Source organism: Elgaria multicarinata, chromosome 1, assembly GCF_023053635.1.
Source record: "Elgaria multicarinata webbii isolate HBS135686 ecotype San Diego chromosome 1, rElgMul1.1.pri, whole genome shotgun sequence".
NCBI lineage: Eukaryota > Metazoa > Chordata > Lepidosauria > Squamata > Anguidae > Elgaria > Elgaria multicarinata.
In genome coordinates this window covers 75,593,900-76,170,615 of record NC_086171.1, presented here as the reverse complement: position 1 = coordinate 76,170,615, position 576,716 = coordinate 75,593,900, and the positions used below count along the sequence as shown (strand labels likewise).

The window sequence follows — 576,716 nt, the reverse complement described above, 5'->3', positions numbered from 1 at the left end:
GAGATTCGATTTCCCCCCTCATGGTCTTTACAAAAAGCCAAGGTTAGCCATCCTGACTAGTTTTTGCCTGTAGCTAACTTAGCTGTGCCCAATGTTCATTTTTTTCACTCAAAAGTTGTTTCCATGGTTTCCTCAGCCAGGTAGGAAAATCTGTAGCCATGTGGTTTATTATTTAACCTTTGTAGCCCACTGGATACATTTATCTAAGACCCCCTGCTTCCCAAGCAGAAAGGAATTTCTCTACTGGCTTCCTTTCAGAGGCCTGTCAAACTAAATTGCCTTCAGAATGTTTTTTTAAAAAATAAACTTCAAATGTTTGCAAGGATGGAAGATGTCTTGTTAGTGCTTTGCTCTGGAACAGTTGTTACTATTTGACAGACCCCTGGTCTCAAATCCAAGGCACATGGCAAGTTAATTGCTTTGTCCCAAACCTTCCAAAGACTTACTTAGAAGGAAATATATATTGCCTAGTTAACTATAGCCACCGTTTCTTTGAAAGACCAATTAAAGTCACATCATACTCTCCAGATTCTCATAGCCACTGGGTGATCTTTGTGGTGCAAGGTCGCAACTCAACATGGTCCATAGGGAGTTGCAAAAGAAGTGTGTCACTGACTCACCTAATGCAATGTGTTCCACAATGGTTGTAATTGGGGTATATCTGGATGCTGCAGTTTGGTTTAATGATATGGCTTTATTGGGTTCAGTGGGATTGAAATTTATAATCTATTATCAGTGCTGCGGCTCAACCCTGAAATAAGTGAAGTAATAATAAAGAAGTGTGTCACTGAGCATGCATGATAGAGCATTTATTACATTATGAATGGTGTGCAGAGCATAAAAGGAACAAGAGGTATTGCATAGAGCTGTGTGCAAATGGGCCCTCAAAATTCTCTATCCTATTTGGGGACAGAGAAACTGAGGGGGGGATTTCACCAAATTTCTCCAGGGGAAGGAGGACTTCTTCAACAGGTTCTCACAGGTAGGTCACCCCATTGGCAGGGGGTGTAGACCAGATTCTTCCTTTTTTCAGGAGGGTTTTGTTTTGTTGCATTTCTCCTGTAAGTGGCAACAGGAGGAACTGTGTTGGCAGCCTGGAACCCATTTTGAATGCTCCATTATGCTCTATACCTAGAGTTATTCAAAGGCATTGAGGCATGGAGTTGGAGAGAGCAGGCAGGCAGGCAGGCAGGCAGGCAGGCAGGCAGGCAGGCAGGCAGGCAGCCATCACACACACACACACACACACACACACACACACACACACACGGTGAAAAAAATTTGGGGGGAATTCTGTAAGGTGGCCTTTTATTTCTAAGGGAAAAGAAAAAAAATCTCTGAACTTACCTGAGGAAAAAAATGTCTTCTAAGAAATTTCACCTCAGCTCTAGTTGTCATTCTTCAGAGTTCCACACCAACCCCAGGGTCTTTCAAACATTAAATTTCTGAGGAGGGATTGTGGATACATCTCGTCCCAAACGTGGTAGCTTATAATACCACTACTTCTCTGAAAGCCCTGAAGCAGGCATGAGAGGGACAGTGTGTTGTGTCCAGCTCAAAGGAAGAGGAGGAACTAGTGCTGTGCCAAAAAACTATCCTCAAATTTCCTGGATGCTTTCTCCACTCACCCCCCCGGGAAAGAAATGTCCATTTTTCTGTCTCATTCTCAGGGTTTTTCATAATTTATTTTGAATTTCGTTTGATGATGTTTTTGAGCTTACATAATCGCTGTGAGGTGAGCCAAAGGTGCAGTGCGTGTTTGTTTTCTACTACTCATCTCTCCATTGCTGTGCAGCCTCCTTGGGCTTCCTGAACTGAAAAAGCCCTAAGGCCTCATGATGACTTCTCCTGGGCTTTGATTGAAGCTGAGGAGGCTACAAGCTGCCAGATTGTACAATGAAAGACAGGACACTTGCGCACACTCCTTGGCCGCCTCATAAGTAAGCATAAGAACCCCAAATCCAACCCACAAAAATTTCTCCAAAACAACAACAGCCACCTTTGAATTTTTTCCCCCCCAAAATTCCTTTTCTATAAAATTGAATGAGAATGGCAAAAGAAATGTGGGAGAAATTTTCAGCTCAGAGTCACTAGTTTTGAATCATGGACTTTTAGCAGCAGAATTACGTTTCATCACCACCACTACTGTGAAAGGCCCAAAGGCGATAGGGCAACTGCTTAGTTCAACAGAGGTCAGGTGATACCAGGAGCCAATAGGATTCCAGTGGTCCTATAAAACTACTGATCCTGGAGTGGTTCCTCATTTGGGGCATCTCAGTGCTCAAGCACAAACAGAGCTATTATCTTAGCTCCAGTCTGCCAACCCTGGCAGTCAGTGGCTAAAGGAAAGTTTTTATCCCACTATCCATACTAGGATGGCAATTTTGAGCTTTTCTACACGAGGCTGTTAATCCATTGCATCTACTTTAAGTTTTGTCACATATTTGAGATCCAAGCACTACACAAGGAGCATTTCCTTTCCTGCTTTTCCGCTACATAACCTTTAGGTGGCACTGTGGTGTAGCAGAATAGCACAAATACACAAGATGAAATTGCACCATTTCACTTTCACAATTAAATGCCTACTTTTCCCTGTTCTAAAAGTATCTCGCTGAATGTGCTGATTAAACACAGAAGTGAAACTGCGAGGGCATGATGTCATCTAAAGATCCTGTAAACAACTGTGACTAGGGAATGATGAGCACATGATAAACGCCTTCTGTAGAAAAGTCCTTTGCCACCCTATCCCAGTCATTCAGAAGTGGTGCTATTTCTAATATGACTGGAGAGGCATAATTACCTAGAAGGTGGCAATGTTTTAATTTATACACTTTTAAAAATTAGACCAAAGATGATTGCAAATGATGATCCTGGGCCTTGCTTATTTAACATTAAGTGCATACACTTGTTGTCCCTATAATATTACAAGCACATATTTTTGTCTCCATGTGCATTTTCCTTTTATTTGAAAATGTTCTGTTGGATTCATTTTAAATAAACTATCATCTATTTGACTATCTAAAAATAATCTGATACTATAACTTGGGGTCACCTAGTGACATTGATTGGCAGGACAGGTGGGCATTTACTAGGGCTCGCTATAATGCTCTCCCTTCCAAGTTCACAGAAGGCAGATATCAAGGAATTCCAGTCCCCCAAAGGTCATGCCCATGTGATTCAGGTGAGATAGAGACATCCTCTCATGTGCTTTTACACTGCTCGTTCTACTCAGAGACCCGGTCAGGTTTAATCCATCCTCTACTACAGGACTTCCCAGGTAACACTAAAGAATTTTATACCAAGTTTCTCCTTGCCAATAGAAACCCCTCAGTTACTTATAAGGTTGCTAAATTCTGCCACTTGGCTATGAGGACACGTCATAACCTATTAACCTCGGAGGACTGTTAAATCTCTGGGAGCTGGGAACTAAGGATCTGTACTACTTTGTATGGTTGTTGCTGCTGGATTAATGTTGTGCTGGTCTTGGACCGTAATAAAGTGATCGACTGATTGATTGGCAGTAAGTTTAAGATTGATGAAGTATTTCACAAAACACAAATTAAACTTTATAGACGTCACAACCACAAGATATAATATGAACCACTAGATCAGATGCCCTTAAAAAGGAGGGATATGTGTTGCATGCCAAAAGCTCCCAGGTTCAGTTCTCCACATCACTAGTTAAAAGGTTCTTAGGTTGCAGGACTAGGAACGATCTCTGCCCAAGACACTGAAGAACCAATGAGTATCAGAACAGACAGTGCAGAGGTAGAGGGACCATTGGTATGACCCAATATAAAGTAGGTTTGCAAGTATTCATGTAGGATAGGACTAACAATGGTTATGAGAGGCTTATAGCAGCCTTCCCCAACCTGGTGTCCTCCAGATGCATTGGACTGCAACTCCCAGCATTCCTCAGCCAGCTTTTAGTATTAGCCAAGATTATTCAATGGAATCTCTAGGTTTAGAAACGATGTATCTCAGAATACCAGACATTGCTGGGGATAAGCAACGGGGCTAGGATTCATGTCATGCATGCAACCTTCCAGAGGCATCTGATTGGCTGCTCTTGAAAACAGAATGATGGTTACTTGGGTTGGATCCAATGGTGTCATTCCACTTACAGAACTGCTACAATCAGTGGAACCGGGAGGGGGCGATCCTGCCTCCCCCCTGCAGAACACCACACACTCTCAAGATCTGCTCTGAGGGGCTAAGAAACCCTCCAGAGTAGGTTTTCAGGTGGCACAGAGGGCTGATGGTTGGAAGAGAGCCGATGGTTGGAAGAGAGCCAGAGAATGACCTGCTTTGCTAGCAGAGGTCCACTACTGTGTCTTTGGATTGAATGCTTTGTCTGATCCAGCAAGGCAATGGCTTCCAACCAGTATTAATTACAATAACATTTCAGGGCGCCCCCGCACTGCTCACGTGAAAGCCCGAGAAGACCATTAGTAAAGTCTCTTGGTAAACACAGGGATCCTCAACAGTTCCTCCAAGTGGCAAGTTTCTTTCAGCCTGGATCTTCTATGAGATAGAATAGGCAGAATTGCACTTGATTCACATTATGCTGAAGGGATAACAATGGCCTCTCTAGAAAGGATGAACTCTTCCCACAAAAAATGTAGAGAAATGGACCATTGGTCTGTTGGGTGGAAAAGACATATGACCAGATCTACATCAAGCAGAATATAACACATTAAAAGCGGTTTGAAAATGATATATGGAATGTGTCATGGGGCCAAACAGTTGTCAATACCATTATAAACCATTATGAAGCAGTAGCGTAGATACTGCGATAACAGATGCAGAACTAGGAGTAGTCCTGAATGTAGATGGTTTTTAAAAGGGAAAATAGAAGTGGGCAGTTTCAGATCAGATGTGATTATTCCTCCAGAGCTCCTAAACGTATCTGGTAATTAGGACGTATAAAAAGAGTAAGCACAGCAAATATTTGTAAAATGTTCTGAAATCTTGAATGCATCAAAGAGCAAGCATTCAAACCTTGCTACAAATCTTGACTTTCTAATTAAAAAAATGCCCCCTATGGAGATGTGCAATGGTATGCCTGCCTGCATCTTTAGGCCTGTGCCATGTGGTATTGGTTTATTACTTAAATAAATTCCAACCTTGTCTTTAATATGTTGGGGGGCCCACTTTGCAGCTCAGAGAGGCTGCAGTTTGAAGAAGATACCTGGTTGGTTCCATGCAATAGAAAGGAGAAATCTGACAATGTTGAACCTAAGCTGGCATTGATTTTTATTTTACAAGCCAGGCCCATGGTTGTGGATTTTTTAAAAAAAAAAACCTTTCTGGTTTTCAGGGAGGACTATCAAACAACTTTTCAGCAGCACCTGAAATATGGCCATTGTGTAAACAAAAACGGGGTGCATGTTTAAAGCTGTTACAGAACTGCTTTCTATCACGGCTGGAGACATTTCAAAACAACTGTCCGTGAACAAAAATTATGAGGACTCTCTCGCCTTAAAAAGTAACCAGGGAAGAAGAGTTATGGGAGAAGGCTGACATACAATTAACAGCTGGTTTTCACAAAAATATGCCATCAGATGCCTTACCAAATATAGTTCTAGGATGGAAACCAATAGACAAAAAGAGAAAACTGCCCCCAAAAACTGGACAAATACCTGATTAGGATAATATGACTAGTACTACGTATGCATAATTGGAACTACAGCTGTCATTCAGGTTTTATGCACTTCACAGCTCAGCACGCTCTATTGTGGTTGTCTTGGGCTCAAAATGTGAAATAAGATGTCATGCCAGATTCTTATTTGACTGGATTCTCCAGCCACTGCTTCAAAACTGGGAACTCTAGAATAATTATTTGCATCAATCTCCCAGTGATCGTACAAAAGCATTGCATGGACCACCAGTGGTCCGCAGATCAGAGTTTACAAATCAATGACCTAGAACAGGCTTCCCCAACCCGGTGGCCTCCAGATGCTTTGGACTACAACTTCCATCAGCTCCAGCCAGCATGGCCAATGGTCAGCAATGCTGAGACTTGTAGTCCAAAACATCTGGAGGGCACAATGTTGGGGAAGGTTAACCAAGAACTACTACTATGGAAGCTGACAACACTTACCCATGCAAGGGATCACCCTAGGCTATAAAAACATCACATGCACACAAATGGATTTACACCCCCTTCTCATCCCTTTGTCACTTGTGGTTCTAAAATTCTTCTCAGGACACACATGGAACAGGGGTGTTGAACTTCACATTTGGGCCACATCCAGCCCACTTAGGGTCCCAATCTGGCCATTGGGGATTTTCTAGGTGGTCCTACCACCTTTCCCCTGCTTGGTTTCTCGAATTTTGCGCAGATTACCCACCAATCTAAGAGGATCATCAGACAGGGGGGGGGGAGATCATGGTTCTCCCCTACCCCTTGCTTCTGTTGCACAATACTTCCTCTTTCTCCATGGAGAAGAAAAAGGAAGTAAACAATGACCAGGTGGCCTATTCAGTGGGCATTTTAATCACACCACTTTTCCTTCACACAGCAGGAGATCACAGCAAGTTTCACTTCTAAAAATGAATCAGACTTATTTTGTGGCAGAAAGAAGGCCAGAAGGAGTGGGAGATGCATGGGAGGCAGATGGTGCCATCAAAAGGACCCATGAAAAACCATGGGTGGGCAGTAGCTGGCGTGCGATAAAATGCTTGTCTGATGACACTCCAATGCTGCTGCTTATTCACTGGCTCTCTGGCAAGCAAGGTGGTGGTGAAATGAGGAGGAGGAGGTGACAGCAAAGATGGTGAAAGAGTAAACTGAGCGACTGGGGCCCATTGAGGGTGTCTTGCCTAAGGGTCCCTCCAAACTGGGAGCCAACACTGTCATCAGCTTTCATAGCCTTAGTCCAAGAGGATGTAATGACAAGAACAGAATTATGTAATTATTTAAGTAAGAAGCATGGGCTTGGAAGATGTAATATCAACATGACACTAATCTGCTCCCTTCCTCTCTCTTTCCTGTATTAAACTGTATTAAATTTACTGACATTTATTCTTTGAGGACTGGGGCTATCTTATATCATTGCTATTGGGAGTATTGAGTCTGCCAACCAGCCAGTAAGCAACCCTGCATCATCCTGCTATAAGGTAGATTTTCAATTTCTGAATGATGGAGCTGGTTCAAACACTTTATTTTCCATTATTTACCATTATTTGCTTAAAACTCCATTGGAAACCATTGCTTTTGTAAGTTCTTTCTATGATTGCTCACTCACACATGCATTTAATGAAACCACATTTTTTGTGACAATGAAATGCTCATGTTAATTGTGCATTGACTAAAAGTATACATATTTTGTGCATGCCTTATATCTGCTCTCTGCCAATCACCAGGGTTCTTTGAATTCTGCAACTGAATTACTTCTTCATTTCAACTGTGTAACATAGCTAATTTTATGGATGTACATTAAGGGGGCAGATGGACTTTACCTGGATTTCTTCTTCTGTTCAATGAAACAGCACCATCTAGTCACAGAAGTATAGCACTACACTGGCTTTACACACTGGGGACACCCCACAATAATTTAAATACTGCATTAGCTCTGGTTTTTTAAAAAGCATGGGAGACATCCTAGCGGTTGATGGTACCATGTAAAGAACCTGCAAACATCCATGAATCATGTGCGTGCAATATAGAGAAGCTCTATATGCTTCATTCCTCAGTTTTCTAATTCAGAAAGCTCCACCTGCAGTGATGGTGCCATAGAAATAATCATGAAATTGTATTATTAATCACAATAACATCTTGATCCCAAAACAATTGTGTGCTCCCATGACTGGAAAGGTTTTGGAGAGGCTATTTTAATTGAAATATATTTAATTACAGAAAGAGGAAAAATTTCAGACAATTCAGCATAGATTCCTTGAACTACCTGTGAAGTAAAAGGACTAGTGCCAATAACTACTAGAATATATCACCGTTCTGTCATCTTTTCTCTCTCTCTCTCTTTTCCTTCTTCTCTCTCTCCTCCATTGGTGTAGTGGAACCAGGGCTAAGAGGCATGTAGTGCCAGCACATTTTTATTAGCAGGGATACTGACTTTATCTTCCACCCCACCCTTCAAAATTCCCTCTTCCCATGAAACTGTAGCTGGTGGTGGTGGGGATAAATTTTCCCAGCAACACTATATTGTTCCCTGTTGTGATGCAAAGTATTTTGGGGTGGCTTGGTCTGGAATGGGCCCATTAGATTTACAAAAGAGCAGTTCCCGGTAGCAGTGAAAACCCGCCAGAACTGCTTTGTTCAGATGGATCAACACTGCTGCCTGCATTTTTCATTTTTCCTTGGAGGTGTGGCCATAGAGACTGCCCCTGTCTTGATGGCAGGGCTTTGGCGCTGAGAGGTGCCTGGCTCCCACACTTGCATTCTTTCCCGCAGCGCTGAGGGGGAAAGGAACAAGAGGGCAGGAACGAGGCAGCCAGGAGGATGAGCAGAGGGACGCTGGGCACCCAAACCAACTCTCCTCCCTCTGGCTGCCATTCCTTCCCCTTTTTATTATCTGTATCTGCGCAGCTGTGTAGATACAGATAATTATTATTATTATTATTATTTATTTATATAGCACCATCAATGTACATGGTGCTGTACAGAGTAAAACAGTAAATAGCAAGACCCTGCCGCATAGGCTTACAATCTAATAAAATCATAGTAAAACAATAAGGAGGGGAAGAGAATGCAAACAGGTACAGGGTAGGGTAAGCAGGCACTGGGTAGGGAAAAACTAACAGTAGAAAGTAACAGTAGAAGTCTGCACAACATCAAGTTTTAAAAGCTTTAGGAAAAAGAAACGTTTTTAGTTGTGCTTTAAAAGCTGTGGTTGAACTTGTAGTTCTCAAATGTTCTGGAAGAGCGTTCCAGGCGTAAGGGGCAGCAGACGAAAATGGACGAAGCCGAGCAAGGGAAGTAGAGGCCCTTGGGCAGGCGAGAAACATGGCATCAGAGGAGCGAAGAGCACGAGCGGGGCAATAGTGTGAGATGAGAGAGGAGAGATAGGAAGGAGCTAGACCGTGAAAAGCTTTGAAGGTTAACAGGAGAAGTTTATATTGGATTCTGAAGTGAATTGGAAGCCAATGAAGAGATTTCAGAAGCGGAGTAACATGGTCAGAGCGGCGAGCCAAGAAGATGATCTTTGCGGCAGAGTGGTGAACAGAAACCAACGGACTGATGTGAGAAGAAGGAAGGCCAGAGAGAAGAAGGTTGCAGTAGTCCAACCGTGAAATAACCAGTGCATGAACAAGCGTCTTGGCAGAAGAGACAGACAAAAATGATCGAATCCTGGCAATATTATACAGGAAAAATCGACAAGATTTAGCTACTGCCTCAATATGAGGAATAAAGGAGAGCGAGGAGTCGAAGATAAAGCCAAGGCTACGAGCTTCCTTGACCGGAGTAAGCGTAACATCATTGACAGTAAGAGAGAATGAGAGGTGAGGAGAAGGTTTAGGAGGAAAAACAAGCAATTCAGTCTTTGCCATGTTAAGCTTCAAGTGACGATGAAGCAGCCAAGCTGAGATATCTGAAAGACATGTCGAGATACGATCGTGAACATCAGGAGAAAGTTCCGGAGATGACAGATATAGTTGTGTATCATCGGCGTACAGATGATATTGGAGACCATGAGATTGAATAAGCTTGCCCAAGGGCAACATGTATAAGGAAAACAACAACGGGCCAAGCACCGAGCTTGGTAACAAAAAGGGGGAGGAACGGGCCCCATTCCTCTCCTCCCCCCCATTTTTATTTTTTATTTTTAAAGAGGCATGGGGCCCATTCCTCTCCTCTCTCCCCCCATTTTTTATTTTATTATTTTCCATGGGGCACAGGGCTCTCCTGTGCTCCTGAGGTCTGCTCCCTTCCCTGTCCAGCCTATGGCGACCAATCAAGGGGCGTCATGGGCTGTGACAAGCGTCCGCTGTCAAAAAAGTCAGAGTAAGTGCTCGACTTTTTTTCTACGGAGTTTCCACGCTTTGCCCCCCCAGATGGCTTTGCAATGGTGGCTGCGTTATTTAGATGACGTGCCGCTACTGCGAAGCCACCCAGGATCAAACCCTTCATGTAGACATACCCACCACCATGATGAATGACCACACTTTAGAATTTACCATCACACCACTGTTCACCCCTTCCCCTTCCCATAAAAACTGAAGCATTAACAAGCGACTTCCAGCAATAGAAAAAACACAATACAAAACCTCAAAACATGGGTTTTGAGGGGGCAGGCTGTGGGGTAGGCACAGTGGAGAGAGAAATTGAGAAATGGTAGCTAAAGCTGTCAAATCAGAAATAAACTATTAATAATAAAGGTCTTCTGTTCTCTAATCTGAATGTATTTTCGTCCCTGACCGTTATAGCTATTACAATGTCGGCTATGTGGCTGCATTCCTCTTGTTGTCTTCAGAAAACACCACAAGTATGTTGCTAGCTGGACACTAGAAAACCAAGGGGATCCACTTTCAACTCAAAACATGATTTTTGTGGCAGACGACCCGGGTGAATGGTGTTTGTCAGTTCTGTCACAGTTACAGAACGCAGATGCAGAGTGGCAGTCCAGTTCGCAAAGTCTCTCCCTAGTTTATGCTCTAGAAACTACATTTAAAGGAGATGGCTGGAATAGCTGGGGAATGACGTAATGCCAATCCAAAACCAGACCATAACTCTCATTATTTTCATTCCTGCTTCTACAATCAAAACTCGCCTGGCTGTGCGTGGAAATGTCAGACAAAATAAAGAATCGCTGACATAAAAGCTCTTCTGGAAATGTTTGAGCAGCTCTTATAAACGGGGTGCCTTTTAAATCAAAAGCTTAGCAGGAGACAAGGAATAATAAAACAGTTTCACCTTTAAAATATTTCAGTTAAAAATGGAGGTGGTGTGGGGAGGAATGTCTATTTGAAATCTTTGAAGAAACAGCTGGGCTAAATTCAAATAAGCTTCACTGGTGGTTTCTGTTATTACTGTAAAGGAGTATGAATCAGGGACTTTATACTGGCTCTGTTCAGGCCAGGGCCAGGTATACCTATCTTTGACTTCCTTCAAAGGACAATTACTTACATTCAGCAGTGTATGACAAAAACATGCCCTGATTTGGTACACTGGCAAAAGCAAAAGAACTTAACAGTTGAATATGTAGTAGGAACCAGCCATTTTCACAGTAAAGCTGGCAATAAGAAAATACTTGGCATTTATACAATACGTTGAAAGTTTTACATATATGGTCTCATTCATCCTTACAACCACACCCCTGGAAGGCAGTTGAGCATTATTAACCCCATTTTGCAGAGGGAAAGACAGAGGTGGTAGCTCACATCAGCCCAAGTTGGTGGCGGAGGCAAGAATCAAACATGGGCCATCTTGTTTTGCACTGCTCATTTTTACTCACTGTGTGACAGGAGTTCTTACATATACAACAAAGAAGTGGTTTCCACATTCATGTTCGTGACTTCCTCAAAAGCAGCCTTTGTCAACATAGCACACACCCCCCCCAATGTGTTGGGCTGCAACTCCCATAATTCCCAGACAGCCAATAGCCATGCTGGCTGGGGATTATGGAAGGTCTAGTCCATCACATTGGGAGGGTACCAGGCTGGAGAAGAGTGGACTACAGCCTCAGCAGTGAAAGAGCGGGGAGGCAGTGATGACCCCAGCCCACAATTCCACAACCCACTGCTAAGTCTCCTCACAACAGTTTCTGCTGATGCCCACGTCTGTTTTGCCTCTGAGATTGTGGGCTGGATTTCACCACCCAAAGGGCTGGATTTGGTCCAAGGACCACCAATTGCTAATTCCTAGTATACTTGGTTTCATGTTTCCTTTTTCTGGGTCTGTGGGATACGTTTTCTTTGGAGGAGGGAATGACCAAGGGCATGTAGTATCTCTGAAATAGGGTGTCTGCTTGTGAATTACTAAAAAAGAGGACAAAAGTGGTCACAGATTTGTATAAAATTTACATAGGTGAATTGACACATATAGATGCAAATTTACAAATAATTATTATAATTCAAAAAGAAATGGAGTAAAAGTCACCATAGTGTGGAAGACTGGGATCAGGTGATCTGTGTGCCTGCCTGTTCAACCTGCTGTCCAAGTAGTCCCTGATGATGGGCAATAGTTCTGAGAGTTTTTAAACTGGAATTGGACAGGACAACACTTTAAATAGAGGACAGTCCTCTGGCAGCCCTTCAAATAGAGGACTATCCTTTGTAAAAGAGGACACATGCTACCCTACTTTGGAATTGTCTCATAATTCACAAATGTATAGGCTGAGTTGGCATTCTGGGAGCAGGGATGAAACGAAGCTTACACACAGTACCAGATCCATAAATAAAAGAGCTTTATCACACCAGCGTTATATTGTGCAATCACTGTGAATTGCATGCAAAGGACTCAGAAGTTTTCCACCTTATAATCTGCTTTGATTGTGAAGTACTCCCATGCATCCTGCCTTAATTGTGCTATAAAGCCAAAAGACTCACCATATTTAGCCTCTACTTGTTGAGCATATCTTTCAAGCCGCCGCTGGGGCGCAGGAGCAGGATTTTAAAGAAATGCTTATATCTGCGTAAGCTTTAAAGATAAAGACACCAAAATTGGCACAGTAATAGATATTAGGGAGAGCTTTAAGTATACCAAATTTGAATTGAATTGGGTCATCCGTTGATTTTTTTATGATGATTTTTTTTTTACATTTCCCCCCTTAAACTCACTTCGTGGTATGCAAAGGATCGCTGTCACCCGGTAGCAAAAACAACAACGGCAAAAACTTAGTGCTACGTGGATAACCTGAGGGAAGTAGGTAAGTGGGATGAAGCTCAAAAAGAAGCTCAGTCCTCCCATCATTCCCACCAAAGCATAAAACCCAAATTGATGTGTGCTTTCAGCTGCTCTCATACCATCTTCCCCATTCGGAATGGGTGAACCAGTTCAGCTCCTTCCTACCTATAGTTGGGGGGGGGAGTCAAGGTACATTTTAAAGTAGCTGCAGATAAAGAGCAACCCAACTGACCATTTGTATCCATGCCCCCCAACCCCTACCTTCCAGCCATATCAAAACAAAAGCTTTTCATAAGACAGCAGAGGTCACAGCATTATATCTTAAACATTATCCACTGCAACAACAACAAAAAGTATCTTGCCAGTCTATATTCAATTAAGAAACTGTGATTTGCACTGGCTATTTCCTCAATTAAAGATGCTCCATGCTTGGGAGACGAACATATATTTCAGGAAAAAGCAGATGGATCTTGGTTATGCAGGGGTCACCCCAAAGCATTGCCAAAATGACTGAATTATCAAGAGAGTTGTGCATCGTTTGTCTGCAGTTTAACTAAATTTCAAAGAAATAACCCTGATTTCCACCATAATTTAATTTTCCTATGGAGCTTGCATTCTTAAAATGAAGAGAAACAGCCAAGGCTACAAGACTTCATTATCCTGTGAGAGAAGGAAGTTGAAAGGGGGCAGGCAGAACCCAAGAAATAATTAAATTTGGAGTCTGTAAACTGGATCCAGTATGGTTAGATGAAGTCATCATCAACATATGAAGAAATGAAAAAGGAATCATCTTTATCTCTCTTCCTTTCCTGATTTCATTGTTACATTTTGGCATATTGGGTCCCAGTTATACCAAAGTAACTTCTGAATTAGGAAGACAAGGGTAAACTAGAATTGTGTCAGATTAGATAAGAAAAGCCCCCCTTCTCAACATCAAAGAAAATCCTGGTGTGGTCTTCTTCAGAGAAATCCATTTGTGGCTTGAGCAAAAGAAATCGCTCACCTAGATTTCTATGATGTTATTGGGTGGCCAGGTGTCATCTTTTACAGAGGACAGTCCTCTGTTTGAAGGACTGCTAGAAGACCATCCTGTAGTTGAGGACACATGGCCACTTTATTTGGGGAATCCCTTTTCAAAATTATGGTTGTGAGCTGCTAGAAATTATACTGATAGACTTTCACCCTTTGCATTAAAATCCCATGACATAGTTTTACCTTTTTAAGTCATTTGAGCTGCAATCCTACCCTCGCTTACCTCGAACAAGGTCCCAGTGAACTCAATGGGGTAGACATGTATAAGATTGCATTGTAAGAATAGTTGCAAAACTGTTTTGAGATGCCCAGGGTAGAGGGGGGAAGATATGGACATCCACAAGCACCCAAAATACTTAGTCATGGTGGAAACATGCAGAAATATCCCCAACCTCACACTGACCTCCCTCCAGAATTAAAGAATTTGTGCGTTTTTTTAAGGTATCAAGGTTTTAAGGTATCAAGGTATTTTTAAGGTATCAAGTAATCTCACAGCCCTTGAAATATTACCTCTTATTTCACCTATTCAAATAAATCTTACAAAAATAAACAATGGCTAGTGTAAATATATAATAGTCTATGATTTCTATAGTAGAACACCTACCTACTTTCCACAAGTACAGTTACAATGGTCCACCCCTGGAGGCTGATGATTGGATTGATTTCTGGACAGCCCTTGGAGATTGTCCTTTCATCTGTGCAGGTGATTCTATCAACATCCTCGTTGACCTTTGGAATGGGGAAATGGCCTGGGTAGTTGACATAATCATGCCTGAGTGTCCTCTCTCACTGAGCAGAACCAAAGGAGCTCCTTGGATTTCAAGGGAGCCTGGGATGAGTGGGATGGCTCTTGTGAACCGCCCAGAATGCTTTGGCTATTGGGCAGTATAAAAATGTAATAAATAAATCAAATGGCTAGATAGATGTTAGCAGGAAATGTGGATCAAATCCAACCAAACATCAACTATAATGCATTTGAAGGCCTACTCCATGGTGATGATGGTGCTGAAGAAATTATTCTTCCCTTCCACCACTGCATCTGCACATAGTCATCCAACAGAGCTTTTTGGGTGATCAATGCCTATTAGATTCTGGCCCATGAGTGGAGGGGCAAAACATTGATTTCTTGATAGCCCATTGTGGCTAATTTGCACAACACTTTGCAGGTAGAATTGATTATATCCATGCAGACTTGGACACCATCATTGGTACAGGTCTTGTAACTTTGGCCTCTGTTTGTCCAGTTATAATAGACATTTTCAATTTGTACAGTCCAAAAATGTAGGCAGGATCCTTGGAAAGGTGAAACTGACTACATTTGTGCTGGACACTTGCTCTTCCTAGCTTATAAAAGTGTGTGTGTGTGTGTGTCTGAGTGGGTAAAGGGAGCGGTGGATGCTTCTTTACAACCGGATGTGGTTTCATCATGCCTAAAAGAGGCAGTGATGAGACCTTTATTTTAAAAGTTCTCCCTGAACCCCTCCTTATTGGATCATTTCCAGCCAGTCTCCAATATTTCATTCTTGGAGAAGATGTTGGACCATGCAGTAGCATCTCATCCCCAGGTGTTCCTGAATGAAGTGCCTTATCTAGATCCATTTCAAACTGGTTTCTGGCCTGGTTATGGGACAGAGATTGCTTGGGACACATTGCTGAACAATCTACATCAGGAACTAGACAGGAGGAGTGTGACTCTTTGGTCCTGCTGGACCTCTCTGTGGCTTTCAATACCATTGACCATGGTATCCTTCTGAACTGTCTGGCTGGGAATTGGAGGTATTGCTTTATGGTGGATCTAGTCCTTCTTGGAGAGGCATTTTCAGAAGGTGGTACTGGGGCATTCCTGTTCAAAGCTGTGGCCATTTGCCTATGGTGTCACTCATAGCTCCATCTTGTTCCCCATGATATTTAACATATACATGAAATGGCTGTGAGAGGCTATCTGGAGTTTTGGGGTTCAGTGCTACCAGTATGCTGATGACACCCAGTTCTATCTCTCTTTTCCATCTAAAACCAAGAAAGCTGTTCAAGTTCTTAATCAGCGTCTGATGTTTGCAAGTGACTGAACAAGGGCAAACAAATGGAAGCTTAATCCAAACAACACAGAGGTACTCATGGGCCTAACCTACACCAAGCAGGATATTGCACTATGAAAGAGGTATGAAAGTGATATATAAAAAGCAAGAGCCACACCAAGCAGGATATAGCACTATGAAAGTGGTATAGGGTGTGTGTCAATGGCCCCCAACAGTTGTCAGTGCACTCCAATACCACTATAAAGCAGTAGAGTGGTTCCTGCCTTTTATATACTGCTTTCATAGTGCAATATCCCGCTTGGTGTAGATTAGGCCCTAGTCAGTTGAAAGGCAGATCAGGGAGTAGGGATTCAAGCTGCCTTGGATGGGATTATACGCCCTTTGAAAACTCAGGTTCACAGTTTGAGTGTGCTCCTGGATTCACCCCTGAAGCTAGATGCTCAGGTTTTGGTGGTGGCCAGGAGTGCATTGCCAACTGTGCCCGTTCCTGGAGATGTCAGACCTGGCCACAATGACACATGCCTTTGTTACATTCAGTTTGGACTACTGTAACATACTCTACATTGGACTAAATGCAAAAAGAGAATGTATTCTCAAAGGTGCCAAAGGGAAACTTCTTTGTCTGAACCCAATGTGTTTCACAGCAAATGCTGAAAACAAGCTAAGGCAGTTTACAAAGGTGGTGGCTACGTTTCATACACCATCAAGGCACCTTTGTCAACTGGCTTGGCTTGTTCTCTGCATTTGCATTTTATAAGATTGCCTCTGACGAAGGGGCTTTTGTCTTTGAAATACGTTGGGTTCAAACAAAGAACTTTCTCTTTGTCTCCCTTTGAAAATCCGTTCCCTTTTCTGGTTTTTGCTTTTATACATGATTGGACTGCCTTTGAAAAGTGTTCAGAAAGTTCAGCTGGTCCAGAATGTGGCAGCCAGACTATTGACCGGGGCTGTTGACAGGAAACACGGGACTCCCTTGTTACAACAGCTTCATTGGCTACCGGGCCATTTCTGGGCACAATTCAAAGTGCTTGGGACTAGGCTCTGAAAACTTCCAGACAAAGGAGGGCCAGGTTAGCTCCACCTTTTTCGTCTTTCCATCAGCAGGCCAAGATGCTTTTATTTAGACAGGCTAATGGCTTCTTAGCATTGAAGGAGGTTCTAATGGATGTTGTTTCTTTCTTTCTATTTCTTAAATCAGTATTTTGGACTAATTTGCTTTACTGTATTAATTATAATTCTGTGTTTTATCTTACATTTTATTGCGGTTAGCCACCACGGGTGCTATTTGTAGCAGAAAGGTAGGATATACCTTATTATTCTGGTTGTGCTTTTTATATTGTATTTCGTCTGTGCGTTTTAAATTTGTTGGTTGTTTTTATGCTCTTCATGGTTTTAAATTTTTGTGAACTGCCCAGAGAGCTTCGGCTATTGGGCGGTATAAAAATGTAATAAATAAATAAATAAATAAAAGTTTTTTAAAAAAAGAAAATAAAGTTTGCAGTACTAAAGGAATGATATTGAATGAACCTTCATTTTTACCAACCATTAGGCTATTCCGCCTCCTAAAGCAGAGTGTTAGCTGCTTCCGCTTCCCCTTTGGTTGAGCACTTGAGACTGCACACAGAGACCCAGTGGACAACTGACTGGAAGTTGCCAGGTTGCAGTGCAGTTTTGGCTGACTGACAGGCTGTTGTCTGCCAACAGAAGGTGGGGGCAGGGGGGAAGCCCAAGAAACTCATTCCATCTGGATGGATACACAGAATTATTCCAGCTGGTTAAGGAAGAGTTGCACGCAGCAGGACACAGTCTGATTGGGGGACAATTGAGCAGACACCTTCCAATCCAACTGGGGCTGGTCGGAAGTGGGAGATGTACTGAAACAGATAGGGACTGAGGCAGTGAGAGGACCTCATCTGTGCAGAACAGCTGAATAAAGACTGCCTTACATAGGGCAACATGCAATTCCTGGAATTTAGAAAAGAGAGAGCCTGGTATAGTCCATTTCAAGGGAGCCAAGACAACCCTCCAATCCAAGCATTTAACTGTTGGGCGGCCTAGAGTGGCCACATGCCCTATTTTATGGAGGACAGTCCTCTGTTGAAGGTGTCCTCTCTTTGATGAGCTAGCCAGTCCAAGGCCAGTTTAAAGATAAAACACCCAAAGAAGGGAGTACAGAGGCCTTGCGGTTGCCAGTCCACTGTTAGCAGCTACAAAGCAGACTGGGCAGGCACATGGGTCACCTGGACACAGTCTTCCCCAGTATGGGAAGATGTATTATATTCCTATTGAAATGATAATAATTGCATCTCCGTTTGCATCTATACATCTAAACTAGTATATGCAAATCTGGGCCATCTTTTGTCCTCTTTTGTGGGGATGCATAAGCGGCCACCCTATAGCCTGGAATGACATCATGGTCTAGGGCTCAAGATGCATAGAAAATAGACGTATACATAATAGATGTATAGAAAAGGGAATTTCAGCAGGTGTCATTTGTATACATGCAGCACCTGGTGAAATTCCCTCTTCATCAGCAAGAGCCTTGCCCTCTTTTGTATCTGGTCACTCTAGTATAGCTCCTGCACTTTAACTGTTGTGATGAAGAGGGAATTTCACCAGGTGCTGCATGCATACAAATGACACCTGCTGAAATTCCCTTTTCTATACAACTGTTAAAGATACAAGAGCCCTGTCCTTCTTTTCATATGGCCACCCTAAGTATGTGCTTTACAGCCACAAATGGTGCCTATCGCACCATTTTGAAAGCTGGAGAACCACCCTGCAGGAACTCTTATGGACGTGGAGGTGAGTGTGGCCAGTTCACTGCAGACTCCAGAGGTCAGCTTCTTTGGAATCCAGCCTCATTTGAGTCTGTGGCAGATTTCTCGAGCATCCCTAGCCAGGTCCCACCCAGGTACCAGCATTTCTGAACTCAAACATTACCAACTGCGCTTCTACGTTCATATGAAAGCATGAGCAAAATAGCAAGACATGAGTATGGCACATCTGGCATATTATTGGGTATTATGGAGGGGGAAAGAAAGTTTGATTGTATCTGTAAACAAAATTACAGCCTCAACCCATCTCTCTTTGTCTGGCTTGATATCATTAGTGTTGTCTTTTGTTTATTTCTTTCAAAGCAGCTGTCTGTTTTAATGTAGGACTTACAACAGCCTTTCACAATAATTGACAATAATTACTCTTGCTGTTAATTCTCAACCATCCAGACCTTTTCTTTTTCTTTCTTTCTTTCCAAACATGTAACATGGAGACAGCATTGTTCTCTGAATAATTATGAGAAGCGCTGACAGTTAGGTCTGACACATTATGGAACAACAGTTGTAATTAGAAAGAAAGCTCTGGTGCGTTCTCATGCAACATAAGAGTTATAACTTCCCACAAGACTTTTCATTACTGGGGATTTTCCTGCCCTTGTGGCTCCTCCTCCTTTCCATAACCATCTGTTCACAGGGCCGGCCCTACCATGAAGCAAAGTGAGGCAGCTATCTCAGGAAGTTGATTTAGGGTGTCACAAAAAGGCATCAAACTGTTAGTTATTTAATTTTATTAATGTTGTGTTTTTACCGCCAAGGTGGGGAAGAGGTTCTTGTGGGATTTTCTGCCTCATTTGACAAGTAACTTGACTGGTTTTGGATGAAGGTGGCCAGGTGTCCTACTTTACAGAGGACAGTCCTCCATTTGAAGGGCTGTCAGGTCTAAAGTTACAGAACCGTATGAAGCAAGAGCAGAAGCCTTGAAGTTGCCCATTAAGAGTTAACATCTGTACAGCAGAACGAGAAGGCACACAAGTCACCTGGTCAGTGTTCCTCTGGGCTCTGGGAAAATCTGTGTGTTGGGGGGAGGGGGGTAAGCAGCACTGATTTCCTTGCAGGGGATGCCCCCCAGACAAGGGGGTTTGCCCATCCCTAGTTCGGGCAGACACTAACAGGAATATAGGGTGGCTACTTATGCATTGCCAAAAAAGAGGAAATACATCCACCACCACGCCAAAAAAGAGGACAAAAGAGGATAGCAATTCACACAACATTTGCATATGCCAGGGCCAGTCCTATTATTCAGCAGAGTGAGGTGATTGCCTCAGGCAGCAGACGCTAGGAGGCGGCAGCATGTTGTTGGAGAAGAGAACTGCAGGCCATGCACCCCCTAAGCTAGCTTGCTGCCTTCAGGGGTGATGGACAATGCTATTCCATTTCCAGGAATGAAGTGAGGTTCAACTACCAGCCCAGTCAGCTTTTGTACATGGAATGGGAAGAGACACCATTGTGTCCTTCACCTCAACCAGCAAAATGTCTCAGGCCAATTCTGGCTTATGTTAATTTATATGTATAGATGCACATTTAGAAATAATAACTATTATTTAAATAGAAATACTTCTCACCTTAGTGGGGAAGACTGGACAGGTGATGTGTCTGCCTGCCCAGTCTGTTGTCCAGATGCTGTTGATGAGCAGCTTCAAGGCCCCTGTGCTTCTCCTTACAGTTCTTTGACTTTAAACCAGATTTGGACTGGACAGCTTTTCAAATGGAGGACACCTTCAAATACAGGACTCCGTAAAATTGGACACCTGACCACTCAGTGAGGACTATAGATCTCAGTGAAACTCCTTTGCCATCTCCTTTTACTAAAATATGGTTTCCTGTTATTTATTTATTTATTGCATTTCTACACCGTCCAATAGCTGAAGCTCTCTGGGCGTTTTACAAAATTAACTCTCTAATACATCTAAGAAGCCTTACATCTTATGGAGGAGTGCTGTACTTTCTTGTAGTTTCTAGCTTTCACATCTGGAAAACATGAGCTACCTAAGCTGGGATACAAAGGGGTTTGTGCTAGCCCAGTGAAATGCGAATTTTCTCCTACTTCTTTGAATAGCTGACCCCCAAACTAATTTTGAAATTCCCTTAAGTCTCAAAGAAAGTTTACCATGCAGCATAGAGGACTACTCTTCAAGAAGAACAAGATGAAAGCTCCCTTGGGCTCACAGGGCTAGTTTCACGGTTCTTTGCCTCCTGGCCTCTACTTGCCTTCAAAACTTGTGTACTTTGTGAAATGTGCCCATAGAAAACTTTACTAACAAGAAAACAAAACAAAAAACCGCCCCACAACAGCTTAGTTTTCTGACATAAGACAAATTAGATCGTGTTGTTCAAATATTATTTACCCATTCAGAAAACCTAATGAATATACATGCTATTTATCTAAGAAAACAGTAACTTAAGAAAACAAGTGGAAATCTGGAACACATTTCTACAGAGGAAGTCAGATAAATTTGCAGTTGATTACAGACCTGGATTTTCTCCTTGTCTGACACAAAAGTCCTAACCATAAGAACGTCAGGGTCACGCTACATATTACATGCTAGCTAGGCATAATGTTAGCTCCATGGCTATTTCAAAACACTCTTGGAGATGCTGGGCGGGGGGTATGGAACGGGAAAACAACAGGATGGCAACATGGTGTTTGTTTGATAGTTTATTACATTTCTATGCCGCCGAAGCTGTCTGGGCATTTCACAAGACCAAACATATTTAAAAACCCTTCACTTTAATCTTCCCCTTTGACAACCCTCCTCCCAATTCTTCCCCTCAACGTATTTTGTCCCAGACTTTTGCTTCCAGGCCCAGACTTGTGAGGTAAACATGGCTCTAGGACCCCAATAGTGATAAAAGCTGTGGAAGGAGGAAGTTTCAGGTTAGAAATGTTGAGTGAACACCCAAGGAAACTTCCACTGTTTCTCTGCTCTAAAAACCACCCACTCCGATGGATGCTTTGGGACACAGAAATAGTCATCGAGTAATGTTACACTTGAATAGAGCATAATGTATAACTTGGCCTTTTGACAGTTCTTTGTCTTCCCTCATGCCTTCACAAGAAAAACTATATAGAATCTCCGAAGACAGAGACACAGCTGCCTTTTCTAGAGAGATGGAGGGAATACACAGAGTCACTTTAAGGTGACAAAAAAGAGAATCCGCAAATGTGCTTCAAAAAGTTGCCAAAATTAACAATCAGATGAAAACCGGTGCCAGTTTTAAAGGGCAGTCATCCAGGACAGATGGTCCTTTTGGTCCAATAACACTCAAGTCATTCTGCCCTAGAACAGCAGTGAGGTTCACTGCTTCAAAAGCTAAAGATGGATGGCGAAATGCAGGAGGTGTTCTCCAAAAAGGAAAGAAATAAAGCCACTGAACACATTGGCCACAATCCAATACAGAATTTAAGCTCATTGAAATTGGTAAATTTAGGCATGCTTCAATTCTGCATTGGATCTTGGCCATTGGGTTCTCTTTTTGAAACTGGCCTCTCTTTGCTCTCTTAAAACAGTACTTGTGTTAAAGATAATTTGATGGAGATTAATCCAAGGCAATTTAAATTAGCACACGTCTTAGCTGATGAACAAAAAGCCGTATGAACAGACGATAGTTACACACACATATATCATAAAATAACATCAAAAACTGGATGCAGAAACATGGTATGTACACAATTCTAAGTGGCTAAAAGAGAAGAAAAAACACTATTCTTTCTTTACAGAAAGAATCTAGACATTCCAGAAACAATTCCAAGTGCATTCATGCCAGCCAAGGACCTTAATAATGTCATGAAGAAACAGTTGAGCAACATAACATTCAATATCTTTTGCTATTCCAATGGGAGTCGAGTCCACTGATCCATATCCAAACAGAGTCTTCCTCATAGAGATTCTATTCCATATCCAGAAGGCTGAGCATTCAGACAAGTATCCCTCTGAGGAGTAAGTCTTATCAACTCAGTGAGGCTTACTTCTGAGTGGACACCTGAATAAGATTGTACTATACGTGTCACTGGAAAAATCATTGCATACTCAGAAAAACCTCTCGGACGTGTAGCAAACATTTCAGTTGTCTTAATCTAAACCTGTAGCCATAAAACAATGTTGAATATGAATTCTAAAAGAAAGAAAACCCTAAATAGCGTAACTAATTTCTGAATTACCAGCTGAAAATATCCACTTTCTACAGAACCAACAAACTATCCCTTTACAGCTGAAAAAAGTGTACACAGAGAAAAAAATACATGGAGGGCAGGGGACTCCAATACATGGAGTAGCAGGCACTGGTCCTGGTTTATGCATGTCTGCACAGACACTGTGTACATGCAAAGTGTATATGCACAGGTTCTGGCTCTGCAGCCAGAGACTCTGCAAATAACAGGGACCTTGATTATGCAGGAAAGCCTGTTTCCATTGCCCACTTCTCATGCAACGCTTACTCTATGTGCTCTGTTGAAGTGCACTGCAGGATCTAAACTACTGCTTTAGAGTGGTACTGAAGTGCACTGACAACAGTTGGGGCCCAGGACACATCTACACCAAGCAGGATATGACACTATGGAAGCGGTATGAAAGCGGTATATGGTCTGTGTCATGGGCCCCAACAGTTGTCAGTGCACTTCAATACCACTACAAAGCAGTCGTGTGGCTCCTGCCTTTTATATACCACTTTCATACTGCTTTCATAGTGCAATATGCTGCTTGGTGTAGATGAGCCCCAGGACTCCCCAGAATCCTGGCTGAATGTTCTGTGTGAATGTGGCCAATGTATGGTTGAATATTGCAAATAAATATAGTCTGGCCAGATCTACACCTTGTGTCAAATTTTTATGATCCCATCGTGGCAACACTATATCCCTCTTGCACATTCTTACCTAGAAGGACACACAATGATACTTGTTGCGTTATTTTGGATAATTTGGAATAAAAAGCAGGAAATAACTCTATGAAAGCAGTATATGGAATGTGCCCCAGCAGTTATCAGTGCATTTCAATACTGCTATAAAGCATGGGTCTAGCCTCTTATCTTTCCATAAGCTTATTTCTCTGTTGAGAAGTGGTTTCAGGAATGAAAGCACCGGTGAGTGGAAGGTTCTACAATCCCCCACCCACCTACCCCCATGCTGTGCTTTAAATGTCCCTTACTATCAGCTTAAGTTACATTGTAATACATGGGTCATACGGTCATAGTTTGATCCAAAATGTTAATTGATATCAAGAAAGTCAAGTCCCCTGTGTCTACCCCTCCCCCCCACTTATGTCTCATTCAGCCTCTGGTCACAATATAAGATTCCAATTACTCTTACTTAGATTTTCATTACAAAGGAAAACTTGCCAGTTAGTTCAAAATAGAGTTTGTCAGTCATGGAAAAAAATTGATCTTGCCTTTGAGACCTTACAAAAACACACACAAATGCATGTGCACGCACCTTCAAAGTAAAGCACTGCAAATCTTTAAAGAATGCCACAACATATAAACCTTTGGACAGGGAAATATATAACGTACAAAGCCACCAGTTTAAAAAACCCAATTTCTGAGAGGATTGTCTTTCAAGAGTCTTGTGTCAGAGAGCCCACAACGATATTGGTTGACCTTTTATTGTTTCATCAGACGCATTCAATGTAAATCTCTTTTGACCTTTTAAATCCTTGGTCTGCTTGAGGATATGACTGTACTTTGGAAGATATTGAGGCATTTAAGAAAATGGGATAAAAGTGCTTTATTTTCAAAGAAAAAGTTAAATGTACATCTAGTTTCTTGTAGCTCGTGCTAATGTATTTGGTTGACTTCTGACAAATAGTTCAGGAACAATTACTTCAGAAAAAGGGAAGGTGTTTTTTTTTAATACTTCCCTTCATTTCTCTTGGAAGGAAACATCCATGAATTGTAACAATAAAAGCGAAATTTGGGGTTGGAACCAGGATCCATCTTCTGTGGATGAAAGGGCTCCATTCATGGAAGATGCCTCTGCCTGATTTTCAGGGATCTTCCTCCAGCTGCTCCACAGCTCATTCCATTCAGGCGGGGGTCCTGACCCCACTGTGTAGCATTTTCAGGAGGCTGGAGGAGCTGTTGTAAGGAATAGGGGATAGAAAACCTGTTTCCATCAGCCCAGTTGCATACACCTAACTTTGGATCCAACCCAATGGTTTTTGGAAAGCATCAAGATCTCTGTGGACTTGTAGTCACTCTCATGTGTTATCAAGTGTATCTTGCCATCATTATTATTGCACATTCATTATACAGCCAAAGGCCATGACAAAAGTGCTGGTATTAATATTTAAAGCCCTAAATGATTTGGGGTCCGGTTATCTGAAGAGTTGTCTCCTCCCACACATACCTGCCTAGACCCTAATATCATCTTCAGTGGTCCTTCTCCAGGAGCCTGTGCCAAAGGAAGTGATGTGGGTGGCTAACAGGAAGAAGGCCTTTTCTGCTGTTTCACCTAGGTTGTGGAATGAGCTTCCTGGAGAGGCTCACCTGGTGCCTACGTTGTGCTCTTTCCAGTACCAGGTGAAGACCTTTTCATTTTTCCTGGTGTTTTAGAGCTTCTTTAAATGAGCAATTTATAGCACACTCATTGCTTGCCACTCACAGTTCTTCAAGGGACATTTCGATGTACAGGCAACATGATGCTCTGGTACATATGTATGTTTGGACCTTAATGGCAACAAGGGGGCGTTAATAGAATCTTCATGATTAAAATTTCAAATCGGTAACTAGGCCACCCTGTCATCAAAGAGATATCGGGGATGGAGAGACAGATGTAATATTTGAACATCATTAGCGCTATTATATAATTCCATATGGTCATTTAATGTTTTCTTGGAATTCTTGTTCCATGATATCATATGCCCTTTGCTTTAAGCATATTACCAGAATGTTGAATGTACTTTTGTATATGTAGCACGGACTACTCATGCATGCAGTGCCCCTCACCCCAGTCGTGGATTTCAGGGTGGTCCGAAGATGCCCATATAGTTTTGGAACCAGTGTTTGTTTCTAAGGAAAGTTAGGTTAGATATTCAGCGTACACAAATATTCTCCAGAGAGACATCCCCTGTGTGCTACTTGTCGATCTGGGTTTTAGGTTACCAATTGATTGCGTTCTTGTGCCTTGACAGTTCCTGTCTTCATGCCATCCATCTTTTCAGAGAATGAAATAGTAGCACCGACTCTCGTGGTGTGAAAGCCCTGCTTTCCCAGCATTTGCATTTGCTCTTAGAATGCGTTCAGCATGGTGCCATCAAACAAGAGCAGCTCAGCTTGCTCTCAGAATAGTTTCTACGTGGCATTTGAACTACAGTTCTCAGAAACATACTGTTCAGACGCACGTTCTCTAGCCCTTAAAATAAATAAATAAATGTACTTCTCCACAGAAGTGAAAAGTCCTAGTTGTGGATAGATCACTGGTCTACCTCAGCCTCCCCCAACCTGGTGCCCTCCATATGCGTTGGACTCCAATAATCAGGAGGACACCTGGTCTTTTTCAGTGACACTTTCCCTAGATAAATGTTGGCTCTTTTAAAACTATGGGCCTGTCTAGACCAGTGTTTATCCCAGGGATCATCCCAGGATTATCCCTGGGCATCCACATGACACACAGGGGATCCCGGGAGCAGGGAGGAATGATCCCTCCATTTCCCCAGGATAACTGGGACCACTTGTGTAGCCCATTTCCCCCCATAGTCTCGGGATTGTCCCCAGACTGCAGAAAGTGTGTGGGTGCCCGTCCTAGCTCCATCCCACCTCATGATTAAATGCGAGATGGGAACCGGACATGGGGCACAGAGCTCATCAGGTGCTCTGTGCCCATCAGGGGGTGAGCGATGTGTGTAAAGTGTTTTAAAAAAACTCTTACTTTTTTGTTGGAGCACACATGGGTTCATCTTCTGTAAAAAAAAAAAAAAAACAGAAAGAAAGAAAAGAAAATGGCGGGCAGGGCATTCCTCCTTCCTTCCAGGATGTCGCGCTCGCATGTGGACAAGGGGAAGATCTCACAAGCAGAATATCATGAGATCCTCCCCCTCCCTTTCCTGGTCTAGACATGCCCTGAGATGGGTTCATCTCTTATGTCACTTTCCTTCATATCAGGGTCAGGGATCATTGGATTTGGCCAGTTGACAGGATCCCTAGGCCAAGAGCCACCTTGGCTCTCCATACCTTTGACCTAGCCAGGCCTTAGATCAAAGCAAGATGTACTCCAGGGCCCTTCATAACTGCTTAGAGGAGTCCAAGGCTCTCTCTCACTTTGCACATCTGGAATCCCCTCACTTTCATGAGCTCTCCCCTCACTTTGCTGAGAACTTAAGAACCCTAAGACACATCGCCTGAGGACCCCAATCAGCTTCAGAGGCCTTGCTCTGCATCACTGTTCATGATATGGTGGCCAGATACAAGAAATAGGACCTTCACTCTGGCGACATTAAAACTGTGGGAGGGAATGCCCTTCCTGGAGAGAACAGCCAGGCTCCTTCTCTGGCAGAACTTTAACCAGGAGTGCAGAACCTCTTTCAGCCTCAGGGCTAAATTCTATTTTACAGGAGCTCTTGGTGGTGGGTGGGGCCAAAGGCAAAATGGGCAGGAGGGAAAATACCAAAGATACAAGCATATCTTTGCTTAGAGCTCTTAGCTGCCAGTAACGAAGCCTTAGGAAAAACATTTCGACTTTTGAGAATAGGGAAAAGACTGAAGAAATACTGGGAGTGGTGTAAAAGTTGGAATGGGCCCAGAATGGACCCTTTATTTTTTTTAAAAAAGAAAAAAATCCAAAAGCAATGGCATGTGTTTGAGATACTTGAGAACAAATATATTCCATCACTCCCATCTAGTCATGTCTGAATTTGGTTGGTTCAGCTCACTTGGAAATTGATGGCCGAGGCCATTTTTCCTGGATACTGCTTATGGCCCAGAATGGGCACTGGTGTGTGGGTTCTGTGGAAGTTTCATGGTTTATTACATCAGTCCCATCTAGTCATGTGTAACTAGTGAGTTTGGTTGATTTGGCTCACTTGGAAGTTGGCGTTCCAGGCCATTTTCTGGGATACAGCCTGGTACCTGGAATGGGTACAGGAGTTGGATGTCTGTGGAAGTTTTGTGGCTATTTGCATCATTCCCATCCAGTCACGTGTGACTGGTGAATTTGGTCAGTTTGGCTCAATTGGAAGTTATCATTCCATTCTGTTCTGTTCTGGATGGGTCCTGGGTATTATGTGGTGAATAATAACATTGCAAGGATTGAAGTCTTAAAATATTGTTCTCAAAGGTATCTAGCACATGCCATTGCTTGGGGCATTTTAATTTTTTTTAAAAAAAATAGTTGGCTCTGGGCCAGTCTACTGACTATTACATCATCCCCAAATGCTGGGAAACCACCAAATGAATGCTGGGTGGAAAAAGGTGAGTGGGGTCTGTAGAAGGCTGCCACGCTGTTTGAGGGATGCTGGCAGTGGCAAAAACATGCAAAGGACACCTGGTTGAGGAACAGTGGAGTAACCTATACTACACATTAGAGTTCCCACTGAAAATTACATTTTCAGTGGGAATTGTGTATTTCATGTAGCGTGTAGCTCTGCATGCAGTGAGTTGGCCACAAATATAGGTTCCACTGAGGAATACTCAGGAATTCGCGAGGGATGCTTTAGGGTGGATTCCTGCATTGAGCAGGGGGTTGGACTCGATGGCCTTGTAGGCCCCTTCCAATTCTGCTATTCTATGATTCTATGTGTGGCTGGAAACCTGAGGAGAAACCTCTCCTGGGGTAGATCTATACTAGTATATAAAACGTCCTTTTTATAGTCAGTGAACGTAATATTATCGAACGATTTTAAACGTAGCGGGGCACACATACCTATTACGACGTTTACTTCCATTTTCCCTTCCGGATGGAATGTAGTTCTTTTGGCCACACAATGAAAATTAAACCATTCTTTTGTAATTCCCCGTCTGCTAATTGTTCCTCCCACTTCCTCTTCTCTTCCTTTGTCCCTCTTCTGTAGTCTTTTGTTTAACTGCGCCTGCCTGCATTTAAATTCAAACAGTTTGGGCGGGAGCAGAACTAACCATGCAATTCGGGACAATCTTCCACCAACAAACAATCCTCCAAGAATCATCCGAAACTGATACGGAAAGTGGCTGATAATGCCCTAGTTGCTCTTGGTTATGAAAAAGCTAAAATGACAATTCAACAACGTATTTGGGATATGGAATTGCAGAATCATTTGAGTTTGGCTTCAAGGTATCCTGAATGTAGAGATAATGGGAGGATATTTGCTTATGCAAAATATCTGGTGGACTTGAATATTCCTAAATTCAGAAAAGCTTTCACTCTGGCCAGGTTTAACATTCTGCCTTCAGCCCTTTCGGATGGAAGGCTTGGAAATATACCCTACCAAGAACGGGTATGTCCTTGTGAGATGGGTAAAGTGGAAACAGTAGGCCATGTTCTGCTGTATTGTTCCTTTTATCAAGATTTGCGCCAAACATTTATAACCTCTATCTTGCAGCGAACTCCCGGTAGATCAGATGAATATTACATAAAACATCTTCTATCAGATCAGAATCCTCAGGTTACTCTAAAAGTCTCCAGTTTTTGTGCGGTTGCCGTAAGCCGACGGAAATTGATGTTGAAGAATTTTATTGTACTTTAGACTTAGGCTGAGACTGCCGTGTTTTTTGTGTTTTATGTATGTATTTTATTGTATGTTGGGTTTTTTTTAATATTATTGTGATGATGTTTTCTGCTGTGCTGGTCTATGACCAAAACAAACCAACAAACAACTGCTAACACGAGGCCTGAATGAGAGAAAAGGCTCCAACTTTGGGCGCAGAAATAGAATAAACACGCCCCCAAGAAAGCGATTGGCTATGAAAAAACTTCAGGAAAAAAAATTAAAACGATGCATTCGGTCACATAACAGCTCATAGAACGATTTATTTCAGATAAGATTTAAAAAAACGAGAGAAGGGTAACCAATACAACGTTAAAAACAATACGTCATGTGGTGCGATACTACGAAATGCACAATAAAAAACGGTAAGACACGTTATAACCTGACCAGTGTAGATCTCCTCCTGCGCTCCCCAAGTGAGATTAGCCCTTCCATGGAAATATTTGCCTTGGTTTCTCTCCTCCTTTACAGATTGACAGTTTTCACAGCTCTCCTGCCCATCTTGCTTTTGCTTCTGTTTGCCTGGAACAAAACAAATGGATTCACACTTTCGAATTGCTGCAGGTCTTTTAATCTGTTTCCGTCTCCCGAGGCCACATTTCCAGAGGTCACAGGCTGCAAATGCAACACCACGTTAGCCATATCCCAAGGCTCAGTTATCGTTTAAGCAACTTGCACCTCTCAGTAGATGCAGCACACAAGAGGGACGTCTGTGCATTCTGCTTTCCATTTACCATCCTTGGAGACCACTGGTCTAGTCTCTGAGTCATCTACATAACGATCTGAGGCTGTGCTTTTTGGATCCCGCAAGTTCTGATGTCCGACACTGAGGTCATGGGCACTTTTGCTTATGTTCACTGAAATTCCATTTCAGAGAAGTTATCAGGGGCTGTGTTCCAGAAGTGGACGGGGCCAAAGGCAAAAGGGGTGGGGATGAAGCATAGAAATGCTAGCTTAAAGCTGTTTCAGCCAGCCTTAGGAGGGGCATTTCAACCTTTTAGAATGGGGAGAAAACTGTGCAAAGGCCATGAAACCACCATGGTTGGGGAACAGGAGTGGGGCCAGTTGGCCACACCCCATGGATTGGGACCCCAAGTTTGAGGCTCTAAATCTCTGCCATTTTCTACAGAAAGGGATCCATGTTAAACCCCTTGCAGCTGAAGTGGGACGTCGCTTTGTGGCTATGATTGGATTGGGAAACAACACCGTGGGTTGAACAGCACTCATCGGAATGGATCTCCTTGAAACCTTTGCCCTGTCCACACCTTTGGCCTCCACCCACTGAATGTCTGGAAGGGGGAAGCAGGATTGCCCATTCTGCAGAAGATGGGAATAAAGCCCTCTGCACATGGGAACGTGCACGTTTAGGCTCTGCATGTGTGATAGGGAACCCCAGCGGAAAATGCTGCCAAAGCTGCAATTTCGCTTTTAACCAGAAGAACTTCACACCTCTGGAGGTGCCGTTTCAAAAACAGTAAAAGTGGAGACAGCTTTCCTCTTCAGTTATTCAGACATTCCATTGAAGGACAACACCGAAAATGCCACTATCAAGGAAGGGCAGAAGAGGTGCCAGCAGTCCAAACCAGATGCTGCTCACCTTTAATCACTAGCTTCGATGGACGCTGCCTTAATAGGATTGGGGAACAGACCCACACTAACCAACCCATGCCCAAATCCCCACTTCGAAGTTATTTTACAATCAAAAGTGCATAATAAACATTATAGATATATGCTCCATCACACGTAATTTTTTCTCCTGCTTTGTCTCCACTTTTTTTTTTAAACCTCCAATGCTGTTTCGCTTGTTTGCTCTTCCACCCCACCCTTCTCTTTCTCCCTCCAGTTCATTGGTTGCTCCTCCCCACTTTAACAAGACAGGTCCTGTCAGCTGAGTACTTCAACCAGACCGCCTTCCTGCCCAACAAAAATGGAACGACCCTTTAGTTTAGCTCTTTGGAGTCATCGACGGAGTACAATCTTATCTCTGCAGAGATTCGGGCATTGTACGAGTTTAAAAAATGCTTTTGAGCCTGGGATGCAAGGTTTGGGTTTTCTACAGAGGCTTGGAGCCAACTGCTGGGAGAGATCGCTTTTCCCTACCAGGCCCTGATGCAATCCATTCAAGCCAACAGCAAGACTCCCGTCACAGCTCACGCCCCCAACAAAGGAAAATGTGAGAGTACAGCACTACACGGAGGCTTACGGGTGCATTAAATGTGCTTAGGGAAAATAATTCAGACTTTAGGCATTCTAGGAAAAGACGGAAAATGCTGAGGAAGAGGCGGGGTATCAGCAAGACAGGCACGGCATCATGTGAGTACCATACAGCAAATCCGCAGAGCAGGCATGGCAAGAGTGCACTAAATTACTGGTGCGACAGAGCTCATAAACGCTTAAATCCAACCTTGGGTGACAGGGCTTCCCCTTTGGTCTCCCCCCTCCTGCAGTCCCCACCCCTGTATCTTCCAAGTTCTCCCCAATCCCCTCTTGAGCAGATTCAAGGGCATGTGGGGAGCTGTAATGGGGAGGGAGGGGAGAAAAGCATTCCCCCCAGTAGTTTCCATTCTTCTGGAGAACAGTCAGGGTTGGATACAGCCCCCCACAATAAATAAATACAGTACAGGAAGTTATTTATTGTGACTTTTAAATCCCACCATTTTGTCCAAGGATCCCAAGGTGGCGTACATGATCTTTGACCACTCCCTTTTATCTTCACACTAACCCTGTGCGGTAGGGTAGGCTGAGAGTCAGGGACGGGCCCAAAGACACCCAGTGAACTTCGCACTAAATGGGTATTCCAGACCCAGCCAAACCCTCTAATCACTATACCCCAAGAAGCAGGGTGAGGTTGCCGCCTCGGGTGCTAGTTTTGGGACACTAAGATAGGACAGGAAATTTTAAGTTTTCTTCATTGATTTCATTGCTTTTTTTTTTTTTAAACAGCCAAGGGGATTTTCCAGCTAACAGGCAATGAGCTAGAAGACGGACTAATAGTCTGCCTCTGTATCAGCCAGCTTCAATGTTCATATAGCTTAGATATCATGCAATTACCTTCGATTAATTTATTCTGATCTTGAAACATGAAGATTGTACCTAGGACCTCCCTTTACTCTCCTCCTCTATTTCCTGCCATTGTTCTTTAGCCAAAAGCTACTGAAATATTCTTGGAAACAGAACCCTCCTGAAAACTGTTATTCCTGTCAATGGAACAAAAATCTTAGAAGTGGAGTTTGAGTCATGTTTCCATCATTTCACTATGATTATTTAACGAGAAATGTCCCCCTCCCCTGCTGCATATAAAGAACATGCTTTGCGATTCTACGTACAAATGTGTGTAACCTCTTAAATCCTTTTATCACCCGCACCGTGCAAGACCACTTTCTGGAATTAACTAGTCAAAGGGGCTATCTAGATGGAATCAAAAGCTTGTAAAAACGCCTTAACAGTCTTAGGTCATGTCATGACAGGAGATTAGACATGCTGAAGTTATCGGGAATTTTCCCTGTAGTTAAATACATCAACATGGAGGTTTGGCAGCACATAATCTACAATTCATTTCTTACTTTTGCCACTTTAAATTTCATTATGAACATTAAAATTTATGGAGTAACCAAAATCAAACAACAAAACCTGTAATATTCTCCCGGGGTACAATCCAAAATCCAGAAGTATAGAGATGGAATTACAATTCAGAGACAGAGAGCGAGAGCAACTGAGATGATGGTATGAAGTCCAGAGTGCCAACAAAAAGATAAATTAGATGCATACATATATATTAGGGAAACTAAAACCTGCTTATATTATATAGTTCATTACAAAAAAAAATGGTACCTAATGAAATAATACTTAGCATTTTATATTTCTGAAAATACTTCACACACATAATCTCAGTAGTCATTACCTCGTAAAATAGGATAACCTTTAGGCCACTATTATCACCATGTTCTAGGGGGTGTTGAGAAATCATCAACTCCTTAATGCCACCTTCATGGCTAAGGTGAGATCTGCACTTCAGACAAAACAGGAAGTGCCCCAACCCTGAACAGTATGCCCCTTACGCCTGGAACGCTCTTCCAGAACATTTGAGAACTACAAGTTCAATCGCAGCTTTTAAAGCTCAACTAAAAACTTTTCTTTTTCCTAAAGCTTTTAAAACTTGATGTTGTGCGGACTTTATACTGTTAGTTTTACCCTACCCTGTGCCTGTTTGCATTCTCTTCCCCTCCTTATTGTTTTACTATGATTTTATTAGATTGTAAGCCTATGCGGCAGGGTCTTGCTATTTACTGTTTTACTCTGTACAGCACCATGTACATTGATGGTGCTATATAAATAAATAATAATAACAACAACAACAACACAGTAACTGGGACGGGCTAACTGATGATGAAAAAGACTATATACAAGAATATCTCATAGGGTAATTTTTTTCTGTATGAACTAAGAACATATTAAAACAATAGAGGAAAGTACAATATTATTGTGCTGTAAGGTCCTACATTACCAGAAGCAACCATTACCAAGTAAAACCAAAACCAAATGCATTCAATGCAAAGTCTTCATCACTAGTCAAGTACATTAAAATGGTCTAATATGTAAAAGGTATATCAGAAAGTAAAAAGGATATATATATATATATATATATATATATATATATATATATATATATATATATATTATATTCATAGAATCATAGAACAGCAGAGTTGGAAGGGACCTACAAGGCCATCAAGTCCAACCCCCTGCTCAATGCAGGAATCCACCCTAAAGGTGTGCGCTACACATCTAAAATCAGGGGGCTCGATGGACCTCTGAACTCATGGTGCTATCAGGGGGTGGTTCAAAATCTGACGAAAACCTGCAGTGTGGTTAGAAGACCATTCGGCGCCCCAAAGAGATTTGTATCCGAAGGTCTTTTAGATGACATGAGGGCTTGTTTCATGTTGTTGATGGACAACTAACTGAACCATATTAGGAAGACACTGATGGGTGAGAAGTGAGGGAGGAGGAGTTTTGAGATTGGCATCTGCGGCTAACCAATAGCCACAGTCTCCTCCCTGTCCCCCCCTCCAATCATGTTGATCAGGGTGAGGGATTGCAAATTATATAAACAGAAAGAGTCTGTAGCGCTATTTCACAATGTGGCTGAGGCTGGCTGAACGTCCCAGAAATGGGAAAGCTCCATCAGCTTTCCCTAGCAATTTCTTATATCAGGGCATTTTGAAGCCCCCTCTGCCCTTGCCCCATTGGTCCAGCATGTCCTGCCTATGGGCGGGAGCCTTGCCCACAGCACTGCCGCTGCTGCCAGCCTGAGACTGACCACTGGCTTGAAGGGGGTGTAGCCTCTTAAGACCTAGCATACCTGGGATTCTCTGCCACCAAAGAAAAATGACCCCAGGCACTAGACATGCATTTTGCAGGAGAGGGTGTGGGTGGAGCCTCAAAACCACCCACATCCGACTTCTTCTTCTGCACTTCAGAAAGACCACCAGCAGCAGAGAAACGGTTATGCTTATTTGGGGGGGGGGGGAGACTAGAAGAAACATCTCTCCCTCTCCCAACACAGCCGAGCCAGCTTTCTTTGCTGGGTTTTCTCTTCTGTGTGTCTACCTACTTTTATTTGCTTCTTCTTGTAGTACCACCCCACACTTCTGCCTGTGTGTGCGTGTGTGTGTGTTCTTGTTCGAAACATGGAGATAGGAGACTTTGATTTTTGCAGGAAGTTTCTAGTTTCTGAATGTTCTGCAAGCTCTCTTGAGATAAGATGAGGTGCACCTGAAATGTGTGTGGGGTGGGTGGGAGTATAGGGTGAAAAATGGTTGGAGGGAGTTTTTTTTTAAAAAAAAAATCCTAAAAATTAAAGCATGAAGGGATCTACTTTAAACTTGGCATGCCTAAAGCCTTATTTAAGAGCTACCATGGTGCCAAGTTTCATCTCTTTACCTTTAAAAATGACAGAGATGTAAGCATTTTTGTTAATTCCCATTGACACTAATAGAGCAGTTCTCCAAAAATGGAATGGTTTTCTGCCAGGTAATCCGATGGCGCAGAGAGACAGAGCCACCCTAAAAATTGGGATGGGGAATTGCCTCATCAGAGCTCCACCCCAAATTTCAGGGAGGAGCAGACCTGCTCTGACTTTTCCCCCCACACACATTTTACATGCCAATTTCCTCACAATTACAAACAACAAAAGGCACTGCAGCGTCTAAACCTGTGAATGTAAAAACAATTTTGCATTTTATGGGTAGTATGCAATGGAGCCCTTCTGCAGGTATCCCAAGCCTGACGGCCCTGGCTTGTGCATGACCCCTACCACCTGTGGAGGCATTGATGTAGCATTTCTGGAGGGGAGCAGCACAACGAGCAGAAATCTCATTTCTGGAAGGGGTGACCACATACACACCAGGGCTCAGGCCACTGACAGAAGAATTTATTTATTTATTACATATATATTCCACCTTTTTCATCTAAGGAACCGAACACAGTGTACATTATCTTCCTCCTCCTCTCAATTTTTATCCTCACAACAACAACCCTGTGAGGTAGGTTGGGCTGAGAGTCTGTGACTGGCCCAAAATCACCCAGTGACCTTCCATGGCCAAATGGGTACTAGAACTCAGATTTCCTGACTCCCAGTCTAACATTCTAGCCTTTACACCACATTGACTGTTTTTGGTGGGTACCACCATTGGATACAACCCCCAAAGTTTGACTTTTAAAACTGCTACTTATATATATTAAAGCACACAGATATGTCATATGTTAATAGACCTTGCCAGACCTGAGCTGAGCTTTTCTATATCCCAATAGAAAAGCTATGTATTTTATGGTGTTTTTATTTGTGTTGTACCCCTCCTTGATCCAGAGCGAGAGGCGGGTAATAAATATATTATTATTATTATTATTATTATTATTATTATTATTAAAAGGGGGCCTGAGGCTCTATTATAGGTAAGTAAAGCTGCAGAAGGCAACGAACAGTAACCCTAAAAAACACATTTTAAAAGTGTAGCAATTTATGAATACATTAAAATACACAATTTATCATATATAAAAACAACATACTCACATGCTAACCTAGAAGCTTAAGGGGGCACTCCAGAAGATACATATCACAGGGACCTTCAAGCTATCACCACAAGGCAAGGAGACTTGGAGCCCTCTATTAAATGCTAACACTACAAAACCCAACTGTAGGGAATGGAACCTAATGGGGACACAGTTAGGTCCTTAAATTAAGGGCACCCATTCAAAAGGAACTATTATTAGAAGATTGTTTTAAAAAGAACACCTTCTCCCTTACTAACCTGCCTAGTCACTGAGGACATGGTGGTTTCACATGGACTGAGTGGAATCTAATAGGAGAAGAGCCTTTAGTGTGGTGGGTCCCTTTCTTTAGAACTTCAGGCCCTTGGAGGTCACATGGGCACCAACACTTCAGCACCTCCTGAAAGCAGCTCTCTGCCAGGAAGCATGCCGTATCAAACCAGCCATGTTTTTTTATTGGCATTCTGATTTTAAACGAACAATATTAATATGGGAGTTTTAATTCTTTTGATCTTTTTACTTATTATATTCACCACTCCAGAATGTTTTAGATATGGACCGGTAAATAAATCAATACAACACCAGATTTGCCAATACACAGCCCATGCGCTTAAGCTACTGCACAACACTAACTTTAGAGCTGGCACTATATGGGCTGCCTCATACTTGCATTTCTACAAGTTCCTTTTTTCATAAAATATAATAATAATAATAATAATAATAATAATAATAATAATAATAATAATAATAATAAATGCCTTAGATGATGTTTGACAATCTGTACTGAGTCCCAGCAGGTCATACCTCCATTAAAGGGCATAAGCTTTAGGACAGCCTGGTATGCCTGTAAAACCAGATTATGTTCTGTGCCTCCTAAAGGTTGCTCCTAACTTTCTTTGAGGATACCATCATTAGATTGGGCTGAAGAAGTAGTTTTCTTCATCAATACTGGGGGTTGGTTGGGAGCAGTGCAATTCCCAGAATCTAAACTTCCACTTGAGGCAAGAGAGACTAGGTGATTTAGTAACCTCGGTATTTCTCTTAATTGGGAGTGAATACTTTGTGTTGTATTAGCCACCGGAAAACACTGATTTGCCAAAAGTTCCATAAAAGATAGGTCAAAAGGAAGAGGCTCAGCTTTAGTAGCCTTAGGAGGAGAGCGACAAACTTCTTCAGCTCTAGGAGGAGGGTCGTTATCCTCAACTAATGCAGAGTACCTATTTGCGACTGGAATAGTAAAGGCTGTCTCTTTTGGTTGAGGTTTTTGGGAAAGGAGAAAGTCATCGATTTTGGACTGCTTGAAAAATGGTTGAGGCACCACATCGCTCAGAGAGCTGCATCTTTATTATTATTATTATTGATAATAAATTTGTTTATTTCTTACACACCTCTCCCTCTGGATCGAGACGGGGAACAACATTAAATACAATACACAAAACTGGTTAAAAGAGCATATAAAACCAATACAGTATTAAAATAATGATCACAACATCTTAAAATCCTTAACTTTAAAATTCATCTGGGGTAGGCCTGCCGGAAGAGACTATGAGGAAAAGCGATGGGGAATATATAGCCATGGTTCAGCATTGGTTGAAGCAGGTTTGCAAACTCTGGCTAAAACTAACCGTGGGAGAGGAAGGATTCTTGACCATGGATAAGAGATTAGCAATCCAAATGATGTTGACAATCTTGTTGTTTGTTTGTTTTGGAGGAGGAAGAGGCAGAAGAAGAGGAAATAGCAAACTTGATGTATTAAAGTCAATGCAGAGATTGTTTTAAATGTGTGTCTATAAATCTAAAGGAGCAATTTATGGCATGCTCATGACTCACAAAAGTTTGTGGGTCGATTTGATGTCATCAACAGCCAGGACATCTCCTGCGGTTTCCCCTAGTAATTCCGTCTTTTAAAAATACAAATTGAATTCAGTCTCTAATTTATAACAGGATTTATTCCACCACTAGATGGAAGTGTTTCATTGAAAAGAATAGGCTGCAATAGCATTCTCTTTTCAATTCAAAATCATGTGGTCACTGTTGGTTGCTGTCATTGTGAACGTGAAAAGATCCAAGACCTGGTAAGGGGGGAGGTTCTTAATGTATAGATGCCCAATGTCTTTTTTCATTTTTACTTTAGAGTAGGTGCAGGATCCACAATCCACATCTTAAAAAGCCACCACGCCATGCTAGGGTCCCAATCCAGATTGAGGGACCTGTACCTACTTTAAAGTAAAAATGAAAAAAGATGCAGTTGCTACAGACAGGTGTAAAATAATACTTGTTTTGTCCCTCAGCTACTCCCTATAGTATTCCCCCTTCTATAGATCTGGTCTTGTTGTCTCATTTAACATTTCCCCACTTTCTTTTTGCTTCGCCGTTTACGGGATATCATCGTTAATTTTGCCACCAGCCTGGAACTCTTGGCACAATGCTGCCCTTTGTCTGAATGCCTAGAGAAATTCGTAGGTGTAACTCATACCTCAGCTGACCCTCGGCAGCCTTTTCTATGGATCCCGGAACAACGTGTTAAATTCCACTGCAACATTCTTTGAAAACTGAGTATCTGATTGAGTGCTTTTTGGAGACACACCTGACCAAATGAGTTAAACACACACAAACTCTGGCCGATCTTATCTATGCAAAAAGGATTGCCTACTGAAAGGACAACAGCCAATGGCTAAAATTCCATATGTGGTCAAGAGAAGAGTTTTCCAGCTGTCCAAGGTGCCAAATCTAGTTTAGAGTACTCCTTTAGTTTTCTGTTGTTTTACTAAATGGTTGATCGTGCCAATTTTTGTATCTGGTCACACTAGGCAGGGCTCCTGCAGCTATAACTGTTGTGATGAAGAGGGTATTTCACCAGGTGCTGCATACATACAAATGACACCTGCAGTAATTCTTTTCAATACAACTGTTAAAGATACAGGAGCCCTGTCCTCCTTTCCATATGGTCACCCTACAGAAAGGAAGTTGCTATGCAGCTCTTGGTGTTCTCCCCCACCTCAGGAGACAAAAGAACTTACGTGAAGGCTGCGCACCATAGATTTGTATGAAAGCATTAGGATAATGGTAGTTTTATTTTCAACTCCTGTCCTAATGATCTCCAGCAGGGAATTTGCCTTTTTCACGGCTGCTACACACCAGGGCCAGATCTACAGCAAGGAGGATATGATACATAAAACATTTTGAAAACTGTATATGGGGTGTATCCTGGGCCCCAACCGTTGTCACTACTGCTATAAACAGTTTTAAAGCAGTAGTGTAGATCCTGCCCTAGTTGACATTTTCATTGAGCTTTCTACTATGACCTAAGTTTTCTTTCCTACTCAATCACCACCAGCTCAGACCCCATCAATGTCTATGTGAAATTAGGAGTGTGTTTAGTAGACACTTATTTACATAGAATCATATTTCCATTTTAATGCCCACTCATCCATTCTGGTGAGATCATTTTGGAGCTCTTCACAATCCTTTTTGTAAACCACCCAGAGAGCTTCGGCTATGGGGCGGTATATAAATGTAATAAAACAAATTTTTACCACCCTGAATAATTGGGTTTCACCAACAAACATGGCCACCCCCTGCTCACCAGTAAGACTAGGTCACAGGTCTGCAGACTTCAGGCTTGTGTGATCTACTTCATTTTGTACTAGAAGCCAACCAGAGCCTAGTGCAAAGACATTACAGAATTCTTCTGGACCTTCTGTACGGTCATTGGTGAACATGTTAACAAGGCTTTCTCTGTGGTGGCACCACAACTATGGAATGCCCTCCCCTTGGAGGCCCGATTGGCACCAATATTGATTGCATTTCAACACCAAGTAAAAACACGGCTTTTTAACAAAGCCTTTGATGGTTAAACTCACTGGCACATTGTTTTAACTGCATCTATTGCTTTTAAATTATAGATTGTTTTAACTTGGATTATGGTTTAATTTGTTTTTAACTGTATATTTATTGTTTTATACTGTATGTTTTTATCTTAGTGATATAGGGCGGGATATAAATATTTTAAATAAATAAGCATCAGCCCCAATACAGATTCTCAGGGAAACTTGCTTCTTAGGGGGGCCCATTGAAAACATTGTCAATTTTTATTCCCACTCCCTGCTTCCTCTATTTTAACTAGTTACCCGTCCACATGAGGACCTCTCTTCTTAGCCCATGACTGTTAAGTTTGCTCAGCAGCCTTTGGAATCTGCTAAATTCCCTAGGGGAGAAGGAGTACTGAGTGTTCTTCAGTTTGCACCATGAACAAAGCTGACAAATGCGACAACCTTGTCAAGAGATTTAGCGAGGAAGTCTGCAAAAATGCAAAGCAAAAAAGGAACAGCTGCTAACACCTTGGTTCCTGGGAGGCTGCATGTACTTTTCCTCAGGAGAAAGATGTACAAATTGCACCCTGGCACAGAACTGTCATTACAACCTGACGATCACATTTTCACTTGCTGTGAGTTTCTGGCTGGGTATTTCACTTGTGACACTAGAGACAGACAATGGTTCAGAAACGAACAAAACATACAACTGGTTTGCAGCCTCTTTTTCTGAACTCATTTTCCGTTGAGACTGTTTCCCTACCACCACCACCTCTTTATGGAACTTTATTTCTCTCTGAAAAATATACTGAAATGGAACCTATTTCGTTCCCTTTAAATGCAGCACAGGGGGAAAGGGGTGGTGGTAAGAAAAGTATAGATAGCTCAAGATTAATGAAGACTGGGCAATTGTGGATAAGCATTGTTTTCAAAAGGAAAGATTTAAGCATCTGCTTAAACAATGGGGAAAAACTTAAAGATTTGTGAAAAAATTGAAAAAACACATTAAATATGTGAAAATATGGGTAATACAAGACCTTCATTTTCCCCAGTACTTTCAAAGAATCACTTTTTAGAACTTAAGAAAAGGGAGCGAATAAGATCCATACACTATCATATGTGTATCAGAAACAATAAAATATATTTTCTCTAAATGATGTGGCACATTAATTCAGTTGATGACAGAAAGGGGAGAAAAAATCCAGAGCTCTCAAAGGAAATGGAATGAAGGTATTTGTGTTAAGGCTATTTCCAACCAGAGGTAGAAAGCAATCTTTACTAATGAGCTCAAATACACCATCGCTACTAATTTGAAGGGGGAAATGCTATTAAAATATGATGTGATTGGTATACTCCTCTAAAATTATGCAAGTTCAATCAAGAAAAAGCTAGTATGTGCTGGCAGTTATTTTATTACATTTATATTAGGTTGACCATATGAAAAGGAGAACAGGGCTCCTGTATCTTTAACAGTTGCATAGGAAAGGGAGTTTCAGCAGGTGTCATTTGTATATATGGAGAACCTGGTGAAATTCCCTCTTCATCACAACAGTTAAAGCTGCAGGTGCCCTGCCCTCTTTTAAATCTGGTCACTCTAGTATAGCTCCTACAGCTTTAACTGTGGCGCTGAAGAGGGAATTTCAACAGGTTCTCCATATATACAAATGACACCTGCTGAAATTCCCTTTTCTATGCAACTGTTAAAGATACAGGAGCCCTGTCCTTTTCATATGGTCACCCTACTCTGGGCAGTTTACAAAAGTTAAAAACAGTGAACATTAAAAACAAGTATACACAATTTTAAACCATCAAGAACATAAAAACAATATCCCTTTATAACAACTATTCTGGGGGTCAAGTAAGGGCAAACAAACTCAGCTCATGTTGTTAACTGCCTGGCATTGTAGAGGTGTGAGAGAAAATGGCTAATCCATGAGGTATAGGGTTTTCTCTCTTTCCTTTTGCTTTCTACTGCTCTCCCTCTCCCTATCTTTCTCTTCTTCTTCAGTTCAAGGAGATGGTTGGGCCAGGAAGCAAGTCTATTTTTAAAAAAGAGTATGAAGTACCCCACCTCTCTTCTTAAATGATATTTACAAAAGGAACAACAGTACAAAAACCTGGTCCTGTAAAACTGATTTTGGCCTGGCTAATGTAATGATCCGAGGTATGGGCAGCAAGACTCTAGGGCAAGGCTGCCAGGACCCAGGAGAACTAAACATAACATAACAGAGCCCCACACAAGATGGGGAGTCTAGAAAGGTCTTACTTTAATAATACTAGCAAGGCATGGCAGAACCAGAGGCAAAAGCAAAGTTCAAGCATGAGCAGGATTCAGAGTCCAGGAATACACAAAGTCCAGAAAGAAGCAGGTTTCAGAGACCAAAGGCAAACCTGAGTTCAAGCAAGAGTCAGGGTCCGGGTCCAAGGACAGCAGGGTTCCAGCAAAGACAAGGCACATGGTCACAAAAAAAACAGAGGCTCAGGCAAGACAGGATCCAAGAGACCACATTGTTGGGGCAAAGGCTAGAGCAGAAATGCTGGTCTTATATAGCCCTCACCCTAGCTGCTCCCAGCTGATCCACATCAGCCCCCATGGAGTACTGCTGGCAAAGGGCCTGAGTCCAGCGAGCACTCTACAGCAGAACAGCTCCTGACAGTGGACCTGGGTCCTGCAAATACTCTGCACTAGCACGGATCCTGACAGCTAATCAGTTTGAACAACTTGCATTTTATGGATGTTCACCACGTGGTGTTGGCTTCCTATACGAAAAGAAGATATATGTTCTTGTCCCCACCCCGTGCCCCAATGTGGATCCAGACAGTATTCACACACATACTACAATAATGCAAAATCTTTTTAAAGGGAAGTGGGTCTCAGCCTACAACGGGTATCTGTGAATGAGTCATCAGTGGTAATAGCTTGAATGATTTGACCCTTTAGTAACGGCTGTTGGAAAGCATACGGTCATAGGAAGCTTCCTTATACTGAATCAGACCTTTGGTCCATCTAGCCCAGTGTTGTTGACACTGACTGGCAGCAACGCTCTCCAAGGTTTCAGGCAGGATTTTTTCTTGCCGCACTTGGAGATGATGGGGATCCATCCTGGGACCTTCTGAATGCAAAGCAGTTGCCCTACCTCTGAACTATAGCCCCTCCCGTTATGCCAAATGTTGTTAAGCTGGATTGTTATGAAAGAATACAAAAATGTAGAAAACCAAAGAAAACTACTGAAGTCGTCATTGCTTCCTTTTCTGAAGTCTTCAAGCTGAAAGAGGTTTTCGTCCCTCTAGCACCATCTATTGGATCTATGTTCAATTCATTTGTTTTGAAAATATTCACTTCTGTGAAATATTCCTGACTAATGATAGTTTTAAAATAGCCTCTAGAAATGAAGGTTGGCTGGGGAAATATTAAGGGAAGCAGGTAATAAATTGATCCTCCATGTTTAGTGGTAGCATACCTGGGCCAAATAGGTTCTTGGAGGCTCTTGGGTGGCCACTGGAGACAAAATACTGGAGTACATGGCCCCTTGGCCTGATCCAGCAATTCTTGAATTCTTAAATATTTGAATGATTTTTTATATAGGGTTGGAATTGCTTGGTTTTAGATTCATGTTCAACAGCTTCTGACAATTTAATTCTTTGCATAACAGTTTGATCATGAAGGATTAAACATTATATAAATGAGCCTCCCCTACCCCACCTAATGCCATCCAGGTGTTTTGGACTTCAGTTCCCATCAGCCCCAGCCAGCAAGGCCAATAGCCAGGAATGCTGGGTGTTGTGGTTAAAAACCTCTGGAGAGAAACTATGTTTATTGATTACATGTCTATACTGCCCAATAACCAAAACTGAAGGTTGAAGAAGGCTGGTATAAATGCCTGGAAAAGATGTTGGAAACAAGATTCAAAATATGAAAGATGTTGGAAACAAGAAAAATATAGTATGTATATTAACACACCCATTTAACAGAGGGGAGAGGGGTAATAGGAAATATACCATTGAACTTTGAGGCTTCGTAATGAATAAAAACCCTTGTGTCCCAATGAGCTCAGTGCAACGTTTGAGAAAAGTACAAAATGTAATATGGTAGAGCAGCCTGCCTCAACTTGGTATCCTCCAGATGTTTTGGATTACAACTCCCATAATCCCTGACCATTGGCCATGGTGGCTGAGGCTTATGGGTGTTGTATCTCAAAACATCTGGACAGCAGCAGGTTATCTACCTCTGTGCTAACATCACAACAGAAGACTAAGGGTGTGATCCTATGCCTGTTTAGACAGGAAAAAAGTTATTTCCCAGCATTCCTGAACCAGCCATGCTGAGAATTGTAGGGTCTTTTTTGTGTGGTCTTAAAAGGCATAGTACTGTGTCTTAAATATACCACTCCACATTAAGGAGTGTGAGGTTTTTTTTATCATCATTATAGTCCAAGGACTAATTCCATCAGAAACAGGTTGGAGGAAAAGTTGTGTTTATGTGTGGTCTTCTTAATTAGATAGCACAAAGTATTGGTCACAGTGTGCCCCCTCAGCCAAGGGGAACATGTCCTTCTATCCACTTTCCATCCCAAATGGTTACTGGAACCACATAAATGCAGCAATTATACTGCTCCGTCAGATCATGTGGCTCAGGTTTTTTCCACCCTCCTGAGAAAGTTAAAAGGGATAAGTGTCCAAAATGGGTGTGGAACCTCAAGCGCTGGCCATCTCCAGTTAAAGGAGGGGATAGACTCCCACCAACTGACATACTGGAGGCTATCACAGAAAAATGTCTTTTAGTGGTGGCCCCCAAAATTGTTGTAATTTTATTGGTATTGTATTTTTCTTTCAACTGTAACCTGCTTGGAAAACAATGGTTGAAAAAGCAGGCCGTTCAGTTGTGAAATGAATAAAACTGCAAATAACAGAATTTCAAACAGCAGGGCCGTGAAAAGTCTTCTGCCTACAGCCCTATATTTTTGTGTTTTAATATTTTATTTTATGCTTTTATGTTTGTTTTATATTTTGAATGGTTTTTAATGGTTTTAATTTTTGTAAACTGCCCAGAGAGCTTCGGCTATTGGGTGGTATAAAAAAAATACAATAAATAAATAAATAAAATTAATTCCTGTTACAGCACAAGATCAGTGAAGTCAGTTGTTGCAGGATCAGGATCTCCTTTCAGCAACCGTAATGAATAGCTCCAGGATGAGGCCCAGAGTCTCTAGAGTAATAGCCTTAAGTTTCTACAGGATCCTGGATGAACAGTCACAGCTTGAGGTAAGTCGCTGCAGGACTGGGACATATACTCTGAGCAAAAGTACTGGTAAGTATCTGCTGGATCAGGTTGACCGTCTACAGTGCTGTCAGCTGTGTGTTCATAGTGCAAACCCTAGAGTAGTACTTGCAAGACCTGAGGAATTTACATAATGGATGAGGCTGCTGAATAACTGTAAAGTCAGGATTGTCTATTCCTGAGCTTGCTGGAGAATTAGGCAAGTCTGCAGCACAATTGATGGTAGCTAGGAACTGGAAGATTCAAGGGGAATACCTTATTGAAGAATGGTATAAAGAAGTATGGGATATAGCTATTAATGATAAACTGACTTGTAATATTAAGTGGAGAAAAGGCATAACTAAAATAAATGAGTTTGAAGGAATCTGGAAACAGTTCCTAATATTTGTGTTTACTAAGGGAAGTGGGAAACCGCCAGTAGAAGAAACGACAAGATTTTGGAATCAGGAATAGATCCCGAGGTGGAGGGCGCACTTTTATGTTAAGAATGATTATGTTATAGTATGATATTTTATAGTTAATATTTACTCAATACATATGTACTCAACATTTATTCAACATGTATGTAGTAGTTGTTTGATGTTTTCTTTATTGTAATGTTGTATGTCTAATTAATGTGGAAAACTAATAAAAAAGTTTTTTTAAAAAAAAGAGAATTAGGCAAGTCTCTTTCCATCCACCTGTTCCTGTGGGTGGCTGACTGCTCAGGTAAGGATCTCCAATGTTTGCTAACAGCCCCACCTTTGCTGTATGTCTCTGGCCTTCAAGGAAGCCCCACTGCTCTTCTCCCCTTCCAGTCACTCTTCCTGAACCTCCTTACTCCAACTCCATCATTCCTCCTCCCCTGAATCCAGACTGTCCATCCCTGCAGCTCTGCAGCTCTACCCAGCCAGGGTTCCTGGGAAGCAAATTCACCCCTCACAGCTTGCCCAAGGAAGTGTGAGATACGCTCCCTGTGTAGGGAGCTTCTCTGTTCAACACTATTACTGCAACACCCACATGCTGTTAACACGGATTGTTCTGCTACCCAATACTAGTCTGGAGAGGCATCAGTGTTTCTCAAACTGAGAGAAATGACCGTTGAGGAAAATCAGTTATTTTTCTGCATGTACCAACAGAATGACTAAAAGCTTACGGGGTTATTTCTTTAATAAAATACACAGTCCAATAAAAATACATAGGGGTTTTAACTTAAATTCTATTCTCCAAAAAAATAAGGTGCTTATAAATATATATTTCTGTACATAGAAAAGGGTTAGAAAGTGGATTTTAAGAAAGACAGCGAGCAAATCTCCTTCCCCCCTCTTGTGCCTGTTTCAGCACATCGTCGGCATGGCGAGCTGGGCAGGACAGAGGGCGAGTCGATTCATACAAGGGCTGGAATGAAATATTGAAGGGAAACATCATCGTGGAGCAAGACGAAATGAACAATCCTTTGGCTTACAATATCTGCAAAACATAAAGCCCAGAGTTTAACGGATGGCACGAGGCTCAAAACAGAAAGTGGGATTTATTGTGAAGCAGTTTTTCTAGTCAGTGGGAAGGACAGAATACAAGAAAGGGTGAAGTCCTCTCTTCCTTACAAAGCAGGGCCAAACAGAAGGGCACGCTGCAGGCTGGCTCAAGAACGCTTGGAATTGTGGGACTCCCTTCTGTCTAAACATGCATAAGATAGTCCCGCAGCTTTAGTCCCGCCCAGAGGGGAGGAGCCCTTCAGGCACAGGACTTGACTTCAGCTCAGTGGATGCTGGAACACACACACTTCCCAAACCACATAACAGTAAAGTGAGGATGGGCAACCTGTGCCCCTCCAGAGGTTGTTGGACTGCAACCCCCATCATGCCTCACCCCAGGCCATGTTGGCTAGGGCTGATGGGAGTTGCAGTCCACCAACATCTGCACAGCCACACGTTCCCCAATCCCGATGTAGAGGGACAACAAAGACGAATTCCAAGGAGGAAAGGAAAAACCCAAATAACCTGGAAGGGGCTATGCTGTACTCTCCACTGAGCAGAAGAACACTCCATAAGAAGTCTAATCCTCTGATTTCAGTCAGCACAGGAGTGCAGCAGACAGGAAAAGGGTGTCCAAAAGCAGTATCCCTGAACCAGATGGGGAGGCAGGTCTCATCAGACTTGTTGGAGGCCCGTGAGCAAACGCAGCTTTGGGCGAGGCATCCATTTTGTCATGGGGGATAAAGGTAATGGGATCGGCCCAGGGAGCTGCCCTACAAATATCTTCAGGTGGCACATTGGTATGCAAGGCTGAAGTGCCTTGCACTATTTTACTGTTGCTTTATTGAGATTTTAATTTTTTTTAATGTGCTTGTACGCCATCCAGAACACTTTAGTTACTGAGCAATCTGAAAGTGTAAACGCAGGGACACGGGCTGTGTTCAGACAATAATCAATGGTGGGGTAATAATCAACTTGACAGTCGTTGATGTAGGGGGTGCTCCCCACACAACATGATAATAATCAACAGTGGTGTGGATTAGGCTCAGTGTTGAGTTCGCTGTTAGTCCACGCTGAGTTGATTCACTCATCTCCCGCTCTCTCTCCCCTCCTCGGTCCTCCTGCTACAATCCCATCAGCCACTGCTGCCAAAAATCTATCCTGCCAGCTGGACTAGAGTGGCAGCTACCGCTTTGACTGCTCTTGCTTTGCAACTCTGTGGCTGACGAAATAACCAACGGTGCCCTCCACACAAATCAATAACCAATGGTGGTTCAAATAGCCAACTCTGCACAGCGTTGGTTGTGTTAGTTATTTGGGCCAAATAACCAACTGCTGGTTAAAAAAACTCCCTCCGCAAACTCCCAACACAATAACCCATGGTGTGTTAAATGACCAACCGTTGACTATTTAAACTACCATTGATTATCGTGTTGTCTGAACCCAGTCACAGTCATCAGAAGACCAAGACCAAAGGAACACTTACTACACAGGGCTTTGGTGGGATTCACTTGCTGCCCTGCAAGCAACTGGAGGAGCCTCTTAATGTCGATGCGTGCCTCAGCCATGCTTTCAGGGTCCCGTTCTTGGGTAGAGTTCTGAGAGCCATCCTCGGATACTAAAATGCACAGGAAAGAATTCTTGGTTCAGTCCAACCATCATTCTAAGGTCTGTCGCAAATAATTTTCGTAACAGTATTTTTTTTTTAAAAAATGGGGCAACGGATATAAGTTACAGCTACCTAGATTTTGATTAAATATAAAGAAAAATTTCCTGATGGTAAGATATGTACAACAGTGGAACAGTCTACCTATGGAGGTTGTGGGTTGTCCATTTCTGGAGGTTTTTAAGAAGAGGCTAGACAGCCACCTCTCATGGATGGTTTAACTGGTTTTCCTGCACATTGCAGAGTGTTGGATTGATGAGCCTTGTGGTCCCTTCCAACGCCATGAATCTCTAATTCAAATTACTCCTAAGTCAACATGCTAGTATGCAGGGTGTGATATTCATCAACACAATAACCCTGTGCTCCCATTTTATGTATGGGAATTATGCCTGAAATCCAGTGATCTAACCAAGACTACTAAAGTTGTTGAAAGGCAACCTAAGAGTAGTAATTTTGACACATCGTCCCAGATTACAGCTGCAATCCTGGCAGTTTAGGAGGGTGCATCTAGAACCCTCAGAGTCAGTTAACAAGAAGCCAGCATATATGGAAGCCTCTGGTTACCAGCTTATGCACTCTGCTTTCCATTTAGATTGACTTCTTCCTCTTCTATGCTGCCCAAAGGAGCCAAGACATGCTGAGGACAGTGGGCAGGTGAGCAATAGCGGTAAAGGAAGCGTTGCCAAAAGCACTCAAATAGGGTCTCTGATTGGCTGCCTGTAGCAGAGTTCACAGCTGCTACAAGCAGCCAGAGGCTTTGGTATACACAGAGATTTGTTCATAGGCTCCTGTGTGAACTGGCCCTCATAACCATACATTAAGAAAAAAGAGGATGCTACCCAATGGGTGTCATTAAAATGATTTTAAACAGTGCATTCAATAAGCAACACTGGGGGGTCCACAGCATCACTCGTCACATTTGCTGCTGTGGTGAATATGCCACTGCCTTCTGGCAAACTTGAAAAGACTCTGCCTCCACTGAATCTTGAAGCTGGTGTGTGTGTGTGTGTGTATATATATCTCCTCTACAGCTGAACAGCACTTCAGAGGGCCTCAGAAGCCCAACACCACTGAAGAGGCAATTCCTGCTGCCTTCACAACTCCAAGGATGGGAGGACAATGGGGGGAAAGGGTTCCCAGCACTTCAGAAGCACAGCAGAAAACCGATAGCCTCACCTCCTTCACTGGCGCTTGCTCTGGCACTGGGCCAGAGCATGTTTTGCCTCCATGCTTCAAAACCTCACCTTCCTGTCCAGCCTGTTGTTGAGGAAGGGGCGGGAATTGTCTCCCTGCAATTGCACTGGGCTTCCAAGGCCCTCCAAAGGGCAGTGCAATTGCAGGGACAGCACCGCCTCCCCCACCCGGGCTTCTTGAGCTTGAGAATGGAGCAGGCCATTGTCCCTCCCCCTGTGCTTAAGGGAGGGGGAGGTCAGGAGCAAGACCTCTACACTTTGCAGGAGCGGGTAAAGTCCTGGCGACCACAATTTGGGGGCCAGCCACCAATGCCAGCTGAAATGTGTGAATCCCTGATAAAACACTGAAAAATTCTAATTGTTTGACTCCCTCCCCCAACATACATTTCTAATTTTGCAATATTTCCCTCATGAAATTCCTGGCCACAAACTATAGCTATTCATTTTTTTCATTGCTTTATTCGAAGCAACTACGGTATTCAATCACTTGATTTGTGCTTCTGCATTTCTTTCTTTACACTTTGAAATTTAGAGGTGTGTGAGAGAGAGAAAACCATTAAAGGCAGACCCAACCTAGTTTTCTTTTACAACTATAAAAATAGGTGATTTCTTTTTACCATTACTCTAATTGTGTGCTTAGAGCAATCCTAAACATGGTTACTCAGAAGTAAGTCCTACTGTGCTCAACGGGGTTTACTCCCAAGTAAGCGGCATAGGACTGCAGCCTTCATATTGTACCCCTATTGCATTTGTTAAGGCCTCTTATCTGACAGGAGAAAGAAAAATGCTTACCCCAAGGAGGATTCCCAAGGTCTTTAAAGTGAGTTGTAACACACACCAGATCAGTTTCTATTTTCAAGTTCATTTCTCCATTTAGATTTGCTTCTATTACCTACAACGAAAGCAAATCAGTCACCAGTTTTCACAACTACCACATGCACTCTGCCAACTCTGTTTTCTTAGAGAACATAGATCGGCAGAAAAGTCAGTTACATTCCTGATCCTGAAAAGATACCTACAGACATAGCTATAGAAGTCAATAGCAGGTGCAGACAGCCCAAACCAGATTGGGCCCTGATCAAGATTTACGCCTCCCAACCTCCCACCAGGATTCCAGTCCGGAGTTGACCCCACATACCTGCTATTCACTGTTTTTGAAAGCCCTTCACACATGAATGATGTCTTGCCTAGTTTAGCCTGGAGACCTGCTACAGTCACGTAGGAACTCAACCCCCGTGAGATACAGCTAGCTCTCTCCCCAGCCTCATCCCCCTAAATTAAGAATGTAACAACTTACTATAGAATTGCTGAGGTTTTTCATTCTCTCCACCACACTCTTCATGGTCTTCAGCACAGGCAAATAAATGCTGACCTACAAAATAAGATCAGTTGCACTCAAAGCAGGCTAGGTGAGCTGTGCGTGCCCCACGCAGTTACTGGACAAGGGCACACTTTGCAAGAGGAGGGCCAGAGGTCAGTGGCAGAGCACCTGCTTTGCCTGCAGAAGTTCCCAGGTTCACTCCACGGCACGTCCAGCTAGGCCTGGAAAGAAAGAAATCCTGCCTGGAACCCTGGTGAGCCGTTGCTGCCAGTCAGTGTTGACAATACTAAGCTAGATAGACCAATGGTCTGACTCAGTATAAAGGCAGCTTCCTATGGTCCTATGACCCTTAACCCCATGGAGAATTAAGCACATTTAGGTCCAAAGGACATATGATGCTAGATGCATCTCTTTTCAGATCTTAAATCATTTTTTCAAATGCAAATAGCAGCTGCAGAGTAGGTGGGAGAGTTTGGCACACCAAATTTGGCGCACGCACGCACACCACCCGGTGCAATCTTCAAGAGGCTCACTCAGTGTCATATGTAACTTGGCTCTTATAAAACAGAAACTGCAGTTGGTCATGTGGATCCAAAGCAGGTATTTGTGCATATGGAAGTCCTGTCTATATGTTTAAAAGCTCAACGGTTTGAATACTGGTGATCATTTCTCCAGTGGCAGTAATATGGGTGCCATGTGGATCCTTTTCTTTTAGTGCTGACATATGTGAAAAGAAAACCTTTGGAACCAAAAGATGAAGCCAGTTTCATTTTTTAAATTATTAACAGCAAAAACCCAAACAGCTCAAAAATGGAAATCGAAAGAGCTACCTTGAGAGAGCAATCCTTAAGAGGACTCCAACCTTGAATGGGGGGTTGGGGATCTGACCCCTCTCCCCTGCACGAGGAACATGAGGATTTGCAAGTCAGATGGGGCGGCTAGCAGCAGCAGCACTGGTGGTCAAGTGTTAGGGTGATTAGTACGAATGGGCGTATGTGACAGTGTTAGAGAGCAGCATGCTATTAGCTGTGCAGGTAATACGGACGGGCAGGTGCGCGATAAGAGTGAATGGGGAATCGACAGCGATGATATTGTAAACCATTTTCACTAATCTCAAATGGAAAAACATATTCACTGAAAGCAAAAAGGGGTGCTTTTGCATTAACAACCGTCACCGTTGAAATAATGACAAAATGATAAGGAAAACATTTGTTGCAAGTGAAACGGAGCACGAGCAGCCTCCTTGTGTAAACTCCCCAGCTGATGCTATCACAATACGATTAACCCAGGACACTTGTCTGATTAACCCAGTCTACCTGAAGGAGTGTCTTCTCCCATATGTTCCTGCCCAATCACTAAGATCACCTTCAGAGTCTCTTGTCCTGGTGCTGCTGCCTAGAACAGTATGATGGGCAGCTACGAAAGAGCCTTTTCTGTTGTGGCCCCCTGAATGTGGAATGCCCTTCCCAGGGACATCTGCCTGGTGTCTTCGTTGTGACCTTCCTCTTTTAGTAGGCATTTAACCTTTAAGCTGTTCCTTAATTTCACTGCTAGCTCCTCAACATTTTAAAATGTTTCTAACGCTAAATTTTATGTCATGTTGATGCTTGCATAGTTTGTTCATACACCCTATTTCTTCGATTCTAAGACACACTTCCCCCCCCCCATATAAACATCTTTAAAAACAGGGTGCGTCTTAGAATTGCAGGTGCATTTATTATTTCTTAAAACCAAAGCTTTTTTTCTGTTGGTGGTACTGGAATTAGTGTACGTCTTACAATCGATGGAGTCTTAGAATCGAAGAAATACGGTACATAATTATTTCTTTTTGGTTATTATTTGATTTTATGATGGCAAATCACCCCAAGGGTATTTGTTGGTTGGGTGTTATACAAATCTAACAAATAAATAAAAATAAATAAATTTTAAACCAGTTATCTGAGCTAAACATAAAGCCATTTAGGTTGCAATCCTATGCATGTTTCAACAGAAAAATGTCCCACAACCCTGCATATTCCCCAGCCAGGAAGGTTGGGAGCTGTAGGACTTTTTTTTCTGTGTAACCATGCATAGGATGGTTACTAAGGTCATCCTCAGGGGTCCTTCTCCGTGAGCCCCTGCCAAAGGAAGTGAGGCAGGTGACTCTGTACAGCACCATGTACACTGATGGTGCTATATAAATAAATAATAATAATACCAGGAGGAGGGCCTTTTCTGCTGTGGCACCCTGGCTGTCGAATGGGCTCCCTAAGGAGGTTCACCTGGCACTTACATTATATTCTTTCAGATGCCAGGTGAAGATCATTTTATTCCCTTAGCATTTTCACAGTCTATAAATTCAATTTTAACTTGGCTGTTTTAAATTTGTATTTTAAATCTGTATTTCTGCACTGCTGCTGATTTTATCGTTGTTGTGCTTTTATATTGTATTTTTATATCATGTTTTTAATACTGTTTGTTTTATACTTTGAATGGTTTTAATTTTTGTGAACTGCCCAGGGAGCGTTGGTTATTGGGCAGTATAAAAACTCTCAGGGATCACATTCCGATGGTGGGTGGGGACCAAGGCAAGAGGTAAAAGGGAGCCCCCCCCCCCAGCATATCTTAGTACAAAGCTCTGACTGCCACTAACTGAGCCTTAGGAGAGGCATTTCAAGATTTTAGAATGGGTTAAAAAAAACTGCACAAAAGCCACCAAACGACTGGTTGTCGGTGAAAAGGGGGCGGGACCAGGGCAAGGGGCAGGACCGGGATTGGGCTCCAGAAATGCTGGATGTAGCCCTCCGGGGCCTGAGGTTCTGCTTCAAGCTCGTAGAAATTAAAAGCGACTCACATCAAAGTCTGGCACACTGGGCTCTCTGAAGTCATTCCACAGCTTTCTCGGGATAACCCCCACAGGAATATCGTGAGTCACAATGCGGCTACTGCTAGACAATGACGGCTGGAGAGAAGGAAATAAAAAGATCTTGTAACCAAAAGGCAACATGGAGGTTACCATCCTACACTCAAACCTGGAAGTAATCCCCAATAAAGTGTTTTACTCTTATGTAAACTGCCCAGAGAGCTCCAGCTATGGGGCGGCATACTAATGTAATAACAATGATAGTACTTCTGAGCAGACATGCACAGGATTGCACTGTATGAGTTAGAAAGACCTGATCTCTACTACTGCACCTGCCACTTTACTTTCGGGTGATCTGCACAGTCTCTTTTTTGGACTGTCTTTTATCCAACTGATCAAGAACTATTTTACGTGTAGAAGATGTACTATTCTTATATGCCTTCATAAAGTTTCATATGGAGTGGACACTAGTGGAGTAAAGAAATGAATAAGGAAATTTGTCCCCCAGCCACTGGACTCCCTATACCCAGAGACCCCATGGAAGCAAAGGGTCTGCAGTGATTAGAACAGGGATGGGCAGAACGTATTCATCAATATGATTGGCAAGGTCTTTGGTTTCTATCTCTTCACCAACCACAAAAGGCTTTCCCCCTATAAATTAGGACAGCCAGGGTGGTGTAGTGGCTGGAGTGTTGGACTGGGAATCGGGAGATCCGGGTTCTAGTCCCCACTCAGCCATGGAAACCCACTGAGTGACTTTGTGCCAGTTACAGACTCTCAGCCCAACCTACCTCACAGGGTTGTTGTTGTGAAGATAAAATGGAGAGGAGGAGTGTTATGTACACTGCCTTGAGTTCCTTGGAGCTCTAGCTATAACCTGCACTTGGTTGCCTAATAGATATATGATGATGAGTTCCTTGGAGGAAAAAAAGTGGGATAAAAATGTAGTAAATAAAATGTAATGAATAAAATTAGGGTGCTAGAATTCCTGATCTGTAATTACCGAGAAGTATACTTGAATACGTGGATCATCCCAGTGCCTGGCATGTTGGTGAGAGCAGGTATTTTGCTCTCCCCCTTACGGCACTATCTGTGGTCTGGCTCTGCCCTCCCTCCCCGCCCCTGAGCCAGCAGCTCCAATGAGGGGACATTGGGTTTCCAGAAGAAAATCAAGCAGATCCTGCAAGCCTGAAGTCTGCCCACATCTGGTGCAGATGAGGCCCCAGTGGGTGGTCTCAAGAACTATCAGCTGACAGAAGAGACGGGATCCCAAACACAAATCCCACTTCAAATGGAGTTTATCTGAAGTATTGTTTATGCCACTCCTCAGCCGATAAGGCTCTCAGAGCAGCTTACATACGATCAATTAGACAAGTCAGTCCCAGCCCACAGGCTTGCACTCTAAAAGGACATGAAACACAAGGGAAAAGGAATGGTAAGGGAAGAGGGGAAACATCCATTCTTTTAAGCAGGGCTGATGGAACGGCCCTGCTCTCCCTCTCATCCCCCTCAGCTCAGCCTGCTGAAATGGATGCCGGTGAGGATAGCTGAGAGAGGCAGAGCGTCCCACAGGGTACCAATTGGGGCAGTGGAGGCTGGCACTCTGGGATGGATCGAGACACTAAGACAGTTGCTCTTAGTTTCCACTGAAATCAATCAGCCTTATATTATTCACGTCTAACTTTCCACATTGATTTTGATGGGACCTCGGTAGGATGGAACTTAAGTCTGGATTCAACCATCTGTTTTCTGGCCCAGCCTTCGCCAACCTGGTGCCCTCCAGGCATGTTGGATTACAAAATCCATTCCACGTGAAGCACCACTTCGTCATGCAAGTGGTGTATGAAGGAGGCTATCGTGTCATGAGCTTTCACAGACCAGAGCCCAGTTTACAGTTGACTGGGCAGCTGGATAAACTCACTGGCACATTGTTTTAACTGCTTTTAAATTATATATTGTTTTAACTTGGATCATGGTTTAATTTGTTTTTAACTGTGCATATTTATTGTTTTATACTGTATGTTTTTATTTGTATGCCGCTCTGAGATCTTAATGATATAGGGCGGGATATAAATGTTTTAAATAATAAAATAAATAACCTAGTTTTAGATTTGAGATATATGTATTTCTTACTCTGTCTAGGAGACTTTTCCACTCACCAGTTCCACGGCTACTGTGAGGCAAGGGCACTGCTTATTTGTCAACTTGATTTTCACTGTCTTGGCATTCTGTGCCGTTTTTAACGCCCTGGAGAAGTTTTCGGAGGTCAGCTCTAAGTAAATTTCATTGCTTTCTGCAGCGACTCCTTCCATCTGGAACTCATCAAAGAAGTTCCCCTGAAACAACAATGTATTTGGAAAACAGTGAATCTGACAGCATTAAATGCCACCAATTTCAATTCCTCCTTTGCTCTGAAGAGGGAGGTTACAAGAGAAGAGAAGCTGGTGCCTTTGGGGTGGGGGGAAATTAATAGGCATAATACAGACAAAGCAACACACATTGAATTCCCATCAAACTCACCGTAATCTGGACTGCACCCAGTATCTTACACTGTAACACACTACCAAACTAAACAGAATTCTTTGTCAGGCACAGGTATGGGGGGGAAAAAGCGAACAGTTCTAAATGACAGTAATAAAGAGTATTTATTTGGATATAATAGGGGTCTGCTAAGAAGTTTTTATCTTCAATCAAGGGACTTCAAGGTTTGTCATTTTCAACATCAGCTCTTTGGGGCAGACCTCTAACTTAAAGTCTAACTTAATGCGATCTGAGCTGGCGGTGACCAAACAAGAAAGAGACCTTGGGATTGTGGTGAACAGCTTGATGAAAATGTCCACCCAGTGTGTGGCTGCTGCAAAGAAGGCAAACTCCATGTTAGGCGTTATAAGAAAAGGAATTGAGAATGAAACAGCCAGTATCATACTGCCCTTACACAAATCTATGGTGTGACCACACTTAAAATACTGTGTATAGTTCTGGTCACACCTAAAAAAGGATATTATAGAGCTGGAAAAAGTGCAGAAAATGGCAATTAAAATGATTAAGGGGCTGGAGCATCTCCCCTTATGAGGGAAGGTTACATCAACTGGGATTGTTTAGCTTGGAAAAAAGGAGACCAAGGGGAGACATGATAGAGGTGTACAAAATTATGCAATGTATGGAGAATCTGGATAGGGAGACATTTTTCTCCCTCTCTCAAAATATTAGAACCTGGGGCCATCCCATGAAGCTGATTGGTGGGAGATCCAGGACAAATGAAAGGAAGTACTTCTTCACACTGCGCATAGTTAAATTATGGAACTCACTACCACAAGTTGTAGTGATGGCCACCAATTTGGATGGCTTTAAAAGGGGGTTGGATAAATTCCTGGAGACAAAGGCTATCAATGGCTAGAAGCCCTGATGCTTGTGTGCTATCCCCAGTATTCGAGGCAGTAAGCCTGTGTGCCCCAGTTGCTGGGGAATATGGGTGGGAGGGTGCTGTTGCACCGAGTCCTGCTTTGTTGGTCCCTGGCCGATGGCTGGTTGGCCACTGTGTAAACAGAATGCTGGACTAGATGGACCCTTGCTCTGATCCAGCATCAGGGCACTGCTTATGTTCTTACCTGGCTGAGCTCACACCACATGCTAACACCTCCATTTGCCACTTTGTCATTGAGGATGAAGTAAAGTTTGTCCACTGTGAGGCGAAGGGTGCAGGTCTTGGCTAGCTTGGCAATCGTATTTATCACACCTACAGAGACAACATTTAAAAACGTAAGCGCCTTTATTCCCAGTGCCGCAACTCAAGGGAAGAAAAACAAACAAAACTCCATTATCAAAATAGCATATGTTAACAAAGCAGAAAAGGACTTGTGGGGTTGCTCTGAGATGGCTTGAACAGCAAGCAACATGCAGTTTACCTGAGGAGCAATCACTGTTCAGCAATCGCTGAAGTAACATCACCAAGAATTCTCCTTTTATAAGCTCTACATGAACATTTTTAGTAAAATCTCTTAAAACTTCTACGAAATTTTGTTTCAACCATTTGCTTATTCGGCAAAGCAGCGATGGCAGGTTTTTGCTATTTATGTTGTTTCCTTTACCTGATTAACAATCTATCTAATTTTTCCTTGCTCGAGCTAGAGAGAGGGGTCCATTTGGAAGGGATGGAAACTTTGTCCTGCAACAATGAGTCCTACCCTACACATGCAGGCTCTTGAGGTGGTATGCCAGACATTACCACTTCAGACTGCAGGTTCGGAGATGTCATATTTGAATGCCCTCCCCCACCATAAAAGCAAAACAAAAAAACCCTCCTCGCAAGTAGCAAACTAGTACATGGCGGGAGACGTTCTAGACCTGTCTACTCCCTGTGTTAGTTTTCTTATTGCGGGGTTTAGGTTATATTATTATTATTATTATTATTTATTTATATAGCACCATCAGTATACATGGTGCTGTACAGAGTAAAACAGTAAATAGCAAGACCCTGCTGCATAGGCTTACAATCTAATAAAATCATAGTAAAACAATAAGGAGGGGAAGAGAATGCAAACAGGTACAGGGTAGGGTAAGCAGGGACAGGGTAGGGTAAAACTAACAGTTTAAAAGCAGAAGGAAATGAACCAGAGGACAGAGAAAGATTAATAATATGTAGCAAGGAAGGGAGGATAGCAGGAATAAGATTAATAAACATAAAGAAGCATTCAAAAATGCAGCCGTTCCCTCCACTTGTCTGAAATGGTACAGTCCAGTCTACCACCTCAGGACTCTACCACCTTATTCTGCCACACATGCTGCCTGTTCTACAGATTAAATGCAAAAGGAAGAACGTAAGGCTCTTATCACCTTACTTTTTAAAACAACAACGTAATTTTATTTCTAGAGCAGCCATGTTTCTACACCCCGCCCCCAGCAAAATTCCCTTTAAGCAGTGGCCCGCCAGGCAGAAATTCAACAGGAGAAGCATTACGTTTCCCCCATTTGAAGTGATGGAGAGAAAAGCTTCCCTTCTTAAAGATTCGCAAAGTCAGGGCACCGTTAGAGGAGCAGACAGGGGGAAGTTGGCAACCTTCTTTCTACCCCCTGTCCGTTCTTTCAGCCTGGGGAAGGCTGGCATGCGGTCTACTCACGAGTGAAATGGTTGAGGCACCCGATGTCCACGACCCTGGCTCTAAACCGCATGGCGGCAAAAACAAACGCGCCAGCGCCGAACTTCCTCCCAACCCACAGCGACTACGGAAGAGTTAAAACGCTGCAAACCCGTCAGCACTTCCGGCTGCCGTTTGAACGCCGCCACGTGCGGATCAGCAGCACTCTGCAAAAAGAAAAGGAGACCGGCTGTTCCGTTGCGGCTCCTGAGTTCTCTCCTCCCTCCCCTCGGTCTCTATGGCGCCGTTCTCTGCATTGCTCCGCTCCGGGCGCGTTCAACCGGGAACAGGACGGGTCACAACAAGCATGTGGCACCCTCTGAGCAGCCTCAACGTCCAAAAAGCACCGGAAATCGTAATGCTTTCTTAGTTCTATACTGAGAATCACTTATCTCTATGGGAACAACGGGAATCCGGGCAAGTGCGTCACTTCCGGACTTCTCTAGCCATGTCTAGTCAGACGTAAGCCCTCATTGGCCTGGTTCAAACAACACGCTAAACCATGCTGCTTAACCACAAAATGGTTAAGGGAATGCCCTTTTGTGATTAAGCAGCATGGTTTAGCGTGTTGTCTGAACCAAGCCATTGAATGCAATGGGGCTTACTGTCAGGCAATGGAGGCTGGTGGCTCCGATTTCGGTGGAGCTATGAATCCAATTCAGAGTTTCAGTGGGAACCAGCCAGAGCTACCCAAGGTGCTGAATCCATTTTGAAGATAAGGGTTGGCACTTTGAATGGCTCCTTTAGAGTTCTGGCTGGTTCCGACGGAAACCCAGAATGAAATCACAGCCCCACCGAAATCGGAGTACTGCTCTCGGGCACGTGTGCTAGCATTGCAGCCTTGAGTGTTTCTGTACTTCACTTGCTGCAGATTTGGCAGGGTTGCAATTTAGGAGAGAAACTCGGGAGGGAGGTGCATTGGATGGTCCGTGATAAGTAGCCGCTGTCGGAGGGAGAGGTCCCGCAAATCTACTGGACCCGAAGGCTAGCAAGGCTGATTCGCTTAACGGACAAAGGAGATTTACGTTCTCTTTGGGCTACGTGGCAATTTTGGAGAGCCTCAGACAGTGGAGAGTGAGGGAGATCTATCCTCTCCTAGCCTAGGATTTGACTCAAATCCTGGAACCTTAGTGCACACACAGCACTTCACATTGACTCAGTTATTCCCTATACAACTCTGGAGATGGGAAAGTTGATCAGCAATATTGGGTGAGTTCAGCATAAAAGACAGACTTGTGAACTATAATATTCTGTGGCAATCTTCGAGCTATATGGAAACTATTATAATAGAATGAATATTTGGACCTATAATTTGGTTAGAACCAGACTTGGTCATACTTAAGGGAGTGCTTCTTCACACACACAGCCCATTGTTAAACAATCAAATTTGCTAGAGGTACAGCAAGGGAATTGGACAAATTCATGGAGGATAAGGCTAACAATAGCTGTATGCTACCTCCAGTATGGCTGTGTGTGCTAGCTACTGGGAATGTGAGTGGGAGGGTGTTATTTCACTCATGTTCTGTTTGTGGGCTTCCCACAGGCATCTGGTTGGCCACTACATGAACACAATGGCAGACTAGATAGGCCTTTAGTCTGATCCAACATGTCTGTTATGTTTAGAACAGATCAAATGAAATCGATGGGACAAGTCAGTCACGACTAACTTTAAGTCCCATTGATTGCAATGTCTACTGTAGGTATGACTAAATCTGAACCCAACCTATTATTGGTAAAATATGTAAAGATATATTCCTCTCAAGTCTTATCACACCCCCTTTATTTGGGTTTCCTTTACTGGCTGATATTCACATTTGGAAATCTGTTCTGTAGCCTTGAAGCAAGGATGTTCTGTTTGATACAGAACTTTCAAAATGTCTTCAATGTTTGTTCTTTTCTTTTTCTAAGGAGCATGCAATTTACACTGCTGTGAATACCACCCCACCCCCAATTTCAAGGCAACCCATGTTGAGTGAGATAGCTGTGGTTTTCCAGACCAGTCATTTGATGCTGATCTAGCAAACAGTGTGAGACAGCAGAAATATTTCTTCCAAATCTTGGATTTGTCTTCATTGCTACTTTAACATTGATTCCCCTGGGGTGCTTAGAAACACATCAATAACTGGAAGACTACAGAATTTGTATGGTAGCCCTGAATTCTTGTATTGCTGCTGGTATGGCATTAATGCTTATACAACTACAAGAGTTGACAGATTGAGAAGTTGTGACAAAAAAAAAATACTGTAGAGGAGGGAAATGATTTATCATTTGTATATATTTATGCTGTGTTTTTTTAGATATGCTATTGAATGATTTCAGTCTGTAATTTTATTATTACTTTATCTTTGACAATAAAATATGGTGATATTGTGGTGCTTTAAGAGTGCAATCCTATGCATACTTACTCAGAAGATTCATTGAGTTCAATGGGTCTTCCTCCCAAGAAAGTGTGCATAGGATTGCAGCCTTGGCCATTAGGGTTAACTCTTCCCTCCCCATTAATATAGGTGTGTGTTTTTGTGTGTGAGGGAGATGCCAGTCTCAGCCACATCCACCACGCTGCCCAATGCCACTTCTGGCTATAGCTGAATGCTGCCCTCTGCTTAGAGACACAATTCAACGCTCTCCTGTTTGATAGATTTGTCACCCTTCACACTGTTTCTTCCCAAATCAGTCATTAATGGTAGTTCCTATCAAGTAATGCAAGTGAATAAAACAATTTGCCAGAAGCTTTTTATTGTTGCTTTCTTTTTCTAATGGAAGCAGAAGCACAGCAAACTCACAATAGTTTAGTGTTGTGCTACTGTGGCTGTTTCTATACTCCATTTGCAGAATATCTAGATGTACTGTAGATCTCCATGTACCCTGAAGCGATAAATGCAAGTGTAGTTTGGGTGGCCCCAGTTGTTTAACACTTTCAGTTTCACATGGCTCATATATTCAGAAGATTCATTCTGAAAGAGAAAATATTTCTTTTAATTCTTGCCCTTACTTAATTGGTGTGATTAAATACAATTATTCATTTTGTATTCCCTGGCATAGGATCATCACCTGTCCAGCCTTCTGACTTTTGCCTTGTGGAAATCATAGTGATTGTTAACATAGGTCATAAGTAATAGCATTAGTTATCCTCATGGCCAGCAATAACACTTCCTTCAACTTACCTTCAGTTGGAAAGTTTGAATTAAATCTCCTTCAGTGTCATAAACAAACTGGCCTAAGAACATTCCTTGCTCCTCCTTTTCCTCTTTTAGTCCCTTTGGGGGAGAAAGGACATATTACCAACAGTCAAAAAATACGTTAGCTCAAAAATACACAACATGGTATTGCATTGTACAGCAACACTCATAATAAAAATGATAGCAAGCAGAATGAAGATTAAGATTGTTATCTATTTAGCATTGGGAATTTGGTCAAAACACACCTAAGTCACATAAGTCAAATATTTTTAAAGCATTAATGTTATGTTATGAGAAAAACACTGTTTTATTTATGCATTAGTTGTTATTTATTAACAATCAGTATATGATAGTTATGCTACTTTAAAAAAATTGTGAAACGAGGACTTTTATTTAAAATTATTATAATGAATTATTACATATTAATTCCACTCTTCCTCCAAGGATCTCACGGCAGAATACATGGTTTCACTGTACCACATTTTATCCTCACATCAATCCTATGAGGTAGATTAGGATGAGTGACTGACCCAACATTACCTAATGATCTTCATGTAGGAGTGAAGATTTGAACCTGAGTCTCCCTTGTATTAATTCAGTTAGGCAGCGACCTTTACCACTGATGACTGCTTGTTTAGAGATAGTTGCAATTATTCCAAGTAACTAGTGAAAGATCCTTTGTTATGCTGTTAGATTTGCTCCTGAATGCTACAGGGCTAAGGGCAAGCTGCCCTCACTAACAAATGACACCATACTGAAATAAAAAGTAAACTTCCACTTACACAGTGGTGTTCTTAGAATATCTGACAATATTTGATTGTGGTCAAGTCATAAACAGCTGATGATATCTGGATGATCAATCAACAGGCATGGCAACCCTTCATCATTCTGTTGAGTCCAAGTCAGAGTGGAAGCACAGGTCCACAAAACATCTTTCAAACTGGCCACAGCAGACCTTTGGAGAGAGCTCCCCTCTCTGGGATGGACTGCTTATCAATCCCTTCATTGTATCAAAATGCTCTGTGCTTTAGTATAAACTGTTGGGTCCTTTTAGAATAGATGTTTAAGTCCTCTCTAATAAAAGGGAGCAAAATCCTTTTTATAGGACTGATCTTCTGGGAAGATATGGTTTACATGGGGATATTATCTCCCCATAATCTGAACTTTTCTCCCAACAAGATCCATGTGTCCTATGCTTGAATCAAAGCTTTCAAATAGTTTTCTAAAGCAGTCAGATAAACATCTTCTACTCTAACACCTGCCTTGCCATTTCCCACCACCAAAGCTATTCCATAGCTAATATTTGATGAATAAAATTGGTTAATGGCTTCTCCAATAATTTATTTTGCCTCCCTGCTCTGAAAGAGTTCACAGAATAGTATGAAGTATAGACCATTTAGTGGGTTAACAGCAATGCTCAGGATCCCTGAACTGTGGCCTTGTGCAAAACACCTCTCATATGTAGCATGGGATTATAGCAAAGTTCAGAAACTAGTTCAGGTAATTTCTTATGTCGTCAATTAACTCAAAGTTGCTATGCTGAATTTTAGAGCATAACGCCTTTCCAAAAAATCAACTTGCAGGTAACAATTATTTCATAATTTGCTTCACCTAAGTCCTATATAAGAAAACTATAACATGATGCTCACATAAATGGCAAAATCTTTGGGAGCGCTGGAGATCTCTCCTGTGGGGGAGACTTTCTTAGATATGTGCTCTACTGTAACAGCTCTTGGAATAACTTCCTTGGCTAGCCTGACTACCATTTCACCTTGATTTCCAGGGAAAGACCAGCAGTCTCCAGGATGGTAATTAGGCTGCAAGGGAAAACAAAGGAATTCTGAATAGTTTAGGCATTCTACTGCTATGCTTATAGGCGCCACAAGTCAGCCAAAGCAAGAGTAGGACTTTTTCCTGTCTAAACATGCGTAGGATTGCAGCCTTAATTATTCATTTTGTCCCCTTTAGTTTAATTTGTAATAATTTACTGATATTTAATTAACTAAAAATTTAGCTATAATATTACAAACCAAACCTGCTTTAAACTTTTTTTAATTGAAACACTTAAACGTTTTAACCACAAAACCTTGATAAGTCTTCAACAGCTATATAAAATAAATAAAATCAAAAAGTCTAATGGTAGCTTCCTAATTTAATAATCAGAAAAAACACCCAACCATTACTTTTGCTTAGCTTCATTCCCATTACCATCATCTTATATCCCCCTTTACCTTGCTCTTCTTACTGTCTCACTCCTGATCTATTGACAACCATGCTAATATATTGCATTTTGAACTAAAAGGCATGCTGAACCCAAGAAAGTTATGACCCCACCCGGAATTCTCCAAATAATCATTCCCAAATTCTAAAAAATAAAAAAATGGAAGCATTCCCTAGGACTTACAGTAGCATTGGCCTGATAGGCATAGAAAGGGAATTTAGATTTATTTCTACCTGAAGAATTACATCTGGAGACTTCACGAAAGGAAGCATAATGAATGACATCCAGAAGTATTTTCCTCCATCATGGCGGTAGCTCCTAGTGGTTCTGGACTGAACAATGCTGGCACCTAAAATTAAACAGCTATACAATAATACTTCTCAAACTTTTTTAAAAAATTGTGTTCTATGTAAAAACAAATCTCAGGCATACAACAGTATTGTTTATCACAGAAGACTATCCTAAGAAAATAGTCTCTGTCAAAGTGTATGTACAAACCATTAGTGGACCAAGTGCCACTAACGTGATGAGAATTGTAACTGAATTGTATGGGAGGGTGTCCACTTTTTCTTGTCTATATAGATGTGTTACAATTTCTGTCACCACCAAAGACAATATTGATAGGACCTGGGGAATAAGGTCAGCAATCTACAATTAGAACAATGTATCCAGGCTGCTGAAGAGCCATAGTCAGATAATCTGGGTCTACTGGTTTTACCAATACTTTCTTTTAGAGATAAGACTGAACAACACTGGCTACCCTGCAATTTTAGGTACACCTGAATGACATGAAATTACTGGATTAGATCCAAGCCACTGTAGCATAGTACTGTGACTAAGGTCACAGAAGATCAACTGTGAAAACTGCACACCATTTTATTATAAATTTTATCAGCCTTTGATACACTTGATCATAGAACTGGTGATATGGCTGAAATGGAAATGTTTAATGGGCTCCAGCAGTCTTGGGGTAGTCCTCAATCTCATTTTTTGGGCAATGGCTAGGCATGCTTTTCACTAACTATCCAGCAGGAAAGCTACAGCCTTTTCTACCAGATTCAGACCTAGCTACAGGTATACATATTTTAGGGCTTAACATTTGGAATGTACAAACATGGAGCTGCCTTTGAAGATTGTTTAGACTAGAGGCTGCAACTGGTGCAGAAGGTGGCAACCTGTATCCTGACAAGGATGGGGCACCAAGAGCATTTCACTGGCTACCCGAAGCGTTTAAATATTTATTCTGACTTCTAAAAAGCTCAAAAACTTACATATTAAGATAGATATCACTTATACTATATTTGAACAATAAAAAATTCCAAAATAGCATGTGGATGTTTTGTTTATAACAACTGCCATTAATACCTGCTGATTTGAGGGCGTAATCAGGCATTTGAACATCATCTTCATCCAGCTTTTCCATTAATTCTTTTAGCATCTTTTCAGTACTCTATCAGTGGACAAGAGGTAAATAATTTACAATTCAGCCATCATTCCACCTATAACTATGTACAAAGTAAGGAAATGATAAAAACACAGTAACTTACAACCCAAAGAACTATCTTGAATTATGGTAGCCAATTTTCTAGAAATCTTGCACTATGTTAATTCATTTGGTCAACCTGCGCTTAGAGTGCCACAAGTAGCACAGACAGCAGAGTGTTGTGGTGTCCCTAGGCAGGAGCGAAAAGGCCCATGTGTTTGGCTATGGCACAGAATCAGTTGCCAAGTAGGTTAGTCACCACTGCTTTAGTGTAACAGAAAAGGTATACAAATATAATTTCTGTCTACAAAATCTTTATTTCATCTTACCCATCTTGTAATGCCTTTGCTGGTATAGCCTTCTAATGCTTTGCTGACAGCATGATAGCTGATAGCCTTCATACCCAATCTCAGACCATGAAGCTGCGATTGTAGCTTAACTACCTGCTCCTTCAGAGGTGCCATTTCAAGCGCCTTTCTTTCCAAAATGTGATTAGCCTTCCTATAGGAAAATAATGGAGAATGATACAAAGCACTGCTCCTCCTGCAGTACTGCAATGTCCCTGTCGGTGTGCAATTAATTCTAAGAAGCCACTTTATCCATAGAGGTCCCAGTGAGTTCATAGAATCATAGAATCATAGAATAGCAGAGTTGGAAGGGGCCTACAACGCCATCGAGTCCAACCCCCTGCTCAATGCAGGAATCCACCCTAAAGCATCCCTGACAGATGGTTGTCCAGCTGCCTCTTGAAGGCCTCTAGTGTGGGAGAGCCCACAACCTCCCTAGGTAGCTGATTCCATTGTCGCACTGCTCTAACAGTCAGGAAGTTTTTCCTGATGTCCATCCGGAATCTGGCTTCCTTTAACTTGAGCCCGTTATTCCGTGTCCTGCACTCTGGGAGGATCAAGAAGAGATCCTGGCCCTCCTCTGTGTGACAACCTTTTAAGTATTTGAAGAGTGCTATCATGTCTCCCCTCAATCTTCTCTTCTCCAGGCTAAACATGCCCAGTTCTTTCAGTCTCTCTTCATAGGGCTTTGTTTCTAGACCTCTGATCATCCTGGTTGCCCTCTTCTGAACACGCTCCAGCTTGTCTGCATCCTTCTTGAATTGTGGAGCCCAGAACTGGACGCAATACTCTAGATGAGGCCTAACCAGGGCCGAATAGAGAGGAACCAGTACCTCACGTGATTTGGAAGCTATACTTCTATTAATGCAGCCCAAAATAGCATTTGCCTTTCTTGCAGCCATATCGCACTGTTGGCTCATATTCAGCTTGTGATCTACAACAATTCCAAGATCTTTCTCGTTTGTAGTATTGCTGAGCCAAGTGTCCCCCATCTTGTAACTGTGCAATTGGTTTCTATTCCCTAAATGTAGAACTTGGCATTTATCCCTATTAAATTTCATTCTGTTGTTTTCAGCCCAGCACTCCAGCCTATCAAGATCACTTTGAAGTTTGTTTCTGTCTTCCAGGGTATTAGCTATCCCACCCAATTTTGTGTCATCTGCAAATTTGATCAGCGTTCCCTGCACCTCCTCGTCCAAATCATTAATAAAAATGTTGAAGAGCACTGGGCCCAGGACTGAGCCCTGCGGCACCCCACTCGTTGCCTCTCCCCAGTTTGAGAAGGTTCCATTGATAAGTACTCTTTGAGTCCGATTCTGTAGCCAACTGTGGATCCACCTGATAGTTGTTCCATCTAGCCCACTTTTAGCTAGTTTGTTAATCAGAATGTCATGTGGTACTTTGTCAAAAGCTTTGCTGAAGTCAAGATATATGACGTCCACAGCATTCCCACAGTCCACAAGGGAGGTTATCCTATCAAAAAATGAGATCAAATTAGTCTGACAGGATTTGTTCCTGACAAATCCATGTTGGCTTCTAGTAATCACTGCATTGGTTTCAAGGTGTTTACAGATTGACTTCTTTATAATCTGCTCCAGAATTTTCCCAGGGATGGATGTCAGACTGACTGGTCTGTAGTTCCCAGGTTCCTCCTTTTTGCCCTTTTTGAAGATAGGGACAACGTTAGCCCTCCTCCAGTCATCCGGCACCTCACCCGTCTTCCATGATTTTGCAAAGATAATAGACAAAGGTTCTGAGAGTTCTTCCGCTAGCTCCTTCATTACTCTTGGATGCAGTTCATCTGGCCCTGGAGATTTGAACTCATTCAAGGAAATTAGGTGTTCTTTGACCATTTGTTTATCAATCTCAAACTGCAATCCTGCCCCCTCAACTTCTGCTTCACTTTTTCCAGGGGGGTCATAGACCTGCTTTTGGGAGAAGACCGAGGCAAAGTAGGAATTGAGCACTTCAGCCTTTTCTTTGTCATCTGTTATCAATTTGCCATCCTCATTAAGCAGCTGAACCACCATTTCTTTCCTCTGTCTTTTACTACTCACGTATCTGAAGAAAGCCTTTTTATTGCTTTTAGCATCCCTCGCTAATCTCAGCTCATTCACAGCTTTAGCCTTCCTGACGCCATTTCGGCACTTCTGCGCCACTTGTCTGTACTCTTCTTTTGTAGCCTGGCCTTCCTTCCACTTCCTATATGTATCCCTTTTTGTTTTCAGTTCATCAATAAGCTTTTTGTGGAGCCACATTGGTTTCCTCTGTTGTCTTCTATCTTTTCTCCTTGTTGGAATTGTTTGTAACTGTGCCTTTAAAATTTCATTTTTTAGATACTCCCACCCATCCTGCACTCCTTTTCTCTTTAGGCTCCCTTGCCACGGGACCTTACTTATTATAGTTCTGAGTTTATTAAAATCAGCTTTCCTAAAATCCAGAGTACGTGTATGGCTACGCTCGACTTTTGTCTCCTTCATAATCAAGAATTCAAGTATGACGTGGTCACTTTCCCCCAGAGTTCCCGTAACTGCCACTTTATCCACTAAGTCATCCCTATTGGTCAATAACAAGTCAAGGATTGCCGATCCTCTAGTTCCTTCCAACACTTTCTGTAGGAGAAAGTTATCACCCATACATGTCAGGAATTTCTTGGAAGGGCCGCTTTTGGCAGTAATGGTCTCCCAACAGATATCAGGGTAATTGAAGTCCCCCATCACTACTACATCACCCTTCCTTGAAACACTGGCAATTTGTTTCTCAAAAGTTTCGTCCTCGTCTTCTCCTTGATTGGGTGGTCGGTAGTAGACTCCGATTATCATATTCTTTTTATTCCTAGCCCCATTTATTTTAATCCAGACGCTCTCGACGGGGCTCCCAATCTCATCCGCCTGTATTTCTGTGCAGGGATGGGTATTTTTAACATATAGTGCAACTCCACCTCCCTTTCTATTTCTTCTGTTCTTTTTGAACAAGTTATATCCTTCAATAGTCCTTCAATCCTTCAATCAGAAGGACTATGGGCCAGGTAATTACACCAAAACCTCTTCTTCAGAAGATGGCTTACATTCCATTGCCAGCAGGAATGAAGATGGAGGGCAGAGTCTAGGAAAGCATAATCAACCGTTGCTTAGCTGCAGTAATGGTTTCATTTTTTAGCCACTCTTGCTTCATGTCTCTGTAGCCAGATTGGCCAAGCAATGCAAGAAACTAGGATTAATGTAGGATAGTGGGTTCAGATATAATGACAAGCCACAGTTAATGCAAGGTGAGATTCATAAGCCAATTTCAAACTATGGTTACCACAAGCAAACCATAGTTGGTTGGCTGAGCTCGATCCGAACATCAGTTAAGCTAAACAAACTATGGTTTAGCTGCATTTCATTCGAACATGGCCAATGAGTTAACATTTTGTTTCACAAGGGAAAATAGAATAGAGGCATTTGTCAACTATGTACATAAAATATTTTAAACATATTCTTACATTAGGGATCTCAGATCTTTTGTTTCACCCTATTCAGGGGGGAAAAACAAGTTTAGTTAGAAACTCAAGCATACATAATTCAGATTATTCTACAAAGACAGGCACCTAAAATAATAGGAAGTATGCTCACTGCACCAAAGTTGCAATTCTATGGCCACTGAAAGCTCCATCACACCTAGGAAGAAACGCTGGCTACCGTCGCTTCTCTGTCGTCGCTCAGTTACTTCCTGTTTGAAAACAGGAAGTAAACAAGGAGCATGAGGCCCATTCAGTTGGGTGTTGTAATCTCGCTGCCTCTCCCACACACAGTAGGAGAGAGCAGCAACCGGACGTTTCTTGGTTTTTCTTGTGCCGCAGGGAAGGCCAGAAGGGGCAGAAGGCATGCGAGAGGCAGACAACGTCATGCCAGGGACTTCCAAGAAATCCGTGAGTGCCCAGTAATGAGCGTGCAATAAAATGTTCATCGGATGGAGCTCAGAGTGTTCTGGGAACAGCTATTGTTGAAGGTAAGTGCATGTGGATCTGACCAATCTCCTGGGGGGCTTGGGAACATAAGCAGCTCTGACTGGGAGAGTAACTGTCTGAGAGTTACATTATATTGGATACAGAATCTGCCTTCTGTTGAGAGAAGGGTTCCACTTGCAGAACGTGCCTCTGCCCCGATTCTCAGGGGATCCCCCAGTCAGGCTTCACAGCTTACGCCATTCAGCAGGGGGCCCTAATCGTCTGTGTAGTATTTTCAGGGGTCTGGAGGAGTTCCACAAGCTTAAATATGGATGCAATCCATTGAACTTAACGGAATTTACTGCTGAGTGAACATGCTTAGATTGTGCTGCACTCCTCATTAGCTACTTCTAAAAATCTCAGATCAAAGGTTCTGCAGCCACCGACACCAAAGGCAGAGCATTTAGTGACTTTCTGCTCCAGGATCAGATCCCAGGAGCTCATGCCAAAAAGCATACATACCAGGTCAAACTAGACAAGATCCAAATTGTGTGAATGGCTTTTTAGAAGTACAGTTGGTTTCGGTGGCAGGGGGTGCACACACCTCTATTTAGTTTTAAAAAGTGATTCACACAATTGTTAATTGCATAAATGGCCTTATACCTTAGGGATAGATACTATTATCTGTACAGCACCATGTACATTGATGGTGCTATATAAATAAATAATAATAATAATAATATTATATCCAGCCATTTTACTAAGACATTTCCCCAAAGTTCAGAATTAAATAGGGGATTAGCAAATTGGTTCTTGCCATTACAAACCTGTTCACAAAACAGTTAGAACAAGCTCCACTAAATGTTTACAAAGATAAGATGCTACAATAAAGTGACTTTCCAATATTAGTCAAGTGAAAAATAATCACTGTTAATTTTGACTCTGAATTAGGTTTGCCAACGTTTTTACCCGCCCTGCTCCTGTGCATTGAATAACAGGTTGAAATACAAAAATTAAGTTGGTGAATCCCATCTTGGCATGAATATAAAGCGATGGGAAAACGCTTCACTGCCCTAATTTCTGCATGCCAGGCAACTATTGTACAAACACATGCAGGAAGAATCAAAAAAGGAAAAGAAAGGGAAAAGGAGGCAGTCCCAGTTTGAATACAAAAGTAGTAGTAACACATTCTACCAGACACCTCCAAGTACTGCATTCATTCTGGATGCAGAATGAAATGAGACAATTCAAATGCATCTTAATAGCGTACAATTTCTGATATACTGGTAAGGGGGGATGCTGAATAATTAAACTCAATAGTAAAATAAATCACCTGGATGAGATCACAAATGGAGAAGCCTCTCCATTCTTCGCCAAATAGCTGAAAGATATTTCCATCAAACAGTCCCACATAGATAGCACCTATTAGAAATTAAAAACCCATCACATTTTTTAAAAAATTATAATTATGTTCCTCCCCAGCAGTTTTAACTCTTGGCATAGTATCGCAGACATGTCAATATCCACATCATCCTAAATTGCTTTATCTCCTCCTTTTCATTCACACACAGAAGTTATTTGAAGTGAACTCTCATAATAAAGGTCCCAAACAAAGGATTTAAGAGCTGATACAGACATATAACTCAGGCTCCCACTTAACAATGGTTAGGAAATCAAAAGCAACTTGAGAACAATTCCTGCTTCCCTCTGGCCTTGCCCTTCAATTTATAAAATTCCCCTCTCCTGTCTTGAATATATCTACACATGCTGGCTGGGGAATGCTAGAAGTTGCAGGATTTTTTCCTGTCTAAATATGCATAGAATTGCACCATAAATTGTTCATCAGCACCAGTAGTAACAACAATTAAGATCAACTAGTGTTCTCCTTAATACTCAGTCTGAAATCTACTTCAGACCATATTTCAGATCCCAGTTAAATGGGTTCCATAATTAATTTTAACTGCTGTGCTTCCAATTTCTTAACTACCTGTGCATTTATTTTATTTATTTAAAACATCAGGGCAGAAGCCCTTCCAAGGCAGCTTACAACCATACATACAATATAAACATTAAAAGAAATAAAATCACAGACAGTAAAATATCAGTTAAAAACAATAAAATCTAAAACTTTTCTCTTCTCCCAGGCATTTAGCAATATGTAATGAGCCTGGGTCTGTTTTTTAGGTTCACAGTTAGTTGTTATACTTATAATGGTTTTAAATGTATGTGTATATTGTATGTTTTTGTGGTTTTAAAATTTTTTATATTGTTTTTAAGTGTTTTTATCTGATATAAACTGCCCAAAGAGCTTTGGCTATGGGGCAATATACAAATAACAACAACAAAACTAACAATAAAAACAAGGGCAGAAGCAGCAAAACAGTATTCATTTATGAGAAGGCCACAGCAAAATAAAACATTTTTAAGGCCTTCTTAAAAGCCTGTAAGAATGGTGCACGACAGACTGCTGATGGGAGTTCCACAGGTGTGGGACCACTGCTAAGAAGACCCTCTCACTGTGGACCCACCTAATTTCTCTCACTGGTGGGAAGGTGAGAAGGGCCTCTCTTTTTGACCTTAAAGTGCAAGTAGGCTGATATGGGTGAAGGCGGTTCTTCAAGTAGCTTGGTCCCAAAACATTCAGGGCTTTAAAGGTCAAAACCAGCACTTTGAACTGAGCTCGGAAACAAGCAGGTAGCCAGTGCAGCTGGCACAGTATAGGCGTTATATGATCAGATCACCTCGCCCCCGTCAATACATGGGTGGCCACATTTTGCACCAGCTGAAGTTTCCAAACTGTCTTCAAAGGCAGCCCCATGTACAGTTCATTACAGTAGTTCAGCCTGGACATGACTAATGCATGGATAACTGAGGCAAGGTCCATCATCCCCACATAGGGCCGCAGCTGGCGTACCAACCTAAGCTGATAGAATGCAATCCTGGGCACCAAAGCCACCTGGGCTTCCCCAGTTAGCTCAGAGTCCAGGAGGACTCCCAAACTGTGTACTTGGTCTTTTAGGGGGAGTGCAACCCCATCTAAGACCAGTTGTAAACCTCCATCTGAAGTAGCTGGTTTCCCAAGCCACAGTACCTCTGTCTTGTCTGGATTATGTTTCAGCTTGTTCACTCTCATCCATCCCAAAACAGCCTTCAGACACTGGTTCAACAGTTCCACAGCCTCCCTGGATTTTCCTCCATTTCCATTTCCCTGGAAATGAGAGGTAGAGCTGAGTATCATCCGCATACTGATGACACTTCAGCCTAAACCTCCTGATGACTTCCCCCAGCAGTTTCATGTAGATGATAAAAAGCATTGGGCACAAGATAGAACCTAGAGGCACCCCACAGGCTAACAGCCATGGGGTGGAATAGAAATCCCCCAGCACCACCTTCTGAGACTGCTCCTTCAGAAAGGACCAGAACCAATTTAAAGCTGTGCCTCCCAAGCCCAATCCAGATAAACGATCCAGAAGGATACCATGGTCTTTGGTGCTGAAAGGTCCAGGAGGACCAACAGGGTTGCACTGCCCCCATCCGTTCCCCAGCGTAAGTCATCAACCAGGACAACCATGGCTGTTTCCATCCCATAACTAGGCCTGAAACCTGACTGGAATGGATCTAGGTAATCAGCTTCATCCAAAACAACTTGGAGTTGGGAGGCCACCACACATGCTCCAGCAACTTGCCCAAGAATGATAAATTTGAGACAGGGCGGTAGTTATCTAAAACTGTAGGACCTAAATTTGTTGGGGGGGGGGTTCCAATAAGGGCCTCACCACAGCTTCTTTTAAGGCTGTAGGGACCTCACCAGACCTCAAGGAGGTATTTACCACCTCAGAAGTCCAGATATCCAGCCGAGCTCAAAAAGCCAGGATAGGCAAAGGCCTAAGGGGCAAGTAGTTGGCCTCAGTCCTCCAAGCAGTTTGTCCACATCCTCAGGTTGCACAAACTGAAAGGTATCCATAACACGAATTGATGGTGCACTAGTCCCATCCATATTAGACTCTGGCAAAACAATGGCATCCAAGTCGGCACAAATACGAGCGATTTTATCTGAAAAGTGTCTCACAAATTGTTCACAGAGGGCCTCTGAGGGTTCAGGCTGTTGTGTTGCAAGGCCTACACGTAAGAGACCTTTGACCACCCGAAAGAGCTCCGCTGGACAGCACTGAGCAGATGCAATGGTAGCGGAGAAGTAGGATTTCTTCGTCGCCATCATCGCCACAGAGTAAGATCGCAAATGGATCCTTACCTGTGTTCGATTGTATTCATTCCGAGTCTTCCACCATTTGTGCTCTAATCGTCAACACAGTCAATGATCCCTAAACTTATGTATTACTTTAAAGTGTATTACCATTCTCCTAAACCTTCTTGGGAAGAGCAGAAACTCTTGGATCATATTCATCATGCTTTCACTGCCCTATGAAGCATGCTTTTTCAATCACATAAGTAATAGGTAACATGTTTAAAGTCAGATGGCAAGAATCCTTTGTATCCTATCCCCATGCACAGTTTAATGTTACTATACTTACAACGAATTATGGCTACAATCCTAAACACACTTACTAGTGAGTAAATCCCAATGGAAACAGCAGGACTTACTTCTGAGTAGTAAGGCATAGGTTTGTGTTGTAAGTTCTGTTGAATTCAAAGAGGCTTACGTCTGTGTAAATACACTTACGGCAAGGCAAGCTGTAGCGCACCAGTTATGGTGAATCTTATATTAAAGAGCTTCAGTGTAGTTTTAGCCCTCTAGGTTTTGTTGGATCCACCCGGTTTTGTGGGATCAGTTCCAGTTATTGTGGCCTGATGATGTGGACAAGGTGCTTGCAGCAAAGTGACCAACCACTTGCCCTCTCAATCCCTGTCCCTCCTGGCTTATAAAAGCAAGCTGAGGGGGGTTGACTGGGTGGGTCCAGGGGGTGATAAATACTCCCCTTTAGGAAGGGGTGGCCCTTGCTGTCCTTAAGGAGGCAGCAGTCAGTGCAACCACTCCTGAAGAAACCCACCCTGGTACTAGACAACTACCTCCCAGTCGCAAACACACCCTTTTTAGGGAAAGTACTTGAGAGGGTTGTGGCAGAGCAATTGCAGGCACTCTTGGAGGATACTGATTATCTAGACCCATTCCAGTCTGGGTTTTGATCTGGTTACGGGACTGAATAAGCCTTGGTCGCCCCCTAATGGATGACCTTTATTGAGAGAGGGACAGGGGGAGTGCAACCCTGTTAATTCTGCTTGATCTCTCATTGGCCATGGTATCCTCCTAGATAGACTCCGTGAGATGGGCATCGGCGGCACTGTACTACAGTGGTTCCGGTCCTACCTACTGGTCATTTTCAGAGAGTAGCATTGGGTGACCACTCCTTGGCTCCTTGGCAATTGAGCTATGGGGTGCCACAGGGCACCATCTTGTCCCCGATGTTATTTAACATTTATATACAGCCACTGGGAGTGGTCATTAGGGCATTTGGAGCTAAATGCTATCAATATGCTGATGACACGCAGCTCTATTTCCCTGTGACAACTCCATCAGGTGAGGCTATGCAGGTCCTGGACCGGTGCCTAGATTCATTAATGGGCTGGATGAGGGTCAATAAACAAAGTAAATCCTGGCAAGATGGAAGTCCTTTGGGGGAATGTTTCCTGATTTCAGGAGATAAGCTCTTTGCCTGTTCTGGATGGGATTGCGCTCCCTCTGAAAGACCAGGTTAGTAGTTTGGGGCTACTCTTACATCCATCTCTGTCTCAGAATGCCTTTTACCAACTTTGGCTGGTTCGCCAGCTACGACCTCACCTGGACGGGGATAGCTCGGCCACGGTGGTACAGGCATAGGTAACCTCAAGATTGGATTACTGCAATCCACTGTATGTGGGGCTGCCCTTAAAGCTGCTCCGGAAGCTGGAGCTAGTGCAGAATGCTGCAGCTTAGCTGTTGTCCGGAGCTGCCCCTTTCCAGCATGTAGCTCCTTTGCTGAGTGAACTGCACCAGGCAGGTTAATGGGGGAAGGCACTCTCTCAGGTATCCTAAACAACTTGGGACCAGGACACCTGAGAGAGTGCCTTCTCCCCCATCAACCTTCCTGGTCACCGAGGACATCCGAGGGCATACGCCTGGTGGTTCCACATAGACCTATCCTCTGACTGGAGTCCACCAGGGGAAGAGCCTTCAGTATGGTAAACTCCCCTCCTATGGAATTCCCTGCCTCTGGAAGTCAGGCAGGGGCCAACTTTGTCTTCCTTTCGGGGCCTCCTGAAAATGTCATTGTTCCAGGAAGCCTACCCTTGATGACCAGACAAGGTTCACTTTGCATTTTGCTTCTTTTAAAAATCTATTATAATGTGTTTTTATTTTATCTTATCTTGTACACCACTCTGAAATTTTGAATGGGGAGTGGTATATAAATATTGTAAATAAATAAATAAATACATAGGAGGAAGCTCACCAAAAAGCAAAGAGGACAGGGTCACCCAAAACACGATTTTCTGAGCACAGCTTCCACTGAGAAACAGCAAAGAAATAGAATGTAATGCTAGAATTAATCATAAAAGGCTTTGAAACAACAGCTTAGTTAGAGACTCAGAATGCCAATATTTCTGGTTCCACTATGAATTTGATGCTCTGCTTACTGATATACATGATTCTGGTTCTAGTTTAATTAACAGAATTAAATCTAGATTGGTTGTACATGTTTCCCACTGCAACCTGAAGAAGGTGCCTGTATCTTTAAAACCCTGGCTCCTTGTCTCCATGGGAGATGTGCACCGCCACTGCATGCGCACACCCATCCACTGCCAAGCATCAATCAAGAGGTAGGGAATCCACAGATAAGATGGCAGAACACAATTCCCCTGGTTTCTAGAATCATCCAGTGGCCTGCACACATGCAAATATCATTTGTATTCCTGTGCAGGCCTCTGTATATGTCACCCTTAAACTCTATTCAAATACAGCCTGCCTATTGTAATTAACATTAAAAATGAAAATATAAACATGTTTGGTGTTAACGACTAATGTATGATATTCTTACATTGCCTGTTGCAGAGGAGGGAACTAGGGCGCAAAATAAGTAGTTCATTTCCAGCTGAGTCCCATTTCAAAATGTTTAAAAAGTACTGTGTTAGTCTATTTTCCAGTTCTTTCTTTAGAAAAGAAAATTTCATGTTTACCTTACATAAATATCATGTTTACCTTGATAAATCGCAGTAGAGTTTTTTCACTAAGCAAAATGGAGTTATTACGATTAGCACTATCAAATTACAGATGAGCCTGATGATGCTTTCTGGAAAATACACATAAGATTACAATAAAAGAATGTACCACAAGGTTAGAACGAATTTACAAGAAACATGCTACACAGTTTGGTCACATTTATTCAGTGGATAAAGTTAGTTTGTTAGACCAGAATTGTTGGCAATTTCCCCAGGAAGACTGGAAAAATGGATTGAAATCAATGAGACATGAATGTGCTTCTCTTTGGCTGGATCACACAGTAAATTATTGATATACTAGTGAAAATTACTGATATATACTATCCGAAAAATAGGAAAAACTATAGTGAGAGCCAAGCATGGGAAGTTTCCTCACACTTGATATTTATTATCCTAATACATTCAATGAAATCTACTGCCCCGTGAATGCCTTAGGCTGGAATCTCATATCCATTTATCTGGGAATAAACCCCAGTGAATTCAATGGGATTACTTATAAGTAGACATACCATATTTCTTCGACTCTAAGACGCACACTAATTTCAGTACCACCAACAGGAAAAAAAGCTTTGATTCTAAGAAATAATAAACGCACCCGCGATTCTAAGACGCACCCTGTTTTTAGAGATGTTTATATGGGGGGGAAGTGTGTCTTAGAATCGAAGAAATACAGTATATGGAAGTTCACCGTTACGATCACAGCTGTACAGCCTGATCCTACACATATTTACTCAGAAGCTGGGACCAATGAGTTCAGTACAACTTAATCTCAAGTAAGTAGGCATAGGAGTGTGGCCTTGGAAATAAAGAAAACACTAAAATTCTAAAGGGTTTTTTCTTCATAGTACACATCATGCTGAGGTCCTCAAGGTGTTGCTTGTGGGCACCAACATGCCTGTTGACATCTCCCCTGGACCTCACCAGGCTCCCTCCCGCCTCCTAATTTTTTTAAAAATGGGTTGTTTGTTTGTTTGTTCAGAGAGATAAAGCAGCAGTTTCTGCAGTTGAAACTCTCCCCACGGCCTGAGTTCGATCCCAGTGGAAGCTGGTTTCAGGCAGCCGGCTGGGGTGGACTCAGCCTTCCATCCTCCCGAGGTCGGTAAAATGAGTACCCAATTAGCCGGGGGAAAGGTAATAATAGCCGGGGAAGGCAATGGCAAACCACCCCGCTATAAGGCCTGCCAAGAAAACGTCAGCAAAAGCTGGCGTCCCTCCAAGAGTCAGTAATGACTCAGTGCTTGCACAAGAGGTTCCTTTCCTTTCCCTTGTTTGTTTGTTAAAAGAAGTTTTAAATGGGAGGCTAGCATGCACCATCAGGCCATTAATGCTGTTCCATCTGCTCTACCCACCCCCACCTAGAGACCTTATAAGCAAGGCTGCAGCTTGAGAGACACTGCTTCAGATGAGAGACGCTGCTCCAACCAAGGCAATCCCCCCACCCCATCTGCTCCATTTCATCACTCTGCCTGGGAAACCTTATAAGGAGCTTGGGATTATTCCAGCTCTCCTTTGGCATTTCTGTGGATGTGTTTTTACTTTTGGACGGGAAAGTGTGTTTGGGCTTCAGGGCAATTGCTGTTTGAGTTTTAAATAGGTATTGTGATATTTCTGCTTTAAACTTTTATTTAGTGTATTATTTGAATATTGAATTTGTATATATGCATGTGTGGCCAAACGGCAACATAGAGATAAAGTGAAGCAGCAACATTTTTATTTCCAGGAAGCCTACAGTTTCCATTTTGCCCTTAGAGGCATTCTTAGAAAATAAAATGGCAGATGGCTGTAGGCCAGGGCTTTGCTTTAAAGTGTACCTAGCTGCCCAGAAAAAGATAAGCCAGTGGGTGGTAAGGAGCCTCCTGGGGAGCTAGGGAGTATTTTGCCCGGCGTTAGGTTTTTCCAGGGGTGGTATTTAGTGTTTCTCTGAGAATCACCAGTATGCTTTCTATAAATGGATATTTGTGGAGGTAAATATGTGCTTTGTTGGAGGCAAGTGTGTGATTTGGCATTTGGAATACAGAGTCGACCTCTGCCTTGAACTCTATTTTTTGAACAAATTACTTGTCTCTGAGCCTTATCTGTTTGCCTTCTGGGAAATGGAAGTTGGAGCTGGGAATTGTGGGTTCAAAAGAGCGTTTTTTTGTGTGCTTTGGACCTCAGACCCCCCTCTCTGGCTTGTACTTGGGTTTCGGAGCAAGTTACTTCTATTTTAGCCACACCAATTTGCCTTTTGGGAAATGGGTGTTTTGTGACTGGATGCACTTATCATGGCAGCAATTTGTGAACAGGCAGCCATTTGGTGAAAGTACCCATGACACTTTTTCAAAAATTTAGATGTGCCTACCAGACCAAAAAGGTTGGAGACCCCTAATATGGTATTTCAGAAATACTTATGTAATCATGAAAAGTTAATGTTAACCTTGATTTATTTTTTTAAAATTTCCTGCCTTTGGGATTCTTCACTAGGTAATCTCACTGTGATTATTTTAAAATGAATATTCTCCACTTTAAACCATGCCGCTATTGACAAGCTGTTTCATTCAGGGTATTGTTGTTCATCTCATTAAATTAAGATCAGACTCCTCAGCCACTTAGAAAATGTAATTCGATGCCATTCAAATCACTCAATGGAAAACTGCAAACCCATTGTGTCATGAAGATGGGTAGTTGTTGGCTAGAGCCCCACAAATCTGGAGAAAGCAGGTAAATATGTAACTTTTACTGGACCAATATGTGTTTCTTTAAACAGCAATCACAAAATGAGCCCTTGAGCTTTCTAAATCTATTTCAAAATAAAAGGATGAAGAATAAAAAGTAAGGCTGTGTTTCACAAGACAGATTATGTAAAATTAGTCTGGCTGTGTTAAATTGTTTTTTCTGATTGTATTTTAATGATAAGCAGCAGGGTAAGTTCTGAAAACTTTGTACACTGGTTTTACATCTGATCAGGTTCACAAATATTAAAAATGTAAAAACAACTTTGGTAAAATCCAAAACTTAAGTCATACCTAGAATAGGCCCACTGAGATCATTGGGATTAACTTCAGTCTCATTGATTTCAATGGGTCTGCTCTAAGTATGATGACGTCTGAATCCAACCCATTATAATTAACCAAGCAATAACAACAATTCAACTTACTCTTGGGCGGGTGTGGAAACTGTGCATTTTCGCCTTTATGACTGAAGAGAGGGTGGCTGTTTGTACAGCTGCCAAGTGAATTTTGTCCTCGGGACAAACTAAAAAGTGAAAAAGGCTTTAGATGAAAAAAGTACATAAGAGCACAAGCTGCCTAAGTGGATCACACCAAAGGTCCATCTGGTCCAGCGTTTTGTGTCCAACAGTAGCCAGCAACTTACCTCTTGAAGCACCCAAGCCCGCCATAAAAGTCATCTGCAATTTGTCCTCCGTATATGCTATTCAGAAATATTCTGGTTCTCTTAGCTGCCGTGGTTATGACCCATCAATAGGAAATTGGGTTGGATCCACACTTAGTCATACCTAGAGTAGATCCATTGAAATCAATGTGACTTACGTTGGTCAAGACTAAATTAGGTCCTGTTGATTTCAGCAGATTTCTTCAAAGTATGACTAAGTCTAGCTCCAACCCAGCCTTCAGTCCATTCAATCTAGTGCTCCCCTCATCCATGCACATACACCTGCAACTCAGAATAACATTTCCTTCGCATCTGGTGAAGTGCTGCAGTCCACAAAAGCTTACCCTGCTCTTCTTTTCTATGAATTGTTTTGTATTTTTATTTGGAAGTTATTTGGTTGTATATTTTGATACTTTTGTAAGCTGCTTTGAGTGATATCACAGAAAGGCAGGACGTAAGTTTTAAGAAATAATTTAATTAAGAAATAAGAAAGCATGCTCTTTATCCACTATCTGTAGAGTTGGTGGGTTTTCAGAGCCTGATCTCAATAGCATCCGTTTTCTTAGGATCTCTGGAGTAAAATCTTAGGGTGAGTGACCAGAATCAAGGAGGCAGATATTTTCTACTTGCCTTGAGAGGTTTTGCTATTTGCTCTGCTCCTTTTGTCTAATGGGCTCCACCGATGAGTCATCAGTCACAGCCAAGCTATTTCCCTGATCTTCCAGATGTCATCCTCTGCACTCATTGGGCATTACCAAGGAATCAGCCTTTAGCTTTCAGGTTCTACATTCTAAGTGAGAAGTGCAGAAGCTCAGGCCTAGACCTGGGATCTCAATTCAACTCTCCAGAGTTACCTAGAATGCTCTGCCCTTTGCCTGTCCCCATCCACTTCCCCCCAACCGTTGATCATTTGATGGTGTTTCCATTCTAAAAGCTGAAATGTGCAGCTTTGCCCCCCGCCCCCTGGAAAAATTCCATCGGACACCCATGACCCAATTTCTACAACTTTCGCAATTTGATACATGTCTAACATGTTCTCCCCCACTCCATCATCTTTTTTTTTCTAGCCTAAAAAGCACTTGCATAACTCTTCCTCCATTTAACATGCATAATACAACCAGCTATGTACGAACTGAGCAATCACACCGTTCATGAAGACTCCTGCATCAACCCAACTTGTTTTAGGACTGGTCAAACTGAAAAAGCATGTGCAACAATGTCCACTTATGAACTGGATTTGAGAAGGAATTAGCAAGTGTTCATATAGTACAGCACTAGGATGGATGGCCTATGTAGGTGCTGGAAGAAAAATCAACAAGAAAACAAAATTATACCCCTGTGTAAGTTGGATCATCATTCACAGAAATTAAACAAAAGAACACTTCCATAGCAACTGGACTGAAAATTTCCCACTTCTTCTTCACGAGCTGAAGAAGCATATTTAGGAAAATAAGAAGAGAACATTTCAACATATCTAGTTGCATGCTTCTTGAATACTAACACAAATTACGTTGAAAATTCTGCCTACCTCTCTAAAAGTCGTTGCGTGTCAGATTCTGAGCTGCCACTGTTACAGACATTGTCTTCTGTTGGATAGTTACTCCCTGAAGCCCTTGGGACTCTGTACATATTTCTATGTGCTTACCACTTGATGCTGAAACAACAGTACAGCACACATGAGGGAACTAAAAGTGAATTGCTGCATTTGCACACGTATAATAGCTAGAGATGCGCAATATTAAATGTGGGGGTGTAAATTAAGAATGTGTTGGACCATGTAATTATTTAGGAGTCATTTTAAAGATAAGCTGCTGGGGTGCAACTTTTATATTCAGCAACTTTTAAATTCATCAGAACAAGAAAGGGTCTTCTTGGAAATTCTTTTGTCCTAATACAATATGTGAATGTCCTCAGATCTTCTTACTGATTTCACACTGATGAATTCAGCAAATATGCACCGTGATTAGCCAGCAGAAATAGAATGTTAAATATGAACCATTACTGTCATGTAGGCCATATTCCTAACGTTCACAATAGTGGAGCCATCATTTGGACCATTTCTCAGTTTTGAGCAATGGGGAAATCACAATCTTGGAGTAATTAACAGTTCAGTAAACAAAAACTGTAACACTAACACTTACTATTTCATCTTTCCCTCTTCTCAAAGATGTAGGAAGTCCGGGGGGGCTGGGGGCTGGGATGTCATCTTTTACAGGGTCAGTTCCCTTGTAAGGGGAAAGTACTGGAGAATTAAGGGATCTTTTAGTGTTCATTTGCAATATACAACTTGAATATGGGTAACTAGCCAGGCACACAGAAGCAACTCCAAATCCTTGGAGCTCCACCTTCAGCAAGCACCTTCAGCTAACCAACTATTAAAAATCCTTGACAAAAGATTTTTTAAAATATCTGACGCTTTCAACAATACACTTAGCAACCTTTAACAGAGCAGGGTCATTATTTTTAATGGATTATTTTACACATCAAAAAGACCTGCTCTACAAAGTACTGGATTGTCAGGGAAATTCTCCCAGTAGAGGAAGGCAAGTCCCGATACAAAAGCTTTTATTCAGAGTACTACACATATAGGAGAAAGGCAACCTCCAGCAAGCTGAAGGCCAAACTCTCTGACTCAAGTCCATGTCAAGCAATCATATGTACATTCAAATTGCTTTGATGAACTCATTCTTCCCCCTCCCTCCCATCGAAACTATTCTACATAGACAAAGTTCTCTACTATTACAGCTCTAACTGGTCAGTGTTACTCTTTGTTCCTGATAAGCACCCCAAGGGCAGCAGAGGGTACCAGAGCCTGCTCTGGTAACTTGCAAATTGACTAGTCAGGGGCCATGAGGTGTTTGACAATGGGAGGATAAGCTTTTTCCTGTCCGAGTGATATGCAGTTTGGGGTTAGGAATGCAAGGTTTTTCTGGGATGTAACTCAGGAAGGGGAATCAAATGGCTGGGAGGGGTGAGGAGCCAGGAAATGGGTGAGAAGTCAGGGCAGAGCTGATTGTGATGGGGTTTCTCAGATTTCTTTGTCAGGATACCTATTAACTTCTTGGCATTATTTGCTTTTTGTCGTCTAGTGCAAGAGCTCAAGAAGGAGATGAACAGCCGTGGGCTGGTTGCTCATCGTACATATATTTGTGAGCTTCTAAAAAACTCCCAATATCACAAAATCAAAGATGATATTACAACTTGTGCAGTCTGCTGATACAAGTAGAGCACAGTGTTTGAGAGACCTCACTTGTTCCTTGTTCTTTTCGAATGGATGTAGTGCTTGATGGCTGGGGCTTAATCATGAAATTCATAATTTCATGAACATGCACACCAAATTTCATTCCAATAGATCAGTCTCCAAGTCATATACAGTATGCATTATTCCACCTAATTTTCTTTGAAAATGGATGCAGGGATAAAGCAGGTTTTTGAACTTCAAACAGAAAATTATGTCAGTCATGTTTCCTGATCCCTCTGGCAAGCATACATTCTGGGACACCCAATCAGTGAAACTTCTTTATTGAAGGAAACCCCACAGAAAAAGCTTAATGGTCACACACTTCAGAAATTCATATCGCTTGATGGTCAGGAAGCTATACGCTCCAAATGATTCCAAAACAGTCAAAAGCTAATCACTACCATAACGTGGTTTCCCAGTTGCCATCCAAAAATGGGTTCCAAACCCGGCCAAGGGAGGGGAAAGATTCCTGATACAATCCTTCAGGCGATCACAATGGGAAATTCTTGAAAGGCTTAACAAACCATCCCAAGGGAGCCAGTCCTAACGTAGACTCAGGGAACATGAAAAGATCACAGGGAAGGTAAAAATCTCAGGCACATGGTGTCCCGTGCTTCTCCTTTAGCACTGGGAACTCCCCACTACCTGAGTTGGCAGAGAAAAAGTCCAACAGTCAAAATCAGGCCCAGTCTTTTCTGTGATCTGTCAGTGTTGAAGTTATTGCATTGTGTCATATACATTTTTTGCCCCCCTTCAAAAGGGGTTCAGGAACCAAAGTAAGATTTTGAACTTGAAATGTGGAATAGTGATCCTAACACAGCATACCAACTTTCATGCCAATATGTAATCTTCAAGGGAGATATCACATTGCAGAGTGTTTAACATCTATCCTGGCCTCTTTGAAAATGTGGAGTAGTTGAATTGAGCTGAAGTTTGCAGTTGCTCTACAGAATAGAGCACTGTAGGATCAGGGCCAATAGAAAAAAATGTTTACTGCCCCCAGCTCAAAACATTAACATTTACAACATTTAAATGTTGTAAACCGCCCAGAGAGCTTCGGCTGTGGGGCGGTATATAAATGTAATTAAATAAATAAATAAATAAATAAATAAATAAACATCAAGGATGGTTCCAGATGCAGGGCTCCTAGCACTAACACTCAAAAAGCACTGTGCAGCTATTCCTTTTTCTGGTAAGAGAAAAGATGGAAGTCATGGGAAAACACCACTATAAATACAAGACAACCTCTCAACCTCCTCTGAATTCTATGAATGAGGCGGTGTTCTTGCACAGTAAAAGCCTTGTCTGGAACCACCCCAAGTTTATCTCATGGATACCAAATCTGAAGTAAAAACACCAAAGGGGCAGGTAGAATATCTCAAAGTTGGTAACTCAAGGTTTAAGGAAAGAGTGGCCTGTTGGCCATAATCAGTATGTATTTATGAGACAGGTTTGTTTGTTTAAAAGAACCTACAAAACCAGGTTTGATCTGCTGCAGGAATGCATTTTAATTCCACCTGCAGATATGTTTTTATTAAGATGCCTAAAGGCACAATCCTAGGCATATTTATACAGAAATAACCTGGGGTTTGGCTGGCTGTGGGACTTTTTTCTGTCTAACATGCATATGATTGCACGTTAAATCACCTTTTCAGTCAGAGGAGTTTAGGGCAACAGCCAAGAAACATAATCTAGTATTTCTTCCATTTAAACTAGCTCTTGAAAACGTTAGTGAGAATACCATATACATTAAGGAGCAATTAATCCAAAAAATGCTTTTTAGTATGTGCCCCATTAGTTCCAGGGCAACCCAGCTTATTATAGTCACTTGATAATAAATCATCACAACAGCAGTTTGTAGCATGAAAATCAGAGTGGTGTTTCAACACGGTGAGAAGGAAGGAATAATATAATATGCTTCATTTCACAAGATGGGCAAAAGGAGATGGAGAGTTAGTTGTCTCATCTCCCTGCCAAAACCCAGGTTATTATGATAAGAAAAGATTTAAACTCATCTGAGACATTTTGGCTGAGTTTGGACAACACACTAATCAACGTTCGTTTCCCATTCTGTTCCTATTACCATCCCCCAGTTGATTAGCGCGTTGACTGAACTCAGCCCTTGTTTAGACTATTTCAAATTACTTACGTTTATAGTAAGTTATTACCGAACAACTCGAAACTGCCTCATTCTGTGCAACTGGGTGCTCCAAATCTCATTGAAATTAATATGTTTCAGGTTCTCTGGAGTTTGCTACTTCTGATGCCTTTAAATGAACGAAATAAAATTTAATTTAAAAAAAATCTCAGCTGTGTAACTGTAAATAACCCTAATATATGCAGGTGTATGTATTTACACGTGCCAATTAAGCACAGGCTAAGTAAGGGCCCTGATCCCCACCCCACCCCTTTTCTAAGACGATCAGGGCTGTGTACGTGGGGACATCCCATTTTATCCTTACAAGCACCTCGGGAGATTATTAACTTCAAATAGCCGAGTCAACCAGTGAGCTCCAAAGCATAAAAGGCCTTTGAATGCATTTGACCGCCTTGGTTCCAGTCCCCAGACCAGTGATAAGGCAACCCGGCCCCCTCCACATATTTTGGGCTACCACTCTCATAAGCACACACACACACGACCATGAATGCGAAACGCGTGAAGTAAAGGCTGAAGAAACCACATCACGCCAGTCCTTTTCCAGCTTCATTGGCTGCCAGTCCAGGTCTGGGCCCGATTCAAAGTGCTGGTATTAACATTTAAAGCCCTAAACGGCTTGGGGCCAGGCTATCTGAAGGAACGCCTCCTCCCATATGTACCTGCCCAGACCCTAAGGTTATCCTCAGGGGTCCTTCTCCGCGAGCCCCTGCCAAAGGAAGTGAGGCAGGTGGCTACCAGGCCTTCTCTGCTGTGGCACCCTGGCTGTGGAATGAGCTCCCTAAGGAGGTTCGCTTGGCACCTACATTATATGCTTTTAGACGCCAGGTGAAGACCTTTTTATTCTCCCAGCATTTTAACAGTCTATAAATAAATTTTAACTTGGTGTTTTAAATTCGTAATTTCGTATTGCTGCTGTTTTTATCTGGTTGTGCTTTTATGTTGTATTTTATATTATGGTTTTATATTGTTGTTTTATGCTTTGAATGTTTTTAATTTTTGTGAAACACCCAGAGAGCTCTGGCTATTAGGTGGTATAGAAATGTAATAAATAAATAAATATCGCAGGTCAACGGTTATTACATAAAACGGCCACTCCTGACTAGGCAGCCAACTCAGGACCGGGATTAAGAAGAGAAACGGGGCAACGGTCGGTCTTTTATAGCAACGCGGGAGGGAAGGGGGAGCTGGACTCGCCTCACCTCACCTCTCTGGCTTGGTAAGCCCCAGGCACCGCCTCCTCAGGGAGGTGTGTATGTGTGGGGGAATTCAATTGGCCAAAACTTACCTCTCGGGCGTCGGTATCGCCTTCTGATTTGTTGGAAGGGGGCCAAATAAAAAAAAAATAGGCCCCTCCCCACCCCTCAATCGCCTTCGCCTTTCCTTCTCCTTCGACGCCACGCGCTCGGGAAAGAGAGGGACGCGCGCACAACAGCATAAGTTCCCTGTTGCCGTGGAGACGGGGATTGTTTGTGGTTGCCTCCTCCTCCTCCTCCTCCTCTTCTTCGGCGCGGCGCTCTTCGGTTCGAACTTTTCGGCCGGCGGGAAGCCGGTAACGGGGCGCGAGAGGTTCTGCCCCCTCTTGCCCGGTCCCAGCCGCTGCGAGGGATCCTGACGGCTAGTGGCGGCGGTGGGTGTCTCTTGCTATGCGGGTGTGGTGCCCCCCGGTAGACCTGTGGGCTGTCAAAAAGGGCGCCCGCGCCGGCCTTGCCATGAAGAGTTTCTTCATACGTGGGGGGTGGGAGGAGGGAGAATTATTCTAGTTCATCTTCACAACACCCTTGCAAGGTAGAATAGATTTCTGTGGGCCCAAAGACAGTTTCACGGCTGGAGAGTTAAATTCACTGGTTATGCCACCCAGCATCATTTTGGGGGGCATCAAATTATTTATTTGGAAAAGTCATTTCTTAGGGGAGTGCCTGGCTAGTGGGATGAGGGATGTTGAGATATGGGGCAGGGGAGGCATATGGTTTTCCTTTTTCTCCTTCTCTCAGCTCCTGTTCCTTTAAAAGGGCACAAATTCAACAGGTGTAGCTTTTGCTGCTAGAGACACGTTGGGATGAGATATGTAACACCTGCTAAATATCTGCCTGTCCTGCATCTGTTAAAGGTACAACTTGTTAGCCCTGGTTTCCTGTCTCCCCATATTGTTCTTACAGGAGGCTGAAGATGGTACTGTGGGCTTCAAATAAATACACCAATGGGCAAAAGTTAGATTGTGATCTTCAGGGGACTCTTGCCCATTTTATGGTGGACCACCTTAGAACATGTCGATGATGGGGATGCTGGACTTTGTAGGATCCATCAGGAAAGCACTCTCAAGATCACTTGACACAGATTAGTTTAGTTATTCCTACTGCTAAGGAATCCTAAGTATGCATTCTTGTTTTGTAAATTTAAAACTCATCAGTACGACTGGGCATTTAATTAAAAACAACAGTATGAAACAAACTGTAATAGCCTCACAATGCTGTGAAGTTTGGAACAAAACTTTAAACAAAAGCATGCTGCTTTTAAGTTTGTGTGTGTGTGTGTGTGTGTGTGTGTGTGTGTGTGTATATATATATATATATATATATATATATATATATATATACACACACACACTTACATATGTAGGTGGAGAATCCAGCAGCCCCTGTACTGGAGAACCTACCCTAACTATAGGAAAAGTCATCTATCTCCCAGTCTGCTTTAGCCGTTACTATATGTCATCTGGTGACAACATACTTCATTTTAAAAAGCAACTTTCTTCCCATTGTACAGGCATGACGAATACAAATAAAGAACCCCGTGGACCCCCAAATCGATATGCACCATGTGGCAAGTATACCATTTACGCTTATGTGATGTTTCTTATGTAAAGAAAATCAAAACTGTACATCCTTACTGAGAATAACTTACATCTAAAGCAGATTAGTGGTATAATCCTAAAACATGTAGCATGGAACAAAGTACCCTGTATGGATCATCAGTTTGAGGGCCTCAGTACCAAATCTGCAGCCCATTACACAAACGCAAGGGGAATGTACAGAAAATGGTGGCTGTGGCAACAGCACTTAATATGGCAGTCTACTTGAGGGAAGAGTAATAGATATGTAACATTTCCAGAACGTATGAAGCCATGTGGGGAAAAACATTTTCTCCATTGTTTTTTCCTCCAGGACCTCCCCTCCCCACCCCCAGACATTTCAGAAAAATATGAAATGTGTAAAATGTGTTACTGCTTTAACAACAAAAAAATCCATTATTTGTAAGTTAGCATATAAAATTGTTCTCTTCTTCATATTTATGAAATGTATAGAGCAATCCTAGGCATGTTTAGTCAGGAGAAAAATACATTGTTTAGTGGAGCTTACTTCTAAATAAGTGTGCATAGGATTGCCGCCTCAAAGGATTTGCCTTTTGCCTTTGTTTTGTACAAGCAAAATTGTGTTTATAACCAGTACTAGAGAGAGAGCCTCAAACTGACGCGCTCTAAGCTACTCACATTGTCAGTGTCATAGTCATTTGAGAGGAGAAGTGAAAAGGTTGACCAAAAGAGAGGGATCAAAGAACTGCAGAGGCAGGATACTTCTAGTATATCCAAACAAGATCAAAGTTCACCAGAAGAAGGATCAATTCACAAGCCACAAATACCCTGTATGCTCTTCTCATGAAGATGGCAGCACTCTGTGTGGCAGGGGTGGGAAACCTTTGTTGGCCTAAGGGCCAGATTCCATTTTGTGAAGAAGCTCTCGGGGACCCCATTCCAGTGGTAGGCAGGGCCAAAGACAAAAGACTGTCACCCCCCACAAAATGCCGTTGATAAAATGTATAGAAGGAAGCATGTCTACTCACAAATTGCAGGACAAGCCTTTACTTTATTTCTAAGTCTACTTAGAAGTAGGAAGGATTGAATCACTCAGCAGCGCTTTCAAATAGTATCCCAAATATCAAGCCTATGCATGTCTATTCAGAATTAAACACAAGCAGTATGCCTATTCACTAGTAAGCAGGACAAGCTTCCTCATGTCTGCTCAGAAGGAAGCAAGACTGAATCACTCAGTAGCTTCCACCCCAGGTCTCAACTCCTCTGCCCTGTAGTAACAGCTCTTATCTCCTCTCAGCTGCTGATAAGCGGTTTTCCCTCCTGGTAGAGGGGGCAGGGCCAGGGGAAGAATTTGCCAGTCTGGATGGGGAAATCTTATTCCTGCTCTAGGTGCAGAAATGTTGTACATGTCTATGATATGCATAGGAATTCTCATTCTCTAATAATATATTATGTTTTGTTTTTTGCTTTGTTTTAAAAAGTCTCTTCATACACATTTTGAGTGAGTAAAATTTGCAGTCTGAAGTGATTTAGCCCAGTCACAGAGTTATTATTTCATGGAATACTAGTTCATAGTTCTTGTGATATTTTGAAGTATTAGACTAGGTAGTGGTTCATTTCACTGTGCAAATGAAAGAACAGGTATTTACCCTGTGTTGTACTGTTGTTTGATTGTTGCTTTAAGCTGGAATCACTTACCTGTGAGTAAGTATCATTGAATCCAATAGGACTTACTTCTGAGTAGTTATATATAGGATTGGCACTGCTGGTTGTTTTGTAATATTTGCATTTCTTACTCTTATATTTGTAAGCTACCCTGTGAATGCTGACTGACCACTGAAGTGTGGGGTATATCTTAAAGCACAAGAGATTTTATACATGACCAATAACCTACAATATATTGCATCAACTTATAATGTGAATTTAATGTCTGTGCCACAATGGTAATTGTGTGGCATTTATTGCAACTACTTTTTTCTTGTTAATATAGATTGGTATTATCACGTGCCGCTAAAGCGATCAGAGGAGCTTGTTAATTCTGAAGTTCCACAACAACCAACATCCCAGATCCCAGGTCTTGGTGATTTTGGAGATCCTCACGTTGAGATTACTTTTGGGGGGCGAAGGAAGTGGATCAAAGACACCGACTCAGAATATGTGAAGCTGGCAAAACAAGGAGGCCGACCTGGTGATTAAATTACTATAAATATCATGGCTATTTCCAGAGGCTCATGCCTAGTACATAGAGAGAGAGTGTGTGTGTGTGGGGGGGGGGGGCTACTATAAAAATATTTGGGGAATTGGAGTGAGAATAAAATACACAAAGAAAAGTATGGATCTTCAGCGCCACCACAGATTTGTGGCGTTGCTGCATAATATTTTAATGCTCACAAAGTGTGAGTTTTCTACTGCCCAGCTAACACAACTGGCTTGGTTACCCCGAGGCTTTTTCTTACAAACTCTGAACCTCTAATCGTACGTTCGGAACTGTCAGAGGAGATAAAAGTGAAGTAAATTAGAGTTGAGGGCTTACTAACCAACTATGAAAAACATTTGCTAATTTGGAAACCCTTTTCCTGCACATAGCAGTTTCATATTATAAAGAATATTGAAGTTACTATAATTTGAATGCATTGCCAACAGTAAACTTCAAATTATGGTATACAGCAATAACATGTTCTCAGATTGAACTGGACTGCAACACAGAAACCCAACGAGATACCTGACCTTTATGGAGTTGTAAAATAGTGTTTTCAGCTTTCTAAAATCAGCTGCCTACTTCACAACACTGTCTCTTCAAATCCCTGTATCATCATAATCTTATATTTTATTTTCAATATTCAGGGGAGACTGGTTGCTTAGTTCAAAATACGGCAGCCAGGTTGGTCACCGGTACATCTAGGGGTTAGCATATTACCCCAACATTAAAATCACTCCACTGGCTGCTAATTAGTTTCTGGGTGAAGTACAAAGTGTTGACCTTTAAAGCCCTACGTGGTTTGGGTCCAGGTTACCTGCAGGATCACCTTCTCCCATACAATCCACCCTGCACACCCAGGTCCTCTGGGGAGAACTTGCTTCAGTCAGCCAAAACCAGGCTGACAACTGCTACCCAGAGGGCCATTTCTTCTGTTGCCCCCAGATTGTGGAATGGCCTGCCGGAGGAGATTTGTCAACTTAACTCTCTCTTTGAGTTTAAGACAGCTATAAAGACTAGCCTCTTCAGGCAAGCCTACCCAGATGAATTTTAAACCAAGAATTTTAAGATGCCTTGATTGTTACTTTGATACTGTATTGGTTTTATATGCTCTTTTAATTATTTTTATGTATTGTATTGTTCTAATGTTATTGTATTGTTCTAATGCCTTGATCCAAAGGGAGAGGTGGTTAAGAAATTAGTAGTAGTAGTTATTAAACAAAAGAGCAACAACCATAAGAGGGAGGTATTGGCACACTTGGGAAAACTTTGAGGTTTGCAGAAATACAAAAACAAAACAAAAAATGATGGGGAAAAAGCCTTAAGGGTGGAACACCCAAAAACATTGCAATGAGGACTGTGCCATTGGGCACAGAATGCTGAATGACTGGAGAAAAACCACAGGAAATTGGGTGGGAGGGGGAATGGAATGGAGTATTCTGGAGGAGAGTGTGGCTGATTCACTGGAACAGTAAACAGGAGTACTCCACGCTGCAACATTTTGTTGCAGGTCCTACTTGTTTTACATGTCTGTGTTTGGGAAATGTAGTGGTGAAAAATCAGAATGGGGGCTGTGCTGTGGCTAGGGCTGGACCTCACTGCCAAGGTCTAGGGCTTTGGCAGACCAAAAGGCACTCAAATGACCATTCAGAAAGCTTAGGGCCAAACTAGATGAGACAGCAAAATAGCAACATTAGGCTGTCTGGTCTCTTTAAATTTTTAGGGAAAATACCCCCACATTCCCCAAAGCATCCCAGTGGCAAATAGCAACCTTCAGAAATATTTTTGTTGGGAAATTAGCATACGAGGAAACAGTTTTAACCCCCCACCTAGTCTCCAGCCAGCTCTAAACTCCCAGTCTGCTGCTTTCCCCACAAAATTTAAAGAGATAAGAGATCCAGTTACAGGTCTCCATTATCTCATATAGTTTGGCCCTCTTACGTGGTGGGTTAGAATAAAAGCATATTTGATATTGCTCCCTTGTTTTAATAATGTGCAGAAAACCGTGTTAATTAGTTATCGTTTTAAAAATCAACAGTTCTTAAATCTCTATGCCTCTTTAAATGTCTTTGACTTAAGATTTGCTGAGACATTTTACACCTACTCCACGAAAAGTGTCCCTGGGGTCCTATGGTGCACCTGAGTGGTACTCACATCATAACAAACCAGCACCGGCTGATGAGTCTAAGTAAGTATGTGTCTTCATGGGCATTGTTCATTTCTTTTGGCTGACAGAGAAGTTGATGAGTGTTGAAATAAAGAGACTGTAGCATTTCTTCCCCAAATCTGGAACTTTGTTAGCAAAATACATAATAGATAATGGTAAAACTTTCACTGCAGACCTCGGGTTTCAACCATGCCGGACTACATGATTCATGAGGACTTTAAGACTGATCAACCTCCCATCTATGAGCCTAAGAGGGGACCTTTTGATTTCGATATGAAAAGTGTTTGGCAAAGAGATGCTGAAGACAAAGAGAACAAAGATAAGAGAGAGGTATGATTTAAATATTCCTAGCTTACTACTGTACACTTGAGAAAATAGACACATATTAAAAACAGTTTTCTGCTAATACGTGGGTTTGTTTTTTGTAAAATACATAAATTTAATACTGTTCCATCAGTATTGCAAATTTTGCAATTATCCAGGAAAGGTTTTAATGCAAACATCTATGGTTTTGTTGTTGTTGTTGCAACATGCTGACAGTGCAGTCCTATGTATATTTATTCAGAAGTAAGTCCCACTGTATTCTTCTTTTATTTTTTATCATTTTCCCCTTCTTAATTTGTATAATGGATATTCTTGTGTGATTAAGACCTTGAAGAACAAGGAAAAGAGATTTCTCTGTTTATATACTAGCTAGCTGTACCCAGCGTAACATACGCCATTGTAGCATATCTTTTATTAATTAAATATCATTGCGGGGGCGCGGGCTGCTTGGAGGTTGCCGATACAGCACCGTCTGGCAGCCCTGGGGGGCAGGGAGGTCGGAGGGAGGGGGAGCAGGTGTCCCCCTCTCCCCGGGGTTCCTGGCAGCCCTGGGCCGCCCACCCAGCTCGCATGAGATTAGGCCTCCCACCAGGTCACGAATGGCCCCAGCCGTGCCTTGCTCATGCTCCGGACTGTGGCACTGCCCCCTTTGGGGGGGGAGTAAATAGGCAGAAGGGGGGGTAGGATTACCTTGGAAAGCCCGGAGGAGTCAGGCGAGGGGCTTAGCAACCTGTATCAGCTGACGTTACACATTGTTACTGTTGCTTAGCAACCTGTATCAGCTGAAGCCTTTACGGAAACATACCTAAGCATTTTATATATGTATAGATGGCAATCTCAGGTCTCAGAGTGCCCTTGCTTATGTAGCCAACACAGCACCATCCACAGAAAAGAGGGAGGTATCAGCATGCTATGGGGGGAACCTCAAGGTCTGCAAACAAACAATAATACTTTAGAAAAAGGCACAGGGAAGAATAGCCGAATGATCATGCTCAGTGGCCATGGAATGCTGGTTGTCTCTTGAGGTGGGGACAGTGGTGCAGCTAGGGCTGGGCCTTGGGGCCAAGGTCCCAGCAGTCCAGGGACTGAAATGACCATCCAGAGAACTGCAGGCGAGTGTGGTGACAAACAAGCCCAGCATCAGTAAGGAGGCCGCCAGGCAAAATGCTGCTTTCTCCTCTCTCTGTGTGTGTTTTAAAAAAGCTTTTTAGAGTTAGGGGGCAGTTGACAGGCCACGTTCCTGGTTAAAGTAGCTCATTTTATTATTTTTACTTTAAAAACACAAAAAAATGATGTTTATTCCCAAATAAATGTGTTCAGCATGAGAGTAGCAAAAGCTAACTCCTTATTCCTGTAGTCATGATGGTATTTTATTTATTTAAAATATTTCCTGGCCAACTTTCAGAGCAGGAGCCATCTCAAGGCAGCATACACCAATAAAACACATAATAAAAACAAATAATATATATATTTATTTATTTCTTACCCGCCTCTCCCTTTGGATTGAGGTGGGGAACAACATTAGTACAAGAAATCTTAAAAATTCTTGATTTCACAACCATCTGGGTTGTGGGGAACAACATTAGTACAAGAAATCTTAAAAATTCTTGATTTCACAACCATCTGGGTAGGCCTGCCTCTAAATGCAGTAGTAAAAACACCGTACAAAAAGTAATAGCAGCAAACATCAGCATAAAATACAACTACAACCCAGTCTGATATAACATAATTAGAGGAAGACCAGAGTAAAATAGTACGTTTTCAGGGCCACCTTAAAAGCCTGCAATGATGGGGCCAGTGGCAATTTATTCCAGAGGGGAAAAAGCCTTCATGGTACCATAAGTGACATTAAAATGCACAATTGTACATGAATTAAGTGAGCTTAAAATGCAAAATTTGCACATTTTTTTTATCAGGGTTGGCAAACAGTTTGTTTGTTTTCCCTTGCTCTAATGTGTCAGGACTGTAGAAGCCGTTGTGAAGCATGGAACGCCAGGGAGGGAAGAAGAGAGGTGTTAGTGTGTGCGTCACAAGTGGGCATCTAAAGGGAGCCCCCGTAAGCTCATTAAGTCCAGGATTTAAAATGACCTAGCAGTCCCACTGGTGGTGGTGGTGGGGAATGTGAAAGTAGGGAGGAGGAGGGGGTGGAATTGAGTTTCTTGAAAGAAAACATGGCTGGCTAGCTGGAACCGTGAACAGGAACGCTTCACACTGCAACATTTTGTTGAACAACCCACGTGTACTTTCCTGTGCCATTTGAGGTACTTCATTTTTTAGTTTCACAACATACTGAGCATTTTAATTCTGTGCATTAGCTGCTTCTGTCTCCCAGTCGTTTTCGATTCACTTTCTGAGGTAATATTGGACACAACTGAGGCAAAGTTAAGCATTTCAGTTTTTTGATTAAAATTATGCTTAAAATATCTGCCCTTGAATTGAGTTGAATTAGCTTTGTCTGGAGAGTGCTCCTTCAACATGAATTACATATAGGCTTATTATAATTGCCTAATCCTGCAACCTTTGTGGGTAAACCATGGGAAATAACAACTGAAATGTTCAAGCAGGTATAAATTTTACTGTATTTCTGATATGTTCAAGCAGGTTTAAATGTCATCATGTTTCTGACACTATCTTTCATTTTGTCGTATTGAAATAATTTGCAAGCACCTGCTTATTTAGAGCCACAGGGTTAAGTGCATTTCCAGGATATAAGCTCTACTCTAAAAGTGGCCAGTTTTTGTGCGGCTGCCATAAGCCAACAGAAATTGATGTTGAAGAATTTTATTGCACCTTAGACTTAGGCTGAGACTGCCGTGTTTTATGGATTTTATGTATGTATTTTATTGTATATTGGGTTTTTTAATATTATTGTGATGATGTTTTCTGTTGTGCTGGTCTATGACCGAAATAAATAAACTAACTAAGGATATAAGCAAAGAACAAAAAACCAATAGTAGTTTAAAGGCCAGCTTCCTTAGTGTATTCTATAAGGGAAAAACTAATTTGGTGCAGTTATAAAAACAAACCCTTAAGGACATTTCACAGTACAAAAACACTTCAACCCCAGGGGTTTCCTACCAAGCCAAGGTAAAAACATCTAGGCTCTTGTGGATTCTAGATTAGGTTATCCAAACTGGTATGAATCCGTGTGTTTTTTTCCAGCTACTAGAATATGTTCTTACATCTGAATTTTAATGTTTTTGGGAGGGTTGTCAGGAAAACCAAAAATCTGGGACATTTTTTTGAAGTGGCCATTTCCTTGGTTTCTAAGAGCTAAACTGTATGTGACATGGATTGTTGCCTTTAAAAATAAAAGAATTAGAAGTGACACCCGAATCGGTTTGTGGGCATCATTTTCACGACTTTAGTCTTATACCTCCTACCCATACACATATATGGAGAGGTGCTACTTGTCTCACTGGGGGGGGGGGGCGGTCAACGACACAACTATATACTTTATAGGTTAAAATTAGTATAGAATTCAAGGCCTATCAGGCAGCATAGGTGGCAATTTTTCCATGCAACTTGTGTATATAATTAGCACACTTAATATGAGAGTAGTTTGGTCACATTAACCAATTAAACATCCTTTCTTTAGCTCTTTATTTTAAAAACCTTCTGTTAGGTTTGTTGTTGTTTTTTGCATGTGTTTATTTTAAACTACACCTTGTTCGTGATAACTTAGTCCTGAGAAACTGAAGAAAACTTCTTTTCAGCCTGTCAGTATTTGTCAGCTCTAGCTTTTCCACTGCAGCTTATAGCAGTACCCACAGCATAGGCTAAATAGCTCTCAGAGGTAATATTCACTTCCGATTACATTCATAGTGATACTGAAGCTTATTTTATAAGCCAACTTCATTTGGCCCAGTATATGTGATCCCAATTTTTTAGGGTTGCAGTCCTAAACACACTAAGAGGCAAGTCCCATTCAAGTCAGTGAGACTTATATTCAAATAAACATGTGTAGGATGCTGTTAGTTATTTTGAAAATTCTGTTGCATGTTAACATGGGCAAACCAAAATGGTTGCAGTTGGGCAGGAAGTCCAAGTCTGAAACAATTGCATCTCACAGTTTCTTCTGACTGTGGATGAGGCTATGACTTTCCATTATTACTTTTAATGGAAATCATAGCAGTTATATGATTACATCACTTATTGCAGGTGGGGGACACCATGTGGCCCTCCAGAGAATGTTTGAATGCAACTCCCATCAGAACCAGCAATGAGGGAAGATGAAAGTTACAGTCCAGCAACCTCTGGAGGGCCACACACTCCCCTTCTCTGACATATTGGCTATGACTACCATATTGCAGCTGTTGGTTTTCCTCTTTCCTTAGGAAAAAAATCCTCTCTTCCATATAGACCAGGGGTAGGCAATATATGTAACATCTTCTCCATTTGGCTGAGGAGCAAAATAGAAATACTTTAATAACTAACTAACTAACTAACTAAATTGTTAGTCTTTAAGGTGCCACAAGTCTCTCTGTTACGGTTTTTAAGTATTTCTCAATTAGGACCTTATGCCACTAGCACATTTTTGCTTTAAGTGTTTATTCTTCAGTGTTGACAGTTTCATATTAGAAAATATTTCAATGGGACCTTGTGTTTTTTTAATTGAAGTATATAAAGATAATTGTATAGTCAGTACTAATATATATCTTTATCACATATTTCATATTGAAGCTTACTCAATTGCCTTTCTTACTAAAATTATGTAAAAAATTTCCCAACAGGAAAATGGAGTACAAGGTGAAGGCTCTCCAAGCAGCACAAAAGAAGAGGCAAGTTTCCCTAAAATTAGACTTTGATTTGATAAGTGATAGAGTCTAATGGAACATTTTTAAGAACAGCTAGGGCAAGAAATAGGTTTTTGGAATTGACAGTCACATCATTGCATAATTTCAGATTTCCTAGTAAATAATAAACCCTGGCTACTCTTAACAGCATTTAATTCGTACAACTTACCCATTATTTGACAATTGGCGCCAATGAGGGATTTTCTTCCAATGCAGGTGGCATCTTTAGAAGAGGGATATTCATCAGTATTAATCAGGTGAGGAAAGGGTTTAATTCCCCCTCACACCTGATGTGATCCCAATAATTATCAGCTCATCACCTGATGCTATTTGTAATTTTGATGCTGTTGTTAAATGCAAAAATGTATTTAATGTCATATGTTGTTTAGCCCTAAGGTAACAACCTTGGCAATTCTTTAATGTAACATTAAGGGCTAAACTACACAATATGTTGGAGCCAGTTTGGATTGGGCTCCGGAAAAGGGTCTCCACAGCCCTGAAACAAATCCCCCTCAATAGTTCAAAGGTTTGGTTGCCTTGTCTCAAACTCTCCTTATGTATGAGTTTCTAGTCAGATCACATTTGTTTGGGTAGCAAAAGTGCAGCCTTGCCTAAAAAAAAATGTCAGGATGCTGAATGTTTGCTACATCCGTTATAGCAGTTTCAGGAAAGTTGCAGCTCATGGCATCAACTCTGATCCAACCTGGCACAATTCAGCCATCACTGCCATGAGGTGTATCAGCAAGCTCAGAGGCCAAGCCATTAATCATATTTGCTAGAGTGACAGCATCCTTTAAAAAAAGATGCTTTAGTTGCTGTGATTGGGCCTTTGAGCTTCCTCATATGCCTCCCTGTCTGTCTTGCTTTCTCCAGGTTGGTGTGCCACAATGGGTTATCTCCCCCTATTGCCCAGGAAAAAGCAGGGACCATGTGACTAAAACTTTTGCGTATTCTATTGGTCCCAGGCTTCTCCTTGCCAGTTCGTCCCTGCTTTTTGCCCAGTACAGAGCTATCTTTTGTCTCCTCCTACTCAAAACTTCTAATGTCTTCAAACTCTTATATTTTTTAATCTTTCTTACCTCTTTAAATCTTTATCTCCTCAGTAATTCTCTTTTTTTAAAAGAAAAAAGCCAGAGGGGCCATGTTTTCCTCATGGCCCCTCTGGTTGGGAAAAGGCCTCTATCACTACAAGAAAGAACAAAACAATGGTGATTGTTAGGAGACCATTGAAAGACAAAAAGCCTTCGCCTCACAGCAGAGAGCAATTTTGCAGACAGTCCTGGAGAGAAAGAGAAGCAAAATCACCTGGCCGACAGGTATATACGGCCTGCCAAGTCTTGCTAAAGATCACAGGAGCCTCAGTAGTGGCCAAGGTCAAGCAAGTCGGGGCGTATGAGTCTTCGGACCATGCCACCCTCTTCCCAGATGTGTCGGAGCGGGTCGTCAGAGGAGCCAACCATCAGAGAAAGAGGAATCAGCTCAACCACAACCAAGCACATTACACAGACAAGTATCAGGCATATCAACCTTCCTTTCCAAACCAGGACAATCACCACTAAGTTTGCATGCTCATTTAAAAAGAGATTTCTCCACGAAGCATCACTTATAAGCCCGCCTTCGGTGCATAGATTTCCCTTATGGTACCTACAGGTTGTTCTATCAGCACTACTCAAATCTGCATTTGAGCCACTTCAAGCAGTACCACTAAGGAACCTGAGACAAGGGCTCATCATTTTTCAGAGGGATGTAGTCATTCTCAGGACCATCCCAACATTCGTACTTAAAGTCAACTTCTTGTTTCACAGGTTACAGGAGATGGTTCTACCTTTCTCTGTCCTAATCCTTCTCATCCACGGGAGAAGGACTGACACAAGCTGCACATACGCAGAGCGATCAAAATTTATATAAAATGCACACAGTCTTCCAGACAATCTGATTCATTGTTTATATACTTCCATCCTACAGAAAGTATCTAGGTCAGCCTTGGCTAGATGATTGAAAGCACGCATTTCCCCAGCATATACGGCTTCACACATCCACAAACCTTTAGGTTACAGCACAGTCAACCAGGTCAGCAGCTACTTCAGTGACCGTAAGCACCAATGTACCCTTAGCAGAAATCTGCAAGGCTGTGACATGGACAATGCCAGATTATTTCACCAGACATTATAAAATCGACACACATGCCTCGGCAGACGCTTCCTTTGAAAGGAGAGTTCTCCAACAGATACTTACACCATAACAGAGTTGTTCACTCCAAATTATACTTCCACCCTAATTGGAAGTCAGCTTTAGCCTATCCCATTGTTGGATACCTTCCTCACACCAACCTGGAGAACAGAACATTGGTACTTACCAAGAAAGTTCCTTCTGGGTTGGTGTGCAGAAGGCATCCCAACCACACCCTACAACGTTTACTGAGCCTCTTACCTCTTCAGCATGCATATCTCCCTCTGCATTCACTGGACAGACCTCCTTAGGGGACATCAATAACAGTGTGACCATATTTATTGTTCCTATTTTTATGTAACCTTTACTTCTACCAGGAGATCAACCTACACTCTTTTCTTCTGAGCTTTAGCTATGGACGGAACTGGCAAGGGGGAGCCTGGGACCAATAGAATAGTCAAAAGTTTTAGTTACATGTTCCCTGCTTTTTTCTGGGAGATAGGGGGCGATAATCCATTGTGGGATGCCTTCCGCACACCAATCCAGAAGGAATCTTCTTGGTAAGTACCAATGTTCTGTTCTCTCACATTAGCAAAAGTGAAGAAATCTGGATTGCATAGGTCGGTCTCTCTCTCTCTCTCTCTCTCTCTCTCTCTCTCTCTCTCTCTCTCTCTCTCTCTCTCTCTCTCTCTCTCTCTCTCTCTCTCCCTCTCCCTCCCTCTCTCTCTATATATAGAGGGCCAGTGCTACCATAGAGGCCACTCAGGCGGCCGCCTAGAGCGCCAAGCTAAGAGGGGCGCCGTGCAGCGGAGCACTCACGCGTGTTGTTGACTGTGAGCCGGCCTGGCCCAAGGATTCAGCTGGGCCTGGGCAGGCGAGATGGTGCCCCGTGCCCGCCCAGCCGAAGCAAAGCCAGGGACGCTGGGGTGGGTGTGTGGCAGCTCCACGTTTGGACTTCCACCCGGAAGCCGCCCTCCCAGAGTCGCTCTAGCCACTCAGAAGCCGCCCTCCCAGAGCTGGGAGGCCGCTGCCGCCAGAAGAAGAAAAAGCACGTGGCGAGCTCGACCCTGGCCCAAGCCAGCCTCTGCCTTACTCTCAAGGAAAGGGCACCGGGTCGCCTCACCTCTCTCCTCAAACAGGCCGTGATATCCAGGCAGGCGGGCAAGCGGGCCTTCCTCTCCCTTCCCCAGGGAAGCTAGGGTCTTGTGGACTCCTCGCAAGGCAAACTCTCCTGCTTCCCGATCCTGCATGCATGGATCAACGGGACTTGCATCCAAGAAAGCGTTGCACCGGGAGGCACCAGTGCGGCCCAATCCGCCTATGCCTCCTTACTCGGAAGCCTTATTCCCCCGAGTAAATGTGCGGAGGGGATCGGGATGCCAGGCTGCATAGCGGGTTGTGTTCGCATGGAAGTAAGTCCTGGTGAATTCCAGACGGCTCAGTCCCAAATTGAAGTGAGCCAGTCCCAGCTCTCCACTCGGCGCACACGTTCGGACTTCCGCGCAATTTGTGGGGGGTGCAAGTAGCTCGCCTTGGGCGCATAATAGTCTGGCACCGGCACTGTATATAATACACACACACACACACATATCTCTCAGGGCATATGAATTGTTTTATCTTGGTAATTTTATGAACTTTTGGCAGATTAAAAAAAATTTTTGAGGTGGGAGGGCAAGTCCTAGGGAGGCAGGTGGTGAGTGGCAGTGGGGAGGGGGGGAGCAAGAAAAATGGAGTGGCAGAGAGAAAGGAAAGTGGGGGTGGTGGCAGAGAGAGCACACACACAAAGAGGGGGTGCCAAGAAGGCCTTCTAAAAGGCATAATTTCATGAACTAAATACCATCATTCCAATCTTGCTGACCACCGGCTCTGGCCCTGCCCACTGCCAGAATGTAGCCCCTGGCAAATGACTCCCGAAGGAACTAGGCTCTCGACAGAAAAAAAAATCCTCACCCTTGCATTACAAAAATATACTGCAATCCTCCTGGGACGTTCTTTCTTTCCTTGCTGTTTCCTCAATCGGTTTTAATCCTATGTGTATTTACAGTATATCAGCTACTGAATTTGGTTTTCTTTTCACACAGATAAAACTTCCTGCTATAACACCAAGATACCCACACAGAACGCCGCAGCCTGTTGCAGCTAAAGAATTCCATGGAGGAAACAGGCTTTACTTCCCTCCAATGTTAGTAATGTATAGTATGTTTTAAATCCAGATTCAAAAGTGGCGTGCACAGCTATCTCTACTCTACAGTGTAGAGATATGCATAATGCAACCTTGTAAATAAGCCCATAAAAGTTACTAGTCTGCGGGCTGCTGGTGGTGTTGAGAACTGACAGAAGAGGGATATTGCTATACTGAGCACAGAGGAGGGACAGAGCACTTGGTCCTTTCTCTACCAGCCTACTCATTTATTTATATTTATTTAGAGTATTTTTGAATAAATAAGTATTTTTGAAACTATGTTTCAAAGATAGGTTTGTTGCAAATGAGGAATGCAGTATTATATAAAAATAAAACTTGCCTGCATGCAGTTTTTATTACCTTTGTCTACTAGGCAAGTGTTTAAAACCAAAGCTGGTATAGTACTGTATTACCTTTGGCTCCACTGCAAATAATTATATGATTTTTTTTACTGTACCATCATAATTAGCTATATGTTGATAAGCATATCACTAAAAATATTTTATTTCATCTATATACAAATCACAATACATAGTATATCATCATCTGAACATCACTAATATGACACATGCTAAATTTAAAATGATAAAATTTGATTTGAAATGAATTAATTGAAAAAATATTAAATCAATAGTGAAGAATCAGAGAGATGTTACATAGAATAAGTAATAAATATATAATGGAGCATAAATACACTGTACTTCATGGAGAAAATCATCATCAAAATTAATTAAATAGTTAAATAATAAAACATGAATGAATATTAATTTCCACATCATTATTAAATTTCCAAAACTCAATCCCACTCATTTTCCCTTTCTTAACCATCAGTTTTGTTAATTAATAAATTAGATATCCTTGGTTGATTAATTTTTTTATAGCTGAGAATGAAAAGTATAATAGCACAATCGTACAAAATCAGTTTATGCAAAACAAGAATATTTTAAACTTAATTTTTGGACAAGATATGCACATTTGTATGAATTGCTCATATATCAAGTATGAATGCTGTGTGTCTTGTTATTCTCCTTTGACTTGGGATGTGTGAAACGTTACTTTTTTTCTTCACTGGTGGTCAGGAAGGATATGAACATCTATGTATGTTGTCCTGAATAAACATGTGTACCTGTATCTATTTTATCAGCTGGGACCCAAAGTTCCATACATCTCAGTAGGCTTTGGATCACATTCCCTAATACTTTTGATATAAAGGAGAATTAAAAAAATACTTTTGGATATGGCATGGAAATCTGATTTTTTTTAAAAAAACGTCCAACAATCCCACTGGACATGCCATTCCTTTGGGCCCATTTAATATAATTCTTTGGATCTCAGCTACTCTTGCATGCATTCATGTGTTGGGATTGGGAAGTTGTGGTGATCAACATGTTCACAATACATGTACACACAGCAAAATACGCATGCACAATATTCACACATGAGGCTATATACAGGCCCTTTTCCATATGCTTGTTCAGAAAAGGTTTTGTGAAGTAGCCCTAAGTTTTCTTTTATGAGTTCTGCAAATTATTTGGCCCTTAACAATGGCAATATTTAATAATATTTACTATTTGTTTTTGTTAACACTAGTGGAAAATTTCAGTAAACTGAAAAGACAAGTGTTTATGGTGTGCCGTACAACTAGCATTTACTGCTTTGCTTGATAGCATTCTTCTAAAAAAAGTTGCAGACTTATTATTTGCATTATAATTTGTTAAAAGACAACATATTTCATATTAATACATGTAAAAAAGGTGAACGCTAGTTTTGATTTAAGGATTCAGAACTAGAATTTAAGGAAAGTTCTTCTTTGATGTTTTCTGTGTAGGCCTGCTCACAAAAAAAATGAGCCTGTGAACTTTAGCAAACTGATCAGCAGTGGTTATGGAGATGAGTGGCTTCAGCAGCGCGATGACTGGGAGAAAAAGGGTTCCCAGCCTAATGGTAATGTGTTACCACTCCTTTTTAAAACATAAAGATATAGTAGTAACTGAAAATAAGCAGTAAAGCTAGACGTACTTAGATGTCTCTTAAAACCATGAAACAGCCCAGTAGATAAATTCTTGAAATTGGTCTTCGGTTCATAGCTTATTCATTCAATGTTTTCCCCGTAAAGCTTTTATGTGGTTTCTTTGTGATAAGGAGTTAGAATTTGTTTCTTTTTAGGATAGGTTACGCGTAAGGCATAAAGACAACCATGTACTTGAGTATTGTACATTAATACATGGAATCTTAACACATTTTTTTGTAAATAAATCCTATTAACCTGCATTCAATTATAGCCTAACATAGTAACAATAAGAAAGCATCATTGCACACACTGAATCATAACCATTACTTGAAAGTAATTGCCATTGATTTCAATTGCAAATAGTTCCAAATAAATTCTTTAAAATTGAGGTATAATATAATTGTTTTTAGATTATTGTCCACTGAAAACCTCATTTTAAATGACTATCATGAGATAGACAGCATCTAAATATATATCCGAAGAAATGCTGTTCTTGCAGAGATTTATCCTCTAATAGAATAACTTTCTTGAGAACTAAGCCCCTCCAAATATCCTGAGTATGTATTGACTGGGTTCGGACAATCAGAGGCTCATGTGCCCACCATTTCCTTAATTCACCTCGCTGTGGTGTGGGTTGCCATGTTGTCCAAACCCAGCAAGGTGCACGGCAACGGTGGCTTCCAGACCATCCCACAATTCATGGCTTGTTGTAGGGGTTATGGGGTGATTTGGTAGCCACCCTGCTGCGCACCTCACTGGGTGTGGACAACCCATGACCTGCGCCACGACAAGGGTAATTTCGGAAATGGCAGGCATGCGAGCAGCATGTGCAGTTCAGAGAAAATAAACCATGGCGGCTTCTTTTCCCTCCGCGTTGCATTCAAAGGCTTCCTATAGGTTCTAGATTCTATTATAGTTCATTTCAGCCCAACACATACTTTGAAGATCATTAAAGCAGTTTACGTTGATTCTATTACATGAATGCATATTGAGTAAAAGATTCCTCCTTCGTTGTTTCTTGCAGATTCTCTTCCTCCTCCAAGTGAGTACCAGAAGAAAATAGAAAAGAGGCAGAAAGCTAGGAAACATACATTGTCACACAAAAGAAAACCTAGATCTCAGTCTGGACTTGAAATGGGTGCCCAGCCTAAGAAGCCACTCTTCAACCTCAGAATGTATGCCACCCAAGACCCTTCTGTAACAGCCCATTTCTGTCTTAACAGAATATAATAATCATCCCTTCCCAAACATACAATCCCTTTCTTACATTGTCAAGAATATTTAATGAGTGGAAGTAACTTTTTTTTTAACCAAAGGCTTATGCTTATTACAAATGCTTTTAATTTTAATCATTACTTCTTGTTACCTATTAATAGGCAAAACCCCTTGACTTGAATAGAATGACAGTTGCATGTTATTCTCCCATCCATTCACAGGCAGATGTGTCCACATGTACTCACAGAGAGATGGGCCTTCCAATCCATTCTTCAGCAGCCCTTTCCCCCAAACCTTAAGCTTCATTTATCATCAGTCCATAATGCAAATGTATTCAAATAGGTCTTTGTAATTTGGTATAAGAAGTCCCAGAAGTGGAAAGTTTCCTCATCCTTCCCAATTATTATTTCAAGGCATATCCAAAGAGGGGACAACAGCATTTCATTTATTTTCAGTTTCTTTCATGTTGTGTTTTAAAATGTTTATTAACAATAAGCCCCAACCAAAGACTGGTAAAATAAACATTCATTCGACATACTGGCCCCAGTCCTGAGAAGAATGAGTCAAAAGTCAGCAGATGCAATGGCCTTTGTTTTTGTTTGTTGGTTTTTCTGCACTGTATCACATGCTCTCTTTATTTTTAAATGCATAGCAGCAGCTGCTTACCATGCAGCATGGGGAACTGCTGTTCAGAGAAACAAAATGAAAGCCCTACAATATACACAGAGGTCTCGCTTGTGCATTTCTTGATTGGGTCCTATTATACAAAAACCTACAAGCTGAAGAAAAATGCAAATTTGTTGAAAAGGACACACAAATAGTAGGGTTGGCATCCAGGTTGCATTTAAGCAGAATTCACTGCATCCAAAATATCTCTTAGAATTTAATTTGATGTTGGAGAAGATCCTGAGCAGGAAGGCTGGGTTGTATTTGCATTGTGTGTGTCTGTTGAGAATAGAGTGAATATAGTAAGATGCTCCACGTGGGCTGTATTAGTATTCTACTGGAGAAGGTAAGAAACGGGGGAGGGATTATTAGCCAAGACAGTTGGGACAGGAAGTATCATTGTATGAAAGTTAATTAAACTTGTCCATGCCACAGAGGTCTACTGGAAGCAAAGCAGGAAGCATTTGACAAAGGAAACTGTAATTCAAGGGCTCATCTACACCAAGCAGGATATTCCACTGTGAAAGTGGTATATAAAAGGCAGGAGCCACACTACTGCTTTATAGCGGTACTGAAGTGCACTGACAACTGTTGGGACCCATTGAAACATGCTATATACCGCTTTCATACTGCTATATGCTGCTTGGTGTGGCTCCTGCCTCTTTTATATCACTTTCATAGTGGAATATCCTGCTTGGTGTAGATGATCTCCAAATTAGGAAAATTATTATTATTATTATTATTATTATTATTATTTATTTATATAGCACCATCAATGAACTTTCGGTAGAGCTATTTGCATGACATGACTAGCGACCATGGGCTATTAACCAGAGTGAGGCTATGGCATATGTGGCCACCAGTTGTAATATGCAACCCCCACTCAAGAGTTGTTGTGTTGTGCAGATCTGATGAGTATGGGTTATGCAAAAGTTAAACACACGAATTCTCCCCAAGCAGGAGTTGGATATGCAAACTGGTGCCTGGGCCACATCATCTAGACTCAGTCTATGTGTTGACTAGAGTCCTATGCAAACTGAACATAGAAGTAAGCTCCATGGAAAATAATGGGACTTATTTCAAAATAAACAAGCATAGGATTGCACTACATGGCTGCAATCCTATGCGAATTTATCTAGGACCAAGCCCCATTGAACTAAGCAAACATGCATGGGCACTGACTAAATTGGTTTTTAGCAGCCTAGTTAAACATGGATGTATTTTTTGTGCTAGGACATTATTTCCATAGATTTAAAGGAATCTGTGACTTGGGAATGCAATTGAATATAAGGATATCAAAAAGAACAGTAACTCATGTTAAATCTTAAAAAGAATACAATTAAAACATAAACCCTCCAAATGTTTTGTCTTGCAACTCTCATGAGCCCTACCTAGCCAGGATAGCCAATGGTGAGGGATGGTGGAAGTAAAAAGGCAGAGCATCTGTAGGGCTACAAGTTGCTCACCCCTGATCTAGTTGGTAGGCACAGCTAGATTTCTGTATAATCTGTGTCACATATATGTTAAAAGAATACTGTTCAAGGCTGACATGAATAATCATGTCTTGATTGATGAACAAGCTTTATGTTCTTATTTTAAAAGAAAAGCAGAAAGTTAGTGACACTACTTACACAAACCCAGGAATGCTTTCCATTTCCTTTCATCCATACGGCTGCATGCAACTGTCCTAAGAATCGCATTCTTTTTGTTTTAGGTTTTATTAATGTAATAGGGGTTGGATTCACATTGGGGAAGCTGGGGGTGGCGACAGCCGACAGAAAGCTCTGGCGTGGGCTGGTCCATGAAGTCACGAAGAGTCGGAAACGACTGAACGAATAAACAACAACAGAGTAAACACATTGAAATCATGAGTTACTTTTGAATAACTTAAGTCCCACTGATTTCAATGGGTCTATTCTAGCTATGACTAAATCTGGATCTGACCCTAAGATTACAGACTTCTTACTATGCCATATTGGCAAAAGTAGTTGTTTAGCCCTGCATGCCAAGTATATGGGCCCAGTTAATGTCCATCTTTGTAATAGCGTGCAATAATTCACATTTATATAGCATATTTCAAAAATCCAAGTGCTTAAATATGTTCTACAATATTTTTATTACCATATTAGTCATGCTAAAAAGGAAATAAAAATGAGTGGGGAATGGGAGCAGACTCTTCTTAAAAGAGGACTAAATGCCCCAGTTCCTGTGCTGTTTCTTCATTTTAAGGGAAACATTTACAAGAGTAAAGACCCTGCTCGTTGTTCACATTAAAAAGAACTTCTTGTGAAGAAAACACTGTTTATTGTTTGTGTTTCAATGAGAATACCTTTTGTTCTCATTTCTTGTATTACAGATTCAGAGACGTCCCAGCCAGAATCAACACAAACAGACAATGAGTAAAAGTGGATACTTCATAGAATTTGCCACGAATTCTACTTCTTTTTTAAAACAGCACTGAGCACAGAAAACTATAATACAGCTCAGGAAGCAGGCTTAAGTAGTTCGATGTTGATATGTTAGATTACCTGACTCTAACCAAGATATTTAAGTAATGGGCCACATTCATCCCTGTTGGGTTTCTGTTTATTTCAGTAAGTTCGCAACTGACATGAATTTGGTCCAGTAATCTGTTCCAGCAAGCTTTTAAACTCTGGGTGCTTGCTTCTGAAGTTAAATGTCTGTCTGTATCTTAAGATGTTGTCTGCTTCTAATGCCAGTTACCACCAACTTCTACTAAGGTTTGCTTTATAACCTTGCCTTCTAAAGCTACACCAGCTGCTTGAGAGCAGGTGAACAGTAGCATCCTATGGAGCCACAGGACCCGGTTAATAAATGCTTTGCTATGCCACTGCACTACTGGAGAGAGTATAGTGGAACAAAACAATGAGACACGTTTGAGCAACATAAGCTTTGCAATGCTGAGCCTTTTTTATGTTTCCAAATGTTGAATGGGGTAAGTAAAAGCCGGATTCATGTGATATTATATATTTATATATATATTTATATATATATATATATATTTATATATATATATATATATATATATGTATGTATAAAATTTCAGTGTATATCGGCATTGAAATTATTCAAACTGTTGGATTGTATTGATAGTTTTCAACACCATTCTTACTTTGTTTTGATTAATACCTCACATCATATAAGCGTACATAAATACTTGGGTTCTACTTGAATAAACATCATTAGAAAGTGGAAACAATTGTCCCTTAATTATTTATTGTATTGACTAGTAAAGCGGAAAAGTATTATTGGCTAGTCACCTTGGCCGCTGCAATTTGTATTAAAACAGGAAAACAAAATAAATACAAGATCTACTCAATAATTTTTTAGACAGCTAATTGCAGCAAACCTGGTACATTGTAAATATCATTAGGCAAACTGCAAATCATTTTAATAGAGCTACTTCAAAATTTAATTTAAAAAAAGCGACTTGATTCTTTTTTCATTTTACAAGGCTGATCTTATTCAGTCCAGTTCTGCTATTTGCCAACAAGACTGCCCCATTCATTTTAAATAAGGGGGAAGGTCCACATGGGCCTTCTTCAGTGCTTTTCAGGGAGGAAGAACCCTGGAAACAATTGACCATCCTTTCAGTAGCTTTCCTATTGTTACAAAGCCTTCTGTTCTAGTTCATAAGACATTTAGGTTCCATTAATATCACCCTTTCTGAATATTCAACAAAATCTCAAGATCTTTATTCGGTGCCCTTGCATTTATCTTGTTCCACTTGCCTCCATAAATTTCCTGGCAAACGTTGGTACAATATTGTATTTCCTAGTTATGTAATGTCAACTAATTATAATTTGTTTTCCATTTTATTTTATTAAGTGAATGTTCTTGAGACCCTTTCTTCACATATTTAGTAAGACCAAAGGATCTTATGTTTAGATTGGAATAATAACAACCTGGAAAATCATATTCAAATAAGGGTCCACCAAGTTTGAGTTGCCTAGGTAACTGGCCATTATTTGTGGTTGGCATGGGCCCCATCTCTACTCAAGATTTCTGGCATGTGCAGAGAACTCAAGTAAGAGGAAGGAGTTAGTCTTACTTCATGCTGATCTTTGATGAAACTCAGAAGAATAAAGGACAATCCTCTGACAATTTATAGCCCTTCAAAGAGGGCTACCACTTGTCTGTAAAGTACAACACATGTCCACCCTAAGAGAATGTGAGTTAGCAGTAACATTAGAGTGCTATGAGAACACAGTTATATGAGGGGGAAAGAGCACACAACAATGCTTTATGTGCTGCGGCTGCTTTTCTTTCAGTTCACACGACCTCAAGTTTTCCCATAATTTTCCTGGGCTTGGACGTTGTGTCTTAGCACAGCTTTGTTCCTAAGAGTTGGGGAAATTTCCTTTTGACTTTTAAGCTTCCTGTGTTTTTGTTCTTCCAATTTTGCACTCGTAGGGTTTTATGAGGCTTCTCCTTTCTCATGCTGATGACAATAAGGTTTAATGTTTATTGTTTTATGTAGTTCCTATTTAATATTATTATCTGCTTTTGTCTTTTGAACTATTTTACGCCTATGAGACTATGGTTCAATCCTTATCTCATTTTGAGATGTTATACTTGGGTGGTTTAGAGGTGTGTGATTTTATTAGGGAAGTTAGGGATTGCTATATATTCTTCAGTTGTTTCTATTTTATTTTTAGTTTATGTTCTATTTATATTCTGTACTATTTTGCTTCTTATATTAATTTCCATACTGATATAATTTAATACTTTTAGTCATTGAATGTAACCCTATGCAATTCTTTTACCATTTTATTTATATACTTCTCGGTTGTATTTTATTTGCATTCCTTCTGTGTTGTATCTTCATTAACGTTATGAACATATACATAACCATTCCTTGTCTGCTGTGATTTTTAAATAAAATTTTCAGATTTATTTTAATTTTGATCTGACTCTGGACATGGGATTATTCTTACATGCAGTCACTGGAGCATAAGAAAATATGAATTAAGAACCTGGAATTCAACATGTGTGTTGGCTTAGAGCAGTGGGTCTCAACCTTCCTAATGCTGCGACCCTTTAATACAGTTCCTCATGTTGTGGTGACCCCCAACCATAAAATTATTTTCGTTGCTACTTCATAACTGTAATTTTGCTACTGTTATGAATCGTAATGTAAATATCTGATATGCAGGATGTATTTCCATTGTTACAAATTGAACATAATTAAAGCATAGTGATTAATCACAAAAACAATATGTAATTATATATTGTGAAATATTTATTTCTAATTACAAATAAATGAAGTTTTGTCTTGAAGCATGGTGTAGCATGGGTAACACTCTTAATATAACAACAGTAAACTATATTGCTACATTTTGCAACAGTATGCGTAAAAAGCCAACGTCAGTGCGAAGGTTAAGATTGCTTTTTTCTCACCAAATCAGAAATTCTCAGAGCAGTCTTTGCAAGAGCACAACGAGGATCCAGATTAAGTTCCCATGGTACAGATATTTTTTTTTGCAGTAGTTGATGATTTTACAGTACATAATTTTACATTTACCCAGTAATTATAATTCAACACAGCAGCTGCTTTCTACACAGTAGCTGCTCTATACACATGTGTGACTGGTCCGCATAAGTACATTATGGCGCCAACCCTGTCATATACACCTGTTTTTGTACGGGGTGTATTTGATAGGGTTGGCGCGATGATGTCATCACGCTGGGCACTCGTATGTGGGCGTATCTGCATATGGGCGGACCCTCCTGGAGACGGATAGAGGAGCGGTGTCGTTTTACCTCCAATACTGCTGGTTTCAACAAAGCCGCTTTTAACAGAGTAGCTGCTTGTACGGGGTGTATGTGATAGGGTTGGCGCGATGATGTCATTGCGCCGGGCACTCGTATGTGGGCGTATCTGCATGTGGGCGGATAGAAGAGCGGTGTCTCGGTTCCTAAGACCATCGGAAATATGTGTTTTCCGATGGTCTTAGGCGACCCCTGTGAAAGGGTTGTTCAACCCCCAAAGGGGTCGCAACCCACAGGTTGAGAACTGCTGGCTTAGAGCATGTCTGCATGAAGCAAAAAATCCCGCACCCTTCCCGGGACTTCTGGAGTCTTTGTGGGATTATGATTGGCATAATACATGTGCTTCCCCTCCCCTTTTTTGGCAGAGGTGGGGTGTTACCTTGTGGGCAAGTAACATGTTTCCTTTATACAACCACCAGTAAATGTCACTGTGATATTGTGTGATTACAGAAATACACTGCCTCTTTGATGACAGTTTATATTTATTACTGCACTTTTGGTGATTTAAACAAAATTGGAATAAAGCTTAAAAATGACAGGAGAAGCAGCAGAGGTTGATGACATCATGAAAAGGACCCATAAACTTCCGCGATCAGTCGACCACGATTACACGATAAAAGCTTTATGTGAAGAGGGTTGTTACAATATAGTATTGGGACTAGATAGGGTGACCATATGAAAAGGAGGACAGGGCTCCTGTATCTTTAACAGTTGCATTGAAAAGGGAATTTCAGCAGGTATCATTTGTATATATGGAGAACCTGGTGAAATTTCCTCTTCATCACCACAGTTAAAGCTGCAGGTGCCCTGCCTTCTTTTAAATCTGGTCACTCTAGTATAGCTCCTACACCTTTAACTGTTGTGATGAAGAGGGAATTTCACCAGGTTTTCCATATATACAAATGACATCTGCTGAAATTCCCTTTTCTATGCAACTGTTGAAGATACAGGAGCCCTGTCCTCCTTTTCATATGGTCACCCTAGACTAGAGAGATGTTCAAAAGCTCATGGTCAGATTAATTATTGGACTAATGGGGCTGCAGCCCCAGCCTCAAACCTTTGCTCCATTTTCTACATGAGAGCCTTCCAGATAGCAACAAAGAGGGGCAGATCCAATCCCCGCATGTCTACTCAAAAGTCAGTCCTGGCTTTCCTGTGGGCTGTGAGGAAACAGTAGACACACATGCCAGGCAGGGAGGAACTCCCTCAATTCAACTGTGTCTGCCATTTAAAGGAACCCCAGGAAAAGCGAGCAGGACCTTCCCTTGCCCCTCTCCTCCCGTCTAATCCAATTCATATCAATTCGTATCCTTTCCAAGTGAACACCTGCCATCTTCCTCCATCCCATCCCTATCCCTTTTGATGTAAATGCAGGATTTTGCATTTATCTATGCTGAATTTCATCTTGTTCGTTTTGGCCCAATGTGTTCTAATGAGATCACTCATCTACTGCCTGTGTCCTTTTTGTTTTAATGGACCCCTTGTGACAGACAGAGTCAGGGCAGCGAGTACAAGAGCACCGCGCATTCTCGGTCTTTCCAGCTCTGGAGACTTTTTGTACAGTGCCATTGCACATTTCCGACAATAGAGATTACCCGTTAACCCTCCAAAGGTTTTAGTTCCCTTTGGATATTAACACGTTACGCCAAAGGTAGGCAACCTGGTGCCCGCCTCCAGATGTTTTGAGCAACATCAGCTCCAGCCAGCGTGACCAATGGTCAGGGATGCTGAGTTGACCAAAATATCGGGGGGATGGGAGCATCCGGTTGGCGAGGTTTGTTTACTTGTACATAGTATCTAAGTTACGGATTCCAAAGGAGGGCAGCTAAAGGGCTCACGGCTTCAGTTGCTGCGACTGAGCATGTGCCCCTGGGCTGACACGAGCATGCTCAGTAGCGTTAGAATAACCATCCCTCTCAAAGGACTGGACGTGCCTCCTCCTCCTCCTCCTGCTGTGGTTTCTGCAGGTAAGTAGAGGGCGAGGGGAGCGGCAGCAGCCAGGGAAAGAAGGCCGGGCGGGCGGGCGGCGGAGACCTTGGGCGCCCTGGTTGCGGCAGGGGCTTGTTGTGCCTCGTCCGGCCGGGCCTCTCCGTCTGCAGCCCGGAGGCGGCAGCGGCTCGAGCCTGGGCTGGGGGGCTGCGTTCCTCTCCTCCTGCTCCCGCCCCAGCCCCGGTCCACTGGGTCCAGAGCGGCCGGAGCTGAAGTGGAGCAGGGAGGACGGGAGCGCGCCCCAAAACGGCTCGCTGCGCGCCTCCCTTCGGTGATGGCAGCCTTCCCCAACCGGGCGCCCTCCTGGGGGATGCTGGGAGTTGTGGTCCAGTACCTCAGGAGGGCGCCCGCTTGGTTGGGGGACGCTGCGTGAGGGCATCGCCCCTCACGGATTCCTGCTTGGTCGACAGCCAAAAGGCGGCGCTGAGGCGTTTGTTTCGCGATCGCCGCCGGCCGGCGTTGTAAAATGAATCCAGCCAGAGGCGGCTTCGGGTGGAGGCTCGCTGTGCGCGTCCCTTCGGTTATGGCAGCCTTCCCCAACCGGGCGCCCTCCTGATGGCTGGATGGGGGGTGCTGGGCGTTGTAGTACAACGCCTCAGGAGGGTACCTGCTTGGTTTGGGGACGCTGCGTTAGGGTATCGCCCCTCACGGATTCCTGCTTGGCCAGCAGCCCAGGCCAGCGCTGAGGTGATGGTGGTGTGGTATCGCCGCCCGCCGGTCTTGTAAAGTCAAACCAGCCACCGGCCGCCACAGTTTAGTGCCGGCAACGAGAGGCCTTTTCCTGTCTGTGTTTCAGACTGGAGCCCCACCCCGCCGCCACAACAGTCTTTCCAGTAGAAAACTAGGATATCATGGAGTGGGGTCCAGCCTAGGCTTCTGCCCGACATGAGCCTCTTCTTCGATGCGACAGAGCATCCCCACCTCACCTCCAGGCCCCTGAGTGGCAGCATTCAGAAGTGCATCTTCCCTCTGCAGCCTGAGGTGTTCCAGTCGGGGAAGAGCTGCGGGGCTTTCAAGAGATTTTATTTCTCTATTCCTGTCATAGTTGCGTTTTTTTTATTATTTATTTAAAAAAATGCACACCATAATGGTGCATGTTTTTCTCAGAAGTAAATCAAGCGGTGTACGATAATAATATGTTTATTTCTTACCTGCCTCTCCCTCTGGATCGAGGCAGGGAACGACTTAGAATATGACAATATTATAAAATACACAAAACTGATTAAAACATATACAACTATTGTATTATTAAAATAACAGCCAGGCAACTTAAAATTTGCCCGGGTAGGCCTGCCGGAAGATATCAATCTTTATTGCTTTTTTATATTCAGAAAGACTATTGAGTTGGTGGATCTCTCCTGGCAGGCCATTCCACAGCCTGGGAGCAGCAAAAGAGGTCTTGCTCCTGAGTAAGTTGCAGCGTACAGCCTGATGTCAAGCATGTGTCTAGTCCTGCTCCTTCATCACTTATTTTGCACAGTGCTTATTTTGCACATTCCACTAACTCAAATTACGATGCATTAGTGTAAGGAAAACTAAACCAGCGCAATGCCAATAGCATTGGCATTGCATGACAGGATTCCTCAGAAAAAACATTGTGCGGGGGGACGGAGCCTGACAGCCAAATGTACCGGTAGGAACTCTTAGGCTCCCGGATTGGGAAGCTGAAATCATAATTATCTCAATTAAATAGGCAAGAATTTGTAACGTACTTGTTTATGACTCTCTCGGCTAATGGTGGGAAAGAACTGGAGATGTTTGCAATAGTATAGCTCGTATACGGAGCAGTGTAAATAACGCGGCCCGCCAGGACTTAGACTCCAGTGTTATAGCAGGTGAATCTAGTGAGGTGTCCAGAGTACAGTCTTGTCCTGTAATCTTGGATGAGTTTCAGTTGGTACAGCTCGAGGATGTGGACAAGGTGCTTGGACAGGTCCGCGCAACCACCTCTGTACTGGATCCTTGCCCCTCTTGGCTAATAAAAGCTAGTAGGGATGGAACAGCCGGCTGGGCCAAGGAGGTGATTAATGCCTCTCTACGAGAGGGAGTGGTCCCAGACCGTCTGAAAGAGGCGGTAGTGAGACCACTCCTGAAGAAAACTTCCTTGGACCCGGAAAATCTTAGTAACTACAGGCCGGTAGCAAATGTTCCATTCCTGGGCAAGGTCCTTGAGCGGGTGGTGGCGGGCCAGCTCCAGATACTCTTGGATGAGACTGATTATGTGGATCCATTTCAGTCGGGTTTCAGGCCCGGCTTTGGCACGGAAACAGCCTTGGTCGCCCTGTATGATGACCTATGTCGGGAGAAGGACAGGGGGAGTGTGACTTTGTTGATTCTCCTTGATCTCTCAGCGGCTTTCGATACCATCGACCATGGTATCCTTCTGGAACGTCTGGCTGAGTTGGGAGTGGGGGGCACTGCATTGCAGTGGTTCCGCTCCTACTTAGCAGGACGGCTCCAGAAGGTGGTGCTTGGGGGACATTGCTCGGCCCCGTGGACTCTTCAGTATGGAGTTCCGCAGGGATCGGTCTTGTCCCCCATGCTGTTTAACATGTACATGAAACCGTTGGGTGCGGTCATCCGGAGTTTTGGAGTGCGCTGTCATCAGTACGCTGACGACACGCAGCTCTACTGCTCCTTTTCATCCTCATCAGGTGTGGCTGTGGATGTGCTGAACCGGTGCTTGGCTGCGACAATGGACTGGATGAGGGCTAATAAACTGAGGCTCAATCCAGACAAGACTGAGATGCTGCTGGTGGGTGGTTCCTCTGATCGGATGGGGGGTGTTCAACCGGTTCTGGATGGGGTTGCACTCCCCCTGAAGGAGCAGGTTCGTAGCTTGGGGGTTCTCCTAGAACCATCTTTGTCACTTGAGGCTCAGGTGGCCTCGGTGGCACGGAGTGCTTTCTACCAACTTCGGTTGGTGGCCCAGCTACGCCCCTATCTGGACAGGGATAACCTAGCTTCAGTTGTCCATACTCTGGTAACTTCCAAATTAGATTACTGCAATGCCCTCTACATGGGGCTGCCTTTGAAGACGGTCCGGAAGCTGCAGCTTGTGCAAAATGCGGCGGCCAGATTGATAGCTGGAACAGGGAGGTTTGAGCATGTAACACCGATTCTGGCCCGCTTGCATTGGCTGCCTATATGTTTCCGAGCCCAATTCAAGGTGCTGGTCTTAACCTATAAAGCCCTACATGGCTTGGGACCACAATACCTGATGGAACGCCTCTCCCGACATGAACCTACCCGTACACTGCACTCAACATCTAAGGTCCTCCTCCGAGTGCCTACTCCAAGGGAAGCTCAGAGGATGGCAACAAGGGAGAGGGCCTTTTCAGTGGTGGCCCCCCGACTGTGGAATGATCTCCCCGATGAGGCTCGCCTGGCGCCAACATTGTTATCTTTTCGGCGCCAGGTCAAGACTTTTCTCTTCTCCCAGGCATTTTTAACAGCATTTTAACAGCATTTAACAACGTTAAGTTTGTTTTTAATGGACCCCACAATTGTTGTTTTTAAATGGATACTGTTGTTTTTATACTGTTTGTGTGTGTGTGTGTGTGTGTGTGTTTTTAAATTGTATACTTTTAATGTTTACTATTTTTAAATGTAAACCGCCCAGAGAGCTTCGGCTGTGGGGCGGTATATAAATGTAATTAAATAAATAAATAAATAAATAAAATAAAACAGCTTGTCAGAGTGGAGAGGAGAGAAGGAGTTTGAGTTGTATTATTGTTGGATCTCTTCCATCGACAACTGAGTTTAAACTGCTATTATTTCACCTTATCAGTGCTGCTCAAGTAATTGGCAATAAATCTAACCACCGGGAAGCAGTGAGAAAGAAGTCTGTTTTTTATTCTGAAGGACTTGAAAGTTGTTTTGATCCTTTCCCGGAACATTAAATAAACGTTGATTTATGCCTTATGCCGAATATTAGGAAATCAAAAAAGAAACCAGATAAGTTTACCTGGCAAAGGCACAATCGTCCCTCCAATCATAGTGCGGCTAGGCTCGTGAAACTGTCTTTGTCTTCGGAGGAAGATTCCGACGGCGACACGAACATGGCGGCAAAATCTGGCAGGGAGCCAGCCACCATGGATGAAATCAAGGAGTTTATTCGTAGCAACAACGCTGTCCTTTTTAAAAAAATGGATGACCTTGCAGAGAAGGCGGAGAAAAGAATGGATGAGTTAGCTGACATGATTGTTCAAAATGACAAGAGCATAAAATCATTGAAAGCAGAAGTAAATTCATTGGAGAAGCGACAGGAGCTGTTTGAACTTAAATGTAATCTGGAGTTCGACGCCCATGAGAAAAGATTGATCCAGTTAGAAGACCAGAACCGACGATCTACGATTCGGATTAAAAACTTTGTGGAAATGTTAGGAGAAGATTTGAGAAAAGTAATTCTTTGTTGGTTTAAAGAAATGATGCCTGATTTGGAAATAAATGATTATGAAGTGGATAGGGTTCACAGGGTGGGAGGAATAAGATTCAGAAGTGCAACAAGAGATATCTTGATGAAATTTGGTAATTATTTCAAAAAAGAGCAAATTATGAAGAAATTAAGGTCTTTGGCTCTGATACAATTTCAAGGCGTTTCAGTTCAAATTTACAACGATCTCTGTCAGCAAACAATTAATTGGAGACGCAGCGTCAAATCAATTACTGAAACACTTAAGAGGAATGCAATAAATTATTCCTGGGGCTACCCTGTTTTTTTGAGGTTCACGCATGGTGGGAAGCAACACAGAGTAACCTCTTTGGATCAGGGCAAGGAGTTGTTGAAAAGTCTGGGTTTGAATGCTGGCGCAAGTCCAAAAAAAGCACCTGGAGGGGAAGAAGGAGCTGGAGCATCCAAGATGTGACACTTTTGATAATGAGATGATAATATAGAAGTAATTTTAAACAGAAGGCTTACTGGTTCAGGGCTGTGGGCTTCATCTCCCCCCTCCCAAGGGTAAAATAATGTCTGGAGTGTTAGACTCACGGGGATTTAGTGGGGGGAAAAGAGGTGGGAGGGAGGGGGGTGGAGGGTTATGGGTGGGTGGGAGGGAGGGGTTTGAAAGGGTTTTTATGTTTTTATGTATGTGAATTTGAGTTTCAGAGCACAAGGGATCGGAAAGAATATCAAAAAACTGAATATGGATAAGAACATAAGGATATCAACGCTCAATGTCAAAGGTCTGGGGGCAGTCGTGAAAAGGAGGAGAATTGAGCAATTGCTAAATAGAGAAGGATCTGACATTATTTTTTTGCAGGAAACGCATCAAGTTAAGGATGGGGTAAACAAAATTCATTTGAAATGGTCAGTCTATTATGAAAAGTCATTGGGGACTTCAAAAAAAAATAGAGTGGCCATTTTGATTTCAAAAAGAAGTGGATTTACTTTGGAGAATATACAAAAGGATGGGAAAGGTAGATATATTTTGATAAAGGGTCAAATTGAAGGCAAAGCCCCAAATGAGGGACATAGAGAATTTTATAACGAATTATTTAGAGAAATAGAAGAATTTAAGGAGGGACATGTTATTTTAGCTGGAGATTTTAATATGGTTATGACAATAGATTGGACAGGTCAAACCCCACTAGTGCTGAAAAGAGGAATAATATTACTATATTAAATAAATTGATAAAAGAAAAATATTTTGTTGATGGGTGGCGATTACTTAAAGGGGCGGAGCCTGGTTTTACATATTATTCTCCAGTTCATTAAAAGTATTCTAGGATAGATCATATCTTTGTCTCTAAGGAGTTTGCAACTAATGTTTGTAGAATGGAATTGGGGGTAATCAAGGTAACAGATCATGCACTGGTAAGTTTAGATTTTACAGTTAGAAAGGACTATAGAGAAGCGTTTAGGTGGAAATTGAATACAAAGATATTTAAATATAATAAAGTGGTGGAAAAATGCAAAGGGAATTGTCAGAAACTTGGGAAATTAATGAAAAGGGAGGAACGGCTAGGGCAGTAGTTTGGGACACCATGAAGGCTGTAACAAGAGGGATTTGTATTAGGGAAATGTGTAACTTAAAGAGGCAACAGGTTGCAATGCAGGAAAAGTTAGAGGAAGAGATTAAGAATTTGGAAAAAGATTATTGGCAATCTAAAAATAAACATAAATTAATAGAATTACAAGCAAAGAAAAAAGAATTAGAGAATAAAAATTTAGAGGAAGTTCAGAAAAAAATAATTTATATGAAAAGAGAGTATTTTGAAAATAGTAATAAAAACTCTAGAATGCTAGCTAGACTCACACAAAAGGAAAAAGCTAAGAATGGGATAGGAATAGTGAAAGATAAACAAGGGAATTATTGTCACATAATGAAGGATAAATTAAAATTTTTCAAGAATTTTATCAAGAATTATATAAGGAAAAGGACACTCAAAAGAAGAAGATGGAAGTTTATATGGAAAAGTATATAAAGAAGGGATTGGAAATAGAACATAAAGAGTTAATGGAAAAGACTATAACTCAAAGAGAAATTGAAGAGGTTATAGAGAATTTGAAAATGGGTAAATCACCTGGGGTAGACGGTTTAGGACCGGAATATTATAAAGTTTTTAAAACGTTTTTAGTACCAAAATTATTGAAATTATATAATGCCATTTTGGAAGGAGAGGGGATCCCAGAATCATGGGAACATTCGTTAATAATTTTAATTCCAAAGCCAGATAAGGATTTGACTGTCCCTGATTCATATAGACCTATTTCGTTAATAAATCAAGATGTTAAAAAATTTTCAACTATTTTAGCAAAACGATTAAATAAATTTATAGCTAAATATATAGGGGAAGACCAATGTGGATTTGTAGCAGGCAGACAAATGCATAATTTAGTGGGAAGAGTTTTAAATGTAATACAGGTGATAAAAAAGTCAAAGACTAAAGCGGGAATTTTAGCGTTGGATATTTTTAAGGCTTTCGATTGTGTGAGCTGGCAGGCATTAAAGATGGTTTTAAATAAAATGGGATTTGGAAACAAATTTAAAGCTATAATAGAACAATTTTACTCTCAAAATACAGCTGTAGTGGTAGTAAATGATGGAGTTACTGATAAGATACGACTAGCCAGAGGGACAAGACAAGGATGCCCACTCTTGCCTGTCCTGTTTGTAATGGTAATGGAATTATTGGCAAATGCAATAAGAGATGATGGGGAGATAGAAGGGATAGGTATTATTAAGAAAATAAAATTGAATATGTTTGCGGATGATACTTTGTTAACTATTAAAAACCCAGTTGGAAAGATGGAAAGAATTAAACAGCAGTTGAAAGAATTTGAAGAAATTACTGGATTAAGAATAAACTGGTCAAAATCAGAGTTGATGTTATTTAATTATACTAAAAAGGAAGAGAAGGATTGGTAAGGAAAAGAAATAGAAATGAGAGTTAAAGAACAGATTAGATATTTGGGAATTAGAATTACAAAAAATTTGGAGAGTTTAGAGAAGGAAAATTTAAGTAGTTTGAAAAAAGAGATTTTAGTAAAATTGGGAAAATATAAAAGATTGAATCTATCATGGTTTGGAAGAATAGCATTAATTAAAATGAAGATTTTAGCAAAGATCAGTTTTATTTTTAGGATGTTACCGATAAAAATTTCAGAATCAGAGTTAAAAAGTTGGCAGAATATTATAAATAATTATTGTAATGGGGATAAGAAAGCGAGGATAAATAAGAATAAATGGTATTTAAGCCAAAAAAAGGGAGGATTGGGTCTCCCAAATATTAATTTATATTATGTAGCTAACAGGTTAAGACATATTGTAGAGGCAATTTTAGGTGTAGGAGATTTAGATTGGATGGAGGATAAAACGACAAGTAATATAGATTTAAATCTGGAAAATGTATTTTTTAGGGAAGGAGATAAAAAATGGGCTGAAAGTATAGGTAATCCACTTTTGAAGTTCCACTGGGAAATCTGGAGTAAATATAAAGGGGAGTTGCTCTCGAGCAGCTCCCCTTTATCACCGGTAATAATGTTAAAGAATTTCCCTGGGAATTTAAAGAGTAGATTAAGTAAAGTTCTAATAGAGAAAAATAAAATGAAATTAAGGGAATGGTTAAGAGGAATGAACACAAGAGAGGAGTTGGAAGAGGTTTTAAAAGATAAAAAACTAACTTGGTTAAATTACTGGCAGTTGGAACAATGGACTAAAAATTGGGTAAGAGAAAATGGAGATTGTAGAGAGTTGTCGAAGTTTGAGGAATTAATAGTTAAAAAAGAAATTGATAAGGGAGAATGTACTGTGACAAAAAGGTTAATGAGTGAAATCTATAGAATATTGCTAGAGAAAGGGTTGATGGATAGCTCAGGAAAATTGGTTTGGGAGACAGATTTATTATTATTATTATTATTTATTTATTTATATAGCACCATCAATGTACATGGTGCTGTACAGAGTAAAACAGTAAATAGCAAGACCCTGCCGCATAGGCTTACAGTCAGGTACAGATAGGACAGCAGAGTTGGGAAGGACTATGGAGACAAAGAGTGTTGAGAAATATGTCAGTGAGAATAAAAGAGAATTATTATAAAATTATATGGAGGTGGTACCTAACCCCGGTTAGATTAAATAAGATAAATAAGCAGCTTTCAGCAAATTGTTGGAGAGGTTGTGGGGAAAAGGGAACATATTTACATATGTGGTGGGAATGTAAATATGTGCAAAAGTTGTGGAAGATGGTGTTTTTTGAGATTGAAGAAATTGTTGGAATGAAGATAGAAGAAACACCAAGAGTTGCATTACTCTCACTATATGAAGATTTAAAATGTAAAAAAGAAAGTAAGGAATTGATAACAAATTTGCTGACTGCAGCAAGGTTAATTCTAGCTAGGAACTGGAAGATTCAAGGTTATTGTATTGAAGAATGGTATAAAGAAGTATGGGATATTGCTGTTAATGATAAATTGACATGTAATATTAAAGTGAGAAGAGGTATAGCAAAAATGAATGATTTTGAGGGAATTTGGAAACAGTTCCTAATATTTGTGTTTTCTAAGGGAAGTGGGAAACCACCAGCAGAAGAAACTATGAGATTTTGGAAACAGGAATAGATCCTGAGGTGGGGGGGTGCACTTTTAGGTTAAGTATGATTATGTTAAAAAGATTAAGCGAGAATATATGATATTAATGTGATTTAACATTAATGTATTATGTTGTTTTTCTTTTAATTGTATCGATGTATGTTTACGTATTGAAAAATAAAAATATTATATATATATAAAAAGAAAAAACATTGTGCAAGGTAACACTATTGGCATTGCACAAGATGTCCCTTACACTAGCACAAAAGGAAGGAAAACCCCAATAGAGATGCCAAAAAAGCCAGAGGCAAAGATGTGGAACTAAGGATGTAGTTTATTATAAACCAAAATCCAACACGTTATGCTAGCACAGTATAATTTGCATTAGTGAAATGATATTATTGGATATCATTTCACTTGTAACTGTGTTATCTGTACAGCACCATGTACATTGATGGTGCTATATAAATAAATAATAATAATAATAATGTAATTTGCTACTATCATCGTGTCTTTCAAATATAAGGCACAGAAATTCATTTCTCACAAAAATTACTTATTTCTCAAATTGGCCTTTATTCAAAAACATATTCCAACAACTTCATGCTATTATTTTTTTTGTTAAGCTCTCTGCTGTCAGAGGATCTTATTACAGATTCAGACACTATTCTGTCCCGTGACTTTGTCCCCAGCATAAGGATCTCATTTACAGCCTGCATTTGAGGAAGCAAGTCAGTGGTGATTCAACCCAGCATAGACCCAGAAATCAATTTAACTACGCTATTGCAATCCATTGCATGGCTACCTTACTCTCAGTTTATAGGATTTTAGCCTAAATGATCATAATCTCAAATTCTTAGGGGTATCCAAATTTATTGCACTTCCTACCTTTTCTTTCAAACTACTGTTTACTTCACAAGAGAACAACTATAGAGAAACTGAAACAGTATAATCCTTGATTTACAGTTTAGCTCCTACTTAAATCCTAAAATCATTTGTGCACATCCAATTAATAAGATGTGGGTATGGATGTGTCTTAGAGTAAAGGGAAATTTGATGTCAAAATCATAATTCAAATTATGTCTTAACTAAAAATGACAAAAGAACCCAACACTGAAGGCTACTGTAGCTGTATGGTAGCAGCACTAGTTGAGTCACTCATAAAACTGAAAATTAGTTGTAGCCAAAATGCTATCATTGAAAAAATTGTATTTAAAATCTGTAACTATCTGTGGCAAAAGGAAATATAACGTATAAATAAAATATAATTAAATATTTTAGAAAAATATTTTAAGTCAAGACTTTAGGATGCACTTTTAATAAATATGTAATTTGAATAATATCCTAAAAACAAAAGTCCAATTTTGAGACCTAAAATAATTCCACAGAAGGCTTAGATGAGCATACGTGGGTTTTTTTTCAAGTGAAGGCTGTTAGGGAAGCCTCTGTGTTAATAGAGTTACACAACTTAATCCTCAAACTATCTACTCTGCTTATCTTGAGTTTTGGATCAAGTTAAAATACTTGTGGGTTGTTTGTTTTAAACTAGGGGCATTTAATGGCTGGCACAAACTGTTTCAGTTGTTAATTTTTGTCTATACAACACTTGTTTTGTCATTCAGTGGTTATTCACTTCCCATCTAATCTAGCTTCCATACTGTTAACAAAAGTGTTTCAGTAATTGCGTATTGCCGCAATGGTATTTTTGTGAACCGCCCAGAGAGCTCCAGCTATTGGGTGGTATAGAAATGTAATTAATAATAATAATTAATAAATACCATGTGATGCAGCTGTCCCAATGTGTTCTTCCTTAAGTCCTGTCTAGATACAATGGCCTCTGGTGATGCTTTGGAGAAGAAGATGGTGGACAAGCAGTCTTCGGAGTAAGAACTGAATCCATTGCTATTTATTTGGGTTAGGGAGATGTGCAGAATACCTCAAAAATGGGAGAGGGGGGAGATGGGGAGCAGCTGTATTCCCAACCTCTTTTATATTGCTCTAGCACAGAGCTTTCCAAACTGTGTGTCGCGACAAGTTAGTGTGTCAGCTGCAGTGTGTAGGTGTGTCACGTGAACGTAATGAGAAACCTCTGAGTCTATGTGAAATAAGCAATACCAACTTGCATGCATTTTTATGCAGCAAAGGTGCCGATTAGTATGGTGTACTAGTATATTCCCCTTCCGTTGTATCTGTGTATGCACACCACGGTCGAAGGATCATACAGGTACTGTGCATGCGCAGTATGCATAATCGGGTCGAAACAGCGGATTCCGCATCACTTCCGGTGACGCAGCTGCACCTGGAATGACGCATTCAAAAAATTCCATGGGTCCAGTTTTTTGATAGAACACCATCTCAACCGCCACTCGATCGCAACTCGACAAAATTGGTTCAATGAGAAAAGTCTTGGAAATGTATATTATCTTGCAAATCATATATTTTAAAAATATAAATGAAAGGTTTTCATGAGATATGTTGTGTCCTCATACATTTTGTTATTACAATTTATGTATGTGTCCGTATCTCTTATAAGGGGTTAGTTTAACCTCCGGTTTGCTAGTAAAACTGAATTACTGTGTTGCGAAATGATGCATGTCTAAAAAGTGTGTCACCAACATGAAAGTTTGGAAAGCTCTGCTCTAGCAAAAGTGATATTCCAACAGATGGAATGTGAGGCATGAACCTTGGCTCATCATTTGTCCATTCTTATTACTGCTGCAGTTCTGATAATTATTTGACTGTTATGTAACTGAGCTCAGTATAACTGAGTATAAAAAGAAAAGCCTTTAGGTTGATCACTTTCTCAATAACAATCAAGCTTTTATCTTTGTGGCAAAGTGTCCCTTGGGATCTTGCAGTGCACCTGAGTGGTATATTCATCATAGCAAACCAGCAGTGGCTGATGAGCCTAAATAAGCTTTCTTTGCTTTCATGGGCACTGCTAATTTCTTTTAGGTGATTGGGGAGGAGTGGAGGTGGAAAGTGAATTCTAATCAGTATTATCTCTTGGATGAGCCCAGAATTTCTTTGCTAACAAAGCACATAATGGCCATGGTTAAACTTTGTCTGCAGACATCGTATTCCAGACATGCCAAACTACATGGTTCATAAGGAGTTTAAAAGAGAAGAACTTGCCACCTATGATCCTAAAAGGGGGCTTTTTGATCATGATATGAAAAGTGTTTGGAAAAGAGATGATGATGATGAAGAAGAAAATAAAGAGAAAAAGGTATGGTTGGGATATTCCTAGATTACTACTATGCTCTTGAAAAATTATTATTTATTTTTATAGTACCATCTTAAGTACACGGCACTTTACAAAGAATGGGTATGACAGGTCCCTACTCCCAAGTAGCTTACAATGTAAAATAGACAGTGGGAAACATCTGGAAAGGGGAAATGGAGGCCTGGATAAGCAGGGGAAGAATATTCAATTACTTCAATTACATGTACTTTGGCTTACTTGCAATAAGGTTTAGGGCCGAGGGGGATGATCTAATGACTGCAGTTGTTCCTTACTTGGACGTCAGTTGCATTCAGATCAACAGAACTTTTGGGTAAATATGTTAACTTTGTTCTTTTCAGCTGTGTAAATTCCGTTTTAAGTTTTTAAGTAGTTATCAATTTTAAATAGTTATCAGTTTTAAGTAGTTATAAGTTTTACAGTTTTAAGTAGTTATCAATATGGACTCCATGCCAGTAGCACATTTTTTCTTCAAGGTTTTTATTCTTGAGCATTGAGAGTTTAAAATTAAAGAACATTTGAGTAGAATATTTTCTGTCTTACCTGAAGTATAAAGTTTTGGAGTTGGAGTTTGTCTTTTACTTAAACATGGGATTGTATCCAATGGTGTCCTTCCACAAGGCAAATGGATGCTGCTGGCAAATTGAATTTCTCCCCCACACTGCTTCCCCACCCCACCCAGATCTGCCCCAGAGGATTGAGAAAATCTCTGGAACAGATTTGCAGTATGTTCTGGGGGCTACAGGGGGAGGAAAGGGAAGAGAACCATTCCCCATAATATTGGATTTAGCACATGATGTCAAATTTTATAGTCAAACTTTATTTTTCCCATAAGGAAAAAGAAACACAGGTTGAGGACTTTCCAGGTTGCAGAAAAGAAGAGGTGAGTTTTCTTAAAACTAGAATTTACTGAAAGGTAGAGGGAAAATATCAGATGGGACACTTGTGTGAATAACTAATCCAGGAAATTAGTATTTCGAGTTGGCTGAAGTCTCCTTAACTCCTGATGACTCTTCATATCGGTGCTTATATTAACTTCTACCTAATCAGGCTCCTTCCTAACCAGAGACTACTAATCTACTTAAACCCATAGTTTCTAATCCTAGTAATGAGTAAAGCCTGGTAATGAGTAAATGTTTAACAGCATTTTTAGTACTGTTACAATGTTTATACTTAATTTTGGCTGGGAGATTTCTTTTTTGATCTTTTAGCCATGGTTTTGACAATCTGAAGTATGGACAATTGTGATTGCTCTAAAATCAAGTCAACAATCTTGATCACGTTGTAAAGCAATATTTGGAATGCATTCACACAATGTCCAGGGTCAGGCAGGATTTTGAAAGATTGCTACATCTGTTACAGAATATGCTGCAATTCCCCCAAGAATATTCTTCTCTATTAGCTGTTCCTTCAGACAGTTTTAATTATGTATGTCTTTATGCCAACTACTGAATTAGGGTTGTTGTTTTTACACCAAAAAAGCTTCCTGCTGTATCGCCGAGATACCCACACAGAAAGCCACCATCTTTTGAAGAGGAAGACCCCCATGGAGGAAACAGGCGTTACTTCCCTCCAATGTTAGTAATATATAATGCTTGTGTTTTAAATCCAGGTCCTATTATTGCATGTTCAAATAACTGTACTGTCCAGTGTAGAGATATGCATAATGCAGCCTTGTAAATAACCCCACAAAAGTTATTAGTCATCAAAATGTTTTACTAGCTTGCTGGGGGTTGTCAGAGAAGGGATTGAGAGCTTGTCTCTCCTCTAGCAGCACACTGCATTGCTATGTTAGGTGCAGAGGAGCAGGCTGCCCTTCTCTTGGTTTCTGTGCTGGGCTCAAAGGAGAGATTGGGCACATCATCCCTCTTCTAGCAGCCCACCTACTCACCTAATCTGCAAATAATCCCGTTCTATTTACTGTCTGAAATCTCTTACCATAATTTCATAATCGCTATATGTGGATCTTAACCTGAAGCATATCAGTAAAAAATCATAATAACACAATTATACAAAATCAGTGTATGCAAATACCTAACAAGCAATAATTGAACTATATTTTTGAGGCAGTAGGTGCACATTTTTATAAGCCACTCATCTATTCAGATATGGACACTGTATGCTCTGCCCCAGGTAGATATTCTTGTTGAAGCCATGCTATTTGATTGATCGACTGGAAAGTTTGAAAATGGTGGCAGGGGTACCATTGGCTTGATTTTGGGAGTATTTAATATGGAAACTGCTGTGGGGGTGAGGGTTTGGGATCAGTCTTTGCTTCTCTTGGTCATTCATATTTAACAATAGTTCATCTTTTGCCTGGCAGTGTTTCAAATATGACAATTTTTACACTGTGGATGGGGTGCGGGGGAGGTTTGTGAGGTCCAGTGTGAAGATTTGTCCACATATCTATTTTACTGGCTAGGATCCAAAGTTTCGCTTTGTTCCTGCACCAAAGTCTACTCCATTCATTCTTACACATCATGGAACTATAGCTTTTTCTATACCCCTGAATAGGAAAGGTTACACAAATGTCTTTTCTTGTATCTTGAAAGTTATTTTGCCTGTTTAGATGTGGAGTGGTATATAAATGCTGTGAAGAAATAAAAATAAAAAATAAATACAATGGGACAGAAAATGCTTGGTTTACAGTAATGGAACTTTTCAATAAACTACTGATAAGAAATTGTCTTTAAAAGCAATGGTACAGGATATAATTAAGCCATTTGACTGATGGCATTCTTCTTAAAATCATATGTTTTTGTTGTTATTTGCATATTAAAGAATGTTTTACAAGGTGACATCTTTCATGGTAATGCAAGTAAAAGGATGGGTACCAGTTTGGGTTTAAGCTTCAATTTTTGTCTGTTTTCTTTGTAGGGCTGTTCCCCCCAAAAATGAACATGTAAACTTCACTAAACTAATGAGCAGTGGTTATGGGGGTGAGTGGCGTCGGGAGCATGATGAGTGGGAGGAAAATAATCCACAGCTTAAAGGTAATGTGTTGCAACTTTTTCTTTTTCTAAACAAAGAAAAATATAGTAATTATAGGAAATAAGCAGCAATTCTAGAGGCCCATCTCCCACCATTTAGCTTCATGGGATGACTCCAGGTTCTGGATGACTCCAGTATTATCCACTTTCTCCATTATATTGTACACCTCTATCATATCTCCCTACATTACGGGGAAGCAGGCACACTCACCCACAGCTTCTCCAGGCACACTCACCCACAGCTTCTCTCCAGTAGGCAAATGGTTGTATATGTGACACTCAGTGCAATAAACTGGACAGCTCCCATACCCCTGGCTTTCTACCTACATAACTGTTTCTTATATTTGTTATTATTTGGTTCGTTTACCTGGTAAACCAAGTTATTTGCTAGGAGAAGGTGGGGGTGATTTGATTGTTGTAGCCTCCTTGTCCTATTGTTAAACTTGCATGTATTTTTGTTTTTTTTTATTTTTAAAAATTTGTTACTGTTTTTAATTTTTAAAAATGTTTTTAATTTTACTGTGGGTTTAATTCTATTTGAACTTTGTAAATTTATATCTTTAAATTTTACATGTTTTAATCTTGTAAACCATCTTGAGTCCTAGTACTGGGGAAAAGGCGGGATATTAATATAATCATCAACATCATCATCATCATCTTTTTTTTATCTTGATGCTTCTTCACTGGAGCATCTGCTTGTCCACAGTGAACTGAGCTCTCTCAGAAGACTGCCTACTTTTATAACCCTGGCTAGCTTCCTCCACCAGCTGCTGCAGCCAATTAAATTAGTAGACCTTGTTTAAAAAGTGAAGGTGTGGTCCAGCTAGTGCACTACAGTAGAATGGAAACCAATTTTTCTTGGCATCTGTGGATGCACAACTTGCTGTGACTTGTCTTCCTGTGTGAACCCAGGAAGCAGGGGTTGTGTGAGGGGTAGAAAGCAGGTAAATTAAGCCATGATATGCTGTCATGATGTGCAAACAGACACAAAGGATGTAATTCAAGCTTCCTTAAAGAGTATGTGTTGTGAAGAAAAACTGTTGTGTATTGTTTGTATTTTCTCTTGTATTGCAGGTTCAGAGACATCTCAGCCAAAAGCAACACAGACAGACAGTGAGTAAAAGAGAATATTTCATAGAATTGTTACATATTCTTTTGTTATTTCAAAATAGTACTGAGTGCAGAAAAGCATAATATACCTTAGGAAAGAGGCTTCGGTAGTTGCATGTTGATATGATAGATTAAAATAGCAATCATATAGTCCCTTGGCGAGCATCCCAGGGACTATAGCATTGTTCGGATTCCCCTTTCTGAGGTTGGAGACAATGCTCCAACCTTGGAAGGGTGAGTCAGTGATCCGACCGCCACCCCTTGCCAGCCAGCAGGGAAAGAACCATGACAGCTGCCCTCCAAAGTCAGAAAAGCAATCTTGGAAGAATAGGAGAGGGGACGCTCTGGTAGGGAGGAAGACCAGAGATGCCAAGGTACGCGTTATCCTCCATCCCTCCCCCTCCACAATACCCTTGCTTGATGGGCTAAAAAGCCCATCTAGCAAAATCTGCAGGGTAGGAGGATGGGATGGTAAAGGTAGCCTCTGCTGCTGCTCCCACCCTGTATTGGATAATCAGACCGAGATTGAGGGTGCAGTCGATAAGATTGCGCCCTAAGGGACTACAACCAGGATATTTTAACAACTGGCCACATTCATTCCTGTTGATTTTCTGTTCATTTCAACTGACATGAATTTGCTCCAGTGCTCTGATCCGGCAAGCCTTTAAACTCTGGATGCTTGCTTCTGCAGTTAAATGTCTCAGTCTATATCTTATTATTATTTATTTTTTTATATAGCGCCATCAATGTACATGGTGCTGTACACCATCTTAAGATGTTGGCTGTTTTTAATGCCAGTTATTTATTTATTTACACTATTTATATGCTGCTCCATATCTAAAATAGATTCCAGAGCAGTGAACATAGGAACAAAATAGTAAAAAGAAAGAAGATTTAAAACAGCAAATTAAAATTGTTTAATTTAAAACAAAGTACCTGTAAATACAGCAGTTGGTCAATTGAAGAATACTTCCTGGAAAAAAGTTGTTTTCAGGAGGAGCTGTAAGCAGCATAGTGTTGGCACCTGCCTGACCTCCACTGTCAGGGAGTTTCAAAGAGAAAGGGGCCACCACACTAAAGTCTCTTCTCCTGGTGGTCTCCAATCGAGCCAAAGGTCCATGTGGAACCACCGGACGCATGCCCTCCAATGACCTCAGTGACTGGGCAGGTTGGTAAGGGAGAAGGCGCTCTCCCAGATAGCCTGGTCCCAAGTTGTTTAGGGCTTTGTACACCAGTACCAAAACCTTAAACCTGGCCTGGTAGCCAATAGGCAGCCAGTGCAGTTCCCTCAGCAAAGGAGTTACATGCTGAAAAGAGGCAGATCCCAACAACAGCAGAGCTGCTGCGTTCTACACTAACTCCAGCTTCCGGAACAGCCTTAAGGGCAGCCCCACATAGAGTGCATTGCAGTAATTCAGTCTTGAGTTTACTAATGCATGTACTATAAAGCAAATACTAAGTTTTGCTTTATAGTTTTGTCTTCTAAAACACACTAGGTGCTTGAGAGCTGGTGAACAGTTACATCTGTGGAGTTAAAGGACCCAGTTAATACATGCTTTATTATGTCCCTGCACTGTTGGGGAGAGTATAGTGGAACAAAACTGTGAGACCCATTTGAGCAATATAAGCCTTGCAAAGCCATCTTGTACTGATAGTTTTCAACACCATTCTTACTTTATTTTGATTAATATCTCACATTATATGAACTTAAATACTTGGGTTCTACTTGAATAAACATTGTTAGTAAGTGGAAACCATTTTTTCTTGCCTATTTTGTGGAATAATAAAATGGATAATGTTATTAACTAACCACCTTGCCCACTGTGTTTTATATAAAAATGGAAAAAGATAAAATAATAAAAAATACAAGATCTACACATAATTTACATTTCACTCATAACAAGCATTGATAGCAAGATGATTATATCTAGAGGCTACAAAATTATTCTTGCTGGCTGAATTAAATTATATATTGCTTTAATACTGTGAAGAAACTTTCAACTAATTTTACCAAGCTGTTGTATTCTGAAAAAAATCTTTTATAAAAATTCACTAGTGTAAGGCTTATTTTTGGTTTAAACTGAACTTGAGCAGTGTAGATGTGCAGAAAATTTTGAAAGTTCAAAGGAGTCCAAAGCTCAAGCTTTAATGGTAATTAATTTCCTCCACGCCAAACAGGCAGGGCAGCCCATCCGCCAGTGAGATAAGGGACAGCCCTATTCAGCCAATCAATGACTGGGTTCAGATGAGACAATAACCAACAGTGGGTTAAATAGTCAACGGTTGGTTATTGTGCCGTCTGTCAGGACTTTTCCACACCATGGTTGGTTATTTGGTTAAAAGAACCAACATAAATAACAATGTTGTGCAGAGTTGATAATTTAAACAACCATTGGTTATCGTGTCTTGTGTCAGGCAGTTGGTTATTTTCAGTGACTACAGAATCCCCTGGCAAGAGTGACCAAAGTGGAGGCTGTGTTCTAGTCCAGCTGGCAGAATTCGCAATGGCTGCTGGGATACCAGTGGGAGGACTGAGGGGTGGGGAGAGAGAGCACGGGGTTGTGTCAATCGAACACACTGCCGACTAATAATCAACTCAATGCTGGCCTTAATCCACACTACTGTTGATTATAATTATGTCGTGTGGAGAGTACCCCCTCAATCAACCCTTTTTATTTATTTATTTATTACATTTCTATACCGCCCAATAGCCGGAGCTCTCTGGGCGGTTCACAAAAATTAAAAACATCCAAAGTATAAAACAACAGTGTAAAACCATAATATAAAATACAATATAAAAGCTCAACCAGAGAAAAACAGCAGCAATGCAAAATTACAAATTTAAAACACCAAGTTAAAATTTATTTATAGACTATTAAAATGCTGGGAGAATAAAAAGGTCTTCACCTGGCGTCTAAAAGCATATAACGTAGGTGCCAGCAAACCTCCTTAGGGGGTTCATTCCACAGCCGGGGTGCCACAGCAGAGAAGGCCCTCCTCCTGGTAGCCACCTGCCTCACTTCCTTTGGCAGGGGCTCGCGGAGAAGGACCCCTGATGATGACCTTAGGGTCCGGGCAGGTACATACGGGAGGAGGCGTTACTTCAGATAGCCTGGCCCCAAGCCATTTAAGGCTTTAAATGTTAATATCAGCACTTTGAATCGGGCCCGGACCTGGACTGGCAGCCAATGAAGCTGGAAAAGGACTGGCGTGATGTGGTCTCGTCGGCCAGTCCCTGTTAGTAACCGTGCTGCCCTGTTTTGTACCAGTTGAAGTTTCCGGACAGTTTTCAAAAGCAGCCCCACGTATAACGCATTGCAGTAATCCAAATGAGAGGTTAGCAGAGCATGGATAACTGTAGCTAGGCTATCTCTGTCCTGATAAGGGCGCAGTTGGTATATCAGCCTAAGCTGATAAAAGGTGCTCTTTGCCACTGAGTTCACCTGTGCCTCAAGTGACAGTTCTGGATCCAAGAGCACCCCCAAACTATGGACCCGATCCTTTAGGGAGAGTGCAACCCCGTCCAGGACAGGAGTTGACTGTTAACCCACCATTGACTATTGTGTTGTCTAATTGCAGCCAATGTCATCTTCCACTCATAGCCCTTCTGTGTTTTCCCAAATCTTCTTCTGTCCTTTTTCGTAGTGCCAAAAATCAGTTAAGTAAGAAAATATAGAATAGGAGGACCTGAGGAGGAGAGAGGGCGGAGGAATTGTCAATCAAATGTCGTAATGGATTTTACTCAACTCCGTCATGTTGTGTGGAGAGTACCTCCTAAAAACTCAACTGTTGAGTTGAGTTTTTACACTGCTTTGACTAATGTGTTGTGTGAACTGAGTCCTTTTCTGGTATGATTTTTAAATAAAATGTTCAGATTTATTTTAAGTTTGATCTGATTCTGGACTTTTGATTATTCTCCCAATTGGTCACTGGAGCATGTAGAAATCTGAATTAAGAACCTGGAATTCAGCGTTTACTTTAACTTAGTTACAATATGGTATTGGGACTAGGGGATGTTCTAAATGCTCATGGCTAGATTAATCATTGGGTTAAAGGAGCTGCAGCCCCCATCCCATCATCTAAGGCAGCTAGCCAAGAATCCCAGCTTTCAAATAAAGGAAAGGGTGCATTGCTAGCCTTTGTAGAACCCAAGGTAAGAGACAAAATGTTCGTACACAATTCTGTCCAATCATTTTGCAAGAAATGAACCTGCTACCACCTGTTGGCTGTTGTGTATGAATGAACCAGTGAATCAGGCTTCATCTCTTTCGTGTGTGTGTGTGTGTGTGTGTGTGTGTGTGTGTGTGTGAGAGAGAGAGAGAGAGAGAGAGAGAGAGAGAGAGAGATTATTATTATTATTATTATTATTATTATTATTATTTATTTATATAGCACCATCAATGTACATGGTGCTGTAATAAGAGAGTTTATCTTTTCTGTGTCTGTGTGGTGTCTTCTGTAAAAGGGCAAGGATGTATTTGTATTCTCTGACATAGACAAGATTTTAGTCTTTTGCTTGCAGGAAAGCATGGAAGATGATTTCCAGTAAAATATGTAGTAAAATGGTTTTGCATTATTGCTGTACATAGAATAGCTTTCTTCTACTCTGTGTGTGTGTGTGCGTGTACAAATGTTTTGTGTGTGTTCAGTATTGGGGGCAAAATAGGGGGCCCACTACAATGGCTATCCCCGGGGCCCATCATGGCCTTGATCTAGCGCTGCAAAGATTTCCTAGACAAAGTTAGTTCTGAAGAGGGATTTGATGGAAGAAAAGGAGGTGGTATCACAAAGACATTCTGGGAGGCAGTTGCAGGCATAAGGGGCAGGAAGGGAGAAAGGGCAGAGTCATTTCAAGGTGCAGGGGAAGGGGGTGGCATGGCCATGGTGGGTTTTGAAAGTAAGGCAAGAAACTTGTGCAGGATCCAGGAATGGACAAGGAGCCAGTATAAAATTTAAGGAAGGATATCAAGTGATGAAACAGTTGAATAATTCTGCCAGCAGAGTACTGGACAAACTTGAGTAGACCAAGATAAGTCAAGACCAGAGAGAAGATAGCTGTTGTGTTGGTGAGGAATAACCAGGTGTGGGAAACTTCTGGGGTTTGCCACCTCCCTGCTTGAAGCTCCTGTGGCACTGGAAGTGGCTGAGCCTGGGCAGCCGCAGGCAGTTCTGGCTTATTAGATAAGCTGGATGGTTGTTACACATCTGGAGGCCAGTCTAGCTGCCTGTTGAGTCTGAGGTGGGAGCAGACAGGGGCAGAGATGCCAAAGATGTAGACAAGAGAAGGCACAAACATAAGTGGAAAAAGGATAAAGAGGAAGAGTTAATGAGGGAGGGAAAGTGGGACAGAGAGCGAAAGAGTCCTGCAGAAAAGGCAACCTAGGTGAGAAAGCCAGAGAAAGGAGTTTAGGAAAAAAGGAAATTGGAGAAATGCCTTTTCTTTGGCAGGCTGTTGCAACCCCCACCTCTATCCCTGGGGACAGGGAAGGGGGAGTTTCTCATGGCTTTGACAGGCTGATCTGGAATGGTCTTGCGCTTCAGTTTCTAGAGGAGAACAAGCCACACTAACAGGGGAATCAACCCTGATCTGGGATTTCTTAAACCCCCAAGTCTGGCCGGTTAAGGATGGAGGTGCTAGTAGCCAGGTCTGGATGAAATCTTATGAGAGACATCAGGGTTACCTCTTTGTGACAGAGTCAGGGCAGTGAGTACAAGAGGAAAGGCTGAGCATCTGCTATTCCAATCCTCCCAACCTAGTGCCCTCCAGTACACTGGGTGGCCTACCCCGTCAATTCATTGCATCTGATCTCTTTTCATGATTTAAGCTTAGCTTGCGTACAATAAAAACTAGCTTACTGAGATCTGATTCCAGTTGTGGGCAACCAACGGGCGCGCAGCTTCAGTTGCTGCTACTGAGCATGCTCCTCCGTACTTGCGCATGCTCAGTGGCATTATATTGACAATCCGGCTCCTGCGTTCGAAAAAAGCGGACCTGCCTCCTTTCACCTGTTCGGCTTTGCCTTTTCCAAGTAGGTAGAGGGAGCGGCGGCTGCCGGAGAAAGAAGGGGGGGAGGGCTTGTGCGCCTATATTGCGGTGATTTGTTATTAGTACCCTAGCAGCGTCTCTCTGCAACCCAGAGGCAAAAGACTCCATTCCTTCTGCTCCGCCCAAGTCCCGGTGATGCATCTTTGCGAGATGGAGAAAGCGCAGAGCCGAGTTGCTTTGCACAGTCATCCATACGCCCATTGTGATATTACCGCTCGTAGATCCCTGACTGGTTAGCAGCCAGGAAGGCGGTTTCCTTTGTTGAAGGCGGCGTTTTGAGGCGCTGGCCTAGTGAAGTGAAACCACCCAGTGACCGCCTTCCACAGCCTAACTCCAGCTACGAGGGGCCTTCTCACGTACGCTGCAATCTGTCTGTGGGTTTAAAGGGCCAGTTCCTATACTCTGCAGAATCGAGGGACAAAGCTTTTTTAGGCTGCTAACGTGTCCCATGTTTGAATCCTTCCCCCCCCCCCCCCCGCACTCCTCCTTGCATGTAGAAAACTAGGATAGCATGGAGTAGGGTCCAACCTAGCCTTCTGCCTGACATACTCCTCTTCTTGGGTGTGCCAGAGGTTCCCACCCCACCTCCAGGCTCTGTGTGACAGCATTCAGAAATGCAACTCCTCACCTGCAGCCTGAGGTGTTCCAGTCTGGGATGAGCTTTGGGGCTTGATTCTGTTGCATTAGCCATGACTGACTGTAATAGTTTTATGAGGTTTCTAGGAAAATTAATTTCTCTGTTCCTTTCATTGTTGAAATAATATAACAAAAATGAACAACATAATCCTTGTGCACGTTTTACTTGGAAGTAAATCACATGGAATGTGGTGGGACTTGCTTCTAAGTAAGTGTGGGTATAATTGCAGCCCAATCTCATGCATGTTATAATCATTTTCCTTATTTGCTTATTTTGCACAGTGTTAATCATGTTGTGCAGTTGTCCCAATTCTCATGTTTTCTTCCTTAGGGTCTGACCTAAATACAATGGCTTCTGATGATGTTTTGCAGAAGAAGATGGTGGACAAGCAGTCAGAGTGAGAACTGAATTCATTGCTATTTCAGGCCTTAAAAATAGTGGGGAGGGGAGAGATGGGGAACAAATATATTTCCAACTGTAATATTGCCATCGCAGAAGTGGTAACCCTACAGATGGGATGTTCCTTTGCTCAGCATTCTGTCCATTCTAATTACTGCTGCTCTTTTTTATATATATAGTTATTTGACTATTATGTAACTGAGCAGAATCTCACTACTACTGCAAAAGCTTGGTTTTTAAAGGAAGGCCTCTGGCTTGACCACCTTCTAAGTAACAATCAAGGTGTTATGTCCATGACAACGTGACCCTGAGATCCCGCAGTGCCCCTGACTGGTACATGCATCATAGCAAACCAGGAGTAGCTGATGAGCCTAAATAAGCAATCTGTGCCTTCATAGACCAGGCTAATCCCTTTTAAGTGATTGGGGAGGAGGGGAGGTGTAAAGTGTTGAAAGGCAGGGGATTCTAATCTGCTGCATCTCTTAGACAAGCCCAGAATTTCACTGAGAATGAAGGACATAAATGCATCATGGTTAAACTTTGTCTGCAGACATCGTATTCCAGACATGCCAAACTACATGGTTCATAAGGAGTTTAAGGCAGAAGATCATGCCACTTATGACCCTAAAAGGGGTCCTTTTGATTACGATATGAAAAGTGTTTGGAAAAGAGATGGTGATGATGAAGACGATAAAGAGAAAAAGGTATGGTTGAAATATTCCTAGATTACTACTATACTATTGAGAAAATATTTATTTTTATAGCATCATCCTAAGTACATGACACTTTTCAAAAAATGAATATGACTGTTCCTTACCCCCCTCCCAAGGGGCTTACAGTCTAAAATAGACACAGGGAAACAACAAAAAGGAAGGATGAAATGGCATTACTGTATAGACAAGCAGAGAGAATACTCAATTACATGTACTTTAGCTTACTTGCAATATGGTATGGGGCCTCAGGGGATGATCGATTGGTTGCAGTGGTAAGTACCTTACTTGGAGATGAGTTATATTGAGTTCAACAGAACCTTTGGATAAATATGTTTAGTACAATCCATTGTATGTTTGTTCTGAAATGAGTCCCGCTGTGTTTAAATGGGGCTTTGTCTCCAGTAATGCATTTAGGATTGCAGCCATAGACGTATGTGTGTGAGAAATCTAAACTACGATGCTTTTGAATAAAGCATTTTTTTCTATCAAAGCTTTCACCGCACCCTGGTGTTTTACCACCTTGGTCTTAAAGCCAAATTTAGACAGCGCTATTTTCAAACAGAAGATTTTGGAATCTTTTTAGATTAATCTCATGCTGATGGAAAGACACTTTGACTACTCTGGAAAAGTATAAGTACTGCAGGTTTTGCATGCTGTTATGCCATTTTTCTTATCTTTGATTTAGACATCCTCCCTGCCCCATCATTTCTTGTGAGTTGTAGTTTTTCCACAGCTGCTTGTAGCAATAACCATAGCATACTCCTAGATCTATCAATGTCGCTGAAGGCCCAAGTGGCTGCAGCAGCTCAGAGTGTGTTTTGCCTGGTTTGCTTGCTGTGGCCTCTCCTGGACAGGGATAGCTTGGCCACAGTGATGCAGACATTAATAACCTCAAGTGTGGATGATGATGATGATGATGATTTGCATTTTTATACCACCCAATAGCCAAAGCTCCCTGGGCGGTTCACAAAAACGAAAACAATTCAAAGTATAAAACAAACAGTATAAAAACATGATATAAAATACACATTGAAATGGATTAAAACACCATACATGATTAAAACATCTTTAAAACATCCTGAAAACATTCTAAAATTTCACTGGATAGGCCTGCCAGAATAGATCAGTTTTTATTGCTTTTTTAAATTCTAAAAGACTGTCAGGTTGACAAATCTCCGGCAGGCCATTCCACAGATTAAAGCAATACACCGTATTTGCGACTGCCCTTAAAGCTGCTCTGGAAGCTGGAGCTAATGCAGAATGCAGCAGCTGAGCTGTTGTCATGAGCTGCCCCTTTTCAGCATGCTTTGCTAGGGGAACTGCACTTGGTGTCTATTTGCTGCCAGTCCACATTTAAGGTATTAGTACTTGTGTACAAAGCCCTAAAGAACTTGGGACTGGGATACCTGAGAGAGCACCTTCTCCCTTACCAACCTGCCCGGTCATCTGAGAGTATGTTCCTGGTGGTTCCGCATGGACTTATGGTCCAATTGGCATCCACCAGGAGAAGAGCCTTCAGTGTGGTGGCCTCCTTATGGAATTCCTTGTCTTTAGAGGTCAGATAGGCACCAACATTGTATTGTTTCCGGCACCTCCTGAAAAAGTTACTTCAGGAAGGTTTCCTTGAATGACTGGCTGCAATTTTACCAGAACTCAGGTTTTATCAGAATTTTGTTCTTTTTAAAAATGGTAATTTTTAATATAGTGTTTTTAATTTTTTATTCTATTTGTTGTTCACCGCTCCAAAGTCTTTTGGATGGGGAGTAGTATATAAACATTGTAAATAAATAAATAAGCTGAATAGTTCTCAAAGCTCACCAGATTCCATTCATAGTGATGCCGAAGTGTATTTTGTAAGCCAGCTTCTTTTCTTTTCTTTTTGGTCAAATACATTAAATTTGCATTTCTTAGGTTGCAGTCTTGAGCATACTTATTAAGTGATAGGTCCCATTCAAGTCAGCCGGACATTGTCCGTCCAACTGAATTATAAAGTTTTGAAATTGGGTCTTGTCTTTTATATAAAAAAGGGGTTGCATCCATTTCCCCTCCACGCAGCTCCCCAGCCGCACCCCAGGTCTGCCACAGAGGGTTGGGCAACTCCCCAGAGCAGATTGGCGTTATGTGCGATAGGCTGCAAGGGGAAGGAGGGAACAAGTGCATCCTTTTGCATGAGCGAACATGTTGAATTCTTGAAGAGTCAGCACTGGTATGTTTTTATCAAAAACTTCATAAAATAAGTGCCTTAATTACAATCTTAAACAACTGTATTTTTCCCTTCAGGAAAAAGAAACTCAAGTTGAGGGCTCTCCAGATCGCAGAAAAGTAGAGGTGAGTTTTCCTAAGACTTGATTTGATGAAAGGTAGAGGGAAAATGTCAAATAGAACACTTCTATGAATAGCAAAGCTGTGAAATGAGTATTTGGAGTAGGCCATCTTGTCAAAACTATTAATGATTGAATTTTTTTCTTCTAAATACTATCATGATCTTCCCTTTTTTAAAGTCTTGGTGACTGTTTACTTGTATCCAACCAGACTGCTTATTAACAACCAACTTCAAGCCACAGTTCCAAATCCTAGTAAAGAGTAAATTTGGACTACCCTTAACAGTTTTTAAAACAATGTTTAAGCATGCTCAATTTTGGCTGGAGAGTGGAGGGGCTTGAGGGAGTATGTGTGTAAGCTTACAGTCCCTTTTTGACCTTTTAACCATGGTTTTGACAATCTGAAGTATGCATTTTGTGACTGCTCTAAAATGTTAATCTGTCAGCAGGCTTGATCACTTTGTAAAGTACCACTTGAGATGCATTCACACAGTGTCATATTCCAGCCACAAGCAAATCCTAGCTATTGTCCAGTATCATGCAGGATTTTGCAAGATGGCTACATTTGTTACAGAATGTATTGCAATTCCCCTAGGAATATTCTTCCCTTTTAACTGTTCCTTCAGACAGTTTTAGAGCTCCATCAGACAAGCGTTTATTGCATGCTCATTACTGGGCACTGACGGTTTTTCATGGGTCCCTCTCACAACGTCATCTGCGTTTTGTGCACCTCCCGCCCCTTCTAGCATCTAGGGAGGTTGTGGGCTCTCCCACACTAGAGGCCTTCAAGAGGCAGCTGGACAGCCATCTGTCAGGGATGCTTTAGGGTGGATTCCTCCATTGAGCAGGGGGTTGGACTCAATGGCCTTGTAAGCCCCTTCCAACTCTGCTATTCTATGATTCACGCCACACAAAATACACTCACCCCCCAGTCAGTCTGGCTTATTTTTAAAGACGGAAGTTGTGTGTAGGAGAAGCAGCACGATCAAAACAGCCCACTGAATGGGCCACTTGCATGTTGTTTACTTCCTCTTTTGAAAGAGGAAGTAATGAGGGACACACACATGGGCAGAGAAGCGACTGTAAGCAAACACGATTTCCCCCCCGTGTGACGACGCTCTTGATCATGTATGTGTTTATGCCAACTACTGAATTAGGTTTTCTTTTTACATTAAAAAAGCTTCCTGCTGTATCGCCGAGATACCCACACAGAAAGCCACCATCTTTTGAAGAGGAAGACCCCCATGGAGGAAACAGGCGTTACTTCCCTCCAATGTTAGTAATGTATAATGCTTCTGTTTTATATCCAGGTCCTATTATTGCATGTGCAAGTAACTCTACTGTCCAGTGTAATGCAGCTTTGTAAAAGAGCTCACAAAAGTTACTAGTCTGCAAAGTGTTTTACTAGTCTCCTGGAAGCTGACAGAGGAGGGATGGAGCACTTTGTCCATTCTCTACCACCAGCCACTCACTGAACCTGCAGATGGCTTTGTTTGCAGGTCTGTCTGTCTACAATTTGGATAGTCCCCAATCAGTTGTAGATTCCAATTGATTGTCCAGGATAACAAGCATTATATTTGAATAGTATAAATTTTGTAGGCCCTGGAGCACCTTCCAACCAGTTCAGTGAATGAATGAATATATCGCTTAAATAAGTGTAAAGTGTAACATAACTGCAATTATGAGGCAAGCTTTGAATGTTCCAAAATATCCTATAATTATGGTGATTAAAAATATAACTAAAATAGTAGCTAATATAATATGCTGTTATTACCATTACAGTCAGCATTACTGTTCCATTCAACAAAGCAGTTTTTATTTACTTAACTACCAATTGAGTAAATATGAGTTTTTTTAAAATATAAGACCATATTTACCTAGTTTACTTTGTGTTAAATGTTTTGCAAGCTTCGTGTTCCCTCAGGATGTCTCTTTCAGTCTTGCAAAAATCTATTTTTATAACATCCTGCCTAAAATGGCCACAATCCTTATCTCAAAACATTAATGTTTGACTGATTCAAACCTTTTTTTCCAATTTAGAAAAGCTCTGTTAAATTCAGGTAGCCTTTCTAAGAATAAATTTGTTTTTTGATTCAGAGAGCCTTTCAGAGAAGTCATCTTCTCCCTGATTTAACTATGCTGTTGTCATTTCTAACAAAGCATTCTACTCTAAACTAATCTATAGCATATACAGACTGCAATAAGTTCATCATTCCTAAAAATATATATACAATGTTTACTTGTCAGGTACATGCATACTTGGTAACAATGGGCCTGTTTGGATGACCCTTCAGGCTCTGTGGTTAGCAAAACTGTGGTTTTCTGAGGTTAGCAATAACCACAAGCGTGCTGTCGCACACAACACTTTAAGCCACGTTTAGAGCCGCTAACCCTGCTGCAGTTGATCTGACTGTGGTTAGTGAGTGAGCAGAGTTTAGCAAAATACATTGCACAAGACACCTTAATCCCTACTGCTCAACTGAAAGCCTTAACCAGCAGTGTTTAAGGTGTCTTCTGAACAGGCCCTGTCTGTCTGAAAACGGTGGCAGGCATACCCCTGGCTTCATTTTGGAAGAATTTCATATGAGAACTATTGTGGGTTAGATGGTTGTGATCATTTTCCTTTTTTTATTTATTGCATTTTTATACCGCCCAATAGCTAAAGCTCCCTTTTTATGTCTTAGTCATTCATATTTATCAACAGTTTCTCTTTCAAGCATGACTTTTTTTACACTGGTAGAGTCGGGGGTGAGGTGAACATCCATGTATGTTGTCCAGTGTGAAGATTTGGTCATGAGTCAGTCTATTTTAGTGGCTGGGATCCAAAGAACCATGAAAGTGGTTCCACATGCCCAAGGGAGTTTGGAGCTTGTGTTCTTCAAATATGAGGCTTTTGTGCCACATTTGTTGAGCCCACCTAGTACACTGTTGGATCCAGATTTCTGCATGTGTAACTGGGCTGGCCACCTCCCTTGCCTCGTTCTCTCCACAGCAGCCTCATGAAAATGCTATACAGAGGGTCAAGGAGCCCTGCTGAATGGGACAGGCTGTGGTGCAGGGGGCTAAGGGGGAAGGGGATTTCCCCCCAAATTGGGGAGAGGCACCTTCCTTGAGTGGAGCTCTGCGACGGCACTGTCCTCACACAGAAGGCCTTGCCTAGCACACCCTTCTCAAGCCAAGCGCCACCTCTTGAAAAGCCTGAGGAAAGGGTAAAAACAACACAACCTCTCCCCTATATGTGAGGGAACAAGGTAAAGGGTTTTGGAAAATAAGTTCTATTACTGAGGTACTGAATTGCAGGTGTATTGTTAGATGTTTTTACACTGGGTAATATAGCAGGTAATAAATCCGAGCTTATGCGTGGTTTATGGTAACAGAGCACAAAGTAAAGTTTATTGAAATTTAACAAATCTTTAGTATTTTAATTTAGATCAAACCTGCATATTTTTATATTTAAAACAACAATCCCAAGTCCCTTAAAATTCTGTGTCTTCTCACTCCTCACACCAAACACTCTCACGAAGCACAAGCAAGACTAAAACTCCCAGACTAAAACCAAACCTCAAAACTAAAAGCTCACAATCCCCTCAGCCAACCTATTTATACTCCTCCCTCCCCCTCTCTCACTGCATCACTAGCCACACCCACTCAGTCAAACATTTCACCCTCACTAGACATACAAATCCAGACATACCTAAGGGACAAAAAGGTGGGTATCGCCACAAGCTCCATTCATACAAGGTTACCTTGTCGTGGTGCTGGAGCTTGAACGCCTCAAGGATGTCATGAGCTAAACCGTGAAGGGACACCCAAGCCGGGAAGGTCATGGTAGAGAGGTCAGACTAAATACGATCCCTGGGGAAGGTAATGGCAACCCACCCCAGTATTCTTACCGTGAAAACTAAATGGATCAGTACAACCAGAGATATGTCGGTATACCATCGGAAGATGGGACTCCCAGGTCGGAAGATGGTCAAAATGCTACTGGGGAGGAACAGAGGATAAGTTCAACTAGCCCCAGATGTGATGACGCAGCTAGCTCAAAGCCGAAAGGATGGCTAGCGGCCGACAGTGCTGGTGGTGAACGACGAATCCGATGTTCTAAAGATAAACACACCATAGGAACCTGGAATATAAGATCTATGAGCCAGGGCAAATTGGATGTGGTTATTGGTGAGATGTCAAGATTAAATATAGATATATTGGGTGTCAGTGAACTGAAATGGACTGGAATGGGCCACTTCACATCAGATCACCACCAGATCTACTACTGTGGACAAGAGGATCACAGAAGAAATGGAGTAGCCTTCATAATTAATAATAAAGTGGCTAAAGCAGTGCTTGGATACAATCCAAAAAATGATAGAATGATCTCAATTCAAATTCAGGGTAAGCCATTTAACATCACAGTGATCCAAATATATGCCCCAACCACAGATGCTGAAGAAGCAGAAGTAGATCAGTTCTATGAGGATCTGCAGCACCTACTGGATAATACACCAAAAAGAGATGTTATTTTTGTTACAGGAGACTGGAACGCTAAGGTGGGTAGTCAAATGACATCTGGAATTACAGGTAAGCATGGTCTAGGAGAACAAATTGAAGTGGGAAATAGGCTGATAGAATTTTGCCAGGACAACTCACTGTGCATAACAAACACTCTCTTCCAACAACCGAAAAGACGGCTTTATACATGGACTTCACCAGATGGCCGACACCGAAATCAGATTGACTACATGCAGCCAAAGGTGGCGGACATCTATACAGATGGTAAAAACAAGACCTGGAGCTGAATGTAGTTCAGATCACAAACTTCTTATTGCACAATTTAGAATCAAACTAAAGAGAATAGGGAAGACCCACAGATCAGTTAGATATGAGCTCACTAATATTCCTAATGAATATGCAGTGGAAGTGAAGAATAGATTTAAGGGACTAGATTTAGTAGATAGGGTCCCGGAAGAACTATGGACAGAAGTTCGCAACATTGTCCAAGAGGTGGCAACAAAAAACGTCCCAAAGAAAAAGAAAACCAAGAAGGCAAGATGGCTGTCTGCTGAGACACTGGAAGTAGCCCAAGAAAGAAGGAAAGCAAAAGGCAACAGTGATAGGGGGAGATATGCCCAATTAAATGCAAAATTCCAGAGGTTAGCCAGAAGAGATAAGGAATTATTTTTAAACAAGCAATGTGCGGAAGTGGAAGAAGACAATAGAATAGGAAGGACAAGAGACCTCTTCCAGAAAATTAGAAACATCGGAGGTAAATTCCAGGCAAAAATGGGTATGATCAAAAACAAAGATGGCAAGGACCTAACAGAAACAGAAGAGATCAAGAAAAGGTGGCAAGAATATACGGAAGATCTGTATAGGAAGGATAATAATATCGGGGATAGCTCAGATGGTGTGGTCAGTGAGTTAGAGCCAGACATCCTGAAGAGTGAGGTTGAACGGGCCTTAAGAACCATTGCTAATAACAAGGCAGCAGGAGACGACGGTATCCCAGCTGAACTGTTTAAAATCTTGCAAGATGATGCATGCCATATGCCAGCAAATTTGGAAAACACAAGAATGGCCATCAGACTGGAAAAAATCAACTTATATCCCCATACCAAAAAAGGGAAACACTAAAGAATGTTCAAACTATCGGACGGTGGCACTTATTTCACATGCCAGTAAGGTAATGCTCAAGATCCTGCAAGGTAGACTCCAGCAATTCATGGAGCGAGAATTGCCAGATGTACAAGCTGGGTTTAGAAAAGGCAGAGAAACTAGAGACCAAATTGCCAATATCTGCTGGATAATGGAGAAAGCCAGGGAGTTCCAGAAAAACATCTATTTCTGTTTCATTGACTATTCTAAAGCCTTTGACTGTGTGGATCATAACAAACTGTGGCAAGTTCTTGGTGGTATGGGGATACCAAGTCATCTTGTCTGCCTCCTGAGGAATCTGTATAACGAACAAGTAGCAACAGTAAGAACAGACCACGGAACAACGGACTGGTTTAAGATTGGGAAAGGAGTACGGCAGGGTTGTATACTCTCACCTTACCTATTTAATTTGTATGCAGAACACATCATGCGACGTGCTGGGCTTGACGAATCCAAGGCTTGAGTTAAAATCACAGGAAGAAACATTAACAATCTCAGATATGCAGATGACACCACTTTGATGGCTGAAAGCGAGGAGGAGCTGAGGAGCCTTATGACGAAGGTGAAAGAAGAAAGTGCAAAAGCTGGGTTGCAGTTAAACCTCAAAAAAACCAAGATTATGGCAACCAGCTTGATTGATAACTGGCAAATAGAGGGAGAAAACGTGGAGGCAGTGACAGACTTTGTATTTCTGGGCGCAAAGTTTACTGCAGACGCTGACTACAGCCAGGAAATCAGAAGACGTTTACTTCTTGGGAGGAGAGCAATGACAAATCTTGATAAAATAGTTAAGAGCAGAGACACCACACTGACAACAAAGGTCCGCATAGTTAAAGCAATGGTATTCCCCGTAGTAACCTAAGGCTGCGAGAGCTGGACCATAAGGAAAGCTGAGCGAAGGAAGATAGATGCTTTTGAACTGTGGTGTTGGAGGAAAATTCTGAGAGTGTCTTGGACTGCAAGAAGATCAAACCAGTCCATACTCCAGGAAATAAAGCCAGACTGCTCACTTGAGGGAATGGTATTAAAGGCAAAACTGAAGTACTTTGGCCACATAATGAGAAGACAGGATACCCTGGAGAAGATGCTGATGCTAGGGAAAGTGGAAGGCAAAAGGAAGAGGGGCCGACCAAGGGCAAGATGGATGGATGATATTCTGGAGGGGACAGACTTGACCTTGGGGGAGCTGGGGTGGCAACGGCCGACAGAAAGCTCTGGCGTGGGATGGTCCATGAAGTCACGAAGAGTCGTAAGCAACTGAACGAATAAACAACAACAACCCTTCTTCCTATATGAGCCTCGTGTGGCGCAGAGCGGTAAAGCAGCAGTTTCTGCAGCTGAAACTCTCCCCCGGCCTGAGTTCGATCCCAGCGGAAGCTGGTTTCAGGCAGCCGGCTCGGGTCGACTCAGCCTTCCATCCTCTCGAAGTCGGTTAAATGAGGGGGAAAGGTAATAATGGCTGGGGAAGGCAACAGCAAACCACCCTGCTATAAGGCCTGCCAAGAAAATGTCAGCAAAAGCTGGCATCCCTCCAAGAGTCAGTAATGACTCAGTGCTTGCACGAGAGGTTCCTTTCCTTTCCTTCCTTTCCCTTCTTCCTACACAAAGTCTTCTTCATTCATTAGAGCCCTCTGACCCTCTGTATAGGATTATGGGGGTGCTGTAGGGAGGAGAGAGCTGGGAAGCCCACCCATACTTCTTTGGATCCCAGCTGCTCCGTGCGTGTGTGTGTAGCATGCACAATACACATGCACACACATGAATTCTGTGGTTAGCAGGTTTCCAGTGCCACGTATACACAGCTTGACTATTTCTATACACCCATTTAGGAAAGGTTACTAACTGGCTCAGTTCAGACTACACATTAGTTGACACAGTGTGAAAACTCCACTCAACGGTTGTGTTTTTAGGGGGCACTCCCCACACAACATGTTCTAGCTCCATCATTGTGTGAGTGTTGCCTACCCTGGAGTTGAATAAAAGTCAATGCGGTGTTTAACTGACAGTTCCTCCGCCCTCTCTCCTCCCCCTGGTCCTTCTGATGGTATCCCATCAGCCATTGCTGTGAAAAAACAATCCCAGCAGCTCTCCTAGAGCGGCACTTTTGCCGCTCTTGTCAGAGAACTCTGTAGCCAGTGGGTAAAGTCAACTCCGTGCATCAGAAAACTCCACCGAGCCCGCCACCCAACATGCAACACAGCGGTTGTGCAGGAACTCTCCTCTGCACAGTGTGGATATTCTGCGTGGAGTGTTTTCCAAAAAACCCTCCACTGTTGCATGGAGTTTTCCTGCCAGACAACATGTTTCACCAGTGGTATAAAAACTCCACCATGGAGGTCTAAAACCACCATTGACTAACGTGTTGTCTGAACTGAGCCACTGTGTGAAGTGGCCTTTCTTGCATCTTCCAAGTTATTTTGTCTATAAAAATGGCATGGGAAATTTACAATAGCGGATCATTTCAATGAACTGCTGCTAAGAAATTGTCTTTGAAAACAATGGTACAGGTTATAACCAGTAAACAATTTTAACTGATGGCGTCGTCTTAAAAATCACACTTTTTTGTTGTTTACATACAGAATAAGAACATAAGCAGTGCCCTGATGCTGGATCAGACTGAGGGTCCATCTAGTCCAGCACTCTGTTCACAGTGGGCCATCCAGCTGTCGACCAGAATATTTTTTTACAAGGCGAGATGGTAAAATGATGGGTACCAGTTTTGGTTTAGGCTTTAATTCTTGTGTGTTTTCTTTGTAGGGCTGTACCCCCCAAAACTGAACATGTAAACTTCACTAAACTGATGAGCAGTGGGTATGGGGGTGAGTGGCATAAGAAGCACGATGCATGGGAGGAAAAGAATCTACAGCTTGATGGTAAATGTTTTATAACTTCTTTTAAAGTAAAAAAACCCCAATGTAGTAATTATTGGAAACAAGCAGCAAAGCTAAAGGCCGATGTCTCTCTTGTGAAAGCCTTTCCCAGCCCCCTGGTGCCCTCCAGAGGTGTTGGACTGCAACTCATATCATTTCCAGCCAACATAGGAGTTGTAGTCCAACACATCCGGAAGGTACCATGGGCTGAGGAAGGCTGCAGTGGATAAACTCTGGAAATTGGGCTTCAATTGGATTGTATTTTCCTTTTTCATGTTTTATGAAAGAAGGGCTATCATCAACCTTGTAAGAAGCCAGCTCAGGTTTTGCCTCTTCTCCAACCATCATTCAGTAGCCATCCCATTAGCCTGTAGAAAAGGGAGAGAGACAGGAAACAGTGCTACTCCTTTGACTCAGCTGGGAAACTAGCTATTTTTGACTCCTCCGTTTGAACTCTTTCCTTTTCAGTAGGTCATGATAAGAAAACCAATGACTTCCAGCTGCATTGCAGACATTGATTATAGCAGCTTTCTCCAACTTGAGTGATGTATGCTAATTCACACTCCAAAATAACTTAGAATTTAATCCCACGTTGGAGAAGTCCCTAAGCTGGAAGGCAAGGTTGTATTTGTGTTGCGAGTATCTGTGGAGGCTAGAGCAAACTTAGTAAATATCCACAGTGATTTAAAGTGGACTGTAATAGTGGTCTGCTTGAGAAGTTCAAGAAAAGAGTGTGTGGGTGTGGTGGTATGGGAGAATTATTAGCCAAGGTGGCTGGGACAGGGAGGATCATTGTATGAAGGCTTGTGCATGCAATAGAGGTCTACTAGAAGCAAAGCAAAAAAGCTTTTGGAAAAGGAAAATGTAATCCAAATTAGAAAAATGAACTCTGTGTATTGGATAACAACTTTATTAGTTACATTCCAGTCCTCTGCTATGGAGTCCTGGAAATTTGTTACGTAACACCTGCCTTAAAACAAAACAAACAAACAAAAAACTAATGGGGCAATCCTATGCATGTCCACTCAGAAGTAAGCTCCATTGAGTTCAGTGCATAAGGTTGAAGCCTAAGGCTGGAGTCCTGTGCACACTTACCTAGAAGTAAGCGCCACTGAAAAGAATGGGCCTTAGGTATATCGTGTATATTTTCTACAATGTTTTTATTACCACATATTATTAGACTTATACTATTCAAATGAAAGAACAGTTAAGTGAGGAAGGAATAGAAGGACAGACTCTTCTTTAAAGAGGAGTAATACCACAATTCTTGTGCTCTTTCTTCATTTCAAATCAACTTTACAAGATTAGAGCCCCCTTTCTGTCCACCTTAAAGAGTATTTTTTGTAAAGAAAAGAATCATTTATTGCCTGTGTTTTAGAGAAAAGAATACTTAATTTTCTCTTATGTCTTGTATTGCAGATTCGGAGACATCCCAGCCAGAATCAACGCAACCAGACAATGAGTAAAAGCAAATACTTTATAGAATTGCCACAATTTCTGTTGCTATATCAAAACAACACTGAGTGGAGAAAACTATAATACAGTTTAGGAAGCAGGTTGCAGTAAGTTATACATTGATGGGTTAGATGATATAAGTCTCACCTAAACCATGGGCCACGTTCATCCCTGATTTTTAAAAATATTTGTTTCAGTAAATTAGCAACTGACATAAATTTGGTCCAGCAATCTTTTGCTGGATGCTTGCTTCTGCTGTTAAAATCTCTCCGTCTGTTGTATTGTAAGATGTTGTCTGCTTCTAATGCCAGTTATCAACAAATTCTGCTAAGGTGTGCTTTATAGCCTGGTCTAAAGCAACACCATCTGCTTGAGAGCTGATGAACAGTAGCATCCTTGTAGTCACAGGATCCGGTTAATATATGCTGTGTTGTGGTGCTGCATCATTGGAGTGAAAGTGTATTGTTCCATTAAAATGAGACTAATTTGATTAACACACACCTTGCAATGCTAGGCTTTCTTTTTAAATGTTTTCATGTGTTGAATGACGTAAGTAAAATGGGACAGTTTCTTGTGATGTTGGTCCATACTAAAAGAATATATATTAATTTTGAATTGCAGTGTATATCAGAACAGATCATTTTCAATACCATTCTTATGTTGTTCTGGTATATACCTCATATCATATACACTTACATAAATACTTTGATTCTGTTTGAACAAACCATTAGCAAGTAGAAATAATTGTTTAATTATTTCCTTAGGTCTGTATGTAGCAAAAGGAACTCTCATCTAATCCTGCCAAAACTGTTTTGTTCTGAAAAATTTAAGGAAGATTTTACTTGGGAAATAGTTGTTTAGAAAACCAATTTAGAGCAGATCAAGCACATTTTTAAATTTTGTTAGGCAAATTGTAAACTATTTTAAAAGTAGAACTACATTAAAACATTTCCAAAATCTGCATTAGTTTTTAAGTGCAGCTCCTTTGTTTAGTGAATACATTTGAGACGTTTTGTATTGTTTCACTTGCCTCAGCTGATTTCTTGGCCAATTGTGGACATTGAATATCCTAACATCAACGAATCAGAATTGGTTTCCTGTTACATTCCAGTTATTTGGTGAATGCTCTTTCTTCAGAAGTTCAAAAAGAACAGGAGATTTGTGTCTGGTTTGGAGTTGTCATAACCTTCAATATCATATATACAAATATGGGGGCTGCTAATTTTGGCTGGTCTTGGTAGCTGGCTATTATATATGGTTGCCACTGACTTCGCCTCTCCTCAAAATGTCTGGAATGTGTGTAGGATTCATGAGAGGGAATTGAGTCAGTCTTGCCTCATGGTAGGCTTTGGAGAAACTCAGAAGCAATAAGAATTCCTCATGTATAGTGCTTGAACTACAGTGGGGAGAATAAAGGAATAAAGAGAACTTCGGCTATTGGACGGTATAGAAATGCGATAAATAAATAAATAAAGGACACTGGGATCCCTTACCTTTTGTAGAGGCCCTTTAAGCTACTGCTTTTTTATAAGGGTACAGGGGGACATGAGTTTAAGATTGGAGTGAGTCAGGGTTTGGGGCTTTTGAAATTTATAAAGGCCCCCCTAACTTTCCCCCATAATTCAAGCACTGTTCTTGCAGCTTCTGAGCACCTTGAAAACCTGTCATGACGTGAGAAGCTGACCTAGTCCCTCTACTGAGTTACCTGCACATGTCCAAGAACTGAGAGTGAAAGACCTCTTCTCCCTTGGAGTTCTCTGTGGAGATATCATGGGGAAGGTCTCTTACTTTGTACTGAGAAAGCAGGCACAGACCACATGGCCACTGCATTTGTGGATCCTTGTACGAAAATGCTTAAGCAGGGAAGAGAATGTTGGGATACTTCCCATGATGTAGGCATTTGAAGCTAGGAATACTTCGTCAAAATCTGAAAATAGGCACGTTGTATTTACTTGCCTTGAAATACAATGCTTTCAAATTGTCAATATATTTTTACTTTGACTAGATATAATAGCTTACCTTCTTTACCTGATGAGTTTTATACCTTGTAAGAGGTTATCACTGCAGTGCAGTGACCAAATGAGAGAATGCATACAGATGTCCAAACTACCCCAGGGTGATTTTCCTTACCTCAGGGTAACTGAGCTAGCTGTATTATCCTACCAAGTGGTAAGGAGAAGTTTACCATACAGCTGGTGCAGCCCTGGGTAAAGTGGCCACCTGGATGGGCTCATACAGAGGGTAGAATATTGGCTTTTAGGAGTTCCATTGGCCCTTGACAAACTTGAGTCAGGCTTGGATTGGTATAGGGGGTATTTTCATTAGCAGTCAGGACCCCTGCTTTGTATATTAAAAAACCTACTATATGCAACAAAGTTAGAAATGGGAGGAGAACGGGAAATGGTGGTGGAGTAAAGAATGGCAAGTCGGGTGGGTGGGTTTCCTGTTACCCCTTGTATACTGATCTACGGTATGGAATACACTATACAGCCAAGTACAATTCTGAAGTGAGTGGCAGTGAAACTAATGGAAGCAATATTTTATTTTTCAAGTGTCAATTTAAAATGTTCCATAATACACTACCTTTAATAGTGATGACAACTGTAAACACTAGTGCTGATAGTGATGAGAATTGCATACACTACCATTGATAGTGATGATAACATCGGCCACATTCGGATGTAACAGTAAATTATGGTTTAGCATTACAAGAATGAGCTTAGGCTCATATGTTTCTCCCATCCTCTCTCCTCTGGCATGGCTTTAAGATCAGAAGCTTCCACTGGTTTAGTTTGACTGAAAGCTAAAAAGTGTTGACACCTAACTAGTTCAAACAAGCCAATTTCATAAAGTATGGCTTGACATTGACTTGCTTCAGCAAATCATAGTTAAGACTGACCACAGTTTGTCTGGGTTTGGACATCACAACAAGTTGTGATTAGTGTAAAATGGAAATAAAGGCTTCTGAGTGCTTCCTCACAGTCTTACCAGAGGGGTGGGGAGAACACACAAGCCTGAAGTTCACTGAGATTTGTCAGAATGAGGACATTCTTCTTCCCAATGACTTCATTATGTTTTGTTTTTGTTTTGTTTTTTGGTAGTTTCTGGAAATACTCAAATTACAACATTTTAAAAAAATGAGTGTAAAGCTGCTTCTGTGATTCATACAAAGTTTAGGGGCAATGCTAACTTTTAGTTATTTTTAATAGAAGTTTCTTGGGATTAGTTTTCTTTCTATTTGGCTCTGTGAGAATCATTTGATAAAAGCTCAAGCTCTACTAACTGCCATCTTAAGGAAGCTATCATTGCTTGATATTTCCCCCCTGAATATTTGTTAATCTGAAGTGATGTTCACTAATAATGACGAGACCTTTGAAACTTTTGGGACAAATATTAGCTGGAAAGTGTGCTGGGGGGAAAAAATTACAGTAGTTATTGGGAAGTGGAAGGTGCCATAAGAACTTGCCAACTTTTGTGCTTGCCAAACAGCTTTTTAAAGAAGAAAAAGAGGCTTGTAAAGGGAAATCCTTAATTTCCTGCCTGCATTTGAAGGAATGTAATTCTTGTGAACTACAGTACTGTAAATATAATGAGATTCATGAAAGGCAGTAAGAACTGACTAAGTCTTAGTTGTAAACAAGACCGAATACAACAGCACCATGTACATTGATGGTGCTATATAAATAATAATAATAATAATAATAATAATAATAATAATAAGAAATTGTTCTTTTCCTAGTAACATGGTTGTTGCTATTGTTTTAATTGTTTCTGCTGCATCTGATAATTGACTATGCATCGTATATGTTTTTTTTAATTTAAAATTGAGTATAATAAAAGATTAAACTGGAAAAAAGAACTGTTCCTTTCCCTAGAACTTTTGATAGCAGGACCATTTACATTGACTGACAATTAAGAACTGAGCTAAGAAATTCACTATTACATGGTGGGGTATCCACCAATAGTATATAAAAACCAAGAAACCCAGTGATGGTAAGACAAAACAGCTATTGGGTGTGATTACAAGAGCTAAAAAGACCACTGGACTGCTTGAATACATGGAACTTGTTACAAAGACTTCTAGCATCTATCTGTACGCACATACATGCAATCATTAACCATTTGGACCCTTCCAATATGTCTTAGCAAACACACCTCTTTGCCTACACAACCTCAGAAAGGGGGTCAATATCCCCTGGGCAGGGAGTGGGTGGTGGTACTCTTGAAAAGTTACCTGTTCTTAGATGGCTGAACTCTGGGGGTGAATGAAAAAGAAGTATTGTTCTCCCACCTGAAGCCATTTTGAGCCATCATGTTTTGGAAGCTAGAAATTTTCTAGACACCCAGAAATAGAAAGGGGGGCTACTGGATGTTTTCTGGACCAGAATTAGGAAAATCCTTGCATCTCTAGGTCAATAGTCAATTCAGCCTGTATTTATTCAATAGTTCTAATCCCTTCAGTGGATTACTTCCATATACCAAAGGAACACTATTTCAGTTTTGAAAATAACAGACAGGGAGAACAAGGAGATCCCTTTCAATTTTCTAGTACCTCGTCAGGAAGGGAAGCCAGTGAAATACCAGTATAATTTGTTAGGTAAGGGTTACATTGTCATGATATGCTAACCCAGCTAGTGGAATTGTCTCTTTAAATGCAGAAGAGTTCTTTTAGTCTAAGTGCTTCCACAGGAAGGCTTTATCAAGCTATTGCCCTGCCTCATACACAGGATTTACTTGTGTGTTTGTTTTTCTAGATGTTGTCTTCCTTATGTAAACACACACCACACACACACACTTTCCTTTTGCTTCTTTTTTTATCTTGCCATGGAAAACTCATTAAGGAGGAAAAGATGAACTAGCTACACAATGTCTTTTGATTAGTAATGTTAGGCGCTGTGTGTCTGGAAAACCCTAACTATAGTATCATAATTCATTGGTCATTGGGGAAATGTTTGTAAACTTTTCGGGTTTGTATGACTATGTTCTGGAACTAGTTTACTCAACACTAGTTTTCCGGTTAGTTTCAGATGATTTAAAAGCCAAGAGCCCAAACAACGGCCAATTCCAGGAAGAAATAGGTGGGAGCAAAGAGAAGAGAGAGTGCAGCTCATTTGTAAAAGGAAACAGTCATGGAATGACTTAAAGAGACACTCTTCCACACCATGGGAGGGGAAAGAGATGCTATGGAGGGCAAGGAACTCGATGGCATGCATACAAACTCTTTGGAGTAAAGGAGGGTATAAATAAATATTCTTGGGCCTGAAGAATCCAGGACAGCTGACAACACACAAATCCCAAGATACATGAATAAGTGAGAAATTTATGGCATGGGACACATAATATCAGTGAGAAGGTTAAATATGCAGGGAAATGTATGTATGTATTTATAAAAGCATTTTATACCATCTTTCTGCCTGAACAAGGGCCCTGGAGAGATTTATGTAAAAGAACAAAACCAAACTAATCACTGAATAACAAAAATTAAAACTAAAGCTTTAAAATCAAAGGGAGCTGAGTAAAAACCTTCCATCTTATTCAAACCAGCCAACCAACCATGTTATAAGCCAAGCTGAATAAGAATGTTTTCACTGCATGCCTAAACACCTTTAGGGATGGTATAGGCTAATTTCACCTCCTCTGGGAGAGAATTCCACTGCAGTGGTGCTGCCACAGAAAAGTCTCTGTCTCATGTTCCTGTCCACCTAGCATCTTTTGGTGGTGGGATGTATAACAGTTCCTCCGACAATGATCTCAACCTCTAACCATTTTAATAAGAATTTAAATCAACTAGAGAAGTACAATATCAATCAAATAGGGAAAGAAAAAAAGTTCCCAGCTCTGTTTTGGCATATTTGAAATTAACATGCATAGGAATCTGCAACCTGATCAAGGTATCCACCACAGAGAGACAGCTACAGTTCTGGTTTACATAAATCTGCCTCAAGGCTTTTTCTAAATACATTGGCCTGGATCCAAAGGTGTCTTGAACCAGCGGACTAGCATTTCCATTCGATGTTCTCATGTTTTCCAGCTCATTTTCTGCCATGCATCAAGCATTCACAAGGATTGCCTTTTGCAGAAATTCTTCATGATCACCACCTCCCTAGGAAAATGTTTCCATTGATAAACTGTCTTATACATTGTGCACCCATTTTATCCAACAGTGGCAAATTGGGGGTGAGCTGCAAAAAAGGCAACTTGCCCACCCCACCCTAGAACTTTTTTTGATATTTGTGATCACAGTTAATTCACTGTTGAAAATGGTTTCCTTTTGTATGTTTGCTTGATAAAGGAATTGCATTGGCCTCTTAGTGTCACTGTGTGGTGTGTGTTAATGCAGGATTTCCCCCCTGGTATTACACCCTTTAGTGCTCCTTCCCTTATAGCTGCATTGCATCAAGTTACGTGAAGTTGCTAAATAGAGTTCATGGAAGTACACACTTAAAACATCCTAAAACCCTAGACCTTTTCTTTTTTGTGATAGTCACACTGAGAGCACCCCCCCCCCATCTTTTAGGGGAGTTCCTATTCTTTAGAGACCCTGTTCCCACCAGGAGCACATAGGCATGTTCATATATCATACACACTAGAGTGTTGTTAGAAAGGTTTTAAGTACACACATTTAATCTAGAGAGTGATTTAATCTAGAGAGCCTAATTGCTCCCTTCCCCCTTTGAACAAGCAGGCTTGGGTGTTTCAGAAATTTCAATTTATGGTGGTGTTAAAAAAAAAAAACAGTACAAAAGCCCCTAACAACCACTAAAAGGAAGTGATACATGACCTGGATATTTCAGTTGGAAGGATGCCATGAGCCAAGTGTCCCTAAGTATGAAAGGGAATCGCACGTATCTGTGGAATTGCCTAATGATGTCCAGTGTGATGTAGTGTCTATAGTGTTGGCCAAGAATGAGGGAGACCCAGGTACAAATCCCATTCCACCATGAAGGCCTTAGGCCAGTCACACACACTCAGCCTAACCTATCTCACAGGCTTGATGTAAGGATAAAATGTGTGTTTGTAGGGGGGGGGGGAGTTATGTATGTCACTGAGCTCCTTGGAAGAAAGGCTGTAAATATAATATTATTTATTATTATGCCTGGACCTTAAGATCATCCACAGGGGTCCTTCTCCATGAGCCCCTGCCGAAGGAAGTGAGGCAGGTGGCTACTAGGAGGAGGGCTTTCTCTGCTGTGGCACCCCGGCTGTGGAACAAGCTCCCCAGAGAGGTTCGGCTGGTGCCTCCGCTGTATTCCTTCCGTTGCCAGCTGAAGACCTTTTTATTTTCTCAGTATTTTAATACCTATTAACTTAAATTTAAACTTTGCTGTTTTAATTCCATATTTTAACCTATATCAATTTTTGCTGTGTATGTTTTATCCTGGTTGTGCTTTTTATATTGTATTCTGTATTTGTGTTTTTAGATTGTTGGTCGTTTTTACGCTCTTCTTGTTTTTAATTTTTGTGAACTGCCCAGAAGGCTTCGGCTATTGGGCGTTATAAAAATGTAATAAATAAATAAAATAATAAAATAAAAATATAGTACACACACACACACACCTGTCACCATAGAACGAACTGCAGAAATCGTGCCATCAAATGCTAGTGACTGAAGCCCCTCTCACAGGGCCGGTGCTACCGTAGAGGCCACTCAGGCGGCTGTGTAGAGCGCCAAGCTAAGAGGGGCGCCGGGCACAGCGCAGCACTCATGCGTTGGCTGTGAGCTGGCCTGGCCCGATGATTCAGCTGGGCCTGGGCAGGCGAGATGGTGCCCTGCACCTGCTCAGCCGAAGCAAAGCCAGGGACGCTGGGGTGGGGGTGGGGTGGCTCCACGTTCAGACTTCCAGAATGCGCCCAGGAGAGAGAGAGAGAATGTATGGGTGAATGGGGTGCATGGGGTCTTTGAGTGAATGCATGTGTTCATGCATGTGTTTGTTCAGAGTGAGTGATGCTGAGTGTGTGTGTGTGTGTGTGTAGGTGGGGGGTGGATGATTTGGAGGTGATATTCCTATTAAATAATGCATTTTTGACCCATAGACGTTCCTTTCCAATTTGTTTGCTATAATTGGCATGACGTATTTCTTGCACTTTAAAATAAATTTAGCAGTTTCAAGTTTTGTGCTTCTTATTTTTTCCAGGAAACATACGTTCTTAAAAATGAATTGGCATTTTTGGGTGTGTGTGTGTGTGTGAGAGAGAGAAAGTAGCTCACCTTGCCTAGGGTGCAAAATAGTCTGGCACCGGCCCTGCCCCCTCAAATGGCAGACATGGCTAAAGCTTGGCACATGGAAGTTCTGCCTGTAAAAGGCTCAGGAGCCCCGACAGAAAACGAAGTGGCAACCATGGCCTGCTCTCTCCCAAGCCTCGACAGGCGGGGATGACTAACGCGGCCGGCTACCGGGAAGAACCGAACGAGGAAGGCGATCGGACTCGGCAATATGCATTGCTTAAGCGACGGCGCGTCGTCGGAGCAAGAACAACAGGAAACGCGGAGCCGGGGCAGGCACGGCACAAAGGGAGCCAGCAGTCCCCGTAAGTCCTCAGCGGCCGCAGGGTCACCCTCGGTCTGTCCGGCGGCTCCGAAGACGACGCGCCTGCTCCTCTGCTGCTGCTCGCTCGCTCCGACGGCCTCCCTCTCGCCACCTGCTCTTGACCGTCTTCAGGTAAGGAGGCCGGAGGGAGACCTTGGGCGCCCTGGTTGCGGGCGGGGCTTGTTGTGCCTCGTCCGGCCGGGCCTCTCCGTCTGCAGCCCGGAGGCGGCAGCGGCTCGAGCCTGGGCTGGGGGTCTGCGTTCCTCTCCTCCTGCTCCCGCCCCAGCCCCGGTCCACTGGGTCCAGAGCGGCCGGAGCTGAAGTGGAGCGGGGAGGACGGGAGCGCGCCCAGAACCGGCTCGCTGCGCGCCTCCCTTCGGTGATGGCAGCCTTCCCCAACCGGGCGCCCTCCTGGGGGATGCTGGGAGTTGTGGTCCAGTACCTCAGGAGGGCGCCCGCTTGGTTGGGGGACGCTGCGTGAGGGCATCGCCCCTCACGGATTCCTGCTTGGTCGACAGCCAAAAGGCGGCGCTGAGGCGTTTGTTTCGCGATCGCCGCCGGCCGGCGTTGTAAAATGAATCCAGCCAGAGGCGGCTTCCGGTGGAGGCTGGTGGCTCCGACGTCAGTGGGGTAGTGAATCCACTTTGGGTTTCAGTCAGAACCAGTCAGAACTATAAAGGAGCTATCAGCGCCTTGGACGGCTTCTTTAGCTGTCTAACTGGTTCTGAAACCCAGCGCAGATTCACAGCCTCACTGGCATCGGAGCCACCAGCCTCCACTGACCGCCGCCAGCAATGAGGGAGCTTTTCCTGACTGGACTGTTTCAGATGCAACACTTTGAAAGCAGTTTGAAAATGGAATGTGTCATGGGCCCAAACAGTTGTCAATGCACTTCATAGCCATTCTAAAGCAGTAGTGTAGATCCTGCCTGGGAAGGAGACCATCCTCCCTCCCTGCGCCAGCCACAATAAGTCTCGCATGTAGAAAACTAGGATAGCATGGAGTAGGGCCCAGCCTGGCCTTCTGCCTGACATGCTCCTCTGCTTGGGTGTGCCAGAGGTTCGCACCACACCTCCAGGCCCCTGTGTGACAGCACTCAAAAGTGCAATGCCTCACCTGCAGCCTGGGGTGCCCCAAGTGGGGAACTGCTTTGAGGCTTGATTCTGTTGCATTGTTTTATGAGGCTTTCAGGAATTTTATTTCTCTATTTCTTTCATGGTTGAGAAAATTAAAAAATGCACACCATAACTGTGCATGGTTTCCTCAGAAGTAAATCAAGCGGCATACGATAATACTTGATCCTGTATGTTTTAAATTTTGTAATGCTGCCTGGAGGCCCAGCATTGGGCAAAAAGTGGGATATAATAATAATAATTGTTTACATGGTTTACAATGCAGCCTGATGTCAAGCATGTGTCTAGTCCTGCTCCTTCATCACTTATTTTGCACAGTGCTTACCATGTGATGCAGCTGTCCCAATGTGTTCTTCCTTAGGTCCTATCTAGAAACAATGGCTTCTGGTGATGCCTTGGAGAAGATGGTGGACAAGCAGCCTTCGGAGTAAGAACTGAATCCTTTACTATTTATCGGGGCTAGGGAGAAGTACAGAATGCCTCAAAAATGGGGAGCAAATGTATTCCCAACCTCTTTTATATGGCTATAGCAGAAGTAATATTCCAACAGATGGGATGTGAGGCATAAACCTTGGCTCATCATTGTGTCCATTCCAATTTCCACTGCAGTCCTTATCTGACTTTTAAAAATTATTTTTATTGTAAATTTAAACAGAACAAAACAAAACCATGAAAGGGAAAAAAGAAAAATGTAACTACCTGATTGAACGTATCCATTTCAATTGATGCACATGAATGTATATACTCTCTCTCACACACACACACATGAAAAAAGCAAAAAAGAAAAGCAATTATACATAAACTTGAACAAAGGAGGCCAAATATCCATATATGTATCCATTTGTGAGTATGCTACAGACTATCCATTCAAATGCTGAAAGCATTGTTAAGTCCTCAATCCATTCCATAGGAGGTGAGCATTTATCCTTCCAGTGTTGTCTTTTTGCTGCCAAAAGAGCATGGAGAATCCATTTATGCTGACCATGCATTAATTTCCAGGAAGCAGGTAGATAATTTAAGAGAACATGCACATCAGTAACTCCTAAAGAGTGTTCTAATAAGAAGTTTATCTGTAACTATTGAGCATTGCCAAAACATATGATTAAGAGAAGCATTAGCGGTATTACTCCTCCAGAAATCTTATAGGATCCATCCTTGATACTCGTAAGCCTCTGAAGTCAGAGGCTTATGATGATCCAGTGCAGACTGGGAGGCACAGCAGGATGATTATTTATTTATTTATTTAAAATATTTATATCCCACCCTATATCACTAAGATCTCAGGGTGGCATATAGATAAAAACATACAGTATAAAACAATAAATATACACAGTTAAAAACAAATTAAACCATGATCCAATTTAAAACAATATATAATTTAAAAGTAATATATAAAGTTAAAACAATGTGCCAGTGAGTTTAACCATCAAAGGCTTTGTTTAAAAGCCATGTTTTTACTTGGTGTCAAAATGAAATCAATGTTGGCGTCAATCGGGCCTCCAAGGGGAGGGCATTCCACAGTCGGGGTGCCACCACAGAGAAAGCCCTCTCCCTTGTCCCATCATAACATATATGTTGCATTGATGGGATGTGGAGAAGGGCTCCTCCAACAGATCTAAGGTCTCGGGCAGGCATATATAAGGAAAGACGCTCTCTCAAGTATCAAGGTCCCAAGCCGTTTAGGGCCTTAAACGCCATTACCAGCACCTTGAATTCCGACCGGAAGCGTATAGGCAGCCAGTGCAGTTCCTTTAAGACCGGTGTTTTGTGGGCTCTATAAGATGTACCTGCCAGCAGTCTAGCTGCTGCATTTTGCACTAGCGGCAACTTCCGCGTCGTCTTCAAGGGCAGCCCCACGTAGAGTGCATTGCAGTAGTCTATTCGGGAAGTTACCAGTGCATGCACTACTGTGGCTAGGTTGTCCCTGTCCAGGAAAGGCTATAGCTGGCAGATCAGCTGAAGCTGACCCCAAATACTCCGTGCCACAGAGTCCACCTGGGCCTCCAGTGACAATGATGGATCTAGGAGTACTCCCAAGCTACGTACCTGCTCCTTCAGAGGGAGCACCACCTCATCCAGAACAGGTTGCTTACCCAATTCCCGGACTCGGGAACCACCAATCCACAGAGCTTCCATCTTATCAGGATTCAACTTCAGTTTATTGGCCCTCATCCAGCCCATTACAGCCTCCAGGCACTGGTCCAGCTCCTTCACAGCCCCAGCTGACTCTGACGACAAGGAGAAGTAGAGCTGAGTACTGCATACCTCTGGTGCACCTACTGCTTTGCAATTTAGCTAGATGGGCTTTTTTGCCCAAATAGCTGAGGCATGGGGGAGTGGGAGGGAAGGAGGCTGGGGAAGCCTGGGGATACAGCCTAAGCCATCCTCTTCCCTCACCACATGCCAGCACGCCCCCTTTCATTTCCCTCCAAGGTAGCCCATGTCAATCACTTTCTTAATAATTACCAAGAGTTGTGCTCATAGAATTTCATAGAATTCTGTAAAACGGAGCTGGAAGAGCAACTTTGCACACATGGAGCTTAGAAACTGTTCAGAATTTGAATGGATTTAGAGGATTGTGCTCATTTACATCTGCCAGCCTTGCCCCTGTTCCTTTTCTGCATTTGAAGTGCACTGGTATTGAAGTGCACTGACAACTGTTGGGGCCCATGGACACATACCATATACCTCTTTCATACCACTATAAAGCAGTAGTGTGCCTCCTGCCTTTTATGTACCACTTTCATACCACTTTCATAGTGGAATATCCTGCTTGGTGTAGATGAGCCCCAGGTGTCATACTAGTTGCCTTGTTTAAAGATATCTACTTCAGTGCTATGAATTAATACCAATCAATTTTCGTCTTTAACAGAAAAACTTCCATTCACGTCCCCAACCCACACCTTGAGAAGATGAAAGAAGACGTCCTGTATCATTTTGCCCTTGGGACTGGTACCCATGATCTTCCTGCCTTATTTGGAGATGTAAAGGTAAGAAAAGGCTTTATACTGTGGCAATAGAACAACAGTTTCCCCTGCTTATCGTACCACTGCACAACTGAGTCCTATTTTTATTTATTCGTTACACAGGTTTCTATACTGCTTTCTAGTAAACTATCAAAGCAGTTAATATCATAATCTTTTATTATCTTTTATCTTTTTTTTATTATTTTTTTTATTATCTTTTATTATCTAGTTTGTGCCAGTTCCAGCCTCTTTCCATTCCACCTTCACATTGCTTCTCCTCCTTTGAGGTACATGTGGTGAGGCTCTTCGCTCCACTGCGACTGCGGGTTGCAGTTCTGTACCGCCCCCCAGGCTCGTCCTCAAAATTTATCTCTGATTTTGATTCGTGGCTGTCCTTTTTCCTCTCTGACAACTGTCCTACTCTTATCCTGGGTGATTTCAACATTCATGTGGATGACCCTCAAGACGCTGCAGCTCTACGATTTCACTCATTATCTTCCTCTTATGATCTTAAGCTTTGGTCTGATGCACCCACACATTCCCTTGGACACTGTCTGGATCTTGTTCTCACTCGGAATTGCTCTGTGTTGGACTTTTCTACTGCTCACTTTCCGCTGTCAGATCATCACCTAGTTTCTTTCAATATTACTCATAATCCTCCTCCTTCACGTCCCGCTTCTCGCTCTTGTCGTGACTTGCAATCTATCAATTATGAGGCTTTTTCCCAGTCTCTAGCCTCCTCCCTTCCTTCTGTCTGTTCGGCTGTCTCCTTGGACTCAGCTGTCTCCTTCTTTAATTCCTCCTTATCTTCAACTCTTGATAATCTTGCTCCATCTACAACTCGGATAGCTCGCCCTTCTCAACCCCAACCGTGGCTCACCTCTTCCCTCCGCTACCTTCGCTCTTGTTCCCGGGCAGCTGAACGCCTTTGGCATAAGACCAGGGACCGGGCAGACTTTGTCCATTACAAATTTGTACTCTCCTCTTTCTCTTCTGCCATCTCACTGGCCAAACAGCAGTACTACTCAACGCTGATCCAATCAAATGCTAGGCATCCTCAGCGGCTCTTTGCGTCCTTCAATTCTCTTCTGAAGCCTAATCCGCCATCTCTCCCCGCCTCTCTGTCTGCTAATAACTTTGCCTCTTTTTGCAATGCTAAAATCCAAACTATCCGCTCTTATCTGGCCAGCTCTGCTCCTCTTCCAGTTCCTGTTCCTCATCTGTCAGCTCCTCCTGCAAATTTCTCTGCGTTTTCTTCGGTCTCTGCGGATGAACTGTCTACAATACTGCGCTCTTCGAAGCCTTCCACTTGTTCTCGTGATCCGATTCCTTCTCGCGTCTTTATTAATCTTATTCCTGCTATCCTCCCTTCCTTGCTACATATTATTAATCTTTCTCTGTCCTCTGGTTCATTTCCTTCTGCTTTTAAACATGCTACAGTCTCTCCCATTCTCAAGAAACCTACTCTTGATAGGCTATCTCTATCTAACTACCGACCTGTCTCTTTGTTGCCATTTGTTTCAAAGATCCTGGAGCGTGCGGTCTACTCTCGCTGTCTTGACTTTCTTTCTAGTAACTCTGCTTTGGATCCATTTCAATCTGGATTCCGTCCTCTGCATTCCACCGAAACAGCCCTTACTAAGATCACCAATGATCTCCTTACTGCCAAGTCTAAAGGCCATTATTCCGTTCTTATTCTCCTTGATCTAACTGCAGCCTTTGACACGGTTGATCATGATCTCCTCTTAGATTCCCTTCATGACCTTGGATTTTGTGGCTCTGTCTATAACTGGTTTGCCTCCTATCTAGCGGGTCGCTCTTTCAGCGTGTTGGCTAATGGCAGCTCGTCTTCCTCCTTTCCCCTTTCAGTAGGGGTTCCGCAAGGCTCGGTGCTTGGCCCGTTGTTGTTTTCCTTATACATGTTGCCCTTGGGCAAGCTTATTCAATCTCATGGCCTCCAATATCATCTGTACGCCGATGATACACAACTATATCTGTCATCTCCGGAACTTTCTCCTGATGTTCACGATCGTATCTCGGCATGTCTTTCAGATATCTCAGCTTGGCTGCTTCATCGTCGCTTGAAGCTTAACATGGCAAAGACTGAATTGCTTGTTTTTCCTCCTAAACCTTCTCCTCATCTCTCATTCTCTCTTACTGTCAATGATGTTACGCTTACTCCGGTCAAGGAAGCTCGTAGCCTTGGCTTTATCTTCGACTCCTTGCTCTCCTTTATTCCTCATATTGAGGCAGTAGCTAAATCTTGTCGATTTTTCCTGTATAATATTGCCAGGATTCGATCATTTTTGTCTGTCTCTTCTGCCAAGACGCTTGTTCATGCACTGGTTATTTCACGGTTGGACTACTGCAACCTTCTTCTCTCTGGCCTTCCTTCTTCTCACATCAGTCCGTTGGTTTCTGTTCACCACTCTGCCGCAAAGATCATCTTCTTGGCTCGCCGCTCCGACCATGTTACTCCGCTTCTGAAATCTCTTCATTGGCTTCCAATTCACTTCAGAATCCAATATAAACTTCTCCTGTTAACCTTCAAAGCTTTTCACGGTCTAGCTCCTTCCTATCTCTCCTCTCTCATCTCACACTATTGCCCCGCTCGTGCTCTTCGCTCCTCTGATGCCATGTTTCTCGCCTGCCCAAGGGCCTCTACTTCCCTTGCTCGGCTTCGTCCATTTTCGTCTGCTGCCCCTTACGCCTGGAACGCTCTTCCAGAACATTTGAGAACTACAAGTTCAACCACAGCTTTTAAAGCTCAACTAAAAACTTTTCTTTTTCCTAAAGCTTTTAAAACTTGATGTTGTGCAGACTTCTACTGTTACTTTCTACTGTTAGTTTTTCCCTACCCTGTGCCTGCTTACCCTACCCTGTACCTGTTTGCATTCTCTTCCCCTCCTTATTGTTTTACTATGATTTTATTAGATTGTAAGCCTATGCGGCAGGGTCTTGCTATTTACTGTTTTACTCTGTACAGCACCATGTACATTGATGGTGCTATATAAATAAATAATAATAATAATAATCGTGGTGATCGTCATATAACCATGAAAATATAACCATAAAAATAATCACTGGTCAGCAATAAAACATATAACTATGCTAGCTGAGTCACACCTCAGGAAAAGTCTGCACGAAGAGGTGGGTTATCTTGCATGTGCCACTCAACCAGGCATGGGCAGACCTCAGGCTTACATCCACCCTACCCCGAAGTCTGAAGTCCACCAACTGGAGCAGGGTGCAAAATAGTGGCGGGGCGGAGCGGGGAGAGGCAGGCAGGCAAGCAGGCAGAGAAAGACTCAAAACGGTGCTCAAAGAATGGAGCCAATTACCTACAGTACTTCATGGGCTGGGATAACCTGCTTATACAAGTTCAAAGCTACATCTGAGTTACTACAGATCAGAGATTGTAACAGCCTAATTTTAGGGGTGGGGAGAAAGGCTTTTATTGTGGCTACTGTTAATTGGGAACTAGAACTTCCTGCTGATCTGCTTAAAAATCATCCAGCAATCTGCTAGTAGTTCCAGATTAACCTCCTGCCCTATCGTAGGCATTCAACGGAAATGACATTTGGGCAGGATCTACACTATGGCTTTAAAATGGTTTATAACAGTAGTGACAACTGTTGGGGCCCAGGACACACTCCATAAACACTTTTCAAAACATTTTCAAAGTGTCATATCTTGCTTGGTGTAGATCTGCTGGTTTACTAACTAGTGCATGACTGATTATTTTTTTTACTTTGTACTTGTAAATGTGATAAAGAGAATATAATTTTGATAAACCTTGTAATTAAACTGACTTTACTTGGTGACAGTATAAAGAAAGAGCATTTAGGCATTCTGGAACTCTTCATACTGAGCTACAGCTGTTTAAAGCTTGAAAGGCTACCCACTTTGGCTCCAGAAAGTAGTTCATACTCTGTTTCTGTGATGTACATTAGACAATACTGCAGTATTTAGTAACCTTTCTGTTCCTTGTCATATGAATCTGCTTTACCATTGGCTTTCTTAATCCAGGACTGATGGCTTTGACTGGCAGCAGTTTTCCAAGGTCTCTGTTTTGCCGAGTCCTGCTACTTGACGGAGATCCTTGTTTAAAGATGGAAGTGGGAAAGAAAACTTTGGTGGCAGGTGCAGCAACCCATAGGGAGCTAGCTGCAGGAATGGTCTTTATGGCCCACAAGTGACCCATGGGCCGCAGGTTGCTCACCCCTGCTCTAAGTGGAGATATAGGAATTGAACCTGGGACCTTTGATTTGTGAAACATGTGATGTACAAGAGAACATATAGCCACCCCCTATCTAGTCATTTATAGAGATTTCAGAAAACAATGTTCTGTGGTGGAAATAAATATGTTTAGAAATCTTTTTGGCTAAGTTCATTAAAAACAACAACACCTTTTCTGTATCTATCCCTAGCTTAGTGTTAATGCTCTAGAAGGGTATGTAATATTCTAAACCCCCCCCCTCTCTAATGTTGCCTAGTTTGTATGCGTTGGAGGAAGCCCTTCCCGGATGAAAGCTTTTATTACCTACATTGCTGAAGAACTTGAAATTGGCAGCCCTGGTAGTGACTATCCCAATATCTGTGCAGGAACAGATCGCTATGCAATGTATAAAGCAGGCCCTGTGCTCTCAGTCAGCGTAAGTGCCTTAAATATTTGTGTGTATGTGGTGCATGTATTAATGTAAAATGTTTGTAAAGAAAATGTCTTTGAAAAGGGAAAATAGATTTACTTTTTATTTGAGGTCTAGTAATTACAACTGAATTGTCCATTTTAAAAACATGCCTTAAGGAACATGATTTTTCTGATTAGATTAGGGGTTGTATATATAGGGAGGTCAAGATCTGCACAATTAATTTTGTGCTCAGTTAGGCAAAACAGCATGTTGGAATAGCGATGAGGGGGATCACACCAAAAATTGGTGAAAGCTAAAAGTTAATATGTCCTTAGAGTTTTAAAGCAGTTAGCAGGCACAATAACAAGGGGGTCACTCAGGGTGCTAGAGCTAATTAACAGCTCTGAATCCACCAGGGAGCCTAGGATGCAAACTGGGGTCACAAAGGGGGGAATGACGAATAAGTTAATTTTAAGTCTGCGCTTCCTGTGTATAAAAAGACTAGCATGTTCACTGTGTTTTATAGTAGTAGTGGTTTTATCTCGTTGTTGTTTTGCTGTGCTGTTTTGTACTTCTGGCTTGTTTTGCTCGGCTGTTTTGTACTGGCTGCTTAACCAGAGTACTGTTTTTGACAGTAAAGTTTGCCAAGCCCTTTTTGGATTCATTTTTTGGATTCACTTTGCTTTATTCAGACACTTCTGCTAAAACAGCACAAAACTACAGATATAGGATAGAGTTAAAACAGCACAACTAAAAATAAATAATATTTTCACATGGTGCTAAAAAGCATAAACTTTGACACTATGCAAAGCTCTCTGGGGAGAATTCCAAAACGGGGGCACCAAAACGAAGAAGACCAATTTCTGATCACCACCCACCTCATCTCTGATAGCAGTTGGACCCAGAGAAGCATCTCCGAGGAAGATCTTAATATACATATAGGCTTGTGTTTTAAGCTACTTCAAAGAAGTTACAGCTTTTTTAGCATACACAATTACAAAGTGTAATCATCATTATCACATGTTTATTGTGCAAGCCAAAGGATGTGACAAAAGGAATACCATTTCAAGAAATACATATAGCTGAGGAATAAGAAGTAAAAAGAAGAATACATATAGTATTCTTATAGTATTCTTATAGTACAATATGGACCCCAGGCCCAGGGTCCTTCAACATACCAATAAAATTTGCTCTAATTTTCTTTGCTGTTCGTGCAAACATTGGTACTCTATAGGTAATACAGGCAGCATGTGAATATTCAATGCTCAACTGTAGCTTGTCATGTTGTATAAATCCAGGTGGTGGGGATTGTGCAAGGGTTAAACAACCCTTGCATAACCCAACAAGAGACGATGGCCTTAGCTAAACCTAAGGTTTATCCCGGGATTGTCCCGGGGTTGTCCCTGCCTGCTCCCAGGATATCCTGTGTGTCATTTACATGAACAGGGATGATCCCAGGATAAACTTTAGGTCTAGCTAAGGCCTATGTGTTGTGTGAGGGTTGTTTAACCTTCCCACAACTTTTACCACCTGGGTATTCATGACACAACAAGCCACGGTCTCACACATGCACTGACATGCACTGCATGCAAACTGGCCCACTGTTTCTACATCTGAAGCAAATTCATGGACTCCTAACATCCCATTTATAAATTTAACTCTGATGTCACTAAACAGGAAATTTCAGAAGGCAGTGCGCAAAGTCCTCAATCTGATGTGGACGTATGGGACACACTCATCACTCCCAGGACACCTTTTTATAGTGTTCTATTACCTTACCTGAAGGCATCACATAGAAACGCAACTCAGTAAATGCATGCCTTTGCATTGGGAGAATCAGATTATCCAAATGCTTAGCTTTATTATGGACCCTTTTAAGTTGAGGGAGTTGTTTTATGATATTTCAGGTTTGAGCTGTCTTAACGTCATGGAGAGCATCCCAAACAAATACCCCTTGGTTGATGTTCCTCTTGTTCACCTGGTTCATATCATTTCTCCCTACCCACTCCATTACTAAGAGCTTTCAGGGAGTTAACTGATTGTACCCATATTTCCATTGGCTGTAGAGTAGAGTATGCATGCCATCCTTACTAGTCACTGGGCTGGAAGGGCCAAGATCCTTTTATGAAATTTCATCAGGCAACAATAGATCCTTGCAATAATAGAAGGAATTACAAAGTGTAGATAAGGGCTGCTGTTGTTGTTGTTATTATTCAGTATGCAGTGCTGCCCAGTGGGACCGATCAATAGTGCAACAGGAGCTAGCGGTTCTTAAGGTAACTAGAAATGAGTGAAAATGTTCATTTCTGGAATGTAGCAGGTCAGCAAAGCTTGCAGAAAGGAGCTTTGCTGTTGTAATCTGGAAATGAGTGTTTTGTTGCTGCTGTTGTCAAACAAATGGAAATCAGAAACCCTTGCAGATCTACTGCAAATCACCCCCTGAACTACTACTAGATTGAAATCTGGATCAGAGGTGGGCAGAAAGTATTTATTTATTTATTTATTTATTACATTTTTATACCGCCCAATAGCCGAAGCTCTCTGGGCGGTTCACAAAAAGTAGAACCTAATGTGCAATAATTGACATGTTATTGATATTCATGGCTGTCCTTTTTTTATTTCAGCATGGAATGGGGATCCCGTCAATTGCCATCATGTTACATGAACTCATCAAGCTGCTCTATCATTCCAAATGTGCCAATGTAACCATTGTTCGTATTGGTACATCTGGTGGGATAGGTATGCCTCCAGTTTTAATTTCATGGAAGTAAAAATATTTCATAGTTATTGGCTTGTGATGTCTAGTATAATTCTGAAACCAATCCATATTTTTGAAATGTAGGTTTGGAACCAGGGTCTGTGGTGATCACCAAGCAATCTGTAGATGCCGCCTTCAAACCTCAATTCGAACAGGTTATTTTGGGGAAGTCTGTATTCCGTAACACAGACTTAGATGAACAACTGGCCGAAGACTTGATGGAGTGTTCCAAAGAAATAGATGAGTTCAGTACAGTCATTGGGAACACTATGTGCACTCTGGACTTCTATGAAGGTAAGTCTAGTGCAGTGCAATCTGAACAACAAAGCAAACAAACAAGCAGACAAGCAAAACATTTGAATTGGCGTAAAGTGAGGTAGAAAATGAGAATTTTCTTAGGGTTAAATAAACAGAGAACCAATAGAATTGGAATATTTGGAAAATTACAGAGAGATGAATAGGGTGGACTCCTTCCCCACCCAAGATTGAACCTAGTTAACACAAACAACAGATCGAGAGGTGTAGCTCTTCCTTTACTGAAACATTTCTGAGCATAGGTGGGGTGACTCTTCATTTAGTTGAATACTTCCCATGAAAAATAATCACTGCACATATAAAACTAGCATATTGAGAAAGAGAGTGTGTTTAATTTTCTATTTCTGAGAATTTTTTTTTAGATGTGGAGGAGCATTAATTGAACTTCTTTAAACGAGTGATTTATAGCAAGCTGGTGATTGGCTACTCATGGAAGTTTGTGTGCTCATTACACAATGTTGTCAGCATCTAGGGCCCCTCCCATGCTTTCCCCTGGAAACTGTGGGTTTAAAAAGCCTGGAGATAATGTGGGAATATCCGGGAAATTTCCCAGTGTGTAATCTCAGCATTGTGCTTTAATTACGCCACCAGATGGCACTGTCTCAGTAAAGTGAATTGAACGCATGAAGCAAGCTGAGTAAAGGCCCGAACATATCCAAGAAAGAAAACGGTTGCAAAAAGCCATGGTAAGGCAGTGGATTTTTTTTAAAATGTAGAGAAGCCCAATGATGTAATTTTCTCCGACTGCATTCTCAAGTGATACAGTCCAAAAGCAGGTTTACCCCATGACTTGTTGTTTGAGTGCACCAGGCTTGGCCTCAGACTATGGTGATCCATCTCTAATTAAATTAAACAGATAGGTACTTTTCAAACTTAATTTCTAGGACAAATGCCTTGATACCATGTAACACACAAGCCATGCATGTGGATTCAAGAAATGCAATGCCCCAGTGTTTTGCATGCTCTGAAGTAATATGCTGAATTAAGGTCAATTTCTGTGGTGGGTTGTTTTTTTAAAAAAATAGTTGCAGAAACCTGGAGATTCAAACCCCGAGTACTCAAGCAAGTGAGCTCTCCATGGCTACGTGATTGGGAACGCTACATCTGCAGCAGGCTAACGTTATTTTTTTTGAGATAGCTGGTGGTGGTATTGGATCAGGCTATGAAGGACTGGATCATATTGTTCAGCCAGTGAGCCCAGCACTTAATCCACAGAGCACAGCTGTATTTACAGAGACTTCCTCACTTCCATTCTGCTCCCAAAGATGAGTGGTGTTATCATCCACTCTCTGACAGTACTGACTGGGGCAGAAGGGCAGTGAAGTTGTGCTTAGATTAAGAGGTGTGTGTGTGTGTGTCTTTGTGTCTTTGTGTGTTGTAAAGCTCCATCACACTGGGAGTTAACACGCTCCCCACCTTTGCTTCTCCGCCAGTGTTTTCATTCCTCAGTTACTTCCTCTTTTCAAAACAGGAAGTACACAACGAGCATGAGGGCCTTTTCAGTGGTGCCCCCCCCCCCGCAATTATGGAAGGATCTCCCCGATGAGGCTCACCTGGTGCCAACATTATTATCTTTTCGGCGCCAGGTCAAGACTTTTCTCTTCTCCCAGGCACTTAACAGCATTGAACAACGCTAAGTTTGTTTGTTTTTAATGGACCCCAGAACTGTTGTTTTTAAATGGATACTGTTGTTTTTATACTGTTGTTTTTATGTTTTTGATGGTTTTAAATTTTGTATACTTTTTAATGTTCACTGTTTTTAACTTTTGTAAACCGCCCAGAGAGCTCCAGCATATGGCGGCACATCTTAATTACCCACATGTTTAATTTTTTAAGGGTTTTTATTTATTTATTTATTTATTTAAGGATTTTTATGCCGCCATTCAGCCAAAAAAGGCTCTCACGGCAGCTTACAAAAGTATTTCTTGACAGTCCCTGCCCACAGGCTTACAATCTAAAAGACATGACACAAAAGGAAAGGGGATTGGGAGGGAGGAGGAGGAGGAGGAGGGGGAAAAGGAAAGCAAATTCAGGCACTACAATCTTAGTTTTTAATGCTTTAGGTGTGTATGTTCTGTGTTTTAGTATTTTAAATTTTGTATACTCGTTTTTATCTTAATTTTAGAATTTCTGTAAACTGCCCAGAGAGCCCTGGCTATTGGGGTGGTATATAAGTATAATAAATAATAAACAGCGTGAGGAGGATTTCCCTCTTGGCAGAAGCCTTGTGTATGAGTCCCATGGGAGATTCCTTATACTGAGTCAGACCATTGGTCTATCTAGCCCTGTATTGCTGGCACTGATTGGCAGCAGCGCTCCCAAATTTCAGGCAGGGCTTTTTCTAGCCCTACCTAGAAATGCCAGGGATTTAATGGGGAACTTTCTACATGCAAAGCATGTGCTCTACTGCTGAGCTACAACCCTTCCCAAGTTGTGACTGATATGTGAATTTATAGGCAGAAAGAGAGCTTTTGAGAACAGCCAAAGGTGTTGTGTTATTGCTTAGGTTTTATTGAACCCAAAAATACTGAATGTGACAGAAATCACTGGAATTAAAAAGAAAAAGAAAACACATGTTCACAACTCTTAACAGTGCTCCTTTCCAAATCTAAGCTTCCTATCATCAGTCCTGCCAAGGAACATATGCTATAAGATCCCCACCACCATCACCTATTGATCAGTTCCTAAACAGCACTTTCCTCTGGACTGAATGTCCCTTCCTCTGGACTGAATGTCCCTGCTAGCATGGTTCTAACAGTAACTCCAAATGTAAAGCATTAAGGGAAGTTTAGCTGATCAAGCAATTCAGCTCATTCTCTGGAGTCTTCTTGCAGGGATTTCATTCAGTGCATAAAAATCTGCATTTCATGCATTTGCAGGCCAAGCTCGCCTTGATGGTGCAATCTGCTCATACACCGAAGAAGAGAAACAGCAATATTTAAAAGCTGCTTTCAAGGCTGGAGTCAGAAATATTGAGATGGAATCTTCTGTTTTTGCGGCCATGTGCAATCTTAGTGGCATCAAAGGTAATTGCATGTGTGCAGTCTCACGTATACACACATATATGAAAGATAGAAGGACTAACAGCAGAGTATTTTAAAAATCTATATTTTAAGTTAAACGTTTCAACTTCCAGCCTTGTCAGTAGCTGCGTATTTTTAAAAATACTCTGTTAGTCTTTCTTACACAGTTTAAGACTGACTGCATCCATAGTGGATCCAGAGCCTCCTTGCTGCTTTGCTATTGTACTGTTTTATTCATTCTCTCTCTCTCTCTCTCTCTCTCTCTCTCTCTGGCTGCCTTCTCTTATCATTATATTATGATTTGGTCCTTTTTAGCTTTGAGCAGTGAGTGTGGGATACTTGACAGCCTCAGTTATCCCAAATATGATATCAGTAGAAGTTCAATATCTGCCAGCTATGCAGAATTTGCAGCAATGAGCCATGGCATGATTTGATAGAAATGTTTTCTGGCTGGAGGATTAAAAACACTCAACCTGACCCAAGGTGCAGAGCAACCCAAAGGGGAGCCCCTAAGGATCCTGTATTCCTCAAGAATAGAAGATCTAAAATAAGCCATAACTTCAAAAGACTTTGGCCTAATTTACACCAAGCACGATATTTCACTATATAATATATAATGGTATATAAAAGGCAGGAGCCACACCAAACAGAACTATGAAAGCGGTATGTGTCAATGGGCCCCAGCAGTTGTCAATGCACTTCAATACCGTTATAAAGCAGTAGTGTGGCTCCTGCCTCTTATATACCGCTTTCATACCACTTTCATAGCGCAATATCCTGCTTGATGTAGATTAGGCCCTGGTTCTTCTTCGTGGTCTCTATGCATCACACATATGGGCTTTGCGCCTGCGCAGAGACCGAACCAGAACCTACTATAGCTGAGTGGAACGTTTTTGGCGGGAACCCCTCCCCCACGCTACCGCGCATGTCCATGGGGTTCCCGCCCTTACCTCAGTTCTTCGTCGTCCGCTATTGTGCACAGACTTGTAAAACCGAACCTCTAGCATTTTTCTCAACAAATCTTCTTCTAACTTCTTCAATCCTTCGTTCTTCGATCTTTTCTTAGATTCTTCTCTCTTCATCTCTCTCTCTCTCTATATATATATATATAAATTCTTCTTAGAATAGTTTTTTCTCTTCAAGCGACTTCAGTCGCGGGGGCCCGCATGGCAGTAAAGGCCCCGTTTCGTAAGTGTGTGAAGTGTGGAGCCAAGCTCCCCCCTACGGACGGACACTCCTTGTGTGTCCTTTGTTTGGGCGAAGGTCATATTGTTGAGACCTGCCATCATTGTATGTCGTTCACGAAACAAACTAGGAAGAACAGAGCTGATCGACTTCGCTCCATATTGTGGGAGAAAGCTCTCAGAGCTACAGAGACACCTAACATGGATAAAACGGCATCGAGTAAGTCCGTTACTGACCGCAGCACTGAAGTGTGCGTGCAAGCCAGAGCAACTGATAGGGCTCAGATACCCCTAACGCCTGGCCGGTCTTTGGCGACTTCTATGGCCAAGAAAATTTCTAAAAAGGCCAGAACGCCCAAATCTTCTTCAGAAATGGAGAGGAAGAAGAAGAAGAAAAGGAGCAAGGACGTGGAAAGGCCCTCTCTCGAATCTTCCCGTCCGTCTAAGTTGCCGCACAGTCATTCTAGCCCTTCTTCGCTACCGAAGACGGCTTTGATACCGAGACCTCGCTTGACGCCGACGTCTCAGTCGGTACCGATAGATACGGTACCGACACGCCCGCCTAGCCTATCGGAAGGCGAAATACGGGACTCAGTTTCTGCAGCCTCATTCAGGGAGCCGGCAATACCCCTAGAAATTCGGGAAATCATTCCCGGGCCACAACCCTCACCAACGCAAAGGACACGGGAATGGGACAGAGTCTCTCAATACTCTGAGCCCCAAAGTAGACACGATTATTATGAGTGGGACCGTTACCGACCACATAGTTACTATGGTTACCAGTATCCACCTGAGGAGTATTTTGCTCTGCCTCCGCCGACATCGAGAGTGTGTCAATTGCCGCCTCCTTCGCCTGTACCTCGCCCACCAGCCCATCCAGCCCAAAGCCTTGCTTCGATACCAGCTGCAGCCACAACTACAGTACCGACGCAACAAGAGGAACTGGATCCTGCACACCAGTTACACGTAGTCACTCTTTCCTCACCTGAGGATAATTACCCCTCAGACTCTGAATCCGGAATATCACCTACGCCGTCAGTACCGTCACCGGATGATATCCTCCATACACAGGACCCCTCGTCACCATCCGACGATATGGTTAGATTTTCTGACCACATGCTAAGAATGGCTCAGGCATTAGGGCTAGATATTCAACAAGCTGTCGAACCACTGGATGATCCCATATATGATGTTTTCCAAAACAAAACTAATTAATCGATTGCCATACCTCTTCCTCCTGCCTTAAAACAAACGGCACAACTTTCGTGGAAGACGCCAGCTGTCACCCAACCGACATCAAGAAGGTTGGAAACCCTGTATCGCATACAGGAGGGGGATGCAGGATTTTTGACCCAACATCCAAAGCCCAACTCTATTGTTGTCGAGTCGGCTCAGGGCCAGTCACAAAAGGCCCATTCAGCCCCCGTTGACAAAGAGGGCAGAAAATTGGACTTAACAGGCAGAAAAATTTATTTCTCAGCCTCTCTCGGCATTCGAGCATCAACGTACCAAGCAACTATGGCTCGGTATCAACTCTTCCTCCGGGAGAAAGTGGGATCGTTGTGTGATTACCTCCCAGAGGATAAGAGGGAGTTGGCTCGAGTGTTTCAGGCTGAAGCTTCGGCCATAGCGAAGCAACAGCTGTCTACTGCTAGGCATCAAGTTGATTGCCACTCAAAAAGCATGATGGGGGCCATATCTTTGAGAAGGCATGCCTGGCTTAGGTCGGCTAATCTGACTTATGAGACCAAGTCTAGAGTAGAAAATATGCCCTTCGATGGCGAAGGTTTATTTAATGCTAAAACCGACGAGACGCTGGATTCCATTTATAAAGCACGTACAACTGCTAAAAAGATGGGGTTTACTGCTCCTCCAGTGCAATACAAACCAAGAAGATGGACGAGGCCACCTATGCAGCAGCAACAGCAACAGCGGCCTCAGTACCAACTTCAACCTCGACAGCAGCAACATCAGCTCCAGAGGAAGAGACCTTATCAAAACCGCTTCCCACAGGACAAACGTCAACCCGACTTTAGCAAGAAGCAGCGGGTTTGACTTTTTTATCCCGGATCCACCTCCCTTTGCGAACCGCCTAGCACCATATTACCATCAATGGGAGTCAATAACATCGGACTCCTGGGTGCTCACTATCATCAACTCAGGGTATGCCATCGAGCTCGATGTCCTTCCTCCTTCTTCGGGGGTGAAAGTAACGGCGCCATCCCCTCCTCTGCTTCTCGAGGTACAGACCCTGCTATCGAAGGGAGCTATCTCTCCCGTACCCGCAGAGGAACTCAACCAGGGGGTTTTCTCCCGCTACTTCACGGTCCCGAAGAAGGATGGAGGTCTTCGACCCATCATGGACTTAAGGCAATTAAACAAATACATCACCCCGAAGAAGTTCCGTACGACAACGGTTACTTCTATTCTGCAGCTCCTACACAGAGGAGTTTGGTTCGCTGTGGTGGATCTGAAGGATGCGTACTTCCACATCTGCATCAGGAAGTCGCATCAAACTTACCTTCGATTCTCAATTGGTGCGTCCCAGTTCCAGTTCACCGTTCTTCCCTTTGGGCTTGCCACGGCACCGAGAGTCTTCACGAAGGTGATGGCGGTGGTGTGCGCCCACCTAAGACAAAAAGGAATTTATATATACCCTTATTTGGACGATTGGCTTCTGGTAGCGGACAACAGCAACACGCTCCAGAAAGACATTTCAACCACCCTCAACCTGTTGGACTCGTTAGGTCTATGGGTCAACGAGGGGAAATCCATCTTGACTCCACATCAGAAGCTGGACTTCATAGGGGTGACCCTATCGTCTCAAGAAGGGAGGGCATACCTGCCTTTGACCAGAGCGAGCACTCTTCAAGATCTAGCCATTGCTACCGAAAGCCGTCGAAAGGTCTCAGCGTGGACAATCCAAAGGCTATTAGGTTTGATGGCAGCAACTACGGCAGTCATCAAGTTCGCAAGACTCGGGATGAGGATCTTGCAGGCCTGGTTTCTAAGAACATTCGACCTTCGACACGATGCTCGACGAACTTACCTGTCGATCCCGAAGCAAGTAAGGGCATCCCTGAAATGGTGGTTTTCGATGGCGACGCTCCTAGAAGGAGTTCCCTTCCAGCAAGAAACTACTTCGGTAACGATCACGACGGATGCATCATTGATCGGATGGGGAGCACACTGCGACTCCCTCACTGCTCAGGGCCGCTGGCCTCCTTCTCAAAGGGAATATCACATCAACCACTTAGAACTTTTAGCGGTGGAGAATGCAATAAAGACCTTCGGACAGATCATCGAAGGCCGAAACGTTCTGATCACGATGGACAACACCACCGTAGTGGCATACATCAACAGACAGGGTGGAACAAGGTCACACCTCTGAATCGATCGGCACTCAGAATTTGGAACTGGTGCATAAAGAGAAATACTTACCTGACAGCGATCCATGTAGCGGGCAAGGAGAACATCATTGCGGACGCCCTCAGCAGGTCTTTCCATGTCGACCTCGAATGGGAGCTCGATACCGAAGTCAGGAACGATCTTTTTCGGTACTGGGGCCGCCCTGCTGTCGATGTCTTCGCTACCGAAGAAAACGCAGCTTGTCCCAGGTTCTGCAGCAGAGCAGGAAGAGGAAAGCACTCCTTAGGAAATGCTTTTACCAGAACTTGGAAAGGAAATCTTCTTTACATCTTTCCACCGTTCCCATTATTGACGAAAGTATTAGCCAAGATCCAGACGGACGGGTCGGACTGCATCCTCATCACACCGTGGTGGCCTCAACAGACGTGGTTCTCCCACGCCCTTCGACTGTCGAAGGGGAATTACATCAGGCTCTCGTCCATACCGACGCTACTGTCTCGACACCAGGGCAGGGTTCGACACGCAGATCTGTCGACCCTCAAGATGACAGTGTGGAGGATAACATCCGCTCTTCCTCTCGTATCAACAATTTAACTGTAGACCATATATTGTTGGCCTCACTAAAGCCTTCAACAAGAAAGTCTTACATGACTAAATGGCAAAGATTCCAGAAGTTTGCCTTAGAGAATAACCAATCATCGGAATCTTGTCCTCTATCACTGATCCTTCAATACCTATTGGCACTTTATCAGCAGGGACTCAAACTCACCTCAATCAGAGTCCACTTAGCTGCTATTACTGCCTACCACCGCGGCATGGATGGTTTTTCACCCTTTACACATCCAACAGCCAGAAAATCCCTACAGGGACTTAAGAATACGATACCGACAGTAAAGTCTATCGTCCCACCATGGAGCCTGTCAGTTGTGTTACAAGCGCTGACAAGGAAACCCTTCGAGTCCATGGCCTCAACAGACCTTAGACTTCTTACATTCAAGACTGTCTTCTTAGTGGCCATTACATCGGCTAGACGTGCAAGTGAGCTTAGAGCTCTCAGGATAGATGCTCCTTACACTATCTTTCACAAGGACAAGGTTGTGCTACGCACAGACCCTACCTTCCTGCCTAAGGTAGTGTCAACCTTTCATCTATCTCAGCACATCACTTTGCCAGCTTTTTTCCCAAATCCTGCAACACCTGTTGAGTCTTCATTGCATACGCTTGATGTAAGGAGAGCTCTTGCCTTTTACAAGGCTAGGACAGAGAATTTTAGAAAAACAAATCAATTGTTTGTTTGCTATGGAGAGCCTTTTAAGGGACACTCTGTATCTTGCCAGAGATTATCACGCTGGATTGTAGAGACAATTGAACTTGCCTACTCTATCTCTAAGCTAGACCTTTTAAAGCCTCTGACAGCTCATTCTACTCGAGCCGTCGCAACATCTGTTGCCTTCAGCAGAGGTGTTCCCCTGACAGAAGTCTGTAGAGCTGCGATGTGGACCACTCCATCCACGTTTATTAAGCACTACAGTTTGGACACCCGTGCGAGACAAGACTGCTCGTTTGGAAGGACAGTGCTCTCGGAGATCCTCAGATGATGCACCAACCCACCTCCAAAGGTATGTCAGCTTGCTACTCGCCCATATGTGTGATGCATAGAGACCACGAAGAAGAAATGCAGGTTGCTTACCTGTAACTGTAGTTCTTCGAGTGGTCATCTATGCATTCACACAACCCACCCACCATCCCCACTTGGTGGTGTGAGACTTACAAAAGACACAATTATATGTGGAATGTACTTTATTTTATTTTACACTCATGTTTATGGGGGCACAATGTCGGACTCCTGTAAACTGAGGTAAGGGCGGGAACCCCATGGACATGCGCGGTAGTGTGGGGGAGGGGTTCCCGCCAAAAACGTTCCACTCAGCTATAGTAGGTTCCAGTCTGGTCTCTGCGCAGGCGCAAAGCCCATATGTGTGAATGCATAGATGACCACTCGAAGAACTACAGTTACAGGTAAGCAACCTGCATTTCTGTGTGAAGAGGTGGGTAGTGACTGTCATGGAATTGAATAATTTGCAGAGTGCGTAGCATACACGATAGCTGGAAGCACTAAGTTTCTGACTTGAGAGGCTTACTGAGGAAAAAATCAATACTCACAGGATTTTGTCAGTAAGAATAACTTAACTGAAACAAACTTTCCTTTACATATGGTCATCGATATATACAGCACACGTCACCAACAACATGACAGCATGACAACCTGACAACATGACAACAAGATGCCTTTAAACAGGGACATCTTAAATACTTTCCCCCTTTGGTTCAATTAACCAATTGTCTCTACTCCAGGTCTTGCACGTAGGCCAAACTGCCAGGCTCTGGTTTGAACACCTGCTGCAGTCCAGAGACAAATCTGCCAAGCACTTTAACTCTATAAAGTCCTTTCTTTCCTCTGTGGAGAAAATTCACCCCAACACCCCTTCAATTTTTTACTACAGAGAAAAATACATTTCATTACATTCACCTGTAACAATGCTTTTACATGTTTACAATAATCCCGACATTGTAATTAAAACTCTGTGTTTCAAACTTCCCAAGGGCTTTGTGAATATGTCAGCTTCATTCCTGCTTGATTCACAATACTCTAGATGAATTACACCTCTGCTTAGATGTTCCTTCACATTGCAATACTTAATTGCTATATGCTTAGATCTGGACTTTAGAATACCTGAAATAGCTAGGGCAATACAAGACTGTGAATCTGCCTTTAAACTAACTGGCAGAGACACCTTGACCTGTAAATCTGTTAACAATTGTGTGAACCATGTTATTTCTCCACACAGGTCAAACATAGCCCCAAACTCTGCTTCACAGGTAGAAGTCACCACAAAACTCTGCTTTCTGGACTTCCAAAAAATAGTGGAATCACCAAATTTTATTACCATTCCACTAATGGATTTCCTATCTTTTATACAACTTCCCCAATCCGCGTCAGAGTAACAGTGTAACACAGTACTGTCTGTGGCAGACAGACATAACCTGAGGTTTTGTGTTGCTTTCAAGTACCTCAGCACCCTCTTTGCTCCTTGCCAGGCAGCAATTGTTGGACTGGACACCTGTTGACTTAAGATATTTACAGAATAGGTAATATCAGGACGTGACCACTGACTGAGATACAGAAGACTGCCAATTAGCGATTGGTAGAGCTCTGGAGAATCAAACTTTTCTTCACCCAAGCACTGTTGGAAACCTGGTGCCATGGGGCTTTGAACTCCTTTGCATTCTGTCATCCTGTAATCTTCCAGCAAGTTTAAAACTTTCTGCTTCTGGCTTATTAGGTAATTTCCATTGGAAATCTTTTCTACCTCTACACCTAGGTAATGCCTAACTTCCCTCAGAGACTTTAGCTTACATTTTTTCTGTAATTGGGCTGAGAATTTTTGAATGTGGTCTTGGGAACTCCCCGCTACCAGCAAATCATCAACAAACACCAGCACAAGCATGTACTCCTCTCCTTGCCCCTTTACATACAGACATGGATCAGCCGTGCTGAGGCTGAAAAACATTTCTTGTTCCAAAGCTTTGTTTAGACAATCATTCCAGGATTTTGCTGATTGTTTAAGGCCGTACACGGCTTTATGCAATAACCAAACTTTACCACTTTGTTTCTCAAAATCTTGTGGCGGCTGCATATAATTAATCTCTTGCAGATTTGCGTGTAGATAAGCAGCATCAAAATCAAAGTGGTTTAAGCATAAATTTTTCTGTGCTGCCAATTTTAGAACAATTCTAAAGCTTTCTGCTTTACAAGTAGGAGAAAAACCTGGTCGTAATTTTCCCCTTTCCGCTGAGAAAAACCTCTCGCAACTAATCTAGCCTTGTAAACAGTTCCCCCTGTTACTAAAGCTTTCTTCTTATACACCCATCGAGATGATACCGCTCTTTGCCCTTCAGGCAAATCTGTTACTTCAAAAACTTTATGTGTTTTAAAACACCCCATTTCTGTTTCCATTGCCTGAAACCATTTTTCTTTCTCTGGCCCAGACAATTTCAAAACATCCTCATAACATTCAGGCTCAGACTTCAGGTAACAAACCTTGAACTCGTCTGAATACCTTAAAGGCAGAATCCCTTTGTTCTCTCTCTGAGAACGTTGTGGAAATAGCAGCAGACGGAGATGAAACACTTTTCTCAGAGGTATCCGATTTCAGAGAAGTTAAACTTAACCCCCGAGTTGCTCTTTCTGACTGGCTATTCACAACTTCTTGTGAAACAAAATATCAGGATTGCTATGAATCCGAGAGGAATTCAGCATAATCAACTACAGGAATCACACTACATGGATAGAAGATCTTCCTCTTTCTTCTGTCATTTGAAGGTAGAGGGTAAGCAACCTATATGAAATGATTTTTAAAGATTTAATGCCATCGTGAATTAGCTATATCTATCGCTAAAACATCCTGCCCTTTTTTCTGTATCTCCATTGCTGGTTTTATCCCTTTCATCCTTGTAAACATAAGATAGTGTTAATTTTTGTTAACCCGTGTTCATAGTTATCTCTTTTTCTGTGTGTGTGGGTGGGTGTCTTTATTGTTTTGTTTTATAATTCACAAGGTGCTGTGGTATGTGTAACACTCTTGAACCGACTTGAAGGCGACCAGATCACCACACCTCATGATGTACTGAATGAGTACCAGAAGAGACCACAGAAGTTGGTGGGGCACTTAATTAAGAAGCATCTTGTGAAAAAATGACATTCTTCTTCTTCTTCTTTTTAAGCTTTGTACTATGTATAGAAAACTCAACCCTCATATTTGAATTCATGATGAAAATGTACTTTATAATTGCTTGCTCCATATAAAACATCACTATGCTTGGGCTGCACTCATATGCACACTTACTTGGGAATAAGAAATTAAATGTATATCAGTGAACACATATAACATTGCACTATTCATTCTTAAGTGAAGCACACTGTAATATCGAGGCACAATAGAAATCATTTTAAATGAGCTTGCTAACATTATTTTCCACTCAGTATGCATTATAAAATCAGTGTACATTATAAAGGGAATATAGTGATATATAAAATTCATGCCAAAGCATCAGTATAAAGAAATTAGCTATGAGTGTTTGCATAGAGGAAGTCCATTCCAGTCATAACTTCCCTTGGTCAAACTGAAGTTATCAATAGTTAAGACAGTAACCTGATGGACGTGTACCTGGGAATGAGCCCCACTGAGCAGTGCACAGTGGGATATTTCTGAATAAACTTGAATAGGAATGTGTTAGAAGTCTTTTTTTTTTCATTTTCATTCACCAGGACTTGGAAAACAAGAAATGCAGGACATTTTCGTATTGGCATTGTACCTAAGATGTAACTAGGGAACAGATAGTCAAAGAAATGCTCAATTTTATTCCATTCTAGACAACTGGGAACTAGATTTTGGGAGAATCAAGGCTTATTCTGTGTGTCCTGACAACTATGAAGGGTGTAATAATAATAATAAAAAATTATTTCTTACCTGCCTCTGTCTTTGGATCAAGGGGAACAACATTAGTACAAGAATCCACATATCTTAAAAATTCTTGATTTTACATTGATCTGGGTAGGCCTGCTGGAAAAGGCTAGTCTTCAAAGCTAATTAATTGTGTGCTTAAGTCTAGGACTATGTGAACTTTGTAGAGGTAATGTATCAAAATTCTGTACCAAGAAAAGTTGAGTTCTGCAATCTACATATATTATATAAATTAAACGAATTTAAATATTTTTGCTTCATCTATTCATTTTCTGCTAGTCACATAGAAAGGGAGGCATAGGTCAGAATATGTGCTTTACGTGCAGAAGGCCCCAAGTTCAGTCCAGGCATCTCCATTGAAAAAGACTTCAGAAGTAGGATTGAGAATGTTCTTTCTCTGGAGGGAGGCCCTGCTGGGCATAGCAGACAGTACTGGGTTAGGAGTATAAGGCAGGTTCATCATATGTTTAAGAAGATGCTATGAAAGTTATTTAACCACCCTATTTACTGTATAAAACAATCCTGTAATTACCTATTACAAGATAATTCTCTCTCACTTTGCTTTTCTGAGTAAATACATCAACAAAGTAATAAAGCAAGTTCTATTTGATTGCAGTTGAAGTTGACTCTTGTCTTCCATTTGTGGGCCAGAAGGACAAACATTAGCACTTTATTGTGTGACCAAATGTAAGCCAATGCTGCTTGTTTATATGCAAATTAAGCTTTATTAAAAACTTTCTTCCCAGAGTGGTTCACTTGGCACCATCTTAACTTCATTTATTTATTTTACACCAGGTGAAACCTTTTCTCTTTCTTCATTTTCTCAGGTTTTTTAGTGCTGTGTCCATTTTATGCTGGTTTGTAACTGCCTGCTGTAATTTATTGGTTGGATTTTATTGTTATATTTTATATTGTATGTTGCTCTGACAACCATAGTTAATGCATGATTTAAATGAATGAAAGTTTTAAATAAAATAAAATAAAATAAAAAGTTACTCATGCAGGCTGTCCAATTATTATTATTATTGCACAGTGGCTCAATATATATATATAGAACATAAGAATTAATTGATCAAACTCAGCATTCTGTCACTACCACTCACAATACAGATGACCTAGGATGATCCCAATCAGTCTAAGGAGCTTAGCACCACCTCTCACGATAATGAATTCCATACATTAATTGTGCATTATAGAAAAGGCTTTCTTTGGTCTTTTTTGAAGCTACCATCAGTCTATTTCACTATAACTAGATCACCTCCAGTTATAGGATTCTGGAAGAGAACAATTTCTATGTTATTATGATGTCAGAACCAAACGGCCTATCAGACCTACCATTACACAAGGTGGAGTAAATGACATCAAGCCAGCCTTTGTTTTAGAGGATGCAGGTTGAAGAAGTAGCTTCAGTCAGCAATTGAGCTCTTAGCTAAGCAGGTAAAATATTGAGCGTCATCAGACAAGAATTTTATCGCATGCTTCCTACTGCCCACTTACGGATGTTTGTGTGTCCTTTAGATGCCGTTCGCCTCCCACCCACCTCCCGCTCCTTTATGCCTGTTTTCTATTAAAAATGTACTCCTAATCTGACATTTTTTTTTAAAAAATGGAATGTGCTGCTGTTTCCTGCTGTGTGCAGGAAAAGCAGCGCTATAAAACCGCCCCCTGAATGGGCCATGTGGCCTTTGTTTACTTCCACTTCTCCGGGAGAAAGAGGAAGTATTGTGGGACCAAAGTGGGGGCAGAGAAGCAACAGTAGGGAACAACGATCCCCCCACCCAGTCTGATGATGCTCATTATTTCATCAGGCACTGTAGAAAAACATCTGCCTAAGGAATACCATCTTTTTCTAAGCCTTTTTGCTAGCTTTATGTTTAAATGCCATGTAAACACTGATTCTTTAGTGAAAAGCCATGACAACAAAACTGGTATCAAAGTGCTACTAGTTTGTAGTGTAGATATGTGCTTAGAAGTCAGCAAATCAGTAAATGTTCATGCCCCCTAAAACACAAGAGAATAATTGGAGCAAGTGAGATCTTCCTGGGAACAGTAGTGTGGTGAAGGCGCTGATAATTCCCTGTTAGTGATCCCTAGTCACAGAACTTCAGTTCCCAGATGTCCCAGAAAAAGAAACTAAGCAAGGTTTTTTCTTTCAACCTCTTCACATTCAACGTTCTCAAAGACAAACCCCTCCCCCCACGCACAAAAAGCTGGGAACGCTATTGCTAGATACCACTACAATAGTACAAGACCTGTAGATCTTATAAAAAGAACTCTTAAGGCAGAGGTGAGCAACACATAGCCTGCAGACCATGTGGCTGAACTGGTCTTTTTTGTGCCCCCCCCTCGCACTGCTAAATGTACCACCAAAATTCGATGGCACAGTGGCAAAAAGAAGGCGAAAAAGTTAAAAAATATGATTTTGTTTTAAGCCAATATCATCATGCTCCCTGGAGGCTTTGGGGAGCACGGCTTTGCTTTAAAACAAGGTCCTTGTGCCCCATGTACAACTTTTCTACCACACCGCTGAATTTTGGTGGCAAATTCAGGTGCGCAGCAGCAATTCTGGTGTGTGTGGAGGAGGAGAGAGGAAATTGGCTCCTGTACCAGCAAAAGTCGCCCACACCTTACTTAGGAAAATTAAGGTACAGTTTTGCAATTAAAAAGAAACTTGATTTATTTGAAAGGAAATCAGACTTCATAGGGTATTTAAATGTAAAAGGAAGGACGTTCTTTTAAAACCAGCAAAAAGGCTTAGACAATTCCTTATGCAAATGCCTTTCTTTACTGCCTCTGAAAATGGAGTATAAGGCAGGCTCAGCAGAATTTCAGTGGTCCCGAGAGTTCTTTATTTCAGGCCATTGAAAAGGGTTCCAAAATGGAGCCAGCAACATATTTGCCAGGCTATGAAAACTTCCAGTAAAACCAGGGGTGGGCTGCTAGTGGCCCTCCAGATGTTCTGGCCTACAACTCTCATCATCCCTCACCATTGGGTATGCTGGAGCTGATGGCTGATGGGAGTTGTAAACCAAAACATCTGGAGGGCTACATGTTGCCTACCCCTGTGGTAAATATATCACTGAGGCATCAGAAAGAGCATTTTTCAGGCATTTCCTTTATGCATTTCTCTAAGTGAGGAGAAGGAACCAAACTTGGTTTGCTCTTGAGGCCAGCATGTCCCAGTGCTCAATTGTGCAAGGTTCCTGATTGTGTGGAGTGTAAAGGTCTTTTCGCCCACAGATGTCCCATGAACATGCAAATGTTGGCAACAAGCCCAATAGGAAGCAACATGAAGTTCTACAGCATGGGAAAGGAGTTGGCAAAAGAACTATTCACTCATTATCCCCAGAATAGAAATAGGAATTATTTGTAGGGCAAGGCTAGTTTTACACCAAGCGGGATATAGCACTTTGAAAATGGTTGGAAAACCGTATAGGGAATGTGTCCTGGGCCCCAACAGTTGTCAAAAAGTTATCAATCATTCTAAAGGAGTAGTGTAGCACCTGCCCAAGTTTAACCAGACCCTAGTAATGTGGTGCAAACATGGCTGAAAGTCAGCGAAAGACTCTGTGCCAACTCCTTTCCCATGATGTATTTGAACTTTGAGCTGATTCATACAGATACATGGCTTATCAGTATAATCGCATCACTTTGTGAATTGTGGCTGAAGGAGTGACCTGTCTTTATTGAAACGTATTGCAATTGAGGTGACATCGGGCATAGTAAAGCTGGTGCTTCTCAATATGCAATGGCTGTTTTACATTAGCAAGTCAACTGAAGTTGCAGTCCTCAAGAGATAAATATGCACACGTGAATTCCTTTCTTAGCCACCCAAATTCCTGCATAAAGTCAGGCATGTTTTGTAGCTCTTAACCATATGAAGATTTTGTGAGCTCTCAATAGCACTGTTATATTGTTTGCTGTTTAGACGCTCCCACCACTGTCTCTCCTCTATCTATAACTGTGTTACTTATTAACTTATTCCCTTTATAATATTACCTATGTGATAATGTCATTCTGTTTCCTTCATTTTCTTCCTTAGGCTCAAAAATAGAATGGCTTCTGGGGGCAAGGCCGAGGAGAAAACAGAGGGCCAGCAGATGTCAACGTAAGAATAAAAAGTGATACGATTTATTTATTTATTTACAAAATTTATATACCGCTCCCCATTGAAAATTTTGGAGCGGTGTACAAGATAAAATAAAATAAAAACAGAATAAACACTTTAAAATAGATTTTAAAAGAAGCAAAATGTACAGTGAACCATGGCTGGTCATTAAGGAAAGGCTTCCTGGAATAATGATGTTTTCAGGAGGCGCCGAAAGGAATACAAAGTTGGAGACTGCCTGACCTCCAGTGGCAGGGAAGGGGGGCTACCACGCTGAAGGCTCTTCCCCTGGTGGTCTAGTTAGGATAGATATAAATGTAAGGCTGGAACTATCAGTTATGATATATACATGGCTGCCACTGAAAAGTGCAATCAAATTGCTCTGCATTTATATTAACCTATTGAATTCTCAGAGGGGTTGCCTTGTTAGTCTGTTGCAGCAAAAACAACCAAGAGTCTTGTGCCATCTATTTTATGTGTATTTTGTGGTTTTAATTTCTGTGAACTTCCCAGAGAGCTTCGGTTGTTGGGCAGTATAAAAATGTAACAAATAAATAAATAAACAAATCTTAAAGAGTAACAAATTTATTCTGGCATAGTTTTTGTGGACACTGTTCACTTCATGAAACGTATAAAGTGTTCACCTCAATTTGGCACACATACACACACATGCTGAGAAGTGTGGTGCAATGGGAGGAAAGACATGTGATTTTGGTGAGGCTGTGAATCCATTCCGGGTTTCCATCAGAAACAGCCAGAACTCTAAAGAAGTTCTCTAATGTGTTGAAACCTACCTCCAAAATAGGTTCATTACCTTGGATACCTCCTTCGGAGTTCTCCTGGTTCTGAATGAAACCCAGAATGGAATTATAGCCCCACCAAAATTGGAGCCACCAGCTTCCACTGGATGTAGACTGCATTGTCAGAGAGAATTGAAATGCAAGAGGTACAGAAAGTGATAATTGCCTTAACAGCTATGATTCACAAAACATTGTTGGGGGATAAGACAAACAAACCTTTGTCCTTATTGAAACTACAGGAAAAAGAACTGAATCTTTTGATGAACTGTACTTCAGCAATTTTGTTTATGAAGTTCTTTTAGTCAAGTGTGGCCACATTAAAGCCATTGATAAAGTGTCCTCAGAGGTTTAAATATTCCTCCTGTGGCTTTTGAACATTGCCATTCCTGATGTCAGATTTGTGTCCATTTATTCTTTTCCATAGGGGCTGGCCCGTTTGCCCTATGTAGAATGCAGTAAGACATTCAAATACCAGTTTTGGTTCAGTGAATAATAGAATTATATCCAGTGAAGTATAATGAGAGAATCATGTGGCATCTAAACATGTCTGTCTCCTTTTTGACTTCCTCAGCCCAGTGTTTCAGATACTGACTTGTAGCTGGAGGTAATTTTAGATGGACATTCAATATAGGAACAACAAAGTTGGATCAAAGCCTTCAGAAATATAATCAAGAGACATAACTTGCCATTGCATTAGTTCAATTCCTTCACTCCGCAGCTATTTGCATGCTCTGAGCTCATATCTTTCTACTCTACATTGATAGAGAAACCACCATTCATGTCCCCAACCCTCACCTTGAGAAGCTGAAAGAGGATGCCCTGTATCATTTAGCTCTCGGAACTGGTACCCATAATTTTCCTGCCATGTTTGGAGATGTAAAGGTAAGAGAACAAATGTTGTGCTGGAAGATTAAATGTTTCAGAAGCTTGAAAGGAGTCCATTTCTCATGCCAAATGCCACTTCTGACTGTACAAAAAATGGGAATGTACAGCAGATCATCCAACTCTATGCCTGGATTTGCAAGGGAGAGGGAGGCCTTTAAGGATCACCTACTAGCCCAATAGAACTACACATTACAAAAAGACATGTGGCTACCATTGAGTCCCCAGTGGTAATATGTAGTTCACTAATCTCATTCCTGGCCCCATTATGTTCAGCATTTCCCTTGCTTTGCTAGCAGCAGCCACTGGCTGTGGAGTGGGGTAGGGAAAAGCTGTTTCATTGCTATTACGGAGAGGACCTTTTTCCTACTGATTAACTTATTTATTTATTACATTTTTATACCGCCCAATAGCTGAAGCTCTCTGAACTGTACTAACGGTTTTAATTTTTGTGAACCACCCAGACAGCTTTGGCTATCGTCAGTACAGAAATGAAATAAATAAATACATTTCCAGAATAGCTAAATCTACCTTCAGCAGGATGTATAGTATTCTAACAATTCTGACTTTCTCTCTGTCTCTCTGTTTCTTTCTCTCTCTCTTTAATGTCATTCATACTAGTTTGTATGCACTGGAGGAAGCCCTTCGAGGATGAAAGCTTTTATCTCCTATATGACAATGAAGCTGGCCATTAGCAGCCTAGGTTGTGAGTTGCCCAACATCTGCGCAGCAACGGATCGGTATGCTATGTACAAAGCAGGTCCTGTGCTGGCCGTCAGTGTAAGTACAGAAGTTATCTATCTTGCCAGGGTGGTGGGAGGAAGAGGAAGGGGAGGAGAGGGAAGGGCAACGAGACCTGCTGGGATGCTACATGGCAGGGCAATTTATTTATTTATTTATTTATTACATTTCTATACCGCCCAATAGCTGGAGCTCTCTGGGCGGTTCACAAAAATTAAAAACATTCAAAGTATAAACAACAGTATAAAACCATAATATAAAATACAATATAAAAGCTCAACCAGATAAAAACAGCAGAAATGCAAAATTACAAATTTAAATTTAGTAGAGGGTGAAGGGCCTGCTCACATGGCAAAATAGTAGGATGTGTGTGGATGGCTCCTGTGGGTTGCCATGGGGAAGGGTGGGCCGCAGGGGCTGCTTGGCCCCTGCAAGAGCAAGGCGATTGGTCCATGCAGTGCTCCTCCCGACTGGCTCAAGTGTGCCTTGGTGACGGGGCCTCCACACATGGAGTGGGGTTGTACTCTAGATTGGAGCCTGCAGCATCCTGCATGTAAAAAGTGGGCTGTTCTACCTGGTTCGAGCTGGCCTTGAATCCTTTATGCCCCTGGCATCTATTTATTTGATTTGGTTTATTTATTTGTTTTACAATCCAACTTTCCACCAAAAAATAAATAAAAATAGCATATATTAGTAGCTAACAACCATAAACTCAAGATTAAAACAAAAGCTTAATTAAAACAACCATAAAGCAAGACTTGAAGCTGGGGGTGGAAGGAAGTCGAATATACCCCATAATGTGTGGGGTTTCTGCCTACTGTTGTGATGGAGTGGTTAAGGAATTGCTTTGTGGTTGCCCAGCTTTTGTGCGGTTTATCTCCCATACGACTATAACACAAGCACTCACTCAAATGTACACATATAGACAAAGTCAGCTATTTTGGATGTTTGGTATGTTCAGTAGAAAACTATTCTGCCTAATATATTATATTAGAGCTTTGGCTTTGGGGCGGTATATAAAATAATAATAATAATAATAATAATAATAATAATAATAATAATAATAATAATTCTGACCTTTTTGTTTGTTGTGCCTTTTCAGCATGGGATAGGGATGTCTTCCATTGCGATTATGTTGCATGATGTCATCAAACTGCTGTATCATTCCAAGTGCACCAACGTCATCCTTATTCGCATGGGCACCTCTGGTGGAATAGGTATTTTCTCCTAAACCATTCCCTCCCCACTTTAAAATAAGTGTTTTCACATCTCGTAATTGTGATGCTTAGATGCCGTGGTGTAGCAGAGCCAGGGCTTGCAAGGACCTAGCCCCAGCACTTTTGGATTAGCAGGGAGGCTGACATCATCTACCCACCCACCCCAGAATTTCCTGCTCCTTCTGAGCCTAGCAGCAATCTTCATAGTAGCTGGGAGGAACTGATTCCCCTCCCCCCCAACAATATATTGTTCCCTGTTGTAATGTATTTTGTGGTGATTTGGCCTATAATGGGCAATTAAGACCCATTAGCTTTACAGAAGACCTGTTCCTGGTGGAGATAAAATGGCTAGAACTGCTTTGTTGACATGGATCAACACATCCCCCTGCACTTTTGGACCCTCCTTGTGGTTGTGGTTGTCATGAATGCTTCACTCTCCTGCTGAGTAGTGAGGAAGCAGAGACTTGGGCTGTGCAAGCCACAAACTCTTTTTTCAAATAATAGCATGTCTTCACCTCTGAAGTGACGAGCTGTCCTCTAAGCCTAATTTGTAAAGTAACTCTTTTGGCAAGAGGACTACTGAGAGCAAGGCCAGATAGGTCTTGGTGTTTCGGTGACTTTTCCAGGGCTTCTGCCTTCAGGGGGAGTCATCCCAAGTCCCAACCCAACTTTGATGGGCAGCCAATCTGGTGTGAAGCTTCCCACCTCATCCTCTCAATTCTGCCCGCTTAACTCAGTGGTGAGCTCTGGTATCTGTCAATCCTGAAGCTCCCTCCCCCTTCAACAGAGCCTGGGTACCCACAAGGAGGGGGGAAGACAGTTCCTGAGCCTGAGCCTCTTCCTCAATAAACCCTGGGAAGATTCTTTGCTAGCTCTCCGAATCTGAATCAGAGTCCACAAGAGAATTCCCACAGTCCACAAGGGAGGTTATCCTATCAAAAAATGAGATCAAATCCTGTCAGACTAATTTGATCTCATTTTTTGATAGGATAACCTCCCTTGTGGACTGTGGGAATGCTGTGGACGTCATATATCTTGACTTCAGCAAAGCTTTTGACAAAGTACCACATGACATTCTGATTAACAAACTAGCTAAAAGTGGGCTAGATGGAACAACTATTAGGTGGATCCACAGTTGGCTACAGAATCGGACTCAAAGAGTACTTATCAATGGAACCTCCTCAAACTGGGGAGAGGCAACGAGTGGGGTGCCGCAGGGCTCAGTCCTGGGCCCAGTGCTCTTCAACATTTTTATTAATGATTTGGACGAGGAGGTGCAGGGAACGCTGATCAAATTTGCAGATGACACAAAATTGGGTGGGATAGCTAATACCCTGGAAGACAGAAACAAACTTCAAAGTGATCTTGATAGGCTGGAGTGCTGGGCTGAAAACAACAGAATGAAATTTAATAGGGATAAATGCCAAGTTCTACATTTAGGGAATAGAAACCAAATGCACAGTTACAAGATGGGGGACACTTGGCTCAGCAATACTACAAACGAGAAAGATCTTGGAATTGTTGTAGATCACAAGCTGAATATGAGCCAACAGTGCGATATGGCTGCAAGAAAGGCAAATGCTATTTTGGGCTGCATTAATAGAAGTATAGCTTCCAAATCACGTGAGGTACTGGTTCCTCTCTATTCGGCCCTGGTTAGGCCTCATCTAGAGTATTGCGTCCAGTTCTGGGCTCCACAATTCAAGAAGGACGCAGACAAGCTGGAGCGTGTTCAGAGGAGGGCAACCAGGATGATCAGAGGTCTAGAAACAAAGCCCTATGAAGAGAGACTGAAAGAACTGGGCATGTTTAGCCTGGAGAAGAGAAGATTGAGGGGAGACATGATAGCAGTCTTCAAATACTTAAAAGGTTGTCACACAGAGGAGGGCCAGGATCTCTTCTCGATCCTCCCAGAGTGCAGGACACGGAATAACGGGCTCAAGTTAAAGGAAGCCAGATTCCGGCTGGACATCAGGAAAAACTTCCTGACTGTTAGAGCAGTGCGACAATGGAATCAGCTACCTAGGGAGATTGTGGGCTCTCCCACACTAGAGGCATTCAAGAGGCAGCTGGACAACCATCTGTCAGGGATGCTTTAGGGTGGATTCCTGCATTGAGCAGGGGGTTGGACTCGATGGCCTTGTAGGCCCCTTCCAACTCTGCTATTCTATGATTCTATGATTTTATGATTCCAAAACCAAAACAGAGGGCCTGGACTCAATCCTGGCAATGGCTATGGGGACTGGCATAATCACTGTGGCAACTAGGGTTGTAGCATCAAGCCGAAGTCCATGGGCATGACCACCCAGAGAGTGGCAAGCAATGAGGGCATTAAGGTAGCAGACGCAAACTCCGTTTTATTCCTGTAACCATGTTTTCAGTGAGTTTAAAATACAAAGCTGAAAGAAGACGTGTGACACAGCAAGTGGCACAAACACATTCAAACATTTCTTTGCCTGTTCCACTTCATTGGCTGCTTCTTGGGCATGGCAAGACCAGTGTAACAGCATCATGTCGTCTGTCTTCCTTCATTACAAGATGTTATCCTGGGAAATGCAGGGAGGGATGTGCGGGTTGGCAATCGATACACCGTCTCTATAATGTCTAGTTTGGGCCATAAATATTCTCTTCTCTCTTTTTAATATGCATCAAGTAGACACAGTGAAAAATGTCATCGTTCTTTTGGCAAAATAGGGTTGGAGCCAGGAACTGTTGTGGTTACCAGACAGGCTGTAAATGCTTCCTTCAAGCCTGAGTTAAAACAGATTGTCCTGGGGAAGCCGGTCATTCGCAAGACAGACCTAGATGAGAAGACAGCTGCAGAGCTGATGGAGTGTGGCAAGGAGCTACACCAATTCAACACTGTCCTTGGCAACACCATGTGCACGCTGGATTTCTATGAAGGTACGGCTAGTAGGGTGCAACTCATGTATCAGGATAATTTCGCAGGCGGGCAAAATATTTGGGTGTTCAGAAATTGAGTTAAACATGTAGGGTTCAATGAATGAGGAAAAACAGGAAGCAGGCACATCCTGTCATCATCATCATCATCATCATCTATTTATTTATTTATTACCCGACTCTCTCTCTGGATCGAGGTGGAGAACAACACTAAATAAAATATAATACATAACCTGAAGTTCAGATAAAGGAGGTTCTCTTCTAACTGAGTAAAAGTTGGCCATTGGCCTGTGGAGTCCCTCAGGGCTCTGTTTTGTCTCCCATGCTATTTAACATATACATGAAACCGTTGGGAGAGGTTATCCGGAGTTGTAGGGTGCGGTTCCACCAGTACGCTGATGACACCCAACTCTACTACTCCTTTCCACCCAATTCCAAGGAAGCAGTTTCTGTGCTAAACCGCTGTTTGTTGGCAGTAATGGATTGGATGAGGGCGAACAAATTGAAGCTTAATCCAGATAAGACAGAGGTGCTCCTGGTCAGTCAAAAGGCAGATCAGGGAATAGGGATTCAGCTTGTGTTGGATGGGGTTACACTCCCCCTGAAGACGCAGGTCCGCAGCTTGGGTGTACTTCTGAATTCAGCCCTGAGCCTGGATACCCAGGTTTCGGCGGTGGCCAGGAGTTCATTTGCACAGTTAAAGCTAGTGCGCCAGCTGCGCCCGTTCCTAGAGATGTCAGACCTGGCCACGGTGACACATGCCTTAGTTACATCCTGATTGGATTACTGTAACGCGCTCTACGTGGGGCTGCCTTTGAAGAGTGTTCGGAAACTCCAGCTGGTTCAAAGAGCTGCAGCCAGATTTTTGACCGGGCTGGTTACAGGGAGCATACAACTCCCCTGTTAAAACAGCTCCACTGGCTTCCAGTCTGTTTCCGGGCACAATTCAAAGTGCTGGTTATGACCTATAAAGCCCTATATGGCTCGGGTCCAAGTTATTTGAAAGAACGTATTCTCCCTTATGAGCCTGCCCGTGCTTTGAGATCTTCTGGAGAAGCCCTTCTTTCAGTCCCACCTTCTTCACAGGCACGCTTGGTGGGAACATGGGAGAGGGCCTTCTCGGTGGTTGCTCCGGTGCTCTGGAACTCTCTTCCTGGGGAAGCTAGGCTGGCTCCCTCCTTGATGGGCTTTCGGAAGCAGGCTAAAACTTTTTTGTTCCAGCAGGCCTTTGGAGAATAATCCAGCCCTCCATCTATGTTAATGTCTTATAATTTTGTTGTGTATTTTTTAATTGTTTATGGTTTTGTTTCCCTCCCCCCCATGTATATTTTAAACTTTGTAAGGCCGCCTTGAGGCCCAAGCATTGGGCAAAAGGCGGGATACAAATAAATATAATAATAATAATAATAATAATAATACCTGCATGCCTACATTCTACAAAGCCCTGATTGTTGGAGGGAATGGGAAATTGGGCCCATGAGAATAGCACTAGTTTCCTGCCATTCTGCAATGCAGGAAGCTGTCAGTACTGTTGTACTAATTGACAGGGGCTCTCCACGGATTCAAACCAGGCTCGTTCCCTGTCCAACCTGGAGATGCCAGGGATTGAACCTGGAACCTTCTATTTGCAAAGCAGGTGCTCTACCCTTGAGCTACGGTCCTTCCTACGCGGACCCATAAGCCTCCCAGCAGTTTCTAACTCTTTCCAACAGCTCCTTTTTTCAAGGTCTATACGAAATGTCTCCTTTGGCTCATGCAAGTGATGTGTCCGGCAGTAAGAGTAGCAGCTAAGGCTGATCATGTGTCACAGGTCTCTGGGGTCCTGTTATGGAGGCTTCCATGTGTATTTACTGCACTTATAGGTCAAGCTCGCCTCGACGGTGCGATCTGCTCGTACACAGAAGAAGACAAAATGAATTATTTAAAGGCAGCTAATGAAGCTGGAGTAAAAAATATGGAAATGGAATCTGCCATTGTAGCAGCCATGTGCAATCTTAGCGGCATCAGAGGTAAGTGCATGGATACAAATGCTGATTCATACACTCAGTTTGACGATAAAATTGTAAAAAAAAGAAAAGAATTAAAAATATTCACCCACTGAATTTCTCTCTTTCTACAATTTGGGCCATATATATATATATATATATATATATATATATATATATATATATATAAATAAATCTTGGGAAGTGTCATATAAATGTTGAAACTGAATAAAATCAAAAATAAGCCATGATTAGTAGAGGACATTTTCCCTGTAAAGTGTTATCGGATGCAGACTGGGGCTCATCCACACTTTCTGTGCTTCTTTATGGAATGGGAAATTTAAACAATGATTACATTAGGTGTGGAATTGGAATTCTAAATCAGCTATTTATTTATTTTAGAACCCCGATTAAAGTGTGGCCTGTTTATTAGAAGGCTGAATTCTGCTTAGCTATACTAGCAGTTGACTTACAGCCACATCTAAACATATTTACTCAGTAATAAGTCATAGAGCTTAATTTCTGCAAATTAAGAGCACCTAGTATTGCAGCACTAGGGTGTTTTCACATGAGAGAAGTAAACACACCACTGAGCCTTTCAAATGCTCTTCCTGCTTGAATACGGTTAATACATGTTAGAATGCCAAAGAGATCAGTGGAGCCTGGTGACTCCAATTTCACTGGGCCTGTGAATCCATTCTGGGTTTCAGTCAGAAACAGTTAGAAATCTAAAACCGCACAGAGGGCTTTGGCTATGGGGCGGTATATAAATGTAATAAATAAATAAAATGCTATCCAGGGTGCCAAACCTATTTGGGGGATAGGATTCAGGCCTTTGGATAGCTCCCTTAGAGCTCAGTCTTGTTCAGACTGAAACCCAGAATGGCTTCACAGCCCCACTAAAATCGGAGCCACTAGCCTCCACTGAAAGAGATAGCAAATATAAATTCTCACCATTAACAGTTTTGCATTTTGCATCAATTTTAAACTAATTTATGTCACAGTGAATTTCAATCTCAAGTGTGAAAATTCCCTTGGATCAGTGCCTTCCAACTGTTTTGGACTACAGTTGCCATAAATCCCAGACATCATGGCCAATGGTTAGGGATTATGGGAAGGCCCCAGATTGCCTATCTCTGGTTTAGAAGATTAGATTGAGGGCTGCTTCCTATGAGACCTTATATAATCAAGTATGAATACCCAAACGCAAACTGCACAAGCAATGACTCAAATGGGAGTTGTGCTTTAATTATCCCCATTTTTCCTTAAAACACATCTACAGGGTATGATTACCACACACATGTGATGATCCACATTTGGCACACCATATGCATATTTTATACTTAGGTATTTACACATGCCAATTACAAAAGGTCTTCTAGGAACTCCTGAAGGAATGAAATTGCAAGTTGGTGGCCTCAGAAAAACTCAAACCTGCTGCCACGTCACCTCTCAGACCTATGAGTTCACAAACCAATTACCTCACATCTATTATGACATCCCCACTCAACCTTCTCTTACCACGGCTGAGGATGTCTGAGGTTTGTATGTCTGAGGAATTCCCCCTCCCCTCCCTTTTCATCCAAGTCTGGAAGATGGCCAAGGGGCTACAATTCAGGAGAATGTTTTCATGTTGGCAAAGGTTACTATTATTATTAGCATAATTAGGGCAGTATTCAACAGGCATGCTTTCTTTCTGTTGCCATCCTGGGACTCACCACTTGTGCCACAGGACTTTGGAGCTTCTAAAACCAGGCCCAGAAACAGGGAATGCTTGTTTCCAAATTGGGAAAGGTCAACAGAGCTCTCTTCGGTGAGCTCTGCTGACCTGTCTGCTTCTAGAAATGGGCATTTCCACTTGTTTTGGCTTATTGTTATAAGTGCCAAAGCCCTGTTGCACAAATGGTGGTCCCCACGAACGCATGGGTGCAGTGGGACACTACCCATAATATTAGTATCATGACATTTTCAATTCTACTAAGGCCATACAAAGAGCAGACAGTCCGTTACCAAAGTGGCTGACAATTTAAGAAACACGAAAAGAATAGATAACGGGAAGGAACCATCAGTGTCTGGCTGCTAGAACTATTTGCACTGTGCTAGCAAGTGCTAATGACATTGACTTGTGCACCATCAACAGCACTTGCTTGCATGGTGGGTCTTGATGTTGTGCAAATATTGGGATTCCACTAGTGCCTTCATTCATCTATTCATTTAATTATGGTCACAGACCACTAGAAATACAAAATATGAAATCAAAACTAGCAAATACAAACATACATACAAGTTGCACACACGCACACACACACACACACACACACACACACACACACATATATATATATATATATATATATATATATATATATATATATGAATGATTCAGGATCAAAACTAACTTCAATGTCTATTAGTATCAACTAATGTTTGAGTGAATTCCAATAGATTTAATCATTTGATTCCTAATAGAACATGCCTGGGTGCTAAATTTTGCCACATCCATAGTGCTAGCGGCTGGATCCTTCTCAGTGAAGGAAAAAGGCAAACAAAAATCTGACTTACTCAGTAGTGAACGGTAGCTAGAATAACTAATGCTAGCCTTCTTCAACCCTTCTGTGTTGTGCGAAGTAACATTTTGGATCCTTCTCTGCCCCTTTTGGTTTTATGAATCTCTAGGTGCTGTGGTTTGTGTCACACTCCTGAATCGACTTCACGAGGATCAAATTACCAGCTCTCAGGACATTCTAGAGGAATATGAAGAAAGACCACAGAAATTGGTGGGGCACTTCATAAAAAAGTGCATTGATAAAAAAAAGTGATGTTTCTTTATTAAAACTTTTATGTTTCTTCACAGACTAATTCATGAGGGCGAAGTGCCTGGTAATTGCCTTATCAGTATCTGACAGCATTACAATTAATCCTTCAATGCCCAAATATTGCAATTTCAAGGTGTGACACAAAGGATTGTTAGGAGTAGTCTGGGTTCTAGTCTGGGTTCAGGCCTGGTTTGGGGATGGAATCGGCTTTGGTTGCCCTGATGGATGATCTTTGGAAGAGGGAAAGGGGGAGTGCGACCCTGTTACTTCTTCTTGAGCTGGTGAACCGCCCAGAGAGCTCTGGCTATTGGGCGGTATAGAAATGTAATAAATAAATAAATAAATATGTAAAACAAGTGTTTCTCTCTCTCTATAAAGTTATCCGTTTTCTCAGAAATAGTTAGGAGAACCTTGGATAACTTCTTTAGAGTTCTGACTGAAACCTGGAGCTGATATTATAGTCACTAGCCTCCACTGAGTTAGATTAGTGAATTCTGACACTATGGAGGTCCAGTTACAAGACCTCCATAGTGGGTCTTTCATCAAAGAACCCCATCTGGTTTATTAATGGCTGATAATTATTTTTATTTTATTTTTATTAAGTATAGCCACTGCACCAAAGCATCACATCTTCTTTATCAGTCATGCTATTTTTCTTTCTGTTCACTGGGATTAAAAAAAAAAAAAAAGCAGGAAACTTTCATATTGTTTGTATTTGAGATTTTCAAGCGAATTAACTGCTTGTAGATGCTATATGCATATCTCAGAAGTGAAAAACAAACAAATACTATATGACCACTAATCAAAGAGGTGCTTAATTTTAAACACCTCTTTTAAGGTGCTTAAATTTTTAAGAGACCAAAAAGACAACTGATTGGGAAAATCTCTATTTGATGGTTAGATAAATGCACTTTGCTCATGGACAGTTTCCTCTGTTCTTATTTCATATGCTCTGGGGTTGAGTCTATGCATTGAGGTGGTGAGCTGAGCCTGATTACTCAACTAAGGCCTGATTAGTCAATCAAAAAGAAACGGAAAAAGCAGAAATTCCTGCAAAACAAATACAAAATTGATGATAAGGCAAAGAAATTGCTAAAGGCATAATAACAAAACGAGAATTTCCTTGAATATATTAAAAGCAGGGAACCAGCCATGGAACAGGCTGGATAATTAGATGACAAAGATATAAAAGGACTGAAGAAAGGAAGACGTTATAGAGACAATGAATATTTGGCCAGGCCAGTAAAATTCTGGCCACATGGCAACCTTATTTGCTCCTCTAACCTAGGGATGTTTTAATAAGCTTGTGTAGTTCATTCCCCACCATCTTATGGTACCTCACAAATACTATTATGATGTCATGAACCAAAGGGCCAATCAGTAAATATGTAATGTTATACTTAGCATTGCAAATTGAGGAATAAAAGAGGCCAACATTTTTCATCAGAGAACACAGGTTCAGGACTAGCTTCAGAGTGCAGCTGGGCTTCTTAGCAAAACAGGTGAAGTACTAATACTTATTTTCTCAGAGAGAGGCTCAGTTGGGCCTATTATCTGGCTGTGACTTTTGGGGCATCAAGATTTACTAATTTGTGGACTTCAAAGCAGAGTCAAGTTATATATTTAGAAGGAAATTCAGGACTGAACAAAGTATGGTTCATCCCTGACAGGTTTTTTTGGGTACATTTTTTAAAAAATGTATAATTATTCTAAATTACAACTGGCATTGAGATAAAATCCACATTTTGACTTGCCTGAAGAGCTTCCATGGTTATAGAAGACACTTCTCTTCAGACCATCACCCTTCATGTGTAAAGGGCAATAAACATGACAGAGAAGCGTGTGTTCGCCCTGTTCAGGTACAGAACACCTGAGTAAGTTTTTTTGTCTCTCCATTTTATGACTTCTGGGATCACAAAACCCTAGTTACAAAAAGTGGACTGAGACAAATTAGTGGAACATTTAACAGACAGCTTTTCCTTCTTATTTAAACATTTGTGAAATTTTCAGGTGCCTGTCTATCTTTATTTCTCCAAATGAACTTTGTACATTTATGGGAAAGATAGCATGGCTCCTGGTATGACAAATTTGGAACTGAACTAGACTCCCTGAGAGCAACTTCCAGTCACTCCTCTGAATAAGATGAATTACATCAATTTCCCCCCAACCTGGCGCCCTCTAGATATGCTGGACTACAACTCCCATAATTCCCAGACAGCATGGCCAATGGTCATTGGGAAAGATGACCAATGGTAGGAGTAATGGGTTTTGTAGTCCAATACATATGGACAACACCAGATTGGGAATTGCTGAATTATACAGTCATTCTGCTTTTAATGCCCTCTGATCCTATTTATATAACATCTTCAGATGTCTTTTTCATAAGTATTTTATGCCCCTGAATTTATAAAATGTGTTTTGCTGTCTTTGTGTGACCTGAAAAGCTATATCTAATGAGCATGTGGGTACATTTCTGAATGAGCAGAGCTAAGTCTCATTTACAAAAAACAAAACAACAACTCCCCACTCCTATTTCTTAATCTATAGTCTCATTTCCACACACATACTTTTACTTTTATTCATAGGTGGCTAGATGAGTTGAACTTAAGGCGTGCACACAGCTATCAACTTCTCAAATGCCAGGACTCAAAGTTGGGTTAGATCTTTAACTGCTGACTTAAGGGGATTTCAGGTAGGAATTCAACCTATGCACCAGCTCAGCTGTGGCCAATGAAAGGAACTGCAGGGAGATCTGGAGCAGGTCAGATGATTTTCCATGACTCCTAGAATAGTTGCTGAGCCAAGCTTGCTTACCGCTCTGAGCATCTAAGGAGCAGCTACTGGTCTGAGCAACCTGTTCCTGCTGTATACAGATGGCCTTTGCCTACATGCTCAACTACACAGGAACCAGGAAATATGTTTAGGATTGTAGCCCAGGGCAGGTTGGCACACACCATTTGATGTATTTATTGACCTATTCACGCTATGCATATTTTCTTCTGCTAAAATCTCTGGGACATGATCCACGCTAGGGATAGGTGAACAAGCAATGTTCAAGATGGCTAGGATTGTCTGAACATTGACTTGCCACTTGGTTTATGCCCAATTATTGATCGCATTTGTGATTACGGCTTGATTTGTGCAAATGGGGAACAGATTGAGCAGTAATTGAATGGGAGATCGGCGCAACTCTCCTTAAATTTGCACAAATCTCCTGAAATGTGCTGATTCAGTCTGCTGAGGAAATTTGCCCAAATCGAATCAGCAATTGGGAATGAGACAAGTGCAAGCATGTGTTTGACAATTTGTGAATATTTTCACCAGACACATGCTCATCCTTGCTCATCCTTTGGAACTTTGAATGGGGCACGCTTGCATGTTTTGCAAGCGAAAACGAAATTCTTACATCCCAAGTACCATTGATTTCAGTTAGAGAATTAAGCATTTTCTTACATCCTTCACATTGAAATCAATGGGATTGAAAAAGCTTGCATGCAGTATCAAATGCTGTCAAATATCCAGACTTGAAATTCAACATCAGCAAATCTGACCAAAAAAATCCAATTTTGTTTGGTCAGTGTTCTATCTGACCTCAGTCTGATCCAGCATGTCCTTAGTTTGTGTTCTTCTGGCACTTTGAAATGTCATTGAGCAAAATGATTTCCTGAGTCCTGGTTTTGTTTTTTGTTTTTTGCAAGGAATCTTCATTGGTGTAACAAATAAGGATCAGTGAGAAATTCATTTGGTTTGCATTGCAATGAAAACTTACCAAATATGCACTTTCCAAACCAAAATACAAACCAGAGCTCAGTTAGACATTGGGATCCATTCTTTTCCAAAGCTTGCAATGCAGTTTATTTATTTATTAAATTTATATACCGCCCCATAAACAAAGCTCTCTGGGCAGTTTACAAAAGTTAAAAACAGTGAACATTAAAAAAGTATACAAAATTTAAAACCATAAAAATAAAATAAAAACAACAGTATAAAACAACAGTATCCATTTAAACAATAGTTCTGGGGTGAATTAAAAAAAAACTTAGCATATGTTGTTAAATGCTGTTAAAGAAGAAAAGAAGAGTAGTCGTTGTGGGAGACTCCTTGCTGCGTGGGATTGAAACCCAAGTATGTTGTGAAGACCCATGGACTCGCTAGGTGTGCTGTCTCCCTGGAGCACAGATTAGAGATGTGACTGAAGGGTTACCGAAGCTCATAAAGCCCAAGGACACATACCCCTTTCTTCTCATCCATGTGGGAACAAATGATGTCGCCAAGCAGAGCTACGAAGAAATCTTTTCAGACTTTGAAGTTCTGGGAAGGAAACTGAAGAACTTTGGGGCCCAGGTAGTTTTCTCATCCATCCTCCCGGTTCTTGGAAGAGGATTAGAAAGGGAAAGAAAAATACTCCGAATAAACGACTGGCTACGAAGGTGGAAAGGGGCAGCTCCAGACAACAGCCGAGCTGCAGCATTCTGCACTAGCTCCAGCTTCTGGAGCAGCTTCAAGGGCAGCCCTACGTAGAGCGCATTGCAGTAATCCAATCTTGAGGTTACCAATGCCTGTACCACCGTGGTCAAGCTATCCCTGTCCAGGAGAGGCCGTAGTTGGCGAACCAACCGAAGATGGTAAAAGGCACTCCGAGCCGTGGCGGCTACTTGAGCCTCCAATGACAGAAATGGGTCTAAGAGTACCCCCAAACTACGAACCTGTTCTTTCAGAGGCAGAGCAACCCCATCCAGAACAGGCAATGAGCCGGTCTCCTGGACTCGGGAACCACTCACCCACAAGGCTTCCGTCTTGCCAGGATTTAGTCTCAGTTTATTGGCCCTCATCCAGCCCATTACTGAGTCTAGGCACTGGTCCAGGACTTGCACAGCCTCACCTGATTCAGTTGTCACAGGGAGATAGAGCTGCGTGTCATCAGCGTATTGATGGCATTTAGCTCCAAATCCCCTAATGACTGCTCCCAACGGCTTCATATAGATGTTAAATAACATTGGGGACAAGATGGTGCCCTGCGGCACTCCATAGCTCAATTGCCAGGAGGCCGAGGACTGGTCACCCAATGCTACTCTCTGAAAACGACCCCGTAGGTAGGACCGGAACCACTGTAAAACAGTGCCTCCGATGCCCATCCCACAGAGTCGATCCAGGAGGATACCATGGTCAATGGTATCAAAAGCCGCCGAGAGATCGAGCAGGATTAACAGGGTTGCATTCCCCCTGTCCCTCTCTCGATAAAGGTCATCCATCAGGGCGACCAAGGCTGATTCAGTCCCGTAACCAGATCGGAACCCAGACTGGAATGGATCTAGATAATCAGTATCCTCCAAGAGTGCCTGCAGTTGCTCCGCCACAACCCTCTCAAGTACCTTCCCTAAAAAAGGAGTGTTAGCAACTGGGCGGTAGTTGCCTAATACCATCGGATCCAGTGTGGGCTTCTTCAGGAGTGGTCGCACTACTGCCTCCTTAAGGACAGCAGGGACCACCCCTTCCCGGAGGGAAGCATTTATCACCCCCTGGACCCACCCAGTCAGATCTCCTCGGCTTGCTTTTATAAGCCAGGAGGGACAGGGATCGAGAGGGCAAGTGGTCGGTCACACTGCTGCAAGCACCTTGTCTACATCATCAGGCCGCAATAACTGGAACTGATCCCACAAAATTGGGCAGATGGTGGCATCAGACACCTCAACTGGAGCTGCACTAAAAACAACGTCAAGCTCGCTGCGGAGAGAAGCGATCTTGTCCTCAAACTGTGATGCAAAAAGGTCACAGCGGGTCCAGGGCCCCATTTGCTGGGGAGGATGTTAGCAGCCCCCGGACCACCCGGAAGAGCTCCGCTGGATGGCTACTCGAGGACGCAATGGAGGCAGCAAAATAAGCCTTCTTTGCTGCCCGCACTGCCACGCAATAGGCACGATTATGTGTTCTACAGCGTGCTCGGTCATCTTCGCTTCGAGTCTTGCGCCATTTGCGCTCCAGCCGATGTCCAGCCTGTTTCATTGTCCGCAACTCCTTAGTATACCAAGGAGCAGAGCGGGCTCTACAGGACCGGAGAGGACACTCAGGTGCGATCAAGTCGATGGCCCTCCGCATCTCACCATGAAGGAGACAAAAGTTGAGTGTAGCCATACACGTACTCTGGATTTTAGGAAAGCTGATTTTAATAAACTCAGAACTATGATAAGTAAGGTCCCATGGCAAATGAGCCTAATGAGAAAAGGAGTGCAGGATGGGTGGGAGTATTTAAAAAAGGAAATTTTAAAGGCACAGTTACTAACAATTCCAACAAGGAGAAAAGATAGACGACAACAGAGGAAACCAATGTGGCTCCACAAAAAGCTTAGAGATGACCTGAAAACAAAAAGGGATACATATAGGAAATGGAAGGAAGGCCAGGCTACAAAAGAAGAGTACAGACAGGTGGCGCAGAAGTGCCGAAATGGCGTCAGGAAGGCTAAAGCTCAGAATGAGCTGAGATTAGCGAGGGATGCTAAAAGCAATAAAAAGGCTTTCTTCAGATACGTGAGTGCTGCCAGTGCTCTTCAACATTATTATTAATGATTTGGACAAGGAGGTGCAGGGAACGCTTATCAAATTTGCAGATGACACAAAATTGGGTGGGATAGCTAATACCCTGGAAGACAGAAACAAACTTCAAAGCGATCTTGATAGGCTGGAGTGCTGGGCTGAAAACAACAGAATGAAATTTAATAGGGATAAATGCCAAGTTCTACATTTAGGAAATAGAAACCAAATGCACAGTTACAAGATGGGGGATACTTGGCTCAGCAATACTACAAACGAGAAGGATCTTGGAATTGTTGTAGATCGCAAGCTGAATATGAGCCAACAGTGCGATATGGCTGCAAGAAAGGCAAATACTATTTGGGGCTGCATTAATAGAAGTATAGCTTCCAAATCACGTGAGGTACTGGTTCCTCTCTATTTGGCCCTGGTTAGGCCTCATCTAGAGTATTGCGTCCAGTTCTGGGCTCCACAATTCAAGAAGGAGGCAGACAAGCTGGAGCGTGTTCAGAGGAGGGCAACCAGGATGATCAGGGGTCTGGAAACAAAACCATATGAAGAGAGATTGAAAGAACTGGGCATGTTTAGCCTGGAGAAGAGAAGATTGAGGGGAGACATGATAGCATTCTTCAAATACTTAAAAGGTTGTCACACAGAGGAGGGCCAGGATCTCTTCTCAGTCCTCCCAGAGTGCAGGACACGGAATAACAGGCTCAAGTTAAAGGAAGCCAGATTCCAGCTGGACATCATGAAAAACTTCCTGACTGTTAGAGCAGTACGACAATGGAATCAGTTACCTAGGGAGGTTGTGGGCTCTCCCACACTAGAGGCATTCAAGAGGCAGCTGGACAACCATCTGTCAGGGATGCTTTAGGGTGGATTCCTGCATTGAGCAGGGGGTTGGACTCGATGGCCTTGTAGGCCCCTTCCAACTCTGCTATTCTATGATTCTATGAAATGCCTGGGAGAAAAGTGTTGACATGGTGCTGAAAATATAACAATGTTGGTGCTAGGCGAGCCTCATCGGGGAGATCAATCCACAGTCGGGGGGCCACCACTGAGAAGGCCCTCTCCTTTGTTGCCATCCTCTGAGCTTCCCTTGGAGTAGGCACTCGGAGTAGGGCCTTAGATGTTGAGCACAGTGTACGGGTAGGTTCATTTCGGGAGAGGCGTTCCATCAGGTATTGTGTAAGGCTTTATAGGTTTGGGAGGGGGGAAGTACAAGAAATGTGTACATTTGAACAGTGTGTATATATATAAAAATGTGCATATTTAGCAAAATGCAAACAAAAATGTTTTATGCAATGGAAAAATTACTTGAAAAAAATGCATCGTTTGAAAAGGTGTTCACAAGAATGTGTACATTTGGAAAAAATGTGTAAAAAGTGTTAATTTTGAAAAATGTGCATGAAAATATGTACAAAATTTTCATGCAGACTAAAAAATCAATCCCAATAGGATGCGGAAATGGAATGGAACGAACTTAGCAGTGGAAAAATGAAAACCTGAGTGAAACTGAGATTGATGGATTCATCCATTCCTAGTTATGAATTGACCACTAGATGGCAGCTGACAAAAATCTAATGGGAAAATACTGATTATATTTGTATGAATAACCAGAAGCCGATGTTTTTGTGCCAGTGGCAGAAAATCCAAATGAAACCCACCAAAGTGATAGTGATTTATAATAATAACTCAAGTAATAGGCACATTTCTATACCTTGATGATACCCACCCCCAATCTTCTGCTAAACATTGAAGGAAGGACTGACTGGCTCTAGCAGTAGCTGCTAAATGGTTCTTGGAGACCAATGATTTCTCCCAAATGACCAGAGCTTCTCTGATATCTTGTCTTAAAAGGAAATCTTTAGAAGGTGTGCTTGGGAGTCAGTATTCAGAACCTTCTGACAGTCCAAGAAGAATGGTTTTGGGTTGTTGTTGTTTTAAATAGCAATAGCTTTGGGGTCTTGGGTCATTGCATCTGTCTCTAGCACTCTGCTGGTTAATGCACATGAATACTGCACACTGCAAAATTAACCAGCCTTTAACTGAATTGCAAATCTCACTTATAAATAGTGGCACAATTCTATGTAGTAAAGCCACTACATAAGCAGAAATATGCATATGGAGCCAGAGGGGTGCAGTGGCATTTTTTACTGCTGCTAATGACCCCACCGAACAGGCAAGTAGGTCTTAAATGGAAACACAGCCTGCCTGTTCAGTTGGGTGATTGGCTGCAGTCAAAACGGTCAGCCCGTTCCCGGCTGTGTCTGTGCTTCGCCAGTCATGCTACAGTTCTCTTGGGCTGTGACCCAGGGCTGCAAACTTCAATCACTCTGACCAGTAGATTAATCAACTAAGGGAGTAATCCTATGGCCCCTAGTGGTGCCTGAGAGGCCACAGAGGAGGCTGGGAGTTCCCTGCCCCCTGCAGGCTGTAGACAGAGCTACAACCTTGGGGGGTGGAATTGGAGTGGGGACTTCCTCTGCCCCACCTACCTCCCATGCCCCCTAGCTGCCATGGAAGGCTCTGCAGCAGCTCTTCTCCCAAGAGAGGTGTTGCGGCCTCAGGGAAAGATGAGGAAGGAGGAAAGGGGGCCTGCTGCTGGGTGGGGAGGAGAGGAGAAAGGAGAGGACATGGACATCTCCACCCACAGTGAGGTGAGTACACTAGACAGGTTCAGGAGGCCACTCGCCCTCAAAATGCACAAGTGGAGGATGGAGCCCTCCATCCAGTGGGCATTTGCCCTGTAGGTTGGTATCCTAAAGTTTTATTTTATTTTATTTTATTTATTTGTTTATTGCATTTCTATACCGCCCAATAGCCGAAGCTCTCTGGGCAGTTTACAAAATTAAGACAATTCAAAGTATAAAACAACAGTATAAAACCATAATATAAAATACAATATACAAGCACAACCAAGATAAAAACAGCAGCAATGCAAAAATACAAATTTAAAATACAAATTTAAAACAGCAAAGTTAAAATTAATTTATAGACTGTTAAAATACTGGGAGAATAAAAAAGTCTTCACCTGGCATCTAAAAGAATATAGTATAGGTGCCAGGCGAACCTCCTTAGGGAGCCCATTTGACAGCTGGGGTGCCACAGCAGAGAAGGCCCTCCTCCTGGTGGCCACCTGCCTCACTTCCTTTGGCAGGGGCTCATGGAGAAGGACCCCTGAGGATGACCTTAGGGTCCAGGCAGGTACATATGGGAGAAGGCCTGGTCCCAAGCTGTTTAGGTCTTTAAATGTTAATACCAGATGGTTAATGGGTGGAGACCTATTTAAACCAGTAGGGCTAAGAGCTAAAAAGCATGCATTATATTTTGGAGGCTGTTTTGACTCTGGCATGTTAATGCATTTGGATTTTCTTCTGCAGTATACTGTGCGAATCTGGTTCTGGTTGGCATATTTATGCTCCAAAGCCTGGTTTCTCTCCCCACCTACTTTTATTTTTAAAACCAGCTAAATCATGAGCGCTCACTAGCCATGAATTATGGAAACTCAACTTGCGATCCCACCATTAGGGCAATGTTGTGTTATATATTTAAAATGCCTGTATTGGCTTTAAGGTAAGGTCTTGGTCATTAGGGCATCATGATGGCTGTTCCGTGCAATTTACGGTTTGTTTGAAGCTTTTCCCAGTTGTTGTTGTTTTAAAAAATGTTTTTAAGTTGCCCTTGTTCAAATATCAGGGCAGCATCTGGAGCTGGAATAATGAATTAAACAGCAACACCAAAAAGGAAAAGGGGGGAGAAATAGTCCACTGGCGGTTGGGTAATGGAGAGAAAGGAGGTCACTGAACAGAAGAGCATTAAATTTGAAACTCCCTGGTATAAGAATAGATGCTATATTGCCCAAGATGAAGGCGGCTCCAGTTTGGCTGCAAAAGAAAAGGAGCGGCAGAAAGAGTCAGACAAAAGACACTCTCTCCTTTGGGTTTGTGCTTTGTATGACATGGATACCCGACAGCAGCTGATCCTTGCCCATTATGAATGTGGTTTTTTCAACCCTGGCTATATTTCTATGGCTGCCAGGTAACAGTTCAAGGGAGCAATAGCGGCGGCATTTCAGATTCCTCTCCCTCTCTCTTGTGTGGTGGGGAGAGAGTCAACAGCCTTCTCTTGGGTGCACATTAAACCTGCAAACTACATGTGTATTAAGAGCATTTGTTGCTTCTTTCATTTTTATGCCACATAATAATTATAGGAGGGGTTGACAACTAGCAGCCTGGGAGCTCAGTCTGGCCCCCAGATGAATCCCATCTGGCCTCCCACAGAATCTCCTGCTCCAAGGGAATGATCTTACTTTATCCTGGACTCCTTTATCCTACATGGGCGCTTTACCTTCTCCAAAATTGAATTTGGCCTTCAGGTTGTAAGAGGTCCCCTGCCTCTTCCTCAAGCTCCACATTCTTCAACAAGGGGGAAGGAGCCTGAGAAATACAATTAGGCTCAGGCAGCATGAACGGGCTCAGTTGAAAAGGCACTCCCCTCCCCCAAAAGTCGTCTGCTCCCTGTGCTCTGTCCGGGGTCCTGAAAGTCCTTCTATGGACCTCTTTTCTTCTCGGGCATCCTGACGGTGACAGAGCCTGGATTGAGCTCTTTTCCTGTTCTTGTTTTTTATTTTTTTATTTTTATAAATTTTTATTTAATACTTCCAACATCCATCCATACAATAAAACAATAATACATAAAATACATAAAATACACAAAATATTAAATAATATTGATAACATATATACTAGCTTATTCTATTAACATAATCATACTTAACGTAAAAGTGCTCCCCCCAACCACAGGATCTTATTCCTGTTTCCAAAATCTCATTGCTTCTTCTGGAGGGGCTTTCCCCCTCCCCTTTGATAATATAAATTCTAGGAACTGTTTCCATATTCCCTCAAAATCATTCGTTTTTATCATCCCTCGTCTAACTTTTATATTACATGTTACTTTGTCATTAATAGCAATATCCCATATTTCTTTATACCAATCTTCTATATGATAATCTCCTTGAACCTTTCAGTCCCTAGATATCATTAACCTTGCTGCTGTTAACAAATTCGTTATCAATTCTTTTGTCTCTTTACTGCAATTTAATTTTCCATATAATAATAACAATGCCACTATAGGTGTCTCTTCAATCTCCATTTCTAAAATTTCTTTTATCTCATTAAACACCATTTTCCATAATGTTTTTTTTTTTCTGCTCTTGATGGGTTCATATCCCCCTGATTTAGCTGTGGGCTTTGCCTTGCCAGGACAGGTCCCCTCCATTGTGAAATGTGAAAAGCATTTAAATGCTTGTGAAATTGTCCCTCAGGGTGCGGAGCTCATGACATTGGCTGGAGACTCAGGCGCTACTCAGGAATCATCACATGTGAGGCTCATTTATTCATTTATTTATTATTTATTTATTACATTTCTATACCGCCCAATAGCCGGTGCTCTCTGGGCGGTTCACAAAAATTAAAAACATTCAAAGTATAAAACAACAGTCTAAAACCATAATATAAAATACAATATAAAAGCTCAACCAGATAAAAACAGCAGCAATGCAAAATTACAAATTTTGCTCGTGGGCGGTCACTGACTCCACTGGGAGAAAAAAAAACAGCTTTAAAAAAGCTGTGAGGGGGGAGTGCTGGGGGAGTATTGATCTCCTCTCTCCCACCCTGCTGGGCTGGAAAATGCCTTTATCCCAGTTCGTAGAGATCACTTCATGGTAGCAGATCCAGTTCTGCCCATCATTAATCTGGTGTGGGAGGTGGGCTGAGGAAACTGTAGTTTCTGCCCTTTCAAAAAACAAACAAACCCCATTTTGTGGGAGACTTTTAAAAATCTGTTTGATGTGCATGGTCCTGAAGCAAATTCCTTTCTGTAATTAAAACGCCCCCCCCCCCAAGTCCTGCATTTCTCCTTCCTCCTTTTGTACTATCACCTTTAGCCCTTTCATCGGAAGGGATACGGATGGGTGTCTTCTGGAAAGGGCATTGCTCACCCCCCAAACCCTTGTGAGCTTGCTTTGAATGCAGAAGACTGATTTGATGGCTCCGTTTCTCGCATCAGGGGATCCGGCCTTCGCTTGAGCCTGCATCTGAGCCTCAGAGGGGAAGGTCACCATTCGGTCAGTTGTTTCTAAGTGGATGAGCAGCAGTGGCAGCTTGGAGGTGTAATTATATTCCTGGGAGTGTGGTTCTGAAGGGAGGCAGGAGATCGCAGCGTGGGGAGTGTGGTTATGAGCTAGGATTCCAGAAATGCTTGCAATTACTGTGATTTATAGCGATCTCCTGCCCTGTTGTTCCTTGGAGAAGCTCCGCTGCACCACCACTGAGTCAAACAGAGAGGCCTGGAGTCACTGAAAAACAGCCTTTCCAGAGCCATTTTCACAGCGGTAGCCTTGGCATGAGGTGGATTTGAGGGGCTCAGTGGTGCAGCAAGGCCTGGACTTTGGGGTTGAAGTCCTGGCAGCCTGAGGGGTGGCAGGTGGGGATACTTACCACCCAGAGAATGGTAGGCAGTGAGGGCAGCAGAAGAAATACCCATTTTATTCCTGTAATTATTATAGTGCTATGATTTAAGCGAGTTTAACCTGTAAAACTGCATATGATCAGATATCTAGTTGTGTTGGGCTGGGTGGGGGACAGGGGATTGGCAAACTTTATTTATTTATTTATTTATTTATGGCATTTATATACTGCTGGGTATAGTAAAACCTCTCAGTGGTTCACAATATTAAAATACAACATTAAAAACACATTGAAACACCACATTAAAGCGCAGCATTGAAACGACTTACAGCCACAATAAAAAACCAAGGAGCGGTAAGATGGAGCGGCATAATTAATTTACTTACAGTCCAGGAAAAGCCTGGGTGAGAATGTTTTATTTTCAGGAGGCGTTTGAAAAGAACTCACATTTTCTGCCTCCTGAACTACATGAGGGAGGGGTTTTCCAGAGGGTGGGTGCCGCTCTAGAGAAGGCTCGCCATATAGGTACTTCATGGTGACATTCTGTTCATTTCGGAATGATGAGAAAGGCCTCCTCTGCAGATCTTAAAGGTCAGCTGGGTATGTCTAAGGGAAGGCGGTCTGCTAGGTATCCTGGTCCCAGCATAACCTTATACGTAGCTCAGTAGCTAACAGGCAGCTAGTGCATTTCTTTTAATACCAGTGTTAAATGAGCACAGCTAGGTGTCCCAGTTAGCACCCTAGCTGCTGCATTCTGCACTGGCTGTAGCTTCTGAACCATGCAGGAGGGCAGCCCCACATAGAGTGCATTGCAGTAGTCTAATTATGAGGTTACCAATGCCTGGATCACTGTGGTTAGCTATCCCTATCCAGTAAAGGGCGCAGTTGGTGTACCAACTGAGGTTGGCAATGGGTGTTTTCTTGTTCTAACATCTCAGGAATGTAGAAGCAGATGTAAGACATGGATTGGTGTGGGGCAGCGGAGAAAAGAAAGGATAGCTGTGTGCTTTACAACAGGAGCAATCCACAGGGCCAAATGCCCTCCACCCCCAGGCACTTAAGTCCAGGCTCTACAATTGCTTAGCTGTACCACTGGAATTGGGATTAATGACATCAGTTTCTCTCTCTGAGCATCATCACATAGGGGGAAATCACATTTGCTTACCATCGCTTCTCCGCCCGTGTTTGTCCCTCATTACTTCCTCTTTTGAAAGAGGAAGTAAACAACGTGCACATGGCCCATTCAGTGGGCTGTTTTTGATCCCGCTGCTTCTCCTGCACACAGCAGGAGATAGCGGCAACTTCTGTCTTTAAAAATAAGTCCTGTGAAGAGGTGCGTGGCAGACAACGACGTGAGAGGGACCTGGGAAAATCCTTGAATGCCCAGTAATGAGCATGCAATGTAATGCTTGTCTGATGGAGCTCTCTCTCTCTTAAAAAATATTAGAAACCTATCCAAGAGGCAGGATGGAGAAGTCCAGGGGGTTGTCTACATGCAGGGAAAGGCCTATGGTGGCTGCAGATCTGCGCTGTCAGTTAGATGACAATGGCTTCGCTTTGCAGGCATCACAGCTGCGCACTGAAAAAGTTGAGGATTTACCCCAGCTTTTTCAATCAGAGTGGCATCAGTATGGCTCTTCCACTGTTGGATGTCACTCCAGGGCCAATCCAGGGCTGATCCGGGGCTGGTGCCTGGAAGAAGGCAAATGGCGACTGGTCATCTTCCACCAGGAAGAGGGCAGGGGTGGCTCCAATACCCAGATGGCTGCCAGGAAACCCCACGCTCCTTCCTCGGCATTGGGATTACCTGTTGCCACCCTGGGAGAGGGAAACTGCAGTGTTTTGGAGGGAGGTGGTGCCAACCTGGCACCGTGAAGGCAGCCCCCAGGATACTATCAGGAATGCTCGCTCTGCCGTTTTCCTAGGTGTGTATCTCCGAATCGCTCAGGATCACCTGTTGCTACTTTACCATCGGAGAAGCCCTTGCCATGACCAGTAAGTGTTCTGATGACTGGATCATTCTCATTGCTCCAGTAGAGCAACACAAACCTATGCCTGTGGTACCAGGATTAGAAATAACATTGTACTGGGTTACGGCATCTGTATTCTTCTGCCCGAATGTGCTCTGATGCAAAGGAATGTTGTAATGAATGGGAAACAGGGTTGCATGTGTCTAACACAGATACCATGCCTATGTGAACTTGATGAATTGAACCATGTCTTTATTATTTTTGGACCCTAGCAGAGAAAGACCCTGGAACAGAAGAACGTCAGATCTAGTGGGGCTGCTCTAATATTCCTCAGCTGCACCAGGGAATCTGCATATAGCAAAAGCAACTGAGTCCTGCACCAGCTGATGGCTATGACAAGGAAATGGACTATCAATGTTCAGTGGTAGTTGACTCTTACATTCCAGATGCTCGAGACAGAGGAGAGCTATTACCTTCATGGCCTATTTGTGTGCTTCCCAGAGGCATCTGTTGGCCACAGCTGGAAATAAGATGCTAGACTAGATGGACCCTTGGGATGGACCCTTGGTATCCTGTAGGGATGATCTTCTGCTCTTGCTAAATGAAGGGAGGGCTCTTGCTAACATGACTGCAACTAGTGGTCAGCAAAATAAGACACATGGGGCCAAAACAGGCATGTGTGTCTAGATGTGTGTCTAAATGTGTGTCTAGCAGCAAAAACTCCCCCATGTTTACTCTAGAGTAGGTGCAAGGGACCTAACCTGAATCAAGATCCTAGCATGAGGGGGGAGCCCTAAGAGCTGAACTGCTGCCCCTGTGTTTACTCTAGAGTAAAAATGAAAGCCGACATAGCTGCTGCCAGACACACATTTGAAGTAATGTCTGTTTGGCCCACAACCAGGCCCAATGGATTTAGAGGCCCACTGACCCATGAGTCCCCCCATCTTTGCCATGCCAGGTGACACTAAGCTGTGCAGGGTTTTATGCAGGGTTTTATGCAGGGTTTCTAAACTGGTTGGGCCCTATCCTGTGCAAAATTGATCATTACATTGCATTTACATCTTGTCTTTTTGCCTCTTGCAAGGCACCCAAGGTAGCTTACATGGTCCTCCTCCCCATTTTATCCTCACAACAACCCTGTAAGGTAGGTTAGACTGAGAGAGTCAATGACTGGCCCAAAGTCATCCAGTGAGCTTCATGGCCAGAGTGGGGACTAGAACCTGGATCTCCTGAATGTCAGTCCAGCATTCTAACCACCACACCGGCTCTGGGTTTCAAAATGACAGAACACCCCAAAGTCATCAGCACTGGCAGAGAAACTATCATTCCTGCATACACTACCTGACAACACTCTTTACAAAATGAACCACCCATCCTAAACCACGCTCCCTGATGATGGAGCCTGGACATTAAAGTCAAGTTGTTGTAGTCGGTGTGAAACAGCTCTGAGCAAAGCCCACATTTCTCATATGTAACAAATGAATAAATCAGTTAACCGTATTAATTTGACTGGGAAAGCTTTCATCCCTCTAGGAGACACAGGCTGCTTTTAAGACATGCTAAGAAACGGAACAGGCTGAACTTTTGTGAGCCACCCATTGAGGAGGAGAGTGAGGGTGAATGCTTACATGGGTTGGGTCTCGAAAAGTAAGCTAGTACACAGAATACACACCGTTGGATGAAATACCCGGGAGGCATTTCCACAAACCCATCCCCTTACTGTTCATCACGGTTGAACCGCAAGGGGAAAGATGAGATTCTTCTGTGACAGCAGAAACAAGGAGCAGAAAGAGACGTCTCTTCTCTGTTGAATACACACGTCCAGCATTTGTACTTTAGCCTCGTGCTGGACCAAGACAACATCAGTCTGGCTTTCCTGGGGTGGTTCTTGGTAAGGTTAAAAAGTCTCTGAGGATCCACTCCTGCACGCATAAGGGTGGAAAAGAGGAAGCACGATGAGGCATTTGATTCACCAGTTCAAAGCTCTCTTCTGGAAGAACTGGCTCTGTCGTGTGAGGCAACCGGTGAGTTCCTTGTGAATTTATTAACAGAGGCGTTATTTCATACATCTGCCGTGAAACGACAAAGATAATTTTGATGCCATTTCACTCACATTGAGATGGGTTGTTTTGATTCACCGGTTTTCCAGCAAAGAACGTCTTGCAATTTAAAAACAAGAAACAGGGATGCTTTGTTTGAAAGGAGACCCAAGGTTTAAAAGGTGTCCCATTCTATAATTTTTAAAGGCAGGGGATTAACAGTACAATCTTGTACATGGCCATCAGAAGTAAGCCCCATTGGGTCAATGGGACTTACTCTCAAGTAAAAGAAAGTTGTGGGGAGATAATTTAACCTAAAAAAATTCTCTTTATATTACTGGGTGAATTTCACTATTTCTTTGGTCAAATCACTGTTCCTTGCCAGCTCTAAGATTTTATTGTTGTGTTTTCTGTGTCTGGATGGACTAGGAGTTGGGTCTGCACTCAAATTTTGCACTAGATTTTCAACTCTTAAAAGGAGTACACTTGATCAGGATTCCAGCCAGCCAGGTCATCCTCCAAGCTACTATAACCCAAACTGGTGCCCTGCAAATGTTTTGGTTTACAACCCCCAGAATTCCTGACCATTGATGACCACGCTGGCTGGGGCTGATGGAAGTTGAAGTACAAAACACCAGGTTGGGGAACGCTGCTACAAGCTGTTAGGGTTCAAAACAACCAACTTTCTTTTCATTTTTCTTTTCCAACTGACACTCAGCATTTCATGCCTGGTGTCTACTGACCCACACAGTCTCTTCACTGAGCAATTTGGGAGGTGTGTGTGTCCCCTTTTGGGCTTCAAAAATGTTCATTTTTTTTCAAACCTTGGGGTCCCTCAAAGCATTCAGATACATGCGTTTTTCTTCTCAGTGGCCTCATTTTTGCTCCACGTCTGTTGCCACGGGGGCACTGGGTTGGCTATTAGAGGGAGTGATTCTTAGCATTATATACTGTAGCACATTTCTAGAGCGCAACCTGCTTCATATGTGTACTCTAATTCATGCAAGAGTGTTGTATGGTAGGCTCATATTATCCCATACTTCAAATATGGAGAGGGCACTGAGGCTGATATTAATTTGGCTGAGGCCATGTAGAGAGTTTGTGGCTGCGATGGGATTTGAACCGGGATCTTCCTGGTACATATTTTTAACTACTGCTCCATTCACAGACTGGCTACATTGTTGTCTCAAAATACTTTAATGTCAAATATTTTGTAGCAAATATTTTGAGGCCAAAATATTTGCTACAAAGTCTACAACAGGTACTATGAAAATTAAAGTGGGATTCTATCCAAATGTTTTGAAGAAACGTATGGAAAATTTCTATGGGCTCTTGGCAAGTACTCATGGCAGAAAGTGGCAATCCCGATCCAGTTTACTGTGTTAATCCATTTTGTGATCACTGCACTAGTTACAAATGTGAGCAGAACCAAGACAAGTCTTTAACATGAGATAGGATACAAGTAGTGCTACCTTCCTCCAAATCTTTGCTTTTTTCTCTCCTTCCAAATTCAAATATGTGTCATTAAATTAAGACATGCCAAAAGTATATCTCCCCTTGGAATTTACTTATAAAGATTCTTCATAGGTTATATTAAATATGCGTAGAAGAGGGAGAAAGATCATGTCAACTGGCCTTGGTCCCACTCCTCTGGGTGTACAATGTAGCTTGCAAATGTGCTTTCATGCATAAAGTGTATATGCATAGGCTTTGTATATGCAACCAGGCAATCTGCCTTTTCAAGGGTCCTTGAGCTTGCCTACAGAGCCCTGTGTGCATTCTGAAAGAAAGCCAATTAATTTTTAAGAGTGTGAAGCTCTTACATTTCTTTGGCACTATGTCTCTAGAGTGACCATGTGAAAAGCAAGACAGAGCTCATGTATCTTTGACAGTTGTATGGAAAAGGGAATTTTGGCAGGTGTCATTTGAATGCATGCAGCACCTGGTGAAATTCCCTCTTCATCACAGTTAAAGCTGCAGGAGCCCTGCCCTCTTTTGTATCTGGTCACTCTAGCTATACTCCAGCTGCTTTAACTGTTGTGATGAAGAGGGCATTTCACCAGGTGCTGCATGCATACAAATGACACCTGCTGAAATTCCCTTTGGAACACAACTGTTAAAGATCCAGAAGCCCTGTCCACCTTTTCATATAGTCACCCTATGTGTCACTCTAAGTAACACCAAGTAACGACTTTGCTCCTATCTTAGTTAATCATTTTTCCTACCCTAAAGTGAATGAAGAATATGTGCTGTTTGTATGGAGTTTCCCCACATGATTGGGCAGACCTGTGTGAAAAGCAGCTTACAGATATTATGGCTGCCCTGGGCGCAGCCATTTCCTGTAGCTTCCCATTGGTGTGTGTGCATGTGGAGGAAACTGGGAATTGGCCCTAAAGGCTTATAGGGTGTGACATTTCTGGGGAACTGCTTTCTTCTGTGGATTTGTGGATGTTTGTGAATAGAAAAGTGAACACAGATGTACTATACTTCCATTCAAAGAAAAAAAATACAATGGATCTGATGTAATAGCAACTGAAAAGCAAGAGTGATCCTCAGTACCAATGGTGGGGGTTATATCATTTTCAATAATAGAGTATCAGGAATTTCCTGGGGAATTTTTTTCCTCAGATTTACTGAGAGGCCATCTCTTCCACAGGCTGGCCTTTATAGTTAGGCTAATATCTTAATTCTCCTCCACTCTGCCCTGTAAATACAATATGCATTTGTTCAAAAAGCACAATCCTTTGTGGTTGCAACTGGTAATTGATTGCAGACTGTAAAGCGTTTTTTTTCTTCAGTGAAATAGACTATATCCGGGTTGGGCAACACACAGCCCATGGGCTTCTTGCAGCTCCTGTGGCCTACTGCCCCCAGTACAGAATGCCCAAAAGGTCACATTTCACTTGTTTGCAAACTATATTTGACTACTGTAGAGCTCTGTTGGTGCTATAGAATCTTGTTGCTGCTATAGAGCCCTGCATCCAGTTCTGGGCATCACACTTCAAGAAGGATGCAGACAAGCTGGAGCATGTTCAGAGGAGGGCAATGAGGATGATCAGGGGTCTGGAAACAAAGTGCTATGAGGAGAAACTGAAAGAACTGGGAATGTTTTGCCTGGAGAAGAAAAGACTGAGGGGAAACATAATAGCACTCTTCATGTACTTGAAAGGTTGTCACATAGAGGAGGGCCAGGATCTCTTCTCGATCCTCCCAGAGTGCACGATACGGAATAATGGGCTCAAGTTACAGAAAGCCAGATTCCGGCTGGACATTAGGAAAAACTTCCTGCTGTTAGAGCAGTACGACAATGGAAGCAATTACACTAGTAGAGGCATTCAAGAGGCAGCTGGTCAGCCATCTGTCAGGTATACTTTAAGGCGGATTCCTTTATTGAGTAGGGGGTTGGACTCAATGGCCTTATAGGTCCCTTCTATGATTCTATGAAAGTGTTCAAAGTAGCTTGCAAGCTAATCAAATTTGACATTTTTTTGACGTTCTGTAGTGCTGTGGACACCATTTCCTCCCTAAAAAATAAATATTTTACATGTTCATTTTCAGGTTGCCCGGCAGACTGTGGTACTTTGCAGGCAAAAATGTCTCCAGACTTCCTTAAGTTCCCTATCCCTGTACTATATGATGAAGACAATATCATTCCAAAGCATCTATGCACACAAAATATAATGAATGGCTTACTACTGTCTTTCTGTACTGTTCATTATTTCCCCCCTATTATACTTTGCATCCTGTTATGTCCATTGTTATCCTCCACAATTACAGGCCATGGTCTTAATTCCTGTTTTCTATGGTTCTCCTGGTATTCTTAGCCTTGGGCTTCTTTTCCAGATCTTGTCTTTCTCTGAAGTCCTCTGGCCATGTATGCTCTTCCTAATTCTGGCTGTAATTCGTTTCCAGGAGCCACCAACCCAGAAAGAGAACTGTAAGTTATGCCTAAAATCATCTTTACACATCTGGAGAAAGGCCCATGCTGGAAATAACAATAAATGAAGGAAGTCAATGGCTTCACAGAAGTCTATAGTACTAGAAGGACTTCTGTAGGCAGCTGGACAGTCATAAAAGGTTCTTGAAGGAGAGTTGACCATATGGCTGAGTCATGTGACACTTCAGTAGGACAGTCACCCACACGATTACAGCACAGTAGTCACGATAAAGCAAAACAAGTTAGAATGAATTGGATTACTGATAGGAAACTTCTGTTGGGAAACTCAGGGTAGTCCATAAATACTAGATCCGGGTTCTGTAGGCAACCTTGTTTATTCACACTTTCCATGTCCTGGTTCACACCTTTATTTGATTTAATCCATCCCAGTTAACATAGTAATTAGAGGTCATATGAGGAGTTGGTTTTGTATAGTTCTTCACAAAACATATAATCTAATCCTCTTTGTGTGTGTGGCTGTATACAACTCTCTCTCTCTCTCTCTCTCTCTCTCCCTCCCTCCCTCTGTGTGTATAGTCCAGGAGTGAGATAAAGATAGTAAAATCAGCATAATAATGATGCATTGGTATGTGGGTAGTTAGATTGAGGGTGTATATGTTGGGGAGAGGGTATGTATTTATCCCCTAGGTGTTCCCTGTTGGTAGAGGCTAGCCCACCTAGTGACAAGGTGGTGGATAGGTTTCACTTCCATTCCCATATTATCTACAAATTCAACATAGGAAACTGCCTTATACTGAGAAAGATCATTGGTCCGTCTAGCTCAGTATTGCCTACACTGATTGGCAGCAGCTCTCCATGGTTTGAGATGGGGGCCTTTCCAGCCCTACCTGGAGATGCTGGGAATTGAGCATAGGACTTTCTGAATGCAAAGCATATGCTTTACCATTGAGCTACTATGGCCCTTAAAAGTACAGCACTTCCCCACACAGGAACAGAAATTCATCTATATGGGAGAATGTAAAGGATTATACTTGGGAGCATTGCTGAGGTGCAGGATAAACCCACCAGCTGATGTTAGCAACCCCAATGTCTCAGAAGGGAGTCAGCTTTTCACCTTTTCAACTTTCTCCCCTCTTGCTACCCATTTACATTATCTCAAAGAAGCCAGCCTTGCTTCTTCACCTGCACATCCCTACTTTGGGTGCCATTTCAGGATGCATTGTTAGAATGTGGAGGAGCCCTAAGAAACGTTCAATACATGTACAAAACGTAGGGCACAACGGGGACAGAGAATGAACTGGGCAGCAGCAGCAATTTTCATGAAGAGGGAAAGACATCGTTCAAGTTTCCATGTTCATGGAGGTTACAGCTGTTTATTACATGAGTTCCTGCCTCACATAATAGACTGCTCATGGGAGACCATTTTATGGCATCTCTTTTATACGTGCTAGTAAATCCAAGTGTAAGGTATGGTTTGGTTCCAAAATATTGCAGAATGTTTACTACTACAGGAATTTGCTTTTTTACTTTACAGGTTACTTAGAAGCCCGGGATTTACCAAGCCGAGGCCTGTATCCTTTCGCTCAGAGCCTTTTTTGCAATACGGGCTCAAGGTGCCGAAACAGCAGCTCCACCACTCAGAGAAACAGTAGTTTCCGGTACGAGAGATCCTTTTCTAGATTGTACACTGCCATGCTTCCTTGCTATTTACCTTGCTTTTACAAAGTCTAGATATGCCTCAGGATGGAGTCTCTGGGCCTAAAAGTGACTGAAAATGAAATGGACTTACAGGCTGGGTTCACACAACACGCTAACCCACCATGGGTCCTTGTGTTTTCTGAACACAGTACATTTTCTGCGAGGTAGGTTAATGTGATGTCTGAACTCAGTGCATTTTCTGTAGGGTGGCTTGTTAACCATGCAGTGTGGTTTATTTTTCTTGAATAAGCCGCCTTGGAACCCATGGCTTGTTGTTAGGTTGTTCAGGGTGGTTAACAAGTCATACTGCATGGTTAACAAGCAATCCTGTGGAAAACATGCTGTATTCAGACAACACATTAACCCACGGTTCAACAACAACCCATTCTGGGTGGGTTAGTATATTGTCTGAACACAGTCAAGGAACCCAAGGAATCCGCCTTGGGTTACTTGGAGGAAAAAAGGTGGGATATAAATGTAATAATAATAATAATAATAATAATAATAATAATAATAATAATAATAATAATAATAATTCTTAAATCTGCCAACCATTGCTGTTCTTATTTTCACAGTATAGGGGCCTGACAAAAGGATTATTCCCTTATGTGAAAAGCTGACCTTGTAAAATGAGCTTGACTTTGTGACTAATATTGCATACTGAAGATAAGGATGTTAGGAAATCCACGATAGATTAAAATGAGTTTGAATTTCTATAAATCTGACCCATTACTTCCACAGCGGACTGGCTTTTTCTGAGTCACACAGGTTTTGTGGACTTGCAGACATCTTCTTCTTCTAAAAAAAACTTTCTAGGAATTGTATATACATTTTATATATACAAAAATACATTTTTAAAAAAACCCAGCCAAAAATGCAGATTTCCTGCCATAGGCTAAAGCATGAAAATGTGGATTTGGAGATGATTTTCACATTTTCAGAAATGCACATTTGTGCAAGTTCAGAAAATTGAGAAAAACCCAAATCCATCAATGAATGGATGACAGAACCAAAGATGTCTGACAATCCATGAAACACAGAAGGAACAAATTTAATAAAGTCTGTACGTCCTGAACTCAAGATCACACTTCCTTTCCATGGAACGATTAAACTATCCTCTTGGTCCATTTCAGCAGTCACTGATGTGGATCTAAATTTCTTCTAAAGTACTATTACAAGGTTATAGAATTTGAGCAAGCTGGTTCTCAATAGCCTTCAGCTGCTCTTTTGTTCATATAATTATGCTAATTAAAGCATGGCATAAAGGAGGAGAAACTTTCCCTCAGTCTTTTGAAGCATGTTTGATGGGTGTGTTCCCATAATTTAATGTTATTCTATATCAGGTCATTTCCATTGGGGTTCTTTCACAAACACAAATGTAGACCAGTAATCTAGTCCTTAATGAGGGGGCATAAAATCTGACTTTGATTACCTCAATTCCCCAGCTGTATAAGAGGGTAACTAATATGTATTATGTGATCTCGTGAAAACCTTTCATGTTGAAACCTTTCATAATCTTGTGGCCTACACCAGCTCAAGGCCAGTCCAGGCTTGTGGTCAGCTGTACCTAAATCTAGATCTCCCATCTTAAGGTCTCTGAGGTATATAATTCAAGGAAGCAGAAAGTACTGCTCTGCTAGCACAAGTCTAGGATGGCCGCGGGCAGTATCCAGTGTATTCGTATGTAAACTAGGCCCATTCACTTCAATGGGTTTACTTTGTGAAGGACTACATTGGATTCAACTTCATATGTACCTCATATGTCCTACTTTATGGAGGATTGTTCTCTGTTTGAAGGGCTGTGAGAGCACAGTCCTCTATCTGAAGGCATCCTCTATTTGAATGGCTGACCAATCCAAGTCCGCTTGAAAGATAAAGAACCACAAAAAAGGAGAGCCATAAAAGGGCCTTGAAGCTGACCATCAACAGTGCCTGGGGACCAGATCAAGTAGGCACAGCCACAGTCTTTCCCACTATGGTGAAATGTACTGCATTTCTTTTTAAATGGTAATAATTATTTCTAAATTGGTATCAATGTCTACAAATTAGCATATGACTTTTTTGGGGGGGGGGAATCTGTAGGTTTTTGTTTGTTTGTTTTTGCAATGCATTTCCTCCTATTTGGCAATATGTAAATAGCCACCCTGCAGCTAACAAAAACAGCAGGCCCCAACCCTGTGTGTTTACACCATACTGAGGCTTGGCCAATAGAGAGTTTCTACTTGCCAGTTGCCTTCTGTGGCCAAAGGGGGCTCTGTTGTCTGAATACATAGAGGCCCAGGTAGCTGCTGCAATCTAGGTGTCTGGTTCAAGATTTGGGGGCCCGGCTGTCTCAGTGCGGCAGGTTTTTCTTGAATATTACAGTAATCTGACTTGTAAAAACCAGACAAAAACCTGTGGCATACTGTTGGAGAGTGAAATTGATAGTTATTAAAATGAGTTCTTACCAGAAGGCATTGCTTGGTTTGTGCTCCCAATCTTCCTCCTAGGCCCCAGGGATAATACAAAGCAGGATACCCTGTTGCTCAGAGAGTTCTCCTTCTGTTCAGGTCAGGGCCAGTTCATGGCATTTTGCTGCCTGACTTGGCACCCGCACCAATCCAAGTCAAATGGCCTAGCTCCCAAAGCAAGTCAAGTTACTTTGGCACATGGCAGAAAATCCCACAAGTATCTCTCCTCCTGCCTTGTAGCAGTAATAAAATCACTCTCCATCACCCTGGCAATAAAAACACAACATTAATAAATTAATTGGTAACTCAGCAAAGACACACACACATTTTACAAAGCCTTGTAGATCATTAATCCTACCAAAGAGGTCTTCTTCTGACCATTCAGTGGAAAACAACTTCTTTCCCAATCCACATATCCCTGTTAGATTGAATGCTGTTTTGTTTTGTTTTTCTAAATTGTTCTTACCCTTGATAAATGTTTTGGTTGTCGAAATACCATTCTCATTCTCACATTTAAGGATGTGAGCTTAGAGTGAGCCTTGTATATGCTTTCAAGGTGTTAGCTGTAGGTGGTGTTAACTCTGTGCAGGTGGTAGTAGGCTGACCATATGAAAAGGAGGACAGGGCTCCTGTATCTTTAACAGTTGTATTGAAAAGGGAATTTCTGCAGATGTCATTTGTATATATGGGGAACCTGGTGAAATTTCCTCTTCATCACACCAGTTAAAGCTGCAGGTGCCCTGCCCTCTTTTAAATCTGGTCACTCTAGTATAGCTCTGGCAGCTTTAACTGTTGTGAGGAAGAGGGAATTTCACCAGGTTCTCCATATACAAATGACACCTGCTGAAATTCCCTTTTCTATGCAACTGTTAAAGATACAGGAGCCCTGTCCTCCTTTTCATATGGTCACCCTAGGTGGTAGCATTGTGCTAACTTTGTAATTGGATACTGGAAACTTCTTGAGGGGCTATTTTAAAATTTCACTTTAGTGGGTGAAGAAGCCCAGGAAAGTTTGGTATGGAGAATAGTGATTTGACAACTGAAACTTTTACCAAGTACCAAGGGAAAGAACAATAAGAACACCTCTTAACCTAGCATGGATATGTTGACTGGGAAAGCGTTTGTTTTCCATTATGCATTTAAATGGTTGGAGGAAAATTCCTTTGGTGGGGTTAATAAATTAAATAACTAACCTTTTGCTGCCTATTTGTGACATCCAAAACCAGCTGCTTGAGGTGGCTGCTTCACTCTGCTTCATGGTAGGGCCGGCCCTAGTTCAAGCAAACATAAGTAGGTCTCCTGTTCAGGCCCTGCCCCTCCAGGTGTCAAGGTTGGAAGTGAGGGGCAGCGCTGTAGCACACTTGGGGACAGAGGGGACAGGAACAGCATGCAGGATCCTACTCACACACTGATGTCCTATCAAGAAAAAAAAGAGGTGCTCCGACAGCCAGACTGACTTCAGTGGAGCTCTGCTTCCATGGGATCTAAGTCACAACTCACTCTACAAGTTCTAAGTTTTTTACCTGGCCCAGTTTTAGTAATACCCCCCTCCAACAAGTTTTAGGTGAGATTAACCCCTAAATTTATGCAACTTGTTGAATTAATGTATTTTTGTATGGTTAAAAATGTGCCTAACATAAAAACCAGGGTTGGAGCAGGAGCTTGGTGGATGTCGTGAGAGGTGTCCATGGGTACATTGGTGTCCATGGAACCACATTGGAGACTCAAGTAAGATATCAATGAGCTTAGATGTTTCTCTTTCTCCATAGGATCAGTTTACAATGCCCTGCACATTTACTTGTAAGTAAGTCCCATTGAACTTAGTGGGAATTACTTCTGAGTATGCAGGTATTAGGAAGAGGCCCTTAGGCTGAATCCTATGCACGTTTAATTACGATTCTCCTCTTTTATTAACAGGACTTCTAGTTTCCAGCGTGGTCAGAACAGCATAATGGGGATGGACATGACCTTTCTGAAAGAGATTCAGGAACTTGTGCAGGGAATTTTAGAGACCACTGAGAAAGCAACTGTTTTACAAAGGCTTTGGGAAGAAGAAGCTACGCTCTTGGGTAAGATAACTCTCTCCCAGATGTCTACAGGTCTTTTTCGAAAAGGTACTAAATGGAGCAGGACGGAATCCTAATTTTGAAGGGAAAGCTATGGTTTCAGTGGAATCGTTTGTTATCTGGACTCTGGAGTAAGCAAATCAGGCTGAAGAAGAGGCTGGTCAGAGATCCTGCTACTCATTTTAATGGCTCCGTCGCAGCAAAGTCATAGATATTGCTCCTTTTCTGGCTCCTTTGCCCAACTGTTGTAGAGCATAGGGAGATTGTTCCAGGCATTGGAGATGTGTTAGGCAGTAGGGTTGTACATTGCGGGGAAATTCAGCTCTTTTGGGGCCTGATGGGTCCCCATGATGCTCCTGACTCAGCTTGCATTTTCAGAGCTGAGCCATGGGCTAGTTCCTAAAACCTGGAAACTTTACCAGTTTTTTTTAAAAAAATTGCGCTAATTGTGATTTGTGCAAAATCACAGCAATAAACAGCACAATTTGCATAAGATTACAGGCATAACTGATTTAATTTGCACAAATTAGATCATTTACATCTGCAATTGATTAATGGTTTAATTTGTTTCTAGCTCGGCATATTTATTGTTTTATACTGTTTGTATGATTTTATCTGTATGCCGCCCTGAGATCCCAGTGATATGGGGGGGATTCAAATGTTTTAATAAATAAATAATAAATTTTGTGCAAATTGTTCTATTGACAGCCAAATTTTGCACAATTGTGATTTGCGTAAATACCCCCCCCAAATCCACGAGCTGGCCCAATTTGTCATGCATGAAGTTGGGCCAGCTCATGGATGAATGAGCTGGACTCCTGGGGTGTGTGTATGTGATGGTGGTGAGCCAGCAAAATCTCACCAAGCTCCATCCCCAATGAATTCCTCTGATATACCTGTTAAGACAGCTGCTGATGAAAAAAGTTGGGTGACTGTATTCTCTGAGATAGAACAGTTCTAATGCCTTTTACTTCTAACTAAAATACAATGGCTGACCTTCTCTGATGGAGGTAGCTGCATTTCTGGAAGCACACTTTGCCAACGCACCCATGTCTACATTGGATTCTTTTCATTCTGGAGGCTCACCAAAGCCTAAGCTTCTGTGTCTTTCTGGAGCAGCATAAGACGTTTTAATTCAAACTGGCTTCTGTTACCCAGAACCAAGGTTGAAAACATAATGGCTAGTATGTTCACACATAATGGTAAGCCATAGTTTACAGCTTCATGCATGACCAGAAAGGATTCCTTGCAAAGTGCTGTGGTTGTACACTCCCCCATCCCCTCATTGCTGGAGAATAAATATACTAGAATTCTGTTAGCAGATTCCCAGTTTTTTCTTACGTACGAACCACGAGTTGTTGCTTACAATACACTCTAGTTTGTTAAGTAACCCAGCAAAACAAGCCAGGCTTTGAAGTTGGCTTGTTTAGCAACTGACTGGAGCTTATTTTAAACCACAATTCCTGGTTCATACATAACAACAAGCCAGAAATCTGATGAAGGGGAACTGAATCTTGGCTTATTCTTTCTCCTGGCCATGTGGGAGGATGAAAGGATGGCAGGGGTGGGGTGGGGAGGGAAGCATGCAAGCCTGAGGTCCTGTTCAGGCTTTCTGCTGATCTGTATGGTGCTAAACAGGAACTCTCCCACTGTTACCTGCCCTGAGATCTTGGGACAGGACAGGCTATAAGTCCAAATAAGTAAATAACTACCAACCAATATCCCTCCTCCCCTATTTGCTTTTTCATTATTCATAGACCAATGCATGTTTCAGTAAGAGGGTGGGGTTGGAGACAGAATTGGCGGTATGGTCATATAGGAAGTGTGAGGTCTGGATATAGGTTGGGGAACATGACATTTTGGGGATCTTTGTACAGATATCATAAAATGGCCCAACGAAGGAAGAGGGGGTGTCAATGGCTAAATATCTAAAACAACGGTTTGTGAATTGCAACCACATCTCTGCAAAGAGTAAAATAATTTCTTTCTTTTTGCAGGTCCTGCAGATGGCTCCACATTCTTAGGTGTAAGTGATGTTATGCTTAAATTACTGCTTAAATTACAGCTTTGTGTTTGGTCTGTTTGTACAGTTCCGTATATTACAGGACAATGGGATTACGGAAAGAAATGATTTTTTTCTTATTTCCCCTCTTTATCTCCCAGTCTGATGCCGAATCAGAAGGCTTTAGGGGTGGGGGTGGGGTGGGTCTTCTCCCCCACAGCTCTAGCAAAATGGACTCCAGGGGTGCAACACAGTAGGCAGAGGAGGGGGGAGAGAAATAAGGTTGCGGGGGGGGGGGGGAGAAATAGGCATGAGAAGTGGAAGCTCTTTTCTCTCTGAACCAATTAGCCCATGAAAGGGAAAGGGAGGAATCCCTGAGTGGCAACCCCAGGTTTTTTGTAGAACAAAATCACCTCCCACTGGATGATTCATATTACAATTCCCATGGAAATGCATGATGACGGCACTGAGATTGACAGAGGATTACTCTATTTGTAATCCCTTTATTATTTATTCGCCAGTGAAATGCGCCTTAAATGGTGGGAGTGTTCAGGGGAGGTCAAACTCTGGCCTGCAGAGGTTAGCCATTTGGCCCACGAGACCTTCTGGTTTTCTCTGGTTCCCCCTCCTGTTGTGATTCCCCCTTCCACCAGTGGAGACTGGTGGCTCTGACTTCAATGGGGCTGTGAATCCATTCTGGGTTTCAGTCAAAACCAGCTCAAACTCTAAAGGAGCTAACCAACATGCTGAACCTATTTGTGAGACAGGGTTCAGCACCTTGGAAAGATCCTTTAGAGTTCTGGCTAAAACCCAGAGAGGATTCACAACCCCACCGAAATTGGAGCCACCAGCCTCTCCTGCCTCCTACTATTTCGGCAGAGGAACAAATGATGCTAGGGGCCATGTCCCTTTTGATGTTGGGGGCATGGCTGTGTCCCCTGACATCATTCAGCCCATGGAGAGCTGGGGGGAGGGCCATCTGGCTTGCCACACAATCCTGGTTGCCCTCCCCTGGTGTACCGAATTGTGCACATAAAGATAGTTGAGCAGTGGGTGAGTGCCATCCCTGTCTTCCCTTTCCAGCTGGCTTTGTGCCCAGGGCCGGGCAAAGCTGGTAATAGGCCTGGGCCAGTTAGAAAATGTAGGCCCCATTTCAAACTGCTCATTAAGTATTTTTTAATCAGTTCTAAATACATGTGAGCTAGAACGATTTATAAAAAAAGGTAACGGCAAGCACTTTTATTCAAGATGTATATAAGACATCACTTCTTCACATTCAGAAATGCTTTCCGTGCTTTTCTTTGGGCAAATTCATTATCAACAACAGAAAAAATCAAGCAACTTTGCCCAGGGGGACTCGGAGTAGGCCCCCCTCAAAATCATAGGCCCATGCCAACTGCCCCCACTGCCCCCCCTCTGCCCAGCCCTGTTTGTACCATCTTTCTTTCTTGTGGCTCCTACTTCCTTCCTCTCTCCCTGCTTGGCTGATGGCTTCACGCACTCTTAGGCCAGCTCCCATTAACGCCACTGTTTTCTTAATCAAGATGAATTTGAACGAAACCGAGGAGATGATTTCTAAAGTTGAAAGTCTCCATCATCAGCCTTACTTCTGGGATCTGCTCTACTCTCTGCCATGGCTTCAGACAGGTAGCTTTCCCCAAGAACATGGGGTCGAGTATCTATCAAAGCTCTTGCGGACAATTCAAAAGTAAGTTCAAAAACCTGGATGAATGTTTTCACAAGTCTTTGATTTTGAATATGTGTGTGTGTGTGTGTGTGTGTGGTTTCTGTTTTCAAGATTGTTGCCCTAATTCAACATCTTATACATCTGCATTGCATAGAATGGCTTTCAGTTTCCGAACTTGGCTATTGATTATACTACTCTGCCGAAAATTTCTTCCACTTTTTTTGGTCAACCATTCCGATTCAAATTTTGTAGAAAAGAAATTGCTTGTGAAAAGAAATTCATAGGAGAATAATTTCTGGGGGGGAGAAATTTTCATGAGTTGACCCGCAGACTGCTGTTTTGCGGCAACAAGGAAGGGGGCCTTCTCAGTGGTGGGGCCACCTTGTGGACTGACCACCCCACTGGTATCCAGGAGATGCCAACTATAGCATGTTTTAGGTGCCAGTTAAAGACTCATTTCCTTACCTCAGCCTTCTGCGACTCTGTTTAATTCTAATGATGTGCTGTAGTGGTTCTAATTGGTTTAAATGTTTTAATTACTATTTTATATAAATGTTTTAGCAATTATTATGTATTGTAATTGTATTTTAATACAGATCAGGATGTATTTTAATGTTTTTAATTTCCTTGTAAACCACTTAGAGATATTTTAAAATATAGGCAAGTGGTATATAAATCTATTTATTATTATTGTTAGCAGCAGCAGCAGCAGGCCTAGCGGGCAGGGCCAGAACCAATGGGTTACCCCTTTTCTCTTTCTTTTCCTGTCCCTTTCTTCTCTCTCTCTCTCCCCCTCCTCCCTCCCTGTTTAGCCTGGAGAAGAGAAGATTGAGGGGAGACATGATAGCACTCTTCAAATACTTAAAAGGTTGTCACAAAGAGGAGGGCCAGGATCTCTTCTCAGTCCTCCCAGAGTGCAGGACACGGAATAACGGGCTCAAGTTAAAGGAAGCCAGATTCCGGCTGGACATCAGGAAAAACTTCCCGACTGTTAGAGCAGTACGACAATGGAATCAGTTACCTAGGGAGGTTGTGGGCTCTCCCACACTAGAGGCCTTCAAGAGGCAGCTGGACAAGCATCTGTCAGGGATGCTTTAGGGTGGATTCCTGCATTGAGCAGGGGGTTGGACTCGATGGCCTTGTAGGCCCCTTCCAACTCTGCTATTCTATGATTCTATGATTTGTTCTTGTCCAGTATGGTGCCAAGGAATGGACAAATTGCTCTCACCAGAGGCCTGAACTAATTTCATGTAGAGGGATTTTGAAATTAGGCTGAGAGCTGCATGAAATTAGGCCTAGGATGGGTTCTAGGTGTCATCGTCCCCTCACCGTACATGGTATCATAGTGAATGGAAGTCTTTGGCTGCAAAATTACTGCTGCTACAACTTCTATTCTGTTTCTCAGGTTCAAACTATCTATGAAATAGCTATTCTATTTCTTAGGTTCAAATTGCATGTTACGTTAATTACGTAGCGTGCAGCTGACCCTGCTTTGCTTTTTATTCTAGAGTAAGTGTGCATGGTCCAGATTTGGATTGCGATCACCATGCACCAGGAGGGGTGGTTTCAACCCTTTTCCCCTCAGCTGCTTGGTACCTGAAATCCACCCCTTCTCTCTCTCTCTCTCTCTCTCTCTCTTTCGCACACACACACAGAGGTAAAAGAAAAGAAAAGAAAGCAGTGTTGAAATATTTAAAAGTTTTCTTTTGGCACATAAAAAAGAAGGATGTTGATTTGCACCAGCTATGTGGTCAGTAAGTGGGAGCACATTTCCCCGGATTTCATTCTGTGAGACTTTTGCAGCTTAGCTGTGCCCAGTTTTATGGTTCACCTGAATTGTTCATACTAAGAGCTCCATCAGACAAGCATTTTATTGCACGCTCGTTACTGGGCACTCATGGCTTTTCTCAGGTCCCTCTCATGATGTCATCTGCCTCCCATGCGCTTCCCACTCCCTCTAACCTTTGTGCCACAAAAAAACACCCCAGTAAGTCCAACTTAAAATAGAGATGAAAGTTGCTGCTATCTCCTGCTGCATGCAGGAGAAGCAGCGGGATCAAAACAGCCCACTGAATGGGCCACACACACGTTGTTTACTTCCTCTTTCAAAAGAGGAAGTAATGAGGGACAAATGCACAGGCGGAGAAGCGACGGTAAGGAAACATGATTTTCCCCTGTGTGATGACGCTCAAAATTTCTCCAGTGTTGGAAGTGGTGCATGTGAAGTTTGTTCCTGCCTCAGCTTCTGGTTTCTTCCTTTCATTCTCAGCGTTATTATTTTTGCCTCTAGTCAAACTGTGCACACGAGCAATTGTGTGTATTAAACCTCTGTGCAATTTCAGAATTCTTGTTTATGTAGTCATGTGCATGATCACATCAACACTGTATTCCATTAATGCTTGTAAAGTGCATATGCATCCATGACCAGAAAGCTAAATGTAAAGCATCTTTACCGTCCTTGAAATCTTGTAGCTTTTTAAATGAGCTGTGCACAAGATCTCAGGGAGCTTACTGCTCTTCTGCGCACAGGCTTTTGAGGCATTAAGCAAAGGAAATGTTGATGTGATTGTGTGCATGATCACATGCACAAAAGAACTGCACACCGCTTTAAGGTGCATGCATGTTTCTTTACTACAACAGCAGGGACAGAAACAGAATGAAACTGAAAAGATCAAAATCTGCTGGTTAAGGGGTCTGGTCAGTTTTACTTAGCAGAATGTCAGCTGTCCCCATCCTGTGTCCCATTCTCCGGATGTGTGATAGGTGAAAGTCTATATGCAACACCCTTGGCTTTGGAGGAGAGTGTAGCCACATTTTGCTGTGCATGCGTGGCGTGCCTCAGCATTCAAACCACGGGTTGCTATGTCCCCAGAAATGTCATCTTGTGATCCCTTCATCATGTCAGTCATCACTTCAAATTATTGTGTAAAGCTGGTCCTTTTTTTTAAAGTCAGCTGAATCCTGGAGTGGCAAACTCTCATGTGCCAAAAGTCAAAGTCTTTTAGCTACCTCCCACTTGGGGAGTACTATAATTAAGGCACAAAGAGGGGTAGAACTAGAGATTACCAACACCACATGGCTGCCACTGAAAACAGTGGCACTGTGAGTCATCTTCCCTATAACTTCAGCACGTAGTCATTAAATGTTTGACACAATGAATAATATTTTACTATAGTGATAGAGCAAGGGTAGGCAACTTGTAGCCCTCCAGATATTTTCTCCTACAACTCCCATCAACCCTTGCCAGCATAGCCAGTGATGAAGGACGATGGGACCTGTAGGCCAAAACATCTGGAGGGATGCAAGTTGACCACTCCCTATTATACAGTGTGATAATTAATGTGGTTTCTGGAAATTTTGTGCATCATGGATGGTACAGGAATGCCTTTGAGCTCTTGTCTTTTATGTTTAATGCATGCCATATCCTTTTCTATTCTTGAAAAAAAACCTCACAGGCTTTTCTCTCTTTTTGATATCAGTTCCTTAATGTTCTTGGAAGAATTAGATGTGATGCCATCAAATCAAATGTTTTACGTGGCCCTGAAAACAGGACTGAATGCGACCACTGCAGCACTGCAGGCCTGGAATGGGGAAGGTACATAGCCATTTTCTATTTTTTTCCTTTCCTTTTTCTTCTCCAACATTTTCAGTTTCCCATTTGATCACAATGTCCCAGCGCTTTGTCCCACTCTAGCTTAACCAAAAACCAGAACCCAAAATGGGGCTATGCAGATTGAACTAGCCTTGGTCTTTAAGGTTACATCATTAGGAGCAGATTTTGCTCCATTCCCAGGTGTGTCTGCCCAAATACCACCCTTACTTCTTCCTATAATAAGTAAATAGTTGCCAGCTACAGGCGGCTGGGCTAAAACAATGACCCTGTTCAGATGACAGGCTAAGCCATGATGGTTAGCACGCTATGGCTTAGCATGTCATGTGAATCACGACTTAGCAGGTTGTGTGAGCCATTCCTAACCATGGTGGATGCATAACCACAGTTTAAACACACTCACTAACCATTTGCTGCAAAAGGGTTAGTGGCCTAACTATGGTTTAGTGTGTCATCTGAACAGTCCCAATATTTTTTTAAAGAAAAAGTCTTTTGCCCTTCTACCACCAGTGATAAGCCTTGCCTGAACTTTTCACAAAATTCTCCCCTCCTGAAATAACTCTCCTGTTTCAAGGCCCTCCTAAATTTCATCCTACCCACCCCACATTTTGAGCCAGAATTTCTCATTTCAGAAGTTTCAGCTTAGCTTTAATTGTAAGCCACCACCATATTGATAATGCTGAATGGCATTATTTTATTTTAATGGTATTTAAAATAAAATAAAAGCCAGTGGTGTAGGATCAAAAACCATGATGAATCTGGAGTTTGGGAGGCTGCACAAAATCCCTTAGAAGGTGGATTAGACTAAGTAATAGTAACCTGCCCAATGTCACCTGGGGCATCTCTACATACCAGGCTTCCCCCACCAGATCTTTCTGCATTCATTACAGGCTCCTTTAGATGGCAACCAATGGTGACCACGTGATTTGTAATTGACAACTTCCCCCTCTGGGCAATATTCCATAAAGTTTAGTGACAGCACCATCTTGTGTTTGTGTTATAGTGCAATACCAACTTTAAACACTGGGGATATCCTGGCAGAATTTTTCAATAATGCATTATCTTTGATCTTTTTAAAAGTGAGATTACCAGGGCAAGGCACAGGAGAAGTCCTGTAGGTTGACAGAATCACATAAAGCACCCACAAACTTACGTGAATGGCTATTCATGAGTGTGCAATAAACCACGCATCTAGAGAAGCTCCTAGTCAAAGTAAAGACACAGGGATTTGATCTCTGCTTTTGCTGGGCTGTGTGCAACATTCTAGACACATCATCTCACGCTTGTTCTCAAACAACTGCTACTTCTTCAAGTCTACAGGAGGTGTTTTGAGCCATGGGTTGAGTTAAGTTAATGTTGCCCTGTATTTATTGTGGAAGGGAATTTGTGGGGTGGCCGATTATATCACAGATATGCAGAGTGGGGGAAGGCAGTCTACTAAACAATTATTTACAATGTAGCTCAAGGGTATTTCAGCCTCAATGCAAAAAGTGGATCTGATGAAATGGGATGTACCAGTGGTAATGTGCAAATGTTTCTGCATTTTGTATTAGTTTGAAATAAAGTTTAATTCAAGGGAGGATTTCTTCCCCCTTTCCCTTTAAAATGTCTAAGCATTTAGATAAACAAGGTTAGGAGGGAAATTTCCATGCTTTATAAGCACTGCTAGGAATTGGGTACGCAGCAGTTGAATCTTTATTTAAATGGGTGTGCGTGTGCAGAGTTCTCCTTCTCTTAACAGTCATTCATTTATTTGTTTCATCTTGGATGCTCACAATTTCAGCACCACATGCAGAATAACACGCACACTAATTTAGATAAATGGCGCAGCAGCGCAGCAGCATCTGGCACATGCTGGGTCACGACAGGGGGAGGGCCGCCTCCCTCTGTGCTTCTGCAGTTTGCATCCGTGTTTATCAAATTAAGCCCCATGGCAATGATAACATCTCAGCATCCAGGCCAGCTGAGAAACCGAGAAGATAGAGCGATGTGCTTAGTAGTAGTAACTGGTGTGAGACACCGTGCTGAGAGATGAGAGATAGGAAGAAGCTTCCACCACGGAGCAACGGCCAAAGGGAGGAGGGCTTCCTAGCTGGCAGAAGATGTGAGGCAGAGGCAAGTGATGGTGGGAATTAGCATGGTATGGCTGTATGGGTATTGACTGAGCAGTTGCGCAGCTGTGAACCAGCCTCCCCCTGTCTCCAGCTTGCTAAAGTTCTCCAAATTCCACTTTGATGCTTGTTCGGACTCATATCCATATTGCAGGCTTGTTTCTGTGAAGTTTTAAAAACCGTTTAAACAAGAAAAATAAAACATAAAAAAATCTTCTCACCAGCACCAGAGCCAGTCTCCCCTCCTTTTTGCACATATTTTTGTGTTTTTCCCTCCAACCCATCTTCGTTTCCCCCCTCCCCCACTCACATGAAAATGGCTGCCTATTTTCATTTGCGCTTCCCCCCATGGGCACATCAGTTGTGTGTTTTTTATTTTGAAATGTATGCACATTTCTCCCATTGGCTGAAGTATATTTATTTGTGTGTATTTTTGGAAAGCGCACGTTCCTCGGAGGTACGCATTTTCCGAATGCCTCTTTTTTGTGTGTGTTCCGTGAATTGCATCGCAAGGTCGGAGTTGTACGCCCTTCAACCGCAAATTGTATTTGGGTCTCGGTTCAGTTCCAGAGAGTGCAAAGTCTAGTCAAAAATGAACTGAAACAAATTGGCACTCAGCACCACTGGCCTCTTCCTTCCCCTCACACCACCACACTGGCTGCCAGTGAAACTTAAGAGGGCAGGTTACCGTTGCGAAACCTGAGGCAAAAAGCCCAGGACTTAGCTTGCATCCTTGAAGCCTCACTCCCACCTCACATCTGGTTGCTGTTTGATGCCACTGCTGGGAAGACATTTCCCAGATGGGGCTTCTTCTGAGAAGAAAAACTTCAGAACATATTTGCAGGTGTAGAATCATGTGCACTTGTTTCAGACCTTGATAACTTAGATAGCTCTATTTCTCAGCTGAGACAGATGCTTCACCAAGGCCTGGGGGCTGGACGAGGGCCAATGAACTGAAGCTGAATCCTGAAGTTCTGCGGACAGGCAGTTCTTAGGTCTGTGAAAGAGCAGGTTCGCAGCTTGAGGCTGCTCCTTGATCCAGCATTGTCACTTGAGACCCAGGTGACCTTGATGGCCTGGAGTGCCTTTTACCAGCTGCAGCTGGTCCTGGACAGAGATCGCCTGCCCACAGTGTTCCATGCCCTGATAACCTCCCAGTTGGATTACAGTAATGCATTATCTGAGGGGCTGCCCTTGAAGACTACTCAGAAGCTGCCAGTAGGGCAAAACTAGTTTTGGTAATCACACATCATTTCCTTAGGCTGGTGTAAGTATGCAGGGACCCAGTTTAAACTCCCTCCCCCAACAAATTTCCCCTGAAATTCCATTCCCTTTCCCCATAGGTGGAGTGTTAAAGAAGAAGGGGAGGGGAGGGGCAACTGTGTACTCCCTTGCCTCTACCGAGAGGGCCCTACTGCTGTGAGGTGGCACCGTAGTGGGTGCTCTGGACTGGAGAGCTCTACCAGCCACTTTCTCACTGTGAAATTGCTGTAGCAGGAGAGAAGGACACTGGAGCTCTCCAGAGTTGTTGCCCACCAGATGGCACAACAGTAGATGCTCCAGAGAGCCCCACTGGTCACACTCTCCACCCACCAGTCCCACTTTGCATAAATTGCAGCAGTGAGGGAGTAACTGGTGGGACAATAGGGAGCACCCCTCTGCTTTCTGCTTCACTCCGAGGAAGTCCTCAGAGAAAAACACAGGACAGGCACCTGCTCTCAGATTTCTGTCTATGGCCTAATCTACACCAAGCAGGACATTGCACTATGAATGCAGTATGAAAGTGGTATATAAAAGGCAGGAGCCACACGACTGCTTTATAGTGGTGTTGAAGTGAGCTGATAACGGTTGTGGCCCACTGACACATGCTATATACCGCTTTCATACTGCTATATCCTGCTTGGTGTGGCTCTGCCTCTTATATGCTGCTTTTATACCGCTTTCATCGTGTTATATCCTGCTTGGTGTAGATGAGGCCCAGGTCTCACACTGAGGATTCAGTGAGAAGAACAGCACTGGCCAGAGAAAATGGCTGGAGTGGCTCTTTAGGGAGCCAGCCAAGCCCAAATGCCTGGCTCTGAGGGGAGCCTGTCTCAGAGCGAAGCACTATGGGAAAGGTATGCAGTTGATCTCCCAGGCTACCCCTCCCACAATGCCTGGTTCTGAAGAAGGACCACCTCAGAGCCAGGCAGGTAGAGTGGCTCTCTGAAGAGTAGCACCAGCTGCTTTCTCTGGCCAATGTGACTCTCCAGAGAGCCTGCCTGCTCTCTGCTTCAGAAGGTGGGAGAGGTTGCACTAGTGCTGGTGATGGCTAGAATGTTTAGTTTAGCTCATAGTGTAGAACATTTAGTGTAGACAGAAATGTAATGGGTTCAGACAGGGTGTGTCATATTACACCCATTTAAGAAAAAACACCCACACACAGTGGCTAACTTTTTACTTTAAAGCCCAATTCAAGGTGCTGGTACTTACCTTTAAAGCCCAACCTGGCTTGCACCCAAATACTTTAAGAAGTGCCTCCTCCCATGCCAGTCTGCTCCTGCTTTAAGATCTTCAGGTGAGGTTATAATCCAAGCACCTTCCTTAGAAGAGGTGCAGTACAGGTGTCCTAAGGAGGTGGTGTTTTCTGGGATGGCACACTGACTCTGGAAGGCCCTCCCGAAGGAGATAGGAGTGGTGCGAACATTATAGTCTTTCTGGCCCCAAGTTAAGATTTGTGTATTTGCCCTGCCATTTTAACAGGTTATTTTGCCTGAAAAAGTCTGCTTGTAGTTTTACTGTCTTTTGCTGCCTTTTAGTTTGTTGTTGTTACAAAGGAGACTGTGCTATTGTATTTGCATCTTGTTTAAATAATGTGTGTGTTTATTGAACACCAGCCTGGGATCTCTTGAATGAAGGGCGGTTTAGAAATGTTTTAAATAAATACTTTTTAAAAACTTGACAAAAGATTGCTAAGAGCTGAAGTTTATAGATTAATTACAAAACCCTGAGCTCTGGAGATCTGCTTCTAGCCAATTGTTTTTTCTATGGGGCCTGCCACCTGAGAGTTATGGGAAGGAGAAAAAGGAAGGGAAGAAAAATATATAAACCAGATTGTCCCTTCTTACAGGTTTTCAATATAACCTCTCTCTTTCGGATATTGTATGGAACCCATATGTTGTTATTACTGAACTTGAATCACAATTTGGATTTGAAAAGATTCAGATTGAAAAGATACTAAACTATACGATAAAGCTAAGTGAGGTGAGTTTGTGAAAGCATTCTGACTTGTTGATTAATGTGGCTGCTTTCTTCTCCAGCCTTACTGGTTATTTCCATTATAATACTTAATGTTATATATAGAATATAACACAAAGGCTGTAGCTAGACCTAAGGTTTATCCCAGGATTGTCCTGGGGTCAAACCTGTTCATCTAAGTGCCACACAGGGCATCCAGTGCTCAGGCAGGGATGAACCCGGGATGATCCTGGGATAAACCTTAGGTCTAGGTACTGCCAAAGTGTGTGAAGTCTGTCACCTATGTTATATAGTTGTAATTATTGCAACAACCCGGCAAAGGAGGTCTGTATTATCATCTGCATATTGTAGATGGGGGCTGAGGGTGAGGGCGAGTGACTTACCCAAGTCTCCTAGTGAGTCCATGGAAAACAGAAGATTCAAACTGGAGACATATAAAGGTAAGTCCACCTTTGGGTGTTTACATGCATGATATTGATACAGTAGTGATGTGCACCCCCAAAAGCTCACGCAACTCCCTCCCATTCCAGTTCTGCCCATTGCAAACAAGCAAACAAAAAACCTTCACCTTTGTAAAGGGGGAGGGCAGGGTGGCCACTTCCCCACTGCATATAAAAGAGGACAAAAGAAGGTATTGTTGTGCACATGCAAATGTTTATGTAATTTGCACATACAAATTAAGAAATGTATAATTTAAATGAAAATACTGTTATGTGCTTGAGGGTCGGTCTAAATTCCCTTCCAGGGGTGACTTACAACTCAGTGCCTCTGATTACAAAGAGATTTAGGATTGCCGCCAGCACTGTAGCTCTTGAGCTGGTAACCTTTTGTTCTACTAGGCCAAGGAGAGGAACTGAGTGAGTCCTGTGGTGTTGCAGGAAGGGTGATGTAGCAGGCTGGCAGAGGGTGAATCTAAGATGGGGAGAAAGCTGATTTTGGCTTTCTGAGGTAAATCCCTAGACAGCTGAGGAGGAGCAGAGATCTGTTGGACTGGTAATGCTGTGGACTCTCAAATACACCTTTAATGAAAGAAAAGCCACAAGTCTCCAGTGTCCTCCTTGTCAGGAAACTTGAAGTCTGAGTAAGTGCTGGAGCTCCTGAAACATCTCCTCTCAGAAGTGGGGTACACAAGAGTAACAATATAATCCATCTCTCTCAGGTGGGGAAGGTTAGTCAGGTTATGTCTAGGCTAAGGTGGCCATACTTGGGAAACCAAAAAAGAGGACACACTGTGGGTTGGGTGGGAAAGTGGCTTTCCAGGGTTTCCAGAAAGTGGTTCATTCCACCCCCAGCAACCAAAAATGCTCCAAGTGGAGCGGACGAGGGGAAAGAGTGTCATTCCCGTCTCCCACTGCTCCAATTGAAGGCTTTAAGACCTCGATTGGAGCAGTGTGGGGGCAGTGAGAAAGTGCACTTTCCGGAGGCCCCAGAAAGCATGCTTTCCCCTCCTCCACTCCAATCAGGGCCTTTAAGCCCCCGATTGGAGGAGAAAGTGTGTCATTCCTGCCCCGCCCTCCCCACTGCTCCAATCGGGGTCTTTTATATCATGTCCGAGAATGACATGCTTTCCCCTTTAAGGCCCAGATTGGATCAGTGGGGAGGAATGACAAACCTCCAGAAAGTGTGTCATTCTGCCCCGCCATGCTAATGGCAGCCTTAAAGGAGAAACCGTGTCATTCCAGGACATTATAGAAAATTACAGAAAATCCCCCCTGACACCCAGGATAGAACAAAAACCAGGACAAATCTGGGGAAATCCCGACAGTTGGTCACCCTAGTCTGGGCCTTCTTGGTCTGTTGTCCAGGTGTTGATGGGCAACTTCAAGACCCCTGCTCAGCCTTCTTTGACTTTAAACTGGACTTAGACTGGACAGGAGTTCAGATGGAGGGCGCCTTCAGATACCTGTCCTCTGACAGCTCCTCAAACAGAGGACTGTCCCCTGTAAAGTAGGGCCCTGGCCACCCGAGGAAAGGGTGTAATAGGTGGCAAGGAGGAGTCACTATATAGGGCTGTCTGACTGTCCTGAGCTTGAAATGATGCTCCTGAATGCCAGCAAGGTGTTCTGTTTTGTTTTGTTTCTTTCTTCCTAAGGGTTGGTAGACCTTACAGGGAAGGCTTGCAGCAATGACTTTCTGAGTCAGTCCCAGTGGGTCTGGGCCTGACTTGAAATGTGATGCCCTTTTTTGCATTTCGAGTTCCTCCTCCCCTTGAACTTCATCAGCATCAGTAATATATAGATGCACCCACCCACAGTTAATAAAGAGTATGAAATATTCAGAATACTGTTTCACAAAGCTAGGGTGACCATATGAAAAGGAGGACAGGGCTCCTGTATCTTTAACAGTTGTATTGAAAAGGGAATTTCAGCAGGTGTCATTTGTATATATGGAGAACCTGGTGAAATTTCCTCTTCATCACAACAGTTAAAGCTGCAGGTGCCCTGCCCTCTTTTAAATCTGGTCACTCTAGTATAGCTCCTGCACTTTAACTGTTGTGATGAAGAGGAAATTTCACCAGGTTCTCCATATATACAAATGACACCTGCTTAGGGTGACCATATTTTGGAAACCAAAAAGGAGGACAACATGGTCGGCCCCCAAGGGGGCGTGTCCAGCACCAAGGGGGCGTGCCCACCCGAACATAGCCTTGGTCACATGTCTGAAATCTGGATTTCCCCTCCCCCTCCCGGATTTGCCATCAAAAACCCAGACAAATCCGGGCAAATCTGGTCATATGGTCACCCTACACCTGCTGAAATTCCCTTTTCAATACAACTGTTAAAGATACAGGAGCCCTGTCCTCCTTTCCATATGGTCACCCTATTGACAAAGCACGTCTGTCATAGCAAGGCACTGTATCTTTATTATAGCACTTTCTTGTTTTGCGAAAAGGTTTGCACTAGAGGGCCTTGGAATTAAAAGAGGGAAGTAGAGGAGACAGAGAAAGAGAGAGGAAGTTAGAAGGGGAAAAATCTGTGGTAAATAGGAGAGTTTGGAAATAAAGATCTATTTGTGTTGAGACCTTGATTGTGGGTTTTCCTTGGTGAGAAGAAGATACACAAGAAGGCCCAGTGAGTTTTCTAAAGCCTTGCTACTCTTGCACAATGGCTGCAGTCATCCCAAATTGAACTGAAATGTATCACAATATTTTGGTTTACTGCTTATTTTAGTTCTGTTGTATTGTTATGTGTAAGTTGCTTTGAGAGCAACTTTTGCCTTACTAGTCTTTTTGCTATTAAGATGGGGCAGATTTTTTAAAATAAGAAATATATATATATAAAACAAACCTGATTGATTGACAAACTATTTTTTTAAAACATGGCAACAATACTATACTTTCCCCCTTGCTTTGTAGGCCTAGCACTCCTGTTTGTCTTACAATCTTATTCAACCATAAATCCACTAGGTGGCTGAGGTGAGCTACTTTACCCAGCCTCAGCTGCCCATCTGCAACGTGGAGTTATAATATTTTAATGATGATGCACTGAAGTTTGAAAATAGTAGGTTCGGAAGGGAAATGTGTTTGCCTCTCAAAACGTGGATGTATTTTGAGGCCCTTGAAAATGATCTTCTGTTTGTAATTTAAATCACGGATATTACGAACTGGACAATCTGTATTTCTCAGATCAGGCACTGAAAAAGGCAGCTGCTGTGTTGGCACATATTTATTGATGGCTGATATTGAGTTGCATTTTTTCAATGGGTATGTAATTTCCAGAATAATAATAATTATTATATTTATTTGTATCCCGCCTTTTGCCCAATGCTGGGCCTCAAGGCGGCCTTTCAAAGTTTAAAACATACATTGGGGGGGGAAACATAGTTTAAAATACACAACAAAATTATAAGACATTAACATAGATGGAGGGCCAGATTATTCTCCAAAGGCCTGCTGGAACAAAACAGTTTTAGCCTGCTTCTGAAAGCCCATCAAGGAGGGAGCCAGCCTAGCTTCCCCGGGAAGAGAGTTCCAGAGCACCGGAGCAGCCACCGAGAAGGCCCTCTCCCATGTTCCCACCAAGCGTGCCTGTGAAGATGGTGGGACTGAAAGAAGGGCTTCTCCAGAAGATCTCAAAGCACAGGCAGGCTCATAAGGGAGAATACGTTCTTTCAAATAACCTGGATCCGAGCCATATAGGGCTTTATAGTAGGGATGTGCTCCGCTCCGATTAGGAGCGTAGAAGCAGTAGCGGATTGGCCTGCTCCGCCTTACCCAGAGGCGGAGTAGGAGCGGACCGCGGACCCCCTAGAAGCAAGGCGAAGAGAAGCGCCCATTTTTCGGAGCTCCTAGTTCAGGCGCAGCGCTCCGGTCGCCATCTTGAAAACATTTCGCCATAGGATTGCATTGCGGCAAATAATCGCGCATAACTACGTTGTTTTTGAAGCTATCATTCTGAAAATTCTTGTGCACAGAGAGTCGTGGATGGGGGTCATTTTGAGACCACTCTCACCTCTCTGCGTTGTCTGGGTCGCGGGCTATATTTTTGTGAAAATCGGGTCAACCGCGCGGCTCAAACGGCGTTTTCGGCTTTTCGCCCATAGGATTGCATTGAGGGAAAGAATCGGGGATAACTGGGGGGGGTTTAAGCTATCATTCTGAAAATTCTTGTGCACAGAGAGTCGTGGATGGGGGTCATTTTGAGACCACTCTCAACTTTCTGCATCGTACGGGTCGCGGGCTAGAAGTTTTTAAAAAATCGGCGGGAAAAATACCTTTTTCAAAGGGCTGAGGGGCAGAGTCAGCTCCCGGTCATGATGATCCCAAAGTTGGAGGAGGGCATAGGCAAAACAGGTAACTTGGGATTCTGGGAAACTTCTCTTTCTTCATCTGAACGGGCTTTTCCCCGTGTTTTTTAACACAGTAGACAGATATAGCCTTTTTAAAAAAATTCTTCTTGCTGTTTATTGAGCAACACTGCTGCTTTTAATTCCACCCCTCCTTTGTTTATTGATTGATTTATTCCATTTTATATGCATTACTGGCTTATCCTTGGCTCACTTCCTTATGCCCCCAGAAATGCCAGCTGCATGCCTGCCTGCCTTCCCTCCCTCCTCCCCTGCCCACCTCGCAGGGATGTTGTGTGTGGGGTGCCCGATTTTCAAAAATTCACCAAAAATCAGGGGATGATGGGATTGCTTTGAAACTTGGCGTGCGTGTGTATATCCCCATGAGGTGTCATGGTGCCAAACATGAGGTTTCTAACTTGAACAGAAAAAAAGTTGTATAATTTTTTAGCTTTCAATGCAAGCCTATGGGGGGGGAAACGGAGCTCCGGATCCGGATCCGGAGCTCCGGGCGGAGCGGAGCGGAAGTGGGCGGAGCGGGGGCGGGGTGGAGCGGCCCGATCCGGAAAATGGCGGATCTGCAAGTGAAGCGGAGCGGGGGGTCCGTGCACACCCCTACTTTATAGGTCATAACCAGCACTTTGAATTGTGCCTGGAAACTAGGGATGTGCTCCGCTCCGATTAGGAGCGTAGAAGCAGTAGCGGATTGGCCTGCTCCGCCTTACCCAGAGGCGGAGTAGGAGCGGACCGCGGACCCCCTAGAAGCAAGGCGAAGAGAAGCGCCCATTTTTCGGAGCTCCGAGTTCAGGTGGAGCGCTCCGGTCGCCATCTTGAAAACATTTCGCCATAGGATTGCATTGCGGCAAATAATCGCGCATAACTACGTTGTTTTTGAAGCTATCATTCTTGGAATTCTTGTGCACAGAGAGTCGTGGATGGGGGTCATTTTGAGACCACTCTCACCTCTCTGCGTTGTCTGGGTCGCGGGCTATATTTTTGTGAAAATCGGGTCAACCGCGCGGCTCAAACGGCGTTTTCGGCTTTTCGCCCATAGGATTGCATTGAGGGAAAGAATCGGGGATAACTGGGGGGGGTTTAAGCTATCATTCTGAAAATTCTTGTGCACAGAGAGTCGTGGATGGGGGTCATTTTGAGACCACTCTCAACTTTCTGCATCGTACGGGTCGCGGGCTATATTTTTGTGAAAATCGGGTCAACCGCGCGGCTCAAACGGCGTTTTCGGCTTTTCGCCCATAGGATTGCATTGAGGGAAAGAATCGGGGATAACTGGGGGGGGGTTTAAGCTATCATTCTGAAAATTCTTGTGCACAGAGAGTCGTGGATGGGGGTCATTTTGAGACCACTCTCAACTTTCTGCATCGTACGGGTCGCGGGCTAGAAGTTTTTAAAAAATCGGCGGGAAAAATACCTTTTTCAAAGGGCTGAGGGGCAGAGTCAGCTCCCGGTCATGATGATCCCAAAGTTGGAGGAGGGCATAGGCAAAACAGGTAACTTGGGATTCTGGGAAACTTCTCTTTCTTCATCTGAACGGGCTTTTCCCCGTGTTTTTTAACACAGTAGACAGATATAGCCTTTTTAAAAAAATTCTTCTTGCTGTTTATTGAGCAACACTGCTGCTTTTAATTCCACCCCTCCTTTGTTTATTGATTGATTTATTCCATTTTATATGCATTACTGGCTTATCCTTGGCTCACTTCCTTATGCCCCCAGAAATGCCAGCTGCATGCCTGCCTGCCTTCCCTCCCTCCTCCCCTGCCCACCTCGCAGGGATGTTGTGTGTGGGGTGCCCGATTTTCAAAAATTCACCAAAAATCAGGGGATGATGGGATTGCTTTGAAACTTGGCGTGCGTGTGTATATCCCCATGAGGTGTCATGGTGCCAAACATGAGGTTTCTAACTTGAACAGAAAAAAAGTTGTATAATTTTTTAGCTTTCAATGCAAGCCTATGGGGGGGGGGAAACGGAGCTCCGGATCCGGATCCGGAGCTCCGGGCGGAGCGGAGCGGAAGTGGGCGGAGCGGGGGCGGGGTGGAGCGGCCCGATCCGGAAAATGGCGGATCTGCAAGTGAAGCGGAGCGGGGGGTCCGTGCACACCCCTACTTTATAGGTCATAACCAGCACTTTGAATTGTGCCTGGAAACTAGGGATGTGCTCCGCTCCGATTAGGAGCGTAGAAGCAGTAGCGGATTGGCCTGCTCCGCCTTACCCAGAGGCGGAGTAGGAGCGGACCGCGGACCCCCTAGAAGCAAGGCGAAGAGAAGCGCCCATTTTTCGGAGCTCCGAGTTCAGGTGGAGCGCTCCGGTCGCCATCTTGAAAACATTTCGCCATAGGATTGCATTGCGGCAAATAATCGCGCATAACTACGTTGTTTTTGAAGCTATCATTCTTGGAATTCTTGTGCACAGAGAGTCGTGGATGGGGGTCATTTTGAGACCACTCTCAACTTTCTGCGTTGTCTGGGTCGCGGGCTATATTTTTGTGGAAATCGGGTCAACTGCGCGGCTCAAACTGCGTTTTCGGCTTTTCGCCCATAGGATTGCATTGAGGGAAAGAATCGGGGATAACTGGGGGGGGGGTTTAAGCTATCATTCTGGAAATTCTTGTGCACAGAGAGTCGTGGATGGGGGTCATTTTGAGACCACCCTCAACTTTCTGCATCGTACGGGTCGCGGGCTATATTTTTGTGAAAATCGGGTCAACCGTGCGGCTCAAACTGCGTTTTCGGCTTTTCGCCCATAGGATTGCATTGAGGGAAAGAATCGGGGATAACTGGGGGGGGGGTTTAAGCTATCATTCTGGAAATTCTTGTGCACAGAGAGTCGTGGATGGGGGTCATTTTGAGACCACTCTCAACTTTCTGCATCGTACGGGTCGCGGGCTAGACGTTTTTAAAAAATCGGCGGGAAAAATACCTTTTTCAAAGGGCTGAGGGGCAGAGTCAGCTCCCGGTCATGATGATCCCAAAGTTGGAGGAGGGCATAGGCAAAACAGGTAACTTGGGATTCTGGGAAACTCTCTTTCTTCATCTGAACGGGCTTTTCCCCGTGTTTTTTAACACAGTAGCCCCACCAAATGCACAAACACAACCTGAAATCATATACTAAGCCAAGAATAAGAGATAGAAACACAGCACTGCTCCCCACCCTAACCTTGGTGAACAACTGAATAGATGTGGTGCAAGGGGATGAGCTCCCCTAGGGCATCTCATCGTGGACGTGCCCCCACTCTCTCCTGCACTGGAAGGCCATTAGAGCCTTCCAAAGAGAGTAAAACGGTGGAGCAATGCCTATCATGAGTTGAAGTGAATGGTCACTTTTCAGTGGTGGAGCAATGCCTGTTCTGAGTTGAAGTGAGCGTTTTACTTCTTCTCAGAGCTGTGGCTGTCAGTGTCTTGAACTGGCAGCTACTTCCCCCTCCCCCGGGCACGTCCCCCTATTGCTGGTAAAAGACAGATATAGCCTTTTAAAAAAAGTTCTTCTTGTTGTTTATTGAGCAACACTGCTGCTTTTAATTCCACCCCTCCTTTGTTTATTGATTGATTTATTCCATTTTATATGCATTACTGGCTTATCCTTGGCTCACTTCCTTATGCCCCCAGAAATGCCAGCTGCATGCCTGCCTGCCTTCCCTCCCTCCTCCCCTGCCCACCTCGCAGGGATGGTGTGTGTGGGGTGCCCGATTTTCAAAAATTTGCCAAAAATCAGGGGATGATGGGATTGCTTTTAAACTTGGCATGCGTGTGTATATCCCCATGAGGTGTCATGGTGCCAAACATGAGGTTTCTAACTTGAACAGAAAAAAAGTTGTATAATTTTTTAGCTTTCAATGCAAGCCTATGGGGGGGGGAAACGGAGCTCCGGATCCGGATCCGGAGCTCCGGGCGGAGCAGAGCGGAAGTGGGCGGAGCGGGGGCGGGGCGGAGCGGCCCGATCCGGAAAATGGCGGATCTGCAAGTGAAGCGGAGCGGGGGGTCTGTGCACACCCCTACTGGAAACAGACTGGAAGCCGGTGGAGCTGTTTTAACACGGGAGTTGTGTGCTCCCTGTAACCAGTGCCAGTCAACAATCTGGCTGCAGCTCTTTGAACCAGCTGGAGTTTCCGAACACTCTTCAAAGGCAGCCCCACGTAGAGCACGTTACAGTAATCCAATCGGGATGTAACTAAGGCATGTGTCACCGTGGCCAATAACGCCTTGGCTTTGGAGCCCTGACTTGAGCATTCAGTTTGGCTAGGAATTTCCAAACCATAAAAATTCTGGGATGTTTGTGCACCTCCCTTCATTAATGTGTGTTAATACCTTTCAAAAGCAAATAATAAGTGTGATTGTTGTAGGTGGGAACCTTCTCTGACCAGAGCTTTAGTTAGACCTAGCTGTTATTGTGCATTGGAGGGGTGAAGATCTCATGATGTTTTTATCGTGAGATCCCCCCTCTGTTTACACGTGGCGCATGACAGCCTCGTAAGGAGAGGACGTCACGCCTGCCATTTTTTTTAAGAAACAGAAGATGCGCACAAGCGCTCATGTGCAAAAGGTAAGGTGATTCCCCCGCTCCCCCACCCCACACCCAATGTGGCTCCTGGCTCCTTGTGAGGAACAGTGAGGAACTGGGACAAACCACGATGCCCACACATACACAAAAAAGTGGGCCTAAAGTGTAGGGTGAGATCCCGGGGCAAGGGAGGAATCATCCCTCCCTGATCCTGGGATCCACTGTGCATCATGTGAATGCACAGGGATGATCCCGGGGATCGCCACAGGATTTTGCCCCATCTAGCTAAGGCCCTGGTTTGTATGTAATGGCAACCCAGAGCATGGTCTGAGTATGGCTTGAGTATGGGTTGTCACTGAATCATGGGTTATTTACAAACCCTGCACTATGGTTCACAACCCAACAACAAACCATGGGTTCTCTTTCTGGATTGTTTGTGACTAACAACACATAATTAAACCTTACTGCAGGGTTCACATGTAACAACGACCCACAATTCAATGGCAATCCATACTCTTGGATGTCGTTCCATGCAAACCAGGTGCCTAAATTCAACAGTTTGGGAAAAAAGCCTTGCCTTGTTGACAACAAACCAATCAACCAATCAAAGAAATTATCCAAAGCAGAGAAAGAAAGGAAATGATGCACAGTTGGCTAGGTAAAAAAACCCCCTGCCTTCTCCTAAATGCATGTGTTTTGAAAAGGAATTCCATATGTGCAATAATTAAGAGCCAATTTAGAAGTCTTATAAAAGAAAAGAGGGAGGTTTTTTTTAATGATTTCCCCAGTGTCACTCCTAATCATCAACCTATTTCTTATTTGAGTCCAGTGGAGCTCACCCAATATATTAAGAACCTCCCAGCAGGCAGGTATTTCAACTGCACAGCAGATAAAACATTTCCTGGTATGGGTTTTAAGCGAAGATGAAAAAAGGTTTACCTGTTGAAGTTATTGCTATCAGCCACCTCTTAAACGTGCAGGATCCATGCCCAAAATGGTTGATGATGCTGTTCAAGAGTTAACTGAGGGGAACATCTAATCCAGCATGCCACAAGGACGGTTGGGCAAAGGTGACATCTCTTATCTGTTTCAAGATGGGAGTTTTCAACAATGGGGTTTTTATGTGTGTGTATTTATCTGACATTACTGGGTCACACTGATGGGTTATAGTTCCTATTGAAAGTTGCTCCTTGTTGTCAAATACGTAAGTTGATACCTGTGGTGCCCTGACATGCTCATCTATTCCTGCCAGATTCCCACCAAAGGTACACTGGGGCAGTTTGTGTGTTCAGTCTTGGCCACAGTGTCAGGGGCTGAAGCTGACAAAGGAGGCAATGAAAGCTGTATCTTCTCACCATGGCCGGAAGCCAAGGCCTATCTTGTCCATTCTGTCAACCAGATCAAACTCTACACAAAGGTAGGTTCTCACTGAGCAACGAGTTGCTCCTAGCATATAAATATATGTTTGTGTAACCCCAACAGCTATTGGGTTACACAAATGCTATACTAACATGTAATTAATTTGCAACTTTTCATCCTAACGAAGATGCAACTAGGCTGAAGATGGGACATTTTTTATCTGTGTTGTCTAACGAAGTAAAATGAGTTACTTAAGTACTAAAAATCTCTCCTGCTCTGGCAATGGTGCCTTCTGGATAGGTTGGAATACAACTCCCCAGTATCTTCAACCAGCAGTGGCTGGGGGATACTGGGACTTGTAGTCTAATACATCTGGAGAGCAGCAGGTTAGGGAAGGCTGGCAAGAACTTGCCCTGTTCTTGTACAAGTATATTTGCAACATTCAGGTTTCACTTTATGCTCTCAAAATGAGGTAATTCCAAGAATTGATCCTGCATTACATCCTGCAAATATGGGGATAATGGGCTGGGAAAAGTTGTGGCCCAACACAGTATTCTTTTATTACGGATTTGATTCAGAATTAGATTCTGAGGTAATATGGAAATTCTAGCTGTGGCGTTGGATCTGTCCTGGCTCATTCATACATTGCAACTGATAGTTTTGAAGTCACAGTCATCAAGTGATTGACACTACATGTGTGAAGTAGCTCTAAGGTGAACCACCTCACTTGCAGTCAAGAAAGATGCTTTCCTCAGGGCAGATTTGGGGCTCTTCCACACATCGTACTGAGGCCGCCTCTATGCGACCCCAGTGCGACCCCAAAACGATCGTGTAACTTGCCTTTGGAAGAGCCGAGGAAGAGGCGTCCTTGCTGCCACCCGCCGCCACCCACAGACCTCCTCGCCGGCTGGGACAGAGAGCTCGGGGGAAGAAGGCGGGGTGGAGAGCTTCTTCCGCTCTCAACCCCGCCTTCTTCAGCCGAGCTCTCCTCGCTGGCCGGCGAGGAGGTCTGTGGGTGGCGGCGGCGGCAAGGACGCCTCTTCCTTGGCTCTTCCAAAGGCCAGTTACACGATCGTTTTGGGGTCACACTGGGGTCGCATGGAAGCGGCCTCAGTACGACGTGTGGAAGAGCACCAGGTAAGGAATTTCTTTTGCTCCTCATTCACTTGTTTTTCTCCACTGATACAGAACTTTAATTTTGGTTTTTTTGACAAGATCTCTCACAAAAGGCTTTTAGTAAATTTAGCAGTTATAGGATAAGAAAACAGGTCACCTTATGGATCAATAACCGGTCAAATCTTGGACGAAAAGACTGGACAACTCCCTTTCCCCTGTTAATATTATCTCAGTTTTGCCTAATGTACCCATCTTGCAAATAAGCTAATTTGGTTTTCTTTTAAATGCTTCAGGTCTTCCAGCAGTGGATTTCCAGCAATAGACCTCCTAAGAAGATCTTGACTGGGCTTGAACAAAACATAGTTAATCTCATATCTCAGCATCCTGTGATGAGTGAAATATGGAAGCAATACTATAAAACCAGCAATAATATCATTCAGAATTGGAAGGAAACCCCAGAATGTAATTCTACAGATGGTAGTTGTAAACCTCTGGATATGTAAGTCACATTTTTTCAGTACCTGAGGGATTATTTCTGTTTTATTGAAGGCTTCTATTTGTAACCAATGTATGGTCTCAATCCTACTGAAGTCCCACTGATTTCTGTGCAAGGGCTAAGCATGTGCTTATATCGTTCTTATTGACATGAGTGAGACTTACAAGTGCTTAATTCTGGTTGGAGCATGCCCATATGTTTTAAATATCTGTTGCCAGATTTTTATTTATTTATTTATTTATTTATTTATTTATTTATTTATTTATTTAATCAATTTATAGACCGCTTACCATATCCTAGCATTTCACAATACAAAAATAAAAATAAAAAAACCACTTAAAGACATTTAAAACTCAAGGATTAACAAACTGGGCAGCAAAATCAGTCAGGGAAGGTCTGGGCGAAGAGATAGGTCTTTAAATGACACCCAAAGCATGCCACAGTTGGTGCTGCCTGAATTCTAAGAGTATTTTGCTGCAACCTTAAAGATGCGTAGAGCAGGGGTCCTCAATCTTTTTGGACCTGTGGACACATCTGGGTATTTGAGGAACCGCTGAGGGCACCACCACAAAATGGCTCCCACGGAGGATGTGGCTAGTCACATCATAGCTGCTGTGGCAACTTGGCTAGTCAAGAAGCAGTGGGTAGGGAGAAGAGAAATAGTGATGCTGGAGGTTGTGACGGAGGGGGAAAGAGAAAGAGTTATTTCCTGGCACACCCAATCTACTTCCATCCGCACAGACATTTCCCCTTTGCGCTCTCTCTCTGTCTCTCTGTGTGTGTCCACTCACAGCCCCTAGCTTCGCTATTTCTCTCCCTGCACCTCTTTATCTCTCTGTTCTCCCCCTGCCCCCTAGCTTTTGGCTAGTGCCTTCCTCTCCCCTTTACCTCTTTGCCTTGCTTTTTTTCTTACCTGCTGAACAGCTGATCAGTGACAGGTTCAGGAATAGGAAGGAGAACCTGGCAGGGTCTACACTACTGCTTTAAAGCGCCTTATAACAGTTTTGACAATTGTTGGGGCCCAGGACACACTCCAGATACAGTTGTCAAAACTGTTATAAAGTGCTTTAAAGCAGTAGTGTAGATCGAGCCCCTGGCACCCTAACATTTTTCAATTATTTATTCAAATGTCTTTTGGAAGGGGGCAGAGAGTGAAGACCTGTGTGGGTGCCCATTCAAGGTGCTTACAGGTGCTGCACTGGCCACCCATGGTTTAGAGAGCAATCCTATAACCCCTGGACAGCATCTGACGGGCCATGGGATGCCGCAGATCTCTTCCTGTGTGGCTGGCGGTAGAGCTCCAATCGCAAAGGAGGAGATCTGATTGTGAATCTCCCCCTTCCAGGAGCTGCTGTGGAAGGCTCCGTAGAGACTCCCTCTTCTGAGGTCAATGTTGTGACCTTAGAAGAGGATTTGGGAAGGAGGAAAGGGGGTGGACCAGGGGGAGGGGAGAGGAGTAGGTGTAGGTCCACTGGTTCCATAAGCTTCTTGGCTTCCATCCCTGACTCCAACCCTGTAGGTAAGTTAGATGGGCCCAAAGGTCCGTTTAGCCCCAAATGATGTATTAGAGGAATAGGAAGCAAAACCACCTCTGTCATTCCTCCTGCCCTGCCTGCCTCTTGCTGGCAGGGCTTTGGAGGGATGGAGGCTCCGAGATCAAAGCCCTCCATCTAACAACTCATATTGGAGGTTAAGATACAATTCTATGCACGTTTAGACAGAAAAAAGTCCTATAACTCCCTGTATTCCCCAGTCAGCCATGCTGGCTAGGGAATGCAAGGAGTTGTAAGACTTTTTCCTGTCTAAATATGCATAGGATTGCACCCCAAATCTCATTGAATGAATTGGGCTTACTTCTGGGTGAACACACATAAAGATTAACCTGTTTTTCTATTATAAAATTGGAACCTGAAAGGAGGTTCAAAAGTCCTACTCTGTGAGGTGAGAACAACAAAGACAAATTGCATTTAATTTATGCAGAAGTGGATTACTAGATGTTAACCTGAAGAGGTAGTTAGTGCTACTCATATTATTCATTATTTTGCATTATTTCTACAGTTCTGTACAAAGGATAGACAGAATGCGTAATATTCAAACCATGTTCAAAGGCTTTTAAACACATACTTAAATGATAATAAACTCAATGAAATGTGAGCAGCAACCCTAAGCATACAGAAGTTAAGTTTCATTGAAATAAATGGGATTTGCTTCTCAGTAAGATAAACATATCATACATATATGTTTATCTTACTCAGAAGCAAATCCCATTTATTTCAATGAAACTTAACTTCATATATATAACTGTTGGCAGGACCAGAATATAAATGTGTAGATGCCTAGGGCCCAATCCAGCAACAGGCCATTTACTTACTTTCCCAAGCAATCCTTGGGAAATACATTCCCAACAGACCTAAGCAACAAATCACAGATATTTTTTAAAACCCTTTCCCATGAGTTTAAAAAACACCCTGAGATGTGCTCTTGAGTTGGTATGACAGCAGGTTCCACTAAAATCAGTATCACTTACTCCCAAGAAAGTGCTTTGTAGACTGCAATCATAAGTCAGGAGAGAGAGAGAGAGAGAGATTTGTTATAGCTGTTGAAGATGTCAACTATTTTTTTCTTGAGTAAATGATATCAATTTCTGACTTGCCCAGAGTAGACTTTCATGCCCCTTATCTTCAGTCAGTAAGTGCTACAAGAAATAAGTATTTTGCCTGGTGGTTCTTTCTGACAAGGCAGGCTTACACATTGTTAGTATTTACATGGGAAGAAAAATCATCAGGAGAAAATCCTGGAGCATATGTGTTTACTTAGTAACTTCAACTACATATTTGTAAGACAAAGTGTTCTGTCATAGTGGTATGATATAAATGTGTCCTAGGAATTTCTATTAAAGGACAGTATAGAAACGTTAACAACAACAATGCTAAACAGATAAAATCACTCAGAGAATTCTTCCACACTAAAAATGCCCCATTCATAAAGCCATAGTAAAAGCAGATAATCCCACTCAATCCCACTCAACCTAGCACTACAAAACAAAGACCAAACACTACCATTCTCACTCGCAGAGAAAAAAGAAAAATGGCACAAAAAACACTCTATGGGAAGCACTACACCATAATACAGAACCCACAAATAAACATCCTAATAGTTATACAGGATCAAGTTATAGCAACCAAGAACTACCAAAAATACATCATAATAGATAACAACGTAACAGTAGACCTATGCAGGAAATTCCATCAGTTCTAAGAAACAATAGACCAGGTAACAGGAGGATGTAAAATTCTGGCAGGAATGGACTATATGGACAGACACAATACTGCTGCAAAAATAATTCACCAAAATCTGGCCATCAAATTCAACCTTATCAAACAACCTACACCATACTATACATACTCACCCAAAACAATCTTGGAAAATATACGGTGACAGAACAAGTCATACCAACAAAACAATACCTTGCAACTGGCCAGACATAATGGTCATAGACAAAAAAGAAAAACACACATACCTCATCAACATAGCAATACCGAATGACAAAAATGTTGTTGCAAAGGAAGAGGAAAAGAGAGAGAAAAAATACACCACTGGCCATTGAAGTCAAAGAACTATGGCAACAGGAAAAGGTCACAATTATTCTGCTAGCCACATCAGTCACCGGCATCACATCAAAAAACTAAACAGAAAACCTTCAGAAACTGGGCCAATCGAAATTCATCCACACCAACATCCAGAAAGCAGTCATAATTAAAGCATGCTCATTTGTCAGGAAGTTCCTGAAATCTGTAAAAGACTGTATGACTTGGCAAAGCCCGTCATGTCCATCTAGAAAAAAACGCCATGAGCGAGAAAGAGATAACAACAACAACGTGAATAGCAAGGAGAAGAAGTGGAAGAAATCATCAAAATAAGCAGCCACATCTACCCAGGACTGCAAGGTTCTAGCCGATTTCATACTCTGCAACTCAGCATTCACATTTTAAGCTTTACATTTTTTTAATGATAAAATTGATTCAGCTGTAAGGCTATGATATTACATGTAGTACTTCTTATCTATGCAGGTCCCAATTATTTCAGTGGGAATTGTTTCTGTACATTGGTGTACATGATGTCAGACTACTATCAGGATATAGAGGGATGAAGGCCTGTGTGGGCACCATTTTCCCACCCTCCATTTCAAAAGCAGGCTCTTACCACACAAATCACCCATAGTGCTCTGTAACACTCCCATGTTGAAAAAGCAGTTTGAGAATGGGATGTGGGAACTTTGAAAGGAAACTTGTATGGAATTTTTCTCTTTAAACTAGTTCAACACCTAATCCACAGCTTAAAAAAACAACAACTTGGGAGAATCTAAAACGCAGTTTAGGATCAGAGGGAACAACTTTTCATAGGACGCACTGGGAGGCAATTGGGCACATGCACTCAAAGCTTGCTTGCATGCACCCCTTTGTGTATTTTCATTGTTTAAATAAATAAATAAATCTAAATATATTATGTCCCCAAAATGTGTGTTACAATGAACCTGTTTCAACTGTCTATTAATCTTGCTGTTCTTGGCAACGGTTGCATTTTGCTTCTCTGTTGTCGTTATATCTACAGAACATTATTCGTGAACAAACTGCAGGTGGCCATTCAGCATTTGTTTCAATGGCCAGTTATGAAGAAACTTACTTTTGTGGATGCAGCTGTAAGGAATGTAATGCTCCAGAATACATACTTCATTAAAGGTAAAGCCTCTGTAAAGCTCCCTGCCAGATGGAAAACATTCGGAGCGTGTAATGGAGCACAGGAGTAAACATAACATTTTTAAAAAATATTCTGTTCTACTGATACTAGCTTTGCTCAAACAGTCAACAGCACTGAATGCCATTTGAAACTGAATCTCCTTGGTGGTTGTTCTGTGGCAGGGATGCACAATATTACGGCTCTGAGGGGCCAATTTAAGTTTTATCGGGGTCCAGGCGCTGTGGGTGCATATGCCTGCACACACGGGGGCCAGATCTACACTAAGCAGGATATAACACTTTGAAAACATTCTGAAGACTGTATTTGGAGTGTGTCCTGGGGCCCAACAGTTGTCACTACTGTTATGAACCATTTTAAAGCAGTAGTGTAGATTCTGCCTGGGTCTCTCTCACACACATACACCCAACCACAGATGTGGAGGACACACGCGTGCGCGCGCGCGCACACACACACACACGTGTACTGGAGTTGTGGGGAGATGCACACACTGTGTGGGACACATGGGCACACCCACCTCTGTGTTGGGGCTGCAGACTTTTCCCTTCCCCAGTGCCCCTGAGCCAGTCAGCATTGCTGCTTTATCATCATGCTGATGTTGGACTCAACCAGTGTCCACACCCTTAGGGGGGTGCTCCTTGGTCCGTTGTTCCAAACAACAGCCCAGATAAATGCGACAGCCAGGGATGCCTACTATCAGCTTTGGCTGTTACACCAGCCGCAGCCTTTTCTAGAGTTGGAAGACCTAAAGACAGTAGTGTTCGCGCTGGTAACCTCAAGGCTCGACTTCTGCAATGTGCTCTACATAGGGCTCCCATTGTACCTAGTTCAGAAACTTCAATTAGTTCAAAATATGGCAGCCAGGTTGGTCACCAGTACATCTAGGGGTTAGCATTAAAATCATTCCACTGGCTGCCAATTAGTTTCTGGCCGAAGTACGAAGTGTTGGTCATTACTTTTAAAGCCCTATATGGTTTGGGTCCAGGTTATACCTGCAGGATCACCTTCTCCCATACAGTCCGCCCCGCACACTCAGGTCCTCTGGGGAGAACTTACTTCAGCCAACCAAAACTAGGCTGACAGCTGTTACCCAGAGGGCCTTTTCTTATTTCGCCCCCAGACTGTGGAATGGCCTGACAGAGGAGATTCATAAACTTAACTCTCTCTCTGAACTTAAGACAACTTTAAAGACTAGCCTTTCCCGGCAGGCCTACCCAAATGAATGTTAAACCAAGAATTTTTAAGATGTGTTGATTGTTATTTTGATGTTCTATTGGTGTTATATGCTCTTTTAATTAATTTTATGTATCTGATTTATGCTGTATTGTTGTACTAATGTTGTTCCCCGCCTTGATCCAAAGGGAGAGACGGGTAAGAAATAAATATATTATTATTGTTATTATCTATTACATGCCTGTAAATTCTGCCTCTTAAGAAAAATAACTGTTGTGCCATCTTATTTTGTTTTTTGTTTTTCATGTGTTACAGAAGCTTTTCAAAACCTGGAGAATTTGGTGCACAACACTAAAAGAGAGGAGTTCATGCACATAGACACTGGAACAGTCTTTTTGGGGCTAAAACAGGTAGGTCAGGTGAATAGGTGCTCATCTCATCACCTGCTCATCAGCAGGCCACTGTTGCTCTGCCAGGCCTCCCTGTCTTGTATCTCCTGGGGCTCAATAGATGGAATGTGCAGCGATAATTGAAATAGGGAAAAAACATTGTGGTGCCACTAAAGTTATTTATCAGTCATAAGATCCTGGCATTCTCTGAGGCCATAGCTAGACCTAAGGTTTATCCCTGGATCATCCAGGGGTCAAACCTGTTCATCTAGGTGACACACAGGGGATCCAGTGCTCAGGCAGGGGCAAACCCTGGATGATCCCAGGATAAACCTTAGGTCTAGCTTTGACCTGAGACATCCAATCATAGGGCCAGTTTACACATTCAGAAAATCTCAATCTGGGCTGTACCACTTCAGGCTGCGGGCAGAGAACTGCACATAGGGAGGAACACATTTCTCAATTTCAGTTTTTCGGTTTCTCACTTTTCGAACTTTAATTTATTTGTCCCAAATTTTGAGAACATTTTGAATCATAAGTTCGATTCATCCTGAAATTTGAAGGTTTTTTTTGTGAAATGTGAATGAAAACGTGTGCACATTTTCCTGCACATTTCTCCTAATACATCCATTTTTGTACATAATTTCCCCTAATATATAAATGTTCACAAGCAAATTTCCTAACAGATGTTTTAAAGTTATTTTCACAAAGATACATATTTTTGTTTGCACTTTTCTCTAAGATACACATTGTTTTTGATTGGAGAATTCTTCTGCAAACTTTATTTTTGAAGGATAACTGAGTTTATTGGTTTGCATATTAGCTTGAACACGCAAAATTAGGTAAGTTCGCATTAAAATGCGAACTGAACGAATTCCTCCCCAACCCTAACATATTTGAATTTATTTTGTACATGAAATTCTACCATGCCGGGGAGAAAAGATGAGTCTAGCTGTATTCCTGACTGGCTTTTCTTCTATATGTAAGGGTTCTTTTCATGAGGAAGAATTCAAATATGCAACCCCTTCCCTGAGCCTACACAGTTTAGCCAACTAAAAGCTTTACCATTTGAGTCTGCTAAATGTATAACTGGCTCTGCCTGAACTCCAGATTATACTCATAATTCATCACCATCTCCCCTGCCTCCACCCTGATCTGCCCTATTCTGCAGCAGCTCTGTATTTTTGAAATAAAGCAATGGCAACCTTGTCAACTATTAAATAAGATCCAGAGCAAAAGAGCAGCAACACGATCAATGCAGTACAGCGATCTTACTGGTTTGTAATAGATGTGTGTGAATTGCCACTGTCGATGTGTATTTATTTACCAGGTTGTGATGTCGTGTCTGCTCTTTAGATTCTGATGAATGATGTCCCCTATGCCTGCAAAGCTGATGTTACGGCTTTTGAAAAGAACTTTGGGCTGCCACAAGACTCCAAAGTCAGAAATGTCCTTGAAGTGTTCATGTGCCATAAAAACCATTCCAATGTGTCCTCTAAGTTAAGAGAACGAATCCAGCTAATAGAGGAATCTGTAAGTTTTCGTGAGGGTGACCTGACATTGGCGCCTCTGGCTCCTACAGTTAAAGATTTAATGTGGTGTGAAGTTGATGTTGGTTGGAACCTTTGAATTACTCATTACTAGCAAAAATTAAATCAATTATAGCAAGCTTGGCATAGGGTGCCTTCTGTAAACATGCCATCTAAGTGAGTTATTTGTACCACTTGACTGGAGGCAGCCAACAGGTTTCCAACCCTCTTTTCCCAGAAAGCTGGAAGTGGAATTATAGAGCCGTTGCTGTTTGTGATGTGTTCCCCCCCCTTTTCCTCCCACAATTGAAGTGCTTCAAAAACCTCCAAAGCCTGCTTCATTAAAGATGATAGCAGTACGAAAGAAACGAGCACATCCGGCATGGGAAACTATGGCTCTGTCATAAACCCTTTAACGTGCTTCAAAGCTATTGTTTGTCTCTAGCTGGGCAGGGTCTACACTACTGCTTTAAAATGCTTTATAACAGTAGTGACAACTGTTGGGGCCCAGGACACACTAGTCTACATACACTTTTTAAAGTATCATATCCTCCTTGGTGTAGATCTGGCCCTGCTGTTACAAGAGAAATCTGTCAGGGGAATCGTGCCTGTTACTTTCACACTCTAGAGCAGCTTTCCCTAACGTGGTGCCCTCCAGATGTTTTGGTCTCAAACTCCTATCAGCCCCAGCCAGCATGGTTAATGGTCAGGGAGATGCTGGGACTTGTAGTCCAAAACACCTGGAGGGCACCAGGTTGGGGAAGACTGCTCTGGAATGAATTAAATGGCTTTCAGGTTGTCATCCAATGGCAGTGATTGTCAAGCTGTGGTCCAAAGAACCCTTGAGAAACTCATTGGTGCTTCCTTGAATGGGAGATCAGTAATATCAGTCATGTTTCTGCCACTGCTGATCTTTCCCTGCGATCCACAGTCACAAAGTGCTATTCTAGGGCACGTGTTGCAGACTGATCTAAGGGTGATGCAGGAACAGGTGTGTCCTGCTTAAAGGAGGATACCGTAGGAGCACATTTTCTATAGGCCATCAATTTGCAGTGCCCCTATTTAGGTGTTGTTTACATTTTAAGGCTCCAGCAGATGTAGGCTCGTTTCTTTAGTTCCTTGAACCTCCTCCTAAGAGCCCTGACAGGCAGTTCACTATGACACAGGGAGAACTCTGGCTTGAAAGATCTGAATGGGTGGTCTCAGAACTGAGGCTGGAGGAAGGTAACAAACTAAGAAGAAGTAGCCAATCATCCAGGGCCAGCCCAAGACCTTTTGCTGCCTGAGGCAAAGGACATGATGGTGTCCCCCCACCCATTCCATGTACAGAAGCCAAGTGGACTGGCAATTAAATCTTACTTCAACACTGGCAGTGGGATAGTGTCCTCCACGATACCTGAGGCAGTTGTCTAGTTGAGGGGGACCAGGTCAGGCCATGTGACATACAAGCTCTCCCCTTCAACAAAGGGGAACGACCAGGAGGCTCAGGAGGAGTGGCCAGGGGAGGGGGGCTGCCACTGTTGTCCCCAGCATCTGCCACCTCACTCTGCCCATTGGCCCAGATGATGGAGGTGCAATCCCATCTGTTGTAAAGGATGGCGTAAAGGAACAATGGCCCAGTTGCTAGGCAATTGAGATGCAGCCTCTCAGTGTTGTGAGATATGGCAGCTGCAAGGGATCGGGGTGGGGAGAGTGGGAAGTTAATGTCAGCTAGGGGACAGATTTAAGGGCAAGAGCCTCTGGGCCAAGGAGGATCCTCCTCAGGCTTGGCTGGGTGCCTAGAAGCGGAGGCAGGGAAGGAGATACCAACACTGTTCTCCTTCCCTTGGCCTCAGTCGGATGAGGAGTCCCGATTCCTCAGCCCTGTAGTCCCTGCCATTTTTCCACACACATGCAAGGGCAGGCAATCTGATGTCCTCCAGATGTTTTAGACTACAGCTCCCATAATCCTTGACTACTGGCCATGTGAGCTGGGCTTATGGGCGTTGTAGTCCAAAACATCTGGAGGGCACCAGGCCTACAGGTCTGCCCCAAGACCTTTTGCTGCCTGAAGCAGAACAGAAGACCGCACCCCCCTCTCCGGCCCTGTCAAGATGCGTTGCAGAGTACCCAAGGCTGTCCAAGTTATTTTGGCACCTGAGCCCACAAATCCCACAAGTATCTCTCACCTAGGCAAACATATAATAAATGCCTGCGTAATAATAAAAGTAGTAATTAATAATAAAAGCTAACAATTTGCTGCCCTTCCATGACACCCCAAACTAGCTGCTTGACGTGGCTGTTTCACTTTGTCCAATGGTAGGGCTGGGTTAAGCCCTCGCAAAATGTAATGGCTTGCCTATTACCTAAAATGCAAAGCTGAAATGGGACAGTTGCCGATGTACAACTTTCGGCCTCCTGGATCACACAGGCAAACACCGTCTCACTTTCTTTGCCCACTGTCAAGAAATAATTGGAAGAGGCTATATATCTTCCCTCCCATTAGCTATTTCCTCTTCGCTTACCTATTGCAAGTGAACGTATTCTTCTTTCTCCCTGTAGGTCCAGCTCCTGCAAAGCGCAATGCAAGGACAACCTGGCATGCCAGTTTCAATCAATGAAAGCTATTTGGGCTGGCAAGAGATAGGAAAGCAGCTCACTGAGACCAGTGCCATTTGCTATAAGATTAAGAAATTACTGAGCAAGACAGAGTCTGTGGAGAGTGTCTCTTTCAGCTCTTGTCAGCAGCAGCTCATCCAATCACTGTATGTAGCACATGTGCTTTAAGAAGTATGAAGAGTCTGATTTCGTTCTTTAACAACCATGCAAGAGAGCAAGTTGATTGTGATCAGGGGAGCTGTCAAAGTAGAACATGAGCTATTTAGAGAGAGGAAGTATGTGTTGTAAATGGTGATGTTGTGGATCTGGGGCTCACCGGGATGCAGCACCAGGACTTTTTGATTAGCAGGGATGCTGACATCATCTGCCACCCTTCCCAGAATTCCCTGTTCCCTCCGAGCTTAGCTGCAGGCCTCCCAAGACCGGGTAGGGTGGGGAGGAGTATGGATTTTCCCCACAACAATATATTGTTATCCACTCTGTTGTAATGCAAAATATTTGGGGGTGACTTGGGGTTCATCTACACCTAGAGCCCTTTCAAGAGCAAGGAGGGATGATCAAAGGGTTTCCAGCTTCCAAGATTGTCCCTCACAGGGCACACGCGAAGGAAGTTTCCCGGGAGTAAAGGAGAGCTATTGTGGGAGGATGCGTGCCCCATGATGGTGCTTCCGAAGTTGTATTGGGAGAAGTGGGCAGGACTGGACAAATGGGTATGGGGCGCAGATTTTTTTAATACCTCCTCCAAGATGTGCACCAGTGCAAATACACAGAAATGCAGGGGGGCGGGCTAGGTACTATGTTGAAGATGGGCTCCTGTGCATCGATGTGTTTGTATTAAAAAAATACACACAGTTGGGGCAAAACATGCCGATAGCCAAATAAAAACTCCTGATAATGTCAGCCGCCATTTGATCTGTTATAACACTCTGTTGCCATTGGCCTTTGTTGTTTTTCTTCCTGGTCCAGGTTTTGGGATGTCCTTGATGAATTGTGGTTCGCTTTTGAAAAGAACTCCCACTGGAGAGGTTTAACAACTATTGTCAGGAGAACGTGTGAGATAGCTTACTATGTGAATGAAGGTGAAGGTTTCACAAAGAGGCAACTTGGTAAGTAAATTATTTCTACCTCGTAATGCCTCTCTTTCCAGGGATTCTATAATCTGTATGTACATACACTGTTTCACCGACTTTTTCAAAACCTTTCAGTCCATGAACCAAGGGTGCACTCTTACATGCATTCAACTTGGTTAACATAGGCTCAGCCTGTAAGTCTTTTAAACAAGTTTAGAGTTCAGATCAAATGTCCTCTTCATTGTGTAGGGATGGTGGAGGAATCTGTCTGCAGGGTAGAATTCGATGATCTTTCATTGGCTTGTCCCCCCCATGCTGGACTCCATTCCATCTTCCACTAGTGAGTCAGGCCAGTTAGCAGATTTTCAGTGTTTCTGAATGTATGTAAATTACAGTCTCAATTTGTACAAATTATGAAAAGTTTGGCCATAATTTGCACAAATTGTGGTTGTAATTTATGCAAATTATAGGAGTGGAGATAGAGGAGACACCAATCGTGGCATTGTTATCAGTGTATGGAGAATTGAATTGTAATCAAGAGGTAAAATAATTGATAACGAATTTGTTAACAGCTGCAAGATTAATGATATCCAGGAACTGGAAGGTACAAGGGGTTTATCATATAGAAGATTGGTACAAAGAAATATGGGATATTGCTATTAACGATAAATTAACATGTAGCATGAGAGTGAGAAGAGGAATGATAAAAACGAATGATTTTGAAGTAATATGGAAACAGTTTTTGGACTTTGTATTATTAAAGGGGAGAGGGAAAACACCTCCAGAGGAATTAATGAGATTTTGGAAATCAGAATAAGATCCCTGGGTTGAGGGAGCACGTTAATGTTAATCAATGATTAGATTAAATGGAATCAAGTTAAAAATATATGTTTATTAATTTGTTTAGTATGTATTATTATTAGGGGTGTGCACGGACCCCCCGCTCCGCTTCACTTGCAGATCCGCCATTTTCCGGATCGGGCCGCTCCGCCCCGCCCCCGCTCCGCCCACTTCCGCTCCGCTCCGCTCGGAGCTCCGGATCCGGATCCGGAGCTCCGTTTCCCCCCCCCATAGGTTTGCATTGAAAGCTAAAAAATTATACAACTTTTTTTCTGTTCAAGTTAGAAACCTCATGTTTGGCACCATGACACCTCATGGGGATATACACACGCACGCCAAGTTTCAAAGCAATCCCATCATCCCCTGATTTTTGGCGAATTTTTGAAAATCGGGCACCCCACACACAACATCCCTGCGAGGTGGGCAGGGGAGGAGGGAGGGAAGGCAGGCAGGCATGCAGCTGGCATTTCTGGGGGCATAAGGAAGTGAGCCAAGGATAAGCCAGTAATGCATATAAAATGGAATAAATCAATCAATAAACAAAGGAGGGGTGGAATTAAAAGCAGCAGTGTTGCTCAATAAACAGCAAGAAGAATTTTTTTAAAAAGGCTATATCTGTCTTTTACCAGCAATAGGGGGACGTGCCCGGGGGAGGGGGAAGTAGCTGCCAGTTCAAGACAGCCACCAACAGCTCTGAGAAGAAGTAAAACGCTCACTTCAACTCATAACAGGCATTGCTCCACCACTGAAAAGTGACCATTCACTTCAACTCATGATAGGCATTGCTCCACCGTTTTACTCTCTTTGGAAGGCTCTAATGGCCTTCCAGTGCAGGAGAGAGTGGGGGCACGTCCACGATGAGATGCCCTAGGGGAGCTCATCCCCTTGCACCACATCTATTCAGTTGTTCACCAAGGTTAGGGTGGGGAGCAGTGCTGTGTTTCTATCTCTTATTCTTGGCTTAGTATATGATTTCAGGTTGTGTTTGTGCATTTGGTGGGGCTACTGTGTTAAAAAACACGGGGAAAAGCCCGTTCAGATGAAGAAAGAGAAGTTTCCCAGAATCCCAAGTTACCCGTTTTGCCTATGCCCTCCTCCAACTTTGGGATCATCATGACCGGGAGCTGACTCTGCCCCTCAGCCCTTTGAAAAAGGTATTTTTCCCGCCGATTTTTTAAAAACTTCTAGCGCGCGACCCGTACGATGCAGAAAGTTGAGAGTCGTCTCAAAATGACCCCCATCCACGACTCTCTGTGCACAAGAATTTTCAGAATGATAGCTTAACCCCCCCCAGTTATCCCCGATTCTTTCCCTCAATGCAATCCTATGGGCGAAAAGCCGAAAACGCCGTTTGAGCCGCGCGGTTGACCCGATTTTCACAAAAATATAGCACGCGACCCAGACAACGCAGAGAGGTGAGAGTGGTCTCAAAATGACCCCCATCCACGACTCTCTGTGCACAAGAATTTTCAGAATGATAGCTTAAACCCCCCCCCAGTTATCCCCGATTCTTTCCCTCAATGCAATCCTATGGGCGAAAAGCCGAAAACGCCGTTTGAGCCGCGCGGTTGACCCGATTTTCACAAAAATATAGCACGCGACCCAGACAATGCAGAGAGGTGAGAGTGGTCTCAAAATGACCCCCATCCACGACTCTCTGAGCACAAGAATTTCTAGAACGATAGCTTCAAAAACAACCTAGTTATGCGCGATTATTTGCCGCAATGCAATCCTATGGCGAAATGTTTTCAAGATGGCGACCGGAGCGCTCCGCCTGAACTAGGAGCTCCGAAAAATGGTCGCTTCTCTTCGCCTTGCTTCTAGGGGGTCCGCGGTCCGCTCCTACTCCGCCTCTGGGTAAGGCGGAGCAGGCCAATCCGCTACTGCTTCTACGCTCCTAATCGGAGCGGATCACACCCCTAATTATTATGTATTACGGGGTATTATTTTGTATTGTATAGTTTGTATTGTTTGGAAAAAATTAAATTAAATTAAAATAAGTAATTTATGCAAATTATGCACATTTGCACGATTTTCAGCTGTAATGTGTGCAACTCTCTATTTGCGCAAATTGCACCCAAGGCTCCCCCGAAATTATGTTAGAAGGCTCCAGAATTCAGGGACCTGAATTCAGGGACCAGAATTCAGGGACCTGTGGAAAGGGCCTGATTTCCCAAAGGCAGACATCCCTGTCAACATGTTTGCAGTATATATGCTAAGCAGATGTTTATCAGCTGGAAGCACCCCTGGAAAAGATGCCCGTTCAGATCTAGGTTTGATTACAGCCAGCAAGACTGCCTTGACAATTCCCATAGGGCAGAAGTGTGTGTGTGTGTGGCCTGGGTTGGTGCGTGGGTTTCAGCCTAAAGGATGACCTTCATTTTGGAGAAGGTCTCCAGGGCTACATTCCAGTGGTGGCCAAGGTTGAAGGCAAAAGGAAGCAGGCCCAAAGACACAAGGGGTGGGTCCAAAAGTACAACAAAATGCCAGCATATTTTAACTTAAAGTTCTTACTGCCAATAACTAAGGCCATAGCTAGACCTAAGGTTTATCCCTGGATCGTCCAGGGGTCAAACCTGTTCATCTAGGTGACACACAGGGGATCCAGTGCTCATGCAGGGGCGAACCCTGGATGATCCCAGGATAAACCTGAGGTCTAGCTGTGGCCTAAGTCTTGGGACAGTGATTTCAGTCTTTTAGAATTGGGGCGGGGGGAAACTGCACAAAAGCTGTGGTAAGAAGAAAGGGGTTTGGCCTGGGGAAGAGAATGTGGCCATCTGGGGAACCCTGTAGAGCTGGACTGGGACCCAGGATGGTTGGATTTGGCCCCGGGGCTGCTGTTCTGCACCCCTTCTATAGAGATTACTTGACAGAAGACAGTTTTACTGGCTAGGCCAGTCGAAGGCTGGTAGGCTGGCTTTGGTAATTCTTTGACGAAGTCACAATTTCTGTAAAGGCAGTAATAAAATACTTTACTAGCAGCAGTTCTACAAACACCATGTAATTCTGTATTCAAAAAACACATGGCTTTCTGTCTTCATTCATTGCGTTTTATCCAAATACTTCTGATATCAGTACTTTTGCTGTTTTGAACCCTTACTTTCATTTTGCTCTGGACGTACCATAACCGCAGTGTTTTCCATTTTCTGATGACAAAGCGTTTCAGGACACACATTGTCTTTAAATCAGAAATTGTCTTTTGTATGCAGATGAATCTGGGGTACCTCTTTGTTCTAAACAGAAGCTTAGTTTGAAGGCTGTCCTTGATAATGATGCGGCATTTCTACAAAATCTGTCAAACTTTCCATTTCCTTCATGGGCCAGGTAAGCTGCTGAATTAAGTTTGTTCAATCTCCTAACTTGATTTGTTCCAGTATTTGGGGGGCAGGGCCAGAGGGAGACTGTGTTACTACACATATTCTATTTTTTTTAATGTACACTCATTATTATATTATTATTATTGTTTAAATGTGAAATCAAGTTCGTCATACAGGTATATTGGTTTACACTCGGTAGGAAATGCAAGTTTGCTTCCATGAAATGTGTGGGATGGTTCCTGTACCAGTGCTTAACAGTGTAATCCAAAGCATATGTATACTCCAATGTGAGTTTCCTTGAGCTCAAAGGGGCCTACTCCTCAGTAAGTGTGTTTAGGATTGCCATTATTATTATTATTATTATTATTATTATTATTATTATTATTTTATAATATAGCACCATCAAGAGTTCACATTGTACAAAGAAAAGAGAATAACAAATGAGTGCAAGCGTTTTGTATAATGTCCTTTAATAGGTTCTGCATTGTTTTGTGGCAACTGGCCTTGGGTTTCTTGTATGGAAAACACTGGCTTGAGATATCTTTAAATCAGAGCTTTCCAAACTGTGTGTCGCGACACGTAAGTGTGTCAGCTGCAGTGTGTAGGTGTGTCACGCGAATGTAACGAGAAACCTCTATGTGAAAGAAGCAATACCAACTTGCCTGCATTTTTACGCAGCAAAGGTGCCGATTAGTATGGTGCACTAGTATATTCCCCTTCCGTCGTATCCGTGTGTGCACACCCCAGTCGAGGGATCATACAGGTACTGGGCATGCGCAGTTTGCATAATCAGGTCGAAACAGCTGATTCCACGTCACTTCTGGTGACGTGGCTGCACCTGAAGTGACGCATTTGAGAAATTCCATGGGTCCAGTTTTTTGATAGAACACCGTCTCAACCGCTGCTCGATCGCAGCTCGACAAAATTGGTTCAATGTGAAAAGTCTTGGAAATGTATGTTATTATCTTGCAAATTATATATTTTAAAAAATATAAATGAAAGGTTTTCATGAGATATGTTGTGTCCTCATACATTTCGTTATTACAATTTATGTATGTGTCCATATCTCTTATAAGGGGCTAGTTTAACCTCTGGTTTGCTAGTAAAACTGAATTACTGTGTCGCGAAATGATGCATGTTTAAAAAGTGTGTCACCAATATGAAAAGTTTGGAAAGCTCTGCTTTAAATAGAGAACAAAAGAGAAGAAAAAGAAGCAGCAAGCCTCAAATGGTACTGAATATGAACCTTTGATAATAAACTTCCCAGGGGGGGCGGAGCTGGCCGCCTGAGCAATGGCGGGTTTCTTCTGAGGCTCTAAGCGGCGTTTGCCGGAAAAAGCAATTATCTCTCTTCTAATGGGCATAAATCTTTGAGCAAACGACAGAAAATGATTATAAAAGTCACAGGAGCTGGAAAAGCGGAGAGATTTGAAGAAGGGAGGTGAGATGATTGATATTTAATACAATGTCTGTGTAAACGGCAACACTATCGAAACCGAAAGTAACACTGACGCAGTTTAAAAAGAAGGAATTTATGCTTGCTGGACATTGATTTGTGTTATAACCTTTCATTCTTATCTCACATGGGAAAGATTGAAATGCTGGCTTTGTAAGGTGGAAGTTGTTGATTGGATTTATTGGCGTGGTGAGAAGGGGGGGAGAGAAGGTGGAAGAAGCTGCATTCGGCATTCGGTGAGGGAGATGTGGGAAGCTGAGAGGCTGCGAATGATTAAACTGATCCCCTCTAGTGAATGCTGTTGTGAACTGGATATTCCCCCCCCCCCCCCCATGAAGAAGGAAAAAGTGTTTGATATATAACAGAGAAGCCAGCATAAGTTGCTAAGGAAGTGAGTTACACTCTAAGATTTATGCCCTACCCAGAAGAGTCCCATGCCTAACGTTAAAAGAAAGATCAAAAGTTGGGCAAAGCTCAATATACAAAAAAAGAAAAAGAAAAAAAAAAAGAAAAAAAGAAGAAAAAAAAATAAGAAACCTTCAAATCATAAAAAAAGGAACTTTCAAATCATAATTTGGCATACCTCTCCCTCCTGGAAAGGACAGCCCCTGGAGTTGAGCAAGAGGAGGAAGATAAAGACCCAGTCCCTTTGGATACAATACCAAATAAAGAAAAAAATATGACTGAAGGAGGAGAAAGTGGTAGTAACCCTCCCTCGTTGATGGAGATCAGGCCCATTATAGCTGAAAATAACATTGTTATATTTTAAAAAAATGGATCAGCATATGAGTGAATTTAGACATCAATTGTGTATTTAGCGGATAAAAAGGCGGAAAATTCGGATAAGATCAAAAAGATAGAGGCTAAAGCGGATTTGGACCAGAAGAAATAAGAGGCTTTTGAGAAATCAACTAATATACAATTTAAAGAATGGGTACTGTGATCGATTGCCTTGGAAGATTAATCTAGTAGATCTACTTTTTGAATAAAGCAGCTAAAGGAGTCGCAGGGAGAAGATCTTAGAGAAATCATCGTGAACTGGTTCAAGGAGCTGATGCCTGATATATCAATAGACGGATTGGATCCGGATCGAGTCCATCGTGTGGGGGGGCAAAACCACAAAGGGGCAAGAGACATTTTGGTGAAATTTGGTAATTATTATAAAAAAGAGCAAATTATGAAAGAATTGAGATTTAAGAATCAGATATAATATAAAGGCAAACCAGTGCAAATTTACAATGATCTTTCTCAACGTACATTAAATTGGAGACGTAGTCTTAAACCAATAACGGAAACATTAATGAAGAATAAAATTCCTTATGCATGGGGTTACCCGGTTTTTTTAAGATTTACATATGGGAGGAGGGAACATAGAGTAACCTCATTGGATCAAGGTAAAGATTTGCTGAAGAGGCTGGGTCTGGATGGGGAAGCAGATGGGGCTGGAGTGGGTGGGGGAGGGAATGAGGCTGGGACATCTGGAGAGTAAGAGAATTGTTAATTATGTTTGGAGATAATTGCAAATAAAAATGCTAATATAGAAACCTGCCGGCCAGGCACAGCACTGCCTCCCCCCTCCCCCTTTAAAGTAGATGGCTGGAGTACTAGACTCACGGGGATATGGGGGGGGATTAGAGTGGGGGGGGTGGGGAGGGGGGGAAGGTAGGGGAGGAGGGATTGGGGTAGGAGGGTGGGGGTTTTATGTATGGAGTTTGTGTTTTTATGTAAGCAAGTTTGAACTGCTGAGCACAAGGGATCGGAAGAGATTTCAAAAGGGTGATTATGGATAAAAAGATAAAGGTATCAACACTCAATGTTAAAGGTTTAGGGGCAGTCGTGAAAAGGAAGAGAATAGAACAAATGCTTAATAAAGAGGGATCAGATATTATAATGATCCAAGAGACACACCAAGGCTCCGAGAATTCGAATATGATAAAATTAAAGTGGCTAGCCTATTATGAAAAGTCATTAGGGACATCAAAAAAAATGGAGTGGCCACTTTGATTTCAAAAAAAAGTGGGTTTACATTAGAAGAGGTAAAAAAGGATGATAAGGGTAGATATCTTATGTTAAAAGGTAAAATTGAGGGAAAGGTCTATACTTTGATTAATGTTTATGCCCCAAATGAGAGGCATAGAGAGTTTTTTATAAAGTTGTTTAAAGAAATAGGAGAATTTAAGGAGGGGTATGCTATATTAGCTGGGGATTTTAATATGGTTATGGATAATAAAAGAGACAGGTCAAATCCCACTAATGCTGAAAAGAGGAACAATATGACTATATTGAATAAATTAGTAAAAGAAAATGATTATTTAGATTCGTGGCGCTTACTTAACGGGAATAGGCCTGGATTCTCATACTTTTCCCCAGTTCATCATACATACTCCAGGATAGATCATATATTTGTTTCAAAAGACTTTGCAACGAGGATTTGTAAAATGGAAATGGGGGTAATAAAAGTAACTGATCATGCCTTGTTAAGTTTAGAATTTACAGTTAAGAAAGATTATAAAGAGGCATATAGATGGAAGTTGAACACAAAGATATTGAAATACAATAAAATAGTAGATAAAATTCGGAAGGAACTGTCGGAGTCATGGGAAATTAATGAAAAAGGAGGAACAGCTGGGTCAGTCATTTGGGACACCATGAAGGCTGTAGCAAGAGGAATCTGTATTAGAGAAACATGTAGTTTAAAAAGACAACAACGTGCAGAACAGGAAAAGTTAGAGATAGAAATTAAAAACTTGGAGGAAAGATATTGGCGAAGTAAAGATAAATATAAATTAGTGGAAATACAAGCTAAGAAGAAACAATTAGAAAATTTAAATATAGAAGAGATTCAAAAGAATTTAATGTATATGAAAAGGGAATATTTTGAAAACAGTGATAAGAACTCGAGGTTGCTTGCCAAGCTCACACAAAAAGAAAAAGGGAGGAATGGGATAGAAACGCTGAAAGATAGCCGAGGGAATTATTGTCATGCAATGAAAGCTAAAATAAAAATTTTTCAGGAATTTTATCAGGAATTGTACAAGGGTAAAGAAATTCAACAAGAAAAGGTGGAGGAGTATATTGGAAGGTTTATAAAGAAGGAAATAAAATCAGAATATAAGGAGTTAATGGAGTCAGTAATAACTCAAAGAGAAGTTGAAGAGGTTATTGATAAGTTAAAAGTGGGCAAATCACCAGGAGCAGATGGTTTGGGTCCAGAATATTATAAGGTCTTCAAAGATTGTTTAGTTCCAAAATTAATGGAACTTTATAATAGGATATTATCAGGAGAGAAGATACCCGAATCATGGGAACATTCAGTGATAATTCTGATCCCAAAACCAGATAAAGATTTGACTAATCCCGATTCTTATAGACCTATTTCTTTAATAAATCAGGATGCTAAAATTTTTACATCTATTATGGCCAAACGACTAAATAAATTTTTGGCAGAATATATAGGAGCAGATCAATGTGGGTTTGTGGTAGGAAGACATATGCATAATTTAGTGGGTAGAGTTTTAAATGTAATAAATGTAATAAAAAAAGCAAATATTAAGGCAGGTATTATGGCATTAGATATTTTTAAAGCTTTTGATTGTGTGAGCTGGCAGGCACTAAAGAGTATTATAGATAAATTGGGATTTGGAAATAAATTTAAAAATGTAATAGAACAGCTATATTCCCAAAATACGGCGGTAGTGGTGGTAAATGACGGACTTACTGAAAAGATACGACTAGCCAGAGGAACAAGACAAGGATGTCCGCTCTCGCCGGTCCTTTTTGTAATGGTTATGGAAGTTTTGGCGAAGGCACTAAGGGAGGATAAAGAATTAGAAGGAATTGGAGAGGTAAGGGAAATAAAGCTAAACATGTTTGCGGATGATACTTTATTGACCATTAAGAATCCATTAAGAAAATTAGAAAGAATTAAATATCAGTTGAGGGAATTTGAGGAAATTACAGGGTTAAAAATAAATTGGTCTAAATCAGAGATGATGTTGTTTAACTATACCAAGAAGGAAGAAAAGGATTGGGAATTTAAGGGAATGGAATTGAAAGTTAAGAATGAGATTAAATATTTGGGAATTAAAATTACAAAAAATTTAGAGAATCTTGAAAAGGAAAATTTAACGAGGTTAAAGAAAGAGGTATTAGAGAAATTGGAGAAATATAAAAGATTAAATTTATCTTGGTTCGGAAGAATAGCCTTAATAAAAATGAAGATATTAGCTAAAATTAATTTTGTATTTAGAATGTTACCTATAAAAATATCAGAAACCGAGATAAAAAGTTGGCAAAATATTATTAATAAATATTGTAATGGAGAAAAGAGAGCAAGAGTGAATAAAAATAATTGGTACCTAAGCCAAAAAAAGGGGGGAATGGGTCTCCCAAACATAAAATTATACTACGTAGCAAATAGATTAAGACATGTTGTAGAAGCAATTATGGGAGTAGGAGATTTATATTGGATGGAAGAAAAAACCATAAATAAGGTAGAGATGAATTTGGAGAATGTTTTTTTTAAAGACGGAGGAAGAAAGTGGGTTGGAAGTATAGATAATCCACTCCTGAGGACTCAATGGGAAATTTGGAGTAAATTTAAAGGGAAGCTGCTTCCGAGCAACTCTCCCTTAGCACCGATAATAATGTTAAAGAATTTCCCAGAGGATCTAAAGGGTAGATTATGTAAAATATTAAAAGAGAAAAATAAAATAAGATTAAAGGATTGGGTAAGAGATATTAAAACAAGAGAGGATATGGAAAATTTGTTAAAGGAGAAGAAGCTATCTTGGCTAGAATATGGTCAATTAGAGCAATGGAATAAAAAGTGGATTAAAGATAATAGAATGTGCAGAAAGATGACGAGGTTTGAAGAATTAGTAGTAAGTAAGGAGGAAGGGAAAGGAGGGAGTATAGTTTCAAAAGGATTAATGAGTGAAATATATAAAATATTGTTAGAGAAGGAGTTTAGAGAGAATACAGAGAAAATGGTTTGGGAATCAGATTTGAAGATACAAATAGGGCGACAGAGCTGGGAGGGACTATGGAAACAAAGAGTGTTGAGAAGTTTATCAGTAAGAATAAAGGAGAATTATTTTAAAATCCTATGGAGGTGGTACCTAACCCCGGTTAGATTGAATAAGATAAGTGATCAACATTCAGCAAATTGTTGGAGAGGTTGTGGGGAAAAAGGAACGTATTTACATATGTGGTGGCAATGCAAATATGTACAAAGATTATGGAAGATGGTGTTCTCAGAAATTGAAGAAATAGTGGGAATGAAAATAGAACAAACACCAAAAATAGCATTGCTGTCACTATTTGAAGATATAAAGTGTGGAAAAGGAACTATAGAGCTGATATCGAATTTGTTGGTTGCAGCACGACTGATGGTAGCTAGGAACTGGAAGGTCCAAGGGGAATATTCTATTGAGGAATGGTACAAAGAAGTATGGGACATAGCCATTAATGATAAACTGACATGTAATATTAAGTGGAGAAAAGGCGTAACTAAAATAAATGAGTTCGAAGGAATTTGGAAACAGTTCCTAGTGTTTGTGTTTACTAAGGGAAGTGGGAAACCACCAGCAGAAGAAACGATTAGATTTTGGACTCAAGAATGATCCCGAGGTGGGGGGTGCACTTTTATGTTAAGAACGAAGATGTTGTAGTATGATAAGGTATATGTAATAGTTTTTGATATTTGTACTCAACAATCATTCAATATGTATGCAGCAGATATTTGATGTTTTTTTTTTCTTATTGTGTTTTGTTTCAGTTATATTTTGGTAATGTTTATCTATGTTTATATAGTGTTGAAAATGAATAAAAAAATTTAATAAAAAAAAAAGATAATAAACTTCCCAACATATTTCAGTGAAGACCTTCCTTAGGGGCATTGAAGGAACAGCCATGATATAACTAACTAACAAAGATTCAGGACAGATAAAAGGAAGTACTTCTTCTCATAGTGCATAGTTAAATTATGGAATTGACTACCAAGTAGTGATAGATGGCTTTAAAAGGGGAGTAGACAAATTCATGAAGGATAATGTTGTCAATGGTTATAAGCTACATACATTATCAGAGACATTATGGCTATGTATAACAGGTTGCTAGGGAACTTGAGTGCAATAGAGGGAGGGTGCTATTGCACTCGTCCTGCTTGATGGTTTCCTGTGGGCAACTGGTTGGCCACTGTTTGAACAAAATACTGTGTAAGCAGATGGACCCTTGATCTGATCCAGCATGGATCTTCTTATGGTCTTAAACAAATCATAATATGGATTATGGGTTAATTCAGTTCTAGTCCTACTTAGAACAGACCCATTAAAGTGAGCGGGACTTGAGGAAGTTGAAGTAGGCTTAACTCTGAATTTAACCCTATGGATTGGACCCAAATTTAGTAGGGCTGTGCTCCCCTCTGTTCCGGATTGGGCCAATCTGGACCCTCTAAATTTGGATCTGAATCGGGTTGGGGAGGTCCGGATCAGTTTGGATCTGAACTGATCCGGCGCTCCGGACGCCATTTTGGGTCAAACTGTGTCTCCCCCCCCATTGACTTAATTTAGAAAAGAAAAATGCCTATAACTTTTTTAGTTTTCAAGGTAGAAACATGAAAATTAGTTTTCAAGGTAGAAATAAAAAAATCGCTAAAAATCAGGGGATGATCCCATTTCCTTCAAAGTGGCCATGTCTAAGATCCTATGTGGAACTATCATGGTGCCCAGTTACATTTGTATATCTTGAAAAATGATGGAGATGAATGCAGTTTTGTAAATGGGGGAACTCTAAAACTTCCCCAAAAATCAGGGGATGATCCGCTTTGCTTCAAAATTGGTATGACTAAGGATCTATTTAGAAGCTATCATGGTGCCCATTTTCATTTTTCTACCTTAAAAACTAAAAAAGTTATAGAGGTTTTTCTTTTCCAATGTAAGTCTATGGGGGGAAATCCGAACCTCCGGATCTCGCTCCGGATCCGGATCCGGATCAGTTCGGAAGAGGTCTGGATCGATGCGGAGTGGTTCGGACCTGATCTGGAAGGTCCTGATCAAGATCCAGAGTAGATTGGGGGGTCCCTGAACAGCCCTAAAATTTAGTCATACTTGGTACAGACTCATTGGAATTAATTGGACCCATTTGGAATGACTTGTCCCATTAATTTCTATGGGTCCAAGTTTGGATCCAATCCTAGGTATACTATAAACAATTGCTAATTATTATTATTATTATTATTAATAATAATAATAATAATTTTTCTTACACGCCTCTCCAATTGGATCGAGGCGGGGAACAACAGCAAGCATAAAATACATAAATACATAATTGAACAAACCATATTAAAAAAATAACGCTTATGATACATAAAAAAATCTCAGTAGCATTAATTGTACCCAAAGACCAGCTTATGCACTGTAGGCCTGCTTGAATAAAGACATCTTTGCCTTCCCATAATTAGTGATAAGTGTATATTTATACATACAATCTGTATTATGTATTTATTAATATAGTGGTTGTTCTTTCAGTGCCCCTGAGGAAGGTCTCCACCAAAAATGACTTGGGTATTTTATCCCTGAAGTTCCATAACTATTTTTGCAGTTCCATTTTGAGGCTTGTTTCTTTTTTGTTCTCTTGGGTTTGGTGCTGCCCCCTTTCTATTTTGTTTAAATAGAGGCTATTTAAGCCAATTCTTTCCTAACTGATATATTCAAATCCCAGCCATCCTTATCTAATCTTTAAATATCTGGATCTTCAAACCTCTAGAGCTTGAAAAGCTTGGCTGGCTTTGGCCTGGGAGCATGATGAATTCTTCTGCTGGAATAATTTAATCCATGCAGTTTATTTATTTACAATATGTATTTCAGTTAACTGATTTCAACACTGCCTAGCTGATTAATCATTGGTTTTTCAGCCGATTACTTGATTGATTGGTTACATTTGAGCTACACAGCTTAGCAGAGCTTTGACCCTAGTGCCTCATCTACACCAAGCAGGATATTGCACTATGAAAGCTGTATGAAAGTGGTATATAAGAGGCAGGAGCCACACTACTGTTTTATAGTGGTATTGAAATGCCCTGACAACTGTTGTTGCACATTGACACATACCATATACCACTTTCATACTACTTTCATAGTGCTGTAACCTGCTTGGGGTGGCTACTGCCTTTTATATACTGCTTTCATAGTGCAATATCCTGCTTGGTGTAGATGAGGCCTAGGTTTTCCTTGTCCCGGTCTAACACTGTGCCACACTGACTCTGTAACTAGGACTCTAAGGGTGCAATCCTATCCATATTTAGACAGAAAAATCCTACAACTCCCAACATGCCTCAACCAGGAAGGCTGGCTGGGTCATATGTCATCATTCCAAGCCCTCCCACCAAAATGGGAAATAACAAAGAGGTTCGCTGTGCAATCCACAAACATCTTCATGCAGTAAAACAACAACAACACCTCTTCATACCTGAAGGGAATGTGAATGCTAGGAACTATTGATCCTGTTCAGATGACATGCTAAGCCATGGTGGTTAAGCATTTTGAGCTAAGCATCATGGCTTAGTGTGCCACGTGAAGCATGACTTGCCATGTCAAGTGAACTATTCCTAACCATGGTGGCTACATAATCCTGGTTTAAACATGCTCACTAACCATTTGCTGCAAAAGGGTTAGTGGCCTAACCATGGTTGAGCATGTTGTCTGAACAGGCCCATCTTCTAAGCTTAATTAGCCAAACAATGAAAGGAAGTGCCTATGAACTACATGGATGGTTTCCCACCGTGCCTGATAGTATTTTACCAGACTCTTCCTTCAGGGAGGATTCTCAAGATGCAACTTCTGTCACGTGGTTAGTCTGGCAGACCACCCCCCGCCTCCTCTCAACTCCACTTGCTTGACCCTACGATGGACTCTGGGATCTTTCAGTTTTGATGCTCCCTCTCCCTCCTACAAAGACTGAGTTCCTGGGGGTGGGGAAAAGGGGAGATCGATCTCTGAGCCTGGGCCTCCTGTTCATTAAGCTCCTGTGAATATTCCTCCCTGACTCCTGGAGAGTCTTGGGGCTCATCTACACCAAGCAGGGTATTCCACTATGAAAGTGGTATATAAAAGGCAGGAGCCACACCAAACAGGATACAGCGCTATGAAAGCAGTATATGATATGTGTCAATGAGCCCCAACAGTTGTCAGTGTACTTCAATACTGCTATAAAGCAGTAGTGTAGATCCCGCCTTTTATATACTGCTTTCATACTGCTTTCAGAGTGGAATATCCTGCTTGGTGTAGATGAGTCCTTGGAGAATTTCCTCCCCCTCTTGGTTGGGCTTCTTCTAGTTCAGTCTCCCTCTGAGTCTGAGAATCTGAGACCAAACCAGGGAGTCTGGGCCTCATCCCGACAGCATGCTGGGAGTTGTAGGACTTTTTTTCTGTCTAAACCAGCGTAGGATTGTGCTATATCAGAGATGAATATAATATTATCAGATGCATCCTACAGTGTAAAGCAGGGGAGCACAACTCCTTTCAGTGCTAGCCAACATAACCAATGATGATGAAAGATGGAAGTTGTAGGTCAAAACATCTGGTGGGTCACAAGTTGCCCACCTCTGATATAAAGTATAGGCTGAGGCCTATATATAGAACATAATACACCACTCACTCTAATAGCTGACTCAGTTGGTTTACTGCCTATCGGTTTGGAAGCAAAATAGGTTCCCCCCAATAAGATGGGGGTTTCTACATACTTTGGGGACACAGAAGTATAGAAATGTGTAAAATAAAACAATTATTAAAAATCTAAACTGCCTGACAAGAACCGATGAGTTTTCATAATATTGTTCGCAGTTGAGCCTATAAAGAGAGAGAAAGAAGGGCTTAAAAGAAACTAGATATAAGGCATGTTTTCATCTGAACATGGGATGTTAGGAGGTCAGTTGAAAATATGGCAGAGAAAGGGATAGAGGGAATTGACCTGCTCTAAGTATTTAACGGGTGATTATGTGCTTGCCCTGTACTCTACATGACTGCTTCTCTCTCCAGAACGGTGGCTGCTCCACCTCCACTATATAGCTACACAATTCTGGTTTGGGTCTGGAAAGGTTTCAAGAGATTGGGACTATCCCTTCTCCACAAAGTGAGAAGGGATAGTCAAATGTGGTCAAATTTAGGCTTTGCCCCAGCTTTTGGGGGGAAGGCATTGTTTTCTCAGTTTGCAGTGAACCCAGGTGGTTGAAGACCTCTGTTAGTTGTACTGTTGGTTGGATCTTGGCAGGATCTACACTACAGCTTTAAAGTTTTTTATAACAGTAGTGACAATTGTTGAGGGCCAGGACACACTCCATATGCAGTTTTCAAACCATTTTCAAAGTGTCATATCCTGGTTGGTGTAGATCTGGCCCTTGTCTACTCTTTCAGGCTCCTCACAGGGCTTGGTAACAAAACTGTTTTTGGTGTTTTTTTTTAAAAAAGAGGACTATGTTCAGCTTGCAGCAGGATTTCTCCTAGGCCAGTCAAGAGTGGGAAGTACTCAAGGCAGGAATGTACTTAAAGAGGCATTGCACAGTTAATTCACTGGGCCTGAATGCATCACATTAGGCATTAAAACAAGTGTCCATTCCCTGCAGTTAGAATGGTTGGACTGTTGTGTAAATTTCCCTGTGATATCAGGTATAAAATAATCTTGTTTCATATTGCAGGATTATTGCATCTGTTAAAGAGCTTTTGAGGTCAGAAAAAAACTGGCAGCAATTTGAAGAGATGGCACAAGTCTTCATCCCACATTTTGTGGAATTCATCCAAAAATTTATTCTGCCTCATTCTTCAGTCTCCTTGAGTAATCAGGACCTTCAATTCATTATAAAAACCTTTCTAGATAATACAATCTTTAACAGTTTGGACAAGACGGAGGCAGAAGAATCCCCTACTAATAACCATGTGCTTCCTGAACTCACCACTGGCATATTGGAGAATTTCCAACTTCTTGCAACGTTTTTTCATGATCCTCAGTCTGATGGAATTCTGGAATTGATAGAAACATTACTGCATGAATCCAACACCAAGAAGCCACATTTCTGGAGGCCTGAACACATGGTAAAAGAAGTAGCTGAAGGATTAAAAGTTTTATCCAGAATGGCAATGCCTTGGGTTCTAGAAAATCAGAGGGTTCTCAACAGAAGCTTGCAATTTTTCCAGCACTTCCTGACCGACTGGCCTGAATCGACTGTTTTGAACATCGATTATGTGCACAATTTAAGTGAACATTTCATAAAGGTTCTCTATGAGATTGGACTGCTTTCTCCAGAACATGCTGCGGCAGCCTTTAGCACAATTTACACTGTGAGAAATGCCGTTTCCCTTCTGGTGTCAGATATAACTTCTGCAACTGACATGCAAGATTGGGAGAAAATTGTCTCAAATGTCTACCCCAAAATCTACAGTGTAGTGGACAACCATGCTGATTTGCTTGTCCAAACACTTTCTTCTCTCTATCATGATGTCGACCAGTTCCTAAGGATGCAGAGCAATAGCTCCTTGGGGGTGCTCTTCTACCAACTCTCGAGAAATGTTTCAGCTTCTTCCCTGCAAACTGACTTGAGCAAGGCTTTTGAGCTTATATCTCATACTGTGATGCTCCTCCGGGAACTTCCTCAAAAACCTCTCTGTGAAAAGCTGGTAATGCTTTATGACTACATAGAACTCCAAACTCAGTCCTTAATACAAACTGGCAAACAGGAGTTGGAGACTATAGCAAACACATTTAATAATTACAAAGCGACATTCCTGAGCAAGCAACGTTGTATTGAGTCTTTTCAATATTTGAGACAACTTTCTGGCATCCCAACAGAAAACCCATTAAGTAACGGATCTATTGATGATTTCTACATATCTGAAATCACCTCTGTGAATCACTCCAACTCATTTCTGCTTCTGCTGTTTGGTCCTCTCTTCAATGCATCATCTCTGCTAAATGAGACAAACGGGCCTTTATCCATTCATTGTACTGGTGTGTGGTTTCAAATGTGGCTTAAGGTTTTGGAAGATGTGTCTAAATGGTTGAGGCTAGATTCAGATTTTTTCACTGAGCTTCACAATGCCTTGGGCCCCTTTTTGGATGGTTCTGAAAATATTGCTCAGGAAGAAATGTGCAACAAGACCATTGCTGTCCGTATGCAAATTAAATCAGTGTTGCATCTGCTGAAAAGCATGACTGAAATTGCTGATTCATCTGATTTTGAGGCATTCAGCCATCTTGCTGCTGCCCTTAACCATGCTGTAGGCACAACCAGTTCATATAGCGGAGAGGAATTGGAAGAAGTGCTGCAAATAGTAGAAAACACAACAGTTGAACTGCATCAGGTTCTATCAGAAGCTAACTTTAGCAGGGACTTTCTGGATTCTTGGATTGATGCTTTCACACACCCCACTTCTAAACTGGAATATAAATTACATTCCTTTGGGAAATCTTCCTCAAACCTTCTTTCTTGGAAAGAATTCCAAACAAGTTTTGCTGAACTAAGAAAGACTACTGAACTTCTCAAAAAACTTTCCCAGGAACAGGATCTTCAGTCCTGCACTGAGATTCTCCAGAATATAACCAAGCTAATGTCAGGTGATGATTTGAGTCCACCAAATATTTCACAGAAGTGGTTTCCTGCACTTTTAAAATCTCTGCTAACCTTTGAAAATGCAGCAAGCAGCATTAAAGGCTGTAATACATGGGTGTTCCTTAGCGAAGCTTTCTTAGAGAAAGACTCCTATTCCCAGTTTGAGAATGCTAAAGATATCTTAATTATACTGACATCTTTGAGCACTTTTAATGAGATGAATAGTAGACTAGAGAATATCTCAGATATTCTTCACATGGCCTTTAGTCTTGCAAATTTTCCCTCTTTACAAAATGTTACAGATGCACATTTGAGAACTGTTTGTGTCAACCTTGTGATCAATTACTTAAAATTAATATTGCCTACTTTTTCTGAAGAAGAAAACAAATTAGTTGACTTTATCCTCACCCTCTTTAATTACACAGGTGGGCAAATTAACACCTTAATCCCATATTTAGCAGCTCACTCATTATATGCCTTTGACTCAAATCAGGAAACTTTTTTAGATGCCTTCATGGATTCAACTGGATTTCCAAGTTTTCTTCAACACTTCTGGCCTTCTTCAGTAGAACTCTCGAGAGAAATTCAAACTCTCCTAAGAAAGGTGTCTTCTGAACATCTACAAAATAGCTCATTCCCTTGGCACAGTGAATTTTTTCTCAAAGCTCTTGAAAACCTCCAACAATACAGTATAAACTTACAAAAAGGCCCCTTTCCATATTTGTTTCATTACTTTAAGGATGCCTTGTCTCTGAGTATGCTAAATGTTCTCAACTCGAGTTTCCATCCAGTGCAAAATGCAACTAATCTTGATATTGGACGAATAAGAGAAGCTCTTGCAATCCTGAAATCTTATAACCTTCCTAATACTCCAGGTGAATTAGGTGAGGAGGTCTTCCCTGTGCATATGGCAGCCCTGTTGCAAAATCTTGAGAATACAAATGGAGACCACTTAATCAAACAACTGAGACAGATCAGCAAGAGCCTGAGCTACATTCTTAAAAAAGCCAGTGGGGGTCAGTATGCAGCTGAGTCTGTGGTGGATGTTGTCGCAGCGTGGTTAGATAGTATTAACAATGCCTCACAGTCATGGAATCTGACAGGCTTGCGGCAGATCATGCAGTTACTCCAAGAGACTGAGTTTACTGAAGTAATGCAAATTCTTCACATTTTTCCAGAGGTAGCCAGTTTTTTAGAGAGGATAGCTCACAAAAACATCACAGACACCCTGACTGAGGTGTACCAGTTCGCCCTGAAACAAAATGCAAGCATGGCAGCGCTTTCCAAGGAGGCATTATCCAAGGAAGTCAATAGCCTTCTAGAATTACTGGAGCAAGCAACTGATATGTCCAAAGAGTCTGCAGAAGCTTTGAGGTGTCTTACTGCAGTCATTTGCTGGAACATCACCACAACAACCCCCTGGTCGTGCAATTTAGACATGCAAAACCATTCCTTATCAATTCACGACATGCCTGCTGGTGTGCATGAGCCGCTCGATGCAACAGAATTATTGGGCAAATCAGCATGCTCTGATGAATATTATCTCAAGAAGGTAACATTCCAAATGGCCTGTTTTCTCCACCAACTTGAAGAGTGGCATCCCATTATCTTAAAGTTTTCCACATTTCACCAAGTTAACATCTCCGTCCTAAATGAACTTCTGGGATTTTGGAATAAACTCTCAAGCTATGTTCTGACTTCCAGAGGCAATACTAACAACTCAAATAATTGTATTTTGGTTGGGAAGAAGCACAAATCTTTCCCGCTCATAGAAGTACTAAGTAACATGACTTCATCTGAGATCATATTAGTCAAGGCTCTTTTTGAACAACTTGCAGATTTATATGGTACCCAAAACAAAGACAGGAACACTCAAGGTTTAAGGATGGAAACGATCCTTACCAGTGTTAAAAATATGGCCAGTGGGGCATTTGGAGTAAATAATACTGAAGATGCCTTGATATCTTTCCTTTCGGCAGTACAGCCTTTAATGATGTTGTCTACCCCTGGAAATCAAATGTACATGGTGCTTAGAGCCTTATTAGCGGTAGCTAGGAATGATAGTCTGATAGACAGCTTGGAGACGCTGTGGCTTGACACAGAGAGAGACATTGAAAGTCTGTTGTTAGATTTTAATATTAGGCATTTCCTGTCATTGATTGACAAAGGAATCCAACGGTTAAGCATGGCAGTAGGGCCACATACTCTATTGTCACTTGTACATGTCTTAAGATCATTAAAGAACTTCAATGAAACATCATTAAAGAACTTTGAAGATGTCCTTGAGCTTGGGAGAAACTGGCTACAAGAATTTAAGAATAAAAACTATTCTAAAGGAATACATGCACTAGTCCTACTAATGGCTGGCAAATCATCACCAAATGGGATAGTGCAGAGCATCAAGGATATAATATACTTTTTGGAAATGTTTAAAAATGGAACTCAAGAAGATGATCCAATTTCCTTCATTACTGATTTTCTTAGTGGCAGAAAGCTGAAGAACGTCCAGATTGTTCACTTGATTTTGCAAAACAGTCTGCTTAATGTGATATACGATCTTACGACTAAAGAGGAGGAATTGCATTCCAATGATACAGATCTTCAGATAATGGAGTTCATTGACCTGTTCTTTGATGACACACAGTATGAAAACTACAGAACAGATATCACTCCATTCCAAAGCAGGACGATGGAATTAATTAAAGAATTCTTGCAAATCTTCTTTCCATCTCCCACGGAGCATTACAGGAACAAAATATTTTTCTTGCTAAAGGACATACATAAGGATATCATTGCAGAAATGAGGTAAGCATATGTATATTTCTATCAATATAGACAATTTCTTGTGACTCTAGACAATGTTATTTAATATGCTTAATGGATATAATTCTATGAGACAAAACTCACTTTCCCAGTATCCAATGTGGAAGAGGAAATATTGCTGAGCCTGTGGCCAAGTGGCACACACTAGGTCTGCCACCAGATTCAGGGAATTGTGCTTGGAACAGTAGTTTGTGGACAGAACAGGAAGTGAGCTGCTGAAGAAAGGAAGTGCCTTTGATTGGAGACTGGTGGCCCTTCCCTCCCTGTCTTAGGGATGTTGCTAACCTAACCCCAAGCACAGTGAAGCAACTGTGGGGCTGATCTCTTGGAAGAGTGTGGGAAAGAGTGAAAGGTAGCTGCAACCTGTAAACTAGGGATCAGTGGGCAGTATCCAACAGGGCCACTCTGTCTCTGCTGATTCCGTTGGGCTCAGGGAACCCACCACTTATGTCATGGGGCTTTGATGCTTCTAAAAGCAACCTGGGAAACAAGCAGAAATTCTCATTTCTGGATTGGGACAAGTCACCGGAGCACCCTTGTTTCTGTTTATTTGGGGCTATTCGTCAACTTAAAAGTCCTTTAGCATTTAAGAAAGCTATAAATAGTATAGTTGTGAATAGTTGTGAACCGCCCAGAGAGCTCCGGCTATTGGGCGGTATAGAAATGTACTAAATAAATAAATAAATATTAAGACTGATCTCTTCCAGCAGGCCTACCCAGTGGAATTTTAGGATGTTTTTAGGATGTTCTAATAATGTGTACTATGTTTTTAATCAATTTTATGTATGTATACTTATTGTTGTTCCCTGCCTCAATCCAAATGGAGAGGCAGGTAAGAAATAAATTTATTATTATTATTATTATTATTATTATTATTATTATTATTATTATTATTATTATTAGTGCCAAAGCCCTATTGCATGAGCAGTGGGTTCCCCAAATGCATGGGCACAACAAGACACTACCAAGTAACCAGAGATCCCAGGACCAAATCCTGTCCTCTGAGGAACACCATCTAGCCTCCCCACCCCTGGTCTGGTTGCCAGCCTAGAAGCAAAAGTAAAGCAATGCCTCTAAGATTAGAATTTTCAGATGAGCTACTTCGCTTGATAGACACTGAGGCACTGGCAACTACCCATCATTTCACAAACAGGCTCTCCAGGAAAATTACTTGCTGATCAGGGCTACAAAGAAAGCAGAGACCAGTAAAATCTTTCTCTGAAGCAGCACTCCCATCTCTCTCTGTGTTCTTAATTCACAACGAAGCAAAATGAAACCTGATCCCATGGTCCTTCTCAAATAGTAATTTCATATGAAATGCAACTGTAATGTTGGGCAATGCATGATAAATCAGTGGTTGGCAAGAGAGCCTGGTTCCCCCCACCCCCATGGGGCTTTCTTTTGGAAGCAATGAAATAGAGGATGCATGGCTGAAAAGAGCACAGTGGATTTCTCCTTAAAGCATTTATTTTTAGGTTTACTATTCTATGGTGTGTGTCGGTGTGAGTCAGTGTATGTTTCTTAGACTCTACTCAGCTGCCTAAGAGTAAGGTAATGCCTCCTGAACTCAGTAGGGCTTGCTACTGAGTCAACATGCACACCATGGAACACATGGAACGCTATGCACAAATGATTAGTTTTTCAAAGACTTGGAGGTAATTTTTTTGACCTTTATCGCCCACAGCTTTATTATCTATGTTCCGTCATGGTCTCTGCTCCGATCTGTTTGGCAGGTTTTCCTGGAGCTTTCGCGTCTCTGGGTACTTCTAAATGGGCAGCTAGAAAATGATAGCTCTTCCACTATAAAGGGCAAGTGGAATTGCAGTGGACTTTTCACACTACCGGGGCTTTAGCACTCCGTGTGTTTGTGTGTTTGTATGTTGTGTGAACACCCAGCTATATTCCATCCATAATAGTGGGCGAGACACAGCTGTGTGGGCAGGGAAAGAAAAATTCACCCTCCTCCCACTCACCCTCCCTCTCTCTTCCCAAAGAGAAAGTTAAAGCAGGTATGTTTGGGGCACAGCTACCTCTCTCAGGACCTCAGCTTCCCTGCCTGCTTCTCTGGGAATCCCAGGCAGCAGACAAGCAGCACCCATAGTGTGAAGTTCTTCCTGGCTTTTTGAAATAGGCCAAATGACGGGAGGGAGAAGCCCAGAGAGTTGCTGGGGGCAGCTGTCACTTAATGGTGTGGACTGAGAAACCGGGTTTCAAGGGCCGGCAAGGTTAGGCACCTGCTGAGGCCCCACGGCCTGGTAGGGGGCCCACTGACAACCTTTGGAGTTGTCCCTCCTCTTCACTATTGCAACTTGCTTGTCACCCACCTATTGCTCTGGTGGTGATGAGGAGGAGCAGTAGAATCATAGAATCGGAAGGGGCCTCTAAGGCTTCGAGTCCATCCCCCTGCTCAATGCAGGAATCCACCTTGAAGCATCCCTGACAGATGGTTGTCCAGCTGCCTCTTGAATGCCTCTAGTGTGGGAGAGCATAAAACCTCCCTAGGTAACTGGTTCCATTGTCGTACTGCCCCGGCCTCCTTGCTCAGGGGCCCTCTGCCTGCCAAGCTAGCAAGAGGGAGAAAGAGGAGGAGGAGGAACAAGAGCAGCTGATGGCAATATCAGTGAGAAGGTTGAGTCACTGAAGGAGGGGGCCCATTGAGGGTGTCTTGCCCAAGGGTCCTCAGAAACCTGGAACTAGCATTGTGAGAGGTAGTGGGAGCAAATGTAACATTGCAGTAATTAAACTATTTTTTTAAAGGGCCCTGCCTGGAGCACAGGGAAAGGGGATGTTTAGTTTTAACTAGCTCCCTTCCTGTTGCTCCTCCCTGGTATCAGCCTGGTTTGTAGCAAGGGGTGGTTGGGCTGGGAGGGGGAGTGAGCCCTGCTGGGTGCCTTATAAAGAAAGAAAAAAAGCAAGTCAGTGATCATTCTCAGAGAGGGAAGTAAAAGGTGTCGTGATGGGACTCAGGCTCCCCAAACAGCACTGCACACTTAAAAACTACACCTCTTCCAAAAGATGGAAGACGGGTGCTAAAGGCATCTACACCCAGAGAGACAGTGCTGCTCTTCCATTCTTTTTTATAAAAGTCATTCTTCCAGCTGTCTGAGAAAAGTTGAACTTTTGTAAACCGCCCAGAGAGCTTCGGCTATGGGGCGCTATATAAATGTAATAAATAAATAAATAAAAAATATAAACTAAGAACAGGGAAAACACAGCAGGGTGGAGGATTGCATCAGGTGGACGTCCCATAAAAATGAGTGAGCCAAGGGTGGCTGTTCTGGAGTAAACATGCCTACCTGTACTGCAATACATCAGTAATTTCTTTTTCTCTGTGTTTTTTCTTTTCTTTAGTATGTCTCTTGTAAAATTCAGAATTGATATTAACAAGTGTGGTGTTAAACTCTGTCCAATATTTCTATTGCAGTGTATTCCCCAGGGACAAAATCTTAGCATTTTTAAATCTCAGTCAGTTGGATAACCTCAGTGAAGATGTTGAGGAGGTTACACAAAACATCACCTATTCAAGTCTTGGAGATTACATATATGGCTTATTAAATGAAGTAGCCGTGCCTGCAGGTGGAATCTTTCATTTCGACAGGGCCAAAGGGCTGAATTTGGCAAGAGAATTTCTTAATATTTTGTTCAGAAATTCCGCAGTCAAGGAAGTCACAAGAAATCACGAGGAACTGTTGGCTTTTATGAACTACATGCTGCTTAGTGCGAATAACTCCTGGGATCTAATTCAGTGGCCTCAAAATCGCTCTACGACTCACCAGTTTATGAAACAAATCGAAAACTTCCTGGGTATTCTGGCTCAGAACAATTTCCCTCCCAGACTGAAAGAAATTGCTTTCGCCAATTTAACAGAATTGTTTACCTCAGTTAACACTGCTTTTCTGTTGACAAATAAAAATAACATGGTGGCGATACAAAAATTACTTCAGATCCTCTTCTGGAGTAGTAGAGCTAACTATACTGATTGGCCCTTTTCAGAGATATATTATGTTTTTAAATCTGTGTTTGAGGAAAATGATGACTTTGGGCAACTCGGAAAAGTAATAGAAGTTGTATTTAGGTTCCTGACACTGTCCGGTAAAACTTTGAAGCATTTGTTTTCCATTTCTGAAGCATCCCTGAGCTCAAATGCATTGGACAAACCCAATTCCCTTGAGGTGGCTTTTTTTGCTCTTGAAAAAGCTATTAGTCGCGCTGTTGAAGAGAGGAGCTTGATGAAAGATGTGGAAATGCTGTATTCAAATGAAGGGCAACTAGTTGGCTTGAGGAAGGCATTTCTTGATTTGATCTCCTTGATGATTCCGCTTAATCAATCTAATTTGAATGGGTCTGATGTGGCAATGACAGTTGCTAAATTGGTTGGAAACTGGAGTAAATTGAGGGATGTATTAGTAGATGAAATTGCTGATTTTTTAACAAGTACATCCAATTATTCCATTGTGCTGGAGAAGCTTGTTGAGGTGGTAGCCAGCACCACCATGAACTCTTCCAAGGAAGCTTTCAGTCTAGTGCAAAATCTTCTTGACTTTGTGTCACCAATTAACAGCTTGATAGGAATAATGGATTTCAATCGGATTTTTACTCCAAACCTGAACCAGGGGGGAAAAAGAGATGTAATTCAGGAAACAATTTCTTACTTATTCAAGATGTATTTGCAAAACAATATGGAAAGCAAGTCTGCCATCAGAGCTGTGTCAGATCTTTTGTCTAAAGTCTCTTGGAAAAACTTCATGTCAGAGAAGGACTTGGATACATTTCTTACTGTTATAAAAAGACAAGATGGCATCCCAATGGTTTCCGATATCATTATGGAGTTGTTTGATCTAACATCAAATTTGACCAGAGGACATTTGGGCACATTATCCTTTCTCAACGATCCTATAATCCAACATGCCATTGAACTATCCATCCTTCGTTTGCTTAATAAGACATCTCCTTTAAGAGGTCTGCCTCACTTCAATAAAAATCAGGAAGAGGTCTTCATTCAAGGCTTAATCCAAACTATGTTGAGGACTGATTTAAATGAAAGTATCATAGAAGGAAATCAAGATGTAATTGCAAATGATGTTCTGAAGCTCATACATGATTTTGGCGTGCCATTTGAAACACTGTCATCTAGTGAAAAATACACAGATCATTTGGTTTTCCTGGTGAAACAATGGCTCAAGGACCAAAGGTAAGGTTGAGTAGCTCTGCTCTTCATCCTAATGGTCCCACTGTTCAGAACCATCACTTCCAATCAACTTGGTGTGGCTGGGATACCCTGACAGGACTGAGCCCCAGAACCTAAAAATTAACTCCCTGTCGCTTGTGAATTGTCATTCCAGAAAATCAGGTGACAACTGCTGTGAGGTCATGAAAGAGGTATGAGTATTCAAGTCCTAAAGGGAAAACTCAGTCATGGAATGTTGAAGATCAATACAGCCTTTGCAAGGGGAAGTGTAAGGTCATTTTAGTTAAGAGCAAAATGTCACACACAGGCCTAGAATCAGGAAGTGCTATGAGCTTCAGAGACACAGGGGAGGCACCAGGGCTTGGGAGGGGCATCTAGAGAGAAGGTGCATTTCCTCTTCCCGCACCACCCATGTAAATGGGATGTAATATGACTAATATGTAACATTGCTTCTACATTATTTCAAATAGGACAGATATAGTCCTGTGGAAGTTTTTAGTAGTCCTCCCCCCACTCCTGCAGCGCTTAGTCTTTGCTTCTGGCTTTTGTAGGGAATAACTGTGTGCTATTATATTGTTGCTTCTTCAGAATCTATGAGATGTGCCAAGCTCTTCACAGGCATTTAAACCCAGAAGTTGCCCTCCTGCTGTGGAAATTGCAGGCTGCAGCTTTGAATGTATTGACAGCCTTTTCAGGTAAAGTCACAGGCTTGAGTCCATGTTAAATAGCTATTTGTCTCATCACCTGGGCAGAGGAAGAGTTTCCTTCAGGCAACCAGGCAGGGGAAGCAATGCAACAGTTGATTCTTTTAATTTAGGCTAGAGAAGATGAACATAAGTCTGTGGGGTGTGAAGGGACGCGGCATCCCTTTCACCTTATGTAAATACTTTCATCTTATTTAAGCAAGCCAAAACCAAATGGATCAATGTTTTATACATTCCTGGGAACAATGGGTACCAACTATGGAGGAGAAAGATGCTTTAGGATTTTGTTCAGTCCACATTTATAAGCTAACCACCCCTCTTTCCACTTCCTGGATGAATATGCAGATCAGTATGCAGCTATCTGCAGTTTTTGCACTTGTCCAGATTTCTTGACAGACTTCTCAGCTCCCAAAACATACTATCGTACACACACACACATATATATATATATATATATATATATATATATATATGGCATATTTTGGGTTAAAATGTATATCGAATTAGTATTTTAGAGTAAACGTTTGGTGAAAAAATAAGTTCAAGAGTAATACAAATTTTTGTGCATTTTTAAAAAAAGAAATGTAGATTGATGTGCAACGGACTTGTTGAATGTGAAACTGTCATGGACTGGAAATAGACTGACCTGTTCATCCTTAGCAGCAACTATATCAACCCACATACATGTAAAGGGAGGGCTGATAACCTTGGACAGCCGTTAGGTCTCTAGGTGAAATCCCCATACATTCAATCACACCCCCACCCACCCACCCACATACACCATACGTTCCTTTGTGGAAAAGTAAAGTATTTTACTTGGGAACAGTGTTTGGTTCAGCCAAAACCTGCACTTTGCTCCAGATATGGGGTGGCTTGGCTTGGCTTTCACTACTAGGCATCTTATGGAGGGACCATTGCATCTCTGTGCACAATGCCTGCAGAAATGCACCATACTCCCCAAATGTTCTTGCCATATACAAGCTCTACCTACATACACACTCCCACTCATTATAATGGTGGGGTGGGCAACTGTGGCCCTCAAGATGTTTTGGCCTACAACTCCCATCAGCCCTGGCCAGCATAGCCAATGGTGTGTGATGGTGGGACTTGTAGGCCAAAACACCTGGAAGGCCACAAATTGCCCACCCCTCCATTATAATGACAGACATTTTGTTAGTTGTGAATACTAACCAAGGCTGTCTTCTCTTACTGTTGCTAGGTCTGGGGATTAGCCTTTACATTGCTAATATGCTTTTTCCTCAACATCTGGCTATCAATGACTACCGATGGTTGTGTGCTACCTCCTGTATTTGAGGCAGAAAGCCTGTGTGCACCAGTTGCTGGGGAACATGGGTGGGAGGGTGCTGTTGCACCATGTCCTGCTTGTTCATCCCTGTCCGATGGCTGGTTGGCCACTGTGTGAACAGAGTGCTGGACTAGATGGACCCTTGGTCTGATCCAACATGGCATTGCTTATGTTTTTATCTTGCGTTTTTGTTAATTTATTATGGAAAAGAAAACTCTATTCTTAAACGTTTTTTGTGTTTAATGTTTATCATTAAAAAAAATTCTACAGCCACTGTTTCTTGCATTTCACACTTTTAACACCAATAAGCGAAGCAGACATGATAGCAGCAGCCACATTGGTTTAATCATATCTCTCCCCCATCAATATATAAAGTGGGGTGGGAGGCCTGATAAAAACCTAAGAAGAGCTGGATCATACCATAGGCCTATCTAGTCTACCATCCTGTTTCCCACATTGGCCAACCAGATGCCCATGGGAAGCTCTGAGCAGGACATGAATGCAGTAGCTTCCAGTGTTGTTCCCCGGTAACTGGTATTCTGAGGTGCATGGTGCCTCTGATATTGGAGGCAATGCATAGCCATCATGACTGGTAGCCATTGAAAACGTTATCCTCTGTGAACTTGTCTATTTCTCTTCCACTTTGTATGAAAGTGAAATCCATAGTTTTAAATACGCACTGTCTGGAAAAAAAAATACTTCCATTTGTCTGTCCTGCATCTCCTACTGTTCAACTTTCTTGGACGGTCCTGGGTTCTAATATTATGAGAAAGGGATTTTAACAGCAAAGTGGGCCTTCAAATGATGGGAATTGAATCCTCCTCTTTCCTTAGCCTTATATCTTCATGATCAGTTGCTCTATCTTTTCACTTCAGTCTGGCTCCAGTACTGGAAATGAGCTGGGGTGGGAGAGGAGTATAATGGCGAAGGTAGAGGGTTCAACTCCTGTGCACACCTTTTGATGTTGAAATCATATCCTTTGTTTTATATGTGAAGGGGGCAGATGTGGTTGTCATTGCCATGTCTTGTTTGACCCTGATCATGGTCAGTTTTTATTCTGATTTCATCCCTTGTAATATATTGCATTTTTTTCTGTTACAGATAATACTACTTTTATTGACTATCTCCAATGTGCCTTTAAGAGCTGTAAGTATGGCTTAACGAGGCACTTTTTCCTCTTTGTCCTTGAAGGAATCCATTTGGTTCGTGCTCAATATCAGGTTTGTGAGAGATTTTTCACTACGCCTTATCTGCAATCCTCTTTGAAATATACTTTATTGATGCTAGGCTTTTCTTTTCAGAGGGCTTGCATATCTTCAAACTCTGATCAGCAACAAGCTTTTGCTGAAGGGCCACTTTGAGAATGAAATGGAGAAGTAGTAGATTAATACCTGCGCCTACAGTAGCCAGATGGCAAGTCTGTACGGCAGCTGCCCCCCTCTCCACACTTGCGAAGGTTGCTAACACCCGACCCCCGAGTAGTAAGGCAGCAGAGACTTGGGCGGTGCAAGCCACACACTCTTTATTCAGCTAATAGCACCTCTTCGCCTCTGAAACGACCACAAAAGCTTAGAGCTGTTCTCTGGGCCTAATTTGCAAAGTAAATCTTTTGGCAAGAGAGCTACTGAAAGCAAAGCAGTTGCCTTTCAACTCCAGACAGGTTTTCCTCTGTGCTTGGTTGGCATTTTCTGAGCTCCTGTCTTCAGGAAGGGTCATTCCGAGTCCCAACCCAACTTTTGATGGGCAACCAATCTGGTGTGAAGCCTCCCACCTCCTCTTCTCAACTCCGCCCTCTTAACTCAGTGGCGAGCATTGGCATCTGTCAATCCTGAAGCTCCTTCCCCCTCTGACAGAGCCTGAGTTCCCATGGGGAAGGAGGAAGATGGTGCCTGAGCCTGGCCTTCCTCCACAATGAGGGACTGGGAACATTTTCCACTGGCTCATGGGGAGTCTTGGGGAATTTCCTCCCCTACGCCCTGCCGACCGAGAGTTCATTGGACTCCCCCCTCCCAGCCACTCCCCCCACTTTTCTGCCCATTGACCCACGGGACTTGCCTGAGGCCTCTGTGCATGCCAGTGACCCATCCGGTCTCCTGTCTATGCTCCCCACTCCCAGTGCTTCCTCAAACTGCTCCCCCCTGCTCACCAGCCCACTGACCTGTGGGACTTATCTGAGGCCTCCATGTGAACTGCTTTGGCAATGATATGTTTCAATGCCACCACTCCCCCCTGCTCCCTCCCAGCCACTCCCAGCTGTATTTATATATGCTGTTGCTTAGCAACACAAAGTTCTTATCATAGCTCAGAACCTCTAGCATGTCCTAGCTTGGAACCTCCAATGTACAAAGTTCTTCTCATAGCTCAGAACCTCCAGTGTGCCATGCATTGCTGTGTGCCACGCATTGCCCTAGCATTATATAATGGTTTTTAATGCTTTATGTGTGTATGTTCTGTGCTTTAGAATTTTAAATTTTGTATACTCGTTTTTGTCTTAATTTTAGTATTTCTGTAAACCCTGGCTATGGGGGTGGTATATAAGTGTAATAAAATAAATAAATAAATAAATACTCAATGATTTGGATCTGAACAAGGGCTACAGTGTCCAAGGATATACAAGGCTATCTGAAGCCACCATACAAAATAGAGAAAATATCTATGATCACTAAGGAACTCTTTTCTTATATCCCAGTTGTTATTCTATGAAGTTATGATTCTAATGAACTTATTAAGTCAGATAAATGAAAGGGGATGTCATTCACTGAAGAAACCAGCGATTTTGGGAGTGAGATCACAGGTTACTAGTGCCGATTAACCCAAACTTTGTTTTTATTCTGTGATCAAGCTATTAATTTGTTACTCACACAAATTAATTGGCTACTTAATGGCTTTCATTCCTGCAAAGAGACTGTGTTTCAACTGACTATATGCTAATTATGAAGTTGTGGGGTTTTTTTCTTGTTTGTTTTTTTGCAGCATACTGTGAAAGCCTGGACAGCTTCCACGCAAGGAGATTGTGAAGACTTCGTATCTCTAAAAAGGAAGCTTTATACTACTTTGTCTGAGTTTCAAATACACATCCAAAACATCACTGAAAGCAGCTGTGAATGTCAAGATGCCTCGGAAAACATTAGCAAACACATGCAAATGTAAAATCTGTTATTGTTTCCCCGTGGTTGCACGCTAATGGTGTTTCCGTATTGAAGATTCTTATTCCTGGCCCATGGTTGATGTGGTAGATAGTAGGAATGTTCCCAGTATCCAAGCCTCACTTTGTACCTGATAGGCTAAGAAATAATCCTCCTCTTAACAGTTATCCTTTGCCTGAAACTTCTCCCTATCTCAATTTATTACTGAACTAGCACAATCCTTGTCAGCATGATGGACAGAGTATATGTGGAAGGACGAGCCTCTGTTTTACAGCGGCCACACCAGATGAGGAAAAGCCAATGTGTTTTTGTGTACTGTGCACAAACATGGACCCATTGTAAACCCATCTGTGGTCTAGATCAGTGGTTCCCAAAGTGGGCGGTACCGCCCCCTTGTGGGCGGTGGGATTGCACCAACTGTTTGGTGGCCTCCCAGCTTTTGTACAGTCCCCTCCCTCATTCCGTAAGGCTGAAATGCTTCTGCTAAGGCTTGGTTACTAGCAATAACAGCTTTAAGCTAAAGCGTGCTGGAATGTTTGGCCCTGCCCCTTTTTGCCTTTGGCCACGCCCACCACTGGAATGTGGCCCCTGAGAGCTTCTCTGAAATGGAATTCGGCCCTCCGGCTGAAGGAAGTTCCCTGCCCTTGCTCTGAGTATGTTGGAGCCTGGAGGACTGACTTTTACTTATATATAGATATTTCTAGCCTGCAAACTGACCTTTTCAGTGTTTCTTTTGTTTGTAGGTTAACTGAGACCCTAGAGATAGCTCTATCTGGGAACCCGCTGGTGGCTCTCCTTAATAACTTCAGTCTGCCGACAGGTAAGCTGTATAGATTCTTTATGGATCCTATGCTGTCAATGTTCCTGTCCAAACCTTCCTGCCAGAAAACATTCATATTCTCTCTCTCTCTCTCTCTCTCTCTCTCTCTCTCTCTCTCTCTCTTACTTACACACACACACACACACACACACACACTGTGGTGAACTGGGTGTTGAACCAGGTTTTTCTGGACTTGAAAAGACATGCTGAAAAGGAGCTGCCTTCAGAGCCATTGTACACCCATTTCAGCTCTAAGCTCAGAACAATATCCATACTGATTGGCCAAAAGGAGCCCTGGCTAGTCTATTTTCCATGTAAATAAAGAACAATCAGAAGTACTCCATTGTCTAGGCAATAAGCCACGTCAGTGATCATTGATGCCTAACCTATGCCTATTGCTATTCCCTGTTTTGTTTCTGACTCTCCTGAATCTGATTTGCTGCTTCATCATTAGATTGACCTTCCTTCGCTGCATCTTCCTTGCCTTCTGGCTTGCATGGAGTGATCTTCTACCTTTCAGCTGCCTCATTTCAAATCTTTCTGCTTGGCTTGGTTTAATTTGGGTGTCTCCACATTACAAGACTAATCTGTTTGACAGTCATGCCTTCTCTCTAAGGAATCCTGGGATTTGTACTTCTCTGGTGCTATTTGGGATCTCTGGCAGAAGATTCACTTTATCTTGAAATTAAGTTGAAATATCCCAAGATTCCTTGCAGGAATCGGTGACAGTTAGACAGGTATTTTAAGACTGTAGTGTAGATTTGCCCTTAGCTCTTGGCCTTTCAGCTTGTACCTGAACTGAATCACATGGACTGATAGCTAGTTACCATATGGGGATCTACAAATTATTTCTGGGCTTGGTAGCCAAGCATTAGTTCCTACCAGTCAGCTGTGAAGTCCAGTCATTAAGTCCATAGCACAACAATACTGTATGCATTTATCAACCCAGATATTCTGAATAAACTGATGAAGTTACTGTATGTAACTCTGGCTTTATGGAAGTTGATGAACACATGAAATTTATTTTTGACTTGAGATTCAATTCCACAGCTGTTGACAGTTGTTTCCGTTTCAATTTTTTAAGACTCATCTTCCCCTCAATTAATATATGTTTTCTATAATCTCAAACATTAAACAGCATTTCATTGTTGTCTTATGGCACATGCTCTTAAATGTGGGGGAAGTGTGGATTTTGGACAATAAGACATCCAGCTGGTTATCCCGGGCCAAGGGAGGGTTTAGCCCAGGCTGACCCCAGGATCCCCTGTGCGTCATCTGTGCGTATCAGCCCGGGCTAAAACCTCGTCTGGCAACAGCCTAAGTGTCCTATGAGGCATAAATGCACAGGAGGGATATAGCAATGCCATGATGACACCAGGGCCCTTTCTACACCTAAGGGTTATCCCAGGAAAATAGAGGGACCGTCCCTGCCTGCTCCCGGGATCCTCTGTGTGGCATTTGGCTGCACAGGAACGATCCCGGGATATATTATTAGTAGTATTAGTATTAGTATTAGTGTTAGTATTAGTATTAGTATTTGTATCCCGCCTTTTGCCCAATGCTGGGCCATAAGGTGGCCAGATATAGGGCTGGTGTAGACATGCCCCAGGTATAGATCTGGCCAAGATAACTGTACATTGTCCTACAGCAGAGCCTGCCGCCTTCAGACACTTCCTAACCACTCTGAAGTTCCCTCCCACCATGACTGATTTTGCCTCTAGGTAGAAATACCTCTCTTCCCGCCCTGCTGTTGCATCTTCAGGGCTGCTGCTGGGATCCTTCTTGGGATCTGTACAAAGCTGGCATGCTCCGCAGTGGCTGATTGATTGTGGATGACACTGGACTGTCTTCTAGCAGATGCTCTGGCAGCCGTGCTCAGACGACTGTCCACACAGAGCACCAAGTGGAGCATCCGTGTGGCACTCTATCTGGCATGCTCTATGGTTGGGCTCATGGTGTAAATCATGCTGCTAGAGCAAGAAGAATTCGGGGGGAGGGGCTGTGAATTTTGCACATAAACAACAGCCCTGTAATAATAAAAAAGAAACTTGATGTCTTGTAAAACTGCCACTGAAAAATACTATCCAGTTGAAATGGGTTTGGCAAACCACACTGTTGAATCCTACAGATTGCCCTTGTAATTTGAGACTGTGAGGTTTGCTAACAGGATTGAGAGATGTTTTGTCTCTTCTTATCATTCTTGTGTATTCCAAAGAAGTGGGTTAAGAAACAGACTTTTACCTGCACCTTTTGTGGTGCAATTTTCGCTATGTTTTAGAAATTATTTTTTATAAATATTTTTTGATTGCTTATTTCTTTTGGGGTTTTATTGCTCAGGAAATTATCTTCTTGGTTTGCCCTTTGGTAAATCGTGCTCCTGTCAGGCTGCTCTTTGGCAGGCTGGCAGAAGTGCAATTTACAGGGGGAGGGATGGTATGTGGGGAGGTGAGGGTCAAGCCCCTCCCCTCACATGTTCTCCCCATGAATGTGAGTGTGTGTGAATGTGGCTCCAACCCCACCTGTCACCCCAGGCCACACCCACTGCCAGCTCCATTGGCATGCCACCCCACCCACCCTCGCATGTAGCCCTTGAGGGCAAAATGACTGCCCCCTCCTGCTCTACCCAGTGACTGGCTCACCTTCCTCTGTCTCCGTACCATTTGAATGTGAGCTACTGTGTTGCAAATTTCTTCCTGGAGCATCAATCCAATAAATGTATGTACCCAGACATTTTTTCTTTGGTCCATTGTTCAAAGGACCACAACGTGGCCTAAGTTGGATCCCTTGCTTTTGGCCTTTGATAACATTGCCATTTATATTATGTTGCAGACGTGAAGCTAAAAGACTTTGTGCAGAATACCACGGAGTTGGCCCGAGAGCTTAGTTCCTTAACCAGCATTTCCGACGAAACGATCACTATTGTCATGGAATCCAGTATCGCACAGCCAAAGGTACAAGATAGGGAAAAGAAAATGTCTGTGTCACATGGTGTTAAAATGCGCTGCACATGCCTTTGTACCATTTGGGTAGAGTGATAGCAAAGAATGAGACTTAGGGTGCAACCCTTTGCATGCGTAGGCAGAAATAAGTCCTACAGTGCCCAGCATTCTTCCAGCCATGGCTGGCTGGCTGGCGGATGCTGCGAGCTGTAGGATTTATTTCTGTCTAACATGTAAAGAATTGCACCCTTAGGTGCTTAATTCATACATTAGCAGAGTGACATGGGACCGGCTTCCCTGTGATCTGGTCTGGTAACATCTGTAGAGAAACTATATGGAGGCCAGTTGAATTGTCCTGGAAAAGGAACCACGTCAAAAAAGTATTCAGACTGTATATTCTTAAAACTAATTGCTTTGCTGCCCTAATGCTAGCTGCACGGACACTAAGTCATTGCGGCAGAGCAAAAAGAAAGAAAGAAAAAAAGCTGTTGTCCCCACCACCTTCACAATAAGCTTCTTGTTGCGCAAAATGATGTTCCTCCTGACCCCAGAAGAAGAAGAAAAAAAACATTTTCTTCTTTCTTTTCACCCCAAGATAGGGATGGATAGATCTATCAATTTTGGTTTCTTTCAGTTCCTTATTTCCCCAATCTTAAATTTGCTTGGTCTGAAACTCTGAGAATTTACCCAGTCTTAAATTCGGTTCATTCCAGAACTTGGCAAAATAATTTTTAGAAGTTTGCATGAAAATTCATATGCATTTTGGTGCACATTTCTCCTAATACATAATTTTTTGTGCACCATTTTGTCTAATAGACATATTTCATGCTATCAATTTTCCTAATCTAATGGATTTTGGAATGCTATTTTATAAATCATTTTGGTGCACATTTTTGATTGGAAAACTCCAATGAAAAATTCAGAGAAGTGCACACTTCGACAGATCACTAAGTTTTTGGTTCATATACGGGTTTGAAAGTGCAAAATTAGGTAAGTCTGCATTAAAATGTGAACCAAATAAATTTCTCCCCGATCCATACCTCAGCTCAAAATATTTTCAGCCTGTCTCCAGACAAGTTTCCTTGAAAAGGAAGTTTTCCCATTACTTGCAATATTTCCCTTCAATCTGCAGCCATGGAGGAGTGAAGCTCATTGCCGCAGTTCCATGGCAGTCGTTCAAGGATTCTTTGGCAAATGGTCACTGTCAACGAGGTTATGTGAAGGTAGAAAATATGCTCTAGATCAGTCCTTAGAATATCCTTCAGAGATGGGGGAAGAGAATTACGGCTTCTGTAATAGAAGCCCCCTGCTCTTCTTCAATTTCACCTCTTTCCTTATGCCAGCTTTCTCCAACATGGTGCCCTCTAGATATCTTGGACTTCAACTCCCATCAGCCCCAGCCAGATGGACCAGAAATTGGTCAGGAATTGTGGTAGTTGTACTTGAAAATATCTGGATGACACCAAGACCAGATCTACGCCAAGCAGGAAATGACACTTTGAAAGCAGTTTGAAAACGGTATATGGAATGTGTCCCTACAGTTGTCAAGACCGTTCGTTATAAACCATTATAAAGCAGTAGTGTAGATCCTGCCCAAGTTGACTAAGATTGCCTTATATAATAATAATAATAATAATAATAATAATAATAATAATAATAATAATAGTAGTAGTAGTAGTAGTAGTATATTTTTCTTACCTGCTTCTTTGATTGGATTGAGGTGGGGAACAACATCAAGCATAAAATACATAAAATACTGATGGTATACATGGTATACACTGTTTAAAAACATCCTAAAAACACACTAAAAATATCCTAAAATTCTACTGGATAGGCCTGTTGGAAGAGATCAGTCTTGATAGCCTTCTTGAATGCTATCTTCTGACTGCCACATTCTCATCTCTGTTGCCTCCTGCACTAATTTTATCCTCTCTTTGCCTGAGTCTTAGCTGTTGCTGTTGCTTTAATGTCCTAGAAAGGGTGCTCCTACTGGTTTAAGCTCCATTGTGATGCATGCCTCTGTCTCCTAGAAGCATGGTGGAGATCAGGGCTGTGTCCTCATGAAAGCATTGACCCACATCTTCTGACTGCCACATTCTCCTGTTGCCTCCTGCACACATCTGGCTTGGTGTGGTATTATCTCCAAAGGCGATTGTTCTTATTTTCTAGGCCAGCAAAAAAGGCATAAGCAGTGTACAGAGTTTCTTCTCCTAGATTCCTGTGAGTTTGTTTCTGTGTTTCTTACAGATAACTGAGAATTAGGGGAATGAGGATAGCCAGACAAATCAAGTAGCCACTGGATGTCACTGGTGCTCCACAAGCAAGATACGTTTCTTTCAAAAGAGAGCTGCTCCATTATTTAAAATGCCGTTCGGAGTTGGGGGTTCTTTTCCATATCAAACCTAGTTCTAAGTTTAGTTCATTTCTCTTTGTCCTCCTATTCCTTTGGTAATGAGAGCGATGGGCATTGTTGCTTGTTTATTTCACTAGCAGTAGACAAAAGAACTGGTAAGAGAGAAGTCTCTGTTCTTTTGAACTGTGCTGTGTTCAGTTTTAAAATTTAAAATGATCTCTGCAGAAACACCAAAAGGAGAAGGGATGGAGTTACTTAAGAGACCAGAATGGTATAGAGCAGCACAGGATGGTAATAGGGAATATTTAAAGGGGAGAATCAACTGTGTTGGTTTGGTCTTAATTTTTCTGTGGAAATGGCTTAATCCTGTGGAGTAATAATGACCAGCGGGTTCTGATCTTCAGGACCAAGAAGTGTCCAGAAAAGATGAATAAAAGAGAAGCTTCCTGCAAAGTGGTAGAAGATGTTTTTCCCAAGACCATCTGGAGGTCTTTCTTTTTGTCACACTATAAATCTATCTCTATAGAGACAGTGACATGGTACTAGGGTTTACATAGGTTGCCAGCTTGTGACTCTGAAAACATTTTGTCAGTGGGCAGAACCATATTTGTGTCAGTGGAAGAAGTCAGGGCTGGATTTTGACTGCTTAGGGCAGAGGTGCACAACCTGTGCCCCCGGAACTACGTGCCTTAACTGTGGCCCCCCCACAGGTGGCAGTGCCCTCCACCCCAAATTCTCCCTGCTGATTTCTCTAACCCCCAGAGGTACTCATAGAGCAAGGAAAACACAAACTGTATCAGGATTGCTGGGATGCATGTGTGTATATATGTGAGTGTGGATTTGTGTATCCCCCGAGCCTCCTGCCAGAAACACACGTGAGACTAAAAAAGTTGTGCACCCCTGGATTAGGGGATGGAGCCAGGTAACCCAGGGAAACTGCTCATAGATTAATATTTTTTAAGAATCACAACCTTGTGGCTCAAAATAATTGGTTTATTCCATACAATACTTAATACTAGGGGTGTGTACTCTGCCCCGGAATTATTTGGTAACCGTGAACATCTATGGAGCATTCGATCTTGCAGAGCAAAGATTGGCTGCTTCCAAACCCATTGATTAATATCAGAGCGGAGACGTGCGCAATCGGAGCTTCTAAAGTCTCTGGAATTATCCTGCTCTGTGTGTGCGCATGTGTGCGCCTAAATTGAATATCTCCATATTTGGAAGATGCTGAGTGGGGTGAGGAGTAGCTTTGATATTGACTTCTGTGGCTAACTAATTAGGAATACCCACAGTGCTGTCCCTGACCATGTTCTCCTCCAATCGCAGTGTTCAGGGAAGTGGGAAACACTAACTGGCTGCTGATTCTGGCTGTGAGGGGCGGGGGCAGAGGGAGAGAAGGAGTGTGTTTCTGCTCGGACTCATCGAAGTCAATCATCCACATCTCCACAGTGTGAAAGTACTGCTGGGCTGGCTGGTGAGTGAGAAAGCTTCTACACCTGAGTCAGACATAGGCAGGCTCTTTATTTCAGTGGCTGGGCTTCTAGTGGGGTGGGGCTCTGTCCAATAGATCTGGAGGACACCAGGTTGGAGAAAGCTGGAGTGGGGATTTTAAAAAAATCCTAAAAAATCAAGCCATGAACTGATCTGATTCAGTCTGAGTAGAGCTAAAGCCCTTATTAAGAGCTATCACCTTGCCATGTTTCATCTCTTTATCTATAAAAATTACACAGATGTAAGCATTTTGTTAATTTCCATTTAAAAATTCCTAAAAAATCAAAGCATCAACCGATCTGATTCAAGCCTGGTGGGGCTAAAGCCCTCCTTAAGAGCTATCACTGTGCTAAGTTTTATCTCTTTATCTTTAAAAATGAAGGAGTTGTAAGCATTTCTGTTAATTTCTGAATACTGAATGGTTCTTTGAGGGTAATTCAACGAGGCAGAGAGAGGGGGAGGGGCTCCAAAACTGAGGCAAAGAATCACCTCTACAGAGCTCCAGATTGTTTTTTACCTGGTGCAACAGATGAAGGAACCCCCACAAAATGTTGTTAGGACTCCTGAGCTTCTGCACTGTTGCTTTTAAGTAGAACTTCACCGCTTCAAATAAACTGTAAGCTTAATTTTGTTGTGGCAGTTTCTCTCTAGTATCCTCGCAGCCGCTTTAGCTGGAAGTTGTGATGTGGAAACATTTAGCCCGTTGACGAAGTTTCCAGTAGAGGAGAAAACTCATGCTGCCATTGAGGAACTTTGTTCTCTGCCACCACAGGAATTGTACACCATGACTATACTACTCCTGCAGAACCTGAATCTACGCAATATCATTTACAAGGTGAGCAGAGCTGGTGTATCTTTACTGATCCTTTTTCAGAGCTGATAGACCAGTGGGAAGGGAAAAGGAAAGGCATTGCCTAGTTACTGAAGATTTGCCTCAGAAATTTTGCCCACAGCCAAATTAAAAGTGAATTTGACATTTCCTCAGGCAAAACATCTGTGGACTTTTGAGGGAAGCCTTCAAGTTTAGTGGTGACATTTTCACAGATTTCGAGCTTGCAGCTAGATTTTGCCTAAAGTGACCTATATGAAGTGAATTTCGAGGCTCCTGTGGACAAATATTAGAAGGACATTGAAGGAAACAAAATAATAATAATCTATATAAATAAAAATGTAAATGTTCGTTTGTTCCTAATCTAAAATCTCCGAAAGTTCTTCACCGATTGCTTTGAAATTTTGACACAACATTGCATTCGAATATGCACGTGTTTTTATGTAGCTATATTATAGATGGGGACAAAAGTGTGTCTTAGAATCTAAGAAATAGGGTATATAAAAGCCCAGAGGCCTCCTCCAAGCCACTTATGCAAATAGGAGAGAAGTCATTGTGACATCACCAACCAGTAGGCCAATCCACTGCCTCTGCCTTCTCTCCTGTTTCCATGTTCTCTCCTATTTGGCACCATCTAGCTATGTTTCTCGGAACTGTGGCCTTCTATGGAAGTTCCAAGTTCTGAAGAAAGGTAACTGCCAGGAGATTACGGCCTAGCAGAGGGGCCAAACCCCACTAACCTTCTCACCACACCTGTGACAGGTAAAAACATGCATTTTTTAAAAAAACAGCGCCATCTGTTGGACGTAAAAGGAACACATGCTGGTCAGGCTGGAAGATACATAAGCAGCAATGAAGCTGTATGGCGAATTCTTTCATTTCCCAGACATGAACGAAGTCCAGCTGTTGTTCACTTAGCAGTACATTTAGAAAATGGACAACACGTTTATTTCACAGCTGCAAATGTGCAACAAATAGCCCTGAATTTACGGGCTACAACGTTAACTGCTTTCTTCACGTTATGTCAAAATGACGCGTGCTTCGTTCAATGTAGAATTGCGTCGTGAACAAAATTACAAAACGGGTGATCTTTTGTCGTATGTGCAATCAAATATTCCTAAGCTAACGCTTGAGCAAAATGGCATTTACGATCAAATAATGCAAACTGTCAATAATGGGGTTGGAGAAATCTTCTTAGATGCGTCAGGAGGAACTGGTAAAACGTTCCTAATTACATTGATTCTGGCAGCAATTCGATCCCAAAATGACATAGCCTTAGCTCTTGCGTCGTCTGGAATAGCTGCGACATTGCTACCAGGTGGAAGAACTGCTCATTCCACTTCGAAATTGCCATTGAACATGCAGTTCATTGAAACTCCCACGTGCAACATTTCCAAAGCATCCGGCATGGGAAAAGTATTGCAAAAATGCAAACTTATTGTTTGCGATGAATGCACAACGGCGCACATCAGACCATTTCAGAACGTTAATATTCCTTGCAGGACATTTCAGGCAAACATTACCTGTAATTCCTCGCTCGACACCAGTGGACGAAATAAATGCTTCCCTGAAATACTCTACTTTGTGGCAACATGTAAAGACGTTAAAATTAACTACAAATACGCGTGTCCAGCTGCAAAACGATCGATCAGCTGATATTCTCACATCAATTGCTGGAAATTGGGAACGGAAAGGTGCCAGTTGATCTGACCTCAGGACAAATTTCATTGCCTCATAACTTCTGCAATTTAGTGACGTCAAAAGAAGAATTGGTTGAAAAAGTATTTCCCAATATTCAAACCAATTATAAGAATCACGATTGGCTGAGTGAACAAGCTATTCTTGTGGCCAAGAACAAAGACATCTACGAACTTAACAATATTATTCAGTCTAACATTCAAAGCGAGGCAGTCACATACAAGTCCGTCGACACTGTTGTGGAAGCAGATGAAGCGGTTAATTATCCAACAGAATTTCTGAATTCACTCGATCTGCCAGGGATGCCACTGCACGTAGTGCAATTGAAAATCGGCGTGCCAATTATCATGTTGCGAAATATCAACCAGCCAAAGCTTTGCAACGGCACGCGGCTTGCAGTGAAAAAATTACTAAGCAACGTCGTAGAAGCAACAATCTTGACAGGACCTTTCAAAGGTGAAGATGTCCTCATTCCTCGCATTCCTATGATTCCAACGGATATGCCATTTCAATTTACGAGATTGCAATTCCCAATTCGATTGGCGTTTGCAATCACCATCAACAAAGCTCAGGGCCAATCTTTAGAATTGTGCGGTTTAGATCTAGACACGGATTGGTTCTCACATGGACAATTATTTGTTGCGTGTTCTAGAGTCGGCAAACCAGACAATCTCTATATCTGCACAGACAATGGAACAACAAAATTTTTTGTATACCCACAAGCATTGTGAAATTAAACATATTAGAAACGTGCGCTTTCTCTTTTCTTTCTTTTCCATTTAACCAGACTGAGCCACAGCAACGCGTGGCCGGGTACAGCTAATAATAATAATAATAATAATAATAATAATAATAATAATGCAATTAAGACATCTCTAATTACTTCTCTAATTCTGTGGGGTGAGTTTGGTAGGTCTTTTACGCCTTTCATGTTTTGCATCCAATGTATATATTTGTTAAGGCTGGGATCTAAGAGTTGTTGTAGATGAGTCCAGGGGCTTTTGAGTCCCCAAGCCAATTCCTAGACTGGTTTGATAGCATGGCCAGTTACCAGTAACACTGGCCCATGTTTAGATCCCACTCTTTGATCAGGGTAGCGTGCATGGGTTGAACTATCCTTGCAGCAGCCCTGTGAGATGTTAGGCTGAGAAACAGTAATTTGCCTATGGCTATCTGTTGAGCTGGGTAGTGGAGATCACTGGTGTAAATAGTCAGTTTTGGAATCATAGAATCATAGAATCATAGAATAGCAGAGTTGGAAGGGGCCTACAAGGCCATCGAGTCCAACCCCCTGCTCAATGCAGGAATCCACCCTAAAGCATCCCTGACAGATGGTTGTCCAGCTGCCTCTTGAATGCCTCTAGTGTGGGAGAGCCCACAACCTCCCTAGGTAGCTGATTCCACTGTCGCACTGCTCTAACAGTCAGAAAGTTTTTCCTGATGTCCAGCCGGAATCTGGCTTCCTTTAACTTGAGCCCGTTATTCCGTGTCCTGCACTCTGGGAGAATCGAGAAGAGATCCTGGCCCTCCTCTGTGTGACAACCTTTTAAGTATTTGAAGAGTGCTATCATGTCTCCCCTCAATCTTCTCTTCTCCAGGCTAAACATGCCCAGTTCTTTCAGTCTCTCTTCATAGGGCTTTGTTTCTAGACCTCTGATCATCCTCGTTGCCCTCTTCTGAACACGCTCCAGCTTGTCTGCGTCCTTCTTGAATTGTGGAGCCCAGAACTGGACGCAATACTCTAGATGAGGCCTAACCAGGGCCGAATAGAGAGGAACCAGTACCTCACGTGATTTGGAAGCTATACTTCTATTAATGCAGCCCAAAATAGCATTTGCCTTTCTTGCAGCCATATCGCACTGTTGGCTCATATTCAGCTTGTGATCTACAACAATTCCAAGATCTTTCTCATTTGTAGTATTGCTGAGCCAAGTGTCCCCCATCTTGTAACTGTGCATTTGGTTTCTATTCCCTAAATGTAGAACTTGGCATTTATCCCTATTAAATTTCATTCTGTTGTTTTCAGCCCAGCACAGTGCAGGTGCTCATCATGACAGTCCCTATAGTCATCCCTCCAAGGAGAGTCCAAAAAGATGGGCAGCTGGGTCGATCCATATGATAGCATGGTAGCACATGATAGCACTCTTCAAATACTTAAAAGGTTGTCACACAGAGGAGGGCCAGGATCTCTTCTCGATCCTCCCAGAGTGCAGGACATGGAATAACGGGCTCAAGTTAAAGGAAGCCAGATTCCAGCTGGACGTCAGGAAAAACTTCCTGACTGTTAGAGCAGTATGACAATGGAATCAGTTACCTAGGGAGGTTGTGGGCTCTCCCACACTAGAGGCCTTCAAGAGGCAGCTGGACAACCATCTGTCAGGAATGCTTTAGGGTGGATTCCTGCATTGAGCAGGGGGTTGGACTCGATGGCCTTGTAGGCCCCTTCCAACTCTGCTATTCTATGATTCTATGATATATACAAACCAGTGCGTTCCTCCTCTTACCTTTTTATTTGCAATACAATAGTAGCGAAAAAAGAGGGGGAAGGAAAAATTGTGCCATGAAACATCAGTATACTGTAATCCATTATCATCTTCCTTGATAAAGGTGAAAAAAAATGGGGGGGAACAAGGAGGGGAAAAAGGATTAACATTTCCATTACAAATATATACTTTAATATAAGCATATATCTAAAAAGCATCCATGTGACTTTGACGGTTATAAGAGAGATGCTGAAACATCGCAAGAGCAATAAGATCTTCAGTCCATTGAGTGATAGGCGGTGGGTGTTTTTCCTTCCAGGCTTGGAGGATAAGACGCTTTGCAACTGTAAAGCCCTCCAGCATGCATTAGCGCTTTGTTGAAAAATTTGATTTTTCAATTTTCAGCATTTTGGGGTGAGTGTGTGTGTGTGAAATGAAAACTCTGGTGAAAGAGGCTTGGAGAGGTGAGGATTTTGAAGAAATTTCTCCTTGGGGAGGGGAACAAGTTTTCCACATAGCTTTTTAAGTGTAGGAAGTTTTGAGGGGTCTTCTTTCTATGTTTTTATTTTTCAAAACAACCCCCCAGCACTTGCAGGAGTCCAGGAGTTCTTCCTGAATGCCTATCGGAGAGGACAAGGTCACATGGTCTCTACTAGGCATTCATGCAGAACTGCCAGGGTCCTCCAAGTGCCTGGGGTGGTGTGCTTTTTTAAAATTAAAAGTAGAAAGAAGACCCTCTAAACAACTGGTTATACGTTTAAAAGGTAAATGGAAATATTGTCCCACTCTCTAGGGAGAAAAGTTCTCTGAAATTCTCCCCCTCCCCCAAAGGCTCTTTCACAGGGAGAGAAAAGGTTCCCCAAAATAGGTGGCAGGATTCAGCCCAGCCCTAGTAGGCATTTTTGCTGTCTATCTGTTAACCCCCAGGAGCAGTTCTTTAGTAAAGCTAATGGCTCTTAATTGCTCATTCAAGTTCAAGACACTCTGAAATACTCTGCATTATAACAGGGAACAATATATTGTTGCTGGGAAAATTCATTTCTCTCCAGTTAATATGAGGACTGCAGGTATGTACAGAGGCAATGGGGATCCTGGGGGAGGGGTGGCAGATGATGTCAGCATCCCTGCTAATAAAACAAGTGCTGATGCTTAGGGGTGTGCACGGACCCCCCGCTCCGCCCCGCGGGCCGATCCGAAAATTTCGGATCGGCCCGCTCCGTGTCGTTCCGCCCATACTCTGCTCCTCTTCGCCGCGGAGCTCCGGCTCAGAATCGGAGCTCCGCAGTGAAGGGGAGTGGCACCAGGTAAGGCCGGGAGAGGAGGGCGGGAGGTTTACGGGGCCCTGCCGCCGTCGCCACCCATGCGGCGATGGCAGCAGAGCCTGGTAAGGGACCAAGGGAGAGGGGGGCCTTACCTGCCTCCGTCCGCGGTCTGTCGGCGTCTTCAATTGAGCCCGCTTGCGGCCCAGATTTCCTGGTTGAACCGCGGGCTCAATTGAAGACGCCGACGGACCGCGGACGGAGGCAGGTGAGGGAGAGGAGGGCGGGGGGGGCGGTTACCGGGCCCTGCCGCCGTCGCCACCCATGCGGCGATGGCGGCAGAGCCCGGTAAGGGACCAAGGGAGAGGGGGGCCTTACCTGCCTCCGTCCGCGGTCTGTCGGCGTCTTCAATTGAGCCCGCTTGCGGCCCAGATTTCCTGGTTGAACCGTGGGCTCAATTGAAGACGCTGACAGACCGCGGATGGAGGCAGGTGAGGGAGAGGAGGGCGGGGGGGGGGGTTTTACCGGGCCCTGCCACTGTCGCCACATGGGCAACAGCGGCAGGGCCCAGTAAACCCAACTTACCTTTCTGGCGGAACTCCGGATCGAGGCGAAGGATCCACCTTCACCTCGATCCTCTTCGCTACGCTCCATCGGCCCCCCAATCCTCTTCGCCTCCGCCTTAAGGGCAGGCGAAGCCCCCCGCTCTGCTTCTAATTCGCCGGTCTGATTAGAAGCGGAGCACATCCCTACTGATGCTGTGTCCCTATGAACCTGGCTCCACTGCACCACTGGTGATGATGTGAACACAGGTTTACCTAGATCAAGACCAGTGCTTTATCCACTGCGCCACACTAGTTCTACATTTTATAAGTAGAACCCAAGAACTTTTAGAGAGACTAGGGGGCTGTCTATACTTGGGTAAAGCCCCAGGTTCACTCTGCGGTCATGCTGTGGCACCATCTTGGGGCTTTCCTCCAAAGCTCCGAAGTAAAAAAGTCAGGGACTTACCCAACTTTTTTCTCAGGAGTGAGGCAAGGATAGCACATCCATCATCTATCGCTGCTCCGGAGTCGCAGCGGAGGTGTGGCTAAGCAGATGGTGACCCCTGATTGGTCGCCGTCCACTTGGGCAGGGGGGAGGTGGTGGGCTGGTGAGCCAAATGGCTGCTGGAATGCCTCCACGCTTCCTACCGCATGGGGAGAAGTAAAATTCTCCGTTCCTTTGGCAGGGAAAGCCCCACAAGGTAAGGAGGGGAAAAGCTAGGGAGGGACGGCATTGGCATGGGTGGTGGCGCCCCCTCCTCTGATGGATGTAAACCCCACACTCACTCCTTGGCGAGGGGACAACCCTGCAGGAGTGAAACCGCAGGGTTTTGGAGGCTTGCCGTGCCAATGCGTCGTCATCAAGACAGACCCTCGGTATTATTTTCAGCATTTTACTGTTAATAGGGAGCTAGTAAGTTTGTGAGAAATGGAGGATTTGGTCTTGTTTGATTTTCTATTATTGTTGTATAAGAGATGCAGAAAAAGTGAACTCTCCAGTTTACTATAACAAAGGATACATTTGTTAACATGTTCCTATTTTCTTTAAGGCCAAAATACCATCAGAAGTAGACAACTTACTCAACACACTGTTGGATGTCGTGTCCAGCATCAGTTTCCTTCTAAATAAAGCTCAACATGTCTTTGACAACCTTCCAGCCTTCCTTCAGACATTTAAAAGTGCATCGCTACTTGATATCTCTTCTTTTCAATCGGTATGTGTGTGATCTTTTTACATCTAAGTTTCTAGTTAATGTTCAAGAATAACTTTGTCAGGGGACCCATTTAGGGACTTGTGTTCAATAATAATTTTTTATATATTAAAAAATCAAATTGTGCCTTCTGGACTACTGGAGAACATTGAATAATTTGCTGGGAGCGCGTGTTGCTCCTGGGAAAATAGATCTGATGTTTCACATTGTGCCATTTCTAATACTTGATCTCATTTCATGGAAAACATTCCCATACAAAGCCATGAATACCAAGCTACTTAATCAGCAGATTCAAGTGGTGCAGTTCTTGTTGGACTGAACCTCTTCAGGTCTGTAGGTGGCAGGTCCTCTATGTCTGTATGTATTTAGGAGAGCTCCCAAAGCCTCAAAATTAATTTGAATGTTCCCCCATATTAAAAACTCCCTGCCTGTAGAAAGCTAGCATGCCGGGGGAGGCCTTGGCCCTAGGCACCACCAGAATCCTCGATTACGAGAGTTGACAATGTTATTTGAAAGTAATACAAAAAGTGGCTCACAGTAAGTGTTTCCTTTAGATTTTATTTTATTTTTGACAAGCAGGGAACGGCTTTTAAAGAACGGTTAATCAAAGTTGGATATTACAGACCGTTGATTAATTTTGTCATCAGCTCGGAGTAAGGCAGATACGTCCAAATTTAACTTCATAAGAACAGCTGAATGGAGTCCAGCCCATCGTTCATCTGGCTCAGTATCTCGGCTCCACCAGAAGCCGTTTTTGGATGTTTCAGAGGAAGCGTATATAAAATCACTTAGCATAAATATTCTTGTCCTGCTTATTTTGTATTAAGCGATTTTGTCGCCCCCCCTTTCTTTTCCCCTTTGAAATTTATGCTTGTTTCCGTCATCTACATTCCCCTATGAAACCCGGGGGGACGGACAGACGGACAAGTTATTGATTTAGCAGTTCCATGCCTATCTTTTGTGAATAGATTACCCATGTGATCTGCTCATAGGCCTTTCGGTCTCCATTACTGACCTTTTTTTGGTCCTTTATGTACTGGTAGTAAGTTATTAGCCTTAATCGGCTCCTAATTTCCCCCTCCTTACTCTTATTGTCAGATTGCAAAAGGAGAAAAAATGGAGTTAGGGCTCAGTCCTTTTCACCAGCTCAACAGTTCAGAGCAGCCTTCCCCAGCTTGATGCATTCCAGATGCTTTGTATTACAACCCCCATCATCCCTGACAATTGGCTGCAGTGGTTGGGACTGATGGGAGTTGTAGTCTAAAACATACGGAGGGCACTTAATTGGGGAAGTGTTGTTCAGAGTAGACATTTATTTATTTATTTATTTATTACATTTTTATACCGCCCAATAGCCGAAGCTCTCTGGGTGGTATAAAACATGTATGAATCTGTCAGTTTCAGGTTCTCTTAGGCCTTAGCTAGACCCAAGGTTTATCCCGGGATCGTCCCTGCCTGCTCCCGGGATATCCTGTGTGTCATTTACATGAACAGGGATGACCCCGGGACGATCCCGGGATAAACCTTAGGTCTAGCTAAGGCCTTAGTTTCTCGTTTTCTCAATCTCACATTTGGGTTTCCTGAACTTCAAGAATTTGGTTTTTTAAAAGTTTGCATGAGAAAGTGTATATATTTTTAAAATACATTTCTCCTAATACATACATTTTTGTGTGCAATTTTGCTTAATCTACACATTTTTTGAAGCTCTGTTCCAAATGGAATGCATTTTTAAGATTATTTTCACTAATATACACATTTTGTGTGCATTTTTGATGGGAGAAGTACATTGCAATAATCAGAGAAGTGTGAGCTTTGAAGGATAACTCAGTTACAGTTCATATATTGGTTTTAATGTCAGCAATTAGGTACATTCACATTAAACTGTGAAAAATGCCCCCGCCCCCCAAATCCCTAGTTCAGAAGAATAGTTGTGTCGAGAACGCTCTTCTTCCGCTCCACCCTGCTTTGGAAGGCAGACTCAGGGTCAAACGGAAGATGACATTAAGGATGGGGTTGGCCTTTCTGTGCTTGGCTTTTGTTTACTAGCAGATAGCAGTGACAGATGGTGGGGAATCTAGCTGAGTGCTGTGGCACGCAGGGAGAGGGGATTTAGCCATTTGCCCCTGACACAGACCTGATCCAGATTTGGTCCCCTCTCTGTGGCTTCTATTTAGCAAACAAAAACCAAGCATGTAAACCAAAGCCAATCACGTGCTTAATGTCATGTTCACTTGTGCCTTCAACTTGGCACAGGAACATGAGAAGCTGCCTTATACTGAATCAGACCATAGGTCCATCCAGCCCAGTAATGTCGACACAGACTGGCAGCGGCTCTCCAGGGTTTCAGGCAAGAATATTTCCAGCCCTTTCTGGAGATGCCAGGAATTGAACCCGGGACCGTCTGCATGCAAAGCAGGTGCTCTGTCACACTGAGCCATGGCCTCTCCATAACTTGAGCTCCCAGCAGCCTCTATAACTGAAGCAGGAAAGGCTGCTGTTGAGGCTGGTCAGCAGTTTGCTTGTGCCCCCTTCTCCACCTGTATCCCTGAAACTGCCTGTTTGGCTTCTCTGCTGTGTCTTGCCCTGTCTTTTTGGTTAGCACCTTTCCTGAACGGTATCTTTGCCATGAATCCTGTTCAGTTTTGCTTTTCTGCTCCCTGATTGTCTGTTACGGGAAGAGGTCATTGCTCAGTGGAAGAATGCATTCTTTGCATGCCATAGGTCCCAGGATCAAACTCTGAGGTTTCCAGCTTAAAAAATAAATATCCAATACCAGGTGATTGGAAAGACACCTCTCTAATGGAAGATCCGGAAGAACCACTGCTAGTCAGAGAATGCAGTACCATGCCACCTCGACAATAGTTGCGCATTGGTGGCTGCGTCATGTAAACAATGCAGCACCACTGTGCTTAAATTGGCCATATAGACACCCCCCGGGTATAAGGCAACATTTTGTGCTTCTTCAATGTGTTTGATCATAATCCTCCTTAGACTTAATTCCTTTGTCCTGATCCAGCTATGGCAAGGATTGGGAACCTCCTGTTCATGGGCCATTTTGGCCATCCAGGCCAAGTCTTAGCATCTTAAGGAGATTTGGAGGTCAAAGTCGGGGCCCAGATCTACACCAAACAGGATATAGCACTACGAAAGTGGTATGAAAGCGGTATATAAGAGGCAGGAGCCACACTACTGCTTTATAGCGGTATTGAAGTGCACTGACAACTGTTGGGGCCCATTGACACAGACCATATGCCGCTTTCATAGCACTTTCATAGTGCTATACCCTGTTTGGTATAGCACTATGACTGCTTTATAGAGGTATTGAAAAGCACTGACAACTGTTGGGGCCCATTGTCACAGACCATATACCACTTTCATACCGCTTTCATAGTGCTATATCCTGCTTGGTGTGGCTCCTGCCTTTTATATACCGCTTTCATACTGCTTTCATAGTGCAGTATCCTGCTTAGTGTAGATTAGGCCTCTGTTGGCTCATCAAAACCACAATTTACTCCAGTTTTGGGATAAACTGATGATCTTTCCTCCTTCCTAGTTTAAACAGGCAGGTAAAATTAACAAGCTGCTGGTCAGGTTTTCCTCTTGACTTTTCTGGAACTGATGCTTTGAACCTTCATTTACGTTGAAAATAGGGTCTGAGGAGGGTACAAATTCAAAGGATTAAGTCTGGAAAACAGTGGTCATGGCAGAGGTGTGTGCGCGCGTGTATGTGTGATTTTGTGTTACATACATGTTTTGAGTGTCAGGCCTATCTTTCAGAATGGCAGACTTCTCCTGTACTTTCCTGAACTGGAATAAAGCCTTCCTTTCCATGTTACAAACAGCAGAATGCTGGAGTGCCTGGCAGCATGGTGGAGCCAGCATGAGCCTGCTTTTCCCCCATGTGTAACCCATAAGCCCCTCTGAACCAGCCCCAAGCTATGTTTTTGATATTTTTCAAAACAGAAGACTTTTTGCCCTTTGAATAGTTTGTTCACTTGTATGGTTATCTGTGTTTGCCTGTCTATAAGCATCTAGTAAATTCATATTCCTAAATGGCATAAATAGCCGTTGGGCATGTAAATACATATTCTTTTTCTGAAACACTTTCTGTTTTCCTTCTGTGTCCTTGCTGCTGGGATTTAGTGGTAGCAGGGAGCAAATTTTCAATTTAGTAGATGGCCATGTATAATCTCCCCCGCCCTGATATAAGAAATTAAATTGATGTGCAACTATACATCCCCTGGGACACGTCTGATGATTCAGACAATTGGCTTCCTCTGCTTTAGCTACCTCTGTAAGGACTCTGTGTCACTTTTTTAGTACTGCCCTGACATTTGGCTAGGTTTGAGTTTTGGATTAAAATGGATGGATTCGAGAGAGCTGAAGCATGTCTTGAATTCTTGACATAGCTGCTTGGAATTCAGCTTTGCTTTATCCAAACAAGAGAGTGGGATTTAGCTCTCTGACGGGTGATTTCTGAATCTGCTTTGTAGCAAGGCTACCTGCAGTCGTTCCCCACGCTTCCTAACTCACGGCAAATACTTGATCAATATACTATTATAAGGTTGCAGTGCAATCATCCAACAAGTTCTTCTGGGCATAATCCCATAGCTTGAAATGTGGTGGTGGGCTGATCAAAGGGTACTTCCAGTAAGGCGTAAGTAGATCAAAAATAACAAAGCCCAAACAAATGTAGTCTTTCATGTAAAATAAAGTTATTAAAATGATTGAATAAATTAAATGAAATTACAATTATCTATCTATCTATCTATCTATCTATCTATCTATCTATCTATCTATCTATCTATCCACACACACACACACACATGAAAGCTGGTTATCTTTGGTGGGCAGATTTTAATGGGTGGTGCTGTGTGTTAAGATCCTTACCTTTTATGCCTTTTGGAGTTCCTTGGGTCCTCCGTAGCTGCTCCATTTTACAATAAGTAGTAACTTTTTAAAACTAATTGTGCTGTCTTACATTTGGGTGTTTAGATAATATGCAAATCTATTTCAGTGTGAATGATTAATCAATTAATCTTTTAAAAGGAAGATGATTAATCACGCCTCCCCCCCATCTGTTGACAGCCCTGAAATAAATGAGCATCGCAGGGACGATCCCAGTGGATTGGGGTGTTGGTTTGGATCTTTGTGGTTCAGGAACAAGTTTTCCAATCCCACTTTGCAGCTTTTCTCCAGCATGCTCAGCTTGTCTAAAAAACTATGACATTATCTTTTCAGTCTGATTGACTAGATATTGTCATTCTTTTTTGGTGCCCAGCCATCAAAACGTAACTTTTCAGAAAGGTTAAAGCCATGCATTATACAAACTGCCATTCATGCACTGCATGAAGCCATTGAGGTTGTAATACCTTCCTCACCACAATAGTTGTCATGAGAACTGAAAAGAGCACCATGTTTCGGGTTTTGTAGGCAAGTCTCAACATCGTCATGTTATTGACCTCTTTGGATAGAGGAACAAAGAAGACATTTGAGCTGTCACTGTAGCCGTGACAACTTTCAACTGGGTGACAATTCAAGACAACAGCAGGGTTTGTTCTGATTTTCCATTTTATGACTATTCCAGATCTTCCAAAGTGGGCAACCTAGAAGTCTCGCTGCTAATTCCCTGCAGTCCATCATTACGGCTGTGTGTAAAGGAGAATCTTCATTCTTCAGCAGCACGGATATGTTCATTGACATGCCTAGAATCACAGAGGTTTTGGAGGAGGACATGGCGAAATTCAGCATTCCTGAAGACTCAAGTAAGAACGGGAGAAATGACGTATCATGGAACTGCTAGCATTAATGCAAGTTTATAGTGAATGATAAAAGTTTTCCTTCTAAGTGGGAGGCAGGATATTGTCTCTTGCATCCCTGATTGCCTGAGCAATTGGATGGCCTAGTGGCAGCTGTACAGGCTCACTTTTTTCTTTTGGCAGGGGAGAAAAGAACACTGGAAGCAGACCAGTTTTTAAAGTATCTGTTTGTTTAGAAATATACAAGCTGAACACCCAGATAAGATGAGTCTTTAAAGCAGCACCAGACCATAATCTAAACAGTCTAAGCGCAGGCTTTAGTAGCGCTCTCCCTTCATTGCCACAATGATGCTTCTTGCCAGAAAGATGAGGGATTTAGACTTTTATATTCTTTGGTGGTTTTCTGGCTTTTGTGCAGTGTCCCATTTCAAAAGGTTGAAATTCCTCACCCAAGACTTAATTAATGGCAGTAAGAGCTTTAAGCTACAATATGCTGCTATTTTTTAATATAGGCCTAATCTACACCAAGCAGGATATTGCACTATGAAAGTGGTATGAAAGTTGTATTTAAAAGGCAGGAGCCACACCACTGCTTTATAGTGGTATTGAAGTGCACTGACAACTGTTGGGGCCCATTGGGCTCCATGACATGTACTTCCCCCCCGCTTTGCCTCCGTGTTTTTTGTTTTGTTTACCTCCAATGCATAAGCATGTCAAGCTTTTGGTCCCTTTCACCTGAATACGGTGCTCTTTCACTTGTTTGCTCTTCCACTCCACCCCACCCCTTCTGTTTCTCCCTTCAGTTCATTGGTTGCTCCTTTTCCCCCTCCTCACTTTAACAAGACATATACAAGCAGGTCCTGTCAGATGAGTACTTCAACCAGACTGCCCTTCTGCCTGGCAAAAAATGCAACGACCCTTTAGTCTGGCTCTTTGGGGGCAACGAGGGAGTACAATCCTGTCTCTGCAGAGATATGGGCATTGTACAATTTTAAAAAACACCTACGAGCCTGGGATGCAAGGTTTGGGTTTTATATTGAGGCTTGGAGCCAGCTGCTGGGAAAGATCGATTTTCCCTGCCAGGACCTGATGCAAACCATTCAAGCCAACAGCAAGACCCCTGTCAAAGCACACACTCCCAATAAAGGAAAATGCACTTAGGGAAAATAATCCAGACTTTAGGCGTTCTAGGAAAAGATGGAAAATGCTGGGGAAGAGGCAGGGTGTCAGCAGAACAGGCATGGCATCATGTGAGTACCATGCTGCAAATCTGCACACCAGGCATGGCAAGAGTGCTCTAAATCGCTGGTGTGATGGAGCTCATTGACACATACCATGTACCGCTTTCATACCACTTTCATGGTGCAATATCCTGCTTGGTGTAGATTAGGCCATAGTTTTGGTCCTGCCTTCTTTGCCCTTGGTCCTGCCCACCACTGGAATGTGGCCCCTAAGAGCTTCTCCAAAACTGAAATTGGCCTTTGAGCTGAAAAAGATTCAACCAGCAGTGCCCTAGCACATTTAAGCTAAATTCCACCTTGTAATTCATGCTTTGGAAGTGCTTATTGCCTGAACACCGGGAAGTATATTGCCTGCATCTGTATAGATGGGTGTCCTGAGAAAACATGGTATATGTTCTCTACCACAGAGGCTATTTGGGTCCTAAATAGCCGAGATCAGTCAATAAGCACCCCTAGGCTGTGCACGTGTTCCTTGAGTGCAGTCCACTACAGGGGTATCTATACAACGATGCCATGGAAGGGTATCAGCTCAGGAGCCTGCAGCGTCACTGCTGCGAGGCTAAACCGATTAAGCTAGGTGGGGCAGGAGGGAGCACAGCTTATCCGACTGGAAAAGCCCACCCCCTGCCCTGCATTCCGGTGATTTCCCATCAACAACGACAGACTCTGCCTCTCCCTCCAGTAGGAGATTGGAGCTTTTTCACAATGCCCACTGGATAACCCAGAGCAAAGGTAAAAGTTGCCATAAATCTGCACTTTGAAAATGTGCCATTTCAGGGGAGAAATTCCGATGCGGCTGCAAGTTGGCGACTGTATCATTGAAATAATGCAGCACCCCTACACAGCCACTCTGGGGTTAATAGAGCATATGGACACCCTCTACGCGAGCACTTTCACCTAGCAAACTAAATAGAAGCCTTATTTTATTTATTCTAGTTATTTGTATCCAGCTTTTCAAAGAAACCTTTTCACATCAGCTTGAGCTTTGGGAGAGATCATTTTGGAAATCCAAACTGGATACCTGCAACAATGTATAAATGAGAATGTAAGCTGATATTGAAGATATTGATTGTGGTAAATGATAAAACCCAAAAATGTAATTACACTAAACCTAGAAGATAAATACAAAAAAGGAAAGCAATTCACATTCATGTTATGCATATAAACAGGGTATTACGCTTGATTTTAAAGTAATTTCCCACAATGTTGGTGGAATTATAATTATAATTTTGCTTCTTTCTGAAGCCTGTTAAATGCTGCTAATTCAGAAAACCTCTTTCGAGTTGGCAGATTTAGAATATTAGTATAGCTTTTTTGCATACTGATGCAAAGATCTGTTCCAATCTTCTGTAGATTTTTTTGATGGTGAATTTGGGAGAGATCCCTAATGACTGAAATCACTATCAATCAAAACTATCTTTGCTTTTCATAACCCCATCCCATAATGATTCTGGCTCATGTATATAAAGCACTTTCGTTGTGCAGAGTGATAATCATTATCTCATTTGTTTTCCCAACAACCCAGTAATGTGGATCGTTTTCACTTGATAGATTGGAGACTGTGGATGACAGCTATCACTATCAGAATATGTTATACAGTGCAGGCAAATTGTCCTCCTTTTCGTTAATTTTCCTAATTTCTGGAATTTCCCTTGACTCTTAGAAGCCTCACAAGCAGTCGCTAACTTATCAATTTGGACCCTCAATTTACCAAGCAAAGATGCGTGATTGCTAAGTAATCCACTTTTGTTATCTACTTGTTGTCTTTTTTAATGTGGGTTTCTTTGTTCCTACAGCACCATTTTGCTTGCAGCTTTATCAAGAAATTTTATTATCACCCAATGGAGCTCTGATTTGGACTTTCCTCAAGCCATTGTTGCACGGGAAGATACTGTATACCCCCAACACTGAGAAAATTAACTTGGTAATTCAAAAGGTAAGTAAAAGAATGTGAGATGAATGGTTCCTTTTGGCTTTGTTTTGAGATTTTATTCAAATGTATGTGTTGCGGAAGGGACTTCCTGTTTTATACTTGCTTTGCACAGTACATTGATGGCTCTCTATACATAAATAAATACTAACACGTTTGCATGTATTTGCTCCATTCGGAGCAACACTTGGTTTATTTGTCCTTTAAAAATACATTTAATTTGTATCTATTGGTTTGCACTATAGATGGGGCAGAAATGAGTGCAGTTCACATTTTAATGCACATTTACCTAATTTTGCATTTTCGAATCAATGCGCAAACCATTCTCTTCTGCACCCGAGAGCACCATCTTAGCTTTTGGGTTGAATGGCAGGAGATAACGTGGTGCCTGAGGCAAGTACCCCACACTCTTCCTAATGGTTTGAAGGGGTGATCTTGTTTTGTTAGCTTCATACTCCCCCCCCCCCTTGGTGCAGTAGTTCTTCCCAGAACAGGAGATTTACAGTAAGAACATCCATATTTTTATTTATGTACATAGATTTACGTCCCATCTTTCCTCCCTGGTGCAAATCAAGGAGTTATGCATAAGGTTCTCAAGTGGTATCTCAAGAAGCCACTGACCAGACCCAGTCTTGCTTACCTTCACCATGTTTGCTATATTGTGTGTCCTCAGACTTAGGCCTGGGACTAGCTCAGTAAGTTACTGCAGTTGAACCACCAAACTGCTAATTTTGGGTCCTTTATAATAACAAACAGTCCTTTTTTAATTTTGGTTGGAATGCATGCTTAAAGGCTGAGAACTGAAAGAGACCATCAGGCCAGGATGTTCTCTGGAGTGTTCTCTGGGCAGGGGGGAAACCCCTTCATCTTTGGCATTTGGTGATGTAAAGGAGCATTGTGAGTGATGGAGATTTGGAGAGTTTTCAGGGCAACATTGTCCTTTTGTTCTCTGATCCTGTGTCCATTTGCCTACTTAATGTTTGGAAGTGCTGCCTAGTTCTATGAAATTAAAAACTTTGGGTCAAAATTTTGTGAGTTTTTGTAACATCCTTTGCTTTGTTTTAAATAATAACAGCAGTCTGTGATCTTTTTCAACTAATTTATGGGGGAATCTGATGCTTTAAAGCAGTCTTCCCCACCCTTTTGCTCTCCAAATGTGCAACTTCGGCTATTGGGCGGTATAAAAATGTAATAAATAAATAAATAAAATAAATAAACTCTTATGGCTGGGAATTATGGGAGTTGCAGTCCAACGCATCTGGAGAGCACCAGGTTGGGGAAGGTGGCTTTAAAGGGAATACAAAGACCTTAGCTGTGATGACAAGCTATTTCTCTCTGCAACTGCCATAATTGGGTTGAATTAATTTGAAAAGTCTGTAATGATAAAAGGATATGGCTATTGATTCGTACAGCTATAAACTCTTGAAGCTGTAACGTTTGTGATAGATTATTTTTCTTAACGCCTTTGTGTACAAAATCACGTTCTCTTTCGGAATGATCCTCGGAATAATGTGCTGCAGTCATTTTTCAAATGATTGTGTCAATTTGCATGCTCAGACTGTTATCTTAAGAGGAGACATGATAAGCTAGACACATCTTTTTTGTTTTGTTTAAATTAACTCTATGACAGTATATACATTTGTTATGTTTGTACGAGAAAAAATTGCATCTCCACTGTCAGACCGTAATGTTAAAAGTACGACAGAAACAAAGTTGTGAGAAGTTCAAGAATGACGATTTCCTGCCCATATCTATCTTACAGTCCTATGCAGTCTTTACACTATAAATTACAGCATACTGATATAGCCATGGTCCCACTGCCTCTCCTCTCCTCGCTCCTGGCAAGAAGAAAGCCACAACTACCCCACTCTACCCTTGAAGAAGTACTTCACTTTTCCTTGCCAATTAGAGAGAGAGAGAGAGAGAGAGAGAGAGAGAGAGATGTGTGGCTGCATATTCTGTTTTCTTTTCTTCTGGCAAAAGTGGCTCTTTCCTAGAGTTGGAAGGAGTCAGAGAGAACATGGTATAAACCTTTAACTTACTGGGCCTGTTCAGACAACACGCTAAGCCATGGTTAAGCTGCTAACCCTTTTGCAGCAAATGGTTAGTGAGCATGTTTAAACTGTAGTTATGTAGCCACCATGATTAGGAATGGTTCACATGAAATGCTAAGCCATCATGTTTAGCTCAAAATGCTTAACCACCGTGGCTTAGTGTGTCTTCTGAACAGGGTCACTAACTAACTATCCCAGATAGAAAAACAACCCACAATTCCCAGCTTGTCCCTGCCAGCTATGCATTGGACTGCACCTTAACTAACTAGTTTGAATGGCTGTCTTGGGAGCTGGTGCCTGTGACCCATGGGACTATAAGTTATTTGTGTGGCACTTCTGCTTCCCTCAAGTAAGTCCCTGTGAATGTAAACACACAGTGACTCTTCTTCTGGAAATCTGGCCTCACTCTTTGAGAATGCTTTGCTCAGTGGTGGCCAGTGAAGTGCAGTTTTGGGCAGCAATCTGCCACAACCCCAGAGCGGCGACTGAAGTGGGGGAGGTCCCATGGCTTTGTAGATTGTTGTTGCAAAACAGAGGCCGTCGGTAGCTGGGTTAATATTGTCCGGATGCATGGGCAGTATCCAATTTGACACTAGCTCTAACGTCAATTGCATTGCGCTAGTGTGAGCGAAGTCTAACGAAAGGCCAATAGCGTTTGCCTGTGCGTTGTGTTTCCCCAGAAAACCCATTGTGCCAGCTAATATATTTATTCATTACATATTTATACTGCCCAACAGTGAAGGCTCTCTGGGGAGTTTACAATTAAAACCCTCATATTGGTGTTGTGTTAGAGGTCGCTTACGGTAGCGCAATGTAATTGACATTAGCAGTAGTGTCATATAGAATGCTGCTGATTGGTGAGCAGTGGCCTGTTACATCCCCCCGCCTTTCCTCTCTGGCTGTCCCTAGGTGTGCCTAAAATAAACGTGTGCCAACAAATGTTGCTTTTGTTATTATTTTGCCACACTGCTTTTTCCTTTACCACAGTGACAAATCTCATGAAGAGTGTCCTCTGACAAAGGAATTGGCTGTAAATGTTTGATTTGGCGTCAGGCGAGAACCGGTACATTGTGGAAAACTGCTGTTAATCAGGCATCACATCCTTTGTCAATATTTTGTATAGAAATTTGTAAATGTTTGCTCTGTTCTTGGCAAGAGAGGCAATGGCAAGTTAATTATGAAAACTAAATGTGAGCAGCTCTTAAAACTTCCTTGCTTTTGGCAGGTTTTTGAAAAAGTGTAGATGAAGGTGGATCCATTTCCTGGGAAGTGGAGCTGGGCAGGAGAAGAAGTGTGAATACTCAGTAATAAGGAAAGGCATTTTGTATAGCAAGGCAGTGCCAGGTTTGGGTAAAACCGAAATAGACTTGAATCAGAGGGGATCTGTTGACGACGAGGAATGGCTAGATGGGAATGTATGCACGTCTCCCTACGTTCTGTCACACTCTCGAGTGACCAAGGCCTATTTATTTTTTTATTTATTTATTTAATGTATATACCGCCCCATAGCTGAAGCTCTCTGGGCGGTTTACAAAAGTTTAAAAAGTATACAAAATTTAAAACCATCAAAAAATATAAAAACAACAGTATACAGTATCCATTTTAAACAACAACAGTTTTCTATGCAACTGTTAAAGATACAGGAGCCCTGTCCTCCTTTTGATATGGTCACCCTACATAATGACAGGGATTTTGCTGACCGGCATTAATGCTTAGTAACATGTGAAGGCATTTGTTATTGATCCTCAAACATTGATTAAGATCTGGGCAGGGCTGATTTAGGCCAGACTGGATATGTGAACTTGAAATGTTTGGATCCTATTTGCCTTGATTGCCATTTTTTTTTGATAGAAAGACAGGGTACAAATCAAATAAATAAACAGGCAGTTTATATATGTACATATGTATACAATGAATCTTTCACCTGGCAATTCTACATGTCAAGGGAACTGTGGCCAGATTACAACAAAATAGGAATGAAAAGTTCCAATATACAAACCTTGCTATAATATCATAAAACTGGCCTAATCTACTCCAAGCAGGATATTGCACTATGAAAGCGGTTATGAAAGCAGTATATAAAAGGCAGGAGCCACACTACTGCTGTATCGCGGTATTGAAGTGCACTGACAACTGTTGTGGCCCATTGACACATACCATATACCGCTTTCATATCGCTTTCATACCGCTATCTCCTGCTTGGTGTGGCTCCTGCTTTTTATGTACTGCTTTCTTAGTGCTATATCCTGCTTGGTGTAGATTAGGCCCAAGCAACAGAAGCCAGAATTATGTTATGCAGAAAGAAGCACGCTTCTCTGTGCAATGTGCATGCATGTGCAACATGTCCTCATGCAGAAAGTACATGGAAATTCTGTGTGCCCCGTAGTAGTCCTAGTAATATCAAGGCTCTCTGTCCACACAAAGGATGCCTTTCATAATGTAGGGTGACCATATGAAAAGGAGGACAGGGCTCCTGTATCTTTAACAGTTGTATTCAAAACGAAATTTCTGCAGGTGTCATTTGTATGCACGCAGCACTTAGTGAAATTCCCTCTTCCTTACCACATTTAAAGCTGCAGGTGCCCTGCCCTCTTTTAAAATGGTCACACTAGTATAGCTCTGGCAGCTTTAACTGTGGTGATGAAGAGGGAATTTCACCAGGTTCCCCATATATACAAATGACACCTGCTGAAATTCCCTTTTCTATGCAACTGTTAAAGATACAGGAGCCCTGTCCTCCTTTTCATATGGTCACCCTATATCATAATGACAGGGATTTTGCTGACTGGCATTAATGCTTAGTAACATGTGAAGGTATTTGTTATTCATCCCCAAACATAGTGTTTAATTAAGACCTGGGCAGGGCTGATTTAGGCCAGGCTGGATATGTGAACTTGAAGTGTGTGGATCTGATTTGCCTTGAGTGCCATTTTTTTGGTAGAAAGGCAGGGTACAAATCAAATAAATAAACAGGCAGTTTATGTATGTCCATATGTATACAATGAATCTTTCACCTGGCAATTCTACCTATCAAGGGAACTCTGGGCAGATTACAACAAAGTAGGAATGAAAAGTTCCAATACATAAACCTTGCTGTAATATCTTAAACCTGGAATCTCCAACGTAGTGCCCAGAGACACCTCTTTGGGGTCAACCAGGCTCGCTGCCCCTCCTGATTTTTATTTCATTTCTACTTTTCATGTTTCTTAAAATTATAAATATACAAACATAAAAAAACCTTTGCATACCTTACAAAAAACAAACGCAAAAGAAAATATATAGATGCTCAAGTAATTCTAAACAGCTATTAATCATAAGTCTTCCTAATTTTCATAACATTCATAATAGCTGCATAATAATTTAGGGTGACCATATGAAAAGGAGGACAGGCTCCCATATCTTTAACAGTTGCATAGAGAAGGGAATTTCAGAAGGTGTCATTTGTATATAGAGAGAACCTGGTGAAATTCTCTCTTCATCACAACAGTTAAAGCTGCAGGAGCTATACTAGCATGACCAGATTTAAAAGAGGGCAGGGCACCTGCAGCTTTAAATGTTGTGATGAAGAGGTAATTTCATCAGGTTCCCCATATATACAAATGACACCTGCTGAAATTTCCTTTTCAACACAACTGTTAAAGATACAGGAGCCCTGTCCTCCTTTTCATATGGTCACGCTAAATAATTGATTTTTAAAAAACATTTTTTTAAAAAAACTGGGAGCCTGGCAGGCTCCAGAGTGAAGTGCTGCTCCATCACCATCTTTATTTGGGTTCAAAAGAGTGGTTTTGTGTTTTGGAGCTCAGACCCTACCTCTGCCCTGTACTTGGTTTCTTGGGCAAGTTACTCTTCTTTTAGTTTCACCAGTTTGCCTTCTGGGAAATGAGTACTGTATGACCAGCTAGGCCCACCATTGTTGCTATTTTATGAATGGGCAACCATGACAGCCATTTTGGAGAGGTCCATGATACTCCCTCAAAATTTGGGCCCAAAAAGGTTGGGGAACCCTGTCATAAAAACTGCACCAGAACAAAGCTAGTATGAATAACATAGCATGATTTAAAAACAAAACAAAAAACCCCAATTCACCTCAAAGCCTTGGTGAAAGAAAAATGCTTTAGGAACCTGACTAAAATCTGTTGACTTGGCCTTAAGAGTTCCACAGTTATTGTACCACCACAGAAAAGTCCCTGTGGCGTATATTTAAAATGGTGGCAGCAACATAGTAACGGCCAGGGGTGGATGAGACATCAGCAAAATGACAGTCAGCCATAAGTTGAAGGGGTAGGAGGTAGAATTACAGGCAGTTTGCCCCCGTTGAAATTCTGAATTTCCATCTTGTCTGTCTGTATGCTGTTCGATTGTACTCCATTTTAATACCACCTCCTTTGAACAGAGAACACATGTAGGGAGGGGAGTGTGAATGCGGTGTCTGATCCCAGCCTGCGTGAACACACCTTGTGCATGTACAAACAGTGCACACATCAATTTGCCTGTGCAATTGAGAATTGTGCCACTGCCATCCTACATGACCTGAGATATTGCCAATTTGGGCAATAATGTAAGAGATGGACGTCATATAGGAATGCCCTCACTTGTGAAGTCCTGATGCATACAATCTTTCCCCTCGCTCTCTCTTTTTTTTTTAGAAAGAAGAGTCAGGCTACTGGGAATATCAGTCCCATCCATGTCAGACATTGAACCTGTTCAGATGACATGCTAAGCCGCGGTGGTTAAGCATTTTGAGCTAAACATTATGGCTTAGCGTGTTGGGTGAACCATTCCTAACCATGGTGGCTACATAACCACGATTTAAACACACTCACTAACCATTTGCTGCAGAAGGGTTAGTGGCCTAGCCATGGCTTAGGATGTTGTCTGAAAAGGACCATTTTGTTATGTGTGTAGTAGAGGAAGAAGGATAGTGGCTGTTTCTTCATCACATCAATTGGAGCAACAGCCCAGTAAGTGAATGTATCAGACCTAAATAAACACATGTAGCAATGGCCTGTTAATGTCACGTTGGTCTAACCCTTAATCCTCAATATCAAAACTTCCATCCATGTTTACATTCTTCTGCTTGCTGAAGAAGATGGCACAGACGGTGCATACAATATCCAGTTAGCCTTTCCCCTCTCCTCTGCTAATCCTCTAATATACACTCACTCCTTATCATGAAAAAGATGATCCTCCTACAAGCAGCGGGACTTTACACTACCTACAACATTTAGTTCCTCAAATATGTTATCGTATTTACAGACAGAAGATATTTCCAGCCATAGCAAATACAGTCATTCTCGGTAATAGCATCATCTTACTTATCGTAGAGTAATTCACATTTGAAGAAGCCATTCTCCCTGAGCTGCCTCAATCGCTCTCATTTTCTCCAGTATGCAATTATGTTTTTGAGCAAACGCATGTGCATTGCATTTCATATCGGGCTTTTCTGCTTGTTTTTTTTGCCTTTGCTAAACTACATCTTCTGTCAGAACTGGCCTGCCTTCTCCTTCTATCCCATACTTCCTCCTCTCCCTTTTCCTTAACCAGAGTTCCTAAAAGATCTTGCATGCAGGTGGCCAACTTTTGGTTGCCACTCATGTATCAAGGGCTGGTCCACCCAGAAGACAAATGCAGCTGTTGACTCAGGTTGGTGCTGTCACAGTGGTGATGCTGAGCATCCAGCCGCTCTATGTTCCTCCTTTGTCAGAGATCACCTTTAGGCCCTCACTGTCTTGGCCCAACACTGTCACCATTTTGGCTCCAGGTAAAGAAAACCCTCTACACCAGCCTTTTAATGGTATGTGATGAGGCATCTATGGCCTAATCTACACCAGGCAGGATATAGCACTATGAAGGCGGTATGACAGCGGAATATGGTATATGTGAATGGGCTAGTAACCAAAAACAAGAGTTAAGGTAAGTAACTATATTTACAAGATCATATCCCTAACAGTTAATGTCTTTTAGGGATATGATCTTGTAAATATAGTTACTTACCTTAACTCTTGTTTTTGGTTAATAGTTTGTTTTGGTTAAAGTTTATACCCTTTTCGTATATGTGAATGGGCCCCAGCAGTTGTCAGTGCTCTTCAATACCTCCATAAAGCAGTTATGTGGCTCCAGCCTTTTATATACCGCTTTCATACTGCTTTCATAGTGGAATATACTGCTTGGTGTAGATGAGGCCTATGTCTGCTGTTTTAGAACAAGTCTATTAAGAAAAAAATTGTTTGCTTAAATTACTTTTATCTGTTTACATTGTTTTAATTTTTCTCTGTGTTCATAATTTTAGACTATTTTCTTATGTTGTATTTTGTATTTTTATGAATTGTTGCAAACCGCCCAGAGAACTTTAGCTATGTGGGTAGTATAGAAATAAACAAATAAATAAATAATCACTTCATCAGGTTGGGAGTAAGGGTGATTTAAGTCCCTGCATAGGCCACCAGCAAGCCCAGGAAATGCAACTAAGGGCCTTGCTAGACCCTGCCGGATAAGCCGGCAGGGAGGCGGGGTGACAGCGCGCTAACTTTAGCGCGCGCTGCCCCACCTCCTAGACGGCCGACGCGCAGGGACTGCGGAAGCCCTGTAGCGTTGGCCATTATTTATTTTTTTGTTAAAGGGGCCACATGCGCCCCTTTTCTTTTAATTAAGCTCCCCCATCCGCTCCTGATCCCCTCCCATGCCTCCTGCCCACTCTTTCCCTTCCCTCCCTCCCCGTTCCCGTCCCCTGTGTCGCACTCCGCCCTCCCTCGCCGTCCCCTGTGTCGCACTCCGCCCTCCCTCGCCGTCCCCTGTGTCGCCCTCTGCCCTCCCTCGCCATCCCCTGTGTCGCCCTCCACTCTCCCTCGTCGTCTCCTGTGTCGCCCTCCACCCTCCCTCGCCGTCCCCTGTGTCGCCCTCCGCCCTCCCTTGTCGTCCCCTGTGTCGCCCTCCACCCTCCCCCTCTCCTGCCGGTCCGGCCTTCCCCCCTATCTCCCCCCCCGGAATTCCCCTGGCCCGATGGGCCCAGCGCTGGGCGCTGGGCCCAGTCCGTGGCTTTTCCCGGCTACTCACGAGCATGTAGCCGCAAAAAGCCACGGACCTTGCTAGATGTTCTGCAGCCCCGGCCTCAGGCCGGGGCTGCAGAAAAGGCGCACCATAAGTGACTTCGCTTATGGCGCGTTAAAGGAGGCTTCAGTGCGCCTTGACCCTGGATTCCCCTGTGCGTCGTCTGGACACACAGCAGGGAAACTGGGCCTCACAGCGCGCTAAGGCCTCGTCTAGCAAGGCCCTAAGATGGCTGCTTCCAACCAGACTCTAAGAGAGAAGGCCTGCTGAAAAGTCAAAGCTAGATTGGAAAAGTGCTTGAGATGGTTTGATATACCCTAGTTCCTCCCCATTGATCTAACTTCGGGAATTTTTGTTTGTTTTTCAGGCTAATCACACATTCAGGTTTGTGGAGAACTTAAAGATATATTCTGAGGCATGGCTTCGAATGACAGAACTTGTTCAAAATAGCGAAAGCTTTCTTATGATCAGCCAGTTGCAGGTTGGTGAAATTCTGGAAATGGCGTGAAGCAATGGAGTGTGTTGGCTAGGGTGACCATATGAAAAGGAGGACAGGGATCCTGTATCTTTGTATTAAAATGGGAATTTCAGCAGGTGTCATTGGCATCCATGCAGCACCTGTTGAAACTCCCTTTTCATCACAACAGTTAAAGCTGCAAGAGCCCTGCCCTCTTTTGGATCTGGTTGAGAAGGCAGGGCTCCTGCAGCTTTAAGTGTTGTGATGAAAAGGGAGTTTCAACAAGTGCTGTATGGATGCCAATGACACCTGCTGAAATTCCCTTTTCTATACAACTGTTAAAAATACAGGAGCCCTGTCCTCCTTTTCATATGGTCACCTTAGTGTTGGCTCTGATTTCAGTGGGGCTGTGATTCCATTCTGGGTTTCAGTTAGAACCAGTCAGAACTATAAAGGTGCCATCCAAGGTGCTGGACCTATTTTGGGGGATTGGGCTCAGCACTTTGCATGGCTCATTTAGAATTTTGGCTGGTTCTGACTGAAACTCAGAATGGAATTACAGCCCCACTGAAATCAGAGCCACCAGCCTCCACTGGGGTGAAAAGAAACATCTACATACCAGGCACTTTACTAAGAACAGGTATGAGAACTGTTTAACCCAAGAGGCTTAAATTCTAAAATAGACACAGGGGGAAAAACAGCAGAAGCCAGAGATGGAGAAACGGGTAAGCAGAGGAAGAGTATGTGATAGATTCATGTTACATTGGAGAACAGTGCAAATTATTTCATTTTTCCTCATTTAAGGCAAAAATACTTTGAAAAATTCTCCTGGGAGTTTCAAAAACCAAAATATGTGAACTTCGAAAAGTAAAACATTTATAACTCCTTTCACCCCAACTTGTCATATTGTTTGCCTCCCACCTAGAGATGTGAAGGCCAGGAAAACCCCTGGAAAAATTAGGAAAAAAACCAGTTTCCCCCCGTTTTTTTCCGAAGCCTTTTTTGTTTTTTTCCGAAAAATTGGAAAAATTGAAAAAAATGAAGAAAAAAATATATTACAGGATGTTTTATTTTAGCATGATGAATAAAATGTTTAAGACGAGGTGTTAAATATCTATTTACAGTATCAGATTATTACAATTTCTGTGCACCAAGGACAAGCAAGTCCTAGGTTGTAAACTGAGACTACAACTCTCAAATGGAAGAGCAAGATGCATTTCTGCCTCTAGGGGGCAGCACTGGCATTGAAGTAGAGACTGAAATTAATAGTGATAGCTATACGTCAGAAAATGAGTCTGATTAAATTTCATGCATATTCATTGAATCTTGGTCCTTTTTTTTTCTCAGTTCTTTTTATGGGAATGGGGGCTTTATGTCTTGACACTGGAGGACTAGCAGAGACATAAATAATTTTCTTTGTTACTAATGTTGGTGGTTTCTTCTCTTGTTTTTTAAAATTGTTTTTTGCCTGCTCATAAACTGGTAGAACCAAGGAGATTCCTTACCGTTCAGGCGTTCCTAACAGTTCAGGATCTTGTAGCTCCATTTGTTACCAAAAACAAGTAAAAATATAAATTAAATTTGTAATAATTTTTTGAATACACTACTTTTAATATACCAAATGTAATAATTTTATGCCAAATCAACTTGGACATAATTACATTTTATGTTCCTAAAGTAACAAAGTGACTTCCAATCAGTAAAAAGTGCTAATATTGCATTATTTCAATTTTTCCGGAAATTTCCGTTTTTTTCCAGAAAAAAACACAAAAATAGAAAAAACGTTTTTTTCCCATGGCTTCCAAATTTCTGGAAATTTTACATCTCTACTCCCACCACATTGTGCTTGGGTTATAGCAACAGGAATTAATGGCACTGCAGGTATAAGTTCCATTTTGCAAATCCCATTATCCTAAAAATAATAATATCTTTCTGCCCAATTTTCCTGATTACAGTTTGTTTAGCAATGCCTAGGCAAGGTGCATTCCTAATGGTATATATTTATACCTCTGTGTGTTCCAATCTTCTGTGCTGTGCTCAGTCCTGCTCCGTTTTACTGCAGCAGTTCAGTGGGGCCATAAATCAATGGGGGAAGTAGAGTCTGTTGTGCCTTTTGCGAGGTTTTCTCATTCCTCGGTCTGCATACGTTTGAGCATTAAACCTCGAAGGACTGTGCTGTGTTGATTTCACAGCGATTGTCAACCACTGATTAGGAAGACCGCTCATGAGGGAGTGCTTGAGATCAGGAGAAAAAGGCGATTCCGTTGCGTTTTTGCCGTGATCTAATAATGAAAAGCAATACAAAGCAATAAGAGTGAGAGATGGAATCGCCTGACATATGTTAGTCTGGGTTTTTCCAGCAAGGAGTGGTACCGTTTTCCAACATTTTTTCCTTTCCTTTCAATCTCTTGTGTTAGGACGCAATGCAGAATGCTTTTATAAAGAACTTTGTAGAGAGCCAATTGAATGTGGATGTGGACGAGCTAGTAAGGAAACTGAGAGTATACGGTAAGTACGTGTGGACATAAGAACACCAGAAGAGCCCTGCTGGATCAGACCAAGGGTCCATCTAGTCCAGCATTCTGTTCACACAATGGCCAACCGTCAACCAGGAGCCCACAAGCACGGCATGGGTGCAACAGCACCATTCCGCCCATGTTTCCCAGGAACTGGTGTACATAGGCTTACCACCTCTGCTACTGGAGGAAGCACACAGCCATCAGGACTAGTAGCCATTGATAGCCTTCTCCTCCATGAAGGTGTCCAATCCCCTTTTACAGCCATCCAAATTGGTGGCCATCACTATGTCTTGTGGGAGCAAATTCCATAGTTTAACTATGCACTGTGTGATGAAGTCCTTCTTTTTAACTGTGTTGAATCTCCAGCATTCGGCTTTATGGGACATATATCCACACGGTCAATCTTTGAGCTGATTGGCTTCAGTGCTGGACCAAGGGTAAGATTCAAACAGGCAGCAGCCTTCCCTGTGCAGAATTTTTCTGCATAGCATCTACTATAAGGTTGTAGAACCTCGGGCCCCAAATCCAGCCCCCTGAGTTCCCCCAGATGGCCCCATCCCTTCTCCTAGCCCCACCCCTTTCTCCCAGCCAACTATTGTTTGGTTATTTCCTGGCTTTTCTGCAGTTTCCGCCCCCATTCCATAAGGTTGAAATGACCCCCCTGAAGTTTAGCAGTAAGAGCTTTCAGCTACAACATGCTGTCCTTTTTTTAGCCCCACCCCTTTCCTGTTGGCCCCTCCCCTCCCTGGAATGCGCCTCCCCCAAAGCCTCCCCCAAATGGAATGTGGCGCTCAGGCTGGAAGAGCTTCTGCACCCCGGTCCTATTAGATACCGTCAAATGCAGACTGCTGTTTCACGTTAGGCTTCAGATACTGTCAAACGCTGATGTTGAATATTAAATACTGGCTGAATATTTGCTCATTCAGAGGATATTAACTGAGATAATATTTGCGATCTGAATTTGGGAACAGTTGGCATTTTTTAGAGCAAATTATTTTCTGCTGTTCCCAGTTACACAGTATAGTTGTAAGTCCTGTTGTTCTTCCTGCTCCAGGGCTCATTTGCACTAACAGATGGTGCCTGTTTTTTTCTCTATGAGATAGTGTACTTAGGTACATGAGTGAGTAGAGGACTTTTACTGCAGTCGTGAAATTATGTCCTCATTTTCATTTAAAATGTTTGCATTTCATTGCAAACATTGTAGCAGGAATTCAGTTGGCACAATGCAATAGTGGGGATGACTGTTTCCCAGTCTAGCCTTTTGTTTAGAGTGGATTAAATCCAGACGTAGTTATGCTTAGATGAGAGTTAGACCCAATGAAATCAATAGGATTTCAGCTAGCCATGACTAACTTAAATCTCATTAGGTTAAATCCAACATAAGTCCTACCTAGAGTAGACCCATTGAAATGAAAGGGACTTAATTTAGGCATGACTACCTAAAGACTCATTCAATTCGGTGAGTCTACTCTAAGTAGGACTAACATTGGCTACAACCCTATTTATTTCTTTATTAAATTGGTGTGTTGCCCAACTGGCAAGAGTCTTCAGGGCTAGGGTGAACATATGAAAAGCGGGACAGGGCTCCTGTATCTTTAACAGTTGTATAGAAAAGGGAATTTCAGCAGGTGTCATTGGTATGCATGCAGCACCTGACCAGATACAAAAGAGGGCAGGGCTCCTGCAGTTTTAACTGTTGTGATGAAGAGGGAATTTCTCCAGGTGTTGCATGCATACCAATGACACCTGCTGAAATTCCCTTTTCTATGCAACTGTTAATGATACAGGAGCCCTGTCCCTCTTTCCATATGGTCACCTCAGGGTCTCCCTTACTTGGGAGTAAGCCAGATCTGCCTCCCTTTGTTGCAGGGAGGCATTTTACCCTCTTCTCCCTCTGATAGCAGGGAAGTCCTTCCTCCACAAGTTTATAGTGCAATGTCAGCTTTACGCACTGCTGATTTCACACCATTAAGGATTTATTCCAGCTTATCTCTGATTTTTTTTTGTCCACCTTGTAGGAGCAATTAGTTGTGTTAGCACACAGGAGAGGGTCTTCTCAGCAGTGGCCCCACACCTGTGGAACAAGCTCCCATTGGAGGTCTGCTGTGCACCATCTTTACAAGCTTTTAAGAAGGCCTTGAAAACATTTTATTTTACCATGGCCTTCTGATGATATGAGTACTGTTGTTGCTGCTATTGCCATTGTTATTCTTGCTGGTTTTATTGTTGTTTTTAATTGCTATGTTATTGTGAGTATGTTTTTATTGCTTTTAACATTGTAACTGTTTTTTATGTATTTTATTGTTGTAAGCCACCTTGTGAAGGCTTCTGCCCTGAAAGGTGCCCAAGAAATGTTTTAAAGAAATAGATAAAATAAAACAATGAGAGACGTCCTGTTTGTTTACTGTGCCATGCAATCCACCCGGAAACTTCTGTGAGTGGCCAGTCATGAGCGTGCTATAAATAGCTCCTTTAAAGAAGCCTTGCATTTGAATCCAACCCATAATAGTGAAGGATATTTCCTCAATGGCCATAGATGGTTGTGTGTTCCTTTTAGTGAGCATTGGCAGCTGGTGGCTACTAATTATAAAGCTAGGGTATCCACCCTCCAACCACAATTAAGAACAATAATTAATCACCATACTATTTTAACCCTTTATATAATAACAATTCTATATCAACATTCCAATAACTTCAGCATTGTATATATGCATAGATCAGTCTTTGCACCAATTTTACAATATACACTAATCACCATTGAAACACACCAATTTAATGTCATATATACATAGACATAATCTTTGACACCAATTTTACAATATAGACGAATCACAATGCATTTCACCATTCCAATAATTACAATTTTACATACATGTAAACATAAGATTTTTATTTAGAATTTTTACAATTTCCATATCTGTATATGTCAATTTTTTAGTGTAGAAGTTTCATTACACCTTTAGCATAGTAGTTTCATTGCACCAACAGGAGTCCGGTACGTTAACCTGTTTCGCGAGAAATTGCTTCTTCAGGAACACGCTACTGACACAACCCCCTCTCCCATTCGCTTCAGTGAAGGCAGAAAAGAAACAATTTGGGAGCTGTAAGGTAGCCAGTGAAAGAACCTGATGCCTGAGTTTTTCTATTGACTGGTGGCAGGAGCTCCAAGTGTATGTTATTGGCTTCTGGGAGAACTACTGCTTTATGGACTTGCTTACCTGTTCTTCCAGGTATCATAAAACTGTCATGCATCTCTAGTACTCTTTCCTCATGAAGAAACTGATCTGGCAGCAACCTCCTTTGGAATCTCTGACAGTTCAGGGAAGCAGGAAATCCCCAAACGCTGTTATTAATAATACCATGTTATTTCTTTTTTTCAGAGACCACGATAGAGAAAATGCTTAACAACTCAGCAACTGAGCATATTAACCGAATGGCATGGCTCATGGTTAACATTTCTTCCTGTCTTTTACTGGAGCGTTTCCAGCCCGTTGAATCTGTGGAGAAATTGGAGGCAAAGGCCCATGAACTCATGAAGCAAAATAATTTCTTAGCTAGTAAGTATCGTGACAAACAGCCAGCAGCAGAACATGTCCAGGATTGCATCAGCACCTTTTCTTTTGGGTAGTGTCCAACGCTGCCGTGGCGCTAAGCAGAACTGAATGCTAGCCTGATGGGGAGTGAGTGTTTTGTAGCGCAAGTGGAAACTTTTGCGAATTTGTGCTTCTGGAATGGGAGAAGTCAGCAGAGCTCTTGAAAGGCAGCTGTGCTGACTTGTCCCATTCCGGATGTGTGTGTAAAATTTCTGGGATTGCGCTAGCATGCCTTCATTCTCTATTGTGCTAGTGTTCATTTCCATTAGGATGGTGTATTTAGTATTGGCAGACTGCCAGCTTTGGATACTGCCCCTTTTCTCCCTGTGAGAAAAATGCAGTAATATCTTGGTGGTAAATGAAGGGTTATATTTTTAGTATTTGGTTGCATTCATATTGAAAACAATGTACAGCAAGTGCATTTGAAGACTGAGAGCAAGATCCAGCTAAGGCATCGATCCTATGTACACTTACCTGGAAAATTAGTGAAATTGGAAGATGAGATCTACTGAATTCGGCATTCATGAGATTGAATTGCTGAGTTGCAATCCTAAACACAATTATTTAGGATTCAGTCCAACTGAACTCGTTGGGACTTCCTTGTCTTAGGGATGTTGGAGGATATCCGGTTGGGGATCGAGTTCAGTGGGTTTCCGGTAGCTCGGCCACTTGGATGCAAGTGTGTGGACCCCCACACTTGCCTGACTTGGCAAACACCAAGTTGGGCAAGCACGGAGATCCCCACATACCTGCGAGCTGCCATTTTGTAGAAAACTGCAGGTAAGCTTTTTACATCAATCCCATTTTGTGCAAATGGCAGCCACCAATGCAGTTCAATGGGCGTGTAGGAAGTGCACAAAAATGTCTCTATTTGAGAAGGGTGTGCATAAAAATGCAGTATATCCATGAAAAGTACATGGAAAAAACACATACATTAGGAAATAGTTTACCAAAAATGTGCACATTTGGAAAAGTGTGTGCAAAAAAGTACACATTTCTGTGCGGAATATAAAAACACACACACTCGTGTGTTTGTTCAGAAATGAAATGAAATGAGCCTACTCCCGAAAATCTGACACGATTGTCGGGTCTGTTCTTCACTAGGGAACAGGTTTTTTCCCCATCATATCCTGCTTGTAAGCTTCCCAGAAGCACCTGTGTGGCCGCTGTTAGAAACTGAACGCTGGGCCTGATAGATCGTGGTTTGATCCAGCAAGGCCATCCTTATGTTCTTATATTAGGGATGTATAATAATTCTGTTTGTGGGTTAAAAACTTAATGGTTTGGCTCTGGCAGATTTCGTTTGTTTCGCCCTGCTGGCGTCAATCTGTAGCAGGTTGATATAATATGCAAACTCCGGGTGTTTTTTTTTAAATGGCAGCAACTGGTGCAATTTGGATTTGTTTTAAATGGATCTTGAGATTTACGCAAATGGGATCGTTTTTACCAATTTAACATTTCCACAAATTGTAGGACCTGGGGAAAAAGTGAGAGCCAGTGTGGTGTAGTGGCTAAGGCGTTGGACTGGGAGTCAGGAGATCCAGGTTCTAGTCCCCACATGGCCATGGAAACCCACTGGGTGACTTTGGGCAAGTCGCACACTCTCAGCCCAATCCACCTCACAGGGTTGTTGTTGTGAGGATAAAATGGAGAGGAGGAGGATTATGTATCCTGCCTTGGGTTCCTTGGAGGAAAAAAGGTGGGATATAAATGCAATAACAAAATAAATAAAATAAAATAAACATTTCCAGAATCAGAAAAAAAAATCTACTGCAGTCTGCTGCTGCTGCTGCTTACCAGAATGGAAACACCACAGAATGCTGTTGGGCTCAAGCATCTCATATCCCTATCATATATATAATCCTAAAGTTGTTAAACTTTGGTGAGATGCACACATAGAATAAGTGGGTCAACACACACTAAAAATTAACACCCAGGACTTTTCCATGCTAAGCTTGATGTCCTTAAAACAGCCTTCCCACTCAGGGATCCTCCAGATGTTTTGGACTTCAGCTCCCATCGGAGCCAGCCAGCTTAGCCAAGGGGCAGGAATGCTAGGAGTTGTGGTCTGAATCATCTGGACAGCAGCAGATTGGGGAAGTCTGCCCTAAAGTATTCAGTCTCATAAGATGTAAATCTAAGGCATGCAAGCAACATGAATTTGAGATCTGTGCTCACCTTCTTGTTTCCTTTTCATCTCTCACCAAGGTGTCATCTTTAATACCTCAAGCCCCAAGGGGGATGGAGCAGATTTTGTCCACGAGCTCCCCAAACATCTCTCATACACCATTCGAACAAGTGTCCTGTACAGCATGAGAACAGATCTGATCAAGAACCCAGTGTGGAAATCCCATCCTCAAAATTTACCAGCTGATGGATTCAAGTATAACCACATCTTCATTCCTCTGCAAGACATGATAGAAAGAGCCATCATTTCGGTGCACACTGGAGTAGATGTCCTGGATGCAGGAGTACAAGTTCAAGCTATGCCTTATCCCTGCCATACCAGTGACCTGTAAGTAGCTTGCTTAACTTGGACTGGGAGCTGCTTTTGATTTTTCAGTGATCAGAGCATAGAACACTATTTCTGTACCTGCTGCATTGCTTGCCAATGTGTTTCTGGGCCCAATCTAAAGTTCATGTGATCACCTTTAAAGCCTTAAATGTCTTGGGACCAGATTGTTTGAAGGATTGCGTGCACCTATATGAACCTGCTCTGTTCCTAAAATTGGGCCCAGCGGCCTTGCCCATGTGTCTGCCAGTATGATCTATTAGGTCACAAGAGGTAGGACCTTTTCTCTGTTGGCCCCATTCTTGTGAAATGCCCTGTGACAGGATGCAGGCATGACTCGCTCCTTGACTGTTTTTAAATGGGCTTTAAAGTCCTGGATGTTCCAGGCCTAATCCGCACCAGTCGTTTATTCCAAAATAGTATCGAGGTCAGCCCTACCCCACCACATGATGCACAGCTGATCCCGCAGTGATCTAGGGATGACGCCTCAGTTTTCCCGGGATATTGATGACAGCTTTTGTCCCGTTTTCCCCTCGCTCTTGCAAAAATCCCGAGGTGTGCGGCTGGTGTGCCCTCCCCTCCGAAGCTGTTGCTCTTCCTCACGAGTAGTGGAGCTCAGCGAACAGGCAACCAGCTGTGCCCATGGGTATCGCAGGTAAGGGGAAGAGCATTGTCGACCCATTCTGGTCTAGGGGTCTTTCAGCGCTGTGTGTTTTTTTTTAAAAAAAAGTAATCTTCACGCAGGATTGCAATTCTGCTCTTGCGCAAGAGTCAGGAGTCATAATCCCGCCCCACCGGAATGGCTCTCCTTAAATTGCAAGCAAACTTGCTGGCGTGTGCCCTGTGAGGGATGGTTGCTAAATCAGAAAACTTCACAATCATCCCTCCCCCCTCTCAAAAGGGCTCTAGGTGTAGATGAACCTCCAGTCTGCTTTGAAATGAATGGATGGTGATTTTGATTTTTATAATGTTTACTGTTTTATTTTACATTTTATCGTTCAAAATTTTAACTTGTCAAAACTGCCTTGAGGAAGCTTTGCCTTGAAAGGGAGTATAACAATATTTCATGTAGATAATTGAATAAATAAATTTAAGGAGGTGTTCATGACCTGCATATCTTCCAAAAGGAAGAGATACAATGGAGCTGTCCATTAGATTCATTAAAAATAATGTTTAAAGTGCATTACGTTAGGGAAATTATTTGCAAAAATGTGTTTATTGGGGAAAAATCTATACAAAATGTATGTATTAGGAGAAATTTTCACAAACACACATCTGAATTTTCATGCAAACTTTTTTTAAATAATTAAATCCCAAAGTTCAGGACCTCGGATCTCCAACCTCAGATTCAGGAATCTGAGCTATCCTCTGCTGCCTCCGCTCAACTCTGTCTAGGGACCATAGGATTACTCCCCCATTACTATTAATATTTTGCTCCTAAAACAATTCCTTAAGTGCTTATAAATGTATTTTTCCTTGTAGGTTCTTGAACAATATTGGTTTCTTTTTCCCACTAATAATGATGCTAACATGGATGGTATCGGTGGCTAGCATGGTCCGAAAGCTTGTTTATGAGAGAGAAATTCACCTTGAAGAGGTAAAAATAACTGATCTTTTTGCTCCTAAAGCACTTAAATGGGTTTATGTTCAGTTGGATTGAATTCCTAGTTTCTAGACCACATGGATGCAAAAAAGAAGACCTGAAACATTAAAGATATGTAGACAGTTTTACTAAAAATGTGCAGTTAACTATACCACAACTAGAAAAAGCTGAATTCATTCAAGAGGAGGGACCATGGCATAGAACATGTGCTTTTTATGTAGAAGTCCCCAGTTCAGTCACTGCCTTCTCCAAGTCCCAGATAGCCAGGCTGGGAAAAATCTCTGCCTGAGACCTTGAACCACTGGACTGCCATCTTGGTGTGTGCCTGAGCTGAACTAGATATGACCTTTGCTTCCATATCAGCTCAAACAATGAACGGGCACACCCTCCCAATTTTTGTGGGGACCACAGTGCATGAGGAGGGGAAAGTTTAACCCTTTCTTCCCTTACCATGGTTCCAAAAGCATCTCCTCCTGCTCACAGTGCTGTTAGTCCCAAGAGGAAAGCTTCTATTGAGCCAGTAGAGGTTTCCATTTTGGGGCTAATAGCAGCTTTGGTTGAGGAGGAGATTTCCTTCAGGACCATGAAGGAAGAGGAAACAGTTCAACCTTCCCTCCCTAAGCATTGCGGTTCTGATGAAATTGGAAGCCCCTGAAGTCTGCTATTTCCCCCGCCCTCTTTTTAAATCCTGATGTTACCGAAATGATGAGTTTAGTGTCTGTGTCGCACTACTGGTGGGTAGATAAAATGCACAAACTACCATTTGCTGGCAGTTTGGCAGTACCTGTAAATACTCTCCCTCTCTCTCTCCATTAGCTATAATGCCATTTATTCATTCATTTATTTATTTTGCCTTGACAGTACATGAAGACCATGGGGGTGCACCCCGGTGTTCATTTTGCAGCTTGGTTTCTGGAGAACATTGTTGTACTCGCTATAAGTAGCTGCGCTCTGACCATCATCTTAAAAGTGAGCCACATTTTTGCCCATAGCGACGGCTTCCTTGTCTTCCTCTTCTTCCTGGATTTTGGCGTTTCAGTCACCATGCTAAGCTACCTGCTCAGCGCGTTCTTTAGCGCTGCCAACACTGCTGCTCTCTGTTCTAGTTTGGTGTATATGATTAGCTTTTTGCCCTACATCATCTTGTTGGTTCTTCAGAATCAGTTGAACTTTGCCCAGCAAACATTTGTGGTAAGTGCTCCTTTTGTAACTTTGGTAATTTTAAAAATAAGGACACCTTAGAAAGCCTGTCTTTCATTAGCCAGCTTTTCACTGTCCCTTTGTTATTGTTTAAATCACATTTGCCCACCTTTCTCGCTAACTAGGGCAGGATCTACACTACTGCTTTAAAGCGCTTTATAACAGTTTTGACAACTGTTGGGGCCCAGGACACACTCCAGATACAGTTGTCCAAACTGTTATAAAGTGCTTTAAAGTGCTTTAAAGCAGTAGTGTAGATCTGGCCTAGCTCTTATTTGATAAGTAGCTTCTTCATTCATGGGGTGTCTGTAGGATGATGTGTTGGTAGATGGTTCCCTCAAAATCCTGCAGCATCGTTGCTGCCAGGCAAAACCAAAAAAGGCTAGATGGCAGGAGGGAGCGCTGGCTCTCCAGCCAGAAAAAAACACAGTACCGGTGGCCATTCTGCTTGTCACATTCCCCCCCCCCCACCTGCCCTGCATTCCCATGCTTTCCCAGAGCTACGCCCACTTGTGGATAACCTGAACCAAAGCCACCAGACACAACAACAACGTGGTCACTTTGCAGCAAATTGAAAAGTTGCGGTAAATTGGCACTTTGAAAACGGGCAATGTCGGGGGTTGTGGGGAAGCCGAATGTGGCTGTGAGTTGGCAGCTGTGTCATATAAACAATGCCACGCCACTGTGCAGCCACTGCAATGTTAATAGGGCATATAGACATCCCCACGTCATACACCGCCCTTTAAATTAAAAGAACTTAAGTGCGTGCCAGGCCTACTCGCAGCATTGTCAGATAACACTATGCTTCATATAATATAGTTTGCATCAGCCTTGGCCAGGCTGGCTGTGAATGATGGGAATTGCAGTCCAATACATCTGGAGGGCACCAGGTTGGAGAAGGCATGTTTGTGTTATCCACTGATAATGACGTCTCAAATGGAAAACACGGGAATAACCGATTGAAGGGCAGAGCGGATCATAGTGAGCATTTCTCCAACCAACAACATTTCTATTGACCCCGGTCTGGTTAATCATCTTGCCCCTGAGGACTGCATGTGGTCCTATGCATACACACGCACACACTCTCATATACATGCAGATGCATACACGCTGAAGCACAGTACAGGCGCAGACACTTTCTCCTCCCCATCTTGGCGCATAGGGGCAGGAAGGCTTAAAACTGTGATCCCTTTGTGCCTCCTCCCTGCCCAGCCCTGATCAGCTGGGCAGGGAGGAGAGGCATGTGATTTAAATGGGGAAGATGCCATACAGGGATGACTCCCCCCCCCACATGTGCCTTCTTCCCCAAATGCTGTTTAGCACGCGGATGGGAGTGCGAACGCGATCTCCTGGCGTGCAAGGAGATCCATTCCCATGCGTCGCCTCTGCTGTTTAAATCATGCTCCAGCCAGCCCATCATCAAACAGCCATTTGGCAGGCTGGCGGGAGCATGATTACGCTGGGGAAGTGCGCACACCACAATGGGGCTTCTTGCATGCTGTCCTCCATGGCAAAATCCTGGCAGAAGCAGTGGCACAATGCCGGGTAGGTGGGTTTTTGGTGCTGGCAGTTTGGGCACCTGTCGAGAGCCACACGGAAGGCCTCTCAGGGCCACCAGTTACCCATGCATGGATGACATGGATGCACATCAAGAGCGTTTTTCAAAGAAAGGTAGGGGTGAGTGAAGGTTTGTTTATTCCATTGTTTATAGTGTGGTCCGACGTATACTGGAATTTGAAAAACAAAACGTATGGCCAGTTTTTACTGGTTTGTCATTTTGCCTGATGCGTAGTCTCATATATGTCTTTCGATTTCACGTGCTCCCGTGCATGGTTTACCTTTATCTGTTAATGCAGAAGTAAGTCCCATTGAGTTCAGTGGATCTTATGCCCAGGTAACTGGGAATACAGTTGCAGCAATACGTTTTAGAAATAAATAAAAATGGAGAAATAAATAAAAATGTGGGAGGTTTTTTGTTTTTGTGTTTTTACTGTTATTATTATTTATTTATTTATTTATTTATTTATTTATTTATTTATTTATTTATATAGCACCATCAATGTACATGGTGCTGTACAGAGTAAAACAGTAAATAGCAAGACTCTGCCGCATAGGCTTACAATCTAATAAAGTCATAGTAAAACAATAAGGAGGGGAAGAGAATGCCAACAGGCACAGGGTAGGGTAAGCAGGCACAGGGTAGGGTAAAACTAACTGGAGTTGTTATGGCAGGTTACTGTTTATTCGTTTTGTAATAATGTAGTTTTAAACTCTTTTGTAAGCCCCCCTGGGAATGCTGATTGGCCATTGAAGGGCAGAATATAAATTTTAGAAGTGCGCGTGTGTGTGTGTGCCCCCTCCCACTCACAGAGTACCATTGGTGTCCTTCAGAGCAGGGGTGGGTAGAAGTTTGATCTCTGGATTTTTGGACTAATTCCCAGAAGCCCCTGCCATCAAGGCCAATTTGTCAGGAAGGCTGGGACCGTTTCTACATGAGGCATTTATCATGCACTCATGATTGACATCGTCAATGTCCAGTGCCTCTCCCATCATTTTTAAAGCTTTATTCCACCATTTTATAAATCACTGAAAATGCAGTCATAAATATAAACCCCCCATCAAAGAGGTGGTGTACTTTGGAATTGTGCAATATTGCAGTGCCATCTATTGGCTGTATAAATGAAACATATGGAACTTGCTCACAAAGAAAGTGGGGGAAGTGTATGTATTGTGCTGATTATAATCCCGCAAAGTTTCTGGTAGATGAAGACCCAGTAAGGGCATGGGGTTTTTGTTTCAATGTAGTGAAGCTCTGGGAGTTGCTTTCCCCACACTTCTGCCTTAGAGCTTGTTGAGCAGTTGCAGATGCTGCTAAAATCAGACTGAAATGGGCAAAACTTTCTTCGTTAAGTGCCATCAGTAGAGGCAAACAAAATGATAGGGGTTGCTTTCAGCAGAAATGGTTATATATAATTGATATTCATTTTTTTAAAAATAACTTTTTTGTATACACAATTTACTGATTTGAAATCAGCCCTTTTAAAGTGGTCTTTTGGAGAAAACATTGCAAATCTTATCAGGGTTTCCTCAATGAAAAACTTATTAATAGTGGGCCATTACTGATCTTCTTGCAGTGCGGAGGTTGATAAATAATGAGACGAGACATGTACAGTTGGGTTAAAACAGGGCCACATTTATTTAAGATCTGCAAAGGGGAAATCCTATAGGGTATCCAGTAGGGGTGTGCACGGACCCCCCGCTCCGCTTCACTTGCAGATCCGCCATTTTTCGGATCGGGCCGCTCCGCCCCGCCCCCGCTCCGCCCACTTCCGCTCCACTCCGCCCGGAGCTCCGGATCCGGATCCGGAGCTCCGTTTTCCCCCCCCATAGGCTTGCATTGAAAGCTAAAAAATTATACAACTTTTTTTCTGTTCAAGTTAGAAACCTCATGTTTGGCACCATGACACCTCATGGGGATATACACACGCACGCCAAGTTTCAAAGCAATCCCATCATCCCCTGATTTTTGGGGAATTTTTGAAAATCGGGCACCCCACACACAACATCCCTGCGAGGTGTGTTAAAAAACACGGGGAAAAGCCCGTTCAGATGAAGAAAGAGAAGTTTCCCAGAATCCCAAGTTACCTGTTTTGCCTATGCCCTCCTCCAACTTTGGGATCATCATGACCGGGAGCTGACTCTGCCCCTCAGCCCTTTGAAAAAGGTATTTTTCCCGACGATTTTTTAAAAACTTCTAGCCCGCGACCCGTACGATGCAGAAAGTTGAGAGTGGTCTCAAAATGACCCCCATCCACGACTCTCTGTGCACAAGAATTTTCAGAATGATAGCTTAAACCCCCCCCCAGTTATCCCCGATTCTTTCCCTCAATGCAATCCTATGGGCGAAAAGCCGGAAACGCAGTTTGAGCCGCGCGGTTGACCCGATTTTCACAAAAATATAGCCCGCGACCCGTACGATGCAGAGAGGTGAGAGTGGTCTCAAAATGACCCCCATCCACGACTCTCTGTGCACAAGAATTTTCAGAATGATAGCTTAAACCCCCCCCCCAGTTATCCCCGATTCTTTCCCTCAATGCAATCCTATGGGCGAAAAGCCGGAAACGCAGTTTGAGCCGCGCGGTTGACCCGATTTTCACAAAAATATAGCCCGTGACCCGTACGATGCAGAGAGGTGAGAGTGGTCTCAAAATGACCCCCATCCACGACTCTCTGTGCACAAGAATTTTCAGAATGATAGCTTCAAAAACAACGTAGTTATGCGCGATTATTTGCCGCAATGCAATCCTATGGCGAAATGTTTTCAAGATGGCGACCGGAGCGCTCTGCCTGAACTCGGAGCTCCGAAAAATGGCCGCTTCTCTTCGCCTTGCTTCTAGGGGGTCTGCGGTCCGCTCCTACTCCGCCTCTGGGTAAGGCGGAGCAGGCCAATCCGCTACTGCTTCTACGCTCCTAATCGGAGCGGAGCACATCCCTAGTATCCAGTATGTTTACAGGCTCTTCTAAGTTGGGTGAGCCATTCATGGCCCGTGGGTTGGCGCTGAACCATTCGCCTTCCCCGTGGGCCTGCCCCTTGTGGGGTAGGGAGACCTTCCAGTGTCACCCCCAACTTAGGCCGCAGGGCTCTGAGCGGGTGAGGGTTGGCCTCAAAGGTAAGCCTTATCTCCCAGCTAGGCTGCAAGGCTCAAAGCTGGGAGCCTCAGATCTTACCAGTCACCCTAACAGTGCCTATGAATGCTCACCATTCCCAAATCCAGCTCTGTATGCCCGTACCTAGCCGCCAATTAGCAAATGTGACCAAATTAAGAACCAGACAAAACAACTTATTTAAACTCCCTAGCGGTCTTGCAGTGTGGAGTAGGCGAAAAAACTCATGGACAATTCAGAACATGAGTAAAACATTCCTACTCAGCCCCCTAATGGCAACCAGCGAGCTCACAGTGTGGGCCACTACTGATCTCCTGCATTGTGGAATTAAATGGGAAGATGTATTTATTTATTACTTTCATTTCTCTCTGAGAGGTTCACAAAAATTGAAACCCTAAAAATAAAACATGATGAAAAATAATAGAAACCCTTTAAAACTTTATAACAGAATAAAACCAAAGTGTGTGGCAGGATCTATACCACTACTTTAGAATAGATTATAATGATATTGACAACTGTCGGGCCCCATGACATGTTCCATATACTGTTTTCAAACTGCTTTCAACGTGTTATATCCTGCTTGGTGTAGATCTGGCTTATGTCTCATGCCTCTCACCCAAAATGGCCTAAATGGTGAACTGACTGCATACCCTAAAACATGCCCCAGCATCCCCAGTAGCACACAAAGGGTTTCATGGGAGGCAATCAATCTGGAAAGTATTACTTGACAGTTTTGAAAAATGCGCAGTCCTATGTATGTTTAGCCATGGCTGGCCAGTAAATGCGGGGAGTTGGAGGACTTTTTTTCTGTCTAAAGATGCCTAGAATTGCACCTTAAAAATGACATGTTGCTTTTACTTATATGTATGACTGGAACGTGACTTTTTCCCCTTTGTACAACAACAACAACAACAACAACAATAGACCATTCCAACAAAAGTTACATACAAAAAGACTGAACGTACAGTTAGCTATTAAAAAGACAAGTAATCATAAAGGATCTAAAAGAAATGGCCAAGTTCAAAAACTTGGCCGCTTGCTTGGTGATTGATTTGTCTGAGTTCCAAAGTAATAGGGACATTAAGAATTCTTTTCCTGAGTGACCAGGAAAAGATTGTAAAATGGGGTTCAGAAGATCATTCCTAGCCCCTTGATAAAATCTACAGAACAGTAACATGTGTGATATGTGACTTGTAGTCAGTGCAACATCATGCATACTGAAATAATAAAAAAGATGGTGAAACTCTTATTATGAGTAGACTTTGGAATTATATCCATTCTATTGCAAAGGGGAAATTATTTGGAAACTATTCAAGGGTAGAGAGTGAAGGAAGAAGCATTGATTTGGCACCAACGGTGTTTCTTCTCCCAAATAGGAACACAATGGTTGAGGCAAACTGCAACATACAACATTCCATAGAGTAAATTTAGCAATGTCTAGACAAGGACTGTTTCTTCCAAAACCTCCACTCAAAGGATTGTGCGCAATGCTCGCCGGTAGGACATGCACAAGATGTCCCCAGTAAAACATTGCCCACTGAATTTATTTCTGAGGAAAAAAATTAAAATTAATGGTTGGTAAGGTTGGTTTTAAAAATGCATCTGTCCTGTTATGAATGTATGCTTCCCATTTGGCATATGTCTCAGTATTTGACCAGTATTCTTTAAAACACACACACACACACACACACACACACACACACACACACACAAAACACACCCCTCCATCATGGCTACTGGTCCCTCCACCCCCAATTCTAAAAATATTTGATCTCTCTGGAACTCCACCACATTCTGCACTTTAATATCTTGCCCTTTTTTTGATAAAGCACAGGTCCCTTTTCAATTTCCTTATGAAATAATGAAAAGTTGCTTAGCACTGGCATACTTTGTCCAGTTCAGGGTATCCGTGCGTCCCTTATGCCCTGTGAGAAAATAAGTTACTTTCTAGACTTCTCTAGTCTTATGCATTGTATAGCTATAGAGTGTGATAGATTTATATTTCTCTCAATAAGGCTAACACTCTTTCAGGAATTGATTGATCCAACCCCATGATCTGGCAGGAATATTTCTGTAAAAAAGAGAGTAAAACATTTGTTTTGGGCAGGTTTCCAAAAAAGGTAATCACGACTTGGTCATAGTAATGGACAGTTGCAATATTTTCTTCTTTTCCCCCCATGTGAAGGCACAATCATTTTGTTTTTAACGTAGTATTAATTAAAACTCCCATTTATTTTCCTTCCCTGCAGTGCTTTCTTTCTACAACTGCCTTTGGGCATGGAGTGTTTTTCCTTACATTATTTGAAGGACAAGAAATAGGTAAGATTGTTTGTTACAAAAAGCACTCTCTGGGCACAGCTGTCTGTCTGGGACGCCTAATAGGTATGAATGATATCTATGTAGTCGTTTCTATTTATACCCCACTGGAGTTTGGAGCAGCTTTTATATGATTTCTGGATTATTATTTTAATGCAGGCAGTGCTCAGGATCAGGTCCTTCTAGTTTCAACAATTGAACCTTATTATGTGCATTGATAGCATTTTGGGGGCAATACTATGGACATTATCCAACACTGCACAGCAGCAGGCTAGTGGTAAGAGATAAAAGACTAGGATGCTAAAATACTGGGAAAATAAAAGATCTTTGCCTGGTGCTGAAAGGAGTACAGTGTAGGTGCCAAGCGAGTCTCTCTAGGGAGCTCATTCCACAGCTGAGGTGCCACAGCAGAAAAGGCCCTTTACCTGTTAAACACGCACCTCACTTCCTTTGGCATAGTGAGCCCCTGAGCCTCCTTTTCTAAACCAGGAAATGTGAGTCATAGTGATACCTTTAGTTCTGCACTCACACTGAAAGATGTTGACCCCGTTCCCTAATCCTTATCCCTACCTAACCAAGGTGGGTCTGGGACATTCTGTTATGTCCAGGTTTGTCTCCAGTTCTTTATGGTATAAAGAACTGGAGGCAAACAGTTGAGTGTGGGGCATACGATGCCATGGCCTGCAACACTCTAGAGGCATCCACAGAACTACTATGACATTCTTAGCTCCCTCTACACTTTTGGTAACCAATGGAGAAACCTGTGTGAGAAACCAAGTCACCCCAAAAGGGAGCCGGGGCCAGATGGAATCTGAACACCATGCTGAGCTGCTTCACCAAGGAGGAACCACATACAGGTGCCATATGTTGGGAATACTGCAACGAGGTAGAAGGTGCTGACTGTGTAGGCTTTTCCCACCCAACTGGCATTGGCACTGAAAGGGGAATGCTGATCGCATAGGAAGGGCCAAATCCCACAAGATCAGCTGTATTCATTGGATTGCACCACAGGACAGTAAGACCTATGCATTCGGCGAAGGTTTTTCTTTTAGGTGTGCTTAAATCCCATTGTAAGCAACAAGACTCTAGCATTTAGTGGAGCAATTTACTGGCAGTTACTTTGTTGGGAATTAGGTACACCTTATTTACTCAGTATTGTACGTTGCAGCGTTGATACTTGGCACTGAAATATTTATGAGCAAACTGCCTTGCACAGATTTAGCATTTGCCTTTCTTGTTGGCAGGAATTCATTGGCGCAACTTATACCAGCCCTTGGCACAAGGAGCATCTATGACTTTTGGATGGGCATGTTGGATGATTCTTTTTGACTCCATCCTTTATTTTATAGCTGGATGGTATTTCAGCAATATAATTCCCGGTAAGATCAGTGAGTCAACCCCCCCCCACCTTCTGCTTCATCCTTCCATTTCTTTCTTAACATTTAATAGCATCTAGCTCAGCCTTCCTCAACCTGGGGCGCTCCAGATGTGTTGGACTACAACTCCCAGAATGCCCCAGGCTGGGGCATTCTGGGAGATGCAGTCCAACACATCTGGAGCACCCCAGGTTGAGGAAGGCTGATCTAGCTAGACAGGTTTTCTCTCCATTTCCCAATAATTTATTTACGATGGTGTTGGTGGAATAATTAAATCCTTGATCTGCTGAGCGAAAAACATCCGTTGACAGGACTTATTCCATCTCGAGTGCTCTGCTGTGTTAATGTGAGGATACTCTGCTTTATTTGTCTTTCCAAGTCATGCCATATTGAAAAGGCGCTCAATAGAGGGCTACCGTATGCTATGTAATTGGGGAATTGAACCTCTTTCAGCCTGAGGGCCAAATTCAATTTCGGAGAACCTCTCAGGAGCTGCATGCCAGTGGTGGGTGTGGCTAGAGGCAAAGGGGTAGGGACCAAAATACAAAACAAATCCCAGGGCATTGTAGCTTATAGCTCTTACTGCCATTAACTAAGCCTTTAAAATGGTTAAAATGTGCAAAACTAGGAAACCACCGAATAATCGGTGGTCATGTCAAAGGCATGGGGTCAGAGGAAAGGGGACATAGCCATGTGGAGAACACTGGTGGGCCAGATTAGGGTCCTAGGTGAGTTGGATTTTGCCTGCAGGCCTGAGGTTTTGCACCCCTGCTAAATAATTTACACAAGAGTTTGCAGTTAAATGTAAAGTAAATATAAAGAGCCACTGTGGTGTAGTTGCTAAAGTGTTGGACTGGGAGTCAGGAGATCTGGGTTCTAGTCCCCACTCAGCCATGGAAACCCACTGGGTGACTCTGGGCCAGTCATAGGCCTTAGCTAGACCTCAGGTTTATCCCGGGATCGTCCCGGGGTCGTCCCTGCCTGCTCTCGGGATCCCCTGTGTGTCATTTACATGAACAGGGATGGCCCCAGGATGTTCCTGGGATAAACCTTAGGTCTAGCTAAGGCCCTAGACTCTCAGCCAACCTACCTCACAGGGTTGTTGTTGTGAGGATAACATGGAGAAGAGGATGATGATTACGTACTCCGCCTTGGGTTCCTTGGGGGGAAAAATGTGAGATATAAATGTAATAAATAAATAAATAAATAAATAAATAAATAAATAAATAAATAAATGGGTTTCCTTTCAGCCAGACCCCTCTAATAATATTGAAGTAGGAGTAATGGATTGTTGTTTTGCAAAGTATCTCTCTCCTTAGACTCTTGCCCCAACTGAGCAAAAGTAATTTCTGTGTGTACAAACCATGGTTAAGTATGTCCCACTTTTTAGGACTTTTAAAAAGTTGCTTCCCCCAATTCCTTTTGCCCCATTTTAATAAACAATAACTAAGAGGCTTGTGGCAGCTTAAAGAATAAGAAATTTATTATGGTATGAGCTTTTTTGAGCTACAGACCACTTCATAAGATGACGAAGTGGTCTGCAGCCCACAAAAGCTTATACCATAATAAATTTGATGATGGTGTTATTAAAAAAAAAAAAAGCAGAACTAGCCATGTTGGTCCCTGGGCAATCCCTTTATTAGGATTAATCAAAACTCTACAAAAATGTGCAAGCATTCAAGTTCTCCAGAACTTTTCACCAAGCTAGATGGTAGAAAAAGCAGGGGTGGGTGGAAGAAACAGAACTGTTATGTTGAATTACATGGTTGGGGATGGAATTGTAAACCATTAGATCAGAGGGAAATGAAATCCAGAAAGTACAGACAGTGATAATTACATTATTAACAATAGCCATTGATAAGTTGTTGCTGATAACACAGACATCCTAGCATTAGTAAACTAATCAATACAGGGGTGGGCAACATGTGCCCCTCGAGATGTTATTGGATTGCAACTCCCATCATCCCTCAACATTGGCTATGTTGGCTAGGGTTGATGGGAGTTGCAGTCAAACAGATCTGGTAGGCCGCAAGTTGCCCACTCCTCAATTAACACATGTAGTGCGATAAGAAAATATATATCCTGATTGAAGCCACAGATTATAGAATTGAACCTCTTAATGAGAGAAGCTGCATGCAGCTATAAATGTTACATGTACTTTACATTTGTCCTAAAATGTACACACAAATATTTGTTTTCGTTCTTGTATTTCATTCTAGGAAGGCTTGGATTAAGACGGTCATGGTGCTTTCCTCTTTCACTCTCTTATTGGAAGAATGTGTGTGGTATTAGAAGCAAAAAGCGAACGTATCTAAGTCCTGCTATGTTTTTCTTCAATGAAAACTTCCAGGGTGGGTCAAGTAAAGCATTTTTTGACATTTTTTTCTTTTGCTCTATGCTTTCCTGTTCTAACAGTAAAGCATCTTCCTCTTCTTTGTAGCTACTTCTGTAGTTATAAGTTGTTGTTTTTTAAAGGTGGGACTTAACCTGCAGACACTTTTGGAGGATACTGATTATCTAGACCCATTTCAATCTGGGTTTACGACCTAGTTATGGGACTGAATCAGCCTTGGTCGCCCTGATGGATGACCTTTATCGAGAGAGGGACAGGGGGAATGCAACCCTGTTAATCCTGCTCGATCTCTCATTTAGTTTTGATACCATCGACCATGGTATCCTCCTGGATCAACTCCGTGGGATGGGCATCGGAGGCACTGTGTTACAGTGGTTCCACTCCTACCTATGGGGTCATTTTCAGAGAGTAGCATTGGGTGACCAGTCCTCGGCCCCTTGGCAATTGAGCTATGGAGTGCTGCAGGGCACCATCTTGTCCCCAATGTTATTTAACGTCTATGTGAAGCCGTTGGGAGCGGTCATTAGGGGATTTGGAGCTAAATGCCATCAATACGCTGATGACACGCAGCTCTATCTCCCTGTGACAACTGAATCAGGTGAGGCTGTGAAGGTCTGGAACCAGTGCCTAGACTCAGTAATGGGCTGGATGAGGGCCAATAAACTGAGACTGAATCCTGGCAAGACGGAAGCCCTGTGGGTGGGTGGTTCCCAAGTCTGGGAGACAGGCTCATTGCCTGTTCTGGATGGGGGTTGCACTGCCTCTGAAAGAACAGGTTCATAGTTTGGGGGTACTCTTAGACCCATTTCTGTCGTTGGAGGCTCAAGTAGCCACCACGGCTCAGAGTGCCTTTTACCATCTTCAGTTGGTTCGCCAACTATGGCATCTCCTGGACAGGGATAGCTTGGCCACGGTGGTACAGGCATTGGTAACCTCAAGATTGGATTACTGCAATGTGCTGTATGTGGGGCTGCCCTTGAAGCTGCTCCGGAAGCTGGAGCTAGTGCAGAATACTGCAGCTTGGCTGTTGTCTAGAGCTGCCCCTTTCCAGCATGTAACTCCTCTGCTGAGGGAACTGCACTGGCTGCCTATTCGCTACCGAGCCAGGTTTAAGATTCTTGTACTTGTGTACAAAGCCCTAAACAACTTGGGACCAGGATACCTGAGAGAGCGCCTTCTCCCTTACCAACCTGCCCGGTCACTGAGGTCATCCGAGGGTCTGCTCCTGGTGGTTCCACATAGATCCATCCTCCGATTGGAATCCACCAGGGGAAGAGCCTTCAGTGTGGTGGCTCCCCTCCTGTGGAATTCCCTGCCTCTGGAGTTCAGGCAGACTCCAACCTTGTACTCCTTTCGGCGCCTCCTGAAGACATCTTTATTCCAAGAAGCCTTTCCTTAATATGCAGCCTTGAATCTCAGTTTTTGCTTCTTTTAAATTTAGCTTTAACTGTTTTATTCTGTTTTTATTTTTATTTTATCTTGTACACCGTTCCAAAATTTTTCAATGGGGAGCAGTATATAAATATTCTAAATAAATAAATAAATAAATAACCTGCACAGTATTGTGTGTTAGGGATATGCATTGGATTTGGATGGTTCTGTTGCTTCCTGGGGCAAAGTTGTTCCAGAATGAGACTTCATTGGCAGCTTGTATTTCGGAGATGCATAGACATGGGCATCGGTAGAATCACTTTCAAATGTCATTGACCAAAGTGTAGAGCCCCTTGGTATTCTGAGGAGCTGAAGATTATGAAATGACTGGGTCAACAATTGGAGCACAAGTGCTGGAAAAACTGGAATATGAGCGAGCGCAAATGGGAACTCATTCTCAAACATACTTTGTGATAATGATGGCAGTGAAGAAATCTTATTCTTTTTAATACTATTTTTACTGATTTTCAAGTAAGGACAAATACAATAAACACACAGAGTAAAAGAAAACACTCAACAACAATACGAATGTTCCCACAGCACCACTATAAAAAAGCATGGGTGTTCATATCTTCAATAAGCACTTAGTAAATATAGAAATCTTAACCAAGTCTATACTTTCTTGTACAGAAAAAGATGCAGGTTAAGTTAGAACCTCTGACCAAAAGGATTCCTGAGTCATTGGAGGTCTAGGTTCGCCAGGATTCGTATTAATAAATGAGAAAAAGTCCAACCAGTTTTCTAAAAATGTGTCTGATGTTATTTCCCCTCTTGCTAACCTGCTATGTTTAGTCAACTTATTTAAAGCTAGTTTCCAAATCTTATCAAACCAGCATTGATGGTCAAAAGGTCTGTCGCTTTTCCAGAAGTGGGCAATTTCCCACCTGGTTGCAACCAGCAAGTGGGTGACCAAGGCTTTGGGAATAACGTTTCTATTGGCATCCCTAAAAATAGAAAGTAGAGCCAGTGCTGGATCAGTTTTCACTTCAACATGAATAATGTTTGTAATGGTTTGGAAAACCCTTGACCAAAACGTTTTGACCTGTTGACATTCCCACCAAAAATGGATATAAGTGCCAGGAACTGAGCATCTACTTAATGCCAGCCAACAGAGCTATTTTGAGTGGTGAAGGGCCTGTTTAGTGTAGGTCCTCCGAGAATGGAAAGGACCCTCAAAGGTTAACTGTAAGCAATTTGTGATGCATTTCGCAGATAAAATTACTCACACCTTGGGGGAATCCGCACGTCGTACCGAGACCGCTTCTAAGTGACCCCAGTGCGACGTGAAAGTGATCGTGTAACTTGCCTTTGGAAGAGCCGCCACCACCACCACCCACAGACCTCCTCGCCGGCTGGGACGGAGAGCTCGGGGGAAGAAGGCAGGGTGGAGAGCTTCTTCCACTCTCCACCCCGCCTTCTTCAGACGAGCTCTCCTCGCCGGCCGGCGAGGAGATCTGTGGGTGGTGGCAGCGGCGGCAGCAAGGACGCCGGCTCTTCTGCTCTTCCAAAGGCAAGTTACACGATCGCTTTCACGTCGCACTGGGGTCGCTTAGATGCGGTCTCGGTACAACGTGCGGATTCCCCCCTAGGCCAACTTGGATGCAACATTTTTAATGGAGTCTGAGATGGATGCGGCTAGGACACTGTCTGCTCCCACTGTTATGGATACTTTTCAGCTTGCACATCCTAATATTATAGACAAGCTTCTTGGAGGACTGAGGTGTACCACCTGTGTTTTAGATTCTTGCCCATCATGGCTTTTAAATTGTGCCAGTGCATGGTTGGGAGTATTGATTTCAGGAATAGTAAATGCTTTGCTGAGAGAAGGAATGGTGTCTACCGTCCATAAGGGGTCTGTGATCAGCCCCCTCCTGAAATAATTATGTAGATTCTCTGATCTATGAAATGTAGCTTTATATTTTGGGGCAAAGTTCTGCAGTGAGTGGTGGCTTCTCAAATCCAGGTAGCCTTGAAGGAGAAAGAGTGTGTGGGGTAGTAGTTAGAGTGTTGGACTGCTCTGGGTTCTAGTCCCTAATTGTCCGTGAATCTCACTGGCTAACTTTGGGCCAGTCCCTGTCTCTAAACCTAACTTATCTCATACTGTTATGAGGATAAAATGGAGAGGTGGAGGACCATGTAAGCTGCCTTGCATTGATTGCAAGAGGAAAGAAAAAGGTAGGACATAAATGTAATAAAAGATAAATAATAATAAATAAAATACTGATTATTGGGATCCATTCCATTCCAGGTTCTGGGCTGGCTTGGGTACGGAACAGCATTGGTCTTGGTAGTTGAGTTATGCTAAGGAATGGACAGGATGAGTTAGCTCTCCTGGACCTCTCAATGGCTTTTGATATGGTCCGTGGTCCATATCACCTAACTGGATTAGCTTTAGGGGGCATGGTGGGGCTGGATGGTCTCAGAAATGTCTGCTCTACCCAATGGCCTTTGGCCTGTAGGTTACCACATGGCTCCATCTTGTCCAGGATGCTATTTATCATCTGCACGAAACTGCTGCGGGAAATCGTCTGGAGGTTTGGGCTGTAGTATCACCGGTATGTGGATGACATGCAGCACTGGATTTTAGCTGAACAACGGCATATATATATATATATATATATATATATATATATATATATATATGGACCAGAGTTCAAGATAATAAAACAAAAACTAGGACAGGTTTTTTTGCGGGGGTAGTTGGGAACTACTTGAATTCAGTGTGTCCTTTAAAAACAAAAACAAACAAACCCACGACTATATCCTGAAAGTTCTTTTCTCTATTGTTTAAATACTCATCTTTTCTGATTCTTTTTCCTGCACTAACCTCTAATAGCATTTCTTTTATCATTTTTCCCGTGCTGCCGATCAGTTCATAGACCTATTTCCCTCCCTCCCAGTTTTTTGGTTTTGTTTCTGTACTTGGCTGCTTACTTGCTCTTTCTATGTTTCTCAGCTTAGAATTAGATTCCCCCTTTCCTAGCATAACACAGCTTTCCCATATATATTTTCATTAAATGTCTGTGGACAAAGGAAGACACGCTGCCCACCTCCGCTCTTGTGCGATATGAGTCCCCTGTAATAAGATGAAACTCAATTTCCCTTAAAAACGGCTTACTCATTTGTAGAAGGGGTCAGGGGTTCAAGCCATCCATCCAGGAGCCTTTTATGTTGTTATTGCTGTACCTGTGCAAAGCAAACTTCAAAAGCCTCCGGAGATCTACTGCCTGCATGTAAAAAAAAATCCATGAATTAAATGACATCTTTGCTGATGGATTCAAACTCGGATTCTAAAGAATATCACTTCCTGAAACAATTTGTTCATCCTCTTCCTTCAGCTTTGATTTATCGGCTGGGGGATAACTCCTCTAAGCTCTCAAGTTTGCCGCAGCACCCTGGTTGCCTTTGGGCAGAGAGTGCAATTCATAAATATTATAAGTAAAACTAATAAACTCCTCTTTTGGCAGGAGGAAATAAGGCCCTTGACCATTTCAGTGATAGCAGGATCAGATGCCCTCTTTTTCACACCAGTTTTGTGTGCTGCAATAGAAAACCTAGCACAATTTCTATTAGCAACTGGTAGGAGTTTACAATGTAGTCCTTTACGTGTCTAATCAGAAGTAAGTCCCATTGAATTCAGGGGAATTTACTTCCAGGTAAGTGTGCATCAGATTGATTGCAATCTTCATTGTCTGTAAGAAAGTTAGAAGAGGAAGGATGATAGAGACAAAGGGGAAGGGAACGTCATGCTCTCCCCAAACAAAAGGAAGGAAGTTAAAAAGCCCCAAATTGGTTTCCATAGATCTAACCTAGCACTGCAATGTTGTTGCCCAGAGGCGGTCCCTGTCTCTTTAAGGGTTAAGAACATAACATAAGAAGAGCCATCCTGGATCAGACCAAGGGTCCATCTCATCCATCACTCCATTCACACAGTGGCCAACCAGCTGTCAACCACGGACCCACAAGCAGGACACGGTGCCAACAGCACTCACCCATATTCCACAGCAACTGGTGTATACAGGCTTATTGCCTCTGATCCTGGAGTTCTAAGATGGCAGGGATATGATGAGGACTCATCCTGCTCCTCCACCAGTCCCTGTGCCTCACTGTCTACAGTGGCAAGCCAAACACTTGCTTTCCTCCATTAGTAGTAGAACAGGAATGTAGGCACTGAATGAGGTGGTAGAGTGGGGCGGAGGCAGTGGTACAGCCAGGAAATTTTAGACCCAGGACTTAATGATCTTACAGGTAAGCCCCTTTAAATGGCCATCTTATATTACTTCAGTTGTGAAGGACACAACTAACCTTTTTCTCCCCCGCCCTGCACCTCCCTCTCATTCCTTGCGTTATATCTGCTTTTATGGTTTTCAATTATTATTTTTGGAGCACTCCTGTTTGCTCTGTATGAGGAGAGTTAGAGAACTTCAAAAATAAATCCAACACTGAGATCCTCAGGATTGTAACAACTGAACTGCTTTATCCCTTTCACTCAGTGGCAGCTGGTGCCCACTAGGACTTCTGGGGCAGAGTCACCATAGGCACAGCCGACGAGATCTGGTGTTCTACACTTAAATGATGCACGGTGATTAACTGAACTAAAGAATACTGTCTGTAAGGACTGGGCCCAGCACCTCTGCAGGTGCACCCCAAGAAGACATGGGAACCGATTTGGAGTCAGACAGGGAGGGGGAGGAGAAAGGTGCTGTTGAAGAACCAAGTTGGCTGGAGCAGGGGAACATGGGATCACTGAGAATACCAGGGAAACAGGAGGATCCCCAGCTGCAGTTTATTCATTTGTGTAGTAGCTAACCCAGTGAAACTGTGGGAATGAGACCTGAGAGCGAGACTTCTCACAAGAAGGGAGGAGCAGTTGAAAAGTGACTCTCTGGAAAGATCTACCTTGTGGGTGGGACTAGGTTTAGCCTCCTCGGGTTGGGAAAGGATGGCTGTGGGGGCCACTGGCAGTCTCCTTGCAACTCTCTTTCATGGTGCTGTGTCCCGAGACAGTTAATTGCAGCTTATATAGGTCTTTATTAAGCAAAGCGGGCTGGTGACATTTGCTCCTGATTTCGGCATATGGATTATGTCTGTAACCTAAGGCAATGCTGATATGTTTTCAGTCTGCATAATAAAAGTGTTTGACTAGAAGTACGCCTTGTGTAACTACAAATGACGCCAGGCACTAGGCACTTGACACTGTCCTGCCTTGGTTCAGAAAGGTTGGGTGACCTTCTGAAAGGTGTTTAGCCTCCACCATCCTTTACAGCCACCCTGATCCTCCAGTTATTCATCCTGGTCCATGAATGAGGAGTATGGCCCCAGTAAAACACAATCATGAAAAAGTGAGAAAATGGTGTTTGGGACAGTGCCCTTGGTTCTGTGCTGGGAGAAAGGTGTGTGGCCACCACCAACCTGTTCCAGCCACCCCAATCCTCCCTGCGCCATTTCATACAGTATTTTCTGTTTTTTTCATTGCTATGATTTCTTCAAGTATCCATGCCTATTTGACAATCATGAATGGGTCTGCAGTCACCATCTATTATTATAACTTTAATCCTTCATTTTATAACGTTGTACTTCTTAATCTTCATTTTATATAGTGCTTTACAGATCCTACATTCATCGTAAGACGTTTTTACCCTCTGTTGTTTCTCTCCAAATCCTTATATTTCCACTGTTTCAGGTTCCCTTTCAAAGGAGCAGAAAAGGTATAGCAAAGAGGAAACCCCAGTAGGTGTTATGCTGATGTCACTTACTAAGGAATACAGTGAGAACAACAAGATTGCTGTTAAAGATCTCAGCCTTGCTTTCTACAAAGATCAGATCACAGCAATCCTGGGTCCAAATGGAGCTGGAAAGACAACAGTCCTGTATGTTTGTTCATTGTTTTGCAACAGGGTGCTAGCTTTCCAGATTAGCTTTCTGGGTGTGATTTGTGTGTTGGGAAACAAGACCCCCTCATCTTTTTATTTAACTCATTGGTATTCCACACTTTCTGCAAAGATATCATGGAGACATATCTTTTTCAGAGATCTTTGCAGGGAATTTTTAGAACTATTGACCCATGAAGAAGGCCCATATATATGATACAGGGCTGAAATGCATTGGGCTACTTCAAGGAAATCAACATATATAGAGAGCTACATCACACAAGTGGTTTAACGCACTCTTGCCATGTCTGGTATCTGGTATTGCAGTGCGGGAGTCACATGACATCGTCCTGTCCTGTACCCATCTCACCTCTTTTCCTCCATTTTGTGTATTATTTTGGTATGGGGAAAGTCTGGATTACTTTCCCAAGTGGATTTAATGTGCCCTTAAGCCTCTGTGTATCGTTGTCCTCCCACTTTTTCCTTTGTTGGGGGCGTGTGCTTTGAATGGAATCTTGTTGATGAAAGGGGCCTGCCGTGTTGAACGAATAGACTTGTGTTTAGTCCGTTGAATGGACTTTTTACTGCAATAACCACACCCGCATTGCCTGCAGAAATGGGGCCCAGCCAATGAAATGTTAATTCAGTAAAGCGCTAGTCAACAAAACCAGAGCAAGGGGGGGTGGGAAAAGGAGCTCATGTCCCTGAGGACCCCAGCAGATCTCTAGTTTTATGTATTGGAGATGCACAGCTGTGCATTATCAAAGTAAAGGAAAACAGATCCTCCACAAATGCAAACAGGTGGAATTTTGCATTGCTGAAGTATCAGGGGAATGGTTTAAGGGGAAAAAAATCAAGAAATTCCTAAAAATCAAGGCATGAACAGATCAGATTGAAACTTGGCATGGCTAAAGCCCTCCTTAAGAGCTATCACCCTGCCAAGTTCCATCTCTTTATCTGTAAAGAGCGCCATTTTTTTTGAAGATGAGCGCCATTATTATTATTTTTTTGAAGATAGTGCCCAGTTCCCTGCTCCTTGCAGTTACTTGCGAGGAGCCGGGATGAAACCAGGATGGCTGCCCACATGGGATGATCCTGAGACCATGGGAAAAGTCAGGATTAAAGCTGACCCGGTTATCCCAGGGCATGGGAGGGATCATCCCTCTCATGCCCCTGGGATCCCTTGTGCATCATGTGGATGCACAGGGATGATCCTGGGGCAATCCCCGGGATATCGCCCTGTCTAGACATGCCCTTAGCATGTTTTATTTATTATTACAGATATATCGATTCATCTGATAGTTATTACATCTTTGCAATAGCAATCTTTTTTCTTTCTTTTTTATTTACACCCACGTACAACAATTACACAAAATTAGAAGGCAAGCTCAGAGGTGATAGATTAATCAGTATGAGTCAAGACATATTTGAAGGAACGTGACTGGTAGCAATTTCGGGAAAGATAGATTCCCATTAAAATATGCAAAGAAAACCTCTTTTCTTGGAAACTTCTTTTTCTAGCATTCTTGTGCACAGCTACGCAGAGCAAGTAACTTAGTTTTCAGGCACACAGACTTTGCACCTCAGGGATATGACGATAGGAACAGTGAGCAGCCATAGCAAAAAATAAAAATCCCTCTCAGACACATTTTTTTAAAAAGGTAGTTTCATTAAAAAGTTAATAACTTTTCTGATTTTTGTGTTGCTGAAATATTAAAACATTCTTTTCTTTTCCACCCTTGATTCTGTTTCTCCCGAGGTACATAAATTACTAATAAGAATGAGCTGGATACTAGATTTATTCTGCTTGATTAACAGTACTTCTGGCTACAGGAATTTAGCTGCCTAATGGGAATTGCACCACTGATCCAACCCTAACGTATGAAGGCACTTTAGGCTGAAGAAAACACTGGCTGCCCAGTAAAATATTTTATTTTATTGTGAAAGACTTTTCCTGAACTTGGAAAACTGGGTCTATTTTTTGGGGTGGGTGGGGCAAAGTGTACTAGAAATGCATTAGTGTCAGCATGCATTAAGAAAAAAGTTCATATAGGTCAGTGTTTCTCAGACTTTTAGAACTCTGCCGCCGAAATCGATTTTAACTTCAGGATCCCAAAACTCCCACGCTATCTGTTTCATGGGTGCTTTCATGGAATCCTTGCATCTAGTCAGGTACTGCCTACAGCTGCATTTCAAGGAGGGAGACTTTGCCCACTGCCAGATTCTTGCTTTCTCTACAAATGTGTATCTCACTTCAAATGTTTGACGCCAGGGCTTTATTGCCTCTTCATAAGAAAAGACGATGGTAGCTAAGCTCAGGAAGAAGACTAGCATATGCCTTAGCTTCACCTTCCACCAAGGAATCTCTCTCTCTCTGTCTCCCCCCTCCCCACCTCTCTCTCTCACACAAACACGTGAGTACACATTCTGGTTATCTGGCACCTGGTTATCCATAATTCTGTTCCATTTCCTCATTGATCTACAATCTTTCTTAAATTAATCTCGGAATATGTACTCAAAATTAAATGCATACTTTATTATGTTTGTAAATATGCATTTTCTCTCAGAATACCGATATATTTTTAAACTGCGGAGAACCGTGTTGTAACATTTGGAGAGGTGTGAAATCCCGTGGATAGCCAAGTTCCAATGACCTTGGTTTAGCATTTTGAGCTAAACGTTATGGCTTAGCATGTCATGTGAGCCATAACTTAGTGTGTCATGTGAATCATTCCTAACCATGGTGCAAAAGAGTTAGTGGCCTAACCATGGTTTAGTGTGTTGTCTGAACAGGCCCAATCTGCACACAGAGATCGGGGAATCAACCAGGTTTGAGCTCATTGAGGTTCTCCGAGTTTCACCTTGCTCCTGTTTTTGATTATGATATGTGTTTCTTTTCATTCGAATGGGAAAAGTGCACATTTCAGACTAAATATGCACAGATTAAAGCTTTAAAATGCACACATTTTTATTAAAAAAAACAACCACACATTTTTTAAACACAAGTTTCAAAACATGTGAGCTTGTCCCGCCCAAAATGCACTTGCATTTGAATAGATGTTTGCAGGTACGAACTGAACAAATTTGAGTAAAAAAATGAAGCAAAGTAAATTATCCTACATCCGTAGCTGCGCAAAGAAGTGTGGATGGGCTCCTTTTGTGCAGGAACTCACACTTTCTCGGACATTTGGGAGCATAGAACGAGTCTTTTTGATCAGGTTCTGGTTTGTGTCTGGCTGATGGTTTTAAATTGTTTTAGATATATGTTGTCGTGTGTGCTATGTGTTTTATATCCTTACATTAATGATTTTATATTATATATAACGTATTTTAATGGCTTTTTAATTTTTGTGAACCTCCCAGAGAGCTTTGGCTATGGGGTGGTATAGAAATATAATCAATGAAATAAAAGACTGAATTTCTCCAGTACCCCTAGTTGTAACTGTCATCTGAAAAACTAGGTCATACAGTTTCCAAGTGAAGCCCTTTTTTCCCCACCAAATATGAATACGTTTAAATTGGGCTTCACAGCATATCCGTGCAGTTCATTATTTTTTCAGTGAAAGGTGACATTTTGGGGGCATGGCACGGAATACTCTCGAAAAGAGCAGTGACCTCTTACGAGAAAAACCAAACAAACTTTTGCAGTGAAATCATGATCGCTTCTCTTTTTGAAAAGTACTCACCAAGAGAAGGGGAGGGGTGCGCTGGGCCTCAAGCCACGGACTGCCTCCTTTGAAATAGCAGTTGTCACTTTTTGCAGGTGGTAGATGCTTCTGTCTCCGTTTCTGTGCTCTGCACAAGGAATACTGAAACAAATATCCCTATTTTGCAAAAAAGGGACTCCTGTTTCAGCTCAGCCCTACTTTTAATTTTTATTTATTTATTTATTTTATTTTATTACATTTTTATACCGCCCAATAGCCGAAGCTCTCTGGGCGGTTCACAAAAAATAAAACCATCATCAAACCACCAACAGGTGAAAAGCACAAATACAAAATACAGTATAAAAAGCACAACCAGGATAAAACCACGCAGCAAAATTGATATAAGATTGAAATACAGAGTTAGTACAGTAAAATTTAAATTTAAGTTAAAATTAAGTGTTAAAATACTGAGAGAATAAAAAGGTCTTCAGTTGGCGATGAAAGGAGTACAGTGTAGGTGCCCGGCGGACCTCTCTGGGGAGCTCATTCCACAACCGGGGTGCCACAGCGGAGAAAGCCCTCCTCCTGGTAGGCTTATATAAAAGGATATATTTTATTTTATAGCTTACCCTCTTCCCAGATCTTAGAGTGGATAAGAATTCAAGCTTGGACTGAGGCTAAATTCCACAGACTTCAACTGTCACAGCAGTATCCAGTCCGTTGTACCTCAGCCTGAGGGATGATTTTTTTTTATTTTTTTTGGTTAACTCAGGAACTGCATTTGTTTGTTTGCTTGTTTTTGGCCAAGGCATTTGAACTAGAGATGGAGGAGAAATTTGTTTGGTGACATTTGAATGCAAATGTAATGAATTTTTTACTTCCAAACCACGATGTGAACCAAAACTCAGTTCATACTTTCCTGAATTTTACAATGTGATTCTCCAATAATAATAAAAAATACATACAAAAACATCTATGGTAGAGAATGTAATGGTTCAAATATGCAACTGGACAACCATCTGTCAGGGATGCTTTAGGGTGGATTCCTGCATTGAGCAGGGGGTTGGACTCGATGGCCTTGTAGGCCCCTTCCAACTCTACTATTCTATGATTCTATGCATCATATAAGGAAAACTGCTTGCAAAAATGTGCATATTAGGCAAAAACACATACATTAGGAGAAATGTGCAAAAAAAGGGTTAATGAATTATCATGTGAATTAAAACAAAAACCTCAAAGTCCAGGACAAACCAAATTTAAGATTGGGAAAAATGAGAAATGGGGAGATTTTGAAATTGTCGGATTTATCCATCTCTAATTGAAATGCTCCAACACAGCGCCAGCTTTTGGTGAGGTTATCCCTGATGATTTATTTTCTTTATTTCAGATCAATGCTGACAGGTCTATACCCTCCTAGCTCTGGTTCCATTATCGTCAATGGGAGGGATATGGAGACAGAACTTGCTGCCATTAGGACAGAGATGGGAGTATGCCCTCAATACGATGTGCTGTTTGACACCTTGAGCGTTCAGGAACATCTGCTTCTTTTTGGGTCTGTGAAGGCCCCTTTCTGGACGAAGAGGCAGTTGCATCAGCAAGTCAGTAGGTTGGTGATTGCTGCGAACCTTGTTGAAAAGCCATGCAATGCAGGTCCCCCTCCCCACCCCATGCTACCCAGTTCAATATTTAAATCCAGGGATGGGGGACCTGTGAGCCTCCAGATGTTGTTAGACTCCAACACCCACTGGCTCCTGCCAACACAGCCAATGGCCAGTGATAACGGGGGTTGTAGTCCAAGAACACCTGAAAGGCCATGAGTCTTCCACCTCTAGTTTAAGCCGTGGTTTCTCAAAGCCAGGCACTCCCTCAAAGTGAGAGTTCAAGGAGTCTGTTGTTTATATGGCCTTTACAAGCCCTGGCACTGTCCACCCACTTCTGTGCCAGAGGATTTGGGCATGGCTGCAGCTACCTGGCACTTATGGAATGCACTGGCCAACTGCAGGATAGTCCAGATCTGGAGATGAAGGCCAGAGGGACCAGCTGTAGATGCTGGAGAAGGAAGAGGAGGTACTGAAGCAAGGGCCAGAGAAGCCCTGGCAAGTGGTGTCTTGGCCCTGGAGGTTCAAGTGGACAGAGGCCTTGGGAGAGACCAGTGGGCTTTGATGGACATATCTACCCAGACAAACACCTGCCTCCTGTGACATCTTATGACCAACTATGAGGGAGTCCTCTGACATAGAGTTACTGCTGGCAACCCCAGATGTCACAGGGCCTCCAGCACAGCAGGACTCCTGGTTTGTGAGGGAGATGGGGAAACCTTACAGGTTAGGAGCGGATTGAATAATATTTAGGGAGACCATTTGAAAAGGAGGACAGGGCTCCTGGTCAGCCTAATAATATTGCTGAAGCTTGGTCCTCTCTCAGAACTGCAAACTGGACTGTACAGGTAGCTCTTTCATGGCTGCTCTCCCTCTGTTGTCTTTCTCATCCTCTCCATTATCCAAGAAACCATTAGCTTTCTTTTGCTGTTGCTGCTCACTCGACATCAGAGGTGGGCAACCCTTGGTCCTACAGATGTTGTTCAACTGCATCTCTCACCATCTCTCACTAATTGCTATGCTAGTTAGAGCACATGAAAGTTGTAGTCCAACAAAATTTGGAGATCTACAAGTTGCCAGCCTTGCTGTACATAGAGTTCTCTTCTCTTGGAAATCTGCCTGGACTTTTTGTCTTTGGTTAGGAAATGATTCAAAAGTTATCTTTTCTCTCTTGCATTTGCTACTTGAATATTATTCTACCATGTTGAGTTACTACCTTTCTCCTGGATTCTCTGCTATCTTCACTCTACTCATCCCTGAGCTTCACCTAGCAAATGTAAAGCTTTCTTTTCCCCCTTCTGTATTCCCTTCCCTTTTGTTTGATGTTTCGATGTGGGTTGTTAGCCTGTTGGCAAGGCTTTGTTCATCTTTTATTCACGTGCAGTGCCTAGTAGGTATTCTAAAAATATTAGCTGTTGACAGTGATAGGAAAGGAAGGCAGTGAAGATATTGCAGTGGAAGACAGGAAGTCTGAACAGGTCCCAGAGAAGGGGGTTCCTATCTCTTCACCTTTTCTTGAAGAAACAACAATGGTAGCATGGCAGTAGTAGCGCATGCCGTCATCCAAGCGCAGGTGCATGTAGCTGGTGGGTGCAGCTGGCTAGACAGGCCCTTCCTTGAGCAACTGCCACATTGTAACTGAATTTTTGAGAGAGAGAGAGGCCATAACTAGATGGGGCAATATCCCTGGGATCACCCCGGGATCGTCCCTGTACATTCACATAACACACAGGGGATCCTGGGAGCAGAGATGGATGATCCTTCCCTTTCCCTGGGATCTCACCCTACCCATCTAGCCTGCTTTTCCCACAGTCTCGGGCTGATCCTGAGACTGTGGAACGAATGTGTGGCCAGGCGTCATGGTTTGTCCAGGCTCCTCATGAGTAACTGCGAGGAGCCGGGAGCTGGGCACGGGGCACAGAACTCCTTAGGAGCTCTGTACCCATCAGGGGTGGGGTGGGAGGAGCAGGGAAATTTATTTATTTTTAAATAAACGTACAGTTTTGCGCATGAGCGCTCATGTGCTCCATCTCTCTTACAAAAACAAACAAAATGGCGGGCACAACATCCTTCCTGGACATCGTGCGTTGTGTGTAGATGAGGGCGATGATCTCACAATTATAAAATCGCAAAATCATTGCCCTCCAACCCCCTCATCTAGCTGATGCCAGAGAGAGAGAGAGAGCGCTTTTTTTCTAAAAAAACAAAACAAACAAAACAACAACAACACTGTTTGGTGGTAAATATGGTGCCCAGGCATGTACTGGAGTGAGTTTGTCCAGTGCACATCTACCACCATGCAATGTTTCAAAAAAAGAAGAGAGCACCCTTTCTTGTCTCAGTGCTATCTGGTAAATTGGAAGGAATGCCAAAACCACTCTGGACATGTTGATTTTCTCCTACCCTTTCCCCTGCTTATCAGGTGGCATCTGGAATGGGAAAGAGTTCTGCTGACTTCTTTTTCTTTTTTCCAACACACACACAACACCAACCAGTTCAGAAGCAGCAGGCATGCTGCTGCTCAGCAAAGCACCTGCAATCTAGCTGCAGCCACATGTGGCCACCAGCACCTTAGTGCCCCACGTGGGGCCCAGAGTCAATCTGGGAAAATGAAGTGGTGACAAGACATGGCTTCCACTGCAGTCGACTCAGCAGAAGCAGCTTGCCACCCACCCCTGAAGTGTTTCCCCTAACAAGTGGGATGTTACTTCCTGTCTCTGGATACAGAGCCGCAGACTTCTGCCTGGAGATCTGGGGCTAATGGGCCCCGTGTTTGTACTTATATCTACAGAGAGTTTTCCTCCAACAATTAAGGGTTTGTTTTCTTTTTCCAAAACATGCGATGTTTTTTTTCTTGAAAACCTGGGAATTAAAGAACACATCCTCTGCATGTATATTAGGCAAAAGGCTGCATTCAGTGTTAGAAGATTATCTGAAGCACAATGAAATGTGACAGGCAAGATGATAAGGAGTTCTGCACTCTATAAAAACCTTCCAAGAGAATTGTTGTGTTTGTCTGTAGCAAGAAGGCAGTGAGGCACCATAGAAACAAATGGGCTGGGAGTTGATTTAGATATAACTCACTCTGACATGTAGGCTGCCCGAAAGCCCTTACTCATGTTTTACCTGGCGAATGTAAAAACCTCCTTCAGTACATGCAGCTCCCAGAGCATGTAGTGTGTGCATACCAGTGCTGTGTGTCCCTTCTGGCAGCAGGGCTGGCAGGCAAAATTTCACAGGAATAAGTCCAACCTCTGTACAAGCTTCAGTTTGAGATATGCAACCTCCATGGAAAGCACAGAATGATCTACATCACACATTTACAAAGTAGTTGTTGCCGTCCAGCTCGTGATGATGCCCCGATCACAAGCAAGTTGCCCACCACAATTTTCTGTGATCACTTGCAACTCATAATTTCACAACTAGAACATTTCGGTCTTGGATGAGATCGGTCACGCAGGTGCTCTGAACAAGCGCAGAATGTCCAACGGTTTCCTGATCCATGTTCGTTATTTCTTAAGAGCCCTGATGGATGTGGGATTATTCCAGCACCAGTACAAACATATTGGAGCCCTGTCGGGAGGAATGAAGAGAAAGCTTTCCATTGCCATTTCTTTCATTGGAAACTCAAAGACTGTGGTCCTGGATGAGCCCACCAGCGGTGTAGACCCATGTTCACGGCGTGACATCTGGGATATTCTGCTCAAGTACAGAGCAGGTAGGAAATCAATATCATTATTCTGGTAGTCTTTGTTTCCAGTCCTAGGTATCCGGCAGTCAAGGGGATATTTCAGGTCCTGTGAAGCCCTCTCTCGGGATTTGGGAGGTTGACATTTTTATGTGCGTACATAAAATGTCACGGGGAGTTCCAAAAGATGGAGAGTATGTGCAGCATCACACATTTAAGGGACAGGCCATAGCTCAGTGTCATACACTTTTCATTTTGGAAGGTCTCTGTTTCTGTCCCCAGAATCTTTGGGTAGGGCAAGGAAAGAATCCAGGCCCAAACCCTGGAGAACGGCTGCCAGTCAGTGTTGAAAATACTGGGCTAGATAGACCCCATGATCTGACTCAGTATAAAGGCAGCTTTCTATGTTCCTGAATGTTGGCCTTCTGTAAATGTGCTCACAAAAGTGACTTGCCTACAATGGCTCCCAGGCGAGTTGGTAAATACAATACTGTTCTATGGGGGCAGCCATGTTTCTGCCCTCTGTCTAATTTTAAGATTGAAATGGGCCTGCAGGTGAGGTGGCTGAACCCTCTCTTCTCCACCCGCACCTTACATCCCTGCTGTCTGTTACCCAACCTCTCCCCGCCTCCCCACTAGCCTGGGACAGATTACAGAAGTAAGCCAGTCTGGCAGAAAAGTGCTCAGTGTGATGGACTGGGGTGTGGTCAGTTCTTCTTATTCATGCACATCTTTTGGTATTAAAATCAGCTCCCTGTACCTTATGTTAACTGGGTGGTTCAGACATGTGAGCAAACAAACATGGCTCCTATAGCTATTTCTAGTTTGGCCTTTGGTTTTAACATGACTGAAAGCAAAGGAGGACGAGGCTCATATATCTTTCATGGCTGTATAGATGAGAGGAACATTTCTGCAGGTGCAGCATCAGGATTGATGGAGTTGCGTTGGTTGAAATTCCCCTTTTCTACACAACTTCTAAAGATAGAGAATCGCTGACCAACTTTGCAGCTGAACACTTTACTTGTTGGCCGGGTGGGAAATGCCGCAATATTTCAAACAGAGATGGGTCAGAATGATCTCATCTTCCCCAATTAAATACTTGCGTGGTTTAGAATCTTTGATCATGGATCCTTTGCGTGGTTTTGTAACTTTCCCCTTGTCGCTCTCCTGTGTCTTTATTTTTTTTTAATAAAAAAATTATTTAATACTTCAAACATAAATACAAATAAAACAATACTACATAATACACAAAATATAAAATAACATTTGATAACATATATTCTAGCTTATTCTATTAACATAATCATACTTAACATAAAAGTGCTCCCCCCAACCACGGGATCTTATTCCTGTTTCCAGAATCTCATTGCTTCTTCTGGAGGTGCTTTCCCACTCCCCTTTGATAATACAAATTCTAGAAACTCTTTCCATATTCCCGCAAAATCGTTCATTTTTATCATTCCTCTTCTAACTTTTTATTACATGTTAATTTATCGTTAATAGCAATATCCCATATTTCTTTATACCAATCTTCTATGTGATAATTCCCTTGAACCTTCCAGTTCCTAGATACCATTAACCTTGCTGCTGTTAACAAATTCGTTATCAATTCTTTTGTCTCTTTACTACAATTTAATTCTTCATATAATGATAACAATGCCACTATAGGTGTCTCTTCAATCTCCATTCCTAAAATTTCTTTTATCTCATTAAACACCATTTTCCATATTTTTTGTACAGATTCACATTCCTACCACATATGTAAATAGGTTCCTTTTTTTTTTTTTGACAACCTCTCCAGCAATTTACTGAATTCAACTTAATTATTTTATTTAATCTCACTGGGGTTAGGTACCACCTCCATATAATCTTATAATAATTTTATTTTATCCTCACAGATATATTTCTCAACACTCTTTGTTTCCATATTCTTTCCCAGCTCTGTTGCCCTATTTGTTCCTTCAAGTCAGTTTCCCAAACCACCTTCTCCTGTGTCTTTAATGGCAGCCTGGCCATGCGGATATTACATTGCCAAAACTTTTCCCAGCATGGGGATAAATTGATGGGAAAGTCTTAGGGATGGCAACTTTGTCATGCCTTCCTGTAATTTTGCAGACATTAGCCGATAAAAACGGTGCAAGAGCTGTCCAGGCCTTGCTCAGAACCAAATCCAGGGAGTTTGGGGAACTTGAGTCCAAATTAACATAATTCTTCCAACCTTAAAATAGCTCCTCCCACTCGCTCAAAAACCAAGTGCTCAGGAGCCCCACACCCTCCCCTTCAGTTATCCTTACCAGTAGGGTGACCATATGAAAAGGAGGGCAGGGCTCCTGTATCTTTAACAGTTGCATAGAAAAGGGAATTTCAGCAGGTGTCATTTGTATATATGGAGAACCTGGTGAAATTCCCTCTTCATCACCACAGTTAAAGTGCAGGAGCTATACTAGAGTGGCCAGATTTAAAAGAGGGCGGAGCACCTGCAGCTTTAACTGGTGTGATGAAGAGGAAATTTCACCAGGTTCTCCATATATACAAATGACACCTGCAGAAATTCCCTTTTCTATGCAACTTAGAAATCTTTAACCTGCGTAATAGCTGCAAGCCAGGCTGCTCTTAAGAGTATAAGATCAGGACTAGTAAAAACAAAAACAGAAAACCAGTTAGAGAAACAATATTTAGCTTAGCTCTGATATCAGAAGTGAGCAAGGTTAGGGGAGGTGTCTGTATGCCCAATTAACCCTGTAGTGGCTGTGCAGTGGCGCCGTGTTGTTTATATGATACAACTGCCAACTCATAGCCACATCTGGCTCCCTTCCCCCCAAAACTGTGCATTTTAGAAGTATCGATTTACTGTGACTTTCCCCGTTACCATGTTGCTTCTTGTGTCTGGTCACTTTGGTTTGGGTGGGCGTAAGCTCTGGATGGATTGATTAAATGCAGGAATGCAGGGCAGGGGTGGGCTGGACAAATGGAATGGCCACCAGTGCTGCAGTTTTTCCTGGCAGATAGCTCATGTTTTATTTATTTATTACATTTATGTACCGCCCCATAACCGAAGCTCACTGGGCGGTTTACAAAGATTAAAAGAATGAACGTAAAAATATATATATACAAAATTTAAAACGATAAAAACATAAAAAGAGATAACGTTTAAAACAATTTTTAAACACTAAGCCAAGCCAAAGCTGTTTCTGGAGTCAGTTAAACTCAACATATGCTGTTAAATGCCTGGGAGAAAAGAAAAGTTTTGACCTGGCGCTGAAAAGATAACAATGTTGGCTCCAGGTGGGCCTCATTGGGGAGATTGTTCCATAATTGGGGGGCCACCACAGAAAAGGCCCTCTCCCTTGTTGCCATCCTCCTTTTCACCTTGCAGCCGTGATGCTGTGAGGTTTTGAGAGAATGATCTACCAACGTGGTGTCATCTATTTGCTATAAACACACGTTTAATAATTGTATGTTCAATTATTAATTGACACCCCTAGGAAAATAGAGCCTGGGATGATGGGGGAAACCCCAAACCTAACCTTTTTAAAAGTCAGAGGTTGCGTATTGCAAAAGAGATCTTCATGGCACCCGACTAAAGCTCAAAACCTTTCCTTAGGAAAGCGAAAGTGATCTATTAAACGCTGCCGATACTACTTATGAAGCTCACTTAGCTCACTTATGAATCCTTGAAATGCATTATTCATTGGTTTTCTCATTTCATGACATTGTTTGTCACCTTTGCATGGATTACATCTTTTTCCATGTAATTGCATGTATTTTTTATTATTCAAATATACTTATGACTTACAGCAGCTCATTAAACTTTCAAACATGAAAAGCTATAGCTGAGCATAGAAGGTAGACTTTTAAAGCAATTGTTGTTTAACCCATTAAAAAAGATTGATCCTTTTAAAAGGATTAGGCAAAGTTATTGAAGATATGTCTGTCAATGGATATTAGTCACAATAAGCCAATGATAAGTTTAATTTTGTTTTTGAGTGTTGGATGCAAATATGGATATAACATCATACCTTCACACATGCTCACATTAATTCTTCTCTCTATCACATCCCTAGCAGTAGTGGCTGGTGGCCCCGAATTTGGTGGGGCTGTGAATTCACTATGGGTTTCAGTCAGAACTAGCCAAAACTCTAAAGAAGCTATCCAAGGTGCTGAACCCCACTGACAAAATGGGTTCAGCACCTTGGATACATCCTTTAGAGTTATAGCTGGTTGTGACTGGAATCCAGAATGGATTTACAGCCCCACTGAAATCGGAGCCACCAGCCTCCACTGACTCATAAATACACATCCAGACTCTCACTATTATCCCACCCCAAGTAGACCCCATGCAGCAATTAGGCTTGAATAACAAGTTCCATTGCTCGATGGGGGATTTTTGAATGGAGGCTTATCATATGGGGTGGTAGAGTTAACCCTTCCTTCCCTAGTTGTGAACCTGCTGAAAATCCACCCAGGCATCAATTAGACTTTAGAAAAGGCTTCCATTGGCAGAACCTTAATTCTCAAGCAGGTGTTATTGGTGTAAGGATGGGAGGTTAGAGGCCACAGATTTATTTATTTTTATTTATTTATTATTGCATTAATAGCCCACCTTTTTTCCTCCAAGGGTCCCAAGGCAGCATACATAATCCTCCTCCTCCTCTTCATTTTAACCTCACAACAACCACCCTGTGAGGTAGGGTTGGGCTGAGAGCCTGGGACTGGCCCAAAGTCACCCAGTAGGTTTCCATGGCCGAGTGGGGACTAGAACCCAGATCTCCCAACTCCCAGTCCAACATTTTAGCCGCTACACCACACAGATGTCAGATCCCTGGTTTAAACTGATCCAGTTTTTATCAGACTCCACCCAAACCCCAGGATCTGTACTGTACATTGGCAGCATTTTATTTGAAATGGGTTTGGAAAAGGAAGAGGCAAGGATGACAGCACAAACCTTTCAGGTATGTACATGTTTCCTGTATAAGAAAATCAAATTGAATGGCAAATGGGATTTTCTGAATTATGAGGATCTGATTTCACTGTGTGGGCTTCGCATCAGTCAAGCTTACGAAGTAAATCATCTTACTTGCTCAAACCTATGATGGCTGAGATGTTTTGGATGACTGTCGCGAGTGATTTGGAGCAGTGAACTTTACTAATGTTTTTAAGTTCCGTGCATTGATTTTCTTGGCACAGGCCACACGGTGATCTTCACCACTCATCACCTCGATGAAGCCGAAATAGTGAGTGACCGCATTGCCATCCTGCAGCATGGGCAGCTGAGATGTTGTGGTTCACCATCTTACCTGAAGGAAACATACAGCCAAGGACATAGCCTCACCTTCACAAAAAAGGTGAGATGTACACAGGGCACACTGCTATAGAAGAACCATCAAACGTGGTCATGGAGATTGTTCTGTGTAAGATTGCCAGGTTCAATTGCCACCATCCTTCCCCAAACTCTGTTAAACTCTCTTTCCTGCTAAAGATCTTCTGTTGGTTGTAAGTCTGATAGCAACAGTCAGGCAGTGCAATAGTCTTGAATCTAGCACATCGTGGTTGCTGAACAGATTTCATTGTATTATTGATAGTAGCCCCAGGAACCCAGTTTCCTGAAATCTCTTGTCAAGAGAAAATAAGGTGTCCATCAGATTTGGGCAAATTTTCCAGTCAGAAGAAAACTGGCAGACAGTAGTTTTGGATGGTTTTGGCTTACATCACATTTTTGAAGGAGGCATGTGTCAGTTTACTATATATTACTTGCTCAATGTTAAGGGATGTTTCTGCAAAGCTTCTGTAATAAAACATAAGTTTTTAAATTGTTTAATTATTCATATAATTTGCTGTTCCTCTGGACTGCTCAGAGTAGTTATCATATGATTCTCTCTAGATTGTGCATCAGACAAGATAAGCTTAGCTTCAGCACTGTCCTCATACTCTTCCTCTTTAGTATTTCTGGACAACTGTTAGTTCTGAAATATTCCAGAACCTCATTGAAAATTAGAAACCACTTTGACGCCATTTTAAAAAGTGAAAATCAACATTGGGAGAGAGGATTTAGAGAGGAGAAAGGGGATGATACTTCTTCTTCTTCTTCTTCTTCTTCTTCTTCTTCTTCTTCTTCTTCTTCTTCTTCTTCTTCTTCTTCTTATTATTATTATTATTATTATTATTATTATTATTTTCCAAACCCACCATTTCCCCATTCTAAAGAATTATCCCTCAGTAATTCCTAGCCCCTGGAAATCTTGTGCAGCCACCATTATAGCTTCTAAATTTAGCCAGGTGTTCTCCAAATATACTTTGGACTTGTCTTATAAGTCCAAAGTATAAGGACAGAGTATAAGGGGCTAGAAAATAAGCCAAGAACTACAAAAATATGTGTGTGTGGGGAAAGAGAATATGCTTCATTTGCATAATATACGCAGGTTGCAGGATTTCGTTTTTCATGGCATAGAATTTATTTATTACATTTTTATACCGCCCAATAGCTGAAACTCTCTGGGCGGTTCACAAAGATTAAAACCATAATAAAACAACCAACAGGTTAAAAACACAAATACAAAATAAAAAAGCACAACCAGGATAAAACCACGCAGCAAAAATTGATGTAAGATTAAAATACAGACTTAGAACAGTAAAGTTAAAGTTAAAATTAAGTGTTAAAATACTGAGTGAATAAAAAGGTCTTCAGCTGGCGACGAAAGGAGTACAGTGTAGGCGCCAGGCGGACCTCTCTGGGGAGCTCATTCCACAACCGGGGTGCCACAGCGGAGAAAGCCCTCCTCCTAGTAGCCATCTGCCTCACTTCCTTTGGCAGGGACTCACAGAGAAGGGCTCATGGAGAAGGGAATTTGGATTAGCAGATGTTTTAGTGTACAATACACGCAGCCCTGATTATAAGAACGTGTTTGTTTGCTTCCTTGTAGGCATCATTAAACACAATATTTATAATCCAGCCTCTCCCTCCCACCATACTTCTGATAGGATATATCATCTGTTCTGCTCTTTTTCTTTTTTGTGCAGCCCTCTCCATTTTCAGTTGAAGACTCTGGAGCTACCCTTCGTATTACATCTCTGGTTCAGGCCTACATACCACAAGCATTCCTGAAAGAGAACAGTGGGAGTGAGTTGACCTACATGATCCCAACAGAGGCTGATAAGGCCTCCTTTAAAGGCCTTTTCCAGACTTTGGATGCAAACCTTCACTATCTCTGTGTGACTGGCTATGGTATTTCTGATACCACCTTGGAAGAGGTAACTCATTTCCTACATTATCCGCCAATGGATTCTCTGGAAAATTGGTTGCATTTTCCCGATAAGTCTCATGTTTACTATCTTGAGGAAGATGCACTTTGCTGTGTAATCGATAACAACTTAAGTTATATATATGCACATATTTTTTCAAACACTGCAAATAGTGTTATATATGAGAGCGGAAGCTGAAATGTTTAGCTTAAAATATATTTGAATAATCTGTCGTTAGTCTTTCTGTCTTTCTTCTCTCTCTCTTTAGATACAAAACACCTTTTGTGCTCTGTTTTTTTAAAAAAAAATGTGCACGCACATATATTAATATAGGCTGTTATATGTGTTCATACCACTTGACTTTCCTTTTTCGCTGACACTTTTAAAGTATGTGTTATTTGGAAAATCAGATTTCCTTCATGCGAAGGTATGTTAGTCGCATGAGTAGATACCCTGTAGGAAGACTGCTCACTACTGTGGGTGGCGATCTATATGCTGCAGGGCGCGTATGAATGTGTGCCAGAAATAGGACATAGATGCCAAAAGAGATGTTATTTATGGGAGGCTGATGCAGGTTCCATTACTCACGACTCTCTTGCACTCATTTTGCCCCTGTCAGCACTGACATGATGGTCACTTGGGAGGGGGGAATGACTTAGGCATCACACACACACACACACACACACACAAAGGATAAACGAGGATGCAGATTTGCAAATTATTGACATATGTATAGAACTCATTCCTATAATTTAAATAGAAATACAATACATCTGACCATGGTGGGAAAGACGATGGCCTTAGCTAGACCAGGCTATATCCCGGGGCGAACCCCAGGATCGTCCCTGTGCGTCCACATGACGCACAGGGGATCCCGGGATCAGAGGGTGATCATCCCTCCCTTGCCCTGGGATATAGCCCTCCCCTTTTGGCCTGCTCTTTCTGTGGTCTTGGGCTGAGCCCGAGACTGTGGAGCGTGTGGCCTGTTTTTGTGGGTTTACCCAGCTCCGTGCGATTACTCACACGGAGCTGGGAGCCGCGCACGGGGCACAGCGCTTGGGGGTAGGGTGGGGGGAGCGGGGAAAGTAGTTAAAATTAAAAAACCTTACCTTTGCACACAACCCTTCGTGTGCTCCGTCTCCTTTAAAAACAAAAAAATGGCGGCTGCAACGCCTCTCTTCCTGAGGTTGTCGCGCCTTACGTGTAAATGAGTGAGAGATCTCACGTTAATCCCAACGTGAGTTCTCCCCTCCTCTCTCCCGGAAAAAAAGGTAGGTCTAACTAAAGCCTTACCTTTGCGCACGAGCGTTGGTGTGCTCTGTCTCCTTTAAAAACAAAAACAAAATGGTGGCCACAACGCCTCTCTTCCTGAGGTTGTCGCGCCTTACGTGTAAATGAGTGAGAGATCTCGCGTTAATCCCAACATGAGATCTCCCCTCCTCTCTCCCGGAAAAAAAGGTAAGTCTAACTAAGGCCTATGACCAGGTGAGCTGGGTGCCTGTTCAGTCAGCTATTGCCCGGGTGCTGCCTTCAAGCTGTTCCCTCCCTTCTTATGGTTCTTTATATTTTAAAAGGATTTGGACTGGACAGCCTTTAACTAGAGGACATCTTTAAACAAAGAGCCATCCTCTGTAAAGTAGGCCGCCCTATTAGTGGGGCCAAAACGATTGTGAGAAAGTCCCGTGGAAATGTTTTCAGGAGAGGGAGGCAGGCAAAGACAGCACCTACTCCTGCTCCATGTGGACTAATTTTATTTTGTTTTCTTCAAGTGCCTGGTTGCTAAACTATCTGCTACACTGTATAAATGCTGTGGGTCTCATTAAGGACTCCGGTTGAAAGCAGGACATAAATCTACAGTATAAATGGATAGGTACGTAAAGGAGCAAGTGGCAGCCAGCTTCCACTACCTCCGGGCACCCACCCCACCCATCGGGAAATGGAAGATCACCCCCAGTTTTTCTTAGTTAGGGGGAACACATAGCTGCTGCAGCCAGCCCAGTTTCCACCTGGGGAAAGGAGGAGGCAGTGGAAACTATCATCAACACCCAAATAGCTGCAGCGGTATGAGTAGGGTAGCAGTTGGGGGATGGGTGTAGTAGGTCTCTTGCCTGCCCCACCCACAGACCCTAGAGCCCTGCAAAGGAAATCGCTCAAAGTTCCAGCTTCATCTGCCTACTTTATGTCAGCAGCCATGGTTCAAGCTTTCCGTGGATCGTTGGCATCCCTAAAATAGTCCCCTTGTGTATGTTGATGGGCGATACCTGCTGAAACTGGGCCATGGTATTGAACAACCCATTATATCAAAAATGAGTTATTTTGTTATTTCATTCCAGCTTGAGTACATCATTTGTTTTTACCCTCTTCCCTGCTAGAATTCTCCGCTTTTCGGAGTTTCCAGATAATCAGCCAGGATGGTTCCACTGCAGATTATTTCTTGATAGCAAGTGGGCTTTTGGTTGTTATTTGGCTTCTCGGTTCTGCAATAAAAGTATAAACCTAATGTTTTTCCAATAGGTGGAAGATAATATATTTTGTTTGATAGCACATTCTCTCCAGCAGCATTTTGCAGGTGCTGCAATTTCTCTATTGATTTTCTTTTGCTCTTCAAAGGGTCAAAAAGCAAACCGCTCGCAACAGGAGCAGTGCCGTATGTGAGGGGTAAAGCAAAACTAGCCTCGATGTCTTCTTTTCCATAGGACCAGTCAGTGCACATCACACAAGTGTCTAGGTGCTTGCAAACACTCCCCTTCCTGCAGCCCCTTCCACCTCACACGCCACGTCCTGCCTTTGTCCAGCACTCTGATCTCGTGCTTGTTTACTCATTAGGAAATTGTCTTCAGTGGGACTTACTCCTAGGAGAAGGTACCTGGAATCATAGCCTATGCACTAACTCCTGCTGGAGACAATAGGACTGATTGCTCAATAAACATGAATAGGACTGGCTTCTTCATGATTTGTTCTATTCCAATAACTTGGAAGGTGTTCAAAAATACTAACACAGATTACAAGGACCAGTCTATCGTTCATATTCAGAAACCGGATGGATTTTGGATTGAGCCAGGAGGTAGTGAGCTCTGAAATGATATCTAAAACATGGCAGCTTGACCATCTAACAGTTCATCTGAATTGATCTATGCAGCCTGATCCTGTTTACTCAGAAGTCTCACTGAGTTCATTTCCAAGTAAGAATGACAATGATTGCAGCCATAACCCTCCATTTTACTGCATTTCATCTGACATCTTTCCACCATTCCACTGCAAATGGTTCATTTTATAAACTTCAGAATGATAATATGCTATAGTTTCCCATCCTGTACAGGGCCCAAGCATTTTTTTAAAGGTTATATTGTAGTGTAGATGATGCATGAGGTTATTTATGGTAACCTATTTTCCATATCTATATTCCTGTTGTCCAAATCTTGTTGAGATTTACTAGCACCAATCAGAGAAGCCGTGTTAGAGCAGAACATGACACTTTCTGAACAGTGAGCTGATGTCCCAGCTCTTTCTTTAGAAAAGTGTGCTTGCACGGTTAAACTAAGGGCATGCCTAGACCTCCCAGCTTTCCGGGAGGGAGAGGGGGAGGATCTCACGGTATTATGCTCGCGGGAGCCTCCCCCTCAGTCTATATACGGTGCGCGATGTCCGGGAGGGTGGAGGACGTTGCGCCCGCCATTTTGTTTATTGTGGGTTTTTTTTTTAATGAAAATGAGCGCTCGAGTGCTTGAATGAAAAAGTGAGTGTGGCTTTTTTTAAAAAAAAATCTTCCTGCTCCCCCCACCCCACCCCCAATGGGCACAGAGCTCCTGAAGAGCTCTGTGCCCCATGGCCGGTTCCCGGCTTCTCATGGTTACTTGCGAGGAGCTGGGACGAAACCGGGCCAGCCGGCCACACGTCCTACGGACTAGGGATGAGTCCGAGACCGTGGGAAAAACGGGATTAATGGGTATGCCAATATCCCAGGGAAAGGGAGGGATCATCCCTCTTTGCTCCCGGGTTCCCCTGTGTGTCATGTGGATGCACAGGGATGATCCTGGGGTGATCCCCGGGATATCAGCAGGTCTAGACATGCCCTAGGACTTATAGTTTGAAAGTCAGAGAGGTTTGTGCTTCCATGTGTGACATCTCCTGCCAGAACTACCAGTCGAGAGAGTTCCTTGTTCCAGAGGCTGGGTGCAGGGGTGGGTGGGTTGGAGAATTACTGAGGGGAGGAACAAAGCATCAAAACTGATACCAGGTACAATGGGAATCAATGTTGCTGGTAGGGTTTACAGGCCCCAAATGTACACACACACACACACACACACACACACACACACACACACACACACTCTGTACTGCCATGTGTGGCTATAAATACAAATAATGAGATTGTGTATATGGGATCAGTGCTGGCTCCAGGTTTTTGAGAGCTCTAAGGCAGAACACCCTCCATGTTCCCCCTCCCTCACCATACCTTCTCCCTGCCATTGTCGTGAGCTGCTCTTGCCTCTCTTCCAATTTCCCATCACTGCCACCACTTGCTTGCTTGGCAGGCCGACATCCCATGACCAAGTCAGCAGGGGCACCTACTGCTGCTTCTCACTGCCACCATTGTCTGGGTCAGGGGAACAGGTAGGTTATAATGGTGAAGAGGTGGAGCAACTCCTTAGTGGATGCCTGCTGGGGTGTGGACCCTCAGCAAATGCCTGACCATTTCGACTCTTGACACCAACCCTGTATGGGATAGGATCATGGTATCTACAGTATGTAGGAGGGTGCCAATTTTTCAAGTTTGTATTGAACTGGAAAGGCCTATCTACTCCAGCATTTTATTCCCACAATACCAGTGCCTATGAGGAGCCCACAAACAGGACATGCATGGAACAGCACCCTGTCACTCATGTTTTCTAGCAGCTGTTATGGAGAGGCATACTGCCTCTGTCACTGGAGGTAATATAGAGCCATCACGATTAGGAGCCACCTTCTCTTCCATAAGCCCACATGTCAAGGTCAAAGGATGAAGGAGTACCACTCTACTGTGATACTGTGCATTACAGAGCAAATGCAGTTCCTCCCCTCCTTAATGCCTTGGTGATGTTTTTTGCTATTAGTCTAGTGAGCCAGGAGTAAATGGTTCAGCACTGGAGAAGGTGGCAGGAATGTAGATCTGGCTGTATACCAGTCTTCCTATGTTGTGGACTTCCGCTCCTATCAGCCTCAGCCAATACGGCCAATGGCCAGGAATCTGGGGAGCTGTAGTCCAAAACATCTGGAGGGCAGCCTTTCATAGCTCCTGGAGCTTTTTCTCTGGTGTGCCACGATTTTTTTTTTGCTGGCAATACCACTTGTGGTATCCATCGCACAGGTTACCCACCTTTGGAATAGAAATACCATGTTCTGCATTGATTGTGGTCTGCTGCAGAAGCTGCTTGATAATATTAGATAGTCTCATGAGAAAACAGTATATAATGTGATCACAGAGATTTTACCGTTAAACCTCTCAGGAATTATGCCTTTTTTCAAGTTGGAAAAAAAAAAGGCTGAAGGAAGAGCGTGTAACCACTTTTGATCCATGCGAGGAACCATACATTGAAAACAGAGCTGATCCTATATAAATAGGTTTGCATTCACTTTCTTAATGCCATTGTTCAGGAATCCTAATGAAATATGCATTCATGAACACACACTTGTTATGGTCATTTTACCACTTTTCATAGGGGCAAAAAACCAAATGGTTACCTTGGAACAGCCCCTTGAACACTCTGGGAAAGCAGTTATCATTCCTGTGCTGAAATCAGTAGACACTATACTTGTGTAACTGTGCGCAGAATTTCAGCCATAGTAAAGAGAACCTCATGCCTGTCTCCCCGCTTTCTCCCCCCACAAAGGTGTTCTTGAAACTACTGCAGAGCACAGAGAAGACATCATATCTTCCAGTGGTCACGGACTTGGAGTTCACTCAAGCGAACAGCAGAGAATCAACACATAGAAATGGTAAATAAGAAAACTAAAACACTAGATTATCCTTTGTGGCAGCTTGCAGTATAGCGCAATGGAATTATCTGGATTGCTAGACCTCCATCAACTAAATTCAACGTCTAAGGGCTGGATTTTGAAAGCATGAAAAATGCAAAAGATTGACTAGGCAACAGCCCATCAGTGGTGTCAATTTTTTCTCCTGGTTGTTCTGCACTCCCCTTTGTCTGGATTTGAGCCAGTTTATATCCCAGTGCCAAACACAATATCTTCGTATCAGTCGGTAATCACACTTGTAATTTCCTCCTGAGCCTCTGATCTCTCTACCCGCTCTGCTTCTCTTGATGCCATTGCCTGTCTTGGCTGCTTTGGTGGGCCTCCGTCAGGGCCTCTGTTCTGTGGCTGGCACTGACTCAGCTGTTCCGACAACATAGCCTTCATAATTCTGGTGTCAAAACAGATATGGTGAATTTAAGCCCAGCCAATTCTAGCTACTACGCTAATATTTCTAGGTAACTCAGGGATATTGGCCTGCCTGCATGTTTACTCCAGTTCTTATCCCTTCTGGCATGGTGCATGGAAACGGAATGCCCTGCTTGACAGGCTAGTCAGCTGTGCAATCTATAGGCCAGGAATGTGGAAATGTTCTGGCCCTGGGGATGGACTGGCTCCCTGGACACTCAGTGGAGGCCAGATGATGCCGGGTGTGTGTGTGTGACCCTCTTAGCCCAGAAGCCCAGCTCCTGATGTTGCACCCCAGTGAGCAAAGAAAAGAGGGGGGTTACCCTGCTCAGTGCTGGAAAAAGGCAGCCTTTTCTAGCCCTGAGCAGGAGAAAGGGGGCAGTGCCTGGAAGAGAAGTTGGTAGACCAGATGGTGAAACACCCCCCCACACACACACACAGGCTAGAGATTCCCCATCCCTGCTGTAGACCTTGGACTGTAGGTGGTTGACTGTTGGATTAGGCTAGAAATATTGCAACTTCAACATTGTTTTTATTCAGGCAGTTTGGGGGTATAGTTACCCACTGACAAGAACAGCAGCAGGCCTGACCTGCTCCTGGGCCTTTAAAGACATTTGATAGCAGACATCAGTATGTGACGCTTTTTATGGGATGGAGCTAAACAGATTCACGTCCTAATGACTGCAGACCAAGCTGCTGTTAAGGGTAAGCTAAAGTTGCGGCTCAGTTTCCTGCCCCCTCTGGCAGTTCAACACAAACACACTGGTTGCAAGGAGGTCTTTATTGTCCTGCATCAGGTTACACAGAGTCTTGTGGCATGCAGCACCTCCCGTAGCACGTCAATTCCCCACAATACACAATTAGCACAATACACCATTAACAGCTAATGGCCCAGGAAAAAATCTTGAACTAGAATTCATTCAGCACCATAATTGCTAGCAATAGATTGTCATACATATACTCAGACACTGGATTATCAGAAACAGGAGTTCATAGTGGTATAAAGAAAGTCAAGACCTGGTAAATATTTGAACATTAAAGGTCTCAGCAATGACTCATCAGCGAATGCCTTACTTTAAATACAAGGGATGGCCTGTTAATGCCCCTCTTTTGAGCACTGATCCTGACCTGAAAGTTTAGCTTATTTATTTATTTATTTATTTATTTATTACATTTATATACTGCCCCACAGCCGAAGCTCTCTGGGCGGCTAAAAAACAGTTTAAAATAGTAAACATGAAAAAGTATACAAGATTTAAAAAGCCATCAGAAACATAAAAACAGTATAAAAAACAGTATCCATTTAAAAAACAACAATTCTGGGGTCCATTAAAAACAAACTTAACATTGTTAAATGCTGTTAAAATGCTGTTAAAAATGTTAAAATGCCTGGGAGAAGAAAAAAGTCTTGACTTGGTGCCGAAAAGATAACAATGTTGGCACCAGGCGAGCCTCATCGGGGAGATCATTCCACAGTCGGGGGGCCACCACCGAGAAGGCCCTCTCCCTTGTTGCCATCCTCCGAGCTTCCCTCGGAGTAGGCACTCGGAGGAGGACCTTAGATGTTGAGCGCAGTGTACGGGTAGGTTCATGTTGGGAGAGGCGTCCCATCAGGTATTGCGGTCCCAAGCCATGTAGGGTGCACAGAATACTGAGGAGGGCATGGTTGTTCCTTCCTCTTGATATGACGTCTCACCCTGGGTGACATCCCTGATGCCTCCTTCCCATCACATTCCTCTCCCTCCCTGGTTCCCACCATCTCTGGCAATAAGTCAGGGGTTGACATAGCCAGGTGACAGAGCCCACACTTTGCATGTACAATGTCTCAGGTTCGGTCCTCTAGCTAAAAGGAACTTGGGGAGCTAGGCAGGATCTACACTACTGCTTTAAAATGGTTTATAACAGTAGTGACAACTGTTGGGGCCCAGGACACACTCCATACGCAGTTTTCAAAATATCTTCAAAGCGTCATATCCTGCTTGATGTAGGTCTCGCCCTAGAGTGGGGAATACTGGCCTATCTGGACAAATGGCCTGATTCAATGTGAGACAGCTTCATTCATATAAAAGCTGGCAATCGTATTTTGTAGTCACATGCAGGGGTGGAGGAGAGAAGAAGCCGGGGCATTAGTAATGGGGTTTCTTTGGGATAAAGGGTACAAGTGGGCAGAACAAAATGCACCACGATAAGAAGCTGTTCCACGGTTAGGAGAATTTCTTTTGTATCCTAAATAATCAGACTTGCATGAAATATTGAAACAAGTTATGCAGTCACAAGGCTGTTGCAACGTTTGTTTTGTTTTTTGCTTTGATGAATTTCTGAGAAGGGCAGTTTTATTTATTTATTTTACAAAAAATCGTTGAACTTTATTCTACCCAATATATTTAGGTATAATTAGCAACTTCAGAGACATGCAGCAATGTACTTGTAGGATAGTTCGTCATAAAACTAAAAGACGCCCAATAATTAGAAGCTGCAGGTTCCACATTTTTGAGGCTGATCAATTACAATAAGAAAATGCAGTGATAATGGCCACCTTTGGAGTCAGGAGATTGGAGAGGAATTTCCATTCACTGTTGATGACTGTCATTTATCATTACGGACAGTTGTGTAGCTTAAGTATAAGGGACTTGAGAATTGGTGACAAAACGTGTCCTACGCTGTCAAAGTTAACAAGAATACACAGGAGGTACTACTTTGACCTTTATAATTTTTGTCTTTCAAGATATACTCAAAGGCATAAACAAACTTTGCATTTGTCAAAGGAGTGGAATGGATTTACTCTAAAGTGAAACAATCAGCAAAGATCGTTAAGAAGATCACAGGTTCTGTTTCTGTGCAAACTAAAGAGATGCAGGGTTTTCAGAAATGTTTGGCCTTGCACATCAAATGGATACTTGCATCAATAGGAATTAAAAGGACCATTTGAAAACTTGTGTTCAAGATAAATCACTGTGAAATAAAACCCTCAGAAACGGTTCTGCCCTCTGAATTGCTAACAAGATTTAGAATAACTCCAGATTGCTTATTGCAAGTGCAGTTAACCCATAACCTATTTTAATGTCATTTCATTCATAGAATAAGTGCTGCATAAAGCACAGTATGTTTGTTCTTTCAGTGGTCATATTTGGGAGCAGTCCCATATAACATTTAATTATATAATGTGAATGGTGAAATTTCAAATAATGGGATTACCTCATTTTATTTTCACAGTAACCATTGCAAAGCAAGACAGGCTGAGAGAGAACTTTTTGCAAGGTCTCCCAGTAAGTGACAAGTCTGAGCAAAGACTTCCACTTCCAAGCCCAGCATTCTACATAATACTGCAGGAGTGGACAACTTGTGGCCCTCCAGATGTTTAGGCCTACAGCTTCCAGGATACCTGACCATTGGTCATGCTGGCTGGGGCTGATGGGAGTTGTAGGCCAAAACATCTAAAAGGTCACACATTGGACATCCCTGCTATACTGTCTTTGTTCAGCACTCTGATCTCGTGCTTGTTTACTCTTTAGGAAATTGTCTTCAGTGGGACTTACTCCTAGGAAAAGGTACATGGAATCATAGCCTATGCACTAACTCCTACTGGAGACATTAGGATTTCTTGCTCAACAAACATGAATAGGACTGGCTTCTTCATGTTTTGTTCTATTCCAATAAGCTGGAAGGTTCTCAAAATTACTAACACAGATTACAAAGACCAGGCCATCATTCATGTTCAGAAATCATATGGATGTTGCATTGAACCAAGAGGTAGTAAGCTCCAAAATGATATCTAAAACATGGCAGCCTGGCCATCTAACAGTTCATTTGAATTGGCCCATGCAGCCCGACCCTATGCATGTTTACTCAGAAGTCTCACTGAGTTCATTCCCCCTATTTCCAAGTAAAAGTGACTATTATGATTACAGCTTTAATCCTCCATTTTACCACATCTCATCTGACATCTTTCTACCATTCCTCTGCAAATGGTTCATTTTATAAACCTTCCCAATTCAATCCAGATGGAGGTAGCTGAATTAGTACAGTGTCCTGAGCTGTCCTAGACCAGTAGTTGCTCATTACCCATAACACAATGATGCAAAGCTTCAGGCCTGGTCCACCTGAGGTCCTAATCTAGCCCTCCGTCATTACCCAGATGGCCAGGCCACCTCCCCTTTCCCCAAACCACCAATCATTACTATGTTAGTATATTTTAGGGTTTGATGTTTTGTTTTGTGCACTGCTCAAAGAGCCTCAGCTATTGGGCAATAGAGAAATGTAAAAAAATACATAAAATAAAAACACCACCAGAAAAATCTGTTGGGAGATGGCCCTTAATATTTCTGCCTGGTGTAATTCCCTTCCCTCATTATCTTGCATGCTCCATTTAAGACTAAAGTCAATATAATCATTTTTAAGACTTGGACGTAGTATGACATGGTGTGCATATTAACACACCCATATCTTTTTGCCTCTCACTGTCACCCCTTCTCAAGTAGGTTTTGCAGGTTATCAAAGCATACAAAACTCTGCAAAACCAGTTCCCACAAGTAGGGCAAGTGTGCACTGCGTGAACCATGATGGTTCCCTCATACCACTTTAGCGACAGTCTGTCTCCAGTCTGTCAATAACTGTTGCCGCTCGGTGCTGCAGATTGACAAGCTCCCCATATCTGAAGACTTCATGCACCTGTGAGATACTGCCTCTTCAGCTAAAATATTTATACTTTGGGAATATCAAAAAATAAAAATCCCTGTCAGCCTTGTCAGATTATCCATCTTCTTCTTGAAGGTTTTTTTTTTTATGTTGACAGCTTTACAGACTTGCACCCCTCCACGCACACTTCTTTATTCTTTTAAAGTTCAATCCTATGCATGTTTAGACAGACAAAGTCCTAAAATTCCCAACATTCCCCAGCCAGCATGGTGCCTTTAAAAGATTATGCTTGGATTAAATATTCACCATGTTTCTCTAATAGGAGGGAGATATTGGGGTGTATCTCATATTAACCTTACTTAGAGTAGACCTCTTGAAATGAATGGGACTTAAGTTAGGCTAACATTGGATACAACTAGGGCTGTGCTCTGCTTCTTCTCAGACCGGAGAAGCAGAAGCGGATCGGGGGGCTTCGCTTCCCCTTAAGGCGGAGGCGAAGAGGATCGGGGGAGCAGCGGAGCGTTGCGGAGCGGATCGAGGTGAAGGCGGATCCTTCACCTCGATCCGGAGCTCCACAAAAAAGGTAAGGGGGGTTTACTTGGCCAGGTAAGGGGGAGGGGGGTCTTACCTGCATCCGTCCGTGGTCCCGCGGCTGCTTCAACTGAGCCCGAGGACTCAAACAGGAAGACTAGGCTGCCTGGTCTTCCTGTTTGAGTCCTCGGGCTCAGTTGAAGCAGCCACGGGTCCGCAGACAGACGCAGGTAAGGGGGAGGAGGGAGGGGGTTTACCTTGCCCTGCCACCGCCGCCGCCCATGTGGCGATGGTGGCAGAGCCAGGTAAGGGGGAGGGGGATCTTACCTGCATCTGTCACGGCCCGTCGCCAGCTTCATTAGAGCCCGCGGCTCAACCAGGAGGTGTAGGCCGCAAGCGGGGCCTACAGTTCCTGGTTGAGCCGCGGGCTCTAGTGAAACTGGGCCAGGATGGGACAGACACAGGTAAGGGGGAGGAGGGAGGGGGGACTTACCTGGCGCTGCTCCCCGCCGCTGAGGAGCTCCGATTTGGAGCCGGAGCTCCACAGCGGAGCAGACCCTAGATGGATCGAGGTGGGGCGGAGTGGGCCGGATCCAAGCGAAGAGGATTGGGGGGTCCGTGCATAGCCCTAGATACAAACCATTGGCAGGAACTCTGTATAAATTCCAACCCTTTAGCCTTTCCTGTGAGGAAAGGGGCATTCTGCTTTAGAAAAGAAGGCAAATAAGGAGGCAACATGATAGAGGTTTATAAAATGGTTGCATGATGCAGCGAACATGCATAGAAATGTATTTGTTTTCTCCCCATAACACTAGAATTCAGAATCAATGCTATTGATCAACAGGGTAAGACAGACAAAGGAAAGTACTTCATCTAACCCCACATAATTCACTGAAGAAGTTCACTGTCACTGAATTAGATAACTTTAAATAGGGGCATTTGGCAAATTCACAGACGATATGTCTATTAACACCCATTAGCCATCACAGCTACATGGAACCTCCATGTTCAAGGGCAGTTGTCCTCTGAGAACCAGCTACTGAGAGGCAAGCAATGTGGGAATGCTGTTACCTTCATGGTTTGCTTGTGAGCTGTCCCAAGGCATCTGTCTAGGCACTATTGGACATGGAAAGCTGGATTACATTGTCGGGATCAGGCCAAGTCTTCCTAGGATGGATCTTGAATTGGACTTGGATGCTGAAGGTGAAGTAGATCAGCCAAGACAGGAAGCGGCAGAGGAAATTCTTCAAGACTCAAGGAGGAATCTTCCCAGGAGCTTATGGAACCAGAGCCCTGGCCTCAAAGATCCTCCTCCCCCTCCATGGGAACTCAGTCTTTGACAGAAGGGGAGGGAGTACCGGGATCGACAGATCCCAGAGTCTGGCTCAGGGTCAAGTGAGTGTTGAGAGGAGGTGGTAGGTGGTCACTAGACTAGGCACAGAAGTTGCAGCTTGAAGATGCTCCCTGAAGGAGGGATCTGGTAAAAGCCTGTTGGGCCCAGCAGGAAACTATCCATTTATTTGCTCTGTTAGGCTAATTAAGCATAGAGGATAGCTTCTAGCATTCACACCCCCTTCAGGTGTGAAGAGTTGTTTACTGAATAAAACTTTGTGAATTACACAGCAGACCTCTTTATTGACCCTGTTCAGATGACACGCTAAGCAAGAGTGGTTAAGCATTTTGAGCTAGATGTTATAGCCTAGCGTGTTGTGTGAATTCTGACTTAGCATTGTCATAGGAACTATTCCTAACCATGGTGGCTACATAACCACAGTTTAACCACACTCAGTAACTGCTTGCGGCAAAAGGGTTAGTGGCCTCACCATGGCTTTAGTGCTTTGTCTGAAATGGCCCATTGTCTTACATCTCGCAGGAGGACTTAGGATCATGACATACGTAGACTTGTGGTGGGATTGTTTTTTTGCCCTGAGGGCCATTTGCAGTGCTGGGTGGCAAGTCGAGCCCTGCACAACACAAGTGTCTGCGTGCACACACTCACACTTCTCTCTGTCCGCCAACACATCTCAACAGAGAGGATTGGGGATGTTTAAACCTGCTGCTTACTGAGATGGGATTGTTGGGCGTGTGGGTGGGAAGGTTAAGGCCTCTCTCACACCTTATTTATTTATTTATTTATTTATTTATTTATTATTTAGAATATTTATATACCGCTCCCCATTGAAAAATTTCGGAGCGGTGTACAAGGTAAAATGAAAAAAAAAAGAAGAATAAAAACAGTTAAAACAAAAATTAAAAGAAGCAATAACAGTAATCCAAGGCTGCATGTTAAAGAAAGGCTTCTTGGAATAAAGAGGTTTTCAGGGGGCGCCGAAAGGAGTACAAGGTTGATGCCTGTCTGACCTCCAGAGGCAGGGAATTCCACAGGAGGGGCACTACCATGTTGAAGGCTCTTCCCCTGGTGGATTCCAATCGGAGGATGGATCTAGGTGGAACCACCAGGAGCAGGCCCTCGGATGACCTCAGTGACGGGACAGGTTGGTAAGGGAGAAGACGCTCTCTCAGGTATCCTGGTCCCAATTTGTTTAGGGCTTTGTACACAAGTACAAGAACCTTAAACCTGGCCCAGTAGCGAATAGGCAGCCAGTGCAGTTCCCTCAGCAGAGGAGTTACATGCTGGAAAGGGGCAGCTCCAAACCACAGCCGAGCTGCAGCATTCTGCACTAGCTCCAGCTTCCGGAGCAGCTTCAAGGGCAGCCCCACATAGAGCGCGTTGCAGTAATCCAATCTTGAGGTTACCAATGCCTGTACCACTGTGGAACACCTCAGAATTCCCCTCCAAGATGGCTGTATTTCCACAGTGCCATTATCACTGGGTGTGGTGGAGTGAAGTGGCAGAGCTGGGAGAGGCTTTGCGGGCTATAGGTTGCCCACCTCTGAGATAGGCCTTTGGTTTGATCTAGCACAGCTTTTCTTATGTCATTTCTTTAAGATGTGGTTGTTGTGTGGACAAAATAGAGCAAGCCCTTTAACAGCTGCAAAATGTGTTGCATTGTCAGCTAAGGGGAAATAGTGTAATATAGATTACTATTTTATACATGCCCACCTGGGAGTAAGCCCCATTGAACTCAGTGGGGCATACTTCTGAGTAGACGTATATAGGCTTGTACTCTTAGGGGTTCATCAGACGAGCGTTTTATCACACACTTGCTACTGCCCACTTGCAGTTTTTCATGCATCGTATAGATGCTGCCTCCTGCCTCCTGTGTGCCTCCCACTCCTTCTTGCCTTTTTTCCGTCACGAAATGGACCCCTTTTAATCCGACTCTTTTTTAGGAAACGGAATGTGCCGCTATTTCCTGCTGTGTGCAGGAAACGTGGCATCATAAATGGGTCATGTGGTCTTTGTTTACTTCCTCTTACTTCTTTGGGAAGAAAGAGGAAGTATTGTAGGACAGGAGCGGGGGTGGAGAGGAGTTGGGAGGGAACCACGATCCCCCTGGTCTGAAGACGCTCTTAGGCTGTAAGCCTTCGCTCACTTACCTGGGAGTAAGTTCAATTAAACCCAGTGGGCCTTACTTCTGGGTAGACATGGATAGGATTGCACTATAAGCCTGCACTGATGTGCATGTGTGCTTGTAAGAAATCCCTATCAGAACTGCTTCTGAATAAACAAGCATAGGATTAGGCTGCACTTTTGAAACAAAGGGTCCTCAATACAGAGTTTACCTTACAATCTCTTGTACACCAGCTATCAAAAGCTTTGAAATCTCAAACACTAAAATCAAACGCAATAAAAAAGGGGGGAAAAGATTGATTAAAAAAAATCAAATGAAATTGAACGTCCTTTTGCTCAATGTCAACCATTGAACAAACGTTTGGCAAATACCAAAATAGTCTCAGAATATTTGACATCAAATTTTGTAGAGGGTAATTTTTGGAAGAAAATTTGCTTCTGCTCCGGTGAGATGCAAATATGACGCAGAAGTGGAGTGCAAGCTTGCCCAGATGTCAAAGAGCTATTTTGAGTCTATCTGATAGCATTCGTCAGTCTTCTGACGTGAATTTGCAATTTTCATGCTCTTGGAAGTTGTGCTCTCTGGAGGATAGAAAGCTTAATGAATTGCAGCTTTTATGCCCAACTGCCTTGGCTGAGCGAGGTAGTGAATCTTACAATGTTGGAGCTGGCGGTATCTAAGATACAGCATACATTCTAGTTAATTGCCAGTTGTGTTTGTTAACGGTTCCCAAAGTAGGCTTTTGAAAGGCAATGGAAACTGATGCTGTTATCATTTCTAGGTATTGCTATCAGTATGTGCAGGGGGAGTGAAGTGTCTTAATAGCAGCTTAGTTTATTTGTACTAGTGTCAACAAGCAAAGATATTGGTTTAGCCGCTCCCCCTAACAAATGGATAGAACAGTAGAAATTCTTAAAAAGCTGCTTCCCGTACAAATCTGGCCATGTCTTAAGATCTTCTGCTGAAGCCCTTATCGGAAGGAGATAAGGAGAGGGCATTTTCAGTGAGGTCACCTTGGCTTTGGAATGTCCTCTCATAGGAGGCACGCTTAGCACCTACTTCACATGCCTTTAGACACCAGGTTAAAACATTCTTATGTGCCCAGGCACTTTAAATGCTTATAATGCTCCTGCATTGTCTTTTGTAGTTTTACTTGCCACCTCTTATATTACTAGTATGAATCCCATGTTGCCACAGGTGCTAGTAGTCTGAGAATGATTGGATAAAAATATGTTTGCTCATTTCCCCTGCGACTGGAACAACTGTACACTTTTGAAATAAATGTATTACAAATAGTTTGGGAAAGGTGAAAACAAAACAAAAAAAGTTATTCTTTTTAAAAGATAATTTACCTCTTCTTTCTGGTGTCTTATCTACCTGTTTTTGTTTTGTTTTTCCTCTCTCTTTTCTCTCTGGTGTCCTTTCAGCTCTTTCCCCTCCTCCTCTAACTATCACCAATTGACTTTTCTTCAACCCCTTTCCCAGCATTCTGTGCCTGTCCTTTCATTGGCCCAACATTCTAAGACTTCATAGGAGGAAGCATTATGACACGTGCAGACACACACACTGTGTCATATGTTACATTACATGCACAGTGTGGGGTATATACATTAACACACACACACCCCTTTGCTTCATTCCTCTCTCTTCTCCCTTCCTCAGCTGCCCAGAGCTTGAGCTATGAATGCCCAATGCTCAAGCTTCAGTTTCAAACAAAAATAAGCAAAGTCAGTCTGGTGGATCTCTAGTAATAAGCTTGCACTACCGTATTCTTATATAATATTATGTTATTATGATTTTGATGCTATTGTTTTATTGTACACCGTCCTGACATCCGAATTTGATGAAGTTGATATAAAAAGAGTTTAAAAAATTAAATGAAAACAAAATAAAAATGTAAGAATTGGATTCTGGGAAAAGTCTTCCACTGCTGGAAAAAAATATTAGTAAGATTCCACTAAGATACAGTAGTCCCTGAGAGATAAGGCTAAGTCAAACTAAGGAGCATTTGAAAGGCTCTTTGATCCAATCTATCTTTGTTACCTTAACCATTGAGAAGAATAACAATAAACCTAGCTGCCTTTGATCATTAATAGTTTAATGAAGCACTTATTCTTCAAATGATAAAAAAAATCTGGCTTAGATAAATGACACTGAACTGTCCTTTCATATTAAATCTGTCCTAAAAATGTTTTTAAAATAGTACTTTTTAATTAACACAAAGTTAGTTAAAAATAAAGAAGCAAGTATTTAACTAATTAGAGCAATGATAAAATATATATTGTATGGGTGGTATCTAGTTAACCCTTCCCATCAGTAGGAAGGGGGTAATATCCCCACTCTTTTGCAACCCCCCCAATGCATCACAAAGAGTTGGGGGCCTACAGAACAGATATGGGGGACTGCAGGGGGTGGGGCTTGAATGATGCTGGATTTTGCCTAATAGCAAAATTCCACCTTAAAATTCCAAAACCCAATAACTTATATTTTCCCCAAGGATCAAAAGCTACATACACACTTACTTTGTAAGTAGATTTGATTGAACTTAGTTAGGATTGCCTCTGAAAGTGCACAGGATCAGGCTGCCTGTGTAGTTAACTTATTTAGATCCATAATATTCCAAACTATTCAGCATGAACCAATGTTGTATTGTGATCAGAGCGTTGGATTAGGACAGAAGAGACCCAGGTTGAAAACTGAGATGAGTTAAGTGAGTTCTACAAATGGTTAAATATTAGAAGAGAGAACATCAAATTTGGGATTACCACAATATTTATTTATGTATTTTTTTAAAAAATATTTATTACATTTTTATATCGCCCCATAGCTGGAGCTCTCTGGGCAGTTTACGTTAGATTAAAGCAATTAAAACCAATATACAAATTTTAAAACATAAAACATACAAAAACATACAGCGTACAACATACACAGAAACATATATCTAAAAACAATTATAAACAACTATGAAAACAGATCCAGAATCAATGAAACTCGTCACATTTTGCTAAATGCCTGGGAAAAGAGAAAAGTTTTAACCCAGTGCTGAGAAGATATCAATGTTGGTGCCAGGTGGGCTTCATTGGGGAGATCATTCCATAATTGGGGGGGCACCACTGAGAAGGCCCCCTCTCCCTTGTTGCCATCCTCTGAGCTTCCCTCGGAGTAGGCACCCAGAGGAGGACCTTAGTTGTTGAACGTAGTGTATGGATAGGTTCATGTCAGGAAAGGCATTCTGTCAGGTATTGTGGTCTGCGGCATGTAAGGCTATATAGATTAGAACCAGCACCTTGAATCGGGCTCGGACACATACAGGCAGCCAATACAAATGGGCCAGAGTCGGTCTTATATGTTTGAACCTTCTTGTTCCCGTTATCAATCTCGCTGCCACATTTTGCACAAGCTGCAGCTTCTGAACCTTCTTCAAGGGCAGCCCCACATAGAGTGCATTGCAGTAATCTAACTTGGAAGTTACTATAGCATAGACAACTGAAGCCAGGTTATCCCTATCCATATAGAGGCGTAGCTGGGCCACCAACTGAAGTTGGTAGAAGGCACTCCCTGCCAACAAGGTCACCTGAGCTGCAGGTGACAGAGAAGGTTCTAGGAGAACCCCCAAGCTATGAACTTGTTCCTTCAGGGGGAGTGTAACTACATCCAGAACAGGCTGAACACCTTCCATCCAGTCAGCAGAACCACCCACTAACAATATTTCAGTCTTGTCTGGATTGAGTTTCAATTTATTAGCCCTCCTCCAGTCCATTGTTGCTGCCAGGCACCAGTTCAGCACATCAACAGCCTCACCTGATGAACATGAGGAGAAATAGAGCTGTGTGTCATCAATGTACTGATGGCAACGCACTCCAAAACTCTGGATGACCACACTCAACAGTTTCATGTAGATGTTGAACAGCATAGGGGACAAAACTGACCCCTGCAGAACCCCATACTGGAGAATCCACGGGGCCAAACAGTGTCCCCCAAGCACCACTTTCTGGAGCTGACCCACCAAGTAGGAGCAGAACCCCTGCAATGCAGTGCCTCCCACTCCCAACTCAGCCAGACGTTCCAGAAGGATACCATGGTCGATGGCATCGAAAGCTGCTGAGAGATCAAGGAGAATCAACAGAGTCACACTCCCCCTTTCTCCCAACATAAGTCATCATACAGGGTGACCAAGGCTGCTTGCATACCAAAGCCAGATCTGAAACCTGACTGAAATGGATCCAGATAATTGGCCTCATCCAAGAGTATCAGGAGCTGGTCCTTAACCACCTGCTTAAGGACCTTGTCCAGGAATGCCCAGATTTTCCAGGTCCAGGGAAGATTTCTTCAGGAGTGGTCTCACTACCACCTCTTTCAGGTGGCCTGGAAACACTCCCTCTCGCAGAGAGGCATTAATCACTGTTCCATCCCTGCTAGCTCTTAGTAGCCAAGAGGGAAAAGGATCCAATACAGAGGTGGTTGCACGAACCTGTCCAAGCACCTTGTCAATGTCCTCAAGCTGTATTTATTTCCTAGATATAACTGTGAAAAAAGGGGAGGCAAGATTAAACGCTACTCTTTATAGAAAAATACTGACCAGAATAAACTACTCAGGTATGATAGTGCATACCCCAGACACATTAGAGAAAATATTCCGTAGGTCCAATTTATAAGGATTAAGAGAAATTGTACAAAAGATTGCAAAAAGGAATCCGATAATTTACATCAAGCATGTTTACAGATGAGTTACTCAGAAAGAATAATACTGAGAACTAGAAGGAGAATGGATGACATCAGTAGAAGCTCCCTATTGTGACCTAAACAAAGGAGATCCAATAATGGAATAGTATGTAGCTTACCCTTTCACAATATCAGTAATTCTATAAGACACTCCATAAATAAGCATTGGTATTTGGTAAAGGATAGAATGGGATGTAAAGAAAAACTTGACGTGACTTACAAAAAGAACTAGGAACATAGATGATTGGAGAGAAAAACAAATATCTATGATGGGCAATCTCTCCTACCAGGATGAGGACCTCCTGTTGGAAATTCTCCTTGTGGCCGGTATAAATATTGTGCGCATTGCTTGAAACTAAAACAGTTTGGGAATCCCACAGATGGGAAAGAATATATGCTGAAGGATTTCACAACATGCCATACTAAGTTTGTTGTGTATGGCATGCTTTGTCCCTACAATCAATTTTATATAGGAAAAACAATAAGGAATCTGAAGAGCAGAATAGGAGAACATATTAGCAACATTAAACGTGAAATTGTGGGAGTACCATTAGTCCAATACTGGAAAGACAAATCTCATAAAATAAACCCTCTCATTTTGGGCAATAGAAATGGTAAAGAAAAATATGGACAGGACTCTTTTAGAGAGAGAAGCCAGGTGGATTCTGAGATTCAGTACAGACCCTCCCTTCAGACTTAAGGAGTCTCTTGATCTTGCGGTACTGCTTTGCAAAACAGCTGTTTCTAATTACTTCCTGTGCATTCCTGGCATCGTTTCTTGGCGCTAACAGAGCATAGGGGACTGGGGGTTATGAAGTAGATGATATACCTTACACTGCGTCAAGCAAGTATTTTTATTTGCATATATGTGAATGGTTAGAAATAGCTTCTATGTTTTGAGCTGCTCACTTTTAATATGTTATTCTTTTATAACTTTTTAGAATTTTATGTGTTGATGTACACTGGTAAGATTTATGTGATATTAGGGGTGTGCTCTGCTCCATTATGGATCCCTGGATCCGAAGCGGAGCGGCCCGATCTGGACTGTCGAAGCCCGGTTCCGGAGCGGAGCGGGGGAAGTCCGGATCGGCCTGAAGTGGTTCGGAATGGTCCAAAGTGATTCGGACTATTCCGAAACTTTGGAGCCAGGTAAGTGGGGAGGGGAGCTTACCTGGCTCCCCCGTCTGTTGCCGCTGCAGTCTGTGCGGTGACTGTGGAGCCAGGTAAGTGGGGGAAGGGGACTTACCTGGGTCACTGTGGTCTGGGCAGTGGCTTCAACTGTGGCCCAGGCCTAAGGCTGGAAACAGGCCTGTTTCTGGCCTTAGGCCTGGGCCACAGTTGAAGCCGCTGCCTGGACCGTGACGGAGCCAGGTAAGTGGGGGAGGTGAGAGGGGGGAGGGGGGCTTACCTGGCTCTGCTGCCACTGCAGTCTGTGCAGCAATGGTGGTGGAGCCAGGTAAGGGGGTCAGGGGCTCGGGTAGGGGGTGCACAGCCCTATGTGATATACAATGATAATCATTCACATATATATATATATATATATATATATATATATATATATATATATATATATATGATTACTCTGAGGAAGGACCTAGGGGTCCAAAATGTATCAGATTTGATTTATTGTATTAAAAAACATTCTTTGTTCTACCCCTTTAGCTTTTTAAAAAATCCTTATTCAGCCATGAAGCTATCATTGGCTGTTTTCAACCACCATGGTTTTATGGGGGTTTATGGGGTTTACCCTTAAAGGTGGTTTAACAATAATTTTAAATGAATAAATTTGAATAAAGAAAGAAATGAGAGACTGAACCTAGCCTACCCCTGCACTTGCATGCTCCCTCACTCTTTTCTTCCAGTCCATTTGCAAGGAAATTGGAAGCTTCTGCTTCCATTTTAGATAGGGTGACCATATTTGGGAAACCAAAAAAGAGGACACCTAGTGTGTGTGTGGGGAAGCAGTTTTCTGAGTCCTGCAGAAATTACGTTATTCCCCCGCCACCTTAAAGAACCCGATTGGAGTGGAGGAGGGGAAAGGATTTCATTCTGCACCACCACCATCCACTCCAATTGGGGCCTTTTCTATAATGTCCACGAATGACCCACTTTCCCCTTTAAGACCTCAATTGGAGCTCCGGGTGGGGGAATGATGTGCCTCAAGAAAGCATGTCATTCCCTCCTGCCATGCTAATGGCAGCCTTAAAGGGGAAGGTGTGTCATTCCAGGACATTATTGAAAATTATAGAAAATCCCCCCTGACACCATGGAAAGAACAAAAACCAGGACAAATCCGGGGAAATCCTGACAGTTGGTCACCCTATTTTAGATTAACTGTAGTTTAGCATATCATCAGAACCTTAAATTGTGGTTAATCTTAGTGATAGTTCAGATTAACCATGATTTGATAGGTTTTGCCAAATGCTAAACTGTGGTTAATCTAAAATGGAACTGAAAGCTTCCAATCTTCTCTTTGCTGGATGAAGAGAGGTGAAGGAAGGGTGTGCAAACATCTGGGAATGGGGAGACATGGGGAGGCTTGGCTTGTTCTCATCACAATAAACCATGGTTTATCATGGCATCCAAACTTAGCCACTGGATGATCTCGGGCCATCCATGAGAGCTTCTCTAAACGAGTAATTTATAGCACACTTGTGATTGACCACTTGCAGAAGTTTGCGGATTCATTTCACAACATCGTCAGCATCCAGGGGCCCTCTTGTGCTATGCCCTGGAATATCTGGGTTTTTTGCAGGTTTAAAAAACCCAGAGATAATGTGGGAAGTTGCACCATCTCCCAACTTGTAATCTTGGCATTGTGCTATAATTATCCTATCAGATGACACTGTCTCAGTAAAGTCAATTGAGTACTTCCTGCTCCATGACTGCCCATGTACTGCCGCTGATCACATCCAAGAAAGAAAGTGGATGCAGTTAGCCATGGTAAGGTAGCACATTTTTAAAATATATATAGGGAAGTCCTATGTCTAATGTACCACATGTACCATTGTTGTGATGATAAAATGGAGAGCGGTTGTATGCTCTATTGAGCTTCTTTGAAGAAGGGTGGTATATAAATGCAATACATAGCCAATTTATCTGTTATCCCGCTTTATTTTCTAGTGGGTTTTAAAAAAACTTTTCATGATATTTTTGGCCACAGTTAACAGATGGTTCACTATTTCTGAGTGAATCTTTTAAATTCTCTAACACATGTATTGAAGCTCTGATCCTGTGCACAGTCACTTGGGAGCAAACTGTACTGTTTACATACTAGGACTTACTTTCAAGTAACCATGCATAACTATGAGAGAAAGATCAGAGCTCAAGAATAGCCTGCTTCAGTATTCATGGGTCCATTTTGTTCTCTAGTCTATAGGGGTAGTTCAAGGAAGAGAACAGAGCAAATGCAAATAGGGAATGGTGAGGAATTCATTTGAGTTTATTTCTAGCAGAATTTATCCAATTCACACCTTGCAGAACTGAATGGAATCTGACGTCTGTAAATTTCAGAGCTGACAATGCAATTCAAGCAACAAAAAGACTGTTTGAAAGATGTGCATGAAAAGTGTGCACAAAACAGAGTTTAATCAATGGGGAAAATAGGCGTGCATTTCAAAAATGCACAGAACTGATGTGTAAGTTTGGAAAAATGTGCACAAAAATATACACAAACCTTTCTGCCAAAAAAAAAAAAAAAAAAAAACAAATTCGCAATCTGATACAGACAGGAGTCAGACGAGCTTTGAAATGGAAAATGGAGAACCTCCCAGGATTTGAGTTTTGCTGATTCACACATCCCCAGATGCAGGGTAGAATGGAGGAACTAATGTGCTCCCTGAAACAAGTCTCTTCTCAAAGACACTCTGGCTGTGTATGTTGACTTTCAGGAATTCTGGATGAAATGGCAATAAAATACAAAATATGTGAAATACACGCATCATCCCATTGCTTTTTCCTTCTACAACCAACACTGGGAGCGTTATTTAAACCACACCTTAATTAAAATTGGGTGAAGCCTCTGGGAGCTGGAAACAAGCGTCTGGAGAACTGAACCTCCCATTGATTGCTAGTTGGCCACCCCTGTTACTATATCATTCCTGTGATAATTAAAAACATCCTTCCAAAGCTCATTAAAGCTAGAACAAGATCTCACCTCCTCCAACATTTATCTGACAGTTTTATATATTCTTAATCATTACTGCGGTCAGATACCATCATGAAAATATGATATAAAAAATCCTCTTATTTTTCATAGAAGATTTTTTTTAAAAAAAAATCATTTAGGCCAGGGGTGGGATGATGGACTAATAACATTACTTAACAAACTCGTAGATAATAAATTATTTGAACCGTTTAAATGAATCAGAATTTTCTTAGATTATGTCAGTTGTAGCAAGTACTGTGCTTTCGTTTGGGCATTGCATGTCTAGAAATTTCAAATTTTAGGTATTTACAAGCTAAATGTACTTTTATGAGCTAAATATATTTATGAGCTAAATGTAGTTTTACTGTACTAAAAGTTGCCAGCATGCTCTTAAGTTGAGAAAATATTCCCCTTTGCAATAAAATATGATGTTGTTCTTGTTAGGCTGCCTTACTCCTACTGAATGAAACAGCATTCACAACAACAACAACAACAACAACAACAACAACAACAACAACAACAACAATTTATTTCTTACCCATCTCTCCCTCTGGATTGAGGCAAGGAACAACATGGAATACAAAAATATAAAATACATAAAACTAATTAAAAACATAAAACCAAAACATTATTAAAATCTTAAAATCTTTTAAGACATTGTAAAATTCAACTGGGTAGGCCTGCCATAAGAGATCCATCTTTATAGCTTTTTTAAATTCAGAAAGACTATTAAGCTGGCAGATCTCTCCTGGCAGGCCATTACACAATCTGGGAGTGGCAGAAGAGAAGGTCCTCTGGGTAATGGTTGTCAGCCAAGTTTCGGCTGACTGAAGTAAATTCTTCCCAGAGGACCTGAGTGTGCAGGGCAGATTGTACGGGAGAAGGTGATCCCGCAGGTAACGTGGACCCAAACTATGTAGGGTTTATTAAAACATGCTATCCCTTGCAAAATGTTCTGTGTATTCTCTCTACAGGCTTTGGTACTGGGTATATCAGCAAAGTTCTTTAATGTTTAGGACAAAGCATTGACACTTCTTCTCTTTTGATAATTTCTTAGTAATTGCTTCAAGAGTGATCACCTGTTCAGGAAGCATCGCCCTGTCTTTGAATTCACTACATTTGCCCTCAGTTAAGTCAGTGAAAAAAAATCTGTTTGGCTAGGTAGGGATGCCATTGCAATTCACTATATGGTCCTGGTTGGCTAAGGTCACCATGTGACCAATTCATTGTGACATCATTGGGTTTATACTACTTGACTCCTGGTAGCTGGGGGCACCCATTTGAGTAACGCAAAAGGGACAATGATGCTCTGCCCAGCAGAAAAAGGTCCCCATACAGGAAAAGCCAGGAGAAACCATGAAGTTGAACATGAAGAAAGGTGAATATTCTCAACTTTAAAACATTATTGTGGATGATTTCATCCTCCCAAATAGCATATTTTTGCTCAAAAATGGAAATCTTCAACTTTCTGTTGAAAGCAGAAATATGTTGTAATACCAGCCTAGTTTATTAGATTAAGGTAATTATGGCACCTCCAATACACTGACATCAATTTTCAGCAGTCACAGGGTTAAGGATATGCCAATCACAAAGTGGGCAAAAGCCCCGGATACAACCGATTTCCATTAATTTGGCTAATTTGTTTTTGAACCCTGCAGTTGGGTTCCAATATATCCCTTGACACTTAACATACTTGGTAATTTTGGGCACTACCGTATTTCTTCGATTCTAAGACACACTTTCTCCCCCATATATCTAAAAATGGGGTGCGTCTTAGAATCGCGGATACGTTTATTATTTCTCAGAATCAAAGCTTTTTTTCTGTTGGTGGTACTGAAATTAGTGTGCGTCTTACAATCGATGGCATCTTAGAATCGAAGAAATATGGTTTCTAACCAAATTTAAACAGTTTTAAACCCCATTTATTTCAGTGGTAGAGAATTAATTGTATGCTTACTCTTCCACTGAAATCAGTGGGACTTAGAATGTTTATATTTGGCTGGATCATGTTTAATTCACAACTTTCATCCAAGGTGTGGGATATCGTCCTCTTTCTCTTTAAAATCTTAATTATAAGTTTAATATTGTGAAAATAGATTTTATTTAATATAAATTTAAATTTGGTTATGGAAAATAATTTAACTACTAGATTTATTTTATTTGTATGGTATCTTGTTTAGTTGAAAAGGCTACTTTTCAAGAAAAGAAATACATAGTTTTTTACAAAGTTCCGTAAGCAAAAGGAAAGAAGAATCATGGGTCCCTGCTTCCAAGGGACTTACCACTTACTGTAAGGCTGCAATCCTATACACACTTATCTGGGAGTAAGTCCTATTGAATTTCATGGCACTTTCCCCAGTAGACAAACATAGAATTGCACTGTAAATTGCAATCTTAAAAATAAAATAGTGAGTAATACCTACCAGCAGTAATTCCTTGAATTAACAAAACGTTATCATATTCATTTCCAAGACGATAATGAAAAACTGGGAGGAATTATAAAGTAGAATTTAATTCTCGATATAATTGCATTTCTTACACATAATTACAGTCATAACTCAAGCAAGACAACTTCTAACAATTGGGTCAGATTTTTTTTTTTAAATTTTATCAGCTAAACTATTCATGTAAAGATTTCTATGGTCATTTAGTGCAAAAAAGAAAAAGAAAAGAAAAAAGGGTGCAATCCTATACATGCTTAGAAAGAAAAAGTCATACAGCATACAGCATTCCCCAACCAGGCTGGCTGTGAAATGCTGGGAGTTGTAGGACTTTATTTCTCTAAATATGCCTAGGTTTGCACTCTAACTGTGTGCATGGCTGGAGTGTCCTTTTTTTCTTTTAAGTGACTTTATAAAGTCCTAAAGAAATTATGTGTAGTTGCAAGAATAAATGGAATGCTGTATGTTATTAACATTTACTGAATGTTAACATTTATTGGTAGTTCTTAAGAGTTTAGTAAATAATTCTTTCATTCAACATTTTAAGAAGTATGGAGGGTAATGCCAGAAAATTCTGGCATTTGCCAGTAGTTAAAACACATTTGGGGTGCTGAACACTCAACCACAAAGACTCACACGTGAAATATAAGATAGCCAGTAATTGAGTACCTTGGATAAGTATAATTTTAATTTCCACCAGTTGGCATTTACCATGCCAGGGGTGAAAATGTCAGATAAAAGCTTCATAGGACTGTATCCAATGGGGTGCCTATGCCTCTGTTGGTTCTCTTGTGCCTTGCAGATTCTGTTGCGCAAGTGATGGGTCCTGATGATTCTGTTATGTGAGTAGGACTCACTGCTTGTGCAACAGAGATTTAGCACTTCCCAGAGGAAGCCCTGAAATGCTCGTTTCTTGACTGGGGCACCCTAGTGGAGCTCCCTTATGTGAGCTCTGTCGATCTGCCCCAATCCAGAAACAAGCATTTTTGCTCATTTCTGGTTGCTCCAGAAGTTCTAAATCTTCATTCTGCAAGTGGTGGGGGCTGCTTACAGACAGAAATACTGGGGTGTAAGAGAATTGCCAGAGGCATAAGCACCCTGTTTCTAAGATTTCCTACTCAGTGTCCAAAAATCTTAATAATGAGCAGTATCTGTCAACAAAACATTGACAAAGTTCCATATACAAATTTCCATACAGGCACACACACACACACACACATTTGCACATGCACACACAATATTAAATATTTGGGACATTGTCTTGGAGAGACTCCAGAGAATCTGGGTAGCAACAGAGTATCCAGTGCTGAACTTGTGACTTTCACAGCCAGTAGTGCCTACAGGTGTCTTTTAACACACATTCTATCACACCTACCTCGATGTGTATGGTAATACAGGGCCTTTGACCATTGATTTTGCTGCTGATAGCTCCTATTTTGTTCTCATGTATTGATTTTTACTGTTATTTATTAGGACTTTAAACATGATTTATTTTATTTGACGTTTTTTATTCTTTTAAATTGTGTATCAATGCAACGTTTTTATGAATAGCAGTACTGCAGCAATCAACTCTTTGGTTGATACGGAACCTTTTTTTCAATGGATATTTTACTCCCATTGCTGGATGAGCATCCATGCCATACAGCCCCAGATGCTTAAAAAGCCTTATGTAAAGAGTCTGTTTTCAGTTTGCCAAGTGTTCCCAAATTTGCTGTGGATATACGGAGAGCAAATTTTATTTCTAATTAATAGGGATGGATGAACCTGTCAATCTTGATTTTGCTCAGGTTCTTAGCTTGCCAAGGCCAAGGCCATGCTCTCCTGGTTGTTGCCCTTTTCTTTTAAGGCCACATGAAAATCTATAAACATTTTCATACATTTTTTTTTAAAAAAACACACCTCATTTTTTTTAATGCATTTCCCCAAATGGTTGCAGTTTTGTGCACATTGTTTCAAATGAACAAATGAGGACCTTGTAAATCAATTGCCAAACTGTATTAATATTAGAAATTCATACAATTGTGAAGGCTCCTCCTGGGTATTTATGCGTTTTTTCAAATGGACATATTTTCCAAGTGACTCAGGCCTTATCCTGGGATTGTCCCGGGGTCATCCCTGTTCATGTAAATGACACACAGGATATCCCGGGAGCAGGCAGGGATGACCCCGGGACAACCCCGCGATAAACCTTAGGTCTAGCTAAGGCCTCAGAGGGGGTGGAGAGAGCAGGGATGGAGAAGAGGTGAAGGAACTTTGCGATTGACAACTTTGGCTTCCAATCACACTGAATGAGTTTACCAAGGCTCTTCAGTCACAGTGCTATGAGGGAAGGAAGGTGAAGGAATACCACATAGGTCTGATCCAGTTTTCATTGCCCTGTATTAGTTCTCCCTCCCAGGAGCAGGCAAGTTAAGTGAGCTTTGGCAAAGGCTGTGGTGGTCCTTTTAGGCTTGTGGGTTGATTCTGAAGTTTTCTGAATCCATTTCCAAACCTTTCCTCAGTCCTTTTCTAAATCCTTTCATATCCTACAGTCCATTTTCCTTGGTATTTTATGCTTCCTCCTTTTCTTTTCTTTTTTTGCTGCTGTTTGAATCTGTCTTGACTGTTAATTGTAGTTTGTTAGTTTAGTTATAGTTAAGGCCATTTCCCTTATCTCCTCCCCAACTCCACCAAATTTTGACTCTAGTTGAATAGGTTTGATTTTGATTTAAGTTGAATGTTCTTTGTTTTGATCTCTATGTGTCTAGGTGGGTGTCGTGTTTCTCAAAACCTTCTGCCTTCTTGGGAGACAATAACGAGACCTGCCAAGTAATCCACAAAGGTTTATTCAAGCAATAAACATCTCTTCCCACCTGAAGAGAGTCTAATCTCTAGGAACTTTCCCCTAGGGAAAACTATGCAAACTAAGTGAGACAATTGTCCTTTCAAGAAGAATGGAAAGCCCTTTCCCAAGATGCGTTAACTTTAGAGAGACTAGTTCTTTTCTTTCTCTTTTCTTTTTGGCACCCAACGTTCTGAGGCAGCTTCTGATGGGATGCAAGCTGGGCTGACTTTCTCTCACCTTCCTTTAGCTCCTCCCATTTTAGTCTGCGGTGTACTCTCAGATCGGCTAACCTCTCCATGCTCTCTCCCTCAGAAGGTGTTGGCTTCCCACTGACTGTGTATTATTTGCCCTTGATGAGATAAGCTCTGGAGAGGGTTCATTCCCAGCTGATGAAGAGCCTGTGAGAGCTTTCTCCCCCACTGGTACAGGCTGGCCTGTTTCTGGCACCAACTCCTCTACTTCAGAGTCTGATTCTGATTGATCACCTGAAACACCTTCTTCCAACCCAGGGAGAGCAGGGCTAGAGATGACAGTGGGAGATATTGACGTCCTTTTGCTTCTGTCACATTCCTACATTTACCCCATTTGCTATAACTGCCTAGCCAATGACCCGATCATTCTTCCCTAAGGGCATTTTTAAGATGTTAACTAATTTTACCACAAATTGCCTTTCAAATACCCAATAGATAAAACCCCAAAATTGGAAACGCTACTCTTGCACAATATCCCCTGCAGCTATTGTTCTGAAATTTTACAGAATTTTTTAGGGGCACCACTACAAACTATGCATGGAAATTTTCCACCTGGCTACAGGAGGGAGCAAATCCATTTTTAGTGCCCCTCCCCAAATCAATTTTAAGGCCCTGGTACCTCAAAACAGTGTCATTCTGTAATTTGGGACAGTTTGTCCCTACAGGCACTTTTAGGAAGTATGTTATTTTCATGCAATTTGCCCCCCAGCTACCCACAAACCTAAGGCAATAAGCAAATCCCTTTTTGGAAACACCCAAACCAAAAAGGCTGGTCTTGCACAAAACAAAACCTGCTGCTAAATTCTGAAAATTCTCATGCTTCATCTTTTCAAAATTCTCAACAATGCCTGCAGATTTCACCTGTATTTCCCCCCCCAAATAAAAATAAAAATCTCTGCAGTTCCATATATATGTCCTGCTTCAGCTCCTTACAGCTTATATCATTCCGTAGAAGTGTATGAGTGGGAGCCTGTGGCTGGGATGTGAGGGTATGCTACAACTTTTTGTTGCAGCTCCTTGTACTTTTGCTGCTTCTTATGGACATCACTCCCAACATGTGGACTAACCATAACAATTATGAAGGGTTGCAGACAAGCTGGAGCGTGTTCAGAGGAGGGCAACAAGGATGATCAGGGATCTGGAAACAAAGCCCTATGAGGAGAGAATGAAAGAACTGGGCATGTTTAGCCTGGAAAAGAGAAGGTTGAGGGGAGACATGATAGCACTCTTCAAATACTTAAAAGGTTGTCACACAGAGGAGGGCCAGGATCTCTTCTCGATCCTCCCAGAGTGCAGGACATGGAACAATGGGCTCAAGTTACAGGAAGCCAGATTCCAGCTGGACATCAGGAAAAGCTTCCTGACTGTTAGAGCAGTGCGACAATAGAACCAGTTACCTAGGGAGGTTGTGGGCTCTCCCACACTAGAGGCATTCAGGAGGCAGCTGGACAAACATCAGTCAGGGATGAGGAGCTTTAAGGTGGATTCCTGCATTGAGCAGGGGGTTGGACTTGGTGGTCTTATAGGCCCCTTCCAACTCTTCTATGATTCTATGGGGAGCAGCCCTGAAGGTCCTTTGTACCAGCAACAATTTGCTTTCCTAAAGAGTTTTCTTTGTCTGCTTTGTCACACAACAGGTAATTCTCCCATGGAGGTCTCAGTCATTCACGGAGGAAGGCTTGTTCTCGCCCAGATTGCTGCCCTTCTAATGAAGCGCCTTCATCACACCAGGCGAGACTGGCGGGGAACTCTGTCAAATATTCTACTACCTGTCATCTTTGTTGCCATGGCAATGGCCTTGTTTACCGTGAAGCCATTGGCTATTGATTATCCTTCACTTAAGCTTACTCCGGGACTTTATGACAATGTCGAATCCTTTTTTAGGTAAAAAAGCTCATTCATCATCATCAATAGCACAGGGACAGGATCATTTATTTTTTCAAAAGTGTCTTCATCTTTTTAATTTAAGGAGTTATCCCTCTAAGCAGGATAATCATGGCTCAGCTATACAAAGGCAGGCAGGAACCAAAAAGATAAAATTAAAAAATCTATACAGCTGCTTCTACCATCTGAGGCCATTTTCTTTTTAAACAAGATGATTTTCACTTTTATGGAGGCTGTGGATGTAATTGGTGACTTTTGGTGCAATCTACCAAGTGCAATATGCATAATTTATTAGAACTTTTAGAAGGTTTAAAGCATTACACATACATACATTCTCTTGCTGTAAACCTTACAACATTTTTGTAAATTATATCAGTAGTTATTAGCCCTTTGATAATGTCCTAGAGCAAATTAGATGTGTTGGAAAGGAACAGCAGCCTGGTTTGCACAGCATGGCCAGGTCTTTGTTGATTATTTAACCCACAATGAGCCACGATGCATGCCAGGTGTGTGCTGCCACTGTTTGCAATATGGAACCCCCAGTCGGACTGATTAGGGCTTGTACCATGTTGTGTAAACCCGGTCATTGTGGATTATTCAAGAGATATACAACCCTTGCATAACCCTCAATAAATAGTAGGGTTATGTCAAATAATGCACGATGACTGGGTTCACACAATATGGTGCAACCCTCTATTGCCCTGATCGGTCACTACATATTCAAAATGGTAGCCGCACATGTGCTGCGGTGTATCATGGGTTAAATAACCCACAGTGAGCTGGCTGTGTTGTGCAAACCAGCTCAATATCTAAAAAGGACCCTTCACACAGAGTTGTGATATTGACATATATGGAAGCAGATCCCATGCTATTGGGGATCTGTATGAAGTCTAATTAAAGTGGTGGGTTTTCCCTTCATGATTGCCACGTCCCCAAATTTCCTTAACTTGGAAGCCACATCTAATACATCTGTATCTTTCCATAGCTCTGGAACACAATTCTAGCTGCTAAAAGTAAACAGTATGCAAAGTTCTTGTTTACTTTCTTCACAGAGCCATGGATTTTGCTTAACAGAAATGTTTCTCCAATTATTCTTAATAACTGTTTCTGGGAAAGCTTGATGTTCGGATAGCCCCAGCGTATATGTACCAAAGTCCCTTGCATTTTCAACCACCTTTCAGCATTTATTCTGTCCAGATCCCAGTGGACGTTTTAGCATCCAGTCTGGCATAATGCCATCTTGATCTGATTATGCAAAAGGATTCTCTCAGTCTATTAGAAGGGAAGAAGAAAATCCTTAAATCTAAATAACATTCCAACCACAGCCACTAATATCTCCAGTCTGTCCCCCCTGCTATTTTACACATGTCCTGGCTCATCAATTAGTCTTATGGGAGGACTAGTTTAAGGAGGGGATGGAGGGCGCAGGTTCGCCTCCTTCCTCCCACCCAAGTGGACTGCCAGAAAGTCTCCTTGCTATACTCTCTCTACATGTTGCTATTGCTTCTCGATTGTCAACGAGGGCGGGGAGCATTTGATGCACCTCAGGCTGGATTTGGCCCTGGGTCCTCCTGTTGTTCATCTCTGTCTTGTTTCTTTTCATAACCCTTCACAGCAGCGAAGATGATGACCTTCCCCGTCTCCTGTTGCGGTATTTTACAGATGAGGATGACTTGTGCATGCATTCAAGTCATGGCATGTAAGTAGGAGCCATGCAACTTGAAAGTGTTGCATTGCAGGAATGCAGCCCAGAATTTCCTTTAAAAGTTGTTGTTGTTGCTTGGGTTTTTTTTCCTTTTTTTTTTTTTTTTTTTAGAAATAGTAAATTACTAATTTAGCAAAGGAGATTGCAAAGGGGGGGGAGGGAGGAAGATAAACAGTAATTACAACTTACATTTTATGCTTCGCAACATTTTATGTTAGTATGCTAATTATTAGCCATTAATCAAATTGCTATTAGCAATTAGGTGGCTGCTTAAGCATATTCTTTATTGCTTGTCAAGAGCTGCTTCATGCTTTGCTTGGAAAAATATAAAGTTAAAAGAATATATATCTTTATTACTCCCCGCCATAGATGGATAGATAGATAGATATAGGATCATATTGACTTCTGTAAATATTTCCTGCTTTGTCTTAAATCTAGGGATAGATAAAACATCTTTTTGCTTCAAATCCTTTGAAAAACAAATACCAGAACCAACATTTTACATATGTAAGAAATGGAGGGAGTTTGTAATTCCTAAATTCTTGGGGTTGGATCCAGATTCATGCTGGATCAATTGTGCTGACAGAAGTGGATTTCCCTGCCCCCTCCTCCACAAGGCAGCCTTGAAGCCCCTTGAAAATGCTATGCAGGAAGTCAGAAGACCCTGCTGAATGGGGTGAGCTGTGGTAGTGGCGGTGAAGGGGCTCCCCCAAAATAGGGCGTGAGGACCACGTGCGAGCAGAGCTCTTCCTCTTGCAGAAAGCGGATCCTGGATCTATCCCTTGACATTCTGAATGATATTTCCTCTGATGACTTACCAAAGCAGCTTGGAAATCTCCTACCAATGAAGTTACTGCATAATGAAAAGTAGAAACTTAGGATAGAATTTACAAAAAGAGAAAGAGAGAGAAAAGTCAGATTCGAAAGGGTTGAGAAACAAGTTAGAGTTAAGTTTCCATTTTATTATAACCATTGCTTAGTCTAATCTTAAATTTGGTTTGCCCTGAATGTGGAGGTTGTTTTTAAAAAACAAATTTACATGATAATTCATACATATTTTATATGCATTTCTACTAGTATGCTCATTTTTGTATGCATCTGTTCCAAATACACACATTTTGCAAGTAATTTCCCCCGTATAATGCATTTTTAATGTTGTCTTGAGGAATATACACATTATCTGTATGCACTTTTCCCTAATATACACATTATCTATATCTACTTTTCCCAAATATATGTTATTTGGGTGCACTTTCCCCTAAATTGCACATTATTTGGGTGCACTTTCGCCCAATACACACAATTTTGTGTGTGCATTCTTTATCGGAAAACTCCATTACAAGATGTGGGGAAGTGCAAATTTCCAAGGATAACTGCGTTTAGATTTGTGTATTGATTAAAAAGAGCAAAATTAGGTAAGTTTGCAGTAAACTGACAACACAATAGTCAACGGTGGGGTAATGATCAACTTGACAGTTGTTTATCTAGGGGGTCCTCCCCACACAACATGATAATAACCAACTCTGGTGTGGATTAGGATCAGCACAGAGTTGATTATTAATCCATGCTGAGTAGACTTACCCATCCCCTCCTCTTCCCTCCTCAGTCCTTCCACTAGTATCCCATCAGCCATTGCTTCCAAAAATCTATCCTGCCAGCTGGACTAGAGTGGCAGCCACCGCTTTGACTGTTCTTGCCTTGTGATGCTGTGGCTGATGAAATAACAAACGGTGGCTAAGGAAATAACCAATGGTGCCCTCCACACAACATAGAATCATAGAATAGTAGAGTTGGAAGGGGCCTACATGGCCATCGAGTCCAACCCCCTGCTCAATGCAGGAATCCACCCTAAAGCATCCCTGACAGATGGTTGTCCAGCTGCCTCTTGAAGGCCTCTAGGGTGGGAGAGCCCACAACCTCACCAGGCAACTGATTCCATTGTCGTACTGCTCTAACAGTCAGGAAGTTTTTCCTGACATCCAGCTGGAATCTGGCTTCCTTTAACATGAGCCCGTTATTCCATGTCCTGCACTCTGGGACGATTGAGAAGAGATCCTGGCCCTCCTCTGTGTGACAACCTTTTAAGTATTTGAAGAGTGCTATCATGTCTCCCCTCAATCTTCTCTTCTCCAGGCTATGATAACCAATGATGGTTCAAATAGCCTACTCTGCACTGCGTTGGTTATTTTTGTTGGTTTTTGTAGCCAAATAACCAACCATTGGTTAAAAACTCCCTCCAAACAACACAATAACCCATAGTGGGTTAAATAAACAACCGTCAACTATTTAAACCACCATTGGTTATCGTGCTGTCTGAACCCAGTCAGTAAGGATCCAACCAGGTGTATTTTGCATATTCTGTTGTTCGCCACGTGGAACTGCACAAGGAAAGTGAGGATGTAAGGATTTTAAATGAGTAAAAAAAAAAGAGGGGGGAAGACAGCCAAACCACATTTAGAGCAACGGGCCCCATCTAGTAAAGCCCTCAGTGCTTTCCATCTAAGTGGACCTTTTCTCTTCAGGACTGATCAAGTTTGCAACAGGTTTGTGAAGTTTGGAACAGAAGCAAGCGAGACACTGCACTGATTGGTTGGCACCACATAATATTACCACGATCTCTTCTTCCCAGTATCCCGAGAGCACTTCTAATTTAAAAACAAAACCCAGCAACTTGATAGGCAGTGAATGAAAACAACAACATATTAGCTCTTTAAATGATTTTTAAAAGCGGTCAGCCTGCCTGAAGCATTGGGGGGAGGCAAGACTCACAGCTGGACCAGTGCCCCTATCACTGGAATGGACATCTGTAATTCAAATTGCAAGGCTCTCACCACAGCTTTTTAATATGACGTGGGTCTTCACTCCAGGATACAATGACTGCATTATTACCGTGCAAGATGGCTATAAAATCACATTATTTATCTTACATTGATTCCTCATCTTTTCATTGCATTAGGGGAACATTTTGCTGGCAAACCACATCTGGTTCACAACAGGAACCTCTGCCGTGGTGTAGATGTGCCGTGGGCCAAGAGGTATGGTAATTTTCTGTCCTCAGAAAGAAAAGATCCTTTTTTCTTAGGAAAAAAAACACACTGCACAATTATTAAGGAAGTATGAAGTAGCCTTGTAATAAGTAAGGCATTAATAATATTAGAATTTATTAGGGTGCAATCCTATTGAATGTGTCCTCGGTGATTGGAAGCCCTTAAACTCGGAGGCATCCGATCATCCAGTGCAAGGCAGGAGAAGCGCCAGAGGTGATCTTCACCTCCTGCAGATTTCGCTAGATGGGCTTTTTGGAGAGGGAGCGAAGAAGGCTGGAAGAAGCTCAGGATAACTCGAACCCTGGCCTCTCCGGTCTCCTCCTCTCCCCGTTCATCAGAATACCCTCTTTCCTTCTCTTCCAAGGTCGCTTTTCCATCCTTGGTGGGCAGCTGGCATTGTTCTTTCCACACTGGCTGTGAGAGGTCTGGGTCTGGGTCTGGGGTGGGTGGGTCAGATCTCCAGCCCCCTCCTCTGAGTCTGGAGCGCTGTCTCCATCCTCGGAAAGGGGAATCTGAACAATCTTTCGGCTCCTGGATGCTCGTCCAAGGACCATAGGATTGTTCTCTTAGGGGGGATCTACACTACTGCTTTTAAAGCGCTTTGAAAACGTTTTGAAACCTGTATATGCAGTGTGTCCTGGGCCCCAACAGTTGTCAAAACTGTTCTAAAGCGCTTTAAAGCAGTAGTGTAGATCCCCCCTTAGACAACTTTCTCAAACACTTGGAGCACATTAAAATGAAAATTTAGCATACAGAAAGGTAAACGTTTAAAACAGCTAAAGACAATTCACAATAAAACACCATGACCTAATAAAACAACTAATTTATGAAGCCCATCAGATCAGCCTTAAACCACACTGCCTCAGAGAATTTCTCTAGCAAGCACAATGCCCCCCACTACAAAAGTGGAATGAAATTCTCCCCACCCCCATGAAAAAGGGAGAAAAAGAGCTACTTCTTTCGCAGGAGTTTCATGGAAATGGGTTGTGTGTGTTAATTTTCGGAACAGCACTCAAATAAGCATCGCAAGCTCCGGAAGGTGCAGACTTTGTCTGTAAAGTGCGCTTGCATTCAGGGGTGCAAACGGGGCGAGTTCTGATCTTAAACAAACAGAAACGAAATACTCGTCCGTCCCTACCATTTGGCCCAGTGTTGGTCCACCCAGCCCAGTACTGTCAATGCCAACTGGCAGTGGATCCCCACTAAGGTCTTTTCAACTACAGAGGTGCTAGGGTAGCTTTCTCCAACCTGCACCCTCTAGGTATGTCCGACTACGAGTCCCATCATCCCCAAACGGCACAATCACCTTGCTGGATGTGGATAATGGGAATTGTAACCCAAAGCATCAGGAGGGGACCTTGTTGGGGAAAGCTTTGCTATGGATTGAACCTGGAAACTTCAGCTTATAAAACATGGAACTGGGAAAGGGCAGTGGCCCCTCTCTGAGCTCTGGCCCAAAACGTGTTGTGGAATATCCAGTCAAAAGTATGAAATTTGAGCTTTTGGATCAGCAGCACAAATCCCTCTAGAATAGGGGTGGGCTTCGTGTTGCCCTCCTGGTGTTTTGGCCTACACCTCCCATCAGCACTAGCCAGAATAGCCAGTGGTGAAGGGTCAGGGGTGAAGGGTCAGGGGAACTTCTCACTCTCGGAGGCCACAAGTTGCTCACGCCTGCTGTAGGATGTGGGAATCAGTTCTCTTTCTGCCACACTTACGTATCTCAGGAATGCAGGATGGGGTGGGTGGTGGGTGGGAGGAAGCATGATGCTATCTAGTCATAGCTGCTCTAAACTTCTGGATTTCCTCCCTTGTTTTCTGTGGGCAGCTCTGTCCCTGGGTGAGTAAGAAAGGGGCTCAAAGGAGCTGCAATTCAGGGAGACTGTTTGAGTCTAGCAGTTAAATCTAGGGGTGTGATCCGCTCCGATTAGGAGCGTAGAAGCAGTAACGGATTGGCCTGCTCCGCCTTACCCAGGGGCGGAGTAGGAGCGGACCGTGGACCCCTAGAAGCAAGGCGAAGAGAAGCGAACATTTTTCGGAGCTCCTAGTTCAGGCGGAGCGCTCCGGTCGCCATCTTGAAAACATTTCGCCATAGGATTGCATAGCGGCAAATAATCGCGGATAACTATGTTCTTTTTGAAGCTATCGTTCTGGAAATTCTTGTGCTCAGAGAGTCGTGGATGGGGGTCATTTTGAGACCACTCTCACCTCTCTGCATCGTGCGGGTCGCGTGCTATTTTTTTTTGAAAATCGGGTCAACCGCGCGGCTCAAATGGCGTTTTCGGCTTTTCGCCCATAGGATTGCATTGAGGGAAAGACTCGGGCATAACTGGGTTGGTTTTTAAGCTATCATTCTGAAAATTCTTGTGCACAGAGAGTCGTGGATGGGGGTCATTTTGAGACTACTCTCAACTTTCTGCGTCGTGCGGGTCGCACGCTAGAGGTTTTTTAAAAATCGGTGGGAAAAATACCTTTTTCAAAGGGCTGAGGGGCAAAGTCAGCTCCCGGTCATGATCACATGATCCCAAAGTTAGAGGAGGGCATAGGCAAAACGGGTAACTTGGGATTCTGGGAAACTTCTCTTTCTTCATCTGAACGGGCTTTTCCCCGTGTTTTTTAAAACAGTAGCCCCACCAAATGCACAAACACAACCTGAAATCATATACTAAGCCAAGAATAAGAGATAGAAACACAGCACTGCTACCCACCCTAACTTTGGGGAACAACTGAAAAGATGTGGTGCAAGGGGATGAGCTCCCCTAGGGCATCTCATCGTGGACATGCCCCCACTCTCTCCTGCACTGGAAGGCCATTAGAGCCTTCCAAAGAGAGTAAAACGGTGGAGCAATGCCTATTATGAGTCGAAGTGAGCGTTTACTTCTTAGTGGTGGAGCGATGCCTGTTATGAGTTGAAGTGAGCGTTTACTTCTTAATCTCAGAGCTGTTGGTGGCTGTCTTGAGTTGAACTGGCAGCTGCTTCCCCCTCCCCCGGGCACGTCCCCCTATTGCTGGTAAAAGACAGATATAGCCTTTTTTAAAAAAATCTTCTTGCTGTTTATTGAGCAACACTGCTGCTTTTAATTCCACCCCTCCTTTGTTTATTTATTGATTTATTCCATTTTATATGCATTACTGGCTTATCCTTGGCTCACTTCCTTATGCCCCCAGAAATGCCAGCTGCATGCCTGCCTGCCTTCCCTCCCTCCTCCCCTGCCCACCTCGCAGGGATGTTGTGTGTGTGTGGCTTTGACTCAGGGGAGAAGTCCTTCCTGCGCTCACTTGGAGTTTTGGAAGTTCCAAATTTTGCAGGTTTAAGCCCCGCCAAAAAACAGGGGATGATGGGACTGCCTTGGATAAGCTGTCATGGTGGTGAGTTTGAGGTTTTTTTTTAACGTGCAAAATTGACGGAGCTATGGAAAGGGGTGTTGGATTTTCATAAATTCCCCAAAAATCAGGGGATGATGGGACTGCCTTGAGTCTCGGCATGCGTATGTATCCCTGGATAAGCTTTCATGGTGGCGTGTTTGAGGTTTCTAACGTGCAAATTGACGGAGCTATGGAAAGGGGTGTGAATGGGGTGCCCTATTTTCAAAAATTCCCCAAAAATCAGGGGATGATGGGATTGCTTTGAAACTTGGCGTGCGTGTGTATACCCCCATGAGGTGTCATGGTGCCAAACGTGAGGTTTCTAACTTGAACAGAAAAAAAGTTGTATAATTTTTTAGCTTTCAATGCAAGCCTATGGGGGGGGGGAAACGGAGCTCCGGATCCGGAGCTCCAAGCGGAGCGGAGCGGAAGTGGGCGGAGCGGGGGTGGGGCGGAGCGGCCCGATCCGGAAAATGGCGGATCTGCAAGTGAAGCGGAGCGGGGGGTCCGTGCACACCACTAGTTAAATCTGTGGCTGAGACCATTTGAACTATGGGATGTCAAACACGTAAGTCAACAGAGAGGAAAAAGGAGTTGGGCTTGACCAGAGTTGTGAAGGCTCAGAAAAAAACAGAATCCCCCCCCCATTTCCCCCCGAAGACTTTTTTTGGTCCCCCCGCAAAAAATTGGAAAAATTGAAAAAAAAATGAAGAAAAAATGGATTATGGAATGTTTTATTTTAGCATGATGAATAAAATGTTTAAGACAAGGCGTTCATATATTTACTTCTTCAAATGATTTCTAAAAACTATATATACAGTATTAGATTATTACAATTTCTGTGCACCGAGGACAAGCAAGTCCTAGGTTGCAAACTGAGACTATAGCTCTCAAATAAAAGAGCATTTCTGCCTCTAGGGGCACTGCCATTGAAGCAGAGACTGAAGCCAAGCAGGATATAGCGGTAGGAAAGCGATATATGGTTGTCAGTGCACTTCACTACCGCTATAAAGCAGTAGTGTATATACCACTTTCATACAACTTTCATGGTGCAATACCCTGCTTGGTGTAGATTAGGCCCCAGTGAGGCATTGGGAATATACTGCAACATTATGTTGCAGGTGCCTACTTGTAAATAATAATACAAAGTTGTTGAATACTTGATGGATGTTTGTTATGGACTAGTTCCCCCTCCTGAGGAAGTGGAACTTTTTATTAAACAATAATAGTATCTATACATCTCTAGGTCATGTTAGATACCCACTTTTTGTGTTGGTGTGCATGTGTGCTAAAAATATAGATTTTTATTTATAATTCAAAAACATTTTTGTCCAAACAAAGTTTTTTTTTCCCTATCTGCTGATATGTCTGGTTACACTATATTCAAAATGGCAATCTCTTTTAGGGTGTGTATGTGTGTGTGTGTGTGTGTGTGTGTGTGTGTGTGTGTGTACATCTGAGCATGGGTAAAATAAATTATTTTTAACTCTTTTAGAGCAAGTATTATCTCAAAGAGTTTTAGGGGGGTGGGTGGGAATTGAAGTAACCTTTAAGAAACAAAGGAAGTTTAGATTGTCTGTTTTGTGTAGAGGGCATGCATTCCTACCAGTTTCCTGGAATATTAATGTGTTAATCTAATTGAGCTCTCCAGGGCAAGGTTACAGGGCTTGAAAATTTGTAAAGCTTGCTTCACCCCGATTCCCAGAATCTAGGGAGTTAGGTTTTGAAGGGAATAGGTGCTTTTGGGGAAAAGAGAGAGGGAAAAAACCACACACCTAGCAGCAATGAGCTGAAAACGCTTTTGCAGCTTAGTATTTGGCATATATGGCAATTTTTGAAAGTAGATATACTGCAAATAACAAACCCCTACAATTCTGTGCCCTTGCAATTCAATCTTGAGAACATCCATCCTTCTATTTATATTTCACTGTGAATTTTACACAGTTATGAGGCATGCATGCCTAGCCGTTTTTGTGTTCAAAAAATTACTGTTATTATTTAGTAATAGGAAGAGGGAAAGAGATAAAGGAGTTTCTGCTTGCCAAAGAGAGCTCCATTGTTATTCAAAATGTGCTGCTGTTTGCAGTAGGGATGTGCTCCGCTCCGATTAGGAGCGTAGAAGCAGTAGCGGATTGGCCTGCTCCGCCTTACCCAGAGGCGGAGTAGGAGCGGACCGCGGACCCCCTAGAAGCAAGGCGAAGAGAAGCGCCCATTTTTCGGAGCTCCTAGTTCAGGCGGAGCGCTCCGGTCGCCATCTTGAAAACATTTCGCCATAGGATTGCATTGCGGCAAATAATCGCGCATAACTATGTTGTTTTTGAAGCTATCATTCTGAAAATTCTTGTGCACAGAGAGTCGTGGATGGGGGTCATTTTGAGACCACTCTCACCTCTCTGCGTTGTCTGGGTCGCGTGCTATATTTTTGTGAAAATCGGGTCAACCGCGCGGCTCAAACGGCGTTTTCGGCTTTTCGCCCATAGGATTGCATTGAGGGAAAGAATCGGGGATAACTGGGGGGGGGTTAAGCTATCTTTCTGAAAATTCTTGTGCACAGAGAGTCGTGGATGGGGGTCATTTTGAGACCACTCTCAACTTTCTGCATCGTACGGGTCGCGTGCTATATTTTTGTGAAAATCGGGTCAACCGCGCGGCTCAAACGGCGTTTTCGGCTTTTCGCCCATAGGATTGCATTGAGGGAAAGAATCGGGGATAACTGGGGGGGGGTTAAGCTATCTTTCTGAAAATTCTTGTGCACAGAGAGTCATGGATGGGGGTCATTTTGAGACCACTCTCAACTTTCTGCATCGTACGGGTCGCGGGCTAGACGTTTTTAAAAAATCGGCGGGAAAAATACCTTTTTCAAAGGGCTGAGGGGCAGAGTCAGCTCCCGGTCATGATGATCCCAAAGTTGGAGGAGGGCATAGGCAAAACAGGTAACTTGGGATTCTGGGAAACTTCTCTTTCTTCATCTGAACGGGCTTTTCCCCGTGTTTTTTAACACAGTAGCCCCACCAAATGCACAAACACAACCTGAAATCATATACTAAGCCAAGAATAAGAGATAGAAACACAGCACTGCTCCCCACCCTAACCTTGGTGAACAACTGAATCGATGTGGTGCAAGGGGATGAGCTCCCCTAGGGCATCTCATCGTGGACGTGCCCCCACTCTCTCCTGCACTGGAAGGCCATTAGAGCCTTCCAAAGAGAGTAAAACGGTGGAGCAATGCCTATCATGAGTTGAAGTGAATGGTCACTTTTCAGTGGTGGAGCAATGCCTGTTATGAGTCGAAGTGAGCGTTTTACTTCTTCTCAGAGCTGTTGGTGGCTGTCAGTGTCTTGAACTGGCAGCTACTTCCCCCTCCCCCGGGCACGTCCCCCTATTGCTGGTAAAAGACAGATATAGCCTTTTTAAAAAAATTCTTCTTGCTGTTTATTGAGCAACACTGCTGCTTTTAATTCCACCCCTCCTTTGTTTATTGATTGATTTATTCCATTTTATATGCATTACTGGCTTATCCTTGGCTCACTTCCTTATGCCCCCAGAAATGCCAGCTGCATGCCTGCCTGCCTTCCCTCCCTCCTCCCCTGCCCACCTCGCAGGGATGTTGTGTGTGGGGTGCCCAATTTTCAAAAATTCGCCAAAAATCAGGGGATGATGGGATTGCTTTGAAACTTGGCGTGCGTGTGTATATCCCCATGAGGTGTCATGGTGCCAAACATGAGGTTTCTAACTTGAACAGAAAAAAAGTTGTATAATTTTTTAGCTTTCAATGCAAGCCTATGGGGGGGGGGGAAACGGAGCTCCGGATCCGGATCCGGAGCTCCGGGCGGAGCGGAGCGGAAGTGGGCGGAGCGGGGGCGGGGCGGAGCGGCCCGATCCGGAAAATGGCGGATCTGCAAGTGAAGCGGAGCGGGGGGTCCGTGCACACCCCTAGTTTGCAGTATCTCAACTGGACTATAAGGCAAACTTATAAGACAGACTTGTATTCTTTATTACCGTATACTAGGAGAATTGCTTGTGCAGGCCTTGAATGTGTTATCAGCATTAATGCTCACTGATTAAAGACTTTTTTTATTAGATTTATTAGATTAAAGACTTTTTATTAGATTAAAGACCATCTGGCTTACAAATGATTAGAGCATGATCCTGCCAAAACAGAGCATTTTAATGGCCCATTGTATTGAAATAAACTTTTGCTGAGTTTCACTCTCAATTGATTATATTTGGATATCCTTATAGGGAAAAAAAGGCATCTTCAATGTTTTCTTTTTACACTTTCTGTTACACTAAAATGTCAAAGCCAAAATGGCTTAAAATGGGACATCTGATGGATTTAGTTATCAGCCCAACAAATACATTTTGTCTCTGCTGTTTAAAGTTTGTCCTCATCCACTAATCACCTAAAGCTTGGGCTGATTAATTTACTGATAAAGCCAATGAAAGTGTGCAACCCTTTTGTAAATCAAAGTTTAATAAATTTGTAGTTTTGAAACACTTGTACTTCTGGATTTTAAATATTTGCTAAATACCCCACTTTCTTTTAATAACTAACCGTATTCGACTGAATCATATTTTCTCTTACAATCCATTCTATTTACTGTTCAGTGTGCCATTAATTTCAGCTTCAGCAGAGAAGTCATAACTATAGAATTTTATTGCATTGAGACTTCTAAAAAACCCCCACCAGGTATAAAAGGGCTCAATCAGTGCTGATCTCCAGAGGCCTCTGTCCTGTACTGAGGGGCAAGTGAGGGCATCTTTCCCAAGAAACTCCAAAATGTTGATATTTTCTCAAACTTGGTGCAGAATGTTGTAATTGTTCTCAGTGTCCTTGTGACATGCAAGTTTTATACATGGGAATTCTATAAACAACAACAAAAACAACAACAGCATCAACATAGACTTGGATTCAAAAGAGCACAAAAAAGTGCTCTCATTCATACACCGGGATTGTCAATCTTTTCATTAGGTTACTCTCCGGAATACCACTCCAGAAGATCACTTGACTTTCCTGTGTGTGTGTGTGTGTGTGTGTGTGTGTGTGTACATGCACTCACAAAGCAGAGGAGCTTTCTGTATTTACTACACTGTATGTGAGCCTTTGGATCCAGGCCCTAATTTATTGAAACATTCACAGAAGACAAATGTGGGTTGAGAAGTGAGGCTGTAGCTTAAAATGAAAAACTCTAGCTTAAAATGGAAGCCACTGGTGTCTCAAAGAACTTTCTGTTTTTCAGACATGCCCATCATCAAATACTTCTGTTCCTTATATGAAGAACAAGAAAGGACATATCTTATATAACCTTTCAGGCCTCAATGTTGAAGAATACTTAATCAGGCCATCCAATGTAACAAGGTAATTTGAAATGTTTTCCAATTACTACAAAACTGTTTTGGATATTTACAAGAGTATGGAGTCATATATCATATGTGGGCAGTGTTTATGTTTCAGAATTTTATTTCTTACATTTGAGAGTTAGGCTAGAAAGGCAGATAAGCCTGACTTGATATGGTCATTCTTTATATAAGTTCTTATTCTGCTAAGAAAGCTATAGCTGGTTGACAATCTGCTATCATCTTCTTTTGCATTACCAGATATGGAGGCTGGTCTTTTGGAAGGAGAACACCAATTGAACTTCACAACCTGAAAGTAAATATGTCACCCCATAATCCTCTGGCCAAGGTAAGCTTGATGTATCTAGAATACTATACATTTCGTACTGGCAATCTCTCTTCAGATTCCTCCTTTGTTAGATTAAAAACTACCACCCCCACTAATGATATTTAGGTATCTACATATTTGAAAATGCAAAAGGTACCATAGTGACATCCTGTCCATGGTCTTGGCTTGAGCAGCATAACAATTATATTATTTATCCAGTCTACTTTCAAATGAATACTTACATGTTTTTGGAAATTTAGGACCTGATTTTCTACACTGAAATATGGCTCAGTAGTGTAGTACATACTTTTCATACAGAATGTCCTAAGTTCAATCTCTGGTATTTTCTGACTCCCTTTGAAAAAATTCCAAGTAGCATGGCCAGGAAAGGCCTTTGACTCTGAGACCTTGGAGATGTTCTCTGTCATAGTAGACAATAACAAGGAATATATATTCAACATTCTCAAAGCAACTTACAGATAATGAAAAGCTGATCATTAAAATGCGTTCTTGACTAAAAACGGAAGTAGCAGCATTCATAAAACAAAGAGATCAGGAAGGACTTCAAAAATAACAACAACAACAACAAAAACCCAACCCTCTACATTAGAAGTTGTATGTAGAGGGAGGTTGCCTGGCAGTTCTTCCCAAGCAGGGAGTTCCAAAGGGTGGTCAAAGTGTCAGGGACATTGCTTTAGGTGGTCTAAGCTTTGTAGATGAAGGGGGCATAGATCAAGTTTTTCTTCTGAAATCACATCCTGTTCCATGTCAAAAGGAATACTCCCTTCTGCCAAAATTTAGATTTTAAATTCAAATTTCCCCTCCTACTTTTCCTCCTGAATTCACTTCCTTGGCAGGCAAACTTCCCCTCACTGATATCTGATTTACTACTTTTTTGTAACCTCTCCCAATTTCTCCCTATGAATAAGTGTTTAGGAATTAGTTTAATGGGCAGCAGATAGGATAAACACTGCTGCTCATGTTGGTTATAGCTGTGTGTTAAAGCTTCACATTGAATCACTTCCTGCTTGAATGGGAGCAAGAGCACACCAGTGAAGACTTGGAACTATTCTACTCCATTGAACGTGCTAACTGGTCTATTGTATCATCAACTATTTCCTGTTTCCATAACAAATCCCTCAGTCTGTAACAGGCCATCTTCAACATTTCAGGGACTCCATATAACATCTTGAAAAATTGTTTTAAATTGCCTGTGCAAATAAAAAGGTTTTATCCTGCCACCAGAAAAGAGTACAAGATTGGCGCCATGTATTCCATAGTTGGGGCACCTTCACAGAGAAGGACCTTTCTTTTGTAGATACCTCTCTTATAGAATAGAAGTAGTATAGAAAAGAGGCTCTTCTGATTGTCTTAATGCATGGATGAGGTACTTGAGTGTTATGCTAGAGACTTGGATTTAGGGTCCAATGTATTACTTATAAGATGATGTAAGATAGCAGAAGTAAATGTTAGAAGTAGATGTAAAATTAGGCTCGCTTCGTAAGTTACGAGGAGTGAAATGGCTGCTGCCATTCTGTATCATATCTTTTTTTGTATTTTTATTCCCTAAAATGTCATCTGTCTTCGGTTTGCTCAAATGGGAAATGAAGTTTGTGTGGTCAGCAATTTGTTGTATCTTGCAATTGTAAATAAAGATAGAAAAAAACATATACAGATTTTTGACTTGTTTTGGCCTGACCTACAGATGTACTTTTGCTAGTGTTTTTAATAACATTGGCACTCACTCACCTCTCATCAGTGCAGCAATAAATTTTAGCCATACTGTTATTGGAAAAGTTTCTCCTTTTTCCCTGACCAGGACACCATTGTGTATTATACTTAAAAAGGGCATGGTGTAATGTAAAATACTGCCTGCAAGTGACTTCTGACTGATGTAGTATCAAATTATTGCATTAACCTTTCAGTAATTAATGACCACAGTTCTAGTTTGACCTTTAAGACCTGTAAACGTGACAGTGAATGTACCATTTGCGCAGACTTTTATGAAGAGAAATGGGGAATTCGGATATGAGAGAGCTGCTGTATGATTCAATAAAACCTAGAAAATCTCTAATCAGCGGGTTACAAATTATTCCCTTCTGTCACAAAACGAGTTAGTAAACTTCTTATCACAGTTTTAAATATATATATCTGTTTGTGTAAAGGCAAAATAAAAGCAGATATATAGAGTACAAGATACTTTTCAAAATACTTTTCACTAGGTTATCTGTGAAAGCCATTGTTTGTTCGGGTATCTCTCATATCATTTACTTGTCCAAATGCAGCCTGACAAAAGCAATGTCTGTCTGACTTTAATTACTGTGGGAGTGACTCAGTTGTGGAAAAATGCAAATTCCATGTTGAGGAACCTTAGGAAAAGAATTGAAAATAAAACTGCTAATATGGAATGGGAGGCACACACACCCCAGCCCTCCACTGAATAAATGACGTCCAGGAGTAGGGCCATGCACCCTGGCATAAGTTGGTTCCCAGTTGATGTGCCACGTGGATCATCCACCCGGGGTGTCAGCTGAACCCTTTTCGCTGCTTGCTGGCTTCCCCCATTGCAGGAGGTGAAGATGCAGCAAAACTGCCTTGACCAAGTCAGCAACTGGAGCAGTGCTCCTCCATGTACACCCTGTAGCATTTTAGGTATGGATCACAGCCAGCAATCATAGGAGACAAATCGTCATCCTTTGGGACTCAGATTCTTATTATTTGTTGTCTCCCTTCCTGCCTCATGAGTTGGACAGTGTTTGGCTGACAATGAGCTCCATAAGATGGGGGAGGGGGAAATCATGCTTCCCTACCATCACTTCTCTGCCCCTGCTTTCGTTGCTTGATACTTCCTCTTTCAAAAGAGGAAGTAAACAATGTGCACGTAGCCCATTCAGTGGGCTGTTCTGACCGTGCTGCTTCTCCTGCGCGCAGCAGGAGATAGCAGCAACTTCCGTTTTTAAAAATATATCAGACCTTCTGGATGGTTTTTTTGTGGCGGGAAGAAGGCCAGAAGGGGTGGGAGGCATGAGGGGGACAGATAACATCACGAGAGGGACCTGTGAAAATCCATGAGTGCCCAGCAATAAAACACTCGTCTGATGGAGCTCAATAAACTTTGGTCCTAATAATATGGAATAGGGGTCTCGAGTTTCAGTTTCTGTTGGTTTAAATGCCTCCTTTTTATCTTCTAGGTATGGTACAGTCAGAAAGGATTCCATTCTTTGCCTTCCTATTTAAATCAGCTAAACAACCTTCTTCTGTGGAAGAATCTGCCATCAGATTTCAGTTGGAAACAGTATGGTATGGCAGCAACATTTTACAGACTACATATTGGGCTTAAAAGTAATGTTCAGATTACGAAATGAATGAGTTAGGGTGCAATCCTATGCGTGTTTAGACAGAAAAAAAGCCCTGCAGCTCCCATCATTGCACAGCCAGCCATGCTTAATGTTTTGTTGTAGTATTGTTTTATTGGCTTGATCTGCTGGAAAGGTACCTAGTACAACTTGCAAATAAGTATGATAACGAACAAAATGAAAGATTAAAAAAAAAGTCATATAAACTTTAAAATAGAGTATATCTCAAATGAAAAATAAAGGACAAAAATAGTTCTTGTTTTCTTGTATGCAGGGTCTAAAATCCTAAATAATCCAGTCCTTTCTACGTTATGATAGGATGGCCAAGTAACCCTGTTTCTTGGACAGCAGCCCTTTGCACTATGGTGTAATAGGGAGATTAGCTGTTGAAAGAAAAGAAAATCAAACAAACACAAATTTCTACTCCGTCAACACAAGGCCAAATACTTGTTTGTTTCCAACCAATTTTTTGACTACTTTTGACAATTATTTTGGTAATTACCCATGGTGAAGCAGGAGGATCTTTCTTTAAAAGAAAGCTTCATAAGTTACTGTCTATTGCTCAAATGTTCAAAACTTATTAGAGAGAAAAAAGGAAAGGATTGGTGTGTTTTCTAGATCTGTTTCATGCTTCCTAAATAAATAAATCTGTGGATAAGTAGATAACCTGAAAGCTATGTCTTGTGCATGCTATGGATTACAATGGGATGCAGGGCGTAATCCTATGAAGAGAGTTGTCAGCCCCAGAACTCGGAGGCTGATGACTATTCAATGCAGGGCAGCTGGAGCACAGAGATGATCCTTGTCTCCCTGATCTGGGCACCCTGCATTTTTGCTAGACAGGCGATTTTGCCTGTCTAGCCAGGAAGATTCAGGGCAGGAAGGGGGATGCTGAATCTGAGTAATGTGGGTTCCACGGTCTGCTCCCCTCCCTGCCACTGGAACCACCCCCTTTTCCCCATCTCCAACCACGGCTCCCAGAAACTGAAAAATAGTATGGCTGTCTAGACTAGTGGCCATAGTACTGCGCCCTAAGGCTTGCAGCCCTTTACACACTTCCTTGAACACAGTGGAACTTGCTTCCAGGTAAAGATGCACAGAGGAGTGACCTTTAACTTTGGAATGCTTTTAATACAGTTGAATTTACTTCTGAGTGACCATGCATAGGATTGGGTGGTAAGGACGTGATTCTGAGGACACTTCTGGGGGAGCAGTTTTTATAGAATTACAGTCCAAGGATTTTTGTAACTAGGTGGTAGATTGCAGCCGATATACTGATGAACAAAATGTTATGTAGAGGCAGAACATGGATAGATTGATCTGGTTGCATAGAACAAAATAATTGTAGATTGCTATCCTGGAAAGAAAAGGGGTGGAGAAGGGACTAAACCGGTGGAGTTCTGAAACAGCATAAACGATAAATTTGTTCATGAGTTTATTCAAGAACTGGACAATTGACAAAGGCACTTATGCTTTTGAAAATGTTGCTAGTACATTGATTTTAGTACAATGCATATCATTTATAGTATCATTTTCATGCCAATTAGAATTAGCTAGCAGCAGTAAAAGAACACATGGTATAATAGAGGGAGGGAGTCAAATGCCATTTCAGAGCTATCTCAGGCCAATCTATCCCCAGACATTACCATACTGTCCTGTGGGGAGCGTCCCAGAAAAGAGGGGGATACAGGCAGGCAGATATCCTTTCAGGACCTGCTTCAGCTAGACTGTCCCTCTCCCACCTCCACAACAGGGCCCCGTGGGAAGGATCCTGATCACTTATCATGATTTTATTAATGATTGTTGATATTGTTTGTAAACTCCTTGGAAGGACTTGTATCCTGAAAGTAGAGATGTACAGATTTTGTAAATCTGTTCCATCTACATTTTGCAGATTGTCGGGTACATTTTGTTCCATTGTTTGCTCATTGATGGAATCAGATTTTATCCAGTTTCCTGAATTAGCACAAATGGGCAAATCCCCACAAAAAATAAATAAATGTACAAATCCCCCCCTCCCCAGGTGCATTTCCATGCTTTATCTTATGGGGAAAATGTGAATGTTTAGCCAGTGCTTCTTAATTATATGTATATTTCTGCTACTAAATTTGCATAGAATTCTGGAAAGCAAAAAACTGGGGAAAAGCTGATCTGCTGTGGGGTCCACGGGTTAGATTCGTAGACATCAGAACTCATATGATTCTATCACAGATTTCTTCCAACATCCCCATCTGAAAGGCAGTATATAAATAACTGTAAATAAAAACAGTAATACTACTACTACTAATAATACATAAATAATAGAATAGACAAGAGAAGATTAGTCCAAAAATTGTTTATTCTCACTATAGCTTTGGGTAAACAGATATAACTTGTCTCAGCATTGTGACTACAACAGAGGTTTGATTGTAGCACCACTCCAGACATGGGTGAAACAGTAACTCAAGGAAAAGATAGGCACTAGTGTGGTGTCGGTGACTAAGTTTGCTTCTCTTCTTTCCACCAGTCACTTATTACTCATACTGATGGCTGCTAGTTAGTTGGGGTAACAGTGATCACAACAGGATTACCACTATTTCCACATGGCTTGCAGGTACTGGGCAGACTGATAATTGAGCAAAATCCCATTGGAGCTAAGTTTCAGTGGGGGTGGTGGGATTTCATCCACCAGTGGTGTCTGTTCTGCTGGACACTATTGGATACAGCCCAGTATGACAAACTCACAAAAAACATGACTGGAAGCACTTACAGAACTGTTGTGGGTAGATATTCTGATCCTTGTTGCCTTCTTGCGTTGAGTGCTGCTAACTAACGTTTGAATGAGGATAGTCTGGATGACTGAATCAGTCTTTTCTTGGGAATCACTAGTATAGGGCAGCTGCCTAAAACCACTTCTTTATTATCCTTCCTTTCTAGCATAGTTACGATTGAAACTACCCGAGTAGAATTGCAGGGAATGTTTGTGCTTATCTTTGCTCCTTGTCGATACGTGTTCAGAATAAGCAGTTTTGTGAAAGTGTAGTTGCATCTTCAGGGATATAAAGTGAGTTAGGCATGGTCTATGGTCTGCCATAGCGACCTGGGTTAGCTCTTTGAATAAGGAACTGATCAACAATAGTTCCAGTACCAAGTGGATTTGCCAGATGAATCTCTTGTGGGTGCTCCCCACCCCCACCATGGGGAACTGGTAAGCAATAATGCAGTATGATGCATAATAGCTAACCTTGTTTTTTCTTTGAATTGATAATGGATTAGAACTAACTTGTCATGACATGCCACCTTGGCCAGTGCTTTCAATGGGGAATCATGAACAATAGCAAAAAAATTCATACTACAAATTTTTCCGGGAAGGTGAAATCATTGAAGGAAAAATGGGGAAGGTTTCCAGCATCGCTATTCAAGGGGAGATATGATCATATGTGTCAACCTGTCAACAAACAGTGGGCAGTGTTTTATGTTGCATGTGCGCACATGTTCCTGAAGCATCTGGAAAGAGCAGATGCTCATTTCTGGAATGGGGCAGGTCAGTGGAGCTCATAGAAGGGAACTCAACTGATCTATCCCAACCTGGAAACGAGTGTTTCTGCTAATTTCCAGGACTGTTTTTGAACTGCTAGTTCCTATGGGCGCGATGGAACAAGTGGAGGCAAAGTGATAGGTTAGGATACTGTCTCATGCTACTGAAAAGACAATGGTGAAGACAATGTTGGATGTCAAGGCTGCAAGCTATATATTCTACCTTCAGCGAAGTCAAGAAAAGAGTTTATAATTATGAAGAGTAGCTGTTGCATGAAGTAAGAGTTGTCCATTACAAATCCTTTAGAAGAGTCTTGAAAATAAGTTTCAGCAGCACAGCTCACTAATGCGCCTTTGTGTGAATATGATGTTTTCTTTTTTTAAAAAGGCATTACATTTTCCTGTCAAGCTGAGTACAATTTTTTAGAGAGTCAAGGGCATAACTGGCCACATCAAAGAGAGAGAGAGAGAAAGACAAGTTTATGTCCTGCCATAAAAGAACAGTTGATGGTTTTCTACAAGGGAATTCTTTGGAAATATTGAGGAATAAAAATTTCTGTGCCTCCAGTGACAGGTAGGGAGGACAAACTGTCTGAGAGCAGTCACAGTAAACGTGTGGAAAGATTGATCTATTATGTAATAAAAACCATACATAAAATGTGAAAAGTTTGCAAATTGCTCACGCACCGGTCTATTAGATGCTCCCTTAGGGGGCTGCCATTAGCCCCTCCTTCACATAATACACTGAGACATAGAGATTGGCATGAGAGCCACTTCCTTATGGCGTGATTTCATGCGTCTGACTAATGTGTGGGAAAGACCTGTTTGACTGGCCCTGCCCATGTGATTATTTCATTCATACAAACATGCGTACATGTGTGCATCTGCACGTGCACATCCCTTGGTGGTGTGCACCACAGTGAAGAAGTTACCACCCCACTGTCAGCTAAAGATGTCAATTAGTGTCATGGAAGGGTTGTTGCTTAGGTTGGCATGTAGTCTTAATGGCCTCATTTAAGCCTCATTTTTTCTGGCTTTCTTTCTCTCTGTCTTATTTTATTTTTATTTTATTTTATTTATTACATTTTTATACTGCCCAATAGCCGAAGCTCTCTGGGCGGTTCACAAAGATTAAAACCATAATAAAACAACCAACAGGTTAAAAACACAAATACAAAATAAAAAGCACAACCAGGATAAAACCATGCAGCAGAAATTGATATAAGATTAAACTACAGAGTTAGAACGGTAAAATTTAAATTTAAGTTAAAATACTGAGAGAATAAAAAGGTCTTCAGCTGGCGACGAAAGGTGTACAGTGCAGGCACCAAGCGGACCTGTTTAAGTGGTTTCTTGAAATCTAAAATGGGAAAAGACAGGTTCCTGAACCAGGAAGCATAGACTTAGTGAAATGAATGATGGCTGGAATCCTGAGGGGGGAAAAATTCTACTTTGGCTTAACAGTTCTTCTTGACCCCACTTCCCTGCAGATTCCTCAGAACTTTCTTTTGAACAGGCCTCTACAAATTCACCTCAAAATGTTGATTAGGTAAAATTCAGTAGCAAATTTATGTAAGTTTATTCAACAGCAGCCCTGAGTTTTGTATGACGCATTTGGTGCTAATGAGAGTCAAATAATCCCCACAGCACAAACTACCTCCCCTCCCAGAAATTTCACTAATCTTATAAAAAATGAGTTTATTCCTTTAATATTCCTTGGATGTTTCACTGAGCAAGAACCTCTAAATTCACCTTGAAATGCGGTTAAATTTAAATTTAGTGGCAGCTCTTGCTGAGATCCAGAACGGTGAAGTTTTATGCTGCGTTTTATCTTGGATGCAATTTGGATTCATGGCAGCAAAATTTAGTTTCTGAAGAAATGGTCAATTCTCTTACGCTTTGGTCAATTCTCTTACGCTTTGAAGTTTGTATGTGTAGTCCCAATGAGAGGCCTCTGAGTTTGTGCTGGAAGATGGGGTTGTATATTATTATTATTATTATTATTATTATTATTATTATTATTATTATTATTATTTATTTATATAGCACCATCAATGTACATGGTGCTGTACAGAGTAAAACAGTAAATAGCATAGTTATCAGACTATTTTTCTGATAAGTATTTTCCAATGGCTCCAGCAGCAACAGAGATTAAATTGCACTTCCCTGAGAATTCTGAGCTCTCACAGTAAAACTTTCCAACAATTTGCAAAACATGATATATTTTTTGGGATATTGTTCTGAACATTAAAAAAAATGATCATGTTTTCCAACAATGGAATTCTATATTCCAGATTTCAGGCTCACATGCATGAGTAGAAATCACTTCAGTGTTCAGAGGAGGAGGGGAGATCATTCCTTGTGGTAGCAGGAACACTTGCCCAATGGGGTACCACTTTGGAAGACTCCCATGCTTTGGAGGCTTTTCAGAGAGTCCAGTGGGCCACTAAGAGGGGGAGCTAAAAAGCCCTGATGTTGGGTTTAACTTTTAAAAACCAAGCCATGTTGGGTTTAACCTTTAAATCCCTAAATGGCTTAGGACATGGCTACCTTAGGGCTCACTGGCTTGGCTATGAATCTGCCCAATTATTAAGACTGCAGCAGAAGTCCTCTTGGGGACACCATTACCTGCAAAGGTCCATTTGTTAGATTCACATGAAAGGACTTTCTCCTGCATTGCTCTAAAACTGTAGAATGTGCTACTTCAAGAACTAGGATTAGCCATTACTCTCTTGGCTTTTAGAAAGGGTGTGGAGGCACATCTTTTTATTGTAGCTTTAAATCAATCAATCAATCAATAAAGTACTCTTCATACAGTGATTTAGATACCAGTCATTTTTTTAGGCAGACTCTCTATATACATGCTACACAAAGCCAGGAAATTGGAAACTATGGCTGTTGCCTTAACTGAGGTGCCCTCTCAACAGTGATGATATTGTTCATTATCACGAACATGTGGGTTGAGGGTTTATATGTTTTATATGTTATTGTAAAGCGCCTCGATGCCGGAAATGGTGAGGCGGCACTATAAAAATGCTTTAAATAAAAAATAAATACAATAATAATAAATAATCACAAAAGGAACAGGCCCTACATAGAAACTCTCTGTGATAAAATTCCTCTGAAAACCTTGGAGTACTGGCAGCATTTTAGCTTCAGAATGAAACTGAGCATGCTTAACATAACTTTGCCAGCAGTTGCTGCCATAGGTTTTCAAAGGGCAGGAAAACAGTAATAATTTTTGAACCACTGCTCAGAACATTACCAAACCAATGAAAAGTGCACCTCCTCAACAAGACTGAATAATATACACGACTAGCATTCACCAAAATGTGAAAGAAATATATGATATGCCGAGCTGCAGCTTGGACTAAAAAGGACAAATGTGACAGTTTTCAGCACTTTTTAACTTGCTGTACCTGTGGCAACTTATATTGGATTGGTTTGAAATTTTGCACAATTGTAAATCTCAGATAGCTCATGGATACCAAGTTTCAAATTACTAATGCAACAGGTGTCTTTTGTGTAAGCAATAGGCATTTCAGGCTTATAACAGTGGGGTATTTGGGGCCTTGCTAGACCGGGTAGAAAATCTGGGGAAGAGGAGGGGAGACCTCGCATTATGAATAACACGAGATCTCGTCCTTATTCACATGCGAGCTGCGACAAGTTCTGGAGGAGAGCTGTCACGGCCGCCATTTTTTTTTAATTTTTAAAGCGGCAGCAGCAGCAGCGCAGGAGCCAGGAAAGGTAAGTAGGGGTTGTTGTTGTTTTTAAATTCTCCTTCCCCCAATCCACAGTCTCCCCCCCGGCCCCGTTCTCCTTACCCCCATCCACGATCTCCCCCCCGGCCCCGTTCTCCTTCCCCCCCATCCACGATCTCCCCCCCGGCCCCGTTCTCCTTCCCCCATTTCCTCACATCCACGATCTCCCCCCCGGCCCCGTTCTCCTTCCCCCCATTTCCTCACATCCATGATCTCCCCCCCGGCCCCGTTCTCCTTCCCCCCATCCACGATCTCCCCCCCAGCCCCGTTCTCCTTCCCCCCATCCACAATCTCCCCCCCGGCCCCGTTCTCCTTCCCCCCCATCCACGATCTCCCCCCCCGGCCCTGTTCTCCTCCCCATCCACGATCCGCTGAGCGCTGTGCCCAGTCCGTGGCTTCTCCCGGCTACTCGTAAGCGAGTAGCCGCAAAAAGCCACGGACCCTGCTAGACGTTCCGCAGCCCTGGCCTCAGGCGAAAAAGGCGCGCCATAAGCGAATTTGCTTATGGCATGTTAAGGCAGGCTTCAGTGCGGCCTGGGCCCGGATTCCTCTGTGCATCATCTGGACGCACAGCAGGGAAACCGGGTCTCAAAGCACGCTAAGGCCTCATCTAGCAAGGCCCCCAGTCTCTCTCCAGTCATTTGTGATCACCTCAGCTCCTCCCTTCCCAGCAAAGCTCTGATCATAAGGCACAGCAAGTAGTGTGGTGTAGTAGCTAGAGTGTTTGACGGAGTTGGGAGATCCAGGTTCTAGTCCCCATTAGGCTATGGAAGCCCATTGGGTGACTTTGGGCCAGTCACAGACTCTCAGTTCAACCTACCTCACAGGGTTGTTGTTGTTGTCAGGATAAAATAGAGAGGAGGAGGATTATGTATTCTGCCTTGAGTTCCTTAAAGAGGAAAAAAGGCAGTATATAATTGCAATAAATAAATGGTGGAGTAGGTCCTAGAAAATGGGGTTCACTTCTCCCTCTTTAAAAATTAAGTAGTAGGTCCCCCCTTTTCTTGTTTATCCTGAGAGTGTGGGGGAATGCTCAGCCCCTCTGGCCATTGCAGGTGGGGTGACTTTCACCCCCTGTACCTCCTTCCAGGTTCCTTGCTAGGAAAAGTTCTTAGAAGGTTTTCACACACCCTTAGGTTGTGACAGGAATTTTCCTGAAATAAATTTTGAATTAAAATTCCTCTTCAGGTAAGCCAAAAGAGCTTTGTTAAGGCAAGTAATCTTTTTCCGGGGTGAGGTGGGGCACACATTCCTATTTTAAAGTTCCACTAAGAAGCATTTTAGTCAATATGCTTGGGATTGTTTTTGATTTGTTTTGTTTTAACGCCAAGGAAAATGACACACTATACCCGTTTAAAAGTGGAGGTGATCGTTTCTTTCCCAGCTGGAATAATAACCTCATCAATAATTAGCTTGAGTCATAAATTCAGTAAGACACTATTAAACAGATGACAAAAAATAGTGACTATGAGCTGGAGACAGTTCCGAAGCATAAGTGAGGAAATGTGTTAGAGTTCTGCATAGATTATCTTTAAAAATACACTTTCCTCCTGGTACAATGGATTTCACTCCAATTTCCTTTGAAAGTGTTCCACATGCAAATGGCATCTTCATATAAATAGTGCTACACACTTAAATTACAAGGAACTGAGAAGGATAGGGAGAGATATAAACAATAAAACAAATGATATTTTCTGAGATGTTTCTGCTAAAGGCACCCACATACGTTGCCGAACTTTGATTTATATTATAGCAGCCTTCAATAACTTTGGAGGGAGTGCTCAGATATCCGTGCTTCATTTACTCAGCTTCCTCTTTTCTGTATAGATATCAAGAGAGAGAGAGAGGGACCATCTTTTGGTCATTGCATTCCTATTGGGGCTGTGCGGAGCGGCTCTGCTCTGCTTCGAAATTTGAAGCAAAGCTCCATTGAAGGGTTGCTCAACTTTGAATTTTGAAGCAGCTCCATTGCTCTACTTTGTCGACTCTTCCATCGAAGATTCGCTCTGTTTTTGAATAACCACTCCATTATTGTCAATGAGAATTAACAAAAATGCTTATAGCTCCGTCATTTTTAAAGGTAAAGAGATGAAATTTGGCACCATGATAGTGCTTCATGAGGGATTTAGCTGTGCGAAGTATAAAGTAGATCAGTTCATCAGTTGATATTTAGGAATTTTTTAAACCTCTCCCTCATATGTTTTAATGTGATTTTAGATTGTAAGCCTCTGGGCAGGATATTGTTGCTGTTTTATTTGTACATACTGTACAGCACCAAGTACATTGTTGGTGCTATATAAATTATTATTATTATTATTATTATTATTATTATTATTATTATTATTATTTAAACCCTTCAAACCCATACCCTTCAAACTCAGGTTGTCAAACCTCTTTGGGGGTCTTGCAGCTTGAGCAGTGTCAGCCCTTAACATCAAGGGGATCTCCAGTTTTTAGCTAAGATGTGCTGGGCAAGGAGGGCACCTTTCCTGTCACAGATTTGGGGCGTTGCTAGACCTACCGGGTGTTCCGTCGTTGAGGAGCGGTGAAAGCGGCTTTTCCCGTTCAGCCGTGACGCCTCATGATCCACACCTGCCTTCGATTTATGGCGGAAGTTTGCGCCGGTTGTGCTGCTGCCGCCGCGAGCACGGTTGCGCAGCCACACCGGCCTGATTGCCGCGGTTTTTTTTTTCGCTCGCTGCACGGTTTGCGCACGTCCGAAAGACCGCAAACTTGCGCAGCCGTCAGCGATGCCGCCGCCGGCCCTGGCGGCGGCAGCGGCGGCAGTGCCAGTGCCAGCTGAAGTGCTGCTGGTGCTGTTGAGGGTCAACATTGATGCGCTCACTTCCTGATGGGGGTCGTGGCGGGTGTCATATGACCCGAGGTCAATCGTCTGCATGGCCACTCTGTGCCTACATCTCCCATCATGCCTCTGAGGTGTCGGCGGCGATGACCGCCTCTGTGCCCTGTGCCCCATCCCAAGGAGCCAACCCACATCTGGCCGTAGCCATGGCAGCAGCCCACAAACAGCTCTGCCCTCTGCCAGCCTGGTACCCACACTAACAGGCAGCGTACAGCACCGCCATTATGCGGCCACGGTAGCTGCCCACCGCAAGGAGTCACCAGCCACTTTTCCGGTCCTCCGGTCCTGCGCAAACTGTCACTGGGGAAATAAAAAAAAACCCACTAGAACAGGCGCACATCCCCCACCCATCCCCCACACACCCCAGCAGCACACTAGCCACTTTTCCGGTCCTCCGTTCCTGCGCAAACTGTCACTGGGGAAATAAAAAAAAAAAGCCGCTCCGCCGCGCTGCCCCAGCTGGCGGACTGCGCGCAAATGGCGGAGGCGGCTTGACCGAAGCCGCTGACCACTCCCCCTTAGCACGCCTTTTCCTGACCAGTGCCGACCGCAGTGACCTCACATCCTCCCACACGTACTCCGAATTACCGCGGGACAGCAGGAAAAGGCGCACTACAACTCACTTTTTTAAAGTCGGGAGAAAGAGGCTTCACCGCGGGATAACGGCGGATCCTCGTGAACGTCATCTGGAAGCCTCGACGTGACTGCGGAAGGTAACGCGCGCTAGAGCCTCGTCTAGTAACGCCCTTGGTGGGCAGTCGGGCACCTGGAGCTCAGCAGTAGCGAGGCATCCACAGATCAAAATGTGGGAAAGGAGAGGTCAGTCAAAACAGCCACTGGGCAAAACAGAACAGGCCAGAGGCCTTTTTCTCAGAGTTTTCTTAGAGAAAAACTTTCACGGCCATCAGTGAGGTGCCAGTCAAGAGAGAGGCTCTTATCTTTGCAGATGCCCTCTTGCTGCAGATGTTGGAACCTGACATGTTGTTTTTTTGCTTCACTACCAGCTCCGGCTATTGGGCGGTACAGAAATGTAATAAATAAATAATAAATAAATAAATAAATAAATAAATAAATAATACCCCTTCCCTTCCACTTCACTTTGTTCACTTGCAAGCTAGGCTCTGCCTGCACTCCTGGCATGCAATGCACAATGTTTGAAGTGTGTGCCAGAGAAAAATAGATAGATTTGCAGCTTTGGCTGGCTGGCATATCTCTTAGAGACAGAGTTAGACTGAAGACACAACTCAGAGATGGCTGTAGCTGAGCCCTGAGAGGCTGGCGTGCCACACTGAGCCTTTTAAGAGGGTCTCAGAGTCCAGTGTCGGTGCAGGAGGAGGTGGCTGGTAGGGGAGGTTTTTTAAAACAAGAGTCACCGGATGTGGCCAAACTATAAACTGGCTGTGGGCTGCCCAGTATGCCAGGGGATCACGGGGCTCCAGGAGGAAGGAGCTCACCAAAGTCTCCACTGAAACCATACTGCACGGTCTAGCCTCCTCCCCTGGCAGAGTTGACAGAGATTCCACCCACATCATCTCTGTCTTCACCTGCTACCTGCGTGCCCAGCTGCCAGCAGCCACCATCCTGCTAGCAGTGTCCCTGTATGGAGGAGGAAGGGGAGGTCAAAGGTCTGGCCACTGCCACCACTCCAGCACCTTCTGGCTTCGCACCCAGCCTGCGTCTCTAGGCCTCCCTCACTTCCCCCACCAACTCCTCCTTTCAGTGGGTGAGATCAGAACTTCCACCGAGCAGGCACCCCTCTTTACTCTAGGGTCGCACATCTCTGCCAAGTCGTACTGGAAGAGGGGATCCAGCAGCCTCTTGATGCCCTGCCAGAGCTCTGTCAACAGTGCCTGAGCTACCAGTGACAACAGTGAAGCCAGGCCTGCCAGAATGGACCCTGCTCCCATCATCTCAAGTTTTGTTTTGAGGGTCCACATGAGGGGGAGCACCTGGCTGAGAAAGGCAGTCAAAGACGTCACAATCTCCGTGGCACAGAGGAATGGTTCAAGCACAGAGTGCAGCTGGGAAATGAGTTCCCAGTCATGGCTTGTGAAGTTGGTGTTGATGCCTATTTCCACTGCCTTGGACATGTGGTGGATCATGTCCTGTTGCTCAGCCTGCTGTCTGAGCATCAGGTGCATTGAGTTGCCCTGTGTGGGGATGTCCTGCAGCAGCCTGTGCTGTGGGAGGCCGAGCTCTGCCTCGTTCTTCCTAAGCAGCTGGCCTCCCTTGACACTGCAGTGGAAATACCCAGCAATCTTCCTGCACATAGAGCTGACTTTTAATAGTGTGGTCACTCAGACGCTTTCTTTTTTAAGTCTTAAAACAACAAAATGGAAAGAAGTGCTCTGCAACCCCATGCTTACTTCTGAGGTCTTGCTTCTGTTTACTCAGAAGTAAGTCTGTCTCTGTTCAATGGTTTTTACTCAAAGGTAAGCCTGCATGTGATTTTAGTATGTTCACGCTCCAAAGCCTCCATGCAGGGTGAGGGGAACGGGCATAGCCTAGGCAACAGGGAATAACCACGTAGGGAGGGGGAGCAGTGTCCAACTACCACCAACCAATGAACTGTAGGGGGAGGTGCAAAGGAGATCTGGGAGGGATGTGCATCTCAACGGAAGAACAGCGATACGCTGGTGCGCACGAGAGGAGTGGTGTAAAGATGAAGGAAACGTAAAAGTGCAAAGGCTTTCACAGGCTATGGAAATGAGGGCAGATAATTCGAGGGTAAACCAGGGCAAACATGCAGGTGTAATGGAGCTCAATATCTCTCTCCTTCCAACGCTGCAGGAGCTAGCAGAAGGAATGGATAGGGAGACATTTTTCTCCCTCTCTCAAAATACTAGAACCCGATGGGGTCATCCCATGAAGCTGATTGGTGGGAGATCCAGGACAAATGAAAGGAAGGACTTCTTCACACTGCGCATAGTTAAATTATGGAACTCACTACCACAAGATGTAGTGATGGCCACCAATTTGGATGGCTTTAAAAGGGGGGTTGGATAAATTCCTGGAGGCGAAGGCTATCAATGGCTACTAGCCCTAATGGTTGTGTGCTATCTCCAGTATTCGAGGCAATAAGCCTGTGTGCACCATTAGTTGGGGAACATGGGCGGGAGGGTGCTGTTGCAACATGTCCTGCCTTGTTGGTCCCTGGCCGATGGCTGGTTGGCCACTGTGTGAACAGAGTGCTGGACTAGATGGACCCTTGGTCTGATCCAGCATGGCAGTTCTTACGTTCTTAATGGCTTCTTCCAGGGCAAGGACAAATTGATATATCATTTTTTTCAGTCCCTCCCCCCAAGCACTGTGATTGGAGGGGAACAGGGAGGCCACTGTGGCTAATTGGTTAGCCACAGCTGTCAATCTCAAAGCTATCCCTCACCCCCTCAGTGTCTTCCATATATGGAGAAGTCTTCAGTTAAGTGCAGCAACATAGTTTAAAGTTAAAACAAGCCTCAGAAAGCCTAAAAAACTGTCAAATACCTTTGAAGCGGTTTGAAGCTCTGATGGAGCTCCACTCCACTTCAAAGGTATTTGACGGTTTTTAAACCGTTCCTGCTCCGCTCCACAAATTCGAAGCTTTGACAAAGCTCCGCCAAACCTTCAAATTTGCAGAGCGGAGTGCACAGCTCTAATTCCTATGTCTACTTGCCAGTCAAATTACTTCCTTGAGAAGGCAATTGAATTTGTTTTCTGATCTCTTGCAGCCCCTTTGGCTGTTCTGTGCTTCTACATGCAGCAAATAGGCAGGAGAAGAAAATGAGAGACCATAGTTGGATTCCCCCTCATTTGAGTTTCTAACCAAGTTGCTCTTTTTAAGAAACAGGAACACTTAACTATAGTTAGGCATGTATAATCATCATCCCCAGCCAGCGTGATCAATGGCCATACTGGCTAGGGGATGTTGGGAATTGTACTCCAACAACCATATAGTATTTGGCCTTCCAAATGGATAATTTGCCCAATATATAACATTTGTGTCTTATCCTTCTTCCAAGGAAGTCAGGGTGACTGACATGATGTTATTGCTTCTTATCCTCATGAGGTAGGCTGGCCTAAGAGACCGAGGCTAGTCACAGTCAAATTGTCAGATTTCAAGCAGAGCTGGAATTTGAATCTTGGGGCATGTCTAGACGGGGCAATATCCTGGGGATTGCCCCAGAATCATCCCTGTACATCCACAGGACGCACAGGGGATCCCGGGGGCAGGGAGGGATGATCCCTCCCATGCCACGGGATATGGCCCTACTGTTTAATTCTGCGGGATGTGTGGGCCCCCGTCCCATTTTCGTCCCAACTCCTCATGAGTAACTGCAAGGAGCCGGGACCTGGGCACAGGGCACAGAGCTCCTCAGGAGCTCTGTGCCCATCGGGGGTGGGGTGGGGTGGGGGGAGCAGGAGGTGTGCTTTTTTTGTTTTGGTTTTTAAAAAACCTTACTTTTTGTGTAAGAGCGCTCCTGCGCTAATTTTCGATAAAAAACAACAACAAAATGGCGGCCACGACATCCTCTTCCTCCTGGGATGCCACACACACATGTAGACGAGGGGAGACTGTGATGCCCACCTTCCACTGGGTTTACTTCTGGATCACTTTTCTTCTTTAATGACTCCAAAGGACCCAGCTCAGGTGCACTGATCAGGGCTAGAGTAAGGGCTAGAGATGCCAACTCTGTCCCTACTTCTGCATAGGCCCCCACAGCAGCACAGATCAGCACCCTTGACCCAACCTTCTCCCTTCTGCTGCCACCATATGATCACCTGTACCCTTCCTCAGGTACTCCAATGTCTACACCAGGTTTAAATGACCATTATTTATTTAACAAGATGATTATGCAGGTTCGAAGCTTATTGGTTTCTCTCAGTGACAAGCGTATGGTTGCAGAGCACAAAGCGTAATGGTTTCATAGGTTACTTCACTTTAATGTTTCACAAAATACAACTTCAAGTATTCCTACTTACTCTTTGTTGTTGTTTATTCGTTCAGTCACTTCCGACTCTTCGTGACTTCATGGACCAGCTCACGCCAGAGCTTTCTGTCAGCTGTCGCCACCCCTAGCTCCCCCAAGGTCAAGTCTGTCACCTCCAGAATATCCTCCATCCATCTTGCCCTTGGTTGGCCCCTCTTCCTTTTGCCTTCCACTTTCCCTAGCATCAGCCTCTTCTCCAGGGTATCCTGTCTTCTCATTATGTGGCCAAAGTACTTCAGTTTTGCCTTTAATACCATTCCCTCAAGTGAGCAGTCTGGCTTTATTTCCTGGAGTATGGACTGGTTTGATCTTCTTGCAGTCCAAGGCACTCTCAGAATTTTCCTCCAACACCAAAGTTCAAAAGCATCTATCTTCCTTCGCTCAGCTTTCCTTATGGTCCAGCTCTCGCAGCCATAGGTTACTACGGGGAATACCATTGCTTTAACTATGCGGACCTTTGTTGTCAGTGTGGTGTCTCTGCTCTTAACTATTTTATCAAGATTTGTCATTGCTCTCCTCCCAAGAAGTAAACGTCTTCTGATTTCCTGGCTGCAGTCAGCGTCTGCAGTAATCTTTGCGCCCAGAAATACAAAGTCTGTCACTGCCTCCACATTTTCTCCCTCTATTTGCCAGTTATCAATCAAGCTGGTTGCCATAATCTTGTTTTTTTTTGAGGTTTAACTTCAACCCAGCTTTTGCACTTTCTTCTTTCACCTTTGTCATAAGGCTCTTCAGCTCCTCCTCGCTTTCAGCCATCAAAGTGATGTCATCTGCATATCTGAGATTGTTAATGTTTCTTCCTGCGATTTTAACTCCAGCCTTGGATTCATCAAGCCCAGCACGTTGCATGATGTGTTCTGCATACAAGTTGAATAGGTAAGGTGAGAGTATACAACCCTGCCAAACTCCTTTCCCAATCTTAAAGCAGTCCGTTGTTCCGTGGTCTGTTCTTACCGTTGCTACTTGTTTGTTATACAGATTCCTCAGGAGGCAGACAAGATGACTTGGTATCCCCATACCACCAAGAACTTGCCACATTTTGTTATGATCCACACAGTCAAAGGCTTTAGAATAGTCAATAAAACAGAAATAGATGTTTTTCTGGAACTCCCTGGCTTTCTCCATTATCCAGCGGATTTTCTAAACTACACTGTTCTCATTCCCACACTCTAATACACCAAAACAACAAACACACAGACCCTTCCTATCTCTATCCCAAAGCATTCCATACCTTCTCTCCTCAGAAGCAGCCTATATATTCTCCACAGTCCTCCGACTCCTCCCCTTCTCACAGCCAATCCAGACACTCTACACAAACATCCAATCAGCACTCTCCTTCCATCCAGCACTCATTCTCCTCTCTATGGTTCATACTTACCAATCTGCAACAACCATACAGTGAGTCCTTACTTTAAAATTCTGCAAACCTTAATAAATTATTATACTTTATACTTAATAACATAGTCATAAGCAGTAAAATATCACAGGGGCGATCTTGCAAACATAATATCGCGAGATCATACCCCTCCACCAGATGCATCACTATATCTAATGTACCACACCAACTGGCATTCTTAAAGTAGTCATAAGAAGTAATGGGCATAATAATAATAATAATAATAACAACAACAACAACAACAACAACAACAACAACAAAATTATTTCTACCCGCCTCTCCATTTTGATCGGGGCGGGGTTTAACAATAAACGATAAAATACATCTCGTTGATTTGTATTTGTTGATGCATGTGTAGTTCTTTTCCAAATCCTATTGAAATAAATTGCACATGTAGGAGCAATGGTTAGTTGACGAGATGTTGCAAATATATGCGATTTTCCATCCCCGAAGCTGAAACCACTAATTTTCTTTGTAGATAAAGTGTACTAAGCTAGGCAGGAGGTTTGTGAATATTATTGTTGGATCCACAGAAGAAAGTGGCATCTGAATTGCATGAGCTCAGGCGAATGCAGTTGAGCTGATTTTGCATACAGTGTGCAACAGTGATTCAGATCTGCATTAATTTACCCTGCTGTCTGCACTTTTAAATGGAGATTATGATACACAGTTAAGTAAATTGTGCATGTGATCGACAGTTATTCAAATATATACTGTTGCCTACGCTTTTGAATGAGCAATTCCAGATCATATTATTCCTACAATATGCAGCCATGATTCAACTCTTTTTATTTTTTTTTATTTTCTACAATACTTAAACATACACATTACATTCACATAAAAACAACAACCACAACAACATACTGCATAATGTTCAATTTTGAATACAAAATATCTTATCTTAATAACATAATCAAATAAAACCTACAAGTGCACCCCCCCACCCGGGATCTCATTCCTGATTCCAGAATCTCATACTTTCTTCTGCTGGTGGTTTCCCACTTCCCTTAGAAAACACAAACACTAGGAACTGTTTCCAAATTCCTTCAAAATCATTTGATTTAGCTATACCTCTTCTCCATTTAATATTACTTGTTAATTTATCATTAATAGCTATATCCCATACTTCTTTATACCATTCTTCAATAGAATATTCCCCTTGAATCTTCCAGTTCCTAGCTACAATTAATCTTGCTGCAATCAACAAATTCGTTATCAGTTCCTTAATTTCCTTTTTACATTTAAAATCTTCTTCAAATAGTGATAGCAATGCAACTTTTGGTGTTCGTTCTATCTTCATTTCCACAATTTCTTCAATCTCCAAAAACACCATCTTCCACAATTTCTGAACATAGTTACATTCCCACCACATATGCAAATACGTTCCTTTAACTCCACAACCTCTCCAACAATTTTCTGATTGCTGATTGTTTATCTTATTCAATCTAACCGGAGTTAGGTACCACCTCCATACAATTTTATAATAATTCTCTTTTATTCTTACTGACATATTTCTCAACGCTCTTTGTTTCCATAATCCCTCCCAACCCTGTTGTCCTATTTGTACCTTCAAATCTGTCTCCCAAACCATTTTACCAGATTTATCCACCGTCCCTTCCTCCACCAATATTCTATATATTTCACTCATCAACCCTTTTAAGACTGTTCTTTTCTCCCTTTCCTTATCTTTCTTAACTATTAATTCTTCAAACTTTGTTAATTCTCTACACTCTCCATTATCTCTAACCCACTTTTTAGTCCATTGTTCTAATTGCCTATAATTTAACCAAGTTAACTTTTTATCCTTCAGAACCTCTTCCATATCCTCTCTTGTACTCATTCCCCTTAACCAATCCCTTAATTTCATTTTATTTTTTTCTATTAAAACTTTACTTAATCTAGTCTTTAGTTCCTCTGGGAAATTCTTCAACAATATTACCGGTGACAAAGGAGAGCTGCTTGGAAGCAGCACCCCTTTATATTTACTCCAAATTTCCCAGTGAGACCTCAAAAGCGGATTATTTATACTTTCCACCCATTTTTTTTCCCTTCCATAAAGAAAACATTTTCTAATTTAGTCTCTATATTACTCATATTTTCTTCTTCCATCCAATCTAATTCCCCTAATCCTATAATTGCCTCCACTATATATCTTAATCTATTAGCTACATAATATAATTTAAGATTCGGGAGACCCAATCCTCCCTTTTTTTTGGCTCAAATACCATTTACTTTTGTTTACCCTCGCTTTCTTATCACCATTACAATAATTATTTATAATCCTTTGCCAACTTTTTAACTCTAATTCTGAGATTTTTATTGGTAGCATCCTGAACACAAAATTAATCTTTGCTAAAATCTTCATTTTTATTAATGCTATTCTTCCAAACCAAGATAAATTTAACCTTTTACATTTTTCCAATTTTGCTAAAATCTCTTTTTTTAGCACACTTAAATTTTCTTTCTCTAAACTCTCTAACTTCTGCGTAATTTTTATTCCCAAATATCTAATCTGATTCTTAACTCTAATCTCTCTTCCCCTTCCTTCCCAATCCTTCTCTTCCTTTTTAGTATAGTTGAACAACATCAATTCTGATTTAGACCAATTTATTTTTAACCCCGTAATATCCTCAAATTCTCTCAATAGTTGTTTAATTCTCCCCATCTTCTCTATTGGATTCTTTATCGTCAACAACGTGTCGTCTGCAAACATATTCAATTTAATTTCTTTCATACTACCTATCCCTTCAATCTCCTCATCTTCTCGTATTGCATTCGCCAATAATTCCATTACCATTACAAATAGGACTGGTGAGAGCGGACAGCCTTGCCTTGTCCCTCTGGCTAGTCGTATCTTATCTGTCACACCATCATTTACTACCACTACGGCTGTATTCTGAGAGTATAACTGTTCTATTATCGCTTTAAATTTATTTCCAAATCCCATTTTATTTAAAACCATCTTTAAAGCTTGCCAGCTCACACAGTCAAAAGCCTTAAAAATATCCAATGCCAGAATTCCCGCTTTAACCCTAGACTTATTTATCACCTGTATTGCATTTAGTACTCTTCCCACTAAATTAGACATCTGTCTACCTGCCACAAATCCACATTGGTCCTCCCCTATATATTCCTCTATAAATTTATTCAACCGCCTTGCTAAAATAGTTGAAAAAAGCTTAGCATCCTGGTTTATTAATGAAATAGGTCTATATGAATCAGGGACAGTCAAATCTTTATCTGGTTTTGGTATTAAAATTATTAATGAATGTTCCCATGATTCTGGCGTTCTATCCCCTTCCAATATGGAATTATACAAATTTATTAATTTTGGTATTAAAATTCCTTTAAAAACCTTATAATATTCTGGTCCTAAACCATCTACCCCCGGTGATTTACCCGGCTTCAAATTCTCAATTACTTCTTCTACTTCTCCTTGAGTTATTACCTTCTCCATTAACTCTTTATGCTCTATTTTTATTCTCTTCTTTATATATTTTTCTATATAAGCTTCCAACTTTTGTTTTTGAGTATCCTTTCCCTTATACAATTCCTGATAAAACTCCTGAAAAATCTTTACTTTATCTTTCATTGTATGACAATATTTCCCTTGTTTATCCTTCAAAATCCCTATCCCGTTCTTGGCTTTTTCCTTTTGTGTGAGCCTGGCAAGCACTTTAGAATTCCTATTACTGTTTTCAAAATACTCCCTTTTCATATATATTAAATTCTTTTGAACCTCCTCTAAATTTAAATTTTCTAATTGTTTTTTCTTTGCCTGTATTTCTATTAATTTATATTTATTTTTATGTTGCCAATAATCTTTCTCCATTTTCTTAATCTCTTCCTCCAATTGTTCCTGCTCTGCTGCTTGTTGCCTTCTTAAATTACACATTTCTCTAATACATATCCCTCTCGATACTGCCTTCATGGTATCCCAAACTACTGCCCTTGACGTTCCTCCCTTCTCATTAATTTCCCAAGCCTCAATCAATTCTCTCTGCATTTTTTCTACCACCTTATTATACTTTAACAGTTTTGTGTTTAGTTTCCACCTAAACGCTTCCTTATAATTCTTTTTGACTGTAAATTCTAAACTTAACAAAGCATGGTCCGTTACCTTTATTACCCCCATTTCCATTTTACAAACCTTACTTACAAACTCTTTTGAAACCATTATATAATCTATTCTAGAATATGTCTGATGAACTGGGGAGTAATAAGAGAATCCCGGATTCAAGCCATTCAGTAAACGCCAACAATCTACATAGTCTTTTTCTTTAACTAGTTTATTCAATATAGTAATATTATTTCTTTTTTCCACATTTGTGGGGTTTGATCTATCCACTCTATTATCCATTACCATATTAAAATCCCCAGCCAAGATTAGAAATCCTTCCCTGAACTCCTCTATTTCATTAGATAAATTCATAAAAAAATCTCTATGTCTCTCATTAGGGGCATAAACATTTACTAATGTATATTGCTCACTTTCTATTTGCCCCTTTATCATAAGATATCTACCATTATCATCCTTTCTTACAGTTTTCAATATGAATCCACTTTTCTTTGAAATCAAAATTGCTACTCCATTTTTTTTTGACGTCCCTAATGACTTTTCATAATAAACAGACCACCTTGTCCGGATTTCATTTACACCATCAAATTTTTGGTGTGTTTCTTGCAACATAATAATATCCGATCTTTCTTTATTTAACATTTGTTCTATTCTCCTCCTTTTCACAACTGCCCCCAGACCTTTAACATTGAGCGTTGATACTTTAATATTCTTATTCATAATCTCCCTTTTGATTTTCCTTCCGATCCCATGTGCTCTGCAACTCATAAACATAAACAGCAACAAATATAACAGTAAACCCTGAACTCCCCTTCATCCCCCTCCCTCCCCCCTAATAATCCCCCCCAACCCCTCTCCCCCCCACTACTTTCCCCCTCCCCATATCCCCGTGAGTCTATTACTCCGGCCATCTAACTTAGGGGAGAGGGGGGAGGCGGGGCCCCGCCCCGACGGCACGATCTCTGTATTTAATTACTTATCATTAATTATCTCATAACAACATTCCCCATTTACCCCGTCCCAGACACCCCGGCTACGGCTCCATTCTCATCTCCAGCTCCAAAACTTGCATCCTTAAATAACCCCAATCTCTTCAGCAGCTCCTTGCCTTGCTCCAGAGAGGTTACTCTGTAATCACCCCCAGCAAAAGAAAACTTCAAAAAAACAGGGTAACCCCAAGCATATCTCACTGCATTTTTTGTTAATGTTTCAGTTATTTGCTTAATGCTACGCCTCCATTGGAGTGTCTGCTGACAAAGATCGTTGAATACTTGCACTGTTTTGCCTTTATATTTAATCATGACCATAGCCCTCAATTTCTTCATCACTTCCTCTTTTTTGTAATAACTGCCAAATCTCACAAGAATGTCTCTGGATGATCCTCTATACTTTGCTCCTCCCACTCTATGGATCCTTTCAATATCACCGTCTTTTATATCCAAATCTGGCATCATATCGTTGAACCACTTCAAAACTGTTTTTCTCAAATCCTCTCCTGGTTCTTCAGCAAATTGTTTAATGCGCACATTGCAACGCCGCTCCTGATCTTGAAGTCGGATCAGCTGTAGATCTTGATTTTGTAATTTTACCTCACAGCTTTTTTCAAAGACATCCTGTTTTTTCGCAAGTGCTTTAACTTCCACATCCAGCTTCTTTATCTCTCTATCATTAGCCGCAATCTTATCTGCTAGCACCCCCATACGGGCAGCCGCTTTTTTTTCATTCTCATCCATCTTCTTGCTCAAAGTGGCAGTGCTGTCCAGAATCAGTTTTTTCAATTCTCCCAATGCAGCTGAAATTGGCTCCGTCCCAAAACCTTCAGCCATTTTAATAGACCCGTCTGAGTCACTTCCAGAACTCTGTAAATCTTTCTCAACAGACACTTTCTCAAGACGGGCCAAATTATGGTTAGAAGGATGAGTTCTTTGCCAAGTAGCCTTCCCCGGGGTTTTTTCCCCTTTTTTTCTAATATACGGCATGGATCTATTTTTAACTCTCCGTCAATGTCCCGTTTACATTCCACCGCGTCTCCCTCTTCTTAGCAGATAAAAACCTTATTCTTCGATGCTTTTTTATTCAAAAGGGTGAATTTACTGCCCATTAAACCTTTCTCTCAGATTAGGAGTATATAAATCATCAGTTTATCAGACTAGAAGACAGGAGAGCTCTAACATTCCAAACATTCCAAAGTTCGTCGCTTCTTGCTCCCCTCTCCTTCCGTCTGCTTGCAGCCAGAGAACGGGCTGTTTTTCTCCTCCTTAATCTGAGTTTGCTTCCAAAAAAAACAGGATTTTCACCCTCTCTTAACAATCATAAACATCCTCCTTCACTTTCATTCACGACCCATGCCTTTTTAGATGAGATAATAAGCTTTTCAGATCCCCCCCTCTCGGGAGCTCTCAAGAAGAGATCTTACCCGTCATGATGTCCGGCTCCGCCCCCCGCCATGATTCAACTCTACATTGACAAAATCACATAGCTGTTCTTGCATGCAAGTGTCTCGAACAGTGATGGGTAAGAATTTTGTTTTGGTTTGATTTTGATAAAATTTTAGCAAAATTTGGAATTGTTGTCGTGTTTCTGATGGAAAGAACTTGAGATTTTAAAAATGTGGGAGAAACCAGAACTGACAGATATGTCCATCTAGGTCCACGATTTTGAGTGTTAAGCTTTTAAATGTCTGATTTTAAATTCCCTGTGTTCAGCCAGGTTTGTGGTGTTGAATGTTGGTAGCTACCTCATTTTTCTGTTGCGCTCCTCGTGTTTAACAGTTAGAGGCAGGTACAACATGATCCTCTCCATGCTGAGAATAGCTATATCTATTGAATTTGGCCAGTGCTGTGGAGGGACTCCGATGGGTGGGTCTCCTTGGTTTGCTGAGTGGTGGTCAAAGACTTTCAAGACACAATTTCTCTCTCTTTGGAAAAAGTTTATTACGAGCAGCCTGCAGTGCTGCAAGGTGGCAACTCCTAGAGGATCTGAAGGACTGCCCACTAATTGCAGGCAAAGCTAACATATTTATAGGGTCAGTTCCCCTTAGAAACAATGACAGAACCTTCCCACCAATCATAATACAGTTTTGCAATACAGTAATCAATGATAGACAAGGCATTTATGATTGTGCAGAGTGCAAATAGTTCTAAGACTAGAAAAACAATACATAAATGGGTATTGCAATCAATTAAGCAACCAGACCTCCCATCTGTTTCCTTTTTGTGGTTAACTTGCTTTTAAAGGATCACACTCCACACTCTAATTGCTCCTCTTGAGACACAGCCCTGTGACATGTTTTTCAACATAGACTGTTAGTTTGTGAAAGTGGTTACAGTCTTAATATATGTTAGTTATGCTGAAAACATAAATCTTATGATTTATAATGAAAAGGCCAAAGTAGTTTATTTTCTTATACCTGTGGGCATAGGTAAACATCTTGATGAAACATCCTGATTTCCTCGACAGTGCAAATGGGTGAGAAGTTCATTTCAGTTCAGTTTGGTTAGGAATTTATCCAAATTCACATTTTTTTCATATTTGGGATGGAAAGGTGTTTTGTTTTTTAAAAAAATGAATGTAGGAGAAACCTATCCCTAGGACTTCAAGAACAATGTAGACAAACTGGAGCATGTTCAGAGGAGGGCAACGAGGATGATCAGGGGTCTGGAAACAAAGCCCTATGAGGAAAGACTGAAAGAACATGTTTTGCCTGGAGAAGAGAAGATTGAGGGGAGATGATAGCATTCTTCAAATACTTGCAAGGTTGTCACACAGAGGAGGGCCAGGATCTCTTCTCGATCTTCCCAGAGTACATGGCACGGAATAATGGGCTCAAATTACAAGAAGCCAGATTCCGGCTGGAAATCAGGAAAAACTTCCTGACTGTTAGAGCAGTACGACAATAGAACCAATTACCTGGGGAGGTTGTGGGCTCTCCCACACTAGAGGCATTCAAGAGGCAGCTGGGCAACCATCTGTCAGAGATGCTTTAAGGTGGATTCCTGCATTGAGCAGGGGGTTGGACTCGATGGCCTTATAGGCCCCTTCCAACTCTACTATTCTATGATTCTATGACATGTTATGAGAGTGCTTTGGATCCATATTTAGTCAAGCTTAGAGTAGATCCATTGAAATCAACAAGATAACTAAGTCCTACTGATTTCATGGGTCTATTCTAAGTATGACCAAGTGGATCCAGCCCACTATCATAACCTAGGCAAATATGCCACATTTGGTTTCTCCTACATTCATTTTTTAAAAACTCAACTTCTTTCCATCCCGAATATGAAACAATTTATGTATTTCCTCCTTTCTGAGCAGGATGTATAAAGCAGAAATCTCTCTCTGGCCATAGCTAGACCTAAGGTTTAACCCTGGATCATCCAGGGGTCAAACCTGTTCATCTAGGTGACACACAGGGGATCCAGTGCTCAGGCAGGGGCGAACCCTGGATGATCCCAGGAAAAACCTTAGGTCTAGCTGTGGCCTCTTTCTCTCTCACACACACACTCACACACTTCTATATAGGGGTGTGCATGGACCCCCCGCTCCGCTTCACTTCCAGATCCACGATTTTCAGATCGGGCCGCTTCGCCCCGCCCCCACTCCGCCCATTTCCGCTCCGCTCCGCTCGGAGCTCCGGATCCGGATCGGAGCTCCGTTTCCCCCCCATAGGGTTGCATTGAAAGCTAAAAAAGTAAACAACTTTTTTTCTGTTCAAGTTAGAAACCTCACGTTTGGCACCATGACACCTCATGGACGTATACACACGCACGCCAAGTTTCAAGGCAATCCCATCATCCCCTGATTTTTGGGGAATTTTTGAAAATCAGGCACCCCATTCAGACCCCTTGGGATAGCTCCGTCAATTTGCACGTTAGAAACCTCAAACTCACCACCATGAAAGCTTATCCATGTGTCCACATGGACGCCCAGACTCAAGGCAGTCCCATCATCCCCTGATTTTTGGGGAATTTATGAAAATCCAACACCCATTCACACCCCTTTCCAATAGCTCCGTCAATTTGCACGTTAAAAAAACCCCTCAAACTCACCACCATGACAGCTTATCCAGGGATACATACGCCGCACGCCGAGACTCAAGGCAGTCCCATCATCCCCTGCTTTTTGGCGGGGCTTAAACCTGCAAACATCTCAATGGGGCCATTTCAAAGGAAATCCCAACATGCCATGAATTGGGGAGTAGAGATAAACCTATATGAATCTTCTTCCACACTTGAAAAATGGATTTGGAACTTCCAAAACTCCAAGTGAGCGCAGGAAGGACTTCTCCCCTGAGTCAAAGCCAGACACACACAACATCCCTGCAAGGCGGGCAGGGGAGGAGAGAGGGAAGGCAGGCAGGCAGGCAGCAGACATTTCTGGGGGCATAAGGAAGTGAGCCAAGGATAAGCCAGTAATATATATAAAATGGAATAAATAAATAAATAAATAAATAAATAAACGAAGGAGGGGTGGAATTAAAAGCAGCAGTGTTGCTAAATAAACAACAAGAAGAACTTTTTTAAAAAGGCTATATCTGTCTTTTACCAGCAATGGAGGGACGTGCCCAGGGGAGGGGGAAGCAGCAGCTGCCAATTTGACTGGTCAACCAGTCTTTTAAGAAGCAAGGCTGTCAGTTCAACTCATGAAAGCCATTGCTCCACCACGAGAGCTCTGAAAAGTGGAACTGTCACTTCAACTCATGATAGGCATCGCTCCACCACTAAGAGAAGTAGAACTGTCACTTCAACTCATGAAAGGCATTGCTCCACCGGGTTACTCTCTTTGGAAGGCTCTGATGGCCTTCCAAGTACAGGAGAGAGTGGGGGCACATCCACAATGAGATGCCCTAGGGGAGCTCATCCCCTTGCACCACATCTTTTCAGTTGTTCCCCAAAGTTAGGGTGGGTAGCAGTGCTGTGTTTCTATCTCTTATTATTGGCTTAGTATATGATTTCAGGTTGTGTTTGTGCATTTGGTGGGGCTACTGTTTTAAAAAACACTGGGAACAGTCCGTTCAGATTAAGAAAGAGAAGTTTCCCAGAATCCCAAGTTACCCGGTTTGCCTATCCCCTCCTCCAACTTTGGGATCATGTGATCATGACCGGGAGTTGACTCTGCCCCTCAGCAATCGAAAAGGTAATCTTTTTCCCGCCTTTACCCTACTTTTTAAAAAATTCTAGCCCGCGACCCGCACGACGCAGAGAGGTGAGAGTAGTCTCAAAATGACCCCCATCCACGACTCTCTGAGCACAAGAATTTCCAGAACGATAGCTTTAAAAACAACCCAGTTATCCCCGATTCTTTTCCGCAATGCAATCCTATGGGCGAAAACCGCTGTTTGACCCGCGCTGTCCCTGTTTGTAATGTTCGTTTACCCGATTTTTTAAAAAATATAGCACGCGACCCACACGACAAAGAGAGGTGAGAGTAGTCTCAAAATGACCCCCATCCACGACTGTCTAAGCACAAGAATTTTCAGAATGATAGCTTCAAACCCAGTTATCTATGGGCGAAATGTTTCAAGATGGCGATTGGAGCGGTCCGCCTGAAAGAGAAGCTCCGAAAAATGGGCGCTTCTCTTCACCTTGCTTCTAGGGGTCCGCGGTCCGCTTCTACTCCGCCTCTGGGCAAGGCGGAGCAGGCCAATTCGCTCCTGCTTCTGCGCTTCTAATCGGAGCGGAGCACATGCCTACTTCTATATGGTTGGGATTTGCATAGTCCTATAGTTGATTGCTTATGTAATTCACACTCAGAAGCCAGAAGGCTCTGAATCCAGAAAATATATTAAATAACAACTGCCCTTGATAGTTATACCAGTTTACTCAATTTATTTTAGTTACGCTGGAATTTTTCAGTGGCATCATTACTTCCAACTGTCCTCTAAAGCTTAAAGTATTTTCAGCTGTTTTTGAAAATACAAGCTGCAGATGATTCATTATAGTTTGAGGCCTTGTAAAATGATAAAACTGTCAAAAATTAATGGCCTTATTCTTGCAAAATACTTCATAAAATACATTGCAACTCACCCCGAATAATAATGTTCTATTAAACACTACCAACATGAAAACACTAGTGGAACTATTCAGTATAAATGCAACTGTACTCTAGAACCTGTGCAGGGAAGTTTTGGAGATTCCGTGGAATACAAATGAGCCATGTAGCTGTTAGAAACTGTGAGGTATCTGATGATGAGGAGTCTGGGGATGAAGAGCCGCAGGCTGGACCCAGTACCAGCATGGCTAGGCAGCAGCCAGCAGAGGCTCCCTCCAGCTCAGCCTTAGAGGAAGAGCAAACAAACATCTTACCGGTGCCATCGTTCAAACAACAAAGGGCGGAGAAGGAGGCGTTACGCAGATCCAAGCGTATTGCTACTAAACGCCAGATAAACAGGGAACAGCTGTGATTCTGGGCTTGGGTATTTGAGTAACAGTGCGCAGGCCAGGATCTTGTCAGACTTAATCTGGTTTGCCTGAGAAAGCTCTGGACCTTGAAACCTTGGCCTTGTCGTGTTTCTGCTATACTGGTTGGACTACGGACTTCTTGGACTCTGTGACTCTCTCCTGCCCTTTGGAACTCAGACTGGCTTTGTGGACTTTCGTGACCCTCTCTCCCGGACCCTTTATGACAACTGGATGGATTTATGGACTGGCTTTGACTTCGGCGTAAACACAGAAAGACTGTTCTGTTTCTTTATGTTTTGAACTGTGTGAGAAATACAAATTAAGTGTTATCTCTTCATTTGGTGTGTTTGCTGGTACCTGGCGGTCTTCCCAGTCTGGGCACACAGCCCATGTAGATAAGTTAAAAAGTGGCTGGTTGCAAAGCCTCTTCCTCAGGACAGAATTAAGTCTGACCAACGATAACCAGCACTTTTTGCTGTTAAGTAAAGTAATAATGGAAAACCTTCTTGAACAGCAGAATCACTTAGCTGCCCAAGTGACCCAACTCACCCAATTAGTAATCACGCTCCAAGCTCAAGTGAATCAGGCAACTACTGCGGCTTCTCAGCCTCCGCCGCTGCCTCCTCATAGGAGTAAATGTTTTGCAGCAATGACAGAGAGATTTTCAGGAGAAAGGGGAATGCTGGACAGTTTCATTGCAACCTGCAAGCTGCATTTCAAAGTCAGACCTGAGGATTTTGCTACAGATGGGCATAAAGTAGCCTTTATTGTTTCCTTGCTGTCTGGGTCTGCGAGCAAATGGGTTACGCCTTATCTCAACCAGGATAGCCCTTTGCTTAGCAATTTAGACGATTTTCTTAAGGAAATGGCAGCCATCTGGGGAGACCCTGTGAAAGCAGAGACAGCTGAGCACTACATTAGAGAGTTGCGTCAGGGAAAGGGGTCTGTGGCAGAATATGCTACTCACTTTCGTCTCCTTGCCCAAGACCTGACCTGGAACAACAGTGCGCTCCAGTCCCAGTTTCGTTATGGCCTCGCTGAGGAGCTATTGGATGAATTGGCTCGCTCAGCACCACCTACGTCGCTTGCTTTGCTCATAGAGCAGGCTACCTGGATGGACGCTCGGCTGTCAGCTCGTCGTTTGGCGCGGAGAGGAGCAACAGGGTGGAAGGTGGAGCCAGTGGTGGAGTCATCATCAGCACCTGCGGTCGTGGTCTCTCCCTGTACTGGAGAGGAGCCCATGCAGCTGGGATCTGTGCGAGCACGCCTCTCTGTGGCAGAAAAGCAGCGAAAGAGAGCAGCAGGCTTGTGTTTATATTGTGGGCTTGGGAGGCATTTTGCTCAAGTATGCCCTGCCAAGGGACAGAAGGAGTCTATGTTGGGAAACGGGACTCCCCAGGCTTAGGAGGGGTCGCTAGCCTGGGAATTTTTGGGGCAGAGGCGGGTTTGCCTCATGCAGAATCCAGAAAAGACCCTCTCTTGGTCTCAGCAACTCTGTCATGGGAGCATACTCAGGGGTGTTCAGTTGGAGTTATGATTGACTCTGGAGCATCCAGCAATTTTACGGACTGGTCATTGGCTTGTCAACACAACATCTCGCTAGAGCCGCTTGCAGAGCCAAGGCAGGTGGAGACAATTGATGCGCGGCTTTTGAAATCAGGTCCCGTGACTCATCAGACTACTGTGTTGAGGTTGGAGATCCAGGGGCATGTGGAACGACTACTTTTTTATGTGGCAGCTGTTCCGCATTTTGCAGTAGTCTTGGGGATGCCCTGGCTAACTCAGCATGATCCCCATATCTCTTGGGGTCGGCGGGAAGTACTTTTTGCCTCTCCCTATTGTCAGGAATATTGTTGGCCGGAGCGTGTGCAGGCAGCCGTGGCATCGTCTCCAATATCTGCAGCTGTAGCTCTCCCGGCTAAGTACACAGACTTTGCAGATGTTTTTGACAAGAAGGAAGCGGATAGGCTTCCACCGCATAGACCATATGATTGTACTATTGACTTGTTACCAGGGGCCTCTATACCAGCGGGGTGCCTTTATTCTCTTTCAGAACCGGAGTTGGCGGTTTTGCGGGAATTTTTGGAAACCAACCTACAGAAGGTTTATTCGCCCTTCTAAGTCTCCTGCGGGCACTCCAGTGTTCTTTGTATGCAAGAAGACAGGAGATTTGCGTCTCTGTAATGATGATAGAGGCTTGAACCGCATCATAGTGCGTAACCGCTACCCCTTACCTTTGATTCCGGAACTTTTGGAGCGTCTGTGACATGCGAAGATTTTTACCAAATTAGATCTTCGCGGGGCCTATAATTTGGTGAGAATAAAGGAAGGGGACTAGTGGAAGACTGCTTTCCAGACCAGATATGGTTACTATGAATATACCATGATGTCGTTCGGGTTGTGTAATGCACCAGCTGTGTTCCAGCATTTTGTCAATGACGTTTTCAGGGACTACCTGGATCGTTTTGTGATTATTTATCTAGATGACTATTTGATCTATTCCCCTAATCAGGCGGTGCATGATGCTCATGTCAAGGCTGTTTTGCAGAGACTTCGTGAGCACAGATTATATGCAAAATTGGACAAATGTGCGTTTGATCTCACAGAAGTGGACTTCTTGGGGTATACGATCTCTGCAAAGGGGGTGGCAATGGATCACTCCAAGGTCGAGGCGGTTCTGTCCTGGCAGCCTCCTAGGACTCGAAAGGAGGTGCAGCGCTTTCTGGGTTTCGCAAACTTCTACCGTCACTTTATTCCAGAGTTTGCAACTCTGGCGGAACCAATCACGCAGTTGCTGAGGGGCAAGCTAGTTTTTCAGTGGACGCCAGCGGCGCAGTCCGCTTTTGAGCAGCTGAAGCAGCGTTTTACAGCAGCCCCAATTTTGCAGCATCCAGATCTGCGTAAACCTTTTGTGGTGGAGACTGATGCTTCTGATGTTGCCGTGGGTGCAGTTCTTCTGCAGGCAAGTACAGCAGGCTCTTTTTGGTTGCCTTGTGCTTTTTTTCCAGGCAGCTTACTCCTCCAGAATGGAATTACACTATCTGGGAGAAGGAACTCTTGGCAGTTAAGGCGGCCTTTGAGGTTTGGCAACATCTGTTGGAGGGGGCGGCTTATCCTGTGGAAGTTCGTACCGATCATTGGAACCTGGAATACCTGCAGACGGTCCGGAAGCTGACACAACAGCAGAAGCGTTGGTCTTTGTTTTTTGGGCGCTTCAACTTTCAGTGGAAGAACATTCCTCGTGCTCAAAATCGCCAGGCAGATGCCTTGTCCCACAAGCCTGAGTATGCAGCGCAGACAGAGGGGGAGGTTCTTTCAACAATTCTGCGACCTGAACATTTTGCTGCGGCGCAGGTGTCCCCGACGTTGCGGAAGCAGATTCGCCAGTTGCAGGGGCAGGACGCTTTTGTGCGGGACCACGCAGCAGAGGAGGCAACTTCACCTTTCCGCATGAGAGAGGGGCTCCTATATCACCATGGCCAGTTGTATGTGCCAGCAGGTGTATGTAGGGACTCTGTGTTACAGCTGTGCCATGACAGCCGGCCAGCCAGACATTTTGGCCTGTACAAGACTTTGCACCTGCTTTCTAGAGACTTTTGGTGGCCTAGGGTACAAGCGGATGTTGCTCAGTATGTCCAGAGCTGTTCGGTGTGCCACGGGGCAAAGGATACAAGGGGGCGGCCTGCAGGTTTGCTGCATCCGTTGCCTACTCCTGATGGACCGTGGTGGGTGATTTTGGTTGACTTTATTACGGATTTGCCACTTTCTGCGGGACACACCACTATATTTGTGGTGGTCGATCTTTTCTCTAAGATGGCACATTTTGTCCCGTGTCCAGGTTTGCCTACCGCTCAGGAGACTGCTCATTTGTTTGTAAATAATGTATTTCGTTTGCATGGACTGCCTGAGGGGATTGTTTCTGATAGGGGAGCACAGTTTATGGCACGTTTTTGGAAGGCTGTGATGCAGGTTTTGGATATCAAAGCACACATGTCTTCAGCCTTTCATCTGCAGACAGATGGCCAGACAGAGCGGACAAATGGCACGCTGGAGCAATACCTGCGCTGCTACTCTAATTACCAACAGGACAATTGGGCGGGGTTGTTTCCCTTGGCGGAGTTCGCCTATAATAACTCGGTGCACGCCTCGACACAGCGAACACCTTTCTTTGCAACTGGTGGTTTCCATCCACGTTGGTTCCCTGCAGTGGTGCCCTCCACCAAAGTTCCTGCGGCAGACCAGTGGTTGCAGGAATTACAGGTGGTGCAATCTATTGTGCAGGAGCAGCTGCAGGTTGCCAAGGAAGCCTACAAGGTGGGGGCAGATCGGAAAAGGCAGGAGGGTCCGGCAATCGCGGTTGGTGATCAGGTGTGGTTGTCGATGCGGAATCTTCCACAGCATCGACCTTGCAGGAAGTTGGACGCCCGCTTCATCGGCCCTTTTTTAGTGACAGCACAGGTCAATCCAGTGGCTTTCCGGTTGCAGCTGCCTAGGACTTTCCGTATTCACCCAGTGTTTCATCGCTCCCTATTGGTCCCAGCAGCAGGGGTGAGGCTGGATGCTGGCTCAAAGGCTCCTCCAGTCCCGGTTTTAGTGGATGGGGAGGAGGAGTATGAAGTTGCACAGGTCCTAGACTCTCGGAGACATCAGGGGCGGTTGCAGTATTTGATAGACTGGCTGGGGTATGGGCTGGAGGAGCGCTCCTGGGAGAATGCTGGGGATGTTCATGCTCCTCTCTTGGTGCAGGACTTTCACAATAACTACCCTTCAAAGCCTGGCCCGGCTGGGGCGGCAGGAGGGGATTATGGAGAGGGGAATAGTGTTAGAAGCTGTGAGGTATCTGATGATGAGTCTGGGGATGAAGAGCCGCAGGCTGGACCCAGTACCAGCATGGCTGGGCAGCAGCCAGCAGAGGCTCCCTCCAGCTCAGCCTTAGAGGAAGAGCAAACAAACATCTTACCGGTGCCATCGTTCAAACAACAAAGGGCGGGGAAGGAGGCATTACGCAGATCCAAGTGTATTGCTACTAAACGCCAGATAAACAGGGAACAGCTGTGATTCTGGGCTTGGGTATTTAAGTAACAGTGCGCAGGCCAGGATCTTGTCAGACTTAATCTGGTTTGCCTGAGAAAGCTCTGGACCTTAAAACCTTGGCCTTGTCGTGTTTCTGCTATACCGGTTGGACTACGGACTTCTTGGACTCTGTGACTCTCTCCTGCCCTTTGGAACTTGGACTGGCTTTGTGGACTTTCGTGACCCTCTCTCCCGGACCCTTTATGACAACTGGATGGATTTATGGACTGGCTTTGACTTCGGCGTAAGCACAGAAAGACTGTTCTGTTTCTTTATGTTTTGAACTGTGTGAGAAATACAAATTAAGTGTTATCTCTTCATTTGGTGTGTTTGCTGGTACCTGGCGGTCTTCCCAGTCTGGGCACACAGCCCATGTAGATAAGTTAAAAAGTGGCTGGTTGCAAAGCCTCTTCCTCAGGACAGTAGCACACTGTGCAAACCACAGCCTTGCATTAAATTTCATTTCACATTAAATTTCTAAAACCTATTAGCTTGATTGTTATGTCACTTCCCCTCCTGATCTCACTGCAGGGGTCTGTGGCCCCCCCAGTGGTGAAAAAAATAGCAGCTTTGGAGGCTTACTGAAAACAAGCTAAATTTGTCCTTAGTAAGTCTCCATAGCAGTTTGCTATTGAATTTTGGTGGAAAACCACCAATTACATTTTAAAAAGAAACCTGATTGTGGGGGGGGGGACAGTGGGAGGCAAGAGGGGCCACACCGGGGGGGGGCAGGGCTCACATGCAGCCCACAGGCCAGGTGTTGCCTACCCCTGGTACAGAAGGAAAGAAAGCATGCTTCCATCACAATTACCTGTTGTATGTGTGCTTATGGAAATTAATGTAAGGGAAGCATTTCCCACTGCAATGAGCTACAGAATGCACATAGCATTGTGTGGTTCCCCTCTATTCAGCACTAGTTAGGCCTCATCTTGAGTATTGTGTCCAGTTCTGGGCTCCTCACTTCAAAAAGGATGCAGACAAGCTGGATCGTGTGCAGAGGAGGGCAATGATGATGATCAGGGGTCTGGAAACAAAGCCCTATGAGGAGAGAGTGAAAGAACTGGGCATGTTTTGCCAGGAGAAGAGAAGGCTGAAGGGAGACATACTTCAAATGAAAGGTTGTCACACAGAGGAGGGCCAGGATCTCTTCTCGATCCTCCCAGAGTGCAGGACATGGACTAATGGGCTTAAGTTACAGGAAGCCAGATTCCAGCTGGACATCAGGAAAAATTTCCTGACTGTTAGAGCAGTACGACAATAGAACCAGTTACCTAGGGAGGTTGTGGGCTCTCCCACACTAGAAGCCTTCAAGAGGCAGCTGAACAACAATCTGTCAGGTGTGCTTTAAGGTGGATTCCTGCATTGAGCAGGGGGTTGGACTCGATGGCCTTATAGGCCCTTTCCAATTCTACTATTCTATAATTCTATGATTCTATGACTTCTAGTGGAATCACCTTGAGTGCAAGTCTGTTTTCTGGAATGTACAGGCTTCCAAACATGCATTTTGTATTCATATTGCATGGCTGTAATCACAGTTCCTCTGCACTTGTGATCACTAAGGGCGCACTATTAGGCGTGTTTCGTACTATTCCCAGCATTGTCCAGCCAGCTGTAGGAGTTGTAGAATCCCCTCCCCCATCTAAACTTGCATAGAATTGTGCTCTAAGTTGCAGAAAGGTTTGAATGAGTTAAAAGTACCTGCTTCTGTGTAGCCTCTCTAGGCAATCCACTCAGCCATTTTGATGTTTAGAAGTCAGGTACATATTTGATACTAAACTTGTAGTAACACCATATGTTCTTTAGAACTCTTCCCTTTTCCTTGGCCCCTGAAGAATCGTGATTACTGCTATAAATGGTCTATTTCTATCTTTTATCTGCGTTTGTATTTTATCTTTAATAAACAGAACAATGAATAACCTTCCTCCGCCCACCTCCAATTGGCAACATCTTGCTAAATAGAAGTGTGAGAATCATTAGCTGAGAAATAATATAATGGATTATTTAAAATTTGTTGTAAATTTTACTATGTGGTAATAGCAAAAATAATTGAAGCTGAAGGATGTGAGGAACTGTGCTGAGAAGTTTTTTCTAATCTCGTAGAAACTATTTTTGTTCCTTATAAATTTTATGATTATTTCTTTGTCCTGTGCAGAATTCTCCAAATTCACCTCAAAATGTCACTTGAGGGAAAATGCATTGGCAGTTCTAATCCCAGGTCTTACTGACTTTTGCTTACTGTATGGACAATTTCTTTACCAGCTTTGGGCTCCCAATGGGACATCCAAAGCTGGTGAGAGAGAAATGATACCTACAGGACAGCTTGACTAACAACCTCAGTTGTGATCTACTGCTCACCCCACACCTTTAGTTGTTATTGAAATACTTTTGGCTTTCTTTGAAATATCTTGGATGTTTACCCAGACCAGGATGTTTACCCACACCATTGCTTTATAGTGGTATTGAAGTGCACTGATAACCATTGGGGCACATTACACATTCCTTACACTGTGTGTCCTATGAGGTATAAATGCGCAACAGGGATATAACATTACCATGATGGGACTCTAATGATTTGACACAATGTGTAGATCTGGCCCAGAAGCATCCATGTTCACCATGAGCTTGCACATTAGGTGAAATTCAGTAGCACTTAACTGCGGACATGCCAAACCAGATCAAGTGTGAAGTGCAGGGCCCGGGGGGGGGGGGGGGCGGAGTGAGAAAGGATTACAATAAAAACAAATGAGAAATTATTGCAGTTCATAGCCACCAAAGGGTCACAACATATTTATTCTTGTTGCCAATACCATGTTGCAAAAATGCTAGTTGTTAAGGGATCTAACAGGGTTGTGGCACCTTAAAGACTAACAAAGATATTATGGCATGATACGCTTTATTATGGAACTAGCTGTACCCGGCGTAACATATGCCGTTGTAGCATATCTTAAAGTTTATTAATATCATCACATTTTATTTATTTATTCATTCGCAGCAGGTGAGTGGCCTCCCACTCGGCCACCAAGGGCCCCGGCCGTGCCTTGCTCATGCTCCGGACTGTGGTGCCGCCCCTTTTGTTGGGGGGAGCAAAGACGCAGAAAAAGGGGTAGGATTACCTTGGAAAGCTCAGAGCCAGAAGGGCTGGAGGGGGGCATGGGCTGCTTGGAGGCCGCCAATACAGCGCCGTCTGGCAGACCTGGGGTACAGGGAGGTTGGAGGGAGGGGGAGCAGGTGTCTCCCTCTCCCCGGGGTTCCTGTCAGCCTTGGGCCAGCCGCCCAGCTTGCATGAGATTAGGCCAGGGCCTGGGCTCACAGCAACTGAGCGGCCTCCCACCTGGCCACCAAGGGCCCCGGCTGTGCCTCGCTCATGATCCAGACCCTCTCCCCGGGGTTCCTGTCAGCATTGGGCTGGCCGCCCAGCTCGCATAAGATTAGGCCAGGGTCTTGGCTCACAGCAGGCGAGCGGCCTCCCACCCGGCCACCAAGGGCCCTGGCCGTGCCTCGTTCATGCTCCAGACCATGGCACTGCCCCCTTCGTGGGGGGGGGGGGAAACGAATTGGCAGAAAGGGGGTTAGGATTACCTTGGAAAGCCTGGAGGAGTTGGGCGAGGGGCTTAGCAACCTGTTTCAGCTGACGTTACACATTGTTTCTGTTGCTTAGCAACCTGTATCAGCCGAAGCCATTCTAGAATTCCTGAAGGCAAAGTGGGCATGGCAAAACAGTAACATACCTAAGCATTATAGATAGATAGATAGATAGATAGATAGATTTTATTATCAGTTTTACAGAACTGATGTGTTTGAAATAGGAGATATGAAATAATAATAATAATAATAATAATAATAATAATAATAATAATAATAATAATAATAGGGAAAAGCTGATAACTCTGCCTATAGCTTTCTTTATGACCCTGTTCAGATGATACGCTAAGCCACGATGGTTAAGTATTTTGAGCTAAACATTATGACTTAGCCTGTTGTGTGAACCATCAGTTAGCATGTGATGTGAACCATTCGTAACCATGGTGGCTACATAAACATGGTTTAAACAAGCTCACTAACCATTTGCTGCAAAAGGGTTAGTGGCCTAACCAGGGCTTAGCATGTTGTCTGAACAAGCCCTATATATGTTATCTACCAGCACTTCTAGTGCTCAGTATATTGCCTGCTGTTCTCATTCACCCATTCTGAAACTAAATTACTCCACCAGATGATTCATCCTAATCCAACAAATATTCAGCTGTCATCATCACCGGTTGGACCACTGCCACCATAGTGATGTTACAGTTGTTTAGCAACTGAAGGCAAAATAGCCTGTATCCTAATCGTGTTTTGGCTTTATCTCTGTAGAGCTATCTACACAACAGCTTCTACATCCTCAGGTGTTGCTCTGTTCTCCAGACTCTGAGCCCTACAAGTTTATTTTGCTGCACACTCCAATCTCTTTAGGATCTATAATAGAGTCAGCAGCACCAGCCACCTACAAGAACAAGGGGAAGTGTTCTTGATGCGTATATAAAAATAGAGCTGCTGCTGAAATATTGACTAGAGCAAAATGCAAAGTGGATTTGGTTTTTTTCCCTCCTCAGGTGAAATATCTCAGGAAAGCCAAAAATGTTTTGATAAGGTTGTTACTGTGATTATGAAAACATGCTGTCATGAGGAATTTGTGGGTGGGAATATTTACACCTACTTGGGTACGTGTAGGGCAAACTGCAGAGCCGATGGCAACCTCACCTTGACAGGTATATGCACGTCTCCTAAGAAATTTGTCCAAATGAGTTCAATGGGTCTTAATCCCAGTTAATTGGGAATAGGATGGATGGGAAATTATGCCATGCCATGCATTTCTTATTTTACATGTAAAAACTCCTACGTCTATACCCTAAATTTGAGCTCATGAGGACATAGGAGTTTTTACATGTAAAATAATAAATGCAAGCATGGCATAATTTCCCATCTATCCTGTTCCCATTTAACTGGGATTAAGCCCCATTGAACTCAGTTGGACAGATTTCTGAGGAGACGTGCATGTATCTGAAATAGAAATAGACCATGTATAGCAGTAAACAAAATCTTCAGGGGCCAAGGAAAAAGGAAGAGTTCTAAAGAATGTATGGTGTTACTACAACCTTAGTAGCAAATATATACCAGACTTCTAAACATCAAAATGGCTGAGTGGATTGCATTATTATTATTATTATTATTATTATTATTATTATTATTATCATCATCATCATCATCATTATTATTGAGGCAGTAAACTTCCCATTGGATATTAGTTGAGGAAACAGCCGTCTAGTTTGCATGGCTGCTCTTTAGCTGTATGTAACCATTTTTTGGTCATTTCTGTTGGGTGTAAGCATGGCGATCTTGTAGTGTTTCATTTTCCATATCCACTGATTTGAGGATGAGGAACTATGGTATACTGTGATAGATTTGAATGCAAACCTGGGAAGATGGCAGTTCCGTGATGTTAAGGCTTTCTCTTTGGGGGGCAGCCGTGAAAATGTACTGCTGTTTTTCTCTTGCGTATCCTTCATACCTCTTAAAAACTCACAAGAGGATATATACATCAAATATATTTAGATATATACTTGCCTGCCATTGTCAAAACAAAGGGACAGTAATAGCTATCTTTTAAATGTTTTCATTGTACTAGTGCAGGGTTAGCACAAAGCAGTTTGAAATGGAAAGCAACACCTTCGAGACAACTGATTATCTGCCCATCACACGAGAGCCCCTGACATCAGCCCTTTCATCCCCACATATGCAGGCGGCAGAAGGAGGAGCTCTGTTATCAAAGGGACTCCGGTTCTATCGACATGCCTTTTATCCTCAGACTTTTATCCTCCTTGACTTCATCATATTTTCTTCCTGTACGGCTCACTGCTAGCTGTCTTTGAACCACCTCACACTGCAGTGCAGTTAATTTACTACTGTTTAATCTATCTATCTTTAACTCTCTTTTTTTTAAAAAAAAACATTAACATTTTTTAGAGCTGAGAAATAAATAAAAATATATGATCTTGAATACCTATTATCAGTCAAAGAAGATCAAAGCAATAATCAAAATATACCTTAAAGTCTCTTCCTTCCTGGACATGTATATGATAGTCTAGTGCAGGGGTGCAGAACCTCAGGCCTGGGGCCCAGATCTGGCCCTCAGGGGTTCTGCAGTGAGCCATGCCCCCTTTCCCCTAGCCACTGATTGGTTGGGAGTTTCCCAGCTTATTAGTGTCATTTTCTCCCATTCTAAATGGCTGAAAGGCCTCTCCTAAGGCTCAGTTAATGGCACTAAGAGCTTTAAGGCAAGATATGCTGCTCCCCTTTGCCCCATCTCTTCTCCCTTCAGCCACACCCAGCGCTGGAATGTGGCTTCCAAAAGCTTGCCTCAAATGGAATGCAGCCCTTGGGTTGAAAAAAGGTTCTGCACCCCTAGACTAGGGAATTAATATATTGTATCCCACACTCATGTGGTTTACTGTAGCTGCCCTGGTATGTTTGCCTGTATGTATTTACAACTTTTCTATACTGCTCCACATCTAAACAGATTCTGGAGCTGAATATAATTTTTTTTACTTTCCCTCTTCTCTATCTCTCTGTCAATTAGAGACTGGTTACACATTAGAATCATCACTGGAGATGGATGAATTTCCCAAAACTCTCATTGGGTTAACTTAGAAATTATCCAAGTTCCTTTTAAAAATGGGAAGAGCTTGGGTAATTTTTCTGAGCCAATCTTGAATACCTCCAGAGCCATTTCCTCATTCCAATGGAATGCATAGTTCCATTAGTTCTTATGAGGGTGGGAAGAAGACACTTGAAGAACCAAATCTGAGGATGGTGGGGGAAGGCCACTCCCATGGAGGACCAGTGGCCCTCGGTGGAGGGTGGACCCCTCTCCCCCACCCTCCAATTTCAGTTCTGCAGGTCCCCTTCCCCCATCTAAGCTCCATTAGCTTGTTATCAGGCAGCGGGGAATCCTACAGAGCCCACCAATGGTTCTTCAACTCAGATTTTAATCCCAAACTGGAGAAGATCTCAGGGTTGTTTTTTTAAGGCTTGCCTCTACTTTTGTGGCAGGCTTTAACAAGCTCCACAACTTTTTTTCCTTAGCTGGTTGAGGGGAACTTCAGCAGCGTTATTTATTACATCAAATGTGGTGAAATGTAAGTCAGGCTGAGTGGTAGGCAATTGTAGGCAGAGAACACAAAGGTTTGTAGAGCGTTATTTATCTCTGCTGATCTTTATCTCTTGTTTATTGGTTGTTCTTCCTATAGGTTCACAGGGGGAAGAGAAGGATATGTAGTTGCTCTAGATAAGATAAGCGCAGATAAACAACAACTCTAAAATCCTGTCCAGCCCTTTCTGCCTTCCTCTGGAGATGTTCTCCATAATTCTCAGGCACAGCCTGGGTTAGATGTGCCAATGTTTGACATGAAAAGTGGAGTGTCTAGCTGGGCTCTGATAATCTGGCAGTGGATTCTAAGCTTGTGCCAAATACTCTCCATTTATTGGGCCTTTAAGCCATTTAGTAAATTGAGTTCCCTTGGGTTGGAAGGGAATTCTGTATCCTGGGGATGGACTTTTGTTTTTTCTCCAGAGCCGCACTATTCTCTAGACTTGCTCTATATATTTGAAAGATTTATATACTGTTTTTTTTGTAGAGAGACTCAGTGCAGCTAATCTTAACTTTTATATATATATATATATATATATATATATATATATATATGTACCTTTATTGGCATAAAACAACCACAAACCATACAAAAACATCATGACATCCTCCAGACAAACTAGTACTCTTACATTGTGCAATTCAGCCTGCTAGTATAGTAGACAGTACTAAATAGGGGTGTGCACGGACCCCCCGCTCCGCTTCACTTGCAGATCCGCCATTTTTCGGATCGGGCCGCTCCGCCCCGCCCCCGCTCTGCCCACTTCCGCTCTGCTCCGCCCGGAGCTCCGGATCCGGATCCGGAGCTCCGTTTCCCCCCCCATAGGCTTGCATTGAAAGCTAAAAAATTATACAACTTTTTTTCTGTTCAAGTTAGAAACCTCATGTTTGGCACCATGACACCTCATGGGGATATACACACGCACGCCAAGTTTCAAAGCAATCCCATCATCCCCTGATTTTTGGCGAATTTTTGAAAATCGGGCCCCCACACACAACATCCCTGCGAGGTGTGTTAAAAAACACGGGGAAAAGCCCGTTCAGATGAAGAAAGAGAAGTTTCCCAGAATCCCAAGTTACCTGTTTTGCCTATGCCCTCCTCCAACTTTGGGATCATCATGACCGGGAGCTGACTCTGCCCCTCAGCCCTTTGAAAAAGGTATTTTTCCCGCCGATTTTTTAAAAAATTCTAGCCCGCGACCCGTACGATGCAGAAAGTTGAGAGTGGTCTCAAAATGACCCCCATCCACGACTCTCTGTGCACAAGAATTTTCAGAATGATAGCTTAAACCCCCCCAGTTATCCCCGATTCTTTCCCTCAATGCAATCCTATGGGCGAAAAGCCGAAAACGCAGTTTGAGCTGCGCGGTTGACCCGATTTTCACAAAAATATAGCCCGCGACCCGTACGATGCAGAAAGTTGAGAGTGGTCTCAAAATGACCCCCATCCACGACTCTCTGTGCACAAGAATTTTCAGAATGATAGCTTAAACCCCCCCCCCAGTTATCCCCGATTCTTTCCCTCAATGCAATCCTATGGGCGAAAAGCCGAAAACGCAGTTTGAGCCGCGCGGTTGACCCGATTTTCTCAAAAATATAGCCCGTGACCCGTACGATGCAGAGAGGTGAGAGTGGTCTCAAAATGACCCCCATCCACGACTCTCTGTGCACAAGAATTTTCAGAATGATAGCTTCAAAAACAACGTAGTTATGCGCGATTATTTGCCGCAATGCAATCCTATGGCGAAATGTTTTCAAGATGGCGACCGGAGCGCTCCGACTGAACTCGGAGCTCCGAAAAATGGCCGCTTCTCTTCGCCTTGCTTCTAGGGGGTCCGCGGTCCGCTCCTACTCCGCCTCTGGGTAAGGCGGAGCAGGCCAATCCGCTACTGCTTCTACGCTCCTAATCGGAGCGGAGCACATCCCTAGTACTAAACTCCCTGCTGACTATTCCACCATGCCTCTGGGTGTAGCTCCCAGTCTTTGATAGGTCATTACATAATGGGCAAATAATGCAACATTTTCAAGCATTCCCCCCCCCCCAAGATAATAGGGTCCGTAGAGTGTCAGACCCCGCGGATCCTTGACAATTTAATAAGATCTTTTCCAGATATCTCTGCCGTTGGGATACGTGGAGAGGGCAGTGTAAAAATATATGTTCATGGGTCTCAATACAACCCCCACTACATAAACATAACCTGGCTGAATATGGCTAAGATCAAGTGTAATATATATATATATATATATAATATAATATAATATAATTCAATGCTGGGAGTTAGATGGTCATCCTTTTTTGACTGCCTTCGTGTTGACCAATTCTCCTGAAAGATACTTTATTGGAAAGCTCTTGACATGCAGATTCCAAGAACAACAACAGTTTTCATCATAATTCAAAGTCAGGAGTTTATTTTTGTCCATAAAGCTTATTTTTAAGAATTAGGCTATCTTCTAAAATAATGTACTATATAGTTTTATTTTTAATATCAAAAATGTCAAGTGTAATTAAACAATTAAATTAATTGCAAATTGGAGCAAAATGAAATATGAACACACAAAAAAGTCTCTGTACACCTTTATAAACACAGGAGCAGGTCAAAGTACAATGATACGCCAGTAACATACAGCCTGTAAAGAAATCATGAAGGGATTAAAAGAAAGGGCCTGTTCAGACATCACACTAAGACATAACTAGGTTGCTAACCCTTTTGTAGCAAATGGTTAGTGAGCATGTTTAAACTGTGGTTATGTAGCTACCATGGTTAGGAATGGTTCACATGACACACTAAGCCATAATGTTTAGCTCAAAATGCTTAACCGTCATGGCTTAGCATGTCCCCTGAACAGGTTCACACTTACAGTTGAAAGGAACCCAGTCAAAGTTTAGTTTTTGCTCAGAAACAAAGTCTCTAGGGAAGGGAAGTTCCTTGGTCTCTTAAATGACTATGCTGAATGGTAGTCACTCAATGCTATGTGCCATATACTACGTCAGACCTTCACCTTCATCTGTGCCTTTGAAATACCACACAACTGTGATCTTCATTGGAATGAGCAAAAGGATGTGCTGTCCCAAGACCATCTCAGAAGTAACCCAGAGACAGACCACAACAATGCTTTGCAAGACATTGAAACCATCCTCAAGTTTCACGGCACTGAAAAGACTCGTTAACCCAGTTTCAAAATACTCTGTCCAATGTCAGTTCACCCTCACTTATGGCATGGCCCTCAAGACACCTGAAGGTGAGTGCCTCTTTGCTATAGGAAACAGTAATCAGAAGGTATCATTAATAAAGTCCTGGATGCTGTGCTATATTCAACAAGAGCTTTTTCATCAATCGAAGCAGTGGTTGTGGCAAGACATTTGTTTATGACTGCCTTCTTTCCATCTTAAGTGGTCAAGGCAAGAATTGTATGCCTCTCATCTGGCCTGGCCTAGAATGCATATTAATGAAGCGTGGCCATACAATGATCTTCTGACATTGTCATCTGGGATAAAGTGTTAATGGCTAACCGCTTTGCTATTGCCTGTGTAGATATGCGGCTGAAGGAGCTCATGAGTAGTGACACCCCATTTAGTGGGAAGACTATTGTGTTTGGTGGTGACTTTAGGTAGACCTTGCCTGTCGTCTCACAAGGCACCTGTGCAGCCATCATTGGCCAATCAGTCAAGAAATCCTATGCCTGGAACAATATCACCAAATTCCAGTCTACTAGCAACATGTGCACCCTGGAGAATGAAGCTGAATTTGCTGCCTACCTTCCCTTCTGACTGTTGGTAATGGTGCCGTGGAAGAGTTCCCAGCTGTTGGAGAAGACATGAGCAAGATCCTAGATTCATCCATTGTTAATGAAGAAATTGTCACTGCTGTCTAAGGGACTAACACTAGCAGGGAAGATAATTCGGTGTCCCAAGAATGAGCACTGTGACTACATCAACCAGATGGTATCAGACAGAATTAAAGATGAAGGAAGGACCTATTTGAACACAGATGAAATAATTGTCGATGATGACAGACTTGATGTGCAACTTCAGAGTTCCTAAACATTCTCAACTCAAGCAGTATGCTGCCAAGCAAGTTGACTTTAAAGAAGGGCACCAGGGTGATGCTGCTAAGGAACCTGGATGTGACTTAGGGTCTTATCAAGGGTGCAAGGTTCATTGTGCTTCCCATGCACAACAACTGCCTGCATCAGGAAGCCCTCACTAGACAGATCTTCCTGCCAAGGATCAGCTTCGCATTATCTCTCCCATTCCAATTTAAGCACCACCAGTTCCCCATTTGTCTGGCCTTCGCCATTAACATCAACAAGAGCCAGGGACAAGCACTGGACCAAGCTGACATCTATCTGCCTACACTTGTCTTCTGCCATGGACAACTCTACATTGCCATGAGTTGTGTGTGCATCGATGACTCATTAATCGACCAGAACAAGGACATTAGTGTGTCTGCTCTGGAGTTTATACCATAAACATTCTACTAAGGAAATTTTGTGAAGATAAAAGATGTAACAGCTTGAATGTTTCCGTAAACATAACTAGTTAATTAAACCTTAAATTAGGTTTGATTCGCCCCTGCCCAAACTATGTTTGCAGGTAAACTGTTAATAATAATTCTGAGAAAAATCCAATCCTCTCCCATGTGGCCAAGTTTCTTAATAATGCAGATGGTGACATCTAGCTATAACGGCTTTACAGGTACATGGAGTGCATATTCTTGTATTGTATTGCAGAACAGGGTAAAGGATTGAACATGCTTCCTATACATGTGCAACTGTATACATGTTTCCCCCGCCCCCCCAGAATTAACATTTGGTAGAGCCACCAGGAGTTGCTTTGAGGGTGAAACCAGTTAGTTACCCCACCTGTAGCCAACAGTTTTTCAAACATTTTCCATTAGTTTTCCCCTAATATGAAAATGCACTGGCAACCAGTGTAGCATCAATTCAGTCATGTATGTTCTAATTGTCTAACCTCCACAAGCAACTCAGCAGCTACATTCTATGCCCGCTGAAGCTTCTGAACAACATTCAAAGGCAGTCACATGTAGAGCATAATAAAGTAGTCCAGTTTGGATATAACCTGGACAATGACTGTAGATATGACACAGTGTAACATGCGCGTCTTTCCATGGACGTAAATGTTTTTTTTTTAAGTTTTCTTTCCATGTAACAAAAACAACAGAAATATAAGGATTTTATTATCATTTGGTTAAGTTTCTATGATGTTGCTGCATCCAAGAACTTGGTTGAGAAATACATAGTTCTGCATAATACACTAGTGCTTTTAATTGTTCATCAGAGGGAGGCATTTTGCCTTTTAATATACGCTCGGTGCAGTTTTAATACGCTCGGTGCAGCTATTATATACGCATTTATACATGTGTGAGGGTGGCTAGTATTTCCGTCAGAAAACATTTTCCACACCAAGAAATCACTCCATTCCAGTGAAAATCCACAGGTGTGCTGTAAAAATCTGATCAAATGCCCATCAGTTTAGATTGCCATGGCAACCTGGATGGCAAACCCATTAAGAGGGTAGCAATTGTAGTATATACAAATTCTCATATGCACCTTATCTTTTGCACTAACCAAACCCACTGACGAATCATTGCATAATCTGTCCCCCTTGTCCACTTTAAATACAGAGAAGTGGATGTTTCAATCTATATGTTTATTCTTTCTTTTAAAAGCTGCTCTTCCGAGGTTCAAGTACTTGTAACTAGGGATGTTGGAGAAATCCAGAATGGAACCAAATGAGTTTGGATTTTTTTTATGAATCTGAGCTGTGGATTCTGCAGGGGGACCACTTTCCACCTGTTGGGCGGATGGTCCTTGGACTTTCGGAACATTTCCCAAACCTTTGGGATTTCATGCAAATTTCATTGTATAAAAATATGCAAAATGTGCACTTGGGGGGGATTTCTACATGGGGGGAATTGTCCAGTTGTGCATGTGCGAATTTGTATGTGTGCAAATTCAGAAACTGGAAAAAATGATTTTGTCGATGGGGAGATGACAGAAAGAAACGTGCCTGACAGTCTGTGAAACACAGATGCAACAGATTTGGCACCACTTGTAACCAGAGTGGAGAGACAGGGACTCCTTGCTTTGGCATGTGACCTGGACTAGGGCACGAATAGGGCGTCCAAGTTGATAATCATTGAGTCATGTAATGTTTTCTTTGTATTTTGATGCTCAGACATCTTTTCCAGATGGTCAATTACGGGGGAAAAGTTATTAGAATGTTCAAAGGCCCAATGAGGGCAGTAGTTCAGGTAGTGCGAGCCATGGTGGATTCTCATTAGCACCTTGGCTGCAGCCTGATAGATTATTGTACTTTCACCTATTGCAGGGGTGAGGAACATGTGGTCCTCCAGGTGTTGTTGGACTGAAACCAGAGGCGGCTTTATATTGAGGGCAAATAGGGTGGAGACCCTCTGCCTCTCACTCAGCCACTTGTGGCAGAGAAATCCCCGTGCAACCTGGTGCATTTGCTCCGATGCACAGTGTGAAGTTGTAATTGACACACATGATCTCCTGCCCTCCTCCAACAATCTGCCCTCTGCCCCACCAGCCCCACTGAGCACCAGCCGCCACTGACTACAATACCCATCAGCACAAGTCAGCATAGCCAGTACTAAATAAATAAATAAAAAAATAAAAATACTAAGGATTGATGGGAGCTGCAGTCCAACATCACCTCTAGGGCCACACATTTCTCATCCTTGAGCTATTGGGGAAGCTCAGTGGTAGAGCACACATGCTTTGCCCAAAGGTTCAGTCTTCAGCATTTCTAGGTAGAGCTGGGAAAAACCATAAGAAAAGAGGGTCAAGAACAGCCATGGGGCTGTGTGGGAGGGGGGGAGTGTTAAGTATATGAAAAGAAATACTTGCTTAGTCATTAAAATTGTGTGTGTATAGCTATCTCAGGGTTAAACAGAGAAAGTCTATCTGTGGGCAATTACCTTGAGATAGAGGCTGTTCTGAGAACCTTGCCAAGATTCTAAGTTAGCCTCATCACAGCTGTATGTAATGTAGATAAGAATTGTGTAGATCTGTATATAGTTTCTCACTTGTGTAAAATGGATATGATCACTGCTCTCTGATCACTGCTCTATAATCACTGCTCTCTGTGTATGCCTCAGTGTGCTGATCTGAACTGATCTGAATTAGACTGCACAGAAACCTGAAAGAAATAAACCAGCTCTGCTGTGTAAGACCTGCGTGATGTGTGTTTGTTTCTGAGCACAAACAGAGTTCCAGAGAGATAAAAGTTCTGGCACAATAACCCAACAAAGGTTATGGGCCCAGTCCAGTCCAGGAAGCCTACGCCAGCCTAATCCAGGCAGAAGAACCAGAACTTGGTGGGAACGGTGCAGTATCAGAACCAGGAGTCTGCTAAAACAGAAAACTGTTGATGGAGGAAGACATCAAGCTAAAGCCAGTGCTGCAAAGTGAGGAATAATCTCAGTCGGCTGACTCTGAAGAGGACTCTGAGCAGGAGGACGGTGAGATACAAATTCCTAAAGCAGAGGAAATGGCAGGAGCTAATATGTCTGGTTTGCATCAATTGTTAGAAAAACTGAATGACTCTAACTATGCATTATGGTCTTACAAAATGCAAATGTATCTGATTCAGGCTGAACTGTGGTATGTAGTCACAGAGGATCCACCAGATAGAGCAGATCCACAGAATGCTAAATGGTTTAAGGACGATGCAAAAGCAATGGCAGTTATTGCATTAGCTGTGGAAGACTCTCAAATTTCCTTCATTCAGTTTTTGAATACATCAAAAGAGTGCTAGAATGCGCTACAAGCTGTATATCAAAGAGAAACAGCAGGCAGTAAAATAATTCTAACCCGGAAGCTGTATGGAATGAAGCTGAAACTAGGGGAGTCTATGTCAAACCATTTGAAAAGCATGAGAGAAATCTTCAATCAACTCAGGGCACGAGAGATGGAGTTTACAACTATACACCAAGTCTATGTGATTTTGTCAAGTCTTGATTCATCGTACGACGCGGTTGTCACCATGATGGAAAGTCAAGAGGAGAAAAATTTAACCCTCGAGTATGTAGCTGGAAAACTACTGGAAACCTATGAAAGAAGACAAGCTTCAAAACAACAGAGCCTTAAACTTCCTGTGGCTGAATTTCAACAAAGCCATAAATCGTCTGACGTGGTGGCTGCATTAAAGGCAAAGAAATGCTTTAACTGTGGTTCCACAGGACACTTAAGGCGGGATTGCAACAACAAGAAGAAAAAGCAGTCAACAGCAAAGTGGAGAGAAGAAAACAACATGAATGAAGCTGAATCAACAAAGAAGTGTCTTCTAGCAAGAGTCAAAAAGACAATGAATCCTTGGTTTTTGGACTCTGAGGCTTCAATAAGTATGGCAAAAGACAAACTTTCATTTGTAACCTTGGAAACTTCTACTTCAGAGCAAAAGTGTGTTACCCTTGCAAATAGAACAAAAATCCAGATTTGTGGTGTGAGTAATGTATATTTTGATTGTCTAAGAGTTGAACTACAAAGTGTTTTATATGTACCAGAATTGGAAACAAACCTTCTAAGTGTGTTTCAGTTAACAGAAATGGGGTATGAGGTTTGTTTTACTGAAGAAAATTGTACTATAAAACAAGGAAACAAGGTGTGTGTGCAGGGAATAATGAAAGAATCTTTGTATGTGATTAATACTTGTACAGAAAATGAAGTTGTAGCCAGCAAAGTCACAACAAAAACAATAGCCAATTGCAAACCACACCAAGAGTGTATCCATTTAACTCATAAAAGGTTTGGTCATGCTAACTATAAAACAATTTCTAAGATTCCAGAATTGTGTGAAGGGGTGAAAATCAAACCATGTTCTAACTATGTAGAATGTAATGTATGCAGTGAAACCAAGTGTCATAAGTCAAACATTCCAAAACATAGTGAGAGAACAACAAAAAGAATTTTTGAATTAATTCATGCAGATCTTGCAGGTCCTTTTGAGACAAGTCAAGGAGGAAACAGATTTTTCTTGTCTATTGTTGATGATTACAGTAGATTTGGATTTGTGTATGTGTTAAAACAGAAGAGTGAAACTTTTAGAAAGTTCAAAGCGTTTGTTAAGTGGAGTAAAAATAGATTTAAAAAACCTATAGCTAATCTAAGAACGGACCGGGGAAGTGAATTTCTTAGCAACCAATTTAAAAAATTCCTCAGTGATGAAAGTATACAACATGACCTTACTGCTCCATATTCACCATTTCAAAATGGAGTTGCAGAAAGGAAAAACAGAACCTTGCAGAACATGTTAAGAGCTCTATTGAAAGAGTCAGGATTGTCTAATCTGTTCTGGGCAGAAGCTTTGTCCACTTCAAATTATTTGTTAAACAGGCTTTACCACTCTGTACATGAAAAAACCCCATATGAAATGTTTTACAAAAGAAAACCTAGAGTGTCACATATAAAGGTTTTTAGAAGTAAATGTTTTGCTCATATTCAGAAAGAAAACAGACCAGGAAAGCTAGCTCAAAGAGGTTTAGAATATAAACTGTTGGGATATGATACACAAACAAAAGGCTATCGTTTGTGGTCTCCATATCACAAAAGTGTAATTGTGAGCAGAGATGTAGTTTTTCATGAACAAATGCAGGAAACAAAACAGTATGTAAGTTTGCCTGTAGAACAGAAAGCTGTAGAAACAGAAGAAATTCCTGAACAATCTCAGCAAGAGAGGGATGGGGAAGAAACTGTAGAAGAGGAAACTATGCCTGTAACTATGCCAAGATGATCAGAAAGGGAACGCAAAGCTCCAATTCGTTATTCAGATGAATACCAAAGCAAACAGGTTTCTCATAGAGCTTTACTAATAGCCTATGAACCTACTTCATTTGAGGAAATTCAGGAAATGGAACCTACAGAAGCTCAGGGCTGGCATGAAGCAATGTCAGAGGAAATCAGAGCAATAGAAAAAAATGAAACGTAAGAGCTAGTACCTTTACCTGAAAGTCGTAAAGCCATTACCTGTAAATGGGTATTCAAAGTAAAACAAAATGAGAAAGGACAGGTGGAAGGTTCAATAGTAAAACACAAAAAGATGCTTTAAAGCTAGGTCTCATATTGTAACACAATTTAAACAACATGCGCAAGAGGAGGACTGTTAAGTATATGAAAAGAAATACTTGCTTAGTCATTAAAATTGTGTGTGTATAGCTATCTCAGGGTTAAACAGAGAAAGTCTATCTGTAGGCAATTACCTTGAGATAGAGGCTGTTCTGAGAACCTTGCCAAGATTCTAAGTTAGCCTCATCACAGCTGTATGTAATGTAGATAAGAATTGTGTAGATCTGTATATAGTTTCTCACTTGTGTAAAATGGATATGATCACTGCTCTCTGATCACTGCTCTATAATCACTGCTCTCTGTGTATGCCTCAGTGTGCTGATCTGAACTGATCTGAATTAGACTGCACAGAAACCTGAAAGAAATAAACCAGCTCTGCTGTGTAAGACCTGCGTGATGTGTGTTTGTTTCTGAGCACAAACAGAGTTCCAAAGAGATAAAAGTTCTGGCACAATAACCCAACAGGGAGGGGAGAGGAACCTCTTCATTGTAGGGATGAGTAAGAAATTCATTCCATCTGAATTTCTCCACTGAGTGAACTGGAACAGAGTTATGCATCGAAAGTCACACTCTCTTGAATGTGGGCTACAGTTCTTTACTTAAAGAAATAAATGCACACACAAAAAAGCACACATCAGGAAAAGTGCACACAAAAACCAATGCACTACAGAATATTTCTGTGCATAGAAATATACAAAATATACAAATATACAAAATAGTGAAAACAATGCACAGAAATGCATTACTATAGGGAAAGTAGTTTGCAAAAATCTGAAGCTTAGGAAAAATTGTGCACAGGCATTTGGGGAAAGGGCACACAAAAACACATCTATTAGGAGAAATGTACGCAAAAATGCATATGAATGTTCATGCTTTAAAAATAAAATTCATAGGCTGGTTCAGAATTGGGTGGAACCAAACTTAAAACTGGAAAACTGAGAAACTAAAGGAAACCGCCCAGAGAGCTCCGGCTATTGGGCGGTATAGAAATGCAATAAATAAATAAATAAAATCAACAGATTCGCCGTTCCACTTGTATTTTTAAAATCTGTGTGCAAGTGACAAACAATACTGAAACTTTTATTGGAAGTACTAACTTTGTATGCAGCTTTCTAAAAATCCTATGTAGAGCTCTGTTTATTCAGGGGCTCATAGCATTAAATAGATTATGGTCTTTCTTTTTACAGGAATCACACTCCACAGCTGTCCATATGGAGGTGCACTGCTGGATGAGGATAAGATGTAAGTATGACTTTTAACAGATGTAAAACTGAAACCAACTTGACTAGTTAACGCTGTACATTAGGGAATGGCCGTTCACATGCAGATTCCCATCTCATTAAGACAACCAGCTGGCCTTCAGGATGAAATTGAGACTAGGCAGTAGGAGGCAGCACTCCTCAAGGTTCATGTTGACTGCATTAATAAGAATCCTGTGTGGTTGGTTGTTGGGCAACCTCATACATGTTCCCTCTTGCTTTGAATTAACAGATCCTACACTGTGCCTGCTACTGCACACCAACCTGGCAGGCACAGACACACCACACATTACTTTTTAATTAAAACATTATCTCCAGCAAATAGATTTCAAAATTCAAATATTCTGGAATTTTGCAAATTTCAAATTCAAGGAATTTGAATTCATATTCAAGGAATTTTTGTGAACCGCCCAGAGAGCTTCGGCTATTGGGCGGTATAAAAAAATGTAATAAATAAATAAATAAATAAATAAACTTTGCAATATTAATAACTAGTGCAAATCCCATCTTGCCATGGGGTTGGTAGTCTGAGAGAATGACTGGATAAAAGATGTTTGCCAGTGTCCCATGCAACTAGAACAACTTTACACTTTTAAAACAAATGTACTACAAATAAACTGGCAAAGTTGGGGGGAAAGTTTTTTTTAAAAAAGTTTGCTTACCATTTCATGAAATCTGAGGTTGAAAAACATGATGTAAGACTTTTCTCTCTTCTCTCTCTGGAGTCCTTTCAGCTCTTCCTCCTCAACTTCTCTTCCTCCTCCTCAAACTATCACCAAGTGGCTTTTTCTCAGCTCCTTTCCCAGCATTCTGTGCCTGTCTTTTCAATGGCCCAACATTCTAAGACCTCATAGGAGGAAGCATTATGACACGGGCAGACACACACTGTGTCACATTTTACTTTACATTTAACCTTTGCCTCATCCCTCTCTCTTCCCAAGCTGCCCAAAGCTAATCTTTGGACTGTTCATGCTTCACTTTAAAACAAAAATGAGCAAAATTGTTCTTAGTAATAAGCCTTGCACTATTGAATTCTTATATAAGATGCCAGTGTTATTTGTGCTTTCATGTGTTGTTACAGTTGGTTCATTCTCTCATATGTGTATGGATTTCAGTGAGTGGTTAGCAGAGATCTGAGAAGAAAAAGAACCCTGTTTCATGGTCCAATCATTCTAATGGCATTGATTTCTTTTGCAACCCAGAATGGAGAATGTCCGTCAGTGTGGAGTAGCCCTATGCATCATGTTGGGGTTCTCAATCCTTACTGCCTCCATTGGAAGTTCAATGGTTAAAGACAGGGTTTCGGGGGCAAAGCGGCTGCAGCACATCACTGGACTTGGCTATAAGACATACTGGTTTGCTAATTTTCTTTATGACATGGTATGTATTGTGTATGTCATCCCCTCTGCCTGTGAATAATATTGGTGCACTATCAAGGCATGTTTAGGTTCAGAAATAGGTAGCTCAAGGTGGGCAACCCGAGGCCTTCGGCCTAATTTCAGAAGCCCTTTACCTCTGGCAAGAGCAATCTGTTCCTCTCCTGGCAGCAAGGTGAGTGGGGAGGAAGATGGGGGTGGGGGTGGGGAGAGAGAGAGAGAGAAAGAAAAAAAGAAAGAAAATGGCTCTGGCTCTGACCAATGCTGGCTTTGACTTGACCCACTGCTGGAATACAGCCCCTGACAGATTATCCCCTAGAGAATATGGCCTTTGCCCCCCCCCCCAAAAGAAGTTTCATTCATTATGCTCATGCTCTAAATACAGATAGATAGACAGATACTGAGAGACTGTGTGGTGTAGTGGTTAGAGCGTTTGACTGGGACTCGGGACACCCAGGTTCTACCTCCCACATGGCCATGAAGCACACTGGCTGACTTTGGGCCAGTAACTGACGCTCAGCCTAACCTACCTCACATCTGTTCTTTTATTCACTGGGAACAGTGTATCATGTACTATTATCCCCTTTTTGCCTCAAGACCCATGAGTTTCTCAAAGTTCAAATCCGATTTTAAGCCAACTTTTTGATTGGGCTCTTTGTACAAACTCTCTCTCTCTCTCTTTCTCTCTCTCTCTCTCTCTCTCTCTCTGTGTTTCTCTCTTTCCCAGAACAAAGTTAGCCACACCAGAGTATAATCACACCTAGAGACTTAAACTATACATATATGCCGTGTGTTCCGCCAAACCAGTAATTCAGATATGTTCAAGTTGTGGGTTGACCAGCAATACAAATATTACCACCACCACCCCACATACACACCCATCATCCTATCTACAGGTGTTGTGTGTAGCCTTAATTACTATTTATCTTTTACAATGGTGCATTTGGGGTCACAGCAGGATGCTGGGGATGGGGGTGGTCTAAGAGCTGGAATAAGGCAGGCTACATTTTATCTTCTTGAGAACTTCCAAAAATACTGTAAAAAGGACAGTGATAGGACTGATGTTGCTGATGGCTCCATTGCTGACAGGAATTGGAATGTTGTGAGGATAAAATGGAGTGGAGGAAGGGGACCAGGTTCCTTGCAAGATATAAATGTAATGATAAAATATAGATGAGGAGATAAGTTGAAGTGCCACCAAATTCTTTCTGAAGCAAAATGACAAGGTAATGTACTGGTTCCTGATTGGGCAAAACAGCCAAGGAGTTGATCAATGGCAGTGAAATTTCTTGACAGGGGCCTACAGATCTCAGAATGGTGGTTTATTGTAGTATGGGTGGATATTATTTAAAGTGTTATTTATTTATTTTATTTTATTTACAATATGTATATACCGCTCCCCGTTGAAAATTTCGGAGCGGTGTACAAGATAAAATAAAATAAAACCAGAATAAAACACTTTAAAATAGATTTTAAAAGAAATCTATTTTTTGAGGAAGAAAGGGCTGTGGCTGTTTCACTTCAAAGCTATGACTGAATCATTGCTGCCTATTTCTTTTTACCATATAAAGGTCGTAACTGGACATGGTATGGAAGTTCTGTGTTGGGGATCTTGCACAGTTTGTTTGCTTTTGCTGATCAGAAGCCCCACATGGTTACATTGAAGACTGAGAAAGTAGTGCTGGGTCAGGGGTTGTATAACCTTTTCCTCCATAACAGTACCATAGTTATTAAAGAACAACCCTGTTCAGATGACATGCTAAGTCCCAGTGGTTAAGCATTTTGAGCTAAACTATGACCCTGTTCAGACAATACGCTAAGCCACAATGGTTAAGCATGACATAGCGGGTTGTGTGAACCATTCGTGGCCATGGTGGCTACATAACCACAGTTTAAACATGCTCACTAACCATTTGCTACAAAAGGGTTAGCGGCCTAACCATGGCTTAGCGTGTCGCCTGAACAGGCCCAACATGGGAATTGGGATAACCACAGTACTGAAGAATATATCAAAGTCTTGAATACACTTTATGTCACCAAGATGGCTGAAATTTGGCAAATAAACGATTATTTTTAGGAAAACCTGAAAGGATAACGACTTTTAGGTCCAGAAGTTAAAACGTACGCAAGATTTACCACACAACAGAGACTCTGCAGAGCAGAGCAGTTCAAGTCACACAAAGAACAGAAAATCTGTGGGGGTTATTTTCCTCCTCCATGCACTTGGATTGGGAGAGGGGAATTTGCAGTGGCAGCCAGGAACATAAAGCTGAAAGTGAAGGCACCTGTTCATGTGTGTGAGTATTCTCCAACTCATGTGCTTTAGCAGACTGCGGTAGGGGAGTGTCCAGTAGTAGCCAGGAATATATCTATACTTGCAGAATGCAAGGTGTATTTCCTAGTATGTGGTATAATTACAAGACAGATGAGAATTGCTTGCAGCAAATCAATTTACATCCAGCCTGAACTGGTCAAATTTGCATAAAGAGCACCAACCTTAACACTCCGCTTTTTTGTTTTGGATTTGTAGCTGTTGTATCTGGTTCCAGTCAGCCTGTGCGTTGGCATTATTACTGTCTTCCAGCTATCAGCCTTCACTTTCCGCGAGAACTTGGCAGCCACTGGTCTCCTGCTGATTCTCTTCGGGTAGGTGATTGGAAACGCTGCTCCAGAACTAGAGGTGATGTTTCAGGAGCAGACATCTTGAAGGCTGCTGCACCCCCCTACGGCTGAGGAGCATGATATTTTTGCTTTGTAGGTGATTACTGTTTCACGGAGCAGATTGAGAGAACAAGCTGCAACATGAGGCTTAATACACAGTGGGAGAAAGGGAAAAGGAATATTTTCCACACTCATTAGAAGAAAAAGCTTCCAAGAACCCATAACCCTGCATGATATTCTTTTTACAAGTAGACACTGATTGCGTGTCATTGCTAAAGAGATCCTCAAAGCGCCCCCAAACCCCACACAAAAATACCCAACCTAGCCAGTGAAATCATTTTAGATTTCAGATATGTTGCTGTACTAAATATGCTGTGCATTAGGAAAACTAGTGCTTGGAGCCTGTATAGAATATCTCTCCCTACCTAACTGAGAGAAGCGAGGAAATGTACCATACATAATGCATTGGAATCAGGACCTGCCCTTCGTGAGAGGAAGGTCTCTGCTCATGCAAGGTCACTCTGCCTGGGGCTTGTCTAGACGGGCGCTTTTCCCTGCAGTAGCTTCGGAGTGGTGGCAGGTGAGCTACATGATGCAGCTGCCACTCCGAAGCGATCCAGGGGCAAAGCCCCAAAGCTCCGTGCTAAAAACGCACTTACACTTACTTTTTGAGCTTGGAGCGAGGCTCCACACCTCTCTGGACCCTTGTTAAAAAAAAAAAAAGTTTTTAGATATTTTGCGAGGGAGGGAGCACCCCGTTCCTCTACCTCCCCCCCCCATTTAGTTGTAAATGTGATCCTTCGCATATACAGATTTAGAAAGAAAGAAAGAACTAAACTTAGGACATTTTTTTAAAAAAAAACAACAACTAATCTTGGAAGACGGGCACGGTTGCTCCCAGGCGCCCCTGAACTGCTGTGTGTGTGCTCGGGTGGGTGGGCACAGCAGCGATGATGGCGGCGCCTACCGGAAAGCCTGCAACTGCACTCCTTCCACTGGTCAGAAGGAGCGCCAATGCGGTGGTACGCCGCCTTGCGCCACCCCGTGTTGCAGACCTGACGTCATCAAGACAAGGGCCTGATTTTTGCAGTTCCTCCTCCCTAAACACACACACATCACAGGTCACCCCATTCAGCAGGGTCTGAGGACTCTCTGACCCTGCTTAGAGGACATGCTACACTATAGTGGTTAAGAGCTTTGAGCTAAACATTATAGCTTAGCGTGTCGTGTGAACCATTCCTAACCATGGTGGCTGCATAACCATGGTTTAAACAGGCCCACTAACCATTTGCTGCAAAAGGGTTAGCGGCCTAACCAGGGCTTAGCGTGTTGTCTGAACAGGCCCTCTGTGTAGCTTTTCCAGGGGGCTGAAAGGACTGCTGTGGGAAGGAGGGGACGGAAATTTTATTTATTTATTTATTTATTACATTTTTATACCGCCCAATAGCCGAAGCTCTCTGGGCGGTTCACAAAAATTAAAACTACAAAAAACATCCAACAGGTTAAAAACACAATTACGAAATACAGTATAAAAAGTGCAACCAGGATAAAACCACACAGCAAAGTTGATTATAAGATTAAAATACAGAGTTAAAACAGTAAAATTTAAATTTAAGTTAAAATTAAGTGTTAAAATACTGAATGAATAAAAAGGTCTTCAGCTGGCGACGAAAGCAGTACAGTGTAGGTGCCAGGCGGACCTCTCTGGGGAGCTCATTCCACAACCGGGGTGCCACAGCGGAGAAAGCCCGCCTCCTAGTAGCCACCTGCCTCACTTCCTTTGGGAGGGGCTCACGGAGAAGGGCCCCTGTAGATGATCTTAAGGTCCGGGTAGGTACATATGGGAGGAGGCGTTCCTTCAGATAACCTGGCCCCAAACCGTTTAGGGCTTTAAATGTCAATACCAGCACTTTGAATTGGGCCCGGACCTGGACTGGCAGCCAATGAAGCTGGAAAAGGACTGGCGTAATGTGATCTCGTCGGCCAGTCCCTGTTAGTAAACGGGCTGCTCTGTTTTGTACCAGCTGAAGCTTCCGGACCGTTTTCAAAGGCAGCCCCACGTATAACGCATTGCAGTAATCCAAACGAGAGGTTATCAGAGCATGGATAACTGTAGCTAGGCTATCACTGTCCAGATAAGGAAATGTCCACTTCCTCCAGCATAAATCTGGATTCCACCCTCCATCTGGCAAATAGCACATGCACTCTGTTGCTGAAAAGTGGGGTTGTTGCTTTTTAAAAGAGTGATGACTAGATGCACATTCTCTTGCATGACAATAGATCCTTTCTCAAAGACACACAGCATGTAGATCACAACATGGATGCTTCTCATTGGGGAAAATGATGCCGTTTTTTGACAGTTCCACAGATAGCAACCAACAATGCCCCTTAGTGGAACAGTTCGTACTGCTTTAGTCTGGGGGTCTCCAAGTGGTGCTCGTGGGGCCCAGTGTGTCCACAGACACCTCTCTTGGCACCCGTCATGCTCCCTCCTCCTCCTGATTTTTATTTTATTTCTTAAGATTTTTTTAAATCCCAACATTTTAGAAAACTGGGAGGCTGACTTGCTGCAAAGCAAAGCATTACCCTCCAACGAGCCGAAGCTGTGCTGTGGGAAGAAGAGGGCAGGGAAGTCCACTTCCTGTAGCTCAGTTGATCCAGTTTAAATCTGGATCCAACTCCTGGATGGTGTCAGATGTGCTGCCCAGCATACAAACTTAGCAATACCAGGGAACATGGGTATCCGATTGCCACCAAGATTGATTACAGACGAAAAAAAACAAAGATGGCTTTTTGAAGGCATCTACTCCTGTTCTGTCCCTCACATACGATAAGGGCATTCATGAAATAAATAGCACTGTCCCTAGAAAGTGAAGGCTGCAATCCTGCGTACATAGACTTGGGGAAATGGTGGCACTCTCGACTTTAAACCCGCTTGGGATGAGGCTGTAAATTATGAAGATAGTAAGTGGGAACCAGGCAGATTGTAAATGGGGACCAGAAGTCACTGGAATGGCTCAGGGTTAGAGTGATCATCAGTACTCAAATGTTTCATGCCCACGAACCAAATCTATTTTGCAGTAGAGGGCAAACAAGTCTCAAGGGCCATCATCTGTTGACCTTGCCTCTTGCTGTGGGGATCAGTGAGGGATCAACTACAGCTAAGGATGAGTGAGACCTTCCATATAATTTCAACTAGGGATGTATGAGCATTTTGGTTTGATTTGTTCCCTACTCACATTTGTGAATGTGAATTGGAGCGCAGTCAGTCAGTCAGTCAGTCAGACAAGAGGCACAGCAGGAGTGCTCACGATAACAGGCAAGAGGTCAAAAACCAGTCAGGTACTTTATGCAGTCCAGAAACAGGATCATTAGGCAGTCCAAAAAGTTTGGAAATAGAGGTATGGTTCAGGAGACAAGATACACAGCAAAGGCAGGGTGGACCATGTTGTTCCAGTACTGGCTGAGCTTTCAGTGGAGGCTTTTAAGCTCAAAGCCTGCTAGGTTCCACCCAGAGCTTGGCTGAAGTAATTAAGACTCCCTTTCCAAAGCCTTACTCCTGAGGAGTTACTTTCTCCTGAGGAGACCTTTTCTGGAGGTGAGCATTCCTTTACACAGGAGGCCTACTATGTCTCTTCAGTCGATGACGCTCCCGGGGTTTGGTCAGCCTCTGCCTCAGGGGCAGAACGCCTTTTCCCTGAGAGGGATGGCCTTGCAACCATCTCCCCCGAGGGCTCAGCCTCTGGTGGCAGCCCTGGTCTGGGGTGGTCTGGGTTTCTGGGGCCTCTAGCTCTTCCTCTGAAAAGGACTCCTCCAGTGGAGCCATGACAGTGCGCAAGAAAGATGCACTTTAAAACATGTGTTTTCTCCAAAATACACATCTTCACGCTTAAGCCTATGAGGGGAAAGTGCTCATTTTGGGTGCACACTTTAGAAAAGGTGCACTGAAATGCACACATTTTCTGGTTCAGGAAAAAGAAGCGCTCGCATTTGGGAATGAGACGAACCGAGCGTTGAGGTCAAAATCAGAGCACCCCAGTGATTTCCCCATCCCTAATTTCCACAGGCATTCACTCCTTATCAGAAAATAACAAGGCATGTTCGGAACATATTTTTTTGGCAAATTTTCTAGCATGATGCCAGACTAATTCTTATAATCAGTCTTCATGATAGCTTTGGTTATCACTGTTTTCTATTGCTAGTGCACATGGCTAATGCTTCTCCCCAGCCCTCCTTATTACTTAAATGAGTAACATTTAAGTGCATCACCACTCCCCTTCTTCTTTTTTTCCTGGATCTGAAATCACTTCAAACATCTGGTGTGATATTCACAACACTCCTCTGCTTCTGTGTGTTATTATTATTTTGCTTCAGGGAACAATGATCACAATTATTCCAAGATTTCACTGTTTGTAACTCACCAAGCTTAGCACGTCCCAACAGCCAGCCACATATTATGGCCTGCAGTGTGTTTGACAATCAACACCCCCTCCCCTTGATTGTTGAAGTCTCAGGCAGACAGCTAAGACAGGAGGTTTATCATACCTCTTACAGACTGCCATACATGGCCGGTGTTGCATTTGGCAGGTTGAAAATTGTACCAGCCTGATATAAGTTAATCTTCAGAACCTGAGAATGTTTGAGTGATGTATTCTCCTTTGATGCTGGTGGGTGCTCCAGATGATCGTTCCAGCCTATCACTCTAATGTTCTTTTATGCTCCACCATAAAACAAAACGTGATATTTAAAGTCAGTTTCCCCCCCTCGGACTGCTTGGCTTTGCTGTGCCAAGAGACCAAAGAATCAGTTACTAGGCTCCCAGAATCAGTGCAATCCTATGCCTTCCTGGTTATGTTAGAAGGAAGTTCTAGGTCATATACTGTCTGTCCTTTGGGCTTAAAATGGGTATGTCATGGGCTGTAGATGCTCAAATGTCCTCAAGGAGTCAAAATCAAGGAAAGCTCCTGGGCCAATCTACATAGCTTTATTGCAAACAATGAACACTTCTGTAGCACAAATTAGGCACCTTTACGGGAAAATTTCCCCTAGGCAACTCTGTGCAACTAAGCAATGCAATTGACCGTTCAATGGAAGGAAAAGGCTTTTCAAATGTCTGAAGCTTCAAGGTGGAGGAGGAAGCGTAGACGCCTTCTCACGCAACCTCTCCGACTGTCGCTTTGGTGCTGATCTCGCTGAACGTTTTAACTTCCGGCGATTCCTAGCATCCAGTAATGTTTTGGAATGTTCACCCCCGGAAGTTGACTCCCTGTCTCCTGAGAGCATAGGATCTGGCCTTGAGGAGACAGACTCTAGGAGGGGCGTATCTGCAGCTGGAGGCTCTTCGGTGTGAACTACCTCCCCCACTAGCTCGGCAACTTCTGAATCAGAATCTGTTTCTGATGGACTCCCTGCGACCTCTGGTCCCAACCCCGGAGTAGTAGGGACATACATGACAGGGTAGAAGATCTTGTGCGTATTATTATATATTGTACATATTATTAGAACAACATTTCCTGGCTAGTTATTTTCAGTAGGACTGTGCTCCACTCCGATTCAGATCGTAAATCTGGAGTGGAGTGACCCGATCCGCCTCTGTCAAAGGCGGATCCGAATTGGGTCGGGGAGCTGCGGATCGAGGTGAAGCGGTTCGTCTCCATCCGGAGCTCCGAATGCAGGTAAGTGGGGGGGAGGGGGCTCACCTGGTGCTGCCACAGCCGCTGAAGTCTATGCAGTGATGGTCGTGGAGCCAGGTAAGGGGGCAGGGGGGAGGGGGCTTACCTGTGTCCGTCGCAGGCTTCAACTGAGGCCCACGCCTCAGTTAAAGCCTGCGCCAGACCGCGACGGAGGCAGGGAAGTGGGGGGGCTTACCTGGCTCCACCACCACAGTCCGTGTGGGGATGGTGGCAGAGCCAGGTAAAGGGGCAGGGGGAGGGGGGCTTATTCGCCCCCCATTTTGTCCCCTCTTCCCTACTTACTGGCCTCCACTGCCCGCTGCAGAGGCAAGTAAGTAGGGAAGGGGGGCAAAATCTCATTCCGCCCCTCCAGATCTCACTCCGCAGAGTGGGGGAGGGTTGGATCGAGCCGGAGCAGTTCGGACCTGATCCAAAAGTTCTGGATCAGGCCATGAAGCAGTTCGGGGGGGGGGGGTCTGTGCACAGCCCAAATTTTCAGGGCCCTCTACTATACCTTAAGTAATGACATTCTACAAACTTGGATCCATGGTGAGGAGTCACTCAAGAAGTTCCATCAAACGTTCAATTCTGAACATCTCTTGTTCCACCTCTGATGTTAATTTCCTTGATGCCACCATTTTGTAAACAGAGGGCTGCCTTCAAAACTCCTTATCAGGCCCAGCCCTACAATTAAACAGAGTGAGGCAGTTGCTTCAGGCGGCAGATGCTAGGAAGCAGAAGGAAAGTGTAGGAGTTGAGAGCTGTGGGCAGTGCGGCAGATGCTTTGCACCCCTTAAGCTTCACGGCTGCCTTCAGATGCAGTGGAGAAAGTGATCCCACTCCCAGTATTGAAGTAAGATTCATCTACTAGTCTAGTTGGCTTGTACATGAAATGGAAGCGGGCACCATCTTGTTCTTCACCTCAGGCAGCAAAATATATTGGGGCGCTCTTGCTCCTTATGTAAGAAATCTACTGATCATACATGTACCTTGATGCTAGCAGTTGCCACCATGACCACATCAAAAGGTCTGTTCTGTATAGTCAAGCCTTTACATCACTGCAGCCAATTGAACAACTGGAGACCAGCTTTCATAATTCTTAAATACCTCCCCAGCACTGTTGATTATGAGATTTCAAAAGCCAGATCAATACTCAGAATATAACTAACATAAATAGCACAAGTGACAAGACAAAACACCTGAGTATTACCTCCAGCATACAATTGAGGATATTAGATCATAAGGGAACTACAGCCAATTCTTGAGAATGAACCGCAGGAGGCAGACCACTGCCGGCATATTGAAAACCACCAAACATGAAACTACTGCTTACTGGTGACGGGTATATCTCACCTATTTCACAGCAAAGCACAAAACTTTGTAACACACCTGAGTGTCAACTGTGCCTCTTACTCAACATAAATTGTGTGGACCCAGTGGTATGATCCATCACTCACACTTACCTGTCTTCCAATATGGTGTTCTTCATTTCATTCATCAAATGTCCACCACCAATTTATATGGGACAAATGGGCCTGTATTTAAGGCAAAGCTGCAGTGCTCACAAATCAAATATAAAGAGCAAGAACACTGAGAATCAAATGGGTGGTAATTTTAATCTCCCTGGACACAGAGTTGCAGACTTTAGAGTTACTATTCTTCGAGAGCATTAAAAACCTACTCCAAACCCTTTAACATTTCTGAAAGCTGCATCTAAAAGCTTCCCTTGAACTTCATTTCATTCAAACAAGATAGTTGACAGTTTTAATACATCTAAGGTTCATATCTGAGCACTTTGGTTACTGCCCTTTCTTGCTTGCTTGCTTTTATAGCACTACCCTTTCATGTGCTGATGTCTAAAATGATGCATTCTTATGTGCTCTGTATTTCGGCTTAGTTTGTAAAGAAGAAACAAAGCAAAATTGGGGAAACAGCAACAAGAACAAGCATAATTGTCATCAACATAACCATCAACATTTTAGGATTTTTATGGCAGTTTAGCCAGCAATCCTATTCACACTTCTTTGTAAGTCCCATTGAACTCAGTGGGACTTATTTCTGAGTAGAAAAATATAGGATTGTGCTATTAAGAGTATCCAAAATAGGGCTTTGCAAGCTTCAGAATTCCAAAGCATTGGTGGCCATTTTGTATAGAATCTGCCATTTTGAGCACAGCCCTAGCATGAAGTGAGGGAAGGTCCTACAACTCCCAGCATACATTGCTAGGGATGGGCGGAGTTACGAGGGTCCGGGAGCAGCAGGTGCTCAAGGCCTTGCTGTTCAGCCACCTGAGCAACCTGGGCTGCGCGAGTGGCTGGATGACTCACCACGTGGTTTGCAAGTGCCTCACAGCTGCCCACTTCCTTTGAGAGCCGCCCGCTTCTCCCTGCTGCCTGCAAGCGTTGGGTTCCTGCAAGTGCGCAGATCTGATTTTGCGCACAATGGCTGCCATAAATAGCCATTTCTGTAAGATTAGAGGCATAAAGGCCCCCTTTACCCTAATCAAAAGCATTTTATTACCATTGTATTGCCGTAGGCCTTACAACAACCTTGCAGAGAGGATTATTATTATCTCATTATTGCAGGTAGCTCAGGGTAAGAGACTAGTTTTATGAACCACCCAGAGAGCTTCAGCTATTGGGCGGTATAAAAATGTAATAAATAAATAAATAAAAATAGTTTGCCTAAAAAAACACAACCTCGGGTTTTCATGTTTCCCCACCCACCTTGCAGAAAACCATTTGCATGAATTAGGGCCAACATGGATACATTTGTGCATGACCCCACCCTGATCATACTATCCATCCCTGGGCCCCAGTTTGTGGAAGGTGTGATGAGACATGTGACCTTTGGGCTTGTTCCTGTGTGCATCACTGGTCCTAATGTTCTTTTGGCTTCAGAAATCCTCCAGCATCGCAGCGATGCACTTTGATGATTCAGTGGCAACTGCCACATCACGCACCTTTTTGCTTTAGATAATTGATAGTACTAATGTGTCTTCTGTGGCAGGTTTGAGCTTTCACTTGGGCCTCGTTTTCTCTGCTCTTGGTTCCTGTTCCAACACACTATAATCCCTTTTGTTCCCTGGGTAACCTATAAGAACAAATGGCAGCACTGTGCCCAAGGTTATTCCTCATCAAATTTCTTTTACTATAGCTCATTGGAGCTGAATGGCTGTAAAGTGGGGTAGTTCCAAGAAAACCCAATTGTGAGCTAGTTTGTAGCTGGAATATAGAAGTGCATACTAGAAAATGGATAAGTTAACAAATTCTCCTTTATTTGTTATAGTAGAGATAGCTATATGGGAAATATATGAGAGAACAGCAATCTGCATGTAGGGGAGTGAAGATGACAAAATTAGAAAGGTCTAAGTATTGCGTTTGGCAATGCAATATATTCTTTTCCCCTGCAGTGACCCTCAGAGTGCCTACTCAGCAGAGTTCTTGAAAGAGTAAACTCTAAACGATGGATGCATTTACTCCTTTCTCGGTCTTGTTTCAGTTATGCAACTTTTCCATGGATGTACCTGATGTCACGGTTCTTCTCCAGTTCAGACGTTGCATTCATTTCTTACCTATCCTTAAATTTTGTGTGTGGTCTTTGCACCATGCTGGTGACCCTTCTTCCTCGTTTGTTAGCTGTGATTTCGAAAGGAAAGGTCAGTATGAATTGTCTTTCTCAGATGCCACCTCTAGAAATTCCTCTATATGTTTTCACATCCATTTTTTAAAAAACATAAATGAATTTTACCAACATTTAAAAAATTTTTTTTTATATATATAAAATGGATTTCCTCAAACAATTTATTTTTTGGGGTGGAGAATTTTGGTACACACAAAACCAGCTTTAATTGAGCTGTCGGCATTTTCTAGCCTGTTAGTTTTCTCTTGGAACATAATGGGAGTTGCAATGGTCCACTGAATATATAATATGTGATGAAAAAACATGTTGGGATACTGATTGACGTACATGATAAACTTGTTAATTAAGGTGTGTAGTATGATTTGTGACTTGTAATAATGTGATATCCCTTTTCTTTGCAAAGCTAGATAACAGAATTCTCATCCATCTTAATGGAGATTATTGTTGGCATAATTTTTTCAAGTTATATCTAAGACCTGGTGTAAAGACCTGCCAGTAGAAGACATTCAGTCCTGGTTCCATCAAGAATGTCAAGTAGAAGACATTCAGGACTAGTTCCATCAAGAACACCAGAGCAGGCTATTATTATTATTATTATTATTATTATTATTATTATTATATAAAATTAATAACTCAAAGCCACTTGGGCGAGTATAGCCTTAACTTGCTGCCAATTAGTTTCTGGGCAAAGTACGAAGTGTTTGTCATTACCTTTAAAGCCCTAAATGGTTTGGGTCCAGGTTACCTGCGGGATCACCTTCTCCCATATAGTCCGCCCCGCACACTCAGGTCCTCTGGGGTGAATTTACTTCAGTCAGCTAAAACTAGGCTGACATCAGTTTCCCAGAGGACCTTTTCTTCTGTCGCCCCCAGATTGTGGAATGACCTGCCGGAGGAGATTCATAAAATTAACTCTCTGTGTGATTTTGGGGCAGCCTTAAAGACTAGCCTTTTCCGGCAGGCCTATCCAGATCAATGTAAAATCAAGAATTTTTAAGATGTATTGATTCCTGTTCTAATGTTGTTCCCTGCCTCGATCCAAAGGGAGAGGCAGGTAAGAAATTATTATTATTATTATTATTATTATTATTATTATTATTATTATTATGTGTGCCTGTTGTAGTTTATCTGGGAAGAAAACACTTAGAATAATACTGCAAGTACATCACAGCAATTTGTTTACAATCAGAAGTCCAACCAAGTGGGGAAGGAGAGCACCACCTCTCCCAGCATATCATCAACATTTCTTCAGAACCTCACCATGTATTCTGTGCAAAATCTGTTTATAATGGTGTGCTGTGTGTTAGATATGCACTTGGCTATTGCTTCGGCTTTGAATCAGTTTCATTTTCTATTAGATTCATTCTTTTTTTGTACGCAGTGAGCGGCTGTGTTCATTTTGTTTGTTTCCCTTATTGGACTGCTGTGGAAACATCATATTTGGAGGGTTAGCTCAACCCTATAGGCCAGGGAAGGGCAGCCTGTGGCTCTAGACTGGGATGTGGCCCTCAGCCCAATTTAAAATTTTTGCTGCACTTAAGAGCAAATGTGTGACCCATGTGTTTTTGGCTCCAGCCCTCCCCACTTCTTGACTCAGACCTGCTCAGGGCTGACGTGGCTTTAGTTCACTGTTGTTGAACTAGAAATTACACTGGCGTTGTCACTGTTGCTGAGAGGAGAAGTCCCAAGTCTCCTTGATAATATCTAGTAAAACAAAAAGCATGATATGATATTATCACACATGGAGCTTTGTGTAGGAGGAAAGAGTACTTGGAGTGTGGTGACGTTGTGTCACACTAGACCAGCCTTCCTCAACCTGGGGCGCTCCAGATGTGTTGGACTACACCTCCCAGAATGCCCCAGCTGGGGCATTCTGGGAGGTGCAGTCCAACACATCTGGAGCGCCCCAGGTTGAAGAAGGCTGCACTAGACCATACTAGGGAGGTATAAAGAGATAATTATTTTAATTTGTGTTGCTTCCCTTCGCAAAAAGCAGCCTTGAAGCGACTCTCACGCACATACTCATGCTACAATCCATAATTAATGTAACAGAAGAATACAAGAATACAAATAAACGCCATAAAAACACAACAGAAAAACATTACAATATGAAAAGTATTCATCCACAATACACAAAATCCCCACCCGACCCTGGCCCTGTAGCCTAGAATGAACACCGCAACATCAGCCCACAACAACTGGATCGTAACTAAGCCTGTGTGCACCAGTTGCTGGGGAACATGGGTGGGAGGGTGCTGTTGCACCATGTCCTGCTTTTTCATCCCTGTCCGATGGCTGGTTGGCCACTGTGTGAACAGAGTGCTGGACTAGATGGACCCTTGGTCTGATCCAGCATCAGGGCACTTCTTATATTCTTATGTTCTTAATGTCCAAATGCCTGGGAAAATAAGCATAAGAACATAAGAACTGCCATGCTGGATCAGACCAAGGGTCCATCTAGTCCAGCACTCTATTCACACAGCGGCTCTTCACTTGGCATGGAAAAGACGATAGTGTCAGCACCAGGTGAGCTTTCTTGAGGAGAACATTCCATAAATGCATGGCCATCACAGGAACATCCTGTTCCTGAATGGCCACCCCTGAGCTTCTCTTGGAGAGGGCACAAAGAGAAGGGATTCTGAAGCTGACCTTATGGACCGGGTAAATTCGTAAGTGGGGAGGCAATTCTTGAGGAGCCTGGAGCCCTAAAGGATTTTATAGGTTAAAACCAGCACCTTGACTATGGCCCAGATGTGAGGCTGCTGCTTTTGTGTAGGTTTTTTTTTAGGGGGAATTTTTAATGGTAGTAGACTAAACAACTGTCCTCTGTCTTTCCCCCCATCTTTTACAGAGCTTTCAGAGTATCTACAGTATTCTCAAATGGGCCTTCATTGTTTTCCCACAATTTTGTTTAGGCCAAGGTTTAATAGAACTTGCCTATAACCAAATTAAGTTTGACCTGACAATTAACTTTGGAATCAATTCATATGTGACTCCTTTCGAGATGGATTTCTTAGGCTGGATCTTCGCAGAGATGGCCCTGCAGGGCACCCTTCTCCTGCTGCTGCGTGTTCTATTGCATTGGGACCTGCTCCAAAAACCAAGGTTTGTGATGGGTTAGTCTGCTCTAATGAAGATTGACTTTTTCTGCATAATGAGTGTGCTTCCTTTTCCAAGTGGTTTTCTTTATTGGATTCATAATTAGATTTAGTTCCAATAAACTCATGCATATGGTTTGATTATTCTCTATCCTTACACAAACATCTAAAGTTCAAAAAGAGAATAGAAACTAGCTAAAGAATGTAAACACTATAGTTCTTTAGTGTTAATATTTGACCTATTGGCAGCTATATTTGAAATCTCACTGTTTATTTGCCCTCTTCGATAGTCTTGACAAAGCCTTTTATAGAAGATAAGACATGAACATACCAAGTGACTTTCAGGAAATTTACACAAGCTACAAGAACCTGGAGAAAACAGACTGTTTTGGTCTTTGATTAAAAAAATGCCCTGGTTTTAGTTCCACTTCTCATACTTCAAAGAGAATGTGATACAACTTACCACTTCTCACTAAGTGAAATTATAAATATCTCATTGATATTAATGGAGGTGGATTGTGCACTGTGAGTATTGCTAGCGCTCCTGAGAAAGTGTGTATGTTGCTGTTGCTTACCATAGCCCTTAGATCACAAGGCCTTTGAATCATCAGGTTTTTCTCTATCTCCCTGGGAAATTTAGGGCAGTGATGGTGTCCTTATTTGCATAAGCTGTCAAACATAAAGATTGTCCCCCAAACCCACAAAATTCTGTGTGGGCAATGCTATGTTGGAACATAGCTCAAGATGACGATGGACTTTACCAAATAATAGATTTAAACCAAGTTTTGGAGAATTCAGCCTGCAGGAATCCATTTTGGACCAGATCAAGACTGTGCAGACAGCAGGGCCACTCTGAAATGGTCTCCATTCTTTCCTCATACTTATTTGCACATTTCTGCCCAACTACCATATATAGATGGAAACATGACCCAAATGTTGACTACACACTATCACCCATTGGGGCATTCACTTTGGGATTCTTTCCACTTTTAGGGGCTACATCACCAGCACCTCAGTCATCCCTTCAGAAGACACAGATGTAGAGCAGGAGCGTAAAAGGCTTTTTGGAGGAAAAACCAGTAACGATATCCTTCTACTGTACAATCTCAGGAAGAGTTATTGGGGTTTCAGCAAGAAGAACACTGCTGTGAAAGACATCAGCTTGGGGATACAGAAAGGAGAGGTAAAATTTACAATCCCCTCTTTTTTATTATTATTTCTCCTACTTTAAAAATTAATGTATATATTTGAGCAGCTATATATACCTTTTGAAACTGCCAAAAGTCAGAAGTTTGTAATTTATGAGGACAAATTCATAGAAGGACATTTTCATCCACATGTTGACATTAAAACAGCCTGAAATTCTTGATGTGCCCCTTCTGGGCTGGCAAAAGAGGCTGGGGGTAGGGATGGGGGAGGAATCCAGTGAATCCAAATTCCTAAGTAGACTCACCTGATCCTCACCTCCTGGACCAACATGGGGCTCAGACCATGGTCCGCTTCAGAATCCTGACTGTCACAGTATTTCACCAGGTGGCCGGAGGGCTGACTGTCCAGGAAAGCCGCCAAATGGCTTGACAAAGAAGGATAAGACCAGCCGGTAGCTAGGCAACAAAGGTGTTTATTTACAGAAGCTAAACAGTGCAGGGAAAGGAGGGGAAAACGGGGGTTTGACTGCAAAAGTCAAGGAACAGGAACAGTTCAAGGAGCAGGCTTGTACAGTAGTCAATGTCCAGTCCAAAGTCAAGGGAGCATGGCAAAGAGGAGATTCGATAATGCAGTCCAAGTTCAAACACAGCCAACAGTCAGCGACAAACCAGTAACACAGTCCAGAGTCAGGGGCAACAACAGGCAAGACGTAGTCACAAACCGGTACAAGGTTGAAGCAGGAATCCAGAGTAGGCAGACGTGGTCACAGGGTCCGGGAATCAAGACAGGAATCAGAATCCAGGCGTTCAGGAACAAGGCACGAGGTCACAAGATCCAAGAGCAAAGGCTTCCGCCAGAATGCTCAGATAATCTCTGACAACTTTGCATGGCTCACAGCTGCGCTTTTATGCTCAGTCAGAGTGCTGAGTCATGGTCTCTCAGCTGATCCCTAATTGCCTGGCGTTTCTGGTGGAGGCGGTGAGACCGGCGTCTGGTTGCCTTCTCCACCCACAACTGGCTGAAACCAGGCTTCTCCACCTCCTCCTCCTCAGACCTCTGCGGCTCCTCTGTAGTCTTTGCTGGAATCAGGCCCTCAGAGCTAGCAGAGGTCCCAGCTGGCCTTGGCTCTTCTCCCTGAGGCTCTGCCACAGTCTCTGCCAGTCCAGCCTCCTCACTACCTGAGCTGGGCTTCTCGGTACTAGGTCCAGCCTCTGCCACCTCCTCCTCATCTCCTGACTCCATCTCTATGCAGGTCATGACACTGACTTTGAGCATTCATCTTTCTTTCTTGAAATGGGTATTAGACACCTGGTGAGGCTAGAAGGCATGGCTGCATTCATGCATTTTGACACTGGGGTGCAAAATGTCCCCTGGGAGGAACGGTGCATGATGAAACACTGTACGTCTCAGCAAGAAAAAGAGATGGGGTTGGGACCAATGGTGTGTGAGTAGAAGTTTGCTCATGCAACAAAACTTCCCCATCCTGTCCTCCCCACTGCGTGCCTCTGCATGCCCCCAAACCTGCTCCGGAGGTTTCCCCAGACCCTGGAGCTGATGTGGGGTGTGGGGGGAGGTGCAGGGGGGAGGGGAACGCTATTCTATCAGTAGTTTCTCTTCTGCTGGCAGAATGGTATGATTAGTTCCAACCCCATAGGTGCCCCCATACCCACACAGACATGTCCATACTGCAGCTGCCCTTTTGCCAGCCTGCCACAGCCTATATTAGAGGCCTTCAACTGGAATAACTCCAGAGACCTTTACTATTTTATGATTCAGGAGGTCCTCGATCAGAAGTTGAGAAATGACACTTAAGTGTGTCTGCCGATAGCAATAAAACCCTGGAATGTGCAAATGTGCAGCCAACAGCGCAAATGACCTTGCTGTCACTCTGGACAAAGCAAGTGACATCTGGAAACCTCTGCAGCATACTTCAGCATATTTGCAGGGATGTCTTGGCACAGAAATCAGAGTTCCCCGAGGATAGGAAATTTGAAAAATAATTTCTTATACCCGTTCCTACACTGCTGAGTCATCCTCACACATTCTCTAGAACTACCATGGCTACACACACACACACACACACACACACACACACACACACACACACAGAGCGGGGGGGGGGGCTGCATTTGCACATAACGCTAAGCCATGTTTTAGTTTACCATTTTTGTTGCTTTAGCCATGAATTGCTGAGCAAACAAACCACAGCTTGTTTTCTCGATTTCTGGCCAATTTTCCTGCCAATTTTGCCAGCCTTCAGAATGCTTTTGTTTTTAGACTGATCTTGCGGGACACTTCTATTCTGGCCTGGACAGCAGAACAAACCAACCTGGGATAAGCCATGATTCTGGGTTCAGACTTTACAACAAGCCATGGTTTAAACAAACCAGACTTTGTAAGTCCATACAAATCATGACAAGTTCATTTCATCGGGTTTACTCTGAGTAGGACTGTCATTGGATTTCACCCAGAAACAGGAAGGGGATTTAGAATAATTTATGCTGAAAGTGCTGTGAGTTATGCTGTTCTGCCCAGATAATGGTTATGTATATTTCTTTATTCCTATTAGTGCTTTGGCCTCCTGGGAGTGAATGGAGCAGGGAAAAGCACCACATTCAAGATGTTGACTGGAGATGTGACTCCATCAGCAGGACGTGCTGTTATCCGGACTCCTACAGGGTAAATGAGCCAGAGAGTTTGATCAAAATAGGGTTGCTCAATGAAACTAACAATCAAAACTGAGAAAAGAAAACAGCATGCTGCCATACATTCAAATTGTAGGCTGCATAATTATTATCACATTGTGTCAGTGAGTGAAAAAAGATTTGAAAAGCCAAATGATTAGAGTTGAACATTATTTAATCCTGGCAGTCCAGTTAATAGGGATTAGGGTTGTAACAGTGTAGGAGGCAAGAAATGTCAGTACGTAAACATTCACAGAGTTGAGGTCACAAACAGTTACATCAATACCACATCGAAAGGTTCATCAGCTACTTGCAGGACTGGTGGTTACAAAATGTTTCCCTGAAAACCTGCAGTTTCTTTGTTAGCCAGGAGGGCAAGTGGTGGAAAGGAAGAGGAGAACAAAACATTTTTGAAAAGAAAAGAAGAGAATCGCTTTTCATTTGTTGTGCTTGGATATTTACCAATTCTACTTACACGTATTGCCTTCAGAGCTTTGCAAACAACTAGATTTATGTAATTAATTTCTTAATTGCATATCTATACTGCCTAATAGCCGAAGCTTTTGTAAGACTTATGTCCTTCCCTCGTAATCCTGATCTCTTCTGAATGTACCTTTGTTTTGGTAGTTTCCCTAGACAATGTTGTTGGCAATTTCAAGGTAAGCTGTCCAAGAGCTGAGCTTGCTACATTTGCAGCTATCAGAACTTTGCAATATAGCCCAGCTCTGCTGCAACAGCCCAACTATGTTCCAGAGCAATTTAATCTAGAAAGCACCGCTCTAGATCATCTACAGATGACTTTGGCAACTTTGCAAGTTAGTTAAAATACAGTTTCTAATATCACAACTTAGTCCTTAATTACAGAGGTTTTTAATCAGATGAGCATGGTACCAGTCAGTGAGAGAGTTATTCAGTCGTAATTTTCTGATTATTTGAATACCATCTTCTCTAATTTAGATGAATTTCCTGGGAAACTGTCAGATAAGTTAAGAGAAGGGTGGACAAAATTGATTGGGGAATCTACTGGTAGATCTTTCGGTGTTTTGCAATAGATCAGCAAGGATTTCTGACTCCCAATTCTCTAAAACAAAATGGTGGTGTGAATTGTACTCCTGAAATGAAGAAAGCTTGGGGTAACCACCAGGAGTGGATTTTTATGCGGAAGAGTGTGAGCGCCATTCAGTTTGGGTACTCAAAACACAAAATTCTTTAATTCTAAGTATTTATCTTTCTTACCAGGAGCTCTTTTAAAAACAATATACACCCTGAAAGCTGGTAGTCTGCCCACCCCTGAGACAAGACGTTTCCATCCATTTCTGAAAATTGAGATAGTGATCCAGAAAAATGTGCATATCTCCAACTTCTTTGGTAACTTAGCTTCAGAAAGCAGGTTGCTGGAAATGAAATGGACGTGAGCATGTCTTGGCTCTTTAGCTACCATATTGAAGCCAGACTTTAGAGGCTAAAGAACCAGCATGAAAGTTCACTGAGTCGTGGAAATGTTTCTGTTCTTCTAATCTGCCATGCAGTACAAGCTGCCCTCTGGGGGATTCTACGTGAGCTCAGAAGGTTCTGTTATATCAGGAGAGTCAGTTAGAAGTTTAAGAAAACTTCTTTGCAGAAGCTGAAGTGGCTAGGCTCTCGTTTTCTTAAAGCTGCAGAACAAGCACATAACCTTTTGGCCCCAGATAGCATAAATCTCATGGACTACTTCGGACCACCTAACTGTGAACAGATTTGCAGTCTGCAAAACTTGCAAGTAACTATTTATGGTTGTCATTTTGCACAAAATCAAATTTACGTAAAAAGCTTATCCACAATTTCCTGCAAAATGGCAGCTCAGGGGGAAGCAGGATGCCATTCGCCGGGCACCTGTGGACCATCCTGCAGCTTGCCCCACATGCCAAACAGGCTTGGGCAGCTGGAAGGGGTCTGGGGAGCAGGATGTATGCTGGCAACAGGTAAGTTTGGACACCCCTACTTGTAAAGAATCAGAAATAAACTTATTTTTTATGAACTGCCCAGAGAGCTTGGGCTATGGGGTGATATAGAAATATAATAAATGAAATTACCTCCTTCCAAAGGGAACGGATCCTGAGTAAGTGCTGCACCTCTGACACTTCTCACCACTTGGAGAAGTGAATGAGCGCAACAGTGTAATGTTTTGCAAATGCTTCTTGCCCAATTTCAATGCATCTCATTGAATTTTCAATCTTAACACATGTGTCAGCCTGACAGAGGAGGACTTTGCAACTGGTAAAATTCCTCCTCAGGCCATCAGCAACTGACAACCTTTGCAATTATGTTGTAGTTATAATTAAAAGTTGAAGTAATAACACTCCATTAAGAAAAAAGAAAGTAAATGTCTTATAATTGCCACCAAACACTCCCACAGTATTATCTGTGCCCTCCTTGCTCTTTTTAATTCTGTGCATCTCATTATTAGCATTGAAAGATTTACTAATAATAGAAATAAGATAAACATAAAATTCTGCACTTAAGTACAAATTATCAAAGGCACAAGTATGGGATGGGGGAGACCTGGTTTGGCATTAGTACAAATGAAAATAACCTAGGTGTCTCAGCTAGTTTTAATCAGATCATAAGCCAGTAGTGTGATGCGACTGGTAAAAAAGCTAATGCAGCCTTAGGCCTTAGCTAGACCTAAGGTTTATCCCGGGATTGTCCCGGAGTCGTCCCTGCCTGCTCCCGGGATCCCCTGTGTGTCATTTACATGAACAGGGATGATCCCGGGATAAACCTTAAGTCTAGCTAAGGCCAGAGTCTGCAAAAACAGAAGCATCATGGATCACGAGAAGTAATAATTCCACTATTCTGCACTGATCAGGTATCATCTATAAATGACTGTGTCCTGATTTGTATGCCACACTTTAAGAAGGTCATTGATAAACTGGAGCATGTCCAAAAAGGATTACTAGGATGGTGAGAGGGTCTGGAAACCAAATCCTCTGAGAAATGGTTCAAAGAGCTGGGTATATTTAATCTGAAGAAGAGGGTAGGATATGAAATTGTAGGAAAGCAGGTTTCAGCTAAATCTGGAGGACCCTCCCTCCTGCGGTTCAGAAGGCGGAAAACATAATATCTTTTAAACATCTCTTAAAGACATACCTTTTTACACAGGCTTTCCCTGGTCTTTATTGGAGCTGGTTTTATATATATATTTTAAAACTTTTAATGTTTTAAATTTATACTTGTATTTTATGGTTTTTAATTGTGCACTGCCCAGAGAGCTTCGGCTGATGGGCAGTACAAAAATGTAATAAATAAATAAATAAATAAATATAAATATAAATAAACAGTAGAAGAAACTTCTTAATGCAGGCCAAATGTGCAACAAGCAAGATATAAAACTTTGAAAGTGGTTCGAAGACAGTATATGGAATGTGTTCTGGGCCCCAACAGTTTTCAATACCGTTATAAACCATTATAAAGCAGTAGTGCAGATCCTGCCAAAATCTGTTCATCAATGAAACAGGTTTGGGAGTCCTGGGAATATTGCAATCTCTTCTGCAAGTTACAGGAAGGGGGCAGTGTTGCAGTTAGTGTGTGGGAATTTAAAGCACAGCTAGCCTTAGGATCTCTATAGCCTAGGATGTGGTTTCCTGAGATGTTGCTCCTCCCCATTCTCTATCTCTCTGACCTTCCATCATTTCTGGGAGCACACGTGTTTGCTCTATCTCTCTTGCCAGTGTTACAGAACAAAGAAATGGACTGAACAGACTCTGTTTGAAAGTCTACAGTCTATCTGCAGTTTTATGCAAGGATATCTTGAGTCAATTTTTCTTCACTAAAGAAGGGTGTGGTCTCTCTCTCTCTCTCTCTCTCTCTCTCTCTCTCTCTCTCTCTCTCTCTCTCTCTCTCTGCCTTGTATGCATGTGGGACTGGTAAACACACATTCTGTTTTTCATTTTGTTTTTCTCTGCTAACTGCCTTTTTAACAAGAATCAGCAATACCAAATAATTCCCATCAGGGAGGTAGTGGTCTCTCTGTTGCAAAATATATTTAAGTTGAAGTGGGATGGCCCCGGGCCAGGGATGCTGTAGTTCAATCCTGTATTGCAGATCATGTGTTGAGCAGGGAATTGGATGAGACGATCACCAAAATCTTTTCCAACTCTATTTCTATGAATATTTAAATATCCATCCCTATAAATGTCAGGTAGAAACATGGAAATTTTACTGAGAATTGTTTTTCTATTCAATTAAGTTTTGTTCCATATATTTAATATTCCCTTTTTACCTTAGTCTTGTTTAGTCCTTTTTTAGTTTCTATGTTGAATTTATTTTCTTTTACTCCAACTTCATCCTTCTACATGGCAAAGTTGGCCCTGGCATGGGCCATGGGTTGGAGAACACACACCCTAAGTCTATTAACAGGTAAACCCAGAAATCTGGCCTGGACATATATCTCTTTCTGTAGGCCCATCTCCCCTGTAGGCCTGAGGAAAGAGAGACTGAAGCAAAAGGACTCCATTTTTATGGTACCTCTAATTTGGAGGTCATCTATGCTTCATATGTCATAAGTTCATATGCTCAAATGCATGCAGCAAAAACTATTGTATTCTACTGTACATACAAGAAGAACTTTTCTAATTGGCTATGTTGGCTCAGCCTGATATATAACTTTAAATGCAATGTTAACATTTCTGAACATAATGCATTTGCCTCATCAGAGTGCCTGAGGGCTAATGTTAAGCGGTATATAGTGGTGTAATTAGTTTAATTCTAACTAAGCAGGAGTAATATTAATTACGTTTTAACCTTGTTTTTTAATATATATATATATATATATATATATATATATATATATATATATGCAAATATAATATACAACTATGAGTAGAACGAAATTTCTAATTGCTTTTGTAGTCTGTCTATTTATATTTCATTTTTCCACTAATGAATTGGAATTATCTCTTTGCGAAAGCCATTCCATGTGCTGTATATCTTGCTGTATTTGCTTTCCGCCATCATTGCTGCCCAGTAAAAATTACGGGACTGAGATGAATTGCTAATTAGAGTCAATAATAAAACAAACATCAAGGTATAGGAGGAAGCTGGTTTCCAAAGTACAGGAGGAAGTGTTGATAATTTGCATGCACATTAGTTCGGATTATCAACCAACCTGTCCATTTTGGTTGCTTTGGCACTGACTCCATCATGAGGATGGTGAGCAATTTGTCAAGGTTTGCGTACCAAGCTGAATTTTTGCATATCACATTAACATTAGGATGTGATCCTATATTTGTTTCAAGTCAGTCTTGTGCAGTTTCCCTCCCCCATTGAAGAGAGCTCAATTGGCATCTGCCCCCGCCCCCCGTTGGTCTATTTGTATGTTTTTCTCCCACATCCAAAGCTGGCACCAGTGGAGTCTCCAGTGGAGTGCCTGTGGGCACCAATTTATCTGCAGAACCTCTCTGGGTATCCATCAGGCTACCAGCTCCTCCTGATTTTAACCCACCTTCCCATGCCTTATTCAGAGTGAGGGATAGGGTGGATGGCAGAAGCACCAGATGCTCCAGACAGCTGCAGCACCCTCTTTTATGCTGCAGCATTTGCTGCAGCAAGAGACTGGCCTGTAGGGCTCCCCAGAGAACCTGCCTGCCCTGTGCCTCACTTTGAGAGCCATACGGCAAGAGCAGCGTTGAGCATGGCAGCGGGCAGGCGGGATGCACTGCCAGAGGCAATGGATTGACCCTGCCTCGTGGGAGAGCTAGCCCTGTATCCTGATTTCCCAGTCACCTGATTCCAGGAAATCAGCAGAGCTTCAGAGTAGAAGGAAACAGAAGTCAAATATAGGAAGTTGCTTTGGACTGAAGGCCATTGGTCCGTCTAGCCCAGTATTGCCAACACTGGCTGGCAGCAATTCTCCAAGTTTCCAGACAGGATGCCTTCCTAGCCCTACCTGGAGATGCCAGGGACTGCACCTGGGATCTTCTGCATCCAGAACTTGGGCACTTCTACTGAGCTACGGCCCCTCCCCCATTGGGTGGGCGTTGCTGTTAAGATCAGAACACCACTTGTGGCATTGTGACCACTCGTTTCATGATATCATGCCAGGAGCTGCTGTTCCAGCACAGAGGTTGCCAGAGCTGGGCCATTATTCAAAAGCTGCCTTGCCCAGCCTTTTATCTGATATCTCCGGCTGTTCCTGTGTATTTGGTATTTCTGAAAACAAAATTTAATCTGTCAGTTTATGGAAATGATGCCCACATTAGCAAGGAGCTCCCAAGGGCACTGATGGCCTTAAAATCTGATGATAGTATCTTTCAAATGAGGTCTGGAATAAATCCTCCCATATGCATATATTTTTGAACAGAAGTCTTTGAGTCAAACATTAGATCAAGAACAAATCTTGATTTTCTTTTCTTTGATCAGTTGGGTTTTAGTCTTTCAGCATAAGTCCGCAGATCTTTACAGCAATGTTACCCTCCATAGTAATTTAGGAATTGAAATGCTGCCTTACCTCTAGAGGGAGCGGGAGGTGGGTACCTTCCAATTTGTTTCTTAAAAGTTTATTTTTTGTGTAGTTTGGGTGGGTTCCTATTTAACCTCTTCTAAATGTATCAATAATTGCAATTCAGTGCAAAAAGCCCACAATTACTGACCTTTACTTTTCAGCCTCGTTAAGGAGAACCAAATATTATTTTTATCTCCTCCCCTTGATATTTTGATATGTATAGGCTGTGCAGGAAAATAATTTCTTTCATTCTGAAGGGTGAATGACAAATACGGCCTTATTGATGATGATACAGCAATACACAAACTGTTAGTGAAGGAACATGAGAGCTGTTTTCCCTTCCAATCACACATCTTTATATATAGTTGATTGATTTTGAGAAGTGTAGAGCTGAGCTTTTCTGCAAATCCAAGAGCTGGATTAGATAGTGGGAATAAATAGGATGCATTTACTGTCATTATGTGTAATGACCCGCCATTGCAATCAAGACTGCTTCTTTGCAATGAATTCTATTTAAAGAAACTCTGTACGGCTACAAAATTGTGATCAACGATATGCAAGGGATATAAGAAGCCATGTATGTTTTTCCATCTTGGGCAATATCTGTTTAAGCTTGTGGCAGCTGAGGTTCAGTTTTTGTTATGATGCTTCGCCATAGGCAATCTAGAGAATCAGCAGGGAGAGTGTCCAAAAGGATGGCGTCCCCAAGACTGGAGACTGGGGCGGGTGGAAGAAAGTGCTTATACGGGCAAGAAGCAGGTGTGCTAGACAAAGCAGACTATTGTATTGTGTGTATATGTGTGTATGTGTACCTGAGAGAGCAAAAGTGAGCAAGGCAGAATGAGAAATAGGGTGGCCCAATCCAAAAGAGAACAGAGCTCCTGAACCATTAACAGTTGTACAGAAGACGGGATTTCAGCAGATATATTTTGACATGCCCTGATCTCTTTCGAATCCGGCCACTGAATGAAGAAGCCTTCACAAGTTCTGGTGAGGTGGCAATTTCATTTTTTATTGGAGGGCTGCATGTGTTTCATTATTTTCCTTAGTACCTCACGTAACTCATTTGAAAAAGGTGGGGAACCATAAGCTGAACTGCTATGGCACAGCTATAGGATACTTTTGTAATTGGCTGCAATATATTCTCTCTGAACCAGAATGCAGCCTCAGTTTGCATTTCAGATTTATGTATTTATTTCATTTCTATAGCATCCAATAGCTGAAGCTCTCTGGGCAATGTACAACAATTAATAAAATAATAAAATACAATATAAAAAATACAGCATATCAATTTACATATACAGTTTATATATATTATCTGTTTTTAAAAGCTGAGATCAATTTCAATAAAATACTAGACCTGTTCAGATAACTGGCATAAATGCCCCATCATATACCACTAAATGCCATTAAATGCCTGGGAATAGAGGGCAGTTTTAACCTGGGCCGCCTTCTGTCTTGTCATCACCCTCTGAGCCTCCCTCGGACGAGGCCCTTGCCACCCCAGATGTTGATTGGGGTGTCCAGGTCAGGAGAAGTGTTCTGTCAGGTATTGTGGTACCGAGCCGTGTAAAGCTTTATTGGTTAAAGCCAGCACCTTGAATCAGGATCGGAAACATACAGGCAGCCAATGCAAACTGGCCACAACTGTAGAAAAAAATGGACTCAAAGGAGTGTGCCCATCTACTGTTAGCTCCATCTGTTACCCCTGGCTCTGCCTATGATTAGTTGCCCTGCCCTCTACCCCATCCACCACAATGGACACCATTGTGTAACTGCCTATGGTTGCCCAGTGCAGCCTACGAGTGCTGAGCCTCCCTGTCAGGGAACCACATTGCAGGCTGTGAAGAATCGGAACTAATAGCCACTTTTCAGTTTTGTTTTAGTCATAAAATGGTTGCTTTCTGTTTAGATATTGGGTTGTTTGGAGTTTTAAATATTGGGTTGTGTGGAGTTAGAAGGGGGATCAAAAGGTAATGGAGGGCACAACAGGTCAGGCCAGGAAATTAACACAAGTGGTAGTGGTGGGGAAGCCTGGTTACTATGGTAACCAGAAAAGTAGCAAAAATCTACTGCCATTCTGAGGTTGGAAGGGGGAACTGGGATATTGCTTATAAGTGAAGACGGAAAGCAGGTAGACAGTCAGTTCAAGTGCTAGAAATCAGAAGAAAGAAGCCAGGATGGAGGGTGGGGCAGAGGACCCAGGTTGCAGGGAGAAGAGAAGCTGAGCTGAAAATAAAATGGCTGGAAGTTGCACTGCCAAAGGACTAGGATGAGCTGAAGGAAATTGCCTTGTTACTAGAATTTGGCTTGAGTAGGGAAACATTTAGGGGCTGTCTATACATGATAAAAGCCCTGGAGTGGGTGGGCGGTGGCACAGCGCAGATTGTATGATGCAGAAGCCACCACGCAGGCATCCTGGGGCTTGCCCTCAAAGCTCCAAAGCAGAAAAGTTGGGGACTTACCCGACTTTTTTGTCTGGAGCGTGGCGAGGATGGCGCATCGCTATCTATTGCTACACTCCAGGTTCGTGGTGGAGGTGTGGCTGGGTGGATGGCAGCCCCTGATTGGTCGCCGTCCACCTGAGCAAGGGGGAGGGGTGGGCTGGTGAGCTGAATGGCTGCCAGAACGTCTCTGCACTGCCTCTGGGTGGGGAGAAGAGTCTCCCTTTTGTCTGGGGGGAAAGTTCTCCAAAAAAGCCAAGGAAGGGCAGGCAGCAGCACCGGCGGCTCCCCCCCCCCAATCCATATAAACCCCACGCTCGCTCCTACGTGTGGGGATGACATGGCGTAACCCCACAGAAGCAAAACCCTGGGGTTTTTGGGGGGCCTTAGTCTAGGGCAGATCTACACCAAGTAGGATGCAACACTTTAAAAACGGTTTGAAAACAGTATATGTAATGTGTCCTGGGCCTGAACAGTTGTCAAAACCATTATAAACCGTTACAAGCAGTAGTGTAGATCCTGCCCATGACAAGGTTCAACTGGATGCACTTTTGTGTTTGTTGCTTTGCCTTTGGCTTACCATCCACTGGAATATGTCTCCCAAGAGCTTCCCTGAAGTTGAATTCAGCCCTCAGGCTGAACGAATTTTCCCAGCCCTAGAATGAAAGGTGGCGTTAGTGGAGGCAGCTAGGACTAGATAGACCCTTGGTTTGATCTAGCATGGCTCTTCTGATGTTCTTATAAAAATAAAGATGTTCCCTTGGTGGCAACACTGAGGATCACAGGAGGGGAAGGGCAAATAGGGGGCTCTGTTAGTGGGCTTGCTGTCCTCCCCTCCATCTCACATTGTAGGCTCTGGTCCATGATGTGACAGATGTAACATTTTAAAAGGCAGCGCACCAACCCGAGTACAGGCAGCAATTCTGTGCTCTACCGTTGTAGATCCCAGATGGTAGCTGTGCTGGTGTGGAGACATTGAATGTGTATGAACTGTGAAATGGCCAAGAAATAATTAGGGATGCATGGATTCTCGCTGTTCCATTACATTAGTATTCCATTGGCTTTCTCTTCCCTAGGTTTTGCTCCATTTGTCTTTCTATTTAACTTTCAAAATTTCTAAAAAATTATGTTGGAATTGGCGCACTCTCCTTTACAGATGCACCAGTTAATACACACAGGAGATTTAAATCACAGTGCAAAAATAAATGTTAATGTGGTTGTCTTTTTGCACTGTGATTGAAGTAGTGCACACACGTGCATACACTCACACAGCCTGGTGCCCTCCTGATGTTTTGGGTGACAGCTCACAATCATCCCTGACCATTGGCCATGCCAGCTGCAGCTGATGGGAGTTGAATTCCAAAACATCTGGAGGCCATCAAGTTGGGGAAGACTGTACTAGCACCTCAATGTTGCTCTAGAATCAAGATTGGGTAATTTGGAATCCCAGAATCTGGGGAGAAATTTGATTGGGAGGAATTTTGTATGCATCTTGTAGTAAAAACTTTTTACTCTTAACTATACAGAAGTGCTGATGTTCATATAATGATACTTTTTTTTAAAAAAAAACCCACCATTTTTGTCTTGTAAATAGATGCGAAATGGATATATCGTCTGCAGGCTCTGAAGGCATTCTCATTGGCTACTGTCCACAACAGGATGCTCTAGATGACCTTCTCACCGGTTGGGAACATCTCTATTATTACTGCAATCTACGTGGAATTCCCAAGCGGTTTATTCATAAGGTGCGTGATTGAACTCTGCAACCAACAGAATGAAGTTGTGCCATGCAACTTACAAAAAAGATCATTTCTTATTCTTATTAGAATCCCATAAATGCCAGCCATTTGTCTTCAGAGCTTTTTTGCTTGAAAAATATACACATGCTTATCTATCAGTTATCTGTCTATTTATCTATTTTTGGAATCATTTAGCTCTCATGCACCTTTACTGGATGTAATGGAGTGTATAACCAAGGTTAGAGCCACCATCAGAATTGTAAATGGAGAGAGACTATTATGTTGAGAAAGCTGCTTCACATGCACGACTTTGGATGCTGAATCAAGATTGGGTGCTAGAAAAGCAACCTAATTTATTTTCCCATTCAGGCCCTACAGAGCAGAACTTAGTTACATCAAGGGATTGCTTTAACAAGACAATCCTCATGGAAGGAACACTAATTAACACTGGCAGTGGAAATTTATGCTTGCTCTCTCTGCAACCCCTCCAAGGCCAGTTGTTCATTGTTGTAAACTTGGTTTTGTTTTTTGCTTAATGTTGACAACCAGCAATCTGATCAGTAAAGCTGCGTTCTGCTAAGCTGCCAGGTTTTGGGGCCTGAAGACTCTAGATTAGGGATGAGTATATTCCGCCCCACTGTTATTGTTCTAATGTTCATTCTGCCCGGCATTTTGTTCCTCTTGCCTTCCAGTTAAATTTGGAGAATTTCTGAACTTTGTAACATTTGTGGATCTGCTGTTGCCACAGTTTTCCATTTGCATTTTTTCACCTTAAAAGTTACCAGGGCTTACGGGCACATATGGGCAGACAAGCTTTGTATCCTACAATTGCCCTGCCTCATTCATAGAATTTTACTGGTGGGGTCCAGAAGACATCTTCTTCCATTTTTGTTCTTATCAGAATATATATTAAGGAGGAAAAGACTGAAGAGATACACAATGCTTTTTGAATGGTGTTGCTACAGCCCTCCATCTGGAAGCACCCTGTGTGCATTTATTAATTCAAGAATCCCTTGTTTGTGCTTTGATGTAATCAATGCACATATTGCTGAGATGCATCAGTAAAAAGAAAAGAAAGTACAATCTGAAAATGGCAGCTGACTGTGCATGTGCAGTAGTCTGAACACAGTCTGGAAATCTTACATAAGAATCTGGTAGTGTAAGGTTTATTACTTGAGATCTGCCAGACCGATTTTGTTCATTTTTGTTTGAAACTGAAGGTTGAGCAGTGTAGACACGCAGAAAATTTCTGTGCCCTGTCCAGGAGCCTGAGGTGGTCAGGGAACTACAGTTCCCATGTAGCTCCATGCTGTGCAGGGAGAAAAACCCAAAGGTGGGAATGGAGGGATGGCCTTGGGCTTTATGAGTTGAACCTGCTCTTGGAGTGCTATAATTGGTGGCAAGGATGGTAGTGGAGGCAGCAGGGAACACTCTGAGGCAGCAGAAGAGGAAAAGAACCGGCCCTAGGAAAAGCCAGGTTTTAAAATGTGGGGGAAGAGGGAAGCAGGTGGGCTTGAGGCCTGAAGGAAAATAGCTAAAGTTGTTGAGCAGCAACAGGTGTGAGGAAGCGAGGGCCAAACGTCACAGATTGCATTGAAGGAAAATAACCTCCATACAGCTTCTGGAGGTCTCACATAGCTGGAGTCAAAGAGTAGTATTTTTTTGCCCTCGGGCTACTAGTGCCCATGATGTCATGGGCTTTACACTGCACTAAACAGAAGAATGGCAGATCCCTAACACATTAGGACTGCTCAGGAAACAAGCTGAGGTCATTTAGAACCCAAAGCCTTGGGGGAAATTCAGATGGGAGGAATTTTGTTAGAAAGCCTACTTCAGATTGTGGTGCACTCTGCCCATGTCTACCTGTTCTACCAAGCTTCATCATCCACCAGGTTCTCCCCTGGGGCCCTGGCTCTTCCAAGGATCTCAGAGCAGTATGCTCCATTCACCAACCCCATTTTCTCTTCATAACAATGGTATGAGGGAAATTAGCCTGAGAGATTGTGACTGGCGCAAGGGCAACCAGTCGGCTTCACAGCTGAGTGGAGATTTGAACCTGGGTCTCACTGGTTCTGATCCAGCACTCTAACCACTACACCTTGCTGATTCTCTTGGCTGCACCCCAAGCCAGCCAGGCCCTGCTTATCATAACTTCACCTATTGTCCCTGCCCAAGGGCCCATTATTCTTGAAATCAGAAACTGGCAATTTCAGAGCTGCAGGGATGCAGCAAGCATTCTTATTGATCTAAAGTGATAGTGGTTATTCTGTTGAAAACAATTAATCCCCATAATAATTGCTTGCCCATGTAAAGACTCCACCTTGTGGTTAGGTGTTTTGCACAAGACCAGTAATGGACTGTCAGCCTTCAGAGTGGCTGTTCGTATGAAAGGAAATTATTTCTACTAAGTCTCAAGTTAACTGTGTATTCCACCAGGAAAACACTTATAAATATGCATAAATCATACATATAACTCGATGTTTGGTTTTTTGGTGGGTTTTTTTTTTTTTTTTGGTCCTAAATGTAATTTGAAATCGGAGTTTAATTAGGCAGGAAATGAGCTCCTAGAGCTCTATAAAATTTGTATTAACCTTTTCATTGCTCTCAAGCATAACGGAGGACAGTGCACTTCATAACGCAGATGCCACATTCTTTGCAAAGCACATCTAGTGAAGCTTATGACGAGAGTTGCTACCATTCAAAGTGAATATGGAGGTTCCACGTTGGGTGAAACATCTGAAGGAATTTGAAGGAAGCCAAGAGTTTCAATAGGACAAGTGAAGTTCGTTGTGGGAGGGCTGCCAGCAGATTTTAACTAAACATATGACGCTGTCACATAGGAACATAGGAAGCTGCCTTATTTTGAGCTAAGCCACAGTTAGACCAAGAACCCTTTTGCAGCCAATGGTTAGTGAGTGTGTTTAAACCATGGTTATGTAGCCACCATGGTTAGGAATGGTTCACATGGCATGCTATGCCATAATGTTTAGCTCAAAATGCTTAACCCCCCTGGCTTAGCATGTAATCTGAACAGGGTCATTGAGTCAGACCCTTGGTTCATCTATGCTAGTATTGCCAACACTCTGGCAGAGGCTCTCCAGGGTTTCAGGAAGGACTTTTTCCAGGTCTACCTGGAGAAGCCAGGTATTGAAACTGGGACCTTCTGCATGCAAGGCAGGTGCTCTCCCACTGAGCCACACCCTTTCCTATGCTGAGTTGCATATTGTTGGTCAATCTAGATTACAGATTTTGAAACTGGTGGCCGGAGCAATGCTAGGGCCCCTAGACAACATCTGGGGCCCCAGAGGATGCTGCAGATCTCCTCTGCATCCAGAGACAGAGCTACGATTGTGGGCCTTTCTCTCCCCTGCTCCCAATTGCTCTGTGGTGGTTCCCATTTCCAAGGCTGGGAGGGTTGAAACGGGGGTTGCTGGTGGGCAGGGAGAGTGGGGAAAGGAGAGGTGTGGCTCCACAAGATCCAGAAGCCCCTCCGTCACCTGTCTCTGCCCATCTAGCCCAAAACAACACAACTGGAGGAATGGGAGACTGTAAAAGCCTCTATCCTCCTCCTGCCCCGCTTGGCTTTTTGGATAGGGCTTCGAATAGACCAAGAGCTCTGATCTCAGAGCTCTCTGTCTCTCGAAAGCACAATGCATAGGATTGCACTCTTAATCAAACTCTGAATTGTTAAAATATTGTAATGTAGACATGTCCATAGAAGCTGACATACGCAGCTTAGTGGATACCATATCATGTATAAATCAAGTGCCAAATGCACAAGTTTCTAACTGAGAGAATGCAATTCTAATGTGGGAGGGGGACATACTATCCTCCATGTCACGAATATTATGGATAGAATAGCTCCATAACACTTTCCGGGACAGGGGTGGGGGAAGTCCTGTAAATCTGTTGCAGCAAAACATCAAAGAGCCTTGTGGCACCTTAAAGACTAGCACGTTTATTATAGCATAGGCTTTTATGGACTGTTACCATATAATGAGTGTGTTGATCTTTAAGTTGCCACCACCAGGCTGTGTTGTTTTTCCATACTGTTACCATGATCCTCTCCCCAGTCCAGCTAATCAAAATATTTGATCAGTGCCCCCTAACCAGGGCTGGTTTTACTATGATGTAGTTGATACCTGGGCAGGATCTACACTTTATAACAGTTTTGACAACTGTTGGGGCCCAGGACACACTCCATATACAGGCCGTTTCTACACCTGCCTTTTTACCAGGGATCGTCCCGGGATCATCCCTGTGCATGCAAATGACACACAGGGGATCCTCCATTTTCCTGGGATAATCCTTCAGTGTAGAAAGGGCCACAGTTGTCAAAACGGTTATAAAGTGCTTTAAAGCAGTAGTGTAGATCTGGCCCTGCATGGGGTAGCAGAGTCTGGAGGGTGTACTTGCGCACTCTCTGGAGCCAAGCAACGTGTCCTCCCCAACCTCCTTGCCTTGCATCAGGAAAGCTTCATCTAAAATGGGTTTCTCATCTTCTATGCTAGACCAAATTGGGCATTCTAACTATTGAACTATTTGAAGCATGGAATCTCATTTATGCCTCTTCAGGGTTGACTAGGAAAGGACCTTGATAAGTTCCTCTAGAGCATTTACATAGATTTAAGGGTTCTTATGGGTGACTAAGCAATAATAAGTCATTTGGTGTAGAAAGTGGGAGAGAGTTGGGTTCTGCAGTTAAGGTAACAGAAAGAATATGCTTATCAAATAGGAATAGGAGTGGAGGAACACAAGGGAGAACGTTTGTACATCTGGCTCAGTGACTGGCAGTGGCTCTCCAGGGTTTCAGATAGGAGTCTTTCCAAGTCCTATCAGCAGGAGATGCCAGGGATGGAATCTGGGACCTTCTGCATGCAGAGCACATGCTCTACCACCGAACAGCAGTCATTCCCCATAGAATGACCAACTTTGCAAACCCTTTTACCTTCCAAAACAGAGTTGGTACATTTAAATAGATTGTCGTGTTGGGTAATTCAGGTATTACTTAGCATAGTTTCTATATGTGAAATATCACAGCATTATTATTATTTTTTGCATCAAGACTTCTTTGAATGCATTTTTTAAAGAGCCGTGAAGGATACCATGTTGATATTATTATTATTTTGCTTCAAACTGCCCCTGCCCCCATCTGCAGCAGTGAAATTGTGAAAACCAGCGTCTCCACTCCAAAAAGGCTTCAGCAGTGCATAATTTAATGTAAACATCCTCCCCAAAGCTAGAGCTGATCTAAAATTGGGAGGTGAACTTTCACAAAGAAAAACTTTGTGATTGATTTGTATAAGGATGAAAACATTTGCCCATTCTGAATAAGGGCAGTGCTTCCTGCCATCACTCTGAATTAGCTGTGTGATCATCATATGATGCCTATGTGATGGTTGATCACACAGCAAATTCAGAGCTTTGGCTATATGACATTGTCACAGACTCAGTTGAGACTGAGGGCAGGAAACAATGCCTTCTCTTTGAATAGGCTCCATAGCATAGTCATCTGTTATGTGGCATGGTATTATCACATTGGCTGCAAGATCTCTGTCTGTCTGGGATCATGTTGCTAGCAGGAAGAAGACAACACCTGGGGGAAAAGAAACAGTGAAAATGCAGGACCATAAACATGTGCAAAAAGATGAACATGGGGGTGAGGTCATTGTCAGAGAACATTTTGAGCTCCTGAAAGCCCACCCTTCTCCCATCAAAAAAAATTCAGCACAACACTCCATGAAACTAAATCTCTCCAAACCAGGAAATGCAAACATCAGCTAATCTTAATGGTAATAGTCAGCCAGGCCAGCCTATCTCTTCCTCGAAACATCAGATATCGGAGAGGAAATGTAACTCCATAAAATGAAGATGGAAAACCTGCCTGATAAGCAAGCTGAAACCCTTTAAACATTTTTGATGATCCTGGTGAGCTGTCAATTTCCCTTCACATCTCCTGCTATGGGGATGGATTGAACGGTATGACTGAATTTCATGTAGTGGAAGCTTGCATCATGTAGCTTTTAAAGCCTTTCATGTCAGTTCTTTTGCCTTCTGCATAAGCAACTTTTGAACATTTGGAAGTAGATTGGGATGAATGCTGTGAGTTTACAACTCATACCAAATCCCAGCACTTTGGGATCAACATCTGGCTTCACCATGTTTGAATCTGCATTTTCTTGATCACATCAGATTGCTTTTAAAAAGACCAGAACTTACCAATCCTCTGTTCATGATTGCAAGACCCAGCTGAGCACCCCATGGCACATTTGCAGACCTGTAGGTCAAGCACCTACATGGCCGACAAGCACTCAGCAGCTGTCTGGCCCATTCTGGAGCTTCCATTGTGGGCAACCATGGAAGATCCAGAAATGACATCATTCTACCCACTGCGTAAATGGTGGCCGTAAAGGCCTGATTTATGCAAGAGTAAATGCTCCATTTGCACCTTTACTCTTGCAAAATGGGGCCTTTAAACAGCTTTAAAAGTATCTACGATGTTGAAGGTTATTCATCTGTTTATGGGCCACTGTGGTCCCTTTTGTCAACATGCCATTTTAAGCATGTTGCAAAAATGCACAGACTAAGCTTGCACGACTTGTGACCTACCAAGTTAAAAGCAGCTGGCTTAGTGTGTCAGCCACCAGAGACTTGATAAACCTCCTGTTTTTGCTCCCTTTGTGGGACAGGTGAAATAAGGAGGTGGTTGAGCATCTGCCAGGCCACTATTTTTGATGGCCTGCATTGATGGTCGCTCATAAATTGTTCAGGTGCATACTAAAACCATGTTACAAGAATTATCAATCAGGCACAGAATCAAAGCCAGGCCTGCAACTGGAAGCCACCAAGCCAAATGTGGCTTCCAGTCATGCATTATGGCTTGCCATTTGCTTGACAGCCTTGAGAGCAAACACAAATGGTTTCTTGTGACTGGCTATGGCTAGTGGGCTTCATTTGCCTTAGTGGGCTGCAAGTTGTGCAGTCCTTGTCTCAATTCACACCTGATTGATTCAGCAACTGAAGAACTTGTGATCCACTAAATTGAATGCATTTGTGCAGGGCTGACATGTAGGGTGGTATCCTATTGTGCCCATGTACTTGCAGGACTGACCACTCACGCAGTGGGGCTTCCACACTTCTAAAAACAACCTGAAATGTATGGAAATGCTCATTTCCAGAAGGGAACAGTTCCTGCACTCTGAATGTGAGTTAATGCATTGAGAACTGCTGACTGTCATGTGATGAGTCACCACAGATCATTACCCTTTGGCACCTCCCAATTTAGCTCCTATTTCCCCCTCTATGGCAGTAAGCAGTAGATCCAGAATGACTCATCTTGTGATGAGTGATGCTAGCAGTTTCAAGCGTCCAGGTAATCAAGCAGATAATTGCAGCTATCACATGAATCATGTAATTCCGTTGCAAGGGAACAGAAATGGGAGGGTGCTATTGCCCTCATGTCCTGCATCTGGCCTTCCTGTGGGTATCTAGTGGGCAACTGTGGGAACAGGATGCTGGACTAGAAAGGCCTTTGGTCTCATCCAGCATGGTGGTCCTTCTTACATTTTTGGAATTCTAGCTGAGAATGCGCAGAAAATTTTGGTGTCCCTGGCAAAATCCTTAAAGAGTTTTGCTCCACGCAGCAGCAACCACAAATTCCCATCAGGCTCTGCTCCCCATAAAAACAGCTGTCATCTCACTTTCAACGCAGCTCACTATCAATGCCCTATCAGGTCTCTTCTAGTACAAATCAATTTACAGAAGGGCCAAAAGGAAGTTCTTTACCACCTGCTTTTTAATTTGTGGTGAGATGCTGGGGCCAATGCTACTTCTGCTCGCTGTAGGAGTTAGCTCACTCATCCTCTGTGTGAACATCTGTGGTGATCTGGGTGCTCCATATGTACATGCAATGTCAAGGAGACCCAGTTTGTTCTATCTTCCCCACCTCTTAGTCAAAAGTCATTCATGGCGGATAAGGCTGTCAGTGGCTCCTAATCATTAAGAGGTAATATGCTTCTTAATACCATTTGCTGGGGAACATGAGCGAGGGTGTTATTCACTCGTCTTGTGGGCTTCTCATAGACATCTGGTTGGCCATTGTAAGACTAGATAAGTCCTTGTTCTGATCCAGCAGGGCTGTTGCTATAGGACTTAAATTGCTTGAGTGCAGAGTAAGTAACATGTTCAGTTTCTTCCACGCCCCCATTGAATTCATCAAATAAGTAGGCGACTTAGAATTTGAATTGATTTGAATTTATTAAAGTTAGAAATTCGTGATTTAGGGCTTTTACTAGTACAGCTATAAGCAGAAAGGGTTAGATATGCAATATAAAAGTTAGATGCATCTCATTCTCCTGAAGAGTAACTAATTGGAAAGGGTTGAAAAGGAGCAGTTCCTACTGGTGGGAAGCTTCTTATTAATGCGTTTTTGGATCATTATGTTACAAATATAGGGATGTGCAAATCAGCAAAACTTGAGCTCATTGAACTTCTCCAAATTCCATCTTGAAGCTTGTTCCGACTCAAGTCCGAATCAGATTGGGAGCTTGGCTGCATGAAAATTCATCTGTGTGCATCTTTGAAATGTACGCATTCGTCTCCCGTTGATTAAAGCACATTTGTATGCATTTTTCAAAAGTATGCATTATTTCATGCACATTTTTCAAATCTACGCACGCTTTCGAACATATTTCTTTGGGTCCAGGAATCACATTGCAAGCTCAGAAATGCATGGACTTTGACCACAGAATGCATCCGAGTCCATGTTCAGCCCTAAAGGTGCAAATTGGATAATCCTGATCAAAAATGAATTGCAACAAATTTCTCATACATCCCTATACTTGACTTGGCACCAATCAACTGTGGAGGGAGATCGACACAGCTTGTTATGCACATATCAATTAACAGTGTCACGGAGAAATATGAGAGAGAAATATGGCTTTAATTCACGCTTCTTTACTGTAATTTAATTCATTCTCAATTCAGAATCCCCTTTTAATAATTCTTAATGCACTTTTATGCTGGAAAGCTTTCTGCCTAGTTAAAATATGTCTTTCTGAACTTTGTGAAAGCCTTGCTCCCTGAGCAACCTGCCTTTGCCATCTCTTTCCCTTCTGACCTTGTTAATTGTTGCCTATATCCTGCTGAGGATTAAAAAGCTGAAAGAGTACCTTAGGTACGTGAAGAATGGAATCAGTAGAAGAACTAGTTAGTAACTAATCTTGCTGGAATAGTCTTGGAATATCTCGATTCATTATTTGACAGAAAAATAATATTTCAAGGGTTCACAATAGGTATGTGAGATTGCTTCCCTCCTTGCCCCTGCCCCCAAATGTAGGTGGACTTCTAGAGAGCCGTTGGCACTTTTCCATTGTGCTGTGCCCAATGCCTCTTTGTAAAACTAGGCATCGTAACCCAGTGAGGATCTGGCAGCCTGTTGGAGCAAAGAAGAACCATATAACTCCCTTCCCCTTCCTCTCCTTTCTAAATATCAAGCTTGCGGATTCTTTATTGCAGGTGGCTGGAGACCTAGTTAGTCGGTTGCACTTGGATGCTCATGCTGACAAGCTGGTGAGAACATACAGTGGAGGGACGAAGAGGAAGCTTTCAACAGCCTTGGCCTTAGTTGGCAAGCCTCACATTCTTCTGCTGGTGAGTAAAGTGAAACTCTTATTATCACTTTAAAAAGTACGAGCAAATATATCTCAATTCTTTATTTTGGAAGTGGCGGCATTAAATTGTGGTGTCGTGGTATAAATGATTAAAAAAGAACGGTCGACTCTCTGAATAAAAATTCAAAGCATGTATTCCTAGATGAGCAATGAATGTTTCACAGCCTCGCAAGCAAACCAAGCCATAAAGCTCCTTTCTTTACAACCAGCAGCTCTGCAATCTTTGGGGATGGACACAGTGACTGGGATTGCACGATGAAACAGCCCGTGATTTGTTAACCCTAGGTTATTCAGGAGTGCACTAGAGTGACTCAGGCCAGATCTACACCAAGCAGGATATAGCACTACGAAAACAGTACGTAAGCGGTATATAAGCGGCAGGAGCCACACCAAGCAGGATACATAGCATTATGAAAGTGGTTTATGGTATGTGTCAATGGGCCCCAACAGTTGTCAGTGCACTTCAGAACCACTATAAAGCAGTAGTGTGGCTCCTGCCTCTTATATATTGCTTTCTTACCACTTTCATAGTGAAATATCCTGGTTGGTGTAGATCTGACCTAAGTGCCCTGGCTTCTGCCTGCCCGCCCATTTCCAGTGCGTCAAACAACCCTGTAATGGTCCATCCCTGAATTGTTCTCCATGATGTCCAAACCTCAAACTCTGAGTTGTTGAGGGAGAAACAACCCAAAGCTGTATCCCAAGAACAAACCATGGGTTATTGGGTTATTTGTCCTTCAACCCAGAGTTTCTGGGTTTGGTCATTACAGAGACCAATCCAGGCATGGAGCATCCCTGGGTTGTTTAGTGCACCACCAGCAGGCAAGTGGTCATGAGCCAGCACACTCACTTCCCTGTGCTCCACAACAAACCACAGTTCATTGTGCGAACCACGTCATTGGTTTACTACCTAGCTTCTGCTAGGATTAGGGCGTACCATACCATTTCCTTCAGGCACCTTTTTTTATATAGAGCCTTACCACACACATCAAAGAACATATCAACAGTGTGGTCTGGTAATCTCACTCAAAGCTATACATGGAGTAAACCCCAATAAGCCAAAAATGAAATTTTGAACCTTCAACGAGAACACGTATTTTATTTAGAAATTAAACAATCAGCTTTAGCATTGTTGAATGAAAAAGTTGGGCATGATGGTAATGTGTAGCTGTCAAGGGTCTAGTTTCCACCCTTTCCTTTATCATGTCAAGTAGAACTTCCCTCACGTTGTGACATCATAGAGCCGGCAGGTTCCACTAGATGCTGCAGAGGGGGTCAGGAGTGTTAGTTGTGCAGCTCCCCCTTTTTGTAGTGGGCTTTACTGTCATATCTAACTTTCTCATATCACTTGATAATCCTTGGGTTTCTTTAGATGAATTCTAGCAGGGAAATTCGGTGCACGTTAAAAATCAAGGTCCTTTTTTATTTTAGTTAATATTCCGGTGGGGGGGGGGAATCACCAAGAGTATATTGATAAAAATATAAATGAGGAAGTCCATTTTTCTTTTAGTAATGGTGGAAAGTAGACTTGAAATATTCAACAATGCTGATTATTAGATGTCTGGCTATGATCTTCACTGATTCGGGACCATTTAAATTCAGATCAGATAATTCCAGAGTAAGGATTCAAAATTAATGGATTTTATTTCCTCTAGTAAAATCTACATGCCTTAGTGATTGTTACCCTGTTTGGTGATAAAAAATATAGTCCCCTGCCTTTAGTTACCACTGCTAATCAATCACAAAGTGCAATTTTTATCTGTGCATCCTAAAGCTGTTTAAGGAGAGTATGATTTTCCCCAAAGGGATACATTGGATTGAATCCAGTGGAAACTGATTTTGAGAGAAGTATTAGAAAACTTTATAATTTATTTTAAAATGTGTACCCTGTGAGATGCCAGCAGTCAGCTTCTTATAGCAAAAATATAAAACATCTTAAAAGCAATTACCAACATCAACAAAAAGGCAGTATCAGATTCAGGGCAGCAGAAGTCAGTGATCCAAACAGAACAGCAAACAGAACACAAGCCCCTTCACTGTGGAAAGGCTTTCCTGGGCAAGGTTAGGGACCTTCACAGAGCCCCTACAGTTTACTATGTATATATAATATGATTTATTTGCAAAATGCTATTCACAACCACCCTGTAAGAATCATTATTTTCATTTTATTGATGGGACTGATATAGGATGCCTTGTCCAAGGCCAAACAAGAAATCCAGACGTGGAATTTGTACCCATGTCTCCTAGCTGCAACTGCACCTTTCTCTCCACTGGACTATGCTGACATCTCTCCCCATCTCTCCCTCTCTCTGTGTGTGTGTGGGGGGGGGATAGGTGTATTTTCAAAGGGTAGTCATTGACAAACATCAATGCTTGAGCCTTATCCATCCTCTTCTTTGTCACCTAATAAAACATGGCTTGCTGTGGAATGCTGGGAATAGTAGGATATGTATTTTTTTCCTGTCTAAACATACATAAGATTGTGCCCTAAAGATTGTGCATAAGATTGTGTCCTCATTCTCATTCTTATGGCCTGGTATGGCTACCGCCTGATATAGGCACTGGTGGCCGCACCAGGCAGAACAGTTGGAGTGGATGCAGGACTGGCTTCCTTTGTTTCCTTTCTTATCTCTTGAAATAGAGGAGGTGCCACAATATGTCAATCTGTACAGAACAGAACCTTCCTTCATACTGGCAGAAGCTGCTCTCCCCTTAGACCAGGGCTGGAAAGTCCTGCGGAGGTCCCCATTTTTGTTCACGAGTTTCTCCTCCAGCCCCTATCTCTAGACCCCCAAATAGCAGGAAGTAGCTTGGTTTATTTCCAAGCCAATCTGAGCTGGGGCTTGCAATTATCACAACTTCTTTGGGGGCAAAGGTTATAAGCCCCCAAAGCCCATATCTGGGACTCAACCCAGCAGGCTTTGCCAACACCTCTAGTAGTGATAAAGGAGGCCCTTGCTATAGGGCCTTCTTTATGCACTAGGATGTCCTGGTCACCAGGATACCTGGAAAAAGTAGATCCCAGGAATTTCTGTTGTGTGGGATGCTATTGTTTTCCTGTTTCCCAGAAACCTTGGGAAATGTAATCTATAGTAATGATTTCCAATGAGTAATTGTGTTCAGGGCCGGTGCCAGACTATTTTGCGCCCTAGGCTAGGCGAGCTACTTCCCCCCCCCCCAAAAAAAATTGCCAACTTTGATTCAGCTGTTCAAGAAGAATTTCTGAACTATTATATTTTCCTTTTATTATGTTTTTCTTAAAAAAATGATGACTCTTAAAGGTCAGTACTGCGCCCCTCTGAGGTCTGCGCCCTAGGCGGCTGCCTAGTTGGCCTAACGGTAGCACCAGCCCTGAGTGTGCTAGCCTGTTGCAGCAAAACCAATGAAGTGTTTTATGGACACTGTCCACTTCATCAAATGCAGAAAGTGTTTAAGCCAGTCTTCCTCAACCTGGGGTGCTCCAGATGTGTTGGACTACAACTCCCAGAATGCCCCAGCCAGCTGGCTGGGGCATTCTGGGAGATGCAGTCCAACACATCTGGAGCGCCCCAGGTTGAGGAAGGCTGGTTTAAGCGGTTAACACTCCATGTATCTGATGGAGTGGACAAAAGCTTATGCCAGAATACGTTCGTTAGTCTTTAAGATGCCGTAAGACTCTTTGTTGTTCTTCCATAGTAAAGCTGTCAGGAACCCTGAGAATGTCATTCCTCAGGGTTCCTATCACCTGGGACAACAGTGTTGGAGCAACATTTGAGCAAAATGGAGGCTCCATTGCAAGGCTCCTCAATTGGGAAAGGGAAGGGAATTGAGTGGCTCAGGGAGTCTTACCACAGAGGGACTTAGGCCCTGTTATAGATCCAGTGATGTCTTCAGAAGTGCAGTGAGGCCCAAGCTACAGGAAAGGAGCAGATTTTTTAAAAACAACAACAACAACACAATTCATTTTAGCTGATCTACATGAAGTGAGCCTCACTTATCATTAGAAAAGAGTTTAGAACAGGCAGCACAGAACTACTAAATACATATGCTTCCCCCTTAGAAGGCTTACATGAATAAACTGTATGCCTGAATGTAATCTGGACTGGTACTTGGTGTGCTGTAACCCCGACTTTTATGGGAGAGGAGGACTTTTGTTCCATTCTACCCAGTATCACTGACCCACTTTCGAACTTGGATGCTTTTATCCCTTTTATGTTATAAGTCCAAGCTGACCTGGATGAATTAGCCCAAGGGAAGGTGATCGTCTTAAATCAAAGCCTCCCTTGATGTCAAAAGATGCTCTAGCTCCCTATTAATCTATTTATGACAGCCTGTCACACAGCAGGCAGCGACTTCAATTTCCCTCTTGCAGAGGCAGCTATCACTGTCACATATGTGGTCTCAAATGGAATCGCCCCCCCCCCATACCTTTCAGCCTTCCACTTTTGAAGCAGGCCCTCCAAATTGTTTAAACTTGCTGGATTGCTTAAATAGCTTGAATAGTTTTCAGTGACCGTGTAAAGGACTTTAAAGGGAAAGTACTAAAAGTAAAATAAAGGTGGCTATCCTGGCAGTAAAGTATTGGGGGAAGAAACAGTAGTTAAGAAATTAAGAATGCTTTGTCATGGGAGAAACTATCAGTTGAAATGGCTGGACTTCAGCCCAATGCATGTGTGTGTCCCTCACTTTCCAAAAAAGCCTTCCCTAGGGGAATGGGATTAAAGTTGCGGAGGGGGTTCACTTTCACAAAGGAAATGCTCCATGAGACCCATCATTATTTGGAAATGACATAGAATCATAGAATAGTAGAATTGGAAGGGGCCTATAAGGCCATCGAGTCCAACCCCCTGCTCAGTGCAGGAATCCATCTTAAAGCATCCCTGACAGATGGCTGTCCAGCTGCATCTTCAAGGCCTCTAGTGTGGGAGAGCCCACAACCTCCCTAGGTAACTGATTCCATTGTTGTACTGCTCTAACAGTCAGGAAGTTTTTCCTGATGTCCAGCTGGAATCTGGCTTCCTGTAACTTGACCCTGTTATTCCGTGTCCTGTACTCTGGGGGGATCGAGAAGATATCCTGGCCCTCCTCTGTGTGACAACCTTTCAAGTACTTGAAGAGTGCTATCATGTCTCCCCTCAGTCTTCTCTTCTCAAAGCTAAACATGTGGAGCATCTTTGCCTGATAGGCATCATGGAGCTTGGAGCTTTCTACTTAGGGAGGATAAGGATGGGGGAGATTGGCAGGGTGGGCTCAACAGTGTTGGGGACAGGGTGTTAACTTTGAAGGAAGCTGGACCCAACTTGAAAAGGGACCAGACTTCTCAATCGGGTGGAGTTCACATTTCAGGTTAGCCCCACTCAACATCTTGTAATTTCATTAGTTACTTGTGTAGACCAGGCTAGGGCTGAAAGCCTCGCTTACATGAGGATACTTTTGATATGTCAAAGTCCAACATTTAGCCAGGCTCTGAAGTGTGTGTGACTCTGAAATTTCCTGGAATCAATGAGATGAATTAATAAATGAGATTAATGAGATGAATTTTTAATGAATTAAGGCACTGATGGCCATCCTTTCTGGTACTTACAGAACAAATCAAATCCAGAGTCTAAGATTTGGCCACTCTAGTGTGCAGAGTGGAATGCAGCTCTCTGTGCCTTGGGGTGATTTTTACTTACACAATTTGTAACCTACCAAGCCAGCCAAACAGACCCCAGTAGCTGCCTGCCATGGGCTCCATAAACTGTTTTTGAGCCTGTCTGAGATTGCAAAAGCATTGTGGCTGTGGAGCATCTAGCAGGCCACATTACGTGGCAGATGGGCTGCTTTGGCTAGGGGGGTCTAAAAGTTGTGGAGCTATTCTCTAGTCTACACTGTAAAAGAGCAAACAGCAGTGCTGGATAGGGATGGATGAACTGTCCATTTTGGTTCCTCTCACTTTCTAATTTTTCCAGTCTTAAATTCGGTTCGTCACAAACTTTGAGAATTTTCGCAGTCTTAAAACTGATTTGTCCAAAAATGTTGAGTGTTTTTTTAAAAAAGTTACATGAAACTTCATACATATTTTTGTACTCCTTTCTCCTAATCTAGGCTTTAAAAAAAAAAAAAAAAACCGCCCTTGGTGGAGGGGATTTCAGCAGGCGAATGATGGGGAAAACTTTAAACCTTCTCTCCAGGTGTGCAGTGGTCCTGATCTGAATGAGGGCCATGTAGGCTTACACTAGTTTAAATAAAAAGCTAACCTTCAGTTACACGATCAGTATGATGTGTAGTTTGGCTCCCAGATACTGCACTGTTCCTCACAGACACATTCCTACAAATAACACTGAATGATAGTCAAATCTAACTAGGACTGCAGTGGGTGTTGATGGAGGGAAGTGACCTACCTAATAATTAATGCTGAAGACACAAACGTCAGTAAAAGTAAACTAAAAGATTGAATACAAGATTTTAGGAAAAGGTTGATCTGAATTGGAAAATGGGAAGGTTTACACAAGCCAAAAACACCATCACAAACTCTTGCAGTGTTGTAGCTCTGAAAACAGAACTTGCAAAGAGCACTGAAAACACTGGAACAATCTCTGATGCATTATTTCAACATCCCTCCCCAAAGCACTGTGATTGGAGAGCACTGGAAAAGTCACTCACTGGTTGGAACCTAGAGTTGTCAGTCACAAAGCTCCCCCCTTCCTCCCTGCTTGCCATTTTTCTTTTATGGAGAGCCTTGGGCTCATACACACAAACAACTGTAACCACCCTCCAGAGTGGGTGCAAAGCTTAAAGAGCAGCTTGTTTTGCCTCGGGCTGTTTTACTTAGGAGAGTCTGAATATTTCCAAAGTGGGCTGCTTCGGTTTGATATTCAGGCTTCATCTGAAGTGGATGTACACCCTTTGTTTTATAGTATTTGTTTCTTCTGGCTTGACATGTTATATGTGGGCTAAAGTTACTATCAGTAGATTCTTGCTTAGCGTAAGTGGATTACTTCTAATCATTGCTTGTTTATGCATTTATTTATTTAGTACATTTATATACCACCTTTCTTCCATCATAGAACTCAGTCAGACAGACATGCAACTTTCTAAAGGCAAACATAGCCATCAGGTAAAGAGGTCAGCCATAGCTAGATGGGGCGATATCCTGGGGATCGCCCTGGGATCGTTCCTTTAAAAAAAAATTTTTTTTTATTAAACATAAACACGTACAATATCACTATACATCAACTTAAAATTCTACATAATAATGAAAATTAATAGAAATTAACCAAAATAATTATAATAAGTGCCCCCCACCCCCGGGATCTTTATTCTCCTTTCCAAAATTGTGACGACTCTTGCAAAGGTTTGCATCCTTTTCCCTTTTCTAACACGAACTTCATAAATGGTTTCCATATATCCTCAAAGTCATTCCACTTCGATACTCCTTTCCTAACTTTTATACTACATGTAAGTCTGTCATTAATAGCAATATCCCAGATTTCCTTATACCACACTTCTATTTGATATTCCTGGGATCGTTCCTGTACATTCACATGATGCACAGGGGATCCCGGGAGTAGGGAGGGGTGATCCCTCCCTTTCCCTGGGATCTCACCCTACAGTTCTAGCCTGCTTTTACCTCGGTCTTGGGCTGATCCTGAGACCACAGAACATGTGGGCAGGCGTCGCAGTTTGTTCTAGCTCCTCGCGAGTAACCATATGGAACTGGGAGCCGGGCATGGGGCACAGAGCTTCTCAGGAGCTCTGTGCCCATTGGGGGAGAGCAGGGCAATTTACTTTAAAAAAACCCTCACCTTTTGTGGACGAGCGCTCGTGCGCTCTGTTTACTTTTTTAAAAAAAATCCTGGCAGCCGCAATGTCGCGCACCGTGTGTCAACCAGGGCAACGATCTTGTGATCATAAAATCACAAAATCATCGCCCTACTACCCCCTCATCTAGCTGAGGCCTTAGATATTGAACAGAACTCTGAAACCATGCTTGCAGATTCTATTTTCTTTAACTGTTGTGCCTTTGCTTCCCCGGCTTTGCTTCCTTCCCTATTTTGTTTATTGATGTTCTTGCTTCTGTAGGATGAACCAAGCTCTGGAATGGATCCCTGTTCAAAGAGATACCTCTGGGAAACTATCACAAAGGAAGTCCAGGATGGTTGTGCTGCTGTTCTGACATCACATAGGTGAATATTCGCCCCTCCCATCACGTAGAGTATTGTATTTATTATTTCAGCTTATATATTGCCTTTCTGCATTTTTCCACACTGACAACATGTCGTGTACCACCTTGGAATCCCTTGTGAGACAGGGTGGTACCTAAATTAAATAAATAAATAAATTCAAATAATATCAAGATAATCTCAGGAAGGCCCATATGATTTTCTGCCTGTGTACGGAAGTACTGCATTGTGCTAACATGAAAACTTATAAGCCACCTTCGTATTTCTGTTAGGGCATAGGACTGCTTTCGAAAATAAAGTGTTATTTCTCTGTGAAATCCGAAGCTCACCTGCATTCAAGCCTGCATTAAAATCTTTTAAAGCTGTTTCTAGGATCACCATCCCATATCTGTTTTTGTTTTGGGGCAGCCAAAAAGCAGCTTGGGGTCATGCAGTGAGCTTGCATGAACCTAGTGAGATTTGACTTTTTCCCTTCCCCACCTTACTCCATGGCACATCTTAAAGATGCTTTTGAAACCCCCTGTCTTCCATGAAAAACAAGCATAAAGCCCCAGGGCTCATGAAACACGTTTCCTGATTCTGTGGATTTCAGCCTATAACTAAACCCATAGTGATTTTAGCTGTAGTAACTAAAGATAAATTCAACATTTCCTGTTTGTTTATTAAAAATTACTCACGGATTTATTTATTTATTTATTTATTTTATTACATTTTTATACCGCCCAATAGCCGAAGCTCTCTGGGCGGTTCACAAAAATTAAAACCATAATAAAACAATCAACAGGTTAAAAGCACAAATACAAAATACAGTATAAAAAGCACAACCAGGATAAAACCACGCAGCAAAATTGATATAAGATTAAAATACAGAAATAGAACAGTAAAATTTAAATTTAAGTTAAAATTAAGTGTTAAAATACTGAGAGAATAAAAAGGTCTTCAATGATTGATCATTGTTAAAGCCCCCAAATGTATGGACATTATTTAATTGGCATCTTTTCCAGACCCGTTACAGTTTTGTCACCTCAGCAAATTGTCATATTCTTTCTAGGCAATCTCAAAACAGGAGTGTTTTGCTTTCCTCCAGGTAACTGCAGTATTCACCCTAGCAGCACAGATCAAATTAATAAGATGACTCATCTCAAATTTCCCCCTTTAAGTTCCACAAAAAACAGAATTTCTGAGCCTTTGGGGAGTTCAAATGCATTATATCCTTGATAAGTGAAATTCTTGTCAGTTGTTTAGGCTTTGGGTAAGGCACTAGCAGACATGCAGGCAACATCAACTATGATGTCATTGACCTGCGGCTAACTGGGGAAGAGAGTCACAGTTGCCCTAGTGAGGTGAGGGATGGTGGCTCAGTTGTCACAGTGATAGGAGTGTGCTTGTTCATTATCATGGGGCTCAGAAATCAGAGAAGACTGGGGCAGTGGCAGGGAGCATGTGCAGAATGGGAGGCCTACAGTGGTAAGAGCACAGCTAGCCAAGGAAAATCCCTTCAAGGCTCTCCTGGAGTAGGCAAGCAGATTTGTTGAGGAGCAAGCCCTCTTCCCTTGATATGAACCCACACTAGGGGGGTCGGTGCGGAGGGATACTGGCAGCAGCCATACTAACACTTTTCACCCAGTAAACGTGGTTCCTAGGACAGTGCTATCAGATATAAATAACATAAGTGGTTTAACATTACCTCATCTCCAACATGTGGCTTCCTTCAACTTTTTGAGGCAGGATCTTAAACACTGTTAAGTATTGTTGAGACAGTGCTTTGTAAGAGTTCTTGTACAGCCTACACAGATTAATTGAGAAGATTCATTGCGCCATATAAACTGCCACATTTAAGTTCTCTTTGCCAATCACATTTCTAAACTTTTTATTTGGTTTCCGATTCTGCCAACAGAAGTTTTACTTTTAAATTTGTTGTATTGAAATCTCAGGCTTCAAAAGTCTTAGTTTCATGTGGGAACTGTGTGCAGGACTTCCAGATCTTATATATGACTCTACACCATTTTCTCCAGTGAACAGCAGAACAATCTGAGAGTACAAGGAACTAGTTTACATGTTTCTTAGGGTCTTTCTAGCTGTTGTATTCATCTATGAATGGTTCGACATTTTGAAATGGTGTTTGAACCGTGTAATTAAAATATGACAAGTTTGTCCTAAATTTTAGGCCACACTGCTAGTATACAGTCAGGTTAAGAGCCAATCTGTGCACTACATAGAACGAGATAGTGGAGTGAGTTCTGGAAAGTACTAGGGGTGTGCACGGACCCCCCGCTCCGCTTCACTTGCAGATCCGCCATTTTTCGGATCGGGCCGCTCCGCCCCGCCCCCGCTCCGCCCACTTCCGCTCCGCTCCGCCCGGAGCTCCGGATCCGGATCCGGAGCTCCGTTTCCCCCCCCATAGGCTTGCATTGAAAGCTAAAAAATTATACAACTTTTTTTCTGTTCAAGTTAGAAACCTCATGTTTGGCACCATGACACCTCATGGGGATATACACACGCACGCCAAGTTTCAAAGCAATCCCATCATCCCCTGATTTTTGGCGAATTTTTGAAAATCGGGCACCCCACACACAACATCCCTGCGAGGTGTGTTAAAAAACACGGGGAAAAGCCCGTTCAGATGAAGAAAGAGAAGTTTCCCAGAATCCCAAGTTACCTGTTTTGCCTATGCCCTCCTCCAACTTTGGGATCATCATGACCGGGAGCTGACTCTGCCCCTCAGCCCTTTGAAAAAGGTATTTTTCCTGCCGATTTTTTAAAAAATTCTAGCCCGCGACCCGTACGATGCAGAAAGTTGAGAGTGGTCTCAAAATGACCCCCATCCACGACTCTCTGTGCACAAGAATTTTCAGAATGATAGCTTAAACCCCCCCCCCAGTTATCCCCGATTCTTTCCCTCAATGCAATCCTATGGGCGAAAAGCCGAAAACGCAGTTTGAGCCGCGCGGTTGACCCGATTTTCACAAAAATATAGCCCGCGACCCGTACGATGCAGAAAGTTGAGAGTGGTCTCAAAATGACCCCCATCCACGACTCTCTGTGCACAAGAATTTTCAGAATGATAGCTTAAACCCCCCCCCAGTTATCCCCGATTCTTTCCCTCAATGCAATCCTATGGGCGAAAAGCCGAAAACGCAGTTTGAGCCGCGCGGTTGACCCGATTTTCACAAAAATATAGCCCGCGACCCGTACGATGCAGAAAGTTGAGAGTGGTCTCAAAATGACCCCCATCCACGACTCTCTGTGCACAAGAATTTTCAGAATGATAGCTTAAACCCCCCCCCAGTTATCCCCGATTCTTTCCCTCAATGCAATCCTATGGGCGAAAAGCCGAAAACGCAGTTTGAGCCGCGCGGTTGACCCGATTTTCACAAAAATATAGCCCGTGACCCGTACGATGCAGAGAGGTGAGAGTGGTCTCAAAATGACCCCCATCCACGACTCTCTGTGCACAAGAATTTTCAGAATGATAGCTTCAAAAACAACGTAGTTATGCGCGATTATTTGCCGCAATGCAATCCTATGGCGAAATGTTTTCAAGATGGCGACCGGAGCGCTCCGCCTGAACTCGGAGCTCCGAAAAATGGGCGCTTCTCTTCGCCTTGCTTCTAGGGGGTCCGCGGTCCGCTCCTACTCCGCCTCTGGGTAAGGCGGAGCAGGCCAATCCGCTACTGCTTCTACGCTCCTAATCGGAGCGGAGCACATCCCTAGAAAGTACCACTTTAGACTGCAGGCAGATTCAATTCTGAATTCTTCCCCCATGTAGAAAATCCTTAGATGTAGGCCCAATCTACATGGAAATGATATATCTGGATTTTTATGAAATCAGTTTGGTCTGTCAGCGGCACAAGAAGCTAGAAAAGTGGAGTCTACACTATCTAAAAGTTACTACCCCAGCACAACTCAATTCTGATTATCACACTAATAAGATTAGCGTGATAATTGTGCTTATACAGGACTGTGAATTAGCAATGTTGAAGCCCAGGAGGGCACCAGTTTGAGGAAGTCTGATCTAGGGCAAAATAGCACTTCATTACTATTACTGAATAACTGGGAGACGGAAATCCTTGCAGACGGACTGTCAATCACCCAGAAATCTTGACAGGGCTGGGGGAACCACTTTTCTTTGAAAAGAAATTGTGCCTTAATTTAAAGTTTCTAGACTTTTGCACGTAATGATTTCCCTGAATTGTTCTCCGGGGATTTCTCGAACATAAGTTTTTTCTCAATGTGTCCGGTTTATCTCTCTTACCACCCCACCTCACCCCCTGCTGTTTAAGGCTGCAATGCTTTTATTCTTTTACTTGGGAGTAAGCCTAGTGAAACATGATGGGCTTACTTCCAAGTAAGCGTGCATTACATGAGAGCTGTGAGGGCAGTCCTATACACACCCACACACCCACACACCCTTGACCTTTTAAATCCCCTCCCACTTTGCTTTGAATCCCTGCTCCTCACACTCCTGGTCCTTGTAAGGGTGGAGAATGAGTTACTACCCCAGTACAACTCAATTCTGACTGTCGTGCTAGTGCAACATCACACAATTATGTGATTACTCAGCTGTGAAGTAGCAATATTGAAGTTTCCTTTCTACACAGAAATGATAATCAAGGTCTAACTCACTCCTGAAGCACCAAAACAGCGCAACTGAGAAATAGTGCGAAGTAAAAATAAACAGGAAAGGTGAACAGTCAAATAGCGCTACTGCATGATCATGCAAAGTAGGAAAAGAAGCCCTTGTCCAAAGCAGCTTCTGCCAATTGGAGGGGGCGGCGGGGAGGAAAGGGGAAATAAAGGGGGTGGACCCACCCCTTGCTCAAGCAGGATATTGCACTATGAAAGCTGTATGAAAGTGGTATATAAGAGTGAAGTGCACTGACAACTGTTGGGGCCCATTGACACATACCATATACTGCTGTTATACACTTTCATAGTGTTATATCCCGCTTGGTGTAGATGTGTCATGGGCCCGAACAGTTGTCAGTGCACTTCAGTATTGCTATGAAGCAGCAGTGTGGCTCCTGCGTTTTATATACCACGTTCATACCGCTTTCATAGTGGAATATCCTGCTTGGTGTAGATCAGCCCCAGGTCACAGCAAGGTCACAGACACACCCCTAGACACACCCAGTACACAGGATTCAATTCAGGGGAACAGGGCTCAATGCAGTGGAACCACACACAAGCTACATTTGAAGGAAAAAAGACGCACTACAAGAACTTCACAAAAATAGGACAATTTTGAGGAAGAAGCTGCGTGGTTGCGCAGGCTGGCAACAACGCCATGTGTTGTGAATGGCCCTGATGTGCTCTCGCTCCCCACTCAATCTCCAGTGTACTTTGAGCCGTAGTGAACTAGCATATGAGGAAGGGAGTGATGAAAACCAATTAAGAACATTCTCCCTGATGTTTACAATATACAAGAAATTCTGTTTTGGGGTGCGTGTGTGTTTTAATGTAGGAGAATATACAGAAATATGACTCCCCATTGCAGCATGAAGTGGTGTAGTCCAAACTTCTGCCACCTCCATCTATACCACCTCCTTTGCAACACATGTAGACTGATTCTAAAGCTGCAGTAGCATGGGTCAGTAGCATCCAAGGAAGCGGGATGGAATGTTCTACTTCAGGCTATTGGAGAGAGAGGAGTCATGTTTTGAATGCTCTTCTATGTGAAAAATACTCCCTGAAAGAAGAAAACTAGCACAGCAGGGAGGGGGCTCCCTCTTTCAAAAATATATATATGCCTCACCTGCAGACAGAAGGGGTGCAATCTAGTCTACCACCACAGGGTTCCATTGCCTTGTTTCCATCTCATTCTGCATGTAAAATGGCTGTAAGCAAGTAGTAGCTCTTTTCTCAAGGATGGTTATATGACATTTGACAGCTCTCACAATGTACTTCCACCGTCCTACTAAAATTCTGACCTTTAGGGTTGAATAAAGATGCAGCAATTCAGTTGAGTCTGCCAACAGAGAAGTTAATTAACGTGCCTGTAGTGGTGCTCTTGTTAATGTGGTTGGGCCTATCCATCTGGAACAGGAGACAAAAATGGCTATTCATTTTTATAGGCGTCATCCAGCTGTCATCTTGTAATTACTAATAGCCTTTTGGCCCCTGCCTTGAATCACGGACCTAGAAGCGAAGGGTTACATATCCCATTTCGTCAGCTTCTCTCACATTTAATTAAACTTGGTTATTAATCTCTCTCTTGTGTCCTGACTATTGGTTTTTGGACTTCTTCTTCTTCTTTTTTTGCCTAGTATGGAAGAGTGTGAAGCCTTGTGCACACGGCTGGCTATTATGGTCAACGGCAGTTTTAAGTGTCTCGGTTCTCCTCAGCACATTAAAAACAGGTACTGTATCTCTATAATGTAGTACTATGTGCTCCATGTTACACCCAAGAGATGTTTTAAAACATCCCCCAAAATTGTACATCAAAGATGACATTTCTGAGTATCCAGAATTAAAAAAGTAAATTCTGAAATGTTGCTGATGTTCTTTCACCTCTTACTTTGACTGGAGAAATATGGGTAACAGAGAATAAGGCTGTAATTTTATGTAGGCTTACTTGTGAACTCTAATTTTCACATTCTCACACACAGAGCATTACCTCTTTAATATTAAATCCCTGGTTTCCACGTTTCTCCAGCTGCCGTGACCTAATTAAACAGTTTCCCCATCTCTCTTTCATATTTAAACAATATGGCCAGATCCAAAGATCTGCTTCAGGCAAGCCTAAGGACCTAGTACTCTCCCTTTTTGTGTTTCAGTAGCAGATTCCCCACACCATATTACAGGGTGTTTTGAAACTCCCCTCAGTCTCAAACAAGTAGTTTGCCCTATGGCATTGGGGTGGGAGGGTGGAGTAGCTATTTGAGGAAAAATGAGTTTAAAAGACCCCTGGGCTCAAAGAATTAGATACATTGATCCCAGCCTATGATGAAAGAAAATCAGACTGCTTCAAGAAGGTAAGAATGGAAGCATGCTGAAATGATACCCAAATGTTTGTCTTATTTTGTTGTCTCATTTCTTGAGAAACATCCATTCAGGGAAGTCACTGAGGATTGACCTAGACATGGCAATGTCTGTGTGCTGAAGACAGGCAAACTACTAAGTTCTGCTCTGCTAAGTTTGGCAGAGAGCAGACTAATTTATTCCAGAGTAGACGATGGATATTGCAGATCAAGGAAGGTGCCACAAAGTCCAAGAGGTCACCAATATTGTTAATGAGAGCAGTGGCAAGGAAGCTATGAGAGAAAAGACGGCTTCCTTCAGAAAATGGAAGTCTTGTCCAAGCAGGTTACTGTAGTGCTGGAAAAGGTGTATAAAAGGACAACCAAAATGATCAAGGGGGCAGAGCAACTCCCCTTTGAGGAAAGGTTACAACTTCTAGCGCTTTTTAGCTTAGAAAAAAGGCAGGTAAGGAGGGACATGATAGAGTTACTAGAGAGCAGCGGGTCCCGGGCTCACTTTGTAAATGTTCTTGCTCTTCCCAGAAGGTGAGATTCTTCCACAAATACCCCCCACCCATCCTTACAGTATACAGTTTCAAAAATGTCCTTTCCCATGTAAGAGCTTTACATGGCTGGCATTATTTTTACCTCATGTGTTGGGTTATATGTACATGTGGTTGATACTTCACTAATGTGGGAATGCTTTGTATGTATCAGCCATTGTATGGGCAGGAACCCTTTTAATGTGACACCAGCTAAACACGTAAGGACTCCTAAACAAGTAAGGGCTTTTTGTGCACGGCCATTGGAATTGGATTTAATATCATAGTCCCCGTATACTCCTGTTCTTAAGATTGCTTAGTTGTGGCTCAAGGAGGCAAGAATGGATTCTGTGAATCTCTATAATCCAGCGCCTCTTTTAGTGATCTTTTTTTTTGGGGGGGGGATTGAGAAATTATCTGAGAAGGTTCTTTTTTAGGCTTCCCTAAACTGTTGGAGAATTTCAGGTGTTTGCTGGAGAATATTCAGTTACATTCCCCTAACTTCTGTGCATGTAAATAGAGTGGAGAATTTCAGGTGCAACTGTAGATTTGGTTTTAATATGTTTTAATATTATTTAATATTATTATTATTTATTTATATGGCACCATCAACAGACATGATGCTGTATAGAGTAAAACAATAAAATAGCAAAACCCTGCCGCATAGGCTTACATTTTAATAGAATCATAATAAAACAATAAGAAGGGGAAGAGAATGCACCAAACAAGCACAGGGTAGAGTAAAACTAACAGTATAAAAGTCAGATCAAAATCAAGTTTTAAAAGCTTTAGAAAAAAGAAAAGTGTTTAGCTGAGCTTTAAAAACTGCGATTGAACTTGTAGTTCGCAAATGTTCTGGAAGAGCGTTCCAGGCGTAAGGGGCAGCAGAAGAAAATGGACGAAGCCGAGCAAGGGAAGGAGAGACCCTTGGGCAGGTGAGAAACATGGCATCAGGGGAGTGAAGAGCGCGAGTGGGGCAATTGTATGAGATGAGAGAGGAAAGATAGGAAGGAGCTAGACAGTGAAAAGCTTTGTAGGTCAACAGGAGAAGTTTATATTGGATTCTGAGGTGAATTGGAAGCCAATGAAGAGATTTCAGAAGTGGAGCGACATGGACAGAGCGGCGAGCCAAGAAGATGATCTTAGCAGCAGAGTGGTGAACAGAAACCAATGAACTGATGTGAGAAGAAGGAAGGCCAGTCAGAAGAAGGACCAGTAGTCCAACCGAGAAATAACCAATGCATGAACAAGAGTCTTGGCAGAAGAGACAGACAAAAATGATCGAATACTGTTGGAAGAAGCAAAGCCCTTGGCCCTTCATGCTTCCAGCCCTCCCCTTTTAGCCCATTGCTTTGTTCATCCACCAGTATGAGCTAAAAATGTAACTTCAATCACTATTATAACTGAGCCAACATTGCCTGCAAGATAACTTTCTGAGAATGTTTTTATTTTTTGAACTGTTGGAAAAGTCTTCCCCCTCTCCTGGAGAATATTCAAGGAAATTCGATGAGAGGGTTGGGAGACCAGTTCGCTTGGCTCCACACCAGGTTCAAACCCGAGTGTCCTTTATTTTGGTTTAGAAACTCAGATGGGTGTTGAAAGGGGCCACCGTGAAGGGACTGTGTCTTAGTGAGTTGCTGTTGGAGAGTGATGCTTCTCTCTATTTCACAGTTCAGTGATCGAATTTAGCCTATCAGATTTATCACAATTACAGTCTTAAAGGACTATTGGATTTTTCACCCCACACTATTTGGATGATAGAAGTGGTTAACTTTTCTAAGGGGAAAAAAGGCACAACCATTCATCTTTGAAATTTAACTCTTACAATCTTTGGAGCAGTGTGTGTGTGTATGTGTGTTTTTCCTCCTAAACAATTCCTAAGAAACAGAAATGCCAACTAGTACCCATCCTTTCCTTTCCTTTAGTTTTCTTCCTGTCTTTTACCCATCTCCTTCCGTACGCACTTTTCTGCTCTGCAAAATGGTATGGGTATTCAAGCAAGACTGAATTATTCTCTCCGGCATTTCCTACGATGCAGCTTCAAAACTATAGAGATATGCAAAATTGCTCCCCCTATTTCAACGTATTCCTGCATTTCACTGGCCTCAGATAGCCATCAATAGCCATGTAGAGTTGAACTGGTTTTGCGCCTACGTGTTTGAGGTTTTTGAAAGCATTGACTTGCATGCACAAATACTAAAGTAAGAGTCCACCGGCTTCTGGGTGTGCCATGTTTCCCATTGGAAGACACATCTCTAAACTATATAAATCCAATGAGGGACAAGGCTGCATGTGACGAAATAAGCTTGAGGCTGTTTCCCATTTGAAAGGTATCCTTAAACCAGGGATCCCCAACTTTTTTGGATCAGTGGGCAGATTTGGAATTTTGAGTATGTCATGGGCACTCTCACAAAATGGCTGCCATGAAGGTGCCTTGTCATGGCTGCCATAGTGGTCATGGCTGGTCACAGAACACTCATTTCTCAGAAGCCAAACTGGTGTGACTAAAAGAAAAATAACTTGCCCGAGTCCCAAAGTAACACAAAAACACTCTGGAAATAAAATAAAGACGGTGCTGGAGGGAAACACTTTGCTTTGCAGCAAATCATTCCCCCATTTTTTTTGGAAAATAGCTTAAGAAATGAAATAAAAATTAGGGGGCAGGGAGCCTGGTGGGTGCCAAGAGAGGTGGCCACAATCACACTAGTGTTCATGAGTACTACGTTTGAGGCTAGGGCAGGATCTACATTACTTCTTCATAATGGTTCATAACAGTCTTGACAACTGTTTATTTATTGTTTATTTATTACATTGATATCCCGCCTTTTTTTCCTCCAAGGAACTCAAGGTGGCGTACATAATCCTCCTCCTCTCCATGTTATCCTCACAACAACAACCCTGTGAGGTAGGTTGGGCTGAGAGTCTGTGACTGGCCCAAAGTCACCCAGTGGGTTTCCATGGCCGAGTGGGGACTAGAACCCAGATCTCCCAACTCCCAGTCCAACACCTCACACTGTTTGGGCCCAGGACACACTCCATATACCATTTTCCGACCAATTTCAAAGTGCTGTATCCTGCTTGTGTACATCTGGCCCCATAGCCTTAAAGAGGATAAACTTAGGGGCATTGATGCTTGTTATCTATGGAGCTGTCAGAAAACTGCATCATTGCCCCCAATGCGAAATCTACCTGTTGTGCGTATTTGAGAAGGGACATCTTGTAGTACAAGAGTTTGCGCGGCTTGTCAGCACTCCTTTTTAAAAATAATAATAATGAAATAATTGATGATAATCTGAAGCTTGCTGTTTTTGGGACCACGTTCCTACAAAAGTGTATGTGCTATGTGCCAAATGGAGGGTTGGGTTCAGAATTATGCTCGATTAACTATGCTGGTGGAAGTGGAGTTTTCCACCACTTCCTTCCCACATCAGTCCTCCCAGTCCTCTGGAAATGCTACACAGAGAGTCAGGAGATGCCCCCAAATCAGGTGGAGGGACCTTCCGTGAGTCGACTCCTTCCTCTTGAAGATGGCAGATCCTGGATCCAACCCAGTAACTGCAAATTGGGGATATTCAGGGCTTCTCTATAAAGACCAAAGAAATCACTTGTTCAGCAAGATTAACATGTTGGGAAGAACTGTCCCCTAAATGCTGAACACTTACTTATACACTACAAAAGGAGTGGTGAACACTAAAAATACTATTTGCCGTAGTACAAACTTCAATCAAACATCCAGGCTTTTGACATTTTAGGGTTAAGATTAAAGAATGTTGCAGCTATGGAAGATGTAGTATTGCTTCTGTGCTTACCCTTATTATGGGTTCTTATGTGTTGCACTGTTGTTGTTTTGCAAACAGTGTATGACCAGAGGTTAGAAACGTCAACACATTTGAAGCACAGCTGAGGAGTCCCAGATGGTATCCGTGCGGTAAAGCACACCTTATCAAGCTGAGCAGGAACAAATGTTCTCCTCTAAACTTGTACTTGATTAATTTTATTGATTCAACCCTTGTAATATTGAGCATGAACCTCAGGGCCTACAAGCAAAGCTTGCCCTTGAAGTTTGCATGGAAACATCACGAGAAACAATTATCCTTGTAAATAACAATGAATCCATTTGTATGAGATGAAGTGAAACACATCAGGCTGGTTACCTACTGCCACCTATCACAAGGTGATTAGAAAGAGTAACAAGGGCTTCTTCTTTTCCACTGCGGCAACATACCTTCACGACGAATGATTGGGAAAGAGTTCTGTTCGGAACGACTCCCTCTTGCTACATTTAGGGGTGTCAGAGGAATCTGCAATGGATTCCAAAGATTCTGTGAATCTCACCTTCAGATTCTGGAGCAGACCAACTTTTTCCATCACAAGGATTCCACGGACTTGATGAACAATTTTTTCACTTTTGGGGGAGATTTGCACTAATTCTCATTAGTTTCGATGTTCATTAGTGCAAGTATGCATTAGTGGTAAAGTGCTCATTTCTCACATGGTGGGAGAAATTCTAAAAAGACATTGTTGGTGTTATTATGATCAGCAGTGGGTTTTCTGTGGGGTTCTTTCAAGTATTAGTGGAAGAGAATGTGTTTGAATGGTGCTGTGTTAGGACATAGTGTCATTCTAAAGGCACTGTTGGATGGAGGGAAAGATGGCAGCCCTCACTGTTCAGTTTACCTCCCAACAGTGCAGTGGTGTAATTAAAGAACCCCACAAAAGAGCTGTTGCTGCCACATATCATGATAAGCTACCCGAGGTGAATTTTTAAAGTCCCCCCCTTTTTTGAAATATTTATTCTTTTTTTGCCCTTCCTGACTTCGCACAATCATTCTTGCTTCTCTCTCTCTCTCTCTCTCTCTCTCTCTCTCTCTCTCTCTCTCTCTCTCTCTCTCTCACACACACACACACACACACACACACACACAGACACACACACAGACACAGTTCGTGTCTACACCAGCCCGATAGTCCAGGCTGGTCATGGCCAAGTCCCTGTGCATCCAAATGACGCACAGAGCCTCCCAGGGGCAGGAGGGGACAGGCACGGGTTTTCCCAGGGATAAAGAAATGCTGGGAAAACCCAATTCTTCCTGTGGTCTCGGAACCATCCCAAGGCCGCAGGAGGTGTGGGTGCCTGTCCCGTCTGGGCTGCGCTTACTCATGAGTAAGCGTAGCACCAGAAATGGGTGCATAGCCCCGTGGCACATGGTCATGTTCCCCCCCACTTACTTTTTTGGTGGAGCGGGGCCTTGCTCTTGCGCTTCCGGCCTCATTCATGGAAAAAAAAATGGTGGCCGTGACGTGCCTCTTTCCTCCCGGCATGTCACGTATTATGTATGGATCCAGGGGGAGGATCTCGGAAGCAGGAAATCCCAAGATCCTCCCCCTCCCTCCCAGAAGGCCCCGGAGGTGTAGAAAGGGCCAAAGTCACACACACAACTCAGTGAAAAGAAATCGTGAGCCAAAAAAGTTTTCCAACTTTTTATCTCAAAATAAACATTTCTAAATAGATTTTTCTCTCTCTCAAAATATGCATTTTTAAATTTTGACGCGTTCTTTGAGCTGAAGTTGGTGTAACTAAGTTCTGATTGGTGCATTACTCTTGAGAGGGATAGGCCATATCTGTTTTGAACTCCCAGAGATCCAATTCCTATAGTGTGCTGGCAACTAAAGTAAAACTGTTATAAGTGTGCCAAGTCAACCCCAAAACACACAACCTTCCTGGCACCAAAAGCTCATGCTTATGTGAATCAGACCTGACACCGGTGTCCATAGTGCATTAGAAAGTGTGTTTTGTTTAACAACTCTGGCAAAAATGAACATGATCCAGCCAATGTTAAGCCCTTTCAACATCCTATTTTAATAGAAGAATGTTAAGCATAGGTTTAACATATCTACTGAGAATCCAAGGCACCTAAAAGCGTATTACTTTGGTTGGATCATGCTCAATTATTCTTTTCTTGAAGTACTGTAAAGTCCACAGGAGTCCAGTACATCTAATGGTCTTGAGAAAAGAAAAAGCTAGTACTGCTTGTTCCTTGAGGGAGTTGAGTGCTGAGGCTCATAAGAACCCCCCCCCCCATCCCTATTTAATTCCTGAATAGGATATGGATCATACATATATGAAGTTATGTGGTACAGAACATGTTTTTAATGAACTTCCGAGGACTGGCTCATTTTTGTGGGATGGTCATTGCAGAAGCATGTCCCAGCTTGAGTAATGTAATTTTACTTGGGATTTGATTCATGACGAAGATTGAGGCCATTTCTACACCTGCCTTGTTTCCAGGGATCGTCCCGGGATCATCCCTGTGCATTCACATGACACACAAGGGATCCCGGGAGCAGGCAGGGACAATCTCCATTTTCCTGGGATAATCCTTAGGTGTAGAAAGGCCTAAGAAGAAGAAAAATGGGTTGGCCATGTACTGAATGCTTGTGATCTTTTAATGCTTCATTCTGTTCTGCAGCAATTGAGCCATTGGCATATTTGGGGGTTATTCAATATAATGCTCTCACAATATGTATTGTGTTCCTTGGTTTATATAAAGGAGAGGAGGATAGCTAAGTGGTAGAGCAAATGCTTTGCATGCAAGACGTCACATCTCCAGGTAGGGCTGGAAAAATTCTTGCCTGAAGAGCTGCTGCCAGCCAGTGTCGACAATATTGGGCTTGACGTTGTGGCACAGCCAGGACCAGACTATGGCATGCAGGTCTGGGATTCCGAAAACCCCCAAATATCCCCTGAACTTGTGGTAGTGGCTCCTTCTTTTCCTCCTCCTCCCGGTAGCTCCTGGCTGCAAGTTCAACTGGCAGCTAAACAACTAATTGCCATGGCAGCCAGATGGGCAGGTGAGCCAGGCAGGCACTGCAGTGTAGTATATTCAAATAAACCCTTTTTACAAACTTACATTTTGAGTAGCAGCAGTCTAAAACAATCAAACACTACCTTTGGGGGACACAGCCAATGAGGGCACAGAGACTGCCACCGGCATTGCCACCACCAGATAAATTTAAAAAAGGAAGGAGGAATGGAGAGAGGGGGGCAGCGATGGTGTTAGGGATAGTTAAAGCACTGCTGTGGGGTCCTGTAGTTTTTAGCTAAGATTTAATTAGAAGTAATCTAGAAAACTTTGAGCGCCTCTAGAATGTCAGAATCTGAATGAGTTGATCCCTGTCAGCATGCTCAAGAGTTGGGATGGGGGAGCTGCCTTACTCCCCGCAGCCACCTGCTTGCCTTAGCAGAGAAGCTGTCTGTGAGAACTTGATAGAGAAAGGGGGGGTTGCAGAAGGGCCTCCCAAATGGAAGCATCATCTTGGTGTTTAGGCAGGGCCATTGCTGAAAAGCCCAAAGCCGCTATCTACCAAGTGGTCTGGAACAGGCTTACACCTCCTTTTTAAGCTGGTGCAAAAGCAAGGAGCCTTTGCTAGAAACAGCTGCTCTGCATTCCCAGAAAGCCTCCCTGTTTGGATCCATCATCATCTGAGACTCTGGAGGCACTCTGCACATGCTCCCTCTGAAGTGAAACTTTGGATTACTGAGAACTTGACATGAAAAGTACTGTGAGGCTTTTCATAGGCTTTTCATAGGCTTGAACTTGCGATTGCTGTGGATTGTGTGCCCTTGTTTGTCCTCAGCTCTGTGTCCTCAGCTCTGTCCTCAGCAGACTGGGTTTGATCATTCCCTGTTAGACTTTCTTTCCTCTGCCTGGACTCATGTGGCAAGGAGTTGCCCATGCAAAAGCAGTGGCACAGAACTCCTTGTGTTTGAGGGTTCACCTTTCCCCATGATCTTGTTTAAGCCTTGACAATGTTGCTTGGAGTTACCAAAGTATGATTGGAGTTTCGACTAGCACTCTTGGGGTGGTTTGTTATGTCTTTCAGGAATTTGCTCCTTTGATTGCCTGAGAGTTTTTATCAGGAATCACCCCGCTCCATTGTCTGGGTTTGGAGTCCATTTATGGATTGACCTTACCTTGTGTTCAGAACTGTGGCAATGGGGAAACCACATTAATGGGGATCTCGTCACGGTAGTAGTGATTAGCTTTTGACTGATCTAGAATTTCTTGGAGCTTATAGCTACTAACCATGAGCGACATGATTTCTGAAGTGTGTGACCATTATGCTTTTGCCATGGGATTTCCTGTAATAAAGAAGTCTCACTGATTTGGGTGTCCTGTGTCAGTTTGCCAGAATGTGTGCTTGCCTGAGGGACCCCAACAGATGGGGCGTTAATAACTACACCCCCAAAAAAATCAACTTGCCTGGCACCCCTTCAAAGCTAGCTGTGTCCCTGGTTAGATGGACCAATAGACTGACTCAATATATGTTAGCTTCCTATGTTCCCTTGTTTCCAATATATATATTTATTGATTTGTTGTCCCAAGTGGTTCAATTTTTATTTTTTTCCTTTTGATTCTCAAAGGAAAACGTCTGTCTTGGCTTTGCACATTTTCTTTTAAAAACAAAAACAACCATTTTTAAAATTTATTTGTGCAACAGATGGATGCTGAAGAAGTTTGGGGTTCAGCTTGTGTTATTTTAGCAAGAATGTTTTCCTCTGCGTCTAACTCTGGCCTGCGGGGTGTTTAAAAACTGGATTCCAGCAGTTCAAATCAAGCCAGAACATATTTCGTTATTCCATTTTGGCCCCTTTCGGTAATTACCTCAGCTGAGTTAAAGAGGAAAATATTTAAAAGGGGAAACATGGTCAGTTTAATTTCCTTGCTTGCCTGGGATGACTACAAAAAACAGCTTGCCTGATTATTATAGTGAGGGGAGGTGTTGTAGCCTGCAGCATATGAAAAGCCTTTGCAATGGGTGGGTGGGTGGGTGGATACATGTTCAAGGTGCGGTGAAGGCAAAGTTTGCCTAGCCAAAAAATACTTCTTAGTCTGAAAAGGTTTTTTTATATATATTATTTTTACCCTTGTTGGTGCTATACAAAATTAAGAATTATTTCAAAAGCCATAGAGACATCTCTTGTCTTCTGTTAATCAGGATTTTGATTCATTTGCCTTGGAAACTCCACCGCATACAACAGATTCATTTTACGAGATTGCTGGATGTCTCCATGTAAGCCAGCATTTTTTTTAAAAAAAACCCACACCAAACTGTAATTCAACAAGGCACTGCATGTGCGAATGCCAGAAAACTGATAAGAATTAATGATCTCTTGTAAAAGGCTGCCTTAGCTTGGTTCCCATCTAAATTGAATACCCTTGTTAACTCTATCCATCTTTGTAACATCATCTTTATCGTCACATGCATTTCTGTAGGGACGACGTTATGCATTTAAAGGATTTAATTAGGGATCATTTACGGATTAGCAAACTGTTGCCAGCCAGCCACTGCTATGGAACTTCCGCTGTCTGGATCTTTGTCCCTCCGGGCTGTTCCACACAACGTGCCATACCACAAAGAACGTGAAAATTTACAGCACATTCTTGAAAATTTGGAAGGAAACACAATATCGGCCCTACCCACGTTTCATCCATACACATATACCAAAGTGGCTTTTTCACTGGTGCCGGTAAACACAAATTGAACCTCTGGAAGGTGCTGATGCTGTCTGGTGCTTCCAATATGGAGACTAAAGTCAATCGTTTGAATGTATGGTCTTGCCAGCGGTGGTGTTCCAAATCCATGAAAATAAATGGGAATAGCTGCAGAGGCTATCTTTTAAACAAATCGTTGGTGAACAATTTATCTTTCAAAACGTACGTCTCTGCTCATGCTTTCAAGATCTTACATATGGTATTCAGCGTTCTTGTGGCCAGCTGGCTCAAATTAATGAAACAATATTTATATTATTGTTGCATTTCGCTTTGTGATTGTACAATTTACAATCACAAATTATTTACTTGCAATTTTGGATAGTGTGCTTTTATGGCCCCAGACAACTAAGGAACATACTTATACTGAAGCAAACATCTGTGCTCATCTCCTTAGCTGGGTTGGGAATCCGAAATGCAGATGGATGGGTGCTGGACAATTGCCTTGCCCAGTTCAACAGTCAGGGCTAGCCCCACATGGCATTAAAAGAAAAGAAAAGGCCAGCCTTCCGATTAGCTGCTTGGGAAGTGGATTTAGACTCTCCCCTATCTGCCCTGCCAAGCAGCTGATTGGTGGGATTTCAGCTTTGTTTTTGTTTGTTTTTAAAAAAGGGGGGGTTGGTGAATATCTCCAACTGCTCTATCCATGCCTTACATTTTAAATTATTGTATGTTGCCTTGAGCTATTTTGAAGAGGGAATTATTATTATTGTGATGGAATTGCTCTGTTTGACTCAGCGATTCCCCGGCCGGAGAAAGGGGGGGGGTCTGACTCCGCCAGCCCAGACACATGCCCCGTCACTGCCGCTTGTTAACCCTTCAGAGTCTAGGTTCTCAAGGAAACCACGCCACACTCCAGAAATAGGGGCCAAACACTTTTATTCTTTACATTACGCACTCCCATAAGGGTCCACACATAAAGGTACACACGTAAGAGGTTTGGGGGGAAAACACGGACAAAGGAATGACACACTTAGGACAGCAGGGACTAATACCTCACGCTCCCCCTCCACACGCTGAAACCTAATAGGATTCGCACTCTCTCCCCACTTAACCACCCCCACCAGCCGTAACTCCGGCAAAGTCCCTTGCCCAATTGTACCCAAACCTAACTAAAACAAAACAAACATATAACTCTGCGACTCAACGCCTTGTTGCTCACTCCGACTTGACTTTACGCCGCTTGAATTAGGACTCCTTCCCTCAGCGGCCGTGTGGGGCCTCCGCCATCCAGCCAGTCCGGCCTGGATGCTCTGACTCACCACACACACGCTGGACTCCTAACACCCACAGGAAAGAGACCGGACCCTTAGGTGCCTAAGCCTTTTATCCCTTTCTGGGACCCCCTTGTCACCAGACCCACCCTGACCAATAGAAACCCCATAGCAACCCACACCTCTCCCCAAGGGAGGGGGGAATGCTCCCAGACATTGCACAGCTGCAACTTGTTACTCTCTTCCCCCCCCCCCCCCGGTACCAGTCCGGGGAGGCGTTATCAGATGCCAGACACTTCTCACCCAGTGCAGCCTTGGCATTTTCAGACACAAAGAAACCCCTCTCCCTCTCCCTGGGATGAAGCAAAAGATATTCTCTTAAAGGAACCATGGGCTCAGACCATGACTATTATTATTATTATTATTATTATTATTATTATTATTATTATTATTATTATTATTTGTATACCTCCCCATAGCCAAGGCTCTCTGGGTGGTTTACACAGGATAAAAAAACACTATTAGCTAAATAATCAGGATCAATGAGGATCAACCTTTCACAAGCCACTTTCATAAAATGTTTAGCCTATTTTTAACCACTTGGAAAGGGGTGTGGTGGCATCAGTTGGACATCTTGCTCATCAAATGCAAGAATAAATACAAATTGTCTTGATTTTCAATTCAAAAACTCATCAGTAAACCTATCCTTAATGATGAAGGGAGCAGTTTGCAAACGCCACACAACCCCTCCCTGAGATGCCCTCTCCCCTGCGAGAGTTTGCTGGTCTGAGTGGAACTCGTTTTCTTTTCCTCAAAGTTCCACAACTGTTTCATCCGAGGATGAACCTGAGCATTTGGTTGAACTTTCTCTTTAAGTTGAATTTTGGTGTCAATTCTAATTATCTTGTCTCTGTCCACCTACCAGTGTTTCGTCTCTACTCCCTCCCAAGCTCTTCATCATGTTCTTTTCCTTTGAAATCCATATTCCATAACAGAGCTTGTAGACTCTAGCAAACAAAAACGATTACGATTCAGCACCTGAATGAGACTTCCTTACTGAATGACGGTGTAAATCACATAAATTGTGTTTACTTCTTCCAACTTGCAAGATGGCATAAATGTTTTCTTGAAATATTCTCCGTCTGAAGATGCAATGTATGTTTAGAACATTCCTATAAATATTCTAAATAAAATACACGATAGAAATTTCCCCTCCTTTTATTTCTCAGCCTCTAAATTCGTGCAAATTTAGAGGGTGGGAAATAAAGGGGAAATTCGCACAATACCAGTAACTGCTTCAAGAAGGAGCTGCAAAAGGGGGAGTGGGAGTGATGATTGTGAGATCCCCCCTGTCTACATGCACGCATGATGTCCAGGAAGAAAGAGGATGTCATGCCCGCCATTTTGGTTTGATTTTTTAATCGAGAAAGAGTGCAGAAGTGGTCCTACAAAAATAAGTGGGTGTTGTTGTTTTTTTAAAAAAACCCTGCTCCCTCTCCCCACGAGGAGCTCCACACCCCATGCCCGGGTCTCGTCTCCTCAAGGTTACTCACGAGGAGCCAGGACAAACCACGATGCCCGGGCACTTGTCCGGTTACTCACGAGGAGCCAGGACAAACCACGATGCCCGGGCACATATAGACAATCCCAGGACCGCAGGAAAAACTGGAATTAAACTGTAGGGCCCTATCCAGAGGCATGGGAGGGATCATGCCTCTGGGATCACCTGTGTGTGATGTGGATGCACAGGGATGATCCTGGGGTGATCCCCGGGACATCGCCCCATCTAGCCATGCCCCAACTCTGCAGTGTCACCTACTGTTCATCCTCAGCACCACCTTTGTCTGGGCCAGGATGTGAGGCAGGTAAACAAGCAGGTTGCAAAAGTGAAGAGGAGAAACAACTCCATGGGATTCCAATCAATGGTATGAGCCCTCGGCAGGGGCCCGACCAGGCCCAACTTTGCTGCCAGCCCTGCACTCAGCCACAGCCCATCTTTATGGGCCCATTTGCATACATACTCCTGCCATTTTTGGTGAGCATCCCACCAGTAACCAATTATTTTCTGCCTCTTCTTTTAAAGATCGAAAATCTTTCTCTTCTGCCAAGACTCTTGTTCACGCTTTGGTTATTTCTCAGCTGGACTATTGCAACCTTCTCCTGACTGGCCTTCCTTCCTCTCATGTTAGTTCGCTGGTTTCTATTCATCATTCTGCTGCTAAGATCATCTTCTTGGCTCTTCGCTCTGATCATGTCACTCCGCTCCTGAAATCCCTTCATTGGCTTCCAGTTCACCTCAGAATCCAATATAAACTTCTCCTGCTGACTTCCAAAGCTTGTCACAGTCTAACCCCTTCCTATCTTTCTTCTCTTATTTCACATTATTGCCCCGTTCATGCTCTTCGCTCATCAAATGTTATGTTTCTCACCCATCCAAGGGTTTCTGCTTCTCTTGCTCGGCTTCATCCATTTTCTCTCGCTGCCCCTTATGCCTAGAATTCTCTTCCAGAGCATTTGCGGATCACGAGTTCAATTACTGTTTTTAAAGCTCAATTGAAAACTTTTCTTTTTTCTAAAGCTTTTAGAACTTGATCTTACTTTTACACTGTTAGTTTTATTGTCCCCTGTGCCTGTTTGATGCATTCCCTTCCCTTTCTTATTGGTTTATTATGATTTTATTAGAATGCAAGCCTATGTGGCAGGGAGTTGCTATTTTATTGTTTTACTATGTACAGCCCCATGTACATTGATGGTGCTATATAAATAAATAAATAAATAATAACTATCTTGAATTTTGAAACACTTTCAACCTGATTATTACCACTATCTTAGCAAATTCAGTGACACCACTACACATGAGCAATGCTGACTCTTGATGTGTATTTTATGAAAATATGAAATATAACCAAGTGTTCCTCTGTCCTCCTCCTCCTCCTCCTCCTCCTCCTCCTTTTTGCTGTGTAAACCTGGATCTGCACTGCTGGTCAATGGACTCAGGTTTGGCGATGGCTATTCAGTCAAGGTGTGGCTAAACAAAGAAGTAATTTGCCAAAGTGCCATTATGGACTGTCTGCTGTTTCATTTTCCTGGAACGCTTTTCAAGGTATCTTTGGAATGTTGCCTCTATTTTATCCTCCTCTGCCTTCTCTATTGTTATGCTTGAAATCTCTGACAGGCAGAAGCTGAATATCAATGGAAGCTGACAACCAAGGTAGCCAAACCAAGCAAACATCCCAATGCCACAGCCATGTAATCCATCCCTCATTAAAGGAGACGTGTGCAGAAGCATTCCCAGGCCAATGTGCTTCTTTGAGCTGATACCTGGGAAACATTAATTATGGTGATGAGGTGCAAACTCCTCAGGGGCAGCAACAGTTGGCTGGAGTTTAGAAGTGGCTTGGAAATATAGGCAAAGCTGTGCTGCAGAGAACTCACAGAGTGTCATGTTTATGTATTTATTTATATTTATTTATTTATTACGTTTATATACCGCCCCACAGCCGAAGCTCTCTGGGCGGTTTACAACTGTTAAAAATAGTAAACATTAAAAAGTATACAAGATTTAAAAAACCATCAGAAACATAAAAACAACAGTATAAAAACAACAGTGTTGTGGTTATGGAACCAATCGTCCGGACAACCTCAGTTTTCATGTATTTTTTAAAAGCAAGTTTCTAGCCCTTATGGCACATACAGACACTGGTCCTGTTCAGAAGACACCTTAACATGCTGGATAAGCCAGAAAGCTAGGCTGTGTTCAGAAGTCACCTTAAACCATGGCTTTAACCATGGTGAATAAAGCAAAAAGCCTTATTCACCATGGTTAAAGCCATGGTTTAAGGTGTCTTCTGAAAACGGCCTGGCTTTCTGGATTAACTACCATGGTTAAAGCCATGGTTTAAGGTGTCTTCTGAACACGGCCTGGCTTTCTGGATTAACTACCATGGTTAAAGCCATGGTTTAAGGTGTCTTCTGAACACGGCCTGGCTTTCTGGATTAACTACCATGGTTAAAGCCATGGTTTAAGGTGTCTTCTGAATGGGCCCAATGTGGTGCACCAGGATGCCCTCTGACACCTTCCTTGGAGTTGGCCAAGGCGCCCTACACCTCCCACTTCATTAATTAACTATTTTTCTTACTGGCAGCCTGGATTGGTTCAAAGCAAAGTGAGGGCCTCCAGCTGCTGCCATCTTAATTTCCCATGAATGCCTGTGAACCACAAGTGGGACTCAGAAATAGGGATGTCCTGAGTGCCCGACTGGGTCTGGGAGTCCAATGGACACCCCACCCCCTGCATCCATGCCCCTGCCCCCAGTTGGGTGCACTCGGCATACACACAGACACACCCGCGAGCTCTCGTGAGGTCCCCATGAGTGCTTGATAGCCACCTGCCCTAGCTGCCAAAATTGCTCACCCCCAAGTCCTTCCATTGCAGTTGTCCTCTTTCCCATAGCAGCCACACGGGCCCCCAGAAAACGCTACACAGAGAGCCAGGAAACTCAGCTGAATCAGGTGAGGGGTGGGGGTGGAGGGGATCCCTCAAAATCAGACAGAGGGACTTTCCACAAGTGGAGACCTTCCTCCCATGGAAGGCCAATCTTGGATCCAACTCAGGATGGTTTTCTTTAAAACACACACAAAACACTGTCCCTTTCAGTGCAGGATTGTGTTCAACTTTCTATGGCAGTAGAAAGCACACAACTTGATCATGTTCATTGATATTTCCTTGTTTTCCTCCTCTTTAGGGACAACACCTTAACCTGCTGGAATATCATGTACCACAAAGATGGGGCTGCTTAGCAGAGCTTTTCAAAGTTTTAGAGAGAAACAAAACTGTTCTGCAAATTAAACACTACTCCATTAGCCAAACGACTTTAGAACAGGTATTACTTCTTCTCTTTGCTTGTATGGTGATGTAGAGTATTGACAACAGTAGTCTTTTAACAGATCCCCATTTAGGAGGGGGAATTGAGCTCCATGCCCACTTCCTCTTCAGTTAACTACATACAACCAAGTGGGGATGTTGCAGGCACCTGACTGGGTCTCAGAATCTGTCCAACTCCCCCATGTCGGCACCCCCCGCCCCCAGACCCAGCTTGGTGGGTTGCGGCACATTCACCGGCCCAGTTTTCAAGCTCCCTGTGGCTTGGTGACTGCCCAGCAGCCATCCACCCTCCTCCAGAGCCTCCATTGTTTGAAACAACTACATCTCTGGAAATTGCCTATGTCCCCATGTTATGCTCTGTCCATGTCTTTAATCTTGCATAAATGGGCCTTCACAGCCACCATTTGTGGGATTTAGGCAATACACAATTTCCAGAGCCACGGTTGTTGCGCACAATGGAGGTTCTAGTTGAGGGCGGGTGGTCTTGCAGCTTTGTCAGATGCTCGCCAGGCTGTGAAGAAGCTCACGCAATGCCGTGAGCGTGGCGGGCGACAGCAGAAGCTTGGCACACATCCGGCGGGACCAGACATGGGTGAGTCCATCCATCCCTGCAACCAAACTTATGAGATCATCACCTTGCCTTTCTTCCTTCTATTTTTTACAAGCTGCTCTTTCTTATCCTCAGTGCTTGAGATTGACATCTTGCAGAAATAAATAAATAAATAAATAAAGGGTCTTGTGGCACCTCAAAGATAGAGCTTAAACCATAATAAATGTGTTTGTCTTTAAGGTACAAGACTCTTTGTTGTTTTCCTGTAAGGTAGGTTGCTCTAATTCTGCAGATGGGAGGGCACCAAGCACATTATTAAGATTACCTTTTAAAATTAAGCTCTAGTATTATATCCTTGACATAGATGGGGGGAAAGGTGAGGCCTGTTTGTGTGCCTAAGGCTAGACCAAGGATGGGTAACTTGTGGTTTTGGTCCTCAACTCCCATGATCCTTCACCATTGGTTATGATGGTCAGGGCTGATGGGAGTTGTAAGCCAAAAGTTTTGGAGGGAGGGCCAGAAATTGCCCAACCTGGGCTAGAGAGTGAGCTGATGGTGGAGGTGACATCTGAACATACAATTTCCTGATTTACACAGGGGTGGGAGATGCATGCTTGAGGAGAAGTGTGCACAAAAATGTATACACTTTCCCCTGTGAACGTAAAAAGAAAATCCTCAAGTTCAGGACATACTGAACTTAAGATGGGGAAAATGAGAGACTTGGAGAAAATGAAACTCACAGATTCACAGTCCCTTTAGAACTGCCACAGTTCTAATGGGAGCAGCCGACAACTCGTTTGACAGGCAGTGGTAATAGACAGGGTCGATTGGTGTACCATGGAAACACTGCCTGGATGACAGCAAAACAGTCGTGATAAACCTCATCATGTTTGATGACTAAAGGGAGATTTCCCAGAATTGAGTTTTATTGTGAACAATTGGTTAGGTTTGCCAAGTATGTTCCAGCCTCCTTTCTCATCATGCCAGTTTATTACTCGGGTAAAGTGAGCTGTTTCAAAGAGAGAGGTCCTGAAACCAAACACGAAATATAAAATAATAGCAGAATTCTGCTGGAAGGAAATCTTCTGCATGACATTCACATACTGTCAGTCTTCCTCTTGGAGTCTCTGACATGCCATAGAGTCCCCCCTAAACATATACCCCCTATGTGTCTGCATGCATTGTCCTAAAGCGTAGCCATGTCTAAGATGGGGTGCCATTGGGAATGAATTGTTTCCTTGTCAGCTCAGTGCTGTGTAAGTCAGACTTCTTCATTCAGAGTCTCAACAATGCATTCTTAGGCCTTTCCTCCCCCACTGTACCCCCTGCCCCAAGCAACAACTGTAAATGAAAACTCTCCACATTTGAGTGCACCACTCTCATAAATGCTGTGTTTTATTGTCTCTTGCAGGTATTTATTAACTTTGCCAACCAACACTGGGAGGCTTCACACTCCACACAGGGATCTTGTGCCAACCATCACGGCCATCTGCCAATGTAGGCTTCAGGCAGGATGTTGTCAACGCATTTGTTACCCTAAAAACCCAAAACAAAACACGAAGACTTCTCTCTTGACTATACAGGCAAAGTGAACAGATGAAATGCCAGTGTTGTTCATAGGCCAAAAGAGTGAGAGAAACTAGATCTTGGTAGAAACTATTAGGAAATTGAAATACTCTCCTTTAATAAAAAGGAATCGTGTGTTTTGATAGAAATGAACCAAAACTACTTTCCTTTTTTAAAAATTATGAATGTTTCTGAGAGTGCTGAGAAATGCTTCCTCTTTTGGTTATTTTCTTTTTAAGTTCTCGGTATGGGAATGGTCAGTGATTCATATACACTGCCTTCACTTACCCTCAGTGACATCATTGTTTAGCTAAATCTGATTGGTTATGTAGTGCTGTAACGTCATCTGATTAACCAAGGGAGCCCTGATTGGGTGGGATCACCCTCTCCTGCTGTTGCCAATGCCAGGTGAACCAATATGATCTGTAAAAAGTGAATATTAGTACAATTTAAATATTTTTCAGGAAAAAACCTACCCCACCAAAATAGCTACTTTATACCCCAAAATCAAAACTTGACAATATTCAACACAGCTTGAGCTTTTAGATATTGTGTATGTTGAAAATATCAAAAGTGAAGATCTGGAATATAACTATCTTTGGTTTGGTTTGAGTCCCGCCCCCCAATTTGATTACAGTAATTGCATAAAACATGGCAAGGAAGTTGCTGTGATGCAATATTTGTGCTTCGTGGTTCAGATGAGAAACTTTTGACTGAAGGAATTGAGTCACACGTATGTTAGTCGAGCTAAACTAGCCAATTTTAATTGCACTCTTTTCTGTAAGGGGTTTGTTCCACAGCAAGCTATTTGTTTATTAATCTGCCTCCTGGTTACAGCAAATAAATTGAACATGTTTTCCTATATAGTGCTTGACAATTATTTCACCTCATTATACCTGTATTTCGTCTCTCTTAGGATGCCAGGCTATGCAACATCCAAATCCGTTTTATGTTTTATTCATTTTGTTTTTTTAAAGAAATTAAATATCAGAATGGATTTTAAATAAGTGATATATAGAACAGCAGTGATGTGAGCAGATGTAACCTTCAGATGCTGGATCAATATGCTTCCCAACAGGTGTATTCTAATGTCGGATTCATCAGACAAGGCCAGGTCAATAAGCTGATAAATCTCAAGACAGAACGAACATTTAATAAGCCAATGGTATTTTCTTTCATCCTCTTATTATCATTGTTATAGTAGGGGTGGAGGGAGGGATTGATTGTGGTGGAATGGATAAACCAGTTGTTGTTTTTACCAAATTATGCACTTTGGTTTAAAAGCATCGGGGGTGAGGGAGAAATGGCTTTTATTTGTCTATTTATTTTTAATCATTAAATGTTCTATCAGGAACTCCCTGAACATAATTTCCATCCACTTTTATGCAGGAGTGTTCGGTGATAGCTGGTGTCATGGAATAAAATAATTCAGGAGGAAAAGCTCACTGTGGCATGGTTTTTGTGACTTGGTTCACACATGATGCATGGTTTATTGAATACATGGGTTGTTGAATTTTGGGTTGTTGTGATATGTGAACCCAGCCACACTAACAAACCATGGTTTGTTAACCACAAACAACCCAGCAGGAGAACCATTATTTGTTGTTGCGTTGTGAACTCAGGGTTGTTTAAAGCATGAGTTGTCATTATATGTGAACCCAGAACCGTGGGTTGTTCATGGGTTGATTCTTCAGGCTACAGAGTTCATGGGTAAGGGTGTTTAAAGCAACAACTAGCCACACTCATGCCAATACTACAGTGCTGTAAAGGGACTTGGAAGGGAGTCGGCAAAGAAGAAGGGAAATAAACAACCCAAAGTTTGAGAAAACAAACCATAGGTTATAAATCATGGGTTAGGGTTATGTTTGAATCAGGTCGATAACAAAGACATCTTTTGACACAAAGGGTTAGGTTAGAATTTATCAATGCTTTTCAGGATACACTGGGATCTTACTCCCAAAGGCTCTCTGAGCCAGGCTGAAAAATATTTATTCTTCTTTTTGCACAAGCATTTTCAGACCGCAAAGGAAGTTATTGCTATCTTTGTGGTCGCTGCTAACTAGTATGAGAACATGTAAATATACTGTATATCATAGAATCACAGAATAGTAGAGTTGTAAGGGGCCTATAAGGCCATGCTTAATGCAGGAATCCACCTTAAAGCATATCTGACAGATGGGAGAGCCCACAACCTCTCTAGGTAATTGGTTCCATTGTCATACTGCTCTAACAGTCAGGAAGTTTTTCCTGACGTCCAGCCGGAATCTGGCTTCCTGTAACTTGAGCCCATTAGTCCATGTCCTACACTCTGGGATGATCGAGAAGAGATCCTGGTCCTCCTCTGTGTGACAACCTTTCAAGTATTTGAAGAGTGCTATCTATCTATCTATCTATCTATCTATCTATCTATCTATTAGGCATGTGCTCCGCTCCGATTAGGAGCGGAGAAGCAGTAGCGGATTGGCCTGCTCCACCTTACCCAGAGGCGGAGTAGAAGTGGACCGCGGACCCCTAGAAGCAAGGCGAAGAGAAGCGGCCATTTTTCGGAGCTCCTCTTTCAGGCGGAGCGCTCCGATCGCCATCTTGAAAACATTTCGCCCATAGGATTGCATTGCGGGAAATAATCGCGGATAACTGGGTTGTTTTTGAAGCTATTGTTAAGGAAATTCTTGTGCACAGAGAGTCGTGGATGGGGGTCATTTTGAGACTACTCTCACCTCTCTGCGTCGTGCGGGTCGCGTGCTATTTTTTTAAAAAATAGGGTCAACAAACAGGGACAGCGTGGCTCAAATGGCGGTTTTCGGCTTTTCGCCCATAGAATTGCATTGCGGGAAAGAATCGGGGATAACTGGGGTTTTTTTTAAGCTATCGTTCTGAAAATTCTTGTGCACAGAGAGTCGTGGATGGGGGTCATTTTGAGACTACTCTCACCTCTCTACGTCATGCGGGTTGCGTGCTAGAATTTTTTAAAAATCGGGTCAACAAACGGTTTGGGTTTTTTTATTTATTTTTGAAGCGATGACAGGCACATTCAACTTCCAATCCTGATGAGAATTGATCTCCTCATGAAGCATCCTCCAATCCCAGCGTTCGAGGGGGGGACTAAGGCAGAGTCATCCTGAGATCTTTGAGCTCTCAGCATCTTGTGGGTTTTTCGTTCGTTGGGAGAGGGTCTACTTAGCTAGCTGCTGCTGTGTACTTTGGAGATAGATTAGGATTTTAGCTTGGCGCGTGTGTTTGTTTGCTTCTTTCTGACTTTTTGCTTAGTTTGCTCTGTGTTTTTCCCTTACTTTGATTTAATATAAACTTTATTTTTAAATTTTGGAGTGTGTGTTTGTTTGTTTGGTTCGTTTCCCCCCTCCCCTCTCTTAAAGCCTGCTTTTGTGTAGTGCAACAGTCACAGATTGAGCATTTTGGGGAAAGCATACACACACTTCTTGTCCCATTTCCCTACATTTAGTAATATTCTTAAACATATTATTATATTCTTATACATGGACACATGGATAAGCTATCATGGTGCTGAGTTTGAGGTTTCTAACGTGCAAATTGACGGAGCTATCGAAAGGGGTGTGAATTAGGGTTATGGGTGGTGCGTTAGAGGTTAGAGCCGCGCCAAAAATCAGGGGATGATGGGACTGCCTTGAGTCTGGGCATCCATGTGGACACATGGATAAGCTGTCCTGGTGCCGAGTTTGAAGTTTCTAACGTGCAAATTGATGGAGCTATCCCAAGGGGTCTGAATGGGGTGCCCGATTTTCAAAAATTTGCCAAAAATCAGGGGATGATGGGATTTGCTTGAAACTTGGCGTGCATGTGGACACGTGGATAAGCTTTCATGGTGCCGAGTTTGAGGTTTCTAACTTGAACAGAAAAAACGTTGTATAATTTTTTAGCTTTCAATGCAACCCTATGGGGGGGAAAATGGAGCTCCGATCCGGATCCGGAGCTCCGATCCAGATCCGGAGCTCCGAGCGGAGCGGAGCAGAAGTGGGCGGAGCGGGGGCGGGGCGAAGCGGCCCGCTCCAAAAATGGCAGATCTGCAAGTGAAGCGGAGTGGGGGGTCCGTGCACACCCCTACTATCTATCTATCTATCTATCTATCTATCTATCTATCTATCTATCTATCTATCTATCTATCTATCTTCTGCTCACATCAGTTACTGTTACATTATCATTACGAATCAAGTAAGCAATACATTCCCCAACTGATTGAATATTGACTGTGAGCGTTGCTAATCACACCAATAAATCCCTATCTAAAAGGGGACTCTCCTTCTGGAGCTTTTAAAAAGCTGCCAGAACTAAAGTTTACAAAAGATTCATTCCAGGTTGCTGTCCTGTGGCGGGGCAGGCCCCTTCGGGATTTGAAAGGCACCTGGGACAGGAGGGAGGGGCAAGATCCTGAGGAAAGTGAAGCCTTTGTCTCCACCTGTCCTCTCTAGCACAGGACCCTCTGATCCATATTTTAGATGTGTGGGGAGGAAGAGGGAGGATCATTCCTCCTCTATCTCATCATCCCAACCTTAATTTGGGAGGAAAAGCTGTTTTGTCCAAACGGTATTTCCTTCCATGCGCGATTTTTGAGAAGTGGGTAGAGATGTCCTGTTCTACCAAACCTTTTCTAATGTCGATGTTGGATGATTACTGCAGTCTGTACATTTATACCCACAACAGGAGACTGCATACCCAAAACCATGAGCGAGGATTTCTGTATGCTCACCTGTGGAACAAGCGGTGGCAAGGAGGGAGCAGTGTTAAATTCACACACACACTGATATATAGTCCTTTTTTTCTGTTTGAAATATTCAGTTCAGTACCTAGATCAGCCTCCCCCAACTTGGTGCCCTTCAGATATTTTGGACTACAACTCCCAGCATTCTTGACTATTAACCATGCTGGATGGAGCTGATGGGAGCTCAAGTCCAAAACATTGAGGGCACCAGGTTGGGGAATGCTAATCTAGGCAAACGGGTAAAAATTGATCCCTGTTCATTAATAATGAAACACAGCTGTATGTTTTAATCTCCTTATTTGTCTCTGGGGACCTAATTTAATTCAAAAGAGCAACCGATGTTTCCTCCTCAATGTTTGATAACTGAAGAAGGTCAAAATCTAATTGACTTCCCTTATACTGGTCCTGTCTCAAAGGATGTTATCTTAGTGTCTGAATACCTCCATTTTAGAATTGTCTGTCTGGAGTTCTTTCTTTTTTGGGGGTTGTTTGTCCCCCCCCCCTAAATTAAAAATCAAACATTATTTCAGGAGTTTAAACAGAAAAGGTCAACTCATAAATTTAATAATCAGAAACAATGAATTTAAGCAAGCCCATGAAAATGCTACATATCTCTACCCCTTTTCAGTAGTTAGAAAAAGCAAGTCCTGCCATTGCAGAATCCCTTGAGGGAAATATAGATGCTATTATTCCCTGTTAGCCAGCATGATAGGGGGATGGAGAAAGGAAGGAAGGGGGAGAAACTCCACCTCTCACTGCACACCTTTGCTGTTGTTCCCAAAACAATTTTTTCACTCTCTGCACCCAGTACAGTGTTTCCCAGAATGTAGAGGACCATGTTGTGCCAGCCTGGTGTATAGCTGGTAAAGATGAGGAGCCTGTCAGAAAAAGAGAGGGGGCAAAAGCCTTCTTCACCAGCACAACTGAGTACTTAGCTCTTACACATCTGGAGTTGAATCCAGTGGAATTTTAGGATGCTTTTAGTATGGTTTTTAGGACGTTTTAACAATGCATATTATGTTTTTAATCAATATTTTATGTATTTTATACTTATTGTTGTTTCCCGCCTCAATCAGGATGGAGAGGCGGGTAAAAAATAAAATTATTATTATTATTATTATTATTATTATTATTATTATTATTATTATTATTATTTATTCAAAATCCTCAGGCTGGGTGAACAAAATTGACAGTTTTGGTTTCTCTCACATTTGATTTTTTTTTTTTTGATCTACAATTCTTTCTGTCCTGCATATGAATTTGTGGATGCGGGTAAATTATTATCCCCAATTGACCTGAATAAAATCCTCACTTGTCCCTACTTCCTGTGTTGCTTGGGCACTTCAACCTTGCTCAGAACTTCCCTCAAATCAGTCCTTAAAATGAGCCTTTGTTCTTCACTGCCCACCCACCTTTGTGGCGTGCTGTGGAGGCTGTTGGCAGTGTCATTATTCTCTCAGTCAGCGAGTCTTAGGGTCAATGAAGGCACCCAAGGGAGTTCCCCATCCTAGATCCTATTGAGCTAGTTAGTTGTGAGAATTGGAGTTGTATAAGACACTTCCACTACAATGCCTCAGGGAGCAATGCTCCCCAGTGTTCCTTATGCTCCTACCCCTTCTGGTCTGTTCCGAATCTCTCCATTAAACGTGACCTCATTAAATGTAATGCACAGACCAAATTCAATTACCTCCCAACTTTTCAGCAGTGCAGAAGAGGTAAAAGAAGCCGCAGCAGCCACCCTTCCTTGCCTGATTCCTACTCAGCCCAGTCAGACAGACAGATAGTCCTGAAGTGCCTGACATTGGGTGAGTAGGTGGGCTGCTATTTCAGGCTGCGACTGAGGTCCAGGTGTAGATAGGGCTGCTTTAAATCAGAGTGTCAACGTTGCCTCCCTCTTGGTTAGCCAGCATAAGGCCATAGCCAAACTAGCTTCATTCTGGCAAGTGGTGGAACAGAAGCCACCATCTCCACATTTGACACATGGGGGTGCTGTGTAAAGATGTACCTCCTTTTGTCTTGGGGCATGGCTAGGCGGGGCAATATCCTGGTGTTCACCCAGGATCAACCCTGTGCGTCCACATGATGCACAGGGGATCCCATGAGCAGGGAGGGATGATCACCCTATCCTTCCATCCCAGTTTTTCCCATGGTCTCAAGATGATCCCAAGACAGCAGATGGTGTGGCCCACCATTGCGGTTTTGTCCTGGCTCCTCGCGAGTAACCACGAGGAGCCAGGACCCGGGCACGGAGCTCCCCAGCTGTGCCCATCGGGGTGGTGGGAGTGGGAGCTTTTTTGAAAAACCCAACAATGTACATTTTGCGCAGGGGCACTCCTGCGTTCTTTTTCGTTCAAAAACACACACAAAATGGCAGGCGCGACGTCCTCTTCCTCCCGGGACGTCGCGCGCCTTGTGTAGACAAGGGGGACGATCTCACGATCATAAAATAGTGAGATCATACCCCTCCACCCCCCTTGTCTTAGCCATGCCCTTGGTTTACCAAATCAATGAAATGCTGCTGAAAGATTTTTGCAGTGCTGTATTGTAGATGACTATGCATATATTCAATGCAGAGAAGGGGGGAAAAAGGGTTGTGTATTTGCTTCAGTAACCCTCTCTCCCAACTGTTGTGTGACTTGACTCTGCACTCAAGGTGAAACCAACAGCATGACAACAGCTCCTACCTTATAGAATCATAGATTCTATGTGTCATTTATACATATATATATATTTAAAAAATGTGTAATTGAGAAAAGATAGGTAATATCTATTCCAGTGCATCAGGTTGATGATTTGTTGTGACGTGAATAAGTGATTCATGTCATAACACAAGCATATATATTTTTAATGATCTGGCAAAAAAGTTATTCATAGAGCAGTTGTCGAACGATACCAATCTGTTTAGAAGAAAAAAAGAAGCATTTTGTTGAACAGAAAATTATGTCTCGGAATGTGACGGGGTTAAAATGTGTTAATTGGATTTGGGAATATATTAGGTTCAATCCATACTAAGTTAATCATACTAGAGAGGGGTGGACAACATGGGGCCCACGGGCTGTATCCGCCCGCCCGCCCCCCAATGTGGCCCTCACAGCCAGGGCCGCCATGCTGCCAAAATTTGCATCAGTGCCAAACATTGATTTGCTGCAGAAAATCGGTGGCAAACTGCTACAGAATGCTACCATGGCCAGATTTAGTTTGTTTTCAAGTGGTTTGCCACCTAAAATTGGCAAGATTTTTTGCCACAGCCATGCCGCGGAATTCCACACGGAGACGATAGCCTGCCTGCAGCCTGCGGGGGACTCCTGGGGTAAATTGCCCCTAGAACTCCTGAGGTTGCCCATCCCTGCCATTGGACCTAAGTTACTAATGATGACTGGAAGGCTGCAGATAGCCAGACAGAGAGCATCGTCTGTGCCCACTGCAAAGTAGGCTCTTTTTGTAGAAATGCCAACAGACAGCACACAGTCCCTCTGCCACACATCCGAAGATGAACTTTGAACTTGTGTCTTTGCTTGCAGGATCAACCAGGTTTGGGGATTCTTCCTTTGTCTTCTTCAACTGTCCACAATGGGTGAGAATATGCTCAGAACATTGTTTGCAGTCTTAGAATTGCCTTTACTTACTGGGTTTCCAGGTTGGGCCATCCAGGTTTCGGGATCTTCCATCAAATTGTCATAGGAAAAAATGGGTCTACTGGGTCTTCCCATAGTCTTCCGTAGGAGGACGAATCACTGCCTGGGATATTCCCTTCTAGACATGCATACAGTCATTGCCTGATACATCCCCTAGGTCATTGCCTCACTTCCTTGGCTGAATTTCTCGTTTCATATCAATTGTCCTTCCAAATTTCATCTCACTCTACCGCCAATGTTTTCAACAACTGATGTATGCCATTCTTTGCCTAAATTTCTTGCCACAGGGCAATGAATGGCATACATTCAACAACGTCTGCTTTATTCCTAGAAATTGCCCACCAAACTATAGGGAGGATTAGTAAAACTTTTTTTTATTAGCCCCAAACTGTATCTGCCTAAGGTTATCTTCAGTGGTCCTTCTCCAGAGGCCCTGCCAAAGGAAGTGAGGCATGTGACTACCAGGAAAAAGGCCTTTTCTGCTGTGGCACCGTGGTCATGCAATGAGCTTCCTGTTTGCCTGGCACCTACATTGTGCTCTTTCCAGTGCCAGGTGAAGACCTGTTGATTTTCCTAGGCATTTTTTTTAAAAAAAATTAGCACCCCAGTCTTCTAACTCTGCTGTTTTAAGTCTGCTATTGCATTTTAAATCTCTGTGCTGCTGCTATGTAATGTTTTACTATGATTGCACTTTTATACTGTAGTTTTAAGCTATTATAGTTTATATTGTATTTTATACTGTATTTTGTAGTTTTAATTTTTGTGAACTGCCCAGAGAGCTTCGCTTGTTGGGTGGCATAGAAATGTAACAAATAAATAAGTTACAGTTTCACTTGCACAAATCTCCCCGAATGCCCTTTATCTGAAATTAGGCAGACTTCAGCACTACCTACAACTTTCATCAAATTTTGCCATATTTTTAAAGTATAGTCAATGTCCTTTTTTTAAAAAAAGCAAAATTTAGAAGAGGCTAGAACGAAAACCACTGCACCCATTTCTCTGACATCTGACAGGATTCATCCCCTTGGTATAATCTAATGTGCCTGAAAATGCCACCTAATTCTGCTGAAAAATAAAGTTACAGCTGCCAGTCCAAGGTGAATCATGATGTTTTCTGAATCACCTCTTTGGGGTCCGAACTGAATGTCAGTGGTCCGTGCACACCCCTAAAGCACACTATCTGGAAGGCTATGCAGGCTCTCTGTTCCTCATATTGAAAACGGTTTGAATGAAAACTCTGTAGAGAGAGAGAGATACTTGGCACAAGTTTTGCATTTATATATTGCTCTGCTTGGTAACCATGGGCATGTCTACACCATACGGTGTAGAGGGAGGGAGGTGGGACGATCCCAGACTTACATGCTTCCAGGATCGTTGCAGGGTATCTAGATGTGGCACATGATGTCCTGGGAGGAAGAGGATGTCACACCCGCCAATTTGTTTTTCTTTTTTTATCAGAAAAAAACGCAGGAGCACTCCACCAAAAAACTAAGTTTTTTTAAAAATATTCCCGTTCCCTCCCACCCCCAATGGGGATGGAGCTCCTGAGGAGCTCTGTGCTCCATGCCTGGGTCCTGGCACCTCGCGGTTACTCACGAGGAGCCAGGATGAAAACGGGATGCCCAGCCACATGTCCCGCAGTCTCTGTGTTATTTAAATCGCTTATCTGAACATTCAAGTGGGGAATGGGTTACACTGTGCAGTCCCACCCTCGATGGAGCATGTGATGTCACCCCTACCCTCATGGCATTCTTGCATAGAACATAAATATTTGGAGGTGGGAGGCCTGCACACATGTACCTGTGTGTGTGTGTGATGCACATGTGAACGCATGGTGGGTGCAATGTGCTGTGTGTGGTGTGGCAGGGAGGGGAGGGGGCTGCACAAGCCCAGTCATGCTCCCTACTTGTTGAGGTAAGCAGCTTAAACAATGGCCAAACAGGACTTGAAATTTTCTCTGCACCTTCTAGAATCTTCTGTGTAATGGTGCTTGGAGCCACCATCACTCTCTTCTGTGACAGAAAAACTGGGCCAAGTTGTGTTTATTCAAGGATGGCTTCTTGCATACCACATTCACCTCTCCAGGGTGGGTGGGAAGCATTACTCTTTAGCATCTCTATGTATGGCTCATTGATTTCAACGGGACGTAAGTATTTCTAAGCTTCTGTACTGCATATCTATTGTGTATTGTAATAGTTCAGGCAGTTCCTGTTGGGCATTGTCTGTTAAATGGATGTGTTTCTTTTCCATGGGTGTAGGTTAAGTGCTAAGACTGATGCCAATAATACCATTTTTTTTTAAAAAAAAGCCCTTTAAAGAAGTAATCCATGCTAGATACACAGCTTTTCTCCTGGTGATACACAGCAGAGCCAACATTTCTCAGTCAGCTCACTGAACCACTTTTGAAAGCCCCTGTTGAGATGGGATTTTTAACAAAATCCATAGACTCAGCAATAGACCCAGACAACATGTCTAACTCTCAATAGGCACGGATGACTTTGCTGGTGCGTTGGGCATGCCTAAGCCACTTATTTGTGCTAGGTGTGTTGCTTAGCTGCCGCACTGTGCTGTGTGTTTCTACATCTGTCATACTGTGGAATTGGCTAAAGCTACAACACAATTAGGAAGCACGCAAGAAACTGCTTTGGTGACGCAATGGCTTTTGATGGCTATCACATGGGGACGCACATCAACATATGCATTGCAGCAATGCATGTTAGCTTCTAGAACGCCAGGTGAAAATGTGATGGGTTGCATTGCCCCGGGATAATGCAGAAGTCTTGCAAATAACAACAACACATTTATTTCTTACCCGCCTCTCCGTCTGGATTGAGTCAGGGAACAACTATAAAATACATAAAACTGAATTAAAAACATAGTATAATTATTAAAACATCCTAAAAACATCCTAACATTCTAAAATTCCAGTGGATAGGCCTGCCGAAATAGATCAGTCTTCATAGCTTTCTTAAATGCTAAAAGACTGTTAAGTAACTTGTGTGCCCTGTGATTTTAAAAAAGGGAGACATTTCCATCCACAATTTGAGATAAGAAATCCTTTTTGTTAGCCAACCAGTCTGGTGAAAAATATACACCTGACAATTTCACTTTCCTTTGCCGGATTTAAATCTGTCAGGTTTTCTCATCTGTTTTATCAGCAGGCTCATTGGCTGTATTTGCCAGTGTTACGTAAGTGCGTCTCTGGTGTACGGACGTGGCATAATTATGGAGAGAATGAAATATTAATGAGGCTTTCAACTCCCTGGGAAGGCAAATTACAATATTAACAACTGTGTGTTAACAGTGAGCATTGCTAGGGAAGATTTATCCAACCTGAAGAAATAAGGCTGCAATTTCCCAAACTTTTACTTTAATTAAATATGCATCTGAAGAAATTGTGTGTGAGAAATCACAGACTTATTATTCTCAGGGCAGAAGCTTCCACTGTATTTTCTTGTGCTGATTTCTAGGATAGCTTTAGCACTTCTGTAAATCTACACCAGCCTTTTTGCTAGGTGTATTTCCAAGACACCGCAGATTGATGAATTGATCAAGGGCTCATCTACACCAGGGGTCCTCAACCCCCGGGCCACGGACTGGTCGCAGTCCATGGCTTGTTAGGAACCAGGCTGCGCAGGTGAGCTGCTTTCACCCCCACCCCCCACCTCAGCGTACCTGGGCACGGGGCACCATCTCGCCTGCCCAGCCGAAGCGAAGCCAGGATGCTGGGGTGGGGTGAGGCAGCTTCGGAATGGTGTGCCTGGCCAGAAGCCGTTCTGGGAGAGCGACTTCCGGGTGCACCGTTCCGAAGTCGCCCGCCCCAGCGTCCTGGCTTCGCTTTGGCTGGGCACCCAGCCAAAGCGAAGCCAGGACGCTGGAGTGGCGGGGGGGGGGCTTCCCAAAACCATCCCCTCAACTCCCCCGGTCCATGGAAAAATTGTCTTCCACGAAACCGGTCCCTGGTGCCAAAAACGTTGGGGACCGCTGATCTACACCACGCAGGATATTTCACTATGAAAGCAATATGAAACCGATATATAAAAGGCAGGAGCCACACTACTGCTTTATAGCAGTATTGAAGTGCCCTGACAACTGTTGGGGTCCATAAGACACATACCATATACCACTGTCTCCTGCTTGGTGTAGATGTGTCATGGGTCCCAACAGTTGTCAGTGCACTTTAATACCACTGTAAAGCAATAGTGCAGCTCCTGCCTTTTATATACTGCTTTCATACAGCTTTCATAGATGAGCCCCAAGACAAATTTTGAAGATAGAAGCAGCATCCTATAAATATTAAAGATCCAATCTGATACCCACTTCTAAAGTTGTAACATTTCAAGAAATGTTGAAACCCTGGGAAATAGTTGATTCCCCTCCACGAACTTCTTTTCCTGGAGAGAAAAAAATGGATTTTGCAGGGGAATATGAAATATATGCAATATTCACTTCTCTTGAAAATAATAATTCTAAAACTTATTTCACTGCTTTGAAAGAAATTACATAATTTACAACATAGGCTACAATCCTTTGTATATTTACTTAGGAGCATAACCCCCTTGAATTCAGTGGCACCAATTTCTGAGTAAACATGTGTAGCATTGCACAGTTAGCATACAACATTTTACTCTTTGACATATTTACAGAGCAACCCTGCACATTTCTCCCCAGAAGTAAGACACACTCTCTTTATAATTGGCTTCATCCCAGGTAAATGCACATAGGATTGCAGCGGCAAGAAGAGTCAGAAACTGTGTTGTACATAGGTGTTGAGTGGCCAGGTGTCATTCTTTAGTGAGGGCAGTCCTCCAATTGAAGAGATACCAGAGGACAGTCCTCTATTTGAAGGGCTGTGCAGTCCAAGTCTGGTTTAAAGTAAAAGAGACCTAAGAAGGGAGAGCTATGGAGGGGACTTAAAGTTGCCCATCAGTACCTAACATCCGGACAGCAGACTGAGCAGATGTAGGTCACCTGGTCAAAGTCTTCCCCACTATGGAAAGATGTATAGCTGTTAAAATTGTAGTTGGTATTTCTATTTGCAGCTATACATATCAATTAACATATGCAAATATTATGCACATTGATGCCCTATTTTGCCCTCTTTTTGAGCGATGTATTTCCTTTTTGTTGCTGATGTATAAATGGCCTCCCTAGTTGCCACCATGTTGCAGGAGGGGTGTGCTGGGCAGACCTCCAGATTGCCCACAGGCCTGTATTGGCCTTTCATGAAGACAGCAGTGACCTCTAGGTGTAGAAATGGATCTTGTATTTAAAAGTTATATATGTCTACAGTATACACAGGAATTATCATTGTCTAATCCTGTTTTATGTGAAAATCTTCATATTACACATTTTGAATGAGTAAAATCATGTCTTCAAAAGCATTTCACTTATTCCAAAAGAAAATTGTATTTCATAGGAGCTATTTTTATCCCCAATGTTCCCCCAAATTTCCAATTTTTCCTTTGGAAAAATGGAAAAGACATTTTTGGGGTGGGGTGGGGTAGGATTTCCCCCCTGATTTTTTTCCAGACTTTTGCACCTCTATATTCAGTTAATCCCCACTGAACATTACTTCTGAGCAGACTTGTATAGGATTGCAATGTAAATCATCTAGCGGTGACTTTACCACATGATGCATGAACATGAGGACAGGAACCCTGTCTCTGGGCAATGAACAAGTCATGCTGTGGTCATGATGGGGCACAGGGGTGCAGTGGTCCAAATTTTCTGGGGAGTTATGAAAATGTAGCAAATGCTTAATATGGGCAGGAGGGCTTGGCCTTTGTATAACCCAACTGCAGCTGCCTGTGTAATACAGCTATGTGTTCACTCTCATAATATTATTACAAGTCTTTTGATATTTGCTCTACTTCTTAAACTGTGCTTCCTTATGGAACATTATTAAAAGTGAGACCCAGAGAGATTGTTCTGCATAATTCAGTGTTTGCAGAGAAAGGCCGTGACACTCAAACTTTGGAGGAGTCCTCTTTAATATTTTCCAGAGTAAGAACTTTGTGGATTATGGCTGTCCAGTTATTTAAAAACTTAGAATCCAAAGGCAAATATAAAATACAAAAGGCAGTGTTAAAATATAACTGTTGTTCAAGCAGGGCTAACTCTACCATTAGACAGAGTGCAGCACAGTGGCGGCCTCAGGCAGTAGATTTGGGATGTCATGAAAGGGCAGCAAACTATTAGTTCGTTAATTTGTTGTTATTGTATTTTTACTGCCTGGAATGGCAGAAGCGCTTGTGGGATTTTCTGCCTCATCTGCCAAAATAACTTGGCCAGCTTTGGGTACTCTTTGCACATCCACTGGGATAGGTGAGGGGGTGGGGGGCTCGCTCTGCCTCAGGCAGCAAAATGTCTTGGCCCGGCCCTGATTTACCACCATGTTTTGGTGCATTGAAACTTAATTATAAGACAGTGAGGTTCCAGTTTTGGCAAGGATTGTGTTTTCACATAGGCCAAGGGCGATATTTGTTATATACGGTTGCCTTTGGAATCTCTCAGTTCCACAACATGACAGTAGGAATACAAATGATGGAAATTGTTGCATTAGAAAAGAAAACGTTACCAAATCAGTTTTTGCTAAACCTTTGGAATTTATGTGGGGGTGAGGGAATATTATGTATTATTCATTATTAACATTTAACTGCTAAAAAGCCGTGAAGGCAGTGTACAACACTTTAAAGCAAACAAACGAAAACTTTAAAACAATACCAACAAGAATATTAACAACAGTAAGAATAATAAAACATTAAAACTACAAATTTTTAAAGGCTAGACTGAAAAGAGGTGTCTTCACATATAATTTACGTAGTGCCCTCAATGGTCGCCCTGTGTAAATATTAATAATAGTTGTTCAGGAAAAAAATAATTAAAAAAGAAAAGAAAAGTTTCTGCTTTGTGAAGCTTATGCTTTAAATTTCAACAGGTGTGGGCCATGGAAGAAAGAAGACAGAAAGGCAATGAGATTATAACATGAGCAAATGCTTTCATATATACATGGGCTTCATATTTCAGTTGGAGTTGAGGAGTAAAGAGGCTTAAATGGGGAGGCAAACCTTGAGCTAGGATTTTTTTTAAAAAAAAATGTATTTATTTGTTTATTTTATTGAATATAAAGAAAGAGAGAGAAGTGACAAATATGGGTAGTAGTCTGGAAGGAAGTTCCAGGCTTAAGTGGCATCCAGGAAGAATAGATGGAGGAGTCATTTTAATGACCAAAAGTTCTTCTGGGCAGTTGAGGGTGGTATAGCTGGAGCAGCAAAGGTTGTGGGCCCTTCTCTCAAAATCCAACGGATTTGCTTCAGTTATGACCCTAGCACCGCTTCCACATTACGGTCCTTTAGCACTGCTGAGGCATTTGTCTTCTGCAATAAACTTGAATTAGAATTAAAAGGATGGTTTCATAAGACATGTTCCCTGTAACAATCTCAGAGTGCCCATCCCCTTGGGCAAGATATGTTTAGTGAGTAAACTAATATATGTTCCCTGAAAGGTAATTCCAATTCAGCAGTGGCCCCTCTTCTCCCAATCAAAATTGGCCCTTTAATGAGTAATTTCCTATTTGCTGTTATTCATTTTTTATATATATTTCAGTTGTGCAATTGCAATAATAAATAATCAGACAAAAATGTAAGCAAATGGTGGGATTCCTCCCAGTGTAAATGGGAAACAAATTAAAGGGCCAATTGTTCCTTGGGAGTAGCAGGAAATGACTAATTAAAGAGCCAGTAGCATGAAGAAGGTGCAATAGTGGTGGCACCAAAGGTCCATTTAAAGTCAGAATAATACCACAAACCATCTATTTAAAAATATGGGAGGACAACAGAGAAAACACTGGATTATAATGGTCTGGCAGTGAAGGACAATGTTAATTCTGGAGGAAATGGCTAGAATGGAAGCAATATTCCAAAAATAATAATTCTAGGGTTCTAATGTTTATTGAATTTAACAAAAAGACTGATTTCTCAGAATATACTGTTTTCTTCTTTCGCTCAAAACAAAGTGCATTGATCTCTCTGCCTTTGAGAAACAAGAATTGAATGTGCACTCATATGTGGATATAGATTAAAAGAATCTTTAATTTGCTTTTATCTTATTTTGATCTGGGACCACACAGAAGATAAGTAAAACAGGAACATGAAAGGGGTGATTAATTTTCATCTTCCTTGAATAAAATTATTTTAAAATAGACATTGCATATGATCTTGTTTGGTATTAAGAGGTCACTAGGTTGGACCTTTCAAACTGGTATGAGAGAGTATTTGGATTAAGAACCAGATCAGTTGTTTTGTGCAATTTTTATGCCCGCAAAGCATAGAACCCAATAGTGAAATAAGCATGCCCAAGCCAATTAATTGCAGTGGCTTTCCGGCTAGAATCTTATACAGACTTAATGGGAAGTCAGTCTCTTTGAAGCCAATGGGGCTTATTTTGGGATAGACATGGGGGATGTCTACACCATGCCTGTATCTCAGAGTCATTTCTTGGTTGTCCCTGTGCATCCAAATGATGCACACGGGATCCTGGGGTCAACGCTGGATGACCAGAGACTTTCCCTGGGGTGATTGAAACCAGAGATTTCCTGGTTTTTCTGTGGTCCTAGGACAACCCTGAAGACTGTGGCTGGTGTGGCGCAGCCTCCTGGGTACTCAAATAGGCACAGAGCTGCACAGGGTGGCTCTGTGCTCATGAGGGTGGATGGGCAGGCAGCAATTTCACCATCCCTAGGATGGGGGGTTGAGTGTGGAGTTTGGTGGGGGGTTACTTAGCTTTTTCGCCCTGCATGTGGGGTCCTCTTAAAAAGAATGGCACCCACAATGTCCCTCTTCCATTCCAGGACATTGCACAGCCATATAGATGCTGGGGGGGGGGATCACGGAAGCAGGTAAGTCTGCGATCCTCCTCCTCCCCTCCCGCTACACCCTTAGGTGTAGACATTCCATGGTCAGGATTGCACCATTAGATTGTAATGGTGTAGTTGTAAATGTTGAAGTGCAGGCACTCATCACAACAATCCCCAGAGCCATGTCACCAAGGAGAGTCCAAAAATCCAGGCAGCTGACCTGATCCATATGAACAAACCAGTTCTAGAAGTTTTCATCTGCTAGGAGTAGGGATGGCAGAGAAATGTGCAACACAATCAAATGAGTTCATATTTCTATGGATCTGACCCATAGAATTTGCAGTGGACTGCAAATGCGGGGATTCCACTTATTTGCAGACTGTGTTTTTTTCCTTTCTGGAATTTAGACGTTGAAAAATACATAAAATCATTTTAAAAACACTAGATGAAAATGTGCATTTCCCTTATAGGCTAAAGCATTAAAATGTGCAGGGGGGAGGGATTTGCACATTTTCGCAAATGCAAATTTGTGCAAATTCACGAAATTGGAAAAATCAAATTCCATCAATGAGTGGATGATGGAACGAAAGATACCTGACCATCTGTGAAATGCAGATTGGATGGATTTTATAAAATCTGTACATTCCTAGCTAGAAGCAGATCTTTGGTAACACTAATTGAAATTGTACATTCAAGACCAAGAGACTCTGTGATACTTTACATTACAACAAGGAACTAGATATTTTTGTTATGAAAATTCATTCCCCGCCCCCAGCTTCTGTGTGTGGATTGCAACTAAGTTCAGAGGAGACATGGAATTCTGAGAAGGGTGGCAGACGATGTCAGTAGCCCTGCCTCCACTACATGACTGATAGATTGTGGCACATAAAGATAATTCAAGAGGCAGCTGGACAACCATCTGCCAGGGATGCTTTAAGGTGGATTCCTGCATTGAGCAGGGGGTTGGACTCGATGGCCTTGGAGGCCCCTTCCAACTCTACTATTCTATGATTCTATGAACCTCATTTTATTGTATTCTTGACTATGTTGTAACAAAACAGAATGAACATGTATGCCGAAAACTCAAGTGGAAAGCACAAACCCTGATGGTGTTTGGAGTCTCAACATCCAAAAACGTACCAGTTTTACCAGGCAATTTCTGGGTTTTGATACTTTGCTTTGTAGACTTTGTTTTTTTTTATTGCAGCTCTCTTTTTATTGCGGCTCCTGTTTATTTTGATGGTTGCTTTAACGAATTTTTTACAACCCTCTGTGATTTTGTAATGTGGGGTGGTATATAAATATTGCAAATAAATAAATAATAATGCAAATGATTTTTTTGGAGGGGAAACAGAACAGTTGTCTTTGCACACATCAAGCTGCCTCAGGTTTGAGCAGATGGTTAATCAGTGTGCAGATCTGCACATGGGAGGAGAGATCCCCGACACGTCCTTGAGGAGGCCAAAAATGTTCACCAGTCCTGGAACTGTTGGGCTTGTTTTCCTTCCCATTAGTGCAGCCTTCCCCCAACCTGGTGCCCTCCAGATGTGTTGAATTTCAGTTCTCATCATCCTTATAATGGGAATAATGGCAATAGCAGTGCAACACATTTGTAGAGCACCAGGTCCTGTTCGTAAGAAAACAGGCCAACCTGGGCTTGGGAATACAACCAGTTCTGGATGGGCTAGCACTTCCTCTGAAAATGTACTAGCTGTAAACAGCACACTATGGCCCCATTCAGAAGACACCTTAAACCACAGCTTTAACCACAGTGACAGAGGCCATAGCTAGATGGGGTAAAATCCCGGGGTGATCCCTGGGATTGTCCCTGTGCATCCACATGATGCACAGGGGATCCCTAGATCAGGGAGGGATGATCCCTCTCTTGCCCTGAGATTTCACCCTCTCCTTTAGCCCTGGTTTTTCCACAGTCTCGGGCTGAACGTGTGGCCGGGTGCCGCAGGTCGACCAGGCTCCTCGCGATTCCTTGTGAGGAGCCAGGAGCTGCACACAGGGCACAGCGCTCCTCAGGAGTGCTGCACCCATCAGGGGTAGGGTGGGGGGAGCGGGGGAAATAATTTAAATTTTAAAAAATTACTTACGTTTTGCTCACGAGCGTTCATGCGTTGCTGGCCCTTTAATAAAAAAATGGCGGGCGCGACGCCTCTCCTTCTGAGGTCGTTGTGCGTCGCGTGTAAACAGAGGAGGGATCTCGCAATAAACACATCGTGAGATCTTCCCTCCTCTGTCGTGTGCTAACAGGTAGGTCTAGCTAAGGCCTAAGGCAAAAAGCCTTAGTCAACGTGGTTAAAGCCATGGTTTAAGGTATCTTCTGAACATGGCCCAACTTTCTGGATTAACCACTGTGGTTAAAGCTGTGGTTTATCCTTACTCAGATACACATTTGAACGCACAACTGAATGTGAATCCCTTTTTCCTTGTGGCTCGCAGTTCAGCAAGTGACACATCCTTGTAACCCTATTTGTGTACATGGATCTCCTAGTTGGATTGAGGCAATTGTCCTTTGCAGTTTTCTGCCACCTGTGTTGATAGATGTATGATTATGCCTTTGACCCTGTTCATTCCCTGAGTTCAATTTTCCATGCAAAATAATCCATCCATGGGTTTTCAACAAATCTTCAAGTGCATTTGATTTTGTCTTCTGAAGCTTATAATTTAGAACAATGCCATGGTAAAGGCCAGTATGATTGGCATCTGAAAGATAGGCATACGAAACGATGAAACAGGCCTCTTGGGAAGGCCACCTGGTTGAATTTTCTGTCTCTGAACACTAGAGGGCACAAATAGGTCAAGTACGTCCCTGACTAGATTATTCCTTTCTGGCCAAATCTTACATCCTCTGAGAAGTTTTTTTTTTTAAAAAAAAATAATATTTACAATATGTATAAAAGATCACGAAGTTAGCAATTAAGTTAAGCTCTAATAAAACACACACACACATATATTAGAAACCCAGCTAGAATGATACATCTTGTGTGTACTGTTTAAGCTAGTATATTTCCAGTGATCAGTAAATACTCTTATACTAACTGTTGAGTTATTGCTGTTGTAGAAGGGAAGTTTATTTTTGTGTCTGGATGAATGTCTGGAGCACTTATCATCCTGTCTGAGTGTCAGAAATGGGTAAGGATAAAAGTCAAAGCCCTGATTTCTCTTAATCAGAAGGGCTTCTTAAAAGCAACAAAATGTAAGCCGATAGGGTTGCTGCACATGAATTAATGATCTTAAATCTTTCAGTGGAAGACCAAATAGAGGCGGTGTTTCATTGCACTTGATTTCATATTGCTTGATTGCTAAATTAGCATTTGATGACTTGTGGGCAAATGCATGAGTAAGTGGGAATGAAAAGCATTTAACCTGATCCAGAGAAGGAGATCTGTGGGTCAGTGGATCTGTAAGTCAGATGCTGATGCTGGCCTATTTGCACCCACCCCATAACCTGTCACTCTCAGGGTGGTCACTTGGTACCCCCTGAGCTATGGGGCCCAGGACATCTTCCCCCAAGATCTAGCCCTGGGTGCTCCTTCACCTCATTACACATAAACCTTACATCCAGGCTCCTTGGGTAAATTGACCAAACCTTGAGATGGGATATATTATTTGTTTTATGTATATATTTATTCACTTATTGATACATGCATATATACTATGCACATCAATGGTAGCGAACATCTGGCCTTGTAGGTGTTGTTGGACATTAGCTTTCATCAGCCCTAACCAGTATAGCCAAAGGTGAAGAATGATGGGAGTTGCAGTCCAATAGCACCTGGGGGGGTCACATCCTTCCCTATTATCTGATTTATAGGCTGCCTTGTAACAGACGTTCTCTGGGGAGGCTTGCAAGATAAAAGCAAGGACAACTGAAGATAATCACCATTACAATAAAAACACAATACAATACAGCAGATAAAACTCAACTGTTAAGGTTGAAAACAACAACAACACCTAAACACAGAGTAGAACACAATACACCGTCAGTGATGTATCAATACAATTCTTAATTTGTACTGATTTTCTTCACCGTGTGCCTTAAGAATTGACAACGTTTTGTGGTGATCAGCCCCAAATGACTAATGTAATTCTCTGCCCTCATCCAAGAATTCCTCTGGTCATAATTAATTGGGAGGCTCATCTACATCCCAAACGACACCTTTTAAAATATTTCCCTTTAATGAGAAAATAGATGCTCTGCCTGTCTTAAACTTAGATGTATGACCCGTTGGGTTTTGCCTGATATTAGTTTCATCTTGGGACATTTCTCCCCATCTTGATATCCAGCATCTCTGACAGAAAAATACTCACATATATGAGAATTTAATGAAGAAAGTCCTGGCATTTTTCATAAATAAATACAACCACAGAACTCTAGTGTAGAAGGTCTTAAAGACCTTGAAATCCAATCATCTGTATTGACGGTGGATCATGCAAAACAAAACATTCCCAAAAAGTATGCATAGTCCTGGACAAAATATGCCTCGAAGTGTCCACTAAAGGTGCACCATACCAAGAGAACAAAAAGGTCAATACTTGCTGGATGTACTGAGAATCTAGAGCAGAGCTGTAGAACCACAGGTCCACGAGCCAAATCTGTCTCTATTATTATTATTATTATTATTATTATTATTATTATTATTATTATTTAGAATATTTATATACCGCTCCCCATTGAAAAATTTCAGAGCGGTGTACAAGGTAAAATGAAAATAAAAACAGAATAAAAACAGTTAAAACAAAATTTAAAAGAAGCAATAACAGTAATCCAAGGCTGCATGTTAGAGAAAGGCTTCATGGAATAAAGATGTTTTCAGGAGGCGCTGAAAGGAGTACAAGGTTGGTGCCTGCCTGACCTCCAGAGGCAGGGCATTCCACAGGAGGGGCACCACCACGCTGAAGGCTCTTCCCCTGGTGGATTCCAATCAGAGGATGGATCTATGTGGAACCACCAGGAGCAGGCCCTCGGATGACCTCAGTGACCAGGCAGGTTGGTAGGGGAGAAGGCGCTCTCTCAGGTATCCTGGTCCCAAGTTGTTTAGGGTTTTGTACACAAGTACAAGAAGCTTAAACCTGGCCCGGTAGTGAATAGGGTGCAGTTCCCTCAGCAGAGGAGTTACATGCTGGAAAGGGGCAGCTCCAGACAACAGCCGAGCTGCAGCATTCTGCACTAGCTCCAGCTTCCGGAGCAGCTTCAAGGGCAGCCCCACATAGAGCGCGTTGCAGTAATCCAATCTTGAGGTTACCAATGCCTGTACCACCGTGGTCAAGCTATCCCTGTCCTGGAGAGGCCGTAGTCGGAGAACCAACCAAAGATGGTAAAAGTCACTTCGAGACGTGGCGGCTACTTGAGCCTCCAACGACAGAAATGGGTCTAAGAGTACCCCCAAACTATGAACCTGTTCTTTCAGAGGCAGTGAGCCTGTCTCCCGGACTCTGGAACCACTCACCCACAGGGCTTCCGTCTTGCCAGGATTCAGTCTCAGTTTATTGGGCCTCATCCAGCCCATTACTGAGTCTAGGCACTGGTCCAGGACCTGCACAGCCTCACCTGATTCAGTTGTCACACGGAGATAGAGCTGCGTGTCATCAGCATATTGATGGCATTTAGCTCCAAATCCCCTAATGACCGCTCCCAACGGCTTCATATAGATGTTAAATAACATTGGGGACAAGATGGTGCCCTGCAGCACTCCATAGCTCAATTGCCAAGAGGCCGAGGACTGGTCACCCAATGCTACTCTCTGAAAACGACCCCGTAGTAGGACCAGAACCACTGTAAAACAGTGCCTCCGATGCCCATCCCACAGAGTCGATCCAGGAGGATACCATGGTCGATGGTATCAAAAGCCACCGAGAGATCGAGCAGGATTAACAGGGTTGCATTCCCCCTGTCCCTCTCTCGATAAAGGTCATCCATCAGGGCGACCAAAGCTGATTCAGTCCCGTAACCAGATCGGAACCCAGACTGGAATGGATCTAGATAATCAGTATCCTCCAAGAGTGCCTGCAGTTGCTCCGCCACAACCCTCTCAAGTACCTTCCCTAAAAAAGGAGTGTTAGCAACTGGGCGGTAGTTGCCTAATACCATCGGGTCCAGTGTGGGCTTCTTCAGGAGTGGTCGCACTACTGCCTCCTTAAGGACAGCAGGGACCACCCCTTCCCGGAGAGAAGCATTTATCACCCCTTGAAATTGCCTTCTCAATACAACTGTTAAAGATACAGGAGCCCTGTCCTCCTTTTCATATGGTCACCCTAGTGCCATGGCATCAGGCAGCAAAATATCTTGGGCTACCCCTGGCAAAGACGTGATATTGGTGCTAGGGGTGGTGGGCAGAGAAATGGCTGAAGGGGGCTGATGTGCAAGTTTGATCTGCAATGGTCCCTTTACCTATGCAGGTCTTCACCTGATACCGCTTTCATCTAATCACACACACACACACACACCAACTGGCCCACAGTATTTTGTGCTTTTCATCCAGTGCCTGAGGCCAGCTCCATTGATATCGGCAGGTAAAAGGGTAGTAAAGACCATTCCTTAGAGCAGGAAGGATTGAATCCATGCCAAAGGACCTTAAAATGCTGCCGGCACATGCAACAGGGTCAGCAGAAGCAGATTTCCCCACCCCTGCCTCCCCATGGCAGCCCCACCCAGCCCCCTGAAAATGCTACACAGAAGGTCAGGGAAACCCTGAATGGCATGAGCTTTTGTGGGAGAGAGGAGGGATCTCCCCAAATCAGGCAGAGACACATTCATGAGCCCTTCCATCCACAGAAGGCAGATCCTGGATCCAACCCAACAACAAAAGATGGGAGATGAATGGGATGGCAGGGAATACATTGTGGGAGGAGAGTCCCTCTTACCCCCTGCAATCATCCCTGATTATTTATGAGAATTTGACACTAACCTGACTGTTCAAGCAAACTCAGGTCTCTTTCCTCCTTCTCCTTTTGGAGTGATGGCCATCTGACAGGACTGTGAATTAGTTGATCAGGAAACTGGTCCTGCTTGGCATTTTGTTCAGAATCATCAGGGCTCTTTGGGCATGAATACAGGTCAGAGGTCAACAAGCCTTTGTGTGGCTAGTCCTTTGTGATGTCAGGTACTGACATGGCATGTTGTGCACTCAGATGACCACAACATAACCACTCACTGCACAACCACGGATTCAGCCAACTTCTTGACATGTCAAAATGGTTGTTTGAAATCAAGCTCTGAAGTGGTACAAAGAAAGGAATGGAAACCTTAAAATACCATTTGGATTTTTTAAAAAACTCTCCGCAAACCTGGATCATAATGGGGCAGTGTGGCATAGTGGATAGGCTGCTTGAGCCAGGCTGGACAGACCCAGGGTCAATTGTCCCCCTTCCTTTGATGGTCTTATGCTGGTCAGTATCTCTCAGACTAACTCCCCATATAAGATTGTTTGATGTTAAAATGGGAGGAACCCTTTGTGAGCTTCTGGGAAGAAGTTGGGATGGAAATAAAAATATTTATGGAAGACCAACCAGTTATTTATGAAAGATACCAATACAAAGAAAGGAAGGGGGGGAACAGTGAAAGACAGGCATGGTCATCATGTAACCCAATGTGCTGTCTCAGCTCGTGTATGTGGTGTGTCAAGCTATTTCTTGGCTTCCAGAAGTTAAAAGGGGGGGGGGCAGCTTAAACATACCGGTCACAATGTAAATATAATCAGCACCACGTAAGTTGTTTACAGTCTTTGCTGCTGCCTTTTCTCCAGCTACTATATAGAATTTAAAACACAATGTTCCCTGGGCTGATGCCATCCATCACGGTAGACTGTGTCATTCGTCAAAGTAGCTAGGCTAGGTGTAACGTTGTCTTACCTGGTACTGATTTGGGGGAGAGTACATCGTACATTAATTGGTACGTGAAATGACTGAGTGCTGTTAGCACCTACTGTTCTGTTTAAAGGATTTGTCTCCTTTACTACATTGATCTGGGATAGCCAATTTATTTGAGCCCATCTTTGACCAATTCCCAATGCTATCCTGTGTTGGTAGGTGCTGTTAAGCTCTTTTCCCGGTGGGTAAATGAATGTATAGCCTACCAAGCCAATAGAGTGGTCATGTATTCTTTTTACAGTCCTCTATTTGAAAGGCTTTCGGAAGACTATCCTTTGAAGTTTAAAGACAGAGCTATTAGAGGAAAGAGCTGGGCCTTGAAGTTACTCATCAACAATACCCGGCTAGAAGACTGAGCAAAACACACAGATAACCTGGGCACAGTCTTCAACACTGCGGTGAGACGTACTGCATTTCTATTTAACAGGACACTCTTTAGTTCTGTTTGGCTGCATGTCCTCTTTCTTCGGTGATTCACAAGCAGCTACCCTAGTCATATGCAGCCTGTCAGCCATGGATGCTGGCCCTTTAAGTGGGGTGGCGGTGGTGAACAGATGTCTTGTTTTGGCTGCCTGCTGAAGACTTCAAAAACAAGATGGTTTGTCAAGCACATCACTGCTGGGTTGTGTTGTCGGGGGCTGTCAGACATTGCTTGGAATCAGCTGTGTTTCCACTCCAAGACAATTATAAAAAAATTAGCTCAACGGGGTCAGGGAACTTGCACTCTCTCACTCTCCCACACTAGAGGCATTCAAGAGGCAGCTGGACAACCATCTGTCAGGGATGCTTTAGGGTGGATTCTGCACTGAGCAGGGGGTTGGACTAGATGGCCTTATAGACCCTTCCAACTCTACTATTCTATGATTCTATGACGACTTTGGGTAAATAGTACAGATGGCTAATGTCGGGAAGCCGTAATATTTAATAAAGCCCTCCTACTGAACATTAGAATCCATGACATGGGTTGGGGAGGGAAATCTACCCACACATTCTTTATTATAGGTGGCCAATCAAATCTATAGTTGAAAACTATAGTACCTCTATCTAATCCAGCCCCTAATTTTACCATGTGATCTGCTGTTGGTGTAGACAGGGCGTGTAATGTTTCCTCTGTGATTGCTGTGTTACTTGTGCACATACCATTGTGATGTTGCAGCCATCTAAATCGGAATTGGTTATGATGGCTTGTAGCAAAGGTCCTTGCCTTCCTTGATAACAGCATCCTTCCTTTCTCCATGCACCAAATGTTTGACCATCTTTCAAGAACTCTTGCCGTCATTTAAAATCATTTAAACATCTGAGTCCCTCCCCCTTGCTTAATTTATGAAACGTGAAGGGCCTTGCCAACATTCTGGCACCTTCTGAAGCTTAACATATGCACTCATTTTTTAAAACACACACAACCATATTGCAGTATTTCTGAAAATCAATACAGAAAACAAGGAATCAAGAATAATCCCGGAGCAGCTGACTGAACAATATTGGAACATATAACACAGAAAGAGCCTTGCTCTCAAAAAATGATTAAATGCCCCATTCTGTGGGGTTTTTTTTAAAATTGTATTTTCCTTTTTCTTGCTGTTCTCATAAAAGGATACCTTAGAGGTGCAATTCCATCTTTTACAAGAGGGTTTTAATGTGTGTAATTTCAGACCAGAATAATTGAGATGTTGGAGGAAGAACTGGAGACAGTTAAGAAGAGGACTTAAGAAAGCTTTTAGGGCCAGCCATTATGGGGATGTATGCTTTCAATTTAAAAAGTTATTTTCAGGCATTAAGAGAAAAACAGAACATCTTGCTTTTACCATCAACAGAAATCCATGGCGCCCTTTTGAAAATTGTGTATTTGGCTGCAGGTTGTCTGGGAAGTCAAGCTTTTGGATGGCAGGATTTTATTCCTGAAAACCACTGAGGGGAGAATCCAATCAGGATTTTATTCCTGAAAACCACTGAGGGGAGAATCCAATCAGGATTTTATTCCTGAAAACCACTGAGGGGAGAATCCAATCAGGATTTTATTCCTGAAAACTAGGGGTGTGCACGGACCCCCCGCTCTGCTTCTCTTCCAGATCCATGATTTGTGGATTGGCCCGCTTCGCTCCGCCCCCGCTCCGCCTATGTCTGCTCCACTCCGCTGCGGAGCTCCGGATCCGGATCGGAGCTCCGTTTCCCCCCCCCATAGGCTTGCATTAAGTTAAAAAAGTATACAACTTTTTTTCTGTTAAAGTTAGAAACCTCAAGTTTGGCACCATGACACCTCATGGAGGTATACACATGCACGCCAAGACTCAAGGCAGTCCCGTCATCCCCTGATTTTGGGGGAATTTATGAAAATCGGGCACCCCATTCACACCCCTTTCGATAGCTCCGTCAATTTGTACGTTAAAAACCTCAAACTCGCCACCATGATAGCTTATCATGGGATATACACGCATGGCAAGACTCAAGGCAGTCCCATCATCCCCTGATTTTGGGGGAATTTATGAAAATCGGGTACCCCATTTGCAGACATGGACTGTTCTCTGACATTTGGACAGATAAAAAAAGGGAAGTGGGCACACTCACAGATGCCATCTAGACCCACAATCATGCCAAGGTACAAGGCAATCCCATCATCCCCTGATTTTTGGCGGAGCTTAAACCTGCAGACAGCTCAATGGGGCCATTTCAAAGGAAATCCCAAGATGCCTTGAATTGGGGAGTAGAGAGATCAACCTAAATATGAATCTTCTTCCACACTTGAAAAATGGATTTGGAACTTCCAAAAGTCTAATTGAGCGCAGGAAGGACTTCTCCCCTGAGTCAAGGCCAGACACAAACAATCCCTGCAAGGCGGGCAGGGGAAGAGGGAGGGAAGGCAGGCAGGCAGCAGACATTTCTGGGGGCATAAGGAAGTGAG

At 42.7% G+C, this 576,716-nt stretch overlaps 6 protein-coding genes across 7 annotated transcripts; 4 read left to right on the top strand and 2 right to left on the bottom strand.

The window, feature by feature from the left end:
* Positions 1-46,648: 46,648 nt before the first annotated feature.
* Positions 46,649-59,191, bottom strand: HUS1 (HUS1 checkpoint clamp component). Its single transcript, XM_063116328.1, has 8 exons — positions 59,111-59,191; positions 57,602-57,729; positions 56,153-56,329; positions 53,985-54,092; positions 51,128-51,202; positions 50,623-50,722; positions 48,458-48,589; positions 46,649-46,966 (listed from the first exon to the last, which is right to left on the bottom strand). The coding sequence occupies exons 1-8, from the start codon at positions 59,160-59,162 to the stop codon at positions 46,884-46,886; spliced, it is 855 nt and encodes a 284-aa protein (XP_062972398.1). The 5' UTR covers positions 59,163-59,191; the 3' UTR covers positions 46,649-46,883.
* A 2,708-nt stretch (positions 59,192-61,899) lies between these two features.
* SUN3 (Sad1 and UNC84 domain containing 3) lies at positions 61,900-83,093 on the bottom strand. Its single transcript, XM_063116314.1, has 13 exons — positions 83,012-83,093; positions 82,399-82,524; positions 80,635-80,732; positions 77,479-77,569; positions 76,733-76,788; positions 71,620-71,708; positions 69,843-69,871; positions 66,341-66,512; positions 65,894-65,978; positions 64,762-64,877; positions 63,957-64,124; positions 62,293-62,385; positions 61,900-62,082 (listed from the first exon to the last, which is right to left on the bottom strand). The coding sequence occupies exons 2-13, from the start codon at positions 82,497-82,499 to the stop codon at positions 61,966-61,968; spliced, it is 1,215 nt and encodes a 404-aa protein (XP_062972384.1). The 5' UTR covers positions 82,500-82,524; positions 83,012-83,093; the 3' UTR covers positions 61,900-61,965.
* Positions 83,094-87,698: 4,605 nt separating this feature from the next.
* On the top strand, positions 87,699-114,862 carry LOC134397594 (uncharacterized protein C7orf57-like). The gene is made up of 10 exons (XM_063124427.1): positions 87,699-87,896; positions 89,033-89,089; positions 91,069-91,266; positions 93,355-93,463; positions 93,616-93,772; positions 98,500-98,547; positions 102,813-102,913; positions 104,742-104,857; positions 105,949-106,121; positions 114,566-114,862. The coding sequence occupies exons 2-10, from the start codon at positions 89,035-89,037 to the stop codon at positions 114,860-114,862; spliced, it is 1,254 nt and encodes a 417-aa protein (XP_062980497.1). The 5' UTR covers positions 87,699-87,896; positions 89,033-89,034.
* Positions 114,863-125,399: 10,537 nt separating this feature from the next.
* Positions 125,400-185,437, top strand: LOC134401522 (uridine phosphorylase 1-like). Of its 2 annotated transcripts, XM_063130554.1 has the most exons (13): positions 125,400-125,501; positions 126,691-126,847; positions 127,698-127,745; positions 128,345-128,439; positions 129,740-129,855; positions 130,927-130,965; positions 137,976-138,042; positions 138,595-138,748; positions 141,038-141,085; positions 142,259-142,353; positions 149,485-149,600; positions 151,017-154,713; positions 154,774-154,905. In XM_063130554.1, the coding sequence occupies exons 1-12, from the start codon at positions 125,449-125,451 to the stop codon at positions 151,061-151,063; spliced, it is 1,035 nt and encodes a 344-aa protein (XP_062986624.1). In that variant the 5' UTR covers positions 125,400-125,448; the 3' UTR covers positions 151,064-154,713; positions 154,774-154,905. The 2 variants fall into 2 exon arrangements, with proteins under 2 accessions (XP_062986624.1, XP_062986633.1); XM_063130563.1 differs by lacking the exons at positions 126,691-126,847; positions 127,698-127,745; positions 128,345-128,439; ... (7 more) ...; positions 151,017-154,713; positions 154,774-154,905 and adding exons at positions 163,586-163,703; positions 168,176-168,334; positions 170,935-171,049; ... (1 more) ...; positions 174,263-174,409; positions 183,580-185,437.
* Positions 185,438-188,565: 3,128 nt separating this feature from the next.
* Positions 188,566-199,937, top strand: LOC134397524 (uridine phosphorylase 1-like). The gene is made up of 7 exons (XM_063124299.1): positions 188,566-188,592; positions 190,157-190,274; positions 190,896-191,054; positions 192,118-192,232; positions 194,927-195,136; positions 196,996-197,142; positions 199,795-199,937. The coding sequence occupies exons 1-7, from the start codon at positions 188,585-188,587 to the stop codon at positions 199,935-199,937; spliced, it is 900 nt and encodes a 299-aa protein (XP_062980369.1). The 5' UTR covers positions 188,566-188,584.
* A 16,923-nt stretch (positions 199,938-216,860) lies between these two features.
* Positions 216,861-548,696, top strand: ABCA13 (ATP binding cassette subfamily A member 13). Its single transcript, XM_063124168.1, has 62 exons — positions 216,861-216,929; positions 220,788-220,881; positions 222,377-222,500; positions 226,908-227,059; positions 229,054-229,082; positions 230,603-230,766; positions 234,225-234,340; positions 239,576-239,709; positions 250,254-250,418; positions 251,770-251,975; positions 256,584-256,711; positions 258,216-258,310; positions 259,646-259,822; positions 262,360-262,562; positions 279,793-284,127; positions 284,236-284,505; positions 287,948-289,714; positions 290,300-290,406; positions 292,823-292,941; positions 294,695-294,867; positions 295,611-295,687; positions 298,517-298,638; positions 303,114-303,308; positions 310,337-310,501; positions 316,086-316,263; positions 319,295-319,434; positions 328,900-329,013; positions 331,407-331,497; positions 334,889-335,065; positions 337,310-337,616; positions 339,096-339,210; positions 340,078-340,407; positions 347,331-347,400; positions 348,642-348,776; positions 350,993-351,124; positions 357,212-357,258; positions 358,279-358,427; positions 363,462-363,680; positions 367,194-367,390; positions 372,548-372,705; positions 374,378-374,608; positions 380,470-380,575; positions 405,684-405,930; positions 407,546-407,629; positions 411,047-411,098; positions 419,286-419,404; positions 419,644-419,731; positions 422,902-423,010; positions 474,607-474,661; positions 475,881-476,058; positions 478,585-478,700; positions 487,889-488,045; positions 490,881-491,134; positions 492,121-492,310; positions 494,846-494,955; positions 505,480-505,630; positions 515,141-515,275; positions 523,339-523,442; positions 529,706-529,798; positions 544,706-544,811; positions 546,454-546,591; positions 548,555-548,696. The coding sequence occupies exons 1-62, from the start codon at positions 216,861-216,863 to the stop codon at positions 548,642-548,644; spliced, it is 14,658 nt and encodes a 4,885-aa protein (XP_062980238.1). The 3' UTR covers positions 548,645-548,696.
* Positions 548,697-576,716: the final 28,020 nt, after the last annotated feature.

Coding starts and splice junctions, on each gene's coding strand:
- HUS1 (XM_063116328.1), bottom strand. CDS start 59,162: ATGCGGTTTAGAGCCAGGGTCGTGGACATCGGGTGCCTCAACCATTTC. Junction 51,203..53,984: donor CCAGTGTGCCAGACTTTGAT/GTGAGTCGCTTT, acceptor CTTATTTTGTAG/GTCAGCATTTATTTGCCTGT. Junction 50,723..51,127: donor AAAACCTCAGCAATTCTATA/GTAAGTTGTTAC, acceptor CTTTCGTTGTAG/GTAATAGAAGCAAATCTAAA.
- SUN3 (XM_063116314.1), bottom strand. CDS start 82,499: ATGTACAGAGTCCCAAGGGCTTCAGGGAGTAACTATCCAACAGAAGAC. Junction 66,513..69,842: donor AAAGATCTGAGATCCCTAAT/GTAAGAATATGT, acceptor ATTTTCCTATAG/GAAGGCTAATCACATTTTGG. Junction 64,125..64,761: donor CTCCAGATGTAATTCTTCAG/GTAGAAATAAAT, acceptor TTTCCCTTGCAG/CCTAATTACCATCCTGGAGA.
- LOC134397594 (XM_063124427.1), top strand. CDS start 89,035: ATGACGAATACAAATAAAGAACCCCGTGGACCCCCAAATCGATATGCA. Junction 91,267..93,354: donor AAAACAAGGAGGCCGACCTG/GTGATTAAATTA, acceptor CTTTGACTTAAG/ATTTGCTGAGACATTTTACA. Junction 102,914..104,741: donor AGGCTTTACTTCCCTCCAAT/GTTAGTAATGTA, acceptor TTTTCTGTGTAG/GCCTGCTCACAAAAAAAATG.
- LOC134401522 (XM_063130554.1), top strand. CDS start 125,449: ATGGCCTCTGGTGATGCTTTGGAGAAGAAGATGGTGGACAAGCAGTCT. Junction 127,746..128,344: donor CAGGTTGCAGAAAAGAAGAG/GTGAGTTTTCTT, acceptor ACACCAAAAAAG/CTTCCTGCTGTATCGCCGAG. Junction 149,601..151,016: donor AAAGAATCTACAGCTTGATG/GTAAATGTTTTA, acceptor CTTGTATTGCAG/ATTCGGAGACATCCCAGCCA.
- LOC134397524 (XM_063124299.1), top strand. Junction 195,137..196,995: donor CACGCTGGATTTCTATGAAG/GTACGGCTAGTA, acceptor CTGCACTTATAG/GTCAAGCTCGCCTCGACGGT. Junction 197,143..199,794: donor CAATCTTAGCGGCATCAGAG/GTAAGTGCATGG, acceptor ATGAATCTCTAG/GTGCTGTGGTTTGTGTCACA.
- ABCA13 (XM_063124168.1), top strand. CDS start 216,861: ATGAGGCATTTGATTCACCAGTTCAAAGCTCTCTTCTGGAAGAACTGG. Junction 284,128..284,235: donor ATAATATACTTTTTGGAAAT/GTTTAAAAATGG, acceptor TTTGCAAAACAG/TCTGCTTAATGTGATATACG. Junction 363,681..367,193: donor TTGCATCAGCAAGTCAGTAG/GTTGGTGATTGC, acceptor TTATTTCTTAAG/AGCCCTGATGGATGTGGGAT.